The sequence below is a fragment of the Phacochoerus africanus genome, chromosome 7 (assembly GCF_016906955.1).
Source record: "Phacochoerus africanus isolate WHEZ1 chromosome 7, ROS_Pafr_v1, whole genome shotgun sequence".
In the NCBI taxonomy this organism is placed as follows: Eukaryota; Metazoa; Chordata; class Mammalia; order Artiodactyla; family Suidae; genus Phacochoerus; species Phacochoerus africanus.
The window spans coordinates 64127260-64703975 of record NC_062550.1 but is presented as its reverse complement, the minus strand read 5'-3'; the positions used below and the strand labels follow the sequence as shown (position 1 = coordinate 64703975).

Here is a 576716-nt window from a genome sequence, read left to right as displayed (position 1 = left end):
AATCAAAACTACAATAAAGTATTACCACAACACCTGTCAGAATAAGCATCATCAAAAAGGCTACAAACAATAAATGCTAGAGAGGGTGTAGAGAAAAAGGAATCCTGATACACTGTTGGTAAGAACATAAATTGGTACAAGCCACTATGGAGAATGGTATGAAGCTTCCTTAAAAAACTGAAAACGGGAGTTCCCGTCATGGCTTAGCAGAAACAAAACCCATTAGTATCCAAGAGGATGTGGGTTTCATCCTCAGCCTTGCTCATTGGGTTAAGGATCCAGCATTGCCATGAGCTTGATGTAGGTCACAGATGTGGCTTGGAACTGGCATTGCTGTGGCTGTGGTGGAGGCCAGAAGCTGCAGCTCCAATTCAACCCCTAGTCCAGGAATTTCCATATGCCATGGGTGTGGCCCTAAAAAGCAAAAACAGAAAACAAAAAACAAAAACCCTAAAAATAGAGAGTTATGGCTCAGTGGGTTAAGGATCTGGCATTCACTGCAGTGGCTCAGGTCACTGCTGTGGCATGGGTTTGATCCCTGGCCTTGGAACTTCCACATGCCAAAAAAAAAAAAAAAAACCCTAAAAATAGCACTACCATATGAAACTTCAGTCCCACTCCTGGGCATATATCCAGAGAAAAACAGTTTGAAATGATACATGTACCCCAATGTTCATGGCAGCACTATTCACAATAGCCAAGACATGGAAGCAACCTAAGTGTCCATTAACAGAGGAATGGATAAAGATGTGGTTTATAGATACAACGGAATATTATTCAGCCATAAAAATAATGAAATAATGTCATTCGTAGCAACATGGGTAGATCTAGTGATTATCATACTAAGTGAAGTAAGCCAGACAGAGAAAGACAAATATATTTCACTTGTATATGGAATTTAAAAACAGAAATAGATTCACAAACATAGAAAACAAACTTATAGTTACCGAAGGGGAGGGAGGAAAGGGATAAATTAGGAGATTGGGATTAAAATAAACATACTACTCTATATAAAATAGATAACCAACAAGCACCTATTGTATAGCACAAGGAACTATATACTCAATATCTTATAATAACCTATAATGGCAGAGAATGTAAAAATAGACTACATATATGTGTCTGTATGTTTAACTTAATCACTCACTCACTGTACACATAAAACTAACAATATTGTGAATCAACTATATTTCAATTTTAAAAATTTAAAGTACAAACTTGCAGTGAAAGTTAAATAAGTGCTAGAGATATAATGTACAACATGGTGAGACTATAGTTACACAGCTGTATGATATACAGGAAAGTTGTTAAGAGTAAATCCTGAGAGTTCTCACCAGAAGGGTAAAAAATATTTTTTGTTTACCTTTTTATTGTGTCTATATGAAACGATGAATGCTAATTAAACTTATTGTGTTAATCATTTCATAATATATGTAAGTCAAACCATCATGCTGTACACCTTAAACTTAGGCAATGCTGGGGACAGGGTGAGAGTAAACCATACAATTAGCTAAATTTTGACAAAGGCAGTTACATGGAAAATTGATAGTCTTTTCATCAAATGGTGCTGAAACGAATGGAGATCCACATACTAAAAATGAACACTGACACATCTTACAGTTTATACAAACAATAAATCAAAATAGGCTGTAGACCTAAATGTAAAATATAAAACTGTGAAACTTCTTGAAAACTGTAGAGATCTGTGTGACCTTGAATTAGACAAATATTTCTTACATGTAATACCAAAAGCATAATGAATTTTTAAAAATTAATAAACTGGTCTTTATTAACATTTAAAAAACTGAATGCCAAGAAGGACACTGTGCAAGAGAATAAAACAAGTCTTAGACTGAGAGAAAACATCTATAATTTCTGACAGAGGAATTATACCCAGAATGTATTTTAAAACTATCAAATTCAACAGTAAGAAAAAAAAAACATAAAAAATCAGCAAAATTTCTGAATAGACACTTCACCAAAGAAGCCATTGAAAATCAAATAGCATGTAAAAATATGCTCAACATGATCAATCATTAGGGAAATGCAAATTAAAACCACAGTGAAATACCACTACACATCTATTACTATATATTTTTTTTGCTTTTTTTTTTTTTTTTTTTTTTTTGCTTTTTAGGGCTACACCCACAGCATACGGCAGTTCCCAGGCTAGGGGTCAAATAGGAGCTACAGCTGCTGGCCTACACCACAGCTCATGGCAACACAAGATCCTTAACCCACTGAGCGAGGCCAGGGATCAAACCTGAAACCTCATGGTTCCTAGTCGGATTCGTTTCTGCAGCTCCACAACAGGAACTCCGATTACAATATTTTTTTTAACTGTACTGGTAAGGTTGCAGAACTGAATCCTCTCATGCATTGTTGGTGGGAATGTAAAATGGTTAAGGCCATTTTGGAAAACAGTTGGACAGTTTCTTAGAAAGTTAAATGTATACCAATCATATGACCCAGAGATTCCGTCTACCCTCAATATCAAACCCAGGAGAAAGGAAACTTACATTGACATAAAAATATCTACACAGATGTTTAGAGCAACTTTATTCCTAATTGCCCCAAACTGGAAGCAACCCAGGCATCTTTTAACTGATCAATGGATAAAAAGCTATTGCGCCTCCCTACCACAGAATACTATTCAGCAATAGACAGGAATGAACTGTTGAATCACATAACAACATGGATGACCTTTCATGTGTTTCGCTTAGTGAAAGAAGACAGACCCTCAACGCTACCTATAGTATAATTTCTTTCATATGACACTTTGGAAAAGGCAAAACTATAGGAAGGAAAAGATCAATAGTTGCCAGGGGTTGGTTGGGCAGGGGAAGCCATGTCTATAAAGGAGTGGCGCCAGGGAATTTTGGGACAGTGGAACTATTCCGTATGGAACTGTGGCAGTACATATCATTCTATGTGTCAAACACAGAACTGTACACCATGAAGTGAATTTTATTGAATGTAAATAAAAGCATAATCAATCAGGATGTGGAGGGAATCTAAGATTAAATACAAGTTGAGACAGATGAACCCTAGCTGAGTACAAGTGAGCGACATAACACCAGGCTGATAAGGACAGGAACAAAGGTCCTGACCTAGGTAACCCTGACAGAGTTTTGAGCAGACAGTGTGAAGGAAAAAGACAAAAAGTGCTACTACAAACATTGGACTGAAATTGAATATTTTCACAAGTGAGTCAGGATCTCCGAAACTAGTTTATTGGTATAGTAGAGTTGAACAAATATGTAAACATATTTTAGATGAGAACCAGGTTTCTCACTGTAGGTGAAAGAAAAAGGAAATGGAGAAGGCTAGAAAAATTTGAGGTGATGGACTGGAATTGGAGTTATCAATATGGACTCATGTTCTCACTTTGTGTATGTGTATGTGTGTGTGTGGACCTATGTTTATACAAATAGATATAGAAATAAACACAGTTGTGTGTTTATGCATGAGTTAGCACACATACATATATTTCCTAGCTCTATCCAGTAAGAGGGGCTAGAATCAGGGACAGGTTAATAGCCTTGAGTACACCACTTGGTTTCTGAATGCCATTCTCTAGTAAGGGGAGCCAAGGGTCCTTGGAGAAATGGTTGGTTTTGGATGTCAGAAAGTAAGAAACTGCCTAAAGGAAAAAGAGATGGGGACTTTCAAAGGTACCTCAAGAATTCTCAATGGCCAATGAGACTTTAAACTACACAAAAGATAATGATAGCATTGGATTATAACTCAAAGAATAAAATACAATTTTTTTTTTCCTTTTTGGGGCCACACCCGCATATGGAAGTTCCCAGGCTAGGGATAGAATCAGAGCTACAGCTACCAACCTACACTACAGCCACAGAAACTTGGGATCTGAGACATGTCTGCAAACTACACCACAGCTCACAGCAATGCCAGATCCCTGACCCACTGAACAAAGCCAGGGATCAAACCTCATCCTCATGGTTACTAGTCATATTCATTTCCACTGTGCCACAACGGGAACTCCAAAAACATATTCTTGAGTCCATGCTGAGATAAATGAATGGATGAGTGAGCTACTAGAGAAACAGTCACTTTTCCTTGCAGAAAAATTCCAGTTAATAAATTAGAACACCATATTAGTACTTAACCATAGACAAAAATCCATCAATGTATAAATAGGATATATGCATAATCTCAAAGTATCTCCCATAAATACTTGATACTTATGACAGGAACAGCAGCAAGTTTAGAAAGTACTGGTAGACATCACCTTAGCTGAGTAATGAAGGTTAACATGACCAATAATACATATTGATATAAAGATCCCCTGATGTGATGCACTAAGAAAAGCACATCACCAAATGGAAGCTTCCCAATAATGCACAACCTCAATCCAATCATAAGCATACATCAGAAAACCCAAAACTGAGAAACGTTCTACAACCTGATCATTACTCTGTTATGTCAAGGTCATGAAAGACAAGAAAGACTGAGTGATGCATTGGAAGAACCTAACTGAGGAGCCACGATGACTAAATGCAGTGTGGAATCCTGGAAGAGATCCTGGGACAGAAAAAGGACATCGTGGAAAAACCTGATGAAATCCAAGTAAGGTCTGTACTCTAGCTAGTAACACTGAGCTTAGGTTAATATCTTAGTGTTAGCAAATTGTCTGCAGTTATGTAAGATACTATCCTGAGGGGAAGCTGGGTGAAGAGTGTACAAGAACTCTCTATACTGATTTTGCAACTTTTCTGTAAGACTAAAATAATCTTTTCAAAGTAACATTTAAAAAAAACTACAACAAAAAATGAATAACATTATGTAAAGTGCTATTTTGATATAAAATTTTCAATTAAATACATTATTGTATGATAATATAAATTACCAAATTTAAATCAAGAAGCTTAGAAAAAGTTAAATAGAAAATAACCATGAAAGAAATGGCAGTTATAGGAAAACAATGGCAACAACCTATCACTGTAACCTCTAACATCAATGGACATAGCACATTTTTTTTGGCTGCACCTGCAGCATGTGGAAGTTCCTGGGCTAGGGATTAAACCCACACCACAGCAGTGACCCAAGCTGCTGCAGTGACAATGCTGGATCCTTAACCTTCTGTGCCACAAGGGAACTCCAGCAAATTTTAATATCTAACTTTTTGTATCATTAAAAACAATTCTTATTTAAATTGTTCTAAAATACAGATAAGACTCACAAGTTTCTAAGTTCATCCTGTGAGGGTCACAAAACAAAATATTTAGACCTGCAAAGATATTTCATTAGGAAAAATTCTCGGGAACATCTAAGTTTGTCAACACTGTTAAAAGAATAGTACATCATGTTGAGAGAGAATTGCAGAGATGATTCAGTATTAGGATACAATTCCTATTAGGAAATACTAGTATCGGGAAATATTCCTCTCCCCCTATTCCTGGTCCCATAATTTTTGCTGAGAAATTCAAGGAAATAAGAGAAGAACTGCCTCACCTTAACAGCCACCATGTTGACTAACCCACAAGCTTCTCTAGACCTAGTCTCTGGTTTCTTTCCCAATGCAGTTGAAGCCTCCTTCCTCCTTTTACTTCTACTATGAATTCCAACCCATTTTGGCTTGTCAAGGATTTTGCTGCTGCAATTATGTCCTTGTTCTCCTGCTGCATCTTTGATTTATTCTTCTCTACAAGATCAGTCCATTCAGCACAAACCCACTGTAATATCTCCCATTTTTACAAATCTCTCCCTAGACCCTTAATTTAGCCTCCTCTTCTACCACACTCTATGTCTGCCATCTTTATTGCAAAAATCCTTCAAAAATATAATTATTGCTTCCTATCATCTCACCTCCCATTTTCTCTTCCACACATTCCATAGAGGCTTTTGTACTCACCATTCCACTTTTTTAAAGAGTCATCCATGACCTCCATTCTACTAAATTCAGTGGTCAGTTCTCAGTCCTCATCTCACCTGACTCAGCAATTTGGCAACATTCATTAAACCCTTTTTTAGGGAACACTATTTTAACAGCTTCCGTGACCTCATGTTCTCTCCTAGGTTTTCTCCTGCAACCACAACCTTACCTCTATTTCAGTAAATGGGGTCTCTATTCATCTATTTGCTCAAATCAACTAGGAGTCATTCTTGACTCCTCTCTTCTTCACATATCACATTACATTTAGTCTAATAGTAAATTCTACTATTTTGAAATTCTACCTTCAAAATAAATCTGAAACACAACCATTTCTCATCACTTTCATTTCTACCTGCCCATCTAAGCAAGTTTAGTCCCTTAGTGATCCCACTCTTGCTCTAACGGTCAATTTCCCACCACAGTTGTTTTAAGACCACATTCCTCCTTCATTCCAAAATTTCCAGTGGATTACCACCATTTTTTTCCATCAGAAGAAGACCCAAATTTGTTACTATGGCCAACACCCTGCATGACTGGCTATATCTGAACTTACTGACTTTTCTACCTCATCCTATACTCCACTCTAGACTCTCTGACCTTCCTGGTATTGCTCCAATGGACCAAGCTTGTTGCTACCTTTTTCAACCATGCTTCCTCACTTTATTCAAATCTGCTCAAATTTCACTATTCTGAAGCCTTCTTTGAATACATAAATACTATCCATCTCAACCCGCTTAAAAATTCTTTTTCTTCTGATTGCCTTTTAAAAAGACACTTTTTAAGAGGAATTCTAGGTTTATGACAATACTAAGAGGAAGGTACAGAGATTTCCCATGTACTCCTGCCCCCACACATGCATAGCTTTTCCCATTATCAATATCACTCAGAGAGAGTACATTTATTACAACTGATGAACCCACACTGACACATCAAAATCATCCAAAGTCCATATTTTACCTTCAGGTTCACTCTTGGTTGTGTACATTCTGTGGGTTTGAACAAATGGATGATGTACATACATCCATCATTATAACGTCATACAGAGTATTTTCACTATCTTTGTGCTCTGCCTATTAACCTCCCCCTCTACCCTCGCATCCCTGGAAACCATTAATCTTTCTATTGTCTCCATAATTTTTCCTTTTTTAGAATGTTATATAATTGGAATCATACAGTATAGAGCCTTTTCAAATTGACTTCTTTTACTTAAGCTGAATAAAACTGTTATAAAAGTCCATAACTGCCAAAACTTCGCAGCAACCAAAATGTCCTTCAGCAGGTGAGTGGCTAAACAAAATGTGGTATATCCAGACAAAGAAATATTATTCAGTGCTAAAAAGAAACTAATTTTTAGGGAGTTCCTGTCGTGGCGCAGCGGTTAACGAATCCGACTAGGAACTGTGAGGTTGCGGGTTCAATCCCTGGCCTCGCTCAGTGTTAATGATCTGGCGTTGCCATGAGCTGTGGTGTAGGTGGCAGACGCGGCTTGGATCCTGCGTTGCTGTGGCTCTGGCGTAGGCTGGCGGCTATAGCTCTGATTCGACCCCTAGCCTGGGAACCTCTATATGCTGCGAGAGCGGCCCAAGAAATTGAGAAAAGACAAAAAAAAAAAAAGAAATTAGTTTTTAAGCCATGAAAATACATGGAGGAAATTTAAATGCATATTATTATGTAAAAGATTTTGTTTAGAGGTGAATCTTATAATCACCAAGGTCAGCACTACTCTGGTATCTAAAATCACCTGTTAATTACACTTAAATCTCCTTCCTTGAAAAACTTTTTGTTTTCCTGGAGTTAATAATTATCTTTTTCTTTGTTTGTTTTGTTTTCTTTAAGCATCTAAGTCTTCCTGCAATGCCCAACAGACCTGTAAAATCCCTCTCAATACAATTTTCATCACCCTCAAACCTGTCAGATAATCTACTTTTGTCCTTCGAATTCCCTTTTCTCCTTCTTAAGTAGGATGATATACATCTTGGTTAAAATCTTTCTCTTTCTTGTTTTTCTTGTTTGTCGAAGTATATCCTACCACATCTTCTTACAAATGAGTGCATGAGAGGCAAAATATTTTGAGATCTTTCATGTGTGAAGATGATTTTAGTCTAGCTTAATGCTTAATTCATAGGTTAAAATTATTTTTACTCAGAATTTTTACAACCTGGTTTTTTACTTCCACTGTTGCTCCGCTGGCATCCTGACTCTCAGTTCTTTGCATATGACTGCTTTTCTCATTGAAACTTTAGGATAGTCTTTTTATCCTTAACATTTAATTGGATATATGTTGATGTGGGTCTTTTTTGCATCTATTGTACTGGGCACTCAGTATTCCAAGAAAAGTTCCTGTCATGAGTCCTGTACTTTAGAAGAAGCCCCACAGAGGAGTTTCCACTGTGGTGCAGTGAATTAAGGATCCAATGTTGCCACAGGCTGTGGCATAGGTCGCAGGTATGGCTTGGATTTGATCCCTGGCCTGGGAACTTCCATACGTTGTGGGTGCAGCTGAAAAAGAAGAAGAAACCCCACACAAACACAAAAACTAAAGGCTTTTTTTTCCCCTTTCGCTCTCATTATAAAATATTTTTAGGAAGATGGCGAAGTAGCAGGATGTAAGGCTATCTACTCCCACGAATACAATGAAAATACAATTGTATGTGGGACTATTCACACAGAAAATTTGCAAAAAACTGACAAAAGAACTCAAGGTTATGATAGAACAAGAAAAACATTACAAAGCCAGAAAGGACATAAGAAAGAAGAACAAGAGAAAAAAGAAACTAAAGGAAATGAGATGGGACCTGCTGTCCCAGGAGGGAGCTGGAAAGAGGAAGAGCTCTGGCACCCTGGGAAGTTCCCCAACTAGTGATGAGACCAGCCAAAAATAGAGGAGGAACTCTAGACAAATGATCTGAAATGGTTAAGAAGAGACAGTCCTCCACAAACAGTCAGTGCTACAGGCAATGAATGGGCAGCTGTAGGTGGGTGCAACCAGGTGTTGGAACTACAACTTTGGCCCTAGAGATCAGACCCAAAAAAAGTAGCGGGGACTGGCTATGTGGGGAAAACACTGGGACTGGCCGTGTAGAAACAGCCTGGAGGAACTAGAGTATAAGGCAACCACAATGGAGAGCATTTAGGGGAGGCAACTCAGTCAGACTTAGAGACTAGACACCATTGTTTGGGATGCTGGAAGAAAGGGATGGGATTCACCACTACAGCCTTGTTCCCTCCACCTTATGCGGGCTTTCTCAAGCTGCAGGACACGGCCTGCCTCAGCTCGGGAACCACTTGGCTATAGTGGCTGCCTAGCAATGACTGGGAAGTAGCCCCATGCTTAGGGTACAGACTTCTTGGAGCAGGTAGAGTAACCACCTGGGGGAATAACTCAAGTTCCTGGTTCCTGCCAGTGGGGGCCCTGTGCCAGTGGAGCCCAGCCTGCATCAGAGAAGTTGCTGGCGGTGGTGGTGCTCAGCCCCTGAGAGATCAGGGAAAAAACAGGTGCTTTGGCTCCACCCAGAGGATCTGCACGGGCTCTGACCAGCAGGGCAGCACCAGAAAATCTGCTGGTGGCAGCACCCACTTCCTCCAAGTACAACGACCTGCTTGAGCAGAGAAAACACAGGAATCTCAGCTTCGCCCAAAGAGGCTGTGCCCTTTAGTGCCCATTCACTGCAGATCAGGGAGAACACAAGAACCTTGGCTCTGCTCAGAGAATCTACAGAGGTTCACATCAGAAAAACTGCTGGTGGCAGTGCCCACTTCCTGCAAAAGTGACAGGGAAAACAGGCAAACACAGGTGTCTCAGCTCTGCCCAGAGAATCTGCAGAGGCTCGTGCCAGTATGGCAGTACCCATTCCCATGAGAGGGTTGCCAGTGCCCTCTCCTTGTTGATCAGGGAATATACAGGCACCTTGGCTCCACCCAGAGAATCTGCAGAAGCTCGGGCCAGCAAAGCAGTGCCAGAAAAGCTGCCGGCAGCAGCACTCATTTTCACAAGAGGGCTGCCAGTGCCCACTCTCTGATGGAGCTGTGGGCTGCCCAACCGGTGAAAAGCACAAGATACAGGACCCCTGCCAACGCCCCTGTAAAGGCTCCCATTAGTGGCACTATTTCCTCAAGGGAACCAGGGGAGGCCCATTAAACCACATTCCAATCTGCAGAGCTACAGAGAACACTCCTACCAGCAGCAAGGCAAGGGGAGGGACCGTCAGAAACACACACCCTGCAAGTACAGAGAGAGTCTGTGAGCAACAATTAGGGAGAAGCCCCCAGCCCCTGAGGCTTTAGAGAGAGATCCCTAGAGTGGCCAAGCAAGGAGAGTGCTGGCAGAACAGTGGAACCTGCTCTTCTATCTACAGAGAATAGTCCCTAGAGCCTACCCAGCAAAGAGGTACACATGAACCACAACCACTCCTGAGAACTCCAGGACTGGGCACCTGCTTCAGCATCTACATACCAACTGACAAGGGCACAATAAACAGAAAGGTAGACACTATGAGACATCAAAGAAGCATCTTTCAGACAAAGGAACAAGACAAAAACACACAAAACCCACTAAATAATGAGGAGATTGGCAATTTACATGAAAAAGAATTCAGAGCGACGATGGTAAAGATGATCCAAGATCTTGGGAAAAGAGTGGAGACACAGATTGAGAACTTAAAAAAATGTTTAACAAAGAGCTAGAGGATTTGAAGAGCAAGTGAATAGTGCAATAGCTGAAATGAAAAATAATCTAGAAGGAACCAATAGGAGGTTAACAGAAGCAGAAGAACAAATAAATGAGGTGGAAGACATAGTGGTAGAAATCACTGCTACAGAAAATAACAAAGAAAAAAGAATGAAAAAAACTGAGGAGAGTCTAAGAGACATCTGGGACAACATTAAATGTACCAGCATTTGCATTATAGGGGCTCTAGAAGGAGAAGAGTGAGAAAAAGGGCCAGAGAAAATATTTGAAGAGATTGTAACTCAAAATTTCCCAAATATTGGAAAGGAAACACTCACTCAAGTGGAAGAAGCACAGAGAATTCCATACAAAATAAACCCCAGAAGAAATACAGCAAGACAAACTGACAAAAATTATGTTCAAAGAAAAAATTAAGAGCCACAAGGGATAAGCAACAAATCACTCATAAGGGAATTCCCATAAGGATAACAGCTGATCTCTCAGCAGAAACTCTACAAGTCAGAAGAGAGTGGCAAAATGTATTTGAGGTGATGAAGAGGAAGAACCTAGAACCAAGAATACTCTACCCAGCAAAGCTCTCATTCAGATTTGATGGAGAGATCAAAAGCTTCACAGACAAGCAAAAGCTTAGAGAATTCAGCACCTCCAAACCAGCTCTACATCAACTACTAAAGGAACTCCTCTAAGCAGAAAAGGAAAAGCCACAATTAGAAACAAGAATATTAAAAATGAAGAAGCTCACTGGTAAAGGCAAAGATAATTTAAAAGTAGGACATTACCCATTGACAAATATGATATCTAAACTAGCAAACATGAGAACAGGAGAGGACAAATGCAGAACAATGAAAATGCTTTTGAAATTAAGGAGACCAGCAAGACGAAACAATTCTGCATACATATAGATGGATATATCAAAATATAAGGGGAACCACTAGTCAAAATGACTGTAATGGTCACACACATAAAAAAGAAAAACCTAGCCAAACATAACACTAAACATGGTCAGCAAATCACAAGAAAAGACAACAAAAAGGAGAAGGGAAGAAAAAAGACCCAAAATAGCAATCCAAAAAATTTTAAGTATATGACAAAAAATACATACTTATCCATAATAACATTGAATGTAAACAGATTAAATGCTCCAACTAAAAGAAAAAGACTAGCTGAATGGATTTGAAAGCAAGACCCATATATATGCTGTCTACAGGAGACCCGCTTCAGATCTAAGAACACATACAAACTTAAAGTGAGGGGATGGAATGAGATATCACATGCAAATGGAAATTATAGAAAAGCAGGAGTAGCAATACTCATATCAGACAAAATAGATTTTAAAGTAAAGAAGGTCACATGAGAGAAAGAAGGACATTACATAATGATCAAAGGATCAATACAAGAAGAAGAAATAACAATTTTAAATATATATGCACCAAACATAGGAGCAGCACAATACATAAGGCAACTACTAACAGCCATAAAAGGGGAAATTGACAGTAACACAATAAGAGTGGGGGACTTTAAAACCCACTTACAGCAATGGACAGATCATCCAGACATAAAATCAGCAAGGAAACACAGGCGTTAAATGATAAACTAGACCCAACAGACTTAACTGATATCTATAGACCTTTTCACCCCAAAGCAGCAGGATATACTTTCCTTTCAAGTGCACGTGGAACATTCTCCAGGATAGATCACATCTTGGGCCACAGATCAAGACTTGATAAATTTTTTAAAATTGAAATTATTTCAAGCATTTTCTCCCATCACAATGCTGTGCGACTAGAAATAAATTACAAGGGAAAAAAAAGCAAAAAATACAAATTCCTGGAAGCTAAACAATATGCTACTAAACAATCAATGGATCATTGAAGAAATCAAAGAGAAAATTAAAAGATACATAGAGACAAATGACAATGAAGATACAACAATCTAAAACCTATGGAATGCAGCAAAAGCCATTCTGAGAAGGAAGTTTATAGCATTAAAATGTTATCTAAGGAAAGAAGGAAAAATGCAAATAAATAACCTAAACTTATACCTTAAACATCTAGAGAAGGAAGAACAAAGCCCAAAATTAGTAGAAGGAAAGAAATCATAAAGACTAGATCAGAAATTAATAACTTAGAGACAAAGAAAACAATAGAGATCAATGAACCCAAAAGTTGGTTCTTTGAAAAGATCAATGAAATCGATAAACCATTAGCCAGACTCATCAAGAAAAAAAAGGAGAGAGTTCAAATCAATAAAAATAGAAATGAAAAAGGAGAAGTTACGATTGACACTGCAGAAATACAAAGGATCATGAGACACTACTATGATCAACTGTATGCCAATAAAATTAACAACTTAGAAGAAATGGACAGATTCTTACAAAGGTACAACCTACCAGGACTGAACCATTAAGAAATAGAAAATATGAATAGATCAATCACAAGTACTTAAATTGAAAATGTGATTTTAAAACATCCAAAAAACAAAAGTCCAGGACCTGATGCCTTCACAATTGAGTTCTACCAAGCATTCCGAGAAGAGTTAAGACCTCTTCTTCTGAAACTTTTCCAGAAAATTGCAGAGGAAGGAGTACTCCCAAGGTCATTCTATGAAGCTACCATTACGCTGATACCAAAACCAGACAAAGATTCCACAAAAAAAGAAAATTATAGGCCAATACCACTGATGAGCATAGAAGCAAAAGACCTCAACAAAATATTAGCAAACCGCATACAAATATACATTAAAAAGATTATACAACATGATCAAGTAGGATTTACTCAGGGATGCAAGGATTCTTCAATATCCACAAATCTATCAATGTGATACACCACATCAACAAACTGAAAAATAAAAACCATATGATCATCTCAATATATGCAGGAAAAACTTTTGACAAAATTCAACACCCATTCCTAATAAAAACTCTCCAGAGAGTGGGCCTAGAGAGGAACTACCTCAATATAATAAAAGCCATTTATGACAAATCCACAGCTAACATCAGTCTCAGTGGTGAAAAACTGAAAGCATTTCCACTAAGATCAGGAACGTGATAAGGATGTCCTCTTTCACCAATGTTATTCAACATAGTCTTGAAAGTCCTAGCCATGGCAATCAGAGAAGAAAAAGAAATAAAAGGAATCCAGATTGGAAAAGAGGACGTAAAACTATCACTGTTTGCAGCTGACAAGATTCTATACCTAGAAAATCCTAAAGACACTACCAGAAAAGTGTTAGAGCTCATCGATGAATTTGGTAAAGTTGCAGGATACAAAATTAATACACAGAAATTGATTGCATTTCTACATACTAACATTGAAAGATCAGAAAGAGAAATTAGAGAAACGATCCTATTTACCATTGCATCAAAAAGGATAAAATATCTAAGAATGAATCTATCTAAAGAGAAAAAAGACCTGTACTCTGAAAACTATAAGACACCGATGAAAGAAATCAAAGAAGACACAAACAAATGTCAACAAATAACAAATTCTGGAGAGGATGTGGAGAAAAGGGAACCCTCCTACACTGTTGGTGGGAATGTAAATTGATACAAGCACTGTGGAAAACAGGATATGGAAATACCTCAGAAAACTAAATATAGAACTACCATATGACACATCAGTCCCACTCCTGGCCATATATCCAGACAAAAATTTCACTAAAAAAGATACATTCACCCATATGTTCACTGCAGCAATATTCACAATAGCCAAGACATGGAAACAACCTAAATGCCCACTGATAGATGAATGGATTAGAAAGATATGGTACATATATACAATGGAATACTACTCGGCCATAAAGAGGACAAAATAATGCCATTTGCAGCAACATGGATGGAACTAGAGACTCTCATACTGAGTGAAGTAAGTCAGAAAGAGAAAGTCAGACACCATATGCTGTCGTTTACATGTGGAGTCTAAAATATGGCACAAATGATCTATCTACAAAACAGAAAAGATCATGGACAGGTAGGACAAACTTGTGTTTGCCAGGGGGGAGGGAGAGGGATTGGGATGGATTGGGAATCTGGGGTTAGTAGATGAAAACTCTTGCATTTGGAGTGAATGGGCAATGAGATCCAGCTGTATAGCACAGAGAACTATATATTTAATCACTTGTAATGGAACATGATGGAAGATAATGTGAGAAAAAGAATATATATATATACATGTAAGACTGGGTCACTTTGCCATACAACAGAAATTGACAGAAAAGTATAAGTCAATCATAATAAAAAATGTTTAAATAAAAAATAAATACATTAAAAAGGGGAAAAAATATTTTTAGGAGTGCCTGTTGTGGCTCAGTGGTAATGAAACCAACTAGTATCCATGAGGACGTGGGTTCAATCCCTGACCTTGCCAAGGGGGTTAAGAATCTGCTGTTGCTGTTGCTGTGAGATGTGGTGTAGGTCACAGATATGGCTTGGATCCTGCATTCCTATAGCTGTTGTGTAGGCCAGCAGCTGCAGCTCTGATTTGACACCTAGCCTGGAAACTTCCATATGCCATAGGTTCAGCCCTAAAGAGAAAGAAAGAAAGAAAGAAAGAAAGAAAGAAAGAAAGAAAGAAAGAAAGAAAGAAAGAAAGAAAGAAAGAAAGAAAGAAAGAAAGAAAGAAAGAAAGAAAGAAAGAAAGAAAGAAAGAAAGGGAGAGAGAGAGAAGAGAGAGAGAGAGAGAGAGAGAGAGAGAGGAAGGAAGGAGAAAGAGAGAGAGAAAAGGAAGAAAGAAAATATTTTTAAAGTTCAGCAAGTAAATGAAGTTAATGAGGGGGGAACAGATTGTACCTGGGGCCCCCAAGGCCTGAGTATGCAGGATTGAGAAAAGTGTAAAGGTAAGAATAAGTTCACAGCTTCTGCCCTGGGGCACCAGACCAAAAAATGGCCACTTTCGCTTAAATTTAGTCACCCGAATGCAACCAAAAGCACATCTAGGCAGACAACTTCTCCCATCCCCCACTGAAACTACACTCTCAGTCACTCCTATGCTAGTTTGGGGAGATGCACACAAATTCTGGAAATTCTATATCTGAATTGAGACATGAGACAGGAGAACTTGCCCTGCAGGTGCCCACAGGAGCTCGACCAGGTCAATCCTGGTTCCAACCAGCTTCTAACCTACTGTTCCAGCAGTAAGCCTGCCCCTTCCCTCCTCCCAGCTTACAGGGACAAGGCCTGTCCAGGGGAACACATGGCTCCCTTGGTCTCTATAGTCAAAAGAGTGATCTTCTGATGATACCATATATAGAAAACCCTAAGGACTCCACACAAAAACCACTTGAACTGATAAATGAATTCAGCAAAGTAGCAGGATACAATATTAACATTCAGAAATTGGTTGCATTTCTGTGTACTAACAATGAAATATTAGAAAAGGAATATGAAAAAATACCTTTTAAAATTTCGCTCCCCTGAAAAAAATTAAATACCTAGGAATAAACCTAACCAAGGAGATGAAAAACTTATGTGATGAGAACTATAAAACATTAATCAGTGAAGTTAAAGAGGATTCAAAGAAATGGAAAGCTATTTCATGCTCCTGGATTGGAAGAATTAATATTGTTAAAATAGACAAACTGGAGTTCCCGTCGTGGCGCAGTGGTTAATGAATCCAACTAGGAACCATGAGGTTGCGGGTTCGGTCCCTGCCCTTGCTCAGTGGGTTGACAATCCGGTGTTTCTGTGAGCTGTGGTGTAGGTCGCAGATGCGGTTCGGATCCTGCGTTGCTGTGGCTCTGGCGTAGGCCGGAGGCTATAGCTCCGATTCGACCCCTAGCCTGGGAACCTCCATATGCCACGGGAGCAGCCCAAAGAAATTGCAAAAAGACAAAAAAATAAAATAAAATAGCCAAACTACCCAAAGCAATCTACAGATTCAATGCAATCCTTATCAAACTACCCATGACATTCTTCACAGAACTAGGACAAATAACCCAAAAATTTATATGGAACCATAAAAGACCCAGAATTGCCAAAGCAATCCTGAGGGGGAAAAAAAGAAAAAACAAAGAGGGAGTTCCCATTGCAGTGTAACAGTTAACAAACCTGACTAGTGTCCATGAAGATGCAGGTTTGATCCCTGGCCTCCTTCAGTGGATTAAGGATCTGGCATTGCTGTGAGCTGTGGTGTAGCTCACAAATGAGGCTTGGATCTGGCGCTTCTGTGACTGTGGTGTAGATCAGCAGCTACAGCTCCAATTTGACCCCTAGCCTGGAAACCTCCATATGCCATGAGTGCATCCCTAAAACGACAAAAAACAAAAAACAAACACCAGGGAGGAGGCATAACTCTCCCAGATTTCAGACAATATTACAAAGTTACAGTAATTAAGACAGCATAGTAGTAGTACAAAAACAGACGTACAGATCACTGGGACAGAATAGAGAGACCAGAAATAAACCCAGATACCTATGATCAATTAATCTTTGACAAAGGTGGCAAGAATATAAAGTGGGAAAAAGACAGTTCTTCAGCAAGTGATGCTGGGAAACCTGGACAGCTGCATGTAAATCAGTGAATCTAGAACACACCCTCACATCATGCACAAAAATAAACTCAAAATGGCTTAAAGACTTAAATGTAAGACAAGACACCATAAAACTCCAAGAAGAGAACATAGGCGAAATATTCTCTGACATAACCCATACAAATGTCTTCTTAGGTCAGTTTCCCAAGGCAATATAAATAAAAACAAAAATAAATCAATGGGACCTAATCAAATTTACAAGCTTTTGCACAGCAAAGGAAACAAACAAACAAAAACAACCTACGGAATGGGAGAAAATAGTTGTAAGCAATGCAACTGACAAGAGCCTAATCTCCAAAATATGCAAACAACTCAAACAACTCAACCACAACAATAACAAACACAATCAGAAAATTGGCAGTAGACCTTAATAGACATTTTTCCAAAGCAGCCATACAGATGGTCAGTAGGCACATGAAAAATTCTCAACATTACTAAGTATTAGAGAAATGCAAATCAAAGCTCTCAGGAGAACCACCTCACACTGGTCAGAATGGCCATCATTAATAAGTCTACAAATATCAAATGCTGGAGAGGATGTGGAGAAAAGGGAACCCTCCTACATTGCTGTTGGGAATGGAAATTGGTACAACCACTATGGAAAACAGAATGAAGATTCCTCAGAAAAGTGAATATAGAACTGCTATATGATCCAGCAATCCCACTCCTGGGTGTATAGCTGGATAAAAGTACAATTCAAAAAGATACGTGTACCTATATGTTCATTGCAGCACTATTCACAATAGCCAAACATGGAAACAACATAAATGTCCATCAACAGATGAATGGATTAGAAAGATGTGGTACATAGATACAATGGAATACTACTCGGCAATAAAAAAAATGGAATAATGCCATTTGCAGCAACATGGATGCAACAAGAGATTATCACACTAAGAGAAGTTAGGAAGAAAAAGACAAATACCATATGATTTAACACTTATATGTGGAATTTAAAATATGGTTCAAATGAAACTAGCTACAAAATGGAAAAAGACTCATATAGAGAATAGACTTGTGGTTCCCAAGGGAGAGAGGGGAGAGTGGGAAGGACTGAGAGTTTGCATTTAGTAGATGTAAACTACTACATTTAGAATGGATAAGCAATGAGGTCCTACTGAATGGCACAGAGAACTACATCCAGTTTCTTGAGATAGACCATGATGGAAGATAATATGAGAAAGGGAATGTGTGTGTGTGTGTGTGTGTGTGTGTGTATAGGTATATATATACACACACATTCATATATATATATATATATATATATATGAATATAGTTGGGTCGCTTTGCTGTATAGCAGAAATTGGCACAACACTGTAAATCAACTATACTCTAATAAAAAATTTTTTAGGAATTCCCGTCATGGCTCAGCAGTAATGAACACAAGTAGTATCCACGAGAATGCAGGTTCAGTCCCTGACCTTGCTCAGTGGGTTAAGGATCCAGTGTTGCCAGTGAGCTATGGTGTAGGTCACAGACAAGGCTCAGATCTTGAGTTGCTGTGGCTGTGGTGTAGGCCGGCAACTGTAGCTCCCATCCAACCCCTAGCCTGGGAACTTCCATGTGTTGTGGTGTGGCCCTAAAAAAAACACAAACAAACTAATAATTTAAAAAGGGCAATCTCCAGGAGTTCCCGTCGTGGCTCAGTGGTTGACGAATCTGACTAGGAACCATGAGGTTGCAGGTTTGATCCTTGGCCTTGCTCAGTGGGTTAAGGATCTGGTGTTGCCGTGAGCTGTGATGTACGTTGCAGACGCGGCTCAGATCCCAAGTTCCTGTGGCTCTGGTGTAGGCCGGTGGCTACAGCTCGGATTAGACCCCTAGCCTGGGATCCATATGCCACGAGAGCAGCCCAAGAAATGGCAAAAAGACCAAAAAAAAAAAATTTAAAAAGGGCAATCTCCAAGGAACACATTTCAGGAGTTGGGCAACATGGGAAACATGACCTGAACCTAGGGTCCAGCTCAGTTTGTAGCTTGTGAATATTTAGAGCTATGTATACAGGCTTCTCTTTGTTTTCTTGCATTGGATGGGCCCTGCAAATGTTAAGTATGAGCTTATGGATAATAATTGGACACTTGCAACATGGAAAATCATCCTTAAGTTCTGTAAAATGTATTGTAGTGTTTCACCGATAATTTCTTTCCCAATGTATTCCATTTTCTTTGGAACTTGTGTTTGTTGTTTTTTTTCCTCATCCATTGACCATCTCTCCACCTTTTTGTTCTGTTTTACAGGGGAGTTCCTTAACTTCATCTTCTAGTGAACTTATTATCAACTGAATTTACAATGGCTAATGCTTCTTTTTAGTTTCTGGTTGCCTCTTTATTTAACAGCATCCCATTCTTGTTTCAAGGATGCAATATGCATTCCTATCCCTCAAAATATATTAATACAGTTGCTTGAAGGTTTCTTCTACTTCTCACATTGTCTGTTTCTTCTGAATTCTCCTCTTACTGTTTCTTTACCTGAGTCTTATTTGATAGAGATTTTCCTATCTCTACCTTGCTTTCTGTTCATAAACCAGAGTTAGACTCCAAGATGATCAGGAAACTATATGGGTTTCAAGAATTTTGTAGATTCATGTGCCTCACGTTTAATGGCTGACTGTTCTGGTAGCTATTTTGTTGACACCCATCTCCAGGTACTATCTCTGAGATAGTTCTGAGTCTTCAGAAGAATCTTCCCGCCTTCTGCTGGGCAAGCATAATCCTTACTGCTGGCGGTTTGGAGCTGGCCAGGGTAAGAGGTTGGGCATCTCTCCATTTATTTTATAGGCTTTCATTTGATTGTCCTGTTTTTTTAAATTAGCATCTCGCTCATTTCTTCTTCTGTAACAGTTGTCCCTAAGTGCAGTACCTCTCTGGTTCAATTTTTCTAGAGAGTAAACCTGATCTCTGCTGCTGCAATAAGGGAGGATATGAACCTGTTTCCTATCACCTGTCATCACTCCTCCTATAATCTATAGTTCTTGAACCTTGCTAGGGTTCTTTAAGATCAACCGGCTTACTTCTATTTGGTGCCATTGTCCCTATCCCTAGACCATAGCTACTGGAGTATTATCTTTCTCCTCTGTTAGGTCAATAACAGTTCTGGCAGTTTTCAGTCTTTATATATTATGGCTTTTTTTTTTGTCTTTTTTTGCCATTTCTTGGGCCGCTCCTGTGGCATATGGAGGTTCCCAGGCTAGGGGTCTAATCGGAGCTGTAGCTGCCAGCCTACGCCAGAGCCACAGCAACGTGGGATCCAAGCCGCGTCTGCAACCTACACCACAGCTCACGGCAACGCCGGAACCTTAACCCACTGAGCAAGGGCAGGGACCGAACCCGCAACCTCATGGTTCCCAGTCGGATTCGTTAACCACTGCGCCACGACGGGAACTCCTATTATGGCTTTTAATTGTACTATAAGTTTTATCAAAGATGATGTTTGCATTTCTGTTTCTTTTCTTACTGTTTTTGTTGGACGTTGGGAAGAAAGGGATAGATGTTTTTACTGTTAACCTCTAAGTCACTCTCAGTTATATTTTGGGAAAACAATTTACCAATAGGCTAAGAAATCAAAACAAAGACTGCAAAGGCTTATAAATCAAGGCTTCTGTTCCCATCATTCCACTATGTACCACGGTACAAAGCTCTAAGTCTTGCGAAGACCTCTACTGAGCTTCACACCTTTATCTATATGACATCTTCATTTAAATAATGTTAACTCAATATTTCCAAAACAAAATTAAGCTGGTGATCCTAACTCTCAAGACTACCATCCAACTACTCATGCAATACAAAAATCTATAGCTTTAGCTCTGTGTCATTCCATATAATATCTACCACCAATTTTTGTTCCCCTTGCCAATTTTCTTTTCTTTTCTTTCTGTCTTTTTAGGGATACACCCGTGGCATATGGAAGTTCCCAGGCTAGAGGTCAAATCAGAGCTATAGCTGCTGGCCTGTGCCACAGCCACAGCCATGTGGGATCTGAGCTGCAATCTGCAACCTACCTACACCACAGCTCATGGCAACACTGGATCCTTAACACACTGAGCGAGACCAGGGATCGAACCCGCATCCTCAAGGATACTAGTTGGGTTCTTTACCACTGAACCATGACGGGAGCTCCCCTTTTTGCTAATTTTCTAAATATTTCTCAACTCCATCCACTTTTGTCTATCTCTAGCACCACCTTCATTCACCTACACTCTACACTATCCTCCCTACTAGGTGACCCGTAACCAATTTCACTTTTCCTCCAAATCTTTTTACAAGCTCTAGTCTGCAGCCAGAGTAAGATTTCAAACTATATATATGATAATGTAATGTCTGCCCCAATAAAAACCTATTCTCTCTAGCCAAAGGATTAGAAAACAGCCTAGCAAGGCAAAAAACATTTAGCCAATAATCACTCTTCTACAGTCAAATGCCACAGAAAAAAGCTATGAGCCAGGTGGGGAGCCTAGACTTCCACACAAACCAGCCTGTAACAAGGCACCCAAACCTGTGCCTTGTTTGTAACATCAGAGATGGCCAGGAAGGAACTACAACTTTCATCCCCTCATAGCAGTTTGAGACACTTATTTTCTCCCCATGTCATAGTGTCAGTGGAGACAGATGAAAAGCCTCGATTTCCTCCCCCATCCAGCACCAAAGAAGCATCCCCTCCCTTCCACACTGGGGTGGTATCAATGGAGAATGCATGGAGAGCAATAACGAGCCACCCTTTTTCCTCCCTGACAGAGTGGTATCAGTGGAGGCCTAGTGAAGACCAGAATGGAGCCAGAATTCCACCCCTTACCAGGCAATAATGGGGAACCCCTTCCCTGCTTGGGAGTTAACAGAGGTTAAGGGAGAAACCTTTACTTTTATCCCCACCTGGCAGTAATTGAGTACCTCTACTTTTTACCTGCTGGAGTAGTGTCAGAAAAATCCAAGACAGAAGGTTTAAGTAAGCTCCAGGATCTCATAATACCTTAAAAAACCTGTCTCATTTGAAAATTATTCATCACACTGAGAATCAGGAAAATCTCAACTTGATCGAAAAAGACGATCAATAGATGCCAGAAGAAAAAGGACAGAGACGTAAGAATTATCTGACAAAGAATTTCAAGCAGTCATCATAAAAAGGCCTCAATTAGCGATTACAAACAGGCTTAAAACAACTGAAAAAAAATCTCAGCAACTTATATTTACATATAAATTACACACTTTATGTTAAATATTATTTACTATTTTGTATAATTAATTTTGGATTCAAATTAACTTTGTACAATTAGTGATAGCATATAAAACATGAATGGAAATAACTCAGGTAAAGCACTCAGCTCCGTCCATGCCTGGCACAGACAAGCCTTCAGTGGTTAGCTGTTGTTACAGAGACAGAGACTAGGGGGAAGGGCTCCTTGGTATTTGCAGTGTGATACTCTCTTCAGTCCCCAATCAGCTGTATGATCACGAGGGTAAACAACTGATACACTTTACAGTCATTCTGTTTTTCACTTTCAGAACAGTATTCAATAAATTACATAATATTCAACACTTTATTATAAAATAAGCTTTGTGTTAGACGACTTTGCCCAACTGTAGGCTAATGTAAGTGTTCTGAGTATGTTTAAGGGAGGGTAGGCTAAGCTATGATGTTTGATAGGTGAGGTGTATTAGATGTATTTTTGACTTAGAATATTTTTAACTTAAAATGGGTTTATTGGGACTGCAACTTCATTGTAAGTTGAGGAAGATCTGTATATACGATGCCTAAGTGACCTCATCTAAACATATAGCTTAAACTGCCACTTCCACCAGGACCAGTAGATACTAAGCAGACATGCTACAAAGTCCCCCTTCAACCAATCCTGGGTTTGGCTGTACGCATCTCTTTTCTCAAAGCAGCCACTTAAACTGTACAGCTGATATTTGAAATGAAGTCTTTTTTCACTCTGGATAGATATTAATGACTGTCTCTTTTGAGCCCACTAACACTTTTTCTTGGCTAAATTTCACAAATCATTTCAGTGGTTCATAATAAAATTCTGGGCTGAAGTCTGCTTAAAATTTTTTTAAAAAAATGAGAAGAGAAATTGGAAAAATAGTCATTGGCAGAACAGAAAGTTTTACAGTCTTAAAAGTGATTAGTGGAGACCTTGAAACTAATTTCCTATTTAGAAGAAAAGCCCTAACTATTACATTTTAAATGGATAAGCAATGAGGTCCTACTGTTATAGCACAGGGAACTATATCCATCTCCTGAGATAGACCCTGATGGAAGATAACATAAGAACACACACACATATATATGTGAATGACTAGGTCACTGCTGTACAGCAGAAAATGGTACAACATTTTACATCAACTATATTCAATAAAGCTTTTTAAAAAATTGGGAAAAAAAAAAGAATAGAAGCCCTAAGACAAGTGACTTGATGGAGGTCAGGCTAAGAAACCTTCAAACCTGATGTGCTGTGGTACAAGCTCATCATAATAGTAAGGGATTTATTGCATGTTGTATAAAAATCATTGAGAAACATGGAATATTTCTCCCTGAGACAAACTAATAAGTTAATAATTCTTTACATTAATGATCCTAAACATTTGTGTATTATTTGTTGAAATACATTAAGAAAAAAAGGAAATTTCAATTGATTTGGTATAAGTGACTCAGTTAATAAGAGGAAGCTGGGGTTCACAAGGTACAGAGACACAAGGAGTAGAATCTATATCTCCTCACTCCCAAGTCTACACACTCCTCTAAATTTGTGCCATTTTAGTTTGTCATTTACACTATGGCACATACACACTGTGAAGTACAAGCATGTGAAACCAACAAATTTACATAAACTCATACATACCCTTTTGCAAAAAAAAAAAAAAATCTAGTGTAAATATAAAGAAAAAATGGGTAATTGTCTCCATTCGCCACGGAACCAAACCAGTTCTAGAGTAAGATGTCCTCTCCTGTGTGTGGTGTGGCTTCCCAAAGATGTTCACTTACTAATTCCCAGAGCCATTGAATACATTAAATTCCACAGCAAAGAGGGAATTAAAGTCATTAATCAATTGACCTTGAAATAGAGATTATCCGTAGTTTATCCAGGTGGGGCTTGATGTGTCCTTAAATGTAAAAGAGGGAGGCAGTACTGTCAGTGTTGGTGACCTTTCGATGCAGTGTGATAATCAGTCACCATGGTTAGCTTTCAAGATGAAGAGGGCCAAGGAAATTGGGCAAGAAAATAGATTCTTCCAGAGAGCCTCAAGAAAGGAACCCAGCCCTGCCAATGCTTCATTTTCAACGTGGTGAGATGCCTCTTAGACTTCTGAGCCACAAAACTGTAAAAATAATAGGTTTATGACATTTTAAGCTACTAAGTTTGTGCTAATTTGTTACACCAGGAAAAGGCAAATCATAGGCTCATTACATGCTTTCCTAGTGGCCGTAAAATGTTGGTGCCTCATTATAAAGTATGTATCAGAAAAGAATAAAATGCTTATTGGTACTAAAACAAGGCAACTAAGCAATATGTTGCCTCATAAAATTAAAAAACCCTCTAAAATTCAGTACAAATGAATATTTATTGAGCTCATAATTAAATGGGACATAGTTAAGAAATGCCCCTCTTCTGTCTGTGTATAATTCCTGCCACTCTGTTTTATCCTCAGGCACCTACATCCTCTGTCTCACTAGTCTTTTACAATTACGTAACCTCCTATAAGGAAGTGGCAGGCTTGTTCAGAGTCTCAGAATCTTCTTAGAAAGTTGTGGTTAGTAGAGTGATGGTCACAGGTGATGAAGAATCTGCTTCATTTTCTAAACTAAAAAACAAACAAACCAAAAATAAAATAAAATAAAACAAAAAACATGAGTTACTAAGAGAAAGAAAAGAACCTAGAGGTGAAAAGATCAGGCTTATCTTTCCCATTTCCCACTGTGACCATGGGCCTGTGACTTAATTTAAGGTGTAAATTCATAATTCTCCCTCCCTCTCTTGTGCATTAAGATATCTGCACACTGTCCAAGTATCCATTTTACTGCATGAAGAAATCGCTTTAAAAGTTTCCAAAAAAGCTAGGAGTGAGGCAGAGTATTAGAACTGGGACCTCCTGATTCAGAGATCCTAGGCTTTAGTACTTAGGTAGAACTTCATTTTGCAAAAGAGGTATATTCTTCAAGGAAGATATTTAGTGGAAAAAGAAGAATTTGAAGCCAGAGAGCCAACCTTTTCTTTTTTTTTAACAGGCCCTTCAGTCTCCACTAAAATACAGTTTATATTCTTCCAAATACTATCTGCAGTCCATCAATACATTTAGATGGTGCTGGAATACTGTAGATCTCAATAAATGTTAGCTATTATTTGTAAACATAAGAATCAGATTGTTTAGAAATTTGCTTTTGTAAATAAAGCCCAAGGGTCTTTCTTAGCAAAAAAATCCCAGGCATCCCCAAAACTATTGGGGTTTATAGGAAGAAAAGGCATTGAAATCTTATGACCCCTTGGCTAAGTAGCAGACAGAAAATTGAAAAATGACTGAGGCTTGAGAGAGGGATGGGCAAAGGTAGAGCCACTGCTTAATTCATTAAGTTTTTTAATCTCTTTACCTTCTGTTCAGTCTATATTCAAGTAAGATTTACACTTACCCTAGTCTTTATTCCAAAAGTTCTGTTTGAAATAAACAGTAATCCACTGGAAAAGGAAATTGTTAACCTCTTTCTTGCCAACCCATCCATCAACCCTACAGAGAGGCAAAGGGATTTGTCCTCCTTAGAGAAGCCAAGTAGGCAGGCCCCAGAGATCAGATTGGAGCAGACCTTGGGGCTGGAGCTATGAAGTTCTAGGAGATGCATCACTTTTCCACAAACTTCAAAGAACTTTTGACATAGTTTACTCAACCTCAGAGAATAAATCAGCGAAAGTATCCCCAAATGAATAAGTTACTATAGGGCATTCCTATGCAAAGAGCTATAAGCTAGTAAAGGGAGCAATTTGTGCATTTTTGAAGAGAGGAATCCTCACCTGAGACCTAAGTGGCTTCTTCCTTGGAGCTGAGGGCATTTAATTCCACATTAATAGGCAACTCTAGGGAAACAAAATGGAGGACAGATGTGGTCACAAGCTTATGCCGGGAATCTAGTACACTGGAAAAAGCAGGCTTTCCCTCAGAAATGCAAAAGATGGAGCCCATCAATTCCTGCCCAGGCCTCCTCTGAAGCTGGAAACCCTCACTTACCAGAAGTCTGTGTGTTCCCAAGATACATATCAGTGGTTGTTTCTGCATCTTCAATGAGGTCTTGTCCACTGGTCAAGTCTGATAGGTCAGTGGTCAACTCTAGACCAGTGGTCAAGTCGGATAGGTCAGTGGTTGACTCTAGACCAGTGGTCGAGTCTGATAGGTCAGTGGTCAAGTCTGATAAGTCAGTGGTCAACTCTAGATCAGTGGTCAAATCTGATAGGTCGGTGGTCGACTCTAGAGCAGTGGTCAAGCCTGATAGGTCAGTGGTCGACTCTAGAGCAGTGGTCAAGCCTGATAGGTCAGTGGTCAACTCTAGACCAGTGGTCGAGTCTGATAGGTCAGTGGTCGACTCTAGACCAGTGGTCAAGCCTAATAGGTCAGTGGTTGACTCTAGACCAGTGGTCGAGTCTGATAGGTCAGTGGTCAAGTCTGATAAGTCAGTGGTCAACTCTAGACCAGTGGTCAAATCTGATAGGTTGGTGGTTGACTCTAGAGCAGTGGTCAAGCCTGATAGGTCAGTGGTCGACTCTAGACCAGTGGTCGAGTCTGATAGGTCAGTGGTTGACTCTAGACCAGTGGTCGAGTCTGATAGGTCAGTGGTTGACTCTAGACCAGTGGTCGAGTCTGATAGGTCAGTGGTCAAGTCTGATAAGTCAGTGGTCAACTCTAGACCAGTGGTCAAATCTGATAGGTTGGTGGTTGACTCTAGAGCAGTGGTCAAGCCTGATAGGTCAGTGGTCGACTCTAGAGCAGTGGTCAAGCCTGATAGGTCAGTGGTCGACTCTAGACCAGTGGTCAACCCTGATACATCAGTGGCCAACTGCAGACCAGTGCTCAACTCTGATACATCAGTGACCAACTCTATATGAGATGTCCATTGTAGGTCAGTGGTTGACTGTGAGTCAGTGGTCAACTCTGGATCAGTTGTAAATTCTAGGTTAGTGGTCAACTCTGGGTCATTGGGCTCTAGGACAGTGGTCGACTCTAAGTCAGCGATGAATTCTAGAGGAGCCAAAAAACAAAAATCAGTTCAAGTACTTTCAAGTGAAAATATTTCCATTATCTTCACACCCTTCCATTCTTAGCTAGATCTTTTTACGGGGAAAACATGAAACAGAAAAGGGTATATTGAATTAAACTGGCCTCACCAAAAATCTCTATCCTACCAAGTGCTAGAATGTCCAGAAGACTAACTGCCCCCAACAGTATACTCACTGTCCTCTACGCCACCCTCCTTTGAGTGGAAGGAAAGTTTAGGAAGAAGCATTAGATATTATGCCTCTGAATGTGAGTCAGTCAGACTGCAATAGAAGAAAAATTCCAAAAACTCCCCTCTATAATTCTTTCAGTTTCCTAAAAACTAAAAAAAAAAAAAAAAGTAAGAGAGGGCAAGGAGCAAAGAAAACAGCTATTTCCAAGGTGCATAAGCAAGAATGGGGAATCCTACAATTTTCATTTAATGGGCTCTGCCTAGCACTTCATTTTCCAGTCTGTCCCAGAGAATGCATAGTCCAGACATTTGGGGGCTTGTTAACCACAAAAGCATCATAACCGTTTAGGTAAAATGAGCCTACAACCTGGGCTTCCTTGAGCTGGAGACCCACAGTCCTTGTGGCTGCCTAGTTCAGTAGGCTGTGGGCACCCTGCCAATGAGGCCCTAATCTTTAGTTCTCTATGCTTTTGCTTTATCATTCATTCATATGCAGTAAAGAACCCAAACCCAGCATGTGGATGGACAGAGAGCTACCAGAGGCAAGCTAGGAGGAAGTGGAGGGAAAAGCCACCAGTTGAATGAAAATGAATGAACACCCCACCTCCTAAGAAATATGAGTTCTGGAAGGACTAGAAGAGAAAGAGCTTTGGGGGCAACACCCCCTTTCTCAGGTTCAGGAGACACTGATTCCTTTCTCTCTCACTGTGCCACCCAAGTTTCCACTCAGACCCCCTGAGTCATCCTGTAGGTGACTGAGCCAGCTGTGAAAGCACTTTGAATCTTACTCTCCTGTCAAGTCAGCATACACCCAAGGACTGTTTTAACCTGAATCAGAGTCAAGCCTCTCTGGTCCGGATAGTGAAGGGGAGGGGACCAAAGGGGAACTTTAGGAGCCCTCTCACCCTCAACACTTATCCAGTCTGGCCCCCTCCGACCACCTATATGAAGTGGATTCAAGCACACAGCTCCTGTCTTAGCTGAGTCACTCAACTTCCTCAGAGCTCGGCCGCCCAAACCCACCTGAAGACCAATTGGATTTCCCCCATTTCACCTTATAACTCCTGTTTCTGTCTCTCTGCACGGGCCCACACACCACACCACACACGCACACACACACAGAATAGATTTTAGCCCTCTTCTCCAAAATACCTCCCCACATCCACTCACCCTGACGCAGTGCAGGGTAAGTCACAGTCAGGACGAAGCAGGTGGAGAGGAGCAGCGCCTTTCCAAGCATGATGCTGATGCTGGGGCTGGGAACACGGGAGGTTCGAAGAGGTGGGGAACTGGAGAGTGCTGGCCCCAGGCTCCGTTGGCCTTTTATGCAACCTCAGGCCCAGGTCCCTGAGGTCAGCATCCTAGAGGGTTGGAGGGAGAGAGGAAAAAAAAAATAAAAAAACAGATTCCCGCCCATAAGCCACAAGCACTGACACTGGCCTGGGGCGAAGGAGGGAAAAGGGGAAAGGAGAGGGGTGGGGAAGCTGAAAGTTTGATGGAAACTTCAGATGAGGTCCTTGGCCACGTTAGAGGCCCTTGCCCCAGTACCTGTAGGGGCAGGGCTTATATATAGTTTCACCAAATCGCAGACACTCCCCTCCAGACCCAAAGCTGCAAATTTGTCCTCTAGGCTGGAGCCAAATAATCCTTTACTGAGCCCCTGAAATGCCACTGTGTGTCAGGATGCAGAACTGAGAATCCTGGTTGGAGCCTGCGGGCTACTTTGACAGTGAGGGAAAGAGAGCCCTACAGTCTTCTAACTCCAGCTGGTCCCTGCAAGAGAATTGTACATCAGAATGATAATAACTAGTGCAGCTACTATCTCATTTGATTTTCACCACGATCCTATGCGGGAATTACTCCTATCCTCTTTTTTCTGGTGAAAACCTAGAGGCTAAAAGACTGAATGACCAGATTCACCTGAAGGTACTCACGCTCTGCAGGAATGCCCTTAACAGCAGGACCCCTTGGCTGCGTGGACCCGGACTTTCCCAGTCCTCTAGGCAGTGGTGTGAAGCTGCCATGCATCCTTGGCAAAAGCACTGACTGAACCCTCCCAATAGATGCAAAGAAGGCTGTGAAGCTGGCTTACCTAAGTCGGCCTCGGCCCTCAATTAATAGTAGAGACCATTACCTGGAAAGGAGGTCTTTATTGCATGTGGACAACTCCCATCACAGGGTCAAACTCTCCTGAGGCCTTTAGGTGTCAGTTTTCCTTATTTAAAAGGTCACAGCTGATTCCCGCTTCTCAGAAACTACAGGGTTTCACAATACCATTGAGAGAAACCTCTCAGTAATAGTAACAGCCAATATTTACTGAGTGCTTAATTATGTGCCATAGTTATATCTTTATCCTAATACAAAACCTAAAGGCAATTTTATTATTCTCCTTTTCCAGATGAAGAAACCATGGCACAGAGAGGTTAGGGAACTTATGGAAGGTCACACAGTAAATGTTATTGAATCAGGAAGCAAACCTGTGGGAAGTCTGATCCTGGGGCCTATGCTATCAACCAACTATATCAGTTATGCCCCCAGCCCTATTATCTCCCTGATGGGTTGGCTTTTTCCTTGGAAGTGTTGCACCACACAGGCTTCACCTTAAAGGCAGAGGAAACACACACACACACATACAAATTTTGTTTTTCTAGAAACTAAACCTCCTGGGCAAGCCCTGAGCAATGAAGTGTAACCAAACACAAAAGTCAGGAGCTTAGGAAGCAAGAAGCTTATGAAAAACACACAGGCAAATAACACCAGAAAACTATAGTCTCAAATCAGACAATAATGCAACAAGTCACCAGCGAGTGGAAGAAGGGGGAGGAGGGTTTATCTGCATCAGTGAGAGAATGTGAGAATATTATCATCAATGTGAGACTATTTCTTGTCCTGAAAAAATGTGGGAATTAACTTCCAAATGTGCAAAGTAGAATCTCTACCTGGTCCCTGAGGTGAACAGGACTTAGGACTTAGTACTGAGGGGACAGAAATGATCGACTTTCTCTAGAAGCTTTTTTTCACACCTCTACCACCTAAAAATATAGACACTGCTTCTTCTTTTTTTTTTTTTTGCCTTTTTGCCTTTTCTAGGGCCACTCCCATGGCATATGGAGGTTCCCAGGCTAGGGGTCTAATCCGAGCTGTAGACACCAGCCTACGCTAGAGCCACAGCAACACAGGATCTGAGCCGCATCTGCAACCTATATCACAGCTCACGGCAACGCCAGATCCTTAACCCACTGAGCAAGGCCAGGGATTGAACCCGCAACCTCATGGTTCCTAGTTGGATTCATTAACCACTGAGCCATGACAGGAACTCCTAGACACTGCTTTAGATGTTCTTCCAAACATCATGGTACCATTTTTATGTGCCTCAGTTTCCCCCAGAGTCAGTGAAAGATCAGCTGCCTGGGGACCACTATGTTGAAATATGTGAGCAGCATGGTCTCCCTTCATGAAAATATGTTATTCTTTCACTTGAATATAGTTAGGTCATTAATAACAGCAAGTCCCAAAGAGGAACTGAGTCTCTGCTAAGATGAGATCTAATAAAATTGTCAGGTTATAATTAATTACAGGGTCTTTTTTATTAATATGGGTTATTGTTCTTTTTTATATTATTAAAATATTTTGGCTTCGTAAAGTTTTTACATACACATCAAATGTCATAGAGTTGTAATCTCAAGGCTTGAAAATATATATATCAAATTGTATCCAACTCAATCAGATATCCAATGTCTTCTGTTAAAAACATAAGAGTAGGGGCTTCACATTGTGGCTCAGTGGTAACGAATCCAACTAGTAACCATGAGGATGCAAGTTCAATCCCTGGCCTTGATCAGTGGGTTAAGTGTCTGGTGTTGTCATGAGCCATGGTGTATGTCACAGATGCAGCTTAGATCCAGGGTTGCTGTGGCTGCGGCAGCTACAGCTCCGATTCAGCTGGTAGCCTGGGAACTTCCCTATGCCACATGTGCGGCCCTAATTAAAAAAATATATATATATATATATATAAAAATGTATACATATACGAGTAGTTTTTTCCTTAGATAACATCCCTAGTAAAGGGGAATTCACTTCACTGAGAAGAATAGTTCATCTCTGGACAATTTTTCCTTTCAATAGAGTAAATGTCTTCCTGTAATTTCAAACTATTTGCCCCAGTTTTATTCTTGGGAGTCATATATATATATATAATTAGATCCCTTTTTCTTTCTTCGGAGGTCAAAAATAGCTATTGTTTTACTTTCAAATTTCCTCACTCTCCTAAAAAATATATATATATATATTTTTCCTATCTCATTCCCTCAAATTTCTCCAAAATTTAACAGTGTTTGGCACATAGGAGATGATAAAAATATTTGTTAATATATTAATAATAGATGACTCCTAATCCTTAGTCTCATCTCATTTGTATATGGTCTTCTGAAAAGGAAATAATGTAATTGAAACAAATTATCACAGATTTGACTAAAGAAGGAAAAAAAGCCTATCACTATCTTCCTTCTGGAAAATATGATTATATTAAATTGATTTGTACATTAAATGCTAAATTAAATCCTAAAAGGTAAACCTGGCAGAAAGTTTAGGGAAAGCATACTGAAAGCATTTATTAAATGCAAAAGCCTTTGCATTTACTGACTCCAGAATGAGATCAGTTTCTGGCAAATGAATAGAGTTTGGAGTGATATCCTGTCTCTGTCTCTCCCTAATTCCCACCCCCAACAGACAGGAGCCCTGAAGCACCTGAGCTGGAGCCAGGAATTTGACCCAGGGCAAGGTGTTTCTCCCATTTTTCATTCCAAACCCCAACAGTCATTTTTCCCTTAGGGAGCAATTTCCAGAGACCAAGACAAGTTTCTCCCTTGAGGAACAGAGTGCCCAGAATAGGATAAAGGTATTGTGACCTGGGCCACCTGACCTCACAGATCAGATCCTGATAAGGGTTAGCCTCACCTTTTAGGGTCAGTCAAGCATTTTTCCACCTGGTCAGAGAACCAGCAACTACACTAAGTACCTTGGACAATTCAAAAGAAACTTCAAAACTGATTCCTTCTTAAAAGTTATAACCATGGAGTAAGTTCATTCATTCATTTGTATTACAAAAACTGTTTATAACAGGATACTAAAAAAATCAATCCAGTGCCAGAGATGCAAAAACGCTATGTACTTAACACATGCTTGCAGAGTGACTGTGAAATGCAGTGACTAAAGCAGAAGAGGCACTAGATAAGAGGCCAAAATCACAGGATATCTACCAACAGCCGGGTGTGTATCCTGGCTCTGCAATCAGGGGCAAGTTACTTAACTCACAATGCCTCAGTTTTCTTTTTATATAATGGAGGTGGAAATAGCTTTTACTTTGTTGGATTGCTGTAAGGATTAAATTAACGTATTCATGTAAAATGCCTAGACTAAGGAAAATCATAATAGAAATTAGCTATTATTATTATTAGGTGCTGAAGGTGAAAAAGATCAAGGTCTCCAAAGAGATGATAATATTGTTTTAGGGTGGGAACATGAAGGAACATTACTCTGGAAATTTCCATGGGGATGATGGAACAAGTTGAAGTAAGAGTAAGATTCACCTGGTTTAATAAACATATTTATGGGTTTATAGAAATAAAAAAGGGTAAACAGAAGTGACTCTAGGCAAAAGAAAGTAATGCTGAACTGGAAGAGACAAAAATGTGCATGAAGAGCGATGTTTAAGGTGTCATGTCATGTGAACTATAATCAATTTGGGAACATAAAGAAAAAACATGTTAATTCCTAGATTATAAACCATTGAGGGCTGGAGCCATCTTAAACAACTTTGCATTTCCCACTCCTATGGACTATGTTATAGTTGCATAGCAGTTGCCAAATAAAAGATGATTCATCTGTATTGAACTGTAACAGGGTAGGTGGGAAAGCATCATCAAGTCTATCATTCAAGCATAGAATAGTGGCCAAAGACTTGAGTCTGAACTATAAATCCAGGTTCTTGTGAAAACTCGGTCTTGCCCAAGTTTCTTTAGCCTTCAAAATACAGGTGATGATAGTAATTATTTCATGGGGTCATTGGGAAAACTAAATGAACTCATCCAGGAGTTCTCTTGTGGTACAGCAAGTTAAGGATCACTGCAGTGGCTTGGGTCACTGCTCTGGCACAGGTTCGATCCCTAGCCTGGGAACTTCCACATGCTGTGGGTATAGCCAAAAAAAAAAAAAAAGCTCATCCATGTAAACTTGTGTCTAGTGTATAGCAAATGACCAACAATTGGCAGCTGTCATTAATATAACTTGAAATTGACTTTGAAGAATGAATTAAAACTGTAAGAGTACCTACTCTCATTAAAGAGAAGTTCATGACTGTTGAACATAGAGTGTGAGAGGAACAGGATTGTAGGAGAGGAGAATGTGAGAAACCATCTGAAATGGCATTGGAGACCAGACCAAGGAAAGCTTCAAAAGAGTTGAGTCATTATTCTGCCAACAAAACGGAGTCATTAAGGTTGTTAAATCAAGGATGGTTCTGACAGAGTCATTCTTTAGGAAGACAAACCAAACCTGCACAGAAAGAAAGCAAGTCAGCTATGGCAAAAGCACAGGCCAGAGCTACTGCTGGTTGAGCAGTGTGGAGGGCCTAGGCATGAAAGAAAGGGCACAGACACTAAAGACATTAAAAGATACAATTAAAGGGACTTGGTGGCTGATTGGTAGCACCTCCATCATGAAGTGTAGGCTTTCTAGGCTTTTAGTTCCTCTAGGACATGTATCCCCAGAGTCAGAATTCAATGCTAAAAATGAAAAGGAGACAGAAGAGGAGGATGAGAAAGATAATTCCTGAGACTTGGGTAGGAGTCTTGCCTGGTAGTGAACAAGCAAGGAAGAAAACATGCTATGGTGTGCCAACAGTGCATCACACTGGGCTTGAATGAAGTTTTGGGGCTCGTGTTTTCTCTGGCAAGAGTATACATCCCCATGGAAAATTATAAGACTGACTGCAGTGTCTTCATCTATTAAAAATTTTGCCTCAAGATTAGACCCTTTGAAGTCTCTGGGGGGAGGGGGTGGTTCCATAGCTAATTGATAAGAATTAAAATAGTTATAACAATGAGATATCACCTCATACAAATTAGGATTATCAAAAAACAAAAAAAAACAATGAGTGTTGCAAAGGATGTCGAGAAATCAGAGCTCATACGCAATATTGTGGGAATGTACAAGAGTGTAGCCATTATGGAAAACAGCGTGGAGATGCCTCCCAAAATTAAAAATGTAATTTCCGTGTAATCTAGCAATCCCACTTCTGGGTGTATATCCAAAAGAATTCAAAGCAGGATCTCAAAGAGACATTTGCACACCCATTTTCATAGCAGCATTATTCATAATAGGTAAGAGATTGAGGCAAACATCCATCAACAGATGAATGGTATTTGTCTTTGTCTTTCTGGCTCATTTCACTCAGTATGAGATTCTCTAGCTCCATCCATGTTGCTGCAAATGGCATTATGTCATTCTTTTTTTTATGGCTGAGTAGTATTCCATTGTGTATATATACCACATCTTCCGAATCCAGTCATCTGTCGATGGACATTTGGGTTGTTTCCATGTCTTGGAATGAGCCAGAAAGACAAAGACAAATACCATATGATATCACTTATAACTGGAATCTAATATCCAGCACAAATGAACATCTCCTTAGAAAAGAAAATCATGGACTTGGAGAAGAGACTTGTGGCTGCCTGATGGGAGGGGGAGGGAGTGGGAGGGATCGGGAGCTTGGGCTTATCAGACACAACTTAGAATAGATTTACAAGGAGATCCTGCTGAATAGCATTGAGAACTTTGTCTAGATACTCATGTTGCAACAGAAGAAAGGCTGGGGGAAAAATGTAATTGTAATGTATACATGTAAGGATAACCTGACCCCCTTGCTGTACAGTGGGAAAAAAACAAAAAAAAAAACCAAAAAAAAACAGATGAATGGATTAAAGAAATGTGGTTTAAAAATACAATGGAATATTATTCAGCCTTAAAAAGGGAAGGAAATCCTGTTACAAGCTATAAACAAGGCCATATTGTTGAACAAGCAATGTCATGTGGATAAACCTTGATAGCATTATGCAAAATGAAATAAGCCAGTGACAGAAAGGCCAGTACTAAATGATTACACTTATGTGAAGTATCTGAAGTAGTCAAACTCAGAATTCCCATTGCGCCTGAGCAGGTTAGGAACCTGACTAGTATCCATGAGGATGTGAGTTTGCTCCCTGGCCTCACTCAGTGGGTTAATGATCCAGCATTGATGAAAGCTGAGATGGTCACAGATGCGGCTTGGATCTGGTGTTGCTGTGGCTGCGGTGTAGGCTGGCAGCTGCAGCTCCGATTCCACCCCTAGCCCAGGAACTTCCATGTGCCACAGGCATAGCCCTAAAAAATAACAATAATAATAATGGCTAAATGACAATTACTATGTACCAGATACAATATAAAATATTTTACAAATTCTAAGTACTTTACAAATATTTACTTTTTTTTTTTTTTCCTTCTTAGGGCCACTCCTGCATCGTATATAAGTGCCCAGGCTAGGGGTGGAATCAGAGCTGCAGCTGCCAGCCACAGACACAGACACAGCTGTAACAATGCCACAGCTTACAGCAACGCCAGATCCTTAATCAACTGAGCAAGATCAGGGATCAAACCACATCCTCATGGATACTAGTTGGTTTCTTAACCTGCTGAGCCACAATGGGAACTCCAAAATTTACTCATCTTAATTCTCATAAAAATCACTGCATCCAGTTTACAGATGTGGAAACCGAGGCACAGAGAATATAAGTAACTTGCCCAAAGCTACAGAGCTAGTAAGAGATTGAGGCAAGATTCAATCCAGGCAGTATGGCTCAGAGTTGGTTCCCATCTTTTCTCTATATAGGCTCGTCTTGGTGGCAAGGGTAATTACTCTGATAGTTCAGAATTAATTCCTTCCTTATATCTCTGCCCCAACTATTTTGAAAGGTTCAGACAGCAGGGGCCAGACTTATACAACTTCATGACATTATGTTCCCTAATAATACCTAGCTAGGTGCTTTGCCCATTATTGTTGGAACTAATTGGTTCATACATTTAAAAAAACAGTCATTGAAGCTTAGTAGAAACCTATCCATGTAAGTCTTAAACCAGGAGATTTCATCCACTCTCCTCAATGACCTATATCTAAATAGTTGCTTTGGAGTTCCCACTGTGGTGCAGTGGGTTAAGGACCTGGGATCCCTGGCCTGGGCACATCTATACAAGTGCAGCTAAATAAATGAATGAATGAATGAATGCATAGCTACTTCTTTCATTTTATTTTATTTTATTTTATTTTGTCTTTTTTTTGCCATTTCTTGGGCCTCTCCCGCGGCATATGGAGGTTCCCAGGCTAGGGGTCGAATCGGAGCTGTAGCCACCGGCCTATGCCAGAGCCACAGCAACGTGGGATCCAAGCCTCGTCTGCAACCTACACCACAGCTCACGGCAACGCCGGATCATTAACCCACTGAGCAAGGGCAGGGACCGAACCCGCAAACTCATGGTTCCTGGTCGGATTCGTAAACCACTGCGCCACGACGGGAACTCCTTAAGTTTATTTCATTTTATTTTATTTGCATAGCTACTTCTTTACTAACACCAGACTGGGGCAGGTGCCCCTGCAAAAAGTTGAAAAATGTAAATGAAAGAATTTAAATTTCCCCTCTTACATTTTGAGTTCCATAGGGAAAGAGCGGAAAAGGGTTTGAGTGTCTTTTTCTGACCTCTCCAAGAGACTTAATAGAAATGCACTATCAAATTTTATTCACCACTATTTTCCTTACAAGTTAGCCTCCTCTTAACCACCCCAAGACTCATGTAGGTAAAGCTGAATGGAGGTTAAATGATGGATAAAGAATGGAAGAGCCCATTATTAAATTTGAAAAATGCTGAAGTCAGTCTGAAACAAAGTCAAAATCTTTTCTTTTAATCTAATTTTTTTTTTTTTCGTTTTTGGCTTTCCCGTGGCATGCGGAGCCAGGGATGAGATGCAATCCACAATTGCAACCTAAGCCACAGCTGCAGCAATGCTGGGTCCTTAACCCACTGTTCTGGGCTGGGGATCAAACACATGTCCCAGTGCTCCCAAGATGCCACCAAACCCATTGCATCCCAGCAGGAGCTCCTCAAAATCTTTTATATACAAAATTTTCTTTTCTCTATTGATTACTGGAATTCCCTCCATCAGTATTGCCTCCTACCCTTTCCTTGTAAGAAGCACAGTTAGAGACTTTCTCTTAAGAACGTGAGTATGTTCTATGAGGAAGAGCCTGAAATGATTGCTTCTCCCAATAGTGCTACAGACCCATTGACCACCTAACCTATCCCCTACTTCTCCCTTAGAAAATCATACCACTGAATCCGACTAGGAACCACGAGGTTTCAGGTTCAATCCCTGGCCTTGCTCAGTGGGTTAAGGATCCGGCATTGCCATGAGCTGCGGTGCAGGTCACAGAAGCAGCTTGGATCCCACATTTCTGTGGCTGTGGCATAGGCTGGCAATTACAGCTTCGATTCAACCCCTAGCCTGGGAACCTCCACATGCTACAGGTGTGGCCCTGAAAAGACAAAAGACAAAACAACAACAACAAAAAAAGCACACCACTGATGTTCCACCATCACTGCCATTAGTCAAACACTTCTGTTGAACCAACATTTAATTGAGTGAATATTAAGTACCAGAAGATGTACTGGGCATAGAGTTTGAAGGACCCTGTCTCCACCAGTCTTTTTTTAAGCCTTTTAAATTTTTTAAATTTTTAACATATTTATTCAAATAAAAATAAGCACAAGAACATAATAAAGGAGTTCCCATCATGGCTCAGTGGTTAACTAGGAACCATGAGGTGGCGGGTTCGATCCCTGGCCTTGCTCAGTGGATTAAGGATCCAACGTTGCCATGAGCTGTGGTGTAGGTTGCAGACACGGCTCGGATCCTGCGTTGCTGTGGCTCTGGCGTAGGCCGGTGGCTATGGCTCCGATTGGACCCCTGGCCTGGGAATCTCCATATGCCGCAAGAGCGGCCCAAGAAATGGCAAAAAGACAACAACAACAACAACCAAAAAAAACCATAATAAAAATCTCCAACAATTCTTAAAAGTATCAAATTGAAAAGGAAAAATACCTCTGCTTCCTAACCCTGAAGCCATGATTAACAGTTTCTTCTACATATTTCTTTTTTTAAAAATTATTGATTATTCTTGGTGTACAATACTCTTAGAGGATTAGTCCATTCACTTTTCGAGATATTCTAAATTCTATTTTTGGATCCAGTCATTTGACATGAATTTGATTTTTACTGTATTCCAGGCACTGCATTTATTTTTAATTGAATGAAAGATTCTTTAAATCCTATAATGCTAAATTTTCAAAAGTTTTGCACACATGATTTTGTATAGCCCCATAATATCCCTTTTTCTCTCTACCCCCATATTGCTCCTTCTACCTCCCCTTTTCCATTGGTAATCACTAATTTGTTCTCTGTATCTGAGTCTGCTTCTTTCTTTTTCTTTTTCTTTTCTTTTCTTTTCTTTTTTTTTTTTTTTTTGGTGTGTGTGTGTTTGTCTTTTTAGGGCGCACCCAAGGCATATGGAGGTTCCCAGGCTAGGGGTCCAATTGGAACTGTAGCCACCGGCCTACACCACAGCCACAGCAATGGGAGATGGGAGCCACATCTGCAACCTACATCACAGCTCATGGCAACACCAGATCCTTAACCCACTGAGTGAGACCATGTTCCGAACCGGCATCCCCATGGAGCCACAACGGGAATGCCTCTGCTTCTTTCTTATTATGTTCACTAGTTTGTTATATTTTTTAATTCCATACATAAGTGATATCATACAGTATTTGTCTTTCTCTGTCTGACTTATTTCGCTAAGCGTAATGCCCTCCAAGTCCATCCACATTGCTGCAGATGGCAAAATTTCATTTCTTTTTATAGCTGAGTAGTAGTCCATTGTATGTATATATAGCACAACTTCTTTATTCATTCATTTGTTGATGGACGATTCATTTGCTTCCGTACTTGGCAATTGTTATGAACATTGGGGTGCATGTATCTTTTAGAATTAGTGTTTTCATTTCCTTCAAATATAACCCAGGAGTGGAATTGCCAGGTCATGTGGTGGTTTTATTTTCAGTTTTTTGAGAAACCTCCATACTCTTTCCCTCAGTGGCTTAATCAATTTACTTTCCCTCCAGCAGTGTAGCAGGATTCCCTTTTCTCCTCAGCACCAGATTTTAACCATTTGAGCAAACTTTCTGATTAACAATCCAGCATCCAGCATCCTCCCTACTTTAATACCTCCTGGAGTTTATTCATTTAACACACACTGATGAGTCATCTGTTCTTTGCAAAAAATTCTTTACTATTCAAAGGGCTAAAAACTATAGATACAAATAAATGAAGTACAAAGTATAATATGACAAGAGCCCTAAGAGAAATACAAGGTATTCTGGTGATACAGAGAAGATAACTCACTCAACTAATAATTGTTCATTAAGTCAACAGTTGTTGAGCAGCTCAGTGAGTCAGGAACTATGCTAGATACAAGTGACACAAAGTCAGTAGTTACTGTTTCTGACTCTGAAGGTATCTGTCTAATAGAAGTTCAGGAAGCCTTCCTAAAAGACATTGCATTTTAACTGGATCTTAAAAGATGAATAAGATTTCATCAAGGGGAAATGATGGGTACAACAGAGAGGATTATCAGAAAGAAAGAACAAGCCAAGTAAATACACATAGGGGAAGAGATAGAGTTGAGGATACATTCTGGGAACAGCAATTAGTCTAATTTGTCTGAGAGGTATATTGCAGAAATATTTGAGACCACAGAATGGGTTGCCTACCTTGGCACGGTAAACCAAAGAGATATGACTCATTGATTGATAATAGTTAGTTATTGTAGGCTTTTTAGTACCTTAAGCTGATCCATCTTATATTGTATGAAGATAGGCAGTGGGGAGGGGGAATGTAAAGGAAAGAAGAGAAGAGGAGCATCCCAGTAGCACAGGCAAGATATTGAGTAACAAGAATACCATATGATCAGCAATTTATGTTTACATGGATGACATGAGGAGTGAGGGTCCAGGGAGGGGAAAAGACAACTCCAGATTGTAAAGGGTGAATTACTCCAGTGACATAGACAGGGGGTCAAACCAAGAGCCAGTTTCTGAGTGTTGTTAGGAGAGAAAGTTGGTGAGGAGAGGATTTGTGGGGAGGGGACAAGATGAGTTTGGCTAGTGGAAGTGGTGGTGTTTTAAGAGAATGATGAAAATATCCCATAGGCAGCAAAAAACATGAGGCTGAAGTTCATGAGATTTGGGGTTATGATCATGATTTTGCTTTCTGCATAGAGAGGTGTGATTCATTTGCTCTGAAGCGATGACTGTGACCAAATAGTGGATACAATTCCAAGATGGGTGGGGAAAGACAGGAGGACTAGGAAGGAGTTAGGAACTAGGAAGTTCTTTCACTTGAGACAATGGAGGAAAAGCCAGCAAAGGAAGCAGAGAAGTAGAAAACCAGAATGTTACAGGGACACAGATGACAAGGAGGGAGAGTATTTCAAGGAGACAGCAAACGGCATCAGATACAGCCATGACAGGTCAAGAATAAAGGAAAATAAGGGAGTAAGCAGAGGAGCAAAAAGACCAAAAGAAAGTGAGGTGGTTTGGGGGGAAGGGCAGTTATCTGGGATTTAGGTAAGGAGTATTAAAAACAAAACAAGCCCCCAAAGGCGTTATTTACGCTAATCCTCACATTACCAGACTAGTACGTAACTAAATTAACAGTTTCAGCTCTCCTAGAAATGGAATCTTTTTTTGGGGGGGGGGGGGAAGTTCCCACGGCATATGGAGGTTCCCAGGCTAGGGGTCAGATCGGAGCTGTAGCCACCGGCCTACACCACAGCCACAGCAATACCAAATCTGGGCCGAATCTGTGACCTACATGCAGCTTAAATCACCACCAGAACATTTAACCCACTGAGCAAGGCCAGGGATCAAACCCACATCTTCATGGATACTAGTCGGATTCTTAACCCACTGAGCCACAATAGGAGCTCCCTCAATTCCTTTTTTTAATATCCTCACTCATGTTCTTCGTATGGTGGGAGATCAATAAAATAAATACTTACTGAGTCAATAAGTGAATAAATGAAGAAACTGACCTTTTCAAGCCAACTTTTTTTATATTCTCTGTTTTCAATGCAGTGAGCCCTCCTATAACAGCCATTCAGTGTGATTCAGCAGTAGGCGCCTCCAAACAAGAAAAGTGTATGTAACAGAAGCCCAAAGGTCCAGGAAGCCAGAGTGAGAAAGGAAAAAAAAAAAAAAAGATCCCAGGAAATTCTAAAAAGTAACCTACTTTTCCATGCAAGAAAATATAGGTAGGTGATATGGATGGGGGTGAGAGGCCTGAATTCAAGCAGAAATCTAAAGTCACAACTCAAGCCACATTTTATTTGATTTTTTTTTAAACATAAGGGATAGTCTCTATCTTTATTTTTTTATATTTTTTATACTTTTATAGAAGTATAGTTGATTCGAGCTGCATTTTAGATGAAACCTGCAGGAGTTTTGCCTTGCCAACACTTTCTGTTTTTCACTAGTTAGGGAAATTTAATGGGAAATGGAGCAGCATGTTGCCTCTGGGAACTCTGGCTAGTGATGAAACACCCTAGATGTTTGTTTATAGAAGTTGTTGTGTCTTGACCCTAGAAAAGCAAAAGCCAGGCTGGAGCATCCTGCCCTTTAATCAGCACAGACACTTATTTGAGCAGGCACAATGTGTGTTCCAGCTTCCCAAATGCACCATGTAGAAAAACCATCCAAGAAAACTATCCAGTTTCTAACCTCTGAGTCAGTGTTATATGGCAATTCTAATAGTTCCTGCATTTATGTAGAATTTGACAAGTTATAGAAGAGTTCCCAAGCATTAACTTATTTGAGTCTCACAACAGCCCTGTGGGTGGGTGTTATTCCAATTTTATTGAATATCGTCAGGACTTGATACTGATTCTTTGGATGTGAGAAAAATGGGATTGATTCATGCTTCCTTTTAAAGAAGAGATATTGACTCTTTTGTCTCAATTAACGCCAACTTAATGTCCCGAAAACAGCAACCAAAACCAAAATAATAGGAAGTCAGAAAGGAAGGTTCTTGCAGTCAAGATAAAAGCAGCTATCCAGACCATCCAACCTTAATTTTTAAGACTGCTACATGAACCAAAACGCCCTGCAGTTGTCATAATGGGGTCCCCATCTGTAAAACCTCATAGACCTGTAGAGTTTTAGAGTAGAAATAAACTTAGAGATCATTTGGCCCAATACCTTCATTTTAATGAGAGGAAACACAGATTCAGAAGGATTAGATAAGACTGTCTGGCTTCCAATTACAACACTGCCTCTTAGCAAATTCCTTAATATATCTATGCCTCAGTCTCCCCTTGTGTAAAATGGGAATAATAATACCTACCTCATAGGATTGTGGTGAAAATTTGGATAGTGCCTACACTTGGTAAGTACTGAATACTTAGTAAGCACTCAATAAACAGCCAATACTACAATCACCATATCTACCAAGCACACAGGAAAGAACTGGGACTAAAATCTGACTCTAAATTCGGTATTCTTTCCCCCACAGGACATTACTTCTGTGGGAGGAGATCTTCTGCCCCCTTTGAGGTGCCAAAGGCATTAAAAGTAAATTCTTGTTTAAATGCATAGTAGAAACTGAATTCAGAGAAAATGGATTCAGAGGCAGTGGACATCTAAGAAATTTGATATTAGATAGATATCCACTATCAACTTGAAGAAAGGCACAATCGGTTGATCTGGAATCTATTTGGATAGAGAGTTTCAGACAAATGAGCTACAGAAAAAAAAATGGTAACTTCGGTAATAGAGCTGGAGAATATATAATTTTCCCTCCTCTTTTCTAGTGGCTGGTTTCTCATTGTCCTTTATGTGAAAAGGGAGTGGAAGAGAGTATTTTTTTTAATTAAAAAGTCTGATATTTGAGAGTTATTGCAAGCAAAGGAAAATAAACTTGCCCAGGGGTTAGAAGGAAGGGAGGGAGAAACAGGCAGAGCACAGAGGATTTTCAGGGCAATAAAACCACTCTCTATGATACAACAATGGTGAACATGTGTCATTATAAATTTGTCCAAATCCATAGAATGTGTACCACCAAGAGTGAGCCCTAATGTAGACTATAGACTCTGGATGATGATGTCTCAATGTAGGTTCATGACTTATAACCAATGTACTGTTCTGATGGGACATGTTGATCATAGGAAAAGCTATACATATGCAGGAAAGGGGGGTTATGGGAAATTCTGTACCTTTTGCTCAATATTGCTGTGAACCCAAAACCTCTTTAAAAAGTAAAGTGTACTTACAAAGACAAATACTGTATGATGATATTACTTATATCTGATATCTAAAAAAATACAGCAAACTAGTGAATATAACAAAAAAGAAACATATTCACAGATAGAGAGAGCAGATAGAGTGGTTACCAGTGGGGAGAGGGAGAAAGAAATAGGGGTGGGGGGAAAGAGAGTTATTATGGGATTACATGAAATCATGTGCATGTGGAGTTCCCATTGTAGATCAGTGGAAACAAACCAGACTGGTATCCATGAGGATGGAGGTTCGATCCCTGGCCTCACTCAGTGGGTTAATAATCCAGCGTCACAGACACAGCTCAGATCCTGCATTGCTGTGGCTGTGGCTAGGGTGGCTTCTGCAGCTCCAATTCGACCCTTAGCCTGGGAACCTCCACATGCCACAGGTATGGCCCTAAAAAGCAAAAAAAGAAAGAAAAAGAAAAGAAATCGCATCTGTGAAACTTTTGAAAATGGTAAAGCATTATGGAATTTAAAGAATCTTTCATTCAATAATTTTTTTTAATTTTAAATAAAGTCTATTTAAATAAATAAGCAAACTTACATGTCTAAGTAAAGCATCGGCTGATTCCATCTCAAGGCTAAATGTCCCTGAGATAATGCACATGACCAAATAGTGTTGTTTAACTTGAGGGAGCCAGAGCAGCTAGACCCATTACTAGAGACCATTTCATCAGAGGAGGAATCAGTCATGGCATTCCGGAAATTCTCTGCTACAGACGCCTGTGAGATAGAGTCACAGAATGTTAGGTTATAAGAACGTGCTCCAGCTAAATCCTCTTTCTGTTCCCCAGAGCCTACCCATAGGCCTGGAAAAGAGTAGGTTTTCAAAGCTTAGTAAAGAACAGGGAGAAACATTCTGGGATAGAATATTCATGAGATTGGAGTCGCTGCTGTGGTGCAGTGGAAATGAATCTGACTAGCATCCATGAGGATACAGGTTTGATCCTTGGCCTGGCTCAGTGGGTTAAGGATCCAGCGTTGCCATGAGCTGTGGTGTGTGGTGTAGGTGCAGATGAGACGTGGGTCTTGTGTTGCTGTGGCTGTGGTGTAGGCCTGCAGCTGTAGCTCCAATTGGACCCCTAGCCTGGGAACGTCCATGTGCTCTGGGTGCAGCCCTAAAAAGAAAAAAGAAAAAAATATATATATTCATGAGATTAATATTGGTGTGATCATAAGATCCCATTTGTCCACTGTGGCTTTGGGGTCCTCTATGACTAACAGTTCGAGAGAATGAAATCAGATTCTGGAGCCTGCTGATCACAGATGCCAGTCAACTCCACCTACCCCAGGAAGTACTGGGCCTTGGTATCCATAGCCATTCCCCACATCCCAGGACTGCAAAAGATAGCAGGATAAAGGTCAAATTTTCCAGTTGTCCTCTGATCATAAAATAAATAGTAGGACCAGAACCCAAGGGCACAAGGCTGCTGCTATAATCCCACTAAAGGAAAAATCTTACTGGAAGAAGAGGAAGAGCAGACTCCTTTAAACCAGTATTCGAACATGAAATTTACTTGCTAGTTTTTCTGTTGTTATTTTTTTTTCCACTTCCTTGTCCATTGGATTCTCAAACAGGCTGTTGGTCATTCTCCCACTTATAATCGGAATTACCTTTCCATCTGTACTCCTCACTGGAGTGGACTTGAGACTCTTCTGACTGCTTCTCTTTGGATTTCTCAGTGGGTTCTTCCCTGAATTCTTTGCTACCTGGTTCAATGACTCTTCAATGAATTCCCAACTGAAATCCTGTTCCCATAGGTCACTGAATTCTCCACTAGTATGTCTCAATCTGTGGGTGGTATTTCATGCAGAAGACATTAAATAAAAAGCAATCAAGCAAATGCAAGCAAGAGACCAAGCATTTCAGCAGTCAAAGACTAGGGTAGGTTTCTCTCCCATGTTCCCTCACTCTGAGAGAGGAGCAGAGGGCACGTCTGTGGTTCTCTACCGTCTGGACATGCTCTCTGTCTGCACTATCCAACAATACCATAGCCATTAGTCACATGCGACTTTTGAGCACTTGCATTTTTTTTTTTTCTCCTTTCCTTTTTCGGCCTCACTGAGGCATATAGAAGTTCTCAGGCCAGGGTTGAAACCTGAGCCGTAGCTGCAACCTTTGCCACAACTGCGGCAACACTGGATCCTTAACCCACTGTGCTATAGCAGGAACTCCTGAGCACTTGCATTTTTAATTTTATTTAGTTTTAATTATTTTAATTTATAAAGTTAACTACTGCTAATGGCTGCTGTACCAGACAGCACAGCCTTTGCCACATTGCTTATGTGGCAGAGAGATTTAATTCTTCTCAATTAAGGAACAGATGCCTTTCTCTGCTATTTATCCAGTCTCATTTTCCTTGTTAGGAATGGGAAGTTCCTCAGAAATAACTGAGAAGTTTGGATTTTACCAGCACAAACACACTCTGAATCACTCCCCTAAAACCATTCTCATGGTCCTGCTCGATCCACAGACCACACTGATTGCCATTTGTCCAAAATTCTTCTTATTGTTGATACTAAAAAAGAAGACCATGGAAGTACTCATGCCTAGTGCTGGAATAGAACATTTAACTTTATTCTGTTTCCCGATATTCTCACCATGCTATCTCATCAAGAGGAACAAAACTCATTAAAATTTATTAAGGGTGGCATGGGAGTTCTCTTGTGGTTCAGTGTGTTGAGGATCCGGCGTTGTCATTGCTGTGGCTTAGGTTCCATCCCTGGCCTGGGAATCTCCATGTGCCATGCGTACAGCCAAAAAAAAAAAAAAATATATTAAGGGTGGCAGATGAGGGATATGGGTATATGGCTATTTCTCACAGAGGCTTTACCTCCATCACAGCTGGATCTGGCTCTCAGCTCTCCTTCACCACCCAAGGCTAAGGTCAGAGACCCTCACTCACAAAGGAGTCTGGAACTCACCAACAACCAGAGTAAATTCAGCCTCGGACGCCATCCCTGATTTTGCAACTTACTCACTATGACGTTAAGCTTGTCTCCACAGGGGAAAAAAAGCACCTCTTTAAAGAGATGCTGTGCTGATTTCTAGAAAAAAAAGATGCAGATGTTACTTTCATTATTATTTTTTTTCAGAGCCCCAAACAGCCTCAGTGTGGAAGGCAAAAAATATCCTCACAGCTTCCCCTGCTGCAACTTCAATGACAGATTCAACGGTAATGTATACTAATCAAATTGTTACCTACATGCTCTTTTTCCAAGAGTTTTTCTTTGTAACATACCCAAAGTGACCCTGGCAGGCTTTGTTTAATCAGAGTAGTCTGTGTCTAATGCATTAGAAATGCTCAAAAAAATATTTCTTATAAGAATTAAATAATTGATAAGTTGAGAAACAAATCATAAATTTGAGCCAGACCCAGGTGAGGTAGGATTCATGCAGGTTTCCTTAAGGCAGGTAAGAAAGCTAGCAACCAGCAAACTGGACTGTACCTGGGACTTCCTGTTAACTTGATTCAAACACTTTGGAAAGAAAACCAAGCATTACTGAAATGTTTAAAGTTGGTAGCAAGCTGACTGGCAGCAGAGGGCACCGTGAAAAGGCAGGGTTTGCAGGGCCTAGAGAAACTTGAGTTACCTGGAGTTGGAACTGGACTCCTTTAGAGCAGAAGCAGGCATAAGATGGCCAGGGTCACCCTCTTTTTGGTGCACAGTCTTTGGTTTTCAGTGAGAAAAGCATCATGAAACAAAGCAGAGAAGTACACAGAGGTCAGCTGTGCTAAGGTAAGGCAAAACCCAGGCCAGTCTCCCACTTTCTGGTCTCCTTAGGGTAAAAAGAGAATTGATAGATGATCCACTAAAATTCATTGGGACAGCCCCAGGGGCTGAATGAGCAGGAGTCATTGAATATCGGGGACTAATCAAAGATTTCAAAACAGGTCAAGTATAATGACTTTTTATTAAAGTATTGACTGAAAGAAACACATACAACCTAAAAGCTGTGAGTTGAGTTTTTGGTGGGAACTTACTGAGGACTACAGCCCAAGAGACAGCCTCTCAAATAGCTCTGAGGAACTGCCCTGAAGAGGAAAGGGAGGAGCCAGGAGATATATAATATTAATATATATAAATTTTTTTGCTGGGAAAAAAAAAGTATGGTTGAGCATCAAAAGAGTACTGCTAATTGCAAAGAATAGTTAATGATTTTCGTGCTTTTCTAAGTAGGGGAAGATGTAGGAACATAGGGTCATCTAAAATTTTCCATAAAGGAGTTCCTGGCATGGCACAGTAGAAACAAATCCAACTAGGAACCATGTGGTTGCGGGTTCGATCCCTGGCCTTGCTTGGTGGGTTAAGGATCCAGCATTGCCGTGAGTTGTGGTGTATGTCACAGATGCAGCTCGGGTCCTGGGTTTGCTGTGGCTGTGGCGTAGGCTGGCCGCTGTCAGTCGGATTAGACCCCTAGCCTGGGAACGTCCATATGCCGCGGGTGCAGCCCTAAAATGACCAAAGACAAAAAAAAAAAAAAATCTGTAGAAGTGGATCCTAGCTATCTTGAGCTACTATATCCAAAGTACAGGATGCTTCCTATTTTTTCTCCGTCTGGAAGTCCTCAGGGTGAATTGTTCTGGGTGACCTCAGTGGCTGATGTTTGATTCTTGTAGAACTGGAATGGCGGGCAACATTCATTTCTTTACAAAAGGGGAAAGATTATAAGTTACTTAGAATTACATTAAATATAGCTTCACTTAATAAAAATGTTTTAAGTGTCTGCTGGGAATTAAGCAGATATAACTGGTTTAGTAATTCAATGGAAGGATTTGTAAGAAAGGCAAGCACAAAACGTCAGAGAAGAATGATGGAAACCAGAAGGAAAAAACCCAGTTATGGAAAAACATGAAATATATTCTGCAACTGCAAAGTATACTCCGAAAACCTATAAGTGTTAGCAAAATCCAACTAGCTGTTTAGGTTATGTTTTGGCTTTAAAATTCATTTTCCTCCATTAAAAATAAACTAAGAGATGGAGGAGGTGAAGATGAGAGGAAGGTTGGAATGTTCATTCAGTAAAATCTAATGGAAAGAAAGGAAGAAGGGAAAAGAGAAAATCAGTGATAAACTAAGTCTCAGGGGAAAGACAGGATGCAAAGAAGTAGCGAGTATGAAGAAACTCATGAGAAGTAACCAAACAAAGGAAATGTTCACATGTCCCTGTGCAACCCAGGCAGGATGAGGAAGCTAAGGTTAAGTAACTTATCTAAGGACACAGAGCTAGTCAATAGTAATTTCAAGGGCTAATGAAATACTCATTAACAACTTTGTTGTGTATTAGGGTTTTGTTGTTGTTGTTGTTTTTCTTTTGTCTTTTTAGGGCTGCACCCAAGGCATATGGAGATTCCCAAGCTAGGGGTCTAGTCGGAGCTGTTACTGCCGGCCTACACCAGAGCCACAGCAACGCCAGATCCGAGCCTCGCCTGTGACCTCCACCACAGCTCATTGCAACACAGGATCCTTAACACACTGAGCAAGGCCAGGGATCGAACCCACAACTTCATGGTTCCTAGTTGGATTCGTTTCAACTGTGCCACGACAGGAACTCCTATTGTGTATTGTTTTGATAGGATTTCAAATCCACTTGTTTATGACTTAAGTGAACTGGTTTTAATCCACTTGTTTATGGCAAAGATAAAAAAAAAAAGGAGTTGATTTTAGGGGCAAAGTTGTTTTGCTATAAGAATGAAGTGAGCTGCATCAGGATGTCACTATCTCATCAATTCGTGATAAGTACTCAGAGCTCAGCTGCTAGGGGGGCTCCCTTAGGGGCTTATCAATAAAAACACATGAAGCAACTCTGTAGAGGGGACATTTAGGCTACAAATACTGGGATTTTTTTTTTTTTTTTTTTTTGAGGACTGCATGAGAGTGTCCATCTGGGCAAAGCTACCTTTGATGATCTAGTCTTCAAACACCTTGAGGCATTAGCTCCTGCCTTGGCAGAGGCAACTCTTTTACTGGCAGTGGCCGAAGCCATGCAGCAGCCTGAGAAGATCACCTTGGCCACTAATATCAGTGTACTTTTTGTTCATTAGCAGCTGCTCTAACAACATGGGACTTTTCACTTGAGTTTCGCTGGCTACTGGATACCAGCTTGTGTTCAACTCGCCTGAAAACCAACCTTATAAAAAGTGTACACCTCATATAAATGTGGACTTTATTTCTATCACCTCTCCTAGCCTGGAACAGTAGTGTAATTAATCTACCATTTGTTTGGAGTATGTCATTTCTTTGTTGGCTTATGAAGAGACGTGATCCTATATGCCACTGGCTTACAAAACTATTGTAATTCCCACAATCAACCTGCGTTCAATAAAACTGTTGGCCAAGGCCATTTCAGTCTGAGCATAATTTATTGCTCCACAAAACAAAACAAATTTCAGCAGATGGACTTATCAAAAGCTGACTCACAGCTCGTAAACCAGACCTGAGCCCAGCGTTCAACCTTCCAACAACTTTTCTTTACCCCAAATTCTTCCAACCAGTACTAAGGGAACTTAATGATGAATTTTCAGGAGAGAAAGAGAGAAAACCCACATAAACAAGTACATGACCCCAGTGATAAGAAGCAAGGCAGGGTCCTTGAGCATTCTCCCTTCATTTTCCACAAGTGCATCAATGAATAGGAGCAAGGAAAAAGAAAAGAAGTAGGAGAAGCCCAGGATTGCAACAGCGTCCTTGGCCAGGGGCCTTTAGGAACGTCATCTCCCTTAACTGAGCCAGGCCCACAAGGCTCAGACTAGATGCTACAGTCTTCTTATTCACTGAAACCAAACACAAGTATGGAATTTAAAAAAAAAAATGCATGTGATCTGAAACCGGAAAGCACATTTAAATAGCAAGAGCCTCTGGACATTCCTGGACACATGCACTGCACCCAAGTCATTGGGAGAGTAAGTGGGAAATGGACAAGAAGAAGCAGAGAAGACCAACCGTCTCTCCCACAGATTATATTGGTCACTGCACATGCCCCAAGCCTCTTGGGGAATATTGGGACCTCTTCATGGTCATTGCCCAGATCTCACCTGATAGGTCCTTTGCTCCTGGACCTCGGCTAAGAGGCTCAGAAGCCTCCACACAGGCTCTGGGAGAGACTTGCAATCCTTCCCTTAGATTGTGTGCACAGGCCCACAGAGCACTCCCACCAGTTAAGGGAATCCAGGGAGTCACAGCGGCCATGGCCAACTGTTCCAACTACCTCACAGGTCCCCTCAATCCATTTCTCCTCCTGTTCCTTCAGCCGTTCCACCCTGAGCAGAAGCACTTCCCAGGGGCTTCCCAAGCCTCTCTTGAGTGTAACCTGAGCCCAGACCGCTTGCTCAGCACCTGCTGGTCACAGAGCCAGCCCCTGGAGCAGCAGTGTAGCTCAACTCTGGGCCCAGGGCCTTACCACCCCAGCTCCCCCATGCCCCCTTCAAAGGCCAAGAAGCTGCTTCCAACCCATCCAACCCACAATCTGTTCATCCTAGAGAACTTGGGGTTGGCATCATGAATTTGGCACACGGCTTGTCATTTATCTTTTTTATTGTTGTTATGTTTCTAAGACTAAGTTCATAATCTCTATCAGGGGAGGGGAGGAGCACACTGTTACCCCTGTTTGTGTGTCCAGAGCTGTGAAGAATATATTGATGGTGATAATGAGGAGATGGAGGAGAAAAAAGAAGAGAAGATGCATTCCTTAGAATTTCTGGATACATTCCCACACTACCAGTTGAGTCAGGCTCTGTCCTAAGTACCAAAGAGACAAGATTCTCCTCTTTGATCCACAGTGAGCTCCTGACCCAATGGGACAAGACTACAGTGTAGGACTGTGCATCTTAAGCTTAAAATGTCAAAGAAGAGGAGGAAAACACTTCAAGCAAGGACAGACAAAGACATGAAACCCTACATGTCCCTGGTGGTCTTTCATTCATTTGTTTAACAAAGAGCACCTTGTGTGCCTCATAGTCCAGGCCCCGTGGTAAGCACGGAGCCTACAGTGGTGCATAAGACATGATCTCTGCCATTAGGGAGCATACAGTTGAGAAAGGAAGAGAAACAAGCAGGCAGTGAACTATAGTGCCATTTGTTTAAGGGGGAACCTGCACAAGGGACACCCTCCATGACCTTGGAAGGATGCAAGGAAAGCATGAAGTCATGACAGCCCAAGGATGTGTGCTGCCCTGTGAAGGGGGTGGGTGTTATAAGGAGAAGTTCCTGGTAGAAGGAAAAGAAGGCAATCCTTTTTTCTCAATCTTTTTTTTTTTTTCAAGAACTTTTGTCAAGGGATAAAATAGAATTTAAATTCATGAAGGAGTGACAGAGAAGACACAGAGGAAATAAAGAATTTTTTAAGTTGTGCTTTAAGGTTGCACTGGCAGTACACCATCCTGATTTTAAGAGCCATGTGGGCAACACCTATAATACAATAATCTGTAATGGGGGTGGAGGGACAGGGAAGCAAATGCAAAATGATGTATATAACTTGCCAAAGGCTATAAAGAAACAGTACCAAATTCCTCTTGTGTGACTCTACCTGTATACTAAGGGTTGTATAAAGAAGCCTTACAGGTAGTACTGGTGTAACAGGCCTGGAAGAAGTTAGTGGATGTGCTATTTTATATACGGGCTCTTAGGAGATCTCTCTGAGAAAGGTTTTCAACAAAGTGAGGGAAGGAGATGTATGCATTCTGGAGAAAGTATTCTAGGCAGCAGGGACAGTAAGTACAAAAGCCCTCAGGTGACATGGGAGTGGGCTTGGTTAATTGTTTTCACACTGTTGCCTGGTCTTCTCCCAATAAAGTACGAGTAAAATTAATAAACACTAGAGAGAAACTTGCATTAACACAAATGTATACACCAGACTTCGTGTATTCAAAAAATATTCATTGAGTACTTGTAAGAAACCAAGGCCTGTTCTAGGTGCTAGGAACGAAGCAAAGTCCAAAACAAAGTTTCTGGCCCTAAAGAAGCATTATCCTGTAGAGGAGACAACTGACAAGTAAAAGGAATAGAAAGAAAAAAATGTATATACTTCATATGTTGTACCACACAAGTGCTAAGGAGAAAAGTGAGGCAGAGAAGTGAGACAGGACTCTGTGTGTTGGGGAAAGAGCCACAGACCTAGATGGACTCTGAAAGGGACATAGGTGAATCGAAAAGATAAAGGGACACATCACTGATTTTCCTATTCTGGAACTTCTGCTTCAATATGGCTTGATCATGAGAAATAAAGATCATGATCTCAGGGAGTTCCCTGGTGGCCTCATGATGAAGGATCTCATGTTGTCACTGCTGTGGCTCAGTCACTGCCATGGCTCGGGTTTGATCACTGGCCCGGGGAACTTCCACATATAGCAAGCGCAGCCAAAAAAAAAAAAAAATCATCATTTCAAAACAGCAACATTTTTCAAATGGATTTAAGGTATGTTCCATGTTATTCCCTGATTTTCCATGGAGCCTCTGCAATGGACTCAAGGAAGATCACTGCTGAAGTTTAGCTTAAGCAAAACAGAATTTAGGAATCAATCTGCTAGAAAAACGGCTAATATCTATGCTAACATCTGTTAAACACTTTCCTCTGTGCCAATCACTGTTCCAAGGGCTAGATATGAGTATATTTAATTCAAATCAACAAAACATGTTTATCTACACAGCAGTTCCATGAAGTGGGTGATATTATTCCCAATGCATGAACACAATGAATGAAGAAAATGAAAAGTTAAACTACTTGTTTGAGGCCACATAGTTAATGAGTAGCTGAGCCTGGAACACACAGACCCATGGGACTTGCCATCCAGGAGCAAGCTTGAGCCACCATAACATTTGTCCTGCTTCCACAGCCAGAACAGAGGAAATCCATACATAATGGATGGCACAGGAAAACAGGGATGACTTAGAATCACATGTTGTTAGGACTTGAAATTACTTCCAAAATCGTGTCAGATTAGAGACCCAAAAAGAAGGGTCCAAAGCCAGGTGTCAAGTGTTCAAATTCCTCAGCTGTCTTTTCAGTGCAATGCGTTTGTGTGTGCTGTTGTTCATGGCTATATATCTAGATCTACAAATCATTTATTTATTTAAAGAGCACACATAAACAAAATTCCTAGTAGGGTGTGTCTTGCCTTTAGTACCTAGGAAGCCAGATTTTTATAGACTGCATACTCATAAAAGCTCATTATGTTACTGTTCTAATCTGGTGGATTGTTCCTCAAGGCCTCCAGCCCCGCTGCTCCTAGGTATCTGCAGTAGCACAATTCAAATGCATCTGCTTAGGAGCAGAATCAAGGCAATGGAGTATCCTGGAAGCTCATCCTGCCAAGGCCTAGCTCCAAGGCACATGTACCCAGAACCACCCACCCAGAAGAGTTCTGTCCTTTCCTTCTCCCGCAGTACAAGTATTTATTTTGAATTCCATGCTAGGCTGGGTATGGTAGAGACGGGAAAGAAGAGTCAGACACAATCCTTGAAGAGGAAGGAAGCAGTTAAATGTTAACACAAAGGACTAAGACCCAGAGTGATTAGAGCAAAGGGGGATCGAATACTCATGCAGTTATTGATGGATTTATTCAGTAACTATTTTTGAAGTAAGCTAAAGAAGGCAGCTAAGTGAAGCTGGTGGAAAAACTAGGACTCAGGGGAGTGACGAGGAGATGAAGGGAGCCGGGAGAAAGAAGAGTCAGAAAGGGTTGTGCAAGAACCTCATCAAGAAGCACCAAAAAGCTGAAACAAAGGTAAGAAGAGACAGGAGATACCCTGAAGAAACCGTGCTCCAGAAAGACTGAAGAAGCTGCAGAGCGTAAGAATGATGCTAAGCTTACACCATGGGTATCGTTATTCACAAAGACCCATTAGTGGCAGGAATCATCTCCATTTGACATTATTTCAAGTATTGACTTCCACTGGCTCACTACCAGCATTCACTGGTAACTCGTTCCTAGGTCTAGTAAGTCTCTATAGTCAAAACAGTAATACCTAAACCATTAATATGGCTGCTCTTCTATAGCTTGATTCAGCAACAAGTCCACTTTCACAAAATATTAATCATTCCTAAGGCTGGAAGCAGGGAAATAGAACACTAAATACTGCTCATCATTTTTTCCCCCAACAAATATGTATCAGGCCCTTACAATGTGCAAAATTAAGAAGAAAGAGTAATCTCTCTTCTTACCTTCTCCATCCTCATTTGAGAGGAAAAAAAAAAAAAAAAAAAGGGAAGAGAAGAGCAGAGGACCCTAGGCCTTGATTTTGCAATCTAGTTTAAGAGGCAGATACCTATCGAAGCAGGAAAACGAAGAGAAAATGATGCTGAAAGTTCAGAAGGACAAGTGATTGAAATCAGGGATAGAGAAGCCTGTACTGGAGACAGTGGCATTTGGTATGAACATTGACAACTGGGAAATTAAAACAGAGAAAGGACCTTCTAGCCTGGAGCCATGTTGCACCAGACGGCTATTGTCAACCACTAAGAAAAGATTAAGCAAAGAGCCTTTGGGTGGGAGGGGTCTGAAGTGATATTTTACCCAAGGGGATTCCACTGGAAGGATAAGAAATCCTTATTCTTCCTTGAGGCCCTGCAATAGGAATTCTTTATATAATTGCTTCCACTAACAGAAAGGAACAGTTTTGTTCTGGTTCTTCTGCTACAATAAGGAAATTAGATTTTTTCTTTTTTTCTTTTAACTGTCTGACTCCAGGTCTCACCCCGACCCCACAATCCCCACTCAACCATCTTTTTCTGAGCATCTACTTCGTGCCAGGCAGGATGATGAACGATGCTCAGAAAAAGATGAAAATTACATACATTCTCCCTCTCCAGATTTCAAAGACTCATGAGAGGCATACAAAGAAATCACGGTACCTAAGATGCATGTCTGAGTTAAATCCATGGAGATAGAGTGTAAACTTAAGTAACCATACCTTGGGGGAAGGAAGATCTTGAGGCCAGCCTGGCCTGAGACACATCACAGACAGGGGATTTGCCAGTAAGGGGTGGGATAAACATTAAAGAGCAATTGGGGGGAATATTTGAAGCATATTAAAGGCCAAATGAGTTTAAAACAAAGTGGTGAGTTTGGTGAGTCGATAGCACACCTCTCAGGACTGGAGATTTGCTGAGAAGCTAGAGGGAGATGGGGTACCTTGAATGTCATGTTAGGGAGCCTGGGCTCCATCCTGTAATTGGGGGGCAAATCCTCCTTCCTTCAGATCCGAAGTGTGACTTGCTAAATAGGAATTTCTGGGCCCTACTTCAGAGTGTAGAATTAAACTGAGATTTACTCTGTTTTAATTACCAAAGCAGAGAACGAAGAGATGTTACTACTCAAGAAATCATATTAATTCTAAATAAAAATTATGCAAAAGCACACATTGAAAAGTCAACATTTAATAACTTACATCTAATAACTTTATTTTCAGCTTAAATCAGGATTTCTCAACCTTAGCATTATTGGTATTTGGGGAAAATTCTTTTGTTGTGGGGGCTCCTGTGACTACAGGATATATTATTCCTGGCTTCTACCAGCTCCATGCCGGCAGCCCCTCCCTAAGTTGTGATGGCCAAAGATGTTTTCAGACACAGACAAATGTCCCTGGGGGAGAAAACTTCCTTGACTGAGAACCAGTAGTTTAAATGGGAAAACTCATGTTTTAAAAACTGAACAGTAAAAATTTCTATATTGATTTGTGTTGAAGGAAAAGTGATAGTTCTGGTATTACAAATTTGCTTCTAAAAACATAACATTTTCATGAGGAGCTAAAATAGAAAACAATTATATGTTTCAAAGTTAGCTATTGCTTATTCTTTCTGAATTGATTTCCCCAAATGAAAAAAAAAATGGAAATGATAATACCCTTTACAACACTATGATGTCAAGTAAGATAACAAAACCTAATACATATCAAAAGGCTGAAATACATAGCAGGTGCACAAAAAAAAAAGAAAAAGAAAAAAAGGTAGTTCAATTTTTTCTTTCCTCATGGACCTATGGTGGCTTTTTCTGTTTTGTTTTCTTTGGTTGTCTCATGTTTTTTTCTTGTATGTTTCAGCATAACTTTGGTTCCATAGATTTATATTAAGACTATGTAAAGTGATATTCATGTCTAAAACAAACCAGAATCTAGATTTGGCTGTTTGTGGAAATTTCTTGCTTTTAATTTTAAGGGATACCCAAAGAGAGAGAAAAAAAGGGTGAGGAGTGAGGGCACACTAGGAAGGAGAGCATTTCTAGCTCCTGCTGCAGCCCTGACAGATAATTTTTTTAGAGAAGTTAGAAAAGAAACTAGAGGAACCACCTTCAGAAAAGACTGTAAAAGACTCAGGGTACAGGAGGTCCCGTTGTGGCACAGCGGAAACGAACCCAACTAGTATCCATGAGGATTAGGGTTCCATCCCTGGCCTTGCTCAGTGGGTTGGGGATCTGGCATTGCCGTGAGCTGTGGTATGGGTCACAGATGTGGCTCAGATCCCATGTTGCTGTGACTGTGGTGTAGCTCATATTCCACCTCTAGCTTGGAAATTTCCATATGCTGTTGGTTCTGCCCTAAAAAGCAAAAAGCAAAAAAAAAAAAAAAAAAAGACTCAGGGTATAAGAAATGCTAAACTGACACCATGGATGGCATTTTTCAAAAAGATCTTCCCACACTCTTCATTGGTAGAGGGACTTCCCTGCATGCAATGTAATTTGGAGTATAGCTTTCCCACTGGGATACTGCTTACCTTCACTGGTCACTCATTCCCGGGTGCTATAAGCTTTCATAACTCTCCCACCCAAAATATTAATAACTAAACTTTAAGGATAAAAGGGCCCCACTATCCAAGGGAAAAAGGGTCCCAGTTTGGTTCAGTAACAAAGTCATACTGTAATGGAGCTTTTATGTCTTTAGATCCAATCAATCTTCAAACCCCAGACTGACATATTTAACTGTCTAGTGGGTTTTTCTACAAGGGCCTCAAATCTAGTAAGTTCAAAACAGGGCTCACCTTCTCTCCCCAGAACCTGGTCCACCTCCCGAGTCACCCATCTCAGTGATGATTCTAATTTCTCCTACTCCCTACTCATCTCTACCACTCATCTCTACTCTGACCCCAAACTTGTCAAGTGTTACCTCCCCTTTTTTTCCCTTATCCTACAGATTGAATAAATTAAACTCTGTTGATTCTGTTTCTCAAGTGTCTTTTACATCTGTGTCTTCCTTCCATTCCCCTTTGACATGTTGTCATGTTTAACTAGCAGTACCCTCCTAGTTGCTTTCCTGCCTTCAATCCTGCCCCCTCCAATCTAGTGAACACAGTATAGATCTTTTTTCTAAAGAGCACATATTCTTTTGCCTCCTTGTCCCACTTAAAACTTTTCCCTGGTTTCCTCATTGCCTTTGAAAAAAGTCCATGCTTTTAATACAAATGCCTTGGCTACTTCCCCAGATGGATTTCTTGGCACCAACAATCTTAAACCCTCTTGCACCAGGGTCACTGCACCCATCACCCATAAACACACAAAGTAAACATCGGTCACATGGAAGTACTTTAAGTTCTCCCAAACACCACACTCTCCTTGCTTCTACTCCTCCCCACCCCTAACCTTCCTGCAGTTTATTCTCTCCTGCTCTGTTAAGTTCGGTTTGGATAGCATTCCTGTTTATTGGGTAAAAATGGCCTGTCTATGTGCATATACTTCAGTACAATTAGTAAAATGCTAGAATTCATTTCTGTTTTTTCATATTCTAATAACACACTGCATATGAAGATGTATGCAATTTCTGCTCTGTTCTTTCATATTAGGATGAAATTAAGTTTGAAACAAGACTTCTGATTAAGTTTGTGTCAGTCCCAGATTTATGTTTCATCTCCATAATCTCAACTATAAATAAAGAGATTAACTTAAAACGTTAAATCGACCAGTGATTTTACCAGCAAAATGGGTTGACTCAGGTGCAGCAAAGAAGTGCAATTTGGGACATGCAGCATGGTGACCCCATGCAAGCCCAGCAAAACAAAAGAGAAGAAATTATTTTATAGAGAAGGGGAATTTGGGAGCTGTTATAAACACAAGGTTCATTGGAGGAAACTTTGAAGTAGAGTGGCTTTTGATTGGCTAAGTTGTGAGTGTCTCTCATCAGCTACACTGTTGCCAGGAAAGGAGAAAATCTTCCTCCTTTTGGCAGTAGTGTCACTTCCTGCCACAGATTCGAGGTATATCTCTTCACTTGGGATTTGTATTGACCTTAAGTAGTATATGTATGACAGCTCTTTCTTTTGGCTTCCTGACTCTTTTTTTATTTATTTAGTTTTTATTTTATATTGGAGTATAGTTGATTTAGAATATTGTGTTAGGGAGTTCCCGTCGCAGTGGTTAACGAATCCGACTAGGAACCATGCGGTTGTGGGTTCGGTCCCTGCCCTTGCTCAGTGGGTTAACGATCCGGCATTGCCGTGAGCTGTGGTGTAGGTTGCAGACTCGGCTCGGATCCCACGTTGCTGTGGCTCTGGCGTAAGCCTGGGGCCACAGCTCCAATTCGACCCCTAGCCTGGGAACCTTCATATGCCACGGGAGCAGCCCAAGAAATGGCAAAAAGACAAAAAAAAAAAAAAAGAATATTGTGTTACTTTCAAGTGTACAGCAATATATATCCCTTCTTTTTCAGATTATTTTCCCATACAGATTACCATAGAATGTTGAGTAGAGTTCCCTGTGCTATACAGTAGGTTCTTGTTGATTAACCATCTTATATATAATCGTGTATGTATGTTAATGCCAAACTCCTAATTTACCCCCTTCACCTTTCTCCTTTGGTAACCATAAGTTTGTTTTCAAAGTCTGAGTTTGTACCATATAAATTAGTTCATTTGTATTATTTTTAGATGCCATATATAAGTGATATCATTTGTCCTGACTTCATTTTAATGAGGTTTCCCTTTATTAATTCACAAAGTCAATAGGTTCATATTACTTTTTTTAATTTTTTTTTTTCATTTTCAGCCACACCTGCGGAATATGGAAGTTCCCAGGCCAGGGATCAAATACAAGCTGGAACTGTGACCTATACCACAGCTGTAGCAACACCAGATCCTTAACCCACTGCACCACAATTGGAACACCTGTATTTTTTTTTTAAGTGGCCTAAAAGGAGTCCACAATAGCCTCTATTAGGACATCAGCAAGTTTTTAGTACAAATAGACAGTTCTGGCCACATCTATAAGTGTTTCCTTGTCCATTTCTTCACTACCTTTTACTTGTTCCAAAAAAACTGAAGTGCCTTTTCCTTTGCAATTTTCAGTCCTCCTGTTATTCTTCTGGGATGAAGACCCTAATAATAAACACACAATCACAAAACTACCTCAGCACTAGAGTTCTTCAATTAGGTACAACTATAGTTCATGACAAAGTAAAAAAAAAAAAAAATTAAGGGATACTCTGGATCAGTCATACCCTTTAATATAGGTCAATATAATGTGCTAACTTTCTGAATACATTTAAGAGGATGAAAATTCCCTTCAGTGCATGGGAAAAGAACAGAAATTGCTTTAGCACAGTGTCAAAGCCAAGGAAACTATAAAGCCATCTTTAATGTGATCCTCCATTTTTAAACATAGATTTCAGTCGTGTTAAGTATACTCACATTGCTGTGCTATGGATCTCTAGAACTTTTTCATCCTACAACACTGAAACTGTATACCCACTAAGTATTAATCCCCCTCCCTCTCCCTAGCCCTTGGCAACCGTCTTTCTACTTTTTTTTCTGTGAGTTTGACAACTTTATGTACTTCCTTGTAAGTGAAATCGTATCACATTTGTTCTTTTGTGAATGTTTTATTTTAGCACAATGTCCTCAAGGTTCGTCCATACTGTACTATGTGACATAATTTCCTTCTTTTTAAGGTGGCATAATATTCCATTGAATGTATATACCACATTTTCTTTATCTACTCACCTGTCAGTGAACCTTTAGGTTGCTTCCACCTCTTGGCTATTGTGAATAGTGCTGCAATGAACATGGGTGTGAAATATTGCTTTGAGATCCAACTTTGAATTGTTTTGGACATTGAGGGTTTTCAACTTTATATGTGTATTAGTTGGGCTTTTCTCTTTTCACTTAATGTTATATTTGTGCAATACAACCATATTGTTTTGATATAGCTTTAGATTATTCAATTCCTTTGCTCTATGCTATATGATATTTTATATTTTTTCCAAAATTCATTTTCCTATTCTAGTATTATAGGTATATGATCCAGTTTGGGACTATTACAAACAGCCCACTAAGTACCTTCTTATTCAGTTTTCTTAGTGAATATGTGCAAGAGTTTTTCTAAGACAGATACCCTAGAGTAGAATTGCTGGGCCATCAATATGTATATATTCAATTGTACTAAATAATTAAAATTTAATTTTCAAAGAGATTGTACCAACTTACATTCTTACCACAAGTATATGAGAGTTTGCAGTGCTGCACACCCTCACCAATATTTGGTGTGACCCCCTGTTAAATTTTTACTGACCTTGTGGGTGTGTGATAGTAACTTATTTTGCATTGTCCATTTTGCCTAGAAATCTCACAAGTCAAGAAAGGCCATCAGTCACTTCCATCTTGCCTATGATGTTTTTTTAAAAAATTTAGAAATGCCAAACACAAAAATATTGTATCATGCTATTTACATAATTACATTTTTTTAAAAAAAAATAATCATTTTTTAATTTGTAAATAAATTGTCATTTACATTACAAGCAGTGTGATCCTCCGGGAATGGAATGCAAGTTTAAGGTCTTACAGGCAGTTCCTTGGTGGCCTAGCCAGTTAAGGATCCAACTCAGTTTCAATCCTTGGCCCAGGAACTTCTGAATACACAAGCATGGCCAAAAGGAAACAAATAAATTAAGTCAGTCAGTCTTACAATGAACATCTTCAATCCCATTAGTGTATACCTATAACTATATGTATAAACCTCATTTAGAGATAACATCAAAAATCCTCTTAAAGCCCTGAGCTAAACCATCACACTGACCCTATCTATCTACCCCCTGACTCACCCGCCATCCTGCTGGCCCCACCTTCACCTCCACTCCCAACTCTTTTGCTTGAGAAAACCATCTTTAATATCTGCTGGACTCATCAGCAATTTAACACAGAGGAGGGATAGGATCTTATTTGCATTTCCCAAAGATAATTCTTGTGGCAGTGCAAAAGATGATTTGGAAAAGGAGAAGAAACAGACTCTCTCATCTAGATATTAAAAAAAAGAACATTCACAGAGGAACATGGGTGCATGTAGGGTGGGAACTGGTGGGGATGGACATGTTATGGGCTGATCATATCCCCGTAAGACCCAGATTTTTTCTTGTGCCATCTGCTGCTTTTCTGAGTCACTTGCCCTATAAATGTTACCCTGGAACCACCGCCCAAATTAGTCTCAGAGCAAGCGTCTGTTTCCTGAGGCAATCACTGTGTCACTTGGTCACCCTGGCTATGCCTGTTCCATAGAATGTGAGGACTAGATCGCTAAAAGGCATCCTAGAACCTAATCCAGTACTCATAGGAGGAAATTTAGGTCCAGAGAGTTTAAGTAACTCATCCAAGGCCAAAATAACTAATCACTGGCTGAGTTAGGACTCATATGCATCCCAGAACTCTGGGGCTCCTGGTTTATCACATAGTAACATAATGGCAGACCCCAAACTCAAGGGCCCCTGCTTCCCACTTCTGTTGTTTTACTGACTGAGTCACACCAAAATTCATTAGTAGAAATGTGTATGGGATCACTGGTGGATACTGTTGGGTAATGTCCTAATACTTTCAGTGCTTGCACAACAGCCAAGGCACAACACCCAGTTCTCAAACACAAATTAGATAAGTTATGCCCTGTGGACATCTACTCACCTGGGCAGTTCAGTCTGAGTTCACCTTTGTTCTTTTCTGCACAACAGGACAGGAGGTCCAAGAATGTGTAGGCAAGCCTTAGTGGAAGCTTGTGTATTTGCACACAGCAACAAGCGTGGGGTGAGGGGGGGAATAAAGTCAGTAGGTAGTGATAGAAAAAGAATAGTGGATTGTGAGGTTTTCAGAGAGGCTGACTTAAAGAAAGGAAATTCAATAGCAGATAGGTGCCCTTTCTGACTTAACTCTTTTTTTTTTTTTTTTTGGTCTTTTTAGGGCCACATCCGTAGCATATGGAGGTTCCCAGGCTAGAGGTCGAATCAGAGCTACAGCTGCTGGCCTGCACCACAGCCACAGCAACCCCAGATCCTTAACCCACTGAGCAAGGCCAAGGATCAAACCTGCATCCTCATGGATGCTATTCAGATTTGTTTCCGCTGAGCCACAGTGGGAACTCCTCTAACTTAATACTTTAAACAAAATAGATGTAGCCTGTCTGATGCAGAATTAGGTAGGTAACTAATGTTGGCTATGTGATGAGATAGCCCTGGCCAAAACCACATGCTTATCACACTTCCTAAGTTTCCAGATTTTACCACCATTTTAAACAGTTTTTTGAGTGGGAAACCATTATCTCTAGAAACACCAATCTTCCCTTTCTATTAAAATGATGTGATACATTAATTAATTCATTAATATCCATGATTGTACTGCCTATTCATATGTGGATGCTGTGTGTTTGAGATAAATGACCATTAGTGCAACGTTTGGTTTAAGAATTTTATCAGACTTTATCTCTGTTGATCTCCAAATCAGCCCTTGAACCTGGATAACATCTTCCTCATTTTAAGATGAGAAAAGTGGAGTTCCCGTCGTGGCGCAGTGGTTAATGAATCCGACTAGGAACCATCAGGTTGCGGGTTTGATCCCTGGCCTTGCTCAGTGGGTTAAAGATCCGGCGTTGCCATGAGCTGCGGTGTAGGATGCAGACGCGGCTCGGATCCTGTGGCTCTGGTGTAGGCCGGCGGCTACAGCTCCGATTCGACCCCTAGCCTGGGAACCTCCATGTGCCATGGGAATGGCCCTGAAAAGGCAAAAAGACAAAAAAAAAAAAAAAAAAGATGAGAAAAGTGAGGCTTAGAGAGATTAAGGGAACAGCCACAAGTCACACAGCCAGGAAACGGCAGAACTGTGATTTTAATCCATGTCTCCTGATCTCAAATAACATATTCTTTCCATTGCAAGTATTTGGTCTATCAGTGAAAACCTCTAAGATAAATGGGGCTCACATCTCAAAAAAAGAGACTAATACAAGATGTAACAGAGTATGAGACAAATAACAAACCCAGATTTAAAATACTTTTATTATTATTTTTTTCTTTCTTCTTTTTAGGCCCACACATGGAGCACATTCCCAGGCTAGGGGTCAAGTTGGAGCTGCAGCTACAGGCTTACACCACAGCCACAGCAACAGCAGATCCAAGCCGCATCTGTGACCTATGCTGCAGCTTGCAGAAACACTGGATCCTTAACCCACAGAGTGAGGCCAGGGATGGAACCCGCATCCTCATGGATACTAGTTGGGTTCTTAACCCACTGAGCCACAAAGAGAACTCCCAGATTTAAAATAATTTAAAAAAAAAAAAAAAAAACTCTTGTTTCAATGGCTGCCTAAATGTCACTGAGTGCACACTGTGCTGTGGATTAAGCACTGCTTCTGGGAAATACAAACCCATGGCTCCATTTAAAAAAAAAAAAAACTATTAGTTTTAGGTGTACAACACAGTGAATTGATATTTTTGTACATTGTGAAATGATCACTACTAAGAGTATAGCAACCTCTATCACCATACAAAATTACTACAATATTATTGACTATTCCCTATGCTGTACATTACATCCCTGTGAACTGTTTATTTTATAACTGGAAGCGTATACTTCTTAATCCCTTTCATCTGTTTTACCCATCCTCCCTCCTCCTCTCCCCTCTGGCAACCACCAATTTGTTCTCTGTATCTATGAGTCTTTTTCTGTTTTGCTACATTTGTTCATTAGCTTCGTTTTATTTTTTTAGATTCCACACATAAGTGAAATCATAGAGTATTTGTCTTTCTCTGTCCAACTTATTTCACATAGCACATTCTCTAGGTCCATCCACATTGTCCCAAATGGCAAGATTTTATTTTTTAGGGCTGAGTAATATTCCATTGTTTATATCTACATATACTACATTTTCTTTATCCATATAGATCATCTATTAATGGTTAGCTAGTCTGCTTCCATATCTTGGCTACTGTGAATAATGCTGCAGTGAACACTGGGGTGCATATAACTTTCCAAATTAGTGTTTTTGTTCATTCCTGATAAATACTCAAAAGTGGAATTGCTGGATCATATGGTAATTCTATCTGTAATTTTTTGAGGAACCTCCATACTCTTTTACATAATGGCTACTGTTTACATTACCACTAACAGCACACAAGGTTTCCCTTTCCTCGACAGCCTCACCAACCCTTGTTATTTCTTGCCTTTTTAATAATAGCCATTCCGATAGGTGTGAGGTGATATTTCATTGTGGCTTTAATTTGCATCTCCCTGATGATTAGTGATGTTGAGCATCTTATCATGTGCCTGTTGGCTGTGGCTCCATATATTATGATATACCATGCAGAGTATTTTAATTTTTGTGTGTGGGGGGGCTGCACCTGTTGCATATGGAAGTTTCCAGTCTAGGGGTTGAATCGGAGCTACAGCTGCCAGCCTACACCACAGCCACAGCAACGCCATATCCGAGCTGTGTCTACAACCTACACCACAGCTCATGGCAACGCCAGATCCTTAACCCACTGAGCGAGGCCAGGGATCAAATCTGAAACCTCATGGTTACTAGTCAGGTTCACTACCGCTGAGCCACAATGTGAACTCCCCAGTGTAGTATTTTCAAAAGCCACAGTGGGGGGAGTTCCCGTCATGGCTCAGTGGTTAACAAACCTGCCTAGTATCCATAAGGACACAAGTTCGATCCCTGACCTTGCTCAGTGGGTTGGGAATCTAGTGTTGCCACGAGGCTGTGGTGTAGGTCACAGAAGCAGCTCAGACCCCACATTGCTGGGGCCGTGGCATAGACTGGAAACCACAGCTCCGATTCAACCCCTAGCTTGGGAACCTCCATATGCTGCAGATATGCCCCGCAAAAGACAAAAATAAAAATAAATTAAAAAAAATAAAATACCACAGCAGGGGATTTAAAAAGTTATTTAAGTGAATTCAGCAATGTTTTTTCCCCCATTACTCAAAAAACCCATCCATCCCTTGCAGGTAGTTCTGTCTAAAACAAAACTGAAGAATTTCTTAATGAAGCAGAGGCTTGAATCCAAATCTTCCTTGTATTCTGTTGGTTTTAATACTAACTAGATAAATTTCAGCTAAAAATGAAAAGAAAAGAAACTGTTCTTTAAAGCTTAAACATTCAGTTTGCACCCACTCTTTCGAAGAGAATGAGGTAATGCCCTGAAAACAACACATTTCCGACTTCACCGACTTCTCTATTTGAAGGAAGCGCAGGATCATCAGGACATCGTGGTAAAGTGCAGATCCTGATTCTGGGACTGGTGTGCGTGCCGAGGCATTTTAACAAACCCTACATTTTGAGCAGCAAAACCCTAGAGAACAACTGAATGCTCAGGTTTATATATACTGACAAATATTCCCCCCACCACAACCAATAAAACAAATTGTGGGTTTTGTTTGTTTGTTTGTTTTACAATGGATCCAAACTGCATCTTTGACCTACACCACAGCTCACGGCAAAGCTGGATCCTTAACCCACTGAGTGAGGCCAGGGATCGAACTCGAGTCCTCATGGATACTAGTCAGGTTCATTAACTACTGAGCCACGACAGGAACTCCAAAACAAATAGTTAATCAGGCAAAGTTGAATTGATTTGCTCATAGCCACAAAGGACACACATAACTAGCTAGATTAAGTCCTATTTGCAGCTCAAAGCCAGAGGCAAATATTTATTTATGAAATATTTATGATGTTTTGGGGTTTGGTATAAGGTGAGTCTTTCAGTGTAAAGACTTGATTAGGATTTGGTGAAGATTATGATATAATAATAATTAAGGATCAGTGGACAGCAAGGATTTCGTAGAGGCCTGCGGAGTAAACAGCTGTTTGATGCCATCTACTGGAAAGTTGAAGAGTCTGATTTTGCAACTTTTATCTTCCTTGGGCAAGAGTTTCCTAGAACAGCAAAGACTTGGTGAAGACAGAGAATGGTAAAGTCTTATTAATAGTAAACTACGGGGAGTTATCACTGTGGCTTAGCAGGTTAAGAACCCGACATAGTATCCATGAGGATACAGGTTCCATCCCTGGCCTTGCTCAGTGGGTTAAGGATCCCGCATTGCTGCAAGCTGTGCAAGTAGGTCACAGATGCATTGCTGTGGCTGTGGCCTAGGCCAGCAGAGCTCTAGCTCCAATTCTCCCCCTAGCCCTAAAAAGAAAAAGAAAAACTTTAAAAAATAGTAAACTGTATGCATAGATGTTTTCAATTTCTAGTAGAGATGTGCATATGCATATATTATGATACAATACACTGCCTCCACAATTTCTTGCAAGGAGCCAGGATGGGAATAAAGGAAGCAGGGACTCTCAGTGAGCAAGAGCTTTTGTGTCAGAGAATGCCATCTGCTGGCTCACGTGGATCTGGAAAAACATTCTAGGAGTGCCATGATTGGTTTTAACAGAATGACTAGGCTGCCACCTACTGACTCATTTGTAAACTTTTCAGGAGTTCCCGTTGGGGGGCAGCAGAAACGAATCCAACTAGGAACCATGAGGCTGCAGGTTCGATCCTTGGGCTTCCTCAGTGGGTTAAGGATCCTACGTTGCTGTGGCTGTGGTGCAGGCTGGCCTCTGTACCTCGGATTTGACCCCCTAGCCTGGGAACCTCCATATGCCTTGGATGTAGCCCTAAAAAAAAAAAAAGCAAAAAAACTTTTCAAATATTTTACAGGACAATGGTTTACTTTCACACAACGCATGTATATCAAGCCCCACAGATATGAAAGATGCTAGAAATAGAAAACTAGATAACACAAGATGAGGAAGGCATTCTTGAAGACAGGTGAGCACACAGAAGGGATCCTGGTGAGGTTAAGAAAAGTGCACTGTGCAGCTGAAAGGACGGAGATGGCAATCGACCACGGGTGACCGGCATAGGGGGCAGTTAGGAAAGATTTATGGAGGCAAGGAACCCTAAGGTATCTCTTACATGGGAAGTGATGAGCAGGTATGAGGAGGGGCTGGGAGTCCCAAGCAGAAGGGTAGGGGAGGTGCAGACACTGACTGCCAAGTGATTAGTATGGCTGAACTGCGACGTGTAGAGATAGGAGCAAGAGAGAAAACTGGGGAGGGAGGCTGCGCCAGATCCTGGAAGTCTTCCTTACTGTGGAGGTCATCCTGCCAGAAATGGCTGAAGAACCCCTGTTGTGTATTCAGCAGAGAAAATGCAGGGTAAGACTTCTGTTTACAAATACAACACAGGCAGCAGTGCCCTTTCTTTAGAAGAAAGTGAAATTGGAATGCCGTGCATCAATTTGGAATTTTGGGTTTTTGTTGCAAGCCACATAAACCTATTCTACTCACATAAAGAAAAAGAGGGAATCTATTGGGAAGATATCAGGAGTTCACCAAGTTATCAAGAGGCTGGAAGAGCAGGCTTGGAAACTACAGGAGCAAAGGCAGTTTGCAGGAAGCACAGTAGTTGTCTCCGAGTTGGAACAGTTTGACCAAGAAGATTTGGCTGTGGTAGGACATCATGGCCATTGCTGACCTGAAATTAGCCCCAATCACCCCAGCTGAAGCACAGGATGGTCAGCCCTCAGCCATCTGCCTTGATTGCTAGGTCACTGTGAAGGATAGCTGGCCTCTTTGACTTCATCAACAGAGTATTAGTTAGAGTATCTGTTCGGCTGAAGCAACAAAGACCAAATTCAACAGTGACTTGAAACAAGGCTGACATTTTTTCTCCTTCATATAAAGGTCCAGATTGGTTTGGCAGCTCTCCTCTGTGAAGCCAGAACTGTTCTAAGCCTCCCTCAGTATTTTTACTCTGCAATCCTCCACACATAGTTTCTATTTCATAGCCCAAGAGAGTTGCCTCAGTTCCCATCATCACTTTTTTCCATTCCAGCCACAGGAGGAAGAAAAAAAAAAGAGAGATGGTATGCTTTTTCCTTTTAAGAACCCAACCCGGATGTTGTGTATCTCACTTCCACTTAAAAGCCATCGTCCATAGCTTGGTGACATGGCCACATCTAGTTGCAGAAGAAGCTGACAAATGTCATCAGGATTCTGTGTGGCCATGGGGTCAGTGATTCCCAAAATAGGAAGAGAGGAGCCAGATCCTGGAAAAGTCAGATGTCCAACACAGGCAGGTAGATTAGGTGGAAGGACAAGGAAGTATACATGAGGATGAGAGCACGTGCTGTAAAATACGAAGCAGTTCAGTTCTTTAGGATGTGGAGCCTGACTGAATGCAGGGGAAAGAGAAGGGGAGGAGCAACAGAGGCATCTCAATTTTCTGACTTGGAGGATGGCATTGATCTTCGAGCCATCACTCAAATAAGGACTATAACACGAAGTATACATGTTATATCAGAGTCTGTGTGACATCCCAGCAGAGATGCCAATATTGGTTGGGCTTATGGTTCTTGACCCAAAAGAGATGAATTTGATAACTGTCAGCATAGTGGTAGTAGTAGAAGTTGTGGAAGAGAATTACATCACCGGGGGAGAGCATGAAGCTTGAAACTAAAGAACAGCTAAGGCAGAACCTTAAATTAACCCATGAGCACAGATCCAAACTAAAGCAAACTCATTAACCAGCCCCAGAGCTGTAAGGAAAGTTTTCAAATTATAGTGCCCATGACAACAGCTAGATGAGGCACCTTCCAGTCCATCCCTGGCTCCTAACCCATATTTCAAAGCTACACATTTAACAACCACTCACGGGATGCTAATCCAAAATGTTCTCTAAATGATGGCTGGAGTGAGCATGTCAGCAGAGTAGGTTATTATGGACAAAATGCAATTCAAGGGGTCAATGGGGAGCCTGGGCCATTTTTTTCTCCCACCGAAATGACAAACCATTATTAACTAGAAACTTCTTTGTTTGATAAGCATTTCCTTCTTTGAGTTCCCACCTTTTTTAAATTATTGAAGTATAGTTGATTTACAGTGCTGCATTAGTTTCAGGTATACAGCAAATATATATATATATGTATTCTTTTCAGAATCTTTTCCATTATAAGTTATTACAAGATATTGAGTAGAGTTCCTTATGCACTACAGTAGGTCATTGTTGGTTATCTATTTTATATAGAGTAGTATGTATCCATTATTCCCAAACTCCTAATTTATCCCTCTTCCCCTTTCCCTTTTGGCAATCATAAGTTTATTTTTCTATGTCTGTGAGTCCATTTCTGTTTTGTAAATAAGTTTATTTGTATCATATTTTAGATTCCATACATTAGTGATATGCAATATTTGTCTTTGTCTGACTTACTTCACTTAATATGGTAAATCTCAAGGTCCATCCATGTAGCTGCAAATAGCATTATTTCATTCTTTGTTATGGCTGAATAATATTCCATTGTGTATATACGTGTGTGTGTATGTATGTATGTGTGACATCCTCTTTTTTTAATTTTTGGCCACACCAGATCCTTAACCTGCTGAGCCACAAGGGAATTCCTATATAACATCTTCTTAAACCAAATGTCTATCAGTGGACACTTAGGTTGACTCTATGTCTTTGCTGCTGTTAACAGTGCTCCTAGGAAGAGGGCCCTACCTTCTCAGAGAAATATCCCATGAATCTCCCAATGTCTCAGCAGGTGCATTTTCCAAACCCTTTCCTATCCAAGATGAAAGGAAGAGGGAGTCCCAAAGGAGAGATGAGGGTTATAGGTAAAATTATCCTGTAAGAACTCACTGCTTTACAATTTACAGTTTATTCAGCTACTTCTGTCTAAAACTCTCTGTGGAATCTGAGAAACTTGTATACAGTGGTCATCACAGCGAAGTGGAACAATTTTGCTTCTTAAATATTTAATCAGCAACATGTGGGGTCCTCATAAGTTTCACCATCATGAAGGTTGTTCAACAGGTCAGAGTCCTTTTGTGTGACTAAAATGAACTGTTCCCATTTTTTATTTCCAAATATCCAGCCTGAGCATGTTTCTCATCTTTTCTCCCTGCTTCCTTTTCTTCATCATGTGAAACTATAGCTACGGTCTCAATGAAACACTACAGAGAGACACAGTTTTTAGCCATATGAGGAGTAATTAGCATATAAATTGACTATCCCAGTAAAGCTTTGGGAGAATACAGAATTTCTGTGCTCTGATCCACCCTATTCATTAATTTTTAAAGACAGGTTTATTGAGTTATAATTTCTATACAGTAACATTTACCTTTTTAAAGTATGCAGCTTGCTGAGTTTGGGCACTTTAATACAGTTGTTTAATCACCATTACCATTAAGATATAGAACAATTTGGAGTTCCTGCTGTTGCACAGTGGGTTAAGAATTCAACTGCAGCTGCTCAGGTCACCACAGAGATACAGGTTTGATCCCCAACCTCAGCACAGCTGCTATGTAGCTCACAGCTGTGGCTCAGATTCAATCCCTGGCCTGGAAACTTCTATGTGCCATGGGTGCAGCCATTTAAAAAAAAAAAAAAGATGCAAAAAAATTGGATCACCCCAAAGAGTTTCCTTGTTTTCAAAGTCAATCCCCACCACCCACTCCCAACTCCTGGCTCCCATTCATCTGATTTCTGTGTTTAGTTTTGCCTTTTCTGGAATGTCACAGAACTGGAATCAGCAGTACTTAGTCTCTGTGCCTGACTGCTTTCCCTTAAGGAAATGCTCTTGAGAGTTATCCGTGTTGTTGCAGAGCTCTGCAGTTGTTCCTTTTTATTTCTGAGCGGTGTGCCGCTGTATGGATATACCACAATTTGTTCATCCTTTGATCGATGGGCCATCCAGGTTGTTCCGAGTTGGGGGCTGTTATGAATGAATCTGCTGTAAACATTTTCATGTGGGCCTTGCTGTCCATCTATGTTTTATTTCCTTTGGGAATGGCGTTGTTGGGTCATGTGAACAATTTTATGCTTAACTTTATAAGTAACAACAAAACTGTTTTCCAAACTGTCTCTACCATTTTGTATTCTCCCCAGAAATCCGTAAAAGCTGCAGTTTATCCACTTCCTCTGCAGCCCTTGGTATTGTCTTCTTTATTATAGTCATTCTAGTGAGGATATAATGGTATCTCCTCTGGCTTGAACTTTTTTTTTTTTTATGTCGTTTGTCTTTTTAGGGCCGCACTCGTGGCATATGGAGGTTCCCAGGCTAGGGGTCCAATCACAGCTATAGCCACAGCAATGCCAGATCCAAGCCACGTTTGTGACCTACACCACAGCTCACGACAACACAAGATCCTTAACCCCCTGAGCTAGGCCAGGGATCAAAGCCACAACCTCATGGTTCCTAGTTGAATTTGTTTCGACATCCGCTGTGCCATGACGGGAACTCCATGGCTTTAACTTTTATTTCCTTGGTGACTAATAATCCCTGTATCTTTTCATGTACTTATTTATGACTTTTATATAAGTGCCTGTTCAAAATTTTTCCCCATTTTTTTAATTGGATTGTTTGTCATTATTAAGTTGTAAGAGTTCTTCATATATTATGGGTAGTAGTCCTTTTTTTCAGATATGTGTTTTACAGATATTTTTTCCCAGTCTATAGCATCTTTTCCTTTGTCTCAATAATGCCATTCAAAGTTTTTATTTTGATGAAGTCTGATTATCTTTTTTTTCTTTTGTAGTTCATGGTTTATTTTTTGTACTCCATTTAAGAATTTAAAGGGTGGCGCATGTTCATTACAGCACTATTCACAATAGCCAAGACATGGAAACAACCCAAATGTCCATCGACAGATGATTGGATTCGGAAGAGGTGGTATATATACACAATGGAATACTACTCAGCCATAAAAAAGAATGACATAATGCCATTTGCAGCAACATGGATGGAGCTAGAGAATCTCATACTGAGTGAAATGAGCCAGAAAGACAAAGACAAATACCATATGATATCACTTATAACTGGAATCTAATATCCAGCACAAATGAACATCTCCACAGAAAAGAAAATCATGGACTTGGAGAAGAGACTTGTGGCTGCCTGATGGGAGGGGGAGGGAGTGGGAGGGATCGGGAGCTTGGGCTTATCAGGCACAACTTAGAATAGATTTACAAGGAGATCCTGCTGAGTAGCATTGAGAACTTTGTCTAGATACTCATGTTGCAACAGAAGAAAGGCTGGGGGAAAAATGTAATTGTAATGTATACATGTAAGGATAACCTGACCCCCTTGCTGTACAGTGGGAAAATAAAAAAAAAAAAAAAAAGAATTTAAAGGGTGGGCATTCCTGCTGTGGCTCAGAGGAAACAAATCCGACTAGGAACCATGAGGTTTCAGGTTTGATCCCTGGCCTCACTCAGTGAGTTGAAGATCCAGCACTGCCATGAACTGTGGTGTAGGTCGCAGACAAGCCTTGGATCTGACATTGCTGTGGCTGTGGCATAGGCTGGCGGCTACAGCTCCGATTTGGTCCCTAGTCTGGGAAGTTCCATATGCTGTAAGTGCAGCCCTAAAAAGCAAAAAAAAAAAAAAAAAGAATTTAAAGGAGAACTTAAATCTTTTGTGTTTGTTGTTAAATAAAGCTGGGGAGTTGAACTCGTGGCCTAGTGGTTACAACTCTGGTCTTGGAACTGAGATGCCACATCAAAGCCACTGTATGCCATGGCCCAAGTAAGTTAATTAATTAATCAGTAATAATAAAATAAAATAAAACTAGGAGTTCCCTTGTGCTACAGTGCGTTAAGGATCCAGCATTGTCACTGCAGTGGCTCAGGTTGCTGCTATGGTGTGTTTCATTCCTGGCCTGGGAACTTTCACATGCTGCAGGCGCAGCCAAAAAATTTTTTTTAATTAAAAAATAAAATAAAGCGGAGTTCCCGTCGTGGCGCGGTGGTTAACGAATCCAACTAGGAACCATGAGGTTGCGGGTTCGATCCCTGCGCTTGCTCAGTGGGTTGACGATCCGGCGTTGCCGTGAGCTGTGGTGTAGGTTGCAGACGCGGCTCGGATCCTGCGTTGCTGTGGCTCTGGCGCAGGCCAGTGGCCACAGCTCCGATTGGACCCCTAGCCTGGGAACCTCCATATGCTGCGGGAGCGGCCCAAGAAATAGCAAAAAGACAATAAATAAATAAATAAATAAATAAATAAATAAATAAATAAATAAATAAAGCTATAGTAATCAATATAGTATAGTGTTGACATAAGTGTAAAAATATAGATCAATTAAACAGAATAAAGTCCATTTGATTTTTGCTGTTATCACATCTAAAATATTAATCATTGTTCAGTCTCTTTACACAGTCAGTGTTCACATTTCTCCAGTTCTCTTAAGATATTTTCTCTGGAGTTCCTGTCATGGCTCAGAGGAAACAAATCTGACTAGGAGCCACGAGGTTGCGGGTTTGATCCCTGGCCTTGCTCAGTGAGTTAAGGATCCGGTGTTGCTGTGAGCTGTGGTGTAGGTCACAGATGCAGCTCGGATCTGGTGTTGTTGTGGCTCTGGCATAGGCCAGCAGCTATAGCTCTCATAAAGCCTCTAGCCTGGGAACCTCCATGTGCTGTGGGTGCAGCCCTAAAGACAAAAGACAAAAAAAAATTAAAAATTAAAAAAAGATATTTTTTTCTACTTGTTTGTTTGAATTGTGATCAGAATAAGATCCAGACTTTGTGATGAAATGATACATCTCCCAAGTCTTTTTTTAACTATAGCCCCTGCCTCTTCATCTGTTTTTTCTTGCTTCTTAATTTCGGTTGAAGAAGCTGGTTGCCTGTCCTGTAGAATTGCCCCATAGTCTGGATTTTACTGAGCTACATCCCTGCAGTGCCATTTAATGCATTCTTCTATCCAATTTCCTTGGAATTGGTGGTTATATCCAGAGGCTTGATTGGGTTCTGGGTCAATTTTTTGTTTGTTTGTTTTGCAAGACTACATCATAGGCAGCAGTGCATTCTTGCTTCAAGAGCCACTTAAAGTCTGTTTTTCTCTCTGTTTCGATGTTATCAGTCTGTGGGAACCATGACCTGGACCCCTAAGGGTGCACTCTCATGCCAGTTCCTTCATTGTGCTTGCTCACCAGACCATCACAGGGTAATGAGCATCTACCGTAGAGGTGGGAGTCGAAGATGTGGAAATAGGTAACGCAGAGATTAGCCCAGTAGTTTGCCAATCAGCTGGGGAGCAAACTAGGGTGGAAGATTCAAGAAAGCTATTATGGTGCCACCTAAGTGTTGAAATCGAAGAATCTCAATGTAGTTTGAAACCAAAGAGGGAAGGGGTCCCTAGCCTTCTTCACCTGGCCATGTATTAGTACAAGAAAACCTTTGACATTATTTCATATCCATGATTTTTCCAATAAATCAATAGAGCAATAAAGCACCAAGTGAGCTACTAAATATCTCAGCTGCAGATAGTTTGGTTGCAATATGGTTTAGAAGAAGGACATGAAGAAAAGAAAGGAGCATTTTAGGAGACAGCAAACTCAATATTGTCAATAATCAACATCTTTTTACCTTCAGTACTTGTTTCTTGCCACAATAGCTAGCGTAATCCTAGGCTATCTTAGCAGAATTACCATGTCTAGACATTAAAAGATAATGATTCTGCTGTGTTGTGCACTGGTCAAGTCATTCCATGAGAACAAGAGGGAGATACAGGAGTTCCTGTTGTGGCTCAGCAGGTTATGAACTCAACCAGAATCCATAAGGATTCTGGTTTGATCCCTGGCCTCACTCAGTGGTTTTTACATTTTTAAGGGTTGTTAAGGAAAAAAGACCTAAACAAAAATGAATATGCAGCAAAGACTATATAGGACCTTGAAAGTCTAAAATATTTACTTCCTGACCTCTTATTGAAAAAGTGTGTGGACTGCTGCTTTATATAGTTCATCTTGCTTTATGAGATAATGAATACATGTTCCTAAAATTGAATTTTATACTTGAAAACAAGATATTCTCCACGGAATTTAAAATTGTAAAGTAAAAATAACATATAAGGAAGCAGAAGTTTCATATATAGAAAAACAGAGAGAGAGAAATGTATATTTTGAAACTTCAGGTAAAATGGAGAATTTCCTGTTGACTTAGTCAGTCAATGAAAATTCATTGGGAAGAATTTGTGAGAACTTGAAAGTTCACCTTGGGTGGTCTAACTGAAAGAATCCAAGCAGTCTTGAATTTTTGTGGCAAAATAAACATATGTTTAAACTTGCAAAATTGTACACTGTAAATTATAAATCATATTCTCCTAAACATCAAGCTTTATTGCTCATAAATTTCTGTTTCGCTTTACTTCCCTTTATGATAACTAGAGAAAAATACTCTTTAAACTGAATGTTAGTAGTGGAGCAGATAATGGCTCAACAATTTAGTAAATGTGAAGCCACGTTCCATCATCTTGTTAACAATTAAAGTTACATTTATACAGAACCCGGTAATTTCTCCATGTAGAAACAATTGCTTCACCTCCTCTACAGACCCCCCCTAGAGTTTACATTGTGCCATGTTCTGTAATCTTTACCAAGAATTAAGGCTTGGATATTTTTGCAGTTGATTTCCTTTGGTAATTAACTTTATTGTGTCTAGTTTTCTTAAGAGGCAAGGTTACAGGAATTGCCATGTAAATGAATATGTAAGTTGGTAACTTGAGCTTAGTCAAGGATACTATGTTTTTAATAGGACAGCAGTCAAGTTGATTGGTTATATATAGGTGGTTATAAGCAAAATATATTAGTCATGGAGAAGGAAGTAAAATTGATTTAAAAAAAAAAAAGGCAGAGACCCTGCCTTATCCCCTCCATCCAAGGAATTTGGCTTTAAACACTCATGTTAATGAAGACTTCCTTTATGAGGCATTTCCTTACCTCTCTGCCATCTGTTTTTGAAATTAGAATTAATTGCTTCTTTTCTTATACCCCATTATACCTAGTTCAAGTGTCTGTTCTAAAACAAATCCAGGCAGTTGTTTTATGTGTCTGCTTCTGTTGCTAGACTGTAGGCTTTTTAGGAAAAGACTATACCTCATCTATCTTTCTGGTCCCCTTGTCAAATACAGTGCCATCTACAGAGCACTTTCAACAAACATTTATAGATGAATAAATACAGGAATGATTTAGATTCTTGGGCAATGGCAAAGTCTAGTGGGAGTGGCCAGGAGTCTTTTAGGACAAGAAAGAATGAAGAGAAATAAGAGGATGCTGGATATTGAAAGTCCAAGACTCACCCCTCTTTCTCAATGGTTTCTCAATATTAAGAGACTCAATATCCAAGACTCACTAGCCAAGTGGAAGGGGGAGCAAAGATGGCTTTCTGTTCTCAATATCCATTCTCCTCGCCTTCCAAGATCATGGAGTCCTCAATTCTTTGCCTGGATCTATGGCCACCCAGAAGGGAGACTACATTTCTCAGTCTCCTTTGCAGTTGTGTGTAGTCATGTGACTGATGTCTGGTCAATGGGGTGCAGGCATAAGCAGTTTCCTGGTCTCTTGGTTTTCCCTCATTATCTGGCCTAGATCCAAAGGTTGAGGGCTACAGCAGAGGGATGGTGGGGCAGGGAGTCCAAAGGAGGCTGAGATCCTGAGGACTTTGTGGCTCAGAGCAGCCACAGGAGCCTTGGGCTATATGTAAACCCTGAACTACTGCCCGAGGAAGAAATAAACGTCTGTTCTTTGAAGCCACTGTTGCTTTAGGTTTTCTACTTGATATTGGTCTCAGCCAAAGCTATTCCTAAACAGTACAGGGCTCAGTGTTGATAATCTAGAGAGCCTACTCTCCTGCAGGTATTCCAGTATACTGTCTTAAAAACAAACAAGGTGGTATTTTAAGGAGTTCTACCTCTTCTCCTACCCTGACCTAGGCGTCAGGACTCACTGGGTAAAGCTGGGTCTGCAGCGTTCATTATGAGGAAACTTTCCCGGTTTTCCAGAACAATAGGAGAGAGAGTTGGGGGTGGGAAAGTAGAGAGAAAGGAAAGAGAGAGGACAAAACGGAGAGACCGAGAATAATGATGATTACTATCAGGCTTCTCTCCACTGCCTTACTCTACTCCAACATGAGAGCAGATTGCAAAGAAGGGGGGAAGGCTGAGACTTTGAACATAACCGAGGAAAACTGCAAAACAATAAGAGCTCAAAGGAACAGTAAAAAAAAAAAAAAAAAAAAAGAGGGGACAGTCTCGTAATTTTACAGATGAAGTGAGGTCCTGGAAGAAGAAATCACATCTTTCAGATCACACAGCTCTAAAGATCAAAGCCAACACTGGATCCTCAGACACTGTTTACTGCTCTACACTGTGTTCCTGTCAGTTCTTCATAGATTGTTAAATATGGAAGAATGCTTAGTCCAACTTCCTCACTTTAAAAGTGAGGAAAATACATATGAGAGAGGACAAATAATTTGCCCATGGTCATAGAATTAGCTTTTTACTAACTCAAGACTCTCTTCCCTAGTCATTGCATCACATACAGCAAGGGTGGGATAAGCTCAAATATTAATCCAGCATAAATGTGCATATTCAGGGGAGCAGTGAAGGTAAGAAACACAGCAAACATGAAAACACCCTCCCAGGGATGACTCAGTTTATCTTGGTCCATGAACGGTTAACAGTTTTTAATATCTAACACTTTTCTTCCTGCTCTAACTAGCAGCCAAAGTTATTTTGCAAAACTATCTCCAAATCCCCAAGAGGGATACATGTGTAATTATGTTTTCAATTTGCAAATGTTTTATCTTTGAACTCCTAAATGGTAACAGCGTTAATCTTTGTCTTTAAACTGCTCCGTTGAGTGACTTATGGAAAGTTTCTGCATAGGTCCCTCTCCTTCTGTGACTACACAGAACTTCTCTTAGCAGGTCATATGGCTCCTAGGACTGAACCCTTCAAGGAACTATCAATTTCATTATGTAAATAACAGGGACTTTCATTCTTGATGGAATCAGGGTAGAAGGAACCAAGATCAAGAAATACTTTTGGGGAGTTCCCGTCGCGCAGTGGTTAACGAATCCGACTAGGAACCATGAGGTTGCGGGTTCGGTCCCTGCCCTTGCTCAGTGAGTTAACGATCCGGCGTTGCCGTGAGCTGTGGTGTAGCTTGCAGACGCGGTTCGGATCGCGTGTTGCTGTGGCTCTGGCGTAGGCCGACGGCTATAGCTCCGATTCGACCCCTAGCCTGGGAACCTCCATATGCCGCAGAAGCGGCCCAAAGAAATAGCAAAAAAAAAAAAAAAAAAAAGAAAAAGAAATGCTTTTGGAAAAGATGAAGTCATTCTAACCCTGTGAATAAAATCCAGTGACATTTTTAGTAACTTGTACAGGCACAGGGGGAGTCACAGAGAAGGGGGCTCATAGTGGGGCGCGAGGCGGAGAGCAGGAGTGGGAGGCAGGAGTGAGGTGAGGTGTGGGTCGGCACCAGGATGCACACAAGGTAGTCTGGGAAGCGCTGAGGACAAGGCCACCCTGTGACTCAGCATGTGCTCTCACCCTGGGGTACATTCACCTGGTAGCTCTCGTCTGTCGGAACAGTGCCCGCCGATGCCCTTGAAAACATCCCCATGTGCCTACCGCATTCTTAATGAGGCCAAACACATCGGTCATGCAGCTCACAGACAAACCAGAATGTCTATAGCTCTGGACACAGTCACAAACTCATTGTACTTTGCACAGGAAGCTCAGCACAAATGCTCAAATGTCATCCTCTGAAGGTCAGCCTCAAGTACACAGGAGCAGGCTAGGAACACAGACAGCTCAGCTGAGCACAGGAATATCAAAGAAGAAAGCCACACAGTGGCTTCCCTCTACTCTGAGTCAGCAGCTTTGGCCCTGTGTAGACTGCTCTTGATAAGAAATGGAGTCACTTCAGACCTTCCTGTTGGAAGTAGGGTCTGGGATTGAGGAGAGTAAAGGAGGTCGAAGGAATCCTTCATGATGCAAACTAGACCAGCCTGGACTCTGAGATCCTCTACCTCCCAAGCACCTTTCCTCCAGGCACATGGAAATGCTCATAAGCCCCCACATGCCTCCCTGCTCCCAAAGTAGTCCTTTTGCCTGGAGCATACTTTCCCATACCACACACAGACACATATTCAGCAGTAAAGGTTGGAATGGTTTTAGAGATCCTGTGCTCCAAGCCCTCCTGTCCTTCCATCAAAGCCCACTCCAAACACCACCTCCTCTGAAAAGAATTTGAGGTCCCTGTGTCTCAAGATATTGGCACTTTGGCGCTCTCTTATGGTATTTGTTGCATGCTGTCTTGTGTTACGGTCATTCCAGTGCGTATTTTTCACACTACAAGATCAGGTCAAAAACTACAAACCTTAAAATATTTGGGTGTCCTCCAAATTAAACAATAACATTTGTAGTTTCTACAGTTAAAGCTTTTGTGCATTGGAAGGAAAACATAACATTCTTTTAAACAAAACGAAACAAAACAAAACTTTGTTTCTCTGCTTTCTGGTTTCCCAAGTGTCTGCTTCACCTGTCCAGTGGGTATTTACTCAGCCAAACTTGATCCAGAGCACATGGCAGACTGAGCATTTTCAGGAAAGAGACACACCTACTCCTGTCTGTAAGCCCTCAAAAATTAATCAGGGAGCTCAGAACATAGTAAGAACACAGTAAATGCATGGTGAGATGAAGAGAACCAGCATTAAGTCAATGATGAGAGAGAAATAAGTTTAAAGGGTCCCATCCAAGTCTTCCTAGCGCCCCACAGAGATCACAAAACTTCCCTAACACAGGAAATAGCATGACTCGATAAACCAGCACGCACAATACACAGCCTCCTACCCTTCCTCTCTCTGAAGTTCTTGGTGTCCTTGGCAGGGAGCCACCTGCCTCCAGCCCTCTTTGGGAAAGTGTTCATGCGACAATGACATTAATGTTGCACAGACTAACGCATCTTTGGATTTTTCTGGAGGCCACTGCTGCTGCTACTGCTGCTGCTGCTGCTGGAATCCACTTAGCGAAAGCCTTGGGAATGTAGTTTCTTAAATGACTTGCATCACTTTCCACATCCTCCATCAGAAATCAGAAGGTATTCAGCTCTGTTTCCTGTGCTCACGACAGCAGTAAGAGCAGGGAGCAGTATGCTCCTAGGTGGCTGCTAGGCTGGGGCTGCTGGGGCAGCAGGGATCCAAAGCAGCAGCAGCAGCACGAGGGGAGCCTTGCCTCCTCCCCAGCCCCTTCCTGCCCTGTCCCCACAGCAGCAACACCTGGTCAGCCTTCTACTAGTTGGTAACAGATTTCTGCTTCTTAAGGCTGCAGCCCGAGAGACTAAAAACCATTGTCTGGGATTTGAGGTTAAAGTGCCCACAGAAGACAAAACATGCTAAGGGAGTTCAGCTGAGCCAGTCTTTCAAGGTCATGGGACCACGAGGGCCAAGGGAGCGCCCATGCTGTTTGCAGTGCATGGCACCCTCTGTGACTTCGGAACTCAGGGGTATGCTACCTGGCTGAGTCAGTTGCAAAAATATTGGGTCCTAGTGTCTGAACATATCATTTAAGGATATTAACTTACTCAATTGCTTTAAGAGCTTCCCATCTGGCTTCAAGTTTGCTACCTTCCCTGAGGCCGTATGTAACCCCCACTTACTCCTAAAACATTCACTGTTGCAGATGAGTGGGGCTGCTGGTTCCTTTAGGCACTCACTTAAAAGAAACATTTTTTATGACCTTATGATCATATTTAATCATTGACAAATGATTCTCAAAACTTGTTTTTTAAAGTGCTCTCTTGGAGTTTCCTGGTGGCTTAGCAGTTAAGGATCTGGAATTGTCACTGTTGTGACAGGAATTGATCCCTAGCCCAGGAACCTCTGCATGCCATGGGCTGGACCAAAAATAAATAAAGTGCTCTATTCTGTGAGAGAAGCTAGGAAGTGATGATTAGGGCCATGACGTTTTCAATGACCAGGGTGGGCCTGATGTGTACGGTGAGCATGGCAGGCACCCTGAGTAAATGCACAGTAGCCACTGTCCTCAGTTATAGGTGAAGCTACCAGGCTGAATAGAGTCCCCCCGGACTGCACCTGGAACCTGTGGCTGTGATTTTAATTGGGGATGAGGTCTTTGCCGATGTAATCAAGGCAAGATGAGTCACACTGGGAGAATATCTGTGGCAGCGGAGGCAGAGGCTGGAGTGGTGCATCTGCCTGCCCAGGAACCGAGGACTGGCAAACACCAGAAACAGGGAGCAAGGCAATGGAACTGTTTCTGACTCAGGCCCCAGAGGGAACAGCCCTGCCAACACCTTGATCTTGGACTTCTAGCCTCCAGAGCCATGAGGGAATACATTTCTGCTGTTTTAAGCCACCCCATTGGTGGCATAGAAGCAGTCCCAGCAGACTAAAACAGTATGGCTTGGGGAATTCAGTTACTGCCCATTCTATGAGGCCTGTTCAAAGAACCATTGATTTCATCAGCCCCCATTTCCCTGGTCACCTCTGGTGTGTATCCATCACAAACTACTGATTCTACTTAGTGTTTTAAATCAGTCTTACCAGCATCATACCAAAATGCATACCTGTGTCTTCAAGGGCATCTTCTAATCGATCTGGTCAAAAGTTTTCAAAATACAACTTCAATCTCTGAATCCCTTAAAGGTGTCTGAAGGAAGGAGGAAGCTAAAGGATGCCCGCATCAAGGGTAGCAGAGACAGCTATGAGAGAGAACGGAGCGGGCAATGAGTCGAACATTGACACGCAGTAACTCTTCCCTATGTGTCTTATTTTATGAAACGGATTTTAACTTCGATTTTTTATTATTAAAATTTCCAAAAATACATGAAAATAAAGAGTACCCAATACATGTACCCAATACATGCCAAATTTAAATGAATTAACCCTGAGGGTTTTGCCTTACTTGTTTGCCTTTTATTTTTCTTATTTTTTTTTTCTTTTTAGGGCCTCACCTGCAGCATATGGAGGTTCCCAGGCTAGAGGCCCAACTGGAGCTATAACCACCAGCCTACGCCACAGCCACAGCAATGCCAGATTACAGCCGCATCTGTGACCTACACCAAGGCTCACAGCAATACCAGATCCTTAACCTGCTGAGCAAGGCCAGAGATTGAACCCGAGTCCCCATGGATACTAGTCAGGGGTTGTTAATCGCTGAGCCACGATAGGAACTCGTATTTTTCTTACAGCAATCTATTTGAAATAAGACTTCCACTACTCATTCGTTAAAAATGCTGGATTAGATAACTCACTTCCAATATAGATTACAGTATCCTAGCTCCAACTGCCTCATTATGAATTTAATCTCTTGAAAGGAAATTGTCAGGTCTGGGCACCAGTCTTTGTATTATCAGAGATTCCATTGTTTTTGACCCAAGGTAACTCTCTTTTCAAGTGATTGCATTGAGTTCCTATCTCATTATTTTCTCACATTTAATATCCTCCTCCTCAGAAATTCAGTGCCCTTGATTATGATGCTCAAAATGATGTAACATCTCCCCATAGTAGGCTGCTACTTGATGTCCCCAAGAAACCACCCACACTATGATGCCCTTGTGCAGTCCCCTCTCAAGGTCACAGTAAGCTTCACCAAGTAATTGGTTTTGGCCACTGGACGCTAGCATGCATGATGCAATGGATTTTTGATAAGCTTGCATGTGGGACTTGTCCCTTGGAACTCTCCTTGTTGAAACCCAGCCCTCAGCTGGGAGGAAGCCCAAGCAGCCACATAAAGAGCCCCTTGTTGAAGAAGACTGTGAGCCATGACCGACATCATCAGCTAAGCTCCAAGCCAACAACAAGCACCAACCCCCAGCCACAGAAACAAATCCATTTACATCTTCCAGTGACCCCAGTGCTCTCACTGATACCACATGAAGCAGTACTGCCCAGTCAACCTCCAAGATCATGTGATGTTTTAAGCCACTACCTTGTTATACTGCTATTTTGTTAGCAGTAATAGATAATTAAAAAACACCCTAACTTCTTTGCCACATCATCCTCTTCACTCTTCCTAAACCCCCCAAAAAACACAAAAATCTCTTATAGTTCAAAACACACTTATTAAGTGTCTAGCACATGGCAGAAACTATTCTAGATACTGGAACCACAATGGCAAAGAAGTCTATTCCTGTCTTCTGGATGGGTTACTTGGTAGGAGAGACAGACATGTAAATAAATAAAGCAGAGAGTCACACATGTGATAATAAATGTGTATATAAGAAATAGGACCGGTAGAAAGAAGTAATTAACTACTGAGAAAGGGTGCCAAGAGAGTTCCCTGGTGGCCTAGTGATTAGGACTTTGCACTTTCAACACTGCAGCACAGGATTAATCTCTGGTCTGGGAACCGAGATCCCACATCAAGATGATTTGAGGTGTGACCACTAGATGGAACCCATAAACCCTTGTCCATGCTTATGCTTTACAGGGAGAGGCAGTGCTGCGACAGAAATGCCACAAAGCATAGGTGCAATCAATATTTTTTTATTCTCCTCTTTATTAAATCCCAAGGGCAATTCTGTGTGATTTTCTGTGTTACCTGAAGCAAAACTTATTTATTTATTTTGCTTTTTCAGGGCCGCACCTGCAGCATATGGAAGTTCCCAGGCTAGGAATTGAATCGGAGCTACAGATGCTGGCCTACTCCACAGCCACAGCAATGCGGATCCAAGCTGAGGCTACAATCCATGCTGCGCTCTCCGCAACACCAGATCCTTAACCCACTAAGTGAGGCTGGTGATCAAACCCACATCCCCATGGACACTAGTGAGGTTCGTCACCCCTGAGCCACAACGGGAACTCCCTGAGGTGAAGCTCATTTAGAGTTTTACATATTTTTAGCCAAATGTGTTCAAATGAATATTGTTTTGAGAGGAAGGGGATATTAGTCACTGATGTCAAAGGCATTCAAGGATGTTAAAGAGAAATAGTTTTTTAGAATCTGAAGATAAAGTTTCTATAAGATTGATCAAAATTGATCAAAATCTTGATTGATTGATAAGGATTAAAAAAATCAAGCTATATGCAAGATAGAAAAAGTATCATTTTTGCATCATTTTGTATGCTAATAGAAAATGCTCTATGTTCTGTTAATACTTGAACACAGACGTATCAAATGCTATAGTATAACTGATTCCTTATTAAGTGTTTACAAGTCACATGTATAAGAAGTGACATACAATGTGCTCCCCGAATAATCCCTTTCTTTTACCCCTGACCTTTCCGCTGAATATTTCTAAACTCTTTGTAAACTGACTTCAGCGCCCGTGGGAGATGGGTAATTCCCTTCTACTGTGAACCTTTAGCAGTCAGACACGCTGTCTTTGGAAAGAGCACATCTAGATACTTGAGAATGTTGACTAATGATGATGAGATTCAGGTGCAAAGTCATTCAGCTGCAACACACACTTAATGAGAAAATGGCATTTGGCAGGAATTTTCATTCCTTTATTCCTCCCAACTTCTTTTTCAGTAGCCATTTTTGATGATATTTCATAGATAGTAAAACAGAATCTTAGAGATGTTAAGTGATTTATACTAATAACACAAGTGGCAAAGCCAGAAATCATACCTCGGTCTTGATTTCAAGCCCAGTTCTGTCCAATGTGGGAAGTGAAGGGGCTAAATACCTCTCAACACAGAAGGCAGAGCCCTCACATGTGAGTAATCAGGAAGCTGTGAAAGTTTCCTCCGTCCTGGTTCCCCCTTCTCACAATCATTATTCTTTCTTCACCAGCAAAGAGGAGCACACACAGTTGTTTGTCAGCCTCAGAGGAGGAAGAAATTGTGTAAAAGCATTGATGAATAGCAACGCAAGGAAGGGACCACAATTGCTGAAAGGTACATTCAGTATCCCCAACCCAAACCAAAGAAGGGAAAAATGTCAGTGATGACAGTGTTTTAAAGGAACGGTGCAGGCAGTGAAATCTCTGAGCTACATGGGGTAAGAATTTTCTTTAAGTGGTTTTCTTCTTGCCCACAAACTAGTGCAGGTTGTCCAATTCAGCCAATCCTTATTGAGGCAGCTAGATCTGACACTTGCTTAGGAAGCTCTCCCTTCACTTAAGAGAGCCAAGCACAGGGACATGAAGGTCGAGAAGAATATCTGAATTTTTCTTAAAAGCCGCATAAGGTGGACATCTTTCTTCCTTCCTTCCTGCAGCTCAGGAAACATAACTGAAGTAAGAACTCCACCTGTCAGCCCATCTAACTTTCCTAGAAAACTCAGGGTGTTGTCCTCTAAGTACAAGTCTCTCATGAGTTCCTGTAAGTAATAGGCAAGTTTGGTTCGAGCTCCCCATCTGCTGACCTGGAGGTAGAAGAGAGTTGGGTTGTTACACGCCACTTTCCTAATAACTTCCCAGCCCCATCCACTTCCAAGGATGGCAGATAAGACCCAGTCTTGGCAGGTCCTTTTATTGTGGCAAGTCTGAACCAAAAGAGAAGCTTTGTTGCAATATTTCCTTTCTTTCCCTGTGATGGCTCTGCTCAGAACAATGGGTGCAGCCTGTTGCAGAAAGCAGCCATCCCCTCCCTCAGTGCTTCTGGCCTACTGGGTTTACTGCTGGCTCAGTGGGAGGAAATTCCTTCCTGACAATTGCCATATGCCTCTAGAGACCCAGGAGGCTTCACCCTGGTTTGCAGTGTCACTGTAGAGGCCATTCTTATCCAGAGCAGGGCTGAAAGCTTGCTTTGTTGTTGTGGTTTTGTTATAAGCTACATTCACTCTGTAACAGTGAATTGCACTGGTTAATTATATCCTCCATTTAAAAAAGATGCCCTCTAAAACATTTAAAGCATGTTGCTTTATTGCTGGCCTGAGATGATTGGCATAGGTAGCCAGGCTGAATTTAATTTAAGGATTTTCCTGTGTCAACAGCTGAGAATAACAGTCTCACTTCTCTAACTCAGGAGGAGACTTTGATTAAAGTGAGAAACAGCCATTACCCCAAGGAGCCCGCCTTTTCTCCTGTCTTTACCCCCAGGGTCCTTTGCACCTCTCCCTTCCCCTGCACTCCCCTAGGAAGAAGGGGGACAGAAAGGAAATGTTATGTTGCAGAAGGACAGAGAAGACCTGCTCAGGCAAACAGAAAGATGGGTTCCAGGCTTTACAAAACACTTATACAGGGCTTACGTGGTTTCCCTTTAAAAGCAGTGACATTTAGAAAGTTAGCAAGGCAGTCTATATTTTTCCAATTTTATTTATTTACTAAGTTACCTACAAGGATTTGCTTGTTTAATTTTTGTCGAATTACTTTGTGCATTTAGTAAAAGGATACACGGTGGAATCTTCCAGCCACCTCGGTCCACCAGCCACCAGCTCCAGTTTTCTTGAACACCCTTCCAGAGATATGGTTGTATGTGTGTACTCATTGTTTATATGAAATTCAAATTTAATTGAGCATTCTGTATTTTATCTGGCAATCTTACACTGAGTGTCACTGCTTCTAGCCCTCTCTGGAACAGAGCTAGAATAAATACATATAATTTAAAAATTATATCACATGGAAATGTAATAGACACACAATATACAAATAGCATAATATATAATTTATAAATAATGCATATGACATTAACGCATGTTTGTATGCATATTATTTCTCTATTCTATTATACAGATAGATACATATACTGTTTTTCTAATGTATATATAACATGTTATATATTATAATTAATATATAAACTGTATTGACCCATGCTTATATACATATCTATTATTTTTCCATATCTATGTGATTATATATATATATTATACATAGGTATGAACTCATATTTAGCTTTAAATATATTTTAATGTATTTAAAATTAAACACGAGTTCCTACTGATATGCTATATATATTTATAACTTAAATATAAACAAGCATATGAAATGTTAAATATGAGTTCATGCTGATGTCCCTGGCTTTAATCCAGTATCATAGTGTTCCTTCTAGTGTTCCCCCTGGCTTATCTGTAACTTTCCTCTCAGAGAGTGAAAAACCTGGCCCCACTGTCCACCATCCATTTACTCACATGTCCATTACGACTTATTTTACATGTAAAGCAGTTTCAGAACTGCTCACTCATAACCGCATGAGAAACAGATTTCCCAACTGGAGTACAATTTACATACAGCTCCTTTTGCCTTTAGCCTCACAATTCCAAGTCCAAACAGCAGTTTCCAAAGCCGCTTAGATGAACTCCTTCTCCCCACCCTCTTCATGGCTTTATGTCATCCACTTGTAATACGGTTAGATTCATCCCCCAAAGTCTGCTTTCCATGCTGGGATCTCTAACAGCCTGGTGGGGTTTTTTTTTTTAATTGTCTACATAAAGGTCACTCTGTGATGTGCAGTTCTCTGGATTTTTGATAAATGCAGAGTCATTTATCCACCATCCCAGAATCACACAGAACAGTTCCATCACCTGAAAAATCCCTCCCATGAATCCTCTTTGTGATCAACCACTGTCCCCCTCTAGCAACCCCTGACATCTGATTTCCATTCCTATGGTGTCGTCTTTTCTAAAATGTCATATTCATGGAATCATACAGTATGTAGCCTTTGGGGTCTGGCTTCCCTCGCTTAGCAAAATGAATTTAAAATCCATCCACGTTGTTGTATGAATCTATAAATACCTCATTCTTTTCCATAGCTGAATGGTATTCCATTATATGGAGGCACCATAACTTGTTTATCCATTCACCTGTTGAAGGCCATCATGGTTGCTTCCTGGTTTGGAGATTATGTTTACAGCTGCAGTAAACACTTGCATATGGTTTTTTGTGTGAATATAAGTTTTCAGGTCCCTTGGGTAAATCTCTAGAAATGGAATTGCTGGGAATTTGTGTGTTTTTGCCCTTGTTACAGTGACAAAGGTGCCAGGACAGTCTGCAGATGTAATGTTGAGTGTGTAAGGCACCACTTAGGCACAGGAGGAGAGAGCAGATCTTGCATGTTTGGAAAATCCAGGCCTCAACAAGCTTCCTTAAACAGAAGAGGGCGATGAGCAAGCTTTTTGTTTAAGGGTCAAAAAGAGAATCTCCCAGGTGAGCAGCAGTGTATTAAAGACTATCCATAAGCAAAGTCATGAATCCTGAATCATTTTAGTACCACTCTATAAGAAATATAATAATTCAATTTGGTTTTATTCATTCTGGTTCCCGTCACAAACCCCTGCCTCCTAATCAGTGGGGATAGTAGAGTAAGAGTCTGGTTTAAAGCTCAGTTTACTAGTTACATAATCCCTTTAGAAAATTCTCCGTTATAAATAGTTCTGGGAGAGGGGCGAAGAGCCCCTGGTCTCCTAGCAGTCCTTGACTTGTGCTGGCTGATATCAGCTTCTGTCCAGGGCATTGACCCTTGTCCCTCTGGTCACTGAATACCCTGCATCTGTCAGGTGCTGAGATCTGTGCCTATCAAACTTGTGACCTGTGTTCTTTTGGCTTGATTAATTCTACCTGTGTCTGATCCACACTGCAGGGGGATTTAGGGCAGTGCAGGGAAATGAAACCTCAGGATCTCCCTCTGCCTGATCATGCTGGATCAACAAGTCTGCTTTGCATGGCGGTACCTCAGCTCAGCACAGGGCAGCTTGGAAAGCAGCATCCTCAAACAGGAGGAAGTGAGGATAGGAGAGGTGAAAATGGGCAAGTGGCTGATGATGGGAGGCTGGAGACCACCCTACTTTGGTGACATCATTCTATGCAATTGCGTCCCACCTCTGTGGACCAAAGCTAGGAAAGAGGAAATCAAACTACAACTGCTGCTCTCATGCAACTCCCCAACCCTACCGGTCTTCCCCTAATCCCAACAGAGTAGGAAAAGACCTGGCTTTCCCCTTCCTTTTATTGCCAGACCATCCGTAGGTAAAACTCAGTGGTTTATTCCAGGGTAGACAATTAGGGCTCCAAATGTCACACTTTGAAGATGCGCTGGAGTGAGGATTATTTTGTTCTCATGTTACATGGCAAAGCCCTGTGTTTCGGATGACATTATAGCTGTGCTGAAAGAATATTACTATACATTGACATAATCAGACTAAGCTCTCATCACAGTTTATTTCCAATGCGCAGAAAAGCAGTGGCCAAAAAGAAATTAAAATTTTGAAATGAAATGTCTTATCTAACAGAATTCTATCACACACACAAAGGTCCCTGAAGCTGGGACTGCCATCAAAGTAAGATTCTGAGTGACACATTTGTTAACCAAGGAAGGAAAGCCATTCACCAACAGCAAATTAATTAAATCATGTTTGTTTGTAAAAGCCAAAGAAATGTGTCCAGAGAAAATAAACTTCTCAAGACTATTAGCCTTTTGGTGACAACAGTTGCTGGCAGAGTTGAGGATGTTGGAAGCAACATCAATAGTCAATTTTAAAACAAGGCAAACAATCTGAGTGCTTTTCCTTGGCCCTGGATGAGTCAACAGATGTTACAAATACTGCTCAGTTATTTATTTGAGGAGTCAATGCGGGGGTGGAAACACTGAGAATTACTCTCTGTGAATAGTCTGCATGGAAGAAGTCACACAAGGTGCTCTATGGCCCTGTGCTGCTTCTCCTCTAACATGCACACAAATCAACCATGGTGATGCAGATTTTGATTCGGCAGATCGGAGGTTCTGCTTTTCTAACAAAAGGGCCACAGGATGTCAGTAGATTTCCTCTCCTGGACCACATTTCCATGCACCAAGCTGGAGCATTATTCAATTAGGACTTTTGCAGCTTAAAGCTATGCCCATGGCTCGGGCTAAGAAACACAGGGAAGTAAAAAGTAAGTCTATCACCTAATGCCTAAAGGCGCTTTGCATATGATTCTAACTTCGTTTTTTTAATTGAAGTACAGTTGGCTGCAGTATTTTGTTAGTTCAGGTGGACAACACATTGATTCAGCATTTAAATATATTATGGAATGATCACCCAATAAGTCTAGTAATGATCACCATACAAAGTGATTACAATTTTTTTTTTGTCTTTTTGCCTTTTCTAGGGCCACTCCCGAGGCACATGGAGGTTCCCAAGCTAGGGGTCTAATCGGAGCTAGACCACAGCCACAGCAACATGGGATCCGAGCTGCGTCTGCGACCTACACCACAGCTCACTGGCAATGCCGGATCCTTAACCCACTGAGCAAGGCCAGGGATTGAACCCGCAACCTCATGGTTCCTAGTCAGATTCATTAACCACTGAGCCATGATGGGAACTCCAAAGTTATTACAATTTTATTGACTGTATTCCTTATGCAGAATATTACTTCCCTGTGACTTATTTATTTTATAACTGAGAGTTTGTACCTCTTAATCCCCTTCACCTGTTTCACCCATCTCCCCACTCCTCTCCCCTCTTCCCAACACCTGCTTGCTCAACTCTGTATCTTTGAGTGTTACTGCCTTATTTGTTCATTCATTTTTGTTTTTCAGATTCCATGTATAAGTGAAAATCATACAATATTTGTCTTTGATTTATTTCACTTAGCATAATACCCTCTAGATCTATCCATGTTGTCACAAATGATTTCACTCTTTTTTATGGCTGAGTAATATTCTCACACCTTCTCACCTATTTGCCTATCAACAATGCTTTGTTTCTATATCTTGGCTGTTGTAAACAATGCTGGGTTCTAACTTTAAATGAGTGGAGATATTACAATGTGTTAAGGTTTTAGGGGAGTCATACACAACATATCTTTTCCCTGTTTGAATTCAAAACTCAGATATAAGAGCAAGGCATATAGAGATCAGAATACCACATTTAATACTGATAAAGCTATTTAAGGAAGTTGCCTAGTGTGCATGCTAATGGGCTTCTGAATTGAATGAAATTAAGTTTCTAAAGTAACAGGCAAGACCCAAAGAGACAGAGCCTGGGCCACAGGCTGACTGAATGGCCAAGAGTTGGTGAGAACACATACTCTGCAGACAGCACATCCCCCAAAGAGAGGGAGAGCTACTCAATCCTTAGTGATTTAGAGAGAACTTCGTAGGAGGTGAAGAATTAGAACACTTGTTTGCTATCACAAGATAATGCCCTCATCTATTAATACTCTTAACCTGAGGTTTTGCTAACATATCTTCTACAAAGAGATTTGCTTAAAAAAAAAAAAAAAAGCACAAATAGAGCAGGGCCAGCTAGAGACCCCTTGCCCAGTCCACCTTTATGGCCAGACTCTGGAGCCCCTCCCTCTTTTTCACTCTTCCAGTGCCTCATTGGAGAGTGCCCTCCACTGTCTCTTTATCTGGAGAGAGCTATGTGCATCCTCATGAAATCCCCATGCATCATATTCCTTTCACCCACCACCCCAGGGACAATTCCATTTACAACAATCGGGAGGATTTCCCAACTCTCCTTCAGGTGAGTCACTTCTTTGATTGAAAAGGTAGAAGTCCTCAAATTGACAGAACATTGTACATCAACTATAATCATAAAAATTTTTTAAATAAAAAAATTAAAGAAAAATAAAAACAAACAGAAAAAAAGGTAGGAGTTCCCGTTATGGCTCAGCGGCAACAAACCCAACTAGTATTCATGAGGATGCAGGTTCAATCTCTGGCCTCAGTCAGGGGTTCAGGATCTGGTGTTGCCATGAGCTGTGGTGTTGTTGCAGACGTGGCTCAGATCCTGCGTTGCTGTGACTGTGGTATAGGATTCAACACCTAGACTTGGAACTTCCATATGCCGCAAATACGGTCCTAAAAAACAGAAGAGAAAAAAAATTGAAGAAAAAAACAAAAGGTAGTTCACTGCATGTGAATACATCACTGAACCAATCTAGAGTTGAGCTCTCTTTTCTATACAACACGGAGGTGTCAAGTAAATGCTTCTTACACATTCCCTTCAACTTCTGAAGTTCAGTGATTGAATTACTGTGGTTTTAAATACTTAAGAAAAAGCAGAGCTGTTGTGTTAATGACCTTAGCAAGCTTTCTTAATTTGTTTAATCATTTAATCCAAATGATTGACAGATTATTTAATCTAAATCAAAACATCATACAAAGGTCTGCACACAAAATCAGTGGAATAATAACTCAACTATTTAAAATTGAAAATTTGATGGGTGGTTGTATTGTTTTGAGCTACAAATGGCTTTACTAAATGAGACAACATTCAAATCTATTTAATTTAGAGCTCCAGTGTAGTAGCATATAAAAAAAGAGCTTAGAGCAAGTCAACCATAATCATTTCTTTGTTAATTTGAATGCTGAATAGCCAGTTCTATTCTAATAGCATGCAGCTGGGGTTTTTTTAGGACAAAGATGCTTAATCACAACCATTAATATATGCTTACTGACATAATTTATCTGCAATCATTCCTCAATTACTATATTTTATTTAAATATCCACAGTGTCTCCAAGAGTGTGATTTTCATAAGACACTGGGGAGACACATTCTTAGAATTTAGTTGGAGTCCTGTGCTCTAACCTTGTGTTTGCTGCTTTTTTGCAGTTCTACAAGGATTTGTTGGATTGCATGCCTATTATATGCCTTTCTATTCCAGTTTGGTTTTTTTTTTTTTTTTTTTTTTAGGGCCGCACCCATGCATATGGAAGTTCCCGGGCTTGGGGTTGAATCAGAGCTACAGTTGCTGACCTACACCACAGCCACAGCAATGCGTGATCTGAGCTTATGGCAACGCTAGATCCCTGACCCACTGAGCAAGGCCAGGGATCAAACTCAAATCCTCATGGATACTAGTTGGATTCATTTCCACTGCACCATAGCACGAACTCCCCCAGTTTTATTTATCTGTTTATTTTGGTGGAACCCAGCTAGATAGAAGTTTAACTCCAGAGGTTAAGTTGATGCAGCTAAATATATGCATTCAGAAAAAGGAAGTTAAAATCTTGTTACTGGATAATATCTCTTTTCTTGGGGAAGTAGGAACCAAGTTTACTTGCTGAGATTGTCAGAGTTGTGAGAAACATGAAAATTATCTAGCATTCCAGTATTTTATAGATGAAGATACTACAGACCAGAAAGCTTCAGAGATAATAGAACCAGAGAACTCAGGATATTTCTTAAGAAAAATAGTAGTTGGTATGGGAAGAGGCAAGAATAACATGTTTCTGTAAGATAAGTAAGAAGAGCAGAGATGAACAAAAGAAGATGGATAATTGATTGGCTCATGATAGAATGTCCTAGACCTAGAAGGATTAGTAAATGTCAACTAATTCAAATACTTTAACAGGTGAAGAAACAGGGCCAGAATTTTAAGTGCTTTATCTAGGGTCACACAGGTAGTCAATGTCAAGAGAGCTCTTAGAATCTCAGTGTATCCCACTCATAGCACCCCATTTTATTCATTTCTCACTATGAAATTATCTCAAAGAATCTTCCTTTATTTAAAAAGAAGTGAGCATGTATAGAATCTCAGAAAATATTAGCACATGAAGCAGATAGAGGATCAATTTCCTCTCTGATAGTGATTTCCTGAAGAGAATTGAGAGGATTTTGGTTCTGCTAAAATTACCTGTTCCTGGAGTTCCTGTCGTGGCTCAGTGGAAACGAATCCAACTAGTATCCATGAGGACGTGGGTTCAATCCCTGGCCTCATTCAGTGGGTTAAAGATCCGGTGTTGCCATGAGCTGTGGTGTAGGTCGCAGTTGCTGCTGGGGTCTGGTGATGCTGTGGCTGGGGCGTAGGCCGGCAGCTGTAGCTCCGATTCAAACCCTAGCCTGGGAACATTCACGTATTTCGGGTGCAGCCCTAAAAAGCAAAAAAAAAATTATTAGATCCTGATATTAAAATTATATTGCTAAAAATTTATATTCTTAATGAAGATTTCATCACTTGGAAAGAATGAAAAATATTGAGGAGTATTCTAATTAAAATGAAAAGTAAGTCTAGGATAGAGTTACTGCTGTGGCAAATGAGATCGGCAGCATCTTTAAAGCACTAGGACACAGATTCAATCCCCAGCCTGGTACAGTGGATTAAGGATCCAGCATTGCAACTGATCCCTGGCCCAGGAACTCCAATGCTGCAAGGCAGCCAAAATAAAAGGAAAAAAAAAGTAAGTCTAGGAGTTCCATGGTGGCACAGCCAATTAAGGATCCGGCATTGTCACTGGCTCAGGTATTGCCAAAAAGAAAAAAATATGTATTTTTAATTTAAAAAAAAAGTCTGTCTAACATATTCTTTTAAGATAGATTAGCTAATTGTGGCCAAAGGAATTTATTTCGACCCAGTACTGCTGATACAATGTGGTTTTGTTTCATGCCTGTGGTCAGCCTTTGAAGTGTATAGTCTACCCACACCTACCTCTATGGTTTTTCTTGAGAACTATTTTAGCTTCCTGAGAAGGCACTTTTCATATCTTGCTTCAACCAGTATGGTAACTTTAGATAATCATTAGTTGAATCATCACCAAAGTGGTACAGCAGGCCCTAAAAAATTTGAGGATGAAAGACTGTGGTCTCAAATTTGAGAAATATAAAATAATGAATGCATCCACTAAACTGTATGTTTTGCCTTCCCTCTACCAGCCAACATTCCGTGAAAAAATATTGGGGGCAACATATTATGCTAGAAATTGAAAATACAGGAATAATAGAGCTTAGCATCTACTAAGAAAAACAGAGAAAGAAATATAGTAGGCTGTGATATGTGATAAGAAACATGGTCAAGTCTGGGTTGGAAGTCAGAGAATGCTTTTTAAAGGAGCCAGCAGTGGGGGGTAGGGGGATGCACTAAGGGTTTGGGATGGAAATGCTATAAAATTTGGTTGTGATGATTGTTGTACAACTATAAATGTAATAAAATTCATTGAGTAATTAAAATAAATAAATAAATAAAGGAGCCAAAAAAAAGAGTTAAACCTTGAGTTAACATTCATCTTGTGTGACTTCCAAGATCCAATGGCTTTTTGTCACTAAACACATATTTACTTAGTAACTGTAGACACTATTTGGATCATTAAGAAAAGTGAAGAAAATATGGAGGTAGCATGCTTTGGTTTAAGATTATGAAGCACATCTCAGAACATAAACCTCTTTTCCTCATTTACTATTTATTGCTCTACTCAACAAACTTTAATAAGCAGATGAGAGTCACTGAAAACTAGCCATTAATGACTATATAAACACTTGAGAGTGCAGTTACAGTATTTAAAAATCCTTAAGAGCCCTTTATAGGTCAGACATGTACCAAGTCATCTTGTTTACATTATGAATTCGCCTGGCAAACTTTGTTTTCATAGGCAATGCAGTGGCGAGGTTCAGGTCAGCCTATGAGAAAACAATTACAAATGAATGGGACTGAATGAGGTTGTACTTTAAATGGAAAGACACTAACAGCATTTGGCCTTGCATTTTTGGTCATATTTGTCCTCATCTGCTGCACATTATAGAAAATGTGTAATTAGTTAATTTTTTTTTTGTTTGGTCATAAACACTCTGATCTTTGGTTACTCAAAAAACAGAATCCCCCTCCCCCAATCATATTAGAGAAGAAAAGGAATAAAAATTATTCCAGGTAAAAGGGCCCTAAAAAAATGCCAAATTGTGAATAATGATTTTCTTGGGATTGTGGGTCATTTTATTCTGTTGTATATTTATATATGTTGTTGTTGTTGATTTGCAACGTTATATTAGTTTCATATATACAGCAAAGTGATTTGGATATATATATTCCAGATTCTTTTTCCTTACAGGTTATTACAAAATATTGAGTGTAGTTCTCTGTGCTATATCCGCACCTGTGGCATATGGAAGGTCCCAGGCTAGGGGTCTAATCGGAGCTGTAGCCGCCAGCCTACCCCAGGGTCACAGAAACACCAGATCCAAGCCATGTCTTCGACCTACACCACAGCTCAGGGCAACACCGGATCCTTACTCGCTGAGTGAGGCCAGGGATTGAGCCTGAAACCTCATGGTTCCTAGTCTGATTCGTTAACCACTGAGCCACAGTGGGAACTCCCAAGAGGCCCTCGTTGATCATCTATTTTATGTAGAGTAGTGTGTATCTGTTAATCCCAACTCCTAATTTATCTCTACCCCCCTCTTTCCTTTTGGTAATGATAGTTTGTTTTCTCTATCTGTGGGTATATTTCTGTTTTGTATGTAAATTCATTTGTATCTCTTTTTTAGATTCCACTTTTAAGTATATCATATGGCATTTGTCTTTCTCTGTCCGACTTCACTTACTATGATGATTTCTAGGTCAATCTATACAGCTGCAAATGGCATTTTTTCTTATGGCTGAGTAACATTCCATTGTATATATGTACCACATCTTCTTTATCCACTCACCTGTCAATGGACATTTCGGTTGTTTCCATATCTTGACCATTGTAAATATTGCTGCAATGAACATTAGCATGCATTTATCTTTTCAAGTTATGTTTTTCTACGGATATATGCTCATGAATGGAATTACAAGATCATATGGTAGCTCAATTTTTTAGTTTTCTGAGGAATCTGCATACCATTTTCCATGATGGCTGCACCAGTTTACCTTCCCACCAACAGTGTAGAGGGATTCCTTTTTCTCCACACCCTCTGCAGCATGTGTTATTTGTAGACTTTTTAATGATGGCCGTTTGAACTAGTGTGAGGTGATACTTCATTCTAACTGGTAGTTTTGATTTGCATTTCTCTAATAGTTTGTGATGTTGAGCATCTTTTCATGTACCTTTTGTCTATCTGGATGTCTTCTTTGGAGAACTGTTGCCTATTTTTTGGTATTTCCAAGTGCTATATAATTAGCACGCCATGTGTAGAACTAAACAAAGTGGAGTCACTTATGTCAAGGAAGAAATGGAGAAAGGCAGTGCAGGCACATAAAGGAAACCTAACCTAACTTTAAAGGAATTTACAGTTCTTCTCAGAAATCAATAGGGGACATCAACCAGTCCCCAAGTGCCAAATCTGTTTATGCCATCTCTGAACTTCCCTGTTCCCTTGACTCAGCTACCCTGACCCAAATAAAAAAGAAGGCCACTAGGAAACCAACAAGCTGAAAATGCCAAATAACTGCCATAGTTATCCCTTAAAAAATCCTTTAGTCTGTGAGCAACTCAGAACTGCCTTCCAGCCTGGAGTTTCCACAGCCTTGAGTTTCCTGGCTTGCTGGTCAAAAGCTTTGCAATAAAAATCACCTTTTTACTTTGGTTTGCTCATTATGCAGTTTGGTGTTTGATGCTTGCTTCTTTAAAAACTTGAAATAAAATTATTAAAGACAGTAGCATAAAATCTGAGCTGGACTTCCAAGAGTGTTAATAATACTTACAGAGCAAAGGCTTTTATAAGCAGCTTGGCATGGACCATATTTCATTTCAATTTCTTCATTATGCTGGCTGCACTTAGCCCTGAATCACAGTGCCTAATAACCAAAAACATATCAGGAGACTAAAAAGCAAGAGTAAGCAGAGACCAATGAGATAGACAGGTTCATAGAGAACTAATAATAGGTCTAGAAACTCTCAGTTAGATGGCAGTGGAAAGGGAAGTGGGAGCAGAGAGAAGCTGAATTACCATAATGTTAGGGTATTGTATAAAGAACCACAGACAATATAGCAAGATTGATAAAGCGGCTTCTTATCAGAGTAGATTTTTATTGCTTATGGAGGCCTCTGCGTCCTGTTCCCCGGTTCCGTGGCCGATGAGATTATTTTGTTCTTTGCTTTTTATATGTCCTTACAATACAGACCTTCAACTGAGACAACCCTAAGATCCATCTGCTTGCAACCTACAACAAGTTAATGGCATAGACAAACATTTAGTTTGTATCCAATAAAGAAACAAATAAAATTCTGATAACAGCCTAGAAGATCAATCTCTGTGTTTAAAGTTATTTCCTTAGGACTGAGCACTAGAATGAAAACTGACAGGTCAAAGCATAAAGAACTTTTCAAATACTACCAAACAGTTTTTCACTGATTGTCTTAATTACTATTAGATTGATTATTTTTATATTATTTTTCTATCTTGTAATTTCTTACTATGCATTTTCTGTTTCTATTTTGGGTCTCCACGGCTGACACTCTCTTTTGGCAGACTCAACTTTCATTTGCATCGTGTTTCTCCCTCACTTGACTCTACCATTAGAGTACTTACAAAGCAAAAGCTAAATTTTGATTTCCACTCTCCCTTGTTGATGTGAGAAGTCCTCTAGTGCATTCTCCCAATTTTGCCTTCTTCTTGCTCAAACTGCCAGAAAATGCAGTAGTCATATTGAAAACAAAAAGATAAAAGCCACAGGCTAAGAATGTATAAGCAAAAAGGCTTATGCTTTGGACATTGGTGATGTTTGGAGCCAATATATGAGCTCTGAACTGATTCCCATGGGACTTCTTGTTACTTGACTAAAACACTTGTTTTACTTGTTAAGCCAATGTAGTAGGTTTTTCTGTTTCTTGTAGCTAAAACAATTTTGACTATTATACCTATTTTTTTCATGACTGCTTTCATATTGCAGATGTCTATCATATTTGCTGTAAATATTTTTCCAATTAGTTGTTTGTCCTTTAGTTTGTTGTTGTTTGGCTGCACCCAAGACATGTGGAAGTTCCTGGGCCAGGGATCAAACCCATGCCACAGCAGTGACGCAAGCTGCTGCAGTGACCACACCAGATCCTTAATCCGCTACACCACAAGAGAATTCCTCCTTTACTTTGTTTTTAATATTTCTCAATGAACATATGTTTTTATGTTTATGCTATAAACGTACCCATTTTTCTGTGACTTATTCAGTTGAAAGTTGAGAAATGTAGTTAATGATTTTGAAAATTATTGAAGAAGAAATAAAACAACATATAGTCTATCGACTATAGAACAGAAAACAATAAATAAAAATAAGACATGTACATAACATAGTATACAACATGTATATTAATAATAATGAAAATGGGTTCTAATTGTGGCTCAGCAGGTTAAGGATCAAGCATTGCCATAAGCTGCAATGTAGGTTGCAGATGCGGCTCACATCCAGTGTTGCTACGGCTGTGGCGTAGGCATGGGAAACCGTATATGCCACGGGTGTGGCTATTTAAAAAAAAAAAAAAAAAAGGAGGAGTTCCCGTCGTGGCGCAGTGGTTAACAAATCCAACTAGGAACCATGAGGTTGCCAGTTCGATCCCTGGCCTTGCTCAGTGGGTTAAGGATCTGGTGTTGTGAGCTGTGGTGCAGGTCGCAGACGTGGCTTGGATGTGGTGTTGCTGTGACTGTGGTGTAGGCTGGCGGCTATGGCTCTGGTTAGACCCCTAGCCTGGAAACCTCCATATGCCTCAGGAAGTGGCCCTAGAAAAGGATAAAAGACCAAAGAAAAAAACAAAAACAAAAGGGAAAGAAAGAAAATGAATTCAACTTCTTTTATTTTTGGCTATGTCCATTACATATGGAAGTTCCTAAGCCAGGGATTGAATCCAAGCCGCAGCTGTGACCTATGCCACGGCTGCAGCAATGACAAATCCTTAACCTGCTGCATCACAGAGGGAACTCTGCATTCAACTTCTTAAACTTACCTGTAAAAAGACAGTTGTTCTCAAATCTGTTAAACACACACCCATATATATACACCCGTATATTCACAATCATGCTGTTTATAAACATACTCAGGCCAAAATGACTAAAAATTTGAAAGCAAAAAGATAGGCAAAGATATACTAAGAAATCAAAATAAGGAGTTCCCGTCGTGGCGCAGTGGTTAACGAATCCGACTAGGAACCATGAGGTTGCGGGTTCAGTCCCTGCCCTTGCTCAGTGGGTTAATGATCCAGCGTTGCCATGAGCTGTGGTGTAGGTTGCAGACGCGGCTTGGATCCTGCGTTGCTGTGGCTCTGGCGTAGGCCAGTGGCTACAGCTCTGATTCGACCCCTAGCCTGGGAACCTCCATATGCCGCGGGAGCGGCCCAAAGAAATAGAAAAAAAAAAAAAGAAAAAAATCAAAAGAAAAAGGAAAACAAGGATTGATCTTGGGCAAAATATAACTTGAAGTAAAAAATAATAAGTAGATTCAAATCCACCATTTTATAGATAAACGTGCATCATGATATGAATCATGTGGTTTTACTCATAAACATTACATAGTCATACAAAGAGCAAAACACAATAGGAACACAAGAAGAAAATTACAGAAACAAATATACTGGGGTGGTTAACATAATTTACTCTGACATTAAAATAAGCAATACATAAATATTAAGAGATCTGCAATATAATTAACATGTTTGATTTAATCAATACTTACAAAATTATTTATGCTCCATAACAGTATGCCCTCTTTTTTGGTGTGCCTGAAATATTTATAATCATTTAATATGTTGCCAGAAGATAAGTTGGAGAAATCATGCATTGAACAGAACGTTGCATGTTCTCTCAGTATAAAGCAAGATAAATTTATTTTAAAATTTAAATGTTCTATAAACTATCTTTCAAGTGAAAGAGGAAATCCATTGCATGTATATTTCACATTTTGCATATTCATTCATCACTTGGTGGACATTTGGGTTATTTCCACTTTGGGGCTTGAAAAAAATTATGTGTAATGCTGCTATGAACATTTATGCTCAAGTTTTTGTGTGAACATGTGTTTTCAACTCTCTTGGGTACCCATTCAGGATTGGAATTACTGCGTCATATGGTAACTGTATGTTTAATTTTTTGAGGAACAGGCAAACAGTTTTCCAAACCAACTGCACCATTTTACATGCCAACTAGCAAAGTATGAGAGTTCCAATTCCTCTGTCTCCTCCCCAACCCTCGTTATTGGCCATCTTTTTAATTATACAGGTGTCCTAGGGAGGGGGGGTGAAGTGATATCTCACTGTGTTTTTAATTTTCATTTCCTTAATGACTAATGATGTTGAGCTCTTTTCATATACTTATTGGTGATTTATATATCTTTGGAGAAATGTCTATTTAAATTTGTTGCCCATTTTTACTTGGATTATCTACCTTTTTATTATTGAGCTTTGAGTTTTTATATATTCTGGATACAAGTCTCATCATATTTGTAAATGCTTTCTCCTATCATGTGGGTTTTTTTTTTTTTTCACTTTCTTGATGGTGTCCTCTGAAGGATGAGAGTTTTTTTTAATTTATTTTCTTGAAGTACAATTGATTTACAATGTTGTGGTTTTTTCCTACTGTAAAGTTCAGTTATATATATGTGTATCTATATAGTCTTTTTCATATTCTTTTCTATAATGGTTTATCACAGGTTATTGAAATGTTGAATACAGTTCCCTGTGCTATGCAGTAGGACCTTGTTGTTTATCTATTCTGTATACAATAGTCTGCATCTACTAATCCCAAACTCCCAATGCTTCCCTTCCCCACCCCTTTTCCCTTGGCAATCATGGTCTGTTCTCTATGTCTGTAAGTCTGGTTTTGTTTCATAGATAAGTTCATTTGTACCATTTTAGATTCCACATGTAAGTGTTATCATATGGTATTTGTCTTTCTCTTTCTGGCTTACTCTACTTGGTATAATAATCTCTAGGCCCATCCATGTTACTGCAAATGGCATTATTTCATTCCTTTTTTATGGTACATTTTATATATGTACCACATCTTTGTCCATTTATCTGTTGATGGACATTTAGGTTGTTTCTATGTCTTGGCTATTATAAATAGTGCTGTAATTATAGTTCTTTGGTGGCCTAGCATTTATGAATCTGGTATTGTCACTGCTTTGGCTCGGGTCACTGCTGTGGTGTGGGTTTGATCCCTGGCCTGGGAATTTATGTATGCCATGGGTGTGGCCAAAAAATAATGCTGCGATTAATATTGGGGTGCATGTATCTTATCAAACTATGGTTTTCTCTGGATATATGCCCAGGAATGGGATTGCAGGATCATATGGTAGCTCTATTTTTAGTTTTCTGAGGAACCTCCATACTATCTTCCATTGTGGCTACACCAATTTGCATTCCTGCCAACAGTATAGGAGGATTCCCTTTTCTCCACATCCTCTCCAGCATTTATTATTTGCAGACTTTTTGATGATGACCATTCTGACCAGTGTAAGGTGATACCTCACTGCAGTTGTGATTTGTATTTCTCTAATAATTTTGTGATGTTGAGCAACTTTTCTTTTTCTTTTTTTTTTGTCTTTTTGCCTTTTCTAGGGCCACTCCCGTGGCATATGGAGGTTCCCAGGCTAGGGGTCTAATCGGAGCTGTAGCCACCGGCCTATGCCAGAGCCACAGCAACGCAGGATCCAAGCCGAGTCTGCAACCTACACCACAGCTCACGGCAATGCCGGATCATTAACCCACTGAGCAAGGGCAGGGATCGAACCCACAACCTCATGGTTCCTAGTCGGATTCGTTAACCACTGCGCCATGACGGGCACTCCTGAGCACCTTTTCATGTGCCATCTGTATGTCCAGAAACATTTTTATTTTATTTATTTATTTTTTATTTTTATTTATGTATGTATATTTTTATTTTATTTATTTATTTTTATTTTTATTTATATATAGATAGATAGTTTTCTTTTGTTTTGTTTTTTGCTATTTAGGCCCACACTCTCGGGATATGGAGGCTCCCAGGCTAGGGGTCATACCAGAGCTACAGCTGCCAGCCTACACCACAGCAACAGCAACTCAGATCTAAACTGTATCTGTGACCTACAACACAGCTCAAGGCAATGCTGGATCTTTAACCCATTAAGTGAGGCCAGGGATTCAACCCACAACCTCATGGTTCCTAGTAGGATTCGTCTCCATTGCACCACGATGGGAACTCCTATAAATGTGTTTATTTTTAATGAGTTCAACTGTGTTGCTGTTGTCGCTTGCACTTTTGGTGTCATATCTAAGAAGGCTTTCTATTACCAAGGGTACAAATATTTACCACTATGTTTCCTCCTGAGAATTTTATAGTTTTATCTTTTTTTTATATAGCCCACATCTGTGGCATATGGAAATGCTAAGAATAGAATCGGAGCTGCAGCTGCAGACCTATGCCACAGCCATGGCAACACCAGATCCGAGCTGCATTTGTGATCTATGCCACAGCTTGCAGCAATGCCAGATCCTTAACCCAGTGAGTGAGACCAGGACCCAAACCTACACCCTCAGTTTTAATTATTATACTTATGCTTATGTTCCATTTTGAGTCAATTTTTATATATAGTGTGAGGTGAGTCCAACTTGATTCTTTTGTTTTGTTTTTTGTCTTTTTAGGGCCGCACCGGTAGCCATGTGGAAGTTCCCAGGCTAGGGATTGAATCAGAACTACAGCAGCCAGCCTACACCACAGACACAGCCACACAGAATCCAAGCCGCATCTGCAACCTACTCCACAGCTCATGGCAATGCCAGATCCTTAATCCACTGAGCAAGGCCAGGGATCGAACCCACAACCTCATGATTCCTAGTCGGATTCATTTTTGCTGTGCTGCAACAGGAACTCAGAAATATATATATATATATATACCACAACTTCTTTATCCATTCATCAGTCAATGGACCCTTAGGTTTTTTTCATGTATTGGCTATTGTGAATAATGCTGCAGTGAATACAGGGATAGAGATATCTCTGAGATCGTTTTTATTTCCTTAGTATATATATATACAGAAGTATAATTTTTGGATCACATAGTAGTTCTATTTTAATTTTTTGAGGAATCTCCATACTGTTTGATGGCGACTGTATTACCAGTTTACATTCCCACCATGGTGCAAAAGCATTTCCATGTATCTACATCCTGGTCAACTCTTGTCTTTATGATGATAGCCATTCTAACAGGCATGAGGTAATATCTCGTTGTGGTTTTGATTTGCATTGAGTAGGATCTTTTCTGTCCCGCAGAGTGGAAAGTGACCAAGGATGTCCCAGAAGAGTTGTACAAAATAGGCATTAGGACAAATATTGTCTTATTCTTGCTCCATTCCTTGCAAATCTCTGCTTTTATTTTAAATAATAAGTATGGCCTTTCACTCATCAAAGTAGTAAGATCTTCAATTGTTTTGATAAAATTATATAGAAGAGTATCAAAGTAGTAAGTGTTCGGTCTTTGGGATAGAATTAGAGTTGTCGTCTTGACTTGCTTTGGGTTTAGATCAAAAACTGTCAAATATCTCCACCATAATCCATTCTCAAGCCCATGACACACATTGTTACTATTACCTAATACTCTGTCCCACTGAGTTCTCCTTCAGTCTGAGAATCCTTGATGGTATAGAACTTCAAGAAGCCACTACCAATTGATTAGAACTGGAGAATAGAGAAATCTATTTGCCACCCTTGTTCTAAGAGCTATTCAAGTCAACCTAGTTTAGGTAAAGGATATTCTTCTTAGAACTCAAACTAGCTCACCATAGTTCTGAACTAGTGTTAGAAGTTGAAATCATAGCCTTTTAAAAAGTGTTACTTGCTGAGTTCCTTGGGGCACAGGGGGTTAAGGATTCAGTATTGTCACTGCAGCACCTTGGGTCACTGCTGTGGTACAAGTTCAAAAACTGGCCTGGGAACTTCCACGTGCTGCAGGTGTGGCCAAAAAAAAAAAAAAGTTTTGCTTGTTTTACTTGTTTTCACTTTGCTTTCAAGACACATAGGCTGGGAAGTGATTGTTCCAAGGCAGCATTTGGGTTTTAGCAGGAGATTTGAAAAATTACAACCTTTATTCTTCCCATCTTCCAACAGAGAAAAAAATAAATGAACAAAAGGAAAGGAGGCAAAAAAGCAGAGTAAAGACCAAAGGAATAATTAATAAATTAAGAAAGAATAAAAGAGCTAATGTATGAATCTTTGAAATCTGTGGCTAGTTCTCTTAAAGACTAAGAAATTAGGTAAATTTCCGATGACCTTTTTCATAAAAGTAAGAACATGCCAATATAAAATATTAGGAACAAGAAAAAAGTGTAACCAAGATAAGGACATTTTAACATTATAAATGAATTCAATGTATAAATTTAATAATTTGAAAGTACGATTAAAGTAGATGATTTTCAAGGATAATATGAATGACTAAAATCAACTTATGAATAAACTACAAGATCAAAATAAATCAGTAACACTTAAAAAATGAGCATCTCTAAGGATGTCTCAGAAAATGTTGTGACGCACAATACAGGTCATGAATGTTCTACAACCAAACAAATCCAATACCAAACATTAGGAATGTAAGGGTAGTTGAGCACTTGAAAATGTTCAAATATAATTGATCAGTTCCACAAATCGAAGGAGAAAATTTATATAATCGTTGTTACAGGTGATGAAAATTCATTTGACAAAATTCAACTTATATTACTGATAAGCAATTCTCCCAAGTTTCTATCTTGAAAGTTTTCAAGTCTTGAGAAGTTAAAAAAGAAAAGTATAATGCATATCCACATGTTCCACACCTAAATTCATATATTGTGATATTTTTCATGTTTGATTATCCTCTCTATGTATATAATCTATACAGATATATATAAATCTAAAAATGAAAGATGTATAGATATATACATTTGCTATTTGCTAAGTCATTTGAAATTATCTTCAACATTGTGACACTTCACCTCTAAATACTTCAGCATATATATCCTAAGAATAAGGACTTTTCCAGCAAAGCCAATACTGTGACCACACCCAAGAAAAATTATTCATGCCATAAAATTTTTAATCATCAATTCATATTCAAATTTCTCTGCCCAACTATGAGTCCATCAAGATTCAAGTATCCTATTTGGTTATTTTTTAAGCACCTCCTAATAAACACTTAAGTAAACACTAAAATAAGCATCTGTTTTCTAACTTTAATTTAACAATGCTATCTCAAACCAAGAGCCAACATCATTCAGATGGATTAAGAATTTAAGAATAAATAATCCATTCATAAACACTGGAGGAACTGTGGGTGAAGATGTACAGAAAACCCATAAAATCCCAGAATAGGGAAAGATTTTCTTTCTTTTTACAGCTACACCTTTGCATATATGGAAGTTTCTGGCTAGGGGCTGAATCTGAGCTGCAGCTGCCGGCCTATACCACAGCCACAACAACTACAGGTATGAACCATATCTTTGAGCTGCACCGGCAGCTTGCAGCAACTCTGGATCTTTAACCCACTGAATGAGGCCAAGGATTGAACCCACATCCTCACAGATACTTCTCAGGTTCTTAACACACTGAGCTACAACAGGAACTCCTATTCTATTTTTTAAGCTTTGTTTTCACCAGCTTGTTTTAGAAAAATATGAGGTAGAGTACATGCAGAGAGAAAGAAGGTGGTGTTTACAGGGCCTTGAAGGAGTTCCTGCCATGGCTCAGCGGTAATGAACCCAACTAGTATCTATGTGGATGCAGGTTCGATCCTTGGCCTTGCCCAGTGGGTTAAGGATCTGGTATTGCCGTGAGCTGTGGTGTAGGTTGCAGACACACCTTGGATCCCGAGTTGCTGTGGCTGTGGAGTAGGCTGGCAGCTGCAGCTTCAATACAACCCCTAGCCTAGGAACTTCATATGCCACATGTGTGGCCCTAAAAATCGAAAAAAGAAAAAGAAAGAAAGAAAAAGAAAAAGGCTTTGTAGTTTGTTTTCCACACGGAGATTGCCTTATGGGAAAAGACAGGGCATCTCTAAGGATGTCTCAGAAAATGTTGTGACACACAATACAGATCATCCCTGATATAAAAAAGGATCCTATGTGTAACTTTGACAGAAATTGACCCAGTGTCTGCAGCTACCTTAAAACTGACCAACAGTTTCATAAGGATACAAAAGCATGATATAGGAAAATATTTACCGTCAGGTCAGGGAATAGATAACATGATTAATCAGAGTCTAGTTAACTTGAGTTGCCATCAACAGCAATATGGTATATCCATTATTTATTTTTATAAGATCCTGAAAAAGTAAAATGTGCACATAGTAAAATTTTAAACTGTCTTATATTTCACCTTAGATTTAATGAAACACAATATTATCCTGATATCCATGGTTAAATAACCTTAGAGGGAATATGGTTTTTTATCCAGAGGTTGGTATGTCTTCTAAAAGGATGAGGGAAGAGAGCTAGACTCTGGCTCTGATGAAACTGCCACCTTACTGATCCATTTCGTAGAGACGTACCTGGCCCACTCTGTAGGAAGGCTGATAGTATCTGATTAACTTTCTCTTGACTGGCTTCACCCTTTAATTATGTTTTCTGCGCACTCTCCCTCCTGCCAAGTTAGACAGTAGAATGGAAGGAATCTGGATTTTAGAGTTAGAAGGACTGGGTTAAATTTCTGGGTTTGACAGTTTCTACGTGGTGTTGGGCAAGCTACTTCCTTGAGCTTTTGTGCCCTCCTCCATAAAAATGGAGATAACGATGGCCCCTTTGCAGGTTTGTGGTAACCATTAAAGCTTCTGGCACTGTGAACACCATAGAATGAATTCCCTCCCTCCCTTCTTTCCCTTCCTATCTGTCTATCAATCAATCGATTGATTGATCAATCTATTTATCTTATGTATCTATTGGTCTATTTGTCTATCCCTCTCCCAGATATCAGCCCTTGGATGTACCCAAGTCCTCCAGGTTTGTAATGTCATTTTGCCTCTTAGGATTTAATAAGAATTGGAATACTACTCAGCCATAAAAAAGAATGAAATAATGCCACTTGCAGCAACATGGATGAAACTAGAGATTCTCATACTAAATGAAGTAAGTCAGAAAGAGAGAGACAAATACCATATGAAATACACCGAATCTAAAATGTGGCACAAATGAACCTATCTACAAAACAGAAACAGACCCAAGGACAAGGAGAACAGACTTGTGCTTGCCAAGGGAGAGGGGGGCAGGAGTGGGAAGGACTAGGAATTTGGGCTAGTAGATGCAAACTATGACATTAAGAATGAATAGTCAACAAGGTCCTACTGCATAGCACAGGGAACTATATCCAATTTCTTGGGATAAACCGTAAAGGAAAGGAATACTAGTTCACTTAGTTGTACAACAGAAATTAGCACAACATTGTAAATCAACTATACTTTAATTTTTAAAAAAAGGTTTAATAAGAATTGATTCGCAGCCCAGTGGCATTCATGTGGGATGCTTTACAGCCCTCCCGGTATCTCTGGAAGCCTTTGTTGGACCTATTTACTGATCCTACTGAATTCTTACTCTCCACTCTGCATTTCACCTTCTGGGCTATGTGTTCTTCCTTTGAGACAATTTGTCACTCTAATACACAGCACCACAAACCCCTCTCCTCCAAAATACTCCTGGTTAAAGTTGTGTGTGCATCAGAGTTCCCACTGTGGCTCAGTGGAAACAAATCTGACTAGTAGTATCCATGAGGATGCAGGTTTGATCCCTGGCCTTGCTCAGTGGGTTAAGGGCCTGGCATTGCCGTAAGCTGTGGTGTAGGTCACAGATGCAGCTTGGATTTGACGAGGCTATGGCTGTGGCATAGGCCGGCAGCTACAGCTCCGATTCAACCCCTATCCTGAGAACCTCCATGTGTGGCAGGTGGGGCCCTAAAAAGACAAAAAAAAAGAAAGAGAGAGAGAGAGAAAGAAAGGGAGAGAGGAAGGGAGGGAGGGAGGAAGGAAAAGGAAAAAAAGAAAAGCTGTATGTGCATCTCACAAAGTCTTGTGGCCTACACCACAGCCACAGCAATGCAGGATCCAAGCCGCATCTGCCACCTACACCACAGTTCACAGCAATGTCAGCTCGTTACCCCCCTGAGCAAGGCCAGGGATCAAACCTGCATCCTCATGGATACGAGTCAGATTTGTTTCCACTGAGCCATCTTCACAAAGTCTTATGGCACAAAAGAGGAGCTCACTAGCCCAACAACCTGTACAATGAATGCCGAGGCTAGGCCTCTGTGTAGTATGACTACAGGCCATAGGGAACGTGGACTGCGAGCCAAACTCGAAACTCTAGTTTGTCACTCACCAGCTTCAACCTTGGTGTTGAGAGGGTCAGGTCACCTTGTCCTGGCTGAGTGTGCCAAATCATAGCACTCCCTGATCCTCTGACCCTGAACTGTTCCATAGCCAGTCACATAGCGGTGAACTAGATCAAGGCACCCACAAAGTGGCTACTTGAGTGAGTTTGGGAAAAGGGCTCGCCTGTTTGCTGCTGACTATAAAAGGTCCTGAGGCTTTGCCCATTGGTTCCTCACAGGCTGCATAACCTACTGTGTGTGCAGCTGGGTAGCTGCATCCCTTGGGACTTAGGGGAGGGGCATTGAGCTGGTGGAGCCCATGAGTCAGCTGCTTACTGTGCTATAAATAATGGGCCACCTTGCTTGTTCCCTTCAGTCTGTCTACTTTCCCTCCAGGGAAGTGATGGCGGGTCCATTCGGCTGAGGCTTAAGTTACTCTTTGCAGGCTTGTTACTCTTTGCCATTCGCTTTTCCCTGATACCTAGTTAAATTACTTTAACTTCCCTGTGCCTCAGTTTTTAGATTTTTAAATGGGGAAAATAATACTAGTACTTCACTCTTAGTCCTTAGCTGCAGAGATCTATGTATGCGGGGCCAAAAGATATTTTTTAATATAAAATGTTAGTGTTTTTTTTCCTTTCTTGTCTCTAAGGGGCTGATTGGCTATCAGCTAAGGGATCTTATTGACCTAATTTGAGAGGAAGGGTAAATATTCTGGGTGTACATGAAGAATTAAAGAAGCCTTGAGGATTTCCCACCATGGTGCAATAGGATCGATGGTGTCTCTGCAGTGACAGGGACTCAAGTTTGAGCCCCAGCCCAGCTCAGTGGGTGAAGGATCCAGTGTGACTGCAACTGTGGGCGTGGCTGTGACATACACCGAAACTTCGGCTCAGGTTCAGTCCCTGGCCAGGGAACTTCATATGCTGCAGGGTGGCCAAAAAAGAAAAAATAAATAAAAATAAAAAAAGAAGAAGAAAAGAAGCTTTCAGTAGGGAGGGGTATATCTACATAAGATAGGAACTACTTGCAGGGGTGGAAGGTGTTGCAGAAGCTGCTGGAGGCCAATGGGGCAGTTGAGGAGAAGGAAGTCGACCGAGGAAAGCAAGTGGGGACTAGAGTTCCTGGAGGGAGGAGACCAAGAAATTCAAGTTGCTTACAAGATGCAGGGAACTTTGGGGAGAGGAGGTGCCTAAAGAGGGATTTTTCGAAGTTTTGACATGTGTTATGCATGCATTTCTCCAGTTCCTGCGTCTGAGAAAAACTTCCATGAAAACACTAATTTTGAAAGGCGTTTTGGAGTGAAATTTGAATTTCTTTTGTCTGTGTTTGTGTTTTTGTCCAGGACTGTCACATGTGGAGCTCCCAAGCCAGGGATCAAACCCAAGCCACAACAGTGAGTGACATTGCCGGATCCCTAACCACTAGGCCACCGGGGAACTCCCAAATTGTATTTCTTTGAATGCTGAGGATGGCATTAATGAGAGCCAGTTAATGTCCACGTTACGTATTATTTATAACTATAATTATTGAAAGATTTTTGTACATGTGCATAATATTTAAAACTCACCCATATACATACAGATGTAATATATAATATCTGGGGATGCATTGACCATATATCATTTGAGACATGCGACATATAATTTGAATCATGTTATATTTAACAAAAACGTGTGTGTGCATGTGTGTGTGTGTATAAAAGCATTACACTCAAGGTAGGTCAAACACATGTGCAACCTCCCATTGCTTGCTGAGTCTAGCAGTGAAAGTGAAACAATGACTCTTGGAGAGAAATTAAGTGGGTTTTGGGGGGGGTTTTAAGCAAGCCTAGAATCAGGTTTGTGGATGTGTAAAGCTCTCTGGGGCTCCTTTGATGCCAAGGAAGAAAGAAGATCTCTTTAAAAGATAAGAAAACATAGCATCTCCACAGGCAAAGTAGGCGCAAGGGGAGATGGATGATATTAAATAATGGAGGAGTTCCCTTCATGGCTCAGCAGGGAGGATGCACATTCGATCCCTGGCCTTGCTCAGTGGGTTAAGGATCTGGCGTTGCCAAGAACTTCGTAGGCCAGAGGCTACAGCTCTGATTCAGCCCCTAGCCTGGGAACCTCCTTATGCTGTGGGTGCGGCCCTAAAAAGACAATAAAGAAATAATGAGGAAGAGCCAGTAAGTTGCCCAGTAACAGAGAGGGCTGTGTGTGGACCAGGCTTTACATTTTCCAGTAACTGGACACTATCTGTTTGAATTGGTTTTGTTAGCTCTGCATCACCCTGGATGGAGAATTCAGCTGTTCACTTAGACCCAATATTTTTCTCATAGCTTAGTGAAATTAGACTAGAGAGTTAGACCTCAGAGACTATGTCACATTTTGCAATATGCATCATCTCACCATCTTGCCTTCTGTCTCCTTCAACTTACTCTTCTCCTTAACCTCCCTGCTCTTTCCCTGGTACAAATTCCTCCCTTTGTTTTATGTGTAGTAGTTTGGACACAGATTTTTGTAGTAATATGGCTCTGGGATCTCAGTCCTTGCCCTGGGGCAATTCAAGCGTTTTCTTCCAGTCAAATTCCTCCCCTCACATGGGATTCTTGCGAATTAAAGTTTTCTTGTTAACCTCACGCAATTGATTATGCAGTAAATTCTTGTAGTGGCATAATATTTTGATATTTAACTGTGGGGTTTCTTTTAATTCCTTTTACTTATCCCTTTTCCCCCTACTATTAAAGGAGTGTTAGGACTTTTTAAAGAAACAGTAGATGCAAACTATTACAGTTAGAATGGATAAGGAATGAGGTCCTACAGTACAGCGCAGGGAACAATATCCAATCTCTTGTGATAGAATGTGATGGAAGATAGTATGGGAAAAAGAACGTCTATGTATGTATGACTGGTCACTTTACTGCACAGCAGAAATTGGCACAACACGGTAAATCAACTATATTCTAATAAAATTTTTAATAAAAAATATATTGTTTCTTTAAAAAAGTCCTTTTACTTATCACTTTTTCCCCTATCATTTAAGGAGTGTTAGGACTTTTTAAAGATACAGAGATGATACAGAGAAAACAATTATCTCCTTAACAGCTATGATCTTAAATATTATTTTGTAAAGTCTATAGCAGAGAAGTTTCGTAAAAGCCATGCTTTCAATTACTGAAAGAGAAACATAGTTTTGTTTTTTTTGTTTGTTTTTTTTTTTGAATTCCCAAATTCTGGCTTTAGGTATCCAGAGCCAACACCTGGGAGACCAACAAATTTATACCATAACCACAAAGAAGTATGTGCAGTCAGAGGAGTCAGAAGGAGATAAGAGCTTGATCAGAGGCAGGAAAGCCAGGATTGTGGGGATGTGCTCAGGGCTCCTTGTGGCGCCTCGGGCTGCTACTCCCTCCTCCAAGGTCAGGTCTCTGCAGAAAAGCAAAATACTTAGATAAGAATGCGGCATTTGAGAGCAAATAGGACCATTGCCTGTTTCATAGATAACCTCAGTGACTGTAAACCTCAGGGCTTTCCTTGGCAGGAGAAGGATGGCAGTGATCAGGGCAAGCATCAGGGCAGGACAGTTCTCCCAGGGTCTCCTCTACCCACTTGGCACAAGAAAGAGCCAGAGCAGGATTCACCAGGCTCCCTGAGAGCGTGGGGGCCAAGCTGAGTACACCAGGTACAACTTTGTGATTAGGACAAGGAAGACACAGAATGTAGATGTGACAACTGGGGACCATGGCAGGGCTCAGCAGGAACAGAGAGCAACGCTCAAGGCCCAAAGGAATGAGTTACAGACGTCAGCACAGGCAGAGACACGATGGTCCAAGCTCACACGCCTCTGCTGCCACAATTTCCCACGAGCATCCCCCAAACTTAGAGGCCAGCCAGGAACAAAAGAACTAGAACAGTAGGGTTGATTGGGTTAATTTGAGTTACTCACAAGAATCTGGGTTTTAAACTGAGTCAATTATCAGGATACCAGTGAAGGCAAAGGCTAAGCTGGGTTGTGTTATAGAGAAATCATTGCATTTTTAATATAAGCCATCTTGTGATAATACAAAGTTTGTACTCCCAAATTATTTGGGAAAAGTCTCTGGCAGCAGCCATTAAAACAAAAACACACAGACCTTTTGACTCAGAAATCCAAGTTTTAAGAATCTATCCTTTAAAAGTAAAAGAACCAGGATGTAAAGACATGCGTATAAAGATTTTTTATTTTTTATTTTTTTTTTATGGCAGCGTTCACGGCATATGGAAGTTCTAGGGCCAGGGACTGAATATGAGCCACATCTGCAACCTACACTGGTAGCAGCTGCAGCAGGGCTGGATCCTTTTAACCCACTGAGCTCAGTCAAAGATTGAACCCTCATCTGCCTAGCAACCAGAGCCGCTGCAGTCAGATTCCCAACCCACTGTGCTACTGTGGGAACTCCTGTAAAAAGATTTTTATTTTGACAATATCTGTAGTGCCAAAATACTGGAAATAGCTTAAATATGTATCAGTAGAGGATGCGGTAAATAAAGAACTGTATATCCATTGTCTGAAATATTAAGTTGAAATATATGCTGAAATATTAATATGCTGATGTATTATTAAATGAAAAAGCAAGTTACAGTATGAATGTATATATTAATCTCATTTTTGCAAAAAGAGAGAGAGGTCCTTATATGTGTTATTATAAAAAGGTAGGAGATACATCAAACTGTTACCATTAGCTCTTTAAAGGATAGTGTTGGAAGGAGGAAAGAGCACTCATTTTTTATGTACTTCAGTATTGTTTGACTTGAAGCAAGGAGCATGTTCTAATTTTATAATTATTTCAAACAATAAAATTAAAACGTGGAAAAATGGATATGAGAAGTAAAAAAAAAAAATTCCCTCAGTTTAGCAAAGTTTCAAATGATCATCTTGAAAACCTCTATTAAAAAAAAATGAGTACGATTTTGAAAGATCAGACTTTCACTTCTCTCTTGCCTGTCTTCCCTTTTAACTCCGCAATGAAATATGGTGAAATGCGGGAGGGTTGTCTTAAAATAAATCATTCGCATTGTGAAATATACTGAAGAATTAAGATGATCTGGTCTGCTTCTGAGTTCTAATTTCCACGGTCTGCTTTAGGTTTGGAGAGTTGATTTCCCCCTTTCCCTGCTAAGATCCCTCACCTGTGACATTCTCGCCTCCACTCTCTCTGTGCCTTAAGGCCCACATCTTCCTGGTTCACGTCCTACCCTCATTCCATCCTCAGACCCCTCTTCCCTCTAACCTTTATGGCCACCCCCCTCCAGGCTTCCTCATCCCTTTACTCGCTGGACGCAGGAAACAGCGTCACTTCATTTTGAGAAGCCGTAGTCTATCAGCCGAGCACCAGTGGGAGCACCTAGAATCCATACCAAGTTATACGATGTTTTTCAGGAAAATCATTTCATCCCCAGAGATGGGGCGAAGGAAGTAATTTTAGCAAGGAGGGAAAGGAAAGAAGAACATGAATTAGCATTAGATTTTTTTTTTTTCCAAAAAATCGTGGTCCTTTATTAAAACCCGGAGGGAGGAGCTTGAGTACAGGTGCTTCCTAGTGATGGAAGGGAGGGGGCAGGGCTCCGCCGTTCACTTCCGGGAGAGGGGACCGCCCCCCTCTTCCCCGCCCCCACCCCAGAGAGGGCCCCTAGCAGGCGATGGAGTCCAAAGCCCCGGGGGTCCTGCCGGACAAAGGCGTCCTTCCTTCAGGAGATAGAAGCCGTCTCTCTCCAGCCTCAGGACCAAAGAGAAGCAGTAGCCGGTAAGCATGAGAAAGGATCAGAATGGGGAGAGGAGCTGATGGAAGAGTCTGTGAAGCTAGAAGGAGAAAGAAGAAACAAGACTACCAGAAAAAAAGGAGTTCCCTGGTGGCTCAGGGAGTTAAGGATCCTGTGTTGTCACTGCAGTGGCTCGGATGCTGCTGTGGCACAAGTTCCATCCCTGGCCTGGCAGATTCCGTGTGGGTAGATGTGTAAAGAGAGGAAGGAAGGAAAGAAAAGAGATTGGTGACTATGATTAATTTGTTCACTACTCTGTCCACCTCTGGCCTTCTTTCTTGTGTTACAGTGCACCTCACTGAGCTCAGGATGTGGTCTTCAAGTTTCATAACCATGGAAAATAAACCTGGGTTTCCTAAATTGGAGCTTTTGGGGGATGGGAGGGTCCATCAGATAGAAATAAATATATTTTCCACTTCATGATGCATAGTTCATATTCAAACAGTCATTCTTACCTAAATTTTTTTTTTTTTTTGCCTTTTTTCAGGGCCACACCCGCGGTGGCATGTGGAGGTTCCCAGGCTAGGGGTCCAATCCGAGCTACAGCTGCTGGCCTACACCAGGGCCACAGCAACATCAGAACCGAGTTGCATCTGTGATCTACACCACAGCTCACAGCAAGGCCGGATCCTTAACGCACTGAGTAAGACCAGGGATTGAAACCGGAATCTCATGGCTCCTAGTCGCATTCATTTCCACTACGCCATGATAGGAACTCCCACAATATTTTTTTTGATGTAATGACAAGCAATGGAAGAAGGAGGTCTCCCTGATTTTGTGCCCAACCAAGTAATCTCATAACCAAGTAGGTAAATGTTTTCTGGCAAAATATTAGCAGTTTGTGGGAAGCCTTGGCTTGAACCAGGGCCAAATGAGGCAGGCAGTCTTACAGTCAATGGTGGGCTTGGTACTACTATTGGGATTCTTTTTCATGGTGAAACTATCCCTGGAGGTGTTCGACTCCCTTCAAGAACTGATGATGTAAAGCAAATGACCTATTTAATGCTTCATCCTCTGACTCCTGCTCAGATTCTGAAGCAGCCCCTAGGACCTGAACCAGATGACTCATGAGGAAGTAAGTAAACCACTCCCACTGGCCACCCTACTCCCCTAGACAGAAGTGAGAGTAAGTTCAAAATTGTGTGGAAGTATTTGCTGCAAAGGCCTTTGGCCTCTTCCTGCCCATGTTAGGCAACTTAGGCACACATTCTCAGTGTCCTGGCAAGAAACTCTCATAAGAGCGGGAAGAAGGCCAGAGAAGGCCAAAGCCTTCAGACAGAGGCTTTGTAGCAAAGCTCTGGGGGAGGGAGAGAAATGAAGCAATTGCCCTGGGCATACTGGGCAAGTGACTCAGCACGCCTGCAGGAGAGAAGCAGCTTGCAATTCCGGAGGAGTTAAGGTTGGTGCTACCATGGGGTTGGTGAAGAGGAAAAAGGAAGGTTCACTTCTCAAGAAAAAGCACATGGTCTGGCGTGCAAAGATGGAATTGGGGCCTTCTCCATCCAGGAATTTCCGGTTTCTCTGTACACGCCTAGAGTTAAAGTCTGTGAAAAAGCAAATGCCCAGCAGGTGGCAGCACCAGATAACAGCAGTGAAAACAAGGCTGTAAGTCAGTTCCTTTGGCATACTTTGCCCTTTAACTTTCTTGGGTGGGATTCCATTTAGCTATCAGTGGGTTCATCTTTGCACTCCCAGAACCTAACACTGTGCCTGGCACATGCTGGATATATTTGTTGATTGAGTGGATCAATTAATGAATGGATGAATTTTTCAAAATTTTCTAATTCCCGTAAATTAGAAAAAAGTCATCAAAGTGGTCCTATTCCCTTCTTCTTATTCCATCACTACTATTGTTATGTTAATTACAAACTTAATTAGTTTTAGTAATAATAATAAAGCACCATACTAGATTAATTCTCTACTCACCCTTATGCCAACCTACCTCCTTATTCTCTACTTAATTAAATTTTCCCTCTTTTGGAAGCTTTAAATGATCATGAAGTTTAAAAAAAAAGAAAAAGAAAAAAAAACTGAGGCATTCCTGCCATGGCACGGTGGGTTAAATATCCGACTGCAGCAGCTTGGGTCACTGCAGAGGTGTAGGTTCAATATCCAGCCCGGTGCAGTGGGTTGCAAGAATCTGGCATCACCACAGCTGCGGGTAGGTCACAGATATGGTGTAGGTGGAAGCTGCAGCTTGGATTCAATCCCTGGCCCAGCAATTTCCATATGGTGCAAGTGCAGCCATAAAAACAAACAAACAAACCAAACCTGAGATTAGAGACATAGCTAAAATTCCAGGTTTAAAAGAACTCATTCTTTGATTAGCTGTATTTTTTTTAAGCCAATCACCTGTTTGCCAGTTGTGCTTGCTTTTTGTTTGTTTGTTTGTTTGTCTTTTGTCTTTTTAGGGCTGAACCCATGGTATATGGACGTTCCCAGGCTAGGGGCAGAATTGGAGCTGTAGCTGCTGGCCTATACCAGAGTCACAGCAGTGTGGGATTTGAGCTGCATCTGGGATCTACACCACAGCTCAAGGCAATGCCAGATCCTTAACCCACAGGGCAAGGCTGGGAATCGAACCTGCATCCTCATGGATACTCGGCCAGTTCATTAACCACTGAGCCACAATCGGAACGCCACTTACTTTAAGTTTTACTCTTAAAAATCTTTCCTTTCATCGGCCCTCTCCAAAATACGATATTGTGCTCTGTGACCTGTGCTTTCCTAGAATCCTTGCTTACTAATAATAATTTGAAGTAATAAAAATAAGGATTAAATAATCTATAGTGAGACCCCTCTGTGCTGTATTGGGTTAGAGTGATGACTGTCTGTCACCCCGAGATAGAATAAAAAGTATTCTCACCTTTTTCTTTGCCAGGTACACAAAATGGTCACATTGGGCACCAGAAGAAAAACTTGCATGCCTACCTCTCAGAATGAGAGGGCTAACCAAACTTTCTCTAAAAGCTAATAAGGAGTTCCTGTTGTGGCTCAGTGGTAATGAACCCAACTAGTATCCATGAGGACACATGTTCAATCCCTGGCCTCATTCAGTGGGTTAAGAATATGACATTGCCATGAGCTGTGGTGTAGGTCACAGATGCAGGTCAGATCCCATGTGGCTGTGGCTCTGGCCTAGGCCTGCAGCTGTAGCTCTGATTCGACCCCTGGTCTAGGAACCTCCATATGCCACGGGTGCGGCCCTAAAAAGCCAAGAAAAAAAGAACACTAATGACAAGATCTTTGCTAATTAAATAGTGACAGCAACAGTGAGTTGGAGCATGAGGGACAGTTTATGCATTTATCTGAGTGTTATGTTGTTTATTTTCATACCCCAGCACCTCACGCAGCGTCTGGCCTATACTAAGGCCTCAATAAACATTTACTGCATGTGTGGAGACTATCAGGACGTATCTCCCTGAGCAAAGGATCAGGGCCATGTTCTCAGCAGAAGAAAAAAATAGTAGCACAGATCATGGGAGCCATCATTCAACAGACTCGAAAGAGTGGGCCCAGCACCAAAAACGTCAGATAACATCATCTGGAAATGATGACACCCTTGCTTATCTCTCTCATCGTAGGAACTCCTATCCTCACCCTGTTCAACTTTGTTACACCTAATTATCTGGCTATTGCTTTCATACCTTTATTATATATTAAACGCATCTTCCCTGAGCTCAAAGAGCCCATTTAAGTCCTTTCTATCCGTAGGGGGTGAGTTCTAAGATAGCATTAGTCTCCCTAACTCTAGAGGAATAATACTGTATCCTAAAGACAATTATCTTAGATAGTGATGGTCCCCAGGGTCAGGCTCCTATTCTCTTCCCATCCTGCAAGCTCTCCCTGGGCAGTCTCATCCCCACCCATTACTTCTATACCAGGAATCCAGATCTTTACCTTTAATTTCGGTTTGTCTCTTGAACACCAGGTTCAGACATACAGCTAATTCACACATACATACTCTAAATCTCTATCTAGACGCACCATAGCTACCTTAAATACATCATATCGGAGCTCAAATTCAGGAGCTTCTGGTTGAAGATGGTAGATTGAGTGTATCCATTTATCCTTTTTCAGAAAAATCATTAAAATCAAAGTAAAGAAATAATGGCATTCCCGTCGTGGCTCAGCGGTTAAGGAACCTGACTAGCATCCATGAGGACGCAGGTTTGATCCCTAGTCTCACTCAGTGGGTTAAAGATTTGGCATTGCTGTGGTGTAGGTTGCAGGTGTCGCTGTGGCTGTGGCGTAGGCCGGTGGCTACAGCTCCGATTGGACCCCTAGCCTGGGAACCTCCATATGCCGCGGGTGCAGCCCTAAAAAGACAAAAAGACTAAATAAATAAATAAATAAAATTATAGGAAAGAAATAAGAAAGCATGACCCTCCCAACCCCACCCAACAAGAGCATGGGAGAGAAGTAGAAGAGTGAAGATTTCAACAAAGTTCTGGAAGCAGGAGGTAGATGGAGAGGGAAGTATGCTCAGGAAGAACGTTGCAGCCTAGGACACCTGAGACGGAGACCACAGCCAAGGACAGGCTTAATGCATCTGCCTGAAAGAAACCCAGTCTCCTCACAGACTCCAAAGGTAAGGGAATTTGAAAGGAAAACAAACGCAAGTACTTCAGTATCTTCAGAAGTATATCGGGACAGTGATTGCGTCCATAAAACAAAAGCAGGGGCGAAGATGAGGGCCAACCCTTTCTCCACCAACTCCTACCTCAGTGAATGCCACCATCAGCCACCCAATTTCCCAAAGGCAGGAAGTGGGAAAGTGATTCTTTATTCTTCTCTGCTCCTTAACCCTCATCCCATAAACTAAGGGTTGAGTCTGTCTCCTAAATAGTTCTCTTCTCCCACAGCCATGGTCTCTCATAGATTTTTTTTGTATCTTCCCTGGATTCTCTCACTAGTTTTATTTTTGTTCTTCCTAACTCTGGTTTGAAGTCTTCTCAAATGCTTCTCCAGAAATTCAGAATTCCTAATCAGCCAGCATCTAGGCTACTGCCCTTCCACCACTGAGTGCTCAATGGTTATCTTGAGTAATTTCTAACTATCTGCCAGCCCCACATTTTCACAACTTCGTGCTTTGTTCGCTGTCTCCCACTCATGTGAACTTACTTTTGGTTCTTCCTCCAGACAAGTCTCCTCTTTAAAATGTGCTGTTCTTCCGGTTGGAACCCCTGTTCTCTTGATGGCGTGGGAACTCCGTTCAGGCTCAGCTCAAGTGTTACTTCCCCTAAGGAAGTCCCCTCACTTCCCTGGACTGATGTGGGAATCTAGTCCTTCTCTATCCTGTGTATCTCATCTGCCTCCACTACAGACGTTTTGTGTTAAATTGTAATTGTGTGTTTCCTGTTTCCCCAGCAGACGGTAGGCTCTTTGGAGGCAGGAACCAATCCCGCTAAAAAGGATTCCTTGCACACGTGTCACATGACTGATCATAATCACAGCAGAAGGAAACTCAAGAAATCACCCATATAGTCCCTGCCCTTGGGACCAATGAGGTATGGTCATTTTTGTTTTATTAGTTGAGGCAACTGAATCACAGAGAGTAAGTGATATTATTTAAGGTTGTAAGGCTGGAGCATACAGCTTTGTAGGTGTGATGGAATAGAGGTGGGAGGACAGTGGTGGTCTCTCAGTTTCCTACCATCTTGTGGAGTGATTCTCCTGCCACGTGGTGACACCGCTTACCAATCTATTATCACTTGCTAAAGAAATTTAATTGGAAAAAAGAAAATGTAAATAAAAGCCATTGCCCAAACTAAAGGGATTGCTTTCTTTAAAATAATTGGCATTCCGTGTCGTGGCACAGGGGAAATGAATCCAACTAGGAACCATGAGGTTTCGGGTTTGATCTCTGACCTCGCTCAGTGGGTTAAGGATCCAGCGTTGCCGTGAGCTGTGGTGTAGGTGGCAGAGAAGGCTTGGGTCTGGCATTGTTGTGGCTGTGAGGTAGGCCGGCAGCTATAGCTCCAATTAGATCCCTAGCCTAGGAACCTCCATATGCCACAGGTGTGGCCTTAAAAAGCAAAAATAACTAACTAAATAAATATTAAAGAAATAAGATAATGACAATTATTAAATGATTTTTTAACATTTTATTGAATTATAGCTGATTTATAGCATTGTGAACATATTATATGATGTTTTCAAGCCTAGCCTCTTTGAGACAGGAAGGTAATTACCCTTTGATATCACCTATTTAGTCATTAGGCATTATGTCCCATATATAATTTTCTATTACAACCAACTAATAAGCAAATGCTTCCCCTAGTTCTGTTCTTCCCCTAGTTGTCTTACTGCAACGTCTGGCATATATGCCAAAGGCGGCAGATGGGCCAAATATTAGCCATGTGCCAGCCAGCCAAAGCTGTTCTGGTCCTTACCTGAGTGCATGCTTAAGTGACCTGCCATCACCTTACCCTATTCTTGGGAGTTTGCAAGTTTCTTCGCTCCAGGAAAAGGTCTGTTTTCTCCTTCTTTTCTGTCTCCCTTGGTGCCCTGTCAAAGTGGTGCAATCCTGATACATACTCCAGAGAGACTTGCTGATTTGATAAAGAAGATAAAAAGGAACCTGCAACACTCTCAGTGAGTTTTAGACATTTTCTTACCCATTTCCTCCTCTTAGATATTGTTATTTGGTCACAATAATTCCTTATCAGTCTACTTTGTTTTATCCTTTTAGGCCTCCATTCAAATGATGGAAATTTCCTAGATTCTGCCTCCCAACCTCCTCTCTGAATTCATCTTCTCTGAGCAATCTTATCCATTTAGTTTCATCATGACCTCAATGCTGATGACTCCCAAATCTACAGGGTTTTTTTTGTTTTGTTTTGTCTTGTTTTGTTTTGTTTTGGTCTTTTTGTCTTTTTAGGGCTGCACCTGAAGCATATGGAGGTTCCCAGGCTAGGGGTCCAATCAGAGCTGTAGCTGCCAGCCTACGCCACAGCCACAGCAATGAGGGATCCGAGCTGCATCTGTGACCTACATCACAGCTCACAGCAATGCCAGATCCTTAATCCACTGAACGAGGCCAGGGATCAAATCTGCGTCCTCATGGACGCTAGTCAGGTTCAGTAACCATTGAGCCATGACAGGAACTCCCAAATTTACAGTTTTTAAATCGACTTCTCCTAAGAACAAAAGACCCCAGTTTCTTAGGACCTCTTGTACAATGCCACACAGACATCCTGATACACCTTAAAAAAATAAGATGTCTAAACTAAAATTCATCGCTTTGCCCAGACCCATTTCTCCATCTGTTAAACGCATCACTAATCCTCTGGCCCAGAACTTTGGTCACAATTGATATTCCTCAGTCTTCCTTGGGAAAGCTAAGAGGGTGCCATGATGCACAAGGAGTTCCCCCTGGCCATGTCTGTAATGCCTTTTTTTTACCGCCGACCATGATTTTTTAGTGGGATCCTCCAAAAACAGCACCCCATATGTAAGGTCCAATGACTGGTCCAGGAAAAAGATACGTGACTCAAGTTCCTCCATCAGTGTCCATCTCTGGAAAAGTTCAAACTGACCCAGGAAAACCCTATTCTTCTTCAGCCCCTTAGCTAGAAGAACCAGCTATTGTGAGGCTCCTCAAGCATGGAAGTGCTGCTCATAGTAGAAAAGAATAAAGACTATCTTCAAAGAGAGGATATGGAGGAAAAATGACAGCTGAGGCCTTGACTCAGTTGACCCTCCCTGGCTCTATGTCTGTGCTTCCTAAAGTTATGTAGTAAATCGAATTTTACAAATAAATTCCCCTATTTTTTTCTGTTTTTGTTTCTTTTTTTTACTTTTTAGATAAATCGAGTCTTTATCATTTACAAAACCCAAACATAAATCTTTTCATGTGATCCTTCTTCCCCTGAGCACACAGGAAAGCATTTAATCAGTTGCCAAATCATGTGGGTTCTACCTCTTAACACCCTTAAGATGTATCTCATTTTCTTCACCTGGTTCAGATCTTAGGTTACATAATGGCTTCCTTACTATATTCCCAGACTGCAGTCTCATCTCCTCTAAACATCTTCCAATTTCTGTCAAAGAACTTTCTAGAAAAAAGTTCTAAGAGAACGCTCCTACCAAATGGGCCAGTCTTCTCCTTAACAACCTTCAGTGGCTCCCTAAGATGCACAGAATAAAAAAGAAGCTGCTCAAACAGGCTCAATACCCTGTGATTTGGCAATGTCTTTCTTTTCTGCTTCATCTCTCCTAGTAGACCCTTCCATCAAACATGACCACTAAATATTTTCTGAACTTTCCTGCCTCTGTTCTTGCCATTTTCTCTCCACTAATCGGAGATAGAAATCCTACCTAGTCTTAAAATGTCGCCTTTGGAGTTCCCGTCGTGGCGCAGTGGTTAACGAATCCGACTAGGAACCATGAGGTTGCGGGTTCGGTCCCTGCCTTTGCTCAGTGGGTTAACGATCCGGCGTTGCCGTGAGCTGTGGTGTAGTTCGCAGACGCGGCTCGGATCCCGCGTTGCTGTGGCTCTGGCGTAGGCGGGGGGGCTACAGCTCCGATTCAATCCCTAGCCTGGGAACCTCCATATGCCGCGGGAGCGGCCCAAGAAATAGCAACAACAACAACCAAAAAAAAGACAAAAAAAATGTCGCCTTTTTCATAAAATCTAAAACCTCTCAGATGCAGAAAACTCTATTTTCTTGGCTTCTACAGGACTTATATCTCTACCAAAGAACGTTTGCTTTGTGCTATAATTTTCATACATATTATTTTCATTTTTAGATTATAAGGTTCCTCAAGGACAGGAGCTTTTCTGTGTTAACCATTAGTACTAAAAGATTGAGCAAAAGGCAGTTGAAAACCAGTCGATGAAGGAAAAGCTTTCTTTTTTTTTGTCTTTTGTTGTTGTTGCTATTTCTTGGGCCGCTCCCACGGCATATGGAGGTTCCTAGGCTAGGGGTTGAATCGGAGCTATAGCCACCGGCCTACGCCAGAGCCACAGCAACGCGGGATCCGAGCCGCGTCTGCAACCTACACCACAGCTCACGGCCACGCCGGATCATTAACCCACTGAGCAAGGGCAGGGACCGAACCCGCAACCTCATGGTTCCTAGTCGGATTCGTTAACCACTGCGCCACGACGGGAACTCCAGAAAAGCTTTCTACTTTCCCCTAGCTGCCTAGAAGTAGAGTCCATTTTTCCCCTTTCATAAAGGAAATTTCCATTTGTAAAGGTGTCTTATATGAGGAAGAGAGCTACTCCCAGAGACCGGCTCATCACCTGAGAGCTTCTTGCGTGTTAACAAGGTAACCCTTGTTTACCAGACATTTCTTCCCCTCACCTTTCTACAGCTTGCCTCCTCCATCCAGAAGCTCAAAACCCCCTTTCCTTTGTTTAGCCTAAGATGGTATGTATACAAGCCTCAATCATCTGGCCTCCTCCTTGAGCTTTTATTTCTTTGGAAACTCCTGTGCATAGGTACATAATGAAGCCTGCTTTTCTTGTTCTCTTGTTAATCTGTTTCTTATCAATTTGGTGGGAGCAGTGAGCAGCCAGTAAACCTAGGAGGGTAGAGGAAAAAAAGTCTCTCCTCCCTTGCATTACTCAACAAAGTATTTTGTACCTGGTATTCACCAAACACCTGCGATGCTCTAGATATGACATATAGATTTGGCCAGAGGGATTGTTTCTCCTCGAACCATTTCCAGTTTTAATTCAGTATTGGAATGAATGCTTCCCATGGAATCTGAGAGACAGTTATTATGACAGTCTAGATAATTACATCAATTTCTATTCCACCATTCTCATGGATGCCTTCTGTAAGTTTAAATTAAGTTCCGTAAGGAAACTAGATATCTGAGCGTATCCTATTAAGAAAAAACAAATTTTTATCTTCCTGTTTCCTTCCTCCTTCCTTCTTCTCTTCCTTTCTTTTCCTCTTCTTTCTTTCTGGGACAATCAAAATGCAAGCTATGGCTTGGGTGTAATTATAGGTGCTAAACCAAAGTCAGCTTTTATTTACAACTCCTTTGCCAAGTCAGCAGTCCATCTCCTCTTCTCTGATGTGTGCAGACTGCGCCCAAACCAGTCTGAGTCATGTTATATGTAAGCCATTAAAATGGGGCATCTGATAGCATCTGCTCCCTTTCTCTGGTTCAAATCATGAATGGAGCTCCTCTCCCTTCCCTTAGTCACCAGCTTTTGAATATTTACAATCTGTGAGAATACAAAGAAATGGATTTTGAACTCTAAATGGTCTATAGTTGAAGCGAGGAAGCCACAAGGGAAAAACTGGAGTGGACCCCTAATAATAATGAATTTTCTGTGAGTGAGAGTGAGCTATGAAAGGTGAGAGGGCAGAAGAATGAGGATGAATGACTAAAAGCCAAGAAAGCTTACAAAGAAAGCTAAACATTTGCTTTCGGATGAATAGGAAGGAAAGAAAGAGCCTTGTGCCTTTCACATAGTAGGTACTCAACAGCCGCTTGTATAAGGATCTGCACAAGGCTTAAAAGAGGGCTTTTTTCCTTTGAGTTGAGAAAAAAATAAGAAAATTATTCTTTTGAACAGGCCACAGTAATTTTTTTTTTTTGTCTTTTTGCCTTTTCTAGGGCCGCTCCTGCGGCATATGGAGGTTCCTAGACTAGGGGTCTAATCGGAGCTGTAGCCACCAGCCTATGCCAAAGCCACAGTAACACAGGATCTGAGCTGCATCTGTGACCTACTCCACAGTTCACGGCAATGCCGGATCTTTAACCCACTGAGCAAGGCCAGGAATCGAACTCTCAACCTCATGGTTCCTAGTCAGATTCGTTTCCACTGCGCCACGACGGGAACTCCAGGCCACAGTAATTTTAAGACCATGGGATGACAAATGTAAATGGTTTGACCAGCACTTGGCTCCCTGCATGTAAGTCTATACAAACTGAGTTTTACAGAGTCTTTGTTTCCCCGTATTTACAACCTGCATCTTGATCTACATTTTTGCAGGGGAGCTGTATTGAGAACACTTGTTTTCAGACTACCTAATCCTGGTTTTTCAACCAGGCAGTGCCACAAGTCAGCCCCAGTTTTACTCGGTTAGCACAGTTAGCAAGAACCAAAACAAACCTGATCAACTGGATTGTAAGTCCTGAGCCTGGTTGGCCAGGGAGAATAGGCAGATGTTGCTGATACAGAATCGAAGAGTATGCAGGCAGCTGATCCAACACAGAATCAAAGAGTTGGGATGTTGTACTGGAAATTGCATCAGATTTGCTGTCAAGACATGAGTCTGAATCTCCATTGTCTAGTGTGGACTTTGAGCAAATCACTCAATTTCCCTATGATGCTGTTTCCTGTGACCTCAAACAGAAGACTCTATTTCTCTCAGATTCAAGTTCCTGTGAAAAAATTGAAATATAAATGTATTGTGAGGATAAAATGAGATCACGTATGTCAAAGTCTTTTATAATGTGTTATATAATTGTAAAGTATTATGAATTTTAGGTTACGGTCTTAAAAACATGATTAAGCAATTGTTTCTATTAGTTTCCAAAAGCAGGTGAGTCATAAACAGTTTATGTGTAGATAAGATGCGCCATTCACTAATTCAACACTAATACAAATGTTTATTAATGGCATACTATGCGCCAAGAGTGTTTTAAGTGCTGGAGTTGTAAAAAGAACAAGTAAAAATTCCTGTCCCCATGGGCAAAACAGATAATAAACAAACTAGTGAAAACAAAGGAGGGCTGCAAAAATTCACTTGTGGAGTTGCTGTCGTGGCTCAGTGGTTAACAAATCTGACTAGGAACCATGGGCCATGAGTTTGCAGGTTCGATCCCTGGCCTCGCTCAGTGGGTTAAGGATCTGGCATTGCCGTGAGCTGTAGTATAAGTCAAAGATGCGGCTCGGATCCCTCGTTGCTGTGGCTGTGATGTAGGCCATCGGCTACAGCTCCAATTAGACCCCTAGCCTGGGAACCTCCATATGCTGCAGGCGTGGCCCTAAAAAGTCCAAAAAAAAAAAATTTACTTGTGTAAGATTTGGGGTCCCAGAGTTCCCGTTGTGGCACAGCAGAGACGAATCTGACTAGGAACCATGAGGTTGAGTGTGTGATCCCTGCTGTCCTTCAGTGGCTTAAGGATCCTGCGTTGCTGTGGCTGTGGCATAGGCCGGCGGCTGCAACTCCAATTAGACCCCTAGCCTGGGAACCTCCATATGCCATAGGTGCGCCCCTGAAAATGCAAAAAAAAGAAAAGATTTGGGGTTCCATTATTGTGAAGTTAATGTAGACTAATATTTTTCAGTTGATAATATAAAGATAATGAAACAAACTGTATACATAATCGATAGACAATGAACTGAGAAAATCCCAATTATCAGGAGGAGGTCTCTTCCAAATTCCTCCCTCCCTCCACTCTGCCCCTAAGAATTTCAGCTGGTTAGCAACTGAGAACGGAGCCTGGGAGCCAAGTGCTTTATAGCTGAGGTTAATGTACGTAGCACGATAGGATGTGTCATAGAGAAACGTAAGACGGGAGGGAAATGGGGAGGACCATGGTTGGTGGGCACAGAGGATGGTCAGGAAGACTCACCAGGAAGGTAACATCTGAGCACAGGCCTGAAGGAGATGAGGGAACCACCGTGGGGAGAGCTGGGGGGATCACAGGCTCATCAGAAGGAACAATGAATGCAAGATCCTGAGTTGGGAGCACACCTGGTATGCCCCAGAGATGGCACGTAAGGTCGTAGTGGAGCAAATGGGGTGTGGAAGGGGGGCAAGTCAAAGGTAGGATCAGAGGGAACTGAGCCACATATTTGGAGCCGTGAAAGACACTGGATTTTTTTTTCTTTCTTTCTGTTTTTCTTTTTAGGGCTGTACCTGGGCTATGGAAGTTCCCAGGCCAGGGGCCGAATCAGAGCTACAGCTGAATCTTATACCACAGCCACAGAAACTCGGCATCCAAGCCTCATCTGCGACCTACACCGCAGCTTGTGACAACCCTGGATCCTTAACCCACTGAGCAATGCCAGGGGTCAAAACCACATCCTCACGGACACTATGTAAGGTCCTTAGCCCACGGAGCCACAACAGGAACTCTGACATGGGATTTTATTTTGGGTGAGATAGTAAACCATTGAAAGATGTTGAGCAGAAGAGTAACATGATCTGAATGTTCAAATGGGAGCACACAGGCCACTGTGTTGAGAACAGATTACAGGAACTAAAGGAAGAGGCAGAGAGAGCAGTGGAAAACTATTGAGATAACCCAGAAGAGAGATACAATGACCTGGGCCAGAGTGGAACCAATGCTCATTGGAAGTGGTTGAACTCAGGATGTATTTTTGGAGGTAAAACCAATAGGATTTGCTGACAAATTGGATATGGATATAAGAGAAAGGCGGGTATACAGAAAGATTACAGTTTTTAGCCTGAACAAAACTGACTTTTACTGAAATAGGGATAGTGGGGATGAGTGGGCCTAGTTTGAGAAATCAACCATCATTTATGTCCTCTTCTGATTCTAAGTGAGGGAGTTAGGATTTTTGTTGTTTCTTTTTTGGCCCCACCCAAGGCATATGGAAGTTCCCACCAGGGATCAAATCGAAGCCAGAGCTATGACCTAGGCCTCAGCTGCAGCAATACTGGATCCTTAACCCACTGCACCAGGCCAGGGATCCAGCCCGCACCACCCCAGAAACAATGCTGGATCTTAACCCGCTGTGCCATAACAGGAACTCTGGGAGTTATGATTTAGTGAGTAAAGATGGAGAAAGAATATGGCCAATTAAAATGAACATGGTCAGCAAGAATTGACACAACATTGTAAATCAACTATAATTTTTAAAAATTAAAAAAAAAGAATCAAAAATGAAAATGGCATTCCAAGAGTAGGTTGAAGCTACAGGTGCAAAACCAGGAGAGTAGGTGATGGGCCCATCTAGCAAGCTTGCCAGAAAAGGGCAGAGAGGAGGAATAGGTTGAGGAGTTGAGAGGGGCCAGGGAGATGGGGTCACACAAGGCAATTGCTTGCGTCTGGCTACTGGGAGGAGTGACAGGTGAAAAATTGGTGGTGGGCAGTACCATTTTGTTAATAGTCATAGGATGTGTGAGGGAAGAGCAAGCAAGAATCCAGGTAAAAAGAGAATTAAATCTGTAGTTCAGGGATGGGGAGGAACTGGCTTCACGTCTTGGGATAAAGGAGTAGATTTCCAGCTATCATCCCCGTAGCATGAAAATCAATATATTTTTTAGGTGAGCTTTCTTTTGGCTCACTGCCCCATCCTGTCTATCTTTTTTTTTTTTTTTTGGAGTTCTGTCGGTTCTACTTCAAAAGTATTTCTTGGATCTGTCCACTTCTGCCGGTTTTCACTGCTAATGCTCTATTCCAGATCGCTAAAATCTCATTGCATTACGATTGCAACAGCCTCCTAAATGTTTCTCCACTTTTATCCTTGTCCCTCTTTAATCTATGTACCACCTGAGATCCAGGGGAATTTACTTACTAAAATGTCAATCGGATCACAATAGTCACCTTAAGAGTCCTCAGTGACTCCCCATTGCACTTAGAATAAATTAGAATAATAAACCTAGCACATTTGTGACACCATGGATGCCAGGCACCCCACGAAGAGCATTACATATAGTAATTTGCTTAACACTCACCCCTCTGAGGCAGGTACTGTTATTATAGTTTATATTTATCAAACAAGGAAACTGAAGCACTGAGAGGTAATTTTTTTCAAAAGGCCTGTCTTAACCTGTTTTCCCAGAAAGCAAAGGCTGCAGTAAATGCATATGTACCACGACTTAATTAGGGAGTGCAATCACAGGAAGCAGGAGTGAGTCAGGTAAGGAGGGACAGCTAATACAATGTGACACGTTACCTCTGTGGGTGCCACTGCAGGGTATCAAGTCCAACAGATTGCTTGATCTTGCCCGATCCACTCTGAGAAGCTGTATGAATAAAGGTATGTCAGGACACTCCATCAGGGTGGCAGAGGGGAAGGATGTTTTCACTGGCACCTCTATCTCTTGGGTCAGACGTTTACCCCATGGGACATTAATTAGCTCCGTCGCACTCATGCCTACAAGCCAGTCTTAGCACCAACAGGAAAGCACCTGATTACAAGATGGAAGGTGCTCAGTGTGGGCACAGGAAAGATGCTATCAGATTGGTGTACCTGAAGTCTCTCAAGGCCCAGGCAGAGCTGCCTGCCACATTTGTGGCTGGAGCAAAACAAGCACCCGATGGGTACCAGAATATTCCACCTGAAAATATGCCTCTTTGGCATAAGGATTATTTTGAGCTAAAGGCAACTGAGAAGGAGCAGATGCAGGAAAAGCGCTTTACTTCCTGCTAACTGCCTAAAAATAGAGGATACATTTCCCTTTTCATAAAGGAAATTTACATATGTAAGGAAATTTCCATTTATAAAAGTGTCTCAAATCTGAAAAAGAGTTACTTCCAGGGACAACTCTAATCCGCATAACAAGACGACCCTTATTTACCCAACATGTCTTCCTCTCATTTTCCCATAACCTGTCTCTCCTCCTCAGAAGCCTCAAACCCCTTTTCCTTTGCTCAGCCTAGGATACTATATAGCCTCAATCATATGGCTCTTTCCTTGAGTTTTCCTTTCTTTTTGAATTCTGCTGCGTATGTGTGTATTTAAACCTGGGTGGCTTTTTCTTCTTCTTCTGCTTGCTTATCTAGTTCTTATCAGTTTGATAACCCTTGAATCTAGAAGAGTAGAGAGAAAAAAGTTTTTCCTCCTGTATAGTTTTGGCAACCACAAAGATACCTGGGAAACCCCGCTTGCATAGAGTCTGAAGCTGAGGTCTTGGGCCTTCTGACAAAGCTAGGAAAAGGTAAAAATTCTTAGAAAAGTCATCTTCCCTGATTTCTGTCTACAGGGTCTAGTTAATGGGAGGTGGTAAAAGTCTGGTTTCTTTTTTCACATTTAGATTAGTAGGAGAAAAATCATTGTAAGAATTAGCTCTTTGGTTTATGACTCTTGGAAGTTTGGTTTGGAGTACTCATTGTTTATTGATCCTTAGCCTCCCAGGGAGAGTCATTATTTTCCTTTGTTTCTGTCTTTTGCATTGTTTGTCAGGAGGAGGAAAATCATAAAATATTCTCCTTCCATTTCCTTCTGTGGCTTGAGAGCTTGACTTGCAACCTGTGAGAGGATACTCTTATTCATCTCAACAGCTTATGGGGAGGGAGGGGGAGTAGAGGTTGTCAGATCTGCATCTGGTGACAGCTGTCAGGTTAAGAAACCTGACACACAAATGCATAAGGAACACTGTTTGTCTGACCATACCAGCTCTCATGGGAGTTTGTCTTGGTGAGAAGTCTCGGTCCATAAGGGGTCTTTTCATTTTTTCTTTTCATTTTCTTGTTCAGGGAAAAGCCCTATCCCAACATAACCTGTCTAGTGTGACAGATTAGCATCTCTGTCATGGAAGGCAGCTCGCTTTTGGGGGAGACCAGAATTTCCTTAAGGCTGGGACAATGAAGGTCTCTGATTTCTTAAGCTATCTTTGCGAGTAATTCTTGATCCCGGAGGCATAGGAATGGCAATGGGCGTTGTCACCTGCCTCTTTTTCACCCTCTTTGGGGATGCCTTTTGTATTCATTCGTGTTAATGTCTTTAAAAAGATTATTGGTTTAGAATCATATTGGAATAGGTAAACCTTTGGAATTTGAACTTTTTATCTAAAAAGTTTTGTTTTGTTTTGTTTTAAAGGGCTACACCTGAGGCATATGGAAGTTCCCAGGCTAGGAGGCAAAATCGGGAGCTATAGCTGCCAGCCTACACCACAGCCACAGCCACACAGGATCCAAGCCACGTCTGTGACCTACACCACAGCTCACGGCAACACTGGATCCTTAATCCACTGATCAAGGCCAGGGATCAAACCCGCATCCTCATGGATCCTAGTTGGAATCATTAACTGCTGAGCCATGGGGGGAACTCCCTCTAAAAGGATTTTTTAGTTGAAATACAATATTTAGTTTTCTGAGAAACCTCCACATTGTTTTCCATAGTGGTTGCACCAGTGTACATTCCCACCAAAAGTGTAAGAAGGCTCCTTTTCTCTATACCCTCTCTAGAATTTATTATTTGTAGACTTTTGGATAATGGCTATTCTGGTTGGTATAAAGTGGTACCTCACAGTAGTTTTGATTTGTAGTTCTCAAATAATTAGTGATCTTGGTCATCTTTTCATGTGTTCTTTGGACATCTGTATGTCTTCTTTGGAAAAATGTCTATTTAGATCTACCCATTTTTTTTTATTGGATTGTTTGATATTGAGCTGCAGGAGGTATTTGTATATTTTGGAGATTAATCCCTTGTCAGTTGTTTCATTTGCAAATATTTTCTTCCATTCTGTAGGTTGTCTTTTTGTTTTGTTTATGGTTTCCTTTGCTGTGCAAAAACTTTTAATTAGGTACCATTTGTTTGTTTGTTTATTTTGTCATTACTCTAGGAGGTAAAAAATAGATCAAAATAGAACTAAAAATAGAACTACCATAAATCCAGCAATCCCACTCCTGGGCATCTATTCAGAGAAAACCAAATTCAAAAACATACATGCACCCCTATGTTCACTGCAACACTATTTACGATAGCCAAGACATGGAAGTGACCTAAATGTCCATCAACAGAGGAATGGATAAAGAAGATGTGGTATATATATACAATGGAATATTATTCAGCCATAGAAAGAACAAAATAATGCCATTTTCAGCAACATGGATGAACCTAGAAACTATCATACTAAGTGAATTAGACAGTGAAAGACAAATATATGATATCATCTATATGTGGAATCTAAAAAAAAAAAAAAAGAATACAAATGAACTTATTTGCGGAACAGAAGCAGACTCACAGACTTTGAAAAACTTATGGTTACCAAAGGGGACAGGTTGGGGGCGTGGGAGGGATGGAGTGTGGGTTTGGGATTGGCACACATGCACACTGAGATATATGGAACAGTTGGCCAAAGGAGACCTGCTGTATAGCACAGAGAACTCTGCCCAGCATTCTGTGATAATTTATGTGGGAAAGAATCAGAACAGATAGGTTTATATGTATGACTGGGTCACTTTGTTGTATAGCAGAAATTATCACAGCCTTGTAAATTAACTATACTGCAATAAAACTTAAAAAAAAAAAGAAACAGATTCTTGCTGTGGCTCAATGGAAACAAATCTGACTAATATCCATGAGGAAGCAGGTTCGATCCCTCGCCTCCCTCTGTGGGTTAAGGATCCGGCGATACTGTGAGCTGTGGTGTAGGTCGCAGATGCAGCTTGGATCTGGCGTTGCTGTGTCTGTGGTGCAGGCCAGCAGCTATAGCTCCAATTCACCCTCTAGCTTGGGAACCTCCCTGTGCTGCAAGTGCAGCCTTAAAAAGACCAAAAAAGAAAAAAGAAAGAAAGAAACACAATTAACTTACAACCCTGCATTATTTTTTGTTGTAAAACATAGTCATCTGATATATGTATATAAGGCAAAGTGCTTACCACAGTAAGTTTAGTTAAAATCCATTACCACACAGTTAGAATTTTTTCTTCTTGTGATGAGAACTTTTAAGATATATTCTTTTATCAAGTTTCGAATATGCAATATATGTCGTTAACTATAGTCACCGTGCTGTGCATTGCATTCTCCAGGACTTACTTATCTTCTACGTGTAAGTTTGTACCTTTTAACCACATGCATCCATTTTACCCCCTCTCTCTATTTCCACCTCTGGCAGCCATCACTCTGTTCTGTGTATCTTTGAGGTCTTTTAACATTTTTGATTTTTTTTTTTAAGATTTCACATTTAAGTAAAATCATACAATATTTTAGTTTGCTAAAAGCCAAAAAGTCTTAGTTGAGTAGGTACCCTTAATTTGTTTACCTGCCGGAAACACAGATCCAAATATCATATATAAAGTAGTAAGTTTTGTATTATTGTGTTTAACTCACAGATAAAATTTTTAAATGGATGCTATAAGATCTCTATATGTGTGTCTGAATATTTATCTGTGTCTATGTATGTTTTGTTTATGTGATATTTTTCTACCTCTGGATGGTATTGCCAAAATTCATAAACGAGCTCTATTTTAATTGGTTTAGAAAGAAAGAAACCCTTGTATAAGTATTCCTAAAGCTGTCAGAAAAAAAATAGGAACTAACCCCAATTTTTCTTTCTTTCTTTTTTCTTTTTATGGCCCCACCTGTGGCATATGGAAGTTCCCAGGCCAGAAGTGAAATTGGAGCTGAAGCTGAGACCTACACCAAAGCCACAGCAATGCTGGATCTGAGCCACATTAGCATCCTACACCACAACTTGCAGCAATGCCAGACAGATCCTTAACCTATTGAGCTAGGCCAGGGATCAAACCTGCATCCTTACAGAGACTATGTCGGGTTCTTAACTTGCTGAGCCACAATGAGAACTCCATTTTCAGGTATTTAAAACTTTACAGTTATACTAAGTTAAATGATGGACTTTCATTGAATATGTGTATCATTTCTGAATAAGATGAAACACCAAAACATTAATTGTTAAACTTAATTTTATCTTCTTTGGCCTCTCATTACAGACACAGTAAAGATTTTTGGGTCTGTTAATAAACATATTATTTTATCATATTGAAAAATTTTACTGTGAAGAAACAGATACTTCTAAAATTATAAAATTGGTACATTAATAGATTTTCTAATCCATCTACAGAATGCTGATATATATATAACACACAGTTCACAATTGCTTATTTGCTTGTTTTCACTGGAAATTAGTTACCAAAAGGGTTAAGAATTCTAATCAACATGTAAATGAGCTATTAGGAATGATAAAAATGAAGGAAAAAAATTCCTCTTGCAGAGTAATACAAGAAAAATCAGGCAAGATGTGAGAGATGAAGGATGCCTTTTTGAGAAAGAAAAGAGGAGAGTAATTTTGTTCTAAAGTAGTTTAAGGTTATTTAATGGTAGTTTCAGATGAGAAAGAGGAAAAGAAAGGAAATTGTGCAAGGAAAAGAGAAAATCTTTTCTCATGTGGTCAAACTGGCTAAAATGAAACATATTCATCATAAGGTTTTTAAATGAATTTTAAGGATTTTTCTGGTGGTGCAGTGTGTTTTCATTGCTGTGGCTTAGGTTTATCCCTGGCTCAGGAACTTGCCCATGCCTCTAGTGAGGCCAAAAAATAAGTAAAATAAATTTTAATATTAATAGTGATCAAGACAGTGTGGTATTGGTACCAAAACAGACATACAGACCAATGGAATAGAAGAGAGAACACATTAATAAACCCAGACACCTATGGTCAATTAATTTTTGACACAGGAGGCAAGAACATAAAATGGGGAAAAGACAGTCTTTTCATCAAGTATTGCTGGAAAACCTGGACAGCTGCATGCAAATCAATGAAGCTGGAACACACCCTCACACCATGCACAAAAATAAACTCAAAATGGCTTAAAGACTTAAATATAAGACAAGACAACATCAAACTCCTGGAAGAGAACATAGGCAAAACATTCTCTGACATCAACCTTACAAATGTTTTCTCAGGTCAGACTCCCAAAGCAATAGAAATAAAAGCAAAAATAAACCAATGGGACCTAATCAAACTGACAAGCTTTTGCACAGCAAAGGAAACCAAAAAGACAACTTACAGAATGGGAGAAAATAGTTTCAAATGATGCATCTCACAAGCGCTGAATCTCTAAAATACACAAACAGCTTATACAATTCAACAGCAAAAAAGCCAACAACCCAATGGAAAAATGGGCAAAAGACCTGAATAGACATTTCTCCAAGGAAGATATACAGATGGTCAACAAGCACTTGAAACAATGCTCAACATCCCTAATTATCAGAGAAATGCAAATCAGGACTACCATGAGAAACCACCTCACACCAGTCAGAATGGCCATCATTAATAAGTGCACAAATAACAAATGCTGCAGAAGCTGTGGAGAAGAGGGAACCCTCTTGCATTGTTGGTGGGAATGTAAGCTGGTACAACCACTATGGAGAACAGTATGGAGGTACCTTAGAAAACTATACATAGAACTACCATATGACCCCACAATCCCACTCTTGGGCATATATCCGGACAAAACTTCCTTTAAAACAGACACATGCACCCACATGTTCACTGCAGCTCTATTCACAATAGCCAAGACATGGAAACAACCCAAATGTCCATCGACAGATAATTGGACGAGGAAGATGTGGTATATATACACAATGGAATACTACTCAGCCATAAAAAAGAACAAAATAATGCCATTTGCAGTAACATGGATGGAACTAGAGACTCTCATGCTGAGTGGAGTAAGTCAGAAAGAGAAAGACAAATACCATATGATATCACTCATATCTGGAATCTAATATAGGGCATAAATGAACCTTTCCACAGAGAAGAAAATCATGGACTTGGAGAATGGACTTGTGGTTGCCAAGGGGGGGAGGGGTGGCATGGATTGGGAACTTGGGGTTAATAGATGTAGACTATTGCCTCTGGAATGGATTAGCAATGAGATCCTGCTGTGTAGCACTGGGAACCATGTCTAGTCACTTACGATGGAGCATGATAATGTGAGAAAAAAATGTATACATGTATGTGTAACTGGATCACCTTGCTGTACAGTAGAAAATTGACAAAACACTGTAAACCAGCTATAATGGAAATAATAAAAATCATCATATTAAAAATAAATAAATAAGTAAATAATAGTCCATTAGTTCCCACCCACCAAAAAATATTAATAGTGTACTAATATAGAACTAAAGTTTGGATTACTGGTCTCTTCTTAAGAAGGTTATTGTAAAAAGTTTTTCTTTACATGTTGAGTAATCTGCCTAGAAAACAAAGATTCTGCAAATAATCTCCCGTGCTTTGTGTTGTCTTTATTATGTTTTTAATTACTTAAGAATTAAACCTAGCGAGTAGTATCCATGAGGATGCAAGTTTGATCCCTGGCTTTGCTCAGTGGGTTAAGGATCTGGCATTACGGAAAGCTGTGGTATAGGTGACAGACACGGTTGGGATCCCGCCTTGTTGTGGCTGTGGCGTAGGCCTAGGAACTGCCATACATCATGGGAGTGGCCCTATAAGACCAAAAAAAAAAAAAAAAAAGAGTCTTCTTAATATTGAAAGTGCTAAGGTTTGGTTTTTTTTTTTTTACATTCATGTGACCTGTAATCGCCTTTGAAATCTTTTATTGTCGCTTTGGTTAAATAGATAACTAAGTATTATTTCACAGTGACTTGTGATTTTGTTTCATTAGGTGTTCAAACCTTTTGATATTTTTGAAAAATTTCCCCAAATCAAATTCTAAATGGAGTCTTTTTTGCCTTAAGGAAACTTCAAGCTTCCCCAGAGGGCACCTGGAAAAATCTCAAAGGATTTGTTCTCTCACTTGGTAAGACAGAGATCTTAAACTAATTAGGTTTGTTGGAAATGTTAAACTTCATCTGAAACAGTGTCAATGAAAAAGTGATTCTGAACCTTCTTTAGGTTGTAGTTGTATGGATGTATGTTCTTAATGTAAATGTTTCAAAAATTGTATAAAGTTCCTAAAAATTTGATCTTTGCTCTCCATGATTTGTCCTTGTTTAATGTTATCAGTCATAATTCCAGTTATTATGAAAGGTTGAGTCACACACAGCCTATATGTATGTCACACACATATTATAAAATGTTGTATGTCACAGCTTACACGTCTGAAGCAACCAAATTGATGGGTCAGTTGTGCTATAATGAACTTGCATCACATTTTTAACCATGGCTATGGTAAAGTGTGTTATTCACACAAGTGTTAGTGTTTCACACTTATTTAACTTTCTGAAAGCAGTTGCAATCAACTACAGGTGAAAATGCTTCACGTCAGCATTTTTGCTGATTCACCAAAATGACTCTGACAGATACTCTAGAGTACAGGTTTTATAAAACATATACCCTTAAAAATCGTGCCACTGGATTGGGCCAAACCTCCCAAAACTCTAGTGGAGATTGCACTGATGGTGGCTGTTAACTTGCTCTCCAGGGCTTGAAGGATGCCGGCTTCACCTACACCCTACTCACCTAACAGACCTTCCTACATTCTTGCCCCAGGCCCCAGCTAGTGATTATTCTTTTCGATGGGGCTGTGAGGGGCGTGCCCATCTGCTGGTTTCCGTGGTAACTAATGAGCCAACCTGAGGTCAGTTCCCCCATACCTGGCAATCTTCCCTTCCCCACCAGGAGCAAAGACGCTGCCTTGTCCTGCTTGCTGTCTGCTGTGCCGTGGGGGTGTCTCTTCAGGACCTTGCTTCAGACGTGTAAGCTCCCTCTATCCTTTAAACTATGCCTTTGCTGCTGACTAGGCTGTTGATTCAGTCTTAAAGCTGGGCGAGTACAGGCCTTGTAGGCCTGCGGGGTGCAGCCCAATAGAGAACCTGATGAATTTACAGAATTGCTAACCCCAAAGCAAGCAACGTAGGAATTAACTTCTTGGGACTGAATGAACTGATAAGGGTGATTCTAATTTTTATGGCCTTTTTGTTTGAAACATCGCTAGCTCTTATAATGTTTTATTTTTCAGATTTAAGGAACCCTTTTTCTCTTTTAAGCTGTTTGTAGCTTATAGAAATATGTTAACATATACTTTTGTGAATAAAGATGAAATATTTACTTCTCTACCTAATTCCTCTAGAATTTAGAAGATCTTATTGAGTATTCTTAGTTTCATGGTAATGCAATTGGTTGCATAAGTTCAATAAGAATCTGTGGTCCTTGTTAACAGGACACAGTTTGAAACATTGGTTATATAACTAAGGTTTTGACTGGAAGGTCCTATCTGAGAATGATGTTCATAAAATCGGGTGTGACCAGAGAGTTTTAAGGAACTAAAGTTCACTGTATGGAGCCAATGCTTACAAAGCCCTCTTGGAATATCCACCTGATGCTTGGCTTACAGGGTTCCTGGCTTTACAGGTGAATGAGATTTCTTTCTGACAGAGCCCAGCAACCTTAAAATATACTGTGAACCTCGAGAAAGGAGGAATCCGCCCTATAGATATTGCAGGTAAAGACTGATGGTCAGTCCTTGGCTTGGCTTTTTCACCCACAAGGGGCTTTTAAAAATCTAATCTGAGTTTCCTTATTTAAAGTTCCAGTAAAGCAAACTTGAAAGACCTAAATGACCAATTACTTATTTTTGCTGCACTTGTGTAAATAATCAGGCCAAGTTCAATGAGACTCAGTTTATTTTGAAAATTAGTCTGACTTTGATTATCTTTGAAATTGGAGTGACTTTTAGAGGGAAAAATCCAGTTTCAATGAAAAAATATAGCACCATTCCTATAGATTGCTGAATTCTAGCCCTGTTTTCTCTTTTGTGCTTTTTCACCTCTTAGTAAATCGACTCCTGCTGTTTTGTACCTTTTGTCAGTAATTAACATTTCCAGTTTTTCTCTCAACGTTCTGACTTGACACTACTGAGAACTAAAACCGGACTGCCCGGATTCTCAGGAGGACTATCCAAATGGGCTCTACAAGTTAATGCAGAATGTTTCCATGCTTTGCTCCAAAAAATATCCCTCGCTAGGACACTGATGTATGCACCGTCACCAAAGACATTTGAACTGCAAACCCGGAAAGGGAAGTGAGGTTGTCAAAGCCATCTTCTCTCTATCATCTAAAGATGCTTTCAGCCCTACATCTAGTCATCTTTTTGACCAACTTTCCTCTGGTCCCCCAAACTGGGTTTATAATTCGCTCCACCCATGAACTTCTGTCTTTTTGCTCATTTTGTTTCACAGAAATGCCTTTTCTTGGAGGAAAAAAAAAAAGACTTCAAAGGGCAGAATGAGGGATACCAGAATATACCATCTCAGAATATGCCTGTTTGGCATATAAATTATTTTGAGCTAAATGTGGTTAAGAACCAGCTAATGCAGGAAAAGCTCTTCACCTCCCCCTAATTACCTAAAAATAGAGTATACATTTTCACTTTTGTAAAGGAAATTCACATTTAAAAAGGAAACTTCCACTTGCAAAAGTGTCTCCTAACAGAGACAAAGCTACAGCCAGAGACAGCTCTTTTCACCTGAGAGGTTCTTATCTGCATAATGAGATAACCCTTACTTACCTATAGTTCCTCCCTCCCCCTTGCCGCCCCCACCCAGAAGCCAAGCCTCTTTCCTTTTGTTTAGCCTAAAATGATATATAAACCTTAATCTGGCTGCCTCTTTGGGTGTTCATTTTATTGCAAATATCTATGTCTGTGTATGTAACCAAATCTGTGTTTTAATTCTCTTTCTAATCTGTTTCTTATAACTTTAATTGGAAGGCCCAGCCAGGGAACCTAGGAAGGTAGAGGAGAAAAGAGATTTTCCTTCCTTTCATAGCCCAAGACCCTGGAGATAAATGAAGCCAGGGGATCTGAAGTGGTTCACAAGAAATGGTGGATGAATAGAAATAGTCAGTAATAAACCTGGGATTCTAGCTCTGGCAGCCTGGCCTCAAAAAGCCATCCATTTCATTGAACTTGAAGTAATTTTATTAATTTTTTGGTAACTTCGTTCTTTGTCAGTCTCTCAGAAATCCTCTTGAGGAAAGGACAATCTCTCTCTAATCCACCATTATATCCTCAACATGGAAGCATGTCATTGTAACATTACGGAGTTACTATTGAGTTTCTAAATGGCAAAATGATAAGTACTGATATGTGAAGGTAATAGACAGAAAGGAAATGAGATGGATGAGCCAGCTTGCTCAAAATTTTTCATAGCTCTAGGAGTCTTTGAACAATGGAGGAAACCATTAAGGAGATGGGAAGGAAGTGAAATCGGAAATTCTTAGGAAGGTCAAGAAAGGAAGTGTAGAGCATCTGGCACATTGTATGGCATACAGAAAGTTATGTAAAGCGGGTTTTTAAAACTGACTCTATAAATGGGTTATAAAAATCCAGGAATCTCACACGATTTTATATAAAAACATGTTTCTTTATATTCACGTGCTAATTTCTAGGCAGTGGTTTCTCTCATATTTGGAAATGAATCCAAACCCTCCACATGGGTAGAAAACACTGATTGATTAAAGCAACTATAGGTAATCTAGATGCCCTTCCTCAGTTTTCTTTCTTTCTTTCTTTTTTGTGGCCCTCACTCTCAGCACACAGAAGTTCCCAGGCTAGGGGTCGAATTGGAGCTGCAGCTGTGGGCCTATGCCACAACCACAGCAAGGCAGGATCCACGCTGTGTCTGTGACCTACACCACAGCTCATGGCAACACCCGATCCCCAACCCAATGAGCGGAGGCCAGGGATCAAATCCACATCCTCATGGATACTGGTCGTATTCATTTCTACTGCGCCACAATGGGAACTCTGTTCCTCAGTTTTAAAATGAAGAAATCAAGGCCCCAGTGTGTTTTAGGACCTACTGAAGTTCAAACAATAAATTAGGTGACAAGAGGGACTGGGGCTCTTGTCTCTCAATTTCCAACTCTGTATTCTTTGCTGTGCCTCCAAATATTGTGTGAAGGGGGAAAAAAAAAAAGTTTAATTGCTTGAAAAAAAGAAGAGGAAATCCAAAAAGATCCATCACAAGTTAAAAGCAATAGACCTATAAGGCTGGAGGAGCCTCAGGGTGTACCTAACATTTCCCTGATTTTAAGAAAAACACCTCCAATATTCTGAAATGTTGATTTTTTTCAACATGGCTAAAGAAAGTGAAAGAAAGGACCTGATTAATCATTTAGCCATTCAGTTGAGAAACAAGAAAAACTAGATTATGCAAAACGTAAGTATGAATATATATCAAAGATGTCCACGAAAACATTTTTTTTTAAAGAGTAATAAAGGCAGGAGTTCTCTGGTGGCACAGAGGGTTAAGGATCAGGTATTGTCATGGCTGTGGCTCTGGTTACTGCTGTGCACAAGTTTGATCCCTGGTCCATGGACTTCTGCATGCCACAGGTGTGGCAAAAAAAAAAAAGATGGGGGAAAAAGAATAATAAAGATTCAAACTGACTATCTGCCAAAGCCTCGTGCTCGTCTGTGACACAAAGTGAAAGAGCAACAGGTTGCGCTTTCTCACACTAAGATAACAAAGCCTTATGAACGTTTGATCATCTTTCCCAATGTGATCTCAGGATAAATTCAGTAAATGAAATCCATGTTCCTCAGTCCTCCTGGTAGGCAGTTAATCAACTTTTGCTCAGAGAACATCAGACCGTTTGGAGACCTGAGTTCAAATCTTGGATTTGCCACTAATTCATGGACTTAGACAAGTCAACTTCTCTGGGTTCTTAATATTTTTGATTGTGAGAGTGGGAAAAAAAAGTTGATCTTGGACAGTGTTTTTTCTGACTTTTTTAATACGATTTTTTGATTAATACAGTAAGATATGTTTTGTTATCTGCATGAATAAAATATAGGCCTATAACTGAAATGAAAGTTCAGAATACTGACTCTTAGTATATTCAAGGCACGCTGATATTTTCTATTAGATTAGGTCCTATTTCTTTTTTTAAAATTTAGGTTATGACCCATTAAATTGATTTCATGACGTACACATGGGTCACAAACTACAATTTAAAAAACGTGAAAAACATTAAGGTCACTAGAAGCATATTTATATTCTAATGAACTCTCTACAAGAACCACAAGTCAGGAGCTCCTGTTGTGGCTCAGCAGAAACAAATCTGACTAGTATCCATGAGGATGCAGGTTCGATCCCTGGCTTCACTCAGTGGGTTAAGGATCTGGTGTTGCCAGTGAGTTGTGGTATGGATTGCAGATGTGGCTTGGATCCCCAGTTGCTATGGCTCTAGAGTAGGCCGGTGGCTACAGCTCTGATTCAACCCCTAGCCTAGGAACCTCCATATGCTGCACATGCAGCCCTAAAAACAAAAAACACCATAGATCAATAATGAAGTTGATTTACTTAAATTTTCTATTTCCCCTCCCCCCATGTTGGAAGTGATAATGGATAGTAATAAAGAATTATAGGGAGCAAAGGGAAAGTAGATTTGAGCATCCATGAAAGGATAAACCTGGGATTCTAGCTCTGGCAGCCTGAATTACCAACAAATAATTTAACATCGACCATTGAGAAAAAGATTTACAATTAAATTGATATTTTCAAAAGACTTGCCATGAACTGCTTAAATTTTAAGAGGGCCTTAAGAGAATGTCTGAAAGACAGAGGGGGTAGAAAAGAGAGGAAAGAGGAGGAAAAGGGGAAAATGTCCTGAGGCCTCTGACCTTTACTTTGGTCCTAGGCTCAGCGCATGTAAGAAACACCCTCTACACATGTGAAGAATGATCTGAGCTGTGTTCGGGGCCCCCACTGCTAGAACACTCCTTTTAAGTTACAAATCTGATCATAAGACTGCTTAAAATTCTCCAGGGATGGAGCTCCTTCAGGATAACATGCTCTCCTCCACATGGCACACAAGTCATTGCTAATCTGATCTTCCCCCCCTTTTCCTAATACCATCCACACCCCCAGTGTGAGCACACCATCACCAGTTACATCAAGTCCTTGGGGTTCTCCAACGTCCTTTTCAAGCCTCTCTCTCCAGCTCTTTTCTCTTTCTAGAACACCCTTCCCTCTGCTTATCTCCTCAGGCCCTTCAGGTCTCAGCTTATGTATCGTCTCTGCTGCTGCCCACCTGGTCTGTCCTCTAAGTCACTGTTTACCCCAATCGCAGATGCTAACACCACGTGTTAACACACGATTGATCCTCTTCCCCCTGGGCCATGGTTTCCTCGAGAAACAAGGGTCATGTCTATTCTATTCATGGGTGAACAGTGCCCAACACATAGAAATTTCATAAATATTTGTTAGTTTAATGAACATGAATGTTGAAGGACTTTCCTATATTCCATTTCTTCCAGATGCTGAGAGTAACTGAAAGTTCTGAAATTCAGTTATCATGCTTGCCAGTCAAGTGTAATCAGATTAAGTAGTTCATCTATCAGTCTTGCAACAAATCTTTAGCTAAATCTTCAAGTTAAGTGTGAGTGTTCTCCAGTTAAAAAAAGATGGTAGCGATTAAGCAGAATGGGAACATAAGCAACCAGTCAAGAGAATGGTGTGGTCCAATTTTTTGGAATTAAAAGTGGAAAGAACTCAAAACCACAGTGTAGAATTATCAGATTCTATAAATTTTAGTATTTCAACTGTATTCCCTTTGTTAGTGGAAGACAGATAAACATGACTAGTGGCAAAAATCTTATGTGTGAAAGACAGCAAAACACCTCTAAAGCTCTTAGCTTTATTCCTACTTTGGTATAGAAATAGGATTTTTACTAAGATAACAGTTCTTTGGTGTGAGGAGTAGGTAACATGAGATCAGGAGAATTCATTGTTAAATATGCTCAATAAAACAAGACGGGAAAACAAGAGGAACAAAGATTATGAATGTTAGCCCGAAGTGGGAAAAGAAAAATATCTGACCTTAGAAAATGAACAGAGCTGAGCCCAATGGAAGTTCAAAATAAAGAGATAAAACATATCATGATTCTAGAGAGGCCAGGCAGATCCTTCTGGAATTGAGGTCGTTTTATTATTATTTTTTTTCCTTTTTTAAAAATAGCTGTACCTGTGGCATATGGAAGTTCCCGGGCCAGGGGCTGAATTGGAACTGCAGCTGCTGGCCTGTACTACAGCCACAGCCATGCAGGATCTGAGCCACCTCTGCGACCTATGCTGCAGTTTGCAGCAATGCCAGATCCTTACCACACTGAACAAGGCCAGGGATGGAACCTGCATCCTCATGGCCACTATGTCAGATTCTTAACCCACTTAGCCACAGTGGGAACTCCTGAAGTCATTTTAGATTTGGTGTTTTAACAGGAAACACAAATAGGCAGCTGGGAAGTAAATAAATAAAATTGCTAATAAAAAGCAGGTAAGGGAATATGAGCGCCCAGGGAAATGGTTTAAATCTCCTTGCTTCTATGACACACGGGATATCTCAATTAGATGATGATTTCATTTCCTAAAGAACAAAGGAAATGAATAAATTAAATGCATTTATTGCTCATTGGGCATCAGACTTTTTTTTTCTTTTTCTTCAAAGTATTTCTCAGTGATTCAAATTCTGGTTCTTGGGAAACTCTTTGGGAAAGTCTATGAGTACATGAAGAAATATAACCAGTAAAATTACATGAATTCATGAGGATAATTCTAGATACTGATATGATTACACTTTCATTTTTGTGTGTTTTTATCCTAAAAATTACTGATTGTTGTCTGTTAATGGTAAAACTGTGATTTTTTGATTTTTTGATTTTTTTTACTTATTTATATTATCAAAAGCTTCCACAGGGAATTCCTATGTGGCTCAGCTGGTTAAGGATCTGGCATTGTCACTGCAGTTGCTCGGGGTGCTGCTGACCTGCAGCTTCTATCCCTGGCCTAGGAACTTCTGAATGTTCCAGGTAAAGCCAAAGCAAAAAAAAAAAAAAAAAAAAAAGCTTCTACAATGATAATTTCTTACTATTGTAATGGAGAAAAATTCCCCTTCCATTCCACCCGTCTCCCCAGTTCCCCCCAAATTCTGAATAGGATAGCATTTTAAAATTTGGTTTATTTGATCAGTTGTGGTAGAAATATGAAAATTTTGATCTCATTAACTCAAATCACTACTAAAATAATCTCTAGGAAATTAGACAATTTAGCAGAACATCAAATCCAGACTCAGAACCAGAACCTAGGGCCCTGTTTCAGTAATAGAGGTGGCTTTTATAACCTTTCCTTCTGGACAGGGGTAAACTTTTAGTTTGACAATAAGTGATCAAGGATGGTTAGGAGATTTTTATTTTAATGGATTTAGTAGTTGATTTTATTCTTAGCAATTTCTTTGACTGAAAGAGCAGAAACGAGCTCAGATTTTTGTTGTTGTTGTTGTCTTTTTGTGGTCACACCAGCGGCATATGGAGGTTCCCAGGCTAGGGGTATAATCAGAGCTGTTGCTCCTGGCCTACACCACAGCCACACCAGATCCTTAAACCACTGAGGAGGGGTTGAACCTACAACCTCATGGTTCCTAGTCAGATTCGGTTCCGCCATGACAGGAACTTTTTTTTTTTTTTTTTTTTTAAGTGGATTTATTTCTATGGACAGAACTCTGAAAACACCATTTAGTCCAGCTCATGAGGGCTGAAGATGGTAACTGGCAAACTGCCAGTCTGAGAGTCCTAGAACCCTATATCCTCTCTTCTTTGCTCTTTTCTGAATATCTGCTCTATTCTTATCTTTGCAAACCAGATCCTTTCACTTATTCAATATTTCAGCTTTTCTATGATTTTGGCCTGCACATGACTTTTTGTAGGTCATAAAACTGACTCCTAGTACGACACAACATAACAGATGGGCTCCCCTCAGCTAACACAAACTCTGAGAGAGACAATTCCAGGGTGATTCCAAGAGGAGCTGCTGATTGTCTCAGTTTGGGTGAGGTGAACCTGCCTCCCTGTTCCAACCTGCCAAGGAAGAGGAACCAGGATGCATTGTATCAATATGTCCACCTAGGGTTACCTCTTTCACTGAGGTTTTTCTGGGGGTCATTTCCAAAGAATGGGACTTTGTGCTACCATGTATCCAAAATATATTTATTATACTTTACTAAGCAACTTCATTTTTTCAGTTTTTTGTTTTGTTTTTTGAGATTTACATAAATAAAGATATCTTAAAGTAAAAAATATAACATTAGAAATATTCACAAGGTGAAAATAAATTAACACTAGATATATCCAAATTAAGAAAGTCTGTAGATCTGATTCTCAGGATATTTAAGATCTTATTATATTTTTAATTAGGTAATTTGTAGATCTGATTCTCAAGATATTTAAGATCTTACTATATTTTTAATTAAAAGTTAAAATTCTGGGCATTTGAATAAACGTTTTCGCTCTTCTGATTGTGTTACTGTGAATTTTAAAATAGCTCTGAATGTTTTTTTCCTCAAAATATAATTCCTTGGTGTAGAGATGTGAAATACTAAGCAACTTTGGATGAATCATCATATTTAGTAATGGCATGGAGAAGTTACTGTAGAGTTCTTCCTTGCCTCTCCCACCAAGTGTCCCATTGTTCCTTGCTTTGACTGCCAAGAGCCCCAACCCCAGGCTTTCCCTCACAAGTAATAACCCAACCCCAAAAGCCTCTGCACTCTTTATCCCCATCCGCAGTCTCATTTCTATTTCAGCCTGCTCTTTCCTTGCCAAAACACAACTAATTCATACTAAAGTACTTATGACTGATAAAGTGACTTTACAGTAGACCATTCATCCTCTCAGTGACTTCATTTACTTATCTCTAAAGTGGCAGAGGTTTGATTAAATGACTCAAGTTTTTTTCTATTATAACTTTCTAACTTCCTAAGATAAAAGTTGAAGATCACCCCTCCAAAGTTATTTGCATATTTAAAGAGCATTCTAAATAGTAATGTAGTTATCATCCATTTAGTGTTACAAGCCAGACACTCTTCTAAGAGCTTTACCTATAATAATTATCTTTAATCCTTACAGCAACTCAGGTAAAAGAGTGTGTTACTTGGGTTATATTAAGAGGGGTAACAAATGAAAGCTGAAAATATATACCTTAAACAAAATCAAAGCTTATTTCTCACTCATAGCTTTCTTCAACTTGGTGATTCAAGAAACTAGCCTTTTTTTTTTTTCCTTTTCTTTTTGGCTCTGCTGTTTCCTAGATCCTATCTGATTTCAGCTGTGGAAGGTAAAAAGAGTACAGACAAGTCACCCACATCTTAAAAGAGTCTGGCCCAGAAGTGACATGCCTTACTCCCACTTGTACTATATTGGTGAGAACTTTTCTCAAGGCAACAGCTGGATGAAAAGAAATTGAGAAACATTGTCTCAAATAGGACAATCAGTTCTCAAAAATACTAATGTTTTTCATCACTCCTGCATACACATTTTTTTCATACTTTAACATCTCTTTGATAGAAGTACATTGTTCAATCAGAACAAGAACAAATCTTCAACATAAATTTATATTAAGCATTTTTTTTTGTCTTAGTAGTACATAAAATTGTATATTTGACAACCAGTGAAATCTTAGGTTAGATGAAATCTGGTGTATAATATGGGAGAGGGAACAGATAGCTTGGCCCTTCCTCCATCTGCCATTCTTTTCACCAATTATTCATGCATACCCATCCTTCTTTTACTCAAGAACACATACAGTGGAATCCAGTTCAAGCATACAGCTCAAAGTCCAGCATCTCTTTGGTGATGTGAGGTCTTCCAGTCTAAAGCTCTTCTTAGAATAGCTTTATACACACATGTAGAGAAGTTATTTGTATTTCTCCTTTTATGATGATAAAACAGTCAAGATGATCATAATAAAAACTCATTAAAAGGAGAATTGGAAATATATAGCATTCACTGGTCTCTTGTAGTAATGGATTGTGCTTTTTAAGTTATCATAGACATAATTTTAAAAATACTTGGCCAATGCATAGCATGGGTCTCTGTCTTTCCAGCACCCAGCATTTGTTTCTTTGCCATCTGCTGCCAAAATCTTCAGCCAAATATGCTACTTTAGGTTTTTATTACAGCAGTATCTCCTTTAAAGCACCAATTCCTATATTAATTAGGGTAATGTTAGGGACAGTAAATAATAGACTCCAGAGTGTGTGCATTAATGTAATAGAGCTTTATTTATCATTCATTTAACCACCTACAGTAAGAGTTCCCAGTTGGTGGGCAGCTTTCCTCCATACTGTAATTCAAGGAACTAGTCCTCTTCCATCTTGTGGTTCAGTCTTCCCCTAGGGCCTCATCTTCAAATGAATCCATCTAGTGGAAGGAGAAAGATGACAGAGAGAGTACATCTGCTTTTTGAACCTTGACCCCAGAATGCCACATATTGCTTCTGCTCCCATTCCAGTAGTTGATATTAGAAGGAAGGCCATGTCAGGTGCAGGAGGAATGCAGAAATAGAGTACTTGTCTGGGTAGCTGCTTCCAGTGACAACTCAAATTCTCTGAAGGGCAAGCATAAACTTTGACAGACAGCTAATTTATTCTGACATAAGGGGATAACATTCAATCTTGAATCACAGCAATTTTTTAGCAGGAGAAAAATTTAAATATTATTGTGGAGTTCCTCACAGGGTACCTCAGATCATAACATCACCACCTTCTCTGTCTTCTAAGTCTGTGTCTGTGTGTTATTTTAAAATAGTAGGTGAAATATCTACGGACACACAGACTAAAAATAAGAGATGGAAAAAGATATTCCATGCAAATGGAAACCGAAAGAAAGCTGGAGTAGCTATACTTGTATCAGACAAAATACACTTTTAAAACAAAGGCTGTAATAAGAGACAATGGTGTTATATAATGATAAAGGGGCTAATCCCAAAAGAAGATAATATTTGTGTACCCAACATTGGAGCACTTAGATATATAAAGCAAATATTAAGAAACCTAAAGGGAGAAATAATAACACAATAATAGAAATAAATTACACAATTAAAACTGGAAAATTTACACATGTGAAGATTAAACAACACACTATTGAGCAACAAATGGGTCAAAGAAGAAATCAAAATAAAAAATCAAAATGTTTCTTGAGATAAATGGAGATTGAATGCAATATACCAAAATGTATGGGCTACAATTCTAAGAGGCAGTTCTAAGAGGGACATTCATAGCAGTATATGCCTACCTCAAGAAACAAAAGTCTCAAATAGTAACTGTACACCTCAAGGAACTAGAAAAAAAAACCAAATGAAACCAGTTAATAAAAGAAGGAAACAACCAAGATTAGAGCTAGAATAAAGGAAATAGTGAGAAGACAATAGAAAAAAGTCAGTGAAACTAAGAATTGATTCTTTGTAAAGATAAACAAAATTCACAAACCTTTAGCTAGACTTACTAAGAAAAATAGTTAAAATCATAAATGAAAGAGGAGATATTACATCTGATATCACAGAAATACAAAGAATGAAACAAGACTACTTTAGTCCTATGCCAACAAATTTGAAAACCTAGAAGAAATGGATAAATTCCTAGAAACATACAACCTACCAAGGTTGAATTGTGATAAAATAGAAAATCTAAACAGACTGATTACTAGCAAAATTGAATAAGTAATCAAAAACCTTCCAAGAGACAAAATTCCAGGACCAGATAGCTTCACTCTGAATTCTACCAAGCGAAGAATTAATATCAATCCTTCTCCAATTCTTCCAAAAATAAAAGAGGGAGGAACTCTTCAAAACTCATTTTACAAGGCCGGCATTACCCTGATACCAAAACCAGACAAGGATGTCAGAAAAAGGAGAAAATTACAGTCCAGAATCACCAATGAATTTGGATGCAAAAATCCTCAACAAACTATTAGAAAACTGAATTCACCAATACTTTCAGGGGATCATACACCATAATTGAGAGGGATCTATTCCAGTGATGCCAATACGGTTCAACATCCACAAATCAGTCAATGTGATATACCATATTAATGAAATTAAGTATAAAAATCATACAATTTCAATAGATGCAGAAAAAGCATTTGACAAAATTTAACAAGGATTTATGATAAAACCTCTCAGCAAAATGGGTATAAAGGGAACATAACTCAACATAATAAAGGCCATGTATAGCAAATCCACAGACAAGATTATATTCAATGGTGAAAAGCAGAAAGCTTTCCCTCTGAGATCAGGGACATGACAAGGAGCCTGTTCAGTTCCTTCAGTGTGACAAAATATTGGAAGTCCTAGCCAAAGCAATTAAGAAAAAGTTATCCAATTGAAAAGGAAGAAATAAAACATTATTTTCAGATGACATATTGCATATAGAAAACCCTAAAAAACACCTTAAAAAACTGTTAGAACTAATAAATTCAGTAAAATTGCAGGATACCAAGAATTTGTTGGATTTCTACACACTAATAACAAACTATCAGAGAAATTAAGAAAACCTATTTACAGTTGCATCAAAAGAATAAAATACTTAAGAATAAATTAAACCAAGGAGATGAAAGACCTATATATTGAAAACTGCAAGACATTAATGAAAGACATTGAAGGAGACAAAAATAAAAGATATTCTGTGTTCATAGATTGGAAGAATTAATACTGTTAAAATTTCATTACTACCCAAAGCAATCCAAAAACTCAATGCAATCCCTATCAAAATTCCAATGGCATTTTTCACAGAAATAGAAGAAACAATCCTAAAATTAGTATGGAATCACAAAAGACCCCAAATAGGCAAAGCAATCTTGAGAAAGAAGAACAAAGCTGAAGGCTTCCCATGCCTTCTTTTCAAACTATATTACAAAGCATTAGTAATTAAAGCAGTATGGTGTTGGTATAAAAACAGACACATAGATCAATGAAACAGAATAGAGGACCCAAGAGTTCATGTCATGGCTCAGTGATTAACAAACCTGACTTGCAACCATGAGGTTGCAGGTTTAATCCCTGGCCTCACTCAGTGGGTTCAGAATCTGATGTTGCTGTGAGCTGTGGTGTAGGTTGCAGGTGTGGCTTGGATTCTGTGTTCCTGTGGCTCTGGTGTAGGCTGGTGGCTACAGCTCCGATTAGACTCCCTAGCCTGGGAACCTCCATATGCCGTGTGTGCGGCCCTAGAAATGACAAAAAACCACAAAAAATAAATAAATAAAAATAAAAGCAGAATAGCCCAGAAATAATCGTCCACCTATATGGTCAATTAATTTGCAATGAAGGAACTAAGAATATAGAGTGGGGAAAGGACAGTCTCTTCAGTAAATAGTTTTGCAAAAACTGGACCACATCTTAAACAGTACACAAAAATCAGCTCAAAATGGATTAAAGACTTGAATGTAAGACCTGAAACTATAAAACTGATAGAAGAAAATATAGGTGGTAATTTCCTTAGCATAATTCTTGGTGATAAGTTTTTGAATCTGACCCCAAAAACAAAGGCAATAAAAGTAAAAATGAATAAATTGGACTACATCAAACTAAAAATCTGCATAGCAAAGAAATCCATTTTTAAAAAAATGAAAAGGCAACCTACTGAATAGGAGAAGATATTTGGAAATCATATATTTAATAAGGTACAAATATCCAAAATATATAAAGAATTCATACAACTCAATCACAGAAAAAAGTCCAAACAATTTGATTAAAAATGTGCAGAGGATCTGAATAGATATTTTTCTAAAAAAGACATAGATGGCCAACACATACATGAAAAGATGTTCAACGTCATTAATCAGGGAAATGCAAATCAAAACTACAGTGAGATATCACCTCATACCTCTTAGAATGGAAACTATCAAAAAGACAAATAGGTAGCAAATGTTGGTGAGATCTGGACAAAAGGAACTCCTCATTTATGTAAATTGGTACAGCCACTATGGAAAACTGTATGGAGAGTCCTCAAAAAATTAAAAATAGAACTACCATACAATCTAGCTATTCTATTTCCGGATGTTTGCTTTTTAGGGCTGCACCTAGGCATATGGAGTTTCCCAGGCTAGGGGTCAAATCGGAGCTACAGCTGCCACCTATACCACAGCCACAGCAATGCCAGATCCGAGCCAAGTCTGCAACCTATACCACAGCTCATGGCAACACTGGATCCTTAACCCCCTGAGTTAGGCCAGGGATCAAACCCACAACCTCATGGATCCTCGTCAGATTCATTAACTGCTGTGCCACCACAGGAGCTCCTACTTCTGGATTTTTATTTTAAGAAAACTAAAATACTAACTCAAAAAGATACATGCGCCCCCATTTTCTTTGTGGTATTATTTGTAATAGCCAAGATATGGAAATAACCCATGTGTCCACTGATGGATGAATGGTTAAAGATGATGTGGTATATATACAATGGAATATTATTCAGCCTAAAAAAATGATTTTTTACTATTTGCAACAATATGGATGGACCTCAAGGGCATTCTGCTAAGTGAGATAAGTCAGATAAGATAAACACCATATGATCTGTCTAATCTATGGAATATAAAAACAAGGAGTTCCCATCATAGCTCAACAGTAACGAACCCAACTAGTATCCATGAGGATGCCGGTTGGATCCCTGGCCTTGCTCAGTGGGTTAAGGATGTGGCATTGCTATGAGCTGTGGTGTAGGTCCGCAGTTGCAGCTAGCCTGGGAACTTCCATATGCTGCAGATGTGGCCCTAAAAAGCAAGGAAACAATCAAAACACACCAAGAACATAGATACAGATTACAGATTGGTGATTGCCAGAGGCATGGGTGGGGTTTGACAGAAATGAATGAATTGTTTTTCTTTTTTAGTGTGGCTTAAATGAATTTAATTTAAAAATTATAAATTTTTTTCTTTTGTCTTTCTAGGGCCGCATCTGTGGCATATGGAAGTTCCCAGCCTAGGGGTTGAATCGGAGCTGTAGCTGCTGGCCTACACCACAGCTGTAGCAACATGGGATCCAACCCAAATCTGTGACCTATACCACAGCTCACAGCAACACCAATCCTTAACCCACTTAGCAAGGCCGGGGATCGAACCCATGTCCTCATGGATCCTAGTCGGGCTCATTAACCACTGAGCCACGATGGGTGCTCCTAAAAATTTTTAAATTTAAGAAGCTAGGCTTTGTGGGAAGAGAGAATTGATGAAAGATTTTTTTTCACCCAGGATGAGAAAGATAGATAGATGATAGATAGAATGAATTACTAAGGAGTTCATCACAGGGTGCCTCAGATCATGTCACTAATCATGAACTCCATTTTTTAAGTCTATGCTTATGTGTTATTTCGAAATATTAGATGAAATATCTATGATAAAGGTGGAATCAAAAGCAACAATAGGTGGTATAATTTTTTGAAGTAGCCAGCAGTGGTAAAAATAACCATTTAGTAGGAGTTCTCTTGTGCCACATTGGGTTAAGGATCTGATGTCTTCACTGCAGTGGCTTAAGTTGCTGCTATGGTATGTGTTTGATCCCTGGCCTGGGAATTTCCATATGCCATGAGCACAGCCAAAAAAAAATAACTGTATATTAGAAGTAGTCAGTGGGGTTCCTGTCGTGGTGCAGTGGTTAACGAATCCGACTAGGAACCATGAGGTTGTGGGTTCGATCCCTGACCTTGCTCAGTGGGTTAAGGATCCGGCGTTGCCGTGACCTGTGGTGTAGCTCGCAGATGCGGCTTGGATCCCGTGTTGCTGTGGCTCTGGTGTAGGCCAGTGGCTACAGCTCTGGTTAGACCCCTAGCCTGGGAACCTCCATATGTCGTGGGAGCGGCCCTAGAAAAGACAAAAAAAAAAAAAAAAGAAATAGTCGGCTTTTTTTTTTTTCTTCAGTCATTCTATATGCCAGTCACTGTGTTGAATACTTTTCAAGCATATTTTAACTCAGCAGATGTTTAACCTCCCTGAGCTTCTAAACCCAACATGATTAAACACCTGCTGAATTATATAACACCCATACATGCCTCATTCCAAGGCCTTGTTCTTAACCAGACACCAATTATTTTTCCCTGTTATAATTTACAAACCCTTAAGATTCCTTGAAGAGATACTTGAGAAGTATTGAATTAGATGTTGATGATGACTGTTGGTAACAACATAATCATAAAAATAAATGAATTATCTGAATCTACATGCCAGTTCTTGATTAAAAGTTTATCAAATGATTCAGAACATTCAAACCATGGTACATATGTTTTATGTAGTCAAAAATTTTAAAGTTAAAGATACATACAGAGAACTTGCACTTTGAGCATTTCCCAGGTCTATAATGTGTATACTTTCTGCTGCAGAAATTCTAACTTGCTAAGTGCTTTTCCTCCTTGTTAAAATCATTGGCCCTTGAGCCTTATTTTCTTTCTAATCTTATGGGTCATTTAAAGCATCATAGTTCCACTGAAACACCAAAAGATGAAGATTTTCAAGGTCCAGTTACGGGGTGGATTTCAGGGATCCTACTCTTAAAGGACCAAAGGGGGACAAGAGAAAGAATGCCAGCCAGCTAGGGTTTAAGCAAATAAAAGGTGACAGTTCGTGGATGTAAGACAGAGAGAAACTCTGACGGAAAAGTCCCAGACCAAGGAAGGCTGGCCCTCGGGAAAGGGCCAAAGGCTTTCTGTGCAGGAAATCTCTAAGGAAGATGTGGAATGCAATAAAGCAGGATCTCCTGAATATTGTTCAGCTCTACTATCTTGAGGCAATGCCTCCATTTTTTTTTTTCTTAACTGCTAGTTTCCATTCCGTTCCCGTGCTTCTGAACCTCAAATCTGTCTTTGATTGTTCAGCTTCCTCCTTGTTAGAGTAGTCTGTAACAAGACATTACCTAGAATATATAGAAGGACCAAAATGTTGCCTCCAGACAAAGGAACAGAGGAGGGAACCTTATGCTGCACAGAGGCTTCCTATTCCAAGACTGGTCTGCACAGCACAGGGTCAGCTGCCATAGTACAGTATGTGTGCTCAGCTGGCTGATGCTGAGTCTGGGAGTACAATGTGGTCACTTTATGGTAGAAGCAGGGGAAGACATTGTACCTTCTTCTGACAACAAACTCCAGAGTGTTCACTTGGGAGACTAATAGCCATTTAACCAAATACAAATGGCAGGGAAACCATTTAGGGATCTCACATGAAGATCTAGTTTGTTTTAAAACATTATTACTGGAGGGTCATGAAGTTTTAGACTTGCAAGGAACTTAAGGATCCCATCTCATCTCCAGGTCACAAACGGACAGCCTAAGGTCAAATCTGGCACACAGATGGAATGTGTTTTATGCGGTTCATAATTTGAATTAGTTGCCAACATTTAAAATAAGGAGGGTTCACAATTAAAAAAAAAAATCTAGATTCCTAATCACCCTTGAAAAATCAGAAGATTTAGCAACACTGAGTGGCCAGTATTTCCCCATGGCTGTAACTAGGGTTCATGGCAATTATGCCCTTGGGATATGGCTGGCAGTTTTGAGTTTGCAACCCTTGCGAGACCATCCTGTTCATTTATTTCTTTTTCTTTTTCTTTTTTCTTTTGGCTTAGAAAGCAGCATGAGGAAGAACCTGCACCCCACCAGTGACAATGCTGGATCCTTAACTTCTAGGCAACCGGGAAGCTCCCAATCAGTTCTTTTCTTACAGCTAAGGAAGTGAGGCCAGGAGAAGTCAAGTGATTCATCCGTCCACGCTACTTTTTCTACCGTAATACTTATGTTGATGCTCTTTCTATATACTCTATCCCTAAGATTTTTCCCAGAGAGGTTTGGCAAGTGAGCATACAGTCTGAGGGGGAGACGAAGATGATATCAGCCAGAGGATAAGTTAGGGGCTCACTAACTGGAGCTCAAGAGACATGCAAAGGAAGTGATCAGTGGGAGTGAAGGGAGAGCAAGGTGGGGAATACACACAAATACAAACATACCTGAAGAGATGAGGGAGAGTGAGGAGAAAGAGCAAAGGAGGCAAAGAATTCATCTGCTCCTGCAAAGATGTTCACATTCCCAGAAAAGGAGCACTTGACAGAAGAAAGGAGGCTGCTGCAAACCAATGCCAAAGTCAAAACTCATCAGAAAAAAAGAATTAGAAATTATAAGAGTTCTCCTTCAGATTCATTTATTTGGGAAAAAAAAAAAGTGTGAAGAAAAACAGAGGAGCCTTCTCAGGGTTGCCTGAGAAATTAACAGAAGGAGATCAAAACAACTATCTGAAAGACTAAAGCTCTGCAAGGGAAAAAAAAAAAAAAAAGAGTTGATATTTAAGGTCAGCAAAATTTTGCTTGGGAGAAAAATGAACCAAGGCTGTCTCCCAGGGCTCTTGTCCTTAAAAGGCTGGAATATCTCAGGACTGGTACTTCCGCAAGACTACAGAAGTCATACCAAATGGTATGGTGTGAATTCACTGTGAAGATTAAGAGAGAGAAGTAGCAGAATGATATTTGAGCTGCTGACATAGGCAGCTGATAAACATTAAAAAGAAATAATAGGATATGCGTGTAATTAGCATGTGAAAGTCAGAAGGCTTCAGTGGTGGTCTTGGCCCTGCCACTCATGGGCTGGGTCAGTTTGTGCCAAGTGCTTCAATTGTCTAAGGCTCAATTTCCCCTGTTATGAAGTGAGGGGCTCAGGCTGATTCTCAAAGCCTTATCCCTAGATCAGCAGCATGGAAGGACTTGCGAGGAATACAAACTCTTAGGTCTTATCCCAGACTTACTGAGGCTCTGCCATCTGTGTTGGAACAAGCCCTCTGACTGAGAAACCTGTAAAGTTTGAGATCCACTGAGAAAGCTACCACCAGATGATCTCTATATGCCTTATAGCTGTAAACAGTCTAATTCTAAGGGAAAGAGGAAAGAGAGCTAGGTTACCCAGTAGCTGGCATAAAAAATTATTTTAGGAGTTCCCATCATGGCTCAGTGGTAACAAACCCAACTAGTATCCATAAGGATGCAGGTTCGATCCCTGGCCTCACTCAGTGGGTTAAGAATTGGACTTTGCTGTGAGCTCTGTTGTAGGTCACAAATGTGGCTTGGATCCCATGTTGCCGTGGCTGTGGCCGGCAACTGCAGTTCTGATTCGACTTGTAGCCTGGGAACTTCCATAGGCAGTGGGTGCAGCCTTAAAAAGACCTCCCCCCCCCAAAAAAAAAAGATTTGATTTTTTTCTTTTTTTTAAGATATTCAATAGGACAGGACGTTATTTGTTTGCAATGAGGCAAGTGTTTTGTTAACCATTCCATTTTATGAGATGTGAGTACACCATGCACAGGCCAGGAGCTTTCCAACCATGAAACAAAGTGAGCTGAAGCAAAATGCGAGACCACGGGTGGCAAGACCAGGACAGTCACATGCATCAGCAGTATGCCCCCTAGGAGGGTACATACATCTATACACAGACTCAGTGTTCCGACAACGAGGGAAGACAGATTCCTCCCTTTCAATGATGAAGTTCTCCATTAAACATATACACTGAATGAACTACCTTATAATGAGTAACTTTACGTTAATGGTGCTTATGCCTGCAAAAATGAAATTGCAAGGCTCATTAGAAGTTTTAGTGGTGTCAGGGCTCAAAGGTGTTGAGCTGTACCAAAAAGCAAAGCAAAAGCCAAGAACACACACAAGGAAAGAAAAGCAAAATAAACAAGAAAGCCAATCCCATAATTAGCTTCTCTCTGACCAGCATGGTTGAAGATGAACAAGATGGCACAACTAAGTTTGGCTTGCTTTCCATAGCATCCTGGTTTGGTCTTTCTTCTTTGCTTTCAAGGACCTGCTCTTTAATTGCTTTTCTTTTCAATTATTTATGTGTGTTAATTCATTGACTCTTAATGCTTACATGTGAATAAACTTCATGATGTGCTATGTCAGCCAGGCATTTTCATTGTGTTTTTTCATAATGAATTCTAGAATAAAAGGTTCTGGCATCTGTGAAGGGAACTACAAGTGTCCCCTAGTAAGTAGGGAAATTTTTGAATGGAGCAGAAAACCGCCAAAGTCAGTAAGGAGAGCTCTGAAAAGGGATCTAATTTAGTGATTGTCTTTGTGAAATTGGGAGCAGTGGTGGTAGCGGGGGAGGTAGAGTGGTGATCAGATCGGGAACCTGTGGCAAAAAGAATAGGGACTATATTGGCCTCTTTGCCAAAGAACTTTCTCCCACAGGGAGGAAAATCTGCAGGTTGGCTACGCAAGAAGACTCCCATCAGTAGTCAAGAAATTTGTATGGCGTCTCTTCCAGGACTGGAGACTTCTTGCTCTACAGGTGAGACCTTTTCCATCCTTCCTGCTTCTCTGCCCCCAGATCTTTGTGTGCATGAGTAGAGATCAGCTCCTTTCCCATTCCCCTAAATCATAATCCATTTTCTGTCCCAGGAGCCAGGGTTGTTGTGTTGATTGTGTAAGTTGTACCCTATACAAAAGGGCTCACTAAAGTGGCAGCATGCAGAAGGGGTGGATAGAGGTTGAAATCTAGCTCAGGCTCCCCTCACCAAATCCTGTGTTGGGGGAGGGTGCCTTTTCCTAACTCACACAAAGGTACCCTATGAGCTAGCCACAGCCATGCCACATCTGACACTATAATATTCTTTTTTTTTGTCTTTTTTTTTTTGCCATTTCTTGGGCCTCTCCCGCGGCATGTGGAGGTTCCCAGGCTAGGGGTTGAATCGGAGCTGTAGCCACCGGCCTACGCCAGAGCCACAGCAACATGGGATCCGAGCCACGTCTGCAACCTACACCACAGCTCACGGCAACGCCGGATCGTTAACCCACTGAGCAAGGGCAGGGACCTAACCCGAAACCTCATGGTTCCTAGTGGGATTCGTTAACCACTGCACCACAACGGGAACTTCTGACACTATAATATTCTTAAAGAAAGTCCTCTTAGACTCCATAGATGAAGCCAGGCTTCTGATTCCCTTGGTAAAACATACCAGTGTCCATGGCACACTCATGTCAGCAGCTGGCAGACCCACTATACTGGATCCTTCACACCCTCCACTTATGTTATATGTATATCGAACATCACTATTGACTGGTTTCTACCAGTATTACTTGTTTTAACTATCTAAATTATTTAAATACTGGAAAAGAAAAAACTAATGACAATGTGAAAAAGCAGAGAGTTGTGGTTTTTGTGAAAACTAAGTGCAATACTTTGCAAAGATTGGACAGGGTCGAATATTAGAAATAGCTGTTGATTTAGTTGTGGGGAGGCAGTTATAAAAAGTTGCAAAAGGAAAATGTGAAATCCACCATTCTGCATTTGAGTTACTTTATATGGGATTTGCAGTTCTTGATTCACTTTAAAGAAACTCAAGCATGAAATTATAGAACATGAATTATGGGTATAGTTCATGAGAGAAGGATGTCACTGCACCTTCAGACCCATATTACCAAAAAAATAATAATAACAATTTTTTTCTAAACTTTGCCCTTATATTGAAAAACTTATATTTATGTGGTTTTTTTAATTGAAGTATACTTGATTTACAATATTATATTAGGTTTGGGTGTATAACATAGTGATTCAGTACTTTTACATTTTATGCTATATTAAAAGTTATTACAAGATAATGGCTATAAGTCCCTGTGTTATACAATATATACTTGTTGCTTATCTATTTCATACATAGTCATTTGTTTCTCTTAATCCAAATACCCTAAGGCCTCCCTTTCCCTCTTCCTACTCATAATCACTAGTTTGTTCTCTGTATCTGTGAGTCTATTTCTGTCATGCTATAGACTTTGATTTGTATTATTTCTTAGATTCCATATATAAGTAATAGCATTCAGTATTTGTCTTTAAATGATTTCACTAAGCATAATATTCTCTATCCATCCACGTTGCATCAAATGACAGAAATTCACACTTGTGTTATGGCCGAGTAATAGTCCATTGCATGTATACCATATATTCTTTTTAAATTTTTTTTCATTGATGTATAGTTGATATACAATGTCATGTTAGTTTCAAGTATACAACACAGAGATTCAGATATATATATATATAGATATATATATGTATATATATATTTTTTCAGGTTATTTTCCCTTTTTGGTTACTACAAAACATTGTGTATATTTCTCTGTGCTATGTAGTAGGTTCTTGTTGGTTATATATTTTATATATAGTAGTGTGTATATGTTCATCCCAAACTCCTAATTTGTCCCTCTCCTCCCCCTTTTCCTTTTTTGTAACTGTAAGTTTGTTTTCTATGTCTGTATACCACATCTTCTTTATCCATTTGTCTGTTAATGGACACTCAGGTTGCTTCCATGTCTTGATTATTGTAGTTTTCTAGTATATTCTGAAGACTGGGAGGGTGATACTTCCAGCTTTTTTCTTAAGATTGCTTTGACAATTTAGGATCTTTTGTGATTTCACATAAATTTTAGGATTGTTTTTTCTGGTTCTTTGAGAAAAAGATGTCCTGGATAGAGATTTCATTAAAACTGTAGATTGCTTTGGATGGTATGGCCATTTTAACAGTATTAATTCTTGCCAATCCAAGAAAACAGGATATCTTTACATTTCTTTGCATGGTCCTCAATTTCCATCATCAACGTTTTATAGTTTTCAGTGTATAGGTCTTTCACCTCCTTGATTAAGTTTATTCCTAAGTATTTTATTCTTTTTGATGCCATTTTAAACAAGATTTTAAAGTATTTTCACTTCTCTGATAATTCATTATTAGTTTATAGAAAAGTAGCAGACTTGTGTATGTTAATCTTGTACCCTGATCCTTTTTATGTATCGCTGGATTCAGTTTGTTAACATTTTGCTGAGGATTTGTACAATTATAGTCATCAACGATATTGGTCTGTAATTTTGTTGGTTTTTTTTTAACAGTGTTTATGCCTGATTTTGGTATCAGAATAATGATGGCCTTGTAGAACGAATTTACGAATGTTCTATGCTCTTCAATTTTTTGAAATAATTTGAGAAGGATAGGTACTAGTTCTTCTTTATATGTTTGGTAGAATTCCCCTGTAAAGCTGTCTGGTCCTAGATTTTTGTTTGCTAGGAGTTTGGGTTTTTTTTTTCCCAATTACAAATTCAATTTCACTACTAGTGATCAGTCTCTTCAAATTGTCTGGTTTTTTTGTGTGTGTTTGATTGTTTGTTTAGGGCCACACCCGAAGGATATGGAGGTTCCCAGGGGGTTGAATCAGAGCTGTAGTCATTGGCCTATGCCATATCAATGCCAGATCCAAGCTGCATCTGAGACCTATACCACGGCTCACGGCAAACCAGATCCTTAACCCACCGAGCAAGGACAGGTATCATACCTGCATCTTCATGGATACTAGTCAGATTTGTTTCTGTTGAGCCACGATGGGAACTCCTGTTTTTTCTTCATTCAGGTGTGGCTGGTTGTATGTGTCTAGAAATTTGGCCATTTCTTCCAGGTTGTCCAATTTGTTGGCATATAACTATTCATAGAATTGTCTTATAATTTTTTGTATCTGTGTGGTATTGGTTGTTACTTCTCCTCTTTCATTTCTTATCTTGTTTATTTGATTCCTCTCTTCTCTTCTTGGTGAGCCTGGCTAAAATTTTATCAGTGTTGCTTATCCTTTCAAAAAACTAGCTCTTGGAGTTCCTGTTGTGGCACAGTGGACAGTTAACGAATCCGACTAGGAACCATGAGGTTGCAGGTTCGATCCCCGGCCTTGCTCAGTGGGTTAAAGATCCGGCGTTGCCGTGACCTGTGGTATAGCTTGCATATGTGGCTCAGATCCCACGTTGCTGTGGCTCTGGTGTAGGCTGGTGGCAACAGCTCCAATTAGACCCCTAGCCTGGAAACCTCCATATGCTGTGGGAGCAGCCCTAGAAAAGGCAAAAAAACAAAACAAATAAACAAAAAAGCAATAATAAAAAAAAAACCTAGCTCTTGGTTTCACTAATCTTTTCTATTGTTTTCTTGATTTCTATTTTACTTATTTCCTTTCTGATCTTTATTTTTGCCTTCATTCTGTTGACTTTAGGCTTCGTTTGTTCTTCTTCTAATTCCTTTAGGTGGTAGGTTAGGTTGTTTATTTGAGATTTTTCTAGTTTCTTGAGGAAGGTTTATATCACTGTAAACCTCCCTCTTAGAACTGCTTTTGCTGCATAGCATGGACTTTGTGATATTGTATTTGCATTTTCACTTATCTCAAGGTATTTTCTGATTTCCTCTTAGATTTTTCATTCACCCATTTGTTTTTCAGTAGCATGCTATTTAGTCTCCACATATTTGTGTTTTTCCCAATTTTCATTCCATAATTCATTTCCAATTTCACACTGTTGTAGTCAGAAAAATTTCGATTTAATTTCTTAAATATGTTGAGACTCCCTTTGTGGCCTAGCATGTGATATACCCTGGAGAACATTCCATGTGAACTTGAATGTGTATTCTGCTGTGTTTAGATATAATTTTATGTAGATATCTATTAAGTTCAGGTGGTCTGTTGTGTCATTGAATACCACTGTTGCCATATTCTGTCTGGATGATTTGTCTATTGATGTAAGTGGGGTATTAAACTATTACTGTATTACTGTTAATTTCTCCTTTTGCCTGTTAGTATTTGCTTTGTATATTTAGGCACTCCTATATTGTGTGCATATATGTTAACAATTGTTACAGCCTCTTCTCATATTGATCCTTTTATCCTTATATAATGCCCTTCTTTGTCTTTTGTTATAGTCTGTTTTAAGGTCTATATTGTCTGATATGAATACTGCTTTCTTGTCATTTTCATTTGCTGGAAATATCTTTCCATTACCTCACTTTCAGTCTGCATTGTATCTTTACCTCTGAAGTGCATCTCTTGTAGGCAGTATGTAGAAGGGTCCATTGGCATTTAAAGCAATTAATTATTTCTAGGTATCTACTTACTGCCATTTTATTACTTGTTTTCTAGTTGTTTTGTAGTTCTTCCCTGTTTATTTCTTTTTGTTTCTTCTTATGTAGTTTGATGATTGTCTTTAGTAGTATGCTTGTGTTTCATTTTTGTGTGGCATTTGTAGGTTTTTGATTGTGGTTACAGTGAAGTTCATATATGTTGACCTATACATCCACTTGTTTTAAACTGGTAGTTATTTAAGTTCAAATGCATTCTAAAAGACCTACATTTTTTTCCTCCCCTCTACCCCAATTTGTGGGTTTGATGTCATATTTTATATCTTCATGCTTATCACAACTGTTTATTGTAATTATAGTTGCTTTTACAATTTTTTGCCTTTAATATTTGTACTGGCTTATTTAAGTGGTTGATCTTTAGTCCTTACCGTATATTTGCCTTTCATAGTGGGATTTTTCCTTTCCTATAGATTCTTACTTCTGTTCCACTTACAGAAGATTCTTTAACATTTCTTTTAGGGTGAGTTTAGTATTGATGAACTCCTTTAGTTTTTGCTCATCTGAGAAGTTCCTTATTGCTCCTATTTTAAATGATCATTTTGCTGGGTAGAGTAGCTTAAGTTGCAGGTCTTTCCCTTTTACTACTTTGAATATATCATGCCACTCCCTTCTGGCCTGAAATGTTTCTGCAGAGAAATTAGCTGATAGCCTTATGGGGATTCCATTGTATATGATTTTTGGTTTTCTCTTGCTGACTTTACAATACTCTCTTTATCTTTAACTTTGCCATTTTAATTGTGGTATGTCTTGGTCTGGGTCTGTTTGGGTTCATCTGGATTGCTGGCCTCTGTGTTTCCTGGATAAATGTTTCTTTCTTCAGATTTGGGAAGTTTTCAGCCATAATTTCCTCAAATACATTTTTTAACTCCTTTATTTTTTTCTCTCTCTCTCTTCTCCTACTAGGACTCCCTAATACAAAGTTGGAAAACCTAATGTTTTTCAGAGATCACTTAAATTTTTTCACTTTTTAAAATTTGTTTTTCTTTTTTTCTGATTGGGTGATTTCCATTATTCTATCTTCCAGATCACTTATGCATTATCCTTTGCCACTTAGTCTGCTATTCATTCCTTCTAGAGTGTTTTTTATTTCAACTATTGAATTTTTCATTTCTGATTGGATATTTTAAAATACTTTCTAGATCCTTATTGAAGTGTTCACTATTTACTGTAATTATTTGCCCTAATTCATTTAACATTTTTATTATGAATGCTTTGAATTCTTTACTGGGTAAGTTTTTTTATTTCTCTTTATTTCTCTTTCATTATTTACTTTTTCAGGTCTTTTCTGTTGCTCTTTCAATTCCTCTGCCTTTTCTTTTTTCTTTTTTTTTATAATTTTTTTTTATTTTCCCACTGTACAACAAGGGGGTCAGGTTATCCTTACATGTATACATTACAATTACATTTTTTCCCCCACAATTTGTTCTGTTGCAACATGAGTTGCCTTTTCATTTTGCTTAACTTTCTCTGTTTCAATGAATTTAGGTGAAACAGTTACCTCTTATGGTCTTGGTGGGGTGATCCTATGTGGGAGCTTCCCCATTCAGACTGCATGTGCCCAGTGCCTTTGGTGGGAGAGCTGGATTTGCCATAGATACAAGTCATGTTTTTTTCCTTAGTGTGTGCTGGCAGCTTTTACCCTGGTAGGGGATGGGCCTGTAGATGGAGGGGCTAGAGCTGGTGCCAAGTGTGAGGTAGGACTTCCTCTCTGCTCTGTGGCTGTCACTGCCCTAATGGAGGTGGGAGTCTGGTTCCAAGTTGCTAGAGCAGAAAGTTCCTGAAGTTTGGGCCAAACTGGCTCTGATCCCTGTAAGTATGTTTTTCCCTTTCCCCACACCTGGACACTTGCCCCAGAGGGGAGGAATGCTGAAGCAAGTGGGGCCCATGTGGGATCTTGGCTCCCGCTGTCCACAGAGGTCTAAGGTTCTGCCTGTGCAGGTGCCCATTTGCTGCACAAATACAGCCTCAGGTACAAGTCTCCTTTGTCTCTCACAGCTAATCATGCCCTCAGCCTCCACCTCCCCTGCCCAGCTGAAGAATCACTCCATAGAGCCGGTGAGGCCTACATGGATTCTCGACATGTTTTGTGAGGTGGGCTGTGGTGGACGAGCTGTTATCTGAGATCTGGGCTGCTTCTGAGGCACTTCCGGTGTTAGCACCAAGAATGGGTGTCACTGCCCCACCCAGGCTCCTCCTCAGGACTAGGTTGCTTTCATGTCCCACAGTTGAGTCTTTTCCCCAGTGCCCCAAATCCATTGCCATGCTGTGACATGGAATGAGTTGGGCCAGAGCATTTGCTCAGCTGGGATGGGGTGCACCATGAGGAGGTTATGGGAAACCCAGTAGTCACCAGAGAAGAACTTTCTACACCCTGTTTTGGGGCAAGCCAGCACATGAGCACTCCTTGCAAGTGGAATCCAGGCTTCTCACTGCCTTTTGTTAATCTCAGTGGTTGTCCAATCAGATAAGCAGACTGTCTCCCCTGGGTAAGACCCCAGGACTCTGGCATCCAATCTAATCCCCAGGTTGGGTGTCCTCGCATGTAGTCTACCTTTTCCTCTCAATCCTCTCCCAGGGGCACAGGTCCTGACTTGATCACTTCTTTCTTTCCTTCTTTATTACAGTCTTGCTTATAAAGAAGTCCTTCTACCAGTTTTCAGTTAGTTTTTGATGAGAATTGTTCCACATGTAGATGTATTTTTGATGTGTTCATGTGGGGAGGTGAGCTTCCCATCCTTTTACTCCACAATCTTGATCTGAACCCCATATATATATGTACATATAGTGGTTTTTTTTTTGGCCTTTTTGTCTTTTTGGGCCACACCCATGGCATATGGAGGTCCCCAGGCTAGGGGTCAAATTGGAGCTGTCAGCCTATTTCACAGCCACGGCAATGTGGAATCCGAGCCACATCTGTGACCGACACCACAGCTCATGGCAACACTGGATCCTTAACCCACTGAGCAAGGCCAGGGATCAAACCTGCATCCTCATGCATGCTAGTCGGGTTTGTTACCCACTGAGCCGTGACGGGAACTCATATATCTTAAGAAATCTATGTGCCATTTTAATCATTATTTCCTATTAATCAAACATCAACCAATACCAAGTTCAAATCATGTCACGTAAGAAGGTGTCTATAGGATTATTTTAGTGTTTAATGAGATTTGTATATAGTAGCTCTTCACCCTTTGAGCTGCCTTTCCATGAAGTTTTAAGTATATAGTACGATATCTATCTTTGCTAACAGTATTTTTAAATTAAAAAAAAATTTTAAATTGCTAACAGTGTTTTTGACAACACAGCAGTAATGTATCACATGAGAAAAGAGGCATCTTCAATAACAGCCTTACAATCACATCTATACCAATCTGAAATATAGGCGTTCTTTTGAATCTAATTTAAGTTTATGAAATATGCTTTACCACAGATTAGAACAAGACACAAATTTTATCTGGCAACCACAAATCAATTTTGGTATCTCTGCTGGGAATTTTATAAAAATTGCCCTTTAGGTTCAAACTGACTAAAAGACAGCTGGGCATTACAAACTCTGAACTTTTTCTTAGGAGGATGATTTAATGTGAGTTTAATTTTTCATTAAGGGAGGAAGGAAGAAGACTGGAAAATAAGTTTTATTTCACCATTTCCCAACCATTTGGAAGCAAAGAATCATGCAATTTGGAACTAAGGGGAAACTTAGAGGTCATCAGGTTATGCTTTTATCTCATGGCGGAAATATTTTCTTCACATCATATGGTCCCTCTTCTCTTTTATTACAATAAAAAATGAGATGTTCCCCACACTAGGAAGGAATATGCTTCTTTATTGAAAAATTCAATCTAGGAATTTCTTTATTATTGTGAGTTTTATTCTGTCATTTTATTGCCTCCAATCTTGGCTATTAGTTCTGAAATTTGCAATTTGAACATTTTTATCTTTGCAAAGTTTGAGGGAACTGGGTGCATTTATCCTGGAGAAAATAAAATGTGTGTGGGTGTGTGTGTGGGGGTGTGTGTGTGTGTCCTAGATGAATTGTGGATAAAAGTAATAAGCTCAATATAGAGAAAAACTACCTATGTATTAGTTTAGCAATTAAGCAATGTGGAGGCTTACTTTAAATAATAATAAACTTGGGAGTTCTCTTGTGGAGCAACAGATTAAGGATCGAATGTTTTCACTGCAGCTGCTTGGGTTGCTGCTGTGATGCAGGTTCAGTCCTTGGCCCTGGAACTTCCACATGCTATGGGCTTGGCCAAAAAGAAAAAGACAAAACAAAACAAAAAAACAGTAAACTCACCTGTTCCAGAAGAGAGCAGTGATTATCTATTGGAAAGTCTTCAGGGTGGGTTTCTCATATTAGATAGAAGGTCAGGATAAGAGACCTCTAAAGTTTCTTCTAAAATTCTATAAGTCTTTAATGTTCTTGACATCGTCCATGACTTTTTATGCCATAAAATACTTGGTTTCTTCAAATATCCTTAATATGCTAGAGCTGCCTTTACACTGTTTTAAGTTGACTCACTATGAAAGCATATTGATGTAATAAATATCCTTGCAATTTTGTATCCCAGATTTGTATATTTATCATTTTCCTATACACCCGAATGTAATACAACATTGTAAAGCAACTATACTTAAGTTAAAAAATAATTTTAAAAAATTTAGTGGCAGAATCTGGAAGCCATTTGAATATCTGTATTTACCATATTTCTTCCACATAGTTACATGTTTGGCTGCTGAATTATTTAAATGTTTGATTTAGATAGCACTAAATGCACTAATTGCAATGCATCAAAAAGACCAAATATGTTTAAATCCCTGAGTTTAAATACTTGAGAAAAGAACTAGAAGGTCACCTTGGGAAGATGATAGCGAATCACTAATTATGTTGCGAACTGGTAAATAAAGAGAAAGAATCAAGCATTTATCATGCCTTTCCAACATGGACTGTACCAGTGAGCAATCAATAATTCATCAACTGGAAATACTGGCACAGGTGGACAAGTTGAAGCTTTCAGGGAAACCCAAGAGGCCAATCATATCCTGATGCCCAAATGAGGCTGCTTAAAAGGGATCTGATAAAGGTGACCTCTGCATCTAAACATCACCATCTCTGACTGCAACAAATTTCTGAAAGCAGTGGTCACTACTTCACTTCTGCCTTCCAGATTTCATTCAGGCTTTCTTACTGCCAACTCTAACTCAGAACCACGGGGGAAGAGGAATTAGGAAAATAGCAGCACAATTTAGTGTAGTCCACTGATTCCCAATTTGGCAGCTATACATCTTCTTTTCACCACTTCCAAATACATGTAATAGCAAAATCATGCTTCTGCTTGAGATGTAACTAACTGCCCCTCGTACAGCTCAAAAGGCACTGATCTTCTCCCCCCAAAGGATCCACACATGAGATCCATCTTTCCATGATGTCCATTTATCTTACTGCTGGATCTTGCTCAGCCTTTAATACCCTGTAACTTAAGTTCTAATAAGGTTAATATTTTTATGTTAGATGGGAGAGGAATAGGAGAGGAAAGAAAGAAATTGGTGTGTGCGTGTGTGTGTGTGTGTGTGTGTGTGTGTGTGTGTGCGCGCGCGCGCATGTTGCAAACAGTGGCAATACCTTTCCTCCCCCCCAAATGTATATATTCACATCAAAGAGAAGATACACCCATGACTACCACCATCTTCATTTCTGCAATTGGTGACCTGGTCATAGTTGGTATTTATTAACCTCCTTTTCCCATTATGCAGTCAGTATTCTCTGCTCTTAGGAAGCACCTCAGCTCACCTGGAGGGTTACCCAAGCCTCCCATTCCTGAAGGATCTGTACTATTTGCAGTCTTGCTGTATTGGGTTGTTGTAGTTTTCTATTGACTTTGTCATAGTACATAGGAATATGAAGAGGGGTCCCCGAGGATCTGTTGAATTCCAGAGTTACTAACCATGCTCCCATCGTATAGAAGCAACCCGGTTTTCCCTTGAGGATCAGGATCAATCATGCTAGCTAATATATTAAGCCATTTTTTTTTTCCCCCTGATTGGTTCAGTGTCATGAGAAGCTCCAAATGGCCAGGTTACAGTCTCAGCTTCCAGTTTGATGGAACCCTTGTGGTGTCCCCAGTGAAAACACCCTTCCTTTGGCAACTAAGATCTCTAAATCAGGAGAGCACACAGTTCAGGGGATGGGAAAAAGTTCTTCCTAGTGGACCACTGAAATTAGAAATAAGAGGAGCCAGTCCTGTTTTCACCCCTTGATTTTTGGAAATGAGAGAAGAGGGCACCATATGGTGGCTGCTCAGTGTATATACTGTATTCTGGGAGAATTTACTTCAGCCCTGCAAAGTGTTGACACCCAGCTGGCACCACAACTGAGTCTTCAAAGGGCCGTCCCACTCCCCTGTCAGGCCAATGGCTTCAAAATGATGGGGAACATGATAAGCCCAGTGAATTGCATGAGCTCGAATGCATCACTGTCATTTATTTGGTAGGAAATCAGTTTCCAGTACAGAAACAATGCTGTATGGAATACTCTGAGGAGGAATAGAGTCTTTTGTAAATCTACAAACAGTGATTTTTTTCCCAGAAGTATTGCAGACCAAAAAAAGGCAAATCCATATTCAGTTCTGACCACTGGAGTGATTTATCATAGTCACTGTCCTTTAAGGCTACTCCTGAGAGGGGCAGTATTGCCACAGTTGTCCACTCTCAAGTCATGCCAGCCTGACTTGATCAGGCCTAAACTTTTCTTCTTGAGTGTAGTGGACATAAAGAATTTCCCACGAGGCCGTAGATGTGGGCTGAGAGAGAAGAAGCAGTTTAACAGGAATGAGAGCCACAGCACTCTGAGCCAGTGGCTTATAACTTGCTTGTGCCTTTAGGACCTGCTTGTGCCCGAACTCATATATGCTGCTTCCACTCGTGTTGGAGGACTGCTCTGCATGCCCAATATAATGGCTTATTGGATCAAACAACACCTAGTTCAAAATGGGCAGTTCAGGTTCTGTGACAACTTGGTGGCCCAAAGTCAAGCTTTTAGTTGCCTCTAGGGTCCAGGAGCAAACAAGAAACTTTTTTTTTTGTTCTCATTTTTTTTTTTTGGCTTTTTAGGGCTGCACTTGTGGCATATGGAGGTTCCCAGGCTAGGGGTCAAATTGGAGCTACAGATGCCAGCCTACACCACAGCCACGGCAACGCCAGATGCAAGCCGTGTCTGCAACCTATACCACAGCTCACAACAACGCCAGATCCTTAGCCCACTGAGTGAGGCCAGGGATCCAACCTTGCAACTTCATGATTACTAGTCCGGATTTGTTTCTGCTGAGTCACCACGGGAACTCCAAGAAGCTATTTCTTAAAAGGAGAGTGTTTATCTTTAGATGATGGCATAGCTTTGTTGCCAAATCTTAAAGGTCTGCAGTGTAATTCACATATAAGGTTCTGGTGAGGGTCCCCTACCACATCTCTTTCTGTCATGGGCATTTCAAATATCATTGGATCTTCTGAATCAAGGGGCTCAAGGGACAGAGGAGTGATCACATAGCTTTGACCTGTTGTAGAGTTTCTCTTATACCAGGTCCCCCTGAAAAATGGAGGCCACCAGAAGTCACACATCTTTCTCTGGAGTGGGAAAGGCTAGGTCCAGCAACTTATTCTTCACCTTAGAAGAGATGTCTTGACCATGTGCCAGATCACAGAGGAGGCAGACACTAAGGTGGAGTACCATTAAGGTTTTGTGAAATTTATTTCTCACCCTGTGGATAATTGCTCCTTCCTGCTCGTGTCCAGTCAACATGCCATCATTACTGTAATGGACCAAAACAGTATTTTGTTTAATGGAGAAGCAATCAATGTTTTTTTAGACTAGACGATAGAAGGCAGTAGAGTTGATAAAGGCTTGAGACTGGGCAGTAAAGTGTATTGCCAGTCTTATCATTTGAAAGCTGCTTTTTGTAGTCTTTACTATGAGAGATGAGAGATAAGAGAAAATGTATTCACCAGATCAAGAGCTGCATACTAGCTATCAAGGATGTATTGATTTGCTCTAATAAAGAAACCTCATTTGGAATAGTAGATGCATTTGGAATCATGACCGGATTAAGTTCACCATCACCTGCCATTGTTCTCCAACACTTTGACCTTATTCACAGGCCAGCAGGTAAAGTGAATGGGAATGTATCAGAAATCACCTCTTCTCCATCCTTTAAGGTTTCTGATGGTGGCAGTATGCCCTGTAATTCCTCCAAGAATGCTATATCCTTTGGTTTACTATTTTGGCAAGTAGAAGTTATGTTAAGGACTTCTTTCTTGGCGTTCCCGTCGTGGCTAAGTGGAACTGAATCTGACTAGCATCCATGAGGATGTAGGTTTGATCCCTGGCCTCGCTCAGTGGGTTAAGGATCTGGCATTGCCCTGAGCTGTGGTGTAGGTCGAAGACCTGGCTTGGATCCCACGTTGCTATGGCTGTGGTGTAAGCCAGCAGCTACAGCTCCGACTGGACCCCTAGCCTGGGAACCTCCGTATGCCGAGGGCGTGGCCCTAAAAAGACAAAAAATAAAATAAAATAAAGGAACTTTTTTCTGGGCCTTTCAATCAAGAATCCCTCACATCATAATTTGGGGAACAATGTGGATTTTCTGCCATTTGCTGAATATGTAAATTCCAACTCTGCATTTCAGAATTGGGAAAACAATCATGAAGTAGTTTTGATTATCCACCAAGCGCACTATGAATTGGGCCCAAGCCAAAACTCCACCTATTGGGTTTCTAGGAATCGTCAATTCCAAGCCAGTGTGCAGTAATTGTGCCCAATTCTGGTTGTTTCCCCTTCCCTGATGTACAGCCACACTGGTATGTGGTCACAGCAGCCTTGAGAAAGGGTAGGTAGAAGATTTACATGACACATTTTTGGCTGCATAACAGTTTTCTTTGTCAAGGAGACCTGCCTCCCCTTAACTTAAGGGGTTCTGCATTTTACATAATCTGGACTGAATTAAGTTTAGTAATCATTGAGGATCCAGAACTGTCTGTTATTGAGATTCAAGTCAGAATCTTTTATTCTAGACCTAGAGTTTTTGTTGTGTATGCAAATCAAGTAAGACTTTAATAGGATGTCTATTTATTTTGGTCCCAGGGCGATCACAACAAATTAGCCAGTACCAAAGATTAAACCATTCCGATTATCACTTTAGCTCTGCTCTCCCTTATGACAACCACCTTTTCCTGGTCTCTGGTAGTTAAGATAGTTAAGTGATGTCACTTGACACCTGTTCCTCTACAATCCCATTATCCCCAAATAATTCTATGAGCACAGTCTAATAGCAACATTACTGGCTTGTATAGAATGCCTGCTACAGAACTCTATAGGGATGCTGGTGTGTGATTCATCAATGCATTTCTTAAAGCCTTGTTGAAGGGAGTGTCTTCTGAAATCTTCCAGGTCATAATTAGAGGACAGCTGCACAGTTCTTACATAAGAAATCCACTCCAGCATTACAGTTCCTTGTCTTTTAGATACCTTTCATTTATACAGTGTGAGATGGATTTATGAAAGGTGATTTCCAGGTAGTACTTGACAGAAAACAAATAGGTTCACAGTTTACGTGGGTGGGTCAAGTTTTGAGTAATATAGGACAAAGCCCAAGGATAGAAATGGGAGTAATGAAGTAAGGGATTTGAGCCAAGACTTAGTAGTGATTATAGAGGTACTATAGTTTGTTAGTGGAAAAAGGGAGGTGGCAATAATCCAAGTTGAAGCATTGCTACTTGTGGAAAGATAAAGCAGTACTTGTGAACAAAACAAAAAAGATTTGTGAAAAGGCAATATATATGGCATAAAAGAGAACAGCATGTCAAAAATTATTTTGAGGTTCATTAACTTGGAGCTTGGTAATATGGTGGCATTAGTAAGAGACATGGGGAAGCCATAGGGAGAAGGCATATGGAATACAATAGTTTGAAGGTCTTATGGGAAAAGGTGTGATAGAGAATTAAAAAATTCTAAAACTATAATGGCTCGAGGGGGCTATGGGAAGCTAATCATTTTGTGTAGTGACTTTGTAACGTGGCAACGTGAACTACACTCCCAGAACTCCCTTCTCTGTATTTTTCCAGTTAGGGTGGGCCACCGGAGAGTCTGGTGTGATTTGGAAGGTAGAAATGAAGCAACAGACATTTTATAGCTCGCCCAGGTTGTCATTCATCTGTTGCTTCACTCATTGGTACGTGGCAGTGGCTGAGCCAGCATCTGCTTCACCTTTGCCATAATCCTCCTTCAGCTTCTGCAGCTCCTGAGTCAGAGCATGTGTGTGTGTGTGTTTAGTTCCATGACAAAGGGCCCTGGCTTGTGAGGACACCCAGGCCATCAAGGTTAGAGGTGATAAGAACTGACATGGGTTTTCGTTCATCCTCATGGGCTCATGCTTTTGAGTTCTAGATTTTTCTTGATTTCATCCACTTGACATACACCTGCTCTTCCTGACTGCCTGCCATATATATTTCCTTTTCTAATTACCGTTTAGAGCCACAGAATCACTGGATGCATATACACCATGCACACCCCACACACGCACACACACACGATTCTGCTTTGTCGATTGCACCCTGACTGATATAATAAAGACAATATATAGTTTAAAGCAGTGACTCAAGATTTTAAAACCTGTGTCTTATTTGGATAAACATAAACATTTTCCTCTTTTTTCCCACCCCACTAGTTATGACAGACCCCTTTTAAAGAAACATGGCCAGGGGAGTTCCCGTTGTGGCTCAGTGGTTAACAAATCTGACTAGGAACCATGAGGTTGCAGCTTCAATCCCTGGCCTCGCTCAGTGGGTTAAGGATCCAGTGTTGCCGTGAGCTGCGGTGTAGGTTGCAGATGTGGCTTGGATCCTGCGTTGCTGTGGCTCTGGTGTAGGCCGGCAGCTACCTCTCTGATTAGACCCCTGGCCTGGGAACCTCCATATGTCGTGACTGCGGCCCTAGAAATGGCAAAAAGACAAAATAAATAAATAAATAAATAAAAGAAGCATGACCATTAGGTCAAGGAATTCTGTTATGGCAGAGATAACATGGATAGTGTTTTTGTAGTTTATATTTTTCCAATATTATTATTTTCATTGTAAAAACATAACATTATACTTTGATTATCGCTATATGCTTTTTAATTCAGCAGTGAACTTCCACATGTTCTTAACTGTTCATTCTTCCCTACTTCTTGCCCCTCCTCATCACTCTTTTGGAGGATAAAGACTAGACATTCAGGTTCCTCTTCCAGTTTGTGTGTAGAAGGTCACAAGAGACCATAATTCATTCCCTAATGCCTAAGACAAACTAAATAATCTACATAATTATAGCAAAAAAGATGAGAGTACAAAGAATGAATTAAATTTCAGAAAATCACAGTTCTTAAGTTTGCTGACAGAGCAGTGGGCTCAGGATCCAGTGTTGTCACTGCTGTGGTGCAAGTTCAGTTCCTGGCCCAGGAACTTTTATATATCATGGGTGGAGCTAAAAAAAAAAAAAAAAGGAAAGAAAGAAAAAAGAAAATAATAATCCAAATGAAGGAAAAAAATCCATGGTGGTTCTCACCCCTGGCTGAAGTGTATACACTTCAGTCCTTTTCCTATGGAAAAGGACTTTACCATAGATATCAGAAAGGAGAAATCGGCCTAACTTTTAATAAATTTTAATGACATCATGTGGACTGATGTGACAGATTGGAATCCAGAGGAATCACAGGCACAGAGCAAAACTATACCACCTCATGATTCTTTCCCACTGACATTCATTAACTACTAGAATAGAGCCAAAAACAGAAGGTCAGTGAAGAAGAGCTCAGATACATTTTCAGAGATACATTGGGCTTTCAGTAAGAAAGACCATAGAGGGTGGGAGGGCTGATAGGAAACCCATGGCACTCCAGGCATTCAGCTAAGAAAAACAGAGGATCGGAGCAGGAGAGAAAGGAGAGCCCACTCCAAGGCTAGAAGCTAATAAAGGCATCAAGCAAGTCATAACATCTGAGATTAACCAGGACAATACTTGCTTGTAGGAAAAGTTCTGATTCTGCCTTCAATATATTTGAAGCCCATGTTGAATTAAATCAAACAAAAAAATTACAACAAAGCCCACACCTAGCTCAACTATAGATTATATCAACTCCATTGTAATTCTAGTGGCTTTATAGGAGAATGTGTGTGTCCCATTTTGGAGAAAAAGATCATTCAACTCATCATCTACTGTATTTTTACATAAAATATACCTATCTTTACAAAAAATATCCAGCACACAGTAAAAAATAACAAGACACACACAGAAAAGAGCAAGAAAATGTAACCCATGGTCAAGAAAGAAAACCAATTGAAGTTAACAAAGAACCCCCCCCCCTTTTTTTTGCTTCTTAGGGCTGCACCTGTGGCATGTGGAGGTTTCCAGGCTAGGGACTGAATTGGAGCTACGGCCATAGCCATGCCAGGTCCAAGCAAAGTCTGAGACCTATGCCACAGCTCACAGCAATGCTGGATCCTTAACCCACTGAATGATGCCAGGGGTCAAACCCCCAACCTCATGGTTACTATTCACATTCATTTCTGCTGCACCACAATGGGAACTCCAAGAAAACTCCATATTTTAGAATTATCACAGTATAAGAAAAATGGTAAAGGACTTAAAAGGTAAAACCCATGTATAACCCATGATATGGGCTACTTCAGAAAAGGGATGGAGAATATTAAAAAAAAGTGGAAATGCTAAAAATAAAAAAAATACAGTATCAAGAGTAAAGAACTAGATGGACTTAACATTACGTTGGATAATGCAGAGAAAAAAACTTGGAAAAGATATAAATAGAAATTATCCAAATTGAAAGTCAAAAAGAAAAAAAGACAAATAGAACAGGCTATTTGGGATCTATGGAACAATGTCATGTCGTTTAACACTTGTATCTTTGGAGTTAAAAAAAAAAGGAGAGAGAGAATGGGCAGAAATAATATTCAAAGAGAAAATAGATGAGAATTTTCCCAAAATAATGAAAGATACCAACTTATAGGTCCAGGAACTATACAGTCAACATCAAGGATAAATACAAAAAAATAAATATTTTTTTTTGCATAAATACAAAAAAACTAACCAACCAAAACCACATCCTAGTCACACACACAAAAATTTTTTTTTGCCATGCCCATAGAATATGGAAGATCCTGGGCCAGCGATTGACTGTGACATAGCAGTGATCCCAAGCCACTGCAGTGACAGCATTGCATCTTTAACCCACTGCACCACAAGGGAACTCCCTAGTTAAAATTTTGAAAAATAAATTCAGAGAGCCGATCTTAAAGGTAGCCAGGGCAGGGGGCGGGGGGGAAAGACATTACACACAGGGAGCTAAAATATGAACTACAAATGACTTTTAATTGAAAGTAATGGAGACAGAGATGGAAGGACATGTTGAGAATGCCAAAAGAAAAAAAAATGTCAACCTAAAATTCTATATACAGTGAAAATTATCCTTCAAAAATGGATGTGAAATAAAGACATTCTGACACAAAGTTGAGAGAGTTTATCTCCAACAAATGCCAAAGAAGTTCTTGAGGCCAAAGAGGAAATGATACTAGATCTGCAAGAAGGAATAAAATGTACCAGAAAGGATAAATATTGGGGCAGATTAAAAAGAGACCTATGTTTCTGTGCCTTCATTATACACATATTTTTACAAGTTTTAAAATATCAACCCCCCCTTATAATGTATAGGGGTTTTATAACATATGTAGTAATAAAATATAGGACAATATTACAAAGGATGGGAGAGAGATAAATGAAGTTATGCTGTTTTAAGTTTCTTGTCTATTTATAAGATAGAATAATATTATTTGCAGATAGACTGTGATAATGAAAGATGCAAATTGTCATTTCTAGAGCAACCACTACATTTAACATAAAGAAGAAATACTAGAAAGAGCACCTAGGAATTGAAATGGAAATGAAAACAAAACAAAACAAAATGATATTACTGCAAAGAAGTCAGGAAACAAGGAATGGAGAAACAATAGATAAATAGGCATGAATGAATGAAAATAACTTCCTTCAACCACTATTACTGAGTGGTTTTCAAAATTAGTTTTGCTTCAGATTTACTATTTTTTATGAATTCAGCATACAACAATAAGGTAAAATATATAGCTATATGTGAAGCTTATACTGCAGTTAAATCATTTTGACATAAATAACACTGGATCATGAATAATATCAAGCTGCTTTATACACTTCCCATGCTGTCAAAAGTGACCACAAGAAGCTGGGTTTCCATTCTAACACAAATTCGCAGCAGTTATATTTTTCTGAACTCCAAATACAGTTCCAACAGTGGTTTTTGGATTTTGATGCAAGTGAAAAGGATATTTTCATGTTTAAAATACACTTCACTGTGCCACTGAGGCACTTCCACCTAACTTCCATTTGGAAGTGTTTAAAGTGCAATATAATGGCAAGCTAAAGGGGAAATATCAAGAGAATTTATAGAATTCTAATATAATTGTATAAATGCCTTGTAAGTGATAAATGTGCTCAAGTAAAACCATATGCTCCTGAATTGATATATTTGGCAGCATCCTATCTGTTTGAAAAGATATTTCCCAATGAACCATGTAAAATCTCGTGACAGATCAGCAGTAACAGATAACCATTTACAATCACTTTTGATGACAGAAACCGTGTACTTTAACCTGGGGTTTAACTAAGTGAAATGATAGCCTTCTGTAAGAGTTCCATTCCTCTCATTGTTAGTCTGGCATTACAACTGTTATTGTTACACCTTACATTTTATTAAGAAAAAAATTGTGAATATTTGTTTTCTCTCCAGTTATGTCAGTATCTACATACTGTGCTCAGTTTTGTCCTAGCGCACAAAGCCTAAAATATTTACTATCCACCGCTGGCTAAATGCAACTTTTGCCACAGCTGCTACCGTGTGTTTTGTTTTAGAACCACATACACTCTCATTTAAACCACTTTTGAGGGTTACTTGGAGAAAGTAAAAATGAGATAGAAGGGAAGTTGAGAGTTAATTCCGTCCTGAGGTTAAATAATCGTAGCTAACTTTAATTGAAAAGGTAGTATATGTAGCAAGCACTCTGATAATTAAGCACTTTGAATATATTGACACATTTTCAATACTCAGGAGAATCTCATGAGAAAGAAAGGTACTTTCCCCCACGCCACCCCACCCCCATTTTACCGAAGCTGAGAGAGCACGTCGCCAGAGATCATATTGATAAGGGATACAGAGATTTATAAGGGCTTAACCTAGCAATGGGACATCAGAACCAATGCTTCCAACATCAGTGTAAGGATCAAAGGCAGATAAATGTGTGTGGGGGTTGGGCTGGGGGACAGCAGGTGGTCCAAGGCTGAGTGTTGGTTTGGACACGAGCTTTCTGGGAAAGGATAGGACTACGACGTGGCAAGGACTGCCCAGGTCCTTGGAAACTCACGAATCCCATTATGCCAAACTTCCCAGCTACTGGACTCTTCTATTCCAACCCTTTAGTAAATTCTGGTTTAAAGTGTTCTTCGAATGAGCGTGTGAAAAATTCTGAACACAATTTATTATGTGGAGAGAGGAAGGGAAGTTGGTAGGAAAGGTCCGTAGGATGGGGCAGCTTGGGAAATCTGTCCTGGTATACCTGTACATACTACATAACACGCATTATATTTATACAGATGTACTTACCTATCTGTAATTTAATACACATCCATACATCAAACCTATACGTATGATAACGGTTTAGAATTTAGGCATAATGCTCTCAACTTTCTGCAGTGGACGCTTGAAAACATTTTCAGAGACTATAAATAACAATGGAAACTGTAGAGTGATCAGAGTACGTGCACTCAAGGCTAGAACCCTCAGCCCGACTGGCTCGAAACCTCCTCTAAGTGTTTTTTGTTGTTTCTTTTTTTTCCACCAAATATTCCTCCCCCGGCAGGATCCCGGGGGCATCCCATCCGCCAATGACGGTTTCAGAGCTGTGGTCCCAGGGAGGAGTATTATCTCCAGGCACGCGTCCTGTCAACTCTAGTCGAGTCACCTATTTCGGTTGGTAGCGGCCGCTATTTCTTTAAAAGGACAGCGGATTTCGAAACCGGGAGGAAGGGGGGGGCGGGTAAGGAAAAGGAACTCAACTGCCTTTAATAACTGCCCGGTAGCCTTCCCTTCTCCACAACGCATGCGGGGCTGGGGCAGCGCCCGCGGCGGCCGCATCCCCGGCGAGCGCGCCTCCCCTTTCGGGGCGCCCACCTTCGCGGGGATTCCCCGGCCCACGGGGCTCAGCGTCTGCGGGCGGCCTCCCGGCTTTGTCTCCAGCGTCGCGCTCCGGCGCTCGCTCGCTAGCCCCTTTTCCCCGGTGCGGGCTGTAACCCGATCTCCCATTTCCTGGTGGATTCTCTTAAAGAGGCCGCGGTCGAGAAGCAGAACAAAGGCTATTGTTTTATTTCCTCCTTCGGATTCCGCGTCCTTACCGGAATGCCCTTTCCTATATAATTATTTTCATTGCGTCTCCGCTCGGCGGGGAAAAAATACAAAAAAACCCTTGTGCCTTCCAAAGTATCCGAGAGACGGAGCTCGGGGAGGGGGGGCGCTTAATAAAACCTGTTTTGAGGTTTCTGGGGCCTCGATGGACCCTTTCTTGGCGTGTCTTCCACGAGCCTGGCGCGGCCCGGCCCAGCCTGGGAAGCCCAGCGCTGGCCGGAGGGGGCTGCGCCGCCCGCCTCGTTAGCCACCGCGGCCTCACGCGGCCCCGCTCCCCCGGGATCCTCCGCCCGCGCCCCCGCCGCCGCCGCCCCTCCCCCAGCGCGGCTTTTATTTCCCCGATGCCGGCCTGTAACCCGAGCTTTTATTTCCTGGTGGCTCCTTTAAGAGGCAGAGCTCAGTGCTGGGAATTCACGTCAGTTTCTGCACTGAAACTCTCAAGATCAATGAGCAAAGAGCTTTCTCAGTTCTGCCTTTCAGTTTCTCTCTTCCAGGAAGGAAAACATTCGAGAGAACTAGCGAGGGAGAGCGGCGGGAGGGCGGGGGGCGGGGGCGCCGGCCCGGGTGGGAGGAGAGAGCGGGAGGCCGGCCGGGCTGCGCCCCGGGTCGCCGTGCCGCGCCGCGACCTGCAGACCCCGCCGCCGCGCCGCCCGGCTCCCACGCCCCCGCCGCCCCGCGCGGCGACTCCGCCGGCGCCCCGCCCCGCCCCGCGCGCTCGCGGCCCCCCGGGGCGGCCGCCGGGAGAGATGCTGCAAGAAACTTCTTAAATGACCGCGTCCGGCTGGCCGTGGAGCGTTTCTGGGTTGGGGAGAGGAAAGGAAAGTGGAAAAAAACTGAGAACTTCCTGATCTCTCTCGCTGTGAGACATGTCTGAGACTCCTGCTCAGTGTAGCATTAAGGTAAAGATCTTCTCCCCCTCCCTCTCCGGGGTGGAAAACCTTGAGCTGCACTGGCCCGGCCAGTCCTGCTGGGCTCTCCAGTTCCGAGGGGGCTGCTGCAGTCGCTCTGTTCGCAGGATATTATTTGGGGCGCCGGGGAAGGAGATGCAGCTCGCGGCGGCTGCCGTACCCTTTAGCGTAACCTTGCTACTCCCCCCTCCCGCCGAGCCCCCTGCCGGCTCCTGCGCCCCCACCCCACCCCCTTTCTCTTTGACGGTGAAATGCCCGTCACCATCGGTCAGGAGGATCCCGAGTGGTGTCTAGGACCGTAAAACAGCCCCGTAATTAGTGCTCTTTTTAAAAAACCTGCTGCCTGCTCCTACTCCCAACATGTGACCAAAATGTAACTTTTGTTCCCGAGGGGTGGTCTCCTTAGAAAAAAAGTTCTCCAGCCCCATTGGGGTTGGAATCATTTCTTTAAAAAAAAAAAAAAAGAAAGAAAGAAAGAAAGAAAGGCTCCCGGAGTCTGATCAGACAGATTCCTCCCCCCACCCCCAACCCCGATTGTAATTGCAAGCGCTTGTGGAAGAGACAGTCGTGGTGTCAGCTTTTCCTGGGCATTGCACAATGAATTTCTTTCTTTTTGTTTGTTTGTTTGTTTCTTTTTTTAAACCAAGGTGAATAAAGTTGCTGAATGGTTGTTTTACTCGGATGCATCTGAAAGTTGAGCAATTCCAAAGTAAAAAACTCCTGCGATGCAGGGAGAGAGAATTATTTAAGTGACCAGGAAAAATGACCTTCCCGGTTTGACAGTGCAGAGAGGATATCTAAGCGTAGAAATCTCCCGGCTTTCTGGCCATGGTTTGCAGTATTGTAAGTGCAGGAGGGTGGAGGATGTTTGCAAACACAGTACTTAGCTTCCAAGTGGTTGTGTTTGTGCATTTATATATGTGTGTGTGTGTCTATAAAGGCTAGTGGTGCTGCGGTTTGTTGCTTCTAAAAAGTTGCCATAAAGTTTGCCACCGTGAGGAGGCAGAATGATTTATCCATCTCCCCCAGTTATTTTTGCCATTGCTGCTTTTGTTGTACACTTTCATTTCACTGTCCCATGTACCCAGATGGAAAAGCCTTGCTGCTTCTGTGAGAGGCTGAAGCTGCTGAAGTTTGTTTGTTTGTGGCTTGGCCCATTTAAGATGCATTTATTGAGTGGACCCTGCAGCAACAAGGAACAAATAACTGGTTTTCTTCATTGGTGGGGAATTCGAGAAACCTATCCTGTTTTAACATTGCTTTTCTGCAGAATCTGTTTAGCGGGAACACAGTATTTTATCATATTTGCTTATTAGGCTTTCACAATTATACTCAGGTTTTAGTGGGTTTTTTTTAATCAGGGAGGATTCTCATGGGTTTGAAGTAGGGTTAATGTGAACTTGAAAAGGTGGGTTGGGTTTAATTGTTTTTACCTGGCAAAAAACACCCAGGGGAACTTTCGGGTTTCTGTGTTTGTACCTATCTGGGGGGAGGCAGCAGTTAAGTCTGTGGTAGAGGGGGTGTTGGGGTAAAAAACTTAAGTAGGTTGATACTTCAATTTCTTTTGCTGTGTAAACTCTATTCTAGGAGTCTGGGAAAGTTCAAGAAAGTCCTACCATACAGCCAAGCTAGTTTATCTGATAAGTCATAACCCAAGCAGTGGTAACTAAGTGATGGGGTATTAAATCAGTAAATTTTATATGGTTCGATGGCAGTAAACTTGAGCTCCGGAGAACTTGGACCACCTATAGGACAGTAATTTTAGGGTGAAAAACAACAAAAAGCAAGCCTGTGACTTTTCTTGATACCTCTTCTAAAGCAATTGTGTGTGCCTGCCTTTCTGAGGGGCTTATGTGTGGGTGCTGCAGGCACCCCGCCGTGGAAGAAGATTCCAGCAGCCCTTCCCTTGCACACGTGGATGGAACCAGTCCCAAATGGCGCACTCTTTTAAATGTGACATAAGCATTGCCGCCATAGTTGGCATATCTTTTTTTTCCCCCTTATTTACCCTCTCACTTCTTTTCAGGAGCCTCTTTTCTTGACTGTGTATTTCTCTGCAATTAGAATAGACTTAATGTTCTTTACTAGTAATGGAAGTATTGCTTTTATTTGGGATTGTTCTTTACGGAACCAGCACGTGACTGTTTGCTTAGACTGTGTTGAGGTTTAAATGCACATATGGGAAGTGCATTTCTCCGCGGAGTTTGTTTAGTTTGCAGTGTTCCAATAAGAAGTGCTGGAGATCAAGGACTGGGATTATTTTAGCTGGTCTGAAAATGTTCTGGTGGTGTGTGCAGTGTCTCTCTTCGTCCTTGGATGTGGTACAGTGACTGCGTAATAAAAGATGTTTGCTGGAGGCCCACAAGCAAGTACTGGGATTGCTTCTTGAGTCCAGTAAACAAGAAACTTTCCTGTGGAGCAGGGAATGAATGTCAGGAGCTTTCAAGGATGAGCTGATAGGTCTGACGTCCTGAAGAAGTGTGACATGGAAGGAGATTTCTTGGGGTAGCAGGGTTTCAGCCCAGTCCTGAAACCTTCCTCCCTGGCTTTCATGGCTTACGAGGAGCAGCTGGTCAGCAGGCAGTAAATTCCTCCACAGCTGGAGCACAGAGGAGTCTGACCAGAGGCAGCCACCGAGGGAAGTACTTTGTTTACTTCTGAGCAGCGTCAGTGTTGCCAGAAGAGAAGTGGACGAGTTAGGTGGAATTTCCAGGGCGAAAGTTTCTGAATCAGTCAGTCAGTGACACCTTCGCAGGTATCACTTGTGTGGTGGTGGTTGACGCTGAATGCCTGATGTTGGTCTTTATATTTCTTTTGCACTTTATAAGTGTGTTCCCGTTACTGCGGGGAAGTTAATATTGGGCACAGGTTGCCAGCAGGAGATAAGTTGACTAGCCCAGGGTCACCCAACTTATGGCTGAGCCCCACTGTCTGTCTGCCCTGGACACTCTCATCAGGAGAGATGAAATGCTTCCATTCCTGACCATTTGGGGTTGTTTGAATGTAAGGTCAGGGTCCCCTAACTGTGTACAAAGTCAAATTATTTCTTTTTTAGAGGATTGCATGGCTGACTGCTGGCCGTGGGAGGAAGGAAGAGGCTGTCTTTTCCATCAGCAGCCTTCACCTTCAAGTCACCTGTTCAGTTTTAAGTTCAGCCAAGTCACAGTGGAAAGTAGTTGTGGCCCAGCAGACTGAGTCCTTTGGGAGGCTTGGTGGGCGAGGGCTAGCCATGGTACTACAGAAAATAGTCACATGATCTTTCTGGTCCTCCTTCCTCTGTCCTCCGTCCTGGTTGGCTTTCTTAGTGGAACGAAATCTCTTCCTATTTTTTAATTTTTTTTATTATAGTTGATTTACAATGTTCTGTCAACTTCTTCTATACAGCAAAGTGACCAAGTCATATATACATACATATATATGCATACACACACACACACACACACACACACACACATTCTTTTTCTCCTGTTATCTTCTGTCATGTGCTATCAGATGAATGGATTTAGAAGAAATGTCTTATTTTGCTGCTCTCTGGGACACTCTGGGTATCCCCTCTTGGATTCTGAGCTCGTTGCATTAGGTGGTCATTCCCTTTGTGTCCTTGTCCCCACCCTGGCATCTGGCTCAGAAATGCGTCTCCTTGATGTTTGCTGATGTGCCGTGAGGCACAAGTGGTGGTCAGTGCCCTTTCCTCTCTCTGACCCGGGTGCTCGGAGCATCCACAGGCCCAAGAGAAGTGGTTAATACGGAGGCCTGGAGCATTCCCTTGGGTGTCTGTCCAAAATTACTATCAGTAGAGCTTTGGGCCAATAATAATGTTTTATTATTTTGATACTGCATTTGTGTCTAAACAAAAGGAACTGAGTTGAAAATACGAGAAAGGGGCTTGAGGGATCCCCAGGCTCTCGAGTAGTTGCACCAGAGGACTTTGAGACTTTCACAGCCGACAGACCACCTGCGCCAGCATCTGGTCTTGAGCAAGAGGCCGTCCAGACAGCTTAGTGGTTTGCTTCAGCTGACCGGTGACTGAGCCAGGTTAGAGCAACACAGGCGTCCTGGTTCTCGGGGCCCCTGCCCCACACTGGCTGGGTTCATGGTGCAGCCCTATAAAAGGCCAAGGAAATTTGATACAATAGACTGCACTCTCTGGCGCTTCCTAGCTTGGTCCATTTTAATCGCAAGCCAGCTGGTCTGAGGGCATGGAGGTATGTGCCAAGGAAGATGGTATGTGGGGGCGCCCTGGGTCGAGAGGGTGTATTGTTAGATGAGAAGAGGAAGTTGGAGGAGGAGGGGTGAGGGGAGAAGGGCTTGGTGGACTTGTAATTTGCACCACTTTCCACAGCAACAGCAATCTTTTTTTTTTTTTAATTGTGATTAAAAGCATGTAGCATTAAATTTACCATCTTACCCATTTTTAAGTTGAGTGATGTTGAGTCACACTGTTGAGCAGCTGATCTCTAACACTTTTTCGTCTTGCTAACACTGAAACTCTGTACTCACTAAACACTAATTTCCCCTCTCCCCTCCTCCCAGCCCTCAGTCACCACCTTTCTATTTTCTGTTTCTGTGATTTTCACTACTTTAAATAGTTCCTATGAGTAGAATCATACTATCTTTATTTTGCTCAATATCATAGCCTGGAGGCTTATTCGTGTTGTAGCATGTGATGGGATTCTCCCCTTTTCAAGGCTGCATACTATTCCATTTTTAGTATGTGCCACCTTATCTGTTCAACTGTTGGCGGCTCTCTGGGTTACTTCCATCTCACAGCTGTTGTGAATAATGCTGTGGTGAACATGGGTGTGCAGATATCTCTTTGAGATCCTGCTTTGTGTTCTTTGGATATATCCCCAAAAGTGGGAAGGAGGGGAGCAGCAGTACATTTTTATAGTGTGTGAGCGCCTCGTACTTCTGCTTTAGGCTAAGGGCACTGGGCCTGTTATCAGAATGTTTTCTGAGGAATTCTTGAGGGAACCCTTGGCTGTTTTATCCAGGGGCATCAAACACCTTCATTTATACTCGGTAGGCTCCCTGTTTCAAATGGCATCAGCTGAAAACATGGCAGCTGGTCCTAGAGAAATAGTTGCCCTCTTTAGCACAGGTGAGTCAAGGGAAAAAAAAATACCCCAGACATGGGCACCAGGGGAAGTTGGAACTCAAAGTCTATGAATCTGAGCTGAGCTGCAGTTGCTCACACTGAGGAAGGCTGGGGGTGGCAGGGGGTGGTGGGTTGGTGTTGGGACTCAGTTGCAGAGCAGGTGCTTTGTGTTTCAGACTTTGAAAAGCTGCCCTTTGGTGTGGATTTGAATCCGTATCAAATGAAGCCTCCTAGGGTGTGGGGTATACAAATGACTTATCTGTATAAATGCTACTTTAGGAGAAGCACTGGCATTTGTTTTCTGGCAGAGTCCTACCCTGTCGTATTTGTTGTGAGACGTGGGGAAGAAACCAATCTCTATGTGTGTTTGTTGAATAGAAGGCGTGAGTCGACGCAGGGTTCCCACGCCCAAAGGAGCCCCACTTAGAGACTGTTTGCTGCCAAACCTAGTATCTGGGGATAGAAAGACTAAAGTAGTGAGAAGTCAGTATTATGTAGCTGATTAAAATCGAACATGTTTTCATTGATTTCTGAACACACCACCAGCCTAAGAACGTATGGCTTTCTGGGGTGTTACAGGCTGAGCCTCGGTGAACAGGCAGAAGTGGCTTGAGTCCACACCACAGGTTGGCTAGGCAGTGCCTGTGATGGTGCAAAATGGTACCAGATGTATCTTATTTGCCCTGTTAATTTGCTTCGACAAGCTTTTCTTCTGAAATAGTGGAAGCATACAGTTCACCCTGGTCTTTGTCTATACGACCTGGGACCGAGGGAAGCAGGGAGGGGAAGGCTATACCCTGCGTTTGTTAGCACCCCCCCCCCGCCCCGCACCATGGGCTCCCCCAGTCCGGTGGACTAAGTGGCTGGAAAACTGTGGAACAGCTGCCGTTTGGGAGCTTTACTGAGTCTGCGGAATTCACGGGGCTTGAGTGCTGCTTTGATGGTTGTGGCTTCTGCATTTCTTCCTCCTCCTCCATCATAACCACCATCGTTTATTGACTTGCGCCTTGTGCTGGTCCTCGAGCCACATGTTTGACCCACCTTATCTTTTTTTTTTTTTGGTCTTTTTTTGCCATTTCTTGGGCCGCTCCCGCCGCATATGGAGGTTCCCAGGCTAGGGGTCCAATCGGAGCTGTAGCCACCAGCCTACGCCAGAGCCACAGCAACGCGAGATCCGAGCCACGTCTGCGACCTACACCTCAGCTCACGGCAACGCCAGATCCTTAACCCACTGAGCAAGGGCAGGGACCGAACCCGCAACCTCATGGTTCCTAGTCGGATTCGTTAACTACTGCGCCACAACGGGAACTCCAACCCACCTTATCTTATGTGCTCTTAACAAGTCCCTCAGGGAGGTGGGTTTTCTCCCCATTTTACACACGAGCCTAAAGCCCAGAGCAGTTAAGCCATGTGTTGGCCGAAGATCCCACGGGCCCGAGTCCGCATCTCGGACCACCGTTCTAAGGCATTTTCCCTGGGGCCGGTCTTAAGGGTGGTCACCCCTGTGAAGATGGCTAGGAAGCTGAGAGCGCGGGGGCGCTGGCGGAGCTTCACATGGGCCAAGACGAGAGGCAGGAGTGGAGCTGGCAGAGATGTTCCTCTCTGCCCTGGTCCCCTCCCAGGGTGGGTGGTTCCCGACCATCCCTCTCGTGGCAGGTCACCAGAGGGCCACGCTGCACCACTCATCTCTGGATGGATGGCCAGAGCTTCCCTTTTCACACCAATGCCTGATGTTCTCTGGTGATATTTGGTGTCTCAGTGGGTTTCATTTGGGCCCTTTTCATGTTTTTCTCAGACACCTTCCTTTTCCCCCAGTGCCTCCTTCCACGTCATCAGGTGGGCGACAGGCCTGGGCCGTGACCTCTCATCCTGCCCACACCTGGGTCACAACCTGGTCAGTCTCTTCTCCTTCCATGGCTTTTTCCCAAAAAAAAAAAAAAATTTTTCCCCCATTTAAAATGTTTTACACAATCCACGACCATACTGCTTTTTTTGGTCTTTATTTAGGTCCACACCTGCGGCATATAGACATTCCCAGGCTAGGGGTAGAATCAGAGCTGCAGCTGCCGGCCTACACCACAGCAATGCAGGATCCGAGCCACGTGTGTGACCTGTACCACAGCTCATGACAATGCTGGATCCTTAACCCACTGTGCGAGGCCAGAGATCGAGTCTGCTTCTGCATGGATGCGAGTCAGATTCGTTTCTGCTGATATGCGACGGGAACTCCCCACGCTGCTTTTTAAAAACCATGCCTCGTGACCATCTTTAATACCATGTGATGTCTAGGAATCTGTTTGGTGCCTTTTCAGGTATTGCCTGATTGTCTCCCCGCCACCAAAAGGACTCACTTTGTTCCCTTGTGCTCTCCTGCTAGCCTGACCCGACAGGCCTTGTTCTCATTTCCTTGGGGCCCTCGACTTTATAAAGGTCTGGATGTGAACGTCTTTAAGGAAGCATGACTTTAGGACAGATAGAAGGAAGGAGGCAGACTGGGAGATGAAAGGAGAGAAAGCGTGACCCTAAATTCTCCCGAAGCAGCTGAGGAAACTGAGTCCCGTGAGATTTAAACAGCCTACCTGAGAGCACAGTGCTCTTCGTCAGCCGAGTCAGCGTCAGGTGTTTTGTCCCAGGGCCATGTCCCCTAACAGGGTGGCCCAGGAAAGGGGGTGAAAATCAGCCAAGAACCCAGAAAACATAGCTGCATCACGAGAACTCATATGAAGAGTGCGAAACCCCTTTGTCTGGCACCACCCAGTGACTGACAATATTAAGGACTGTCTCCATGACCTTCAAGACAAACTTTATTTTTCTTTGGAGGGCCGCACCTGTGGCAAATGGAAGTTCCCAGCCTCAGGGTGGATTCAGAGCTACAGCTGCCAGCCGACGCCACGGCCTCAGCCACGGCAGATCCAAGCTGCATCTGCGACTTGCACTGCAGCGCATGGCAACGCCAGATCCTTAACCCACTTTAGTGAAGCCAGGGAGCAAACCTGCGTCCTCATGGATACCAGTGGGGTTCTTAACCTGCTGAGCCACAACGGGAACGCCTCAAGACAGACCTTAAGTTAGGAGATTTAGGAAGTGAGGAAATAATGTCCTGCAGTTTGAAATGCTTGTTCAACAAAAATGGTTTACATAGAAATAAAGTTCTTATGTTTTAAAAAGGCCACACTTCAGTTATCTGTACATATGACTTATGACAATAATGCTCTGCTCCTCAGTGAGGCCAGGAAGATGCTACCCCATGAATCTGCATGCTCACCAGACCTCGTGAGCTCCTCGGGGGTATTTTCCCTTTGTCTGTGGGCGTCAGACACATGGAAAACAATCTTTTTTCCTGAATGACCTGAGAAGGACCTACGGCCCCGTGGGTGTGAGCACCGTGGGTGCACGTGCTCAGTGATGCAAGTTGCCACCGTGTTGTTCCAGTCGTTGCAGCTGCAGAGTTTGATGTGGGTTTTATTCTGCCTGATGCTGGTCTTTGGTTCTTATCTGTCAAGTTGATTTCCTTAAAGGGAATCGAAAGTTCCTGGGAAGAGGGGCCTGGTCATTGCTACAATGTGGAGTGCCTCTAGGCGCAGGACAGACCCTGGGGCATACAGACCTGAGTGTGAAGCCTGCTCTTGAACTTGAACTTGTTCGTCTTAAGCTTGAACCTGTTAAGTCATCTGAGGTGGTAGTAAAAATACTTGTCTCTGGGGCTGTTGGAATATGTCAGTTTTCCTAGTGCAGTGCCTTTTATCGTTAAAAACAAAAAAACCCCAAAACACTTAGTTCGCCCTCATAAAAATCCACCCATCACAGGCACCTAGAGGGGTTAGGGATTTTCTAGTCCTGTGCTTACATTATACAGTCAAGAAAGTAGAGGCCAGAGATGTTACAGACTTGCTCGAGCGCCCGTGGCTGGTTGATGGCACTGCCTGAACTAAACTTCAGGCCTCCCAAGCTGGCCGCCTCCCAGCCAGGGCTCTTGTCACTGTCCCCTTGAGTTTCTCACAGGCCTGGGATCGCTCAGGCAGCTCTCAGCAAAGCTCTGACTTTGACTTTCATTGAATGCAAGCCTCAACAACAGGAGAGACGGGCCAACTGCAATTACATGGTGGAAACAGATGCCTTTTGCGTCTTGAACTTGAGGGAAGAGCTCAGACGGTTCTGAATAAGTTTCCAGAGATGAAAGAAGAGAGAAAAAAAACCCTAAGCCTGGAAGTACTGTGCAGGGACTCTGACGAGCATTATTACTCAGCCCTCAAGTATTCGAACCTCTTCAGGGATCTGCTTGTTCATACAGTCGCTTATTATTTGTGACCGGGGTGAGCCTTGAGAGGGAGCATCAGTTCTTCCGTCTGCTTTTGTGTAACCGGCAGCTCCATGTCTGTCTGATCACACAGGAGACACTGTTTGCTGTGGGTGGTGAATTTCCAGTTTCAGGAGTCAGGAGTAGATGGCTCTTCATGGATGTTTGTACGGAAGAGTTTGAAAAAGCCACGTGTTGCTGTGGGGTGTGAGGGAACCTTCGTTTTTAGTAGATGTTAAAGGGCTGAAGTATCTGTTTGCAGCAGCTGTAATTCGCTTTGCTGTTAAATGTTAAGTGAGAAGATGAAACGGAGCCTGGATAATGACCCCCCCCTTCCATTTGTTTAAAGTTTTATGGAAGAATGGTTGATTTACAGTGCTATGATAATTTCTCCTGTGCCAGAAAGTGATTCAGTTACACATATACACACACATCCTTTCTTTTCTTTTTTTTCCTTTTTTTTTTTTTTTATTATAGTGCCGCACCTGTGGCATATGGAAGTTCCCTGGCTAGGGGTTGAATAGGAGCTACAGCTGCCACCTACACCACAGTCCACAGCAACACCGGATTCTTAACCCACTGAACAAGGTCAGGGATCAAACCCATGTCGTCATGGATGCTAGTGGGGTTCCTGACCACTGAGCCACGATGGGAACTCCCCACATCCTTTCTTTTTCAGATTCTTTTCCTATATAGATGATCCCAGACTACTGGGTAGAGTTCCCTGTGCTATACAGCAGGTCCCTATTGGCCAACCCTTCCATATACCACAGTGCGCATGTGCCAGTCCCAAGCCCCCAGTCCTCCCCCCTACCTGTCCCCGTTGGTAATCATAAGTTTGTTCTCAAAGTCTGTGAGTCTGTTTCTGTTTGGCAGATAAGTTCATTTGTATTCTTTTTTTTAAGATTCCACACATAAGTGATAACATATGATGTCTGTCTTTCACTAACTTCACTTAACATGATAATCTTTAGGTCCATACATGTTGCTGAAAATGGCATTATTTTGTTCTTCTTTGTGGCTGAGTGATAGTCCATTGTATGTAAGTACCACATCTTCTTTATCCATTTATCTGTTGAGGTTGCTTCCATGTCTCAGCTATTGTAAAAAATAGCCCGTTTGAGGAACGGTGGAGAGAAAGCGGCTTCCTCCGCCAACCCCTGGAAGCAGGTGTGGGCACTTTTTCAGGCTGATGAGGCATCTAGGTTTAGGGATAGACCATTCCTCTGCCTTCACTGTGGAAAACACATGAAAGTTGGTGATTTTCTTCTTGGCTGTCTGGTACCCTCTTGTGTGGCCAGGTGTCTTTATCTTTGTGAAGATGTCTCTTTATCATGAGGTCAGTAATCCCTGCTTCCGTCACATCCCCTATGCCTCAGGAAGCAGTAACCAAAGGGGAGATGCCAACTCTCAAGTATTTCCCGGAAGAAACAAACTACAGATAGAAATCAGCCTTGTAATGAAAAACAGAATCAATCCCCAAAGGACAGCCTGTTTGTCTCTGAAGTCACCCATGTCCCTCACACTTCCCCTGGGTCCCGGGGGAGAGCATGGGCTAGGTGCGCAGTGGTGGCCTCAGTGTGCCCGCCCTGCTGTGATGTGGCCAGAGCCCTGCTGGGGTCCCCGATGGAGGATCCAGGTCAGGAGACAATCTGGAATCAGTGTGGTCTGGAGCGTAATAATTCATATTTGGATAAACAGATCTGCTGCTGGTGTGGGCAGGAGGAGCTGTAGCAGAGGCTTTATAAAAGGGAGCGAGTGTTGGCTAAGCCCTTTTCTGGACTGCTTGGGGGAGCACAGACAAGAGAAGGCAACTTTTTTCCATGTTACTGCCTTCATTCATTATTGCTTCTAGACCATATATCTTTCCCAGACACTCTCCTGGAGCATCACGTTGGCCTCTGGCCAGAGCAAGCCACACAGTAGCGTCCGTCTCTGGACTCAGACACCTGATCCAGCTCTATCTTTTCATGTATAGAGTCGTGATCACAGGCTGGGCACCCCAAGGGCTGGCAGCGAGTTGTCTTTTTTTTTTTTTTGTCTTTTTAGGGCCGCATCTGCGGCTTACGGAAGTTCCTAGGCTAGGGGTCGAATCAGAGTGATAGCTGCTGGCCTACACCAGAGCCACAGCAATACAGGATCCGAGCCGTGTCTGCAACCTACATCACAGCTTACGGCAACGCCGGATCCTTAACCCACTGAGCAAGGCCAGGGATCAAACCTGCAACCTCACGGATGCTCATCAGATTTGTTAACCACGACCGGAATTCCGTATTGTCTTTCTTTGGGTTTCTGTGTGTGCTCTGGCGTCCATCGTCATGCCCCACCCAGAGCTGGCACATCTGGCTTTGGGAAATAGGTAATCTGAAGGACTTGGAAGCCTGGTGCATTTTGTAGTTGCGTTTTGACTTGAGATCTGGGAGATCTAAAAAATCTCATGTCATGACTGGTGTTACTTGACTGGTGTTTTGCATGGTTGAGACTGTGGCTCTCCTCACGGTTTTGACAATCAGGGCCCATGACAGGTGGGGACAGAAGGTCACTGTGCACCTTTTGATCTGGCCTGTCTTTGCAGCGAGGTGACCTGGGTGGGAGCGTTGTCCTTCAGGGATGAAATCTGAGTGCCGTCGATCCCAGGTCTTCGTGTGTCTCCTCTTCTCCCGGACTGAAGACCTGAGTGACCCGGTCTGGCTGACTCCATCTCAAATCCCCTGGACAGCTGCCAGCTCCGCACTTGACTTTGTGCCCCTGAGCCTGCCCTTGGTCTGCTGACTCGCACACTTCAGGGTGAGGTGGAAGGAGAGACTGTACCCGTGGGCAAAAGTTGAAGTCTTTGCCCTCAGCAGAGAAACAAAGGCTCCCTTTCTGCAGTTGGCATTCTGCTTTTTTTTTTTTTTTGCATCTCTGAGGCTCTGCGCTCTTGGCGAGGCTGTGGGTTAGTGGTGAGGGCACACTGCTTGGCGGCTGAAGTCAGCTGCAGGTCAGACACGGTTTCTGAACACAGTGGAATTCAGGGGGAATGTTGGCACACAGGAAGGCCGGAGTGATGATCCCCCAATCTTTTTCAGCTTTGCTGCCAGGGCATCTTTAATGATCACCCAGGCCAGGGGAGAGCTGGGCACAGCAACCTGGGTGTTTGGTTACCTCTCAAGTAGGGCACCTATTAGAACCACCCATCTTCCATGCTCCCACCCTCCCTGGCACCTTGGCTTTGCTAAGCTCCATCCCCTAGAGCATGAGCAAAGAACCACTGACATCAACGGCAGGAACTATCTTTCCCCATTTTCTGGGTGTAAGGCGGTGGGCTCTGTTTGGAGATATGTGGGCCAAGGCCTCCGAGGGAAAAGAACCTTAAAAACGCAAGAGAGAAAACAGGCAGGAAGCCACGCAGCCCCCACTGAAAAGGCCTTGTTCCTCCAGCAGAGGGAGGAGGTGGGTCCCTGCACCCAAGTCACTGTTAACCTCAGCCGGCTCTTCTGAGAATTTGTCTGTCTTGAACAATTTGGTAAAATGGCCAGATGGAGCTCCTGTAAGCTAGGGGGAATGCCTGCGTGTGCGTTCGTGGTTAGCCCCGGTGTTGAACAGTCTGATTTCAGGGAAAGATGGTTCCATGTACATTTCCATTTCAGCTGTGGTATTTCAAGGTTTACCGTGGACGGGGTGTGGGTGGATGAGAAGGTAATCCTCTTGCCTCTTGGTTAATTTTATCTAGGTTATGGGTGAAAGTGGGTTCACAGCATCTCCTATTTATTACTTGGGTACGTTTTAGGATGACCTGCAAAGCCTAGTCTGGGCAAATCTCATTGTCCTGCCCTGATGCACATGGTCGTGGACTCAGGCTTAATGCCAAATGGATGATTAGAATCTGTGTCACAGCTCCGGCTGTGATTCTTCTTGGGGTCTTGTACACGTAAGTTGCTCCTCTCGCAATCCTTCTGGGACTCCGCGTGGGGCTGCGCTGACAGGGTTGTGCCACCCTGGGGAAGTTCTGACTGCGCACCTCCCCAGGCAGGTGAGGTGAGTGCTAGTGCAGCTGGCCACACCTTGGGCAGGTGACAGTACTTAGCACCTCAGGGGTTTCTGTTACACCATTTGCCAGAAAGGTAATCTCTCTGCTGGTCATCTGTCCCCAGGACACACATGTCAGGCTTTGGGGGAGAAGTCACCATTTCAAGTTCACTCTTTGTTGCTTCTGCATGCATGAATGGCCTCATAATTGAAGTGCATTGAACTCTTGCTCCACAATCCAAAGCCTGGAAAGTAGCTTCTTTGGGTCAAGGAAAGGTTCCGAGGTAAAATAATTGAAGGCTCAAGCTTAAAAACCGACACTGGAGGTTAGAATTAGCAGGTTTTAGAGGGAAGAAGTGAGAGGCTGGCTGACACCAGACCTTTTTACACTATTTTTAGTTCTGGTCAGGATGGTATGGTGTGGCTTATGCTTTTTGAGGCATCATTCTGCTTTTATTCAAGGGATTTGTTCTTGTGACTGTGTTTGCATCTATGTACAGGTATCGCATGCTCATGGGATGGTATGTTACAGAAATTATGGGGTTATCTGCTTTTCAGCTTATGGAGTGAAAGATTGCATGAAACCCAGCCTCATGGCAGAGAGACCTTACATATAGATATAAAATATGTCTCCTTGGAGGGTTGGCTGTCTGATGGGCTATAAACAGATTGTTAAACAATAATGTGAGGGGTTGTTAACAAGCTGTTTCTAAGAGCATCTCCCTGGTCTGGTGTGAAAAGGTAACGTGTACATATTGCAGCTATGAAACACTTTGCCTGTGGTGTTTCTATGTTGGTATTGTGTGTGTGTGCGCATGCATTTTCAGCGGTGAATGAGCTGAAAAGATAATTTTTTCAGCTGAAGTATAGTTGATTCACAATACTGTGTTTCGGGTATACAGCAAAGTGATCGGGTCATACATATGTATGTATATATCTATGGTTTTGTTTTTTTTTACTTCTTTTCCGTTATAGTTAATTACAAGATAGTGACTATAGTTCCCTGGGCTATACAGTAAATCCTTGTCGTTTATCTACTTTGTGGGTGGTGATGGGTACGTTAATCACCCCACCCCCGTTCCCCTTTGGTAACCATGTTTGTTTTCTATGTCTGAGAGTCTCTTTCTGTTTTGTAAATACGTTTTTGTACCGTGTTTTAGATTCCACCTATAAGCGATAGTATAACATTTGTCTTTGTCTTAACTTTACTTAGTAGGACAATCTCTAGGTCCATCTATGTTGCTGCAAATGGCATTATTTCATTCTTTTTTATGGCTGAGTAATTGTATATTGTGTATTTATATAGCACATTTTCTTTAGACATTCATCTGTTGATGGGCATTTAGCTTGCTTCCATGTCTTGGTTATTATAAATAGTGCTGTGTTGGACACTGGGGTGCATGTATCTTGAAAAGATAATTTTAAATGTTGGTTTATTTGCTCTTATGCCAGTGTCCACATTCTATGCTGGGCTATGTTCTTATTGTTTTTTTAAGCGGACATAAATGAAGAGATGTTTGATCTGCATAGGGTATGAATCAACCAAACTTCAAAAAGCCTTAGGAGTTGTTGCTGTGGTGCAGTGGGTTAAGAATCCGGCTGAAGCAGCTTGGGTCGCTGTGGAGGTGCAGGTTTGACCCTCGCCCTGTCACAGTGGGTTGAAGGTTCTGGCATTGCCACAGCTGTGGCTCTGATTCAGTCCCTGGCCTGGGAACTTCCATATGCCACAGGTGTAGCCATTAAAAAAAAAGAAGGCTTTAATATGTTTATGATAATACCCTAAGTATATAATAACTGCTTTAAGGAATTAGAATACTTGGATAAATAGGAAAATCACTTCCCTTAAGCAAACTGGCATTCAGGTTCTTAGGTTCAGCGAAGCACGGTTCCTCTCATGTGTCCAATCTTATTTGAACTTCTTGTCACGTTCAGGTGACATAGCTGAAAATTGGTCCATGCCAGTTTCGGCCACTCTTGGATTTTAATGAGGACTCTATCTTGTTACAGGGATGCCACGCTGCTACTGTGTTCGCAGCTGCTGTGTTGAAAACAGGTGTCTCTTCTAATCCCCCGACTGGATCGGTTTGCTAGCCTGGCACAGCCTTATTATTATTGTTATTTATTTATTCTTGTCTCACGTAGGTCAGATAACTGCCAGGAGCTGCTGGCGAGCAGGATTAATGGGAGAGAAGATGGCAGCTTTTCTTGGTGGAGGTTTCTGTTAAAAGAATCCACCTGAGAGTCTTAGACCATAAAGACAGAGCTACACGGAACTGTCTGGGATCCGAATCACAGGGGAGAGCAGCCAGAAGCAGGATAGTAATCATAGTTCTGCCAAATCACCTCTCGCTCCTTCTTCAAAGGCCGACGTGGCCACAGGAGCCGTCCAAGGCAGGGCAGAGAGCGGTGACCCTTCTCTGGTCCACGGCACATGCACGGGCTCATCTGCCATTGCTTCTTCAGGCCACTGGATCCTGAGCTCCTGGAGGGTGGGTGTGCGGTATTGTCGGCCTGCCTGGCTGTCTGGTGCAGAGTCCACACCCCGTGACCCTCTCACTGTCCTTTCTTTTCCATTCTGACCAACACTGCCTTCCCTCTCGCCCCAGAAATTGAGCACACCTGGCCTTTTTTTTTTCTTTTTTTTTTTGTCTTTTTGCCTTTTATTGGGCCGCTCCTCAGCAAGTCAGGATCCGAGCCGCGTCTGCGACCTACACCACAGCTCAGGGCAACACCGATCCTTAACCCACTGAGCAAGGCCAGGGATTGAACCCACAACGTCATGGTTCCTAGTTGGATTCGTTAACCACTGAGCCATGATGGGAACTCCTCCCCCCCCCCCCCCCCCCCCCCGGCCCGGCTCTTTCTGACACTGCCATTCAGGGTGAAACCCAGCTCTTTATTGCAGCATCGAGGCCCTGGACAGGCTGCCTTTCTGAAATCTTCACCCTCCCACGCCCCTTTGTATTCCAACCAATACCTTCTCTTCTCGCCAACCACAGAATGAACTTTCGTGCCTGAAATCTTGCCCCGATCCGTTTTCTGCCCAGTAGCCAACTTGTCATCTGAAGCCAGTTACTTAAGCCTTCTCTGGTGCTGTTGGGCACAGCGTCCTATAATACCATTGAACATGTCCCCGTTACTGGCAGTGATCCTGTTATAGCTTAATTGTGTGCCATCCTCTAGCTAGAGTGAAAGTACGCTGAGAGCAAGCGGTTGATGGATTGGTTTTATATTTCCAGTGCCCAGGGCAGGGCCTGGCACAGAGAAGATCCAGTATGTTAGTTGAATCAAGTTTTTTTTAAATCAGCAAGTATTTAAAAAAATTTTTATTGAAATATAGTTGATGTATACTGTTGTGTTTTAGGTGTACAGCTAAGTGATTCAGTTGTACATAAGTATGTATGTATTTTTTTATTTTAAAATTTATTTCCATTTTTTCTTCTTTTTAGGGCTGTACCTGCTGCAAATGGATGTTCCCAGACTAGGGGTCACATGGGAGCTGCAGCTGCTGGCTTTCCTCATGGCCACAGCAACTCGGGATCCAAACCGCATCTGCGACCTCCACTACAGCTTGTGGCAACACCACTGAGTGAGGCCAAGGATTGAACCCACATGCTCATGGATACTAGTCGGGCTTTTAATCCACCAGGACACAATAGGAACTCCTATATGTGTATATATCTTCTTTTGCAGATTCTTCTCCATTATATGTTATTACAAATTATTAAGTAGAGTTCCTTGTGCTGTGGAGTAGGTCCTTGCTAGTTATCTATTTTATGTATAGTAGTGTATATATTTTAATGCCAAACTCATAAAATTTATCTCTCCCCCGGCCTTTCTCTCTTAGTAACCGTAAGTTTGTTTTCTATGTCTGCCAGTCTGTTTCTGTTTTGTAAATAAGTTCATTTGTATCTTTTTTTTAGATTGCACATGTAAGTGTAGGTAAGCAAGTATTTATTAGGATTCTATTATGAGCTCGGTGGATATTGGGCCCTGTGCTGTGTAAGAGAGTGTAAGTTGAAAACTTCACCCACTTTTGAAGTCCTGAGCAAATACCCCTTGAAGGCAGAGGAAGGAAGGAAGGTAGAGACCTCATGTCTGTTGCAGCGTCAGGACCGCATAACAGGGCCAACCGATACCCAAGCTCCCCTAAGAGATCTAAGGCCCCCCCCCCACCCCCGTGACCTAAGGCCTACCCATGAGTCCTAAGGCCCACCCATGAGACCAGAGCCCCCCCCCATGAGACTAAGGACCCCCACGAGACCTAAGGCCCCCATGAGACAAGAGATCCCACCACAAGACCTAAGCCCCCCCCATAGAACCTAAGGCCCCCCACGAGACCTAAATTCTACCTATGAGACCTAAGCCTCTTCCATGAGACCAAGGTCCCCCCCCCCCCGCCACCATGAGACCTAAATCTTGAACAGACACGTGCATATACGGCGCCTGCTCGCTCTTTCCCTCTTGATTGCCCATCTTCCAGTGAGGAACAGAGGCAGCTGGAGACTAGAGAACCTCTAGGCCGGGCTGTAGAAGGGAGCCTGGACAGCCCCGTCCTCTTTTCTTGGCCCGGAATGCATCCCGGGTCATCAGCTGGTGGCTGTTTGCTGTGGCCATAGGCAGTCCTGAGATTGCTGGGTGCGATCCTTTGGGAGCCAGTGGTCTGTCACCACAGTGTGGGGCTGGCCGCTCCTCACCCATCTGCTCCCTGGCTGGTGGAGGTGACCCAAGAGCAGAGCAGTGCCTGAGCCTTCTGCGAAGGCTGGGATTGCCTTTCCAGGAGCAGGGAGGCATCTGACCTTTCCCCTGGTCAGCTCTCCAACCTTCTCTTCCAGATCCCCTGCTGTCTTCCACACTTGTCTCAGGGCGGAGCTCTATTTAACTCCCAGAAGGTTGCCCAGGGTCTAAGCCTGAGTGTACCTCCAGGATTAGAAAACTGGCCCCAAGTCCCGACTTAGAACAGTCTGACAGTCTCAGCATTCCTTCCTTCCTCCCTCCCTCCCTCCCTTCCTTCCTTTGTTATCTTTTTAGGGCCACACCCACTGCATATGGAGGTTCCCAGGCTAGGGGTCAAATTGGAGCTGTAGCCTGCAGCCTACACCACAGCCACAGCAACACCAGATCCTTAATCCTCTGAATGCGGCCAGGGATCAGACCCGTGTCCTCATGGATACTAGTTGGGTTCTTCACCCGCTGAGTCACAACGGGAACTCCAGCCTCAGCATTTCTGTTTACAGTGGACATCTCAACGCTCTGTGCTTAAAGAGGAGACCGTTAGGAGAGTGTAGAGTTGGGAACAATCTGACGAGTGTGAGAGGGACCCATCTGGAGAAGCCAGGTATTTTCAGGTACAAACAGACACACCTGAGCCTTCCATGCAAGCCCAGGTATTCATTTTCTGCCTTTGCTCATTGCCTTTGATGTATAGCTGGGATTCAGGGCTTTCCAGGGGCAACGTTCAACTTCTCCAGCCCAGCCAGACCTCAGCAAGTGTTCTTTCACAGTTCCCCCAAACTGTCACCTGCCAGGTTTTCCTGGCCCCCTGCCTTTCTCCGAGCCGCCTTGCCGCATCCTGTCCGCCTTCCTGATCTTGGTCTCTTCCTGGCTGCAGGTGGGGCTGTCTCTCTGCTGCTTTGCCCCTAGGCCCTTCTGTCCCTGCAGGGCACCCAGGATTGGTTTCCCTTGCCTCCCAGGCAGACTTACCAGCAGTTGTGTGGCAAGTCAGCAGCTGTTAACAGGAATGCCCAGCGAAGCCACACTGGGGAGCAGCAGAGCATAGGTCCGTGTGCATCCAGTGAAAAGGCACGTTTATGAAGCTGCTGAGGTGGGGGTGGCCACAAAGGGTGTGCCTTTTTCAGAACACTCAGCGCATACGCCTCAAACTTGGACCACGTGGTGCTGTCCTGTTTCCTTCCTCCCACCGTTTCTACCCTTGCTCACCTCTCCACGGCCAAGGCTGTTGATGGAAAGGCCATTTCCTTCTCGTCCACTTCCTTTCTCTTCCCTCCAGTCTGACAAGACCCAAGGGTAAGCTTACTCTTCGGGAACACGGGAACCTGGGCTTAGCACTGGTGGGAGCTTGGGTTCCTGAAAATCAGTGGGAACAATCTAATCTTGGGACTGTCTCCCTTTCAGTCCTGTGAGGAATTTCAACCCTAGTTCTAGCCACCTGCTTAAGGACAAACTTTAGAACCTCTGTGACTATTTTAGGGTGGTCATTGTTTTCACTTGAAGTTGCTGAAAGGTTGACCTGCCCAGGAGGAAAATTTCAGGACTCGTTCTTTAATGGGCTGTTGAAATAGAAATAACAAATATCCATGCAATGGCGTGGGGTGGGCAACCCCCCTCTCCCCGCCGCCCCAAGCAGGAGTTGTCATCTTTTCCAAACCCTAAATTGTGACATTGAAGGACTTCTCGTTGTTTGTCGCATATGTGGCAAGTCTTACAAAAGGGTACGCTGTTCGTTTTTTCAACAAACTAGCTCTTGTCAAAAATAAAATTGCACGAGATCAGGCCTGTTGAGGAGTAGGCTTCGTCCCAGCGAGCGTTCCAGGGTGGCCAAGGTGACACTCCGTGACCAAAGACACCAGACTGTGGGTCTTCGCTATACTTCCTCCAGTTTTAGGACCCTTGGCTGGTCTTGAGGAGTAGTGAGTATGTTTGTCTTTTTTCTGGATGAACGTTGCAGGGACAATTAAGCCTCCTTCTGCCTCAGGGCAGAATCCGATCCCATGCTGAGATCAGGAAGACGCTTTCCCCGTAGGATCAGATTGCAGGGTTGCCCAGCCAGGTGTGCTACCTCTGCTAAATACAGAGAACCCGCACAGGCCTCCTTACGGGCCATCTCAGAGCAGGAAGTTGGATCCTTGGCCAGCAGCCTGATTCCCTTGGCACGTCCTGCTCTCGAAGATGGCAGGCAGCCGCCCTGGTGCTCTTGGACTTGGCTTTCCTCCAGCTGTGCTGTGCTGGGTCTTTAGACCCCTACAACCCTTTGCAATTCTCACTTTGCAGGAGATTTGAACGTGTGTCTAAGCATCCACCCACCCACCCAATGCACACACGTGGACGCACGTACCCTCATCTTTAAAAGAGTTTTGCATGAATTTGCTTCCCCTTTCCTGGTCTTTGCTTTGGTCCGACACCACATCCAACCCATATGCATTCCCGGAACATCAAAATGCCATTCGCATCGCACAGTCGAATTTTTTAAGGCTTGTAGGTGCCAGTCTCAAGCTTGTGTTGTACATGACTTTGAAGTCTGATCTAAAGAAGGTGGGAGCTGGGGAGAGATGGCCTTTTTTTTTTTTCCGGTCAGGTCCCAGCTGAGGCCCTCTAGTGAGGCAGGATAGTGACCCTCACTTTCCAGGGTGGCCTGCCTGCATTTTTTCCCCTTTGCATCCCTATCTTCCGTGGTGCAGCACTTCCTTCTGTCTCTATTATTGGCTTACTTAGCTCTGCCATTCAGTCTCCCGGCTCCCTCCTCCTCTTCCCTCAGTCTTTCTTTTCCCTGTTATTTTGGGGGAGTACTTCCCATGTTCTATTCAAAGGGGAACCTTCTTTATTCTAAAGTAAATTTGTTTCTCCTTCATTTCATCATGCATTCATTCATATTCCCAGAGTAGAAACCCTCGGCCTCCAGCCTGTAACGTCTGGCTCGTCACCCTTTACAACAGGATATGCTGACCCGGACGTGCTGAGGCGAGAGCTCCAAAAACAGGTTTGCTCCATCCTGAGACTGGGGGCTCAGATGCCCTGATGGCCACTCGCTCATCTTTATACCATCTCTTGCCCTTGTTTTAGCTTTTTGATGATTCTGCCCCAAACGTGTTCTTTCCCCCAATTACTTAGTTATTATTTTTAAAAATTGAAGTACAGTTGATGTACAGTCGTATATGTTACAGATGCACGGTACAGTGATGCACCATTTTCTTTTTTGTTTTTGCTTTTGGGGGCCACACCCACGGCATATGGAAATTCCCAGGCCGAATTGGAGCCACACCATATCCGAGCTGTGTCTGCGACCTACGCCACAGCTCACAGCAATGCCAGATCCCTGACCCACTGAGCGAGGCCAGGGATCCAAACCCCCTCCTCTTGGATCCTAGTCGGATTCACTTCTGCTGCGCCACAATGCGGAACTCCCTGATTCAACATTTTTAAGTTATATTCCATCTATAGCTGTTATAAAATATTTGCTGTATTCCCCATATTGTACAGTATATCCTTGTTGCTTATTTTATAGCCTAATAGCTTACATCTCTATCTCTGTCTTGCCCCTCCCCTCATTCCTTTTCCCACTGGGAACTGCTCATTTGTTCTCTCTCTCTCTCTGTGAGCCTACTTTTTTGTTATATTCACTAGTTTGTTGTATTTTTTAGATTCCACGTACAAGCAACAGTATACGGCATTGGTCTTTCTCTGTCTTGACATATTTCATTTAGCATAAGGCCCTCCAAGTCCATCCATGTTGTTGCAAATGGCAAAATTTCATTCCTTTTTTATGGCTTTGTAGTATTCCATTGTATATCTGTACCAAATTTTCTTTATCCATTCATCTCTTGATGGACATTTAGGTGGCTTCCATGTCTTGTTTATTGTGAATAGTCCTATGCTATGAACATTGGGCTGCACGTGTCCTTTTGAATGAGTGTTTTTGTTTTTTTCAGATATATACCCAGGAGTGGAATTGCTGGGTCCTATGGTAGTTCTATTTTTAGTATTTTGAGAAACCTCTATACTTTTTTTTTTTTTTTTTGCATAGTGGCTGCATCAAGCTTACATTCGCCCCAACGGGGTAGGAGGATTCCCTTTTCTCCACACCTTCTCCAGCATTTGTTATTTGTGTTCTTTTTAGTGGTGGCCATTCTGACAGCTGTGAGGTGATAGCTCATTGGCTCAAATTATTATTTTTGTACGTAATTGTTCACCTTGATTTGTTTTGTAGCTTATTGTTTCCTTGTTCCCTTTTAAAAGTTTTCTTGTTCTTTGGGGTACACTGGTATTCCTTCCTGTTAAAGGTTATTATACCAGTTTTCATCACTTAAATTTGCTAAATGCATAATAGTGCGTATTTGGTACTTATACCAGGCATGCCCTTTGAAAATAGGGGGAAAAAGGAGATTTTTGGTAGCTTTTGATACAGTGATAATTCCAAATTTATAATAATTGAGTTCATGTGATTCTTACGGCATAGAAGCTTGAAAATTACTCTTTTTGTAATTTGTGTGGCTCCCATTCAGTTTGGATAAGAAAGCCAGTTTAAATGTACATGTGTTCAGAGAATGGCTTTAGAAGTGAGAATTATTGCCTTAATTTCAGTAACTCATAATTTCTGTATGTTAAACATTTTAATGTCAGTGATACATTACTCTGGTGTTAGCCTATTGGAAATGATCATTTTCTCATTTTATAGTAGAGTTTATAGTGTGTGATGTATATATAAGTAGTGAAACTGCATTTCCTCAAATAGGCTTTCCTAGTTAGGCTTTTACTGGAGTAGCCATAGTCTTTGACATTTTATTACTGCCTGTTTGTAAGGTTTTTCGGCATAAGGGTAGTTTCAACATACCCTGTTCTGGGAATAGAGAGAAAAAGTTAAGGGAATTCTGTTTGAGTCATACCTAACCAAAGAGCAGCATCATTTTAGGAATTCGAGCAGAGAAGTTCTCACTCTTCTAAAAATAGTGGGGGGAAGATTTAGGAGGTGGCTTATAGGATCACTTTTAAGACCAGGCCAGATATACATCCTAATTCCCTCTTTGTAACTGAGAAGTCAAGCTTGCATATATGGTTTGGTGAGGAGGTGAAATTTCAGTTCACCTAAAGCAGGACACTGCCATAAGTATTACCAGTTGAAACTTGCCTTGTAGGGTTTAAACATGTCCTTTTCAGGATTTTAGTCATTTCTAATAAAGCCACTGACATTTTATTAAAAAATCATGTATATTTTTGGAGACGGCAAGGTGAGGGAGTGGGAATTGTGGATTGTTTTTGCTTTTCCTTATCTGTCTTCTAAGAAGTGATGGGAAAGGGCGTTCCCATTGTGGCTCAGTGGTAATGAACCCAACTAGTGTCCATGAGGATGCAGGTTCGATCCCTGGCCTCACTCAGTGGGTTAAGGATCTGGCGTTGCTGTGAGCCGCAGGGTAGGTCACAGACGTGGCTCAGATCTAGTCTATATTGCTATGGCCTATTAGTGTAGGTCGGCAGCTCTAGCTCCCATTCAATCCCTAGCCAGGGAGCTTCCATATGCCGCAGGTGCAGCCCTAAAAAAAAAAGAGAAGTGATGGGAATGGAAGGACCGAAACCTCAAAAGTTATTGTGGCTTTCTCCTCAGGACAGGGGTTCCCTCATCTACCCCGAACACTTGCATCTCTGTGGTCCTAAAAAAGAGGAGAGGAGAAAGCCGATGGTTCTTTTCGAACTTGGTTTTAGCCTCTGCTGCAATTCCAATTGATGAAGAGAGTGTGGGTTGGAAGTTATTTATTAGACCCGTTCGTTATACCTTGGCTGGTATTCAGAGCTTGGGTCTCCCTGTCACCATGACGAAGGATGGGAGCCAGCAGCATCGTGACGCCTGTCCAATCCACTCTGACTGCCGAGCCCTTGTTATTTAGAAGATTGTCTTTGGAATCAGAGTTTAGACCCTCAGAGCCATGGCTTGGAGGAGATTCAGCCAAGGCTCAAACTAGAACCCCAGACTTCTGACGCCCTGCCAGCTTACTGACCTCCAGCTCGTGTTTGGTTTTCTTTCTGGCGTGTTTTCAAAATAACAGAAACGTTCAAGTCAAATCACTCTACTAAGTGGGAGAATTTTTTTTTTTTTAGGTCAACCAGGGGAATGGAGTGAATAGGTTTACTTTTTAGTTGGGTGTGTTTGGTCATGTGAAGAAAACCACACACTCAGAAAGTCTTCGTGTTAGGACTTTTTTTTTTTCTTTTTAACTCAAAATGATTAAAGGGCGGTGGAGTAGGGAACAGACCTTCTACATAGCACACTGTCTACACACCCGTTCGGTTACCTGCATTCCTGTTGGGTGTTTTGGGGCTCGTTTGAAGGTGAGAGGTTGGTTCTGGCCCCCTGACCACCCCGTCTCCTTCTGCTAAAGAAATATTCTCATGAGTTTTTTTTTTTTCTTTTACAATGTGCTTAGACTGTGAAAAGGCACCAACTTCCAGCCCAAACTGAATCGCCTCCGAGATCCTATTAAACAGCGAATGCCCCGCACACCACTGTATGAAAATGTTTTTCTAGGATGAGCTCAAAGCATTTCATTCTCCAAATGAAATCTATCTGCTCGCACTTAGATTGTTCGAAGGCAGATGGTAGGCAATTGAAACAGAGAGGCAAGCTGGCAAAAGGAAAAAATAAAACCACAAATATCTGTACATGAAGGTGATCTACGCGCTTGCCAAACCCCCTCCTAACTTCGTTAACACGGCAGTATAGCAATTAAGTAACATGGGAACTCAGACTCAGATGACTAATATGATTGTCCTCCGTTAATGGGGTGAGACAAAGCTGGCCCGTGACTTACAGTGCTGTTCACCCAAAGGCAGAGCTCCCGGCGAGTTTGAGGGAGTCAGCAGAATAGCCCATAAACCGTGCTGCCCAGGGCCCCCTTACTGAAACCTCACTGATGCTCACCCCATGTGATGGGCATCACCAGTGTGAAATGTGTGCTTTTCTGTGTCACCATGTCTTAAGGAAAGAGACCCCCCCCCCCCGCCCCCCGCCGCAGTATGGAGCTTCAGACTGGAGGTGAAATGCCCTTGCGGGGAGGGATGGAAGGTGCTGAGCAGAATCGCCCAGAACAGCGGAAGCCCCCGTGGTGTTTGCTTTGTGGGAAACCCCAGGTTTCCCCGGGGATGAATGTCACTGCCATCTCACTGCCGGGGAAGGCCACGAAGGACAGGACGCCTTTGCGAATCGCTCTCGCTTTGCTCTAACCTTGAACTTGAACATTCGGGGACAGCCGGGAAGGGAGAGTGTTTGAACTGCGGAAGCTGGGTTCTTGTGTTTGGTCGTCCTACAGGGTGTTCCGTGTTCTGGGGGTGGCAGGCCTGAGTGTTCGGAGGGTGAGGGGACGAGAGGGGCCGTCCAGACCTTGAAGGGGCAGCTCTCCAAGAAGGGGGACGGGGAGAGCTGCTTGGGGGTGGGGGAGGGGGGCACAGGATGCAAGGAGAGTTCTCTCTGCCAGAAGCAGTCTGGGGATGTCTGCAAGGAGGAAACTAGATGGCTCTGGAGAGAGCGGGCTGCTGTAGGAGGGTGGAGGGACGAGGTCATTGCCAAAGAGATTAAAGAAAGGCTGTTCTGAGCGTCCAAAGGAAACCAGTGTCAGGACCGTAAACCTTTCGCAGCCTCAGTCACTGAGGGATGACCCAGAAGAATTCTATGTCTGAAAACGCAGCAAAGCCGGGTCCAAACCTTGACCCTTGTAGTCGTACAAAGTTCCCCTAGGAGGTGTTCAGGGAGCACGATGAGAGGCAAAGTATGTTGGATAAACCAAATGCATTCCCTCACAGGTCAGCATTTCATCCTCCCAAGCCCTCCACCTGTTGTTATAGCTGTAGGTGTTCCAGGTACGTCGGTGAATCTCTTACACAAGGGCACTGGTCTCCTTTTATCACCAGATTGCCTTTTCAGGTGTTTTCATGCCTAATGGTCTCACATTTGATGCAGGCCTGCAATGGCCAGTGCCTGTTGTTAGAACCTTTCCTTTCCCTGTAGCCCAGGCAGACTCTGGCCCGTGGTCTCCAGACCAAGGTTTGGCAGTGATTCTCGGCTGTTGTGGGCGCAGTTCAGTAATAAAACCCAGGGCTGGAGTGGCTGTGTCATTGGAATTTGGCGGGAGCAGGTGTTGGTTTTTATTCCTCCGCCCATGCACATGTATCCCAGAGAATTTTGTCCCAGAAACAGTGCCCCCTGCCCACCCCCTCCTCCATACCCCATTCCTCCCCAGGGTACAAGGTAACAGAAGCACACGGGTGATGCGTTAGCTGGCGTTCACCTTGAGGCCAGCAGACCACCCAGCCGGGACAATGTGTGGAATCCAGCACACAATCCAAGAAAAAATAAAAGGCCTGAGCTCGCGTGGCCAGATCGTTAGCTTCCTTCCTTTTTTCGCCTAGATTTTTGGGAAGTCCTCGCTTGCAAGTTGCCTAGGCCCTGGGACACAGCGATATAAAATGCCAGAGGATGTCAGATGGGCGTGGGGAGGCAGAGGGAAAGCGGGAATTCTGGGCCAGAGAGCAGCTGGCCGGCCAGTGACCCAGGAAGGAAAGCTCAGGCTTTTCAAGGGGAGGGGGCGAAGAGGAATATTTTCTTTCATGAGCAATTTTCATTAAGTCGCACCATAGCTCCACATTGGAGAATTCCAGAAGCCTTTGGTCATGGCGGTGCCTGTCTTCACAGGTTTACAGCCTAAAGAGGTGACAGTGTTTTTCATGTCATGAAGATGTGCAGAAAACAGCCAGATAGGATGGAAACACCCTTGGCTCGGCACCATCTATGTGCCCTGTGGCTCAGGGCTTAGGGGATTTTGGGGGTTTTGTTTTTGGTGTTTTCCCCATGATGACCCGGTTGTGCAACCCGGCATTTGGAAGCCAGCTGCTTCCTGCTCCTCTTTTCCAGGAGAGCATGAGTGTTCATCTTGGGGAGTGACGATGGAGGCGACGGGGCGGGCTGGGTTGCGGCTCAGGCCACTGCCCTCTCAGTGCTCCCGTGACCTCCGGGGGGCCAGGAATGGGGCCCTGGGCCTCAGAGGCTTGTGGCGGTGCCCTTGCCTCGCTGAGGGTGACAGAGAGCCTGATAATCCCACAAGGGCCACAGCCCTCCTAATGTTGGAGAGAAGCTGCAGCCCCTCGATCGCCACTTACTGAAGGCATTGAATGCATTCTGGGCTGTGTAGGTTCCGCCGGGCCTCCTCCAGTTCCTGGGGTGGGCCTCGCCTCTCTGTGTGCACGTATTTATAGTTACAGACCTAGCAAGTAGCCACCGAGGTGAGCCGCCTCCAACCTGTGAGAGTTTATGATCACAAGGAACAAGAACTCAGGAATGCTTTCTTCAGGGCTCCTGTTACCCCAAAGCACCTGTAGCTCCTGAGTGTGTTTGTTTGTTTATTTGCTCTGTGTGTGTGTGTGTTTTAAATTATAGTTGATTTACAGTGTTTTGTCAATTTCTGCTGTACGGCAAGGTGATCCAGTTATACATATATGCATTCTTTTTCTCACATTATCTTGCATCATGTTCCATCACGTTCCATCGCATGTTCCCTGTGCTGTACAGCAGGACCTCATTGCTTGTCCACTCCAGATGCAAGAGTTTGCCTCTACTAACCCCACATTCCCAGTCCCTCCCACTCCTTCCCCTCCCGCTCCTGCGTGTTTTTACGTTGATCGCAGAATTACCCAGGAATCATGCAGAAAGGACCTGGTGGAGATAGACCACCATGTCGGTGTACTTCTGCTACAAAGGGCAAAAATAATGCAAGCGATCAAACAAACAAACAAAAAAACATTGGAAGTCCTTTAGTCAGAGTCATATATATATTTGAAAACTATCACGTGTCCCCGAGCTGGGGCATCGATACAGTTCAGTCCTCTAAAGTGAGTGCCTATGGTACATTCAGAGCAAATGTTTTAAGTTCAGACATGGGCTCCTCCTCCCCCTCCCCCCTCCCCTCGAGAAAAAAGTAGTTAAGGGGGAGCTACAGATACTTAGAAATTGTTAACTGCGGCTCTACTGTAAAGAAGAAGCCATTGAAGGCAAGTCGAAGGTTCCCACCTCATTCCTTGCCCTGTGTTTCTGGCCACACAGTCTGTGGGCACCTCGTGGTTGTTCACGTCACTCCTGTCCCGTGTTAGTTTGGAAGGGACGAGGGCTGGGTGAGGGCTCTGGGGCTGGGAGCTGCCCAGTGAAGTGACGGAGCACACAAGCTTTCTGTCTTTTTCTTAGTCTGCTCTCAGCTTGGCAATGCAGGGAGCACTGCCCTGCCTGCCTCTCCCTGCCGCCTGATCCCCCATGGTCCTGCTTTCCTCAGCTCAGTCCCTCCCGACGCCCTCGGGTGAATGCCCAGCTGACCCTGAGAAGGCTCCCACTCCCACCCCCACCCCCACCCACCACGATGGGGCTCTGCCTGCCTCCTGGCCCCGCCCCGGCCTCTTTTCCAGAGACTTGCTTTACCCACGCAGGTTCCTCAGAGGTCTCCGCAAGTACCACCCGCCCCTCTCCTGGCCTTTGCACATGCCATTCCTTTTCCAGAAATACTCCTTCCAAACTTCTTCTCCCGACTGACTGTGCATCCTCAGATCTGATTTTCCTGGCCACCCCCACCCTCTGAGTCTGGATGCGACGTCCCTCCCAGGTACTTCATGTACCCATTTTGAAACTTCCATAACCTGGTCTAATAATTGCCTGTTTATATCCATCACATGACAGGAAGCCTGTGGAACCAGGGCCCGCCCTCATTTTTGTGTCTGTGACCACAGTGTTGGGCCTTGAGTTGGTGCCCTTTTGGTGACTGACGGGAGGTGTGGAAAACATCAGGGTCTTTGATTAATACTGCGCGTGGTTCAGGGTCTGATGCTGCACCGACCCCACCCCTTCCTGTCCATCAGGCTCAGCAGGACTGTTGACTGAGCACATCTCCAGTGTTGTCAGAGGCAGTCAGGTTGTTACCAGTTGGCTTAAGCAGAAAACACCATGGAGTTTTTTATTTTATCTATTTTTATTTTACAGCCTCACCGGAGGCACATGGAGGCTCCCTGGCCAGGGTTCAAATCTGAGCTGCAACCGTGGCAGTGCCGGATCCCTTAACCCACTGCGCTGGCCTGGGGATGGAACTCACATCTCCACAGTAACCGGAGCCACTGCAGTTGGATTCTTAACCCACTGTGCCACAGCAGCAACTCCATGATGGAGTTTTTTATTTTTAGTTGTAAATTCCGAATCTTGAGTTACACATGAGCTGCAGGGGTTTGGTTTTTAAGTTGACTTTCTGCTTACTGTGAAATCCAAACCAAATCAACAGAAGGATGGTCTCCCTTATCATTTACTCCTTCCTGCAAAGATGCGGCGGTTCTCTGGACATTCCTGTAAGATAGGAAAAGCCATCACAGATCAATTCTAGTGGCTGCCTCTGGAAAAAGAGAGGCAGATAGATGGGTCTGGCTTTTGAGGAACTTTGCCTCTCGCTCTTCCCTCCTCCTCCCTCTGCCAGTAATTACAAAGCTGAGCTGAACTCCTGCTGAGAATCCAAATTCTTTCCTGGCTCCGAATAAGAGAAGAGAGCACAGGCAGCCAGACTCTTTGGAGGTGCACACACATGCACATGTACACACATGCATATACATGCATATACACACACACACACACTCTATCGTTGGCCTGAAATGATGGCCCTACATGAAGGCCTGTTTTTGTTTTCTACGCAGTTGGACAGCTCTGTGCCATTTATCGGAATCTTTCTTGGTTTATTGGGAGGTAGCTAAGATAACATGGGCTAGAGTCCGATGACTTGGCTTAAGTGGACAAGTATACCTGAGCTGGATGTTCTGGATCCTATTGGAATGACCGTGATAGGGGAGACAGTCCTCTGGTCAACAGGCTGCTGTGTAATGGGGTCAAGTTAGTGCTGCTTACTCTGTAACATTAGGGGACAAATCATTTATCCTCTTTAAACTTGCAATTTCTCACTGTAAAGGCACCTACCTAAGGCTTCTCAGAGTATCTCCTGAGCTAGGGTTTGTCAAGTCTCACCTGTTCATCCTTGAGGTCTTAGACGTAGGTTCCCCTACCGCCCCGGCAGAGGTTTGTGCCCCATCTCTCCACAGTCCCTTGTACAGGCGGCTGTGACACTTGACTCCTCGCCACGGCATCCTTTGCTTTAGCACCTCACTGGTGCCAGACTCTTCCGGGTGAAGAGTACCTATCTCTGTAATCCAGGGCCTGCAGGGTGTCCAGTACATGGCACTTGATGTGTGTTTGCTGCTGCATAAATTAAAGAACAAGGCTTGAAGTTGCCCTTGTGGCTCAGCAGGTTAAGAATTTGACTAGTATCCATGAGAATGTGGGTTCGATCCCTGGCCTCGCTCAGTGGGTTAAGCATCCAGCATTGCCGTTGAGCTGTGATGTAGCTTGAAGATGCGGCTCAGATCTGGTGTTGCTGTGGTGTGGGCCAGCAGCTGCAGCGCCGATTTGACCCCTAGCCTGGGAACTTCCACACGCCGTGGGTGTGGCCCTAAAAAGACGAAAAAAACAAAAAAACCAAGGCTTATGCATGACCAAGTATCACACATATCATATTATGATTATAAGAACTTTGGGCAAGAAAGTCAAACAAAGTGGGAAAATGCTTTGAGGCCCTAGAAGACTGAAGGAGAGCTTGGGTATCCAGGTTTACAATTATAAGGCTGCAGATGTGTGACTTTACTCTGGATGCTGAAGTTTGATCAGACATCAAGGTAAAGAAACCCCTTGAGGTCAGGGAGGAAGAGTACCTGTGTGTTTAATCTGGAGGCTAGCACATGGTTTCATGTACCAACAGAACTCACAGATACAGGGCACTGGCAAGGAGAGGCTCATCTTGGCTTTTGATGCCATGCTCTACACAACTCACACGCTGGCATCTTCTTCCTCTGGTTTCCTCTCATCGCACAGAAAGAAGTATGTTTCTCTTCTTCTGCTCTGACCACAACTCTTTTTTTGTTGTCCATGTAAGCTAGAGAATTAATAAGAGTTATTAATACCATTTGAGCTGAACGTGTTCTTGTCCACTGCGGGGTGTGTAGATGTGCTGGTTGTGTATGTAAAATCGTCAACATAGTCTGGATGTGCAGGGGAAAAAAGGGGTAAGCCCTTTTGGGGAAAGCTCGTGTCTCGAAGGATTACTTTGTCTCTCTACCCACCTCTTTGGCTCTCAGCATTGAAGTCATAGTAAGGCCAGATAGTGGTTTGAAAAGAACAGCCGATCAGCAGTGTGTACATTTGTTCTAGGTAGAGTACGTTCTTAGTGCTTGGTTGGATGGATGGATGGTTGCATTTTTAAGGGCATTCCTTTTTGAAGAAAGCTTGGCAGTTCTCCCCAGAGCTCCCTTCCGTTCCTCCCCCAGTTTCCGCCATAGAACGAGTTCCTCTTCTCTTTGCGGGGCTGCTTCACAGTTCACTTGGGGCTCGTTAAACGATCTTGATGTCTGTCCGGTCTATCAATAAATCCTTTTTTAAGTGGGGCCATTATGGTATTTGACTGTATTTATTTTTGTTGTTCTCTCATTCTCCTGTCCTCTCACGGGGAACTGGCACGTGTAGGAAGAATTTCCCTCCTTGTGACGTTCTGTGATTTGTGTCTTTCATAGACCATTGTCTGTCTCCGGGTATCAGAGCCAGAGGAACGCACAGTCCCTTACTTTCAAACCGGCTTGTTCTAGGGTCCATGCACGGTCTTGGGGAGGGACCACGCTCCCTGGCATCCATCATTGTGACATCCTCTGGGTCTCACATTTACAAATCTCTTCTCATTGATTTGGCCTTTGACATCATCCTGGTGTCGTGGGACGAGCCCTTGGCTGGCAAAGAATTTGAGCTGTGTCTTTGGGTAAGACGCTCCACATTTCTGGTTGGGAGTTTTCTCCTCTGTAAAAGTTGATCGTTCTCCGGCTCTAAGGGTGCTTTGACCTCTGAACACCTCAGGGATGCAGGATTTCAATCTTTCATATCTTACGCTTTCTGGGAGCATTTTGCTCAGCTATGTGAGTGATTCAAAAACGCTGTGTTCCAGACTTTGAAAAACTTACAGTTTCCAAAGGAGAGAGGTTGGGGGGTGGGGGATGTGCTGGGGGTGTGGGATGGAAATACCGTAAAACTGGATTGTGATGATCATTGTACAACTATAAATGTAATAAATTCATTGAATAATTAAAAAACTATGTGGGAGGGGAAAACATAAAATAAATAACTAGTGTCATAGTAAAAAAAAAAAACAAACCTGTGTTCCTGTGAGAAACAAAGGAAACTACCCTCACCCCTCTGTGTGGTTGCTGCTAGAAATAAAAACCAGTGTATTTCAGCTCTATTGATAAAAATCTAGACGCCAACTTGCAAAGTGGGTCCATGCCTATTATTTGTCATCATCAGTGTTTACATTTTTTCTTCTTTTTTTTTTTTGTCTTTTTCTTTTGAGGGCTGCACCTGAGGCATATGGAGGTTCCCAGGCTAGGGGTCCAATTGGAGTCCCAGCCGCCGGCCTACGCTGGAGCCACAGCAACGCCAGATCCGAGCCACATCTGCGACCTATACCACAGCTCATGGCAACACCAGATCCTTAACCCACTGATCAAGGCCAGGGATCAAACCTGCAACCTCATGGTTCCTAGTCGGATTCGTTAACCACTGCACCACGACGGGAGCTCCCCATTTTTTCTTATTTCTAAACCACTTCTGATGCTGCAGTATCTTCCTTTGTTGTTGTTATTTTGGCCTCACATTTGTGCCTTATTTATTTATTTATTTTCTTTTTGATCGCACCGGAGGCATACAGATGTTCCCGGGCTAGGGACTGAGACCTCATCGCAGCTGTAACCAGAGCCATAGCAGTGACAATGCCAGGTCCTTAACCCTGCTGAGCCACAAGGGAACTCTGTTTTCCTTTGCTTTTGATCATGAAGCCCTCTGCCCCTTAGTGATGATGCTATAGCTACCTTCATCCCTAAAGGTCCGAGTTCCATGGCCAGCTAGGACAGGGACTGCATCGGGCCAAGCACCTCTCATACATATCATTTGACTCTGCTGAGCACATTGATTTTCTTGCAGCCAGGGTTTAACTGCCTCCATTGAAGACTCATGGGCGGGGGAAGAACAGAGAGCAGAGTGTGTCTTAACGTGGTGGACTGTCCTTATTTCACCTTCCGGCAGCAAAGCTCTCCACGTGGAAACTAATTAGAGCATTTCCCCAAGGGTGTCGCTGATCTACTTCTCCTCCTGGCTGTCCTCTGAACACTCCCGTGATCTCCTAGACAGTCGTGCCGCGTGGCAGGACCTGGCTGTCCAGCGGCCACCCGCTCTCGCCATCTTTCTGCCTGTTTCCCTGCCGAGAAGATAGAGAGTCACCTGTTCCTTCAAGTGACTCGCAGACCTTTTCTTTCGGGCTTGTTGTTCAAGAAGGTTTTTTTCTGCCTCTGTGATGCTCCTTACGTTCAGCTTTTCAAACTCTTTCCTTTTGGATCCCAGGGTGAAGGAGGAAAATGGGCAGCATCTCTAATACCATATATAGGTGATCAGGAGGTTTCCAGGTCTTCCAGCTCTGATCCACATTTGCTCGTGGCCCAGGGATGAGCTGACCTTTTCTCTGGAAGCCTGCCAGCTCCAGCTTTTCTTCTCTGCATCCCACTGAGTTTAGACATAATGTATTTATAATGTGGCCGGTGTGCTCGCCACGTGAATGGAGGTTCAGGATGGTCTTTGTCACTCCAAGGCGGCCCTAAGCCACGCACATCTGGGTTCCATGGCAGCTGAAGCACCCTCCAGTCCATTGGGTTCTTTTGGTTTTGAGGATAATTTTGTCTGGCTCCTGTATTGAGTAGCAGACCCAGTTCTCCCTTTTCTTTGTGTTACAGTGTGGGTTCTATGGCCTGAGATAGTAATTTACATAGTTAAGGTGAGCTGTTAATACTTTGTAGCCTGTTTTATGCCCCTTTCTGTGTGGTGGGTTTCTGGTATTTTTTTGTTTTCACACATCATAAACCACAAAGTCCAGTGGCTTGCAGGGGGATGATGCAGAAAATCAAAAGATAAGACTGAAGTTCGTAGCAAAGCTCCCCACTCTCTAAGTATGATGTACATTTTCATCCCTGGCTACAGCCTTCAGACCACAGTTCAGTGAGCAAATCTATACAGCAGTTTTGGTTTTTTTTTTTTACATGTTGATGATCAAGGCTAGCACTTGTAATGTAAAGATGCTGCCTTGATTAGATTCAGTAATCCCGACTAGACATAAACTCATGAAATTTGTTTGAATTTCTACCAGACCACTTTCATTTCATGTTTCACAAATAACACAGACTTAGCCCCACGCTTCGTATTGATGCCTCATGTTTAAATTATAATGCAACTAAAGTAAAATAAATATGTCAAGGGAACGCTAAAAAATGAATATACTCATCCTTTCTTGAGAAAATCATTTATTAGTTCATGTATTGATCCATTTTTAGCCATGGTGTATTTACCACTAGATTGTATTACTTTCTAATTTATATATAGGTTCAGAATACTCAGAATAGAAAGAGGCAAGCGAGCAGGAACTTTCATTTCAGACTTCTTTTTAAGTCTGGCTGTTACTTTCCGTAACGCTCATGTCTCAAAGAACCGAGGGCAAACCGTGAGCCTGAGTGTAAAGTTTGTCTTCCTAGAAATGTCATCAGAATGTAAACTCAGAAACAGACTGCCCAGAGGAAAATTCCCTCAAGAATTGTTACTTTTTTTTTTTTTTCTTGAGGTTACTGGTTTTCTTGTGGGATTCTATATCACAGAATGTACTTCGCAAAGCTGCCTCCCAAACGTCTGTGCTTCATTCCTCTTTTGGAAGAGGCATTTCATTAATTGCTGTGCAAACATGTGCCTAAAGAAAGCCTGACCTTCCTAAACACTGTGTTGCCAAATTAATTGATAATTAATTCCACGGATGCATATTGCCACGTGCACAGAGGATAAGGATGCTCATTTGTCACAGACATTGACAGCTGAGTCAGAGTGCTTCAAGGGAGTTGCCCCTACATTTTAGGACTAGCCTGACCAATTCATTTTATTTATTTTCTTTTTCATATTTGCCCAAGATGAATGTAACCATCATGTATATATCTAAAGTTCTTCCAGTAAGTACAAAATAATTGTAAATGATAAAATTTGTTTTTCTTTAGTGGTAGATAAATCAGTGCGTCATAAGTGGTTTCATACTTTGACTCATTGCTAATTTGATAAACTAAATGAGCATCTAATTTTATTTGGCTTCAAAAAATTCTTTGTGGTTTTTTTTTTCCCCTTTGTTATTTTACTCAGGCTTTCTCCACCCCAAGGTCAAATAAGTATTCGGTTAAATATAGGGAAGACTACCTGTTTCATTTTTCCATTTAAGTTTAAGATTTTTATTAGAGAAATTGTCACACATATTCTGAAGTATAAAGGACAGTATAATGAGTTTTTTTCTTTTTTTTTTTTTTGCTTTTTTAGGGCTGTATCCATGGCATGTGGAGATTCCCAGGCTAGAGGTCAAATCAGAGCTACAGCTACCGGCCTACACCACAGCCACAGCAACACGGGATCCAAGCTACATGTGCGACCTACACCACAGCTCACAGCAACGCAGGATCCTTAACCCACTGAGCGAGGCCAGGGGTCGAACCCGCAACCTTATGGTTCCTAGTCGGGTTCGTTTCCACTGAGCCACAACAGGAACTCCAGTATAATGAATTATATCTGCGCATCACCGGGTTTCAGCACTGATCAATACATGACTAATCTCGTCAACTTATCTCCTACCAGACTCTTCTCACCTCTTTCCCTCCCTATTATTTTGAAGTACAAATTCTCCCATATTGCCATCCGTAAATACCGAAGTATGTATCTTTAAGTGACTTAAAAAAATGTCATTATCACACCTGCCAAAGCTAACGGCAATTCTTTCATGTTATCTAATTGATAGCTAGAGTTCAAATATGATACCCAGTATTTTAGACAGTGAGGATACAGCCTAGAAAAGTAAGGCCTGGAAGTTGCCATTGTAGCTCAGCCAGTTACTATCCATGAGAATGTGGGTTCGATCCCTGGCCTCGCTCAGTGGGTTAAGGATCTGGCATTATGTTGAGCTGTGGTGTAGGTCATAGACGTGGCTCAGATCTGATGTTGCTGTGGCTGGGGCGTAGGCCGGCAGCTGCAGCTCCAATTCGACCCCTGGCCTGGGGACTTTGATATGCTGGGAATGAAGCCCTAAAAAGAAAAAAGAAAAAGGGCCTAGAAGGTTTGAATACCTGGGAGTCAAGATTCTAGTGTGAGAAGATGGACATGAAATGGGTAAAATGAAAACGAGATATTTCTGCAAGTGCTGGGTGGGGGATGGGACAGAGAGTGGCTCAGGCGGAAGGGGGACTGCTCCAGGTGGGTGGTGGTGGCAATTGGGGGGTTCAGGGGAGTCGGGTGGAGGCGTCCTGGGAACTGAGACCTATGGGGAACAGAAGCTAGGAACAGCTTTCAGGCAGAGGGTTTGCCAGTCAGTGCACTAGGAGTCTGTTGGGCCTGTGGCCTGTCATTCAACCACGTGGACTTTTTCACCATGAATGCTGGCTTTAGTCACTATCTTCTGTAATGTGTAACTTTTCAGTGCCTCACTTCCCGGCAAGGCAAATAGAAAGAACCATCCAGGCTACACTGGTAATGAACTTTGTGATAATTTTTGGCTGGTTTGTCAGTTATGCTTAATTGCCTCTGGACATTCTAAGAAAAAAAAGGAAACTGAAAATTCAGGCTACTGAAAGACCCTTTGAAAGATAGAAGCTCCTAAGGACACGGATCCTTATCTCTAATAATAGAGCTCTAATTTCTGCAGGGCAGGTTCCCTCTTGAGATTTTGGGCACTTCCTGATTCTGGGTAAAATAAAAGTGACAACTTTTTTTTTTCTTGTGACTTTTTAATACTTCTCCTTCTTCTTTGGGTAAAAACCAGGAAGTGGGAAATGCATGTATAGAAACCGACAATACACACACACACGTACGTACACACATATTTTCATGTGCATGGGAATATATATGTAGTTACCAGGAGGGAAGGAATGCATAGAGAAATGGTTTTTGTCGAATTTGATTTAAATGTCATAGCAAGTTAGAGTACATTCTTGTCTTAATCGTTTCTGTAATAAAGATACAATGGGGTATTATGTTTATATGATTGAACAAAAGGGGATGATTCTAGCGTTTTTCTTCTCAGCTATTAAAAGAAGAGTTTGAAAGAAGCATTCTTTACATATACATACAAAGAGTTTGCCAGCCTTTCTTCAAACACAGCCAACCACAGTCAGACTAAACATTGGTAGACATTTCATTTAGTCCACAGAGGAGACATTTGTTGATTCACATAGTTTCTTTGCACAAGGAAAGCTTCAAGGTTAGTACTCATCACTGAATTTAACCCAAAGTAAAATTCCATTGTGTGGTAAAACAGCGTAAAATGTTACCTTGGATTGAACCTAGAACATTCTATCACCTTCACTCCTGAGAAAGGTTCTGGTATTTTTGGTTTAACCGTCAGCTACATTAAAGTCTGGGGCTAGTTTTGCAGTGTATGGGATTATTACTCCTCCTCATGTGTCTTCTTCATCTCCCAGACACCAGTTGGCCTTGTGTTCCCCGGGGACGGTTCCATGTTCCTTTCCAGGAGATAGGATACAGGAGGTGGGTTAGAGAGTTTATGGTAGATTCTGTTTGTCTTTATTTACTCAGCCACTCTTCCAGGGCCTGGAGCTGTTACAGCAAAGCAGGAAATTATTGTTTACCTCTGTCAAGAATTCACCATTCTCTCTTCTGTGAACTCGCATGCCCTTCGGAGACCATTCTGCACACCTCGATTGTCCGGAGGGGCCTGGGTTCTCTTTGGAGTGGTACGGAGGTTGCATGACAACAGCTTAGCCTGCTGTGACTCTCGGTGCTCTGCAGTATCTGTTTTCTTAAAATTTAAGTTTGCTTGGCAATTTTTTTCTTTTACATAAGAAACTGGGTAGACACATCCCTGGGAGTTCGACATTCATTTAGTCAAGTTCACGGAGTACGAGAAATCAACAGATTAAGTGAGCTAATGCATGTGAAGGACTTGGCACAGTTACAGTCAAAGTAGGGCTTCGTGAGCATTGGTGTGTTATTGTTAAATAGCCATCATTTATTAAGTTCCTGCCTTTAAGACACATTTGGTGTTCTCTTCTGGTACAGTTGGTTAAGGATCTGGTGTTGTCTGAGTTCCCATCATGGCTCAGTGATGAACGAATCTGAGTAGGAACCATGAGGTTGCGGGTTCGATCCCTGCCCTTGGGTTAGTGGGTTAAGGATCCAGCGTTGCCCTGAGCTGTGGTGTAGGTTGCAGATGTGGCTCAGATCTGGCGTGGCTGTGGCTGTGGCTGTGGTGTAGGCCAGCGGCTATGGCTTTGATTAGACCCCTAGCATGGGAACCTCCATATGCCGCAGGTGCGGCCTCAGGAAAGGCAAAAAGACCAAAAAAAAGGATCTGGTGGTGTCACTACAGTGGCTTGGGCTGCTGCTGTGGCGTGGGTTTGATCCCTGGCCCAGGAACTTTTGCATGCTGTGGGCGTGGCCAAAAAAAGGACACTTTCAAGCATTGTAGGTAAAGAAAAGCACATGAGGGAGTTCCCATTGTGGCTCAGAGAGTAAAGAACCTGACATAGTGTCTCTGAGAATGTGGGTTCGATTCCTGGCCTCACTCAGTGGGTTAAGGATCTGTAGTTGCCGCAAGCTGCAGTGTAGTCCACAGATGTGGCTCAGATCTGGTGTTGCTATGGTGTAGGCCTCGGTTGCAGCTCCAGTTCAACTGCTAGCCTGGCAACTTCCATATGCTGCAGATGCAGCCATAAAAAGAAAAAAGAAAGAAAGAAAAGCACAGGAGCTGCAGTCTTTACCTTCAAGGAATTTGTAGCTTAATTGAGGTAAGATATATGTACCTGAAGATTTAACTAGCATCAAAAAGTAGTATGTAATCGGAGTTCCCGTCGTGGCGCAGTGGAAACAAATCCAACTAGGAACCATGAGGTTGCGGGTTTGATCCCTGGCCTCACTCAACAGGTTAAGGATATGGTGTTGCCGTGAGCTGTGGTGTAGGTCGCAGACGTGGCTTGGATCCCGCATTGCTGTGGCTCTGGCATAGGCTGGTGGCAACAGCTCCGATTAGACCCCTAACCTGGGAACCTCCATATGCCTCGGGTGCAGCCCTAAAAAAAAAAAAAAAAAAAGGACAAAAGACAAAAAAGTAGTATGTAATCAATGCCAAGAACAAATGTCTGCTAAAGGAGTTTGGGAGAAGGAGTTCATTGCAGTAGAACTAGAATAATTTTCATGATGACAGCAGGCAGTAGTGAGTACGTACCATGTACTCGCTACTGTTCAAGTGTTTTACAGGTATTCACTTGCTTAGTCTTCATGTGAGATGGGCATTTCTCTTATTCCTGTTTGACACATCAGGAAACTGAGGCAAGGTTTGCTAACTGGCTCAGGGTCATGGGCCAAGGAGATGGTGGAGCCCTGGCTAGATTCTGGGCTGCCTGACTCCAGACCCACAGCCTTATCCATCCCGGGGGTCCTTATCCCCGCTGAGGAAGAGGCAGCTTTTGGGCAAAGGACAAGGAAGAGGGCAAGGGGAGGTTTCCGGGACATTTTTAAAAGGACTTCAGGGCCAGTTAAAGGCCTTTGGACCTGATGGGAAAAGCAGTTGGAGAACCAGTGCATGGACTTATCAAGACTGTAGCACAATCCCCCTGCACCCTGGCAGGACAGATCTCACTGTGGACATGGGGTGTGTTGCACGGCAACTACGGCGGTTTGTGTCTGGTGTTCTGATCATTTCAGCCTCAGTCTTGTGGCTGTCCAGTGCTTTGTTTGGTTTCCCATCAGCCCTTTCTCCCTTGACCTTGATGGATCTGTAACTACCAGTTCTCATCATCAGGCCATCTGAGCTCACTGTCCCACTTGTCTTCCTGAGAGTGGGCACAGGGCCTACATGGCGGAGGGCACCCTGCCCTCAGACGTGGCAGAAGGGAACGCCAGGTGGTGTCAGTCCCCTCTGGGACCCCCTGACTCTTCTCTGGATTTGGGGCCAAAGAAGACAAAACTGCATTTCAGAGCAACCTTGGAAACTCAGGAGGAGATGGTGGCGCCCGTAGAACCTTCCAGAATAAGTGCAGCCCCAGCTGCTCCTCCAGCCTGGCTCTGGGCCCCCAGGGGCTAGTTCGAAGTGTTCTTTTGATCACCTGGTCAGCACCACGTGTACTTAGGGAGAAAGGTTAGGGGGAGTGGCCACACTTTCTCCTCCATGCTGATGAATCTAGGATTTCAGTACAGGCTCCAAAGAAAGTCTCAGTGGGCGTAGCACAAAGAAGCAAACCCGGCTTAACATGAGGTGACATGGGGCTCCTGGAAATGTGGGAAGGCCCGGGAGCTGGGAGCAAAGGTTGCTTACCTCATCTATAACTCGTTAGACAAAGAAGATAGGTGTTTAAGAAATGTTTTGGCACGATCTCACCAAGATTATTTCCTGGGAAGGAGGCCCAGGACTCAGCCAGGCAGGGAAAGCGGGGTGGGGGGGGGGGGGGTGTTGGCTGGGGGGCTGTGGACGACCATTCTAAAGTATGGAAGCTTGGCATGGACATTTGGCAAGTACCACCATACAGTTTGGGGCTGTTAAAGGTCCTGCCCCCCAAAAACCAAAATAAATAGAGGCCGGGACCTGCCTGAAACCGAGAGACCAACCAGCTGCGGCGGGAGCCGGAGGGTACAAACATTGACTCTGCTCATTGGCCACACATTGTACTTTCCTGGTGTATTTGATTTTAAACCACGGCTATCTCTTCTCCAGTCTCCTCCCGGAAGATAACTTGATTGTTTGCAGTCATCCTGGCATAAAAATGTCCACAGTCATGCTAACGGGCAGGCTTAGGTGAGCAGAGAAAATCTGCTTTTCCGATGTCTTGCTGCCTAGTGTTTTAGAAAAGAAGGACATTAACTGCCAGCAACTGCCCTTTCAGGGTAGGGGTTTGGTTGGAGGGAGTTTGGAGGAGCAGGCGTTCTCTGCCATGTCATTGTGGACACTGGATGCATTTCAGGGTCCTGGCTTGACCGTGTTTCCCCCTGGGCGCGTCCTCTCCAGAATCATGCGTCTCCCACTGGGAGACTCTTTCCTCTCCTCCGTCTATTTCTCAGACATCTGCTGTGCCCTTTCTCCAGGGCACACGGTCCCAGCGATCCCAGGAGAGCTTCGTCTGCTTCGTCTAAACTTCTGGCAGATGATAGAACTGCTCGATTTTCATCCACACCCACTGTGATGTTCTTGCCAGAAGCCCCTCGTCCTCAAGGTCACAAGCAGGAGTTCATGATGCTGTTTAAAAAGGGTCAGGATAGGCGGCGATGAGATGAGTGCCGGGCCCAGAGGGCTGCATGGTGCCAAGGTAACAGAGTGTATCTGGTGTTCTTGGGAGCCTGAGTTTCTCCCACAAGTGCCAGCCCCGCGGCGTGACACTGGGAGATGTGCGGAGGCAGATTTCTTGCCTCTTTTCTGTGGGTGAGCTAGAACAGGCCGGCTGATGGGTGTCAGCTCGTGCAGAAGGGGCGTGAGCTGGCCTCTCAACCCCTCCTCACTCCTTTCCAGGATACCTGTGCATTTTGCAGTGGTTCGACTGCCCTGTTAGGATGTTCCTGTAATTTCATTTTTTTTTTGGTTTTGGTAATGGACTTTATATGCGAAGAATTGAATTAATCGTAACCCTCACGTCATGATACACTATCTCTTTTTTTCTTTTCCACTGTAGTGTGTCGTAGGACATTGACTAATTCTCTCTGCCATACCACAGGACCTTGTTGATGATTCCCTCCCTATATAACAGCTGACATCTGCTAACCCCAACCTTCCTCCCCCAACCCCCTCCCCCTTGGCAACCCCAAGTTTGTTCTCTATGTCTGTGAGGCTGTTTCTGTTTCATAGATAGATTCTTTTGTATGACACATTATCGTTACATTTTGTTTGTTTGTTTACTTATTTATTTTTGTCTTGGTAGGGCTGCACCCATGGCATATGGAGGTTCCCAGGCTAGGGGTCTAATCAGAGCTGTAGCCGCCGGCCTGCACCACAGCCACAGCCATGCCAGATCCAAGCCGTGTCTGCCACCTACACCACAGCTCACGGCAGTGCCGGATCCTTAACCCGAGCTCAGGGATCGAACCTGTGGATGCTAGTCAGGTTCGTTAACCACTGAGCCACGACGAGGACTCCCTGTCTTTATATTTTAACTTGTTTAAAGTAATATAATAAGTCACCATCACCCCATTTCCCCCAAACAAAAGCCAGAACCTTGAAAACAACTTACCTGGGACTGGATGCCGATCCTGCCACATCTTAGTCCCTTTTTCCTCCTCCCCTCCAAGGTAACCCATCACCTGGATCCCGTGCGCATCACTCCATCACTTTCTCTACGCTCTCTCTCACCTGAGTCCCAAAATGGACCACTAACAACACATACACCTAAAAGTATGTATCGCTACAGACGTGTATTCAATTTTAGGCGCCTTTTAAATTTATGAAAAGGGTATCCCACCGTATCTAATCTTCGAGGACCTGTTACTTAATATTTTTGCTACCATTCACATACATTGCTCCATTGTCACTGCCGTTCACTTGCTTTGTCTGTTACATAATGTTCTGTTGTGTGATGATACACTGTTTACTCACTAACTCCCCCCTTGATGGGCAGTCAGGTTAGGGCTGGGATTTTGGCTACTGCAAACGTGATTATTTTTGTACGTATAATTAGTTGTCCATGTGGAGGGGATTACTTCGTGTATCTGACTTCATTTCTTGGAAGCCAGCAGTGCTCTGAGCTGGAGGAACATCTGTGGGAAGAGAAATCACCAGTGCTTTTTATTTCTGTTTGCTATGGAGAAGTAGCACGCAAACTTCGTGTGAGACAAGACGCCGTCTTATTTTTATGTTCTTCTTCCTACCGTCTTCCCAGTCCTACCTGGTGCCCAGAATGATTCTGGGCACCCTACAAATGCTTTCTTGACAAGTGGGTTTGACACAGTCAATGCTTGCTGACTTTGTCTTATTTTAAACTCTTTGAAGGTGAAAGCCTGTCCCCTCTGAGACTACTTTTTTTTGTGTGTTTTGTGTGTGTGCTGCCATGTGTCTAATCGAGTCCATTCTCTGCATTATTTTATTCAGCACCTATCATGTACCAGGCAGGCACCACCTTACTAGGGCATGGTCCTTGCTGGTAAAGAACATCCTATCTCATGGGGAGAGGATGTGTCCACACTGAGAATTTTCATGCGTTTTGAAGTGTGCTGTCACACGTAGGTCATAGAGGAAAGGGGCTTTTCCCTCCTTGGGAGAGGAGACTTCTGGGGGCGGGAGAGGGTGAACACACTGGATCTGATGTTTGGAAAATGAGCTCACAGGATAGATCAGGGAGCGGGGTGGGGGCAGGCTTTCAGAGAAGTCCAAGAGAGGCCTGGAGAGAGCATGGCACCCTCTGGCCCCGGCAACAGTTGGTGTTGACTGGAACATGCACTGCCTGCTGTGAAGTGGAGGCGGGTGAGAAATGAAACGTGCTCGTGTTTGGGGAGTCTCTTCAGTTTCGAGGATTGCAGACAAAGTCATTTTTCACCCGCTCCCAACCTTAAGCCCCCAGTCATCTGGGTCTTTGGTCCTTACTGGCATCCCTCACCTTTTCCCGTCGTGGCCTGTCCAGTTGGCTAAGAGGGCAGTCCTGACCACGTGTCTGAGGCGGAGATGATTCCAGTGACCTCTGGGTCCTGCTCAGCTAGTGTGCTTGGACCATTACCTGGGACTGAGGACCATTCTCAGGTCACGGGGTAGCCTTTCTCTCCAGGGACTAGACCAAGATAACTCCATCAGAGGGACGGACAAGTATATGCTTGGGGGTCAGCCTCCTCCTCCTGGTGTCTTCGGGCCCCAGGATGCTTTCCCTGCCCTGTCCCTGGCAGCTTTCACATGCTTGCTTTCTTTCTAGTGATGAAGCACTGGGCTTCCTTGCAGACACCCCGAGCATCTGTTCTCAGAGATGCTGGCTAGCAGAGGGAGCAGTGATCGGGGGCTGATGACACAACACCTTTGGCTGTGCCAAGGCATAAAATAGTGTTAGATTTTGGACGATCGGGGGGAAGGCTTTCTTTTTAGGTTTGCCTAATTAGAGATCTGATTTCTTTGTATTCCGGTACTTACTGGGCACAGTGGTTAAGAGCCCAGATTTTTTAAGAAATGATTTTTATTTTTTTCCATTATAGTTGGTTTACAGTGTTCTGTCAGGTTTCTACGGTACAGCAAAGCAGCCCAGTCACATCTACATACACACATTCTTTTTCTCACATTATCCTCCATCATGCTCCATCAGAAGTGACTAGATAGAGTTCCCAGAGCTATATAGCAGGATCTCATTGTTTATCTATTCCAAAGGCGATAGAAGAACACAGATTTTCCTGTTCGATGGATCTGCCTCTGTTTGAACTTCACCTCTGCCCCTTTTCAGCTCTGTGACCTCTGGCATCTTATTTGACCTCTGAGGCTCCATTTCCTCAGCTGAAAAATGGGCCACTAATATTTAGCTCCCACACTGGGTTATCGTGAGGATTATGTGAGATGCAGTGCCCTTAAGTGATCGGACAGTGTTTTGTTTTGTTTTGTTTTTATGGAGGGATTTGAATTTTGGAGCTGTATGTTCCTTTACTAAGACTCAGTCCATCCTTTAAGCTGTGTGAGTTAGTTGGCCATCTTGAAACCAAATGGACTGTTTTCTGTAATGCGTGATAGATTTTTAATATCCCTCACTGCTGAGGACAATCACATACAGACCATGCGGGCACGTTTGCCTGAACGTGGCTGTCTCTCACTTTCTAAACAGTGCTTGAAAAATCACCTCCCCTGAAACTTTCCCGGTGAAAACTCTGTTTTCCACCTGGTTATTGTCTCTGTGTTTGTGACAGCCTTCTCTCTGCTCTCATCTATTTAGACATGCAGCGTCGTGATCATTTATCCACATGTACTTCGGTGTGTATTTGTCCCATCTCTCTCTTTGGAAGATACATTCTGGCTGGTCCACAGAATAAGACGTTCTTTCCCTTCCCTGCAGCAAATGCTCTCTTTCCCTCTCCTCAAGGACCTAGGAGACAGTTCTGCCCGCCATTCACTTTGTGTCCGTATCACTGTGCTTTACTTCCCTGGGGTTAAAAAAAATAAATGGGAGGAGGGGGAGTGCCCATCGTGGCACAGCGGAAACGAATCCGACTGGTAACCATGAGGTTGCGGGTTCGATCCCTGGCCTCTCTCAGTGGGTGAAGGATCCCATGTTTCCGTGAGCTGTGGTGCAGGTCACAGACGCATCTCGGATCCTGCGTGGCTGTGGCTGTGGCTAGGCCGGCAGCTGTAGCTCCGATTCAATGCCTAGCCTAGGAACCTCCCTATGCTGCGGGTATGGCCCTAAAAAAAAAAAAAAAAAAAAGGCAAAAGAAATAATAAATAAGGATCTAAAAGAAAAAGATAAAAATGGGGAGATGGTTATGTAAAGATGGGGAATAGCCTGTAGCATACAGCATCGGTAACCTCTGTGTACTGGATTTCACTGAACTGTATCAAAAGATACTGAAGACAGGCCCATTTGAGACATTTCATTTTCTGGTGTTTTCCTACATGTCCAACTGACCCATCGTCAGCTGAAGGTACAGTGTCCTCTCTTTTCAGGATGTTACCGAATCCCGCCCCAATTCAAAGGAAGTTTTTGTGATCAGAACTCATTCTGATAAAGGGAGACGGGGGTTTCTCCACCGTATGGGAGTTAAGTATGGAAGTGGGGGATGTGGACGCCAGGGGTGGAAGCGTGGAGAGAGGCACCTGAGGACTAGTGATGAGAGGAGGAGAAGAGCAGCCGAAGGGGCCCTGCTCTTTCAAGCCGCTCGGTCTCCTTCATGGAACTGGAGCATTCTTTCTGTGGACGCTGGGGTTGCCCTGCTTCTCTCTGCTTTCAGAAGCACGTTTAGGTTAGAGGCAACGCTAGGACCAGACTTGGCCTCTGGAAGGCTCTTCCAGGGCGTTTCATTCCATGTCACCCTCTTTCTCTTGCACTTTGCATTGGCTGACTTGCCCACTCATCCATGGGTATTAGCCAGTGAACCTCAAGCCTCCAGTAAGAATAGACGTTTCAGCAAAAAAAAAAAAAAAAAGGAAAGGAGTTCCCATTGTGGCACAGTGGTTAAAGAATCCGACTAGGAACCATGAGGTTGCGGGTTCGGTCCCTGCCCTTGCTCAGTGGGTTAAGGATCCGGCGTTGCCGTGAGCTGTGGTGTAGCTTGCAGACGCGGCTCGGATCCAGCGTTGCTGTGGCTCTGGTGTAGGCTGGTGGCTGCAGCTCCGATTCAACCCCTAGCCTGGGAACCTCCATATGCCGTGGGAGCGGCCCAAGAAATAGAAAAAAAAAAAAAAGAATAGACGTTTCTGTGAAAACCTCTTTTTTAAAAAATGTGTAGTTGATTTACAGTGTTCTGTTAGTTTCGGGCGTACAGTAAAGTGATTTGGTTTTTTATATATATATATATAAAAACCTATATATATATATATAAAAAACCTATATATATATATATATATATATATATATATATATATATATATATATATATTCTTTTTCAGATTCTTTTCCCTTATAGGTTATTGCAAAATAGTATAGTTCTCTGTGCTCTATAGTAGGTCCTTGTTGGTTACCTGTTTTATATTCCGTAGTGTGTATTGTTAACGCCAACCGCCTGATTTATCCTGATTCTCCCCTCTCTGGTAACCGCAAGTTTTTTTTTTTCTATGTCTGCCGGGCTATTTCTGTTTTGTATATAAGTACATTTGTATCTTTTTTCTTTTTTCCTTTTGTAGCCACACCTGTGGCATATGGATGTTCCCAAGCCAGGGATGGAATCTGAGCTGCAGCTGTGGCAGCGTTGGATCCTTTAATGCACTGTTCCAGGCTGGGGATTGAACCTGTGCCTCTGCAGTGACCTGAGCCCTCTTAACCCACTGTGCCACAGCGGGAACTCTTATCTTTTTCTCTTTTAGATTCCACATGAAAACGCACTTTTAAACCCCCCCTTTTTTTTTTCAATAAGGGCACATTACTTTTATAATCAGAAGAGAAAAAAATCTCTCTTTTAAGGAGTTGACTAGAAGGGAAGTTAGCGCTCTCTCCCTAGCCCTTTTTGCACTGCATGTGGTGGTGGGCCAGTAAGTATTGGGGTCCAGCAGAACCACCTGCCCACCTAACTCTGCTGCTTGGGGACCCCTCAGGTCTCTGCTAAAACCCTTCCAGGCCACCCTTTTTAAAATAGTACCTACCCAACCCCCTCCACCCAACACCCTCCACACAACCCTTTGGTTCCCCTTCCTGCTTCGTTTTTCTGTTTAGCACTTATCACTCTCAGACATTGATTCTTGGTATTTTTTTCTTAATATTTTTCTCTTTCCACGAATCCCTAAGCTCCACGGGAACAGGGGTTTTCATCTCTTTTGTTCACTGCTGTATCCCTTGCACCCAGAGCAGTGCCTAGAACACAGTAGACAAATATTTGTTGAAACAAGGAAGGTATGAACTTTGGGCAACCTTCTGTGCCTTCATTTGTCAGTGAATTAGGGATTTAAAATAAAGGCTACCTCATTGAGTTGCATTGAGCATTAAGGGAATTCACCCACGGAGAACACTCAGAACCAGTCTGGCACACAGTAAATGCTCAGTCAAGAGTCTCTGTTAGTACTACTTGCTAAATGTTTGACTTCTTCACAAGACTGCAAACTCCCTGAGGACAGAGACTGTTTTTAACATTATCTTTTAATTCCTTGTAGCGATATGGAAAACACATGATTGCTATTGCAAGACAGAAATAAATTATAGAGAAATTGTAGGCAGTACTCAAGGTACCTGTTTGTTACCTTTGAACAAGTAGGTTTGCATGCTGTCTCTGCCCCCCACCCCCCAGCTGCAGTTGGTGAATTTGGGTGGAAGCGTATGATTACAATCTGCCTTAGCTCATCACTTGAGAGGTGGAGCCAGTAATTTAATTTCACTGCCGTGACTTGGCTGAAATTTCTTGGGGATTGACAGCCCCCAAGAAGCCGTGGCAGAAACTTGGTGGTGAATGTCACCCCACCCTGTAAGATCCACAGCAGTTACTTGAGATCTTGTCCGTTCAGAGTTGGGACTTCACAGAAATGCCTCCTTGGCAAGGGGGATGCTGAGCCGAGGCTGCAGGCCATTGAACAGGCAGATGCAGGAAAGATGAAAGGGAAGGTTGAGAGAAATCAATCCCTCCTGTCTATTCTCTAGAAAGAGCTTGAAGTTGGTGCAAAAATTCTGCTTTTAAACTCGAGCCCGTCATCTGAATTCTGTGGGCCGTGCGGTTTAGACTAGATCATCTCCAAGGAACCACCTTACTGGTTCAATGACTTGATTCCTGTGCAGATTGTTTTAGAAGGCTCCTGGCTACCAAAGATTTTAAGGGCAGAGGTTTAAATGGAAATACTGATCAAATGGGAGGGATGTTACCATAGGAACATCAGGTAAGTGGCTGGATGGCAGACAGTGTCCTTTTGAAAAGGACCCGGGAAATTCTGGTATTTAACTAGAAAATGAACTCAGACCCCAGATCTTTCACACAAGGTTCTTCTGATCTCCCGGCTTGGGTCCGTTTATTTGACATGAACCCAGTCGCGTTTGGCTGGCCAACCTGGGCATCTGATCTGTGGGCCTTTCCCATAATTAGGTCCCCAGAGATTTCAATCATGCCCATAAGGTAATGCAATTTGGCAAGAGGACTGGGACCTTGACAGAATCTCTTGCCCAATTTGGTTTCCAGAAAGGCTGCCTTACCTAATTTGAAAATAAATTGAAAACAAAACCTGTGGTTGTTACTTGTTTGGTGAAGTGCCACAGGAAACTGTAAATTTTTTTTCCATCTCTCCCCCCCCGCCCCCCCGCCCCCCGGCCCCCGCCCCCGCCCTGTGGAGAAAGTCGTTGGTACCATTCACTTCTAAGTGTCTTGGTTTATTGTCCCCTCCCGCCTTAGTGTTCTTAAAAACTACATCACCCCAGCAATGGTTAAATCATAGGAATCTGTGTGTATCTTTGTGTGTGTGTGTGTGTGTGTGTGTGTGTGTGTGTTTTGTACTGTGTGTATCTGCCAGCATTCCCAAGCTCCCTGTGAATACTAGTTTTCTATTGTTGCATAATGCAGTAGCTTTTTTAGGGCTGCACCCATGGCATGTGGAGGTTCCCAGGCTAGAGGTCAAATTGGAGCTGCGGCTGCCGGCCTACACCACAGCCACAGCAACGCCAGATCCGAGCTGCATCTGCGACCTACATGGCAGCCCACGGCAATGCCGGGTCCTTAACCCCAGGATCGAACCTGCATCCTCGTGGATACTAGTTGAGTTCGTTACCACTGAGCCACAACAAGAACTCCACAACACACTTTTTCTATCTCTCAGTTTTTGTGGGTCAGGAATCTGGACGCAGCTTATCTGGGTCATCTGCTCAGAGTATCACAAGGCTGCCATTCATGTGTCGGCCTGGGCTGTGGTCTCATCTGAGGCTTGACCTGGGAAGAATCTGCTTTTGTTGGCCAGTTTTTACCTTGTGGTTGAGGACAGCGGGTGTCAGCTTCTTGTTAGCTGTTGGCTAGAGGTTGCCCTCAGCTCCTTATCGTGTGGGCCGCCTCACAGCGGTACCTCACACGTGGCAACTTGTCCCTTCAAAACAAGCAAAGGAGGAGTTTAATGTTTCCCTGTATTTGAAATTTCTTGATAGATGTAACCTCAGTTTTTCCCCTCCTATCCTTGTAAGGGATAGAACCAAGTAGGAAGAACCAGAAAGCTCCTGAAAGTTGCAGAGCAGCCAGTGGTTGCATTGCAATGAGTACCATTTGATGAATAACAAAGACTACCATTTACTAAGCACTTACCACAAACCAGATACGTGCAGAGCTTCACCCCACTGCGTGCTCGTTCAGTTCTCAGCACAACCTTCTGAGTTAGGTGGTACCATTACTAAACTATTTAACAGGTAGGGAACTTGAGGGTTAGGAGTTCTCCAACCTGCCCGAGGTTGGCAGACAGAAAGTGCCCGGGTGTGAACATAGGCAGGCAGATTCCAGAAGCCACTACCATCTGACTCTGAAGATCCTTCCAGTAGAACATAATGCTACCCATGCTCAGAATGCTTCCTCTCCTTTATCAGATACTTAAATCACTGCAGCGTTGCAAAGGGATACGTATAATAGGTTGTTTCTTTAGAAATGCACTCATTAAGTGGAGGGACAATGTCCTTGCTTTTCTACTTGAACTAGGCCTTCTCATTTTCCTGAAGACATATGGAACAAATCGAAGTAAACCAGAATTTAGTGGGATTTGCATGTATTAATGACACTTCTGCTGCATACACCAAAAAAACCAAACCCTACAGACAGATTCCTTGAGTTGGTAGAATACAGCTTGTTCATATTAATTCATCTAAAACATTCTTTCTAATTCAGCATTTTGCACTTTATTATTCCCGTAAAATAGCAATAATCTGGAAAAGGCAGAGTAGGTCTACATGTTTCACCCTGTAGAACCATTTACGTGGATGGCTTTTGTTGGGAGAAGGGCAAGAATTGACTGGAGTATTAGAAACTGAAGTTTTAGAGCAAAAATATGTAGTCGTGTTATGTGTTTTTTTCCATATTTCTAGAAACCTAGAGCATTATCCTGCAAGATACTGTACAAGGTATAAATACTGAGGGGAAATAAAATACAAAGGTTTTGTTGATGATTGAGTTGTTTTTTTTTGTTTGTTTTTTTTTTTTTTTTTTTGAGTGGCAGAATGTAGCAGCTTCAGATAGAGGTCAAGAGGAGAGAAAAGTGTTGTACTGGGTCAGATCCAGCCAAATATCCAAAATATTGTGGCTCCCCTCCCCATTTCCATGTCATATAGCATGCATTGTGTGTGTGTGTGTGTGTACATACATTTAATATAATACGGAGGGTGGCAGAGTCCTCCAGCTGGAAGGACCTGGGACATCCCGAGTGTCCCGTCTTCACTTGCTGCTGGGGATGTACAGGGGTAGATGGACCAAGGTCAGCATCCTTCCTCCATTCAGTGTTTCTGAATTTGTCTTCCCAGAACGCTTCTTGGAAAGCTTCCTTGAACCGACCGTTACTCTTTTTCCTAGCCTGCATTTGTATCTCTTTTTATAAACCTCAGCCCGGTGCTGTGGCTGTTTGAGTAGATGTCTCATTCTTCCTAGGATGCTCCAGGCTGTTTTTCATCAACTTTGATATATTTCAGCACCTACCTAGCGTGCGCCCTGGAACAGTGAAGGTGCTCACTGTGTACTGATTGCATTGAGTGAAAGGTGTTGAATACATTCCGTATATTCTTTCCTACTGTAGGAGTCAGGGCTTCTAAGCACTAGTGCTAAAATTTCCATTTTAAGGCTCGAGGGACAATCCCCTCATTCCTGGAATCTGAGAGTGGGTCAGCAAATTCAAATTGACTGCCTGAGTCGCCTTCATGTGCCTGTGTTTAAGTTTTAATTATTTTGGCTTTTAGCCACTCTGTCCCCCCACCCCCTTAAAAATGTGGTAAAATATAATAACATAAAATTTACCACTTTAACCATTTTTATGTGTACAATTCAGCATCACTAGCTACATTCATATTGTTGTGCAACAGTGTCCACTCTTCATCTCCAGAATTTTTTTTGTCTTCTCCAACTGAAACTTGGTACCCAGCTGAATAGGAATTCTCCTTGCATGCGCACATGAGTGCGCGCTCATGCGCGCGCGCACGCACGCACACACACTAAAAGACCACTCAGCCATAAAAAAGAATGAAATAATGCCATTTACAGCATTAAATGGCTGGACCTAGAAATTATCATACTAAATGAAGTAAGTCAGAGAAAGACAAATACCATATGATATCACTTATAGGTAGAATTTAAACTATGATGCAAATGAACTTATTTACAAAACAGAAATACTCACAGACATAGAAAACAAACTTATGTTTGCCAAAGGGGAAAGGGACTAGAGGAGATAAATTAAGAATTGGGGATTAACCGATACAAATTGCTATATAGAGAAAAGATAAGTGGTAAAGTCCTACCGTAGAGCACGGGGAACTATATTCAATATCCTGCAATAAACCATAATGGAAAAAATACGAAAAAGAATATGTATATATAACTGAATCACTTTGCTAAACACCAGAGACTAACACATTATAAATCAACTATACTTTAATAAAAATACAACATACATACATACATAAAAATAATGCCCCCCAACTCTCTAGTAACCACCATCCTATTTTTTGTCTTTAAGAATTAAACTATTCCGGGTACCGCATACAATATTTGTCCTTTTGTGACTGACTTATTTCACTTAGCATTATGTTTCAAGGTTCATCTATGTCGTATCAGAATTTCATTCGTTTAAGGCAGCTATTGTCTTTTAAGACTTAAGAGTTCCACTGTTTCTAGGTTTTGTAGCCAGAGGTGGATTTTTCTTTCAGAACCATCCTTGGCCTTTTCCTGGAATGACATTTCCAAGGGCAAGCCCTGTTCTTCCTGGGTGGTATTCTTCTGGGGAGCAGAGTAGCAGAGCCGAGGCAATTAATATTAGAGCAACACATGAACACCTCCTGTGTGTTAGAGGCTCTACTTCTGACCAGTGAATGAGGCCAAAGATAGCTCAGTCTTTTGAAGGAGACAACTGTATACTCTGCTAACTATATCGTACTGTGTGCTAGAGCTAGAAAAGGGACCAGAAGGGATCTTCTCATCTGCTGAAGACTGTGATCGAAATTTAAGAAAGCTTCCAAGAAGAGGGGGTATTTCAGATGGGCCTTGAAGGATGAATAGGTGTTCAAGGTAGAGAAAGAAGGGAGGGCATTCCACAAACAGCCTAAACTAAGGCGCATGAAAACTCGGGGTTTGTTGGAAGGGTAGCAGTGGGCTGTGGATATGGAACGCAGAGGGTGGTGAATGATGGGGGCTTAGAGGAGTTGGAACACTGTGCTGAGGAGTTCATGGGAACAGATCACTTGGAGGTGTCATGCAGTGAGACTGACCCAAATTGATTTGTGGGTTGACTGGGTGATGGCTAGATCAGAGGAAGAGAGATGGGATTGGAAAGCAGCATGTATGGGGGAGAGTGGGAGGCAATGTGGTTGCACCATCTTTGGCAGGAGGTGAGCCAGGGCAGCCAGACAAGAGTTTGCTCATGGTCAGTAGTGTTCACTGGGTTTGTTGACGTCAGAGATCATGGGCCCACCCCCACCTGGCTTGCTTTCTTAATATTCTGAAGTTCTTATTTCAATTCCAGTTTTGTGTCTGTAAAATTTCCATCAGATCTTTTGTTAGTGTAACCAGAGTGGCAAGAAGGGATTGGTTTATAAAGGACAACTGGACAGGTTCCTACCTTCAGGCTTTCCACTCAGTCATGCACGTTCGGGAGTAGTTTTCCGTAGTTTTCCACGTGCTGAGTGATGTGGTTCCAACACATCTTTCATGTGGAAAGATACGGTTGTTAAAATTGTATGTGATAGACATAGGTGAGTCGGAATATAATTGCGGTTAGAGCAGATCAGCCACGCTACATTAGGAACGCACTGCGGTGATCTCTTGGTAGCAGAAGAACTCGCTTTCTTAAAACGAATAAAAACACATTGAAGAACAAAGCTGAGAAATCCTTGGGGCAGCCATCAGCATGTCTCCATGGTCCACAGAGAACTCAGCTCTGGGAGTTCCCTGGTGGCCTGGAGGTTAAGGATCCAGCATTGTCACTGCTGTGGCGTGGGTTTGATTCCTGGCCTAGGAACTTCAGGCATGCCATGGGCTCGGCCAAAAAAAGAAAGAAAGAAAGAAAAAGAACTCAGCTCTTCCCAAGTGCTTTGACAGGCAGCTTAACAGAAAAAGACGTCGTTCTTGCCCAAAGGTAGTTTGTATACTGTGTTGTAAGATGTTTAGAAATTACTGTGGAACATTAGAAAAAACAGAATTCAGTTGGTCCTCTTAACGAGTGCGCTGTAAGGAGGGAGGGCCCCACACATTCAGAAAGGGAAACTACTACTTGGTACAAGTTATTCAAAGAAGAGCATCTCCAGAAGTCATTAGTTGATGAAAAGCTGATTGAGGAAAAAGTGCTGAAATATACTAAAAATAAGATGAGTTTCAAGGAAAATAACCCTTTTGCTAACCTTTGCATTAGTCAGTTCCTTTTTAGAGTATTTTTTCCTGTTTTAGTCACCGCTTTAAAAGTGTGTATAAATATAGAAGATCAAGAGGAGTATGATTAACATAATTTAAGATGTAGGGCATGGGTTTTAAAAGGAAAGGTTAGAGAAATTTGGGGACTACAATGGGCTGACTTAGTTATCTTCAATATAAAAAGAGTAAGAGACTACTTATGGACAAGCCAGTGGGAATGATACCAAGAAGTTTGTTTTTTTCACTTTTAGAAACTTTATTGGACGTTCCTGGAGTGGCTCAGTGGTTAACGAATCCAACTAGGAACGATGAGGTGGCAGGTTTGATCCCTGGCCTTGCTCAGTGGGTTAAGGATCCAGCGTTGCCGTGAGCTGTGGTGTAGGTTGCAGACGCAGCTTGGATCCCGTGTTGCTGTGGCTCTGGCGTGGGCTGGTGACTACAGCTCTGATTCAACCCCTGGCCTGGGAACTTCCATATGTGTGGGAGCGGCCCTAGAAAAGGCAAAAAGACCAAAAAAACAAACAAAAACAAAAAAAAACTTTATTGAACTGTGGTTGATTTGCAAGGTTGTGCTAATTACCATTGTACAACCAAGTGATTCAGTTATACATGTACACACATCTATTCCCTTTCAGATTCTTTTCCCATTTAGATTATCACAGAATATTACATACCAAGAAGTTGAAAACACACCCTCTGCCCTCGTGAGGATTTAACCAGTGGCCAGGTTTTCACTGTGCAGTTGACTATTGGGTTTTTTTTTTTAAGTTCCCAATATGAAGCATGAAGGGGAAGGAGGACATGCATGTTAATTATGGGAGTTATTTTGAATGGTTCAGAGAGCCCAGCAGAACGCCTCGTAACCACCCACTGGGAGATGTGGAGTTTCCTTCCTGGAGGCTAAGGAGGCTGAGCTGGAGAGCTTCCTGAGGGATCTGGCGAGTATGTAATTCCTTTCCATTTTAAGACTGGAAGGAAAGTTTAGGGAGAGATGGGTCATTGACTGCCCTGTGAGTATAAGCGTCAACACCCAAAGTAAATGGGTGTTTCGAAGGTGTTGAACGTGAGAGAAGACGGGCTCTCCTGGTCATCCCAGAGGATAGCCAGGCTTTCCTTAGTTTTTCCTCAGTCTTTTTGTGTCCTTCTTTTTTCTTTCTTTCTTTTTTTTTTTTTTTTTCTTTTTAGGGCTGCAGCTGCAGCTTATGGAGGTTGCCAGGCTAGGGGGTCAAATCAGAGCTACAGCTGCTGGCCTACAGCACAGCAGAAGCAATGTGGGATCTGAGCCTCCTCTGCGACCCACACCACAGCTCACGGCAACTCCGGATCCTTAACCCATTGAGCGAGGCCCAGGATCGAACCTGTGTCCTCATGGATACTAGTCGGATTCATTTCCTCTATGCCACCACGGGAACTCCTGTGTCCTTCTTAATGATGATTACACCTTGCAATATTCCTTCCCCCCTCCCCCATTCTTTTGTCTGTTTCTCTCTTACAAGGGAGGTACCAGGAGGACAGGGACTCTGTTTTGTTCTTTTCTGTTTTTCTAGCCTCAAGCACAAAGTTGGCACATAGTAGGTACTTAAGAATAGCTGCTGAGCGAACGAACGAGTGAGGCCGCCAGGGGGAGAAGTGGGGTACCAAGGGTGAGAAAAGTGCACAAAACCGGTCAGTGGGTAATGGACTCCTGGAAGGGATGCTTGCCTGGGGTTCAAGAGAAGTGGGGGGGGGGTGAGAGTGGAAGGAAGGGGGAAGGAAAGGGAATTCTCAGGGCCTTTCCTCCTGTTGTTTGTTGCCTCTGCATTAGGTAAGAGTGTGCTAAAAACAGGAGACACAGAGTGTCCTAAAAAGCACTTGGGCTCGTTCTCAGACACGCTAAGTCTGGGAAGCCGTCGACAGTGCCTTGCTGCTGCATAAAGTTTGTTCTTTTTTTTTTTCCTAAAACAGCCAAAGGCTCTCTAAAAACCTGGTTTTCCCGGTTTGTAAGTCATCTGGGAGAGAGAGAGAGAGTGTGTGTGTGTGTGTGTGTGTGTGTGTGTTTCAAGCATCTGACTCCTGTATTTACATTCTCTGCCCCGGCCTTCAGATTTTTTTCTGAGCGACTCCAGATTAGATTATCGGTGTTGGGCTAATGGAGCAATTTTGCGGCACACGGCCTCTGTGCTTTGGACTGTTTGACTCGTCTCGCCTTGTGTAGCCAAAAACGTATCTTGATTTGGTCTGGTCTGGTCTGTCATAGTCTGACTTAAGGACATGAAGTCCCAGACCTTAGGAGGCCTCACTTCAAACATTTGCCTATTAACAGAAGGGCGAAACAATAAAATTAAACAAAACAAGAAAAAATCATCTCTTCAAAAACAAAAGTCCCACCCACACCCAAATAATTCACTTTACAAAGTGTCCTGGGTTGATGGCTGTTTCCCCGGGAAATTTTTTTTGAACCACTGGGTTCTGCTAGAAGCATATTCCACGGGGAACATTAGAGGCCACAGAGACAATTCTCACCCCCGTCAGCCCATCACACCCTCATCATCTCTGTACTCGATTCAGCCCAGAAGTCAGACTGCATGTCAGCTTAGCTGCCTGCGTTTAAGTGCTTTAAAAATTTTTTTAGGAGTTCCCATTGTGGTGCAGAGGAAACGAGTCCAACTAGGAACCATGACGTTGTGGGTTCGAGCCCTGGTCTCGCTCAGTGGGTTAAGGATCCGGCGTTACCGTAAACTGTGGTGTAGGTCACAGATACAGCTCGGATCTGGTGGTGGTGTGCCTGTGGCGTAAGCTGGCAGCTATAGCTCCAACTGGACCCCTAGCCTGGAAACCTCCATATGCCATGGGTGAGGCACTAAAAAGACAAAAAAAAAAAAATTTTGTTTTTGAATTTAACTGCAGTTGATAAACAGTATTGTCTTTCAGTTGTACAGCTTCAGATTCTTTTCCATTATAGACTATGACAAGATACTGACTATAGCTCCCTGTGCTATGCAGTAAATCCTTGTTTTTTATCTATTTTATATATAGTGGTATGTATCTGTTAATCCCAGACTCCTAATATGTCCCCCTCCCCTTTGGTTACCTTAACTTTGTTTTCTATGTCTGTGAGTCTGTTTCTATTTTGTAAATAAGTGATTTGTATATATTTTTTTTCAGATTCCACATATAACTGATAGCATAATATTTGTCTTCTCTCTTTCTGACTTAATATGATAACCTCTAGGTCCATCCATGTTGCTGGCAGAATGGCAATATTTCATTCTTTTTTATGGCTGAGTAATATTCCATTGGGTACATATACCACCTCTTCTTTATCCATTCATCTGTCAATGGACATTTAGGTTGCTTCCGTGTCTTGGCTATTGTGAATAGGGCTGCTGTGGACATTGGGTGCATGTATCTTCTCAAATTAGATATCTTTTCATCTTTTCCAGATAAATGCTCAGGAGTGGGATGGCCGATCATAGGGTGGTTCTGTTTTTAGTTTTTGGAGAAAACTCCATACTGTTTTCCATAGTGGTTGCACCAATTTATATTACCACCAACAGTGAATGAGGGTTCCCTTTTCTCCACACCCTCTCCAGCATCTATTATTTGCTTTCTTTTGGATAAGGGCCATTCTGACTGGTGTCAAGTGCTTTTAATAACCACAGAAGCACAGTGGAATGACTACAAGCCTATGGGTTTTTCCAGAATCATTCTGAGAGCTTTATGTAGCGCTGGGGATCCCATGTTTTGGAGCCATCCCTGAGCGGCTGTGGCTTTACCCATCTTGGAGGGCCTTGGGCTGCAGTGGCTCAGAGGTCCACTGCCAAGCCCTCTTTAGGACAGTATGATAAGGAGCAAATGTTCCTTCTGCCGATTGGCCTGTGTCTGAGCTCTTGGAAAGAGAATAACAGTGCCTTTCATTTGTCAAGCAGCTTCTAAAATATTTGCTTTTGTTATCTCGTTCCATCCTGATAATAACCGTGTGAGCAAAGCAGGGTGGCGTTCTTATTGTCCTTGTACACAGGCGGGGAAGCTCATGCCCCAGGAGCTGAAGTCTCGCCCGGTTTGGTAAAGGGCAGAGCAGGGACCAGACTCCCTGTCTTTTCCCCGTGAAAGTGGATGTAGTGCAAGAAGGGCCCTTGTGAAGGGTCGAGAAGACAAATAAAAAAAGAGTAGAGAGACTGATGGTGTTGAACTTTAGCTTTTAGAGGCTAATGAATATTCATTCTTCCCATGAGTAAAATAGGGAATCAGAGCCACCTGGTTTTTCTCCCTATTGGGTGGAGAGGCCTTCTTATCCTCAAGCCTCCCTGGGTCTCACCTCCATGGGCACCGTTTTCTGATGACTTAAAGTTAAGAGCTGGGGAAGCAGCAGGGCCAACTGGATTGTCTTTTGAGGGCAGGACAGATGAGAGCATGTCTTCGGTGAACCGAGCTCAGAGGAGTTCTTCAATTGACGGGGGGTGGGGGGTGGGGGGTGGTCCCTAGAAGGCCTGTTCCCTGCAGCCCAGCTGCCCTCAGGGCTGGACCATTCTGAGCCAGGGGTCTCGAGAACCACTGTGGCCCTGGCTGCATCTCTTTGCTTTCTGATGGGGCGCGTGTTTTACCTCTCGAATTCTATCAGTGGAATCGGGTGAAGTCTTGACCTCGTTGGACATGGGGGCCTGCACGTTGGTATCTCTTGTTTGGGGAACCCTTTGCGCTACCATGTCAGGTAGGCTGGACCGGCTCCTGTGTGTGTTTGCAAAGGAAGACAAACCTGTGTTTTGTAGAAAGGGCCTATTGTTCCCTGGTAATCGCTGGTGGCCAACTTCTCCGGGCTCTGCTGGCTGCCTCTGCAGAGGGAGCCAGGGTCAGAATGCTAATCAGCGCCGCACATATACCGCAGCGATCCAGCCTCAGGGACTGTCAGAAAGTAAACAAAAGTGCGCAGTTTTAGATTCCAGAAGAAGAGCGGGAGTGGAAAAGAGGCCAGAGTGGAAAAAAGAATGCAGGGACGAGGAAAAGCAGAAATTCTCATTCCTGGCTTCTCGAAACAAAATCAAGAAACCCTCTGGTGGGCTGGCTCTCCCCGGGGGTGCCTGGTGGGCGGCTCACCCCCTAGCACTGGTCTCCTGGGCTCCGAGCCTCGATACTGCCCTGGGTGAGCTGGACAGAGGCGTTTTGATTCCATGTATGCCGTGCATTTCCAACAGTCCCTTTCCTGCCCTCCGTTTATTCTCTCAAGTTCCAAACAGCAGGCTGGTATTGGGAATCCTGCCGTCTTGAAGGAGCACTTTCTTCCAAATGGGAGAAACGTGGCGATTGTTGGAACCAGCGCGTAGGTCTTGGTGGTGGGTCTGCACGATGGTCGCAGTTCGGCTTCACCCCTGACCGTGGATGTTCCTTCTCTGAGTGTGAGGAGAGAACTATTTTCCACTCCTGGACTGCCTTCTGGCCTCCTTCCTGTAGATGTATAGAGTCTAATCTGGACCTTTCTTTGATTCAGTGCCTGTGTTCGTAAACTCCGTGGCCATACATGGCAGGTGCACAAAATTGCATCTCCTAGAGGGCATCGTGGTGGAAACCGCATCGGCCGTGGAGTAAGGAGGGACCCGGTTCTAGTTCTCACCCTGCCAGTGACCTGACATGTCCCCTTACGGGGCCATATTCGCCTGTTTCACAGATGAGGTTGGACTGGATTGGGGCTACGGGAATTTTCATCTCAGCCTTCTCTCCTAAATTATAGCCCATTAAGTGACCTTTGAGCAGGAGCTGTCTATAAGCTATTTGAAGTCTCTGCAGTCCTCGCTCAGCAGCTGTGTTTATGATTCTCCCTGCCTGATCCCCTAGAGTTTGGCGAGTAGAGAAATCATCTCCATCCAGCTCTGTGGTGAGCAGAGACCCAATCTGCACTCCTTCTCCAGAGTTAAGTCTTGGCTCCACTGGGAGAGAGTGCCCATCACCACACACAGCCTTGATCTCCTTTAACCGGAACTGGAATGAGCCAGACCTGGGGTTCATGAGACAAAGGGGGGACAGGCTATGTTCAGGGTTGAGGAGTCCTGATGGGAAAAATTAACAGTGTGTGGACTTAGGGAATCGGAGACATGTAAAGCACACCTGCTGCTGGCTCTCTGGGGGAGGCTTGGTGCCTTCCTAGTACCGACTGGACTCAGAGGAAACTGGCCGAAAGACTGGACATTGGGAAGTTCCCCTCGTGGCACAGTGGTCATGAACCACAGTATCCATGAGGACGCGGGTTCAATCCCTGGCCTCGCTTGGTGGGTTAAGGATCCAGCGTTGCTGCGAGCTGTGCTGTAGGTTGCAGGCATGGCTTGGATCTGGTGTGGCTGTGGTTGTGGCCAGCAGCCACAGCTCCAATTCAATCCCTAGCCTGGGAACCTCCATGTGCCGCAGGTGCGGCCCTAAAAAGACAAAAAAAAAAAAAAAAGAGAGAGCGAGAGAGACTGGACATTGGCTTGGGAACTTGGCTAGAAGCACCACAGTGCCACAGTATGTTTCGTAAGGACACTTGGGGCTGAGTGTCCCACATGCCTGGGAAGTGTGCTCCCAGTCTGGGCATCTCAGCTGATCAGGGCTCCCCGCTCGCTGGTGTGCACTGCCGTCCACAAGCCTTGCTGTGTTATCCTTACTGACACAGGTACTATTTGTAGCAGACCACCAAGCGGGATGGGCATTGTTTCCTTGCAGGCACGTAAAAATCCCACACGTGCCCCTGCTCGCCTTCTGATCCCTCAAGCCGGTTACGGAGCTATTCATGCCTTCCGTGCAGCTGAAGCCCAGCGCCACCCAAGCAGTTCTGCTGTTCCGCTGGTTTATTTTTCTTACCCTTGCCCCCACCCACCTTGGTGTTCTGCCTTCGGTGTTTATTGAGTTACTCATTCAGCCAGACCTGTGGGGATAATGAAGAGATGTAAGAAACTGCCCCAGGACTTCGGGGACTTAAAACCCACTTGAGAAGGAAAGGGCTAAGCACATGAAGGAGTCATCTAGCAACACGAGCCCCTGGACGGAGGAGATAAAAATGAGCCAAGAAGGGGATTTCTGTGCAGGAGTGGTCAGGAGGCTGGACTGAAGTGGCGGTCTTACTACATGGCCTAGATGCTTAGTCTCTCCCCTTATTATTATTATTTTTTAATTTTTTTGGCTCTTTCCACAGCTGTGGCATGCAGAAGTTCTCAGGCCAGGGATCGAATCCATGCCACAGCAGTGACCTGAGCCACAGCAGTGACAATGCCAGATCCTTAATTGCTAGACCACTAGGGAACTCCTTTATTTTATATAATATTCGATATATACACAAGAAGATATGCGTTACAAAGCATAGTGATAAAATGAATCTCGCTGTCTTCCCACCTGAGTTAGCCACCATCTTGAATTTGGTGGGTTTTATTCCTTTGCCACCTCTGTGTTTTGTTTTGTTTTGTTTTTTTACTTTTTCAAACATCTCCGTAGAACTCATGTGTTTTCATTGGCAGTCTCATAATTTTCTGTGAAACGGCACCTCTGGAGGCAACAAGGACTTACATTATGGTTAATTTTATGTGTCAACCTGGCTGAGATATTGGCCAAACATTATTCTGGATGTTTCTGTGAAGGTGTTTATGGATGAGATTAACGTTTGAAATCGTGGACTTGAGTAGAGCAGGTTGCCCTTCAGGATGGGGGTGGGCCTCTTCCAATCAGTTGAAGGCCTGACGAGCACAAAAGACTAACCTCTCCCCTCCTGGGAGGAAGGAATGTGGCAGCCAGCCTTTGGCCTTGAATTCTAGCCTCGGCTCCTGTCTGGGTCTCCAGCCCTCTTTGTAGATTTTTGGACTCGTCAGCCTCTGAACCTATGACCTAGTCCTCAGAAGAAGTCTCTTCCTGTGTCTCTACACACGTCACTGGCTTGGTTTCTCTGGAAAGCCCTAAGACAGCACATCACACTTCACATGCCACCTAGGTAGCTGTACAGAATTGATGAGCAGCGTGCTCTTAGGTCAGGAGATCAGCAGTGTGTTAGTCACAGGCTGGGAAAGCGTGTGGCTAATTCTGGTCTAGGCTGTGGGAGAGAAACCTGGCTTTTCTGTAGAAACAAAGCTAGCCATCTCTTTGTGGAGTACTCCTTTCTCCCTTTTAGTCCTGTACCTCCTTTCGAGGTGCTCTGGCTTTTTCTGGTCACTCAGCTACTTTCTCCTCCGCACCTCGTCCCCTTAGAGCCATCCTTCCCAGCGCATGTGCAGTCCTACCTGTGTGTTCCCATGCATTCCATGAGGAATCTTGTTCTGCTTGTCACCAGGAAAGACCCTTAGGTTCTCTGAGCCCATCTTCTCACCCGCCCAAGGGTGGGGGCTGTGGTCAGTCTGTATTTCTCATGTGTGTCCAGTGCCAGATTATCAGTCGAGGTGCCTCTCGACCTGTTGAGCCCACGTTATCCTCTCCCAACAGCAGCGCCAGGCATAGCTGCAGTCATCGTGCTGCTTGCCCTGCAGGGGGAAAATGGCAAAGAAAGTTGTTGAAATGGGTTTGGATCCAGATAGTGTGGTCTCAGAGGTCCCGTTCTTCACCCTTTTTATTTATGGATTGATGTTAACATTCTTTTAATTGCAGTTGATTTACAGTGTTTTGTCAATTTCTGCTGTATAGCAAAGTGACCTCGTTATACATATATGTACATTCTTTTTCTCACATTATCTCCCGTCCTGTTCCATCACAAGTCCTCACACCTTTTAAACACATTGTAAACTGGGAAGTGCTCTGCAGATGTGATACGGCCGTGGTCAAAACATGCCCACTGCCTTGGAGCCCTGCGGTCTGCAGGTTGAGGGCTTGGGTGTGGGAAGAGCTGATCCATGAGGTCCTTGGGAGGAATGTATTTCTCTTCCTGGAAAAGCTCTGGTTCTTTAACAGGAAGCTTCCCGTGGCCTCAATTCCTGACCCCCAAGAAGAGGCCTTTAAGAAGGATGGTTAGGGGCGGGGAGGTTTTGAGCCTCCTCGAGGTCACACCAAGAAAGCCACCCCTACTTGGTGTATGAACAGGTCCCGAGGGAGTACCTGTTGTGGCTCAGTGGTAATGAACCCGACTAGTATCCATGAGGACACAGGTTCGATCTCTGGCCTTGCTCAGTGGGTTAAGGATCTTGCATGGCTGCAAGCTGCAGTGTAGGTCGCAGATGAGGCTCGGATCCTGCGTTGCTATGACTGTCGTGTAGGCTGGCAGCTGTAGCTCTGATTCGACCCCTAGCCTGGGAACTTCCACGTGCCATAGGTGCAACTCTAAAAAGAAAAAAAAAAAAATACCACTCCTCCTTTTTTCTGCATCTCTCCTGGTTCCCTCTCTGTTGTACTCTCTTGTTGACCCTGGGATGTAGAGATACTGTTTCTGGTCCAAGATTCCTTTTTCGAAGGAAAGAGAATGTTTGTGTACACCTCTGTTTTCTGCGGGAGATCCGTGCTGCTCTCTCTGCTTCCCAAACATTTCTCCTGAAAGCGTTTTCAAAGCATCAGTCATGCAAGGTAACAATGGTTTCTGGATCTTTTTAGGGGCATGTTCTTAAGTACTCAAAATGAGTAAAAGTCATGATTTATATGTCATTTCCTTGTTTTCTTCAATAGCATTATGCTTGAATCAGTAAGTATTTTGGTCAAATTTTTTGAGGAAGACTTGTGTGATGTTTCCCAACCTTCCCCTCCCCCGAGGGTGGACTTGCATCACTGAATCACTTTTCTCTACTTTTTTTTTTTTTTCCCCGCTTTCTGTCTCCTGTTTTGTCAAGGCTCCAGCAAACTCCAACCCTTTTGCGGTGTTTTTCAGTCCTGAAATTTTAGCGTGGCTTCTGTGATTGTGTTAATTTCCCAGCATTATTTCCCAGCCCATCAAGGAAGCCTCGTAAAAACAAAGCACTTTGTTAAATCCTCAGGTGGAGGTTTAAGCCCTGGTAAACACAGACGCCACTATCTCACTTTTCGGTAATCCCAGAAGTCAGAGGACAGAGATGTTATCAGCTGTAGGCAAAGTGAAGTGCATTCCTTTTACTGCCTTTGTTCCCTGTTTCATCTACCCAGTCTGTTTTAAGGGACAACAGTGCTGCAAAAGCATGCCATACGTGGTTAGAGTTTGAGCATTTTAACCTGGTCTGAAACTTGAGATGAAACGTCAACTCTACGAGTGGCCTGTGTGGCGTAAAGGACCTCAGTATCCACCCCCTGGCTTCCTAGAAAGGTGACCTCTCGGAGGTGTATCACCTCATCATCGATGGAGAGAACATCACGAGTGGTGCCATCTATGTGGGTCAAGGGCTCTCCAGAGAGACAGAACCAATAGGGTGTGTGTGTGAGTTCGGGGGCGGGGCTTAGGGAGAGCGTCTATGAATATGTATTTGTGTTCAGGAAGTGGCCTTGAAGGGGTGGGGGCTGGAAAGACCAAAATCTCTAGGGCCAGACCAGGAGAAGCATTGCTGTTGCAGCTCAAGTCCGAAGGCAGTATGAAGGCAGAATTCCCTCTTCCTGGAGGACCTCAGTCTGTTTGCAATTAAGGGCTTCAACTGATGAGATGAGACCCACCACAGTCTAGAGGATAATCTGCTTTGCTCAGGGTCCACTGACGTCAATATCAAGCTCATCGAACACGTCACCACGGCATCTAGACTGGTATTTGACCACATATTTGGGTTCCATGGCCTGGCCATGTTTTACGTGAAAGTCACCCTCTCACCCAGCTCACAGGGCTTTTGTAGGCGTCAGCTATGAACCGGCACGCCCTGAAGGTGTGTGTGCGGAGCGGCAGCTGAGCTTCCATGCTGCTTGCTCTCACTCTGCTTGCATTTATCTCCTGCGTTTTTCTTCCCTCCCTTCCCTCTTATACTTTCGCTCCTGTTTCGGACCCTTCTCCCCCCCACCCCGCCATCCCTCCACCCAGGTGAGGCCACTTGTGAAGTGAGAGAAACCTGGTAATGAGAGCAACCCGGGGTGGGATGAATTGATGATGGAGAGAGAACAGATCCTCAGAAGTCATTCAGACTGGAGTCTGTCTCACCTTTTTATAATCGCAAGTGAACATACCTCTGAGCCTCTGGTCCCTTATTTCTAAGATGAGGATCCAAAGATGTATTGGATGCAGTTCTTTTGATGATTAAATGACCGCACGGATCCAGGGGCATTTCCCGCGCTTTCGAATGTTTGCCCATCTCAGAGTGTCTTTTCTAGATTGAAAACATTCCTCATTTTGAACTCCTCCAGGCCTCGTGTGCCTAGACTTCCTGTTCAGGGTAACTGTTTTACAAGGATTGTGGACCATTATTTCCATGAAATCTCCTAGTGAATGTTGCGGTTTGTTAGTCTCCTTTGCTGTCTCTCAAATGTGCCGACCATCCTCTGACCTCAGGGCCTTTTCACATGCTGCTTCCCCACTCATAGCTCTTCCCTCAGACAACTTCGTGCCACTTTCTTGCTCGTCTTTCAGCTACTGCTCAAATGTCACCTCCTCAGAAGGGTGTTTCCTGACTATAATATACTCTCACCTTCTATTGTACTTACCTTGCTTTATTTTTTTTTTCCGGGTACTTTCTGAAACAAATATTTATTTTCCATCCACATGTCTTACTAGTGGTTCTCAACCTTGGATGTTCATTAGCATCACCATGGGAGGTTTTCGTTTTTAAACAATCTAATGCCATACCGTAGTCTAGAACAGTTAAATCAGAGACTCTGGGAAGAGGCCCAGACATCAGTATTTTATGAAACATTCCAGGTGATTGCCGTGTGTGGCCAAGGTTGAGAACCAGTGCTCTAGTCTAGAACCTTCCTATGGAGAACGTGGACCAGTGGTGTCAGCATCAGCTAGAAGCATGTTAGAAATGCGGGTGCTTGGCCCCAATCCCAGACCCCCTGAGTCCAGGTCTGCTGTTTGGCAAGATCCCCAAATAATTCAGGTGACACTGAAGTTTTGGGGATGCACTGTGTTAGAATTTAAGCTAGTGTCCTCACCTGGTGGCATTTCTAGTTCCAGAACAGTGGCTCATACATAGTGAGCACTCACTGGATGTTTACTGAGTAGATGATGGATTAAAGTTAGAGATAAGAGGAAGGAGGTGATAAGGGAGAGGGGACAGAGAAAAAGAGAAGGAAGACAGAGAAGAAAGCATCTCTGCCTCTTCCATGTTCCCAGACAGGTGTCACCAGGGCTCTTCTTCCCAGCTCTCTGCTCCCAGTGAAAACTTCACCAGTCTCACGCTTACCATGCCACGGGCTTGCATCCAGCTCGCTGTGCTTTGCAAGGTGATGGCTGACTAATCAAAGATATTGTGATAATGAATTGCCTAACTCCCCAGCCCTGCTGCTTCTCTTCAAGCATAGATTTGATTAGGAGCCTGCTGAAACCAATGAACCAATCAAGTCATAATTCCGTAAGACTTTCTGGACTACCTACTAGATGTGTGGCTTAACAGGGCTCAGGAGGCTAAGAATCAACAATAGAAAAGACGCAACTTCCAGTCCAGCAGTAGAGATAGGCATTGAGTGGATAGTTGTAACTTGAGGCAAGCAATGGCCAATGCTGGAAGACACGCATTTACATATAGACAGAATATCGTGGAAGGTCAGGAGTAAGTGATTATTTCAGATTGAGGATTAGAGCGGACTTCCTGGTGGAGAGAACAGGGGACACTTGAGTTGGGACGTTTGAGAGGCTGGAACACAGGGTCCGCTTATGAGATGGGCGACAGCGAAGGCAGCTAGAGGTAGTGAAGGTGTTGGATCACTAAAGAGTGTGGATGTTGGCTGGAGGAAAGAGACCTTGGCAGCAGCAGAACCAGTGCAGAGACGATTCCAGATGCGGTCCGAGATATATGCCACGGCCCTGCTCTTGGGCAGTGGCGGGAGGACATAGCGTCTACACATAGCTCAGAAAGGCTTTCCCAAGGTGGAAGAAGTCGTCAACCCTTGTTATTCAGTGCAACCCAGGAGGAGTCCTTGGGGTAACAAAACGATAATTTCCTGGGCCTGTACTTTGAAGACCCTACAACATGAGATAATTACAAGTCATTTCTCTCATTGACCAAGAGAGACCGGATGAGATGGAGGTGAGCACCCTGCTTGTCTTAGAGCTTCTTGCTGTGATAGATCCTAGTGATGGTTTATCTTGACTATTTTATCACAAAGATTAAGACAATGAGGCTGAGATAGAAGAGGACCCTAGAGCCAGGACTAGAGCTCAGCCCACCATTGTTGGACATGGATTGATTGCCAGGAGCACTGTAGACACATCACCTACGTTTTTTCCCTTCATCCTCACAGCAAGCCTATGAAGCAGGTCATGCTATTTTCATTTTATTTATTATTATCTTTACTATTTTTTTAATGGTCGCACCTGTGGCATATGGCTGTTCCCAGGCTAGGGGTCGAATCGGAGCGATAGCTGCTGGCCCACACCACAACCACAGCAACACCAGATCCAAGTCACATCTACGACCTACACTGCAGCTTATGGCCATACCAGATCCTTAACCCATTGAGCAAGGCCAGGGACTGAACCCTCATCTTCATGGAGAACTATGTCCTTAACCTGCTGAGCCACAATAGGAACTCCTATTTTTTATTTTTTAATAGAGATGGAATTGATGTCAAACATTGTATTTGTTTTAGGTATACAACCTTTCACCCTTTCCTCTCCCCACCCCCCAACCATCAATTTGTTCTCCGTACCTATAAGTTAGGGGTTTTTTGAAGAGTCTTATTTAGTGAGACCATATAATATTTGTCTTTCCCTGTCTGGTTTATTTCAGTCATTTTCATTTTAAAGAGAAAGCCAAGACTCAAAGGGTAAGTAACTCACCCCAGTGAGTTAAAATGGTCCAGGGGTTGACTGACAGCTCCTAAGGGTCATCCTTGGTCATCCATGCCATGTGGGTCTGTCCCACCTGGGCTGTGTTCTTTACGGCTGTGCCCGCTGGCTCCTGGGCCAGCACTCTCTCCACGCCCAATGCTGAGTTGATCTTTTAAAGGAAGGTCAGATGTTGTTTTTCTTATTTTTGGACAAAGCTTTGTTTTCTCCGATTATCATAAATTGGGGATTTGTGACAGCTGATTCTCCGACTTTGGTCATAGTTACACAACATGACGTTTGGAAACCCTTAAAAGGCTTTGAGTTCCTTAAAAAAATCTGAAGTGTCAGAGGGGAAAACGAACGCAAATCAGAGAATTTCTATTAGGTTTCTTCAAATAATCAATCAATATTCAGCATTTCTTTCTTTGCGCAGATAAGAGAGCCCAGGGCAGAATGGTGAGCTTTGACTTAGCTGTATCGGCCCTGCAGTCTTGGGAAAAGGGACTCTGCTGAGCGCTCTGGGTCTGATACTGAAAAGCTGAAGAAAGCAGCCGCCCGCTTGGTGCCCTTGTGTTTAAGACCATTTGCGCCAATGACGTGGGGACGAGGCAGGTCAGTGCTGTGATCTGCTGACGGTATTAATTCATGCCACCCAGACGTGTCGACGTGATGAAGGGGCTCCATCCAGACCTCTTCATTCTCCACGCTGGCATTTATTTTAGTGTTGGGTGCGAGTTGTTTTTTGGGTGAAATCGGTGGACACGGGCAGAGCAGAGCTGCCCCCCCACCCCATACACACTCCCTGTTGTAATCTGTTCTGGGAAGGCTCATACAGACCAGCCTATCTTGGGCATCCCTTTTCTCCATCTCTGAAATCAGGGATCCTGTCTGGAAGATCGCTCTTTTTCCTTCCAGCTCGAAAATCCTTAGATTTCTTATTTACACAGTGAGTGAAATGGCCATGCCCACGGCTACATCAGGCTTGGTTATTTCTTCCCATATCGAGTGATTCAACACCACATGTGTGTCGTCCAGTTCTGAGAACACTGTGGTGGCCTGAAAGCAGTTGCGTGCTGTCCATAACTGCCCAGCCCCTTGGCCCCATCTCAGGAGCAGGTGTGGCTTTCTTCTCTCTCATATCTGGAATAGTTCCGTGGATTTTGATTCCAGGGGTGAAGGGCAGATGTAGTATGCAGTAGACTCTCACCTGATCAGGTGTTTCAGCAGGTGGTGCAGGGGCTTCTGGCCTTCAGGGCACACAGGTGAGGGCTTCCCCTGGGCCACAGGGAAAACCTTGACTTGGCCTGTCCTGCTCTTCTGGTCTCACACATTTTCATGTTCTGCTGGTCCTAGCACCGCAGCATCTGCTCAACTTCACTTTCTTCCTTTTGCCAAGAAGCGGGCACCCCGCTCTGCTTTCCTGAGAAAGGTTGAATCTGTCTGCACTTGCGCGCACACACTCACCACCCACCAGAATAATCAGAGTACCATACTCTGGGTGTGTGCGCGCAAGTGCAGACAGATGTGCACACTGAGGAGTCAGGAACATCCATTTCTAGCTCTCATGTCTGAGAACATCGATAAAAGCCTCAACCTCACCTGCCGGCAGGTGATCATAAGACCGCTCCGGAAGCCTGCATGGAAGCAGTGTCTTTGTCTTCTGACTCCTTTTGAAAAAAACTTGCCCCAGGCCACTTCTTAGTGGACACACAGCACTTCTCCTGTAGTTTGACTGTCACTGATGAGCATCAGGAAGTTGGCGCCCTAAGAGTCCCACCTGTCTTCCTGGGCATGGTGGTATCTGTCCCCCTCCTGTTGACTGCCACCACCAGTGCTGTGCTTCCAGCCGAGAAGGAACAGCCTGGACGTGGAGTTCTCACAGTCCAGCCGCCCTCACCTCCTGCACATTTCTCCCAAGTTGAGGAGAAAAGAACACACAAATGAAAGGCCAGCTTTTCAGGTGAGACTCTCTAAAACACTAGGGGAACGTCAGACTTTGAATCAGGGAGTAAGAAAGCAAGGCCCGTAATCAGAGATTTGAGATGGATGGCGGGAGTTGCCCAAAAATCGTGCTCCAAAGGGGACCAGTCCTTGATGTGTATGTTGGAGAAGCTCTTTCTGGTGTCAGGGTCACTGGTGGTGTTGCCCCATGCCTCCCAGCCTGTGCGCCCCCTCAGTGGACCAGCTCCTCCTCTGGAGGGTGGCCATTCGGCCATTCTTCTGTAGATCACCCCTGCCAGCCCGAAGCCTCACCTGCTGGCCGCCCACACCCACTTCCCCAGCACTGCTTCCCAGACTTACTAGGTGCTTAGCAGTGACTCTTTTTCTTTTTTCTTTTTTAAAGGATAGTTGATTTACTGACTAGGAACCATGAGGTTGCAGGTTTGATCGCCGGCCTCGCTCACTTAAGGATCTAGTGTTGCCCTGAGCTGTGGTGTAGGTCGCAGATGTGGCTCGGATCTGGTGTTGCTGTAACTGTGGCGGAGACCGGCAGCTGTAGCTCCAATTTGACCCCTAGCCTGGGAACCTCCCTATGCCGAGGGTGCGGCCCTAAAAAGCAAAAAAAAAAAAAAAGTACACTTGATATGCGGTGTTTCTTCATTTTCTGTTGTACAGCAACGTGACCCAGTCACACACAGTTTCCTGTGCTGTACCATAGGGCCCCACTGCCCATCCATTCCAAGGGTAACAGTTTGCATCCCCAAACTCCTCATCCAACACGTTCCCTCCCCACGCCCCGCTGGCAGCCACAGTCTGCTCTCCTTGGCCATGGTCTGTTTTTGTTTTGTAGATAGGATCATCTCTTGCAGCAGCTGAGGTTCAAGTGCTTGGCGGGACTGGCTACTTAATTTATGAGGCCCAGGGTAAAAGGCAGACGCAAGGGCCCTTGTTCAAAAATTGCGAAGGGTTTCAGGATGGCCTCAGCAGTGCCTTCCCACAGTGGGGGCAGACCCGAAAGCACGGGGCCTCCGACTGCAGGCGAGAAGCCAGCCTGGTGCTCGGTGTCATGGTTGGGAGTTAGCAGGAGGTGCTCTGGGGCTCCGTGACTCTTAAACCCAGTCACCGTGAGGGCCTTTGGCAGATCCCTGCCCTGTGATTCAGATGGAGTCATTCAGACAGGAACTGCCCGGGGTCCGGGCGCCCCTCTCTTTCCTGAAGTGGTTGGGGCCAGGCAGGATGGAGCTGTTTAGTGTTTCATCCAGGCTGGCGGGGCAGTCCGTGTGGTTTCCCTGGCATCTCCAGAACTGGCAGCAGACCAGACGGAGTCCAGGATCTTCAGGCTCTCCGAGGGCTGGCCAGGCTGCCAGTGAGCCCTATGGTAAGGGAGCTGCAGCCGGGGCCCCAGGGAGCCACCTCCCTGGAGTCTGGGATCCATCTGCTCCAGGTGGGAGGCCCGCGTTTCAAATTAGGAAGCCCTGCCTGGGTGTCCAGCATCATGTGGATGCTCTTTGGGGAAGAAAATAGGGTCCTTGCCCCCAATCATTTTGCAGTCTCTTTGGGCACTGCGTGTGAAACATCCCAACAAGCTTGGGACCTGTGGAAGATACTGATGTGTAGGACTGGCCTGTGAGGGAGACAGTAAGCTCTGGGCATAAGGGAGGGAAGAGATTTTCTTTCCTGAAGGGCCAGCTTTTGTAGCATTTCCTACACTGAGACGACGTCACCCACCAGGGGTGGTGAGGAAGGATCGGCCGGCAAGTGATGCAGCAGAAGCCCACGTGCAATTTCCCCAGATGCAGAAGAAAGGTAGGCTTGTCTCTAGCCAACGTGCAGAGGCCTCGGTACTTCTCCTCTTTGAGAGCTTCTCTCGCAGAGGCACAGGGAGCGGCCTGGCTCTCAAGGCTCAGGGAGGAGAACGGCAAGTGCAGGCCCGAACATCTGGCCAGGATGGAGCTGGGGTGGGAGGTGGGAGGGATGAGACAGGAGCAGACCCTGTGAACAGCGTCTCTTGCCCCTCCCTCCCTCTGCCTTCACACCGGACCATCCAGCTGCTTCCCTCCCTGAAATGGGCAGCGGCTGTGTGTGGACACTGAGGGCGAGGCATGGGTTCGTGGGCACCTCGGCTTGCTGGCTGGCCCCGTGTGCTCCGGGGAGTGAAGGCGTCTCTTGCGACCTCCTCTCGTGCTGTGGCCTCAGGCTTCTGTGGCACGGGGCGTGCCGGGGCTCCCACCCTTCTGGAGCTGTGAATGAGATCAGTGGGAGCTGATCTATTAGAGCTGATGGAAGTGGGGAGAGGAGGTAGGTGTCTGAAGAGCCCGTGAGGGGTTCTGGGGATGCTCCTGGCACATTCAGGTACGGCCTTCATCTTTCAAAGCCACACAGTGCAATTAGCACGATCATCCCCCAAATGAGCGTTGAGCGCACTGTCCCAGACGGAGTTCTGTGAGGAAGTAAAAACATCTTAGCGAGACTGGCATTTTTTTCCCCCTTTTTTAGTTGAAGTATAGTTGATTTACAATGTTGTATGTGTTTTTGTTTTGTTTTGTTTTGATTTGGTTTTGGTTTTGTTTTGTTTTTTTTTTTTTTTTTTTTGTCTTTTTGCCATTTCTTGGGCCGCTCCTGGGGCACATGGAGGTTCCTAGGCTAGGGGTCGAATCGGAGCTGTAGCCACCAGCCTACGCCAGAGCCACAGCAACGCAGGATCTGAGCCGCGTCTGCAACCTATACCACAGCTCACGGCAACGCCATATCGTTAACCCACTGAGCAAGGCCAGGGATCGAACCTGCAACCTCATGGTTCCTAGTCGGATTCGTTAACCACTGCGCCATGACGGGAATTCCTGTATGTGTTTTTTTAGGTTTTATCGAAGTATGGTTGATTTGCAAGGTTGTGATAATTTCTGCTGTACAAGAAAGTGCTTGGGTTATACATAGACACACATCCATTTCTCTTTCAGATTCTTTCCCCACACAGATGATCACAGAATACTGAGTAGGGATCCCTGTGCTTTACAGCAGGTCCCCGTTGGCCAGTCGTTCCATAGACCCCAGTGTGCGTATGCCCATCCCAAACCCCCAGTCTGTCCCTCCACATCCCCACCTTGTCCCCTTTGGTAACCACAGGTAGAATATTGTGTTAATTTCAGACGTATAGAAAAGTGATCAATTTTATATATATGTGTGTGTGTGTGTATACATACATATGTACATATTATATATGTATACATATAAGAATGTGTGTTGTTTTCCAGATTTTTTTCCATTATAGCTTATTACAAGATATTGAGTGTAGTTCGCTGTGCCCTACAGTTTGGGATTAACAGAGGCTGACCTGTGTAGTGGAAAGAGCAGTAGGTTTTGGGGTCGGGAAAGACAGCTCTGTGTTCAAATCTTAGCTCTGGCACTTCCTAACTCTGGGACTGAAATTCTCGGAGCCCTGGTTTTCCCTATAAAATCAGGGTAAGAATTCCTTGCTAAGTTGTCTTAAACAACAAAGAGTTCCCGTCGTGGCTCAGCAGAAACGAATCTGACTAGCATCCACGAGGATGCAGGCTGGACCCCTGGCCTCACTCAGTGGGTTAAGGATCCGGCGTTGCCATGAGCTGTGGTGTAGGTCGCAGATGCCCCTCAGATTGATCTGGCGTTGCTGTGGCTGTGGTGTAGGCCAGCAGCTGTAGTTCCAGTTGGATCCCTAGCCTGGGAACCTCCGTATGCTGCAGGTTTGGCCCTAAAAAAAAATTAAGTGATAATGTTTATAAGGTATCCAGCAGATACAGATAGGTACTTAATTTGTGTTAGGTTTCTTGTTTTTCTTATGGGAGTGAAGACCTATGTGTTCAGTTAGGACATGGAAAGTTAGAAAGGAGGGAAAAGTCAACTGTTATAAATGAATATAGGATCTCTAGAGATGTGACCAGGTCTCTGAGCTTTTCTACCTGTGATCAAAATTGTTCCTGACCTTGGCATTTGTAAGAGCTGTAATTTAAGGCCATAAGGTATCACAGGCTACCTCTGTAGAAATTCTAGAATTGCAACGTTACGCTTCTGATTACTTGTCCATGGGGCTAATGCCACAAAGTTAGGCTGGCTTGACTGTGTGTGATAATTAGGAGCAGGGAGGGCCTGGAAAATCGGGGCCTGCAGCTAATCCCTCTGTCTCATTTTAGCCAATAACAATTCTTCTCCCACCAAGTCTTTCTCAGAGCTGCTAACGAGGAGAAAAATTGACTGGTTTGAGTTTCCTCACCTCTCTTTCTCCCCTGCTTATCCTCAGTAGAGGTGCTAATGAACAGTGAAATGGCCCAAAGGTGGGCTGTTCCCAGGAGGAAAAGCCAAAGGCTTAGATCATCCACCCACTGGCTGAGTGGTTTGAGTCCTCAGATGAACTCTCCGAGAAGGAACAGACAACCCTACCTGCCGTCCCTTGTCCAAAGCTATGTTAACACATAGACTCTGAGTTCCCATCATGGCACAGGGGTTAATGAATCCGACTAGGAACCATGAGGTTGTGGGTTCGATCCCTGGCCCTGCTCAGTGGGTTAAGGATCCGGCGTTGCTGTGAGCTGTGATGTAGGTTGCAGACGAGGCTCGGATCCCCAATTGCTGTGGCCCTGGTGTAGGCCGGCGTCTACAGCTTCGATTCGACCCCTAGCCTGGGAACCTCCATATGCCTCGGGAGCGGCCCAAGAAATGGCAAAAAAAAAAAAAAAAAGACAAAACAAAAACAAAACACATAGACACAAAGCTTTCCTTTTCAAGTGCCATTCTTAATCTGGTGGTAGGTGTTTCGGGACACTGCTCACTGCAGTTGAGTTGCTGAGAAGGAGTTAAACCATCTTCAGAAGAGCCAGGGATTCTCACCCCCTCCTCGCCTCTCTGTTATAATATGGAATCGCCGAAACCACCCAGTCGACTTCTCGGAAGATAATGACCATTGAGGATGCTCTCCTAAGCCCCAACCTCAGGCTACTCCCTAAACAGAGATAAATGGGCAGCCTAAATATTTTGACCTTTGCCCATTGCCAGGTGAGGCCAGTCCTAGCAAGGGAGAGGTATTTTATTATCTGCCTTAATTTAGCCACTATCTAGAGAAGTACTATAGCGTAGTGAGTTCTGTGGTGCTCAAATTTTGGGGTTCATTGCCGTTACCTAGACAACCTTTAAAAACAACCTGCTGGGTCCTTCTCCTAGAGTTTCTGATGCACCAGGTCTGCTTGGGACCAAGAATTTGCAAATCTGAGAAGTTTCAAAGGACCACACCTTGAGAAGCAAAGGTGTCATGGTTAAGAAGAGGAGCTCTGGACTTCCCGTTGTGGCTCAGCATGTTAAGGACCTGATCTGTCTCTGTGAGGATGTGGGTTTGATCGCTGGCCTCGCTCAGGGGGTTAAGGATCTGGCATTGTCGCCAGCTGCGGCGTAGTTTGCATATGCAGCTCGGATCTGGTGTAGCCGTGGCTGTGGCATGGGCCGGCAGCTGCACCTCCAATTCAGCCCCTAGCCTGGGATCTTCAGTATGCCACAGGTGTGGCCACAAAAGTGTGTGTGGGGGGAGAAGGTGAGCTCTGGAATCAGACACCTTGGTTTGACACCTGCCCCCACCCCCGACATCTCTCACCTGCTGGTTGTGTGAGTGGGTAGTTGGGGCTGGCGTAACATCTCAGCACCCACATCTCTGCACCTGTAAAATGGGAATATTGTGTAGGGTTGGAGCCTTAAATGAATTGACACACAGTAAGTCCTTAGATTATGGCCTGAGTGTTCACTGCAGTCCTAGCGCAATGCAATTATAGGTCCTTATAACAATGACTAGAGTGACCAACACGACTGAGCACTTAACTGTGCGCCAGAGCCCAAGCACTTTACAGGCATGATCCCACCGAATACCCACCAGTCTCCTGCCTTTCTCCCTTCCTGCCTTCTGTTATCCCTTCCCCTCCTGCCTGCCTCCCATTCTCTCTTGCTCTCCGCAATCAATATTGTAACAGCATTAATAAAATTCTCAAGGAAACAGGAAATGCACCTTCCTTGTCATCACCGTGACCTCCAGGGGATGGCTGGCTGAGGACCCCGTCTTCGTCTCGGCGTCCCCGTGTGGCACCAGGCATGCAGTGGGAGTTTGTGAGCATTCATGTCACGAATCCTGTCATCCTGGATTCAAATCAAACTGGATTTAGCCCTCAGAGCTCCCTTCTGCTGCTTCCTCCTGTCCAGCTTCTGGACGGACACATTGGCGAGTTAAGCCTCTGCCCTTTCTTCCCCCAAATGCAGCCTCCCACATGCCCAGGCAAGGTGGTATCGCCAGCTGTCTACAGAGCTTTCAGTTCACCGGCTGCTACCCAGACTGTCACCATTCTTAAAACAGATCCTCCTAGAATTCCCACTGTGGCTCAACGGTAATGAATCCAACTAGTATCCATGAGGACATGGGTTCGATCCCTGGCCTTGCTTAGTGGTGTTCCCATGAGCTGTGGTGTAGGTCGCAGACCTAGGTCGGATCCAACATTGCTGTGGCTGTGGTATAGGCTGGCCGCTACAGCTCCCATTCGACCCCTAGCCTGGGAACCTCCATATGCCACAGGCGCAGCCCTAAATGGACCAAACAAACAAAAAAACCCAGGTCCTCTCTGGGATGAGGCGAGGCACTGAGAGCCTCCAGGAAGCATGCAGACCCCTGGTCGGGAGTGGTGGGGGTGGGGGTTCCACATTCCCAAGGGTCCATAGAGAGAGCTGGCCTGGAGCTACCCTGTGCTCCCTGACCCAGTGGAGCTGATCTGCAGCAGCCCCCTCCCCGTCCCATGCCGTGTGTCAGCCTGGAGTCAGCCTGGCTCTTGGTCTTGCAGGGAAGTGGGTAGCCGGCTCTTGCCCAGTGAGAGTTGGTTTAAACTCGTCACTCAGCTGCAGCTGCCTCCAGATCACCAGCGGGTCAACTGCCCAAGTCTCCAGTTACTCCTGCAGCTCAGGTTTCCCCTCGGCCAGGTCTTGAGGACCCGAGAGTTTTGCGCGGTCGCTGTGGGCAGGGCTTATGGCCAGTTTGAAGATTTCCGCGTTACAGCCTTCTTCGCAGGCGGCTCCTCAAGAGGGAGACAACCTCGGGATCGGGAAGGAAGTTTCCTTTCACGCAAAGCGAATCCTTGGATCCTTAGTATTTGGAGCCGGTCACATGGAGTGGATCTGAGCCAGGCAGCACCAGGGACGTTTCTTCCCTGGGAGACTCTGTATATGTGATGTTTCAGGGGTCCGTTTTCTCATTGTTTCACTTGGCTTGACCCAAACCGGGTGTTGCATGACCACCACCATGTGCCAGGCACTCGCTTTACTGTGCCCTGGTGGGGTGGGGAGCAGGACCCAGGGGTGGGCAACACCTGCCCTCGAGGGAGCCTTTGTTTCCGCTCTGGCTGTCTGTAGAGGGTTGAGTTGCTACAGAAACAACGAGTTGGGGGAGGGGGCCCTGAGCAATAACCACAACAGCAGGAAGAGTCTTCCTGGGAAAACTGTTCAGACAACTCCTTCAGGTATTCATGGCTAGGTGTGGGACTTGTCTGGCTGTGGGGTCCACGCACACAAGACCTACCCTCCCAGACTGCTTTTGATGGGGTGGTTTGCATGAGCATGAGCTGTGTAGGGGAGCTGCTCCTTGTCAGGGGACACCAGGCTACTCCAGCATCCGCACAGGCAGGCCTCCTCCTCCTCCTGATCTTGAGTTCTCCGCCTGGGATCTTGATCGTCCTCCTGAGAAGACCAGAGTCTTATGACTGTGCATTTCTCCTGTCGTTCGTTCACTGGCTACTGCCACCTGCTTCTCTGCCCATTTAACCCACCAGATTCCCCTTCCATCAGGGCACATCTTTTCTCCCAGATTCAGTCCCTGCCAGGAATCGGCCGAGAGCTCTCATGACTTTCCTTCCTTTCTCCCTGTCTCTCTTTCGCTCCCTCCCTCCCACTCCCTTCCTTCCTTCCTTCCTTTCTTCACCTCGTCTGGTGCTATGTCCTTAACATCTCATGCTGGGACTACGTGTGGAACGGATTGGACCGAATTCCAAGTCTGAGTGGCAGGAAACCTCTTTTGTTTTGCGTCGTACATTGCCTAACATGAGAAAATGTACTGACAAGGACTTGGCAATCCTGAGGGTTTCTTTGGAGTGACATTTGCCTTAATAAGTGTTGACCTATTTTGTAACAAGCTAGGATGAGCTTTCCCTTTTATCTCCTATTTCAACAAAGTTCTGTGCTTTAAAGGTCCATCTCCAAGGCACTGTTTTTTTTTGTTTTTTTTTTTTCATTTCAGAATAAGGTTTACAGAATTATGGCTTCCTCCGCGTTGTCCCATGAGGCTCCCATATACACTCTTCTCTTAGCATCTGGTACGCTGTATCCTTTTGTGTGTGTATTACCTTCCCCTATGATCATCTTCACTTACCTCCAGGGGAGGCAGGAATCGTGTCTTACTGTTGCTAGGTATAGCTGTGGATCCCCAGTGGCTCTCATTGGCACATAGTATGTACCCAGGAAATGTTTGTGGACTCGAGAAGTCAACTCGAGAGAAATGCACTCAAGAAATGATCACATGAATGGAGACCTTGGCATCTGAGCATTCTTAAGGGCATTCCAAGTGGCAGAAGCATCTATTTGGAAGAAGGGGCACGGGGAGCTGAAGGGACAGAGTGGAGATCAGCTGTGTCTGGGACTCAGAGTAGTTTCCTCTGGAAACATGACCAGATACGACTGGATGTGGGGGAAACGATCCACCTGTTCAGTACCCTGGACCTTCGTTGTGCACACGGCCCGTACAGTGGGTGGGAATCATGAAAACAATGGGATTCTTCACAGTTGGGGAGAGAATGTGTGAATACACATGATTAAAAGTATGAATCAGTTCAGGCTAGAGAGGGGAAGACAAAGCCTCCTGTGTGCCAGACATTGTGTAAGAATGAGGTAGGAGCCTTCCACACACACACACACACACACACACACACACACACACACACACACACACACGGCTTGGTTTATTCTGCACAGCCTTCCAGGACAGGCGTCTTTATCGCCAGGGTACAGACAAGGAACCGGAGATTCAGGGCCCGGGTCATTTATGCAGAGTCCCATGGCTAGTAAATGTCAGTGCCGGGATTTGAACTTGTGGCCAGGGAAGAGGCCTTGTCTTGTTCGTGGAGGACGGGCAGGCCATGCACAAGCAGGGGGAGAAGGACACTGGGAAGGGCCCCGAGGAGTGGGCCTTCCCTTGCGTATAAATAATACAAATAAACCACCCTCCCTGCCCCCACATGACAAGCTGCTGAACGTGGAGTGTGTCTGACTCTCCCAGCAGGGAGCCTGGTATGGCCAGAACCTCCTATGACACAGACGTGCCTGCACCCCCTGGGCCTGTGGTGCCGTTTGCACTCATGGGCCAGCCAACTGCATGTGGCCTGGAAGTGCTTTTGTGACACAGGCTCCCCATAAACGCATCTTTTATGGCCCTCTCCTAGTTGTATATCCCCATGTGCCTCATCCCCCTCATCCGTGTCCCACATGAAGTCATTTGAAAGGAATAATCATTCTAAAGACTCAGAATAAATAAGGACTAAGAAGACCTGAGCAAGAACAGCCTCCAGCATGCGGGTGGAGGTGGGGGGGGGGGGCGACTTTCCAGTTCAGAGGCTTGATTAAAAGTGTGGGGAATGCCTGATTGACATCATTATGAAACGTGAAGAGACTGGCATAGCAAATGTTCTGTGGCATCACATGCCCGGGGAAGAAGCCCAGGGACCCGCTAGTGCTCACGGGTGTGCGCAGTGCTCCGAGCAGGTGCCCCTTTGACCCGCCACGGGGCAGGAGAAAGTGGCTCTATTTCTAGTTACGAGACTTGGTGAGCTATGACTCAGTCAGTGGGACTTTTATGTAAAGGCTTCTGTTGCCCGTTCATTCCCCGTACAAGCTGGGTGTTCATTCAGCCCAGAGAAGCAAGTTCGGGATGGATCATACCCTAGTGAGCACTAGCATGTCTCACAAGAGTACAGTCTGTGCCTTACGAAATTAGATTCCTATTGCTTGTGGTGCTGGAGGAGATGGGGCAAGTCTGGAGGCTACCTGGAAATGCCCTTCAAAGGTACCATTGTGACACTAGTTTGTTGGATATGATCCTAGACATTTATAATGAAAAGAAATCATTTAAACTTAGGTATTGTTGGAGTTCCCGTCGTGGCGCAGTGGTTAACGAATCCGACTAGGAACCATGAGGTTGCGGGTTCGGTCCCTGCCCTTGCTCAGTGGGTTAACAATCCAGCGTTGCCGTGAGCTGTGGTGTAGGTCGCAGATGCGGCTCGGATCCCGCGTTGCTGTGGCTCTGGCGTAGGCTGGTGGCTACAGCTCCGATTCGACCCCTAGCCTGGGAACCTCCATATGCCATGGGGGCAGCCCAAGAAAAAGGCAAAAAGACAAAAAAAAAAATAAAAAAATACACTTAGGTATTGTTTATTAAATGTTTGAACCACTTTAAAAGGTTTTTTTAAGTGAAGCCTTTTTACCTAGTAACCAACACCTGTACCTGACTTCTTCAAACCTGTAGCCACATGCCTGGTTGTTCCACAGTTATCAATGTTTATGTACGTTTTCCCATTCTCCTTCTAGCATCGTCTAATATCGAAACAATGTGTGGTGTCATAGGTAGGGCTCTATGTCCACAGAGCACTTTGCCTACATTACCTCTGCTATTTTTCACGGCTCTGACATTCTGAGGAACTGACCTGCTGTTACTCAAGGTTCTGTTTCTGAACTGAGTTCGGCTCAAGTGTAAGAAACCATAGCAGTCGACACAGACTCGCTTTGGCCTTATCTCTGCTTCCTGCTCGGGCAGGTAAGAGCTGCTACAGGAAGGAACAGTTGCCAAATTGGCCAGGTGTGCCAGTTCATGGCCCAGAAGGGGCAGCTGTCAGTTGAACTTTGCCCATGTTGTCCGGATTTTATCTGATCTCTGGATGTGCTCAGGAGCGGACTCCTGTGGGTGGGAGCCTTGGGATCAAAGACCTGTTCAAAAGGCTTCGTGCCTTTCCCTGCAGACGCCTTCTGCCATCTTGGAACAGGTGGGGGTGGGCTTGCAGAGGGGTAGCTCTGGGTCCTTGCCTAAAGAAATGGACTCTCCCAGCATCTAAGAGGGTTGCCGGGTGGCCACCTTTACAGCGACTACAAAGGAGATGTGACCGGAACAGCTAGTTTCCCATTCCGACTTGCTGAGCTTCCTTGCAGTTGAAGGATTCCCTCCTTAACCCTGAGGCAAGCTCCAGAGGACTGACTCACAAATAGGGGCCTTTGACCTCTCCATTCATAACATCTTGACCTTGGTTAGATACCATCTTGACCTTTAGAAAGAACTGTGCCTGGGGCTATGGTTTTATTGATTCTCTTTGCCCCAACATAATTGGTGTCTTTCACGACTTTTTTTTTGTACCTCACACACCTGAAGTTGAAGGTCATCTCTTTTGTACGGAAAAAAATAATCATTTTCCCTGTGGTGTGCCGGATCGTGAGAGTTCAGGCAGGAAGACTAGTTGACCTGGGTTCTACCCCTAGGTTTTTTTTGCTGATTCGCAAAGACATTTAATTTCTCTCTCCCACTTTTTCTAGATCTGCAAAATAGAAAGGGGAGTTCACGAACATTTATGTTCTACCAGGGGATTTTTTTTTTTTTTTTTCTGTGCAAGTGAAAATTAGTATCGATGCAACCACAGGGCTTGCTACCAGCTCCAAGGGGTGTATTTCACTGTCTCTGGAAAGAGACCAGCAGTAATGCCAGAAGCAGGGTGTTTGCCTCTAACCTTACTTTTGACACCTCTTCCCTTCCCATCCTTAAAAACACACGCCACCATTTAAGGGGCCAGGAGCAGGCCCACAGCAAAGCCTGTGGCCTGCACATGCCTTCGTAGGCCTTTGGGATTGTGGTGGGAAAACCTTATTCCCTCTCTTGCTTCCTGATACCTTGGCCTTTGGGAGGCGTCTGGAAGGCCAAGCGGCAGAAAAGCAGTACAACCTGCTTGGCAAGTCTCGTATAAACAGAGGAAGTCCAGGAAGGCACCTCGTCTGGAATTGCTAAACTCATAGAGGCCAATTGCAGTATGTACAAAGCTCCAGGTCACTACGGCCCCTGAGAGCTCCCAGGAGGCCCACCTGCAGGCAGGACTGGGGGTTCTAGGGGCTGAAGGTCCGTCCATCATAGCCCATGGGGAGAGTTGAGTTCAGTGTCTGTGGACCCTGTGGCGAGATGGCACCGTTACCTGGACGGACCACTGGGTGGACATCCGGCAGGGTTCCTGCTCTGCTTCCCATGACCCTTCCTCTCCAGCCCTCTAGCCTCTATCCTACGGGTGCAGAGAATGGTAGCAGCAGCTCTCGCCCCTCAAGTATGTGGCGGGATGTGTGTGTTTGGTTTGATTTCCCCCTTTTGGTTTGGAGGGTCCAACAGTCCACCCATGGGGTGGAAGTGGATGGAGAGAAAGCCTTTCCCTGGGGCCCTCAGTGGGCTGCCCTTTGCCCTTCCCTAGAGAATGACATTCTAATGTGCAAATCGCGCTTCTTTCTAGGAGATTAGAGAGGTGGAAGGATGCCTTTTGCAAATGCGCGTAGAGGGCAACTTTAAGCTGTTCTTTGAGTAGGGGAACCCAGTGACATGCTCCCCGGTGTATCCCCCTCCTGACTCACATCCTTTCTCCCCATTCTAGGCCAGGTGCCTCCCATGTGTTTGGTGACCCAGAAAAGGGGAAAGCAAGGCTGCCTTTTGTGTCACTGCTCTTTATGATTGGGAAGTACCGCCCGGGAGAAATGATGTCAGTATGAGGCTTTATGTTAGGGTGACTCTTCCTCTGCTGCAATAAGAGAAGTCAGAAATAAGTCCAGTAACCAGGTTTTTTTTTTTTTATCATTTTTTAAAACTATACGTCCATTTTTTATGGACGTATAGTTAATTGACAGGGTTGTGGTGCCGCTGTACAACAGAGCGATGCAGCCACACGTGTACACACGTCCGTTCTCATTCAGGTTCTTTTCCCTTAAGATGATCACAGAACATTGGGCAGAGTTCCCTGGGCCAGTCATTCCACACACCTCAGGGTGCCTGTGCTGATCCCAAGTCCCCAGGCCATCCCCACCCCCAGGGGTCCCCCTTGTCAACCATGGATTTCACAAGCCAGGTTTTTTTTACCTTCCTTTTTTTTTTTTAAATCTTTTCCGGTCACCCTGTGGCATTGGAGTTCCTGGGCCAGGGACCAGATCCGAGCCACAGTTGTGACAATGCCATTTCCTTCACCCATGGTGCTAGACGTGGGATCAAACCTGCATCCCGAGCACTCCCAAGATGCTGCCGATGGCACAATGGGAACTCCTCAAAAACCAGTTTTTGATCTTTGAGTTCCTGTGGTAAGTAGAATGAGACTATGTTCTCCTTCTTCCGTGTTGAATTTTCAGCACCTATCACAGTGTTTAATAACCACAGAAAAAAAATCTTTTTTTAACTACACCTAGGTGGCCGAATGAATGGGTACCCCTTACAAGCAAGTATTTACCTTTTCTAATCAGATGGTTTTCTGCTCGCCCCAGACTACACATATCAAGAATTTAGGATGCTCATGGAGAAAAAAGAGGGCTTTGTGTTTTTGTCCATAGCACTTCTGTCTGACAGCAAGAGCTGGCCAAACTTTAGAAGTCTTTTTGGAGGTTTTGAAATTCCCCACTGTTATTCTTAAGAAGAAGAGAGAGAGAACAGTTTTTTTTTTTTTTCTTCTACCTTCTTGGCCAATAAGGAAAAGCAAATTTCAGAAAAACATGGGACGGAACAGGAAGTGTTTAGAGGTTTAGTCATACTTGTTAGGTATGAAAAAGCCCCACTGCGTTCTCATATTGTTTCTTTTATGGACTTAACACTTCCTACTTTGAGAATACCTTCCTCCCCAAGGGCTCGGGCCCTTTACAGTCATTAATCTTCATTCCGCTGCTTTTCTGAGAGACTCGAAATGTTAACTGCCATTTTGCCCGTGTCATACCAGCTCCGACACTCAGCCGAGTGTATCTTATCTGTGCGGGTCCATTAGCTCCGTGGAGAATGTGGCCCCACTCAGGGCCACAGGGGGACCAATGTGGCCTGGTTTCGCTGGGACTTTCCTGGTTTTGCCCTTGAAATGGCACCTCCCAGGAATCACCTCCATCCCAGCCCAGCCGAGAGGGTGCATCATCCAGGAGGGCGGGTCGCCCTGGCAAGGAGACTCCCTCCCACCTCATGGTCCTGACCTTCAGCCCGGCCGGCCGCCAGAGATGTGACCCCGATGATGCTGTGTGCTCAGTGCAGTCACATCTCTGGTGCCACTTGGTAGGAGATTCAGAACACACAGCCATGAAATTAGAGCAATTTGAAATAAAGAGGGGATAGCTTTCGGTCTGCAAGGTCAAAAATTTCTGGCTTCTTGGTTGTGTGTTTGGGGTCTTTTTTTTTTTTTTTTTCCTGCTACCCTTTTTCATGGTGAAAACGAAAACAAGAACTGATCACTACCTGATTTCTGAAACAAGAAGTGTGATTGCAGATACTTCTGTTGGCCTCAGATTTTTTTCATCTGAAAAATGCGGATGCTGGTCTCGATTTCTCGGGCCCCGTTATGCGCACACCCAACCGTGAGGAAAGAAGCAGGAAGTAGGAAGCAGGAGGGTGAAAAGAAAACAGACTGTCTCCTCCAAAGCTCTACACACAAAGGAGACTGTCTCCTTTTTAAAAATCTCTCCACACACTCAGGGCATTTCCACCTGTCGCCTTCTGCCCTCTCACCCTGTGTTGTTTGTCCTTTTTAAGTGCCAGGGAGGGCGTGGACAACTGCCCTGGGTTTCTGGGTGTGCCTCACACACAGACACACCTTCCCCTTTCTGTCCCTAGAGGACCTGGAACAACCCTTGCTGTTAGGACGCCCTGATCCTGGGCCTAAATCCATTATCTCGGATGTCTCTTTTCTATTTAAATTGCCCGCCTCCAGGTTTGCAATCACTTTATGAAACACTTGAACTTTCAAAAACTTTCTAATAGATCTTTTACTATCTTGCCTGAGCCCATGGTGCTACTTTTCATTTTGCCGGGGGTCCCCGCTCTTGATTCGGGGGAGAACACGTTGCATCAAGGCTTAGGAATCCAACCTCCTTTGATTGAAATTCTAGCCCACTTGTTGTGGGACACTGGATAAACAAGTTCTTGCAACTCATTGGTTTCTTCATTTATGAAACAGAAAGGTATCCTATCCTAAGTGTCTGGTACATAGAAGGTGCAGAATAGACTTGATCGACCTCTTTATCTTCCTTTTGCTCTCTCCCCCCCCCCACTGCTGGAATCTGCTTGTGGACACATCACTTCATTTTCATTCTTTCCCTTCTGTTTAAATACAGCAGGTCCCCTCTCTAACAACCCACACGGGGCTTCACTGCCCCTGAATGTGTATGGAACCAGTTGGGAAAGAGATGTCATTAGCAAGAACCAGTTACCTCAATGCAAGAAATGTAATGTGCTCGTTACTAGAGCAGGGCGGGCACTTCCCACACCCCCGACCCCAGGCTTGATAATATTGGAGAGTTGATCTGTAAATCCACATGCAACTTATGCTGAGAGAGGGTCCCCTGCCCTCATGCTGGGAGCAGACTGCAGGGAAAGCGCCGCCCAGCAGACCACTGGGCGTTCCTGCTGTGACCTCTCCCGTGCTCATCCAAAGAAGCAAAGGCGTGTTTCCTCGTTAGGCAGAGTGTGGCTACTAGTGTTACAGAAAGTATCTTGAAATCTCTCTCCTCCAGTATCTCCCCAACCCAGAGAGATGGATGGATTAGCTGATGGACCCAAGATGTGCTGACCTGGCAGTGGCAACTTCTGCTTATTGCAGCATCTTTATACGATTTGAGTCTTTTTTTGAGTCTTTTGATTTCTCTTTTCCCATTTTTTTTTTTCTGCTTGAAAACAGATGATAGGCAAAGGCATTTGAAAGTGGCTTAATCTCTCTAATGGATAATAGTTTTACATGACTGTTGTGTCTTCTACAGCACAGTCCTCCGTGTAAAATGATGGGATATCTTGAGCCCACCACAGATGGAGCCACCAAGCCAGCTCAGAAATGACCACATCTGTATGTGTGTACCTCTCTGGCCCGAAGATTTACTGCCACGCTGGTGCATGTTCTTGTCATTGACATGCATTAAGCTTTTCACGTGCTAGGATCTTTGCCGAGCCAGTCTTGTTATTACCACTTTTAATAGAGGTAAAAACTGAGGCTTGGGGAGTTTAAGTAACTGGTCCAGAGTCATGCAGTCCGTGCAAGAGCCAGGATTCAAAACAGGCCTGAGTATCTCCAAGCCATCGCTCCCCACCACTGCCCTATGTGCTGAAAATATTTTTAGAACTGACTGAAGAAACCTAAGGGAAAGGGATGCCTAGTCCCTAGATTTTAATGTCTTGTGATAATGATATGAAACCTTTCATCTCTAAAATGTCATTGAAATGCAAGTTGCAAGGCTCTGTTCTTTCTCTTCTACTTAGGACCAAGGGGCAAGTGTCTGGGTAATTGAGGGCGAGTGTCCCAAATGTGGCCCCTTGTGACGACACTAGTTCCTGCTTCTGCTTCTGTGCCTCATACCTACCTTCCTTCCTTCCTTATTTGCTGCCTTGTCCACCCACTGCTCTGTTGGCATTTGTAGGCTCACCAGCATGCACATGGCCATTTCTAAAATACCTTCACCCCAACATCAGCACTGAGTCATTGCTTGAAGAAGCCTCAGGCTTCTTGATGCCCAGGTGAGTTCGAGCTAAGGGAGATCTGGGTTGGTGCATCACGTAGTGTGACTGCTAGAGTAGTACGAATGGGGCAGAGCCCTACCAGCCCCCAGATATCCTCATAAATTTGGCTTCTTCACAATTTCAAAAGTAGTCACTTTAAAGACAAAACATTTACCTGAATTGCACGCCCTTTGCCTGATGTCAGGAAGAAAGGACCTAGGTTTTTGCTGGCTGTAGTCTCTGAGTTCAAAGACTGGTTTGTCACTTATTAACATTATGCAAGTTATGCAACATTGCTGAATCTCAATTTCTTTAGCCTGTATTATCATTATTATTTTGTCTTTTTTAGGGCCACACTGCTGGCACATGGAAGTTCCCAGGCTAGGAGTCGAATCTGATCTGCAGCTCCCTGCATACGCCACAGCCATGCTGAATCTGAGCCGTGTCTACAACCTACACCACAGCTCACGGCAACACTGGATCCTTAACCCACTGAGCAGGACCAGGGATCAAACCTGAGTCTTCACGGATACAAGTCCAGTTTGTTACTGCTGCGCCACCATGGGAACACCCCCAATTTCTTTAGTCTTTAAAAGGGGGATTTAAATGCTATGCTTATTTGATTGCTGGGAAAGTTAAGTGAAATATTCTATGTGTCTGTTGCATAAGGGTTGACGGTAAATAATATTTCCTTTTCCTTTCCCTTTTAAACTTTAAGCTCCTTAAAGAAGATAGCTTTTGGGGGGTTTGTCTGTCTGTCTGTTTGTTTTTACTCATCTCCATATTCTTAACATCTAGCAACATCAGACATATATTTGTTGAATCAAAGAACATTCAGGAAGGTCTGCAGGACTTTTGTTCACCCACTCACCAGTTATTAGTTGCACATCTGCCGTATATCAGGCACCATGCTTGGGGGAACACAGTCAATGGCACAGCATAATCTATGTCCCCGTTCTTTTGTAGTCAAACTGGGAGAGAGACATTACACAGGGAATTAGAGTAGTGGACAGCTTTAATCCCCGAGGTGGGAATTAAATTTTGGAAATAGCTACCATCATTTGGCATCAAGCCTGATGAGCAAGGTTTCCAAGCCATACTTGAAACAGTTTTTGGTCTGATCCAAAAAGCAGCGGTAAACTGTTACCTATGGTTGGTTCTGAAAGTCCCCAAAGAGGTGTCTCAAAAGTGTTTTGAGAAGGAGTTCTCGTCGTGGCTCAGTGGTTAACAAATCCGACTAGGAACCATGAGGTTGCGGGTTCAATCCCTGGCCTTGCTCAGGGATTGGGTTAAGGATCTGGCATTGCTGTGAGCTGTGGTGTAGGTCATAGACGCAGCTCGGATCCCACATTGCTGTGGCTGTGGCTCTGGTGTAGGCCGGGGGCTACAGCTCTGATTGGACCCCTAGCCTGGGAATCTCCATATGCCGCGGGAGCAGCCCTAGAAAAGGCAAAAAGACCAAAAAATAAAAAATAAAGCGTTTTTGAGGAGTGATGGCATCATTGGACTAAGCATAAGCACATGATAAAATATCTCCCGCAAGAGGCAGCAGAGTGGATGAGATGGGAGCTCTGTCTGAGGAACTTGGAGCGGTTGTGAATAACGCCTAGAAACAAGTCACGTTAACTGGATAATAGGGCAGGGAGCGTGTCTCCTAGAGAGGAGAAGTAAGGGGGGGAAGGGCAGTCAGTGCCAGAGGCTTGTAGCAAGAGTTTTATGTAGACAATTGGACTTAAAACTTTGTCCAAAAGTCACTAGGTGGCCCTAGGGGAAAACACGGGATGCAAGATGAGTTTGTGTTGGCATCGAGAAAGGCACCGAGTAAGCTTGACTAATGAGGCTCATTTGTTCATTCAGTAAATACATAACGAGGGCTGCCATGGGCCACCAGGCGCTGCTCTGGGTGCAGGGGACGTGGTGGGGAGCAGGAGGAAACCCAGATCCAAAGTCAAGGGCAAGGTCTGCCAAGGAGGGACTTGGCCTGGGACCTGGAGAGAGGCAGGACAGGAAGCCCTGAATGGGACCCCACAGCAGAGTCTCTAAATAGGGAGGAAATGCTAAAACACGGGGTCAGGAGGGCAGAGTTCAAAACCCATGATCAGCGAGAGGAAGTTTTCTAAACACCCGTGTTGAACTAGAAAGTGTGTATTGACAGTGGTTTGAAATGGGTAGGATTTGTATTTAGGTCTTAGGATGCCCAGGGCCACGCAGAGGTTTCTATTTTATCAGTGTTTGTCCTGTGCTGTAGATGTCGATCCCTCGAGGCCAGTCAGGAAATTAGATGGACGGAGCTTTCTAGTCCGAACTGAGGAAGACTCTATTTGCTCTTCTCCTCCCAAAGATCTGATATCAGATGTCCGTACATGAAAGGTTACAATGCAGGGAAACAACGCATATTCCTTTTTTTAAGCTCTGGGTGAAAGGAGTGGGCAGGAAATCAGTGTTCGTTTTCGGACCTCAGTCTGAAAGAAATGGGAGCCATTGCCTAAGAATAATATCATCATGGTTTACATGGCCTTTTGACTGATTTTAACTCAATTGATTTGCTTAGAATGTCATTCATCAGTGAGCACACTTGTCTCCATTCATACATAGGAAGCTAAGACTCAGGTCTGCCCCTCTGCTCTTTTTGTAGTCTTAGAGGGAACGGTCAGTGTGGAGGAACGGTGGAGTATTTGTTGAGGGATATATTTATGTCATTTTCTCGTCTGGAAAGTAAGGGAATGCAGAAACGGATGGTTAGCATTGGCGAAAGAATAAATGCAAGTTTCACCAAAACTGTACAGTTAGTCTTGGTAAGGCTGCGTATATGGAGGGAGGAGCTGTGCCTTATCAAAGGTCCCTAAGGCACATCCTTCCTTTGAAGAAGATGCTTCCGGTAGAATGGCAGTCACAGCTTAGGGAGCCTGTGTTCCTTTTGAAAAACTGCTGTACCCACTGCATGGAGTCAAATCAGGCAGGTGAAGGCAGGCCAGACCCAGACTTTCTCTCAAGAGATGTTGAATCATGGCTTTTACTCCGTATAAAGCTTTTCTCCTGCTCTAAGTCTGTTTTCTCCTAATTACAAGCATCGTCCCCCTGATAAGGGCAAAGTATCTTTTGAGAAGTCTAAATTTCTCTTTTATGGGTCAGAATTCTAGGTGGTGGAAATAATTAGTATGAAACCATGTGCCCCCGAGCTTCAGGCGTTGCAGCTGGGTTATATTTCTGGGCATCGCCTAAGGATTGTGGCCAAGTTCGGGAGTGATCCGTCTGAGGAAAGGTTGCAAGGAACAGTGATGATTCTTGTTAGGGAGGAGAGCTGAAACTCTGCAGAGCAGCGTCCTGAACCAACTCGTTTTTCAGCTCCCAGGGAAATGGGTTAGGTAGTTAAAGGGAGAAAGAGGAGGAGAGACATATTGATGGAGAAGAAGAAAGCAAAAGACTTGACCTGATGGAGACAAAACTCCTCTGTACTCCTTTTTTTTTTTTTTTTTGGTCTTTTTAGGGCTGCACCCATGGCATATGGAAGTTCCCAGGCTAGGGATTAAATTGGAGCTGCAGCTGCAAGCCTACACCACAGCCACAGCAACATCAGATCCAAGCCGCATCTGCAGCCTACATCACAGCTCATAGCAATGCCAGATTCTTAACCCACTGAGCAGGGCCAAGGATCGAACCTGTATCTTCATGGATACTAGTCAAGTTCGTTACTACTGAGCTGCTATGCGAACTGCCCCCTTTCTTCTTTAATTGAAGTATGGTCGATTTACAATGTTCTGTTAATTTCTGGTATACAGTAAAGTGATTCAATTATACATACACATCCCTTTTTTTAAAAAAATTATTTTTTATTTTTTTATGGCTGCACCTGTGGCCTATGGACGTTTCCTGGGCCAGGGATTGAATCTGAGCCACAGCTGTGGCAACACCGAATCCTTTCACCCACTCTGCTGGGCTGGGGGATGGAACCCACACCTCTGCAGTGACCCCAGCTGCTGCAGTTGGATTCTTAACCTACGGCACCACGGCGGGAACTCCTATACAATCTTCTCTGTATTCTTTTTATGATTCATCACAGAACACTGAATATAGTTGCCTGTGCTCTGTGGTAGCACCTTATTGTCCAACTCCTCTGTGTGTTTTCCTGTTGAGTAGTCAGCGCCCGTGGTCTCTGAGTACCAGGCCAAGAAGGACCTCCAGTCCCTTCATCCTTCTCTATAAATGGCTTTCAGTCTGGAGGATGCTAATGACGGGAGAAATGAAGGAAGAGGAATATAGGTCATCTGTAGCCTTTGTCCTTCCAGAGCTTAGGATGTTTCTGAAAGGATGTGCGATGGTGTCCCCACCTTGTGGCCCCCCTGCTTGTCTCTGTGTGGTATCCATTGCCGCAGGATCTGGACAGTATGGTCACCAGCAGCTACTTGAGGCTGTGAGCACTGCAAGTGGCTAGTGCAGCAGAGAAACTGAATTCTTTATCTATATAATTTTAATGAATTTGAATTTGAAAATGTACTCGATTCAGTTGTCGCAAGTCTTTTAAAATATGTTTGGAACAGCGTTGGGTCTGTGAATTTACCTTTTCGGCTGTAAATGTTGTGAACGCTGAAGTCAGATCAAGTATTTGTTGTGAAAATATAGTGTCTGATTTGAACTGTAATGTAAACTAGACCGTATATTTTCAAGACTTAGCTATGAAGAAAAGTAATATATCTCAATAACTTTATATTTTTATTATATGTTGAAAGAATAGTTTAGATATATTGGGGTAAATACATTACTTAATTTTACCTTTTCTTCTGCATCAACTAGAAAACATGAAATTACACATGTGCCTTGTATCCTATTTCTGTCAAACGGCGCTAGTCTAGACAATGCCTGATAGGATCCATGGGAAGTGTGCTTAGGACCTTCTAGGGGAAGTCACTAGACTTCGTAAGTGGCAGACACATTTTCCCAGTTGTGATGCTGTGGTCTTTTATATGGATGGGTTTATAACAATTGAGAGTTGGAAAGTAGGTTTTAACAAGGGTAAGTTCATTGAGAAGATAGCTTTGGTTGTGTTTATCAGAATGGTTTGCAAATACGTTTGAGAAACCACTGATGCTCATGAGAACAAAGAACTCTCTCCTGCATCAGCGCTTTGTCATTTGTGTCTGCCCAGTCCACTCACCTTTTCTTCAGGCAGAAATCTTGATGATTGGCAGCATAGATTCGGTTGGCTCGTGGCAAGGAATATAAAGTAATACAACGCAAGAGGAATTTCACAGCGACGAAGGAAATATTAGCCCTTTTCTAGCTCCTATGTCAACTCTACAAGCTCCAAGTGATTTTTCAGAGTCCTTATTTCAACGTTTTGGTTAAACTTTCTAGAGCCTTCTGTGATAGTTTTCTGTTGTTGGCAGCTCCGTGTTAGAACCCTTGACACTCCTTTTGAGGCTTGGCTGGTGATGCCACAGTGTGCTTTCACAGCTTGGCTGGCAAGTTGCTTCCTAAAGGTGCAATGAGAATTACTACCCACTCTGGGACTTTCACCACCTGAGTGAATTTCGGATAAGAAAGCCATCTTCGTGCCATAATTTTGTCACTGTTTTAGGATTGTGTTTTGCTTAAAGGAAGAAAAGATAAAATACTAATAACATCAAGATGCTTGGAAACTGTTGAAATTTTGTCTTATTGGAAGGACTTTGGTTTCCAGTAACTTTTTGGGAGAATTTTTTTTTTTTTAATTAAAGAATGAATAAATAAATCAGCTCTGGTCTTAAGTGAGCTCCTCTTCCCCTGAAGGGCCATTTTAACACGGACTTTATCGTGATGACCAAGAGGTTACCCCCCCGAACCCCACTTTTATGGCCACACCTGTGGCATATGGAAGTTCCCAGCCTAGGGGTCAAACTGAAGCTGCAGCTGCCAGCCACTGCCACAGCCATGCCAGATCTTTAACCCACTGAGTGAGGCCAGGAATAGAACCTGTATCCTCATGGACACAATGTTGGGTTCTTAACCCACTGAGCCACAACAGGAACTCCTTTAAAAAATACTATAGGCAGGGAGTTCCTGGTGTGGCTCAGGGGGTTGCGAACCTGACTAGTATCCATAAGGATGCAGGTTCGATCTCTGGCCTCTCTCAGTGGGTGAAGGATCTGGTGTGGCTGAGGCTGTGGCAGAAGCTGGCAGCTGCAGCTCCGGTTCAGCCCCTAATCTGGGAACTTCCATATGCTGCAGGTGCAGCCCCCAAAAGAGCAACAACAAAAAAGCAAAAAAAAGCACCATAGGCAGAAGGTAACTTGGGAGGAAGATGGCATCTCTGGCTTTAGGACTGCTAGCTCCCTCCAGAGCAGTTCTGGGACTCATCCAAGAATCTTGTTAACCCTTCCACCTCGGTTCCTACATCTGTCCAGTAGGTTTTGTGCTGTTGCTGGTGACATGCCTCCTGGGGGCATTAGGAGGGCAGAACGGGTATGGAAGGGCTTTCAATGCTCTTGGTAAAGACCCTAGCAGGCTCAAGATTTCTACTGGTTAGGCTCCAAGATTGTACTAAGAAACCAGCTGCTTGAGGGGTTAAGACGTTTCTCCAGGAGTTCCCTAATGGCCTGGCAGTTAAGGAGTCGACTGTGTCACTGCAATGGCTCAGATTCGATTCCTGGCCTCAGAACTTTCTCAGGTCGCAGGTGCAGCCAAAAAAATTTTTAAAAGACATTTCTCCTGATTATAGTCAGGTGACAGTTTATGTGCAAAAATAAAGACCTAATCACTAGTAGCAAGGTTATTTTGGAGGCGGGGGGGGGGGGCGGAACATGTTCCCCACACCAATTTAGAGTGGTGCACAGGCACCCCGAGGGCCATTGTGGGGTCAGTGCCCCTTACCTTGGGAATAGTGGCTCCCAGACTCTAAGCTACTGGATGTGGGTTCATTCTTTTATTAATATTATTATTATTTAAATTTTTTCTGGCTGTACCTATGGTATATGAAAATTTCTGGGCCAGAGATTGGATCCAAGCCACAGCTGTGGCAATGCTGGATCCTTCAACCCCCTGCACCAGGCTAGGGATAGAACCCACACCTCCACAGCGACATGAGCTGCTGCCATCAGATTCTTAACTCACAGCACCACAGTGAGAACCCCTGGGTTCACTCTTAAGCTGGAGGAAGGGGGTCTGGGACCTGAGCACCTGAAGACAGACCCTTCTGGATGAGAGGCGGGAAGGGAGGGCAGGCTGCTGCTACATGCTTCAAGTGCAGCCGGTGCTGCTGGGAACATGAGGCCCCTGTGGAGCTCCAGAAAGAGAAGCTGAGCAGCCTCTGCAGGGGTGGGAATGGGGGGGAACTCCAGAGCCAGTTGGGAGGGAAGAGGAACCTCTGCAGACACACCTGTCTGGGGCCCTTGTTCTATGCGGGTCAGGGAGTCATCATGCAGGAACTGCCTGTATTACACTATTGCCTCTGTTTCGTGGTTAAAGACAGAACAGCAGCAGTTTACTCAGGAGGAAAGGACAATTAGCGGATGGTTAATAAGGCTTCTGAAAAACGATTGTGAAACATAATCATTTCACGTGTGTCTGGATTTACTTATTCATGTCCTGATGTAAGGTACTGATTCTCAGTCTTCCCTCTCTGCATATTGGAGTCCCATGAAGCGCTTTAGAAATGTTGATACCTGGTTGTTTACTTGGATACTGGGATTTTTTTTTTCCCGCCCTTAAAGCCTTGTTAGGGGATTCTGACATGCAGCCTAGATTCAGAATACCTGATTGAAAATGTGTGTTTCCCAAATTGTTGGAAGATCCCGAGTCCCTGAAGTAGGTGGAAATGCAAGCATATTTTTCACATACTATCGAACACAACAGTTGTTATGAAGGCACAGGGTCTTGTGTAAAATAAACGATCAGTTAGTCTCAACAACAGGGCTACAAGGGTGCCGTGTATGAGTTTATTCTTTCAAGCTGCTAAACGTTGTGTTAATTACTGCTGTCATCACGGGTGCGCGTGCACACACGCGCCTCTGTTTTACTCTCATTCCTGTCATTAAGTTTGTAGAACGCTACTGGTGCTGATGGCGTTTTCATAGGAATATTCACCTTGCAAGCCGAACTTGTTTTGAGTGATCAGGAGTTGAAAAAGAAAAACCCTCAGGTCTTTCTAACCGTGACCACAATGAAGAGGAAGATGCCTTTCCTGAGTTCTTTTAAGGAGTCATGTGTCTAAAAATCACAGAATTTCTATGGTTTCTGACAGTATGTGAAAAATTACTTGCCAAGATGGTTATGACTTCTGGAAAAGCTTTTCTAAAGCGGAGATGTAGGTGTGTGATTTAATCAGTGTTCAAGGTTGTTTATAGGTTACTTCTGAGTTACAGAGGCTGCAGGGGGTGTGGAGGGGGATAAATTCTGCCCTAATTCTTGCGTCAGTAGAGTGAAGTCATTGTCCACCTTCAGTCATGGTTTCAATTAAGTTAATCTCCCATTCTACAACACAGACAAGTTGAATTCATTTTTTTTTTTTTTTTTTTTTTTTTTTGCCTTTCCTAGGGCTGCTCCCGCGGCATATGGAGGTTCCCAGGCTAGGGGTCTAATCGGAGCTGTAGCCACCGGCCTACACCAGAGCCACAGCAGTGCGGAATCCGAGCCGCGTCTGCAACCTACACCACAGCTCATGGCAACACCGGATCCTTAACCCACTGAGCAAGGCCAGGGATCGAACCCGCACTCTCATGGTTCCTAGTCGGATTCGTTAACCACTGGGCCACGACGGGAAGTCCGACAAGTTGAATTCTTAAAGCGCACATAAAAAGTAATGCTTTATTTGGGACTTTTCAGGTTTTCTCACCATCATCACGCCTTGCATTTGCGGAGAGCCTTTGCTTCAGAAAATTCATAATACCTCATAGACTGCATCTCACTTATCTTTAAAATAACAGTGTGTGTCGGTAAGGGTTGGGTATTGCATTGCCAGTTTCTCAGGCAGCAAACGCCGAGGAGATGCTGACGTCTTTCTTTTATGGTGCTTTTTAAGGATAGTGTTCTTTTGGGGGGTTGTTGAAAATTATTTTGGTAGTAAACATTTTCCAGAGATACATAAATCTTTTTCCAGACCTAATTTGCACTTGTTACTCTAGATATAGTTTTCAGGGCTTTTTCTAGTTCTGCTTATTTCTCAGCCTGAGGCAACCCGGGAATTATCTGATAGATGCAGAGCAACGGAATTAGTTCGGTTTGACCCTGGTGGGAGTTGTAACCCAGCCTTCTTCATGATGGAGGTGGGTGGAGTATATACTGGTTCCTTGGAAATGGGTGGCTTCCAGTTAGGACCTGGCAGGGACTTCATGCAGACTTCAGTGGGGCTATTTTAGAGTCTGTCTTTGGCATTTCTCTGGATGACCCTCATTTGAACTAGAATGTACATCTTGCTCTGGCGTCCAGTTTTTAACACCAAACACTTTTCATTCAGCATGTTGTCATTTTCTTTCTTTCTTTCTTTCTTTCTTTCTTTCTTTCTTTCTTTCTTTCTTTCTTTCTTTCTTTCTTTCTTTCTTTCTTTCTTTCTTTCTTTTTCTGTCTTTTTAAGGCCACATCCGAGGCATATGGAGGTTCCCAGGCTAGTGGTCGAATTGGAGCTGTCACCGCTGGCCTATACCACAGCCACAGCAACGCCAGATCCGAGCCACGTCCGAGACCTACACCAAGCTTGCGTCAACACTGGATCCTTAACCCACTGATCGAGGCCAGGGATTGAACCTGCATCCTCATGGATACTAGTCAGATTCATTTCCACTGAGCCAGAACAAGTACTCCATGTGATCCATTTAAGTCGACATTTTTGTGAAGGTAAATCACAGGGCAAAAAAAAAATCCATTCTGTTTTAAAGAAGGTCTGAGTTGCCTCCCCTCCAGCCACCCCTAGCAAGCTGCTGAGGGTGTGCATTTAAGCTGGAGCATCTCTTTCTCTCTCTCTTCCTTTTCCAAGGTTTTCAGGGACAGTCACTCCCAAAGAAATGGAGATGGGCTAAGCCCAGGGTGATGCTGGAACAGAGAGGGGGATACTGCTTAGGGACGCGGGGAAGGTCTATGAGGCATAAGACGGCAGGTGGAAAGGGAAGGAGGAATAAATGGTTGATGTACATCCCTTTGAGGCTCCACGGAAGCCTGACCCCCATCCTTCCCTCTGCTCAGATGCTAAGGTCCCTTGAGCCCCCCAGGAGCTGGCTCCTGGGGGCGCCGTGAGTGCAGCAGGGGAGCCATGGCAGGTGGGACATGCCTGGGAGACATCGCTCCTTTGCGGGGAGAAATTGAGACGAGCCCTTTAATGGTGCCCTTGATACAACTAACTGGTAACTCTTGCAGTTCATTACTCATTAGCCCCAGGCAGGGACACTGCAGACTGGCTAATTGTAATAGCCACATCATTAAAGGGAATGGCATTAATGGAGGAGAAAGCAGCTAATCAAGAGCTGAACTTGGCCACACTTTGTTGTGCCTGGGATATAAGCTGCTGTTCTTCTGAGTACCTGCTTCTTCTGCTATTAGAATGAGGAAGAAAGAATTCAGTGACCCTTTTGCAAAGGGTTGAACAAAAGCTTTATGAGTACCTGTAGATAAACCCCACAGCAACACTGTATTTTTCCTAGAGGTGATACCAGCTGCCTCTGTATAAAGTCACCCCCCCCCCCCTTTTTTTTTAACCCCCTTTCTTTTTTTAAGGCCACTCCTATGGCATGGAAGTTTCCATACATATGGAAGTTTCCAGGCTAGGGGTCGAATTGGAGCTGCCGCTGTCGGCCTGTGTCACAGCCACCATAACACAGGATCTGAGCCATGTCTGTGACCTGCATCACAGCTCAGGATAATGCCAGATCCTTAATCCACTGGGCCAAGCCAGGGGTTGAACCTGCATTCTCATGGATACTAGTCCGGTTCTTAATCCACTGAGTCACAAGGGGAACTCCACACCCCCTTTCTTATTCTGAAGTGACCCACAGTCAGTAGGACATGTGCTTTCCTGGGGTTTCCAGGAGTGGCGCTGTTTGTTGCTGATCTAATCCAGTCTTGGTGTTGGTCCCCAATCTCCACCTTGGGCGAGAGCAGTCATCTCCATCATGTCAGGGATTGGGGTGTAACCTGGGCTGTGGAGTGGCGTGCGTTTCATTTTCCCAGCCAGGTCTAAAGCCCGTGACCTTGCCTGCATCAGCACTGGCTTCCAGCCAAATGAGCTGAGCATCCTTCCAGCCTAGACCTCCCTGGAAACCACAACCTGGCATGCAAAGGAATCACAGCTTGAGATTCTGCTTACTATTCATGTCAAAAATATTTAAGAAATTCAGAAGAAAGGAAAAACCAGAGGAAGAAATTCTTAGCTATCTCTGGGCTGGAAAAGATCTTAATTAAAATGTCTGTACATGAGAACAATAAAGAAATCTATTTGAGGTTTTTGCTTTAGCGCCTGTCTTCAAAAGGGTTGTTGCGAGTTGTCGATGCTAGTGCTTTTTCAGATTATTTTGGGGAGAACCCTCAGATCATGTGAAGGGGCCTCAGGGGACCAACGGATAGGGAAGGGGATTGTGGTGATCCTGTTTTGTTTGGATCTGTTCTGCCCACACTGTAATTAAAACGCTCTGTCTTGCTGGGAGATACAAGATTGAATAGAAGCAGCATCTCGGAAAGGCACCTTCAAGTTTTATATACGTTCCTTCCCACCAAAGGAACCCCTTTCAGAGTCACCTTTCGACCTCAGCTGAAATCAGCTTTAGGGGGAAAACAGTAAATCAGAGGCACATTTCTAGCGCACAGGTGTCTGTGGCCGGCCCTGCCCTCTGAGATGCTCAGGGAAGCCTTAACCCTTCTGACACTGGCCCTTCCATATTTGAAGACATCTACGAGGATCCCACAGTTACACCCTTAGTGCCTCCATCATCCCTTCTTCTTTGAAAGCAGGGGAGGGTGCATCGTCAGACCGCTGGACAAGCGTTGTTGGACGGTGGCCCCTGTGATTTCTCCTTCTCAGTCCAGAGATCTGCCCCCAACAGGCCCCGAATAAATGACGGGGCCTTTCCTCCTCACTGCTCCTGTGCGTCTCGCCTGTACATTTAGATTTTGCTGCTCTCGGATAAATGGAAAGGCACGGAGTAAGGCACATGGTTTTTGTGGTTGTCGAAGAAATTGTTAGTGACAAAGATGGGCTTCCTCAAAAATTCCCTGAGATGAGGTTTCTGGCCAGAGTGAACTGCTCATGGGCACGATATCGCTGTAGATGCCCTGGAGGCCTCGCTGATTGCGTCCTGCGGTAGTAGGGGTCCTGGGATAGAGTCTAGCGCTCAGGGGTCGGGCGGGAGAACGTCCTTCGTCCGCTGCATTTAGTCCCCTTCCTTCAGCTGAATGCACTTCCTCCTTCCATCTGGGCTTCCAGTAGGAGAAGGAACATGCTTACAAAAAGTCGGCACCCTGGCTGGGGGCCCTCTGTGGAGTGATCCTGGGGACCCCTGCTGGAATTCTGTGAGGGGTCACAGCCCAAAGCAAGGAAATAGTCCAAAGCCACACCTGTTGTCTTCAGCTTGGATTTACCTCATGGGATTCCCCTGAAGTGGTGAAGCCCTTGCGGACAGGCTGGCCCCCCTTAACTTTCTTACCCGCCACGCCACCTCCTGAGCTGGTGACTTCAATAGATTGCTCAAGCCCTGCAATCTTCAGATCAGTTTCCTCATGGGGAAGGGGGAGGGCCATGATGCCTTCCTTGCAGGGTTACTGTGAGTCCGAAAGAAAACACAGGCTTTGGGGGAAGCACATTCCAAGTGCCGCCTTAATGCTAGTTATTCTCCCCCGTTGTTGCAAAGACTGTGTTTTCCAGCCAAGATTGGGACATAGGTTCTAGGGGTGTAAGTATTGATGGATGAGTATCCATGTCTACTTATGGGTAAAATGATATAGCAGTTTTAATATTAGAGCCATCTTGGAAATTCTAGGACTTACAGTGGTGAAATTCATAATGCTTAGGAAAGGCCTTGGCTCCTAGGGGACGCTTGATGAATGCTGAAATGTTTCAGAACAGTCATAGGGGAAAAAAAAAAAAAAAAACTTAGTAATCTTTTACAGTGATGCTGATTGCAGGACCTCTTGCTCAGGCTTCTTTTTCTTTATCTAATTGTGCATCAATAACTTAGTTCTGGAGTTCCCATCATGGCGCAGTGGTTAACGAATCCGACTAGGAACCATGAGGTTGCGGGTTCGATCCCTGCCCTTGCTCAGTGGGTTAACGATCCGGCGTTTCCGTGAGCTGTGGTGTAGGTTGCAGACGCGGCTCGGATCCAGCGTTGCTGTGGCTCTGGTGGCTCAGGCTCCGATTCATCCACTAGCCTGGGAACCTCCATATGCCGCAGAAGCGGCCCAAGAAATAGCAAAAAATAAAAAAATTAAAAAAAAAATAACTTAGTTCTGGGCAAAAGGAAGACTTAAGGTGCTGTGGCTTTGCTGTATCTGTTTGACAGATGCAATACATTGTCTTCAGATTTTAGCATATCGTAGGTCAGGAAGGGGAGGAAAGGACTGTTTCAGTTCAAAGTATGTAGGAATTTACATAGTTTAGGTACCAAACCCATCTTTTTCAGTGTCCAAAGCAAGAGCACTCCTTGGACAGGTAAAGCCAGGCTCCCAGGAAGATTCACACAGAGTGTGAGTGTGGTTTGTGAGGTGCACCCTCCCCTGCTCTCCCTCCCCGCCCCCCCCCCCCGGCTTAATGGGTGTCTGGGTGACCAAGGGAGGATGTTCTGGGGACCAGGAGTGTTAAGTCCCACCCATCCTAGTTTTCACTGGTACTCCCCCCACCCCACCCCCTTTTTTTTTTAACCCTCTGAGATGACTACAAGCATGTTAAAACCCAAAGACCAGTTGGGGTGTAAAAATCTAATGACTTAGCATCCAGAGGGATATTTCTCTCAGGAGTGGAGCTGGACCCTAAGGAAAATTGACTCGGGCCACTGGTTTAGATGTCTTTTGGAGCCTCTAAGATGGAAAGATAGTGTCACAGCCTCACTGCTGTGATTTGCCAGACCTGGTTTTCTACTTCAGAATTGTTAGTTGAATTCCTCAGATCCTAAGCTATATTCTCAACCCAGATCCTAAAGTATACTGTTTCTTTCTGGAAAGATGCCGGTGATATCATGGACTGTGGCTGTGTGTACAGTTTAGCAAAGAAGAATGACGTTTGTATCTTTTCTCAGGATAAGATGATCTCACTAAACTTGAGGATGAATAAAATATTCCGTGTAGTCTTTCAAGTGAAAGAAATTGGCATGCAGGAGTACGTTAGTGCAGGTCCTTGTGTATGCTGGTTGCATCCATGACACCTAAAACACTGCAGCTCAAAATTCAGTCTTGTTCAGGAGTTCCCACTGTGGCACAGGGGGTTTAGGGTCTGGTATTAACTCTGTGGTGGCAAAGGTTCCATCTCCAGCCTGACACAGTAGGTTAAAGAATCTGGCATTGCTGCAGCTGTGGCGTGACTTGCAGCTATGACTTGGATTTGATCCCTGGCCTGGGAACTTCCGTGTGCTGCAGGTACAGCCCTATTAAAAAAAAAAAAAAATCAGTCTTGTTCAGTGTTTTGGTGATGCATTGCTTTCACTTGTTAATAATGAAGGCCAAACGACCGCTCTGAATTATTTTACAGCCAGAGAGTATAGTTAAATAACTGTGTATTCAGACTTCAGTTTAGTAAATCTCAATAGTTTCCCATAGGAGAGAGATTTCTTCTTTCAATCTGTAGATGATGACTGTGGTACAAGCATCATCTTTCCCAGGCAGCTTTCCTTGAAAGATACAGAGTGGAAAAGAGATCCTGACCTCCCAATATTGAACATTATCAGCATGCCACTCTATCTCCGATGAATTTAACTCTAAACCATCTTTTTGCAAGTGCAATTGTCCATCGGTATGATCTGATGGGATCTGGTCCCAAGACCCCTGAGGATACCAAAATCTATGGAGGCTTAACTCCCTGATATAAAATGTCACAGTATTTGCATATCATCTATGCACACCCTCCCTCCAAAGCATCTCTGGATCACTTCTAATACCCAATACAATGTAAATGCTATATAAGTAGTTGCCAGCATGTGGCAAGTTCAAGTTTGCTTTTGGGAACTTTCCAAAAAAAATGTTTCCCCCAAATGTCTTCACTCCGTGGTTGGTTGAACTCACCCAGATATGGGTGGACTGTACAGCCAAACTTTATTTCTGTTTTTCTCAGTTCCAGAAATGGTTTAACTTTATTTGCAAAAGGTTCACATTTCAGTTTCTCCGGGCTGCAGGGTTTTCAAAAACTTATTAATGGCGTAAAAACAAACGCATAAATGCACTAGGGGATCCCTGTGATTGATAGAAACTCCCAATTGAATAATTTTGAAAAGGAAAGACTTTTTTCGGGCCACACCCACAGTGTGTGGAAGTTGCTGGGCCAGGGATCAAACCCAAGCTATCACCGTGACAACACTGGATCCTTAACCACTAGGCCACCAGGGAACTCCAAGACTCTTCTTTTGGTAATAAGAATATTCAGTTTTTAACTCTTTTCTAAAAGGCAGGCATGGAGTGGGGGCAGGGAGAGGCGAAACACCATTCTCCTCCTGAACACAAAGCCTCTAAGCTCGGTTTACGTGAAAGTCACAGGTTTTAAGCAGTTGGTTCAAAAATGAGCAGAATTAGATGGGTTCCCTCTGGCCTTTTCTGGTTGGGGAGGAGTGAGGAGAGGGGAGATAGAGCTCCCTTTGGTTTCCACAGTGTGCTTGCAGCCTCCCCACTCCATATCCCATTTCATTTTTTTCTTCGGCTTTCTATAATGGTGAGTAACATTTACATTTCATCCGTTGCCCAAAACTATTTTTAGCCTTATTTTCTCTTTCCAGAGCTTTGTGCTGTTCTTCCAGCCCCCACCCCCCACCCCACTCCCTTCTCAGAGATATCACAACTGGCCTGAGAAGTGGCAGGGCTCCCTTTTGTTCTGCCCATAGGTTTCAGAGGTTGTGCGGGCACATGGGAAAGCAGCATGTTTTCCCTCTGCAGCATCTAAACAATAATGTAACCACATCACGGCATGTGTCGTCACACCATTGACCTCCGCAGGCAGTGTATCCTCCTCAGCCACTCGAAGGCATTAACATCACTGTCTGCAGCATTTTAATTTAATTAGAGCAGCGGTTATAGTCCTCTTGGGGAAATCGTTATTCCCCTCTGTCATGTTAAACTAAAACACCTCTGGTTTTCATCCGGCTGACAACGTGCTCTAGAGGTAAATGCCCTGTAAGCTGGTACTCCCCTTCCCTTCCTTGGGCTGAGACTAGAGACGCAGTTCTGAGAATAAAGAAGTTTCCTTTATTTGGGGTATCGGATGTTCTTCTCTTTAAGCCTCTCCGTCTGGTCTGATCGTCTCTCTAAGCCTCTCTGTCTGGGTGTCTCCATCAAAGAGAGCAGTATGTTATTCTTTGTCTTTTTAGGGCCCCACCTGCAAGATATGGAAGTTTCCAAGTTAGGGGTCCAGCCAGAGCCACAGCTGCAGCAACGTGGGCTCTGAGCCGCGTCTGCGACCTACACCACAGCTCATGGCAATGCTGGATCCTTAACCCACTGAGCGAGGCCAGGGATTGAATCCATGTCCTCGTGGATACTGGTCGGGTTCATTATTGCTGAGCCATAATGTGAACTCCCAAAGATGACGCTGTTTATTTCATGTTTGTAACAGCTGACAGTCTGGGGATTGTGCCACAGTGGATATTAGGTGCATGGTTATAGCAGTAGATTTAAGAATGAGAACCAGGAGTTCCCATTGTGGCTTAGCAGTCACTGACCCGACTAATATCCATGAGGACTCGGGTTCGATCCTTGGCCTGACTCTGTGGGTTAAAGATCTAGCACTGCGTGAGCTATGGTGTAGGTCGCAGATGCGGCTTGGATCCCGCGTGGCTGTGGCTGTGTAGCTCCTCCCATTCAACCCCTAACCTGGGAACCTCCATGTGCCGCAGATGCAGCCAAAAAAAAAAAAAAAAGAATGAGAACCATGTCAGTCACCCCAGAGAGGAACAAAAAGATAAAGGAGATGCGTCTGTGGTGTGGGGTCCCCAGGTGTGAGTTTGGTTCTCCTCGGACAGGAGCCCACACACTGGGCAGCATCCTTTCTGGGGTCCCCTTTCCCGCTGCTGGCCACAAACCCAGGGTCACCGTAGGTGTGTGGCCACTAGCATATTGTTCGAGGGCCCAAAAGCACATTTTGCTTTTTCCCCCTTTAGTCAAAGTACCTACCGTTTCTTTTGTTTTGCACAAATCTCGTCCTTGAAACTTTTTTTTTTTATTACTCAATGAATTTATCACATCTGTAGTTATATCATGATCATCACAATTTCACAGGATTTCCATCCCACAGCCCAAGCACATCCCGCACCCCCCAAAACTGTCTCCTCCGGAGACCATAAGTTTTTCAAAGTCTGTGAGTCAGCCTCTGTTCTGCAAAGAAGTTCAGTCTGTCCTTTTTTTTCAGATTCCACATGTCAGTGAACCTTTTGAAAAGAGCCTCCATCCCAGGCTTAAGGTGTTGCTCTATTGCTGAGTGAAAACCATCACCAAGAGTACACGGCCCTCGAGGTCCACAATCCCTCAGTCTCGGGCCTTCTTTTTAGGGGTGTCATCGTGACATAGTGTGGCGGTTTTCATCTCGAATTGTTTGGGCACGAGGGGTCCGGCCGTGCCGTGTGGACTCAGGGTAGCAATAAGGACAGGGGACCAGGCACAAATGGAAACACACAGGGGGCTGCTCCAAAGAAAGGACAACAAAAAGAAGGCCCAACACGATAATGTAGCAAGTCCGAGTGTATACATTTTCAAGGTGACACCTCGCTCGACCCTTTTCTCAGCAGGCTTCACGATCGACTTCCCAAGAAACAAAGTCAAATCTGCATCGAGGGCTGGGTTCCTCCCACCTCGATGGAGCCGGTGAGGGTGAGGAGCTGGGCTTGAGGTGGCCTCTCTCACGCGTCCGGACCAGTTACAGGATCTTGTCAGTTTCTCCTGGCTTTGAGAGATAGTCACTGTCTTACGAAATGCCACCTTCTTTTTTTCTCGCGCTCGCGCCATGCCATTTGAAAGCTCTGGCTGCACGATGTTTTCTTCATCAACAGTTTCACTTCTGCAAAAACCCCAACAAAACAGAAAGCTATTTCTGGGAATAAAGTTAACGGTAGATAAGATAGCTAGACGTATATTGGGACTGGGGTGGGGGTGGGGAGTTAGTTGAGGGTTGAAGCGTATGGAGAATTTCTTACACTAGAAAAACAGACTATGTTTAACTGTTTAAAAAAAAAAAAAAGCTATCTCACCTTGAAAACCCCCAAACATATTTTGTATGTTTCCCATATGTGTGTTTATGTCTTTGCCTTTTTCACCTCAAAACCCCCAAACCAAACACCAAAAATATAACTCATCCTTAAGTTAGAGTTGCCCCAAATATGTGTGATGTTTGGTGAAGTTCACGAAAGGTGAAGTGGAAGGTGTTGCCTCTGGGCAACCTTTCGTAGGACACCTTGATTGATCCAGAGGTGAAATCTAAGTCGAGGGTGTCTGCCCTTCAGTAAGAAATTCACTAGGAGGGAGTTCCTGTGGTGGCGCAGTGGAAATGAATCTGACTAGAACCATGAGGTTGCAGGTTCGATCCCTGGCCTCGCTGCTCAATGGGTTAAGGATCCAGTGTTGCCATGAGCTGTGGTGTAGGTCACAGATACAGCTCGGATCTGGCATTGCTGTGGCTCTGGCCTAGGCTGGCAGCTGCAGCTCCAATTTGACGCCTAGCTTGGGAACCTCCATATGCCGCAGGGGCAGCCTAGGAAAGGCAAAAAAAAAAAAAAGAAAGAAAAAAGAAAAAAAGAAATTCACTAGGAAACTTCAAGATGTGTGTTTAAACAGAAGTGTTTCAAATGCCCTAGTTGTCCGTAGAGGATGCCTCAGGAACGGTATAGTGATTCCATTCGGAAATTACAAAAAAAGCATGTATATATTCATTTAAAATTGAAACTTCCTACCACAACCACCAAACTTTCCAGGTTATAAGCAGAAGAGAAGCTTCATTTTGGTCCAGGGCTGGGGGACTCCCCTGCTTCCCTTTGCACAGTTGATAGAGTCTAAAATGTTAGAGAACTCTTTCCAAAACGTAAACACCCCCTTCGATTTATTTTAATCTGTGTTTTTTTTTTTTTTTTCTTCTGCTCTTGATTTTTGTTTTCACAATGGCAACTTACGGATCTCCTACCACCACCCACCACCCCACCGCCACCTTATTTTTGGACCGTGTGTGTCCCACTTTACTTTGCCCAGTTAAACCACAGAAACGAACGGAAGTTATGTTTCTGTGTGGACTGCAAGTCAAACCAGTTGGTATGTCGAGCTGCGATGTAAATTGCCCTCCTCTTCCAGCTGAACACAATGGTTGGTTTCTTGCCATCATTTGCCACATTTTAACTGAAAACGAATAATAATCCTCCCATCTCATCCACTTGATTTAATTGCTCTAACAAACACTGTGTGCTTGAATTTAAACAGAGGTGGTGTCAAGTCTTCTTGTCCCCCTTTCCTTTGTCGGTTGAGTAAAGATCTTCAATTAAACAGTACTTCCTTAACTGAGGATTATTCTGTGAGTGGGCCCTGAAATGCTTCAGAAGGAAAGGAAATAGTCATTCTAAGATAGAGAAATGGGGGAGACAAGGAAATGCCTGTTGATGTGGCAGATAACTCCCTGCTGGGAAGGGGAAAAAAATGAAACGCTGGAGGTGTTTGGTAGTGGTTGTGTAAAGACAGAGTAGGTGAGAGAAAAATCTTGCTCGTGGATTTATTAACTAAATCTAGAACTTAGAAGCCATCATTTGGGCTCACCTCTGACTGGATCTGAGTATGGACTCCTACGTTGATTGGAAGCTTGGGGATATTGCCAGAGAAGAGGGAACATGGTTTTAGTGTAAAAATTTAGAGGAATTTTTGAGAGAGGAGCTCTTTAAAGCCACGCTTTTGGACATATAGTTTCATTCCCTTGGTCTTGCCTCTTTTACTGGAACAAACCACTCGTACAGAGAGGGGAAAAAATGGACACCTCTTGACCCGAGGGCAGAGGACAAGCCCCATTTTAAACCTTGCCAGCGTTTCGTGATCAATTCCCAGTGCTGGCGATGGGAAACACAGCTGTCTAGGGAGGCGGCCAGCGCCCCCGCCCCGCGGCCCTCCTGCCCCTTGCGCGGATGTCACATCTCTGTTCCAGGCTTTCATTGTCTTCCCCCCCTCCCTTCTCGCTGCCCTTCTTTTTAACAGCAGGAACGAATTTCATATACGCCCCCCGAGAGCCCGGTGCCCAGCTACGCTTCCTCGACGCCGCTTCATGTGCCAGTGCCCCGAGCGCTCAGGATGGAGGAAGACGCGATCCGCCTGCCCGCGCACCTGCGTGAGTGTTCGCGCCTCCGCGATGGGAGGGGGATGGCCCGCCGGACAGATGGACCGACCGATAGACAGCAGGGCGGAAGGCCTGACCCCGTGGGGCGGGGAGGCCGGGCTGCAGGCTGGGCTGGGGCGCGCTCCAAGGTGGTTTTCCCATGGCTTCCAGAAGAAGCTTCGGCGTTGTGCTCCCTCACCCAACCCCACATGGCTGGGAAAAGCTTGAGATTCCAGGCCGTCGTTTCTCTGGGTGTTCATTTCGTCTGGCTGTGACCTGTCACCCTCCCAAATCTGGACATGGCACTGTAGGGCTGACTGAATCGCCGAAGAGAGGAGGTGAATTGGGGGGGAAATTTCGTCTTCCGAAGTCCATGCTTCCTCCCCTTCAGTATTTTCCTGGCCCCTGAATTCTGCACCATTTTCTGGCTCAGACTCATCCCCGCTTTGCTTTTTGCCCTGTGCTCGCCCTTCCTTTACAGGGCCGCCCCTCCTCTTCCCTGCGGGCTGCCCTGTTCCTTCGTTTTGTGGCCACGCAGGGCCTTTCTCCTCCCCGCCTTTCTTCTCCACCCCCTCTCTTGTGTCTGCGTTGCCTACCCAGTTTCAGTCACTTTGTAGTATTTCCATCTCTCTCTCCCAGGTTATCTCTGCCCCTTCCTCTGCCCCCTCCCCTTAGCTATAGCTGGGCAGGGCATTGGGGTCCCAAGGTCCAAAGCCCTTGCCCCCGCCTGTCCTTTCCTTTTTGTCTTTCTTTCCTGAGCTGCCACCCAGCCCAGGGGATGCAGCGTGCGGGGCGCAGCTGCAGAGAATGAATCACCTGAGTCCCACCTGGTTGCCGTGGCCAAGAAAATGCCAAGTTCTGTGGCTGGACTGTTATCCTCAGGGCAGAAGGCTAGGTTATGGAGAACCCTGGGGGTCACCTTGGCCCTTCATTAGTCGATTCCTCGCAACTGTTGAATGGTGGCCTGGCTGTACTCGCCATCTCTTTTTGGCATGATCCTGCTCCTGGGCTTACTCTGCTCCTACCCACCCCACCACGCACCCTGCGTTCCCCCCCAAACCAGAAGGTTGCTTGCTGAAACTGGGGAACAACAAGAGGCAGGGTCTTCAGGCTTTGCTTTTCTCTGTCTCTGTGCTAATTCAGTGAGGCAGATGCCTGTGGGCCTGAGAGGTCCTGGGGGCCCATTGCTGGTGTATTCCCAGGATGCTGGCTGGGATTTTTGCAGAGAGTTGAGGCCATGAGAACCCTTCCCCTCCCCCACTTTGCTGGGTCCATCGGTATTTACAGAGTTGGTAGCTGCTACATCAGCACATCCCAGCTTCTGTCTACCATCTTCTCTACCATGAGCATTGGGGCTGTGAAAATGGCAGGGTCGTGACCGCAGGTATGGTTGTCCTCGGTGAGCTTGAGGCTTGTGGCACCATTGGAGCAGACAGACTGGGAAAGAGACCACAGCCACATAGGAACCTCTTTGCCTCCAGAAGCTGTCCTGTGACCAGTATTTTCACGTCAGACAGTTCACTTCAGGACAGGTCATGCAGACAAAGCACTCCTGCTACCTAATCTCATTCATTTATTCATTCAACAAACAGTCACTGATCACCTGAGTTGTTCCAGACGTCCTTCTGGAGGCTAGGATACAGAAATGAACAAAGCAGACCCAACTCCTTGCCCTTACGGAGCTTGAAGTCTCCATAAAAAGAGAGAGAGAGAAAAAAAAACATCTGTCCCAAATAGGCTGAGCTTGCTTTCATCGCTTTTTATTCCTATACTTTGATACCGGCCCCCCCCCCCCAGAAGATCCTAACTCCATTTCGCCTTTGGATGTCTTTACGTATGTAAGCTATTTCCCATAGGACGGCTTCGCCATAAAAAATTAATCGTGGTAAAATGAACTAACAAACACAGCCAACTTGTGGCCGTCAGGAGATCTTAATTCTTAACTAGTTCTGCTGTTCGACTAGCTGTTTGACTGTGAGTCAGTCATCATAATCCTCAGTTTTCCTACCACACAAAATCGTGGTTGGACAAGAGGATGTTTAACAGCCCCTGTCGCTTGAAAATCTTGTGCTCTAACCTAAGACATCATTTTCCCTACATGGAACTGTTTCTTCCACACCAAGACTTTAATTTTTTTTTTTTTTCCTTGAGGAGACCGTTTCCTCCTGGAGTCACAGCTGTGCTGTGTACCACTGTTTTGCCGGACCTTGCCGTGTGCCTCACACACGATCAGAATAGCTACTGTTTATTGTGAGATGACTCTGTACCAGACCCTGTGTGATAAGGTCTTTGTGTACATTATTTTATTTCATTTTTTATTTTTAAAGTTTTATTGGCATATAGTTGATTTACACAGTGGTGATCACTTGTGCCGTACAACCAAGTGATTCAGTTTTACATCTACACACATCCATTCTCTTTCAGAGCCTTTTCCCACGTAGATTATTGTAGAGTTTGGGGTAGCGTTCTCTGGGTGGTTCAATTCTCACAACAATACTTGAAGGTATTCTTTTTATAGGCGGGTCACACATGAGGAATTTAGGGCTGAGAGAATTTAAGTAACCTGCCAAGGTCCCCCAGTCTGTAAGAGATAGAGTCAGGATTCAGACTCGGTTCTGTCTGATTCCAGAGGCCAGGCTTTTCTCTATTAGGCCACAGTGTACATGTGTTTAATATGCACTTTTTGGATGGATGAATGCATGCAGGATCGACACGTAGCCAGTATTCGCTGATGTGGCTAGAGGATTGGTTTCTGGCTGGAATCTATTCTAATTGGTGTATCAATTGTTGCATAGTTGGCATACTTCCCTTGGATGGATGGATGGATGGATGGATGGGTGGATGGATGGACGGGTGGACCAAGAGATGGATACCCACATAGAGAATGATCAGATAGAGAACTGGAGCGCATTACTGCCAGCCTTAAACATAATTAGTTGTTAGATTATGGATTCTGGTCAGGGTAATGATTTTGCCTGAATGCCATGCTCTGGCAAACGATGATTTGAATGATGATTTTGCCCGGGCAGCCTGGCTTTAGAGACTGCCTTGGAATCTGCATCAGCCCTGTTGTGACACCAGTGGTTCCCACATCTGGAATGAATCCTCTGAGAAGTGGAGGTTCCCAGGCTCTTGCTGTTTGTCCTCAGCGGGGGCTTTCCACGGGAGGCTGTGCCGCCCTCCTCCCTCTCCTGTTCCAGGACGCTGCTGCCCGTCGTGCTGTTTGAGAAACATCTCCCGGAGCCCCCAGGACGGTTGAGGCTGTGCCGTACACTGGAGGATGCATCCCAGCTGGGTTTCCAAACCTAAAAGAAAATAAATAAGCTAACAAGGGAATTGGGTTATTGCTGTTTTAATCTGGGATTCCAGACAATTCCCAGTGGAATGCTCATGGAAAGTACAGGGAAGCATCTGAAAGCCAAGACAGCAGCAGGACATTTATGGTATTGCTAGGTTGAAAGCATTTTTAGCTGCTTGTTTTAAAGAGAAACTCACCAGACTGATATGCCTCAGAGTAGCTTCTTTTCACCCTTTATCCTTATTGATCTGCAGATGAACCCTTTCTCTCTTAACTCTTCCTTGTTCTCCTTTCATTCTTAAGTCCATACATATCCTTTCCTGGTTAGGGGGAAAGGTGGGGATTGTCGTATTTAAGGTTCTCAGGCCTGTGAGTTTCTCACTGTTTTGTTCTGAAAAGCCAGGGCTCTACCCAAACTCAAGAGACAGGCATGATGAGTTTGTAAGCTACGGAGAAGCAGAAAGTAATGCCCTTTGCTCTGACTCGCTTGTGATTTAAAAAAGTGATAAATGAAGCAAAGCATTAAGTGATCATTCTAGAGGACTTGAAAGGGACAGGCAGGGGCATTTGGGGCTGAAGAGAGCCAAGGAGAGAAGGGCCAACCCTGACCCATCCTGGTCTGTCCTCCTCACGTCTCTCCAGGGGGCCTCGACTGTTCCCTGGACTCCCTGGGAGGAGAGCAAACATTAAGTATGCTTATTGAGAAGATAGAAAGGTCTTTTTTCCCCCCCTTTTTCCATATAGGGTACTAATTTTTTTGTCTTTAAGCTTGAAGGATAGAAGAGCCAAAATACAATAATGATAGCTAGCAGGTGAAAACGAAAAATTCCATTCTTTAAAGGGAACATGAACCTTTTTATCAGACCTGGAAAAACCCAGGAGCCTAGACCCCAAGAGCACCTGGCCAAGATGCCTCTTGATTCTCTGAGCAGTGAAGGGCCTCACTGAACCCTCATGGTATGAAGGAGAGACTTTCTCTAGTTTAGCTGCCCAGGGACCACTTTTTCTAAATTCATGGTGGTGCCAAGGGGGCATAGCCTCCAATTATGATGCCCAGGGTTGCCCGTATGATCACAATGAGTATATTTCAGATGTATGGGACAGAATTTAATTCACTAAATGCCTTTTCTTTATTAAATTCCTCTTAATCATTTCACATTTAGTCGACACAATTGCTTCTAATCGCAGGCTGACATTATGCCATTTGCCCAAAGCCTTTGTATTCTGTGGTGCCTGTTCGGTCCTCTAAAATTCCTGTGAATTGGTATTTAAAAATTGGAACCCAGGACTCATTCATCACATTTAATAGGGTTACGGTTTATGAGGTTGTGGGTTAATAAATAGCCGTAATAGCCGCTCAGAGTTTTCTAGAGTCAGAACACCAGAAATAGTCCCTCAGCGCTCCTTCGTTTTCTTGCAAATCTCTCAGAATTCTAACATTACTACTCCTACTTGTGTGTGTTTAATAATTTCATTTAATGCCTGCCTTTGGAAACGTTACCTCGCTGCTCACCCACTTGGCAATTTTGCACTCTCAGCAGAGTAACTGAGTTTAAAGACAGTCACGTGACAAGCCGAGCTCTGTCAGAGCTGGGAGAGTGAGAAGAGATGTAGTGCCTAGGAAGAGGCAAAAAGTGGGAATTAAGTATACTCATAGTTGGTGTTTTATATTCTTATAAGTAACAGAATACATTTGTCTATATGGTCGCATTTAATCGTGCAGCAGTTCTTGAAGGAGGCGTTACTCATCCTCTTTTGTGGGTGAGGTGATCATGGCTCACAGAGTTACGCTGAATCGTCCATGTTCACATGGCACTTGAAGAATCTGATGCTGTTTCAGAAGTCACCATTTAGCTTTCTTTTTCCTTATTTTTGGCTGTGCTGGTGGCATTCGGAGGTTCTTGGGTCGGGGATCGAACCTGTGCTCTAGCATGACCCGAGCCGCAGCATGACAACTCCAAATCCTTAGCTGCTAGGCCACCAGGGAACTCCACCATTAAGCTCTCTCAATGGCAGAGTCTCATGAACTTGAAAATAGAGGCCCTGCCAACTGCTGGCATCTGGGCAGCCGGGGGTGCAGGGGTGGGTGCAGGGCTCCAGTGATGCACTTACACTTGACCGTTCATCAGTGCTGATCCTCCAGCAGGCAGGCTTCCTGTGGAAGGAGCAAGAGCATGTGGCCATAGAAGAACCAGGCTGGGTTTGCTCCCTGTTTCTCCCGCTCACCCGCTTCACTCTTGTGAGCTCAGGTTAAAGACCAGGGTAGCTCTGCAATCAGGGCCGTGCTGGCCGCAAAGGGCTTACCCAGGCATGACCGGGGACCAGGGCCTGCTGCTCTTCTGGAGTTTCCAGTTGAAAACACCCAGCAGTAGGAAGAACCTGAGTGGGTCTGCATCCCGGGGCTGCCTCTGTTAGAGAGCCGAGTTCCCCTTCAGAGACTCAGGTTTCATAATACACCTACTCCTGATGAGGGTTTTTTTTTTTTTTTTAAACATTTATCCATAAATATTTCTTATGTTTTTCTAAGAACAAGGATATCCTCTTAGATAATCACAATATGATTATAAAAATCCAGGAGAAAATGTTTGAAATATAATTAAAATGTAATAATGTCAGATGTACAATGTGATGATATGTATATATCATGAAATGATCATTGTAGTAAATCTAGTTAAGAGCCTTCATCATAGAGTTACAAGTTTTTCTCTTGTGACAAGAACTTTCAAGATCTACTCTTAGCAATTTTTTTGGTTTTGTTTGGTTTTGAGTGTTTTTTTTAATTTTTAATTTTTTTTTCTTTTGACAGCCACACCTGCAGCACATGGAAGGTCCCAGGCTGGGGATCGAATCAGAGCTGCAGCTGAGGCCTACACCACAGCTCATGGCAACACCAGATCCTTAACCCACTGAGCGAGGCCAGGGATCGAACCCGCATCCTCATGGAGACTGCGTGAGGATGTCATGTCCCTCTGAGCCACAGTGGGATCTCCTGTGTTTTTTGAATTTTTAATTGAAATATAGTTGATGAGGGTTCCTTGTAAGTTTCAGAACTAATTTATGGGTGGCACTTAGCACAGTGCCTGGTGAATGGCAGTGAGGGCCCACAAGGGCTTTATGTCAGTTTCCACAGCTGGTGAATCGCCTGTTTAGGGGGTACATCTTTGCTTTCAAGGGCTAAGGGCATTGTGGATATACTTGCTTGTTTCATTAAAGGAGGGGCCTGGAGTTCTGTCTAGATGTCTTGAGAATGATTTTTCTAAGTCACAGTGGAAATAAGGTTTATTTTCTGCCTCTGTTTTCCGGGAGCTTGGTTCTGCTCTAGGGCATTCCGTCCTGGGGCCTTCACCCTCCACACGGAGTCTCTGCCTCTGTCTGGAACCGTCGTCTTCCCTGGCCTTGCTGAATCTATCCTCTCCTTCTTTGCCCACCCCCACCCTCCTCCTCAGACCCGGAAAACCCTACCCATCTTCGGCCATTATCAGGGCCCTCCCCCCCAAAAAATGGCCTCGCCTCGCAGGGCTGCCTGTGACCTGCTGTGACATCGCCAGCAGAGTTGAGGCAAGGACACGAGGAAGGGGACTTCACTCTCCATATCTTGACACAGCAGTCATGACTTCTCACAAAGGTGGCCAGCCACCAGCATTTTCTCTTTTGTTCCCCTCAAGCCTTCCTTTGGGGGCCTTCCCATTTTACTTTCAAATGCTTGAAGGCTTTCGGCTTTTCCAGCTGCACAGGGCCCTGGGTAGCTGCTTCAAAGAGCTTGAAGAGAAAAAACAGGCCACAACAGAGCAGCCAGGATGCTTTGGAAGGGAAATTTCCTTTTTGGGTTTGCTGTCTGCAGGAATTTCCGATGCAGGCAGACGTTAATTCCTAGCTTCATGCTTCCTGATAAGGAAGCAGCTTCAATAAATGCAGCTATTTATAGATGTCTTTAAAAAAAAAAAAAAAGAAAGAAACAACTATATAACCAGAGGTCTATTGACCTCTTCTTTCACTTCGCATTTCATGCCGTGTGCATTTAAGGCCGTTGCTCTGGCAAAGTCTCTGACAAAGTGGCTCTCATGCTGTTGGGGGTAGGGGGCTGGGGGAAGGGGCCCTCATGTTCCTTGGAATTCTGGACATCTGGAAGCCACTGGCAATGGCTTGTCCCCCTCCCTGGTGCTGTGGGTTCTTTACATGAGCCTGGAGATGCCCGGCTCCATTCCAAGCCAGTACTGGAAGTTTATGACAGATGAAGCGAGAGAGCCATTTAAGAAGAAAAGCTGGTAGGAACCAGTCCCTTCTATGAATAGACTTGAACAACAGGAAATAAGAAATATGTCCACGTCGTCTGTATCCGCTCTCCTGTCTTCGCTTGGATTTCCCCCACCATCAGGACTGCCGTGGTCTTTCTCCCGGGGTATCAGGGTTCTGCAGATTGAGGGCACTCTGACCGTTAGTTCTATGGGCAGCCTGACTTAGGTCTGCAGAACACTCGCTGGCTGGTGTGACCAAGATGCCACATGATGGTGGCTGGAACTGAGCTTTCCTGGGATTCCCTCCCCCCCCAGCCCCCCCTCCACACACACACACCTCTTCTTCATTATCACGGAGCATATTGATGGGGCTGAGTCTATACAAATTGGATCAAATGCCCATTCTCAAATAGTTCCTCCCATTTGCTCCAGGCCTGAGTTGCACGTCGCTCAGACTCTTGGAGTTTCTGACAGGACCGCCTCTGCGCGCTTCATCTTTACTGTTTCCAGAGGTAAATGGTACCAACGATTTTCGGGGGTTGCTAATTTCACTGTTGCCATCAGAGGATTCTCATTCTGTTGCCTTGACCATCCATGTGTGATAGGGGGTGGGGCGCGGTACTTTCTGGTCTCTTCTGAAATGAGGTGGGGCAGGATTTGAGAGATTGAAACAATTCCTGCCTCTGGCCACATGCTGACTGTAAATTCCCAAGAATAATTAGTCACCCTGCCCCGATTTTGACTGCTTCCATCTTGGGTAGGTGGACTCAACCCCATTCTTCAGAAATTACTCCCTATTTTTGTTTCCTCTAGATCTTGGATGGAAATAGCCTCAGATGGGGCGCTAAGATTTCAGTAATCGCAATGCAGACTGCAGATGTGGATGCTGGATAAAGAGCTCTGGGGGGTGTGGTGGATGCAGATCAGATGCCTGGGAGGAAATCTCTAACCCGTGCAGGGCTGTGCAGGCAACACTTTGTCTCATCAGTGCAGCCAGGGCTGAGTTCTCTACTCTGGGGTGGGGGCACTGAGGTGGTGCGCTTTAAAGAGGAGGGCGAACGTTTGCAAGGGGATAGGTAACAATCACTTGTTCTAAAAAGGTTCCTAGGTGATGAGGGGTGTCCCGTAGTGCTATCTGAAGAAATATTACAGGGCTGTCAGGCATTTCTGAAGCTCCTCTTTAGAAGTAACAGTTTAATTATCCATTTGTTTTCTAAGAGTGGCTTACCTTTGCAGGTTGGTTTCTTTTTTGGTCATTATACCCCACCTTCTAGTTCACGGAAGCTTTGCTTCTACTTAGGAATAATTCTGAGGTCCTCTGCGTAAAAGTTGTCACTCCCGAGAATCTTGGTTGTGATAATGTGTGGAATAAAAAATCTTGTCATGGAGTTCCCATTGTGGTTCGGTGGTTTAAGAGCCTGACGTAGTCTCCATGGGGTTGCAGGTTTGATCCCTGGCCTCGCTCAGTGTGTTAGGGATTTGGCATTTCCTCAAGTTTCCGCGTAGATCACAGATGTGGCTCAGATCTGGTGTGGCTGTGGCATAGGCCAGCAGCTGCAGCTTCAATTCAACCCCTAGCCTGAGAACTTCCATATGCCATAGGTACGACCCTAAAAAGAAAAAAAGAAAAAGAAAAAGAAATCATTGTCACTGCTGTTTATTGAGGACTTTCTCAGTGCCAGGAACTTTATATGTTTATTATTCTGAATAATCACTAATGCTGCAAGGTAGACGTTCTGTTTGGTTTATACTTCAGGCTCAGAGTGGTAAGTCAGTTGCCAGAGTCACACACAGAGAAAGCAGAGAAGCCACAATTTGAATCCAGATCAAATTCCATAACCCAGAATTTTTTTTTTTTTACTTTATGTTGCTTCATTTTTTTTTTTTTCCCTTAAGGCTGCACCGGTGGTATATGGAGGTTCCCAGGCTAGGGGTCTAATCGAAGCTGTAGCCAAGGGCCTATGCCACAGCCACAGCAATGTCAGATCCGAGCCGTGTCTGCGACCTACATCACAGCTGATGGCAACGCCGGATCCTTAACCCACTGAGCAAGGCCAGGGGTCGAACCTGCAACCTCATGGTTCCTAGGCGGATTCGTTTCCACTGCACCACGACAGGAACTCCTCATGTTGCTTCTTAAAGGCGTTAGAAATTTATGACCGTCGTCTCCCTCTAGCCGTTTGTTAGAAGGAGAAAACCCAAGCTAACAGGTTGATTTCTGTTTTAATACAAGCAAAACTTAAGAACACTACAAACCAGAAAGGCCAAAGGAGTAAAACCAGAGACCTACCCTAAATTATCTTTTGAATTTAGAGGAAGATAAATTTTCAAATTCAATCTTCCTTGTAGACTCACCTCTGCAACTTATTTTCAGGTTTCTGTATAAAAGCAGGAGTTTTAAGAGACAAGATAAAATGAGTAAAAAGAGGTTCCCGTTGTTGACGAGGTCCCATCTTTTTAAATGAGACGATTATCTGCCTCCCAGATTGACATGAAACGGTGGGAACGATGATGTGCTCGTATTGTCGGGTCCACAGAGCAAAGCATTTCACTTCCTGTCGATCCGACCTGCTTGGGAAAAATCGTTTGCCGCGTTGGTGCCTCAGTTGACCCGCATGACCTATGTGCCAGGAACACCTGCCACAGGGCCGTGGAGCAGGGGTGGCCTTGTCTGGGGTCAGTAGAGGGTCGGGTCCTCTCTGACACCTCAGTCTTCCTCCCAAGGTTGTAGTTTCCTTGGCTGGAAAGCCAAGTAGCCTGAGTGTATGATTCCCCAGACTCTTCCCAGCTCAGACAGTTTACTTACTGCTCTCTAATTCCAGAAGAGAAATATAAGGCCTGTCAGCAGTGGAGCATTATCTCTCAGTGCTAAGGATAATGGTTATTCCCTTGATTTCTAGCACTCAGCATCACATTTTGGCGCAGATGGTGGTATTTTAATGCCGCGGGAAATTGTCCCCGACTTTTGCTGTGATTGTTTGTGAGGCTGCCCTCCTGCAGGGAAAGACTGGAAATTCAGCCCCCGACCGGATGCTGTTGGATGCTTCCCTGTGCTGCCCAGGAGACATGGTGCATGCTTTTGTGGGCTGGGAACTAGAGCCAGCTCCTGGCCTTGCTGGTCTCCCGAAGGCAGCCTCAGCCCCTGGCATCGGACCCTGGTTCCCAGGACCCCATAGCCAAACCGCAGGCCTGCTCCCCTGTTCTCCATGCCACCCCCACCCTCTACCCCATCTGGCCTGAGAGTCATCTGTGAGTTTGGCCCTTTGCCCAGGGCATTAAGGCACAGGTGTAACTTCTGGTAACTACCTCCTTGACCCCAAGTGCATGATTTGTGGGAATCCCCTCTGCAGCTTGGGGCATGTTTGCCTTTCCTGTAACCTGTACAAATGACAGTGTGTATTTCGCTCCCTCTCGAGGTGGTGTCCACTGGGGTTTCAGGCTTGACAGAGCCGGCTGATCTGCATGAAGAGGCCACACTCCCCTCCTCCAGCCAGCCCCGTAGCCCATGCACAATTCATACTGCATTAATGAATGATGGGGGGCAGGGGAGAGAAAAAAGCCCCGTTGGCAAGGGAATGAAGGCTTTCAGCTTCTAAAGTGAAAGCTTTGAGGCTGAGCTTCTCAGCACATTTCCATCCAGCCCAGCCAGCAGGTAGAATCCGAGACACTTATTCCGTGCCCTGGGCCTGAGAACTCACACCCAAGAAGCTCCTTCTCAGCAGAGGCCTGGAACCAGTTACTCGAACCATCTCGTCCTTGCCACCGGCTGCGGAAAGGGGGGTGTCAAGTTAGGGAGGAAAGACTTGCCCAAAGCAGCAGTGATGCGTGAACAAAGCTGATGAGGGGTGATGTTTTGCCTCCCGAGGAGCTCTTGGGTCGCCAACCTCAGGAACTGTTTGTAGGGAAACAAATCATGAGCCAGTGATTCGGTGCCAGTGCTCTTGAGGAAGTGAAATTCGGCTTCCTCCTCGTGAGCCTGACTTCGGGAAGCAGCCCTCTGCCAGGGCAGGTTCCCAGACCTGTTGTTCCGATGGCTCAGAAGGTTGATGTGTTTGGGGCCTGTTGGCCTCTTCGATGGCAGCCCGGTGGCCCCTTGGCTTTTTCATTCTGATTCCTTGCACACCGGGGTTCTCATAGCCCTGACCTCCCCCACTTACTCTTTTTCACTTCTCCTGTGACGTGGGGGTGAAGCCGCCTCACGAAATCCCCGCCCCGGACAGACAGACAGTTCATATTCCCCTGTTGATGATGCCGCCCAGTGCTTGGTGGGGGGGCTCTTGCTGGTCTGACCGTCTGGCCGTGATTCAGCTCTTCACCCAGATACCTGGGGTTTTCAGTAAAGGTCTTTTAGGACGCAGCAATAGCCATTCCCTGAGAGAGAGACCTCCCCCACTTGAGAATCGTGGGTCACACATGTCCTTTTAAAGCGCCTTGAGGAGTTCCCGTCGTGGCGCAGTGGTTAACGAACCTGACTAGGAACCATGAGGTTGCGGGTTCAGTCCCTGCCCTCGCTCAGTGGGTTAAAGTTCCGGCGTTGCCGTGAGCTGTGGTGTGGGTCGCAGACGCGGCTCAGATCCCGCGTTGCTGTGGCTCTGGCGTAGGCCGGTGGCTACAGCTCCGATTAGACCCCTAGCCTGGGAACCTCCATATGCCGCAGAAGCGGCCCAAAGAAATAGCAAAAAGACCAAAAAAAAAAAAAAAAAGCGCCTTGAGTTCCCTGATCCTGCAGAGAGGAACCTAAACAGACGTAAAATGTGTTTGGATCTTAGAAAAGGAAAAAAAAAATGTTTCTCTTTGAGTCTTCGGTGAAGAAAAATTTTACTTTAAATAAATCCAAAATGGGTGCATGTGTGTGTGTGGTATTGGGGGGGGGGTTGGTTTGGACTGTCTCTGTGTGTATATGTGTGTGTGTATGTGTGTGTCTGTGATGGGGTGGGGGGTTTTGTTCAGACTCTCTCCGTATGTGTGTCTGTGTGTGTCCGTGTCATGTTGGGGAGATTGGTTTGGACTGTCTTCTGTGTGTGTGTGTGTGTGTGGTGTTGGGGGGGGGTGTTCATTCAGACTGTCTCCTAGCTACTCCTCTAGATATCTGTCTCAGGGAGCTTTGGGGATGACTCCTGTCACCCCGAGTGACCCAGGGAACAAAGTTGAAGAAATATAGCTGGGTATTGTGGCCTTGGCATTGTGCACCCGGCTGTGTAGCCATCTCTCATCTGGTGCTTCTTTGTTTGCTGAAGGAGTATTGAGATTCAGAAAGTGGCTGGCTTCTAAACTTTGATTGTCCAGACAGCACTACCCTGGGTCCCGAACAGAGGGCTTATAGTTGTCTGTGAAAAGGGTCCGTGTTGTGCTTCAGCAGTGTGTGGTCACCCAGTTGCAGTGATACAAGAGAACCCTGAACTTGAATATCTCCATGATGAACTACCATGGTGCCTGAAATTCTCCTAAGATATATTCCTTTTGGCTCAGGCATCGCTTCTTTTTCTTTCTTTCTTTCTTTTTTTTTTCCATGACCTCATCCCATGACATGTGCAAGTTCCCGGGATCAAACACTCACCAGAGCAATGACCCAAGCCACAGCAGTGTCAATGCCAGAGCCTGAACCTGCTGAGCCACAAGAGAACTCCCAGGCACTGTTTCCACCTAATTTTACCTTTTTTTTTTTTTTTTTTGCATTTTTAGAGCTGCCCCTGTGGTGTATGGAAGTTTCTAAGTTAGGCATTGAATCGGAGCTACAGCTGCCAGCCTACGCCACAGCCACAGCAATGCAGGATCCCAGCCGCATCTGCAACTTACACCACAGCTCTTGGCAATGCCAGATCCTTAACCCACTCAGCAAGGCCAGGGCTTGAACCTGCATCCTCGTGGATACTAGTCAGGTTCATTACTGCTGAGCCACAATGGGATCTTCTCTCCTTTTTAAAGGAGTTAAAAAATAGTTATGCTAGCAGATAATACCTTGGATAGAGATCATTAATACCTTGAGTCCCTGATATCTTAATGAAAATTGGTTTATCAAATCTCTAGCATCTTTTGAAATGGCAGATCCATGGCCAGCATGGAAGGTCAAGGGAGGGATCTGACTTGGAAATAAACTCCGCGATTTTGCTTGGGGCTGGCCTTCTCCATGGAGAGGAGACAGACATAAGACTGGATGGAAAATCCAGACCCCTTGATGTAGACAAAACATTGTGAGCTTGGACCTGGGAGACCAAGACGAATAATCTGATACTTGCTGTGCCTGGCTGTTGGTCTCCAGATGTTGCCAGAATCGGTGTTGGCCAAACAAAGTTGGACGTCTCTAGCTCGCTGTCAGCTTGAGAATGTGTAAGCCATCCGCATTTTCTTGAGAAGAGTGCCGAATCTGGGAGTGGACATCTGCATCCTTGGGTCTCTCGGCTGTTCTTACCAAAAATGTCTACCTCAGGGATGACTCAGTGTGTGATTGCACGTGTATAAGGGACCTGTGTTGGGTGTTTTTTTTTTTTTTTTGGTAAGAAATAGATTTATTAGGGTAGGACGTTTGTGAGCGATATAAGCGGGCAAGCACGGAAGCTCAGCCCCCGGGACCTGTTAATCAAGTGGAAGTGATCCAGCAAATCCTGGCTTGTGTGGAAATGGTGGGAGCTGGCAGGGATGGGTGGCTTTCTGCGAGGAGTGGGCGTGTTGATTGGAGAGAAAGATTCTTCGGCATTCTCCGTATGGAGCCGTAACTTCCATTTATTGAGTGCTTATGGGAGGCACTTCTCACATGTGTGCTATCATTTAGTCCTTACGACAGACCTATGAACTGAGTTTTATTATCCTTACTTTCCTGATGAAAGGTCAGGTTTAAAGAGGTTCAGGAACTTGGCCCACGTCACAGAGCGGGTAGGTGGCCGGGCAGGGCCCTCAGACTGACTCTCCAGTCCACACCTTTCCTCCCAGGCTGAGCCAAAGACCTATTCCCCAGCCCGTTCTCTTGAAGAACGCGAAAGATTGTGTTGGATCCCCCTCTGCGATCCAACTGTGGTTAAAACCTCATAAATTTTAGGAAAACAGAATAACTCCCTAAAAGAAGATCGTAAATCCACTCTATAGAAACCATCCACCACAACCCCAAACCTCAGGGTGAATATATTCAGATTTCTGTGGGCTATAGGATTCTTGCTATCCCTTAAATATCACTCTGTTTCCTGGTAAACAGTATCCCTTACCGAGTCTTGGCACATGGATCGTGTAATAAGATCAGACCCCATCGCTCTGCCATTCAAGTTCCATCTTAAGTCCAGGGTGAAAATCCAGAGCTGCCTTCGTTCCTCCTCCGTCTCTCGGCCTCTTTGTCCCACTGCCTGCGATCCAGTTTGAAGTTCGGCACCACTCCCTCTTTTTGTGCTTTAGATTTCTTTTTCTCAACTTTTTTTTGTTTTTTCTTTTTTTTAATGAAGTGATTTGAAATGGAAAATTAAGAACTTAACTGGGAGTCTGGCAGTTTTCTGCTAATGCCTCTGTACTAGGAAGCTTCATAAAATATTATATATTATTATTCACTTCAGCACAGCTGCTCTGGGCTCTCACCCACTTAGTCATTCACAGTATGTCTGAGAGATTAATTTTTATAAGGCTGTGGTTTGGGATATTTTTCTCCCCCTGCACGTTTTACTTAAAATCCTCACCGGGAAAGTTTGTGGGGGAAAAAATCCACCACCCCTGATAGAAGGTAATTTGGCAATATACATGCTTTAGGAACTATAATTGGCTGTTTTATTTTTTGTGCACGCTCTTTGTTTGGAATACTGCAATCTTTCTACCAGAAATCTCAAATGTGGGGGGGGGGGATTGAGGACAAGAATGGGAGCTTGCAGGGCTGGTGTGTGTGGCAGGCAAGTTTTTGGAGATGCCCCTTTCTTGATGAAAGCCTCTCTTGGAGCATTCAAGCCCTTGGTGTGACCCAGGGTGGGCAGGGGGGCACATGGGCTCAGGAGCACAAGGAAGAGGGAGGCAGAGGTGGGCCAGGGTCCGTGTCGGTGGGGTCCCCACCCCCAGAGTGAGAACCGCACTGTTTATCCCAGCCTCCCAGCAGCAGCCAGCAGGCCAGGGGTGTTTTCAGGACTCAGCTGCCAAAGTTTCTTGAAACAGCTCTGCTCAAAGGCATATGCTGGGCTCACTTCTGAGGGAAATTTCCTTTTTGGGGAAGTTGAAGCAAAGGAATTTCCTGTGTGGGCAGACAGAGCTTCCTGACTTGAAGGCTTCTTGGAAGGGAAACAGTTTCATAATGAAATGACAAATTAAAGACATACCAGCCGGGTTCACTTCAAAACAGCTATTGAGCGTGCAGGCAAAGCCCTATTCTACTCCCTCACAGAACAAAAATAAATCCCATCCTGACAGGTTTCTGTATGCGGGATTAGATCCGTCCCCCACACCTTCCCTCGCAGCCTGCTTCATCTCCCGTCCTCCCACCCCCGCCATTAGCTGCCACCGTCTCTGTCTTCACAGCCCCGGAGCCACCAGCAGGGAGGCCGGGCGCATCTCTCTCTCTCTCTCGCTGCCTTTCTTTCTGGCTTGGCCCAGTCCTGACCCCAACGGAGGCCCGAGAAGGTTCTGTTACGAGCCCCATGCTGCCAAGCCCCACAGAAAGGACCTCTTTCCTTCCCCGGTGGACACAAAGCAATGATTGAAGATGTCTTCGGCAATGGGCTTAGAAAAAAAAAAAAAGAAAAAGAAACAGCAGCCATTTCCTCAGACTGGCCTTTAAGATCATGCAGGCAGTAAATATGAGTGCTCTTCTGGTCTGGGGAGCTGGGTCCAAAGTCTGGTTTGTTGAAGAAAAGAAGGCTCTGTGTTGGACTGACGATGTTCTTATACCTGAACATATCATTTTACGCAGTTTAGACAGCTCGCATTTTTTAAATGGACTTGAAGATGCCTGATGAATTAAACTTCTCTTTTTTAATGGAACAGACCAGGAGAAGCAATGATGGCAGTTATCATTTGGGGTCACTATCAATTAGGCTTGAGCTAAGGGAGGAGAAAAGGCACAGGTTTGGGGATCGGATGTCGAAGGGCCAGCTCTAACTATGTACCACTGGCATCGTCACCAGGGACGAGTGGCTTCACCTCTCGGCCTCAGTTTCCTCATCTCTAAAATGGGCACAGCAGCGCCTTTTCCACAGTATGGTGAGGAAACTCGATTATGACTTCCAAAGCACTTTGTACGTGCCTGTAAAGCCTTGGCCAAATAGCTCTTGCTATTTAGTCACTATTGGGATTGAAATACAGTATTCGATTGAAACAGCAGGAGTATAGGATTCGGAGATCAGTTTGGCAGATGTTTATTGGAGGTTTTCTCTGTGTGCAGGGTGCTTGGGCTCTGGGGCGAGGGCAGTAAACGAAGTGTGAGGTTTAGAGAGGCCACATGGTGTAGCAGAAAGAATCTCGGACTTAGGGTCAGGAGGCCAGGGTTCAAGCCCAGCTGTTACTCAATAGCTCTGTGGCTGGGAGTAAGCTCTTTAACCTTATGAGCCTCAGTTATTCATCCGTAAAATTGGGGGAAGTCAAACTCTATGACTTTAATAAGTTCTGTTCAACTCTGACATTGTTTAATCAATTTTAAGAGCCTTTTCTGCTGCTCATAGGATTGATTCTGAAGAGTAAGGAGGAAATAGTCCCTGTATGACAGCTTGTCTGATGAAGAAGCTTGCATCAAAAAGCTAGATATTTTTAATTAGTGTATCTGATGTGAACAGGAAAAGAATGGTGCTTGCCAGATATGTCAGCAGTGGCAGTTTGTTTTGGGGTGTTTCTCAGTGAATGCTGACTTGAAAATGACGAGGGTCGCGGCAGTTTCTTCAAGCGAACTTCTCTCAGAATTTTGGTTTACCTTCTCCCAGCTGCTCCAAGGGATATTCTGCATGTTTCCAAATGGTTATTTTATTTTGGTGGCCACACTGGTAGCATGCGGAAGTTTCCGGGCCAGGGATTGAACCCGCACCACAGCTATAACCAGAGCCACAGCAGTGACAATACCATAAACTTAACCCACTGAGCCTCAAGGGAACCTCCTCTAAATGGTCATTTATTTAAGCCATTCCCATCGTGGACATCTTGTCCAAATAGGCTTCCAGGATAAAGGCCATGATGTTGACTGGGTCCTGCCAATGAGCGGTCATTACGTGCTGATACACAATTTTAGGACTGCCGTATTATTCTTCCTCTAATTACCTATTTGTATGAATAAAGGACTGTTAAAAATTTTGCCTCCAAACAATCTTCTCAGCACCCATGTTCGATTTGACAAAATACAAGGGCTGGAAAAATTAGATACCATGTAGAAGATCACAGTTCTCCAAGTTGAGCACTGAGTGAAAACGGCAGCTGGTGTTACTGGGTGTGTCCTGTGTGTTACAGGTGCTTCAGTAAATCGCCCCATTAGTGTTTTTCTCCCAACAAGTCTGAGAGGTAGGCGATCTTGTCTTCACTTTTCAGATACAGAAACTAGGGCTTTGAAACATTAAGCAGTTTGATCCAGGATACAGAGCTGATTGGTGATCAAGCCAGAATTTGAACGTGGATCTGTCTGTTCGGGAACCTGTGTTCTTCAGAGCATCTCATCTGTGTTGTCCATTGTTATGAAATTGACCTCGGTGCCTAGAAGTGGCGTCAAATCTGTCCTGGGGCCTCAAAAAGAAACAAAATGAACCTCTAAGTCAACACACTCTGGTAGTGGCAGAAAAGCCTGCAGCTTTCCATTGTGGAAGATAATATACCTGGGCATAAACTGAACAAACATGGCCTGCCCCTTGCCTCTGGAAAGGAACCCGTTTGGGTTCATCCTGGGGCCAAGTTGGCCTAGAACCTCCCTGGCCAGCTCTGGCCACGCCTTGCAAAAGAAGACAGAAATCTGCTGGTCCTGTTTCAGGTGGGTACAAAAAGTGCCCAGTGTCAGACTGCCTTCTTTTCCTTGTGAAATTCCTTGGAAATATTGTTGGTGACCGTCTGGGCTTCTTCAGAAGAAAATTCACATCTTGCTCTGTTCAGTAACCATTGGTTGGAAGAGCCACTGTGCTCAGTGCTAGAGAACACAAAGATGAATACGGTAGGAACTCATCTCAGAAAGCAAAACCTTGGATAATCATTCAACAAAACCAGGGATCACTGAGCTCCTATGGTGTCAGTAAGTGGTAATTACAAGAGAAATAAATATCTAAAAAACTTCCATCCGAAGACATCTTTTAAATTTTTACAGAAAGTGTATTTTTGGGGGACGTTCCTGTTGTGGCTCAGTGGTTAACGAACCTGACTAGCATCCATGAGGACACGGGTTCCATCCCTGGCCTCGCTCAGTGGGTTAAGGATCCTGCATTGCTGTGAGCTGCAGTGTAGTTGGCAGACGCGGCTTGGATCCAGCGTGGCTGTGGCTCCAATTCGACCTCTAGTCTGGGAACCTCCATATGCCACAGGTACGGCACTAAAAAAGGCAACAACAACAACAAAAAGGAAAGTACATTTTTTTTTTGTCTTTTTTGCTATTTCCTTGGGCCGCTCCCGTGGCACATGGAGGTTCCCAGGCTAGGGGTTGAATCGGAGCTATAGCCACCGGCCTACGCCAGAGCCACAGCAACGCGGGATCCGAGCCACGTCTGCAATCTACACCACAGCTCACGGCAACGCCGGAACTTTAACCCACTGAGCAAGGGCAGGGACCAAACCCGCAACCTCATGGTTCCTAGTCGGGTTCGTTAACCACTGCGCCACGACGGGAACTCCGGAAAGTACATTTTTTGGTCTTGATTCTATGTTTGATTTTATTAACTTTTCTCTGTACAAGTAAGCTTCTAGTGTGTACCCTATTGTTTAAGCCCAAAGTTGTGTTATTTTTTGATTATTTGACTCTAATGAGAATAGCTCTAGGATTTCTCCTCCTCTTTCCCATTGTTAATCTCACTTTTCTTCCCTGAAGAATACAGACATTCAAAATAATTTTTCAATAAAGGCCAAAATATTTTTTTAAAATTCACTTATATTTAAAACAGAGATAATATCCTAGAGAAAAATCTGAGAAAAACATGCAGGTTTTTTTTTTTTTCACACCATCAAATGGAACCTAATATCCCAAAGCTAAAGGCTGATACTTTTTTTAAAATTTTTTTATTATAGTTGATTTACAATGTTCTGTCAATTTCTGTTGGATAGCAAAGTGACCTAGTTATCTTGACCTAGTTATCTATCTACCTACATATCTATCTACACATACACATTCTTTTTCTCATATTGTCTTCTACCAGAAAAACATGCAATTTTGATGGTACCTAATTGTAAAAGACCCACCGTCCTATGCTATTTTTTGGCAGATGTTGCAAAGCACTCTGTAGGTGTCATTTGGGGTTTGTAGGAAGGAGAGAAATGGCTTCACTTCTCCTGTAGAGAAATGTGATCTTCTCATTTGAATCTTTCTTTGACCTCTACCTGCCAGTGGGGTCTTTTGAAAACACTCCCTTTCTTCATTACTCTATATTCTCCATTTGGGCTTAAGAGGGAGAAAAAGAAAGTACTGTTGAAACGCAGCGACCAGATCTGCACTTTAAGAGGCTCTTTTGCTTCTCTGGTGAGGAAGTTCGGGGACATGGAAGTGATTGATTGATTGATTGATTGATTGATTGGTTTGGACATGAGCAGCAGGGAGGCAGGGCAGGTTTGGGATAAGAGCTGGCGAGCCGTCTCCTGCATCCCAACCCCGTGATTCCATGGATGGTTTCCTTACCCAGCAGCATCGCAAGGCGACAGTCCATTAAGGGGAAGATCAGATTAACGGAGGAGTTGCAGGGGCTGAAGAGGTGCTTTAGGGAGCAGAATGACTTGACAGGTGGATGAAATTCAGTCTCCTTCCCATTCCCATTTTTTTTTTTTCTAAAAAGGAAGTTGCTAATTAGTTATTTTGAGTGACATCTTCTCTTTCATTTTGCCTGCTCTTCAGATCAGCAGTGTGTCAGTGGGCAGCTGTGGGGAGAAGGAACAGCATCTGCTGGGCCTTGAGACCCCTAAGTAGACCCCCACGTCTTGGACGTTGGGAGTTGACAGTGTCTTCCCACGTCCTTAACAGCTTCACTGACCATCGAGACTCCAAGTGACCGAGGCAGTGGGTCAGGGTCAGGGTCAGGGTCAGGTCTGGGCAGGGAAGCTCCGCCTCCTTTGTTTACCTCACCCTCTCTGGAGCTGGAGTTGCCTCTGCCCATCTTAAAGGAAACCAGAGAACTTGACGTCTCTGTGTGGTCCAGGCCCAGCTTGAAGCCTGAGCTTCTGAACCTGAACATGGCAGTTCCAGCCTCCCTTCTGTGACTCCTGGGAATTCCCAACAGAGAGGGTCATATCTAGTCACTGTCAACTTGAGGGACCCCAACGCTGCCTCCCTTTAACTGCCCACTAAGAACCTTAAGATTTAGGGGAAATTAAAATAGACCTTCTAGAAAGAATGGTATGGAGGTCTCAGGCACAAATGTAGCACTTTTTGACACTAGAGAAAAAAAGCTTTTTTGACATCTGTGAATAAAGAATAAGCAATGGGCTCTGTTCCATCCTCCTGGCTAATCCAGGGCATTTGCACCAGACCCAGAGTGATTCTGACAGGCTTTAACTGATGACCAACATCGGTCTGTTTGTCTTTCCATCAGGGACTGATTGTGACAGCATTGCCATCGAGCCGCCACATATAGGAAAGAACTCAGTTTCCGAAAATGTAGGGATTACGTCCTAGTAATGTTTAACATTTCACAGCTCACAGAAATGGGCTACATCCTGCGTAAACAGTGCCTTGCCGATGATCGATAAGTGTTACTGATCATGATCCAGTGGCGACCCCCGCCACATTTTACTTTGGGCTCTTTGGCAAGTCATGTAATAACTGGTCTGTAACTCCAACCCAGGGAGCAGTCGCTGTCTGCAAACTTGGTTATGTTAAAATCTCGAGACACCCTTTCCTTACCTCACTTCTTATCTCTGAGTGTTTATGTTTCTGATGACATTTAAAAGTCAATCTCCCAAACACTTTAGAGCTAAATCCTAGCAGAGACGAACTTTAAACTGGTGCGAGTGGGGGAGGGTAGAGTAATCCTTCTGGGAGTCAGAATGAGACACTCGTGTGTCTGGACTGGTGGCAGGTTTGTATGTTACCAGAGTGATCTCCATGGTGACAGATCAACATGGCGCCATTGACAGCTCTGCACTTAGAGCTTAGGGTTCCCATGAGAAAGTGGGTCCTCACGGCAGATGGGAAGAGATCAAGAAATACGGACGCACGCTCCCCTTCCTTGCAGAGTTCTGCTCCTGAAGTTTCAGTGCATATAACCAGTGACATGGTCTGCTTAACCACTCAGGTACCCCCGAGTGAACCAAGACTCTTCAGAGAATGCTTGGATTTCAGCTAAACTCGTACAAAGTTTAAACAGGCTTTCACAGCGAACGTGTTGCAGCAGAATGAGAGTGTGACCTGGCCTCAGGAACCCTGACCTCCAGACCCTGCTCTGACTCTATTCGCAGGTCCTTACTTTCTAGATTCCCAAATTCCCCCCAGTTCTAATAGTCATCCAACTATACTGAGAGCCCCTAGTACAATACATTGGCAGGCAAAAACGATAGCCAAGTAAATATGCAGTGTGCCATCCGCACGGACACCAGAGCTAGGATGACACGGGGATCTGGAGCACCCAACATGTAGAAGGTGGGATTCATGTCTCTTAGATTCATCTCTGAAAGTAACACCCAAAATCTGGAGTCCGGGCAGCCAACAGAAGAGTTTATCTTCCTGGAGCCTTGGTTACCAAAGGTTATTTATTTAGTTGGAAGAAAGAATCAACAATCACTCATTTATTTTAAACCCCTAGAGAACACTTGTGACTTCGGAAGAACATTTATATAATTTGATAATTTCATGAGCCTCTTCCCTGGAGATCTCATGACTCAGTGATCACAGGAGTCAGAGCAGGGAAGGTAGTTTTCCATGGTCAGGTCTGGGCAGTAGTTGGGCTTTGGTAGCCTCTGCAGTGAGATTCTTTGTGGCCAGGACCACAGAGTGGCTGGGCAATAGGTGATTTGGGTGATGGTTTCTGTCATTATATGTTGAAGGGGCACCAATTTTTTCCCCCAGAGGGGATTTCGTTTCTAAGGAATTTCTCCCTAGGGCTCTGGGAGAATTAAACCCATCATGAGTCAAGGAAGCACCTGCCTATTTCCTTTATGAGGCATCTAATAAACCTGATATTAACTCAAGCAGGCCAGCAGCTCCCTTCTGGGGAACAAGTCAGAACATTTCTTTACCGCACTTTGCAAGGTTAAGAAGAACAACCAATAACAGTAGCACCCGGTTTACACTTGTCTTGTGATTCTCTCTGGTCTATCTTTAACCACCAGAAGTCTAAATGTTTATTTTAGATGCATCATGTTGGAAGAACTTATAGATTGCCCACATCAAAAGGCTGCCTCCAAGACCAGCTTTAGGAAAGTCCATGATCAAGATTTAAGTGTGTGGGAGTTCCTGTCGTGGCTCAGGGGTTAACGAACCCAACGAGGAACCATGAGCTTGCGGGTTTGATCCCTGGCCTCGCTCAGTGGGTTAAGGATCCGGCATTGCCGTGAGCTGTGGTGTAGGTCGCAGATGCGACTTGGATCCCGCATTGCTGTGGCTGTGGTGTAGGCCAGCAGCTGTAGCTCCGATTGGACTCTTAGCTTGGGAACCTCCATGTGCCACAGGTGCAGCCCTAAAAAAAAAAAGACAAAAATACAAAAAAAAAACATTTAAGTGTGAAAAATCTTGATCTTATTTCCCTTGTCATGTCTCTGTCCTAAGTTTACTTTGTTGACATAAAAAGAATTTTTGTCTAGTTCAGCAAGAGCTAAAAGAGCCATATATATATATCCATATATACATGTGAGTGTGTGTTATGTATATGGGTGTGTATATGTATGTTTATTAGTCAAGATCTTTTTGCCTAAGAATCAGCTGTGCTGAGTCTGATCTATTGAAAGTACAAAAATTCTTGAAGTGATACCAGAATGGACAAGAGGGAGAATTAGAATTTTAGAGCAGTTTCGTGCTCTGTAATTCTTATTCCAAACATTGCTGTCTGGGGAGTTCCACTGGTGGTGAAGCAAGTTAAGGATCCAGCATTGTCACTGCTGTGGCGTCAGTTCCATCCCTGGCCTGGGAACTTGCACATGCCATGGGTGAAGCCAAACCCCCCCCCCCCCCACACACACAAAAGACCCTATGTTTTGAGAGCTTGGCTTTTACTGATTGAGAGTAAAGGAAGATGTTGGGATCTGGAAGGGTGAAGCCCAGGTTCCAGGACTGTGAACCACAGAAGGTGGCAGCAGAAACTATGGCAGAGGTGGGGAGGCTGATGGCATTCCACCGTCTCCCTCACACAGGTTCTAATCCCTGCAAGGTAATCGTAGAGGAAAGCTTAGCCATCACAGCAAATATTTATCAAACTGCTTCTGCGGCAGGCCCCTGGGATGAGGTTATCCTATGAGTAAAACAGGCACTCTTCTTTTTATTTCTTAGTAAAAGGTCTTTCCAAAAGGTTGTGCCCACAAAATACTCCCCGAGCACCCCATGTGCCAGGCAGATGCTAAGCATTGCCGGAACCATGGTGAGCAAGAGCCAAGGGTCTTCCATGTTAATCCCTGGGATTTACAACCTAGAGGGGAGACGTCCACTCTGCCATATGCATACACAAGACACCGTCACTGCCCTGTTACAAGTCCTTGACATGTCACTCCCCGTGTCGAGTCTTTCTACATTTCTAAACACCCCTGTTGTGGGAGCTGCTGAAGGACCGGGGCACCTGCAAAACTACCACATAAGCATCACATCCAGGAGATGCTTGGTGCGCTGTTCCTGGGGCATCTCTGCACTCAGTGTGTGTTCTTACATCTGCGTGATGTGCTGATCTGTCTCTGCTGCTTGCAGTTCTTCAGGTCTGTCCAAGCTAGTCTGATTTATTTTCCACTAATGTTTCTGGAGGTTGGGGAACTGTTTAATCCACTTTCTGCCACACCTGTGCAGCACCAAGTACCAAGCCTGCTAACCGTGTCTTATGTTGATGCTGAAGGAGTGGTTATTAGCAGCACTGGCTCGGCAAACCAGTGTACCGGTGATGGAGTTGTCTGGGCTCAGCCTGGGAGCTCAGGACCATGCCCAGGAAGTAATGGGGTAATGGAAATTGGTTTCTCATATGAAAGTGAATCTCCAATGAGGCGGAGACAGGCATGCCAGGACTAAGCTGTCACTGTAGCAGCACTGAAAAGTCCCCAGTGTGGGGACCTGACTTCTACCTTAGATTGAGCACTAAAAAAAATTTTTTAACTGCTGAAGTGTGTTTATTTATTTATAAATTTCTTTATTGAGGTATAATTGCTGTACAATATTATATAAGTTTCAAGTGTACAACATAGTGATTCGCAGTTTCTAAAGATTATAGTCCATTTATAGTTATTATAAAATATTAGCTATATCCTGTGTGCTGTATAATATATATCCTTGTAGCTTATTTATTTCTGCGTAGTAGTTTATACCTTTTAATTCCCTACCCTCATCTCGACCTTTCCCATATCCTCTTTCCATAGGTAACCACTGATTTGTTCCCTATATCCGTGACCTGTTTCTTTTTTGTTTTATTTGCTAGTTTGTTTTTAGATTCCACGTAAAAGTGATACTATGCAGTATTTGTCTTTGGCTTATTTCACTTAGCTTAATAACCTCCCAGTCCATCCGTGTTGCTGCGAGTAGCAAAATTTCATTCATTTTTATGACTGAGTAGTATTCCTGTGTGTGTGTATTTGCATGTATCTATTCATTTGTTGATCCATTTATCTGTTGATGGATGCTTAAGTTGCTTCCATATCTTGGCTGTTATTAAGTAGTGCTGCTGTGAACATTGAGGTGCATATATCTTTTCAAATTAGTGTTTTGATTTTTTTCAGTTATATACCCAGGAGTGGAACTGCTGGGTCATCTGGTATTGCTGTTTTTAATTTTTTGAGAAACTTCCATACTGTTTTCCACAGTGGCTGCACCAATTTATGTTTCCACCAACAGTGCACCCGGGTTCCCTTTTCTCCACATCCTTGCCAGCATTTGTTATTTGTGTTCTTTTTGATGATGGCCATTCTGACAGGTGTGAGATGATAGCTTGTGGTTTTGATTTGCATTTTTCAGATGATCAGTGATGTTGAGCATCTTTTCATGTGTTTGAGCATGAAAATAACTCATAAAGGAACAGTACATATACTAGAAATAATAAAATACCAATTTGCATTTTTTTAAGTGGCAGGGATTTTTTTAATGTTAATTCTCAATTTAGATGAGTTGTAGAGAGATGAAGACATTTATTTGTACCTGACACAGCTCATTACTCCAGACTCTCAGCAGCTCACAGAAGAGGCCTCCCCATTACAAGTGAAAGGACAAAACACCAGCAGTGACATGAGAACAAAAATATAATTCAGGGAGCCTGACGTTTGTAGAAACACTTTGACAATATGGATAAAGAACCTTTAAACGGTTTTGCTCTTTGACTCCATGATTTCTTTTCTAAAAACCCATCACTAGGAAATGATTTCAGACTCTAACAGAGGTTCTTAATACGTGGATGAGCAGAGCAGCAGGCACCAATAGGAATCATTTCATTAAATTAGGGCAGGCAATTAGGCTGGAATATTATACAGCAATTAAAAATGATGTCCTTGAAATGCTCATCTAATGCATTTGAGAAATCAGGATACGACCTTGCTCCTGAAAATCATCTTCCTTTCCCTCCCATTCTTTTTCTTTTTCTCTTTTCTTTCTTTTCTTTTTTGGCCACCCTGCAGCATATAGAGTTCCTCGGCCAGGGATCAGATCCGAGCTACAGTTGCGAACAACATTGCAACTGTATCAACTCCAGATCCTTTTAACCCACTGGGCCAGGTCGGGGATAGAACCTGTGTGCTTGATGCTGCAGAGATGCCATTGATCCCATTGTGCTATAGCAAGAGCTCCCTCCCTCCCTTTTTCAGTCTATAAACATAGGCCAGAAAGAAATGCAGGGAAGTAGTTATCGTGGTTATCTCTAGGTAAAAGTGGGAAGAACTTTTTCTCCTTTATTTTATTTTATTTTTTTCTTTTTCTTTCCAGCCTTGTTTAGGATTATTGTTCACAGGAGCCGATGGAGTAGTGGTCACTTCTGTCTCCAGCTGGCCGCATTGCACCTAGATTAATTGGGTTAAAATGCAAATCCAGGCTTGTGTTCTTCAGCATCCTCCTCCCTCCTACCCTAAAAAGCCCTCAGGGGCTTCCCAGTGCACAGAGCATGCGTGCAGCCTCTCTCAAGGCCAGGCAGGCTCTGGGCCCCGCTCATGGCTTTATTTTGTACACTCACCTCTTGGCTCTTTGTCCAGCTACACCCGACCTTTTTCCACATCCTGTACAGATCACGTTCTCTCTCCTCTTCCTTCTGGCTGCACACTCTTCTCTACATGGAGCCCTTGCCCACCTCCACCACCCACCCCTAACTTAGGCAAATTCGGTATAATTCCAGAAGGTCCTTTAGGCCTCCCCTTAAGTCGCCTGCTCAGGCCGGCCTTCACGGGGGACTCACCAGCACCCCCACTGTGCTCCCAGCATGCTGTCACCTTCCCTTCCTGGAACATGGGTGCCCGGTCTGTCCTCCCTGCTGAACCGCAGGGTCCACGAGGGCTGGCACCATGCCACCTGGATCCCCACTGTTTTGCCAGAACACAGGGCTCGGGTCCCCATAGATGCTTCCTAAGTCCTGCTGAATGGCTGAATCTCCTCTCGTTGGACTGGAACGTCTCAGGAGCTCCACGTCCAGTACCTGCATAGCCCTGCAGACCGGAATGTCACAGAGTCTGATTTTCCTCGTCCCTCAGAGGAAGACCACAATGCCTGTCGTAGGCAGGGGTTGTGAGCTTACCGGGGTCATCGTCTGGTGCGTGGCAGGCACTCAGCAAATGGTCCCGTCATCCTGGGCAGTGGGCCTGTCGCACACCTTCTTTTGAGCTCACCCTGTCCATCAGTGTCACTTGAGAGGTTTCCCCAGAAGAAACATTTTTTCCCCCCAGAAAATGCGGTCTGGTCGGTGCTCCTCCTGAACCCCAAGGCAGTGTTAGATTTTTGGGGTGCAGCACAGCACCCAACACCCCACGTGTGTTGGGGTTGCATCAACAGAACCGGACGGAGACTCTGAGACACACTGTGTGCCCACCAGCCACCCTCCCCTCATGGGTGCCAATCACTGAGCTCCGCCTGCATCTGTGCATGATGCCTGCTTGGAAGAAGAGGAAGATAGATAGATGCCCTCAGGGAAGCTCTTGGTTTTCCTTTTAAAAAACACGATTCTTTCAATCACCTTTAAACCAGCCCCATTGTGTACTCTGGGCTTGAATTGCACAGTATAAAAACCAAGCTCTTTCTCTGGGCTTGAAGCCTTGTATGTGGGTGATGTCAGGTTAGAAGGTGTGAGAGGCTCAGACACATCATTGTTTGATAAAACGGACTGTTGAAGCAGTGCAGCCCCAGGGCTGCCCCTTCGGTGTCCTGTCCTAGTCATCGCCATTGTCACACTGTCAGCCCTGGGCTGGTAGTTATCTCCCCCACAACCCAAACCAGATTTATGTTGGAAGTTGATATTAGTGTGGTTTCTGACTTTCCCGTACTGAGCCCTAGATAGTTCAGAACTGGAACCAGTCCTTTGCTCAGTGTTTTCACAGATTTAGGCTTCAAGCAAGCGTGGAAATGGGCCTGTCGGCGGCTCTCTGTGTACCTGCCCCCAAGCATCTCTGTTGGTGTGTGTGTGCTTGCCTGAGGTCCTCCTTCAAAACTCAACTTTTTACCCCTTCAGAAGCGATTTGCTGTCTCCCAGCTTGTACTTTTAACGGGTCTCGGAAGATCATTGCAAAAGAACCTTCCCCAGAACTTGGGACCAAATCTGCCGAGTTCCCATCTTCAAGCCTGCTTTTAACTTCTCCTGTGACGTGCTTATTTCTGATCTAAAACTGTAGTTGAAAGCTAGTCTTGGTAATTGTTCACATCAAGAGAAGAACAAATATTCCTCAAAAATAAGAATTCAGGTGCTAAAAATAGCCTCCACACGAAGGCCCACTTTCTTTTCCACCCAGGGAATCAGGACAGAAGCACTGCCAGGCTGGAAATGGCATAGTTCAAGGGATGCGGCCATTTGGCTGCCTGCTATTTTTCCTCTTCTCTTTTTTTTTTTTTTTAATTTCACTTTTTATGGCTGCACCTGTGGCATATGGAGGTTCCCAGGCTAGGGGTCCAATTGGAGCTACAGCTGCCGGCCCTCGCCATAGCCACAGCCACACGGGATCCAAGCCGCATCTGCAACCTACACCACAGCTCACAGAAGTGCCGGATCCTTAATCCACTGAGCGAGGCCGGGGATCACATCTGCCTCCTCAGAGATGCTAGTTGGGTTCATGACCGCTGAGCCACAACAAGAACTCCTCTTTTCCCCTTTTCTGCCAGAAGGAAAATATATAATATCCTGTTGAAGCATTTTCCTCAGAGTTGGTACAGTAATCACTGAAATAACCATAGGTGCTTATTGGTATGATACCCTGAAAACTTGGAGCTTTAGAGTGGTTTGTGTTTAAAATTTTCCAGATAGCCAGGTTTTTACTCAAAACCTGTTTGCATGGCAGTTCCCCCTGTGATAGTTCAGTACATCATGAGAATCCTTCATGGACGTAAAATGTGTACAGAGAATTGTGGGAAGTGACCAGTTACCCTCTTCTGGGTTCGCCTAGTGTGCTGGGTAATTAAATGAGTGGGTAAAGTCTGTATGAAATAAAGTCTTATGTGAGAGTTCCCTTGTGGCACAGCAGGTTAAGGATCACTACAGCGGCTCAAGTCACCGCTGTGGGGCAGGTTTGATCCCTGGCCCGGGAACTTCTATAGGCTGCGGGCACAGCCAACAACAACAAAAACCCATGCCAAAACAAAACCAAAGGAATACATTCTTATGCATTATCAAACCAATGACATGCCTTTAAAAAAATTTTCTGTTCCCATATTTTTAACATTACAAGTGTTCTACCTTCAGCCTTCTCTGCTTTTACTTACGGAGATGTCCCCAAACAAAAAGATTGATTAGGAATCACTCCTTTTCTCTCTCCTTGGCACAGAGGAGGCTTTCAATAAATATGTGCTGAATGAATGCAATAGTGGGTGAGTCACGCTTTATCACACCATTGATTAATGGACGAGTAACTGTTATCTCCTCTAGTGTAATAGATGTCGCTGACTTTTTTTTTTTTTTTTAAGCTGGGATTTTTCTCTGTCACTGGGATGCCAGCTTTATGTCCGAGGAAGTTTTTAGTTGTAGCCTGTGTCCTTTTTTTTCTACAAGAACAAATACTCAGCCAAATTCATGCTACGATAGAACACTGATTGGTGTGTACCCATTCTTATCTGCAGATAAACAACCACACACAAAAAAGTTAGGTATAATTTAATCAAAAACTTTATTGGAAACATATTAGGTAAATCTTTGGCTCAACTGAAAAAAAAATAGTGGCAGAAACCAAGGCAGGCTCAGTAGCCAGGAGCTCAGCCAAGATCCTGCCCTGGGCACAGGCCTCTTAATATGCCACCATGGCATGGCTGCCAGGGGACACGTGAATTTATGAGGCTGATGGCACTGCGTGAATACTCTCTCACCATCCTGGGAATTGGTCACTCCCTTCAGATTCAGAAACCAGGCCAAGTGCCTCTGGTTGGCCCAGGCTATGTTCCAAGGAACAGGTAAGAAAGCCCTGCCCGTCCTGGAGTTTCCCCAAACAGGAAGGGTGTGTGGACGCTGAGCAGACAGAAGTGTCGAGGTCTAGCGTACAGTTGTAAAGTATTGCATGGCCATGGGTTTTGTCTCGCTTCATGTCCCATGGACCCCTGATTCATGGCAAAGTTAAGGAGTTCCACATTTGCATTTCCCAGGTCAGCACAGTGCTGTCAGTGGCCTGTCTTCTCTATCCGCTCTGCTCCACTTCCATGTGTAAGGTGCTACCAAATTAGGCCATTCCTAATGTGCTTTTCTTTCCGTGTTCCCGAGCATGCTGGGAAGCTGGCCTCTCCCAGGAAGCAATGGCAAAGCCCTCCTGCATGAAGAAGATGGGCTTGGCTTTTTAACCCGGGCAATTCTGTAGACGTGCTTATTTACTTCTTTAAAATTGGCTGTTGGAGTTCCCGCTATGGCACAACAGGATCAGCAGCCTCTCTGGAGCTCTGGGATGCGGGTTCGATCCCCAGCCTGGCAGAGTGTGTTAAGGATCCAGCATTGCCACAGCTGCGGTGTAGGTCACAACTGTGGCTCGGATCTGATTCCTAGTCTGGGAGAAAAGATTTTTGAAAATGGCTTTTAATAATTTTTCATACATGCCAGTGAGTCTAAGAGCTATGAAGGACCTCAGAGATGACATTTTTTTTCAATTTGTCACCCAAGTCACAAATGTCTCTCCAGCATCCCAGGGGGAGCAGAACATTCATCTTCTGCCTGAATACATTCAGTGAGGTGCACATCCCTGCCCTTTCCTCCCCATCCTGTGCTTGGACATCTCCAGATGAGATGAGGCTTTTCTGAAATTTCCCTCGCTGTCACTTTGCTCTTTGGTGCTAGTTTCATCACGTGGGACCACATGGGACATGTTTCTGCTATATTATTCTAGAAACAGACAAAACATAAGAATTGGGTATGGATTTGATTCCTCCCTTTGCCATTTACCAGCTAGGTGAATTTTAGGCAGTTATATACTCCTTTTGGGAATGCTATTTCTTCATTGATTAAATGAGAAAAGTAATACCTACTTTGCAGGGATTAAAATATAACAGGACCTTCCTCTGTGCCTGCCCTTAGCAGATCCTTCATAAATGGTAACCATCCTCATTATTATTTTATTTTATTTTTGGCTGTGCCCGCAGCATGTGGAAGTTCCTGGGCCAGGGATGGAACCCACACCACAGCAGTGACAACACGGGGTCCTCAACCATTAGGCCACTAGGGAACTCACCATTCTCCCTATTATTGGTAGTACATTTGAAGATGACTCTTCTGTCCCTTCAGGCTTCTGTTTTCTGTGTGAAACCTTTTCTCACATGAGATGACCCTCCTGAGTAACCTCGCATCCTCATCTTCCTCCCGAGCTCTCTTCTGTCCCTGTTCTCCTGATTTTATTAATGTTTGAGTGACAGTGTGGTCTGCACACTTCTGGGCTAATGGCATGGGACTATTACTTCCTCTATCAGTATTTTTCTTCCAGTACAAACTAATTGCTGAGTGAATAAATATCAATTGTTTTATCACTGTGATGTAAGGTTATGTTGGCACTTTAGTATCTCTGTTATACTCATGTTGATCCTTGTTAATCAGACTACAGCCAAAGTTGAAGTTCTCTTCATTTAGATTTTGTGAGTTTTTTCTTTTTTCTTAACATGTGCCTTTACACTTAATCCTGTTAAACTGCATTTAAATTGGCTGAGGTAATTTTGATCTTATGTCTTCATCCCTCTCTAGAATTGCTTCTTTTCTACTACTACGTGAGTAGTCCCTATGTTAATTATTTGGAAGAAAAAAAGATTGAATGGGATAGTCAGTGAAAGAGCCCTGTGGCATTCCACTAGAGACTGCCTTCCAGGTAGGCACTGATCTTTATAATTGACAAGTATTTTGTGGTTATGTAGTGTTTTATGGCATATACATATCTTTTTATATGCCATGTACCATATATGCCATGAATGGCACATCATTCTTGCAAATATGTGCAATGGTACTACATTCTAATTTAACCCATAAGAAAATGCCAAGACAGACTATCAAACAATTTGCTGAAATCATGATGTACTCCTTGGCTTTGCTGAAAAATCTGTCCCAAGTACCCTCTTTCACTTTGCTAATCTACTCGTGGTGAATCTGAAACCTCCTAGTTAGGCTTATGGAAAGTATCTTCTTGGGTCGGTGGTAATAAACAGATGGTTAGCCAATTTATATATTCTCAGCGCTTTCAAGAGAGAAAAAGAAGAATTGTAGCTTTGTCTTAGAGGAGTTTTTAAACTGGCAAACCAGCCAAAACACAGATGAAATCTATTGAGTGAGAAAAAATGTGTTTTATTCTTTTACTCATGACTGTAAGTATATGAGTATATTTGGGTGTTTTCTCCCATTGAACACTTATGATACTAAAGTTTTATATTTTATTTTTCATTTTAAAATGGACTCTCTGGAATATCTACTAATGTGATGGAAAAACAGTGATTTGAGGATACGGGGAAAGGCTTGGCCTCAAGTCATTGTTGGATGTTTATGGTAACAAGTTCAGGAGGAGACAGCTTTTCTTGTTTACATACTGTTTCTAACTATCTTTTCAGAAAATTCCCTTCAAATTCGCTGACAACTATAATACTAAAAGAATATGCCACCTTGGTTTGTATGTGTATAAAATGATATCTAGATAAAACGCAGGTACATTGACACAAGAAACACAATTAAGTTACTGCCCTGTGTAAGAAAAATATGGGACATATAAATATATATTAAAAATAACTACTGATCTACTGACTGGCTGAGGAAGGAGGTTGGAGCTAGTCTTTGAGGGGTTAAGGGTATGCCCTGCTAAGCAGTTTAGATTTTACTCTGGAAGTCATAGGGTACCATTCAGGGAATTTAAATAGGAGAAAGAGGGGAAATGACCAGTTTTGTGTCAGAGGATGGGACGAGGTAAAAACCTGTGGTTTTTTTTTCCTACTGATCAAGGCGAGAGAAAAAAATGCAAGACTAAGGCATCATCAGGGGGATGGAGTGAAATATTTAAGTGATATTAAGTAGATTAGCCAGGTTTAGTGACAGCTCAGATTAGGAGGCTAAGAGAAAGATGCAGAAAAAAGGACTTTGGGGGAGCCCATTGTCTCAGGTAGCAAGATGTGAAGATCCCCTCAAATGGAGCTCCCTGAGAGGCGGGAAACCACAGAGACCAAAGATAGAATTTCAGGAGGGAAAGAATGATTGCAGGTAACCATATGCTGTAGAGAAGTCAGGTGAAATGAGGACTGAGGGTGTCCTCGGCTTTTACAAATAGGGAAATCATTAATGAGCCAGGCAAAACGATTTTGGAGGTGGGGGGGAGGGAGTTCCCATTGTGGCGAAGTGGAAACACATCTGACTAGGAATCATGAGGTTGCGGGTTCAATCCCTGGCATCGCTTAGTGGGTTCAGGATCTGTTGTTGCCGTGAGCTGTGGTGTAGGTCGCAGACGCAGCTCGGATCTGGCATTACTGTGGCTCTGGCGTAGGCCAGTGGCTATAGCTCTGATTCATCCCCTAGCCTGGGAACCTCCATCTGGCATGGGTGTGGCCCTAAAAGGACAAAAGCCAAAAAAAAAAATTTTTTTTTTTTGAGATCAGAAGAGGCAGGTAGAACCCTTATCTGTGGGTTGAAACGTGGAAGAATGTGATTATAGGTGTCTCTTTGATTGACCATGGGTTGGAATGGATGAGAGAGGAGCCAGAGGGCGACAGTGTTTAAAGGGAGGGTTTTGTTTGATGTTTTGTTTGTTTCATGGACGATATTGGTCATAACTAATTGTTGGTGAGAGCCGAGAGTCCAAAATATAGGAGGAGGAGCTCCTATTGTGGCTTAGCGGTAACAAATCAGACAGGTATCCTTGAGGACGTGGGTTCGATCCCTGGCCTCAGTGGGGTAAGCGTTGCCGTGAGCTGTGGTGTAGGTCACAGATGCGGCTCAGATCTGGCATTGCTGTGGTGTAGGCTGGCAGCTATAGCTCCGATTAGACCCCTAGCCTGGGAACCTCCGTATGTCGCTGTAAAAAGCAAAAAAAGAAAAACAAAACAAAACAAAAACAGAGTGATTTAGGAAACTGGTTCTTGCAGAAGTGGGAAAAAAAAAACAAGATACAAAATAAAAACGGAGCTAGGTATTCTTTAGTGTTCAATAGGCGGATGGATATTCATTCCATTGAAACTAGAAGAAAAGTGTGTGTAAATATAGGATAATTGTTGAGAGCAGGCTTAATAATTGATGGGAATTCCCCACCAAAATTCCTTTTTTTTTTTTTTTTTTTCTTGAGAAGGCATAGATGGAGGGGGGTGGTGGTGAAGGAAATGGGAGGGTAGCCAGTTGAGCCAGGGAAAGATTGACAGGTCAGGCATGGGAGCCCATGGGTCTGTGTTGGTACCCGTCTGTCTGTCTGTCTGTCTGTCTGTGTCCCCTGTGCTGTTCCACACCCGAAGTGCCGGAGGGGCGGCGGGGCATGGTGAGACTCACTTTCTCAGTAAACACTGAGTAGCTGCTGTGGCAGAGGCAGCAGTTAACAAAATAGAGAGGTGGGTGAGTAGGCCACACAGCTTTCCATGTGAAATGTATTCCAAGCACACAGAGCAGGAAAGGCCTTGAGGGAATGCGTTTGGTGTGTTCAAAGAAACGCAAAGAAGCATGTGTGTCTGAAGTGAGGTGCAGTGGGTGAGGGACAGCCAGGTTCGGAAGGAGAACCGGGAGCTAGAGCGTGTGGGAGGGCCGTGTTGGCCATTGTCACGGGTCTGGCTGGTATTTTTGCCAGTGAGAATTTTAAGCAGAGGAGTGACGTGGTCTGGCTTTGATTTTTACAGCATCATTCTGGTTGCTTTCAGGGTCAGAGGAGGGAGAGAGGGGTGTGAAAGCAGAGAGGCCTGTTAGGAGCTGGTTCACAGTAAGTCTGGCAAGACATCATGGCAAGTCAGACCAAGCATGTTTCTACCTCAGGGCCTTTGCACTTGCTGTTCTCTGGATCTGAGATGCTCTCCTCCCAGATATTTCCATGGTTCACATCCTCCCCTCCTTCATTTGTCTGCTTAGGTACAAGGCCTTCATAGTAGCCCTCACCTCCTCCACACACATACCCAGTACCACCTCCAGCATAATAATTCGTAAGAAGAAAAGCAGCACTAACATTGTTTTTTCTTTATGTTTTCCTCCTTTTTTGGAAAGATCGTTATACATCATGCTTCTCATATCTTCCTTTGCAGAAGTGGAAGACGGCCACTCAGCCCCGGGGCTGGTTTCTTGGCTCCTTGCATGGCAAACAGCCTTGCATTCAGTTGGTGCCAGTCTTTGCATCTTTTTTTAGTCCCGTCGCTCACACTCTTCAGAATCCTCCAGCTTAAACCCTTGAGTAACTCTGGACATTGGAGTTAGCTGGGAACTTGAGAACTAGCTGAAGGATACTGCCAATAGCATGCCTTATGTGCTTGGCATCTAATTTTGGCACTTGTTTTCGCAGGTTTGATTGCATAATTCAGCCATTGGCTACAAAAAGTGACCATGTATCTGGGGGGGGAAGGAGGATTTGGAAGCCGAAGATGAAAGCTGTTCTAGGGAATCAGGGGATGGGTCAGGATCCTTGTTTTAAGACTGTATCTGCATTTCCAGTGCTCTTGGGATTATTATAGGCCTTGTGCATTGACCATTACTTCCTTTAGGGCGTATGTTGTGATACTGTTATTTGTGGTCCTTTCCTACCAAGTCTCCATTTGTATTCTTTTTTTCATGCCCCAATCCCTTGTTTTGCGATAGTTTCTCTCCTACAAAGTCTGTATTAACTAAGTATAACTTAGTTTTCCCACTTCCCCTAATTAAAGACACGTTAGAGAGCCTGCTCTTCAGAACTTTTAGTAAGTATGAAATAACTGAAAGTAGCATGTATAATTGGCACCATTCCAAAGTAAAGCAAAGAATTTTTAGATTTAGTCCTTACAACCCTCATTGTGGGTCAAGAGTAGGATTTCTATGTGTAGATAGATAATATCAGAAATGCTTTTGAAGTCCTGTGTCTATTTGGGGGTATACAATTTTCATGATTTATTTTACTTCTATTTAAATGTTGTCATGAAATGATGAGCTTTAGTGTAGGGTGGCCCTATGTTCAGACTTTAAAAAAAAGATAAATGGACAGCTTTAAGAATCTACTGCAGTAAATATTGTATAGTACATTAAACAATTAGATAATCCAGGGGTGGTGTAATTCTATATACCTTTTCATATTTAGTGGTACAAGTAAACTGTTAAAGACAAGAATTTTAGCAAGCCATTGAAGGAAAAACCTCTTTCAGGACTGAACTGAGAGCCCTCTGTTGCTGACAGAATCTTCCCTTGACTTCAGGCTTGAGACAAAGTGAGGAGCGGGTCAGTATAAAAACCACTGGATTCCTTCTGGTAGGACAAATGGTAGCAACAGGATAGATATGAAGGAGCCAGTTCATGCCAGTTAGGATTGTGCGGGCAAGTCCGAAGCAAGCGGCATGGTCAGGAGGTTAGAAATCTACTCGGATGTTGCATCTCTGGTCCAGGAGCTGTAGATCAGAACCGCAGGCTGGAAACTCAGGCTAGAGGTGGAATAGTTAATACATTCTTCAAAATCCCTGTTTTCCAAACAGGTTCTTCCGTTACTTTCCTCAAACAGGGATTTCTGATATTTATGAATGCACAAATATGACGCCTCTTAAGAACTCTTAGTTCATTTCTAGAGGAAAGATTTGACAGTTGTTTGTTGGGTTGTTAACATGTGGAATTGAAGTTGTAAGCAAATAGAGCATTGTCATCAAGAGTCAGAACAGCTGGTCTAGCCCTGAACAAGTGTGTGATCTTGGGCAAGTCTCTTGGAGAAGAGAGAAGCATGGAGAGCATTGAACTATGTGATTTCTGAAGACCCTCCCACCATGAAATACACAGATTCTTTGCATTTATCGTGCATGCCTTTTGCTTCATTTTGCAGCATCTGGGGTCAGTGAGAGCCATCAGGAGCATTGTGATCTTGGAGGATTGGTTCATATCATGAGAGCAGATGCCAGCCGCCTCCAGTACTCTCCCTGAGCAGATGACCCATTCCCTATTAAAAACCCCAAGTATTTACATCACTGATAAACACCCGCACAATTGATAACTGTTGCCAGTGATCTAACGCTGAAATTACCAAATGGCACTGCCGGAGGAGACCCTAAGGTATTATCTAGTCCAGTTATGACCTCCAGACCCCAAAGAGTTGGAACAGAATAATGGGGGTGCATCCATGAGCCAGTGTTAATATTCCAAATGCCCCATGGTAATCCTATATTTGAGGACAAAATTGTAAGGTTAGTCAAGCTAGGGAGGCATGAGGTTGTTCTGCTTTGGGCTGGGATTATGTATATTAGAGTAAATCAGGTATTCCTTGTAACTGCTCTTGGGTTGTCAAAATCTTTGAGAAACAGTTTCTGTAGCGATGTCGTGCAGTACAGTTAGCCACTGGCCACATGTGACTATTGAGCACCTGAAACATGGCTGATCCTTCTTGAGTTCCAAGTGTGAAATGCACTCCAAACTTCAGAAACTTAGCATAAAAACGGGAGTTTCCATTACACCTCAGTGGTAACGAACCCGACTCATATCCATGAGGACGAGGGTTCAATCCCTGGCCTCACTCAGTGGGTTAGGGCTCCGATGTTGCCCTGAGCTGTGGTGTAGGTCGAAGACATGGTTCAAATCCCACATTACTGTGGCTGTGGGGTAGGCTGGTGGCTGCAGCTCCAATTTGACCCCTAGCCTGGAACTTCCTTATGTAGTATTTGCAGTCCTAAGTGGGGGGGGGGGGGAATCTTCAGTGTAAAAACGTGAAATGCTTTTTTATATTGATTACATGTTTAAATGATAATATTTTAGATATTCCCTGCATTAAATGAAATACTTTATTTAAAACAACATCAACTATTTCTTTTTACTTCTTCTTACTGTGGGGACTACTAAATATGGAAAATTACTTTATGTGTCTCACATTTCTATTGGAAGCGCTGGTCTGTAGTGAGCTTCTGGGTGGTGAGAAGGCTGGGACGAGTTCTTCAATTTTGCCCATGTGCAAAGTGAGATCAGAGAGGTTGGCCGCATGTTCAAGGTCACGCAGCAAGTAGGTAGCTAAGCTAGGATTAGGCCAGTATGTTTTCCATTATTGAAAACAGTCCGAGGGATCACAGTAATTTGTTTTACCTGGAGTCTGTAAAATTGCTGCTTTGTGTAAAAGCCAAGGCTCTTATGTAGATCATTAGCAGTTTTCCAAAGGACAAGCCCTCAGTTGTATCCCTCCAGTATCAAGTCCAACCAAAAACAAATTAAAGAGAAAAGAAGGAAGAAAAGGGAAAATAAGAAAGCTTTCATTTCAAGGACCCAGTGAGAAATCCCAGTTTTCCTTCTTGAGCAGATTTCTTTCACCCCAACACCCTGGCATGGAACATTAATTGCTAAAGAAAACCGCAGTGAGAAAACATTTATAAGGCGTCCAGCCCTCATTCATCATGCTTTTCCCTTCAACGCAGCAAGAATCCCTTCAACAAATACCCATTAAGAGATTAAGGCTGACCAAGAATAAATTGTTTTGGTCCCCAGGCGGTTCATTTGACATCATTTCCTCAGGATTAAGGACCCCAACAGTATGTGTTTAGCATAGGTCTCTGCTAATACAGCATAGTGTTCCTCTGAAAAGCTCTTAAATATTTTTTTAAATATTCAACTAGTAAGATTTTAATATGACTGATAATCTTAGTAACATTTCATCCACAAATGGCGTCTTTTTTCCCCCTCCACAGTGTGTAATAAAACCCCACAATTGTACCTTTAAAAAAAAAAAATGGTAAAAAGGGGTTCTGTGCAGTATGGCGCCATCCTGGGCACTCACTAGAGGAATTATCATTGGATGAAAGGGAAACTTCGCATCTTGTGTCCTTGGTCCTGGTTCCTTCTCCCCTGAGGTGTCATTTCTCCTCTGATAAGTTTATTTGGTTTTTATGGTTATCAGTATTGTGATGTATGGCATTTAAACAGCTAACAGTTCTGCAGGGTTTGCTGCAAAATCTGCTGTGCCCCTGAGTCGGCTGTTCCCACTCCTAAGTTCCTGCTTGCCAGAGGCAAAGGTTTTCAAATGTTTTAACAGATTCTCTCAGTTACCTCCAATTCTTAAATCACATACTCATGTTGCTATTTATGTTTTACTTCTAGACATTGTCTAATGTTATCCCATTGTGGAAGATGACAGTTTATGCTTTGTGTTCCCCACCCCAGGCTCTCCTACAGAAGCGTCCCAATAGTCATAATTTTGGATGGATCAGTATTTAGTGTTTACGTAAATGCTGTGTGCGTCTGACTCGGGTACTCCGTTGAAATTACTTTTCCTTTCCTGTAACTTCTAGTTTTCCCTGGGGTTAATAACGAGGGTGTTCTTACCGTGTGCTTACTGTTGTATGCACCACTTAGTTTTGTTTTGTTTTTGTTTTTTGTCTTTTTGCCTTTTCTGGGGCTGCTCCCATGGCATATGGAGGTTCCCAGGCTAGGGGTCGAATCGGAGCCGCAGCCACCGGCCTACGCCAGAGCCACAGCAACGTGGGATCCAAGCCGTGTCTGCGACCCACAGCACAGCTCACGGCAACACCGGGTCCTTAACCCACTGAGCAAGGCCAGGGACCAAACCCGCACCCTCATGGTTCCTAGCCAGATTCGTTAACCACTGCGCCACGACAGGAACTCCCACTACTTAGTTTTTATGTGCTTATTGCTAATTCAAGCTCTGCCACGACTTCTCTCAGAAATTCAGGTGCAATAGGTGTTGCAAATCCTGAAGCGGGGTCTTTGAGAACCTGCCACCTGCTCTGGTCTTGGCTTCGCTTGGTGCCCCCCTGCCAGCTGGACCTTCCTTCCCTTTACCTCTTCTTCGATTCCATTTCCTGAATGCCCTGCTTTTCCCTGTTTGAGTTTATTCCCTGCTTTAATGGAAAATCATTTCCAGTAGTTTCCTGGAAGGGGAGGGTGGCCAGTAAATTTTTTGAGACCTTGCCTGTCTGAAAATATCTTTATTTTTCCCCTATCCTTGATCATTTACTGAGTTTACAATTCCAGGCAGTAAATAATTTCCCCTCAGAATTTTGAAGGCCTTGCTCCATGGCCTGGTGCTACCGTTGAGAAGAGCATACCATTCTGATTCTTAAGCCCGTGTGTGTACTTTTTTTGATAGCTGTTTGTCCCCTGAGGACATTTTATTCTCCAAGTTCTAAAATTTCCCTGTCAGGTGCCTTGGTGTGTGACTGTGTTCATTGGTTCATGTCATTTCAATCTGCATATTCATTTCCTTCAATTCTGGGAAATTTCCTCTTCTGTTCACATAGGTCTCTCCTGGAACTCCCATTGTTAGGATGTTGTTGGTTCTGTAATTTTCTCTCTCTTTTTTTTTTCCTCTCTTATTTTCTACATGCTTCTGTTTTGAGCTCTTCTTTGGGAGATTCCTGCCCTTTTTTTATTCCCTAATACTTCTAACGAGTGTTTATTCCTCCCATCATTCCTTTAATATACAACCAGCTTTGTTGTTGTCATTGTTCTGGACATGTTCCTTGTGATGGCATCTTATTCCTGTTTCAGAGTTGCAGCATCCTCTTTTATTGAAACATAAGAACTCCTATACTTTTTTTCTCTTTTTTGCATTGTGTTGGTTTTTTTTGTTGTTGTTGTTGTTTTGTTTTGTTGTTTTTTTTTTTGCCTTTTTCTGTTTGCTTGTATGCTTTGGTTTGGCTTTGGTTTGCTCTCTGCCTTCTATGCTCAAACATCAGGTGAGCTCGTTTGTCTGCTCATACTGAAGAGTTAATGGTGCACTGGTTGGAGGTTCTACATCCATGGGTGGGCTTGTCCATGAGTTACCAGCCTGGGCATTTCCTTGAGATACCCGTGGTGTGAATAGCTCCAGGTCTCTTATCTTCGGCTGCTCAGATTCCCTGGAGACAGATGACACTTTGGTAGCCATCCTCGAGAGTATAATCCAGCTGCCGGCGCCCTGGGAGTGCAGTGGGAGGGGAGGGGAAGGGAGGGTCTCAGTGGTCAGCATATACATATCCCTTTAATCTTCCGTGTATAAACCTTCAGTTAATTTCACTTAGGCATTTTGGTTATCAACTCTTTTGGATGCCACTGTATTTTACTGACTGCAGAAGCAGAACTTTTTTTTTTTTTTTTTCATTTTTTTAAAAAGTGTTACTGAGGTATAGTTGATCTGCAATGTTGGGATACTTTCTGCTGTACAACAAAGTGATTCCATTATACAGGTACACACATCCATTCTTTATCAGATTCTTTTGCCTTATAAAGGTTATCACAGAATATTGGGTAGAGTTCCCTGCACTATATAGCAGGTCCTGACTGGCCAGTCATTCCACATCCCACAGTGCAGCACATGAACTTCTAACCTCCTGCCGTGGTAGAAAAGGGGCAGTAACACAACAGTCAGGATTCCATGTGTAGCCAGTGCCACCAGTTCCAGAGTTCTGCGCTGTAAATCTGATTATTTCAGAGCTTTCCTTGCAATGAGTTTAGAATTCTCCTTTCTTGGCTCTGCTAAGTAAGTTACATTGGTCTATCTGCATTCAAGTTTCTGGCTTGTTGTTCTGTTTTATTCTCCCACCCGCCTCCCCGACCTCCTCTTGCCCTTATCTCCTCTTCCTGGTGTCTTTGTCCTTGTACCTTCAACATTCTTTGCTGTTATTTTAGAGGAGTTTGGGGGAAAGGAGCAGAGCTAAAATTAACTTCCTCAAACTCTGATAAATTCTGACAACCTCTTTGCCAAAGGGAGATTGTCTAAAATATATGTGTTTTTGAATATATCACACTAAACTTTCCCAGGAAGAAAATTCTTTGCCAGTCGAAATCATTATTACTATTGATATATTTTTTTTTAACCTTGGCGAGTATAACTTGTATCACTGATGTTGCCTGTGTAGAATTCTTGTAAGGTGTTATTTAACGGACAGGTAATTATATCTTTGTATTCCTGTGTCCAATTGATGGAAACAAATTGTCACATCTCTGTTGTAAGAAATCAAAGGGATAATTTGGATAAAACTCCGATTTTTGTTTTGTTTCTATACTAGCACCCTTTAATTCAGTAAAGAAATCAATATAGGAATTAATAATAAGCTAGTTAGTATGTGTAAAGCTCTCAGAACTATGACTAGCACGTAGCACCATGTAAATGTTAATTGCTACTGTTATTTTTACATCCTCTTTTTTATCTTTTTTCTTCTTTTTCTATTTTGGCCATCCTGTGGCATATGCAGTTCCTGGGCCAGGGATTAAATCCGAGCCACCATTGAAACCTGTGCTGTAGCTATGGCAACACCATATTCTTTAACCCACCATGGCGAGTCTGGGATCAAATCTGTGTCCTGGTGCTCCAGAGATGCCACCCATTTCCTTGCACCACAGTGGGAACTCCTGTGTACTCCTATTGTTTTTATAATACTTGTGCATTTTCCAAGAGTTATAGCCAGTGGTCCTTAAAGCTAGCTACACGACAGATTGACCTGGTAATCTCTCACAAAAGATTCCATTTCCCACCTCAGACATACTTAATCAGAATTTCAGGTGTAGATTCCAATACCTAACAAAATAGGACTCAGTCTTCTGGGGAAGAGATAAGTAGGACATTTCAAGGACCATTCTGGGGAAAGGAGGGGTCAGCACATCACTGATGGAACTCACCATGTGGAGGGTTGATTAAGAAAACTGCACGATGAAGCAAAGAAGCCAGTTCTGAGCTGAGATGAGAAATAAAGTGTGTAAACACAACAAATAAATAAATTATACTCTGTATATTGTATATAGATATACTTTTATACAGTATAAAATTACTTTAATATAAAAATATATATAATCAATAATATATAATATATTTATATTAATGTACTATATTATATAGTATATAATTAATATAGTATTGATATATAATGATATAACATTGTATAATATACAATATAAATTAATATATAATAATATAGATATACTTTACTGTGTAAATATATATAAATACATATGTTTATACAGTTTAAGTACACTCATGCACACATAGCTTGGAAACCCAAGTGTTGTGCCTGGCCCTCCTTCTGTACAGAACATTTAAGTGATGTGCTGCCCCCTTTCTTTATGCTGTTTTGCCCCTTTGCTTGAATTAGATTTTACCTGAAGAGAATTCATAGAAGCAGTTCGTGTGGATAGATGTGTGTTTTTTCCTGCTGTCCCAGTGGCAGACCTTTCTGAAGTGTTGGCCAGAGTCAGCTGAGCATTTGCTTTAGACGAAACCTATCCTCCTGGAGGGGACCCACACGATTCTGATGGATTCCATTTAAATTAGTCCTTGTTCAGATTCTGGTTTCATCTGCTAATGGGGTTCAATTTTCATTCCTCTGCTGTAAAACCAAATAACCCTTATTTGCGGCTAAGGGAGAGAAAAAGGAGGAAATAAAAAAAGCATTATGTTTTATTTCCATCTAAGTAACTCAGCCAGCTCTACACAGTTATTTTATTTGAGAATTAATAGCGACCTTTTGTTTAACTTAAGCAAATAGTGTTGGGAGAATAATTTGTGGACTCATAGACTTATAGACTTCTGCATTATATAATTATAGAATAATTAATGGAAATCATAGTTGGAGGCTGGGGCTGGGTGGAGATGCAAAAGTGCAAAATAACCAAATTCACGTCCACTAATATTTTTACATTATAAACATTTTGATGTTTGACACTAAGGACTATTCCTTTAAAAGCTTTAAAAAAAATGTATCGTGCAATTCTGTCTTCTGGTGTTGGAACAGTGCAGAATAATATCAGAGCTTTCAGTAGATAAAATACTCATAGCTAACACTTCCTTCATGCTGGCTACGTGCCAGGCACTGGCCTGAGCTCTGTGCTTCAGCTCTCTTGAATCCTCACCACAGCCCTTTGGGAAGGCTCTAGTCAGATGATGAAACTGAGGCACAGGAAGCTAACTCTGCTCCCGTGACCACTTTGCTGTAGTGCTTTGGGCTGCTCACCCCAGGTGCCTGGTCCAGAGGCTGCCATGCTCCGGGCTGGGCTGGGCAGTGCTGGATAAGGTGTTTTAGACATAAGTCAGAGGAAGCCAATTCATACCCACTCTTCCTTGCACATGCTGTCTCCATTCAAAACCAGCAGTCACTCTCTCAAGGGATTCTTAGGACAGGTGACCTCAGAGAGCTCAAGGAAATTACTCAAGGTCACGCTGAAGGACAGTGGCAGCCAGGATTCAGTCCAAGTCAGATTCCAAAGTCAGTGGAATGGCTCCCTGCCTCTGTTAATACCTCTTGCCCTGGTTTGCTTCTCAGGAGGCGGGAAAGCAAGCCAGGGATGAGTAACTACTTCATCTCACAATGACCTTGTGTAGCACGTGGTATGACTCATTAGTCGATTTCCCAGGCATCAACCTGGCCGCACGGTAAATAAAGCACAGGGAGGAAGGCACCGTCCTCCTTTTGTGTCTGGAAGAAACAACACTCTTTGGCAGCGGCGCCAGAAAACTGTGCCCACTAGCTCTGGCTTTTTCTTTCTCCCCTTTTCTTTTTGTCCTTTAGCAAAAAGATATGACTGCTGAGATCATCCCAGAGAAATCTAGAATAAATACCATGAGAAAATGGTCCCTCTGGAAGGCATCTCATTCTCCCGCTGTTTGTAATTGTGAAAAGCTCAGCAACTGGGCAGCTGGATGGGGATAAATATAGCCCACAGCACTGACGCCCGCTGAATCCTGCTTTCTTAGAAGCACAATGGGAACCCTCAGAAGTCAGGAAGGATCAGTAAAGCCCAGTCAGTCACTCAGCCTCCTTCCCTCCCTCTCTTTCTCTGTCCATCCTAGACCTCAGTGTGGGTATGAGACTAGAAGCAGCTCCAAGATGCCTTATGATAGCTCTTGGACCTGGACACTGGCTGAGCTCAAAGACAAGGGAGATGCTGCCTATAAAGCTGGTTCCCGTCTGACCTTTAAGCCCAGGATGATTTTGACCATGCTGGTCCGGGGATCCCGGGAGCACCTTCTCTCTCCACTGCTTGGGTACAAGCGAGTTTTACAGTGTGAGCTCCAGGCATCTGGCACCTTGCTGCTGCCCGGGTGCTTAGATACCTTATTCTAACCAGAGTCAGCTGTCTAAAGCCTGGGAATTAAAAATAGCCTCCGGGTACTAGCTGCGTAGAATTGATGGAGAAGATATGGGATAAGCAGAGAGGTCAGCGTTACTCAGGGCCCCTGCTTCTCATACCTGTGGGTTTCATTGCACTCAAGTGTTTAATCTCTTGAGATTGTTTTAGTATTATGCTATACCCTTGCCCATGTGTTAGGGCTACGCGAGATAAAACAGTCATCTTAGATTTGTGGGCATTGGTATCATTAGGAGTCTGGATTTTGGCAGGAGAGAGCCATTATTTTACTTGGTGGCTCGCAGAAACAGATTGTGCCTTGTTATCGTCCCATGCAGGCTTTCTTCGGATGCATACATTTATTTGTTTTCTCTTTCCCATTTGGTGGTAAATACTTCAAAGGAAAGAACCACGTCCTCAGTGTTCATTGTAACTGCCCACAACACATAATAAATCACCTTGCACATCTTGTGTTTTGTGCCTGTCCAAATAACCAAAACACCCTTTTGTTAATGTCCATGGCCCTCCTCTAGAAAATGGCATAAATACTGTGTTATTTGCCTCATCTTCTATTGCTTAACTCTGTGTTTACAAGTCATCTAAGTGTGTATTTCTTTCTTTCATTGGATATGAGCTGCCTCTATGCTTTTTTTTTTTTCATTAATTTCTATGATTGCTTCCTTCAAATTGAACCTCCGAGGGTAATATTTGTAAAAAATAAAGCAGGAGCAGTTAAATTTAAAATATAAATTTAAACCTGGATAAATTGCAGAAGCCCTGAAATTGAAGAGCTGGGATGTTGTCAGTCCTCTGGTGGCTGGAGTGCCCCAGGGCAGGGTTTCCTTGCAAAACGTCTTGTCTGCCATACCCATCCTTGGAACCGGAGCCCTGTTCGCCGAAGGGCACCAGCTGTTTTGGCCTTGGTAGTGACCCACAGAGGAGGGGCACTTTCCAAGGAAATCAGGCCACCACCTGGGGACTTCACAGAGCCAGAGTGAGCCTCTTGAGTTAGAATCAGGAGCCATTGCTGGTTGTACAGAGTTGCTTTCCTAAAAACCATTCCCTTAGTACAGTGCCCGGCATAGAGTAAGGAACCCAATACATGCTGGTGAAGATTGGAAGAGGCCCCCACCCTTGTCCGGGCGCCTAGCTTCAGAAAGCCCAGGAAAACCACATGGTGAATTTGATCTGAGTGGCCACAGCAAATCTATCTCAACCACTGACGCTCTGATGACGTCAGCCGCATTCTTCAGATTTGTCCCTTTGCCTCTGACAAGTCAAATGCACACACCTCAGCCTCCAGTTCAGCTACTGTCCTGTAAAGGAGAAAAGCACATTGCCAGTGAAACTCACGCAAAAAAAGGACTCATGATACATTTGAGACAAGACGGCAGATTGAGTTTGAGGCGTTTGTGCCCAGAGCACGAGGGAGAGGAGAAAAGCCCATTGACTAAATCATCTTCTGGCCCTTGGCCAAGATTCGCATTCACCTGTTATGTGTCATATTCATCTTGGCTCCGTTTTGTGCCAGTCCTGTAATGTTTATCATTTTCTCTAGCCTGACAACAAACAGCCCACAAGCCAGGTGGTGTTATCCTTGGTCTAGAGATGAGGATACAGGACGTCGTGAATGAGATGACGGGTCCAGGCTCATTGAGCTAGCAAATGGCAGAGTGAGGATTTCAGCCGAGGCCTTTTGGTTTGCAGCCTAATGAGGTAGGAATGAAAGGGTGGGAACAATGTGCAGCCCTCCCAGGGTGAACACGGGCATTAAAGGTCCTGATCGACTTAAAGGCAGCACTGATTCTTCTATGTCGTGTACCATCGAAACAGAGTTCTCACCCACCACAGACACAGAGGCTATGGGCTGACAGATTTTCCTTCTCCCTCTTTCTCTTACTTTTGTTTTAAGCAGTCAAATAGCCCTAAGGATAATGTCTTAGAAGGGCTTTATCTCCTTCTTAAGAAGCATTCAGATGTCTTTTCTGCAATGAAAGAACCTCTCTCCTGTAAGAACCTAGAAACCATTTGTTGATCCTCCAGCTAGTCCAACTCATGCCATACGTACAGCTGAGTTTTTGAAGAGGCCATTCACTCAATCAGAATGAGTATTTTTTTTTTGTCTTTTGTCTTTGTTGTTGTTGTTGTTGTTGTTGTTGCTATTTCTTGGGCCGCTCCCGCGGCATATGGAGGTTCCCAGGCTAGGGGTCGAATCGGAGCTGTAGCCACCGACCTACGCCAGAGCCACAGCAACGCGGGATCCGAGCCGCGTCTGCAACCTACACCACAGCTCACGGCAACGCTGGATCGTTAACCCACTGAGCAAGGGCAGGGACCGAACCCGCAACCTCATGGTTCCTAGTCGGATTCGTTAACCACTGCGCCACGATGGGAACTCCAGAATGAGTATTTTTATTCATACAATGTACCTAGCACTCGTCCAGGCACTGGGAACAGAGACATGAAATGGTGTTCTGTTTCAGAAACTCAGATTCCAAACCTCGGCTCTGCCCACAGAGTCAGGGCAGTTGGGGAAGTTTCCATATTAGACAGTGGGAGGAAGGCCAGGATTGACGGTCACTGGTGAAGGTGGCAGGCAGGCTGGCTGTTGGCAGTTGGGGTGTAGATCAACTTTGGAAACATGGGCTCCAGGAGCAGAGAGGAGAAAGTTGGCCATAGAAGCTGGGATTCGGTGTGAAGCCAAGATGAGGGACCCCTTGACAGCAAAGACTTCTTTCTGGATGACAGAGCTATCCCCAAGGAAGCCAGCAGTTGGGATGCTGATTCCTTGAACCGCTGATCCCAAGCTTCCTCTTGATAAAGGGCAGGATTAGGCCTGGAGTCTGGGTGGAGCTGAATTTACAGGGGGAGTGGTTAAGTACGCCCAGCTGGAAAGGTTATAGGGCCAAGGGGCGCAGACCACCAAGCATCTCACTACAGCTAACACACACGTCAAGTAAGTGGAACTTGGAGTTCCCATCATGGCTCAGCAGTTAATGAACCAGATTAGGATCCTAGAGGATGCAGGTTTGATCCCTGGCCTCACTCAGTGGGTTAAGGATCTGGTGTTGCCATGACCTGTGGTACAGGTCTCAGACACAGCTTGGAGCCCGCGTTGCTGTGGCTATGGCAGCTGCAGCGCCTATTGGACCCCTAGCCTGGGAACCTCAATATGCCATGGGTGTGGCCCTAAAAGAGAAAATAATTCATTAATTTTTTAAAAAAAAGTAAGGGGGACACATGTTATGCACAGGGAAAAAAAAAAAAAAAAGCCATCCCAAGGTTGCATGATTTTAAGGAAAGGATTTGGGGTCTATGGGTCTCGTAGACTAAAATACAAGATCGTTTGAGTACTATGACAGAAGATAGTTTTCTGTGGTCTATGTCTTAGTTTACTTATAATAGAAACCAAACAACATTCCCTAGTTTTTATTACCACACAAGGATAAGATTTCAGAAGATGCTCTTTGCAAAAAATACCTGAAAACTCTTATGTGTCCAGCACAGTCCTCTGGACAAATAAGAGGACTTGTCCTCAAAGAACTCACCTCTGGGGACAACAGATAACTAACCAAGAAAGAAGACTATCGGGTGATGGGGGATTCATTTCATGTCATCGGCTCACAGAGGAGAAGCACGTGAGTTAGGAAAGGAGACAGTGTTTAAGGCGAGTCATGAAGGAAAGTAATGGCAAAGACGCGTCAGAGAAACGCAGACAGACATGAAGAGGAGTGGTTGGTTCTAGAAAGTACCAGAAGCTGGTGGCTGGAGGGAAGGGGAGTGGGAGAAAATAAAACTGGGGGTTCCATTGTGGCTTAGTGGGTTATGAACCCAACCAGTATCCTTGAGGATGCAGGTTCCATGCCTGGCCTCGCTCAGTGGCTTAAGGATCTGCCATTGCCATGAGCCACAGTATAGGTCGCAGATGCAGCTCCAGTGTAGGGCTGTGGCATGGCCCAGTAGCTGTAGCTCTGATTGGACTCCTAGCCCGGGAACTTCCGTATGCCGCAGGTGTGACCATTAAAAAAAGAAGAAAGAAAGAAAGAGAGAAAAAAAAAAAAGGCCTCAAGGGCCTGCTGTGCTTCGTGAAAGAAAGACATTTCCCCCCAGAACCTGTGGGCTGCCATTGGAGGATTTTAGGCAGGGAAGTGGCCTGCTCCTTTTTGTGTTTGGAAAGAATACTTTGCAAACTGTGTGAAGGACGGACTACAAGACAGGAGCCAGAAGGCCAGTTAGGAGGGAAAATGATGCTGATGATTCTCAAGCACTCACACTTTTCTCTGACCATGTATCGTCGCTTCCAAAAGTGTGAACTCAGCTACAGAGAAGCAAGGCCAATGTGACCTACTGGCGTGTGAGCCATTCAGGATGGGGGGTATACTGCTGCTTAGACATGGGAGCCTTCCAAGTATCTGGAAGGATCCTGAAATGAGGAACTAAGTTATATTAGGGCACATCTGTAAGGAAATTGCAAAAATGTTTAAAACCTAAATCACTTTGTTGCCAGGCTATTTATAAGGACCAACATTTTACCCCAGTGAAATGTGGCAAAGGGCTTTGAGGTTGGTAACCCGCCCCCCTCCCCCACCCACCAAAAGCCCGGCCTGTCTTCACTTTGAGTTGCAAATGAAAATTCAGAAGTTGCATCGTATTTACATTCTTACACATTGCAGATCTCTAGAGTCCATCTTGCTAGTATCTGTTTTTCTTTGAGGTAGACATTAATTCAGTCACACTTTCTTCTCCTGACAGTATCTGCTCCTCCCCACCCCATCTGAGGTAGCTTTCCCTCCAACCGTTTCTTGTTGTTCTTACCCAAGACCCAGTATCTGCCAAAACAAATGTATGTGAGTGATAAAGGCTGAGAGGAATGTCTGTTGGACCACAGGAAATTTCCTGTTCAGGAAGAGATCTTGGGAACTTCCTGCGGAGGAGTGCATTGTGGGACTGTTGGCTGCTGGCCCTTGACCACAGCTGCAATTAACTAAAGGCGGAGGGGGTGGGTGGAGAGGAAGAAGAGGAGACAGCTACCCACAGACATTTTTATCCATGTAGCCTGAGGAGAGAATGGGCTAATACAGGTTTAAAACTTTCCAAGAGAACTCCTTTATTCGCACCCATCCTTCACAGCATCCCAGATGTTTCATTAGGGTTCCCCCCAAACAAGCACACTCCTGTTATCCATGTGTGTCCTCCTGTCCCCCAGTCCCCAATAAATCTGCATGAAGTGTCTACCTCCTTTTGAGCCCCCACCAACTCGTTGGAATCCCCCGATCAGCCCTAGGACCCCCTCATGGCTGCTGGTGTCCACGTCTTGGAGCTGGTGATGTTTGTCCATCCCGAGTATGGAAGAGAAAGGAGGAACTTGGCTCTTTGGCTCAGAAAATATTCACGAAATGGTACGGAGGAGTTCCTTTGTGGCTCAGCAGAAACGAACCTGACTAGTATCCATGAGGATGCGGGTTCAATCCCTGGCCTCCATCAGGGTTAAGGATATGGCAGTGCCAAGAGCTCTACTGTAGGTCACAGAGGTGGCTTGGTTCTGGAGTGGATGTGGCCGCGGTATAGGCCAGCAGCTGCAGCTCCGATTCACCCCCTGGCCTGGGAACATCCATATGCCGCAGGTGCAGCCCGTTAGAAAAAAGGAAAAAAAGAAATGCTATGGAATGATAGTGAAAGACTGGACCCAATACATCCAGTTTATGAGCACAACCAAAACCAACAGAAGCAGCCCACATCCTTGCTCCACAACCATTCAAGTGTGACATCCCAATGACCCCTCCCAGCCAGACGCCCCAGCCGCCTGAGCTGGCTGCACGGCCAAGCAGGACCCCATGGGCAGGGCACTTCCGTAGGGAGGTAGAAGGGCAGACCTTGGAGCTTAGAAGCTGACAGCACCGTGACGAGCTCCCTAACCCTGAGCTGTCCAAAGGACCAGTCCCTTTATGTCTCTGCATTTCAGCTTCTTTGTCTAACCTGGGGAATCAACATTTAAAAAAAAAAAAGTTTTCCTCTCTCAGGATTGGTGAGGATTCCATCAAGTAATGTACAGAAGAGGGGCTCAGATGCTGGGAGGGTTAGATAGACTTTGCCTGCAGGCTCTCATTCATCATTACAGATTGGAAATTACTCAGGTGTGGTCCTGGCTGGGGTCTGAGGAAAGGCCTCTTAGAGGGGCCTCAGCTCCTGTGATGGGGGTTTCAGGAAATTTTTCTTAGCGCTTCTGCCTTGCATCCAGGTGCGTGTTACTTCTCTGCAGCCTCCCTGCACCACGGTGGGAAGTCCATCTGGGCAGTTTCAGAATAATCAAAGTCACAGGCTGCTGGTGGGCTATGTCCTCAGGGAGCTCCAGCTGGGGTGGGGGAAGAGCGTGACCCTCCAAGGACCGAAGAGTAGCCCAGGCCATTTTCTGGGACGTGGAGAAGCATCCTGCCCTCTGTGCATCTCCCATCTCACTGTCCACCCCTCTCACAGCCCCTGACAGGCTCAGTGCCTGTTGCTGTCCAGAGCCGGTCGCCTAAGGGAACTCACTGTTGTGTTCTGCTTGCTTGTGTGTCTGCCTCTCCTGCGGAAGAGTGACTCTCTGAGGACAAGAGCTGTGTCTGCCACATGCTGTGTGCTTCACAAAGGCATGTGAAGTTGAGTCCACTTGATTTTAAGGGAAGGTTTCAGGGAGGCTTTAGTGATGGGACTAAAACATCACACCATACCATCCAGGCGGAATATCCTTTGTTATTATGAAAACTATGTGTCTGTGTGCCCTGCTGACTCTCTCTCTCTCTTGTCCTCACTTGTCAATTGGCCTACATGCTGCATTGTCACCTTTTTAGTTTCCATTTTCATGGCTCCCTTTCTTCAGAAATTGTATTTTGTTTTTCTTCTCTCTCTTTCTCTCCCCTCCCCCCCTTTTCTTTGGTTTCATTTTTGTTGTTGTTTTGGGTTCACCTCTTTCGTACTCTAGAAGCTTGAAATGCAGGACTATTTTTGCAACAGGTCTGTGAATAAGAGGCCATGGTATTGACCCTTGATAGAATGAGCCCCCAGAACTATCTTGAAACATGAGTTTCAAATTTTTAAATATTCTTCAAGAGTGTGTGGCCAGATGTTTATCAGAAACAATTGCCAAGCAAGAGTATTGTGCAGCGGACATTGTCAGAATGTTGAGTCGGCCGTGTGAAGTCATACAAACATCATGGTTTTAAAAATAAGAGCAAAAAAAGAAAAAACAAAAACAAGCTATACTCATTGAAAAGTTGTCCGCATCATGTGATGAGTGATTTTTTTTTTTTTACATTATTCTGAGGAGCCTCTTCACATCAAAATGGCAAATACATGAACAGAAAAACATGAATTGATTGGAAGAGAGCAAAACAAACCTCTCCACTGACCTTTCTTTAAAAAACTCTGATCCTGGCCTTTAGAAGAAAAAGACAAAACTTTTTTTTTTTTAAGTTATCTGATTTGAGAGTCCCTGTTGTGGCTCAGTAGGTTAGGGGTAGGTCGCAGATGTGGTTTGAATCCGGTGTTGCCTTGGTTGTGGCGTAGGCTGGCAGCTTCAGCTCCGACTCAACCCCTAGCCTGGGAAATTCCGTATGCCCCAGGTGCGGCTCTTAAAAATAATAACAACAATAAAGTCATCTGAGTTGGTTCAAGAGGCCACTCTCTGTGTAAGGCTGAGAGCAATTAGACCAATTTTCTGCATTTCAGAAACGTTCCTTACAGTTGGAGAAATAAAAGCCTGTTTTATGAATCTTGAGGTAACTAAAACATTCAGGTGTGTAACCAGAAATGCCTCCTTTTCACAGCTGGTGCACTGTTTAATTCAGCTTGCATAGGCAGAGACCGGGAAATAGAATGGTCATGCCAGGAAGAGACCGAGTTATTCTGTAGGTAACATACTATCATCCAGGCATTTGCTGTAGGAAAACTTCTGTGACTGTGAAACTAGTAAATACCATCTTATATTTATATGCTACCTTACAGTTAACCAGTATTTTTTGCAGGGGGTGGTGTCTCTTTTTTTTTAAGGGCTGCACCCACAGCATATGGAGATTCCCAGGCTAGAGGTCTAATCAGAGCTGCCAGCCTATGCCAGAGCCACAGCCATGCCAGATCCGAGCCGTGTCTGCGACCTACACCACAACTCATGGCAACGCTGGATCCTCAACCCCCTGAGCGAGGCCAGGGATCGAACCCGCACCCTCATGGCTCCTAGTTGGATTCGTTTCTGCTGTGCCATGCCGGGAACTCCTACAGTTAACCAGTAGTAATGTATGACTTGACCTATCTCATTTCATCATCCCAGTGCTCCTTGCTGCGCGGATGGGGAAATAAAGAGGTTGAGGATGGAGGTTGGCCAGCAGAACCCCCACTGTCCTTATAGAGCTTTTCCCTCCAAGTTCAGCCTGGCCAAGGGTGATGCCGCTGGCCAGAGGTGAAAGTCCACCTGTGCCAGTTAGTAAGCCATTTTCTGACAGACTCAAGGCCAGAGGAAGTAAAAGAACGTCTTTGTTCCCTTCCATTCCTTCCCGTGCTGTCTGGCCCTCAGACCGCCCCCTCCCACCCCTGCTCGCACCCACCCACTCCGTTGGCCCACGCTGCCTCAGCCACCTCTGCCGTTTCGGCCGAGGCATACGCTTTGTTTGTGCACCGAGGGCTTCCTCACAGGAAATTTCCTGTGATGGAAACTCTGGGGAAACTTCCTGTTGGTTAGGACACTGCAGGGGGCTGATAACGCGAACCACTCAAACCTCAGCTCCCGAGGAGGCTGGGAAGGTCCGTCTCCACTTCTCAGAATCTGAGAGGGTAAGAAAGTGCAAGTGTGCGGAAACCTCAGGCGTCTCACTTGGGCAGCATTTTCCAGAGGCGAGAAGCTGCAGCTGGGCTCAGCAAGCTCTTTGAGAAGGTCCGCTCTCACAGTTCAGTGGACTGCTCGCATCTCTACAGAGACGGCTGCCTGCAGGGACCTTCTGTCTGATAGCTTTGCGAGGAGGGCTCGAGAACTATCTCGAGGTTCTGGATCTGACTCTTTCCAATCATGTCAAACTACCCTTCAGTGTTATGAGTTCCTGGGTACTGCAGACACTCTTTAGCTCTCACACATAGACTGGGATTTTTTTTTTTTTTTTTGGTTTTTAGGGCCACTCCCGTGGCACATGGAGGTTCCCAGGCTAGGGGTCTAGGGGTCCAATTGGAGCTACACCTGCCCGCCTGCACCACAGCCACAGCAACGCAGGATCCAAGCTGAATCTGTGACCTACACCACAGCTCGTGGCAATACCAGATCCTTAACCCACTGAGCGAGGCCAGGGATTCAACCCGCAACCTCATGGCTCCAAGTCGGATTCCTTTCTGCTGTGCCCCAACGGGAACTCCTGGACTGGGAATTTTAATCGGTCCTTGTCATTGACAGACATAGTTGACTAGGTATGTGACGTGGTTCACTTCACACCAGGTGTGAATCATCTGGCGTATATCTTGAGCCATAGCACAAAGTCTCCAATAGGCTTTACATTCATTTACCTGGACATCTGCTGGATTATTTTGTGGTTTGTCAGCATTTGGGCAAAGTTAATTAGTCCTAACTCAGCCCTTGGGCTTGAACTTGACTTTGACTATCGCCATTATTGAGAATTCTGTAGGTTCCCTTAGCAAGTCTCATAGCCCAGCCCAACACAGTGGGTTAAGGATCGGGCATTGCCACAGCTGAGGCTTAGGTTGTGACTGCAGCTCGGATCTGATCCCTGGCCCAGAAATTCCATATGCTGTGGGATGGCCAAAAATGAGAAGAGAAAAAAAAGTTCGGTCTCCAGATTAGGCTCAATTTTCCCTGGTGACCTGGAAACACATTACTGCTTGCCCTGCCCTTATCATATAATACAACTATTTGACCCCTTCTCCTCTTTCTAGCTATTTCCATATGGTTGGACAGTTACTGGATGGATGTCTCCTAATCATTTGATTTGCCCCAAGCCAAGCTCATTTCTCTACAAGTTTCTTAACAGGTATTGTTTCCCTGTTTAGGAGGTAAGGTGACCTTCCTTTCTAAAATGATCAGGGGTCAATGGAAGCTTCTGTAAGTCCCACCACCCCAAATTTCTGCCACAGCTGGGATTCTTTCTTGCTTTCTTTACAGGAAATGATCATTCCAGCATCAGAATAAATCAATGAACTGGATGATTTATAGATGGGGTTTTGTGGTTCTCTTCTTGGTCTACATTACAAATTAGGGAAGCAGGAAAAAAATTACAATTAACCAGGAAGAAATTTATTGCCTGATAAGAAGTCTGCCTACTAGACTCCTAGAAGACAGAGACCATTGTTTATCTTTGTTATTTTAAAATTTGTGGCACATAGTCTCAGGACACATTTGTTGAATGAATGAATCATAAAAATAAAAAGGGAGCGGGTTTTTGGACTTCGCTTGTTTCTAGAATGCATAAAAGTAGTGAACTTTTCCACCTTATTTGTAAGGATAAGCTGTCCTCAGGAATTGAGTATTAATTTTCAATAGTGAATTATCATTGATGAGTGATGCTGCATTACTTACAAAAGCGAGGGAAAAATATCTTTGTAAAAATGCGTTGGGATAAGCCTTAAATGTAAAAAATGCAAAATTATGATTTAGTCTGGGACTCTTGGAAAAAGAAGAGTAGGGCCTATTTGCAATATAACTCACTTTTGGTTTTATAATTGATTTCATACTATAGGCTGGGATTAACTGGAATATATTATAAATAGAGACTTTCATTATAAACACTAGCAGAATTTGTCTACATAAGAATAGTTGCCATTTTCTATGTATTCTTTTTTTTTTTTCCCTTGGCTTTTTAGGGCTGTACTTGCAGCACATGAGAGTTCCAAGGCTAGGGGTCCACTAGGGGTCCAATCGGAGCTACAGCTGCCAGCCTTTCAGCAGATAATTTATTGGTGACTGCTGTCTATTATGAGGTGCTAGGTATACATCAGTGACCAGGACGACACAGCCCCTGCATTCATGTTGCTTACAGTGGAGCAGGGGAGAATAATGCTTATCTAGGACCTAACGCCAGCCATATATTCTGTTTCCCACACAGCAGTCAGCGTAATCTGTTATAAAATAGAAATCACACTGTGTCATTTCATGGCTGCAAAACCTCCGCTGGTTTCCAGTTACATTTAGAAACATTCTGAGTATGAACCACCAGGTCCTGTATGATCTGGACCTTGTAAACCCTGTAAGCCCCTCCAGCATCGTTATCTATCACCTTTTTGTTCTGCCCCATCCTCTCAGCCATAAGTGGTCTTCTTGCTATTCTTAGAACACTCTGACCCTGCTCCCACCTCAGGGCCTTTGCACTTGCTGTCTTTCTGCCTAGAAGGCTGTTCTCCAGATATGACTGTGGCACTGTCTTTGCTCAACTATGACCTCAGAGAAGCTTCTGTGATTGCTTTATCCGAAATGGCATCCTCCTTCATGCCCCATCCCCTTTACCCTTCACTGTTACTTTTGAAGCACTTTTCACCCCTTGATTTGTTTGTTTGTTTTTAAACTGGATTGTGTGTCTTAGGTGTCTATTCAAAATGGCACTTGGCAGTTCTGCGTGAACAGGTGGGGCTTGATGCCTTGTAGGTCCAACTGCAGTGGTCCAATTGGATGGGAATCTGGAGTCTCTGGGAGAGTCCAGAAGTCTTTCTTTGGGCAAGTGAATTTGCCCCCTTAAAAGTCATGTGGTCTTGGAGTTCCCATTGTGGCACAGCAGGGACGAGTCCGACTGGGAGCCATGGGGTTGTGGGTTTGACCCATGGCCTTTCTCAGTGGTTGGGGATCCGGCGTTGCCATGAGCTCTGGTGTGGGCCGCAGATGCGGCTTGGATCCCATGTTGCTGTGGCTGTAGCGTAGGCCAGCAGCTGTAGCTCCAATTGGACCCTTAGCCTAGGAGCCTCCATATGCCGCTGGTGCAGCCCTGAAAAGAAAAAAGAAAAAAGAAAAAAAAAAGTCATGTGGCCTCTTATAAAGAGCCAAACTGGGAAGGGGCTTGAGCTTTTATCCCTCATTATGCAGATTCTCACAGAATTCCTGTGTTCTCCTTGCTCCCTCCTGGACCTTCTCATCCTCTGACTCAGCCTGATTCAAGCCAGTAAATGCTCTGTTCTGTCATCTTCCAGAAGGAGCAGCTGCTGGGCCGGCAGGGGATGGGGTATAGACATGCCACAGAGCCTCCGCTGTTTCCTCCTGCCTTCAGAGGGACTTGGAAGTTCTAGTTTTATAAGGTTTGGGGAGGTTTTTCGGGAAAACCAGCATGTTTCTTATCAGTGTCTCCTCCCACAAACAGGTGGGGTTGGGCTGCACCAATTGTCCATCTGCTTTCCATCCTCCAAATTTTTTTTCAGGACTGCACCTGCGGCATATGGAAGTTCCCAGGCTAGGGGTTGAATCAGAGCTGGAGCCGCTGGCCCTTCGCTACAGCCACAGCAATGCCAGATCTGAGCCACATCTGCAACCTACACCGCAGCTCATGGCAGTGCCGAATCTTTAACCCACTGAGAGAGGCCTGGGATCAAACCCGCATCCTCATGGATACTAGTCGGGTTCATTAACTGCTGAGCCATGACAGGAACTCCCATCCTCCAAAATTGTGTGTATCCCTCAACTGCTGTTGCTTCTTCGCCCATTCTGTACCTTTTTCATTCCTCTGCTGTGATTCAGAGGGACCTTGGGCAGGAGCAGGGACAGACACATTGTGATTCCGCAGGTTACACTTGAGGGTAAGTGCATCGTTGTGGTCCTAGAGGAGGCTTTGAGAGCACAAAGCACGATGACTTCCCTCCTCTATGACGCACATCTAAGAGGGGACTTAAAAGCTCAACAGGAGTTAATCAGGTAAAGAAGGAACAGGATAATTTCTGGGAAGGGAAACAGAGTGTGCGAAAGCCCTGAGCCCAGGAGGGGGTTTAGTCTTCAAGGGATGGAAAGACCAGCCAACTGACATTTGGTGGCATGTTATAGACCAGAGCGACATGTAATAGACCTGCGAGGGGGGAAAGCTGGTGCGGTAGAGGGAGGCAAAGTCATGTTAAGGATTTGGGTCTTTATCCTAAAATCAGGGAGCCCCCATGACTGTGTAGACTAAGTAACCTCAGATCTCACAATATCTTGGTTCTGAACCTTTTATAAACCAGACTCCATACATTTTATTTATCTCATAGACTTGTGAGCATTATACACCACCATGTAGTCCCTCTTCTACTAGGGGCCACCATAATCTTTGAAGACAATGACACGTCACTGTAGCCCCTCAGTAGCACAGCATAGTCATGATGTCAAGTTGAGGAGTAATGTTTGAAGTCAGATAAGGGAAAGGGGTACACACTTCTCACAGACTGAGAAAACAAATTTATGATTACCAAAGCGGATAGCAGGGGTGGGGGGTTAAATCAGGAGTTTGGGATTAGCATATACCTGTTCCTCTCTATAAAAGAGGGACACGATGAGAACCTGCTGTGTAGCACAGAAACGTTACTCAAAATCTTGTAATAGCCTAGAATGAAAAAGCATCTGAAAAGATCAACTTTGCTATGCACTTGAAACTAATACAACATTGTAAATTTACTATACCTCAATTAAAAAAAAAAAAGAGAGGAGTTCCCGTCGTGGCGCAGTGGTTAACGAATCCGACTAGGAACCATGAGGCTGCGGGTTCGGTCCCTGCCCTTGCTCAGTGGGTTAACGATCCAGCGTTGCCGTGAGCTGTGGTGTAGGTTGCAGACACGGCTCGGATCCTGCGTTGCCGTGGCTCTGGCGTAGGCCGGTGGCTACAGCTCTGATACAACCCCTAGCCTGGGAACCTCCGTATGCCGTGGGAGCGGCCCAAGAAATAGCAACAACAACAACAACAACAAAAGACAAAAAAAAAAAAAAAAGAGAGAGAGAGAGAAGATAAGAAAGAAAGAAACAATTGAGAGGCATTGTTCTGAGACCCAAACGTCTCATGAAAAGAAAGTTTCCATTGTCGACATCTCAGACTAAGGGAGACTTGGAAGATGTTGGAAAGGGTTAAAGGATAAGAATTTGGTAGCATTCCCGTTATATGGCAAAACAAATGCTGGAAGAAGCCTAAGAAGCTTATCGGTTAAGCAGGCACCGAAGAAAAATGGGCTGCTCTTTGTCCTGCGAAATCGATTGATGGTTGATAATGAAGCAGTCATCTTCAGTTTTCATGTAAAAACGTTTCCTGACAGTAAGCCTGACAATGTGCTAAACGCTATGGACAATAGACCGTGAAGTATGAAAGAGGAGATTCTTGTCCTCAGGGACCTCTTAAGCTTTCATTTATTTTTATTTGAGTTGTAATATATTGACTATTTTAAAGAATTGGCCAGAGAGTTGCACCTTCAGTACAGGAATAAATTGGCAAATTTCAGGCCTCTGAACTTTGACACACATGTACATGGTGTTCACCCTGCCAGCCCCACAGCAGCTGATGAGCTCAGCTCTGCCAGCTCATCCTTTGAGCCTGGGAATCAGCCTTCACTCAAGACCTGACATTCCTGAGCATGCTGAACATTTCTTAAAACAATGACTTGGAATAGTCACCTGATAGGTGACCGACTCCCCCCCCCACCCCCACCCCCCCCGCCATGAGTCAAGTCAATAAACAGAATTGGCACATTGGCCAATGGTCTTGGTTTTCTAAAATTCATTCTGGGCTTTAAGGATGCAGGCAGAGTCTGGGGCCCACCAATTGCAAACCTCCAGGTCAGCTTAGGCGGCGCAGTTATCTATAAATAGACAGTCTGGTTCACGTGCAACTGATGTAATTGTATTGCTTTTTGCAGCTCAGCAGAAGTGACTTGCAGTTGTAGCTTGTCGTCGAACTAGGCATCTACTTCACTTTGATCTTAAAGAATTTCAAAGAAAATAAATGCACACCTCAGAGTAGGAGGATTTTGATAGCATCATTTCAGACATCACGTTTTAGGAAGCACATGCAGAAATGCGCAGTAGTATGGCAAATAGGTAGCGCGAAGACACGTACAGATTCACAAGGACTTTCAATGAACACATGTGTGGCCAGACTTCTGCTTAGGGAACAGTGGCTCTGGGCAGAGGTCTCTCAGTTTGCAGGGCTCATTAGTCAAGAGGCTATTGGGTTGACAGCTGTGCTGTGAAACCTCAGAAATGAAAGTGTTTTTTTTTTTTCATTTCTGAACCTGTTGAAAGGTGGAGGAGAAAGGGGGGAAAAAGGCAGTTTCATAATAAAATAATATGTAAAGACTAACCAAATAACCCACTTTAGGTTTTACTCGCTACCAGGCTGGAACCTATATTTAAAGAGGAAAGGCTTTACCTAAATGTATCTATGTAAACTAACTACCTTCCCAGAGAAACAGGATGCACCTGTCCAGAGGTGTGTTTGTTACTTGAGCAATGGCTGTTTAATTGAGGACTCACATATTTTATTTCTTTGGGGCGGGGGGAGAATGGTAGGTGGTGTTCTATGTAACCTTTTCTTTTGTCCCAAGAAGTTTTGCAAAAATAGGCATTACTTCTTGAACCAGTTATTTGACCTACATTTGTGGTACCTTAGCACATTCTTTTAAAGTAATAGGAGTATATATATTTCTCCGTCCTACCCTGCAGCCCCTTCCCCCATGATCAGCAGCAACAGACCCACCTATAAATCAATGAAAGGATCATGAAAGAGAAACATAAAATTCACCTGAAAAAGAACACCTCTGAGGCATCCCTGGAATTTTCAGGAAATACCATCTTTTTTGTCAGCAAAGTTAGTTGTTCTCAAACATTTGATGACAAGGATGGTATATGTCATTCGGTCCAAAATCTCAACTATGGGATTGGTCTCCACAAACCCATTGTTGTCATATAAACAGCTCTAGCTTTAATGTGAATTTTATATTTTTCTCCACAATTGCAGTCACACCACCTCCGCCTACCCCCAAAGGAGAAAGGCAGTTTCCTGCTGTGGGGCAGTGGGTTAAGGATCTAGCATTGCCGCAGCTGTGGCATAGGTTGCAGCTGCAGCTTAGATTCCATCCCTGGCCCAGGAACTTCCATGTGCCTCGGGTGTGGCCATTAAACAAAAAGAAGAAAGAAAAAGTACCTGACAAAGTACACTAGAAAACTACATTGAAGGGGATAATAGCAGGCAACAAAGGACTAAGAGAATAATAGTAGAAGAGGGAGTTCCCATTGTGGCTTGTAGTAGTGGACCCTACAAGTAACCATGAGGGTGTGGGTTCGATCCCTGGCCTCACTCAGTGGGTTAAGGATCCAACGTTGCTGTGAGCTGTGGTGTAGGTCACAAACGCAGCTCTTCTATGGTGTTGCTGTGGTGTAGGCTGGCAGCTACAGCTCTGATTCGACCCTTAGCCTGGGAATCTCCATATGCTGCTGGTGCAGCTCAAGAAAAGGCAAAAAGACAAAAAAAAAAAGAAAGAAAGAAAAGAAAAAAGAGAGGGACAAAGGGGTGGTGGGATGTGTTATGCTCAACAAGGAGGAAGGAAAGGATAAGAAGGAGAAAAAAAGTACAGTAAAATGTGAAGGAAAGACTCAAGATGAGGAGTTCCCGTTGTGGCTCAGTGGTTAACAAATCCGACTAGTAACCATGAGGTTGCAGGTTCAATCCCTGGCCTTGCTCAGTGGGTTAACGATCCGGCATTGCCGCGAGCTGTGGTGTAGGTCGCAGAAGAGTTTCGGATCCCTCATGGCTATGGCTGTGGCATAGGACAGCTCCTATTAAACCCCTAGCCTGGGAACCTCCATATGCTATGGGAGCGGCCCTAGAAAAGGCAAAAAGACAAAAAAAAAAAACCTCAAGATGAATATAGGAAAGAACCTGAAGTGATGTGAAAAAAAAGGAGACAAGAAGAGGTAGGAGGAGAAGAATGAAAATAAACTATTTTTTATTGATAATGATATTCTATTCTAAGAAGAGGAGGATGATATAGGTAATCCAAAATAATGGGTCATTTCCAAACCATCACTGTGTTTTCACTTAGTGTACATTTTTATAATTACACTGAACTATTTGTCTGTGTATATGTGTTGTTTTGAATTTTTTTTTCTTTTTTTTTAGTAAAATAGAGAAGCCACGAAGATGCATAGTTGATTGAGCAGCACCACATCTTTATCTTTGGTCTAATTCCTTCCTGCATCCTCCTTTGGGCTGGGGGAGGGTATCAGTATCTGCAAATGTCCCTTAGTCTATACAGAGGGCATATCCCCACCCACCTGCCATAAAACTCTAATCTTGATGGTTGCTTGGAATCTGGGGAGAATCAAGCATTTTACTTAAAGATGTCTGTGAACCGACCCTGAGCATGGATGGTGAACCCCAACCCCCTTTTCTCCTGAGTCCTTCTGGATGGTGGTATTCCAGAGTGAGAATTTACAGAGGTTGAGAGGACCACAGTAGCACTACGTGTCAAATAGAAAACCTTGAATGTATACTCATAAAAAAACACTGCTTTACACCAGAAAGAGCATGGAAGACTAATAATCCAAATGCATTTTCAAAGACCTAGAAAGAGCTGGGTGCGAGTGTGGAGGGTGCATGTGTGAGCACCTATGTCTTTGTCGGTGGCTCTGCAGCTCAGAACCAAGCCTCTGTGTGCTATGATCCATGATTTCTTAAAAAATTTAAGTATGAATTAGTATAAGAGAAGCCACACTAAAACAGAAATACCTGTTGTGTCTTGAGGTTCTAGTTGGCAAGATCCAATCTAAAGCATGGATGTCTAGATCCACATTAGCTAGATCCACGTGTCATATTTTACTCTGTTCCTGAATAAGATTAATCTGGAAAGCTGGATTGAGTACATCTTTAATAATAATCCACACCTTCTGGAAGATTCAAAATTATTGCTTTTTTTTTTCCTGCTGCTTTTGGAACTTTAGAGTAGGTTTCCTGGGCTTACATGGACATTGCAGGTCATCTGGTCTACCCCCTCCCAGTGTGGGTGTTCCACCTGTGGCTCTGCTGAGTGGTGACCATCCACCTTCTGCCTGGACACTTCTAAGGGTGAGACCTCAGTGTCTCACAGGCAGTCTTGCCATTTTGAAACACCACCAATCGTCAGAATGTTCTTCGAACTCTTAGATGCATGACATTTATTAAAACAAAGCCTCATGCCACCACCGTAGCAGTGATACAGCAAATAATTGGTCCTCTGTGTTTTTTTGTTCTCCAGCTCTTATCGCCCAGATATTGTTTATAACAGGATCTCAACCTCAACTAGTCTTTCTGCTTTTACCTCATGCTCTTCTGGTATCTAGATTATGGGACTCATTTAGAATCTAACTAAAAATGAGAAATCCTCTGTTTCCATAAATATAGCCCTTGGCAGTCAATAGGAAAGGGAAAGACAATTTTGCAAAGCCTGGTAATCATTCCAAGAAGTAGTGTCTTTTGGAACATTTTCTGGTGACCCTGCCACTGGGGTCATCTGCTTTTCTGTCCATTTTTCACAGTTTCCAGAAAAGACTTTCTGCCTTCAGAAAACCTCTTGGTCCTTCCTTCAGTGCCTGGATTTCTACCCTTAGCATTTTACCCCTTGAACATGGATTTTTGTTTTAAAAAGCCCAGAGACCAGGGAGATGGCTCATTAAGCTCTGGGTGGTCATTTCACTCAAACATTAATCATTTTTAGATCTCTTCCTGGAAGCGTATTTTAATGGATGAGGGGATGAGGGGTGAGAGGAAACAGGGATGTGTAGATCACTGGACACAAGTTTCGGGGAGGGGGAGAGAAGGGAAGAAAGAAGAAAAGAAAGGCAACTTTTCTGAGTCCTGCTGGGGACCCAGCACTTTCACACATGTAACTTTCACAGCAATCCATGTGAGTTGAGATCCACTTTTTACAGATTAGGAAATGAAGTATCCTGCTGGGGTCATATGCTAGCTAGTCTGGGCCAGGGCTGGGACTTAAAACCAGAGCTGCCTGACCCAAAGCCTGCACTGCTTCTCATTCCACCATATCCTGTCATTGAAGGGAAAAGGGCAAAGAACTGGGGAGCCAAGGTGGAATTTGCCTGCTTCAGAATTTTGCATAAGGCTCCCCCTGCCTGAAAGCATCCCTTTGAAATCAGATGCACGCACGTGGCAGTAGCAGTGTCCTAATGCTGACGAATTCTAAGCCTTGGCTTTACCGAAAGTTTATGTAACACTCTAAAATGTTTTATGTGGAATGAGGTATTTGTTCATCAGGAACCTTTCTCTGCTTGCTCAGAATACTTTTTATCCTTCCCTTATCCATTTTTATTAGCCATTTCCCCCTTTTGGGAAATGTCTTCACACTCCTCACGGGAATCTTGCCTTCTTACCAGAAGGCTGGGGAGCATAAGCTCTCAGGTCCCTTCCACCACTAGTTCCTTGCAATATTTGGGCTGGGTGCTGTTAAGCTAAATCACAGGAAGCAGACTGCCTTTTTTGTGCACAGGCCCCTTGAGGGAGGTTACATTCTCGGGTACCCCCCCCCCCGCATTAGTCACTGCCAGCGGTATGGCAGACCTCCTTAATGCCACTCCTCTCACCAACACACCTTCCCTCAAGTGCATTTAAGGCTTGTTTGGGATTATGTCCTGCCTGTCAGTCCAGCACTTTGGGGAGAGGACTGGGGGTGCACTGTCCCTGGTGACTTTCCCCATGGCCCCAGCATGGGCCACCGTCAGCCAGTGGGAGGGTTTCTTGTGAGAGGCAGGTCTGTCCTACCCACCTTGGTATTCTTTCAGAGCAGCCACAAAACCACGCTTTCTCTATTAAGTACACATTCCTGAGACTGTAACAAAAGGCTGAGAGCGGCAGGGGAGCGTACCGCTCCAAGGACTGAAGATTTAAAGGGTTTCATTTCTTCCTTGCTGGAGACTGTATTGTTTGAATGCAGTTTGGAAGCCGCTTCTCCACCACAAGGGGAAATAGAAACCTGCCCTAAAGCTGCACAGGGACCCCGACTGGTCTTTATCCTCACAGCTTAGTGATTTCCTGCTACATGATTGAGCGGCAGGGCGCCCTGACATCCATGAGGCCCCAGGAAGCCCTGTATGAATGTCCTCCCTTTGCTGAGTGGCTGCTCAGCCAGGCCAGTTCCCTTCAGCCAGAGCCCTGAGCCACAGCTAAGCTGCCCTCCCGGGATGGGGGTGGGAGAGCCTCATTGTTTTAGAAGAGATACAGGAAATCAGAGATTTCCATCCTCCCCAGTTGGGGAGAATTGAATTCTACAGAGAAAGTAGCCAGCTCTGAACAGAAAGCCCCCTCCCCTCACCCCTCCCCTCCGCAGCCCATCCCCCAGGGCACCCCATCCTACTGAACTGCACTTGGGGGAAACCTGCTTCCCTGCCTGATGGGATGGGCACCGTGACCGTGGGCTTGGCTGTGCTGCCAAGCTCTTGCTTTTTCAGTAGCAGAGTTAATGTGGCCATGACTCAGAATGATGGGACCCCAGATGCTAAGGAAGTGAACTAACTCCTTTTCAGCTCACAGTGGACTCATAGTCGACAGAATAGGTTTCATGTTCTAATGAAACCGCGCAGAAACTCTGTCCTTGGTGGCCGAGTAGCATGTGGGGTGACTCTCCCTCCCTCCCTCTCTCCTGCACTGCCTCCTCTCTTTTTCTTCAAGCCAGAGCCGAGAACTCTTTTCCAGCCCAAATTCCTTTAAGCAAAGGGTCCTTCCACACGTGACCTTGAATAGATTTCTTCTCGTGATATGCCTGTCCTGAGTTGCATTCTGTTCCTTGGATCTAGGAAAGGCTGGAGAAATCTTCCACTCCATTTAAGGAGAGCCTGTATGGGTAGTGGATAGGACCTCAGGCACAGAATAAAGAACAGCTTACAATTATATAGCACTTTCCTTCCAGGGAGTACCAAGCACTTCCTTGTAAATCCTGCCCTATTCTTGCAGAGCGTGAGTTACTTCCTAGAAATGATTTAGGCTCTTTTGGAAATGCATTGATTCTTTTAACCATCATGAACCCTGTTACAGTAAAACCTCTATTATCTGATCTTCTGTGAATTTGTAAAGCTATTATTAACTGGCACATTGCATATTTCACCAGTGCAATGACAGCTGATGTTTATGATAGTGACCCTGAACTTAAGATCTGAATTTTACCCACTCAGGAATCAAAGGAAGATTAAATTGTATTCAGGAGAGTTTGTCGTGTCTATTTTATTGTATTCAAATCTTTCTGAAGGGAGTCCAAGTGTATGTCCATTGTAACTTCCCAGAGTGGTGCCTATTTAAAAAACTTTCTCTTTTCCAGGCATTGTAAACCAAACTCTGTTTTTGTTTTTTTGTTTCTTTCTTTTTTTTTTTTTTTAAAGGATTCTAATATTTTGGGTCCAAACTACAGATGATTACATCTCAAATCCGACCAGGAAACAAAATTACAAAATTTCTTCTTCGGGGCAGGTATGAAATACCATAACTGTGCTCACCCCAGGTGGACACATCACCCAAGATACTCCCCACCGTTACTCTTTGAAATCTTAGCCCTGCTCTCCTAGGTGTTCTGAGTCTGCCAGGGTTTGACACTGTCCTTCAGAGAATGACAGTAGTTTAGCCTCCACGCGGCAGTGGCTTAGATCCATGGCCCCCCTTGGGCTCTGTACCTCTGTCTCAGGCTTTGTTGTGAGATGTGGTTTGTATCATTTTCCTTCAGGGAAACCTTATATAGTAAGACAGGTGCAATAGACAATAAGGAGACTTTAAAAAATTAGAAGTCCACAAGCATCTAGGAAAGGGGTTAAAAACGACTGGTAGGCACCCCAGAGCACCCCACCGCTGCCTCTGCCTTCCATCCAGTGGGATGTCAGCTGCCTCCAGGTTAGCCCTGGTCCAAGGGCAGGAACCTCAGTGCTGCTTCTGCAGGTTCAGCTGAGAGAGCCAAGAGCTAGTGCCCCCAAAAAGCTCAGGAGGAAGGAAACAGAGGACCTAAAATAACAGAAAAGGAGGTACCCCACTCTCCGGTGGTCCATCAGTCCACATACTTGGTTAGAGAAGTCAAAGCCTACCACAGACAGGGTATCTGCTTATCATTGCATGCTGCCATAATGTAATGTCCAAGAACCTTCAAGTCCATTGCCTCAGGTGATCTCACAGCAGCCTGGCAAGGTGGACCTGATAGAGTCATTCCTGTGTTATAGAGGCGAAAACAGTGACACCTTAGCTAAATCCTATCCAAACAAGGCTGGTGACAAAGCCAGACCAAAGCACAAGGCCTCTGATTCCTTATCCATGATTCCCTGATGCCCATAATCCCCTGATGGGATAAGGTCACCCTTTAAGGTGACTAGTCACCCAGTGCCAGGTTGTAAACAGGTGGATCACTTAGAGGACACTGACCCATGGGGCCACCTCCGCTTTTAGAGTTCAGTGCATTAGATGAAGCCAGAGACCTCACCTCTAATCCTGGCCCTGCTTCAAGCTAGTTGGGCAGCTCTGAGCAAGGCAGCCAGCCTCCTTCCCTTCTGGATGCTCAGCTGGAAATAAGAGCAAGGTCCGTACCACTGACCCACCTGGCTGTTGTGAAGGCCAGATGAGGCATAAACTTTGAAAGCCTTTTGTTGCCAGACTTAAGGTCATGTGCCCATTTTCCACGATTTAGCTCAGAGGAAAAGAACAACCAGGTACAGGGCTTGGTAGGTGTGATGACTTAGATTTGAGGATATTTGTGGGACAAGGCACAAGAAAGAAATTTACTTGACTGGGAGCAGAGAACAATATGCTGAGTATGTTAGAAATGTGGTAGGATGTGAGACTCAAAAATGATGCAAAAAGCAGTCGGTCACAATTTTCTGCCCCCCCCCCCTTTTTTTTGCTAGTCACCACCTCTGGGGATGATCTTCCTGGGGTGGTAATTTAGAAAAGCCCTCACCAAAAAGATGACCCTTGAGAGATAAACTTAGTATCTTTTTAAGCATACACAGTTCACTGGGCCAAGAAGAGAAGCAGCTTGTCCCAGGCAGAGGAGGGTGGCCTGTGCAAAGTCCAGAGAAGGCAGCGCCTCTGGGAATTGTGAGCATGTCCATGTGGCTGGAGCTTGGTCAGCCAGAGGGCAACCTGGTGAGTTAGGCAGGCGCCGAGGAGGCCCTGGAAGCTTCTGAAATTTTTTTATTTTTTTTTTTTGTTGTTTTTTTAGGGCTGTACCCGCGGCATATGGAGGTTTCCAGGCTAGGGGTCCGATCAGAGCTGTAGCCGCCTGCCTACACCAGAGCCCCAGCCACACCAGATCTGAGCGCATCTGCGACCTACACCACAGCTTATGGCAACACCAGATCCTTAACCCACTGAGCAAGGCCACGAATCGAACCCACAACCTTATGGTTCCTAGTTGGATTTGTTTCCGCTGCACCATGATGGGAACTCTGTTTTTCTTTTCTTTTCTTTTTTTTTTTTTTTTTTTTTTTGCTTATGAAAATATTTAAGCAAAGCAGTAACACAGCTTTATGTTTTAAAAAGATCACAGCCTCAAACTCAGTGCTCAGCTACCTGACCCTTTTAGGTTTATTGGGTGGAGGGCAGATCACAAGGTGTGCAGAGATGAACGGACAGGGCACCAGAAGTCTCCCTGGCCTCCCCAGTCCCTACCAGCATGAGCCCTTGATCAGCCAGCTTTTTCTGTCTAAGACAAAGGAGGGAGGGGTGCCAGGGAGCCCAGAGCTGGTTCCCCCCCCCTCACCCCCGTGACACCTCTGCTCTGGCTAGAATCCCCCAAAAGCTAAATCCAGTGGACATGCCTTGGTCCTCCTCATCTTGCCTTTCTTCAGCATGTGATGAGTCTAACTACCTCCTAAGACTCACTCTCTCTTGCCCTGCAAGGTCCCATTCTCCCCTTTTTGTCCCCAGCTTCAAGCGTATGCCTTTTTAAAACAGTTTGCTCCCTATATGTTTTCCTTAAATACTCCAGTGGCTTCAACAATCCCCAGTATAATGATGCTTCCCAAAGGCCTTTCATATCTTATCTAGATTTTTCTCCGAAGTACCAGATGCATGTGTACAATTCCATAATACTGGACCTCTTCACCTAGCTAGCCCACAGTCACCTCTCATTAAGCAAAATGAAATATACTTTCTCCCCATCCGCCCTCTGAGGGCTGGGATGAATGGGTACCACTCTCTGGTGGCAGGAATCAGGAGCCTGGATTTTGTCCTTGACTGCTTCCTGCCCATTGAGATCATTGCCAAGTTCTGCCAATCCTACCTCCATCGTATCTTGAGCCCGTCCTTTCTCCATTCCTTCTGCTTTCATTCAGGCTGACAACATCTGTCATCTCCATTTCTACGACAGCCTTCGGACCCATCTCCTTGAACCAGCCTGGCCCTGTTCTGATTCATCCACCACTCCGCAGCTGGAGTGGCTGCTGGAAAACAAGATCTGATTATGTTACTCCCTTGTTTAAAATCCTTCAATGACTCCACGTAGCCTGGGGATAAAGTCTAAACTCCTTAGTACAACAGACAAGGCCTTTTCTAATAATGGCGAACATTTATCAAGTTGCCTGGTGGTTGCCAGGCACTGTTCTAAGAGCATTATACATGTCTCAGCCTCCCTACTGCTTGCCACTCCTCAGTGTGGGTCCTATTACTCTCCCAGTTTTACAGTTGAGGAAACCAAGGCACGGAAAGGTGAGTCTCTTTCCCAAGATCACACAGCTCATAATTTGGGGAGCCGAGATTAAAGGAAGCCTGGCTCTAGGGCCACACCATGTTATACCATCTTTTCTTCACAGGGCATAGCTTCTCATTCATCAGAAATATGTATTGAGGAGTTCCCCTCATAACTCAGCAGAAACAAATCTGACTAGCATCCATGAGGACACGGTTTTGATCCTTGGCCTCGCTCAGTGGGTCGAGGATCCAGTGTTGCCGTGAGCTGTGGTATAGGTCTCAGACACGGCTTGGATCTGGCATGACTGTGGCTGTGGTGTAAGCCCGCAGCTGCAGCTCCTATTCAGGCCCTAGCCTGGGAACCTCCATATGCCATGGGTGTAGCCCAAAAAATAAAATATGTATTGAGCACCTACAATGTGCCAGAAACTGCTCAAAGCATCGGGGATATAGCAGTAATCAGAACAGTGCCTTTGCTGCTGTCTTAGATCCTTGTAACTAATTACAGTAAAGATCAAAATGTGTTTAATCAGGAGTCTACCTTGGAGTCATAACAAAGGCTTTTCACAAGTATATTCAGAAACTGTCAAGATAAAGTAACTTTAATGATAGTGCTATTTGCTTCATTTAGATAGTTTTCCAGAGTATAAAATGGCATTTAAAAAAAAAATTGGAGTTCCCACTGTGCCACAGTGGGTTACGGATCTGACTGCAGCGGCTCAGGTCCCTGTGGAGGCACAGGTTCGATTCCCAGCCAAGCAGAGTGGGTTAAGGATCCAGAGTTGCCACAGCTGTGGCATAAGTCACAGCTGCACCTCAGATTTGATCCCTGGCGCTAGAACTTTCACACGCCTTCCATGGCATGTAGAAGTTCCCCGGCCAGGGATCGAACCTGCACAACAGCAGTGACCCAAGGCACTGTGATGACAATACTGGATCCTTAAGCACACTGAGAACTGCACCACAAGAGAACTGCTTCAAAGATTTTTAAGTGTGTATATTCTTTGATCCAGTGAATGCCAAAAAGATAAATAAAGCAAATGAAACAACTGTTTACATTCTAGTGAATAAAATGAATAATAAACAAAGTAAATAGTAAGATACGTAGATTAGATAGTAAGAGGAGGACTTGAAAGAAATGAGCATGACTTGGGAAAAGAATACTCCAGCTAAAGGAACAGCAAGTACAAAGGCCCTGAGGTAGGAATGTACCTGGTATGTGTGAAGAACAGCAAAGGGGTGGATGGGGTCGGGGATGGGAAGAAGCAGGTTCAGACACGGGTTAGATCATGGGGGCCCAAAAGGTCATTTTAAGGACTTTGACCTTAACTCTGAGAGAGAGGGAGGCCCCTGGGGGATTTTTGACCAGAGAAGTGAAATCTTGTGAATGGGTCCTTCTGGCTAGTATGAGAAGAGACTATAGGGGAACAAGGGTGGAAGCTGGGGGAGCAGTTAGGGACCAGTAACAATAATTCAGGTGAGGGGTGACAGTGGCTGGGACTGAAGTGGCAGCAGCCGAGGTGGTGAGAGTGGTCAGATTCTGGATACATTTTAAGGGAGGATGTGCCACCCGATTGGATGACTGCAAGGTATGGCGCGTTGGCGGCTGAAGAGTGGACCTGATGCGCTCTGAGATGGGCCAGGCTGGGAGCAGCGGACTTGGACCGGGGGATAGCAGGAGGGCAGTGTGGACACGTTAAGTCGAACATACCTTTTAAGCATCAACATGGAGCAGCTTTTTCGCTCCCTCCTCTCACGTAAACACACGCTCCCGTGCATCTCATGTCTTGTCCTGCCGATCTGCTCAGAGTTTCCCAGGCTGGTTTTGCTCTTTCGCATGCCCAGATTCTTGTATCTGCCGTTCCCTCTGTCAGGAAAGCTACCACCCCATCCTGCCCTGGTCCTGCACTAATGCACGGACTCGTCAATATCACTTTGCATTCTTTTCTTCCCTACCAGCTGTCAGCATCCCTGTGTCCTCTGGGCACCCTGCACCTGATCCAAGATACAGTGCATAAGGAGTGCCTCATGGGTTAGATGGCTGGGTGAGGGGGTGAATAGGTGGGCAGATGGACAGATGAGCCCTCAGCACAGTGAGGCAAACCGTGTTTTGATGGTAATGATGGGAATTCCCCTGGAGCAGAGCCAGGTGACATGATCGCCCCAGACTGAAATGAAAGAAACAGCAGATGTCAGGAAGTTTTTCTGTTAATCCTGATGTCCACGCTAGAACACTCCGGCGTGGGCCCCCCTTTCCCGCACCCTCTCCCCACCCTCCTTCCCCGGTTCTGGCTCCTGATCTTGCTAAATCCCCAGCCTCAGTAACATATACCCTCTACTTTGCACGTCCAGGTCTGTAGGGGAAATTTTGTTGAGAAACCAGAAGCGTGTTTAACCTAATGCTAGGCTGCAAGCTTGCTTCCCTCGGGCCCCCAGCTCTGCCAAAGCCATCAGACCTCATTATTTAGGAAGCTGCCGTGGCCAGGCATTGCTAATTTGGGCATCACTAATTCGGATGCCTACTCAGGCACATGAGCAATGACTGCAAAGTGCTTTTGTCAGTGAATTGCAAGCGAAGAGAAGAGAAGCGGGCAAGGGAAAGGGAAGGTGATAGAATGTTTGAGCTTTGTTTCATTTCCAGAAAGGACAGTCATTGCTTCCTGGAAGCGGCATTTGGCAAGACGCACAGAGAATGGGAAAGATTTATTCCCCTTTGCCAAAGCTCAATAAGTCCGCTTGAGTGTCTCAAATCAATACAGTTCTTGCAATGTGTCCAAGGGCTGCATTAAAAAAAGCCATTTTTAAAAAATGGTCATTATGTGGTGGCATCCTCTTGATGGGACCAGCATGTCAGGGTTGAATCGGGTCTTTCAAAGCAACCCAACCCTAATGAGAGAGGAGGCTCTTAAAAAGCAGGAAGGCTGAGTTGGAGCTGACAGCAAACCGGTCACACCTGCAGAGCGTCTGGCGCCACACACCTTGCTGCTTCGTGAGGCTCCTTCTGAGACACACAGCTGACTTGCTCCTCCTAGGGCTTTTGTGGGAAATCTGTGACTAACACAGAACTCCGTCTTTCTTTGAGCTGCAATTTGTCACTGAGCCTGGGAAAGACTCACTTGAGGAGATCTTCACTGTGATCGAGGATTTATGAGATGTCTAGCCTGCAGGCTGCGCCACTCACATCTTTGTGAGTTTTTCAAAACTCTGGTTTTGACATCTGACTGTCTTGACTTTTGCGTGCGAGGAGGTGTGAAAAGACAGTGAAAGCTCAGCTGTCTCTACCTCTGGTGTCCTTGTCGTTGTTTTAGTCCCCACTAGAAATTCCTTCCCTGTGGAAGTTCCATCTTCCCTGGGATAGTTTCTTTGTCCTTTCCCTAAGAGAGGCCATGTGTTCCCTCCTTTGATGTCTCATGCCCACTGGGGCTCTCAGACATTGTGTCACATGTACCCCTCTGAGTTCTGTGTCTGTGCTTCCAGCACTTGGGGCTGTAACCCACTTTGGTGTGGTCAGAGACCCCTCATGTTCATTCTCACGCTCCTCTTGCTTCTCATCATACAACCCAGCAACAGTTCACAGAGAGACCCAAGAAGATCTTTCTCATGAGATACCAGAGGGATGCTATCCTTGCAAACAGGAAGTATTCTAGGACAGAATCTGGGAAGATGGCATGGGCAGCAACCTAGTTTCAAATCTCCGAGGACCTCCAGGTAAGAGCAGAGCAACTCCATAGCAAAACCTGAAACCCATGAACAGTGACAAAACTAGGTAACAAGATATCTCCAGGATACAATGGGGCTTTTAATGGACATCAATAGGAAGAGCCCCAAAGAGTGAGTACTGGAACGCATGGAGGATGAGTCTTAGAGGAAGAGCTGAAAGTGGGGGTCCTTTTACTGATTCCAAGAGTGGCGAGTACAGGTAACCTAGAGGGAGCCCTACAGAACCTAGAGCATTCTAGCCACTAAGAACTCTGGAGCTGACCAACCAAAATCCTCCCTCCTCCAGGACAGCCCTGCACTGAGAAGCTGCCCAGAGTCTGGAATCAAATTGAACAGGATAAGAACAACAGAAACTTAGGGGAAAAAAGGTCCCCAGAGGGGAACAGAACCAGGAACTTTGAGCAGTCAAGCTGCCCTGTATTTAACACGACATGAATGCGATGGAAAAGAGCTTTGTAAAGTTAGAATGGCGCTGTTTCTAAAAGTTCAGGGAAACTAATTTCACGGGGAAACAAGCAACAGCAAGGGAGTGAGGCCAAATCCCATACAAAGGTTTTATAAGATAAAAGAAAATAAGGAGCAGAATAGCATTTCTGAAGAAAGCATGCCAAAAAGACATGGCTTTGGAACAATTCAGAACTATGACCTAGGTCCAGATGGACTGAAAGACCTGAAGAAACTGATAGAACACAGAGAGAAAAGAAACAACATAAAAGCGAAATTAGGAGTGGGATGGACTGGGAGTTTGGGGTTGGTAGATGCAAACTATTACATTGAGACTGGATAAGCAACAAGGTCCTACTGTATAGCACGGGGATCTGTATCCAGTCTCTTGAGATAGGACGTGATGGAAGAGAATATAAGTAAAAGAATGTATGTATATGTATGACTGGGTCACTGTGCTGTACAGCAGAAATTGGTACAATGTTGCAAATCAGCTATAAGTTTTAAAAAATTAGGAAGACTTAGAAGAGAGACAGAACTCAAGAAAGAAGTAAAAACGAAAAAAGCATAAATGAGTAAGAATCTAAGATGACCATATACAAAAGGTAATTTTTAAGAGAAATACAAGGAGAAAAACTGGGACGTGTTCAAAGTAAAAAAGGAATGAAAAAGAACTTTTAAAAATTCAAGAGAAAGTGACAAATATTGAAGAGAGGCAATGGAATTTCAATATGTGGATGATGGGAGCCTGTGAGGATGAAAAACAAAGCAGGCTTGGGTCTGCGTTATGCTAATCTCTGCCTCTGTCTTCATGTGACCATCACCTCTTCCCTGTCTCTCATGAGGACACTTGTCATTAGATTTCGGGTCCCCAGATAATCCAGGATGATCTCAGCTCAAGATCCTTAATTACATCTGCCAAGATCTTTTTTCAAACAAGGCCACACTCACAGGTTCCAGGGATTAGAACATAGGCACGTCTTTTGGGGTCCACATTTCAACACTCTCTAGTCACTGGGCTAGCAGGTGATAGAAAGAGGATTTGAATCTCATTGTATAATAAAGTAGCGAAAGGAAAATGTGTATATTCCCAGCAAATTAACAACTCCTGCCAAGAAACAAAAGTAGACAGCACACTTTATAAATAGCAGGACGGGGGAGTTCCCATTGTGGCTCAGTGGGTTAAGAGCCCCAATGGGACTAGTATCCATGAGGATGTGGGTTCAATCCCCAGCCTTGCTCAGTGGGTTAAGGATCCAGTGTTGCTACAAATCTGTGGCGTAGGTCACAGATGCGGTTGGAATCTGGCCTGGCTATGGCTGTGGTGCAGGCCAGCAGCTGCAGCTCCGACTCAACACCTAGCCTGGGAACATTTCGTAGTTCAAAATAAATAAATAGGAGGACAGTAGGAGGTCAGCCTGTGGTCACCTAGAGACCCTGCCAGGGCTCCTGCGCTGCGCAGCTCCGGGGAGGTTCGCGTACCCTCTGGGAGTAAATGTTCCTGGTGCCTTGGGCGGGGCGCCTCTCACTCTGTTTGGGAGGCTGGGAGAGACACGGGCCTCCTTCCCCAGCTCTGAAGGCTCTGTTGTAGCATCACACTGTGTCTGGTGCAGAACTAAAAGCTCCTTTGAAGAGTCAGAAGCCATAACCAGCTTCAAGCCAAAGACGAGTGTGTCTTCTCCCTTTGGGCACCTCCAGCATCCTGCCGCCAGGCTGCAGTGGATGCCCCCCTAGCCTTAAAACGTGAGGGTTGCTCACTCATTCCTTCCGACTTCTTCCTCCAGCTACCGAACCAAGCTGAGATGTGAACAATTATATTGTTGGCTGTGTTCCTTTGACCACTGTCCCCTTCCCAGAGTCTCCCAGGGAGTGAATAATAAACAACTTCTGGGGGGATGACATAGCCAAAGAGAAAGATGTTTTGTGGCCAGGAAGGCTCTCTCAAGGCCCCTTTGCCAGGGAGGGTCCCCCCTTTAGCCCCTGAGCCAGCCAGCCCCGCAGCTCCCAGCATGGGGAGTCTCAGCCCAGCCGGAGGCCAGGGGGGTGAAGCGGAAGGTGTTTGTTGGGTATCTCTTGCTGCATGTCTGCTGCTCTGTTGGGTGGCAAGGGCTTGGTTTTGTTTTACATTTTCCTGATTCCAAGTGACCATCTTAAGCCTGGCAATCAGGCTTTGAAAGCTCCTTTAAAGAGTCAGAAGGGAGTTCCCGTCATGGCGCAGTGGTTAACGAATCCGACTGGGAACCATGAGGTTGCGGGTTCGGTCCCTGTCCTTGCTCAGTGGGTTGACGATCCGGCGTTGCCGTGAGCTGTGGTGCTGGTTGCAGACGTGGCTCGGATCACGCGTTGCTGTGGCCCTGGTGTAGGCTGGTGGCTACGGCTCCGATTAGACCCCTAGCCTGGGAATCTCCATATGCCGCAGAAGCGGCCCAAGAAATGGCAAAAAGACAAAAAAAAAAAAAAAGTCAGAAGCCTAACCAGAAGGGAATTGATAACCTTTACAACTCTGATACTGGGGAATATAACTGGTGAGAAAAAAATAACAACAACAAAAAAATAACTACAACTTTTTTAATAAATTCATCTAAAGAAGTAGATTCACGTTTTCCTATGAAGACTCTCAGTAAAGAGGGGACACGGGGATGAGGAAAGGAGAGGAATTTTGACACATGTACATGCACACGTGTGTGTACACACATGCATGCACATACATGCATGCTCACACACAACACAGCTGTCTTTAAATAGGAGCCGCTTCTCCAACTTCATGTTTTTCATTTCATGAAGCGTCTACAACACCCTCCAAGTGATTTCATCCTGCCTGTGTTCACGGTCCGTCTGCCCCTCGTTGCTGAAATCAGCATCTGCTCAAGCAGCCTGGCAAAGCAGAGTTGATTCAGCACGGAAAGGCAACCACCAGGGCCTTCAAAAACCCTGGAATCCCTCCCCATAGAGTCAGGGAAAAGGAGACGGATGGGGGGAGAGTGTGGAATTCTCCTTCAGGGAAGACAGTTTCCAGAAAAGCATTGTTTTACGAGTGCGTTAGGTAGCTTGGACCCCTGGTCCAATCCGGACCCTGGACGAGTTTGCTGAGGCAAGAGGGTCCAGTGACAGACTCTCCATCCTGAGGAAAGGCAGCCTGCTTCTTGAAGTTTCTGGGAATAAAGAGAACCAGGGACGGAAGGGAGCAGGCACAGGAGAGCCCTGCGCTGCCAGGGGCTGCCAGGGACAGGGCGCCAGCGCATCCAGGAGGAGAATGAGTTCTACTCAGGTTACACTCTGCAAAGGAATGTTCTGCAGACTGGCGGGCATGGGAGGTGATCCTGTGTGGTTTAAAAGAGCCAACGTGGGCAGATAGGATATTCCTTCTCCTTTATCCAGACACCTGCAGTAGATCGCCTGTGTTCTGTGTATCCTGCAAATCCAACGAGATCCTTACATTCTCTGTACCCCCTCCACTTCCACGGAGGATTAAAAAAACCTTCTTGCACCAGTTTTCTACAACCAGTTTCGATTTGCTTGCTAAATCTATTTGAGGAACGTTTCAACTCTCTCTTAATATCTATTTTCCTGCTTTTTTTTTTTCCATCTTCAAATTGGGCTTCTTTGTGTGCATAAATATCAGTAAAGCTGAAAATAAAAACGTATCTCTGCCTGCCCTGCAATATGAGAAATTCTGCCCTTAATCGCCTCCTTCCTTTAGAATTTCGCCTTCGCATCGTCTCTCTCCACACGCGGCCCGGTTGCCTCGCTGTTCATAAATTAAGATAATTTGCAGCGATTAACCTTTACCAGGATGAATAAAAACTTGCAGTGTTAGCAGTGGCATCTAAAATACCTGAAAAAGGGACATTCCATATTCAAGGTCAGGTGTGTGCATTTCACAAGGCGATGATACCCAAGTTGGTTTTCATCATTTCATTGCCCACCCCCGCCCCCCCATTTGGGAGTAAGAAGAGGGCACACCGCCTGCCTCTCTCTTCTTTTCTGCAGAATATCAAGAGAGAGGTATGTGTGTTTCTCTCCTCAAACCTCATTTGCTTTCTGCATTATATCACTAGTACTAAACTGATTTGCATGCACGAAGCAAAAAAATTCTAAACTGAGATTCTCCCAGGTCTACAGGTAACTTTGAGCTAGTCCATGAACTTTGAAATTGCAGGTGAATATCGGTGCAACTGTGCCAATGCGTTTCCAGGTCGGCTCTCACTGAATTCTCTGAGGAGTCTGTTACCTCCCGAACTTAGCCTGACCTCCCTCTGTTATCACATCACCATCTCCACCCTCTCTCTTTTCAATGTAACTTTTGTTAAAAAGTTGATATGATGGGAGTGCCCATTGTGGCTCAGTGGTTAACGAACCCAACTGGCATCCATGAGGACACGGGTTCAATCCCTGGCCTCCCTCAGTGGGCTAAGGATCTGGCGTTGCATGCGCTGTGGTGTAGGTCACAGACACAGCTCAGATCCCGCGTTGCTGTGACTGTGTTGTAGGCTGACAGCTGCAGTTCCGATTCAGCCCCTAGCCTGTGAAGCTCCCTGTGCCACAGGTGCAGCTCTAAAAAGACAAAAAAAAAAAAAAATAAGTTGGTATTTCGTTCATCATGAATTTTTTGCATTTATGTTGCTTTTAAAATAATGTGTTACACTATTATTATTTTTGCAATCACTGACACCATTGGTGCTACCTTAAGTTTTGTGCCCGAGGTAAGTGTCTCATTTGCCTCACCCTAGTCCCAGACTTAAGTGGGCTTCAGATTCATTTTCCTTCCTCCAGCGCCTCACCTGCTCCAGGCCTTTCTCTTCGTCTCCTCTTAAGCTGTTTTCCCAACCTGCACACCAATGGTGCCAGCCCCCTCCTAAAGCCTTGGGCTAGGCTCATAATTCTGCCAGAACCTTCACATGGATCACAAGAACCCTTGCTCCAGCTTCTGAGGCTCCAGTGAGCTGTAGGAAGTATTTCAGTCTCCTAGAGACGTGTGACCAAAGTGCAACAGATCTCTTGTCCAGTTTCTGCCCTACCCAACCCCCAAAATGCATTGAGAACCTCCCCGTCCCGAGCACGGTGCAGAGTCTTCATATGGGTTATCTCACTTCATATTTAAATTTGCCCTGGGAGATAAGTACCACTCTTGGCCCCATTTTATTTTATTTTATTTTATTTTATTTTATTTGTCTTTTTAGGGCCCCACCAGCGGCACATGGAAGTTTCCAGGCTAGGGGTCGAATCAGAGCTGTAGCTGCCAGTCTACACCAGAGCCACAGCAATGCAGGATCCGAGTCGCATCTACAACCTACACCTCAGCTCGTGGCAACGCCGGATCCTTAACCCACTGAGCAAGGCCCAGGATTGAACCCGAGTTCTCATAGATGCTAGTCAGATTCGTTAACCGCTGAGCCACAACAGAAACTCCTTTGGCCCCATTTTACTGCTGGGGAAACTGAGGTTCAGGGAGTAACTTACCCAAGGCTACTGAACAGGTGGCAGAACCAGTGTTTGAACTCAGGACTACCTGACTCCGAAACCCAAGTTTCTATCTTAAGAGTCTTCCATGCCTCTCACCACATCTGCCCAAAGATAGAAATAAGGAGGGATCCTCTGCGTGATGTTTGGGACAGTGAGTAGCCAGCCCTGGGCCAGTTTTGCTGTCAGCAGGTTTGCTGATAAAACCCCTTGGTGGATGAAATTGAGTGAAAGCCAGAAAAATCCACAACATGAAGTTGACAAGTAAAAATGTCTCCAGGGACCTGAATCGGACTTTGGATCTAAACATGAACCTACAGCGTTCTTGCTCTTGGAGTTTTGCCCTAAAGGCATGAGCGTAACCTTCCAACCTCCTCTTGGAAACTGAGTGCTGAGATAACAGGGTAACCTTGAGGACAAAAATAGGAAATGTTTTGGAACTTCCAATTCCCTAGTGACAGAATGTGCATGCCGAGCGCAGTTTGATCAAATAGCACATCCAAGGTTAGAGGCAACCCCAGAGGAAGAGAATGCCCGAGTTTATCCATCCAGGACCCGGATGGGGCCCGAAAGGGGTGAGGGGCCTCAGGACTCAGCCCATGGGGAAGGGGAAGGAATCAGAAAAGACCCTTGGAAAGTGTTCTGGGAAGCAGCAGTTGAACTCTGATGATAACTTTGTTTTACTCGGGAAGGTTTATTTATCCTAAGGGAAGCATTATCCCCGGCACACCCTTTGCAGAGATCAGAAAGGGCTCTGAGTTTTCAACCTGCAGCTAAACCAGACCTGCCACAAGGAGTTGAGTTTATGGTTAATTATTCCTAATTCCTTTGCGTTTTTACAGTGCTTTTTTTTTTTTTTTTTTTTTGGTCTTTTTAGGGCTGCTCCTGTGGTATATGGAGGTTCCCAGGCCAGGGGTCCAGTTGGAGCTGTAGCCGCTGGCCTGTGCCACAGGCACAGCCATGCCAGATCCGAGCTGTGTCTGCAACCCACACCACGGCCCCCGGCAACTCCAGATCCTTAACCCACTGAGAGAGACCAGGGATCAAACCTGCATCCTCATGGATGTTAGTCAGGTCCATTTCCGCTGAGCCATGATGGGAACTCCCTACAGTGTATTTTTGAATGCAAGGGGCCCTTATATCCTTTATTTCCTTTGACCCAGAGGAAGTTCACTAGATAAGTACAGAAAATCGGGAGCTGGAGGACTGGTCCGAGGCCCATTGTGACCTTGGGAAAGTCCCTCAACCTCTCTGAACTTTACTTTCTGTATTTCTGCTTAGATGGTGGTGCCTGCCTTAGCTCCCTCACAGAATAGCTGCTTGGGATGGCATAGATGCAGCAGCTGGTAATGGCAAGAACTGCACAGATCTGAAGTGTCCTGCCCAGTTAGACTAGTGTTGGTGGGAGAAGGGGGGAGTGACAGGCTGCAGAGGTGGCCCACAGATGGAATAATAGCATTAGGGATCTTGACCATACAGTCTGGCAGTACCAGGGACCATCACGCGCCAAGCCTGATGGGAGATTCCTGAGCAAGCACCTTCAGCCACACGTGCGTGCCTTTTAACTCTTTATCACATGTGCCTAATCAGTAGCCGTTTTCTCTCCCAAAAGGTAGAAGCGCAGTGAGGGGCACTGCTAATTTGAACTCAGGTCTAACAAAGGAGGAGGCATTGGTTGGCCAAGTAGAAAGGGTGGGAAATTTCAATGAGAATGAAAACATCATCTTGGGATTGGGAAAGGTTGAAAGGCATGAGCAGATGTGTTTTCTTGGCCGGAAGAAGGCACATGTCTTAAACTGACAGGAAAGGTACCTGTGGTCTCTGGTCTGAAAGGGGCTGAAACACAAACCAAGATGCCCTTGAAAATGAAATTCTGACATATCAGCTGCACAGGGTATGAGAAGGGAGGAAGAAAACTAAAGCATCTGATGAGGTTGATGAGGGGATGTTCTCTGATGAGCTCAATTTTTAAATCTTTTTCAATGCAAAGGTACCACATACTTACTGGAGAAAACTGGAAGGTAAAAAATGAGGAGACAGGAAACATCACCCGTAATTCTGTTGAGTGACAGGTGTTAATATTTCTATGCTTCGTTTTAATATTTTTCATAAGTTGTTTAAGATAATGCATGTGTACTATTTGGTGATTTTCCATATGAATCAATACTTATAAATATTATGTTACTGGGTACATAAATTTTCTACCAGAGATGTTGTTTATAGTTAACCATCTCCTTATTGATGCTCCCAGTTTCTCACTATTGAAAATAATACCAGAGTTCCTGTCATGGCTCAGTGGTTAACGAATCCGACTAGGAACCATAAGGTTGCAGGTTTGATCTCTGACCTTGCTCAGTGGGTTAAGGATCCAGCGTTGCCGTGAGCCGTGGTGTAGGTCGCAGACGCGGCTCGGATCCCACGTTGCTGTGGCTCTGGCATAGGCTTGGCAGCTACAGATCCGATTCGACCCCTAGCCTGGGAACCTCCATATGCCACAGGTGCAGCCCTAGAAAAGGCAAAAAGACAAAAAAAATAATAATAATACCCCAATGTACATTTCTCACTATTAAAGATATACTGCAATGTACTTCTTTGTGCATGAATGATTTCTCTGTATCCTAAATTATTTCCTTAAGGTAGATTCTCAGAAGTTAGCATTGACAGGGCTCTTAAACTCTCACCAGCTTATTTACCAGAAAGACCACCCCAGTTTATCCTCCCACTGTTTTGTGTGTTTCAGTCCAAAGTGCTCAGATTTTTAAAAGATGTATATAGTGGAGGAAAGAACAACTTACTGAAAATAACAATACAAAAGAAAGATTTTTGGATCTAGAACCTTAAACCTAAAAGGAGCTCAAACCTGTGGAAGATGGTTAAGAAAACCGTGCTTCGAGGGGCAGTGTTAGCATGCAGATTGCGTTGGGTGGCAAAGAGAAAACAAAACCAGTCAACTTCTCTCTTTCTTTCCTCTCTTCCATCAAGGAGGAGGATTGTCAGACTGAAACGAGTAGTACAAACATTGACAGAAGGGAATTGAAGCCCAAGATGGGTGAACTGATTGTAAGAGCGAATCTAAGCTGTTGTAAATACATTGAAGATTCTTGGCCCAGACAAGTGACATCCCAGAATGGAGAAGTTCCAAAAGTGAAAGGCCACTGACAGTGATGCCTAAGGGTTGCAGGAAATGGAAGAGGTACTAAAAGAAAGAACATGAACCATTGTTTACCTGATATTCAGCATAGAAAAGGGGGAAAGAGTGTCTATATAAATTAAAAGCAACTAACCTGATAGAACCTTTAGATGAAATTGAGGACAGATTTTCAAACATATATGTTGAGAGCCCTTAGGAAAAAGTTATCCCTTTGGTTGCTATAAATTTGGTAGTTATTATATTTCTGGACATCAAGAAAGCATTTTATTTGAATCTTGGATGGTTCTTTTTATGGCTGAACTGGGAAGATACAGTCCAAAGACTGAAGTATTTGCATGAATTGATAATTGAACACCTGTACGCCAAAGGAGCCAATAACTTGATCAGTATCCCTCTGAGAGGAGGTGGCTGATGTGTCACCAGCACTCTTATCTTAGCCTTCACCTAATCAGCACTTTGTCAGTAACCTGTTGAGATGACAGATGCTTGTCCAAACCACAGATGACATGAAGCTTCAGAGTATGGATGATGTTAGATTTGGGTCAGAATCTGGAGGGACAGCCGCAGGCTGGAATGATGGTGGAGAATAGCCAGATGAAATCTAATACTGATTAACATACATTCTCACTGTCGAGTTCCAAGCAGTAGCTACACATATGGCAGGTGGGGAGATTGTAGCAGTGATCATGGTAATAACTGGTAAGTGCTTGCGCTGTGCCAAATACTGTCCTATGTATTTTATACCATCATTTCATTTATGTAAGTTTTCTTGATGCTAGCTTTATGTCCTCTGCAAATGTGACAAACATGCCATCTGTATTCAGTGGTCCTTGCGTCAACAAGTTGAAAGTTGTCCCCATTCTCCAGTTGAGGCAAGTGAGACACAGAGAGGTTAGGTAACTTGCCTGAGATCACACAGCTGGGCCACAGTGTTTCCGTGCTGGTGCGCTGTGCCTCCGTGCTTAACCACTGTGAAAGTTCACACAATCACTGAACTTTCCTCACTCGCTCTCTCTCCCTCTCTCTCTTTTTAAATCCTGAATTTAATTTGATGTCCTGATAAAACACCAACTGAGCTTAGGCAGAGAGGCAGAGAGTTAATAATGGACTTTGAGCTAGACCAACTGGGTTAAAAGGTTGGCTCTTCCATTGGGTGTGTGACTTTGGCCCAGTCGCTTAACTTAGTACTTCAGTTTTCTCTTCCATAAATAAGGATAGTGAATGTTTCCATTGTACGTGATTGCTGTGGGGATGCAATGAGTTAAGTACAGAAAGCTTTTAGAACAGTGTCTGGTACACAGTCAGTGCTTATGTTTGCTGTTACAGACATTCCTGGGTATCTATCTGCATGGGGGAGTGGTTCCAGGACCCCCTGAGATACCAACACCCACAGATGCTCCAGTCTTTTATGTAAAATCATCTAGTATTTGCATATAACCTGTACACATCCTCCCATGTACTTGAAATCATCTCTAGATTACTTATAACACAGCACAATGTAAATGCTATGCAATTTGTTGTGAGTACCATGTAAACGCTATGTAAATAGCTGCCAGAGCCCAGCAAATTCAAGTTTTGCTTTTTGGAACTTTCTGGAATTTTTTTTTTTTCTAAATATTTTTGATCTGCAGTTGGTTAAATCCATGGATGCAGAAGCCTCTATACAAAGGGCTACCGGAGAAGCCATATGGTGGGGTGTTAAGAACTGGGGCTGTGGAACCAGTCCGCCTGGTTTTCAGTCCCAGCACCACCATGCTCATTGATTTGCTGTTTGCTCCTCTATGAATATAGTTGTCAGCTATTATTATCCATAGAAGCATATTGTCCAGGAGAAGAGAAAAAAAAAAAAGGGTTCTACTCCTGCTGTGGTACCGTGTTTAGGATGGGAGCCAAATAGGATCCCCGGAGGAGGCAGGCAGGCTGATGAGGGGCTAAATAAAAGGAATACAGAACTTCTGTTTGCACTCATGAAGGATGTTTAATCTGAAGGCAAGATGACTAAGCAAGGAAGTGATAACTTTTCTCACTGTATCAAGGGTTACGGAATTGTTCTGTGTCATCGAATCCAGTTATGAGACAACATGGGAGGGTGGAAAGAGTCAGGGAACCTGGGGCAGCTTGATTCTGGGCATACCCTTAACCTTTCCAGCTTCAGTTTCCTAGTGAGTAAGATGGGGTGGGGGTTGTCGTCTGTCTTTTATGAGTGTGTGCTCCGAGCCACAGAATCTGCAGCCAGTTGCTGTGTGTACAGAACGTAGGGTGTCTCGGGTGAATGTCTGCTGCAGCAAAAGAGCTTGAGTTGAGTATTATGCAAACCAGTAAAATCATCTGATGACTCTGAGCCCCGCACCCCCTACCCCGTTTCCTCATCTGATAAGCTGAGATGAGACGAGGATGGGCGGCACGGGGCTTTTTGGAGAATTGCATGAGGTAACATCTGTGAAAGCACCTTCTTAAAACATTATGTTCATGACGGCCATTGCCCGGTTATACCTTTTCCAAGAATTAGAATATAAGAAAACACTTTTAAGCACGAAGCTCTTTTTAAAGTAATTTAATCTGTTTTCTGTGATTCCAAGGAGCCTTCAGGAAGTTACAAAATCTCAGGGTCATCGTCACGAGTGCGCAGTAGCTCTGTAAAAAAAAAAAATTTAAAAAACAAACAAACAAACAAAAAAAACACAGGTCCTGACTGCTTGGATTCTTTGGGTTTTAGGATTCAAATTAAATGGGAGCATTTTGACTGCATTAAACCCAGAAGGGAAGAGCGATCCCATCATCAGCCCCTCATTTTACAGATGAATCCACTGAACTAAATAGAAACAGAGTGGCCTGCCCAGAATCCCATAGTAATTAATGGCAGATCTGGGATCAAAATCCAGGCTCTCGCCTCCCGACATGTTGTCCATGATTAGTTTAAACCTAACTCTTTGAGTCTGAAATGAGGCTCAGAATGTACTGGTGCATGTGGCTGCTCCTTTGAACAGGGAATTGGAGAACTCTCAGAAGGAAGTTGAAGGGTCTGGGGATGTCACTGAAGGGTACAGCTCCATGAACTTGACTTGACCCACTTGGGAAAAAAAAGTGCAGTGGAATTCTTAGTCACTTGCTTAATCATGGCAGTTCACTTCTCCTGAACACAGTTCTCTCAGATCTGCTCTGGAATTAATTGGCATTAAAAATCCAGGTCTTAGGGTGGCTTTCCCAGGCTTGTTCTGTGCACAGGGAGTAGCATAACAACATAGGTGCCAAATAACGGTCTCTCTTTTTTTTTCTTTTTACGAATGATCATTAACATCTATGTTCTGCAACTTTGTTAACGTTGCGAGAGAAACTGTAAAACAAGATAGATGTGGTGTCTTCCTCCCTCCTCCTGCCCTCTGTTGTGTTACACTAGTAGCTATGAGACACGTGGAAGCTCCGGATCAGTGTCTACACAGCAAACACCCCTAAACAAGTAGCCAGGGACGGTGATGGCAGTGGCTTAGTCCTGGATGTGTTTAAAAAAAAAAAAAAAGCAGAGTCCCGCCTATATGTCCCTTCTCCTGTGCGTAGCTTTCTCCAGGATCTATAGATTTTTTTTAAACTTGATTTTTAGCCTGTTGATAACTTGAGAAATCTCCAAGGATCAAAGTCTTAGATGGGCAGGATTCATTTCACTCGGTCTTTTCTGAATCCCTAATAGATGTTGAAAATGAGCCTGCATGCTGAGTCTGCATGGGAACTAAATGGGTCAGCAGAATGTGGTGGATCAGAGCAGAGACTCCAAAACCGGAAGGCCTGGGTTCGGATCTTAGCTCCTCCTGCACTATGGCCACCTGACTTTGGGTAAATCCCTTAAATGCCTGGGGCCTCAGTTTCCTCAACTGAAACCCTAGCTCACAGGGTTGCTGTGAGCATGCTGTTAAGTGAAGTGACCTTTCGAAAGTGCTCAGAATAGTGCTGGGTGATAGGAATCGGTTTAGCAAATGAGGTTAAGTGAATTAAATGGTCCTGATTAAATGGGAGTAAATCCCAGGCTGGAATACCCGGGCCCCAGGGTCCTAAGACTTGAGGAAAAGGGACTTCTCTCCTTCCAGGAGAATTGCAGTCGCCTCCTCCACTGGAACCTTTTTGATTCTACTGAATTAAAAAGGAAGTAGCAGTGGGATGTGAACACCAAAGTTTATCAAGCCTGTTTCCAGCCCAGTGAACCTGTCTGTGTTCTCTCTCTGGAAGAGCAGTGATCCTGATAAATTGATGGCATGGCCTCCAGCCGGTGGCTTGGTCTGTCAGGGTCACTTTTGTAAAACTGCTACGATCACCGAGGTATTCCTTGAACCGACTGTGACTCGATGGGTCCCCGTCACCTACAAGCCCAGAGCATTCACGCCGCTCCCTGGTGAGGGGGTTTCCACCTGCTGGCTCTGCCTGCTCTGGGGGCCGGGCTGTGGGAGCGCTTAATGGGAAGTGAAAAGAGAAACAGTTGTTCTTAACGGGCAGGGCTGTTTGGAGTATGTGACTCTTCTTGTATTTAGGGAAAAGATGACTCATGAGTATTTTCTTCCATAGAATACAAAGAACCTCAAATTACTACTTGCCTCCCCCACCCCCTTCTCACCCACCTCCCTCGTTTCAGTGGCTCCTCTGCAGAAACTTCAGCATTTTACTCTCATTTCCCCTCCTGAGCGGGATTCAGTTCTGTATTTGCTTTGGCATTCGCATTTCCAATAAGCTACCCCTTCCTTTTTCCTGTTTCTGATGGAGCATCTTCTGTTCTGTGGTCCTCCCACTACCAGGCACTTCCTTCAGCCAAGCTGGACGGGACCTCCCATTTGTCCTCTAGTGGCTGCCTGTGCTCTTGCCCCTCCAGCAAAGGAGAAGGAGGGAAACGTCCCCAATAACTAATCACTGTGCTCTTCCGGTTCAAAGGTCACAATAGGAAGTCAACTTTAAGTTTGGGTTTTTTTTTTCTTTCGCCAGCTCCAAAGTTGAGATTTTGCTGAGCCACTCTCATGCCCACTGTCATCACCTCACTGTGATCCCAGATATGTGTTTTCAAAGTCACTGGAAAGAGTTGGGACACCTCCTGTATCCAGTGTATCCAAGGACCATTTTTTTTTTAGCTTTTTTTAAAATTACGTTTTAAAGGTTACTTCCATTTGCAGTTACTACAGGATATTGGCTCTATTCCCTGTGTCGTACAATACATCCTTGAGCCAGTCTTACACCCAATGGCTTGTACCTCCCAACCCCCACCCTTATATATATATATATAGCCCCTCTCTCCCCACCCCACCAGTAACCACTGGTTTGTGCCCTATACCTGGGAGTCTGCTTCTTTTTTGTTACATTCACTAATGTGTTGTATGTTTTCGGTTTTACATATAAGTGCTGTCATACAGGATTTGTCTTTCTCTGACTTATTTCACTTAGCATAATGCCCTCCAAGTCCATACATGTCCAAGGACCATTTTTAATAGGCATTGCTTCATAACTCAGTCTAGCGTCCAAAACAAAACCTTGCCTGTGACTGTGTTTATTCTAAAGATCACAGAGCAGGAACATACTATATATTATTCATTTAAAATGCTCCTTTTCCCCCATGTGAAAAAAAAAAAAAAAAGATCATAAAACTTAAAAACCAAGAGAAAAAAAAAAAAAGCCTCTCAATGCCCATCTGTAATTATTTCAGTGCCCAGAGTTCTTTACTGGTGATCTACTCAGTGGACCTGTTTTAAAGGGACCGCCACAGAGTTCTAGGAAGCCAGCTACCATTCTTTAAAGCTAGACTTTGCAAAGGAGCTGTGGCAGGAAGGGGGAACCCCCTTCCAGGGCCCGAGCCTGGGCTGTTGTCTAACAGGAAGTGAATTGTTGGAGGAGACTCACGTGCTGACAAAGCAAAAGACTTTATTGGGAAGGGGCGCCCCGGGTGGAGAGCAGCAGGGCCAGGGAACCAGGAGAACTGCTCTCCCATATGGCTTGCAGCCTCTAGTCTTATGGGAAGGAGGTTAGTTTTGGGGTTGTTTCTGGCCAGTCGTCTTGCTCAGCCCATTCTTGGTCTGGCCCCAGGGTCCTTCGTGATAGCGCATGCACCTCTCAGCCAAGATGGATTCTGGTGCCAGGGATCCTGGGAAGTTGCTCATCTCCTCCCTCCTGTTGGCCCCTCCCAAATCCTCCCCTTTAGTCTTTAGGGCAGCACCGAGCTCCTTATCAGGGTCTCCTGTTGCAAGTCAGCTATTATCATGCCTGGCCAAGGTGGGTGGTTTCATTCAGTGGTCCCCAACAGAGCCACCTAGAAGACAGAGCCTATGGTCATGCCCAGAGGCCCTGGACCCCCCTCAAGGGCATCTGAGCGATTCCATTGTTCTGTCCTCCCGAGAGGGAAAGCAGCCCAGCCAAACAGACCAAGCAGTTCTTTGTCATGCCTGATGCAAGGATGAAAGGTGCTTCTTTCCAGGATCAAACTGAAGGACACTGTTGGAGCACATTCATAGCATGTCCTTAGCAAGCTAAGTAACTAAATAGATGGAAGCTCCTCTTAACAAACACTGATTCTGTTGTATTTAAACTATTAATTTATGTAATATGATTTTAGAGAATAAAGCACTATTGAGTATCTAGCTTCTCCTCACCCCTCAGTTCTTGAATGTTTGGTTTCAGAATTCCTTTCAAGGTTTTAAAAGCATTGACAACCCCAAAGAGTTTGGCTCATGTGGCTTATATGTGTCATATTTACCACACTGGAAATTAAAACTGAAATTTTTAAATATATTTGTTAACCTACCGAAAAATAATAAGCCTCATATACGTTAACATAAATATAGGTTTATGGATATAGCTTCCAAAACCAAAAAAAAGTGAGAAGAGAGGCATTGTTTTACATTTTTGCAAATCTCTTTCATGTCTGGCATCATGGAAAATAGCTGGATTCTCACATCTGCTGTAACGTCACATCCCGGGTAGCCTCTAGAAAATTCCAGTTACGCTCATGAAAGAAACGAGACTAGAAAAGGGCACCTACCCTCTTAATGATGTTATGAAAAGAGTTTTGACTTCAGAGATGCCCTGAAAAAGTCTTGGGAATCCTGTTGGGGGTTCCCTGGCTCACCCTTTGAGAACCCCTATTCTGAACCCCTTGAATGACCTATCAAAGATTTCCCGTAACTGCAAAATAAAATAAAAACACAGATGCACAGTCAGGCTTCCAGACAGAGACCCAGGCTGAGCCACCCTCAGTGGCCGCCTTCCCTTTAACCCAGTCCTGGTCCTACTCAGAGCCCAAGTCCTGCCCTCACCCCCCACCCCCATGGCCCGGAAGTTCTAACACTGGCAAGTACAATAAAGAGGCCAGAGACCTTTTCTCCTTACCTTGCCCTCTCATTCCCAGAGCCTAGCCTGGTAGTTTCCCAGAGGTGGAGTGAATTGCTCTTCCTGGAAGAAGTTTCAGGGAACACTTCATTATTTGGCAACCCGGGAAGGTCAAGCCCTGCCTTGGAACATTCTCCCTTGGAAAGGACGCTGGGCTACGATCAGATCAGCTCCGATTCTCAAGCCGCCCCCTCCCCCGCCAAAGCACAGGGACCTTTGTCCTGACTCTGGGCCCCCTTGGGTGCTTCAGCTCACCTTAGGGCCGCACCTTCAGGGCAGACCGGGAATGCAAATGCCCCTGGGGCAGGGAAGCACAGGGCTATAAGACCTGCGGTTCCTTAAAGACATAAAAGGGCATTTTCCTGTTTTGCTTCTAAATAAAAAGTTCATTTGCTCTCACACGTTGGCACTCCTGAGCCCTGCGTCTTAGCTGGGCTTCAGAGTTGAACACAGGGGCTCTTCGGATACGGAGACTCAATGTGGTGACCCGTTCGGCAAGTCTTTTCCCTGTATCCCAACTGCCTAACTGACAAGGCCTTTTTTTTCTCTCTCCTTTCTGTCTTGCTCTCTCTCCAACAGGCTTGCAGCCAATGTACTGGAGCAGGGATGACGTAGCCCAGTGGCTCAAGTGGGCTGAAAATGAGTTTTCTTTAAGGCCAATTGACAGCAACACGTTTGAGATGAATGGCAAAGCTCTCCTGCTCCTGACCAAAGAGGACTTTCGCTACCGGTCTCCTCATTCAGGTGAGAGTCTGGACTCGGGACACAGGCTCAGCCTGCCAAGTCTGGTAGCCAGCTCTGGTCTTGGCGCCCACTCATCCGCCCAAGAGATTTCCACAGCTGGTCCACGAATGACGCAAGGATGATGACCTTGCTTGGTGGAGGATGGGCCCTGCTGACAGAGGCCAGCTTGAGGGGAGAAGAGGAAGAAGTCCCAGGTCCAGGGGAAACTTGTAAGGGTAGGAGAAGTAACCCAGTTGCAACCTACAGATCCTGGAACGTAAGGGATCCAGTTGTTCCACCAGATAAGGAGGAAAAGGCATTCTGGCCCTTTCTCTCTGCCTCGCTTCCGACTCTGAAAGCTTTAAAAAGAGACGCTTGAGAGTGCATGTAGGTTGCAGACTGCTCGGCTGAGAACAAAGATAGGAAAGGACAGGGAATGAGAGCTGATGAGGTGGGAGGTTTAGAAAGGAAAAAAGAAACCAGGGAACAGGAGAGAAGGGCTGGAAAAGATGGAGATCCTAGTAGCCCAGGTGAGTTTACAGATTTCCTTTGCAAGTACTGAATTTTTTGAAGTAAGGCGTCTTGCAGTTTGTAGAAACCCTGAAAAGTACAAGTAGCAGTTTCCTCCAGCCCACCTAACTAGAGAGATTTATAACTGGAAGGGGCTCCTAAAACCATGTGGAGAGGTTTTCCTCATTACAGAGCTTCTGTCCCTATAAAGTTTTTTTGGTTTTTGTTTGTTTTTTGGGTTTTTTGGCTTTTGTGGGGGTTTTTGTTGTTTTGGGGGGTTTTGTTTTTTTTATCTTTCTAGAGCTGTACCCGCAGCATATGGAGATTCCTAGGCTAGGTGTCGAATTTAGAGCTGCAGCTGCCAGCTGACACCACAGCCACAGCAACGCGGGATCCGAGCCGCGTCTGTGACCTCCACTACAGCTCATGGCAACACCCGATCCTTAACCCACTGAGCAAGGCCAGGGATCGAACCCGCATCCTCACGGATGCCAGTCAGATTCGTTAACCATTGAACCACGACGGGAACTCCCAAGGTATATTGTTGATGCAGATGAGATGTCAAGTCTACTTTCCAATTGCATTTCTCACCCTTTATGGAAATATAGAAGTAGGAATTTGGGAACTCCACGTGTCCACAGGGAGGACCTTAGGTGTCTCAAGGGCAGTTACGCAAGTACCACCAGGCCCTCCCTCTGTCAAGTCTCATTGGGGTCCCCCAACTTTGCTGTCACTGGCAGAGCCCTTTCTTCCTTGACTAAGGGCAAAGATCCTGCAGAAGGTCTGGCAGAGTCCCCAACTACGTTCACCTTTATTTACTCCTGGAGGCCAGCCAGGGGTTAATAAACCAGCCAACCGTCGTGAGGAAACGACCCCGTCACGGGGGGTGAGATAAGACTATGGAACCATATCTCCCCGGCTTTTCCCAATTGTGGCAAAACCGTTTCTATGAGGAAACGATAAAGAGGAAGTCCCCCCCCCCAAAGTATAGATGTGAATGGAAACTTCCAAACTTCACATGACCAAAAACCAGATCCTTGTTAAGGTTGTAAAAGGGACACAAACACACCTGAAACATTGTGTCTTCAATCATGGATTCTCACTGTAGTCTCAGAATAAGAAACCTGTACAATAGTGATGGAAATACATAAAACTGACCTAAAAGGAACCTCAATAGTTCCTTTTAATTCAGTGCAAAAATACTTCCCTTTTCTGTTCCAGTGGAAACTCAAAGATTATAGTCAGAGAGGCAAAGTTACCTCTCTGGCAGAGAAGAACACTGCCGTTTCAGTGTTGCAGAAGAATCATTTGTGGAAGGTGAACAAAGGAAAGCCCAGGGATGTGTTTTAACCTGAGTCACCTTAGCCCTTGGGCACTCTTTCCTCCCAGGGTCTTTGTAAATGTACGCCATCCCTCTCTCTCCTTCTTGTGGCTGATTTACTTTCCTCTCTAGGGACCTCTCACCTTTACATGTGAAACTGGGTTCTCTCTGCTCCACGCTGGAAGCGAAGGTACTCAGAAGCCTGTCGGGATGCCCCTGCCACTTGGAAGCATCTTTTGGGGGTGGGCCACATGGGAGGCTGGGCAGGAGCCTGCCGGCCACTTGGAAGCAAGATCACACTGAGCCTAAAGGCAAAGGGGGCCGGAGGAGGGAGAGCAGAGGCGGGCGGGCCTCAGGAAAGGAGGAGTGGGGTCAGGACTTAAAGGATGCAACTGAGTGGGTGACGTTGAAAAAGAGACATTCTGGGTGATTGGAGTAGAATTAGCCTAGTGTGTTTGGGTGGCGGTGAGAAAGGCCACCTGGGAATGGACAAGGCGGGAGGCAGGAAGGCCCGCAAAGGCTGATGACTAGTCTGGAATAAGGTGTCGAAGCCATGATTCAGAGGGGGCGGTAGAAATTCCTTCTGTGAGTGTCCCCTGCAGCTCCCCGCCAGAGGGATAGAAAGGAGGGGTAGGAGAGGTCATTTCCAGCTGGGTTGTCAAGTGAGGCTCAAAGGTACGGTGACAGAGGCAGACTTGGAAAGTTTGAAAGGTGAGCGAGATGGGGGTAAGGAAAGGTGGTGCGGGGGGAGCTCAGAGAGGAGGCGACACAAGTGGGAACCTCTGTTGGAAACATCCTTCATCAGCACTGCCCCCTCCCCCACTTGTCTGAGTGCCTCTTCATATCTAAATTCTGATCTTTTCTCCTGGAATGCCTTCCCCAACTCCCATCCCTGCATCCCTGATTCTCCCCTTCTCTTGCCTTCGCCTCTCCCACCTCAGTCTGGGTGAGGGATGGGTCCTCTTTTATCTCAGAGCCTTTCCTAAATCTGTCATGGCCACACACACACACACACACACACACACACACACACGCATACGCATGCTCACTCACACTGCATTTTGTGTGACCGTTTCCTATTCCATAGCCTCTGCCAGAGTTGAAAGTTCACTTTGGACAGGGCTGTGTCCTGGTAAGCTGCCATGTCCCCAGCACCTAGCCCAGGGCATGGCATCTAGTTGGCACCTAATAAATAATAGTTGAATTGTGACCCAACATGAGAGACCCTTAAAGCCCGGGGTGAAGAGTTTGGATGTTATTCGTGGGCAGTGGGAAACCATGGAAAGGTTCTGATCAGGAGAATGATATCATTGGGGCTCTCCCTTCAGAGTAGACATTTGTGGAGTTCCCACTGTGGCTCAGCGTGTTACAAACCCAGCTGGTATCCATGAGGGTGCAGGTTTGATCCCTGATCTCCCTCATTGGGTTAAGGATCCGGCGTTTCCATGAGCCGCGGCTCAGATCAGGCATTGCTGTGGCTGTGGTGTAGGCCGGCAGCTGCAGGTCCCATTCAACCCTAGCCTGGGAATTTCCATATGCCGCAAGTGTGGCCCTAAAAAGAAAAAAAAAAAATAGACATTTGCTATCAGTGCATAGGATGGATTCACTGGGTCAGTAAAAGGGAAGCCGAGTAGAACAGTGCAATTCCCTGACTCAAGACAGTGAAGTCCAGACCTGGATCACTGACACCGAAATCATAGCACTTCAGGCACAAAATGGTTAGCCTGGCACTTTGGCCAAGCAATGCCAGGACATCCAGGAAGATGTGTCCTCTTCTGCAGAAATCAGAGAGTGGAGCCAGCCCAGAGCTGGGACTAAGAGATTTAAGTATCGTGCCCATTACAGTGAGCTGAGAATAAAGATAAATTTATGCTGTAGGCAGTTTAATTAAGGCATCAACCAGAAAGCCATGGACAGAAATTCAAGGTGATACCTGCCAGTAGAGGCTGTAAGAAAACTTATCACAAACAGAGGAGTATTGTCAGAGGGATTGGAAGATAGACCTAAGAAGCAGTTGAGAAGCCCTTTCTCACAATGAAGGCATGATATATACCTGCTCATACACTCCTTGGGTAGAGACAAGGTATAAATAGAAAATCATGTTTCTCTCTCAGATGGAACAGTTGGCAATGCTTCTCTGACATGGGCTTTCTGCTTTGGCATTTGCTGTAGCGTGTGTCCCAGTCCCTGGTCCTCCACATGGCTCTTCCACACATCATATCACTTCGTTGGCCTTTATTTTCCTGGTCTGTAAAATGGGATTTTCAACATGGGGATCCTAAGCTCCCTTCAACTCCAAACAGTTCAACGCAACTTCTGCCACTGAAAGTGTTAAGCTCTGAGTAAATATGACAACTTCCCACCCTCCAGGCAGTGAATAAATACTTTGATCTCCTTCAACCTCCATGCCTTATCAAATCTAGACCTCACCCAATTTTGTCTTGTCTTTCCTAAAATCTTTTTTTTGCTGCCTAATTCAAAGCAGCAGCAGCTTCTCAGCAGTCGTGGGGCTGCTAGAATGAAACAGAAGTGTCTGGCGGGAGTTCCCATTGTGGCTCAGCGGAAACAAATCTGACTAGTATCCATGAGGACGCAAGTTCAATCCCTGGCCTCGCTCAGTGGGTTAAGGATCCAGCATTGCCATGAGCTGTGGTGTAGGTCGTAGACAAGGCTTGGATCTCTCACTGCTGTGGCTGTCGTGTAGGCCGGCAGCTGCAGCTCTGATTTGACCCCTAGCTTGGGAACCTCCATATACTGCTGGTGTGGCCCTAAGGAAAAAAAAGTGTCTGGTGACATGTCACCATGAATGGATGTTTATGGCTTCCTCCTGGCCACATTTCCTGCCTGGATCACCCAGCATTATGCTCTCTGTATATGGAAATAACATTCCTTGATACAGCTCATCCCAAATGTAGAGAGGAGAGAATGGAAGCTCAAGGAATTGTAATTACTTGAACTATTAAGATACCTTAAGTCAAGTATAGTAGCCCTTCTGAACGCCACGTTCTTCGACCAGTTTCCCAGCTACGCTTCTCCTGTCCCCTTCCAGGACAAAGGAACACCTTGAATAAAGCAGGAACATTCAGAATGTCTTTAAATATCATCTCCAAACAGAAGCCGTCTAGGTTTTACATATAAATGGGACCTGTTCTTTGAAATAATCTCCCTATCAGAGGATACAGCAGGATGACAAATTCATAACATTTGCAAAGTTAAGGAAGAAATGTAAAGGAATTGCCATTTTATAAAACCTTACCCGGATGTGTTTATTTTACCTAGTCCTTGAGCTCCTAGATACCACATTCAGTGGTCTGGGATGATTTCAATTCAAAGGAATTTCATTGAATTTCCTGAATTCAGTGAATGTCTTGCAGTGGATAACTCCGATGTGTTACTTGACCACTTTGAGACTCTGAGAAAGCACATAAATAAGAAGGAACAGATAAATTTGCATGGCTATTAACTCTTATATAGAATTACCCATTGCAAGACATTTAGGTGGCATGAATTAATGCATTATTTAAATAAGCAAAATAAACCCATGTTAATTGAACTCATGTTAGACTTTCTACCAATGCTTTTTTTAAAAAAAGGAAAAACAAGTGTATTTTCAAAGTTCTTTCAATTTAATTCAGCAAAAAATGTTTTGGCGTTTTACTAAGGAAATCAGTTTTTGATACTACAAAGCATTTCTTCCCTCTCCAACCCACCAGCATCTTTGTCTTTGGAAACATGCTTTGCTTGTGACCTTCAAATATAGTAAAACTTCCTTCAAAGATTAAACTGAAAATACTGGTCTTTACAGATACTTCCTTAGAAACCAACTTACCTGTTAATTTCAGTTAAGCAGTGGTAGGTGGTTTGCTGGATTGAGTGGTTGTGTCAACTAGCTGTCATAGAATCAAGTCACAGAATGCGAAGGTATGGGTCACAGAAGGGAAATTTTAGCCATGAAGTGTGGAAGTTCCAGCAGACGTGACCCTTGACTAAATTCACCCAGAGTTGCTTCTTTCTTCTTCTTCTTCTTTTTTTTTTTTTTTTGTCTTTTCTAGGGCCTCTCCTGCGGCATATGTAGGTTCCCAGGCTAGGGGTCTAATCGGAGCTGTAGCTGCCAGCCTACACCAGAACCACAGCAATGCAGGATCCAAGCCATGTCTTCGAACTGCATCACACCTCACGGTAACGCCAGATCCTTAACCCACTGAGCAAGGCCAGGGATCAAACCTGCAACGTCATGGTTCCTAGTCGGATTCGTTAACCACTGAGCCACAGTGGGAACTCCTGCTTCTTTCTTCTCCTGCTGTGTCATTGAGCAAACAGACCAAAAGTAAGTGTGTTACACACCAGAGAAATCCTTATGTAAGTCCTCCACAAGAAAATCACTGAATTTCTTAGCACCTCAAGTGTCCCACTGGTGAAACGTTGGTGATAACTGATCCCTCTGCTGTGCAGAGTGAGATTATAACGTGTAAAACATGCAGGACTTCCTCTAGTGCATATTTAAAGTGCATACTTAGGTCACACTATTTTTATTTTCAATATATCCTTTTTTTTTTTTTTTTTGGCTGCACCCACAGCACACAAAATTTCCAGGGCCAGGGATCGAACCCACACCACAGCAGTGACAACACCGGATCCCTAACCCACTGAGCCACAGGAGAGCTCCTGCAATATTTTTATTTCCTCTTGCGCTTATTCTATGGTTTATCCTAAATTATACTCTATATCCGGCTAAAGACAGTTGACTTGCTAGCCATCTTTTCTAACTGATTTATTCTCGTCTTAAATGTAATATTCAAATTTCCCCACAGCCCACTCCCTTTTTTTCTCAGGATCTCTACCTGTAAGACATAGCCAGCAATTATGTTTCAACTATTTGTCCCTAAGTAAAAAGTAGTTTATTTTTATCATCCCAGAGGCATTCTGTATGCAGGGAAAAGTGTGTAATTCAATCAGCCTACAAAAATGGACGGGAATGTTGGAAACTTAGATGGAGCAGAGTTGGAAAGCCAAGCCGTCCCATGATGGGAATGGGCCTGTCATGCCACCAGGGATCCCCCAGGCGTGTGTCTGTGCTGGGGTTTTCACTGTTGAATTTATGATGAACTTAAAGGGACCCAGACCTTACACTTCATTTTGAACCTGTCACAGGCAGAAAGGACAGGCAGAATTTTCTGACACCTCTGAGAAGTATCCCTTGCACACCATGTGTGCTTTTTTTTTTTTTTTTTTTAAAGACTTGGTCAGAAGGAAACTAAAATCTCTGAATAAAAACAGAAGAGAGAGAAAGAGAAAAGAGAACAGTGTGCAAATAGAAGAACGTGTTACTTCAGAGAATCCTCACAGGCACCTATGTACCTAGTAAATCATTGCCGAAAAATGCAAATGCGAATAATGTCAAGATTCTGCTTTAAACCTGCTGAACCCAAGAAGTTCAATGTTGTGAAACCGTCGGGGGAGAGGCTCTGGGTCGCATTGTCAATGACACTATGCCTTGCTCCCAGCCTTCCGGAGAACATGCAAAGTAGAATAAGAACTTTGCAACTAACTTCACCCATATTTTCCATATCACACCAGTTCAGGAAAATGTCCCAAGGAAACAATCCAAGAGGGAGGCAAAGAAGATCCCCTTCGCAATTTCATGTGTGATTGGCAAAACTGGAAATGCCCCAGCCACCCCCGGTAGGGGACTTGCCAAACAAATGTAGAGAATATCCACACAGAGGACACTACAGCTTTATGGTCATTCACTGAGAGTCACTTGTTTTCTTCAGTGCAGGGCCATGCAGATCACACTCCGGACTTGAAATGCTCTTTTAAAGACAGGTAGACCCCATGCAGAGTCTGAAGCAGAGATTGGCATGGCATGGTGCGGAAGTGAGAAGTAGGATATGGAGCAGTTGGCACGTAGGCACAGCAGCAGTGTCATAAACTGGTGGCCAGCAGGGCCAAGGGGGTGATTCACGGAAGTTAGAAGGCGCAGAGGCTCTGAGTCTTGGTGACTGCTTAGCTTTGGATGAGAAGGACAGAGGGGTTAAGGCTGAGACCCGGGTTTCTGGCCCCATCAGCCAGCCATGTATTGAACCAGGAAACACCGTGTGGGTTATAAAGGCTTTTATGTCAAACACCTAATGTGGGGGGTGCCTGGGTGACATGCATCAGGAGGAAGGAGGATGTGGGAGCTTCTGAAGTTGAGAAGAGAGGCTCACCTGGAGTCGATGTAGCACAGATGAGCTGCCTGTAGCCATGGGAGGGGATGACATAGATTACGCAGGGAGAAAGATTGCCCTGGGAGCCTTCACGTAGTTGGAGAAGGAAGGAGGGAGAGCAGAGAAGTGGGAAGAAAACCAGGAGAATGAAAACCAGGGAATGTCTGGAGCTGTGGGGTGGTCTCAACAAGGAGGTGGTGACTGGTGGTGACCAGTGGTGATGCTGTCGCTGAGAGGCAGACAGGTCCCTAGGTACCTTTGCCCTTTGGGTTTGACAACAGGGAGGTGACCCAGCAAGAGCACTTGGGACAAGGTTGGAGCTGCAGGGCCCTGGGCAGTGGACAGAGAGGGGGTGGCCATAACAGAGCTGGACAGCTCCTGGCGGGGAGGGAGGGTTTGGCTGCAATGTGGGGAGAGATGGGAGCAGCACCTGGAGGAGAAGATGAGGACAGAGAGAGAGAGAGAGAGAGAGTGTGTGTGTGTGTGTGTGTGTGTGACAGAGAGAGAGACAAGAAAATCTTGAGTCTACTCAAATACTAAAGGGAAGAAACTCATAGAAAGAAGTTGAAGATGAACTAGAAGGGGAGAGAGAGACTGAACAGATGTGTCTTATGAAATGATGTCAGCTGGAAGGAGAAAGTTCCATTCATATGAATGACTTTCTGAAACTTAGTTGTGTGCTTTAAAAACAAAAGTATTGAAGCAAAGCAAAGAGTTTCCAGGTGGTTGTGTTTTTTTCCACGACATGTCTGTTGCTAATTATCATAATCACAAGAGGTACCATCTCCTGAGCTCATGTGACAGCCAACGTGGGGCTGGTGCTTGAACGCATCATCTCATTTAATCCTCACAACAGCCCTGCCATGTCTGGGCATCATGCTCATTTGAAACAAAAGGATATTTAATTTAGCCTTGAACTAAACTTGAAAGAGAAAAAAGAGTCGGCTTCAGGGCATGCCACTGACAAATAGAGGAACCAGGCTTCAAACCTGGGACTTGCTGGCCCCAGAGCCCAAGTTCTTTCCTCTAAAAGTAAAGCAGCTTAGATAAGTTGAACCCCCTAAATAGTGTCTTTATGTTCAGGGTCTTCCAAGACTAGTAAAATTGCTAAGGCAACCTGTGATGGTTTTGTTCACTCTCTACTGTTCGTTTGAAACAAATGGCAAATGAAATAATAGAATTGAGGATTCTCAGAGTAGACGGCTGGCTTTTCACATTAAGATCACGAATAAAAAATTGTGCGTGAGTGTTTAGCTTGGGGGGGGGGTGTGTGCCTGTGCCTGTATCTAGGAGCTTATCTAGGGCTTATGGGACCTGAAGTTTATAATTTGAGGGTGCATATGTAGTTCTAGGGCTCCTCCCCTGGGACTATGCACATGAAGGCCCCTGAAACTCACTAGCTTCATGTCAGATCTACTTCTCCACATGTACGTGGGTGTGTGAACTATGTGTGTATGCACATATGCACGAAGATAGAGGGGAGAACCAAGCAAAAGCTATTGTCCTGTGAACAATAGCCTTGGTTCCATTGCTTAGTACAATAGAAGTGTCTTTTCCAGTTGATACTAGTGACTTGTTTGCTGGGAAAGCAGAGAATATTTATCAAGGATCGAAAGTACCAAGAGTTTCTTGAACAGTGCCTTTGAATTCAAGCCAGTGGTCATTAGCCAAGATATACAGTGCCATGGCTCAGGCTCTCTATAGAGCAGCAAATAAATATAACTTATTTTAAATATCTCATTTCAGAGATCTTTTTGTTAACTTCACTTTAGAGATGTGATCTCTCACGATGAAGATTTTAGGAATGTGGCAAGAGGGAGGTCCCTGGGGGCCTAGCAGTTAAGGATTCAGCATTGTCACTGCTGTGGCTCGGGTTTGATCCCTGGCCCGGGAACATCTGCGTGCCTCGGGCGTGCCCCCGCCCCCAAGAAAGGCATGTATAGCAAGAGAACAGCCTGAGTGTTGGAGGAATTGGGGGCCAGTGGAGATGGAGGGGGGGGGACTTTTATTTATTTAGGAAGCTGTTGTAGATGGGACACACATTCTGTGCTGCTCCAGAAGCCAAAATTAAGAACCAGTATAGATGAGGTTGCAGAAGAGGCCAGATTCCAACTCAACAGTAGAACTTTCTGTCGACTAGAGCAGTCCAAACGTGGTTTCGCGTATGTTGTGGCCCGCTGCCCATCACGGAAGTGCTCAGCCAAAGCTACTTCTTGGCAGGGGAAGGGGAGGCAGGGACCCTTTTACTGCACACAAGTTCAAGTCCCTCCAAGAAACCTATAGCCTCCTTCGAAGACGCCAAGCCATTACCAGGCACACTGTTACTGCCAGTCACACACAGCCGGCATGCACGGCAGCTTGGTTTTTCCCCCAGAGTAGTGATGTGTGTGTTCTGAGCCAGCCACGGTCCCCCACTGAGCTCCTGGTTGCTGAGGAAACGTGTCTGTGAATGAGCTGATCCAATTGTGGCCGTGCCCTATGGTCTTAGAATTGAGTTTTTTCTTGGCCCGGAACCTGGCCATTAGCCAGCTGTCACAGGTGGCACATGTCACTGTTAACTTGCTGGTTCTGGGGGTTTAGGTAAGGAACTGGCCAAGGTCTGCCTGATCGGCCCCTCCCTCGCTCTCCTGCTCCCCCAAGAAACCTCCTCGGCCTGGCTCCCTATTTCAGCTTTGGGATAAGAGGCTGAGGAGCGGCAGCACCAAAGGCCTGGGAAAGGATGGGGCAGAGCACATGGTGGCGTCTCTGAGGGCTTAGCCCACCAGGCCAGGGTGAAGCATCCGGAGAGACCGAGATGGAGGAATGGCCTCAGTTAGCCTTGACCTTCATGAAGGGGGAAGGTCACCTTGACCATGACCCAGACACTCCTCTTCCGTTCTCCTTGGGAGACCTCCTTCAGGGTCGAAGGTCTGTCCTAAACCACTTTCATGATGTCCCTGGTGACAGTAGTGGTCACACAGCTGGCGTCTGCAGAGTTCTCACTGTTTGCCCGATGCTGTGATGAGCTCATTCCATGGTCACCTCGTCACATCCTTCCAAGCGTCCTGGGAGGCAGGTGCTGCTGCCATCACCGTTTTACAGACGAGGCGCTGAGGCCTGGGGAAGGGAAAGGGCCCCCGCTCTGTGGTCTCCCTGTCTCTGTACACGTAGAGCAGTGGAAACGGAGAGGCAAGTAGCCCGGCCACCACACGCAGGGCTCCTCTAGCCCCTGGGGTGACCTCCAGGGAGGAGCTGGGTGTGGCATGTGCTGTGCCCAGACCCAGATCCCAGCCTCCTCTTCCAAGGGAGATATTTGCATTTCACAGAGATGTTCTAGGAGCTGCTCAAGGTCGTCTGGTGCAGAGGAGCTGCCCACCCCCAGCCCCAGCCAGCAGCCTGTGCCTTCCCTGCACACCAGCAGTGCAACACCCTCACAGACTCTAAATCTGTATTTCCTGGCCTCCCCTTCCAACACGGGTACACTCATCACTGACCATTTTTGTTAGTGATAGTAATTATCAGGAACCCATTTCCTCCGTGTTTTCATTCTCTCTTTGGCTACTACAGAAATAAAGCATTGCTCAGACCCACAGGATAGAACCCCAGCATCGGGAGGCCGAGCACATTCAGAAAAGTTCAGGAAGACATTTGCCCTAAACCAGAAGAAACAAAGTGTTGATTAGGGACTTATTTTTGTAAGTGATTAAAATACGAATCATTAAAATAGGCCCGTATTTCAGGCTCTGTATCCTCGTCTCATCAGAGAGAGCGTCACCATGACGACTGGGTTTGAGTTATGACAGCTCCACACACTGTCACTCGTGTGTCATGATGCCACCTTACACAGAGCGTTTTGGGGGGTTTGGGGGGTTGTTTTTTCTTGTGTCTTTTTAGGGCTGTACCTGTGGCCCATGGAAGTCCCCGGGCGAGGGGTCAAATCGGAGCTACAGCTGCTGCCCTACGCACAGCCACAGCAACATGGGATCCAAGCCACTTCTGTGACCTACACCAAAGCTCACGGCAATGTCAGATCCTTAACCCACCGAGCCACAACGGGAACTTCACACAGAGCGTTTTTAAGTCTGGTTCCGAACACTTCTGCATCCCCTCACCCATCCCACTAAAAGGAAATACCCAAGCGGCATAGGGTCTTCAGCTCCTTAAAAGTCTTTCGCTTTGTTTGATCACAGCAGTGGCAGTGAGTTATGTGAATAATGAGCAGAATTCAAAGGCAGGGGAAGGGACAAAGTCAAAGACACAAGGAGACCTCAGGAATCACTTGGGACAGGGTATCATGGAACTTTATTTGGTGCAAGTAGACATGGTGCAGAAGTTTGCAGAAAGAAAGGCATTCCCTCGGAGTGTTTCTCAGGTTTCAGGCTGAGTTGCAAAGAAAAAGAAGAAGAATAATAAATTAGCAATAGCCCAAGATATGCAGTTAAATTAAGTTGTTAATTAAAGTATCTGTTAAAAATGGCTAAAATTAGAGACAAAAGCCCATTGTTTGGTACAGTTGTTGACTGCATAGCTGTCTGTGGAAGGGCGTGGGGGGACAGTCAGAAAAGCCTGTGGTATTTTAAAGATTCATCACCCACCCCCTAAGGGGTTTGGAGGCACCCACCTGCATTTTGGAACTTGGATCTAAGTCAAAGGGGAGGGACAAGACCATGACAGGTTTTTTTTGCTAATTGACTACTCAGTGGACCCTTCAAATACCAAATATATCGCAACAGAAGGCCTCCGGCTCAGACCAGCCCCCACCATCCTCTGCGAGGGGCTGACGTCTAAAGACGGTTTTCTAGAGATTGTGGAACCTTGACGCAATGCCTGTGTGTATTTTTAGAGGGGAACATCCCAGAATAAGCCTGTCTCTTAGAGGGTGTCTTCAATAGTCAGCACCTCTGACCGGCTGTGAAGTTTTTTCATATTTATTCTTTTCCTGCCTGGGATTGGGGTGGATTAGAAAAGCATGTTTTTCCTCTCTCAGGAAGATTTCTGTGATGACTCCATAAGTTGTCATCAAAACATTAAAACCTTTTCTCCTTCTTGACTTTGTAATGCTTCTTTGATTAATCTGAAATGCAAACCAAGTAGATATGAAAAGGATATTTTTTTTTTATTAAAATAGTAGCAATTAGTTGGGACAATGTAAGTTTCTTATGAAGTCTGGTACATCCCTGTGATGGGCTATTATTATGTAGCTACTATAGCAGCTGAATCATGTGGAGGGAAAAAAGAAACTATGATAAGCCTGATTCTGATTATGTAACTACGTAATACTGTAAGTAGTATTTACAAGGATTGGGTCTCTTAGGGATAGGATTATAGGTAGTTTTTTGTTTTCTTTCTAGCTTCCTGCAATTTTTATACGTTCTTTTGTATATGACTTTCATAATCAAAAAAGTTCAAAAAAAAAAAAAAAAGCCTGCTTTTTTGGTGGCTCTGACCTTCTGCATTTCAGTGTCACATCCTGTCCCCTATAAGCTCCACGTGGGTAGGTGGCAGGCCTGTCTTCCTCACCATCGTGTCCTTGGGACTCTGTCCAGGTGCAGAGTTAATGCTCAGTCCATGGTTGCTGAATGCACTGTTCCCATTTCTCTTTGTCTCTTTTCTTTTTCTTTCTAGGTGATGTGCTCTACGAACTCCTTCAGCATATTCTGAAGCAGAGGAAACCTCGGATTCTTTTTTCACCGTTCTTCCACCCCGGAAACTCGATACACACGCAGCCAGAAGTCATACTGCACCAGAACCACGAAGAAGGTACCAAGGAAACCTCTCTCCTTGCCTGAGACATAGCCACATCCCAGAGGCCCCACTGTTCCTCTGACGCCTTCGTTATTCTTATTTCCGTGATCCATTTTTCATTCAACAAACATTTGTTGAGTACTATGTATGAGACCCTGGGGCAAATGCTGATATGACTAAGGTCTACCCTTGATTCTCTGCAGCTCATAATCTGGGGAAGGGTGGCAGGGGGGAATGGGATAGACATACCTGTAAGTATCAAAAAATAACAATAAGAGGTACCATAAAGAGCCAGTGGAAGGGGAGTTTACAGCCAGGTACAGGCAGCAGGTTCAGCTTCCTGAAGGAGGTGGTTCCGGAGGATTCCTTGAAGGCTGAGTCCTCGAAGGATTCTGATAAGCAGGGATGAAGTGGAGAAGGCTCCCGGAGGACACAGGATAGAGTGCATCCTTGGAAAGGAGAATAATCGGATCACTTGGGTTGTAGAGCTGGATCCTTTAACCACTGTGCCATGGTTTTGCTGATGAAAAACCCCAAACAGTCCCTAAATAGAGAGAATAACTAAAGCCGTGAGCCATCCCCCTGCTTCAACAATGGTCAGGGGAGAGGGGAGGGTGGTCACTGAAGATTTTTAAGCAGGAGTAACATAAGCTGTAGGAAGAAAGGAGACCCAAAACCTCTGACCTCTGCCTTGGCCCGAGGGTCTCCTCTTCATGCACCAAAGGGAGTGTCTGGCAGTGTGCTTACCCCCAGTGCTTAGCTCAGGTGTCACAGGCACGGCTCTGCTCTGGTGAGCATCAGTGGTCCTAAGATCAGGGGTAGGAAACACAACAAAAGACCTGAGTCAAATTGTGGCCCTGGATGTAGTTCCACGTGGGTGTCTGGGTATAGAAATAGGGTATAAAAACCCTACTTTGGGAGTTCCTCGGTGGCACAGTGGGATCGGTGCCATCTCTGCAGCACCAGCATGCAGGTTCAGTCCCCACCAGGCACAGTGGTTAAAGGAGCCAGCTTTCACAGCTGCAGAACGGGATGCAGCTACAGCACAGATCTGATCCTTGGCCTGGGAATTCCACATGCCAGGAGGTGGCCAAACAAGAAAGAAAGAAAAAAGAAAAAGAAAAAAAAAACCTACTTTGCTCCTTGTTCTGTTGAATAGCAGTGCATCATGCGTTTGGTTCACATCTTTCTGCCCAGGTTGGAAGCTCGAAGTCATTCTTTTAAACTTGTCCTTAGGACCAGATGATGAGGGGCCTCAAACCCTGGGGTGCTTCCAGGGCATCTCCTTAATTGGATCGCTCATTCCCCAGAGCAGGACCTTTTGTTTTGTTTTGTTGATGGCAAATTCAAAAATGAGAAGTGATTTGTTCTCTTAGTTAACCCCCCGCCCCCAGCCGACACAGTCTGAGTCCAGCGCCCCGACAGACACCTCTTCCCCCTGCTGAGCATGTCACAGCTGCTGGCCTCGCTTCCGTGACAGAGTCAGCGAGCAAGCATCCTGCAGGCCAGGCACCCACCACTCCCCTCATCCCATTCTGCCCTGGCTGTCCCCTTGCAGCCGCCCCCACCCCAGTCTGGGCTCTCGTGTCCTTTCCTCTCCCTGCCCCCTGTGTTTCCCGCTTTCGGAGTAGCCACCTGCTACGCCAGGGAAAGCAGAGGTGGGTTTACTGAAGTTTCACATAAAGGCAGGAATCAGATGGACGAGGCTGCCTCTTCAGACACAAAAGGAGTGTAACAGGATGTTGTTGTTTTTTCTCTCTCATTATTTAAAAAAAAAAAAAAAATCCTTGGAGTTCTCTGATAGCTCCGATCAAGCATTGTCACTGCTGTGGCTCAGGTCACAACTGTGGTGTGGGTCCGATCCCCAGCCTGGGAATGTCCCCATGCCAGGGGCATAGCCTAAAAAAAAATCCCATTTGGAATTTCTGTTCCCCTTTTCCTTGGCTGTGATTGGAGGCTTCTGGTCTTGCTTCGTGGCAGCTCCTTCCTCCTCTCGCCTGGACCTGCCCTGACTCCTGTGTGTTTGTTGTTATTCTCATTGGCAGGAACTACTCGATAGAGAATGCTAGCTGCTCTCAGAGCCCCTCTCCAGCTGGGTAAATGCAAATGTGCCACGGCAAATGCCCTAATGAGCTGTGCTCTTGAGTCTTATGTTGTTGACAAGTGAGCTCAGTAGGTAAAAGGACAGAGCTAATGAGGCCAAGGTCAAGGGCTGCATCACCCTATGGGACAGTTAGCTCTGGTCTAGACCTGCTCTTAAAAGTAGCGTGTTCTTGGAGTTCTCATTGTGGCTCAGCGGGCTAAGGACCCAGCGTTGTCTCTGTGAGGATGCCAGTTCCATCCCTGGCATTGTTCAGTTGGTTAAGGATCTGGCATCACTCCAAGCTGCGGTGTAGATTGCAGATGCGGCTCAGAGCCAGGCTTGCTGTGGCTGTGGCGTAGGCCGGCAGCTGCAGCTCTGATTCAACCCCTGGCCCGGAAACGTCCATAAACCGCAGGTGCAGCCCTAAAAAGAAATAAAAAGTAACATATTCTCAGAGACAGTTCCGTAAAGCTGGCAGCCAGGAAATACAGTCCAGTCCATGCCCTGCTCCTTCACCTGCTCTCATGTGAGCACCTGGACACACAGAAGGGAGCAGAGCTCTCTGTCAGGTGTATCACATGAGGAGCACTGTGTCAGGCATGGAAGTCATGTGAAGAGGCTGCCGACCCCCAGACCTCCAGGTAGACGGGTGCCCTTGCTGACCAAGGGACCACCTCGAGAGGTGAATGGATCAGTACTAGTTCCCCACCCCCAACCATCTTCCCCTTCTTCTCCATCAAAAAGAAAACATATCCTGGAGTTCCCGTCGTGGCTCAGGGGGTTAAAACCCAACTAGTATCCGTGAGGATGCAGGTTTGATCCTCAGGCTCATCCAGTGGGTTAAGGATCCAGCATTGCCACGAGCTGTGGTGTAGGCCACAGGTGTGGCTTGGATCTGGCATTGCTGTGGCTGTGGTGTAGGCTGGCATTGCTGTGGCTGCAGCTCCGATTCCACCCTTAGCCTGGGAACTTACAAATGCCACAGGTACAGCCTTTAAGAGAGAGAAGAGAGGGAGAGAGAGAGAGAGGGAGGGAGGAAAAGAAAGAAAAGAGAGAAAGAAAACATATCCAGGCCAACATGAGCGGTCTCTAGAATCAGTACTTATATTGTGAATAATAACGCCTTAACATGGGTGTATGTTAAGGTACAGAAAGATCTGATCCAGGGGTGGGAGAGTTTGTAAAGGGAGGTTGTAAGCATCCAATATTACATCCCCAGTGATTGATGTTACATAATCAGGGATACAGTATATTGTAAAAGTATGTTGCTCTCGACTTGGCACCGAGCTCAGAATCTCGGAATGGGAGGAGAACGGGGCATTCCAGAGAGGGCCGGGCTGGCACAGGGAGGCGGGCGGAGTGACGTGCAAGCACAAAGCGTCATTCAGCACCCCCCCACCCCCCCGTGACTTCACCTCATCACCGCCGCTGACTTAACCAATTCAAACATTCATGATTTCACAATGGGAATTTATGTCACAGGACAAATGTATCTTGTTTCATCTCGCAAACATCCCGCCTGAGTGCTTGACATTGAAATCTTGCCTTCTGTCCTGGCAGCCACGTGGCAGTGCCAGAAGCTGGGGGTGGGGGCGGGGGGTCTGTGTTAGCTCAGAGGTTCTCCCAGGCTCTAATGGGAGAGGACAATGATCATAGTTGAACCCTTTATTTTTTTAAGATTTTATTTTTTCCATTAGAGCTGATTTACAATGTTCTGTCAATTTCTGCTGTACAGCAAAGTGACCCAGTCATACACACACACACATATACACACTCTCACACTTCTTTTTTTTTTCACATTATCCTCCATCATGTTCCATTACAAGTGATCAGATAGAGTTCCCTGTGTTATACAGCACAATCTCATTGCTGATCCCCTCCAAATGCAATAGTTTGCATCTACTAACCCCAAACCCCCAGTCCCTCCCACCCCCTCCCCCTTGGCAACCACAAGTCTGTTCTCCATGTCCATGAGTTTCTTTTCTGTAGATGGGTTTATTTGTGCCATATATTAGATTGCAGATATAAGTGATATCGTATGGTATTTGTCTTTCTCTTTCTGACTTACTTCACTTAGTATGGGAGTCTCTATTTTGTCAACATTCGTTACCTCTCCGATGTACACACTTCTGAAAAGGTGTCAGGCCTTGGGCATTGGGCAAATGGCCCAGGATTCAGATAGCCACCCAGGTCTAAAAGAAACAGCATTTCCACTCTTCCCTTACTTAGTTATGGGAAGGGAATGCAATATTATGTAATTAAAGTGGCCTTATAATTTTTGATCCATACCAAGACATTTAAGCCAGTGAAATGGGACTCTAGTAAGTGAACTAGGACAATAGACATGAACCAGGACCCTCCCTGACAAATTGGAACACGTGGTCAGCTCAGATAACATGTTTTAAGGAATGGGATCGGAATGTCAAGAGACCAGGTTCTAATCCTCCATTCTGCCAGAACAGTCTGAAGGGTTCACTTTCTCATTTCTCTGGCCCTTGGTCACCCTGGTTATAAGACAGGGGATTCGACCAAATGGTCTCCGATCTCAGAGCTCTCAAATCCTAATATTCTTTCCGAAGTCTGAGTCTCCCCGGGTGGTAGGAAGATGAGTGAGACATGTCCTCTACCTTGACATCATGGGCAACTGAAATCCAGAAAAGCATAGCAGTGTCCTGCCTGATGGTGCTCAGAAAGGTTGAACATCTGTTCTCATTTATCTCACTTTACCACGAACTGCTGGTACTGTTAGGCCTCTCAGTAGTCAAACCAAGAGTAGCATCGTTCATGGGTTTCACAAGGAAAAACCTCAGTTTAAATAGATTCCTTTTCTTTGATTGTTGGTGACCCTTTTTATTGGCGTAAGCTGAGTTAGACCTTAGATAGCTATGTAGGAAGGACACTCCTTCTTTCACCAAAACCAGGAAGCTGAATATGTTTAGAAGCTTCAGACCAGCAAAGGGCTATAAAATAAATGTGTATTTTATCACATGCACTTGTGATATTATAACTCCTTTTGATAGTAACTCCTTGGGTTCCAAAATCAGTGACTTGCGGCTGCTATGGGATATTTAAAAGGAAAGCTTTGTCCAAAGTTATATTCGATTGCCACAGGTCCTTGGTGTTAGAACTTCTTGAATAGTGATTTTCTGAAAGCTCATTAAGTGATAGACAAACACACTCTAGGCCAGGCTGGTGTCGGAGTGCGGTCAGCTCTGCGGAGTCACCCCGGTCGGGCTGGACATGAACAAGTCTCCAGGGAGGAGGGATGGGATCTGTGCTTCTCAGATGTTCTCATCCCACGACCTCTTTGGGGATAATTTCAGCCCTTTGGTCCTGCTGTCTCCTGGGCCCCACCTTGGAGACTGGGAGGAGATTTTTCATCCCTTGCATCTGAAACTTTCACACATGCTATGCTGTGAGTGTGTCTGCAGTGGGGAACACAGTTCTTTGGTGCACAATCTTCTCTGGGGCTGCTCTTTGTCACCAGGTAGATATGGCACCTGGAAGCGAGGATGAGAAGTTCCAGGTGTCCAAATACAATTCTCAATTCCTTACAACTATCCCATGGTCATGGCCCAGGCAGTAGAGAGAAATCATTTCTTCATGGAGGGTGGGAAGGGTGGCCTATATTCTGGGATGGCCTACGGAAGTTTTATTTATATGATTGCTTCACTCGGGGAAACGCTACCCCTTCTCCCTCCCACCCCCATCACCCCCCTCCTCCAAATTCAAGCGTCCAAAGACTACTTTGGAGGAAGGAAATCTTATACAATTTTAGTGAGATAATTAAAGGAGGTGAGGTGTATGCATCTACTTCATAATAACAAAATAATAGCCAACATTTACTGGGACCTCGTTGTATTCCAGGCCCTGTTCTAAGTTTTCACGTGTTTAATTCATTTGATCTTCCGAAGTACCCTATAAAGAAGGAATGTTATTTTCACTTTTTAGAAGGGGAAATTGAGGCTACGAGAGGTAAAGTAGCATGCCACCAAATCACATAGCTACGAAGTGGCAAAGCTCAGACTTAGCCCCGGGTCTGCTTGGCTCCAAGGCCTGTGTTCATTCCACTGCAGCTTCATGAACAAGCCGACCAAAGTAATGTTTTTTAATTGTGTATGTTTGCAGGCACCTTGAAAATAGGGCAAATTATTCAACAATAAGGAGAATTCTGGAGATTAGGATGCCAGGATCGGTCCCCTGCCTGGGGTGCAATATCCTGGCAGGTCCCCACACTCCCAAGAGCCTAATGTTTCTGCTTCATAGTATAGATCTTCCTAGACTTAGGATGGGGTACGCCCCCAAAATCCCATTGTAAGCTGAAAATATCCCAAGTTGAAAATGTATTGAGTACCCTTAACCTATGGAACAGCACAACTTAGCCCAGCCCACCTTAAACTTGCTCAGAACACTTACTTTAACTTGCAGCTGGGCAGAATCATCTAATGAAAACCCTATTTTTATAATCGAGTGTGAAATATCTCGTGTCATATGCTGCATACTATACTGAAAGTGAAAAACAGAATGGTTGTCTGGGTGCACAGTGGCATTAGCCAGGCACTTTTGTGACCACGTGGCTGGCGGGGAGCTGTGCTCACGGCCACTGCCCGACATCACCAGGGAGTGTTGTCCTGCATGTCGCCGGGGAAAGATCAAATGCAAAGTGTGAAGTATCATTTCTACCTGATGCATATCACTTTCGTACCTTGCTAAAGTCGAAAAAAATGTTAAGCCCAACCATTGTAAGTCGAGGACCATCTGTACCCCAAACTGCCAAATTTAAACCCAAAAAAAGTCAGAGATAACTTTCGAGACTCCAGTGTATGTCTTCAGTTAATGACATTAAAAAGTCATACTAGGAGTTCCTGTCATGGCGAAGTGGTTGACAAATCCGACTAGGAACCACGAGGTTGCAGGTTCAATCCCTGGTCTTGCTCAGTGGGTTAAGGATCCGGCGTTGCCATGCGCTGTGGTGTGGGTCGCAGACGCGGCTCGGATCCCACGTTGCTGTGGCCGTGGTGTAGTCCAGTGGCTACAGCTCTGATTAGACCCCTAGCCTGGGAGCCTCCATATGCCGTGGAAGCGGCCCAAAAAGACAAAAAAAAGAAAGAAAAAGTCATACTAAAGTGGACTGAATTGACCCATTTGGATCACTGATTGCCTCAGGATGAGTGGATTTAAGCAGGACGAACATCTGCCAGCCTGGGAGAAGTGTGGGTTCTGAGTCAGGCTCTGGCCTCTGAGGGCAGAGGTGCAGGCGCTCATCCCGCTCGGCCAGCCCCTCGAGTGGGGGCACCCTGAGAGCTGCATCGCCCCCCACCCAGGGCTGTGCTGAGCAGGCACCAAGTAGATTAGGCTTTCAGCGGCTCTGGCCACATCCTATTATCGGTTGTTGAAAAAACCATCCCGATTTTCTCGGCTTTCTGGAATCGTGTTTGTGACGGGTTTAACATCTTTGCTCTATGTGTTAAGCATGTGAGGCAGGTGGAGCCAGAGAGCCCTGGATCCAGACCACCTGGGCTCAAATCACCAGCTGTGTGACTTTTCAGGCAAATTCTTTAACTTCCTGTGTCTCCATTTGCGTCTGTGAAAGAATGAAAATAGCAGCGCCTGGTGGACATGATCCGTGCAAGAGGGTCAAGTTGATACAGGAAATGAATGCCCTCAGAACAGCATCTCTTCCACAGCAAGCACTTGATAAATGCTACCACGATTATTATTATTTGCTATTCTTACCACTATTTCATTGGGTTTTTTCTTTTCTTTCTATGGCTGCACCCACAGCATATGAAAGTTCCTGGGCCAGGGGTCGAATCGGAGCTGTAGCTACAACCTACACCACAACAACACCAGATCCCTTAACCCACTGCACCGGGCAGGGGATTGATCCTGCACTTCTGCAGTGAGCTGCTGCAGTCAAGTTCTTAACCCACTGCACCACAGCGGGAACTCCTTTTTTTTTAAGCTTAAAAAAGTTGAATTGTAATAAAATACACATGACAGTTACCATCATAACCGTTTTTAGGTGTACAATTCAGTACTATTAGGTTGATTCACATCATTGTGTATTTGATGGTGTTTGCCTACCTCCAATTCCAGTTTTCTTAACCATTCCTTTTATTGCAACAGCACATGCTTTGTGCAAACACCAGATTTATGCATCTGGACATAGGAGAGGCCTGTTGATTACCCAGGCCATTATCCTAGGACTTCTTCATGGATTAAACAGGCACCATCGGTAGCATTATTTCTGTGGGAGAATACATTTAAAGTGCCAATCTTAGAGTTCCCTTGTGGCTTAGTGAGTTAAGGATTGGCATTGTCACTGCTGTGGCTCTGGTTACAGCCATGGCCTGGGTTCCATCCCTGGCCTGTGAACTTCTATATGCCACTGGATACAAAAAAAAAAAAAAAAAAACCTCACAGTATTGTTAATAAATTAATATTTAAAAAGTAAATAGGGAGTTCCCATCATGGCACAGCTGAAACGAATCTGGCTAGTAACCATGAGGACGCAGGTTCCATCCCTGGCCTCGCTCAGTTGGTTGAGGATCCAGCATTGCCGTGAGCTGTGATGTAGGTCACAGATGTGGCTAGGACCTGGTGTGGCTGTGGCTGTGGTGTAGGCCAGTGGCTACAGCTCCAATTGGACCCGCGGGTGCAGCCCTCAAAAAAATAAATAAATAAATAAATAAATAAATAAATAAATAAATAAATAATAAATAAAATTCCAACCGTGATTCAGGACACAGCCTGCTTTGAACACGGGCAGTGCCTTACTTTGTCGTACCTGCAGTACCTGGCACCTGGTGGGTTCTCCACGCCCGTTTGGAACCATTCTGTTAATATGGCTCACACTTAATCTCCTCTCGCCCTTCAGAACTCTAAGCCTTTTGTGCCTCTTGAATCTGGCAGGAGGTGAAGAGGTCCCTCAAAAACTTCCCATTGTCCCGTTGGCAGCAGAGCCTGCAGGTACTAGTCAACCCTGCCCCCCACACCAGGCCTCCCTCCCCTCTTCTCTCGCCGCCTTTCCTCTCCAGGGCCCCTTCTCCCTGCTTGGCCTCCTGGACATCAGGGTCTAGGGCAGCACGACCTTTTCATCCTCTGACCCTGGCGCCCGGTGCAGCGTTTGGTTGTGTTGGGACCATGTGAAGACACCAGGCAGGATCATCAGCCTCCTTCCAGGAGGACCCATTCGGCTTCCCACCCGCAGCCACCTCCTCTAGTTGGTGGCGCCCACCCTTAGCCCAGGGACTAGCTTGCTCAATTGAGCCATAAGTTTGGGGGACAGGAGATCCCCCATCCACATGAATAATTCCCCCTGAGGTAACCAGGAAGTCTTCAAGAAACTTTCTCTTACCCCTCAGGAAATGCCATTTGGTTCCTTTGAGATATGGGGGCCGGAGGCCATTTAAGTTCACCCTCCAGAGAAGGAAGCCCTCAGCTGATGTCATGTCATCTCCATCTCGTCCTCTCGCTCTGTCCCCTCTCCACACGCCTCTGCCTTATCTTTGCGCTGCCCTGGCCCCCTCCCTGTGAATGCTTCTCAGGGTTTACCTCCAAAGGGCTAACGGGCTCATCTGAAACCTGATCCCTTGACTTCTTCATTCTCTTCTTGTGTGGGAATTTCTTGAGACTGGGGGAGACCCCTCTACAGCCTCTGTGATGAACAGAGCTAGCATCCAGCCAGGAACAGAAACCTCACCTGTGGCTGGTGTAGACCCACCCACACCCTTAGCCCTGGACCACCAACAGAGGTGGCTCATTGGAGGCCATCCCACCCACAGGGATGAAGATTAGGCTTCAGCGTCCCCGCAGGTCACCTGTTCTGTTCCATGTCGCCCCTTTCACCAAATGCTTATAAAATTCTGGGAGCTTCCATAGGATTTATTGTTTATGACCTCAGACGTCTGTGAATCATACATGCCGAACGAGGGCAGTTTCCATCTCAGGCCCTACAAGGGAATTCAGTGAGCTGGAAACACTGAAATGGGCAGGCAAAGGGTTAGCCGAAAGTCTTGGCTCAACCTCTTGGAAGGGCAGTAGTAGGGCCGCGTCGGGGTTGCCGCAGATTGGGTGGCTTGAAGACATGCATTATCTCACAGAGCTGGAGGCTGGAAGTCCCACCCCAATGTATGGGCAGGATCAGTGCCTTCCGAGGCTGTGAGGGGAAAAAGTCCATGCTGTCTCTCTGCCTGCTTCCCAGTGGTTTGCTGGCCATCCTTGGCTTGTAGATCTCACGTGGTTTACCCTCTGTGTGCTCTTCATTCAGCACCTGTAGCTTCGTGTTGCATGTTGATGTGTCTGCCTTCTCCACTCGACCATGAGACCCTTGAGGGCAAGAACCACCTATCCGTACTCTTTTCCAGATTCTGCATCAAACACATTACGCCACACACAGTCTGCATCACTGCAAGTTCTTTGCCTCCTTTTAGATCGTAATGACTGTGGCAAAAGGTTCCCTTCCAATCACGTGGTGTGTGTGTGTGTCTGTGTCCAAGGTCGCCTTTTCACTACAGGCACAGCCAGACCAGAGCCCACCCTGCGCCATCATGACCTTATCTTCCCTAATGACATCTGCAGTGATCCTTTTTCTAAATAAGATGACATTCTGAGGTGGGAGGGGGGCGTTAACATATAGATTTTGGAGTGGGGGGGACACAAGTCGTACCAGGGGGTGACAGAACCCGAGTATGTATATGAAATCTGTTTTGAATTCCATCTCAAAACTTGGAGCAGGAGTTCCGTTTTGGCTCATCGGTTAATGAATCCGACTAGCATCCATGAGGTTTCGGGTTCGATCACTGGCCTTGCTAAGTGGGTTAAGGATCTGACGTTGCCGTGAGCTGTGGTGTAGACCAGCAGCTACAGCTCCAATTTGACCCCTAGCCTAGGAACCTCCATATGCTGCAGGTGCGGACCTAAAAAGCAAAAAAAAAAAAAAAAAGCCTCGAGCCTTTCATTTTTGTATAGGTCTTTATATCATTCATTGTTCCTACTAAACTGTCTGGGAAATGGTCTCTTTGGTGTTGGGGGGGGGGGCATATGGATCACTGAGGATGATGAGTGAGAATTACCTGCTCCCCCCCCCCACCTCTTTCATCTCCCTAACTTCTCTTATCATCATCCATGGGCTTAGAGAAAGCATGAATGGGGAAATGTGATCCTGGGGTGTGAGAGAAACTTGATCTTAGCCTGTGCTCTGCCCTGGAAATTTCCTAGTCAAACCCCAAGACTTTAACCAAAGGCAGAGTTTTGTTTTTTAGGGTCTGCTAGTTAATCATTATATATTGTGATTAAATTGGGTCCAAAAAAAATTTTTTTTTTTTTGCTTTTGACTATTTAGGGCTGCACCTGTGGCAAAGAGAAGTTCTCAGGTTAGGAGTGGAATCAGAGCTGCAGCTGCCGGCCTACACCCCAGCCACAGCAATGCAGGATCTGAGCCACATCTGTGACCTACACCATAGCTCATGGCAACACCAGATCTCCGACCCACTGAGCAAGGCCAGGGATCGAACCCACATCCTCATGGATACTAGTCAGATTTGTCTGCTCTGCCACAACGGGAACTCCAATTGGGTCAAATGTGGATGAATTTTGGAGACACTTTTCTAATGAGAAAAGAAGCTGAGAAAAGAAATCAGCCCTTTTTTGTGACCATCACATTCACAGTCCGAATTTATGGGGGGGCTCTTTGGTAGTGAGAAGAAGGGCTGGTTTGTATCTAAAAGAGGTCTACAGAGAGAAGGGTTTGGGATCAGAAAGTACTTTAAGCCAGAATGAGGTCCCAACCAGACCTGGGTCTTCCCACTGACCGATTACTTGCGGCTTTTCCTCTCTCTTCCTTGTGTGTTTCTCTCCCATATCAAGACCTTCAGACAAAGGGCAATGTGGATTATTTCCCAGTTTTCCAGCTGGGCCGTTCACCAAGAACAAACCCAGACATCAAGGCCGGACCAAAAAAAAAAAAAAAAAATTCTTGTTTTAGACAGAAGACTCCTACATCTGGGGGATTTAATGCACCCACTGTCCTCTCAGTGCACTTCCTGTGTCCGGAGCTTCTCTGCCTGCCGCCTCTGGTCTCATAAGTTTCCATGCCCCGCTGCCAACTTATAATAACAGAGGCAGCAGGGCAGCAACGTCAGAATCCACTCCAAACGTGGGCACGTGCTTTGCAACCTGAAACAAAGCTTGGAAGGGCTCAAGGCAGACCTTTCGGCCTTGACAGTGGTTGTGCCCAGACCACCAGGAGCCTGGAATTAAATACCCTTAGATCCAGTTCTCTGCCATTAATGTTATCAGCTTCATCAAGTACTTCCTCTTTCAGTGGTGTCTGCCGAGAAATAAATAAATCAAGCTCCTCCGAGTCCTGTTCCTGCCCAGATCCTGAGTCAGAAGTAAGATCTGAGCTGGATTGTCCAGAGCACTATCTCCCTCCGTCATTGTTCCCAAAATCTAGGCAGGAACAGAGAGTGAAATTTCTCCAGGACATTACATCAGTTCCTCTTTTCCCCTTAGCATGAAAGTTCTTCCTCTCGCAGCCCTCCCCGACTTCCTAAGGCTTGTCCTGAGTGCACACCCATCCACTGAGCCTTGAAACCCAGGACATCAAAGAAAGCCTGCAGGTAACCAGACGACTGGCCACCGCCTGTGTCCATTTGGAAATTTGTAAGACAGGAAATGGATTCGGGAAATAGGATTTTGAAATACATCGCCTTCATCATCCTTGAGTGTTTCTAAACCTGAATAAGCTTAATGAAAGGGAGACGTTCTGTAAATGGCATTTAGAAGAAAATGTATGAAACTTCAAAATGCAACTGTCTTAAATAAGGCTTCCCGTGATCATATTCGGTGACAAATGAGACGTGAACCATGGACAAAAGATAAATTCATTTTTGTGGAGGGCAGAATGGATCCATATTAGCTCTGAAAAGAAAACGTGCCTCATCCTGGAGAGATCACAGATCATGTCTATCATACTAATTATCGCAGCTATTAAATAAGTTAATTCCACGGGCCCAATCGGTACCCTGTAAGTATTTACTTGCACTGAGGTTAAAGTGAGGAAGTTGGTACTTGTCATCCCAACCTGTATCTTGCAAGGTTGAGTACTTTAAATCCCTTTATAAAATTATAATCAGAGATCCTTCACATCTCCTGAAAACGAATAGTGCCTCAGTATGATCAGCTATTTTATGAATGTGCACATTTTTCCAACAGTCTCATGAGAGTTTTTATAGTTGATTTGAATCACAATCCAAGCAAGAGTCTGTCTGTACTTTGCAGATGGTGTGATGTGTCTCTTAAGTCTTTCTTTTTTCTTTTTAGGGCCACACCCTCAGCATATGGAAGCTCACAGGCTAGGTAGCAATCAGAGCTGCAGCTGCCAGCCTACACCACAGCCACAGCAATGCCAGATCCTTGACCCACTGAACGGGGCCAGGGATCAAACCCACATCCTCATGGGTACTAGTCAGGTTAGTTTCCACTGAGTCACAGTGGGAACTCCTCTTAAGTATTTTTTAATCTATAGGTCTCCATTTCTATCTTTCTAGTGCGTATGCTTGCACACACTCTCTCTTTGCTAGCTGTTTAAGAAAGAAGGTGGCCATGTTAATATAACTTTTCCCCTGTATATGGTATAACCTCCCCGCCCCCGGTTGCTTTCAAGATTTTCTCTTTATCTTTGGTTTTTAGCAGTTTGACTGTGTGCCTGGATGTAGCTTTCACTGTATTTATCTTGCATGGGATTTACTGAGCTTCTTGGATCAGTATGTGTATTTGCGGTTGTTGTTGCTACAAATTTGAGGACAATTGGCCATTATTTCTTCAATTTTTTTCCCCATTCTTTGTTTTCTCCTGTTTAACAATGTTACTATGACTGTGCAGGAAAATCATCTTAAATGTTTTCTTAGAGGAGCACACAAGTATTTGGGGCAGGATATTAAAATCTTTAATTTGCTTCAAAATAATTTAGTTAAAACATATGCATTAGGTAGGGGGGATAAAAAAACCCTCCTCTATCCAAAAAAAAAAAAGTTTTCTCCTTCTTGAACTCCAATTATATTTCTTTTAGACCATTTAATATTATTCCATAGATCACTGACGATCTGTTTCTTTGTTTTTGATTATTTGTTTTCAAATTTACTAGTCCTTTCTTTTCTCATTTCCAATCTGCTGTTAAGTCCATTCAGTTCAATATTTCATTTCATGTACTGTATTTTTCAGTTATAAAATCTTTTTGTATACTTTCCATTTTTTTTTCTGATAGTTTCCTTCTGTTATCACTTATTATGACCATCATTTTAAGTGTTTGAACTTATTTATAACAAGTACTTTAAAGTTCTTTTTTGCTCATGCCAACATCTCAGAGTCTATTTCTGTTGACTGCCTTGAATATGGGTCACAATTTTGTTTCTTCATGTGTCTAAAAAAATCTTTATTGGGGGAGTTCCCGTCGTGGCGCAGTGGTTAACGAATCCGACTAGGAACCATGAGGTTGCGGGTTCGGTCCCTGCCCTTGCTCAGTGGGTTAACGATCCAGCGTTGCCGTGAGCTGTGGTGTAGGTTGCAGACGAGGCTCGGATCCCGCATTGCTGTGGCTCTGGTGTAGGCCGGTGGCTACAGCTCCGATTCAACCCCTAGCCTGGGAACCTCCATATGCTGTGGGAGCAGCCCAAAGAAATAGCAAAAAGACAAAAAATAAATAAATAAAAAATAAAAAAATCTTTATTGGATACTGAATATTATAGATAACACTTTGTAGAGATTCTGGGTCAAGTTATATTCCTCTGAAGAGTTTTCATTCTAATGCTAGCAGACAGGTAAATGACTAGCCAATCACTTTGAATTTGTGGAGGCTTCGTCTTATATTTGGTTAGGGAAGATCTAGTTCCATTTTGCCTTTAGCCCCTAGCAAATCCCTTAGTCCCAGAGTATAGTCCTTACTCCTAAGGTGTGGCTCTTCTTGGGTAATAAACACCCTGAGGTGTTTACAGAGCCTTCCTTGCCAGAAGTCAAACTCTGAACTCTATCTCCAGTACTGTGGCCAGCATCTGAGATTTCTGCTCATATCTTAAACAATACAGCTATTGCCTTTCACTGAGCTCTTTGGAGTTCCCCCTGCACATGTGTTGTTCAGGAGCACATGATAAGGATTTGAGAGAACTTTACCTACTCCCTCTGAGGCTCCCTCCTTTATGGAATTTGTTTTCTCAATTTTTTTTTACCCTTTTGGCAGCTTTATACTCTACTCCCTGACATCTCAAGCGGCTTTCTGTTCATTTGCTAGCTGCCCCATGCTACATGAACTGGTGCAGACCCTCAGGGTGAAAGCTGTATAAATTTGGCTCTCACTCTGGGCAGTTCCCTTCTTTCAAGAGTGAAGTCCCCTTCATTTTTCTCCAGTACCCTCACCTAACTTCTATATTTTATCCAGGTTCTATCATTTCTATATGTAAGAAAGTCTGATACAAGCCACTCTGTCATTAACTGGAATCCTCTTCTCCTTTGTAAGCATAGTGATTGCATACTGTAAATACTTCACCTTGCTTTGCTTAGCTTTTTAAAAAATGAATTTTGGTCAATTGTGGTAGATTTTCAATGTTAATTTCGGCAGCCCAGCAAAGTGATTCAATTAGACATCAATATGCATTCTTTTTCATATTTGTTTCCATTGTGGTTTATCACAGGATACTGAATATAGATCCCTGTGCTCTACAGTAGGACCTTGTTTACCCATTCTATATATACTTTGTATCCGCTAATCCCAAATTCCCAATCTGTCCCCTCCTGCTTTGGTTATCTAACCGTAGAGCCTGGAGACCAGTCTTTAGCAGAATCTTGAGATACTTCTCATTCCATTTTATAGCTGTGTAGACCTCCTTCATTTAGAAACATGCTGACATTTCTTAAACCAGACTCCTACTGATAGCTATTCCAGTGGTGAAGCGCTTTAAAATTCATGGCAGCATGTTATATACAGTGGTTACAAAATAAGCCCTTTACCTTCAAGTAGACGCTCTTTTAATGCTCATGAACACTATTTCTTTTGTTCATGGTCTCATATAATCGGTGAGATCTAGTGGAGTCCCCCATTTTCCTATTAACGCTGTATAAAATTTTAAGAAACCACCTCCCTTGCCTCTGTGTTCTAACCCTATCAGACTCCCAGGTCCCCTGTATGTGCTCTTTGTTAGATAGCGTCATGATGGATAAGGAAGATATCTATGACTTGCTTTATTCAGAACCATGGACAAATCTTTGACCAGAACAGGGACCTGCAAGTATGCACATCCTTTCAGGTGGGAGAGCTCTGGGAACAGGTGTTCCAGAGATGCCTCATCAAGATGAGTATGGTACCCTGGAGAAAGCTCCATTCTTGAAGGCAGGTTTCTTTTCTTCCGACCCTTAGCAGAGACTCCTGCAGCCACGTATGTGCTGGTCCTGCCTTCAGTCCAGCCCACGGAACTACTGCTGCTGCTGACCTGTATATATGTCCGATGTTGTCCTGGCTCAGATGTCTCCAGCCTGAAAGTTCAGGGGGGATGGGGTGGAGGTATTGTCAGGGTTGTCCATCCCTCCTCCTTCTCACTTAACACTACCTGTCTGACCCTTTTTAGGGACCATGCGCATAGAAGGTGACCCTAAATCTTCTTTCAAGGACAAGGTTGTCATTCTATAAATTCAGCCCATTGTTCATGCTTAGAGCAAGGTTTGGCTTTTTTGTTTTAGAGCTGCACCCATGGCATATGGAGGTTTCCAGGCTAGGTTTTGATGAGGCTTTCCTGCCAGTTTCTACATAGCAATAAGGCAGATAGTATAATAGATACATAGGTTCTAGAATCTGACTGGAGGCTGGGTAACGTTGGTAACTTGCTCAACTTTTTTTTTTTTTTTTTTCCTTTTTAGGGCCACACCACAGCATATGGAAGTTCCTGGGCCAGGGGTTGAATCGGAGCTGCAGCTGCCAGGCACAGCCACAGCCACACCAGATCCAAGGCAAGTCTGTGACCTACACCACAGCTCACAGCAACGCCAGATCCTTAACCTACAGAGCGAAGCCAGGGATCAAACCCACATCCTCATGAATACTAGTCAGGTTTGTTACCACCCTGCCACACCGGGAACTCCCAGTTGTTTAACTTCTTTATCTTTCCATTTTCTCTCCTGTGAAATAGAAGTAGCAGTAGTATTTCCTCCTTAGGCATGTTGTCCCTTTTAAACAATATAATCCAGCTTGTAGGATATATAGTCATTGCGTTATTATCATTGTTATTATCATTAATACCAACCACTCCTGGAGGCAGAGACTCTGCCAACTGGGTTATGAAAAGGTAAAGCAGTGAAAGCAACTAGAGGTAGACCCTAAAGGACCCTGAAAGCCACATCGAAGAGTCAAACAACAAAAAGATCATGAATGTTCGGCTTCCTTGTGTTTCTAAGCCACTGGTAGGTGATTACTGGGAGTGTTTGTAGGTATTCTTAGCTTCTCTGGCAGCAGGAAAGGAATTTCAACTATGTGCACTTTAACTTTTGAAGCAGTGACAAAGACCTCGAATCCTCGGAAGAATGGTGCCCCTGCTTCCCATCGCCCTCCACAGTCGCCACTTTTAGGACCACAGTGAGGTCCTTCTCCTGACCGTCCAGCCGGTTCTCTGATTGTCCTTCCCTCTGCTCCACAGATAACTGTGTCCAGAGGACCCCGAGGCCGTCGGTGGAAAACGTACACCACAACCCTCCCACCATTGAACTGTTGCACCGTTCCAGATCGCCCATCACGACAAACCACCGGCCTTCTCCGGACCCTGAGCAGCGGCCACTCCGGTCCCCCCTGGACAACATGATCCGCCGCCTCTCCCCAGCCGAGAGGGCCCAGGGACCGAGGCTCCACCAGGAGAACAACCACCAGGAGCCCTACCCCCTGTCAGTGTCTCCCATGGAGAATAATCACTGCCCACCGTCCTCTGAGCCCCACCAGAAGCCCTCCAGCCCCCGGCAGGAGAGCACGCGGGTGATCCAGCTGATGCCGAGTCCCATCATGCACCCCCTGATCCTGAACCCCCGGCACTCCGTGGATTTCAAGCAGTCCCGGCTCTCGGAGGACGGGCTGCACCGGGAAGGGAAACCCATCAACCTCTCCCATCGGGAAGACCTGGCGTATATGAACCACATCATGGTCTCCGTCTCCCCGCCTGAGGAACACGCCATGCCCATCGGGAGGATAGCAGGTAAGCATGCGCTGCCCTTGCCACCCGCCAGCCCCGTGCTCTCCTCGGAGCCTGGCAGCCAGCCTCCCCCTGTCGCAATTAGGCGCCCTCAACGGCTCTGCGAGGGCAAGTGGAGGCTTCTGCCTACTGGAGGCGAAATCCCTAATGGGCTCGTTAATGAGGCCCTGGGATGGAGGACTTAATGAGCCTCAGAAGTGTTAAGAAACACGTGTCCTCCGTCCAGCTTACAAGGAGAGTCACATCGGTATCGCGGCTGAGCGAAAACATTGAAAATAAAAGGTTTATGAGCATGTTAATGGCCCTGTCCCGAAGTTTCCAGCGGCTAATTAATGAGCAGGCACAGCATAAAGAACCTTTGATTCAGGCCTGTAATTCCATCCTATGAGCAGGAATTCCATGCAGCCTTCACCTGGGGAGGGAGTGGGAGAGAAAAGCAGGATGAGGGTGTTGGAGGCAGGTGTTGCTGGGTCTATTGGGCAGAGGAAACCACTCCCGAATTCTTTTCCTTTTATGACGACAGGCCCAGATTTGCTTCCCTAAGACGAGAAACCAGTGGAAACCGGTGAAAAAAAAAATCACCACATTGTGTTTTTGCTGGCCCGCCCATAATTTACATGAAGTCATTCTCCAGAAGCTAAATCCTGTAACCTCTTGGCAATGTTAGCTCTTTTCCTAGAGCTCCTCTCCATTCACGAGACTTTTTTTTTTTGCGCACCTACTGTGCACAAACACATCAGAAAGTAGGGAATGTGGAGCTGGTTTCACAGAGTTATTTCAAGGGATTTAAAATTTGCTGGGAGATACAGGTGTGAAAACCGCTGGGATATAAGGCAGAGGAAATAAGCCCTCTGCCCTGCTCAGTCAAGGCACAAGCATTTGTCGAGTACCTACTGTGTGCTGGGATGATTCAGTGCCATGGAAGCAATGCAGAGAGAAGGACCCTTTTGACTGGAGAACTGAGGAAGGGAGGTAGTTCAATGCTGAAGATGATTATGGGCCAACCATGGGAGGGAGACATGGACACAGGAGAGGGGTCAGAACTGTTCAGGGAAAGGTGAGATGTACCCCTTCATCCTTGAGACCATGCCCCAGGACAGAGCTCCCGCTGAAGCCAAGGATGGAGCAGTGCTCACAATAGCATGACAACCCAGGTCCTGCAGGCTGCTTTTAACTACCTCTGCCTTGGCTCATTGTCTTCCCCCCTCCCCTTTTTTTCCAATCTTCCTAGGGCCACACCCATGGTATATGGAGGTTCCCAGGCTAGGGGTCGAATCGGAGCTACAGCTGCCCACCTACACCACAGCCACGCCACATCTGAGCCGCATCTGCGACCTAGACCACAGCAATGCCGGATCCTTAACCCACTGAGCGAGGCCGGGAATCGAACCTGCATCCTCTTGGATACTAGTCAGATTCGTTTCCACTGAGCCACGATGGGAACTCCTCATTGTCCCTTTTTTAAGTCATTTGTTTCTAAGATTTCCTTTAGCCCCCAGGGCACCTCCAGTGTCATCTTGATTTTATCATTCTAAATAATTTACATCAGGGACATTGAATCAAGAAAATGGCCAAGAACTGTGATGTATAGGCTTCAAAACCTGTGAAAAATGAAATGATCTATGCTTAGAATGTGATTCACAGTCATCCCACAGGGTTGGGAGTGAAAAATGGGTGGGGCGAGCCTAAAATAAGGTTAGTCATGAGCCGATGGCTGTAGGTCTGGGTGATGGGTACACAGGCGTTCACATTATTGTTCTGTCTACCCTTACACACATGGAAGGTTTTTTGGTAATTGAAGAAAAAAAAAAAAAAACAACTATGAATAGAAAGAACAGGGGATAACGCAACAAAGAGCTTATTAGGCAAAGCATGTGAATTTCCCCAGATAATTGGAGAAAGAGGATGGGGTCAGTATATTCCTGGGAATAACATAGATGACCTGTCTTGGGCTTTCCTTCTCGTCTGTCCACACCCTTCTTGTCTTGTTTCTTCCGTGGTCTGGATGGCAGTGCTGGACACTGTCCGATACTTTCTACTTGTTTCTAATCCTCAGCACAGCTCTTCAGGGCAGCTTGTTGCCATCTTCCTTTTATATGGAAAGGTCATTTATGGGGGAAACCGCAGAGGAAGCTGAGCGCTAGAGAAGCAGAGGTCACACAGGGCTGGGTAACAGGGCCACAGACCAGCCCTTGCTGCCCCGCTGGCTGCTGTCTCCTGAGCTGCCCTTGTAGTATCTGCCTTTCTCATCATGGTCTGGCTGGTCCGCCTCCCCTGTGATGCTGTCTGCACCGCAGACTTTTTAGCCATCCGAGATAAGCCCCATATATTAAGTTCATTGTTTTAGACGTAGAGCTGTTTTCTCCCTTGTTTGTTACGTCTGTACATTTTTTTAACACGAGTCTCTTAAAATTGTGCTATTCTATTGGTATAGTCAAAAGTTTAATAATCTCCATATGTCTGTATTCCCTAATTTAACCAAATCCAGATTTGCTAATGTAACCGAAAGGCACTGTTTTTCCTCTCAAGGATGAGACGAGGTTGGGGAGTCCATGATATAACATTTAGTCTTGACCCTGGAACCCTCTGAACAGAGCTCATCACAATTGCAGGCTTCTTGGTTTCAAGTGGGATACCCTTGTGTCTCCACCCCGACCCTTTTGGTGTCTTTCTGGATGACTCAGATCCTTGTAGAACTGATGCTGCGTGTGGTGGAGTCCAATGCACTGAAAGATTCTTAGGTACGATGTCAAGTTCTGTAAAAGCTGTTCAGATCCCTGTAAAGCAGCTTCTAGATGGCAAAACTTAGTTCCTCCAGCCTTTCACGTGAGCACAGAAAGCACTAAAGGCGCTGCACTGTGTCACACAGCATGTCACTCTGAAGAAGACTGTCGCCGGAGGTATGCATAAGAACACTAATCACGGATGTGGCTTAAAAAGGTACCCGTTCTGATACAGTTTGTGCAGGGACTCCTGGATGTATGGCTCTGGATACCTGCTGTGTTTAGGGCACTGCGCTGCGCTCCCGGCGGTGGGGTGTTCGCAGAGATGTCAGACACTGTCTTTGTTGTCAGAGAGCTGAAGACAGTTAGCTCCAAGTGCAGTCCATCTTCCGAGGACCCCCGTGAAGTGCTGTAGGAGGTCAGTGCAGGGGTGTTGGGAAGGCTTCATGGAGGGGCTGGCTTTTAGTTGGGCCTAGATGAGTGCTTCGGATGTGGACAAGCGGAGACTAGAGGAAAAGAGGTCATTCCAGATGGAGAAAACTCCAGAGCAAGAAAAGGCCTGGTGTGTTTGTTCTATTTCACATAGAAATGTAAACTTAAGAATCCAGGTCCATTAAAAATCCATATTTTGGAGTTCCTGTTGGGGCTCAGTGGTCACGAATCTGACTAGTATCCATGATGATGCCTCGCTCAGTGGGTTAAGGATCTGGTCTTGCCAGGACCCCTAGTCTGGGAACCTCCATGTGCCCCTGGTACAGCCCCAAATAAATAAATAAATAAATAAATAAATAAATCCATCATATTTCATCAACTTTTTTCATATTTTAATATCTCTAAAATTGGGTGGTGTCATACAATTAAAGAGATTCCATGCAAAGTGATGATAGGTATTTACCTGGTGGAAAAACTAAAATATTCGATAAAGGAAATCTAGGAAGTAGTTGACAGAACACAAACCACAAATTAGATCCATTGAAATAGCACATGGAGCTGATTTTGAAAGGTGTCGCTTATGTTTTCAAAGTATAAAAAGGACTGTTATTGAGTTTAACAAGTTGGAGTGGCTGGTGTTTATGGCAGAGAATTTAAAACAGGACAGAGTGGGTTCTGGTTGTTTATTGACTCGTCAGTGGTCTGTGCAACGGTGGGCAAGTTGCTTCTTTCTGTGCTGTGTTCTGCTTCGTATCCTCAGGAAAGGGTTGCTTGGCGGCAGGGGGATAGGCGAGCATCTGTCACCTTTTAACATTTTCTCAGCCCACCTTAGCTGGCCTGTGTCTTGTAGCCAAAGAATGTTAGAGGCAGTGAGCATCGTACTTGGAAGTTTAGCACAGGTGATGCTGTGTTTTCAGTGTTTATTGAAAATCATTCTTAGAACTCCACGATTTCAAAGCTACAAAGGTCTTTCACAGACGAAGCAACTGAGCTTCAGGCCCATGAAGAGTCCAGCCTGGAGCTTCATCCAGCATTCTTTCCAACACATTCGTTTCCTTCGGACCCAGGGACTGGAAACGCTGGCCTGTGGGCCAAATCAGCCACCGCCTGTTTTTGTACATCAAGTTTTATGGTCACATGGCCACACCCATTCACGTCCTACTGTCTGTGGCTGCTTTGGGGCGGGGCTGAGGTGCGGCCGAGATTGGACGGCCAGCAGAGCCTCAAATATTTACCCACTGGCCTTTTAGAGAAAAGGTCCACTTGCTCCCTGTTCTGCGGAGCTGCGTTTGTGTTCAGAATGCTTGGACTCATAGGCATAACGCAGGAGGCAGAGGTAGAAAACACTGTCCCTTCGCTCAAGGAATTACTTGCACTTCAGAGAGTGAGGGGAGCCTAAGACGTGTGCAGGCAACAGGGACAAGTGATAAAAGGAGGCAGCTAAGTTCTAGACTGCAGGCTGCTTGCCGACCCGCCCAGAGTAATTATAACACCATCATTAACATAAATAAAATACAGCTGAGGAAACGAAATTGTAGCTTGGTATACCTGGACGATGTCGTTAAATCATTCACGCATTTATTCAAAAATTATCACGTGTCTTCTGTGCCAGGCATGTTCCTAGCATCTCTAAATGCCAGATGGTGTGTCTTTGCAGGGTTAAGGCAATAGTGCTCTTACTTTATGCGATCAGACAAACTAAGCCCTGCTTTGGTTTTTATCTAGACACAGCTCCGTTTTAAACGAAAAAGTTTAAGTCATTTTGGCTGTCGCTTCCAGTTTTTCAATTCCCTTAAAACCTGAGTTGCCAGAGCCTTCCCGTCTGCTAGTCCCTTCCTTGGCCTTAATCCAAAAGTCTGCTAAGGAGGCAAGATTCTTTGGCACACTGGTTCATAATCCCTTCATGGCCCCTCATCTGCTGCACAAAAGTGGGGGCTTTAGAGGTCTGTACACACCTGGTTGTTCAAAGTCCGTGACCGACGCAAAGAGAGAATATTTCTTTGTCTTTTTTTTTTTTTTTTTTTTGCTATTTCTTGGGCCGCTCCCGCGGCATATGGAGGTTCCCAGGCTAGGGGTCCAATCGGAGCTGTAGCCACCGGCCTACGCCAGAGCCATAGCAACGCGGGATCCGAGCCGAGTCTGCAACCTACACCACAGCTCACGGCAACGCCGGATTGTTAACCCACTGAGCAAGGGCAGGGACCGAACCCGCAACCTCATGGTTCCTAGTCGGATTCGTTAACCACTGCGCCACGACGGGAACTCTGAGAATATTTCTTTTCTTGCGCCTAGCTCACAACTTTTGCTTAAGTCTCCTGATTTGCTTTGCAAACTTGAACGGCTTCATGGTTTGTGAGGGTATCATTGGTGAGCTGATTCTGCGGCAGGTGAGACTAGAATGATCCCATCCCCACTCCCAGCTCCGGTGACCCCCATGTCCAGCCCTCGGATGGCACTTGTTTCGGCTCCTTAAAGGGACATTTTAGTATATGTGTGTTATCTCCCAAGGCTGCATTTTTAACAGTAACAAAAACATTCTCATCAGAATTTCCTATGTGGTGCAGCAGATTAAGGAGCCAGCATTGCTGCGACACAGGTTCCATCCCTGGCCCCGGGGAACTTCCACATGCCACAGTTACAGTGAAAGAAGGGAGGGAGGGAGAAAGTGAGAGAAAGAGGAGTTCCTATTGTGGCTCCGCAGAAATGAACCCAGCTAGTATCCATGAGGTTGCTAGCTTGATCCTTGGCCTCACTCAGGGGATTGAGGATCCAGCGTTGCTGTGAGCTATGGTGTAGGCACAGATCTGGCATTGCTGTGGCTGTGGTGTAGGCCACCAGCGGCAACTCCAGTTCATCCCCTAGTCTGGGAACCTCCATATGCCACAGGTGCAGCCCTAAAAAGAAAAAAAAAAAAAAAAGCAGAGAGGGAGGGAGACAAAGATTCTATCACCAAAGAGATAGAGTCGTGTGGCTTACCTGTCACCTGGCTAGAGCAGTGTACTTTCTTGGTTGGGCTTAATTGACTGGATGAGTCCTGTATGCACAGAAATGCAAGCCTGGGAGCCTCTCATCTGACTTCAGAGGAAGGAACCTAAGCCGGAGGAGACTCCAGGGCTGGCAGACGGAGGCTCATCCTCAGGGGCTTTATCGGGGAGTCCCACGGCACCCCTCTCTCTTGTCGTTGCTATCTCTGCTTCCTCCCCTGTGGTATCTGTGGGGAGAGTGTTTCAAGTGAGGCACATGGACTTTTCTAAATGAGCCTCCGGAGCAGGCCTGAGGGGGGAAAAGGCGTTGTAAAGGAGAAGCCCACGTGGCTTACACTAAAATGATAAGGACAGTCTCGTCCCTGGGCCTTTGGAATAAGGTGTGAGCATGTACATGTGTGTGTGCACCCTTGCACACACACACACACACGTGTAAATGCTGTGTTTGGGGAAGAGAAAGGACAGGGTTATAGGGGCCCCCTCTGCATAAGCCAAAGGGGCTTGGGGCTTTAGAAGCAGCTAGCAGAGCTCTGTCCTCCCACACTCTCCGCTATAGCCCCCAGACCCAGCCCTGCTATGGCTCCCGGCTCAGGGTCTTCACCCACAGCCAGTGGCGGGGGGAGGGGGGGGCCTGGGGCAGCAGGTGGACCTGTGGCAAAGAGCTTTGCATGTAAATATACAGCACCTGCAGGGTAATGTCTAAGTGTGGGCGCCCCTGCTCATTTTTCTTTGCTCTGCTCCAGGGCTGCAGAGAGGAGAGCGCAGAAGGTACAGCCAGCACCACTGCCCACCAGAGCGGGCACGGGCACTGACCCAGAAGGCCTGGGTCTGGGCGTTTGTTCCAAGGGATGCAGGGCTGCACGTGCAGCCCTTCTGAGAACCCTAGTTTCCTTATTTCCTTGGAGACTCACCTCCTGAAGCTTTGCCCGCTGTCCACATATGGAGGCGATGGGTGACACCATCAGAAAGGGCAGAGTCCTTCACTCCAGCAGGGGTAGCCCAGGTGGCCTGACCTCACACACTGCCCAAGTCACTGCACTTCATTTACATTGTGAACGACTGGGAAATCAAAGAGCCCTAAAAGAGAAGTTTCAGGACAGTCTTTTTTTCAGGGGAGGGTGGGCTATACCCACGGCATGTGGAGGTTCCCAGGCTAGGGGTCGAGTCGGAGCTACAACTGTCAGCCTACGCCACAGCCACAACACCACCAGATCCGAGATGCGTCTGTGACCTCCCCCACAGCTCACAGCAATGCCAAATCCTTAACCCTCTGAGCCAGGCCAGGGATCGAACCTGTGTCCTCATGGATGCTAGTCAGGTTCCTTACCACTGAGCCACAACTGGAACTCCTGGGCAGCCTTTTTAAAAAACAAACAAAACAAAAGCCAAAAAACACTACCAGCACAGTAGCTAGGTGGAAAATAATAGAGGAGGCTTGAGGCGACTGGAAATCGCGGTTCGTTTCAGGCCAGGCTTTTCTGTCACACAGCAGCCCCTGGATGCAAATTCCCAGGCTGCCCCCACATCTGAGGCAGCAGGCTCTTCCTGGGCTCCAGCTGGGGCCTGCTTTCAGCTAGAAGGCATGAGTGCTGATCCCAGCCCTTCCCAGCCCGGCTCCACACCTCCTGCAAGCCAGAGGTGGAAAGGGTTAGCCGTGTTTGCAGCCATGGTTCTTCTGCCCCAGTGAAGCCAGGGAGCTTGGATCGGTACCCTCCGCCTGGGCTTCTCCCTCTCCCAGTGTGCCACCGCTGTGCACAGATGGCTTCTGTTTTTCTCCGCCCCAGCCAAGCACAAGCAATTGCCCACGGTAAACCCATCCACCTCTGTGTATGAACACAGGGTTGGCTGCACTGGATTTATCAGCTTTCTGCTTCTAGATAATGGCTGATCTAGAATTGAGGAGGACAAAAAAATAGAAAAAAACTAAGCTGCAGATAGGCCTCCTGCATGTTGTAAAACCTGTGCTTCTATAAGCAGGGTTTCTCAAGCTTGATGCTCTTGAGATTTGGGCAAGTAATTTTTCTCTTTTTTTTTTCCCCCTTTTTAGGGCTCCACCGCTTGGCATATGGAGGTTCCCAGGCTAGGGGTCGAATCGGAGCTGTGGCTGCCAGCCTACACCACAGCCACAGCAATGCCAGATCTGAGCCACGTCTTTGACCTACACCACAGCTCAAGGTCCATAACCCACTGATTGAGGCCAGGGATCGAACCTGCATCCTCATGGATGCTAGTCAGGTTCTTAACCTACTGAGCCACAGCAGGAACTCCAAATAATTCTTTATGCAGAGGTGGGGGGACAGGTGGTTCTTTTGTGCATTGTCAGATTTTTAAAGGCATCCTGGTCTCTGCCCACTAGATTCGCATAGCATCCCCCACCCCAGCTGTAACAATGCAAATTGTCTCCAAACATTGTCCAGGACCCCCGAGGAAGCAAGGCTGCTTCTATTTTAGAACCATTGCTATAAAGCAGAGAAGCAACTTTCTGTTTTTCATGTTACTTACCTGTTTTGTTGCTGAACCCAAAATCAGTGTATTTGTTTCTCACAATAAATTTCAAGCAATGAAACAGGAACACTAGGCCTCTCCTTGTTGGTGATTATATCCACAGAACTCTGGTTTTACAGACCTTCATTTAAAATTCCATTTGGGCAGTTAAAACAACATAAAATTACTTTCTTAGACACTTTCCCAAAATTTAAATTAACCACTGTCATAAAACATTCCCTTGTCAATAACTTGACTTGCCCACTCAGATTTTTTAAACATCAGTTTTGTCTAGCATGGTGTTTTTTTTTTTTTTTTCCATTAGAAACCATGTTGGTTATATGTGAATTGCCCATCTTTTTACAGTCTCTCCACAACAAGCTTGTACAGTGAGTCTCTGGTAAGAGACAGGCGTGGGAGGGAAAATATTTCTCCCTGACCACAGGAAAGGATTTTTCACAATGGCTTTTAACTGTGGAAATCCAGGGTACCTCACCCAGCAGGAAAGAGCGAGAACTCTCTTTCTGCAACTGGAAAATAGCCTTTTACTTGAGCTAAAGCCTTTCTTAAACTTCCTCTTATGTCCACATCATGGACATTTGTTTAAAATTCCCATATTCCCTGATAGAGAAAGACTTTTAGTTTAGGAGAAATTTATCTAAAATGAATGAAGACTTTGGGATATAAATTTTTTTCATATGCATGTTGAAATGTTTTGTCATGGGATAAACTTTTGCGTGTAGAATTTGGTACATGTTACTCTTTAGTATTAAGCAGTTTTATTAATGATCAAAGAGTATTTTATCTGTGTAGACATGATGGATTTTGACAAAGCTGAGAAATTATTGGTGGGCCATGGCACCAACCTCCAGAGGATCTAGGGAACTTAAAAGGATCTGCCTTTTATTTAAATACATCTTAAAAACAATAACTCATATGACTTGAACTTCGATTGTTAAAAAGAAAAAAAGTTGTATGGTCAGAGAGTTATTTTTAGCATCTGGCATAATTTTTAACTAAAGAAACAAAAAAAATCAATAGCGTTATAAAAGCCAGTTATGCTCTGAGTTTGAAACAACTGCTTTATGCCACAAAATTCCTGTCGCTACCTCCATGAACTGAGTAATGCGGTACATCTTTAATGTCAACATATTTTTATTTCTCAGCTAATGTTGGCTTTGCTGGGTTAGATGTCATTTAAAATGATCAACTGGCAGCTTGTGTGGGGTTACTTTCCCATTTATGAAAGGGAAACGTTTGCAAGATACCAAGGTCCTTGCACCTCATACGTAGAATCTGTTCTCTAGTAAACCCCTGACCTTCCTTCACCAACCAAACACAGCTCATTTTCGGTCAATGGTTTACAAAGGTCTCGGTTTGATGTCTTTAAAGAACCAGCAGGGTAGTCCCGCCAGCGCTGGTTAAGCCTTCCTTGGAGAAGTGGTCTGGTTTGCATTTCGCCATTTTATGAGAAATAGAATGTACGAAGCAGTAAAAGAGAAGCAGCAAAAAACAATAAAAGTGAAAATCCTCATGCAGATGAGGATAGAACATTCCCTTTGACCTTTTAGCTCCAAGAAGTCCTAGAGGTGAGGGGACTGCCAATAGATTGCTTACCTTCACGTGGGCAAAATCCTTCCTGCAGTCACCCATCCCAGTACTAAGCAGGCCCAACCCTGCTTCGCTTCCAAGATCAGGCAAGATCCAGTGCCTGCAGGGTGGTGTGGCCATCGTCCTTTGGCCATAGACCACGAGTTCTTTCTATGCAACTGCAGAAGATAACCAGATAGGTTTATTATAATTAGGCTTATTATTATACTATTAAAATGAATACATACTCTCAAGAATCACATCCCCAATCCAGATGAATCCAAAAGGTGTCATCAGGAGTTCCCGTTGTGGCTCAGCAATAATGAACCCATCTAATATCCATGAGGATGCAGGTTCAATCTCTGGCATCCCTCAGTGGGTTAAGGATCCAGCATTGCCATGAGCTGTGGTGTAGGTTGCAGACAAGGCTCAGATCCCGTGTTGCTGCAACTGTAGTGCGGATTCCACCCCTAGGCCTGGGAACTTCCATATGCTGAGGGTGTGGCCTTAAAAAGAAAAATAAAGGGGGAGGGGGTGTCATCAAGCATCTTGATGGTAAAAATGATTTGTAACCCTGTCAGGAAACATGGAGAAGTTATTCACAAAGTCATTCACAAACCGCCTTTGCTTCTCCTAGTTGGCTGGTAGTTTGTGTGATAAGATTTGTTTTTGTCAGATGGTTTCCACTTGGAAGAGACTGCGGGAAATTAAAATGTATCTGCCATTTGATGGCAAGGCGAAAAACTGGACAATTAAACTGCAACCCACTTCTCTATTTTCCATCTCTAATAAAAATGATGTAAGACAAGGAGGCAGCAGAGAGGGCGAAAGACACTGCCTACTTCACTGTTTTGCCTAGAGTCATCCTCTTAGAAGCGCCTTATAAATGAGCTCGGTGATTCTCAGTCTGCAGTAGTGTGGCAGACTTCTCAAGGTACTTGCAGATGCTGTGCCTGGTCCCCTCTGCTGTCTTCTGCTCTTCAGCGCCCCCTCTGGCGATCAAGAGCACAGCAGCAGGCTGGGGTGGTTATGCAAAGGGCAGGCCAGCTCCTGCTTCTGTGAGAGTGGGATTCAAACTCCAGGAGGACCAATCATCGTTTGAAGGAGACCACCACCACTGGTCTTTTTCCGAAACACAAGAAATCACATCTCATTCATTTTTCAACACAGGTAATCAGGGGGGAAAAGGATACAGTAAGGGATCCTAAAGATTTATGGTCATTTTAAATTTAAGGCTAATTCCTTCAAAGATTAATCCTCCTGGAAAATGCCAGTCCTATCCACCATTCAGAGAGAAAGCTGGATTTCTCATAGGACACACTAAACGGGGTTAAACCGTGCTCTGGCAAGTCCTAAGATTTTATAGATATACACCTGTTACCTAGCTTCTCTGAGACTAGAAAGCGCATCGTGATGTGTGACGCCAGCATCGTCACCCATGAGCTATGCCCTTTGAGCAAATGGCCAAACCCTCTGAGCCCCAGCTTCCTCATCCATAAAATAATTATAGCCACAGCTCCGGCCTCACCAGGTGGCAGAAGGGTCAGATGCAGTTGTGCTGGTGGGACACAGCACAGTGCCTGCAAATAGCACCCAATCAATGCCGTCAGTGTTTTCATTCGTTTCTCACATCATCCCTTTACAATAACCCCATAAAGACTAAGTGTGGGAGTTCTCTTTGCTAAAGGAGGAAACAGACCCTCAGGAAGATTTGAGAAACTTGCCCCAGGTGACCTGCCTCAATTCCCCTTGTAAACAGGCACCAAAGGAGAGGGTGTTTCCTTCTCTGGGAGGCGAATGCAGTGACACTAAGACAGCCCGAGTAGGGACTACACATTCCCTGCCCAGGTCGGCCGGCCTCATCCAACATAAGGAAGTCAGCACATTGCGGTGCCAGAGCCCCAGCATTCAAATCCCAGTGACCTCGGGCATTAAGGATTAGAAAGGATGCAGCACATAGAGTGAGGTGTAGAAAGAATGCTTGTGGAGTTCCTGTAGTGGCTCAGCAGTAACAAACCTAACTCATACCCATGAGGTTGCAGGTTCCATCCCTGGCCTTGCTCAGTGGGCTAAGGACGCAGCGTTGTCATGAGCTGTGAGGTAGGTCACAGTTGCAGCTCGGATCCCACGTTGCTGTGGCTGTGGCGTAGGCCGGCAGCTGTAGTTCTCTTTTGACCCCTAGCCTGGGAACTTCCACATGCCACAGGTGCAGCCCTAAAAAAGAAAAAATAAAATGCTTGTAACGTACAGAATATGTACACAGTGGTCAGCATTTAATCACTATGACCAGCCATTCTATCACTGTTGCTTCTGGTACCTATCAAAGCTCCCAGAAGCAACAGTGAAGTGAACTCCTGGGGTCCAGGCTGCATTAATTAGACCTAGAAAGTCCACACCTGTCTCCATCTTCCGTCCAGGTAATGCACATGCAAGCCACAGTCCGTGATGACACGAATCCAGAAAGCACTAGAATAAGGCAGAGGTGTATAGTCTGTGGCTTCTCTCTGAATTTTCCAACCCATGTGGCCCCAAGCCAAGCCTAGCACAGACCCTGGGCTATACTAAGAAAGATCTGTCGCCTGACCGAATAATCCAACCTCAAGGGGTTTTTTGCACCGGGTTCCTTTCTAACCTGAATCCATTACAATAAAACAATTTTTTAAAACCTTCAAAGCAGCAATAATGAGAATATCTGCGTTCTTCGTAAAAACCACGCTGGCCACGGTTCCCACAGTCATCGTCTCCAAACCACGTGGATTTTCTTGTCCCACATTTTTTCATGCATGCAGCAGACTTCTTTTTCTGCCATTTTCTAGCCGACCTCAATCGTCACATCTTTATCCATTCCGTACCACCCTCCAAAACCAAAGTCACCTTTAGCCCCACCGTTGACACCCTGCCACTCCCTTTGCAACACGGGGACACTCTCTGCCAGCCTGTCTTCAGCCGCCTTTGCAGTTAGAGCTTGTTCTATCTCTCACGTGGGCTCTGCTCAAGTTCAAGTCATTGGTCGTGACCATGGAGCTGTCACATCCTCTCTCCAGGTTGCTAAGTCCTCATCTGTTGGGGGGAGATGCTGGGCTTGAACGGTCTCAAAGTCCTCCACAGGTCAAGGTCACCATCGCACAGGCCTCTCTGCACCTTGGTCTCCTCACTGTAAAACGAGGAAGTTAGACAATCAAACCAAAGTAAGCAAATGCAGTCACTTGATTATTTTCCGATTTTTTTTGCTCATGGCACTTCAGCAAGACACCTTGTCAACGTGTTTTCTCGCCCTTTTCCTCTGTAGACTGTAGACTGCTTTGGGACTACGTCTACCAGTTGCTTTCTGACAGCCGGTACGAAAACTTCATCCGATGGGAGGACAAAGAATCCAAAATATTCCGGATAGTGGATCCCAATGGACTGGCTCGGCTGTGGGGAAACCATAAGGTAAAAGGGCCGCAGATATGTGTCCTGTAAACAAGGGCCAAGTCCCGCCTTCATCCCTGGGTTGGAGGATAATTGTCTTCTGCTTCCTAAGTCTGGCAGTAATTAGCTAGTTTATTCTTCACTGGACAATTAGACAGTTTGCAAAGGGAAGGAAATAATTAAAGATGCCCCTTTCCATTTGGCCCTTGTGCCAGGTGCCAGTTAACTCAGCACATCCCCGCCTGATAGGGCTCGTTAGGAGGAACCATCACTCCCTCCCGTGGCCTGGCCCTGCCACCCACGCCAGCATTAAGAACTGGGTACCAGGGATGCCCTGCAGGACTCTGTGACCCACAGGGGCTTTGGAAGTATCGCTTCTGTTCTGCTCCGTTAGAAAGCCCTGTGGCTGCCAAAGCCCCATTCTACATGGAAAATACTTATCCTGACTTGAAAACATCTCCTTTAAAAGCAAACAGTGCAAGAAGTCTGACTGCCCCAGAATTTTCCACATAGAGGGGAGGGAATCAAATTTAAAGATATCGTTGGAGTTCCCGTTGTGGTTCAACAGGTTAAGAACCCATCTAGTAAGTGTCCATGAGGATGTGGGTTCAATCCCTGGCCTCGGTCAGTGGGTTAAGGATCCAGCATTGCCTCAAGGTGCAGCATAGGCTGTGGATGCGGCTCAAATCCAGCATTACTGTGGCTATGGCTGCAGCCTACGGCTCCAATTCAACCCCTAGCCTGGGAACTTCCATATGCCACAGGTGCAGACCTAAAAAGAAAATGTATATATATATAGTCTTTTTTAAGTTATGAAAACTGCGAATGTGCATAGATATAAAGTGTAAAACAACCTAAACATCCACTGATGAACGAATAGGTCTAGAAACCATGCTATATCCATGCAGTGGAATAGTATTCAGCCTTAAAAAAGGCGATTCTGCAGCATAGCGTCCTCAAGGTTCAGCCATGTTAAGTGAAATAAGCCAGTCACAGGAAGCAACTCTCCTGGGGAGAGGAAGAAAAGCAGCGTTACTAATCAATCATTAAACAAGATGAGTTAAGTTCTAGAAATCCGCTGTTCAACACTACCTATGGTTAACGCTGCTGTATTATGCACCTAAAAATTTGTTAAGAGGGTAGATCTCATGTTCAGTGTTCTTACCACAATAAAATAAAATAGAGCAAAGCGGTCCCCTGCCAAAAAACATTTTTAATAGATAAATCTGTATTGCGACTTTTTTTTTAAGTGAGGAGTTCCCTGGTGGCACAGTGGGTTAAGGATCTGGTGTTGTCACTGCAGCAGCTCAGGTCACTGCTGTGGCCCAGGTTCGATCCCTGACCTGGGAACTTCCCCCTGCTGAGTAACCAAGACCCAAGCCTACCCACAGACAGATAGATGTGAGGCCAAGTTGGCCAGGCACCCTGAAGTCCCACCTCCAGACGGGGAGGGCACAGAGAGGGTACAGCCAGCTCTGCCCTGGCTGCAGCCTCCATGGTCCGCAGCCCATTCTCTTGCCCCACTGAGGAGGACCTACCAGAGGCTATGACCAAATATGGCCAGGTCCCACTGACACGCTCCTTCGCGTGAGTCACTGAGAAAAATCGCTCTGCAACAACTCCCACAGTGTGCCCTGGCCCCGGGGCCTGGAGCCACTGGATTCTTGCTTCCACAACAGAAATTTAAACCAAAAAAAAAAAAAAAAATCTCTTCCTTAAAAATGACAAGCCAGAAACACAAGTTGGACAAAGGTCATGGTTTTAAAAAAAGGAAAAAAAAAGAAATTCTCTGCAGGTCAGAAGGTGAAGGATGCCCCCCAGAATGGGGAGGGAGGGGAGGTCTGCAGGAAATTCCTCAGGCACAGCAGAGCGCAGTCCTGGGAGAGGAAGTCCAGAGGCCACCGTGGGTGTGCTTTGTTAGCGGGAGCTCCAGCCTCCTGACCAAGGCTGAGTCACCTCGGGAGAAACCTGGGCCTTGGCATCGGTGAAAACGCAGCACAGTGGGCCTGGAAGGGAGCAGGTTAGCGGGGAGCTTTCCCCACTGGCAGGGCCCCAGGAGCAGCTGAAGAGCTGCATTTTAATAGCTCCTCCAGCACCTTTTCTGAGGTTCATTTCATTGTGTCTTTGTGCTTTTTTTTTTCCTCTCTCTTCCTCCTTTGAACAAACAGAACAGAACAAACATGACCTATGAGAAAATGTCCAGAGCCCTGCGCCACTACTACAAACTAAACATTATCAGGAAGGAGCCAGGACAAAGGCTTTTGTTCAGGTAGCACTTCCTTTTTCTGCTTTCCTTCTTTGGGGAGGATATTGTTTTCTTCAAATAAGAGGGAGGAGGGAGATGGTTCAGATTGCTACCTGCCTATCTGATCCTCAGCACCGTTGCTGCTACACACTGGATACCAGATGCTGGTTTGTTACACTGAAAAAAAAAAAATTAACTTATATCCATCCCAAAGACAAAACTACGAATAAACACACCTTTAAAATAAAGCAATGCTCAGATTGTATTATCTGGCCTTTATATCCACTGTTAAAGGGAACAATCAGTAACGAACAGCAAAGCAAGGACCCCAACTCCCTTGAGACTTGGAAAATGAAAGCAAGGCAGGAGCATTATTATTATACTATTATCATGCTTCCCTGACACTGTAAGCTGATGTCTAGACTGCATGATTGACTCCTAGATGAATTCAACAATCTCTACCTCTGGTCCGCTCTCCTGCCTCCTGCATTCATGATACACACTGCCAGCTGCCCTGCACCGCCAGGGACTTGAGATAGACCTGGGCATATATGTATATTGCTTTAACATTTGCTTTTTTAACACATACATGCCCAGGTCTGTCTCAAGTCTACTGCCCTTTATGAGGCAGTTCAAAAGTCTGAAAGCTATCGCATTAGACGCTCCTCTTTCCAAAATCCCACACAGCTAATGAGTTCCGACAGGTTAACCTACCTCATGGATTGTGATTCCAAGTTCTGTGCCAGAGAGGAGAAACAATAAAAGAGGAAGGAGAAGGGATCTAAAGGACCAATCAGAAGAGGGGGACGTAGCCCTCTGACCCTGGTGTGATTGACGTGGGGAGACCACATGAAGCTCGGGAGAAGGTGGGGTCACAAGCACAACCATAGGTTCTGGGTGTTGGCAGGTGGGACAGAAGAGAGTCACGGAGGGGGCTAAAGATGTGGGTCTGGGTAGAAGATGACAGGATGACACTGAGGAGCTGAGGAGCTTACTGGGCTAAGTGCAGTGAACCTGGGCTTTAGCACTGGGAAGGCGTGATAGCTTAGGAGCAGTAAGAACAGTTGAAAAAAGGCTTGTCAAGAAGTTCCCATCAAACAAGGCTTGTCAAGGAGTTCCCATCGTGGCACAGTGGAAACAAATCCCACTAGGAACCATGAGGTTGTGGGTTTGATCCCTGGCCTCGCTCAGTGGGTTAAGGATCCGGCATTGCCCTGAGCTGTGGTGTAGGTAGCAGACACAGCTCGGATCCCGAATTGCTGTGGCTCTGGTGTAGGCCGGTGGCTGCAGCTCTGATTAGACCCCTAGCCTGGGAACCTCTATATGCCACAGGGGCAGCCTTAAGAAGACAAAAGACAAAAGACAAAAAAAAAAAAAAAAGGGCTTGTCAAGAGATGGAAAGAGAATGAAGTGAAATTTGAAAAGGACCCACCTTTCTCTGGCTTTGTTGCTGCCTTCCCTTCATCCCTCACCCTATAACCTTAGTCCTTGGCTCCTCTTCTTTCGCTGTATACTTTTTTCCTGGGTGACTTGATCCCATGACACAGCTTCAGCTGTCACCTCCATGGTTGGGCTCTCGAATCTCTACATGCAGCTCTGACATCTCACTGAAATTCCAAATCTTCATTTCCAAGAGCTTCTTCTAGGACACATCCACTTAGATATCACATTAGTGTCTCGGCCATGAAATGTTCAAGACAGGCCTTCTTTTCCCAACTGGAAATCTACCCACCCCCAGAATTCTTGTTACATCACCAAAAGCATCACCATTGTTCTCAGCAACCAGCCTTGATGCAGGAGTTATCTTTGACTCTTCCCACATCCAAGTCATCCTTGTGCCAGATTGTCCATTGGCTCTTTAGGACCCTTCCCACTCCAGCCTATGTTGCAGGGGCTAGAAGCCTGGGTACCACATTTCCCAAGATTTCTTACCAGCAGCTTCCAGGTTGGAATCTACCAATGGCAGACACTCTTGTGAGACTTGGAAAATGAAAGCAAGGCAGGAGCATTATTATTATACTATTATCTTGCCTCCCTGACACTGTAGGCTGATGTCTAGACTGCATGATTGACTCCTAGATGAATTCAACAATCTCTACCTCTGGTCCGCTCTCCTGCCTCCTGCATTCATGATACACACTGCCAGCTGCCCTGCACCACCAGTCCCTATGCCAGACATGCATATTGCTTTAACATTTGCTTTTTTAACACATACATGCCCAGGTCTATCTCAAGGCTACTGCCCCTATACAAGGCCTTCTTCAGCTGCTCAAACACACTCAGTTATCTTCTTCCAGCATTTCTTGGCTTCCCCTGGCCCTAAACCACATCATGACTTACACTTTAATAGTTTTACATGTGAAGTCCTTCCCACAAGAGGTCATAAGCTCCTAGAAGGTAGAAGATTATATTTTATCTAATTCTGTTTTATACCTTATGGAGACTTTTGATAAATGTTTCTGGACAGACCCAGTGTGGAATATCAGAAGCTTAATATGGAAAAACAGAAGTGGTCAAAAGCAGATAGGGCTGGTTTAGAGGGTCACATATAGCACATCTGCAGCCTTGGCCTCGAGGGGATTGTTAGTGACTTCAGATGTTGAGGGAGAAGTTTCGGCTATAGGATAAAAGTGGAGGACAGGCTACAGATCATACTGCTTGAAAAGGTCAGCAATAATGGTCAGAAAAGACAAATAGTCATAGGTAAAAAGCTTCCTAGGCTTCCAATAGTGATTTTCAACATGTAAAAGGAAAGAATAGTACTTTTGGTGAGGAGAGATTAGTCATTTTTGAGGAAATGCATGTTGGAAGCCAGACTTGCTCCCAAATGAAGGCTCCTGGCTTTAAAAACCCAGTGTGTAATCAAGTCAAGTGTTCAATCATAGGAACCCTTGACAAGATCTGCAGGTGTCAAGGGGAGATTTCAGTATGGCCAGGTGCTGTCAGCCCATTGATGATGAGACAGAGCTCAGAGAACGAGAAGGGCTCAGAGTGAAAGGAATCAAGAGGGTTCTGAATGAGGGCAAAGCAAAAGGTTTGGAGGATGGTGGGAGATGAGGCTTATATAAGAAAAAAGATGACTGGCCAGACTGGAGTGGAGGGTTTGCACTGGTCAAGAGTGAAAAACAAGCGTTTCCTGGGTTGAGAGAACAGAGGACCCCGATGGGCAGGCCAGAGAGGGGATCCTAGACTTGATAAGTGATCATCATAGGCTTTTGAACCTGGAGTGATGAGAGAAAAGCCATGTTTTACAAGAGGTCATCTGGTGCACGGCAGAGTATATGGGAAGGGAATTGCGTGCAGGCTGTGGAAAGGGCCTTTGCATCATAAGAGCAGGCAGTGCACCCAGGCTAGCTTCCAGAACACCATGGGAACCACGGTCAAAACCTAGCACTGATGTTATTTCCGAAAGCACCCAATGAACAAGAAGTTGAGGCTTGGTGTATGCACCTGGCTGCAAAGGAAGACACACAAAGGGGATGAATGGCTAGATTTGGAAGTGGATCAGTGATAACATTGAAAAAGATTCTTTCATTTGACCTTTCTAATTTCCAAAAGCTCCACTATCTTGCCGTATTACCCGAAATTTCCATTCAGTGTTTAATTGTATCCTTTGAGCTAAAGCCAACTTTTGAATGCCATTCCTTGGGCTCACAGTCTGGGATGGAAATGGATATACTGCCCTCATGGGTCTTTATAAAATCTAACCCTTTGAAAATTGGAAACACAGATAAGTGAGCCATCCCAGCGTCCCCACATGTTCATGTGGGAATCCACTACATGACTCCACCTTCCGCACAGTCATCCTAGACTTTTTATAGTTACTTTTTGCCATTTTTTCAGGAAGTCAGAGGAAGGGGTATCTTTTTCTAATTTGTGCTAAGTTAGCATTAATGACCAGGGTCAGTAGCTTCCCAGCTACTGTGCGAAGGCACCAGGGCCTCTCTTTTGAGAGTTCAAGGTGAAGACAACTTTAGGACACTGTAATCTCTCACTCCATTTTCTCTTCCAAAGGTTTATGAAAACCCCAGATGAAATCATGAGTGGCCGAACAGACCGTCTGGAGCACCTTGAGTCCCAGGAGCTGGATGAACAAATATACCAAGAAGATGAGTGTTGAAGGAACCAAGTCCCCGTCTCAGCAGGCGGGCAGCCGAGGGCGCCCTGCCTGCCAGGATGGCTGGGGCATGATGGAGCAGAAGAAAAGAGACCCAGCCGTGGCATTGACACTTAGGGACTCCGGAGCACCTTAGACAAACCACTCAGCAAAGGCGGTGCTGAAATCCTGGCCGAGGGCACCAGCCTGGGACTCATGTTCATGGTTCCTTCTCCTTTGGAATCTCCTCCGTCTGTAATTCCTCCCCTCCACCTCTGCCTATTGTTAGTTTCATGGTGTTTTTGTTTTTTAAGATCATGCAGTTTGACTTTTCATCATTCATATAGGGGAAGACATCCGAGGTTGTTTTCCTATGGAAATATATATCTATTATATATATATTTTTTGCAGATCTCACAAAGTGCAGAAACCCAACTGGTCAGGAGAGAGAACACTTGCAAAAGTGTTCAGGTTGCTCTTGATCCTACCATGTGGATCAGGTTTGTTCCTGTGGCTGTTGGGTCTTGGCTGGAAAAGAAAAAAAAATGCTTTTAAAAAAGATAAAGTGAAAAGGAGAGCTCTCTTCTTCCCCCTCTGGTTCCCTTTCCCTCCCGGCCTCCCCCCGCCACCCCCACCCTCCCTCACCGCCTGCTGTTGAACTTCAGATGCCTTTCAGCAGAGTTCAGCCTCTTGGAGAGTCTTGGGAATAGCTGGTACCTAAACAGAAATCAGTGGCCTGGGTACTTCAGAGCCAGCACCACGACATCAAACCCACATCCCAGCATTTGGCTGCCCATCGGAGGGAAGCCAAAAACATCACAGATGCTGCCGCCCTCCGGAAAGATAACTGCTAGTCCAGCAGGCCGCGCCTGACGTGGCTGTGAGAACTGCGAGGCTTGGAGGTTCCATGGAGCGTAAGATAAGCCTGGAAGGCTGTCCAGGCCATTTGGAAGCCCCAGCATTTGGGGATTCATTTGTAAGTCCTGCAAAGTGGAAAACACAAGACCACACAGGCCTGCTGGTCCAGACACTTAGGTGAAAAATCTTCTGCAGTGGGAAGCTGTCGTATTCCAGAGCAGGTTACAGTTATGGAAGCTCATTTCTGCTCCATTGCAGAGACCATCTTGCAGTCAGTTTCATGCCCTTGCCTGATTTTATTTTCCAATTCTTAGGCTTTTTTTTTTTTTCTTTTAAGTTTCCTGGTCCCCGCAGGACACGGGGCACTGGAGAGGGAGGCTCCTGGCGTGTGCAGTCTCAGTCACTACCAGTGTTTGCCAAGCCTGGGCAGACAGGAAATTCCTCAGATACATGATTTTTTTTTTTCCCTCTTTCCTTCCTTCATAGTTGTGTTTCAGAATGGACCTGTGTGTGGCTCTTTTTCACCTTAAAATAAGGTCAATGGTATAAAATGAGGAAGATGGCACCTCTTTGTGCTTTGGACCATAACATCTTTTTAGAAAGCTGTTGTAGATTTTTTTTTTTTTTCCTTTTCCAGCCATTTAAATTAACTCCTCTAGCACAGGCTCAGAATCCAATATTGAGAGTACAGTCTTTTTTCCTCAAAAAGATTAGACCTGCCTCACAAAGCACTCACCCCCTCCTTGTTTCTCTCTGCTTCCTCTGTTCAGTTGGGTGAGCATCTCATGGTCCCCCAGGGTACACATGTTCAGCTGTCAGCAGCTCTTCCAGAGAAAGCCACCAGACCCCAAGGCATGGCCTCAAGCCATTTCTGATAGAGTCAGCCAGGCAGGGGTAGCAGGCATGTGGGCAGGAGGAGTTCTCCCCCACCCCACCCACACCTTCCACACTGACAAGGACACGAGCCTGAAGGGAGGGAGGACAAACAGATTTGATTATCAGTCATGGACACTGGAAACATTCCTGCCTTTCATCAGACCACAGATAGACACACGAAGGTGGCCAGCCCCCTCCCGGTGTGAACACACTCCCTCCACGTTACCTTCCAGAAGGTTGGGCTTGCTGCAGTGAGGTCAGGGGCCTTCTGTGCGAGGCTAGAGGGTCCCCTGAGGAAGGGTTTGGGCTCAGCCTCCTGAATGGGGGTGAAGTTCAGCTGGATCCCAGTGTGCTCCTCTCAAGAGCGTTCAACAGCACACACTGACTCTGTTCTGGCCTCTAAGAGGACGGATGTTGGCTCTCAGATGGAGAGGTGAAGCCAGATACCTGGTGTGCTGTGAAAACCATTGAGTTTGAGAGCTGGAGTAAAAGGGCGGATCGTTACTGGGCTCTTATGTGACATGAAATCAGAGACCCAGGCTGGATGTTGCTCTTCCCTAAGATGAGAGCATCCCATTCCGTTCACCCAGGTGTAAGGACTCAGGCTCTTATTGTCCAAAGAATCTTACGGTTGAATAATGAAGGGGAAATTCCCCTTGGCCCCAGGATTTCTGTATTTAAAGTGCTATCCTATAAGAATCTGTAAGACATAGGATGGCACCTTCAGCCCCTTGAAGCAGACATAGAAGATGCTAATTCTGCCAGCATCTTGATTGCCCATCAGGTATTACCAGTTACTGGTTTTCCATCAGTTCCCTTAATGGCAAAAGTTCTTCTCATTGGTTCTTTGAGAGAATACCTGGGCCATGCCGTCACCAGGGAGACAATGTTTACACCCTGCAGACCTGAAAGATCCCAGGTTCAACTTAGCCAACTTTGATGGAGCACCTGCCAGACCACCCTGAGGGATTCAGAAGAATTGGGTGCAATTCTCACCCTCCTAGGGTTTATCTTCTATCTGAGGAGTCTTATCTAGCATGAAATTTCTCCCTTCAACACCAAGAACTAGGGGTTGTGAGAATTTCACTTGGGACCAGATTAAAAGTACATTCACGATCTGAATAGTGGGCTTTCCCCTGCTGCTCTCATGGGAGTTCTTGGCTTGCAGAATCAGCAATTGGGAAAGGAAAAGGCAGAAGGGCACTGCAGTGGGGCAGAGTTGCCTCCAGCTGTGTCCGGGGTGGACACTCTCACTTGAATCTTAAATTCTCTAGCACCTTCTTTTCCTTGCACCTCAAGGTAGCCAGGGTGCCTCCCCTCCATCAGAAGAAAGCAGTAGCGATTGGCTGGACTGGCTATGTGGAAGTAACGCTATGTCTAAGATCTCTCTGTTCCATAGCAACTTTGTCTTGCCCAAGGTAGCATCACCAGTGTTCCAAGTCCTCTGTGGGGTAGGGGTGTCCCCAAAGGAAAAGAGGAGTAACAACTGATGGATTTTCTCCTTTTAACAGTATGTTTGGGACCCTCTGGTCTGCCATCCTCTTACATTGAAACCTTGTCCAGATAAGAATGTAGATTTCACAGATGCTTACGTGGCTCTGACAGCATGTACCTAGATGCCTAAGTAACCATCTCTACCTTTCACTGCCTAGGCTCCAACTCTAGACACATTTTTGAAACATTAACTCCCTTTTGCAGAAGGGAAAGCTGAGTATCAGAGAGGACATGGGACTTGCTCTGGGAGCAGATAGCATGCCTGGGACAGAATTAGGATGGGGATCCAGCCTGGCCATACCCCCATTTGACTCACTCCCACCCAAGAAGCTGAAGACAAAACGATTTGGGGAAATACACACAGAACAAAGGGCAGTTTCTTTGCCCAAGCATTCGGTGCTAGTTAGTTTTCACTCAGCCTGTTCCTCTCCTAAGCAGTAATGAAGGAGCATGGGTTGGGGGGGAAGGGGGCGGTGACAATAGTCCATGCCTGCCTAAAAACCACCGAAGACTAACCTGATACTCTTTTGGCCCCATCTGCATCAACACTAAACAACTGCAAACTCCTTGAATCTTTCACACATGCAAAGTGAACATTTCTCTTTGTGACTGCAACCACCTGCAAACCAGAATGAATCTAGATTTTTTTAATTTCTAATCTCTCGTTGTTTATGAGGTGTGGGGTTTATAAGGGACTGAATCAAATGAATGTAACAAAAAAGAAAAACAAACAAAAAAAAATGCCTTTTCTCAGGGCCAGTGAGTTGCAAATAATTTTTAAAGAAAAGCCTATAATTGCATCATCTCAATAAATTTTTTTATAAAAAAAAATCCAATTCTCTGTTTTTAATAATATGAAGTGGAGTCAGACAGGCAAGGTGGTCCAATGAGGTAAATCCTGCCTGCACTTAATTATGGCATAAAGTGCAGTCATGGGTTTTCACTGGCAGGAAGCCTCTGTCACGGAGCAGTCTGCAGGCCATCTTGACTCAAGCATCACCAGAAAGATCAGAGTAAACAGTTCAAACCTGAGCCACAGGTGGAGAAATATGCCAGAAGGAATCCCAGTCCGAGATGCTTGCGTTACATGCTGTACCAAAGATTTACCAGTTTGCTGAGGACAGATATGACTCCAAGAGTTAACAGACCCTAGGTCCTGCCACATTAGAACTAAATTCTGTGGATATCATGGATGCACCTGTGTGGATGATGAGGGCATGAAGGTGGGTCGAGCCTGTGACCACATCCAGGGCTAAAATGCCCTACAGTTTCATCCGTCACAAAGCTCAGAGCTGCCCCGGAGCACGGAATGTCTCAGCCACACCAACCACTGGAGCCACCTGGCCATACCATCTATGGAGTCGACCAGAACTATCTACCTACCATCAGCGGTGGGTAGAAACTAAGAGAAGAATGGGGAAAATGCAGCAATTTACATTGCTTGTGAGCAATTCCAGTGTAGGTTTGAGAAGCAGAAGTTTAGAATCAGTGGTCTCAATATTGCCAGATTATCTCTGATTTTAGTTGTCCCAGGTACTCTGTCTCCCCTGACCTTGAATTGCTGAGATTTGGCCCCATATTCTCTAGTGTCAGAGCCCAGTAGCAAGTAATAAAGGTCTAGATAGTTCCTGACATGCTAATGATGCTTCTGAAGCTACTATTTCTATAACCAGCATCAGCACCAGCTTGGAATTGCTAGAAATACACAAATGATCAATTCCAACCCCATAAACTGAATCAAAAGCTTTGGGAATACAGCTTAGTAATCTCTCTTACCAAGCTCTCTGGGTGATGATTCTGATGTACACTAAAGACTGGGAGCCACTGCTAGCATCAATTTATTCACTGTAGTATGAAAAAGAGAATGTGGCCATTTAAAGTAAGTATACAGAGTAATTGATGACAATTAATTTGCATTAATAGTACTTACAATAATGCTGCATTTTCCCCCAAATGATACTATGTGGACACAGAATGGCATATCAAAGTCCTTTTGCGTCTTCCAAAGTTTGCAGGCAGTGCGTTTGCTATAAAATGATCTGTTTCAAAGGGTAACTAAGAGCTGACCTGCCCTTGCAAATTACAACACAGCAATATATTCCCTTCTATCCACTTATCTGCCTAACCAGCCTAGTCTAAAAAGAAAAGGATCATTCTCGTGTATTGACTGACCTTGGCTGTCTGTCCCTGGAATTATTAAGCAGAGCCCAGAGGACCACTTAGCCAGGGTTTTTGCAAGAGACTCCAGAACCACGGGACCAGATGGGGGCTTCTCAAACATGAAAGTGCTCTGAATCTCCTGGGGATCTGGGTACAAAGCAGGTTTTGCCAGTGACATCACCATCTTAGGGGCAGAAGATCTGGTTTTCTACCCTACTCTCTAGGTGACCCTTGAGATTTGGCATTTTTAAGGAAAGTTCCTGGGCAATGCTGCCATGGCTTCTGGTCCTCAGACCATACTTTGAGTAGCAAGAAACCAATCATCTGCCTTCAAGCCCCGAGATGCTGACCCTGGTGCAACACTGAGCTAGCCTCTCTCTTTAGTGTATTCCGTTCCCAATTCTTTCCCTAGAATTGTACCCAGGGCCAACCCTGCTCTGCAAGAAGTTTGCTTGTTCTCCTTCTAGGGCAGCAACAGGAGTAAACTCTTCACCAAGTAAAGGAACAACTGTTCATGTGCTGGACCTTAACACAGGGGCTCATAACCAGGTTTCATGGTCACCATCCTTATGGGAGGGAATGAGAGTTCCTGGCATCACTGCCTCTCTTTTAGCCTCTAGAAAGACCAACCTTGATTTGTGTGCACAGATAGAAAGCTAATGATGCCATGTTATTCCAAAAGACAATAGTATAGATAAGCAGATCTTCCATCCAAAATGCCTAAGATGTTGACATTAAAAGCAGACAATCCGGGGGGGAGGGGGAAGAAAAGAGTTCTCACTGTGGCTCAGTGGTAATGAATCCGACTAGCATCCATGAGGACACAGGTTCGATCCCTGGCCTAGCTCAGTGGGTTAAGGATCCAGCACTGCTGTGAGCTGTGATATGGGTTGCAGTGAGCTGTGATATGGGATACAGATCTAGCATTGCCATATGGCTGTGGCGTAGCTCCAATTCAACCCCTAGCCTGGGAACTTCCATATGCCACAGGTGCAGCCCTAAAAAAAAAAAAAAAAAAAAAAGACAAGCTGGAGTTCCCGCTGTGGGGCCGTGGGTTAAGAATCCATCATTGTCACAGCTGTGGTATTAAGTAGCAGCTGCTGCTTGGATTCGATCCCTGGCCCAGGAACTTCCATATGCCTCGGGTGCAGCCAAAAATAATAATAATAAAAGCAGACAATCCTGAGGCAGTGTCTTCACTGTCAGTACTTATAGATTCACGTTTGTTTTTGAGGATCTCATTCCTGCTAGATTGACGAGGTAGATCTCGGCTAGTAAAAACCACCACACAAATTCTGCTGAATCATGGAGTTTCTGTCATGGCTCAGTGGTTAACAAATCAAACTAGTATCCATGAGAACATGGGTTCGATCCCTGGCCTCTCTCTGTGGGTTAAGGATCTAGCATTGCTGTGAGCTGTGGTGTAGGCAAGCAGCTACAGTTCTAACTTGACCCCTAGCCTGGGAACGTCCATAGGTGGAGAGTGTCGCCCCAAAAAGACAAAAAAAAAAAAATTCTGCCAAATCTCTTTCAAAGCCATAGAAGACCACTGTCTCTCTCCCCAAACCCTTTCAGCAATGTTCTTCTAGAATCCTCCGAAGGTTCCTGGGCCTCTCCTCTCCACCAGAGTTTGGGTAATGAGATCCCCTGTCAGACCACCTGCCGTGGCCTGGGAGCACCACAAACTGCTTCCTTGGGGTCCCAACTACAGGTACTTCTGCAAATGCAACTAGATGCCCCTCTGCCATGGATCACTCATCGCTCTGTCCCTGCTAAATCTCTCAGAGAGGGAGGAAGGTATTTTACGCACTTTTTATGGCCAAGCCCTGGCAGGGTGCCTGGCACGTGTGTATGTGCAAACGTGATTTGAAGGAGGGAATGGAGTCAGAGTTCACTTGAGTGAGACAAAATTTTCTTAGCTAGGACACCAAAAACACATCCCATAAAAGGTTAAAAGAAGCTGACAAATTGAACTTCATCAAAATTAAAACTTGCTCTTCAAAAGATACCATGAAGAAAATGCAAAGACCAGCTACAGACTGGGAGAAAACGTGACTCTTAGGTACAAAGTGAGAAATTCATCTCATGCACTGAACATATCTTGGCATTTTTACTTGATCTGAAGCTGCCATCTAGAAAGACAGTTATCTTTCCATTCATGACGAGGTACTATTAGTCACGAACACATAAAAGAGAGCTATACATCTGAAATGAAACCATCTTCAAAGTGTGTTTTAGGATTATTTCTTCTGTCTGTCATGTTGGCCAAACACTGCACTGTTCTGTAGTTCATATTCCTGATTCCTTTTCCTTTTGTGGATCCCTGAAGCAGGCAGTCTCTTGGGAGGTTTGTTAAAAGGTTTTAAAATGAGTTAATAAAATAAGGAGTTCCCATCATGGCTCAGAGGTTAACGAACCTGACTGGCATCCATGAAGATGCAGGTTTGATCCCTGGCCTCTCTCAGTGGGTTAACAGCCGGCGTTGCCGTGAACTGTGGTGTAGTTCACAGACACGGCTTGGATCCTGCATTGCTGTGCCCCTGGCATAGACCGGCAGCTACAGCTCCGATTGGACCCCCAGCCTCTAAGAGAAAGGAACCTCCATACGCTGCGGGTGTGGCCCTAAAAAGACAGAAAGACAAAAAAAAAAAAGAGTTAATAAAATAAATCTGTCATTCCTGGTAAATAGCATTATGCACTGAATCTTTTGACCAAAGAACTTCGATCTATTGCCAACTATAGGCAAAGCAATCTTTTTAGACAGGGACCCTCGGGGCTGGAGGAACAGCCTGAAACATCAAGAAGTGACCTGCTGGGTGGGGAGCAAACTGCCATCCGAGATAAGGTGGTACCAGCATGGATGCTAGTTTTGTCCACCTGAGGACTCTGTCTCCTTGGGCTTCCATGCCCAGCCTTCCTTTTGCGAGTTACAACAGGAGTCCTGGATAGAGACCTGGGTTCATTGGTACCAAGTTTCTCATTCAGTCCATTCTGAGTGTGTATCCTTCATGCAGACTGGTCCCCAACATAGCTGGCTGGAGAGAGTGTTTAAACAACTGAGGTCAGAATGCCTGTATCCAATCTCACACTTCCTCTCACCAGCTAGCTGACCTCAGGCAATCGACCTGCTGACAACCTCTCTCTCAGTGCCTCCACATCCTCAACTGTAAAATGGGGATGATGGTAATGATAGCACCAGACTCAGACGGATGCCTACAAGGAGTGGGTGAAGTATCAGGAAAGGGCTTAGAAAAGTACACGGGACATTTACATTATTACCTGTTATTATTGTTTGTTTTTAAATGATTTTCATTTTTTTTTCCATTATAGCTGGTTTATATTGTTCTGTCAATTTTCTACTGTACAGCAAAGTGACCCGGTCACACATACACATATACATTCTTTTTCTCACATTATCCTCCATCAAGCTCCATCCTAAGTGACAAGACATAGTTCCCAGTGCTGTACAGCAGAATCTCATGGCTTATCCTTTCCAAAGGCAAGAGTTTGCATCTCTTAACCCCAGATTCCCAGTCCATGCACCAATGAACTTTTCCACAGAAGAGAAACTCATGGACTTGGAGAACAGACTGTTGTTATTGTTACACTTTCCTCTGGATCTACGGAGCCACCAACAGTGTCTTCATCCAGAGCGGCTCTGCTTTTATCAGTCCTACATCTTGGGATTCCCCAAAAAGACACCTCTGAGAAAAGTTTCCACTGCTTTTGTTTCATTTTGTTTGGGTTTGGACACCATGGAACGAGTACAACCCCACCACTTTAAAGGTGAGGGCTCAGAGCCCAGCCAGGTGAGCCGCCCACACCCCTGGGGCAGGGGAGGTCTGAGCCAGAGGCCCCAGCCTGGCATCCTCCGTTCTCAGCCTCACGGAGCCCCTGAGCACTCAGAGATCTTTACTCATGGTGATGGACCCAGCTCAGGGGAAATACTGGCTTCATTTGGGTTTACTGAGAGTATTTTGATCCCGTTTTTTTCTAGTTCAGTAGCTTTAGGAAATGTGTAGGTTTTGTTCTGTTGAAAATGACTCTGTGAGGTTCCTTATTTGTGTTTTCTCCTCTTTATGAAGGAAGTCCTGGCTTGGCCCAGGTGTGCACAAAATGACACTATTTGGGTTCCGTTTGGGGACTGGGAAATTAAAGCAATACTCTTGAGGAGGGCCCCGAACACGAGGAAGGCACATCACACAGCATCTGGACTTTCTGGAAATGGGCAAGTCCAGCCATGAGACAGCCTGACCATCTTGCCCACGGCTGGACTCCTGCTTTCCTGTTAGACAAGGGAAATGCACACAGGACCAAGTTGAGAATCACCTCTTTCCAGAGAGGTGTGGAACAATAGGAAGAACAGCAGCTGTACTGGGTTCCAATCCCATCCAACCCCTGGCCCAAGTGACTCGCTCAAAGTTTGAGCCGTGTTTCCTCAAAGCACCATTGAAATGATTCAATGAAGAAAACATGTAACAATGTTAGCAGATCCACGCTAGTTCCCTTCCCTCTTTCCTTCATGGCAAATCTCCCCTCACCCCCAACCCATGTACACACTGCCCTCCCAGCACTCAATTTCTGTCATTCTGATTCTATAGAATTCCAAGTGGGAAAATCACCCAGTGACCTTGAGTTTCTAGTCAACCAAATTGTCATGTTACCTCCTCAATATACACATGGTCCTTAGTCAAGTCCTTGCCCAAAATGAGGCAGACTACCTTGCAAGGCAACCTGGAAAGTCAGACATCCTTCCTCTGCCAGCCTCCCCAAGGAGAAGCCTCCCCACAGAACTGGAAGTCTGCCAGCCCCTCGCCTCCCCATCCCCTTCCTCCCAGGAAAAGCCTGCAGAGGCCATTTGCATTGGCTTGGAGCTGGTTAGTCAAATCAGCAGATAAATGCAAACTCTCCAAGGAATCGGAAATCTGCTTTGGGCAATTCAGTTTGGAGCTCTTCCTTTTTCTTTCTCTAGTAGCCCCCAATCCAGTTCCCTGCCTGAGGAAAACCCTGGAGAACATGGAAAACTCCAGTGATGGCTTTCCCTAAATCCATCCCCTTACCCCCCAATAGAAAGGAAAATATGGATTTTGGTTGGCCTACTTGGGTGTAATCTGGGTTGTAGACACTCAAATAAATCTCCCTTGTTGATGGGTGCTTCATTCTCTCCCTCTGCTCCCAGCACTCATGATCACAGTCATCTTTAAATATTGCCCCAGGGCTGTTGACGACATGCATGGCACCTGGTTACATGCAAGGGAAAGCCACCCTTTAGGACTACTGAGTCCTTTCCCATGAAGGGTGTGGATTCAGACTCATCCAACATGAGTGCAGGAAGAAGTGCAATTTCAGGGACTCTAGCTCCTTAACCTGCCACCGAGATATTCACCATAAAGAATGCCTAGTTCCAGGGAAAAAACTTAGATGTCCATCGACAGATGAATGGATGAAGAAGATGGGATATGTATATACAGTGGAATATTACTCAGCCTTAAAAGAGAATGAAATAATGCCATTTGCAGCAACATGGATGGATCTAGAGATTATCATACTAAGTGAAGTAAGTCAGACAAAGACAAATACTACATGATGTCACTTATATGTGGAATCTAAAATATGACACAAACTTATCTATGAAACAGACTCAGACATAGAGAATGGACTTGTGGTTGCCAAGAGGGGAGAGATGGATTGGGAGTTTAGGACTTGCAGATGCAAACTATTATATATAAAAGGTATAAACAAGAAATCCCTATTGTATAGCACAGGGAACTATATTTTTCAGCATCCTATAATAAATCATAATGGAAAAGAAAAAGAAATAAAGGAAAAAAAGAATACCCAGTTCAGTTCTATGCTTACCTACAAAGGCATCTTCCATTTCAGACACATAAGGTGGCTTAATCAGCAGTCAAACAGGATTACACCAATGTGAAATAATTATACAGTATCATGATGTAGTGGCTCCTTTAGCTTCCCACCCTTTATAATTGTGGGTGCCAACCTTTGGATGGGCTCGTACTTGCCAAACACATCCTCTACCAAGTACTCTACAGAGGAACCCTGTTCCGGGGAGACCACTCGACCACAGCGCAGTTCTAACAGGTCCAGCCCAATGGCCTCAGGCCAGTCAACTTCATATTATTTTGAAACATCTGCTCTTTGTTTTTTGAACATTTTTGAAGGAGCTCCAGGTGTCCCAGATGGTGGTGTGCAGCTTCTGAGATGGATCAGTAAGCTTCTCCAAAAAAGTTAACATCAGGATGGTCTGGTGAAAAGAGCACAGGCTTTGGAATCAGAAAGGGCTGAGTGTACAACCTGGCTCTACCCTGGTAGCAATGGGACTTGTAAAAATTACTCATTTTCTTTGAGTAGCCATTTCCCTTTCTACAGTTCTGAGGGTTTCTTTTAAAAGTCATATTGTATGTAAAGTCACATTGCAGATGTTCAATAAATGATACACATTATTGTTAAACTGGGTGGGTCCTTTCTCCACAAAGTGGGTAGATAGGTGGATATGGAATCTTCTATCCAAAAATCTTATCTTCCGCTCCTCAAATCTTACCTAAATTCTCTTTATTTTTTATTGTTTTTTCCATTCATGAATCAAGAAAAAAATCATAAGAAGCAATTTCATTATAGAGCCTGTTCTAGGTCTATCTTTTTTCCAAATAAATTGACCTCTTTCCCAATTAGTAATGAATACGGTGAAGCTGTGAATAATTTCTGAATCCCACGTAAAAATCTTTATACCTACATGGTACTTACAAGTAGTGCTTGCACACACACTATCTATAAATCCTTAACCCCATGAAAAATATTTTCTCTCTCATCTTAAAGAAAGGGAAGCTGAGACTCAAGACAGCAAGTTACTTGGTAAAGTTCCCATCAATAGAAGCAGGAAAGCTTGGTGTCAAACCAAGACCTTCCCATTCCTTTTTTCATGATCTATCACATTATCCAGGAAGGGAAAATCTAAAAACCACTGCCAGCCTTTGAAACAAATGTCTCTTGATTTGTCTACTAGGAAATAGGGCTGTTAAGTAGTGAACACAGGACAAGTAAGTTCTAGCTGCAGGGAAGATTTGGATGTGGTCATGATCTAGAATTTGGAGTCCTGAGAGCTGGGTGAAGGTGCCTTGGGTGTCCACTAAGGCAGCAAGGAATAGGAGGAGAGCCTGGGGATGTGGGACACCAAAGAAAGGAAATAAATCCGAAAAAGATAGGGAAGAATACTAGAGGCAAACTTCCTCTAAGCCATCATTTCGCCTTGGGTCAGCCCCACTTCTTGTTTCCCGCGCTGACTCCACAAACTTTTCCAACTTTTTCCACAGCCTTTTCTCTGAAAGTAGAGGGTGGGGTGAATGGATTAAGGACGAAAACTGATGAACTCAGCAGGCAGAGGTGAGGTCAAGGCCAGGAGCAGAGCTGTGTGGATCACGAGGAAGCTGAAGTGGGTAAAAGCCCAAATCAAGAATATAAGCACGGAGTGTCTTTGAAGAGCAAGGAACAGGCAGCTGGATATGGGGTGAGAATCAGGAGATAGACGTAGCTTCTAAAAGTGAGGATGATCAAAACCAGAAGTGTCAGAGGATAATGAGAGAGGAGGGTAGTGCATGTGTGTTTGTATGTCCTTGAATGTGATGGTGCACAAGTGATAAAAGCTGCTGTAGCAGTGCCAACAGCCCCCCTCCCACTGGGCAGTGTTTATATGTCACTAAAAGTGTAGTTCAAGTCATAGGAACATAGACTATTAGAACTGGAAGTAATTTTACATCCTTTCATGTAAATTGCAGCTCAAAGGAATTGGTGAATGACCTGGAGTCACGAAGCTACACAGTGGCATGACTAGCACGCTTCTGTATGGTTCATCGGCTTTGGCACAAAGAGTCTGGAAAACACCTCAGTGAGGAATCAAAGGCGAAGAATAAAAACAAAAAACAGTCCTCAAAAGCTACCAACCAACAGCATAAACATGAAGGCAAAAAGAAGAGAGGAAAATTTTCTGGAAAGCACACATTCAGACGGGAAAAGTTCATCCTTGAGAAGATAATTCAGTCTTAGGGAAAATAGATACTGAAAGCAGAAAAGCCACAAGATCACATTTCAGAAGGAAATGAAGAAAAACACAAAACTTTTTGTTTTATGGACAGCTTGATGCCAACGTGTTATAATAAAGTACATGCCATAAACATTTGATTTTGTGTGAAGAAATACAAGGAACTGGTTTGTGTGGGAGGAAAGAGGCTTGGATGCTCACTGCAATTTAAATGTAAAAAGAGGATGAATAAACCTAGTTTATTAGGTGAAAGCTTGCAATTCGGTGTTCCAATAAAGTGGCTTCCTGTAGGCTTCTCAGCAATTTATAAATACACCTGGACAGTTCCAGAAACAAGGACTCCACTGAGGCTATAAACTAGGCCTTGGTTTTCACTTTTGTCCAAGGAACTATTAAGTAGACTAGTACCTAAGATTGTGAAACTTTGACTGAATTGAAGTTAGAGCAAACGTTATAGCATCACAGTGTGGGGTTTGTAACATACAGAAATGTTATCCATATGGCAACTAAGGCATGACTGATAGCAGGGAAGGTGATAAAAATGAACCTGTATGGTTATCAGGTTCTTACATTTTACACAAAGCAATACAGTAGTAACTCTAGGATTCTAAAAAGTTATGAATGAGCATTGTAATGGTTAAGCAATCACTTAAAATGCAAATAAGCTAATAGATGAATCAAAATGGAATTGTTTAAAAATATTTATTTGACCCCCCCCAGGAAAAAAAAAAAACAAGAAGTAATAGAGTAGATGGGACAAATAGAAAACAAAGAATAGAATGTAGACCTAAAGGCAATCAAATTGATAATTATGCTAAATGTAAAAGGACTAAACACTCCAAATAAAAGATAGATTGTCAGAATAGATAAAAAGGCAAGACCTAAATATATGCTGTCTATGAGAAAGACAATTTCAATATAGGACATGGGTATGTAAAAAATAATTGGATAGAAAGTATGCCATGCAAATAGCAAGTATAAGAAGGTTGAAGTGACTATGCTAATATTAAACAAAGGAGACATCAGGGCAAATAGTATTACTGGAGAAAAGCAAAATGGGAACCTCTAGAAATAGGCATTCATTTGCTGACTATAGAACCTAAGGGATCCAAAAAAAAAAAGTCAAAGGGAAGGTAAGATATAGTATATACAACACTTCCCCAAATTTCCTTGAAATAATTTCTTCTTGAAAATAATTTAAGACAACTTGGTTGAAGCACACTCAACTTCCTAGGTTCTCGCTGAGAAAAATAAAAGGCTCTTTACTTAGAAGATAAACTTGGGAACACTGAGCTTGGTATACCCTCCAGCTTTAGATATAATGAATAAGAAATAGCCAGTTATTTGCTTAACAAGTATGTGTTAAGTTCTCACCATGTGCCAGGCACTGGGCTAAGCATTGGGTAGTAATGTAAACAGTCCCTGCCCTCAGGTTGATAAAGCAAATACATGAACCAACAAGTCACTAAACCAGCTATAAGGTGAGATAATTGTTATCAAGACAATACTCACAACAAGCCTATAAATACTAAATCTGGAAAGGGTGTGGAGAAAAGGGAACCCTCTTACACTCTTGGTGGACATGTATATTGATGCAACCACTATGGAAAACAGTATGAAGGTTCCTCAAAAAAAACTAAAAACAGAATTACTGTACGATCCAGCAATCCCACTCCTGGGCATCTGTCCAGAGAAAACCATAATTCAAAAAGATACATGCACCCCAATGTTCATTGCAGCACTATTTACAATAGCCAAGATATGGAAGCAACCTAAATGTTCATCAGCAGATAAACTGATAAAGAAGAGGTGGTATATATACACAATGGAATATTACTCAGCCATAAAAAGAATTAAATAATGCCATTTGTAGCAACATGGATGGCCCTAGAAACTATCATACTAAGTAAAGTTAGACAGTGAAAAACAAACATCTTATGGTATCACCTATAAACAAACATCTTATGGTATCACCTATATATGGAATCTAAAAGAAGAATATAAATGAACTTATTTGCAGAACAGAAACAGACTCACAGACTTTGAAAATGTTATGGTTACCAAAGGGGACAGGTGGAGGGTGGGGTTGGGAGGCATATGTGCACACTGAGATATATGAAACAATTGGCCAAAAGGAACCTGCTGTACCACAGAGAGAACTCGGCCCAGTATTCTGTGATAATCTATGTGGGAAAAGAATCTGAGAGAGAATGGATATGTGTATATGTATGACTGGGTCACTTTGTTGTACAGCAGAAATTATCACAACCTTGTCAATTAACTAAACTTCAATAAAACTTAAAAAAAGAGAAAAAGCTCACAATGCTGATTCAGAGAAGAAAGGGGAAACCTGCCTGAGATAGGATGATCAGAGATGGGCTTCAGCGAAGGTGACATTTAGGAAAAGTCTGCTTGGGGGTGGGGGAGGGGGAGGTCAGGGGAAGAGCATATGCAAAGGCACTCAGGGAACAAAGAGTTTCAAAGTTGTTGGGGTTTTTTTTTGTCTTTTTGCCATTTCTTGGGCCGCTCCCGCGGCATATGGAGGTTCCCAGGCTAGGGGTCAAATGGGAGCTGTAGCCTCTGGCCTATGCCACAGCCACAGCAACGCAGGATCCTTAACCCGCTGAAGGACAGCAGGGATCAAACCCGCAACCTCCTGGTTCCTAGTCAGATTCGTCTCTCCTGCGCCACAACAGGAACTCTGGGACCCCAAATCTTACACAAGTACATTTTTTTTTTTCTTGTAGACTTTTTAGGGCCACGCCTGCAGCAGATGGAGTTTCCCAGGCTAGGAGTCTAATCGGAGCTGTAGCCGATGGCCTACATCACAGCCACAGCAACGAGGGATCCAAGCCGCATCTTCAACTTACACTACAGCTCACGGCAATGCCAGATCCTTAACCCACTGAGCAAGGGCAGGGATCGAACCCGCAACCTCATGGTTCCTAGTCGGATTCGTTAACCACTGTGCCACGATGGGAACTCCAAGTTTCAAAGTTTTTAAGGAACTGAGTCAGAGTGGCTGAAGCCCAGAGTAAGGAAGACAGAGACTAAATCTTATAGAAGAGTTCTACTAAAATTTCAAGGACAATTATATTAAATTAGCCATAAAGTAGAAAAAAAAAGTAATACTTCCTAACTCAAAGAATTAACATAACCTTGATACCAAAACCATATAAAGATGATACAAAAACAGAAATTATGGAACGGTTTCACTCAGATATAATAAAAATCCCAAATCCAAAAAAAAAAATAACAACACTCATTTGGGCCCTGGAAAGTATTATGAAATAGCCAAAGCATCACACTTTGAAAATTGGCGGAACAATTCACTGCTGCTTTTCATAATAACTGAAAATCTTACATCTGACAGAGTTGCCAACAAATTTATGATGGCAGCACTTATGGTCATGGAGACACTCGGTTTTCAGATTTTATACTGCAGGAGAGAACTTGCAGTATAAAAATTTGCAAAGAGGTACATTTTGCCTTTGGAACCTAGTCTGCACTTTGCCTACCCTCAGCCCGTGATCTCACCTTGAGTGGTCCTAATACATCTCCCTCCGGGGAAAGGCTTTGGGGTTGGGGTAGGCTATTCACTAGCTGTGTAAGCTCTCTGTAAAATAATGGTAATGCCCAATTCCTTTAGTTGTTGTGATATGGCTTAATGAAATACTGCATGGTAGATGTCTACTAGAGCACTTGGAAAATAGCAGGAATTCAGTCATTTATTTCTTTTTGTAGAATATTTTAGAATTGCTGATCTTTCAGGAGCACAGAGAAGGATGACAGGAAGTAGTGCTCCTGATAGAAAATCTCAATCACTTACACACAGAGCAAGTCAAGGAGATTATGGAGCATATGTTGAGGAGAAAGTATTGAAATAAAGGCTTAATTTTATGTATTCCCAAACAGTTTGAATTGCCTTTGGTCAGAACTTTTTCTCTCCTATAAACGATCTCTTTTACAAAACTTAGCTGCTCATATCCAACAAGTAGTCTCATTAAATCCCTTCTCTTAATGACTCAATAAAATGTAAGAGATGAAATGAATCAAATGTAAACATATTTCTTTCAAAGGACATCTCTGCCATTCCTGAGTCCATCTAAGTGAGTATCATTGAGAACACACTAAAGCCATCTAACACTTGACATCAGGCCAGATCCTTAACCCCCTGCATCAGAAGGGAACACCTGATAAAATAAAAAATCCCTCTTAAAAATAACCAACTATAATGAAACAAATAAAAATCATTTTTTAAAAATGGAACTCCTATATCTTGAGAGTCCAAAATTCAGAGTCAGACAGCTAGCATCCAAAAGCAGAACCAGATTTCCCTACTCAAAAGGAGGGTTTCTGTTTTCTTCACAACTCAGTAAAGAAACAATGTTCTGTGAACCCTCCATGCCTAGCTCTCTATGTTCAATTCTGTAGGGAGGGGGAAATAAGAGAGTGGCTCGGAAAGATCTGACATGGCGAAGGCATTCATCATGAGTGTCCATTATTGAGGCAAGGTGTATAGCACCTCAGAAGAAGCTATCACCCCACCTCTTCTTATAGCTCTTTCCACTATGTTTGGCGCTCCATGAAAGAACACCAGGTCTTTTCTGTCTAAATACAGAAGACTATTTTTTAAAACACAACCAGAAACTAAATTGAAATTAGCTCTCATTGATAGTGACTGGTTGACTGACTGACTTCTTGAGTATACTGGTTCCCTATAATGATTTTTTGAATTCTCATTTGATGTCTACTATTTATGTATTTCTTGGCTGTTCCCCATCCTATCCCAAATTTCTTGTTCTAGAAAGGCAGAACCATGATTTTCTTTTCTTTCTCTCCTTTTTTTTTTTTTTTTTTTTTTTTTTTTTTTTTTTTTTTTTTACCATGCATAGCATGCTGAAGTTCCAGGCTGGGGACTGAACCCATGCCACAGCAGTGACCTGAGCCATACAATGACAATGCAGAATCCTTAACCTGCTGAGGTACCAGGGAACTCCAGAACCATAATTGACTCCTGTCATCTATACTTATTGCTCTTGTATCTTGGAAATATTCCCAGGGATGAATGATTAAGACTTACCTGTCTTCTTAGGAGGTCTGGAGAATGAACTGGGGCAGAAAGCTGATCTGGCCATCTAAACAAAGAAGTCTGAAAGTGGAGTGGCAAATTCAGATCTGAGCCAGGCAAATCAACAGCCAAGAACTGGGGTGAAGGGGCATGGACAGAGGGGGAAGTGCCTCAAGATTAGAAAGCTGGATGGGGCTCCCTAAAGATTTAGGACCTTCCAGAGTTCCCGTTGTGGCTCATCAGTAATGAATCCAACTATTATCCATGAGGACACACATTCAATCCCTGGCCCCAATCAGTGGGTTAAGGATCCTGCACTGCTGTGAGCTGTAGTGTAAGTTACAGATGCAACTTCAACCCAGCATTGCTATGGCTGTGGTGCAGGCCAGCAGCTGCAGCTCCAATTCAACCCCAGCCTAGGAACTTACACATGAGAAAGAAAAAAAAAAAAAAAGATTTAGGCTCTTTCATACCACCATAGGATGACTGCTGTGGTCCTATCTCTAAGGCAGTCCTGCCTAGTTGGAAGAAGGGAACAGTAGATAGTTTGAGAAAATGGGAAAATAAATTAGCCCCAACAAAGTGAAGAGATCTCATTAGACACAAGACTATCTCTTAATGAAACAATAAATATTGGACAGATTGAAAAGATCAAATGTAACACATTGCTTTTAAAGATTAGATGTAACACACTCAGATTGATCAAGGAATGACAAGAGTCCCTTGGATTTTCCATTGGCAAGATTCACCTGTGTGGTACCTAAGAAAAGGCAAAGGGTTGACAATGCATTCTAAACAGTTTTGACCTCTTTCTGGTTGCATCTCATCCAGTCAAGTTGCCAAGCCATTTGTCAGACTGACTGGCTTAGCAATGACCAGAGTAAGTCCTACTAGCTTGCTAGAACCTATATCCCCACAGCCATCTTTGCTGCTCCTTGTCATAAACTATATCCTTTATCCCCCTTTAAGAACAGAGGTAGAGTAACAGGTATAAATGCTATGATGGAATCTGGCTCAAGCAGTAATAATCTATCCAACTTTGAGTAAGAAACATCTGTGCCTGGGCTGGCCAGTCTCTATTTCTATAACTGATCTAGGGCTTTTACTGTGAGTCACCTAATGGAATCTTCTTTTAGACTCCTCCTTGCTTCTCTATTTGCTCCTGGGTTCTGACTCCTTGCAACAAATCTTCCTTTGGGGGTAAACCCTAGCTTCTGCCAACCTTAACCCTTGCCAATGGGCCAAAAGTCACAGCCCAGCTACTCAGAGACTCAGCCCAGATTCCACCTAAGCCCTCAGCTGAGACACTCCCCAGGCAACTAAAAATATATATATAATGAACTAAATCTAAATGCAGCCCCTATGAAGTTCTTTGCAATAACTTCAATTTCCAGTAAGTATGCAAAGGCTTTGCTCTTTCACACAAAACACCAATTAAAGCTTAGCTGTCAGGGTAACCAGCCCATTCTCACCTTTGCCTAGATGTAAATCTCTTATAGAGAGAGACTCTAGGAAGTAGAAGGTCAGAGAATGTGTTTTGTAGTCTTCTAGAAAGGAAACATATACCCCCTAGGTCAAATAGGGAAATAACTCAAGGAGAATATTCTTACTCTCTTTCCTAACTCATATTTGTAACATTCTCTACTGGATTCCCTGCAGCCCTGGTGAAATCTGAAGCAAGACTATTTACTCAGCCATAAAACAGAACCAAACATTGCCATTCATAGCAACATGGATGCAACTTGCCACTATCATACTAAGTCAGAAGGAGAAAGGCTAATGATATATGACATCATTTATATGTGGAATCTTAAATATGGCACAAATAAACCTATCTACAGAACAGAAACAGACTCACAGTCATGGAGAACAGACTTGTGGTTGCCAAGGGGGAGGGGATAGGGAGAGGGAGTGAGATGGATTGGGCATTTGGGGTTAAAAGATGCAAACTATGACACTTACAACCTATAAGCAACATGGTCCTACTATAAAGCACAGGGAACTATATCCAATCTCCTGGGATAGACAATGATGGAAGATAATATAAGAAATGTGTGTATATGTATGACTGGGTCACTTTGCTGTACAGCAGAAACTGGCATAACATTGTAAATCAACTATAACTTTTTTAAGAATGTTTAAGACATTAAAATTATAAATGTAAACTATCGCTCTTCTACTATTATATATCATTTATTAAAAAGGAATATTTAGCAAAATCTCTAACCTTATTGTATTTTCAATATTTTAGAGTTCAAAATTCTGTTTAATCCAGAAATAATTGATTTGTCAGGTATATTGGTGATAGGAAGTATAAAAAGTTTCAAGTCCTGAATAACATTTTTGTTTTTAACATTTTTTATTTTTCAAGAACCCTTTTAAGTTACCAGCAAAATTGAGAAGATACAAAGATTTCCCACATACCCTCTGCCTCTACACATCCATAGCCTCCTATTACCAAGAGTCCCCAGGGGAATGGTACATATGTCACAACTGATGAATTTACACTGACACTTCATTGTCAGCTAAAGTATATCGCTTACATTGTGATTCACTCTTGGTGTTGTACATTCTATTGATTGTGGACAAATACGTAAGGACATTATAATATCACAAAGAAGAGTTTCACTGCCCTAAAATCTCTGTGCTCTGCCTATTCATCCCTTCCTCCTCCTAACCCCTGGCAATCACCCATCTTTTTACTGTCTCCATAGTTTTGTCTTTTCCAGAATGTTATGTAGTTGAAATCATACATTACATAGCCTTTTCAGCTTGGTTTCTTTTCCCTAGTAATATGTGTCTAAGGTTTTGCCATATCTTTTCATGGCTTGATAAATCATTTGTTTTCAGTGGTCATGTTCCATTCTCTGAAACAATTTATTTATGCATTCATCTACTGGAGAATATCTTGGTTGTTTCCAAGTTTTGGCCATTATGAGCAAAGCAGCTCTAAATGTCTGTATGCAAGTTTTGGGGTGGACGTAAATTTTTAATTCATTTGGGTAAATACCATGGAGCATGACTGCTGGATCATATAGTAAGACTATGTTTAGTTTTGTAAGAAACTGCCAATCTGTTGTGCAAAGTAGCTGTACCATTTTGCATGTACACATTCAGCAATGAGGGAGCATTCTTATTGCTCTGTATCCTCATCAACATTGAGTTGTTAGTGGTCTGGATTCCAGCCATTCTAATGGGTGTGGGATGATATTATTATTATTTTGATTTGTATTTCCCTAATGATACATGCTGTGGAACATCTTTTTATGTGCTTGTCTTATGTGTATCATCTTTGGTGAAGTATCTGTTACAGTCTCTCTGGCCCATTTTTTATTTGAGTAGTTTTCTTTCTGCCTGTCTGTCTTTTTAGGGCTGCACCTGAGGCATATGGAGATTCCCAAGCTAGGCGTCCAATCAGAGCTGTAGCTTGTGGCCTACGCCACAGTCACAGCAACACGGGATCCATGTATCTGTAACCTGCACCACAGTTCATGGCAATGCTGGATCCTTAACCCACTGAGCAAGGCCAGGGATCAAACCTGTATCCTCATGGATACTGGTCGGATTTGTTTCTGCAGAGCCATGATGGAAACTCCTGGCAGTTTTCTTATTGTTGAGTTTTAAGAGTTCTTTGTGTATTTAGGGAACAGTCCTTTGTGTATTTAGGGAACAGTCCTTTGTGTATTTAGGAAACAGTCCTTTATCAGCTGTATCTTTGCGAGTATTTTCTTTTTTTTTTTCCTTTTTAAAAAAAATTTTTGTCTTTTTAGGGCCATACCTGTGGCACATGGAAGTTCCCAGGCTAGGGGTCCAATTGGAGCTGCAGCTGCTGGCTCACACCATGGTTGAGCCATGTCTGCAAGCTACACCACATCTTGCAGCAACACTGGATCCTCAACCCACTGAATGAGGCCAGAGATTGAACCCACGTCCTCATGTATACTAGTTGGGTTTGTTACCACTGAGCCACAACAGGAACCCCATCTTTTGCGAATATTTTCTCCTAGTCTGGGGATTGTCTTTTTGCTTTTTTGACAGTGTCGTTCACAAAACAGAATTTAATTTTAAGCAGCCCAAATATCAATTCTTCTTTTCATGGACTGTGCTTTTGGTGTTGTATCTAAAAAGTCATTACCAAACCCAAGGTCATCCCATGTTAGATTTTCTCCATTGTCATCTACTAGATGTTTTATAGTTTTGCACCTTACATTTAGGTATGTGATCCATTTCAAGGTTATTTTTGTAAAGCATGTAAGATCCATGTTTAGATTTTTTTTTTAGTTTTTTTTTTTTTTTGCATGTGGATGTCCAATTGTTCTAGCACCATTTATTGAAAAGATTATCTTTGCTCCATTACACAGTTTTGCTCCTTTGTAAAAAATCAGTTGACTATATTATAGGGGTCATTTCTGTTTCATCAACCTATTTGTCTGTTTTTTAGCAGTACTGCACTGTTTCTATTGCTTTGGGTTCATAGTAAGTCTTAAAGTCAGTTACTATAAGTCTTCCAACTTTGTACTTCTTCAATATATGTTGGCTGAGTGACTTCTTAAAATTCATCAAAGTCTTTTTTGGATAGAAGCTTTACCACTGTTATAGTTCCTTGGCTTATTAAACATTTATATATTTTAATTTTTTGCTGACTCAAGAACGTGTGTTATCATTCACCCAAGATGACTCCAGATCACATTATACAGGGGTGATTCTGCTATTTCTATAACCTCTCCTCTGTTTCTCATCCCTTCAGTTCCCATACAGCCCCTCTTTTTCATACCCAATACCATCTAATTATGTGGGAATAAATTGAGGTTTCCATAGAAACAATGTTTATACCCAATTTTAGGACAAATGGTCTGAGGGTTGCTGAGAGGAACTTTGTATTCTTTCTGTGGAGTGAATTATTCACCCACAGAAAGCTCTAGATTCAGAAGCCTGATCTGGGCTGCTGCAGAACCCTACATCTTTGTCTCAGGATTTGAGGCAATATTCTGATACAACTATAATAATGACAACCATAATGAGCAGGTAAATACTAACTTCATCTTTCTTTTCCAAAAACTCTGGGAATTTTTCCTTATCCTTCCCCTCTTCTCCCACTTCCTTTTTAAAAAAATAAGCAACCTGAGCCTTCTCAGAAACTTTAAAACTGTATTAAAAATGCCATTATTAGTCGTCACCAAAACCTGCATCCAACAGTGACACATCCCTCCCTAAATCCTCCATCCACGACACCTGCAGGTTACTTTTCAATGTTTCTTTGCATCTAAAGATACAGAAGAACTGTAGCTTGGGGAGAATTACACAGTTCAGGGATTAGAATTGGTCTAATGAAAGTTGATAAGACCTATTTGCCTGGGGTCATTGAGTTGTAGCCAAGCCAGCTCAATGCATCCAGTTTCTAGCTTATCACTTTTCACCTTTCAGCAACAGTAGGCACTGGAGAGACAGCTGAGTCCACAAAGCCAGTATTGTTAATTGTGATTAAAAGAAGTGTGGGATTCGCTTTCTCCAACACAAGGGGGAAAACTGAAGCTGATGCAACTAAGAGAAGGGCAAGAGGCGTCCTGGCCAGTGTCACCTCACCTGGAGAAGGAATGCAGAGAAGGCTGGGGTTTCCATTGTACAGTGTTTGGGAAATGCTCGAAGAACAGGGCTCTCATTGTTCCACTTCCAGCATTTAACTACCCAAGATGAGAGGTTTCTTTCCTCTTAGTACCTATAGTCCAGAGTTGCTGGGAGGGGTAATCAGACCATACTGTAACATCCTTTGAACTCCCTGGAGAGCTTAAACAACAGTAAAGCATGTGGGATCCTTATCAATACTAGCTCTCTTAGTCCTCCTCTCCTTTGTCATCTGGACAGAGCCACTCAACTTGGTTCATCCATTCATTCTTTGCCACTGCTGTGTTTCAAGTCCATTAAAAAGCTCATTCCCAGAAGCAGAAAAATAACCTAAAAACCCTTGTCAGCCTCCCAAGAGTTAAAGCACGACCTGGGGGTTTTAGTGTGAACCCAGTCTCTTTGCAAATACCAGATCGATGACAGTACACATAGATTTTGCAAACTTAAAACCATCAAAAAAGGTCTTGCTCTTCAGGCACCTACTTTCACCTTCACCCAGAAGGAAAAACACTTTTTTTTTTCTTCTCTAGATTCTCTACATTCTTTTCCTTCATTAACTTCAAATCAGGAGTTTTATTATTTCCACATCAGAAATGAGGCTTTACAAAAGTTTTCTACAGATTTTAAGGACATTAATAGAAAAAGCAAACATGAATGGAAATCTTACTTTTTTCTTTTTGAACAAAATCTAATTCCTTTCCAAGAAGATCTGAACAGTTCAGGTATGTGGAAGAATATGATCTTATTTCCAAATGCACCATGTTGGATTTAACCTTCAATTACAAGCAGCAATTCTGTGTGATGATTAAGTATCAGAGCAATACAGCAATGGATCCCATTTGCTAGTAAATAAAACATTTTTTTACTGCAATGTGCTCCCTTCTGAAAATATTCCCCTGACCCTCTTAAAAAGGTAATAATTACACTAATATCTGGATAAGCTTTTTTTCCAACTTTTGCTCTATACTGCTTGAAATATCTACTATCTGGTCAATAAATCTAAAGTTCAGGGACTTACATCTTAGTTTTCTAAAAAGGCATCAATCAAAAACTTATAATAAGAATAGATGGATATTTCCTTAACAACATTACAAATGCATATACACACACATACATACATACAAGTGTAAACACATAACATATATGTGTATACCCATATAGTCTCTGATAAATCCATAAATAAAACAAGGCTGTCAGCTATCGCTAATTCTGTATAAAATTTCTTTGTAATTATTATTCAAATCAATTAGACAAGAAGAAAAAAACAAGTTTAACCTTTGGTGATAGAATGATATTTTCTAGGAGAAGCCACAAAAATTCACTATAAATGAGAATTTATATATATTAGGATATATATATGATTACTATAAATGAGAAATTTATATACAAAATTTAAATTTAAAAAGCAAAGTCTTTGGGTATATAGATAATATTTACTTAGAATTTACATTGGAAGAAAAGATCCCACTTACAATAGAAACAAAAGATAAAACACCTAGGAATCACTATTTAAAAATTAGCAAAAAAATTATAAAATGCTATGGAAGGAATCCCTCCAATAATTTAAGTAAAAAATAGTGTGTGTTCTTAAATAGGAAGACTCAATATTATAAAGATGTCAATTCTTCCCAAATTAATCTAAAAGTGTATGTCATCCTCCCAAAAATATAATTTTTTTTTGAAATAGACAAAATGATTCTAAAGTTCATTTGGAGAATAAACATGCAAGAGTTTCCAAGATATCTCCAGGGGAAATAGTGAAAGAAGTCTAGTCTACCAAATTTTAGCTAATTAAAACATTACGGTACTGGTTCATAAATACATCAATAGAAACACTAGAAAATCAAAAAAGCAGGAGTTCCCATTGTTGTGCAGGAGAACCAAATCTGACTAGGAACCATGAGGTTGCGGGTTCAATCCTTGGCTTCACTCAGTGGGTTTAGGATCTTGTGTTGTCTTGTGCTGTGGTATAGTTTGCTAACATGGCTCAGATCCTGTGTTGCTGTGGCTGTGGTGTAGGCCAGCAGCTATAGCTCTGATTGGACCCCTAGCCTGGGAACCTGCATATGCCACAGATGTGACCTGAAAAAAAAAAAAATCAAGAAATTGATTCAGATTCATACAGGAATTTTGTATAAGATAAAGGTAGAATTTTAAATCCATGAAGACAAAATGCTTATTCAATAACTAGTGTTAAGACAACCAAATTGTCATCTCACAAAAAATTATACCCATATTCCAAAATTAATAAGATAAAAAGCCAAATGAATCAAAGATTGAAATGTAAAAAAAAAAAAAAAGCTATTAAATCATTAGAAGAAAACAAGGGAAATTGTTTTTATAAACTTGAAGTGAGGAAAGCCACTCCTAGTATTCCCATCAGTATGAGTTTTTTGTCCATCATCTCTATTATCTACTTCTTTTTTTTTTTTCCTGTCTTTTTGCCTTTTCTAGGGCCGCTCCTGCGGCATATGGAGGTTCCCAGGCTAGAGGTCCAATCGGAGCTGTAGCCACCGGCCTACACCAGAGCCACAGCAACGCGGGATCCGAGCCGCGTCTGCGACCTACACCACAGCTCACGGCAACGCCGGATCGTCAACCCACTGAGCAAGGCCAGGGACCGAACCTGCAACCTCATGGTTCCTAGTCGGATTCGTTAACCACTGTGCCACAACGGGAACTCCCTATTATCCACTTCTTTACTTCTTCCCTGGTAAATAAAACTCCAGTTCTCTTCAGGAGGGCAATAGGCTCAACCCTTGAACATGGGTCATGATGGCGGTCTTGTTCTCCCAGCCTCCCTTATAGCAAAATGATAACTGTGTGACTTGGATTTGGTCGTTGAGACTTGAGGAAGTGGAAGTCTACTGGGAAAAGTTCGTACTTTCCCAACAAAAATACAAATGTACTGGCACTTATGTCCTTTGAAGGGCTAGTGCTAAAGAAGTCATCTTAGGACCAGGATGGAAAGACTAAGAAAGTAAAATAAGAGACATTGGTCCTGAAATGGTTTAAGAGCTGAATCAAAGCTAACAGTCACTTATCCCCAGGCTTCGCACTAAGACACACAGACACACACACACACACACACACATCCTATTGACTTGAGCCACTGTTTTTAGACTTTGGTTTCTTGTAGTTGTGTGATACTTGCAATCCTAAGTGACATGCTAATGATGTGATGAAACTCAAACTTTAAAGTAAAGCCTCATCAATTTAACAAACAAATATTAAAATTCTTTGCAAAATAAAAAATACCAAAAAGGAAAAAAACAATGAAATATTTTAATTTTACATTATAGTCAAACAAAGGGTTACTATCTATGCAATAAAGAGGTCAATGAATAAAAATTAGAAAGACCATTGTCCGCTAGGAAAATGGGCAAGATACAGAAACAGTGTCCATTAAAAAAAGGAATACCAATAGTCTTGATCATATGAAAAGTCCTTCAGTTTAACTCACAATAAAATAAATAATAGAAATTTAATAATAATAGGAAAAGGATTTCTACCTCAAGAGTGTAACACAGAAACCCTGGGTGAGTTTCCAGACTGCTGGCCTGACTTATGGACGTAAGACTTGCCAGAGTTGTGGCTCCAGAGCTGTGAGGCAATCATCAAGATGGTGGAGTAGGAAGACCCTGAGCTGATCTCTCATGGGCACACCAAAATTACCACTATTACAGAGTAACTATTGATGAGAAAAACTGGAAGCCTGGCAGAAAAATCTTCTACAACTAAAGATATAAAGAAGGAAACACAATGAGACTGGTAGGAGGGGCAGAGATAAAAGTCAAATCCCATATCCCTGAGTGGGTGACCCACAAACATTCTAATTGTAAATAGGATAATTACAATTACAGAAGTTCTCTCCAAGGAAAGAAGGAGTCAAGCCCCACATTAGGCTCCTGCACTGGGAAAAAAAGCTCCAGAATGGTTGGTTTTAAGGCCAGTGAGGCTCACTTTCAGGGGAGCCAGAGGGCTATGGAAAATAGAAACTCACTCTTAAAGAGTGAGGAATGGGAGTTCCCATCATGGCACAGTGGTTAACGAATCTAAGAACCATGATGTTGCTGGTTCGATCCCTGGCCTTGCTCAGTGGGTTAAGGATCCGGAGTTGCCATGAGCTGTGGTGTAGGTTGCAGACGCGGCTCGAATCCCGCGTTGCTGTGGCTCTGGTGTAGGCCGGTGGCTACAGCTCCGATTCGACCCCTAGCCTGGGAATCTCCATATGCGGTGGAAGCGGCCCTAGAAAAGGCAAAAAGACAAAAAAAAAAAAGAAAAAGAAAAAAGAAAAAAAAGAGTGAGGAATGCATTTGAAATTAAGAGATAAGAAACTTATAATCATACATATATGATATTATATATAGTATATTTATATATTTACGAAAAAGAAAGGAACTCAAACATAATACTAAAGACAGTCATCAAATTACAGGAGAACAAAAGAAAAAAGCAACCATAAACTATGAAAATAACAACCTAAAACAACTAACAAAATGGCAGTAAGTACAACATATCAATAATCACTTTAAATATAAATAGACTAAGTGTTCCAATCAAAAGACAGAGTGGGAGTTCCCATTGTGGCTCGGCAGGTGAAGAACCCAACATAGTGTCTGTGAGGGTGTGAGTTCAATCCCTGGCCTCACTCAGTGGTTTAAGGAGCCAGCATGGTCTCAAGTTGCAGCATATGTTGCAGATGCAGTTCAGATCTGGCATAGCTGTTGCTGCAGTGTAGGCTGGCAGCTGCAGCTCCAATTCAACCCCTAGCCTGGGAACTTCCACATGCTGCAGGTGTCACCATAAAAGGGGGAAAAAAAATGAACAAATGACATAGAGTGACTTTATATATACAAAAACAAGACATATATATATATATATATATGCTGCCTAGAAGAGACTCACTTCAAATCTAAAAAACACACAGACTGAAAGTGAGGAAATGGAAAAAGTTATTCCATGAAAATGGAAATCAAAAGAAAGCCAGGGTAGCAATACTTATATCAGACAAAATAGACTTTAAAACAAAGACTGTAACAAATGACAAATAAGGACACTACATAATTATTAAGGAATCAATCCACCACGATATAACAACTGTAAATATATATGCAACTAACCTAGAAACACTTAAATATATGAAGCAAATATTAACAGATATATAGGAAGAAATTGACAGTAGCACAGTAATACTACGGGACTTTAACACCCCACCTACCTCAATGGAGAGATTATCTAGAAAGAAAATCAGTAAGGAAGCACTGGCCTTAAATGACACATTAGACTAGAAGGACTTAACAGATATATATAGAACATTTCGCCCAGAAGCAGCAGAATGCATATTCTTTTCAAGTTCACCTAGAACATTCTCCAGGATAAATGACATACTAGGCTAAAAAAAGAAGTCTCAATAAACTTAAGAAAATTGAAACCATATCAATCATGCTTTACAACCAAAGCACTATGATGCTAGAAATTAATTACAAGGAAAAAATTGCAAAACATAACAAACACATGGAGGCTAAATATGTTATTAAACAACCAATAAATTACTGAATCAAAGGAGAAATTTAAAACAAATGAAAATGTAAGTACGATGATCCAAAAATCAGTAGGACATAGCAAAAGCAGTTCTAATAGGAAGTTTATAGCTATATAAACTTACATCAAGAAAAAAGACAAATCTCAAATAATCTAAATTTATACCTAAAGGAACTAAAGAAAAAACAAAACCTGAAGTTGGTAGAAGGAAATAAATCATAAAGATCAGAGCAGAAATAAATGAAATAGAGACCAAAAAACAATAGAAAAGATCAATGAAACTAATAGTTGGTTCTTTGAAAAGACAAACAAAATTGATCGACTTTTAGCCAGACTCATAAAAAAGAGGACCCAAATAAATATATCAGAAATAAGAAGTTACAAACAACACTACAGAAATACAAAATGATTACAGAGTTTGCTATATACAATTATGTGCCAATAAAATGGACAACACAGAAGAAATAAACAAATTCCTAAAAATGTACATCTCCAAGGACTGAACAAGGAAGATATAAGAATATGAACACAGAAATAGCAGAAAAGAAATTGAATAAGTAATTTAAAAAAAAAACACCCAACAAACAAAAGTCCAGGACCAGAGGGCTTCACAGGTGAATTTGATCTAACATTTAGAGGCCAGTTAACAACAATCCTTCTCAACCTATTATGAAAAATTGCACAAGAAGGAATACTTCTGATTTCATTCTATGAGGCCCACATCACCCTGATACCAAAACCAGAGAAAGATATCGCCAAAAAAGAAATAGGCCAATATCACTGATGAACATATATATAAAAATCTTCAACAAAATATTAACAAACTGAATCCAGTAAAAGGATCATACACCATGAGCATGTGGGATTTATCCCAGGAATGTAAGGATGTTGCAATATCCACAACTCAATATGATACACCCTATTAATAAACTGAATAAAAACCATATGATCATCTCAATAGATGCAGAAAAAGCTTCTGACAAAATTCAACATCCATTTAAGACAAAAGCTTTCCACAAACTGGGTATAGAGGGAACATACCTCAACACAGACCATATATGATAAGCCCATACATACATACTCAATGTTGAAAAGCTGAAAGTACTTCCTCCTCTAATTTCAGGAACAAAACAAGTAAGTCCACTTTCACCATTTTTATTAAACATAGTATTGGAAGTCCTAGCCACAGCAATCAAGAAATAAAAGGAATAGCCATGCAATAAGAAATAAAAGGAATCCAATTTGGAAAGGAAGGACTACAACAGTCACTGTTTGCAGATGACGTAATACTATACACAGAAAATCATGAAGGTGCCAGCAAAAAACTACTAGAGCTCATCAATGAATGTGGTAAAGTTGCAGGATACAAAAAATATACAGAAATCTGCTGCAATTCTATATATTAACAATGAACTATCAGAGAAATTAAGAAAACAATCCCATTTGTAATTGTATTGAAAAGAATAAAATACTTAGGAATAAATCTAATGAAGGAGGTAAAAGACCCATACTCATAAAACTATAATACGCTGATGAAAGAAATTGAAAATGGCACAAAAAATGGAAATATATACCATGTTCATGGATTGGAAGAGCTGATATTGTTAAAATGACTATATTACCCAAGGCCATCTACAGATTCAATGCAATCCTTATCAAAATACCAATGGCATTTTTTCACAGAACTTGGAAAAAATCTAAAATTTGTATGGAGGAGTTCCTGTCGTGGAGCAGTATTTAGCAAATCCAACTAAGAACCATGAGGTTCTGGGTTTGATCCTTGGCTTCACCCAGTGCTTTAAGGATCCGGCGTTGCTGTGGGCTGTGGTGTAGGTCACAGACGTGGCTCAGATCCCATGTTGTGGTGGCTCTGGCCATTGGCCGGCTGCTACAGCTCCGATTTGACCCCTGGCCTGGGAACCTCCATATGCCGCAGGTGCGGCCCTAGAAAAGACCAAAAAAAAAAATTGTATGGAAACATAAAAACAATCTTAAGAAAGAAGAATGCTAGAGATTTCACACTCCCTGACTTCAGACTACACAAAGCTACAATCAAAACATATAGTCTTGACATAAAAGCTGACACATAAATCAGTTGAACAGAACCGAAAGCCTAGAAATAAGCCATGCTTATATGGATACTTCATCTATGACAAAGGAGGTGAGAATATACAATGGGGGAAAAAGGTCTTCAATAAATGGTGTTGGGAAAACCAGAGAACTACATGCAAAAGAATTAAACTAGACTACTCTATCATAACATGTACAAAAATAAATTCAAAATGGATTATAAGGATATAAATGTAAGACCAGAAACCATAAAACTTCTGGAAAGAAAACATAGGCAGTACACTCTTTGACAGCATTCTTAATTTTTTTTTTTGACATGTCTCTTTCAGGCAAGGAAAACAAAAGCAAAGAAAATGGGACATCAAACTAAAAAGCTTTTGAAACTGCAAAGGAAACTATCAACAAAATTAAAAAGGCCACCTACTGAATGGGAGAAGATATTTGCAAATGATACATCTGATAAAGGGCTAATAACCAAAATATACAAATAACTTATACAACTCAATGCCAAAAAAAGAACCCAATTATAAATGGGCACAGATTCTGAATAGACATTTTACTAAAGAAAATAAACAGGTGGCCAATAGGGACAAGAAAAAATGCTCACATTCACTAATCATCAGGGAAATGCAAATCAAAACAATAATGAGATATCACCACACCTGTCAGAATGGCTATTAGCAGGACATGGAGAAAAGGGAAGCCTCATATACTCTTGGTGAGAATGTAAATGATGCAGCCACTGTGGAAAACAGTATGGATGATCCTCAAAAAGTAAAAATATAACTATCACATGATCCAGGAATTCCACTCCTGGGTTTTGTCTGAAGAAAACAAAAACACTCATTAGAAGAGATACATGCACCCCTATGTTTGCTGTAGCATTATTCACAACAGCCAAGATATGAAAGCAACCCATGTGCCTATCAGTAGATTAATGGATAAAAATCTCTCTCTCTCTCTCTCTCTCACACACACACACACAGGAATATTATTTAGGCATAAAAATGAAATCTTGCCATTTGTGACAACACTGATGGACATAGAAATCATACCAAGTAAAATAATTCAGACAAAGACAAATATTGTATGATTTCACTTATATGTGGAATCTAAAAACAAAACAAATGAATAAACAGAATAGAAATAGTTATAGAGAACAACCAGGTGGTTGCCAGAGGAGAGGTGGGTGGGCAGGGTAGTGGGGAGAAAGAGATGAGAGTAATTAAGAGATATAAAGTTGCAGTAGCAGAATAAATGAGTCATGGTTGTGAAATTTACAGTGCAGGCAATATAGTCAATAATTATGTAATATTGTTGTATGGTGACAACATGTCATAACTAGACCTATCCTCGACTAGTTATGTGTACAGTACTACCAAATCATTATGTTATGTAACAGGACCTAACATAGTGTTGTAAATAAATTATACTTCAAAAACAATTACCTGAACAATCCAACTCATAGAAAAAGAGATCAGATTTGTGGTTACCAGAGGCATAGTTGAGGGTAGGGGCACTAGATGAAGGCAGTTAAATGGTACAAACTTCCAGTTGTGAGATAAAGTTAATACTTAAGATGTAATGCACAATAGGATAAATATAATTAACCCTGCTATATGTCAGATATGAAAGAGTAAATCCTAAGAGTTCTCTCATTACAGAAAAAAATTTCTGTTTTTAAAATTTTGAATCTGTATGAGATGGATGTTCACTAAGTTAACTGTAATAATCATTTCATGATGCATATAAGTCAAATTTTATGCTGTACATTTTAGATAGTGCTATATGTCAATTATATCTCAAAACTGAACAAAAATTTGTTAAAAAATAATAAATAATAAAATAATTTAAACAAGAGTAACATGTTATACTTAATTTATTTGGCAGGGATTTAAAACTAAATTTGACAAAACACCGTATTTTTGAGGAGACTCATTCTCAGGTATTTCTATTAGGAGGGAAAATCGGATTAACTCCCATGGAGTAAAATTTGTCAATGTTACAAAAATTACCAATGCCACCCAGCAATTGCTACCTATTTATAAAACTAAACGATTGAAGACAATTTTTTTTTGTCTTTTTGCTATTTCTTGGGCCGCTCCTGCAGCATATGGAGGTTCCCAGGCTAGGGGTCCAATCGGAGCTGTAGCCACCGGCCTACGCCAGAGCCACAGCAACACGGGATCCGAGCCGTGTCTGCGACCTACACCACAGCTCACGGCAACGCCGGATCGTTAACCCACTGAGCAAGGGCAGGGACCGAACCCGCAACCTCATGGTTCGTAGTCGGATTCGTTAACCACTACACAACGACGGGAACTCCTGAAGACAATTTAAATGTCCATTGAGAGGACTAATTAAACTATGAAATATTTATATAGTTAAATGGTACCCATCCATATAAAGGAATGAAGCAGCTCTATATGTGTAGGTGAAGCATCTTCAAGATACACTGTTAAGTGAAAAAAAATTAAAATGAAGAATATACGATAAAAATATTATATATATATATATATATATATATATATATATATATATATATATATATATATATATTTTGCTTTTTAGGGCTGCACCCACGGCATATGAAAGTTCCCAAGCTAGGAGTCAAATTGGAGCTGCAGCTGCTGGCCTACATCACAGCCACAGCAACGTGGGATCCAAGCCACATCTGTTACCTACACCACAGTTCATGGCAACACCAGATCCTTAACCCACTGAGCGAGGCCAGGATCAAATCCTCATCCTCATGGATATTAGTCAGGTTCATAACCTGCTGAACCACAATGGGAACTCCCCTAAAAGTATACTTTAAATACATGGTTTTATATTCATAAGAAATTTTTTTTTTTGATAGAACACAAGAAACTGGTAATGGTCGTTTTCTCTGAGAAGTGGAATGGAACAGCTGGGTTCCAGCGACCTATTAGGCTGAAGTTTAGCAGCATGAAACCGCATCCATTTTATCACGCCCCCACATTATGTGGGCTCAAGAAGTTGGCTAGGGCACAGCACAGGGGAGTGGGGAAGACTTATCTCTGGTCATTGATGTCTAGAGCTCCAGTTGTGAAGAACCAATTGGCAGCATGTGATTCTTAAGGGCCCTACTCTGACCCATCTCAAGACTCTTCACTCCCCTCCCTGGCACCCAAGCTGCAGTGACTCATTGTTAACCAGGGTACCTACAAGCCATCTCTCCAAGTGATTGGAGCTTCCTCGCAACATGGCAGCCTCAGAGTAATTAGACCTCCCATGTGGCAACTTGGGGCTCTAAGAACAAGGGCTCCAACAAGCAAGGCAGCTGCTGCATGGCCTTAATAGTGACTAGCCTCAGAAATTACATTCACCACCCTCCTTTGGTTGAAGCAGTTACAAGCCTGCTCAGATTCAAGGAGCAGGGAAATAAAAATTGAAGCATGTCGGAGTTCCCGTCATGGTGCAGTGGTTAACGAATCCGACTAGGAACCATGAGGCTGTGGGATTGATCTCTGGCCTCGCTCAGTGGGTTAAGGATCTGGTGTTGCCATGAGCTGTGGTGTAGGTTGAGGATGTGGCTCGGCTCTGGCATTGCTGTGGCTCTGGCTTGGACTGGCAGTTACAGCTCCCATTAGAGTCCTAGCCTGGGAACCTCCACATGCTGTGGGTGTGGCCATAGAAAAAAACAAAAAGACACCAAAATAAATAAATAAAGAGCTGACTTAAAAGGCAAAAATGATCAAAGAAGATGTAAAGAAATGGAAAGATATTCCGTGTTCCTGGATTGGAAAAATCAATATTGTAAAAACGGCCATACTACCCAAAGCAATCTACAGATTCCATGCAATCCCTATCAAATTACCCATGACATTTTTCACAGAACTAGAACAAACAACCCAAACATTTATATGGAACCACAAAAGACCCAGAATCGCCAAAGCAATCCTGAGAAACAAAAACCAAGCAGGAGGCATAACTCTCCCAGACTTCAAGAAATACTACAAAGCCACAGTCATCAAAACAGTGTGGTACTGGGATCAAAACAGACAGACAGATGAATGGAACAGAATAGAGAACCCGGAAATAAACCCTGACACCTATGGTCAATTAATCTTTGACAAGGGAGGCAAGAACATCAAATGGGAAAAAGAAAGTCTATTCAGCAAGCATTGCTGGGAAACCTGGACAGCTGCATGCAAAGCAATGAAACTAGAACACACCCTCACACCATGCACAAAAATAAACTCCAAATGGCTGAAAGACTTAAATAGACGACAGGACACCATCAAACTCCTAGAAGAAAACATAGGCAAAACACTCTCTGACATCAACATCATGAATATTTTCTCAGGTCAGTCTCCCAAAGCAATAGAAATTAGAGCAAAAATAAACCCATGGGACCTCATCAAACTGAAAAGCTTTTGCACGGCAAAGGAAACCCAAAAGAAAACAAAAAGAAAACTTACAGAATGGGAGAAAATAGTTTCAAATGATGCAACCGACAAGGGTTTAATCTCTAGAATATATAAACAACTTATACAACCCAACAGCAAAAAAGCCAATCAATGACAATGGAAAAATGGGCAAAAGACCTGAATAGACATTTCTCCAAAGAAGACATACAGATGGCCAACAAACACATGAAAAAATGCTCAACATCGCTGATTATAAGAGAAATGCAAATCAAAACTACCATGAGATACCACCTCACACCAGTCAGAATGGCCATCATTAATAAATCCACAAGTAACAAGTGCTGGAGGGGCTGTGGAGAAAAGGGAATCCTCCTGCACTGTTGGTGGGAATGTAAACTGGTACAGCCACTATGGAGAACAGTTTGGAGATATCTTAGAAACCTATACATAGAACTTCCATATGACCCTGCAATCCCACTCTTGGGCATCTATCCGGACAAAACTCTACTTAAAAGAGACACGTGCACCCGCATGTTCATTGCAGCACTATTCACAATAGCCAAGACATGGAAACAACCCAAATGTCCATCGACAGATGATTGGATTCGGAGGAAGTGGTATATATACACAATGGAATACTACTCAGCCATAAAAAAGAATGACATAATGCCATATGCAGCAACATGGATGGAACTAGAGACTCTCATACTGAGTGAAATGAGTCAGAAAGACAAAGACAAATACCATATGATATCACTTATAACTGGAATCTAATATCCAGCACAAATGAACATCTCCTTAGAAAAGAAAATCATGGACTTGGAAAATAGACTTGTGGCTGCCTGATGGGAGAGGGAGGGAGTGGGAGGGATCGGGAGCTTGGGCTTATCAGACACAACTTAGAATAGATTTATAAGGAGATCCTGCTGAATAGCATTGAGAACTTTCTCTAGATACTCATGTTGCAACAGAACAAAGGGTGGGGGGAAAAAATGTAATTGTAATGTATACATGTAAGGATAACCTGACCCCCTTGATGTACAGTGGGAAAATAAAAAAATTATAAAAAAAGAACAAATAAGCAAAAACAAAAAACAAACAAACAAAAAAGGCAAAAATGAAAGGCACAAAGAGCTTAGCAGTTGTGTGGAAAATATGTACATGCCTAGACAAAGTTCCTATAGATTGCTGTGGTTATGGCCCCCAAAAGTAGAAGGCCCCAGAAAATGCTGGACAGCTTAAAAAAAAAATTGAATCACATCAATTGGATAACAGGTTATCTCTAGGGAGTAGAATTTAGGGATTTTTTTTTTTCTTTTTAGGGTCACCCCTGAGGCATATGGAAGTTCCAGGGCTAGGGATCAAATCAGAGCTGCAGCTGCTAGCCTACACCACAGCCACAGTAATGCCAGATCGGAGCTGCATCTGCTACCTACGCCACAGCTTGTGGCAACACCAGATCCGTAACCCTGAGTGAGGGCAGGGATCGAAACTGCATGTTCACAGACACTATATTGGGTCTGAATTTAGGGAAATTTTAATTTTCTTTTTTTTTTTGGCCTATCTTTATTTCCTAATTTTTTTAAAAGAAGCAAATACTGCCTATCTTACTAAATAAATGTTTTAGAGAAATTGTGCTTCTCTGTTAAAAGCCTCATGTGTAGAACAGCAAAAGCATATTTCCCATACACTTTCCTTATGAGTCTGAACTAGTGACAGTTCACAGATCCCTCTGTACATAATGTCCATAAATTCTCTGTACATAAGGCTGCCATCACCTAAGAAGCATTATGGTTCCATGTGACCATTTGAGTGAATACATTTTATTCAGTGTAGCACGTTTGTTTTGCAGAATCAGGTTTTGCAGGCACAGAAAGACACTGCATCCAGGGACTTTACCTGGACCTTACCCAGCTGTGTGACACAGCTCAGCAGGACCTACATCCTGCATCCTTGTCATATGGGTGTGGAGCAAGCCCAAGACAAGGCACTGGTCTGCCTTTGTCCTCTTGCCTGTCTATCAGACCTTTAGAAGCAGCTTTCAGAGATCCCCCCCGTGCCACAATGGGATTGGTGGCATCTTGGGAGAACTGGGACACAGGTTCCATCCCAGGCCTGGCACCGTGGGTTAAGAATCCAGCATTGCCAAAAGCCTAGGTGGCAACTGTGGATCCCTGACCCAGCAACTCCATATGCTGCAGGGGGACCAAAACAAAACAAAAACAAAACAAAAAACAAAACAAAAACAAAAAACAAAAAAAAGGAAAAGAAAAAAGAAGCAGTTTTCTCCTTCTGTCTCCATCTCTCCTTCTACATTTCTTCTTCTTTCTCTCCCACACATGCACCTTCCCCAGATGTTTTGTCTTTAATCTATTACCTCTCCAGCCCTTTCTACTCTCTCCTTGTCTCCCATACCACACCCACCTTCATAAGGACTAGACAAATACCTCCCCTGAGGGCAGGTTAGGCAGGTGTGGGTGGAGGGGGGAAAGGGGAAACAATCTCAATCCACAAACAGATCTGCTGGGCTCTGTCACCTTCTCGTAGCCACCTGTTTGGGGTGGTGTTTTACTTTGTTTTGTGTTCTCCTATCACTGTTTTATTTCATCAGGGGTCTTACCTGAGACTAATTTCCTTTTTGACTGTGGTAAAATATACACACCATGAAATGTGCCCTTTTAACCATTTTGAAGTGTACAGTTCAGTGGCATTAAGTACATTCACATTGTAGGGCAATCAAGACCAACTTCCATCTCTGGAAGTCTTTTCTTTATCCAAAACTGAAACTCTGTGCCCATTAAACCCAGACTCCGTGTACTCTACTCCCTGATCCTGGCAGCTACTCTTTCTACTTTCAGTATCTAGGAACCTGACTACACTAGCTATTTCAGAGAAGTGGAATCATGCAAGTATTGTCCTGTTTGTGTCTGGTTTATTTCATTTAGCATAATGGCCTCAGAGTTGATCCACAGCATAGCAGGTGTCAGAATGCCTTTCCGTCTCCAGGTCCAATCATATTCCATTGTTTACACATATCATACTTGGTTTGTCCATTCATCTGTCAGTGGACACTTGTGTTCTCAGCTATCACGTTTTTTCCCAAAGTGAGGTGGGCCTTTCCCTCCCCTCACCCTGCGGAAAGGACACCCTCCCCTTCCCATCTCCTTCATTCCTGGCCTGCAGGCTCCCTGCTCCCCTCAGGAGCACGTCAGGATTGGGTTCTGTGGCCTCCTCTCGCCTCTCCTTATACTCTCCAAAATGACAGAATCTATTTCATGGCCTTAAATACCTTCTAGGGCTGATGACTTCGGGCTTATCTGTCCAAACAAGGCTTCTCTCAGAGCCCAGCCTTTACCCACCTCCATACCTCACAGCTCTACCTATACATATCTCTTTTAATTTTTTTAAAAGTATAGATGATTTACAGTGTTGTATCAATTTCTGCTGTACAGTGTAGTGACCCAGTCATACATGCATATATCCATTCTTTTTCTCATATATCTTGATGTTCTATCCCAAGAGATTGGATATCGTTCCCTGTGCTATACAGCAGGATCTCATTGCTTATCCATTCTAAATGGAATAGTTTGCATCTACCAACCCCAAATTCCCTGTCCATCCCACTGCTTCCCCCTCCCCCTTGGCAACCACAAGTCTGTTCTCTATGTCTGTGAGTCTGTTTCTGTTTTGTAGATAGGTTCACTTGTGCCATATTTTAGATTCCACATATAAGTAACATATTATGGTATTTGTCTTTCTGACTTACTTCACTTAGTATGAGAATCTCTAGTTGTATCCAAGTTGCTGCAAACAGCATTATTTTGTTCTTTTTATGGCTGAGTAGTATTCCACTGGATACACATACCATGTCTTAATCCATTCATCTGTTGATGGGCTTTTCATCGTTTTCATGTCTTGGCTATTATGAATAGTGCTACAATAAATATAGGGGTACAGGTATCTTTTTTGTGGGTTTTTTTGGGGGGGCAGGGGCTGCACTTGCGGCATATGAAAGTTCCCAGGCTAGGGGTTGTATCAGAGCTGCAGCTGCTGGCCTATGTCACAGCCACATGGGATCTGAGGCACATCTGCAACCTATACCACAGTTCATGGCAACACCAGATCCTTAACCCAGTGAGTGAGGCCAGGGCTTGAACCCACATCCTCATGGATACTAGTCAGGTTCATTACCACTGAGCCACAACAGGCACACCCATGGGTGCATGTATTTTTTTGAATTATAATTTTGTCTGGATATATGCCCAGGATTGGGATTGCTGGATCATATGGTAGGTCTTTAGTTTTCTGAGGAACATCTATACTGTTTTCCACAGTGGTTGTATCAATTTACATTTCCACCAACAATGAAGGAAGGTTCCCTTTTCTCCATACCCTTTCCAGAATTTCTCATTTGTAGATTATTAATGATGGCCATTCTGACTGGTGTGAGGTGGTACCTGACCTGATCTTCAGGTCTCAGTATAAATATCACCTCCCCAGGGAGTCCTCCCCTGACCAACTATCAAAAGGGAGCCACCCATACTATTCTCCAATTTATCCTCTTATCGTTTCCTTAGTAACACTTTAAAATTGTTTTCATTTTATCTATTCATTTACTTTGTTTTTCTACTCCCCCTGTAGAAAATTACCTCCATGAAGGCAAGAAACATGCCCTACCTCTAGTATCTGGCATAGGATCTGATTGGATAAATTACATCCTAATCTGAATGCAAATCTTGACGTGCGACTCTCTAGGCAGTTTTTCAGGTTGTGTTATTCTTTAGAGTGAGCACAACCAACCTTGGTTAAAGGTTAAAGCAGTATGACAACAGGTGCTCCCTACTGTGTGACATAGCTCAAGCCCCACCCCCAAATACTAAGGCAGTTCCCTATTTATACTGGAGGAAGCAGAGAACAGGAAAAATACACATATGAACTGATTCAGGGGGTGAGGAAAGTATTTTTTTTAATGTGTCAATAAATCTTTCTTAGATAATAGGAAGGAAACCTTATCTTGATGAGCTTTGAGGAGTGGGGGTCAAATGCCAATTTTCATTTGAATCTTATTAGCTTAATACTTAATTGTTATGATGATCACTAAAATGGTAATAGTACATTTTTTATTATTTGTTAGGAGAGTAGGAACACAAGATGATGAAATGTTGACAGGTAAAATATCCTCAACTGTGTTCTCAAGACATTTGCAGTTATAACTAAACCATAATATCTCATCAAAAAAGATCTGCAGTTAGGGTAGTGCTGGTGACAAAATGTTTGCTGGTTGTTTGATTTGGAAATAAATTTCTACTTTACTACCTTAGAATTCAATCCATGTCACCCCTATAATCCATCCTGTCCAAAATCACAGTGACTTATTTCAGGCACTATTGGACACCTATCTGAAAGGAGAGGTATGTACTCTGCTGATGCTAAAATCTGAAATCACACAATCTTCTCTCCTACTTTCACTGGGACAGAGGATCAAGTCCTACCTTGAGGGGAAAAGAAAGATCAAATGACTCCTCAATATCCCTCCCAGCTATAAGATTCAATAATTAAGTGATTCATGATTTGCTGAAGGAAATTAGCTTGGGAGATAGGGTGGCAGTAAACTGAAACTCTCATAAGCTTGGCCATAATTACTGAGCTGCTAATCTATAATTAGCATCCCAGAAAAAGGAAAACCCAGAGGAAAGAGAAAATGCCAAGCTTTATATCAGCAGAAACCAGGAGGGATAAGATTCTACTTATAAAAGCAAAAATTTAACACTCACTATATAACTGGCACAATGCTTGAAATGAGGGGCAGATACATTTTTTTAAAAAAAAGTTTATGTTTCAAGAGTAGTAGAGGTGGACTCAAAAGTAAACAATTGCAGCACAGTCTGGTGAGGGCTATTGAAGAGGTCAAAGATGCAAAATTCTATAGGATCCTAGATTGATGAGTAGCTCTACTGAAAAAGACAAGAAAGACTTTATCAAGGAGATGATATTTGAACTGGGCTTTGAAGGATGATTAGAAGTTTTCTCATGGACAAGGGAAAGGAGATTCCAAAAAGGAACTGAAAACAAAAATGTAGAGACATGAGAGAGACAGGAAAGGAAAAAGGAAATATTTGGAGTAAGTAGAGCAGGGATACATAGCAACGAGAGACAGAAATCATTGCAGACAGGGAACTAATCATTAAAGATTTTGTACACCACACTAAAAGCTTATATTTTTCCTGCAAACAATGTGCATGAGTACCCATCAATAATCACTTTAAATGTCAATAAACCAAATGCCTCAAACAAAAGATATAGAATGGCTGACTGAACATTTTTTTAGCCCACTTATATGCTGCTTACAAGACACTCACTTCAGAGCTAAAGACACAAAATGACTGAAAGTGAGTAGATGGAAAGATATTTCATGCAAATGGAAAAATAAGAAAATGGTGATAGCAATACCCATACAAGACAAAGTAGACTTTAAAACAAAGCCTAGGAGGGAGTTCCTGTTGTGGCTCAGCAGAAATGAATTTATCTAGTACCCATGAGGATACAGGTTTGATCCCTGGCCTCGCTCAGTTGGTCAGGGACCCAGCATTGCCATGATGTAGGTCACAGATGCAGCTCAGATCCCACGTTGCTGTTGCTCTGGTATAGGCTGGCAGCTATAGCTCTGATCTGACTCCTAGCCTGGGAACTTCCACATACCATGGTTGCAGTGCTAAAAAGCAAAAATAAATAAATAAATAAATAAATAATAAAACAAAGCCTAGGAGTCCTCTGGTGGCCTAGTGGGTTAAGGATCTGGTGCTATCACTGCTCTGGAGTGGGTTTGATCCCTGGCCCAGGAACTTCTGTATGTCATGCACCTGGCCAAAATAAATAAGTAAAACAAAGCCTAAACAAAAGGCAAAAGAGCACATTATGTAATGATAAAGGGACTGATATAAGAAAATATAACACTTATTAACATATATGCATCTACTATAGGAGGACCTAACTATATAAAGCACAGGAAGAAATTGCCAATAATAATAATAGGGAACTTTAACACCCATTTCCCCACTTACATCAATGGCTATTTCATCCATATGGAAAATCGATAAGGAAATAGTGTCTTAAATGGCACATTAGACCAGTTGGATTTAATAGCTACCTATAGAACATTCCATGCAAAAACAGCAGAATACACATTCCTTTCAATTTACATGGAATATTCTCCAGGATAGCCCATATGCTAGGGCACAATCAAATCTCAACAAATTTAAGAGAATAGAAATCACATTAAGCATTTTTTTTTCTGACCACAATAGCATGAAAGTTGAAATCAACTACAGAAAAACAGGAAAAAAACAAACACATGGAGACTAAACAACATGCTACTAAAAACAAAACCTCAAACAGCCTAACCAATCATCTAAAGGGATTAGTAAAAGAAGAAGAGATAAAGCCCAAAGTCAGAAAAAGGGAGGAAATATTAAAGATTAGAGAAGAAATAAATAAAAGAGACAAAAAAAAAAATGAAAAGGCTGATGAAACCAAAAGTGAGTTTTTTGATAAGATAAACAAAATTGATAAATTTTTAGGCAGATTCTTTGAGGAAAAAAAAAATGAGAGAGAACCCAGGTAAACAAAGAAGTGAAAGAGGAGAAATTACAGCTGATATCAGAGATACAAAAAAATTTATAAGAATACTATGATGCCAACAAATTGGACAATCTAGAAGAAACAGACAAATGTCTAGAAGCATATAAACTTCCAAGACTGAATCAAGAAGAAACAGACAATTTGAACAGACCAATCACTAGTATTCAAATTGAATTAATAATCAAAAAACTCCCAGCAAACAAAAGTCCAGGACCAGACATCCTCACGGGGAAATTCTACCAAGCAAATAAAGAATTATTACCTATATTTTTCAAACTAATCAGAAAATTGAAAAGGGGGGAACATTCCCAAATTCATTCTCCAAGTCCACCATTACCCTAACACCAAAACCAGACAAAGCCACTACAGTAAAGGAAATTACAGTTCAATATCTCTGTTGAGTATAGATACAAAAATCCTCAACAGAATATTAGCAAACCAAATTCAATAATATAAATAAAAAGGGTCATACCTAATGGGCAAGAGGAATTTATTATAAGGATGCAAGATGGTTCATTATCGGCAAGTCAATCAATGTGATACACCACATTAACAAAAGGAAGGATAAGTCATATGATCATCTCAATAATAGACTCAGAAAAAGCATTTGAGACAAGGGGGGCAGACACCAGAAGTAAGAGAGGCTACAGCTGTATTATCTATAAAAAGGTCACCACACCAAAAAGCTATAAAAATGAAAAGACAGAGAACTATAACTCAGATGAGGGAGAAAGAAAAAACCCCAGAAAATCAGCTAAGCAATGAGGAGATTCTCAGCCTCCAGGAAAAAGACTTTAGACTGTCGATGCTGAAGATGATGCAAGACATTGGAAATAAACTGGAGGCAAAGATGGATAACTTACAGGAAACACTAACCAAAGAGATACAAGATATAAAACTTAAACAAGAAGAGATGCAAAATACAATAACTGAAATAAAAAACTCACTAGAAGCAGCTAACAGCAGAATACAGGAGGCAGAAGAACGAATAAGAGAGGTGGAGGACAGATTAGAAGAAATTACAGATGCAGAACAGAAAAGAGAAAAAAGATTGAAAAAAAATGAAGAGAGTCTCAGGGAACTCTGGGACAATATTAAATGCAACAACATCCATATTATAGGGGTGCCAGAAGGAGAAGAGAGAGAGAAGGGGACAGAAAAAATATTCCAAGAGATAATAGACGAAAATTTCCCTAACATGGGAAAGGAACCACTCACTCAAATCCAGGAGGCACAACGAGTACCATATAAAATAAACCCAAGGAGGAACACACTGAGACACATAATAATCAAACTGACCAAAATTAAAGACAAAGAGAAAATCTTGAAAGCAGCTAGGGAAAAGAAACAAGTAACATACAAGGGAACCCCAATAAGGTTATGGGCAGATTTTTCAGCAGAAACTCTGCAGTCCAGAAGAGAGTGGCATGATATACTTAACGTGATGAAAGGGAAAAACCTCCAACCAAGAATACTCTACCCAGCAAGGCTCTCATTCAGATTTGAAGGAGAAATAAAAACCTTCTCAGATAAGCAAAAGCTGAGAGAATTCAGCAACACTAAACCAGCCTTCAACAAATACTAAAGGAACTTCTCTAGGCAGGAAAGAAAAGATCAGCAACAGGAAACAAAAATTCCACAAATGACAAGGCTCACCAGTAAAGGTATATATACAGTAAAGATATGAAATCATCCATGCACAATTATACCATCAAAATCAGAAATCATGAGAAGAGATGGGTACAAATGCGGAACACCAGAGATGAACTTGCAATTAAGAGAACAACAACTTAAAACAATCTCATATACATATAGACTCTTATATCAAAACTTCAGAATAACTGCAAACCAAAAATCTACAATTGATACACAAACAAGGAATCTCTGGAGAAGAAATATACCTCATAGTAAATAAGTGCATAATCCACCATGAAGGGGGCCATTTGACATCATTCTTGGAATGCTGAAGTCTTCTTAGATCTGATTCTGATTTCCTCTCCATCAAAGAACTTGTGATAATTATAAATAAATAATGCCACTGTACAATTAAATAATACAGTTCTACAATTGTATTATTAATAACCATTTCTCTCCATGGTACAATGTAAAGTCTATGTCTTGTTTATCACATCACCTAGAATGGTGTAATGCCTTTATTAAAGAATCAATGCGATGGAACAAATTGTGAGGACATATTTATATAGTTACACTGTTTTTTAACCAACTTATGCATTTTATATTTTACTTATTTTCAGAGGGTGTATTATTTTTGTTATGCTTACCAGTTGTTATTCTTTTTACTATGCTATATAAAATATTTAATGGTATATAAGGCTTTCTTTATAAATTTTAGTTGCATAATGTAACAATTTAATATAATGCTAATTTTTAAAGAAAAATTGAAATGTAATAGATAAAATTAAGTAGTAAAGATGAAAGCCATAAAATTGGGATAAAGTATAGAATAAATTTCCTATTTGTCTCAGCATATTTTCCATTCCACTTCTCCAGTGGGAGTCACTTAATCTGTTTCTTAAGATCCATGTTGTAATAATCTGTGTGAATGTAATTGTGTGTAAATGTATGTATTTTATTCTGTAAAAAAATAAAGAAAAAAAAAGAAAAAGCATTTGACAAAACTCAAGATTAATATAAAAAATCTGTTGCTTTTCTATACACTAATAATAAACTATCAGAAAGAGAAAGCAAGAATACAATCTTGTTTACAACTGAATCAAAAAGAAAAAAATAGGGGTTCCTGTCATGGCACAGTGGTTAACGAATCCAACTAGGAACGATGAGGTTGCAGGTCCGTCCCTGGCCTTGCTCAGTGGGTTAAGGATCCGGCATTGCTGTGAACTATGGTGTAGGTCACAGACGTGGCTCGGATCCCACGTTGCTGTGACTGTGGCATAGGCCAGCATCTACAGCTCTGATTAGACCCCTAGCCTGGGAACCTCCATATGCCGAGGGAGCAGCCCTAGAAAAGGCAAAAAGACAAAAAAAAAAAAGAAGAAGAAGAAGAAGAAGAAAATACCTAGGAATAAACTTAATCAAGGAGGTGAAAGACCTATGCTTTGAAAACTAAAAAACATTATGAATAAACTGAAAATATACAAAGAACTGGAAAGATCATGTTCATAGATTAGAAAAATTAATATTGTTAAAATATACTACCAAAGCAATCTACAGATTTAATGCAATCCCTATCAAAACACCCATGACATTTTTGACAGAACTAGAACAAATAATTCTAAAAATTATGTGGAAACCTAAGACTCCAAATAGCCAAAATAATCTTGAGGAAAAAAAGAACGCAACTGGAGGTATTACACTCCCTGACTTTGGGCCGTACTACAAAGCTACAGTAATCAAAACAGTGTGGTGCTGGTACAAAAAATAGACACATAAATCAATAGAACAGAATAGAGAACCCAGAAATAAACACGTGCAATCATGGTCAATTAATCTAAAAAGAAGGAGGCAGGAATATACAATGGAGAAAAAATCATCTCTTTAAGAAATGGTGCTGGGAAAACTCCACAGCTATATGCAGAAAAATGAATTAGAACATTTTCTTACACCACATACAAAAATAAGCTCAAAATGGATTAAATGCCTAAATGTAAGACCAGTAAACATAACATAAAACTCCTAGAAGAAAACATAAGCTGTATACTCTTCAACAGAAATCATAGCAACATTTTTGGATCAGCTTCCTCAAGCAAAGAAAACAAAAGCAAAAAAAAAAAAAAAGTTTTTGCACAGCAAAGGACACCATTGACAAAACAAAAAGACAAACTATGAAATGAGAGAAGATATCTGCAAGTGAATGAGCAACAAGAGGTTAATATCTAAAATGTATAAGAAGCTCATACAACTCAGTATCAAAGAAACAATCCTATTTTAAAATAGGCAGAAGATTTGAAAAGACATTTTTCCAAAGAGGATATAGAGATGGCCAGCAGGCACATGAAAAGATGCTCAATATCACAATCAAAGAAATTCAAGTCAAAACTAAAATGAGATATCACCTCACATGTCCAAATGGTTAGTATAAAAAAGAACACAAATAATAAATGTTGGCAAGGATATGGAGAAAAGATAACCTTAATACACTGTGGGTTCTAATGTAAACTGGCACAGCCACTATGGAAAACACTATGGAGGTTCCTCAAAAAAACTAAAAGTAGAACTACATATGATCCAGCAATTCCACCCCAAGGTATATATCCAGGAAAATGAAAACACTAATTTGAAAAGATACATGCAAGCCAACATTCATCACAGCATTATTTACAATAGCCAAGATATGGAAGCAACCTAAGTGTCCATCAACAGATGAGAGAAATGAATAGATAAAAACTATGTGAGATTCTATACACACATGCACACACACACACACACACAGGACTGTTAGTCATTAAAAAATGAAATGTTGTCATTTGCAACAATATGGATGGACCTGGAGGGTATTATGCACTGAGAAATAAATCAGAGAAAAATACTGTACATTATCATTTGAATGTGAAATCTACAAAATGAAACTAATGAATGTGTATAATAAAACAAAACAGACTCACAAATATAAAGAATAAACTAGTGGTTACCAGTGAGGAGAGGAAGTGGGGAGGGGTAAGACAGAGGGGATTAAGAGGTTAAAAACTACTATGTATAAAATAAGCTCCAAAAATATATTGTACAGTACAGGAAATATAAGCCAATATTTTATAATAGCTTTAAATGAAGTATAATGTATAAAAATATTGAATCACTATGTTGTACACCTGAAATGAATATAACATTGTAAATCAGCTATACCCCAATTAAAAAAAAAAAAACAGAAAGCCCTGGCTTAGGACATGAAAAGATACTGAACTTCACCGTAATGACTATTTCTCACCTATCAAGATGGCAAAAATTCAAATGCTTGAGAACACAATCAGTTGGTGAGGTTGTAGGAAAACAGATGGTCATATATTGCAAATAGAAAAGAAAAATAGTATAACCAATATGGAGGGGAATTTGGTAATTTCCAATAAAACAATATACATTTATTTTTGATCAATCACAACTTTAGAAATTTACCCTGAAGATCTATTTCGACAAAAACAAAGTAATATACATATAAGGCTATGCAACTGCATCATCATTCATAATAACAAAATACTGGAAGTAGCCTAAATGTTTATTCAGAGGCACCTGATTCATTAAACTATGGTGGATCCCTGCAATAGAATATTATGCAGCACTGGAAAAGAATGTGAATGATCTCTGTGAGTTGATATTAATGATTTCCAGAATATATTGTGAAGTGAATAAAGCCAGATTCAGAAGTATATAGTTACCACCCTTTGTTTAAGAATGAAGGGGAAATAAAAATGAGTATTCATATTTACTTATTTTTTTAAAACAGGAACACAAAAATATAACCCAGAAATAAATGCAAATGGTTACCAAGAGAGAGTGAATGAGAATGGGATAGAAGGCATTAAGAATTTGAGATGATAGGCATAGAAAAATTTTTAAGTAAAGCCTAAAATCGAATGCAAATATCAAAAATTAACCTTACAGACAAGGAACGGACGTCCCTTCTCATCACTGGTTTTCCATATCATACTGGAAGTTCTAGCTAATGCAATAGGACAAGAAAAGGAAATAAAGGGTATATGTATTTGAAAGGAAAAAATAAAACATTGTTCACAGATGACGTGATCATCCATGTAGAAAATTCTGAAGGACTCAACCAAAAACTTGTGGAACTAACAAGGGGTTATAGCAACGTTGCAGGATACAAGGTTAACATTAAAAAGTTGATTGGGAGTTCCCGTCATGGCGCAGTGGTTAACGAATCCGACTAGGAACCATGAGGTTGCGGGTTCGGTCCCTGCCCTTGCTCAGTGGATTAATGATCCAGCGTTGCCGTGAGCTGTGGTGTAGGTTGCAGACGTAGCTCCGGCTCGGATCCCGTGTTGCTGTGGCTCTGGTGTAGGCCAGTGGCTACAGCTCCGATTAGACCCCTAGCCTGGGAACCTCCATATGCTGCGGGAGCGGCCCAAGAAATAGCAAAAAGACAAAAAAAAAAAAAAAGTTGATCGCTTTTCTACATAAAAGCAATGAACAAGTAGGTTTTGGTATTACAAACACATTGCCCATTTATATTAGCACATACTCAAAAGAGAAATTCTTGGGTGGATCAGTGGAACAGAATAGAGAGCCCAGAAACTGACCCACATAATATAGTCAATTGATCTTTAAAAGCAGCAGAGGCAATAAAATGGACCAACGACAGTTTTTTCAACAAATGGTGAACAACTGAGTATTTGCATGCAAGAAAAAAAAACAAACTTTACATACTTCATGAAAAAAAAAATTAATTCAAAATAGATCACAGATAGAAATGTTAAATGCAAAACTAAAGAACTCTTAGAAGATAATAGGAGAAAAATCTGATGACCTTAGACGTGGCGATGACTTTTTGACACATCACCAAAGGCATGAGACATGAAAAGTGAATAAGCTAGACTTCATTAATATTAAAAATTATGCTGTGAAAAATAATGTCAAGAAGATGAGATGACAAATTACAGACTGGGAGAAAATATTTGCAAGAGAAACATCTAATAACTCATTCAAAATATACAAAGAACTTTTAATTAAACAATAGAAAAATAACTTGATTTTTTAATTGGCCTGAGGACTTGAACAGACACCTCAAAGAAGATGTACAGATGGCAAGTAAGCAAAGGAAAAAATATTCAACATCAATATATCATGAAGGAATTGCATATTAAAAACAGTAATGAGATGACAGTCCACGTTTATTAGAAGAGACAAAATCCAAAACACTGATAACACCAAACCCTGGCAAGGATGTAGAGCAGAAGCAACTCCCATTCACTGATAGTGGGAATGCACAATGGTACAGCCACTTTGGAAGACAGTTTGGCAATTTCTTACAAAACTAAACACAGCCTTAACATAAGGACAGAGATGACCAATAAATGCTAAAACCACTGGATAACTTCTGTTGGTGGTTGTCACCTTTGTTAATATTCACATCATCTCAGAGTATTACCCACAGATTGTTTAATAATTTCAAAGGGCGTGGGGAAGAACTACTTTCACAATTGAAAGATTATGATCGATTCTTCTCTCCCTCCTCTAGGGTTTTCTTTTTCTAGGATGCTAAACAAGCTAACTCTCTGCAGACTTTGTACTGTATCAGCTCAGCTAAGCTGGACCACATTCCCCAGAATTCTCTTCCTAAATACTCTGGAGTAGACCCGATCACAAGAGAAACTTGGGAGTTATTTAGAAGGTGGTCATGAAAGCAGCATAGTCAATGAAGTGCCATTTCAGGGGCTTGGAATATGACTGGGTTAGGGTCCATTCAAGCCATCTGCTCCTCCTCTAGTCCTCACAGCTTCCATTTCTAGGATGTGAGTCCAGTGATCTGGCTTAGGAGCAGAAACACAAGATTAGTTTGGTTTTTAAAATCTTCCTCCTTAACTTCTCTCATCCTACCATAGCTTGTCCTGGAAACCACGAAAAGGAAAAAAAAAAAAAACACCACTATTAGATACCTCAACCTCACCCACATGTGGGATGTGGGAATTACATAAAGCTCCTGTGTGTGTTGGCATGAAGAAAGAACCTCATTTGAATATCTGTGACATCAATGGAACAGACACTAATTAGACAGATGGACAGTGGCATTTTTAGTATAACATGCCCTGTAAGCTTGCAGAAAAAAAATCACTCAGCCCACCATGATGTTAGTGACTCACGGGTGTTAATAGTGACAGTTCATAACTCTGCGAATGCAGCCAATTTCTGCTTATCCACAAATAGATTATTACTTTGCCAAGTATTTGCACAGCAATCTGTTCCAGCCTAGGCTACCACAGTCGAGCCCAGTTTGGGTGGAGTTAGGGCTGTGAAAAGGAACGTGGAGAGCAAGGGCAGCAGAATAAGGAGTGAAGGCTAAGGGAGTATTTTTACTCCAACATGTGGCTGATTATAGTCTAAGGTGAAATGTTAGTCACCTGTGCCATCAAATATTTACTGATTATTTCATGTGATTGGGACACTATGCAGGCCATGGTTTCAAAGCTCTAAGATAGGATCCCTACTCCAGGAATCTCACACTAGGGTTTCATGATACAAACCATAAACAGAAAAACATGTGTATCAATACTCATCTAGATGCTCAAGTGTGCAATGCAACCAGTAGAGAGTAATTATTCACTATGCAGATGTGAGAGATGAAGCATAGGGCTGAGTGAATTCTCCAGGGAGGAAGCAACAGGAACAAGAAATATTTATTAAGCATCTGCCTTCTAACAGCTACCATTTGGAGGCATTTAATAAATGCCAAGTGCTTTATCTGAGCTTCCTCTTTTAATTTTTGCAACCCCCATGTGATAAAGTGAATTTTTATTTTCTTATAATAGTTAACCAAATGTGGTCTCAGATAAACATAACCCCCAAGGTCATACAATCTGTAAACAGATCAGAACTCACATAGAGGTTGGCCTGACTCAAGAGTTCATGCTCTTTCTGTTTCATGTTCTGGACTCACTCTTCCCTATCTTTCTACCCCAGCAATGTGTCATATATGTCATGTGTAACCCCCATGGCCTCTGCCTTCAAAGAGAAAGTCATGCACTCAAGATGGTGGAGGACAAGAACAAGCCAAATAAGAGGTTATTGAGTGGACAAGTGTCTGGCAGAGAACATTCGTGCTGGGGGAAGGGAACTTGAGGGGGGTGATGGTGCCCTTCTTAAAGCCATTAGGTACCTCTAACTCCCTCCATAGGAAACCAGTGCTCACAGACAAATTCTGATGCTGCATAATGGGGCACCCCAATTATGCCTCAGCAGACATATAGACCATGAGTGGCCTGACTGGGCTGGTAGATTACGGACATAAGATGTAGCTCTCATTCTCAAAGCCAAGTCTTCCATCTAATTGATGGTAGCTCTACAGAGACAGAGAACAGTCCCCAGCACTATAATGGGTCTAACTAGTGTCAATATGTGCAGAGAAACTCTAGGGACAGCAGAGAGATGGAGTGAACCAACAGTTGGCCACTTCCCAGCCTTCACTTTGAAGTCTTTGCCTCAGGAAAGGAGTGACTTGGGAAAAGTGGTGTAACGTCCCAGTGAAAGGTGACTAATAAATGGCAGGAGTTCAATAAATTTTAAAATTTCTGTCTTAGGATAAAACAAACCCTCTCCCCCCCCCCACCATAATTTTCTTCTGTATAATTTTCTAGCAGTGCTTGGCAGGTTTGTGCGTCACCAACACATAGTCATTAGCTGTAGAAATGACAGAGGATGATACTTAGAGTTCAGAGGGAAGAGAAGTGGCCAAGAAAAACCCTGGGGAATGCCAACCTGTAAGGCTTTGATGTGAAGTAGAGGAGCCTGTGAACCCAATGTGATCATGGACATACATAAAGAACCAGGACTTTAGTATCCAGGTGTCCTGGGACTTCCAAAGGGTCAGAGGTGGCAGGAAAATCTAGGAAGGTGACAAATAAAAAATGACCTTTATGGAACACTTCTACACTATTGGTGGGCATGTAAATTGGTGCAGCCACTATGAAAAATAGTAATGGAGCTTCCTTAAACTAAAAATAGAGTTACCAAATGATCCAGCAAACTACCATGTGATCTAGCAATCCCATTCCTGGGCCAGAAAAGAGGAAAACTCTAATTCAAAAAGAAACATGCACCCCAACATTCATAACAGCACTATTTACAATAGCCAAGACATGGAAGCAACCTAAATGCCCATCCAAAGAAGAACGGATAAAGAAGTGTAGTAAATATACACAGTGGAATATTACTCAGCCATAAAAAGAATGAAATACTGCCATCTGAAGCAACATGGATGGACCTAGAGATTTATCATACTGCATAAAGTCAGACAGAGAAAGACAAATATATGACAGCACTTTTATGTGGAATCCAAAGAAATAATACAAATAATAAATAATTACAAAACAGAAAGACAGAAAAAAAATTTATGGTTCCCAAAGGGTAAAGGGGGGGGGATAAGTCAGGCATATGGGATTAACGGATTTATACCACCATATATAAAATAGATAAACAACAAGGATTTAACAACATAGCGGAGGGAACTATTTTCAATATTGTATCATAACAATATAAAAGAATATGAATATGTGTGTGACTATATATGAATATATATATAAATGTATATATACATATGAATATATATATAAACTGAATCACTTTACTGTACACCTGAAACTAATGAAATTCCAAATCAACTATACTTCAACAAAAATTATTGGTCCTTACATTTGGTACATAGATTGCATTTGACCTTAGCCTAAGAGTTTCGGTAGAGTGATGAGGTTTGGAAGACAAATTGAAGTGAAATAAAGAGCAGAAGGAGTGAGGAAGCAGAGACCAAAAGGAGAAGTGAGTTTTCAGAGGAGTTTGAATATGCTAGCAGGAGAATCAAGGGAGAATATAATCAAGTATAATGAGAGGTTCAGGGGAAAGATCCAGTGGGGAATGAGAAGTGATCATGGGGTGGAGGAGCTGACAGACAGATATTAATAGGCATTACACAGATAGAGCCTAGAACCATCCTCCTCAGCCAGACTCAAGGTTTTCGCAAAAATTCCTATCAACTGAAATTGTTTTCTTCGATCGCCCTTCTTGACCTCTTCAAGGACAAAAGGCCATCTTTGCTGGCTGCCAGCTAATCTGTTTACCCCCACAAAAATCACAGACACAATTTACTGTGTAGGATTTCCTCATTCTTCACTCACATCTAAATCCTCTCCTCAGCTTGAGAACACAGGAGGAAACAATTCACATGAAAATAATCCACTTGCAAACTAACTTAATGTAGTTTAGTGTTTGAGATGGGAAAGAAGGGCAGAAGATGCTGGATCAAACAGCAATGATGATGAAGCGAAGTCCAGAGAAGGTAGGAGATCGGGTCAAGGACAAGTTGCCTATAAGCAGAAGGGCTGCCTCACGTCCTGACCATTAAGGAAATGTAGGGAGGGTGCGTAGGATTGCGAGTGTGGAAGAGGTGAGGGGTGAATAGGACAGACAGTTAAAGGGCTGTCTGTTAAGGGGAAAGAAGCCACATATGTAGGGAGCAGTGAAAGTTTTACACTGCAGTTGAAGAGAGTGGGAGGTGGACACAAGAGAAAGAAAAGGATCGCTGGGTCTCCACAATTACCCAGTTGAGGTTGAGACACAAAGGTTGACGGTCAGCCCAGCTCTGTGATTTCCTCCCACAAAGGGCTAAACTGTGCAGGGGTAGAAAGAAAGCAGAGTGGGACAGGTATTTTGTTGGGCAGGGGCAGAGGAAGGGCGAGTGGGGAAGGCAAGGACATGGAGGTGAGAGAGGCTCAGATATCACAGGACTTGGGAAGGAGAGCTGAGGAGAGGGGACCTATGGTGGGCAATGTCCTAGTTGGAATTGAATCCACTTCAGCTGGCTTCAATAGAGAGGGATACAGACAGCTCTAAAAAATCACGGAGAGGTATAAAGAAAGAGTCTCTGACTCAGTGTCCAAAAACAACCCTCCAACAGTCCATAGGATAGACCCGTCATCAGAGGGGCCGAGCATCTGCTATAACCACGAAGCTTTAGCTCAGAGGCTGGCCACCACAGCTGCCAGTTATAGAACCAAACGCCCTCAGCTGCCCTCCTGCCAGGAAAAGAGGTGTCCCTGTGCTCAGCTTCTCTGTATAACCCAGTCTTGGGTCAAAATCTCTTGCAGGTGCAGTAAGCTGGTGGAACTTAACCACGCATCTGCCCTTGGAAGTAAGGGAGACAGAGAATGTGTGTGTCTGTGTGTATGTGTGTGTTTTGTCTCCCTCTGCAGCCCCAACTGGGAGGCTGGTATTTGCACCATGGAGAAAGGTTTCAAGAAGTACAGAAAGAGGAGTGGCCATCCACTTAGGGTGCATCAAGGCTGCTGCAGCCTCCACGAAGCCTCTGTGGACATGATTTTAAATGCCCTGCTGAGCCCATGCAGTCCTATGGGCACATGACTGGCAAGGCCTGTCCCTTAGAGGAAAATAAAGGTGCTCCTTTTTCCAGGGACAACGCCTTGCCCCCTCCCCTCCAAACTCCCCCCTTGCACAGCTTCCTGAGCAAAGTGTAGGTTGGGCTTCAGCCCCATCCACCTCTTCAGGTGGCATTTTCGGTGGCATCCCCAAAGGACAGTTGGTGACCACTCTGGTGCTTACTGACTGGGAAGAAATCCGAGAGGAGCCACGAGCCAAGGAGTCGCCACAAAGTCAAGGCACGTATGTAGTGGGAAGGGAGCCAGAGGGTGGATGTTATGGTCACAGCATGAAACCAGGAGTCGGAAGGTTCTCCATGTGGGAATGACAAATTCCTATGCGAGGTGCCATGCAGGGGAGTTAAGGAGACTGACGTGGAGGAAGCTGTTTGAGAGGCAGATCCTCAATGTGGATGCTAAAAATTAGGATGGAGGAAGAGGAAGAAGGCAGTCAGCTTCCATGGTTCTCCATGAGAGAGTTACAGGGAGACGGCGGGTGATGGCAAACAGCAGTGGCCTCAAAACAGGAAGGACTTCATGCAAGAGCAGAAGCAGTAACAGGGAGCAACCAACCAACCACACAATCCCAGCTTTCCTCTTCTCACGCCCTAGATGAGGGCATTGACACATCCATTTAAGCAAAGACTTAGTGAACTTCCATGTCTCAGCTCCAGCTGCCGTAAAGAAATACCACAGACTGGATGGCTTAACCAATTGGAATTTACTACTTACAGTTCTGGGGGGGGCTGGCTACAAGTCCAAGATCAGGGTGCTGACCCGGTCAGGTTCTAGAGAGAGCCTGCTGCCTGGTTTGCAGACAGCTGCCTTCTCCCATGGGGAGGGAAAGAAGGCAGGTTCTCAGGTGTCTCCTTTTATAAGGGCCCTAATCCCCTCAGGAGGGCCCCACCCTCATGGTCTCATTAACCCTAATCACCTCCCAAAGACCCCAGCTCCAATACCCTTATATTGGGGGTTAGGATTTCACCCTATGAATTTGTGGGAGGACCCAATTCAACCAAAGCGTTCCACTATTTGTGATGAAAACGAAGTCCCTGTTCTTGTGGCATTTATATACTAACAGAGGAAGGCAGGCAATAAATAAACAATAAATATCTATTATGTTAGCTTAATATAATAGTGCTTTTAAAAGTTAGTTCGGTGGGGAGAGGGAAAGCGAGTGTTACAGTATAGAGAATGGCTATGGAAAAACAAGGGAGTGAGGCATTGACTGTCTGGTGGAAGAGCATTATAACCTGTAGGCACAGCAAGTGCAAAGGTCCTGAGGCAGGATTAGTTTTGACTCAAGAAAATGGAGAGAAGAGAGGGGAAAAAAGGACAGTGATAGGGTTTATTGTCAGAGTATCATGGGGAACTCACACACAGACGTGGTAAGGACTTTAGCTTTTACTCAGAGTAAGGTGAAAAGCCACTATAGGTTAATGAGATTAATTGACATGATTCAGTAATGGGCAAATGGCAGAGTATGGTGGGGAAAGTTACACATGTGGTGCTCCTTAGAAGAAAGACAGGTTGCAAGGAAGAGGGGGGTGTGCGGAGGAAGAGTGGTTTGAGGAAGCTGAGCACCCAGAGGTGAAGGTTCACAGGGCCCAGGGGACTGGGAGGTGAGGAGGGCCAGGTGATGGAGGGCAGAGCACAGAAGGTGGGAGGTTGCCTCGGCGATCCAGGCTTAAAGGAGTGAGAGGTGGCATGGGACCAAGAGGCTGGGAGGCAGGATGTAGCCAGGGGTCAAAGCCATAAGGAGACACCCAGGTCTTCGGAGGGCAGAAAGGACAGCCCTGTGGAGGTAGATCCTGGCCAGGGCTGTGGAAGCCGCCACAAGTATACACAAGGCTTCAGGATGTTTGGGGAAACGTGGGGCAGCAGGATGCCTCCCAAATGTGCAGAATGGCACCCAGGGTCGCAGGAGGCATGCAAGAGACTTTCTGACCAAGATCTGTCTCATGATAAATTTGGGGAGGTGGGAAGTAGGAAAAAAAGGAAACCTGGAAAGCCGTCCAGCCCAGGAAACCCCCACCCCATGATGACTGGGGAGCAGAGAGGCAGAGCTGGGGGGCGGGTGGGGGGATGCTGAGCCAGGAAAGGAAAGGAGAAGTGAAAGGCTGCAACCTGGGACACTTCCTCCTCCCGGCTCCGTCCTCCCAGTGACCTGGGCCCTTAGAGGGGACGCACAGGGAGGAGGCCACAGATTGTGGAGGAGAAAAAGCCACAGAGTTGATCTAATCAAGAACCACTCTCCGGAGCTTCATTTGCAATTCAGTTGCTCTTTTGGCAAGAGGCCCCCTGCAGCTGTTCCACCCAGAGCCTCTGCCAGGTGAATCCAGGCTCGGGGCGCCTCACAGCTGCCAGCCTGGCGGTTGCAGGGCCGAGTTCTCCCTCCCAGCTTTCCTAACGCCAGGCTTTCAGGCCAGGGTAGCAGGTGAGGGAGGAGGCCCAGGCAGGAGCAGGGAGCTGCTGGCTCACCTTTTCTATCTTGGGTAAAGCAAGACACCAAGCTCTCTCTGATCTGAGCCCTCTGCCATTTCTGGAAGGGCTGGGTTTGTCACAGCTCCAAAAAAAGAGCAGAAGGTTACTTAGCCATGGATGAATAATAATTGGACATTTGTCTAACAGCTATTGTACTGATGAATAATTAAAATTTTTATTACAATTGAGCGGGGGTTTATTACTCTGCCCACATGGAAGGTCTTTCAGCTGTGCCACAGGAAATGCAGGTCATGAAAGAGCACCTTCCAGGTTCTGAAATCAGAGCTATTGTTGTATTTTAAGATGGCTGGGATCTTTGGAAAAGTTACAGGTGAAGCAGGCCCAGAAACTAACTTTCCTTTAGTTACACTCCATTTCAGGGTCTAACAAGATAAAACAGCTGGAGCAGAATTCAGGGGTGCAAATGACTGAAAGAGTTAGAACTGAGAACCAGGAGGCAACAGAGATAAAGAGAAATAGAGGAGTTCCCTTTGTGGCTCAGTGAGTTACAAACCCGACTCGTAGCCACAAGGATGCGGGTTTGATCCCTGGCCTCACTCAGTGGGTTAAGGATCCTGCATTGCAGTGAGCTGTGGTGTAGGTCACAGATGCGGTTTGGATCTGGCGTTTCTGTGGCTGTGGTGTAGGCCGGCAGCTGCAGCTCTGATTCGACCCCTAACCTGGGAACTTTCATATGCTGCAGGTGCAGCCCTAAAAAGCAAAACAAACAAACAAGGAGAAACAGTTAATAGCTCAGCTATATAAATATCCTTATACCATAGCCGATGATGAGGACTTTGATGATGATGGGAAGGGCACAGCTGGAGTACAAAGAGAGCTGGCCTGAACTTTGGAGTCACAACACCGCAGTTCAAATGGCTTGGCGACTTCTAGCCTATGACTCTGGGCAAACTCCCTTACCTTCCACAAACCTCCCTTTCTGCATCCATACAACAGGGATCATATGACTTAATCCTCGAGTTATCCTGAGGATTTCACAAGGTAGCGTTAATGAGAATATCTGATGATTAGAAAGACAAGCAGCAAAAGCAAGTAATTGCAGCTCAAAAACCAGCATTAAAGGCAACTGAGTCCAATCAGCCTAAGAGCTGGGATCGATTGAGTGAATCGGGATTCAGACATATCGAAAAAGAAAATCTGTGCTGTTTGGGTTGGACGTGAAATTACCAATGGGATTTTATAGAGTTCAGCTTAAATGCACTGAAAAAGGAAAACACATCCCCCTAATTGTTAAATAGCATTTGATCTTTCTCTAGTTTGGCCACAGAACACCCAAGGGGGGTGGGGCATGAAATGTTAACTATTTTTATGGAAGAGTGCCTGCAGAATTCATACACCCACCGATAACTATTCACACAGTGAGAAGCAGCCATGCACAAGAGACTATTTCTGTTACATGTTAAAAGCTGAGCATCCACCAGACACGATCTCCCGTTATCCTTCCAACACAGAATGAAACTAAGGCTCGGAGGGGCTTCAGTAGCAAGACCAAGGCTACCAATGCATAGAGCCACATGATTAGAAGCTTATTTCTCTCCTAAAAGCCATCAAAACATTCACTACACTCTTCTCCTTCAGAGTTCATATGGAGATGCACCATTTACCATATCATGGTTCCTTTCCCTTATAACCTGCTAGGAGACATGACAGGGCAGCAGGTTAATTCAGCAAGCATTTGTTGGGTTCCTTTTTCAAAGTGCTGGGGATCCACAGATAAAGAGCTGAAACCCCATCCTTGGGAGCAACTATGAGGGGAGGGCCACGTGCATGGTATAGATCCAGTGCCTAAACCATGAAGGAGAAAACAGGGCTGCTGTCTTGCTGGCCATACATTTTCCCAGTAGCCTAGAATTCTACACCTGGAATCTACTAAGAACCCTGTAACCCATGTGCTGCTGTGGAGCCAGGAGAGGAAAATATGAAAAGCTAAGCTGAACAATAATGCGTACATGTGTGTCTGTGTATACAGTTGTTCAGTGTGTCCTTATCGCTATTCTAATACATTGGGCCCATTACAAACCATATGAATTTCCTCAAGACTTTCTTACAGTAACATATTCCACCTCCAAAAATAAGTGTTTGCAGGCTTGCAGGCTCCTCACTAGCTCTTGGGGGTAAACCCCTTACATTCCTGCCATTGGATGTCCATAGATATAGCTACTGCCCAAGCAGCCCCCACCAGACTTGAGCACCCAGGAGTCAACAGGTAGCAAGCAGCTGGGTAATGGGCAGAACAGAGATCTGAAGTCCAGTTCTGGCTTCACCATTACTGGGCCTGTGACCTGTCCAGCCCTCACCTGCTAAATCAGTTTCCTTGTTTGTAAATGGGGATGTGGTTAAGAAGAGAGGTGCCTGTGAGACATAGTCCAAAAATAATACTAAATAAAAATAATACTAGGAGTTCCCGCCATGGCTCAGTGATTAGCAAACCTGACTAGCATCCATGAGGACGCAGGTTCAATCCCTGGCCTTGTTCAGTGTGTTAAGGATCCGGTGGTGCCGCGAGCTGTGGTATAGGTTGCAGATGCGGCTTGGATCCCGCGTTGCTGTGGCTGTGGCATAGACCAGCAGCTACAGCTCAGATTTGACCCCTAAAGTGGGAACCTCCATATGCTGCAGGTGTGGCCCTAAAAAAACTAATAGTAATAACAATAATAATAATAATGTCAGCTTTTACTATCCCTTTCTGTTTCTGCTAATCAAACCCAGGATAGTTTGTGTTTTCAGCAATCCGTGGAGCTCCGTCAGATACAGCCTTGGAGTATTCCAAACTGCTCCTCTGTAGCATGAGGGGGTGTCAATGCCATGGGGCATGGCTGCAGAAGGCGAAGAGCCAGAAAAGTGAGGCATCTTTCCAAGCCAGCTTCTTCTTTCCACCTCTTCTTGGGCACAGATCTATGTAACATGTGCTGGAAGTCTGGGGAGTTTCAATTAACAGAGGGTCACTTGGGAAGAGGAGGAATTTCTAGAACTTTTGTCAGACATGCTGGAGTATTTAGCTACACAGGAACTCCCCTGACACCCAGACTCTGCCATCCTTCTGAGACGAGACTCTGCCCTGACTCTGTCTGAATGGCTGGGCCCTGAACCCCAGAGCTCCATGGCTCAGGACTGCAGCCTCATCTCACATAACAAAGCAGCTGCCATCCCTCCCTCTGAATGGGCCTGAGCATCTGGCCAGGGTCATTCCAAAGGGCTCCATTCCGGGCAAGCCTCAAGCAAAATACTCCAACCTTCCACCTGGACTGTGGCCAGGACTATGTGCTTGAGCATTAAATGCCAGCCCCTGACCTCCTGACGACACAGGTCATGAAGAGTTGGCTGGTAGCTCAGTCCTGCCCACAACCAGACCAGATGTGACAGACGGGCAGTCAAATACATCTGCCGGGCTCTAAACTACCACGCTTAGAACAAAACAGAACCAGACTCTAAAAGGGGTGTTGGTGTTGCGTAAACATGGCCTTCACAGTCACTTGCTCTTTCCTTCTTAGCTGCCTCAAGCAATTAGCCCACAGGCATCCAGGAATGAGCATCTAACCTTTCACTGAATCTGCAGAATGTTTGTGTCTGGTTCATCTCACATGCACAGCGTCACTCTAGCATCATGTGGGAGATTGTGACACTCATGTTCTCCCCCTATCCTGGAGCTGGTGGGATGCAGGGAGAGGAAATGGGGCTGTAAGAGCAAGGAAGAGAGCCCCTGCAGTTCAGAGAATCCCCCCACCCTTGCACCTAGGCTTCCTCTTACAACTTCCTCCTAACAGCACACCGGAAACCGATTATGACATCACCACCCATGACATCACCCACGGGGAGCCTCCCAGTTTGACCTGTTCGAACTTCCTTGGAGTCCACTGCATGAGACAGGCTTGTGCCCTGATATGCATTCAATTATTAAAAAAAAAAAAAAAACTGTCTTATATTGAAAGGAAACCAGCTTTTCTAGAACTTTCTTCCATTGATCTACGAGACATACCACATTTGTATCAGACCTTCGGAAAATATGAGCATCCAAAAGAAAAGGAATAGGTGTGCCTAGTCGTCCTTGCAGATTGTCTTCCTAATCTACCCCCACAGAGGTGTTTTAGGTTGTTTCCTGACTTGCTTTGAAAAGTCAGCTTCCCCAACTCACATCTTGATAGAGTAGAAAAGACTTTCTCCAGTGAATTGGCTTTCCTAGGTCCCCTCATCTGTCCCCCTGGAAATCACAGAACCCTCCAATCACTGCAGTACCCAGCGCAGGAACACTACAGAGAATTTGAGGCAAAGGCCAACATAGATGACTGTGACCATAAAAACAAACAAACAGACAAAACCAGCTATGGCTGCTTCTCAAAACTTATTGAGGCAAAATAAAATCCATTATGTAAACTTTCCATTTTCCAGTGGTGGGGTCACGTGGCTCAGTTCAGACGTCGGCTCATGGCTTTAACTTCTCTCCAAAATTGTTTGTGCACACATGTCAATATTGCTCTAACTTAAAGGTACAGATATACTCAACTGACGTGAACCATCATCAGAAAATCACCCCATTTTCTCATGGTGCCTACATACGCCAGGACACTCCCCCTTGGCAGGAAGGGAGATGGTAGAATATTCACTAGTTAATAACCTTTTCACTCAACACATTTGCATGGAATGAACTTTTTGTTTCCACGGCATTAGGGAGCTAGGAAAAGAAAGACCTTCAGAAATAGTATCCCATACCTCAAATACTCGGGTGGATCTATATTTGAGATCTTCCAAGTGGGAGAGAATTCCTTTATTGCTGATGATGACATTTTTGTGTTGGCTCATTTTACATTACCTCGTATTTCAATGTAAAGAGCCAAGTATGGACTATAATAAATCAAATAGCTACATATCCATCATCTAGCTTTAAACATTATTAACAATTTACCATATGTTGTTCAGGTTGTTTTTGTAAAAGGATAAAGCATTTAGATACACTTAATGTTCTGTGAATGTTCTTCCGTGATCCCACTCACTTCCTTCCTCTCCGTCAGGTCACCACTGGCCTGAGGCTAATGGCATCAGTCCCATGAAGACCTTTAAAAAATACTTACTAAATGTATGTTCATAAAGAAGGGCTGGGATTAGGGGGGTACTTTACATTTTTTACAAAATTATATCATAGTGTATGTTCTATTCTGCACTTGCTTTTTTCACTCCACATTATGCTTCTGAGATGTATCCATAATGGTACATGCAACTCTGAATCATGCACCCCAACTGCTATCATTTCTATCTTAAAAAAGGAAAACTTTCATTGACTTTGCCAGCTACTTAATTCCCTGTCCTTTGGGCACCTCACCCTTTTGGCAATAAAATTTCCTGCAAGCGTGTTCTACACTCAGCAACTCTTAAGTTCTCTCTCAAAACCCTCTCAACCCTCGGCAGTCAGGCCCCCTTGACTCCCCTAGAAAGAGACCAGGGTGTGACAGCTAAAAATCTTTCTTCTCTAGAGTTGCTGCACTACTTCATGAGTGGCCAATGCCTCGTGTCTCAGATCCTGGAGGTGGCTTCTGTGGTGTCCCTACAGCATTAGAGAGCCTTCCTCAGCTTCTCTGCCAGGACTTCAGGACCAGGGGCCAATGCACCCTTGCAGACTGGCCCTCCTCAAGAGCTGATGGCAAGTCTGCTGCCTCTGCTTTGGTGTGATAGTCTTAAAGACACTGCACTTATGAAGATGCCCAATCTAGAAGTCCTTTCTGACAACTTCTAAGGACTTGCAGAAACATCATGTTGAGTGTTTCCTTCCCTTGTGAACACTGTCATGTGAGAGATGGACAGAGAGGCCCTCTCCAGGACCCGGTACTTTCAGATGGCTCTTGGTTTCCAATCAGCCAACCAGCAGAAGTCCCCTGGTTGCTTGTAGAAGACCAAAGTGTGGGCCAAGAAGCATTCTCAGCCCACCTCTTCCACTCCTGAAAACATACTTTGTGACAGTTTACAGTAAAGGTCTATGACTGCAGGCTTAGATCCCCGCTGGGGGGAGGACTTGGAGCTCATGAAAGAGCAAGGATGCAACTGTTCTCTGAGCATCTCACCTGTGAAAGGACACCTTTTTCATCCATGTGTGTGCTACAACGACCTCTTCCCACCCCACTGGTGGTGAAAGTTGGACCCGTACACGGAGAAGCCTAACTATACTGATAAATCGTGTAGATGCACCACTCAGGCTCATGGTGCTGACAAGGCAATTCCATTCTTTTTCGGACTTGTTCAGTTGCTTTGCATCTCAATTTATCCTGAGATATAGGTAGATATGCATGATTTCCACAAGTCCCAGTATCCCGCTCAGGAAATGTTATAACAAACAAAACAGACACTGTGAAAATCCTCTCCAAACCCCACCCCTGAGAAACAAATTACCTGTGCAGAGAAAACCACAAATAGAGGCTGCTTATCCTGTCTGCGTATTTCATAGACTAATTTTTATTTTGCATTATGCTTTTCATATGACTGCATCCTAAAAAGATTTTCACAACGAACCGTGTAAACATTGTAAGGATTCCAGAGAGAAGGAAATAATAAGTAGTATAGGCAAAGAGAACAATTTTACTAAAGATTTTGAAAAGAAGGGTTATTGAGGACAAAGAAAACATTTTAAAAGTGGGTGCTATGTGATTAAATAATCAGAGCAATAACTCAAGACAAATAAATTGGCTTTCTTCTCCTTTCTTGACATTTCTTGTCTTGAGTTATTTCTCCCTGGTTAGATAGCCAGGGTTTGGATCTTGGCTCTCTCACTATCTGTGACTTTGGGCAATTTAATTTACCTCCATAATATTCAGGCTTGTTATCTGTAAAATAACAGATAATTATAGCACTCCTCTTTTAGGGGGTAACAATGAGTATTAGATCAAATGAAGCACCTTGCCTAGTAAACAGAGTATTCAATACATGTTAGCTAGTTATATTCATGTGTTTCTCAGTATTCATTTTCTCCCATTTTAACCCCCTTGACCCCTCAATCCGCTCCATCTGCCTTCAGCCCCCCACCTCCTCACTGCCTTCATTCCCACCTCTCTGAGCCTGGCTGACAAGCCCCTTCGAAATCTTACCCAATCTGTCTTTCCAGCCCTGGTACTTCCCTTACTCTATAAACATCCTTCTTGCTGACCTCACAGAACTCTTCCAAAGCCTCTGTGATGGCAGCTCTTTGGCTTCTCTGTCCTTACTTCCTTTGTGCTCTTCTCCTAGAATGCTCTCCTCCTCTTGTTGTCAGACTTGAAACAACCAGTCCTCTCCCCACGACTCTTTGAACCCACCTCTGATCCTACATTTGTCTCACTGTATTGCCAAGTTTGTTTACAAAATACACTGCTTAGCCATAGTGTGAGTGGTATATCTCTATGTAGATCCAGATAGGTGGATAGATGATAGATAGATAGATAGATAGATAGATAGATAGATAGATAGATAGATAGACAGACAGACAGATATGGAGAGATGATAGATACATAATTAGATAGATTGACAGATAGTAGACTAAGTAGATGATAGAAATGATAGATGATGGAGAGAGAGAAAAGATGAGAGATACATAGATAATAGAAGATAATAGGTACAGATTGATAGAGGCAGGTAGGTGGATAGATAACTACATATATTAATCTATGTATCTCCACTTAGTAGGTATTTAATCAATCATGGAATGGTTGAGTAAACAGGCTACTTCTTCTGAACTGTTCCAGTCCTGCTAGGCCACTTGGAAAAATTCCTAGGACAGCAGATCAGTGCTGTCCTCTCTCTTGCCAGCTACAGACACCAAAGTGCATAAGATCCTCAGGTCACTCTGGTAAATGTCGCAGATGGAAAGCACCAAGCATTTGACTCTCAGATAAAGCAGGTCTCTTCTGAAGATGAAATGGAGGTGATGGGTGAGATTCTTCCCAAGACCCAATTTCCCTGTGGGATCCTCTCATGATTTAAAAAGCATCCTTGAGAGAATGATGTGCCACTTACCTCCCCTACCCTGGGCTATGATAAGATAAAGCTCTCAGTGGTCACATGGATCCATATCGGGAGCCCCTCCTGCCCCCTCTGTGTGGGGAGGGGGCATATGAGAGCAGAGATCCTCTGGGAGACCCTGAAGGTTCCTCATCACCCCACTGTAGCAGGAGGGAACCCAGAAATGATTCACAGCTGAAGTCACATCAATAGTCACACGGCCATTTAAACTGGAAACCAGGCAGCATCTGGGTACAATCTACCCATGTTTTTGTGAGGTTATAAATACACAGTGAGTAAGAGAAGTCCAATAAAATACTATTGTTATTATAATGTCGATGCAGGGAGCCATGAAGTACCCCTTGATAGGCATTCCCTGATCTAGAGAAAGACACACTGTCTACAGGGTCCAGGGCCCGGGGAGGAAAGGACCCCACCTGCTAGAATAGTAAACCCAAGGGAGACAGAGGCACTTTCCAGTAGGTTTGAGGTTGGTTTGGGGGGTGAGGGTGGCTGTTTGCTTTGTTCTATTTTTACTATAATCCATTTCTACTGGCAGCAAAGTGAGACCTTTACATGATGGGGCACAACATCCCTGATTTTTAGTAAAAGACAAGTTAAAAATGATGGCCTCCATGGCAGACTCAGAAATAATGTATTAGCATGTGAAACAACTTATAAGGTCCGTGGCCCTCCCAAGGTCACCTGGAGAGTGGCAGAGTGTAGACCAGAGTCCAGGTGTCCTGACCACTCACCACCAGTCCTCTTCCCCTGGACAAAAGCCCTCCTGGATCAGAGCAGGGAACACAGGAATGGCATTGCACAGGAAGGGGGAACAGGCAGGAAGGGCAGGGAGGGCACCACGATAGCCAGCTCCAGCCCTATCTCTGACAGTCTGCGTTCAAAAATCCAGCACTGCTTCTTAGCAGCTGTGAGACATGGGGTCCATTTAATTAATTTCTCTGTGCTTCTATTTCCTTATCTGGAAAGTGGAGTGATGATAATATGGGTCACTCTAAGAACTGAATGATACGTTAAAGCTTTGGGAAGAGGGCGTGGTACACAGCAAGGATGATGTTGACTATTATTGCTGATAATGGGGGAGAGCTGCCTTTCACCTGTTTCTTTCATCATGACCATGAATTTGCTCTGGGTCTAGCACTCGCAAAGTGGAATCCACTGTCAACGTCCCAAGGCACGCTTTTCCATCCACTCCCTGCTCCCCCCCAAGTACCACTCCAGCTGCACCGCACCCCCTCATCTGTTGTCATAACTGGCTGGCCACTGCTTTTCATCCCTCTGAGCTCCAGGCTCCTGTTCAGCTAGCACCACCTTCATCTCCCTCCAGCTGCCATCATGATCGTCTACTGGGACCTCAGCAGACACGATGAGATGTTCTCTGACATCTACAAGATCTGGGAGATGGAGGACAGGCTGTGTCGGGAGGAGGAGGGGAAGATGGTCAGTAGGACAGAGGGTAACATTGATGACTTGCTCATTAGTGGAAATGCCTCCCCTGAAGGTCCCAAAGGTGAAGGTACCTGAAAGCAAAGTAATCACTGGTGTTGCTATTGTCCTGAACCATCACCTGCAGGAAACCAGCTTCACCAAAGAAGTCTACAAGATGTACATCAAAGATTACATGAAGTCAATCAAAAGGAAACTTGAAGAACAGAGAACAGAAAGAGTAAAACCTTTTATGACAGGGGCTGCTGAACACATCAAGCACATCCGAGCTAATTAAAAAAAAAAAAAAAAACCTATCTGTTCTTTATTGGTGAAAATATGAATCCAGATATCATGGTTGCTTTGCTGGACTACCATGAGGATGGTATGAGCCCAGATATGATTTTCTTTAAGGATGGCTTAGAAATGGAAAAATGTTAACAAATTTGGCTGTTACTTTGGCTCTATCTTCTGTTGTCATAACTGGCTGGCCACTGCCTTTCATCCCTAAAACACCAGGACTTAGACAAATGGGACTGATGCCATTTTGATCTCGTTATTTTGACATTGTTTTGGGGTTTTTTTGGTTATGGTTTTTTGTTTGTTTGTTTGTTTTTTGCAGTAGAGGTCTTGCTTTTGAAGTGAAAGAAAAAACATGTCATGCAGGTTATCTAAAAATAAAATGCATTTAAACTAAAAAAAATTTCCAGGCCCATGACCCATCTCTGCTTGGAAACTTTTCAGTGGCTGCTTACCTACTACTTCCTTAGAGGGTCCTTTCCACTGCTGGACAACAGCACCTCTTACTTAGAAAGACCCCTCTGGGCAGAGCTTCCATGCCTGCCTGCTTGCATCTCTCACAAGGGTCCTATCTTAATAAATTTGTTTCTTGCCTAAAAAAAAAAAAAACCCCTCTGGCATTGGGATAACATCTGATTTGGATAACATCTGCCTCTCTGTAACTTCTCCCCATTGGTCTTAACACTAGTGCCTTGCTTCTCCTACTAAGATAAATCCTTGCCCCCCCCCCCACTGGGAGAATGGGTTTGGATTTGTAAACTCACACACAATAGATAAAGCATATTTTCCTGATGAACCAAATTGCAAAGAAGATTGTATTGGGGGTTGGGAGGGGAGTTGGAAATGGAACTTTACATTGAATTCTTTGCATTTTAAAAGATTTTCTAATTTAAAATCCTTTCCATTAAAACTAACAAGCATCTTTTTGTGGATCCTATTCAATTCAAATAATTTCTTCTTCAGATCTGACACAAAATTTTGCTTCTGGTGGCTCTGCCCTAGACTTCCCAGGACTAGCTCCTCACTTGCCCTTGACATGGGAAAATTTTGAGATGGAAAAGCCTAAGACACACTGCTCTATCGAGCAGAGGTACACAGAACAAGTCTAATTCCTTTCCCACAGGATCACCCAGTGAAGTTTCCTAAGATCTTACAGTTGGAAAGCGACTTAGAAGTTGTCTAAATGCATCTCCCTTCTGCAGCAGTCCTAACAGATGGTCACCCACCCTCTCCTGGATCAGGCTCAGAGCAGAGACCACGTGGTAATCCTGGCCAGCCCATCGCTGGCCAGCTCTGATTGTTAGAATGTTCTTTTCTTAAGCTGAGCAATGTGCACAAAGGCCCTAGAAAGAGGCAGACCTGAGCTGGACTTTAGAATGCATCCTTTGGCTCCTTCGGCCTCCAGCTTCCTCAACTATAAAATGGGATGAATGGTGTTACCAACAGCACAGGGATATTTAGAAGAGGAAAATGCATGTAAATCATTTAGCATTCTACCTGCACACTGAAAGAGTCACTAAACATGCTCCATCACCAGCACCATTTCCCTACAGACCTTCCACCAGCTAATGCGGCAGAGCCTGCCTGTGATGCCTCTGCTCCCAAATCATGTTTTAGATATTTGATAACAGTTAATGTACTACTCCCCCCAAAACCGTGCCTAAAAAATACATTTTCCCTGAGTTAAATATGCTTCCACCTTCCTCAACAGAATAACATTCAGACGCGTCAGTTAATGCCTCTTTTTTCAGAAAGCCGTTTGAAAATGTATTAAAAGACTCTTACACATGAACTGGAGGAATGTTAGAAGATGAAGAATGCCAGGGAGAAAAAAAAATAAAAGAGCAGAGTAAAGAAGATGGGAAGGCTGGGAGGGGTGGGGGCAGGGAGGTGCCATTTAAAATACTAGTCAAGTGGCTCTAAAGTTCAAAGGACTGGACTCTCATAAAGTCCAATGGGAGAACAGGACTTGGATCAAAGTTGAGGGTGGCAACCCGCTCCTTCTGGGGATCAGAGATCTGAGAGCAGCACTGGCAGAAGTTACCCACCTGGCAGCAGCAGAAAGCCGCAACAGGGGTCCGTCTGGAGCAGCCTAAGGCTCCTTGGTGTCCGGCGCACTGCGTGTGGCTGCACGATGCCAGCCTCTGAGCCTCAGAGGAGAGGGCAAGGGGCACAGGCAGTGGGCACAAGGAGCCTCCATCTTTATGTCATGCCTTGGCCCTCAAAAATCATCCCGGTGGGTGAGTCAGGCTCTCAGCCATTCAATTAACTCCTCTGGAAGAGAGGACCAAACAGCCAAGTTATGGACTGAATCATGTCCCCTGAATACCCACATTTGAAGCCCCAACCGCCAGTGTGTCTGTATTCGGAGATGAAGGTGGTCCAGTGAGGTCATGGGGGTGGTTATCTGATAGAAATGGTGTCTTATAAGAAGAAGAGAAGACACAAAAGCCTGCTGCCCTCTCTCCCACCCCAGCCCCTGTGCCCCAATACCCTGCAGAGAAAAGACATCAACAAGAGAGCCGCTGTCTACAAGCCAGGGAGAGGGTTGTGACTGGAGCAAAGACTTGCAGCCCCCAGAACCATGAAAAAATTAATTTCTGCTGTTGCAGCCACACCACCTATAGTATTGTTATGGCAGCCCAAGCTGACAGATGCACAAGGCTGAGCAGCTTCCCAGGAGTGTGATATTGTTCGTGGGAGCTTCTTCCCTTATGGGTGGAGACTGAATACAGGGGGAGAAGTATCTCAGCTAGAGGCAGCCTCTTAAAATAATTCAATGCTGTAATTATAAAATAGAAGAATGAAGACTGAAGCATTTAAGCCTCTAGTGCTGTATTCAATATGTTAATTTATTCTTGGAAAAGGAGAAAGTGAAATAAAGCCCTAAACAGGTGAATGAGTAAAGAAAGAACATTCCTAGAGGAAAAAGAGGAAATGAAAAGAAGTTAAAAGCTAAGTATTCTTTAAACCCACACTCAGAGGGTACAAATCCTAACTGAAAGCTTTGGAAAAGTATTTACTCAATGCCTGATGTATTCAGGGTGCTGAGATAAGTGTGGAAGTTAGAATTAAAGAGAAGGATTTTCAGAGTTCCCGTCGCGGCACAGCAGGACCAAATCCAACTAGGAACCATGAGGTTGCGGGTTCGATCCCTGGCCTCACTCAGTGGTTTAAGGATCCAGTGTTGCCGTGAGCTGTGCTATAGGTCACAGACGCGGCTCGGATCTGGCATTGCTGTGGCTGTGGTGTAGACCGGCAGCTACAGCTCCAATTAGACCCCTAGCCTGGGAACCTCCATATGCCACAGGTGTGCCCTAAAAAGAAAAAAAAAAAAAAGATAAGTTATAGGTCATGCTTTTGAGATGCTCAACATCTCTAAGCAAAAAAGACTTAAAAATAAAATCAGCCTATGAAAGGCCACTAGTTTCACAAAGACAAAGAACCTTAAAAGATGATTTGATGTTCCACAGGGCTGGGAGAGAAGAACATTTTGAGCAGAGGAACAGCTTAAGCCCCAGCCCAGAGGCCTGAATGTGCAGTGACCCTCTGAGAAGCCGAGTCCAATCCTGGGAGCTCAGCTCCAGGTGGGAGGGGCTGACACTCCACTGGAGGTTTCCTCTGCCTTCAAAACACTTCTGGGATGTGATTTTTGCCTTGAGCTACTAACCTGAAAAAACAGCCAGAAATATCTATTTTGCTGAAAATAGCCAAATCTCTCTTCTGTCTACCGGCTTCCCCAAAGCTGCCTTTGGCACCTCTGCCCCGCACAAACGCCCACCCCTTCCCAAGTTCATGACATAAGCAGAGAGGAGCCAAAAGAGAAAAACAGCCTAGTTTTTCTGCTCTGCTTTATAGTAGTTTTTGTTTTTTTGTTTTCTGGGTTTTTTTTTTTTTTTTTAAGAGCCTCAAGTGTGGCATATGGAGGTTTCCAGGCTAGGGGTTGAATTAGAGTTGCAGCTGCCAGCCTATGCCAGAGCCACAGCAACGCCAAATCTGAGGCGAGACTGCAACCTACACCACAGCTCATGGCAACACTGGATCCTTAACCCACTGAGCGGGGCCAGGGATCAAACCAACAATCCTCATGGAGACTAGTCAGGTTCATTTCCACTGAGCCACAATGGGAACTCCTTAGTATCCTTTTTAATTACAGCTTTTCTAGATCTTTAAGCCTCCTATTCCTGCTGTATCCCCAATATCCACTAATGAAGAGACAGCACTTTAAAGTGCTGGGCACTTGTCATCTATTTTTTAAACCAATATTCAAAATAAGTCTACCAGTGTTATTATTCTATTTAGAGATGGGAAAACAGAAGCTCACAGAGGCTGTATCACTTGCCCAAGGTTATAAAAGTAGCAAGTGATGGAAATTTAAACATCCATTTGACTCTGTAGCTGTTGTTCTCAAAGTGTGGACTCTGAACCACCTCCTGGGAAACTCATCAGAGACCTGCTGAATCAGAAATGGTGAGTTTCTGCTGTGGCACAGTGGGTTAAGAATCCAACCACATTTGCTGTACAACAAATATTGACAGAACATGGTAAATCAACTGTAATAAAAACAATTAAAAAAAAAAAAAAAGAATCCAACTACGGTGGCTTGGGTTGCTGCAGAGGCTCAGGTTTGGTCCCTGGCCCAGCGCAGCGGGTTAAAGGATTTGACGTTGCCACAACTGAGGCTCAGATTTAATCCCTGGCCTGGGAATTTCCATATGCTGTGGGTAAGGCCTTAAAAAAAAAAATCCATTTGGCGTTCCTGTTGTGGCTCAGCAGGTTAAGAACCTGACATAATGTCCACGAGGATGCAGGTTCAATCCCTGGCCTTGCTCAATGGATTAAAAGATCTGGCATTACTGCAAGCTGCAGATTAGGTGTGGCTATGGGTGTGGTGTAGGCCAGCAGCTGCAGCTCCTATTTGACCCCTAGCCTGAGAACTTACATATGCTGTAGGTAGGTGCCTCTGTAAAATATTAAAAATTTTTTAATTTTCAAAAGAAATGGTGTGGGGGTCAGGGCCAGCGATCTGTGTGGTCCAGCCAGCCTGTGAGGTGATGCCACTAGCCACTAACAACTGAGCACCTTTGCTGGAAGCATGTTTCCTCAACCTATTGGCAACCCCACATTCCTGTTCTCCATGTGCCAAAAATCACCTTGGGGGAGTCCTCCAGAAAAACAGATTGTTTTCTTTTCTCCACCTAGCTGCTTCCAAGGAATTAAAGGTAGCACTTCACTCTAGACTCTAAATGACCGCTACCCCAGATTCATTAGCATACCAGTCAGTCAATAGTCAAGGGTGGAAATCTGCAATCCCACCCTGTAAGGAATTCCAGGACACTCGCTACTGGGGAAGAGAGAAATTGCAGCCTAGCTATTGAATCCATCTTGGTATTAAATTCTCTTTGTTAACACAACCCAACCCTCTTCCAGACTAATAGCTCATTTTAGGTACTACCCTGGAGGTGCTGCTCCAACTCCTACAGCCAGTCAACCTTTATGGATGGGGTCCTCCTCCTCTGTGTCAGGTACCCCATCAGGCACTTGAATGAATTATCTCCATCATCTTCCAACTGCCTAGGGTACAGGTATATTATCAGCCCCATTTCAAAAATGCAGACACCGAGGCACACAAACATTAAGTAACTTGACTAAGGTCCACATCTAATGAATTGCTGAGCTGAGACTCAAACTCAAGTTTTGTGTCCCATGCTTTACTGCCTTCCTTGAATAAGTCCTCTCTCTTGGTGTACTTCAGGCATAACTTCTGTGTTTCAGGCTGGGAGTCCTTTTTTCAGCCAGGGGTCCAGTTTCTTGTTCTACCAGGATCTCCTCCAGCACCACTTTCCCAGCCAGCTCCCATCACCCTCCCTCCTGGATGACACTCCATCTGGGACTTCCGGCCTTTGGTCCCCCCCGCCCCGTTCCTTTGCCTTTCTTCAAACCAGCTTTATCTCCTCTATCTGCTGCTCAGCATGGAATACATTCGAGCTTCTGCCAGTTCCCAGTTTCTAAGGCAATTTTTTCTTATCTCACCATCTCTGCTTTGACCAGACATTTGGTACCATGTCAAACATTGTCGCCTGTTGCCTGGCTGCCTAACGAGGAACTCTTGGCCCACTTTGAAGCCAGCTTTCTTGAAGCCACTGTCACACTTAGCACCCTTAATATAGACTTTGTCTACCACAGAGTGGAGAAGATAGATGAGAATCTGGAAAGAGGCTCTCTCTCTGCTTGTGATTTCTAGCCTGGTGGTGGAACCAATACTGAGTCTGGTGATATAAGCTGAAAATACAAAAAAAAAAAAAAATGGGGCCAGCAGTGAGAAGAGCGGATATGGGTTCACCATAAGCTTCACTTAACAAAGTTGGGGGAGGTCTCTTGAAGGGTCCTTTCCTACCAGAATGATTGGGGGATAGGCCAGCTCAATCTTACAGGCAAACAGGAAAGTCTGTCCACAAACAAAAGGAAAAAGGAAGCTTCCAGATTCCTGTTTCAAGTAGCCTCCTGAGAAGGACTTTATCTTTGGGGAAATTTTTGCCGAAGGAAATTTGAACTGAATTTGCGAGTTTCCTTTGTTAAGAAAAGCAAATAACATGAAAAGGGAGAGAAGCAATGAGACAAAAGATTGGCCATCACAGATACAGATCTAATCTCTGGGATAAAATACACTGGAAAGAACCTAGACTTAAATACACAGAGAGGGGAGGTGGGTGGGGCGGGGGGCGGGGAGGGTCAGGCTCAAAACAGGATGAGCCTGACCTCTGAGAGGGGCAGTGAGGGGCCCTGACCCAGCAGAGGGAATAGTCCAGAATCAGGCCTGCAGGGGAGAGCACCATCCCGTAGTGTTGGGATGTAGCATTTACTAAACCCAGGGGCCATAGAGAGTTCTGGCTCCAAGCATCTAGGAAATAAGATCATCAAAGCATATCAAATAATAGTCAACATTTTTAAACATGTACTAGGATCTTCTAAAAGCTTTTGCATATAGTAACTAATTTAAACCTCCCAATAACCCTCTGAAATAGATACCATTATCAGACTCCATCTTTGTCACTGCTGTGGCTCTGGTTACAGCTGTGGCACCCATTCAATCCCTAGCCCAGGAACTTCTAATATCCTGGGAGTGTCAAAAAAAAAAAAAAAAAAAAGAGGAGATCCTATTGTATCTCAGTGGGTTACAAACTAGACATAGTGTCCATGAGGATGTGAGTTCAATCCCCAGCCTTCCTCAGTGGGTTAGGGATCTGGCATTGCTATGAGCTGCAATGTAGGTCCCAGATATGGCTCAGATTCAGTGTTACTGTGGCTGTGGAGTAGGCTGGCAGCTATATGGCTCCAATTCAACCCCTGGGCAAGGAACTTCAGTATGCAACAGCTGTGGCCATGAAGGAAAGAGATACCATTATCATCATTCCCTTTCTCAAGGTTACAGCGTGTGAAGATCAGAGACAGGATTTAAATGTAGGTCATCAGTTTCCAAGGCCTCTACCCTTGACCACCATACTTGACTGCGAAGAAGCCCACATAGCTAGTAAAGTATATCTTCTCTCTGTTCTTTAAAAAGGATATAGGCAGCTCCTAGAATAGCCAGCAAACTATACCAGAAAGAAACCTGGGTTGGAATCCTAAGTCTGCAACTGAAGAATGGAACCTCGGGTCTTGAACATTATAGAGGTGTTTTAAATGAGATCATTCATGTCACTAGCACATAGTAGATGCCCAGTAAGTCATTATACTAGCTCATATTCCTTGATGCTTTGCAGGTGCCAGACATGTGCTAGGCCCTAGATGCCCGTTTCTGAATTGAATTCAGTGGAAGAAGTCTTATACCCACTACACTTCAAGGCATGAAGAAGAGTTTATGTTCAGCATCTTGGAAACTTCTCAAGACCTCACACTAGTAAGAGTTGCTTGGGCCCAATAGAGATGAAGTTCTCATGTCTGCTTTTAGTCATATCTTAATGAATGAAATAGATTCAAAAGTTCATAAAGCAACTTTCTTCTTTCTCCCACTGTCCCTCTGTATGTGGCTTCTTCCCCTGGCACTAGTCAAGATTGCAGAGAGATCTGGGAGCTTTTCTGGTCATTCCTAGGCACATGGGCCCCTTTCAGTCACAAAAAGAGCTTCTTTTCAGTATTTTAAATATCTAGGCCATGGTAATAATCAAAATTCTGAACTTTTTTCTAAATTAGAGTCTCTCCTCTTCCGACAGGGCAGTGCTTCTGAACTGAGCATTTGCCTACAGGCAAGGGAGGCCTTGTGGCCATCTTCCTCCCCGTCTCCCTCACTGGACCCTCTCCTACTCCCCCGATGCTGCTTCTGACCCCTTCCGGGGAAGGTGTGGATGAGAAGAAAAGGGCACCTGTCTTGTGTGACTGAGACGAGCATGACCTGGGGTCGGGACCCACAGGGCCCGGCACACAGGCCAAGCTGACCCTTCTGTGGGAGGCTGTTACAGGTGGTGATAGAGACCTCCAGCTCGGTTATCTTTTTTTTTTTTTCTTTTCCTTTGTATGCCACACCTGCAGCATATGGAAGTTCCCGTGCTAAGGGTTGAAATCAGAGCTGCAGCTGAGGTCTACACCATAGCAATGGGGGATCCAAGCCACCTGTATGTCCTATGCCACAGCTTGCAGCAATGCTGGATCCTTAACCCACTAAGCGAGGCCAGGGATCCAACCCACATCCTCACAGACACCATGTAGGGTTCTTAACCTGCTGAGCCACAATGTGAACGCCTGAGCTTAGTTACCTTAATGCCAAGGTGGCCATATGTCCAGCTTATAAGGACACTTTCAGTTCAAGCCTATTGCTCCAGTATATCTGTTAATAGCATCCCCTTTCCTTCTCAAAGGTGTCCTCATTTGGACAAGTGAAATAACCCTCCTGCTTAACACCAATGGCCACATTTCAACTTTCCCTTGGCCTGTAGGCTGCCAGCAGTCCATTCCACTAATCACTTCATCCCTCAGCAGAGTCCTCATAGACAAAGCCTTTTCAAGACACCTCCAGCCTGGCTCACTGCCCACGTGGCTCTCATCTGGTGTCCACTGAAATGGATCCCCTTTCTCACGATAGCCTAAGAAATGTGCTTCCAACTACAGCAGCCCCCTTTCTCTTTTGTCATTTCTCTCCCACCTCAGCACTAACTATCCCTTTCTAAACCTGTCCTCATACTACTCCCACGCCAGAGACTATATGGCTGCCCCTTGGCGTAAAGTGACAGGGAAGTCCCCCATTCCTCGTCCCTGTGGTGGGAGCATGCACAGCACTTTCACAGCTGCCTCTGGAGGAATCCTCACTCCATTTCTACTCTTTTTAAAGGATGCAGGGGGGGGTGACTATTAATGCTAACAGATCTGGTTTTCCCATTTCTTATCATGTCCTGAAAAGTGATCCAACTTCATATTCTTTTATAACGTAGAGTTATTTAGCACCTATGTAATATTCTCAGACTTTAGGGACTCTGCCCATCTCCTAAGCAACAAGAAGAGTCGAATTTAACATCCAGTTATGTCTGATTTAATAAAGAAGTGGGGGGAAAAATACACTACCTAAGTCTACCAAACTCTACAAAAGGGGAGATTTTTTTTCTTTTTGCGGCCTCACCTGCACCACATGGAGGTTCCCAGGCTGGGCGTTGAATTGGAGCTGCAGCTGCAGGACTACATCATAGGCACAGCAATGCCAGATCCGAGCCACATCTGCAACCTACACTTCAGCTTGCAGCAACAGATCTTTAACTCACTGATCAAGGCCAGGGATTGAACTTGCATCCTCACAGACACTATGTCAAGTTCTTAACCTGCTGAACTGCAATGGGAACTCCAAAAACAGGTGATTCTTGTAGCAAGCTGTGGCCCAAAGCCAGGTCAGCTGCCAGAAAAGCAACGTGGACAATGCAGGGGAGAAGCTGAGCAAGTGCAGGATCCCCACCACTGAGAAGAGGAGACGGATTCCATCAGGGCAGCCAAGGTCACCTTCCCTGCATCACTTCTCCAACATGCCTGTGCTTGTAGAATCTGACAACCGAAAACATGCCCACCACATTCCAGCCTTGGAAAAAAAGGTGCAAACTTGATCTCAGTTTGAACATGTGGACAGAAAATCCACCTTGGAATTAGCCCTCTCATTTGGGACATCTGGTGACCGAGGCTTGTGCAGAAGTGTCAGCCCTCGGTCCAATTCATAGAGTAGAGAATGTGTCTGCAGGGGGCCCACAGTGGTACCCTCAAAAGCTGACAAGAGAAAGCTGAGAGCGTGGCTTGATGAAGGATCACTGTTGTCTCCACTTTTCCTGGAGTAACCTGAGAGGCCTTGAGGGTGTGCCCAGTGGCTTAGCCAGGAACAATCTGCAGGGCCTGACTTTTTGCCATGTCCTCATCACTACACAACTCCAGCTCTGTAAAGCAGAGTGTCTTCAGAAACAAAGAAAAGCTTTTTAGGGTAATCCCACCTTTTCCCACAAGCCATGTTTTTATAGGAGGTTTTGTTTTTTTCCCAGCAGCAAGGTAAAGCAAGCAATTGAACGGACTTGTTCTCCGATCAATGCATCCATTGTGTGCTTCAGGGAGCAAAAGGGTTTTTTGTTGTTGTTGCTTTTTATTCCCCTTTCAGTGTTGGTTTGGAGCAGGAATTAAACTTGGCCATGGGCTATGAGGAAAAAGAACAGGAGAGACAAAGCTCCTCTTTCTTTGGTTGGGATTTAGATTTCCATAAAAATCTATAGGTTTATCACTAAAATAGTTACTAAATATGTAGACACTTGCACTCACATACTCTTTCATCCTCCTTCCTGCTTCCTTCTCCTTTCTCCTCACGGTAGCATCAGCCGAGCTCCCGAACCCTAAAAGACCCTTTCTTAAGGTACTAAAGTATTATGAGCCTGACATTGCTTGATTAGCCTGCCAATAGAAACAGATGCAAGGTTACTGTGATTCTATCAAATGCTGGCAAAGAAAGGGAGATTCAAAAGTTCACGTATAACATGAACAAAGCTTCACATCAAAATTCTAAAACGACCTGGTCAACTTATGAATTGAGGGAGGAAATGGAGTTATTTATTTCAGTTTCTTCTCTGCTCACAATTTGAGTAGATTCTACTCTCAGCCCTGAGCTAGTTCAAGGATGGGGGGGGGCCAAGACAACTCATTGCGAAAGAACAGTCCTTTCATCAACAGGTATTGGGACAACAGGATGTCCACATGCAAAAGAATGAAGTTGGCCTTCCCCAGCTTAGGCCACCATGACAAAATATCATAGACTGGTGACTCAAACCACAGAAATATACTTTCTGTTCTGGAGGCTGGAAGTCCAAGGTCAGGGTGCCAGCATGGTCGCATTCTGGTGAGAGCTCTCTTCCAACTTGCACAGGCTCCCTTCTCCCTGGGTCCTCACATATTGGGTAAAGACACAGAGAGAGAGAGGGAGAGAGATCCCTCTCTTCCTCTTCCTATAGGCCACAGCCCTACTGGGCTAGGGCTCCACCCTTATAACTTCATTTAACCTTAATTATCTCCTAAAACTCTATCTCCAGATTGGGGGTTAGGGCTTCTACATATGAACTGGGGGAGAGGAGAATTGGGAATTCAGTCCATTGCAACCTCTTCCTCACACCGTACAGAAAAATAAATTCAAAATAGATCAGAGACTATTGTAAGGGCAAATTGTACTAAATGTAAGAATGAAACTATAAAATTTACATTAGAAGATAGAGGAGTAAAATTTTTTTTGCCTTTTTTTTTTTTTTTTTTTTTTTGCTTTTTAGGGCCACACCTGTGGCATGTGGAAGTTCCCTGGCTAGTGGTCAAATTGGAGCTACAATTGACCAATTGGCAGCCTACCCCACAGCCACAACAACATGGGATCTGAGCCAAGTCTGCAACCTACACCACAGCTCACAACAATGCCAGATCCTTATCCCACTGAGCAAGGCCAGGGATTGAACCAGCATCCTCATGGATACTAGTCTGACTCGTTACCACTGAGCCACAACAGGAACTTCTGAGGAGTAAATAAATCTTCATGACCTTAAATTAGGAAAAAAAAAAAAAACTTCTTAGAAATGACACTCAAAGGACAAGTGACAAAAAGGCAAAATAGATACATTGGGCTTCATCAGAATTAAAAACTTTTCTGCAATAGACATGAACAAAAAGTGTAAAGACAGCCCACAAAATAAGAGACATCTGCAAGTCATATACCTCGTAAGAGACTTACATCTAGAACATATAAAGAGCTCTCACAATAACAAAAAGCCAAATAAGCCAATTAAGACAGGGAAAGGATCTAAATAAACATTTCTCCAAAGAAGAGACAAAAATGGCCAAAAAGCAGATGAAAAAATGTTCATCATTAACCATCAGGAAAATATAAATCAAAACAATAGTGAGATACCATTTCACATCCATCAGGATGGTTATAATCAGAAAGTTATAATAGCAAGTATTTGCAACAATGTGGAAAAATCAGAATCCTCATACATGACTGGGGAACACAGAAGAACCCTGTAGGGTCCCTCAAGTACAAAAGCCCTTCTATGTCCCCTGCTTCTTGTTTGTAGAAAAACCGAAGACTCACAGGCCTCCCCAAGTCACAAAAGAGCAGGCTCAAGTAGTCAATGATTAGGACAACAGGGTCACAGAATCTTTCAGTGTCTGATGCACATTCCTGAGTTGTTTTACAGATACCATAACTGCCACCAAAGGGGGAAAAGCTACGTTCATCATGACCACCATGACATAAGCTGTTCCACCTTGAGCAATACTGAATCCATGGCCAGCAGAGTTCCAAGAACTGGGCTCAAGAGAATGGGATGAACACTATGGCTCATAATAATCAATTTCTTTGTGGGCGTCAATACAATTATAGCTTGCTCTGCCCATATATGTAAGAAGGCAACTAACATAGTCAGCAAATAGATGCTACAGACCCATGTCAACATCTTCCACTCTAAGACTACAGTTCCTTATGTCAGCATGAAGAAGTTACTGAAGATGAAAGTTCACCCCTAATCCCACAGAAGAGGAATGATGTATGACAATGGGAGAATTGAAAGCAGTTCTTTTGCCCCTTTCCTGTTTGCCCATTTCTATCCTCCTCTAAACTTAAAAGACCCTAATTATAGGAGTGTGATCACTAGGCAATTTAACCTACCTGCTGATTTATACTCTCCTGAACACACACCATGTCTTGCCTAACCTGTTGATTCTTTCCCTGGATTAAAAGAGGAATGAAGAACTAAGTAGTTAAAGAATGACTAGCTCTCTACCCCCAGCATCCTCCTTAGCAATCCTGCAAGCAGATCACACAGGCAAGATAACCTCTGAAGAAAGAGTCAGCCAGTCTATATGCAACAGAGAATGATGCAGAATCTAACCTCCTGCCTCAATGATTCACTAAAATTCTTCTTCCTTTTCTCCCTTTAAAAACTGTCATGGCTGAGGAGTTCCTGCTATGGTTTTTCTGGAGCTCTGGGACACAGATTCAATCCCCAGCCCAGTACAGGGGGTTAAGGATCCAGCATTGCACTGAGGCTCAGATCTGATCCCTGGCCCAAGAACTCCATATGATGTGGGGCGGCCAACAAAAAAATACTGTCATGGCTGAGCAGAATCTTCAGAGTGGCCTTGGGACATGAGTCCACCTTCTCTCAAAATTGCCAGCTTTCTAATTAAAGCAACTTTTCTTTCTACCAACACTTGTCTCTCATATTGGCTTTTTAGTGGCAAGCAGCCAATCCTGAGTTTGGAACCAATTAGGGGAAATACAAAATGTACAGCTACTTTGGAAAATAGGCCAACAGTTTTTCAAAGGCTGAACAGAGTTATCATATGTGCCAGCAATTTCACGCCTAGGTGCATACCTGAGAAAAATTAAAACATACATTTACACAAAAACTTTTACACAATATTCATAGCAACCTTATTTATAATAGCCAGAAAGTGGAAACAATCCAAATGTCCATCAGTTGATGAATAAATAAAATGTGATAAATCTATACAATTGAATATTACATGGCAATGAAAAGGCTGAACTATATACAACATGAATGAAATCTGAAAACACACTGACTCAAAGAAGCCAATCACAAAAGCTACACATTGCATGATTTAATTTATATGAAATGTACAGAGTAGGCAAATCTATAGAGACAGAAAGTAGATTAGTGGGTTCCCTTGGGTGTATATGTACATGTGCACCCAACTCGAAAAATTACTTTTTCTGAGATTTGAAAGCAAAAACATTAAGAGAAAAAAAAATTGAAGGATTTGACCTGACATGTGGGATTTTATTCATTCTGGGAAAAACATCACAATGTCTAAGAGCTAGCAAAATTGAATCAGGGAAAAATATACTCAGGAAAATGAAACCAGAATTTAGACTATGTTAAGCTGAGCAAAATAAGGCACTTATCTTGTATAAAGGGGTGAGAGCACAGGGACATAGCTTTTACCTTACTCGGAATGTCTCATGTTAGGAAGGAAATGAAACCCACACAGACACTCATACCTTCCTTCCCTGGAAGTGACCTCACCTCTAATATGTGAGTATAAGGAACAACAACACACTCCTTCTCCTGAGGGTAAAAGTCATTCAAGACAGTGGAAAAAGTACAGAGAGAGGAAAAAGATCACTTGATCTTGCGCTGACATTTGGTAGATTTCTCTCGTGTGCATGATGCTTCACAGTGTCAGGTGCACGATAGATACAATTTCGTATCCTTATTTTACATTTACCATCAATATTTCCATTATTTAACACTTCTATAAGTATCACTTTCCATGAGGTGAATAAACCATCACTTATACAATTTCCTAAGATGGGGAATTTATCTTTTTAATCTTTTACTGTTATTAAAAACAAAATGAAGCAAGGGAAATTTTGAGCATAGATTTTTTTCTTTGGTTACATTTAAAATTATTTCCCTGAAATATAATTAATTTTATACTCAATAGATGTGAAGCTGTTTAATGATCATCATAGTATTTATCAAAAATGTAATATAAACTAATCTATAAACAGCAGTGTGTTGATAAGCCCATCTCACTGCACAGTATGAGAACTCTTTTTTTTTTTCTTTTTAGGGCCACAACTGCAGCATATGGAAGTTCCCCAGGCTAGGAGTTGAATCAGAGCTGCAGCTGCAGGCCCACACCACAGCCACAAAAGCACCGGATCCAAGCTGTATCTGCGACCTGCAGCTTGCAGCAACACTGGATCCTTATCCCACTGATTGAGGCCAGGGATCAAACCTGCATCCTCACAGACACTATGTTGGGTTCTTAATCCACTGAGACACAACAGGAATTCTAAGAACTTTTCAGTTCCCCTTCTAAGAAAGAATTCTCATCCTAGCATTATTGATATCGGCAAAATTGAAGGAAAAATATATACCCATCAATTGCAGAAAAGTTAAATAGATCATGATAGACAATTAAAAGTCAGTGTCTTCAAAGAATATGAAATGGCAAAGAAAGGTGATTTCTACCAAAAAAAAAAAAAACACCTTAAATGAAATGACATGTATGCCAAATACCAAATTGTAGCTGGTGAGGTCAGGTAACACAAAACCTCACCAGTGGTGACTAGGTCTGGGGTGTGGGATCACAGGCGATTTTGTTTCCTTGTTTGCACCTTCCCATATTTTCCGAACTACCTAAACTGATAATGTATTACTTTTATAATTTTTTGAAATTCATTCATTCAAAACACTAGCCCCAAAGTTCTCACTGTGGTGAAACAGGTTAAAGATCTGGCATTGTTTCTGCAGTGGCATGGGTTTGATCCCCAGCCTAGCACAGTGGGTTAAGGATCCAGCATTGCTGCAACTGTGGCATAGGTTGCAGCTGCAGCTCGGATTTTATCCCTGGCCAGGAACTTCCATATACCTCAGGTGCAAAACAAAAAACAAGGAGTTCCCATCGTGGCTCAGTGGTTAACGAATCCGACTAGGAACCATGAGGTTGCAGGTCTGATCCCTGGCCTTGCTCAGTGGGTTAAGGATCCGGCGTTGCCGTGAGCTGTGGTGTATATAGGTCACAGACACAGCTCAGATCCCACATTGCTGTGGCTCTGGCACAGGCCAGCAGCTACAGCTCCCATTAGACCCCTAGCCTAGGAACCTCCATTGGCCGTGGGAGTGGCCCTAGAAAAGGCAAAAAGACAAAAAAACAAAAAAAAAAAAACAAAAAAAAAAACACTGCCCATACAGTAAATTCATGTTCAGGGAGTATCCTGCAGAGAAAAGATAGGAAAAGCAGAAACCTGTGATTACCATTGAAAGCCAGTGCACAGAGGTCTTGCTGCTCTGGTTTCTAGCTCCCACCCCACTGCTCCCCGGGTGTGCTTTGTTTTGAGGCTTTGACTGAACTTCATTTCCTTGCTGTTACTGAGAGCTGTCTGATGACCTCCATGTGCTCTGTCCCCAAGTCTGCATTCCTCGAGAACAACCCCCAGGACAGTGCTGCGGCCATCTAATGAGTATTAACAATTGATCACACAGGAGGCACACATCCAAGAGAGCTCAGCATTTCGTGCCAAGCACACAAAGAGAAGGTGAATCTGGATAACGTGTGAACTTGGGAATATAAACACAATCCTGGTTTCAAGGGGAAACCCCTCCCCCTGGATCGCAATGTCCTTGGATGGAAAGCAAAGTACATCCAACCTCCCTGCCACCACGTCTGTGAGTTCTCTGCGACCATTCCCTGCAATGACCTCTGGCTTGTCCAGCGGCCTGTGAGATATTAGAGCAAAGCTAAAATGGGAGGAATAAGGTCCTCTGAAAATCAGTAAGGCTGACAGAAAGTTTAGAGTCCGTGGTACGGTCTGGGCTTCCTGGCTTGTAATTTGTTCGTCATGACTCACTTACTGGTCAGGCAGATAGCAAACTGAACTTCTTTGGACCCAGAGCTAGAATATCAGCAATGTAATCCTTAACTTGAGGAACATTTAAGGAATGCATTTACAATCAGGAAGGGAAAGCTATATCTGCCCTGGATGAAATATTAGCGGCAGTTGGTTAACAAGGATGGGAAGTCAGGTTGGCCATGCTCTTTTCCTTCCCGTTTATCATCAGCATATCTCTGGCCAGTTTTTGCCTACCTATCATGTATAAGCAGCCAGAAGTCTTTTTCAGCCCACAGGGACTCAAGAGGATCTGTTTAGCAGACTTAGCCCAGTGTATCAACCAGCCATGGTCTCAGTCAGGCTATATAATAAATCACCCCAAACTCAGTGGCTTAAAACAACTAGGATTTAGTCTTATAATCACAAGTCTGCAAAATTGACTGTGGGTTGGTTAGTCCAGGCTGGACTAGGCTAGGAAGCTCTGCTTCAGGCCTCAGTTCAGCTGTTCTTGGCTCCAGACTGTAGACTGAGCTGTAGGCATGTATGTTTATTCTGGTGCCTGGGCTGAAGGAGCAACAGCTACCTGGAGGAAGCTCTGCTCATGGTGGATCACAGATGTACAAAAATTGCAGCCTGAACGCACAGGCTCTTTTCAAGCATCTGTCATCTCCCATCCACTAACGTTCTCTCTGGCCAGATCCAAAGTTCAGAGGCAGGATATACTTCCCACCTACATGAGGCCATAGCAAGGGTATTGATGACTAATTCTCTTTGAATGTTGTGAAGAATTGAGAACAGTCATTCAATTTTCCAGTGATGATTCAATCTTCACATATCAACCAGTTCTTCCTCCTTTGGTTACTACTGGTTTTGTCCTCTTGTTTGCCAAAGTTTGCACCCCTACAGGTGGGCCAAATTGCCAAGCCGGTGTTAGCCACCCAAGTGGAGAAGGACCAACTTTCCTTTTGGAATGTTCTGCCCAATTTGCCACATGTCAACACAGCTCCATTATTTGGAAAATGACACAAATATGCAAAATAATAGAGAATAAAGAACTTAGAGCCCCCAAAAAGTAAGGGAAGGAAGTAGATTCAGGAATTTGAACTGGAAATAAAGTTCAAATTAATTTCAGCCAAAACATCCCAAGTAAAGGAGTTTCTCTTGAACCCCATGTTTTCTAACTTTTGCTATTTTATCACAGGGGCAATACATGTTTATTGTGGGAAAAATCCACTTGGTAAGCAGAAAACACAATCATCCATATTTCCATCACTCATAGTAACCACTGTTCCTATTTTTTATACATGGACAACTACAGAGCATTGGAAATTAAGGTGACTATACCAAAGTGAGTAAAAATATTAAGTAATGAAAATATTAAGGCCCTAGGTCCAGGCCACATGAACACCAGAAATTCTCATCCCCCAACTACACAAGCCTAGGTGAGTTCCTTCTTACAGATTGCTTTAATGCTTATAGCATATGCATATATACTTTTTCTCTTTGAAAAAATGTGATTATCTTTTACATAAAGTTTTAACTTGTTTCACATATCAGAATAGTTGTTCTTATCAACAAAGATGTATCTGTCTCATCGTTTTAAATGCTGCCTTATATTTCACTTGTGAATTACTATAAACTATCAAATCTCCATTGAAGGAAATTTAGGTTATTTCCAATTTTTCAGAATTACTTTCTGCATGCATAATAACCCACATCACTTCATATAAAAACCAAGGCATTTATTTTCATTTTCAGATCTAAGAAATCTAAGTGCCTTTATTGACAATAAATAGAAACCACCCTTGTGGTGTTAGAATGTGGGTAGCAGGGAAGGAAATAGTGTGGTTGAGTGGAGATTAGTCATTTTTGAAAGAGCATGTACGTATAATTCACATATTGATTGCAATCCACTCAAAAGTTTAGAAGGCAGGTTAAGTTTTGAATCACCGTAAAGCACTCCTAAATTCAGATGTTCATCTCAGCCTCTCAGGTCTGCCAGCCAGTTTGGAGACGAAACAAGGCCAGGATCCCTGGCTGCATCTTGGCAACCCCGCCCTCAGAGTCATTTCTGGAAGGGCAAAGGAACCCCATGGACTCCTGTGCCACCAGAACGGAAACGTCACCCAGTTCTTCAGCCCATCTCCATCACCTTCACAGGGGAGAGTAGCCCAGTCATTACGGCATTCGTCAGGAATAGCTCAAAGCCAGTCTCAAGCCAGCTGAGGACAAACGAAGTCAGGCATTCCAGGGAAGGCTCCTGAAGGACATAAGCCAACAAAACAGTACCGGAGATGGAGGCCACATTTCTTCTCCAGCTCTATTCCCCAAGAGCTATCAAGGTGACACAGACGAAAGTAAGTATTGAAAGTACGACTGCTATGGCACAGAGTTTTGGGCACCAGGAGGATTTATTCTCTTCCCTCAACCCTACTTCCCCCCAGAGTTACTTTCACTCTTTCCCATGGTAAACCAAGATTGTCTGGCATGTTTACACAGATAAACATGTTTATGAAAAAGGCTGCACTGCCGTTCAAAATTAAGGAAACTCAACCTTCCCATTAGTCTACTTTATAACCTTAGCTCGATGCTTTGACCTTTGTATTTTGAAGTGTGGTCTTAAAATAATAGAGTCATAGAATGTTAGCGCTTATGAGGACCCTAGAGATTTTTCCAGTACCCTCAATTTTTGGTGAGCAAGTGAATGCCTCGGAGAGGGTGAGGGGCCTTCCTATGACCCCACAGAGTTAGTGGCAGAGCCCAAGACTCTTGCTCCCAACCATTCTGTCCAGACTCCAAACTGATTCTCTTGCCAGTGCCCCACTGTGGTACCAGCCTTTTTGCCTGAATGCCTCCCAGGATGTCATGAAGACAAATCACTTTCTGGCTGTATGGTTCTTGAGTCCTTTGGATAAACTCACTGGGAGTCCGTGTGCCTGGCAGGCCCCCATGGAAACCAAGGCTGAGAAGAAATGAAGCAGCCCGCCTTGGCCAAAACCATTGACAGAAGTCATCCTCAATCCTTGGCTTTCTAGACACCCTTGCAGGTAAATCACACAGAGTTAAATCTCATTATATCTGTTAGGCTGAAGGAGCAGTTAATTTCATACCCATAAACTTAACAGGAATAGAACACAAGCAAAAAAGCAGCAAGAACAAAAGGAACAGACAAGACACCTAGATTTCTCAGAAATGTTAAGCCATGGAAGAACAAAAAAAATTTTTTCTTCAAAGAAAATTTGGGGGCAGGGGATGGAAATACATGCAAGGCTTATTTTTAGTGCCCTTTACAGATATAAAGTCATGCTGTTCGTTTAGGAACATTAAAATGCATTATGTATAACTTGTTTCACTCATAAAATTACCATGTTTTGTATATTGATATATTTAGACATTGAGAGAACTGAAAAAAGAGTTTTTATAATTTCTTCCCTGGTTATTTTCTTGGGCAAAGGGAGTTGTGGATTTTTTTTAAGTCCTCAGTGGGAAAACTTTCCAGAATTTTCAGAAACTTTTCAGAAAATTTGTAGATTTTAGAGGGTCTTTACTTCTCCCAAATCAACTCTTTCAAGTCTTTTAAATTTTCAAGTTGTTGAATTCACATGTGTTCAACTAATGGCTATCCAGGCAAGAGACTGGCGCAACCTGGTTTGGTTATGGTGAACTACTGTGGAACTTTAGAAAGTCCATTTCAGGGAGTTCCCACTGTGGGGCAGTGGGTTAAGAATCTGACTGCAGCAGCTTGTGGCAATGCCAGATCCTTGATCACTGAGCAAGGCTGGAGACTGAACCTGCATCCTCATGGGTACAATGTTGGGTTCTTAACCTGCTGAGCCGCAATGGGAACTCCATCTCCTATTGTTAACAAAGACCTAGTGGTTACACTTTATGATTTGCATTTAAATGCGTGTGATTATCTGATCAATTTCTGTCTTCCTTACTAGACTGCAGGTGCCATCCAGGCAGGAACCAAACCTTCTTGCTGACTGTTCTGTCCCTAACACCTATCAGTGATAGGACAAACTACCTCCTGAGACAGCTTTTATTATTAGAGTTTCCCTCTGTATACTGAACTCATATTACTCTCCTTGTATCTTCTACCTACTGGCTGTATTCTGTCCTTCTGGTCCATCCAGACTTCATAAGAAACACTTCAAGTATTTGAAAACATTTTTATCATCACCAACTCTTCTTTCCTCTAACCTAAAGATCCTCAGTTTCTTTAGTTGTTCCATATGTGACATGTTTTTTTAGTTTCTTTGTTATCTCAGATGTTATGGTATCACTGCTTTGATTCTATGGATTCACACAGCTAACAGAGCAGAGGAGCAATTACTGGAATGGAGGTTACTGACATATGAAATGATTTCCCCTCAAAAGTGGTTTCAAGGTCCAAGACTAAACAGTTCTTCCCCAGAAAGTTGATTGGTGATCAAGATTGCTGGTTGACCCTCAAAATACATTCTCCTCTTCCTCTATAGCAATAGAACCCCTGATTTTTAGCTGGGCAATTAGCTGCCTACAATAAAGTCTATGTTCCTCAGCCTTTCATGCATCTAAACATTGCCATGTGAAAAGGTTCTTATTAATGGAATGAGTCGGAATGCACTGCATAGCTTTTAAGAACCTTCCCTAAGAAGTAGAATACCTGCATGCCTTGTCCAGCTTCTTTATATTTCTTGTATTCTTTTTCCTAGGATGTGAATGTCACCATCTTAGACTATGAGCCAAGGTCACACATGGCTGAGAAACAAGGTAAAGAGATTCTGGGCCCCTGACAACAAAGGATGTCTTGGACTGAGATGTTTGTGTCTGAAAGAGAAATAAACAGCTATTGTGTTTAAACCACTGTTAGTCTGGGTTTTTTTTGGTCACACGCAGCCAAAGCTACTCCTAACTGATAGTCTATTGCTCTGTTTTCAACCTCATTCAAGTAGTTTTGTTACTGAGGCAGAACATAGTGTAATTAAATGTGATCTCACAAGCTAATAACTCTCCCAGCACTTGCTACTTCCAGGGGTGAAGGTGGGGAGGGATCCATTGGGCACGAGGGTGTCTGTGGCTTGACAGGAAAGAGTTTTCCAAGAGCTGATTTTCTGCCCAGTTAAAAAAAATACAAAGAAAAAGAAAGGAAGAGATTCTAGCATAGATGAGGAAAGAATAGATGATAATTTGCAACAGATGATACTTTCTTTGTCTTCTCCTTCCATCAAAATTTCAAGATCAAATGGCTTATTTCAGAATTATTTAATGAATTAAACAACACGATCTTCAGATAAAGATATTCACATGGAGGCAACTGAGAAGATGCCACAGGAATACCACATGGTCTAGCTTGGCACTGAGGCCAGGGCCAATACCACTTTAGAAGACGCCCTAAAGCCTTCATGGATATAGGTGATGGGCCGCCCAGAGAGTGGAATTTCAGCTGCCATGTACTATTTCCCAATTTAACGTCAGATTTGTCATTTCTTACTAAAATTAAACTTCTATTACAAAACCATAAGAATGGTAAAAGTGTTTGCAAGACACAGCTTATGGTAGCTCCACATTTTAAAATACTCCCAGGGATTATGCTTCCATTTAAAAGGTAAGAACTCACAAGAGATCATTTTTCCCCAGTAATATTGGGACCAGGCTAGAGAAGGTACTAATCATAGTTGCAAAACTCATCCAAATACTGAGGACCCAAGGAACTCTAAAAGTATATTCTAAAAAGCAATAAACACCTCTGAGGAGAGAAGAGACTATGGCTGCTTTTATCCCTGGCAGAGTGAAAAGGAGGAGCCTGCCATGGACAGATACAGAGAAACCAGTAAGACTTTTCATAAATGTTTAGCTCTGTGTGGATGGAAGTGGCAGATTAGAATACCAATGAGTACCAGGCACAGAGCCCGTTGACACCCACCCCCCTGCTTCTCCACAGGCCTTTGGGAATGCACAGGGGCCATAGGCAAAAAGCTGGAAGCAAGATAAGGTTCCTAAGAGAGATCTACACACCATCCCTGCCTTCTACCCCAGCAAAAGGCACAGAGCCTCTCCTAGTGCAAGGCAGGACCTTCTAAAAGCTGAGAGTGGGGCTGGAGAGCTCAGCAAAGACACCCAGCCAAACTTGGACTTCACCAAGTGCTCTGATGGCAGCAACCTCTGAAGGCTGGAGGTGGGGGCTAGAGAGTGGAATGAATTGTCCAAGCCTTCACTGACTATAAGACAAAGTCTTCTGGAGTTCTCATCATAGCACAGTGGTTGACGAATCCGACTAGGAACCATGAGGTTGCAGGTTCGATCCCTGGCCTTGCTCAGTGGGTTAAGGATCCGGTGTTGCCGTGAGCTGTGGTGTAGGTCACAGACGCAGCTCGGATCACACATTGCTGTGGCTCTGGTGTAGGCCAGCGGCTACAGCTCCCATTAGACCCCAGCCTGGGGAGCTCCATATGCTGAGGGAGAGGCCCTAGAAAAGGCAAAAAGACAAAGTCTTCTGGAGAGAAGAAAGCAATACTTCAGCGACACCTGAAAAGCACCTCTCAAAGGAAAGTCTCCTTCTCTGATTCTGAAAGTAACAGTGAATTGAGTCCAACTAAACACAACAAAACCCAGCCCTGGTTCATCCACAGAGTAGATCAACTCAACCCCTCTAGAGTGTGGCCAAAAAAAAAAAAAAAAAAAACCACCAGCAGCAACAACAAAAGGAGTGTACTTTTTCTGGGATTAAATATCATTTATTTTCATCTACTGCTCTTTGAAATACAAAGTCCAGCATACAATTATAAATATAATGTATAAGACATGTGAAGAAACAAGAGAGGAAATAATCAATAGAAATAGACACAGAGATGGATGCCCAGATATTGGAATGGTCAGATATGAGCATCAAAAGAATTATGATGAGTATGTTAAAGGATAGTACAGAAAATTTGGACCACAAGAGTGATCAGTTGGGGAATTTCAGCAGAGAGACGAATTTAAAAAAAAATATATCTGGGAGTTCCCATTATGGTGCAGCAGAAACAAATCCAACTATGAACCATGAGGTTGCAGGTTCCATCCCTGGCCTCACTGAGTGGGTTAAGGATCTGGCATTGCCATGAGCTGTGGTGTAGGTTGCAGATGCGGCTCAGATCTGGTGTTGCTGTAGCTGTGGTGTAGGCTGGTGGCTACAGCTCCGAATGGACCCCTAGCCTGGGAACCTCCACATGACACGGGTGTGGCCCTAAAAAGACCAAAAAAAAAAAATCAACTGGAGGAGTTCCCATTATGGTTCAGCAGTAACAAACCCAACTAGTATCCACGAGGATGCAAGTTCAATCCCTGGCATCGCTCTGTGGGTGAAGAATCTGGTGTTGCTGTGGCTGTGGCATAGGCCTGCTGCTGCAGCTCTCATTTGACCCATAGCCTGGGAACTTCCATATGCCACAGGTGCCACCCCACAAAGCAAAATTTAATTTAATTTTAAAAAATCAAGTGGAAAGGCTGAGAATAAGCAAATAAATACTAAATCTGCAATTAAAAATTCATTCAGTTGCCTTAAAGATAATCCAAGGACTGCTCAAATGGAAAGAATATGCTGCTAGAGCGACAATGCATAAAACTAACTTGGGTCCATGAGAAAGGAGATGTTTCTAAATGCTTTGCCTCCATTCTTTTTTCTGGCAAATTGAAGCTGAGAAAATTGCGAAGGTGTAGTCCTAACTTAATTGTCCACCTTAGAAAAATTTGTCCTGGTAAGTTCCTGATGAAGCCAGAAAAAAAAAAGAAAAGAAAAGAGTCTTGATATGAAAATATAGACAGAGGTATAAATTATTGGAATTATTTTCATGTTAGGGTACTCCTGCTCACACCTTGTTTTTCTTAAGGAAAATTTTAAATCCCATTTGATGGCCAGGAACCAAGTTAGATGCTAGGTTAGGTTACAACAGAGAGAGGGCAGAGTGCACAGTAACTCCTTATTCTACTTCTCTTCCCCCTCCAAACCACTCCCATCCAGTCGGGGCAGGTTTGCTCCTCTGGCTGAATTAAGGGGCAGGAAGAGCAAGCAAAGCAATAAGCTTTCACTCAAAAAGGTAGTGACTGAGCAAAACCCTGAGAAGAATGATCCAGGATTGCTTCCAAGCTGCCATGTTGACAGGCAGGGCAGATGGAGCAACATGGATTTATGGATTATTTATGCTGCTTTGCCCACAATAACAGGAGAAAAAAAACACATACACCACGTCCAAGAAGCTGTTGAGTTTCCAAGATCAATGCAACATCTCCTTTTAGCCATAATTTGAATGCTTTCCCATGCAATGTACATCATCAACTTCAAGACAAAACTTCCCAAAGTCCATTCAGGGCTCTCCTTTATTTTTCTTACTTTTTTCTTTTTTGGGCTGCACCTGCGGCATAGGGAAGTTCCCAGTTTAGATGTCCAATCAGAGCTGCAGCTGCCAGCTTACACCTCAGCCAGAGCAATGTGGGATCCGAGCCGAGTTTGTGACCTATACCACAGGTCATGGCAACGCCAGATCCCTGACCCTCTGATCGAGGCCAGGGATTGAACCTGCATCTTCGTGGATACTAGTCAGATTCATTTCTGCTGTGCCGCAATGGAACTCCAAGGGCTCCCCTTTCTCTAGGGTCACAAGCAAGTGATATCTACACAGTCTTTCCCCTTTTTATCACCCCTGTCTCTCCAAGCATCGTACTGAATGCTATTATTGATTTGGTCATGTTTGCCTGATTTCACTCACTTTATCTTATTTTTTACTTTATTAATAAAAGCATATGCAAAATATTTCCAAATGAGCATAGCCACATTTAGAACCCCTTGAAAAATCCATTTCCCATACATATTACTTGACCAAACAATTTAATACCACGTACATCAAATTTAAGACACCACCCATTATAAGATGCACCGTAACTTTAGTACCATAACATATACATAATATATTAAGAACAGTTAGGTTCAACACATGTATTAGTCACACAAACTCTCGTTATCTTGAAATTTGGGATTTGCTCATTTCCTCTGCCTTAGGCTGCATTGTTTAGTGTGCAGTAAAGTAGCCATAGTGTAAAGCTTTCTGAAAACATTTCAAATAGCAATTAAATTCAACATTTGTACTAAGAGTGAACATAACCCAAGTGGAGGTGGAGTCACCGTGAAAAGCTGTGAACAAGTTCACACGTGCAACTACATTCTGATGGCTGACTGGCAGGCAATGTTGTGAGACACCACAAACGAAAATACGTGCTGATTTCAGAGAGGTTAGATGAAAAAAAATGTGCATTTTAGAATCACTACAGTATGAACAATAAATTTCCCTCCTGATCGGTACTACCCATCACTGCTTCATCTGGTATATGTGTCTTTCTGAACACCTGGGGTAGCTATGAAAAGGAGTCTGCATTGGCCTTTCCCTTCTCTTCTGATCAGTACATGTATCTAGAGTTCTATCCTTTAGTGGTGATAATTTAAAACAAGGAGTAAAATGTGTGTAGAATATAGTCAGGAGGCATATCCCCCAAAATATAAATAGTTATCTGTGGGTGGCTATCTATCAGTGGTGTGAAAATGGGTGATTTTTATAGTCTTCTTTTGGTTTATTGTATTTTATAATTTTCTATAAAAACCTAATATTACGTGGGTAATTTTTAAGTGGTTAAAAGGGATAAACCTGGTACATAATTTTTTGGCCATGCCTGCAGCATATGGAAGTTCCCAGGCCAGGGACTGAACCCAAGCCACGGCAGTGACAAGGCCAAGTCCTTAGCTGGTAGGCCACCAGGGAACTCCTGTACATAATTTTTTTAAATATTTCTTTTTTTTTTTTGTCTTTTTAGGGCCCCGCCCATGGCATTTCAATATCTTTTGGACAAAAGACAAAGGTTAAAGTCAAAATCAAATGATAGGAGTTCCCGTCATGGCGCAGTGGTTAACGAATCTGCCTAGGAACCATGAGGTTGCGGGTTCGGTCCCTGCCCTTGCTCAGTGGGTTAACGATCCAGCGTTGCTGTGAGCTGTGGCATAGGTTGCAGACGCGGCTCGGATCCCGCGTTGCTATGGCTCTGGCATAAGCCGGTGGCTACAGCTCCCATTCAACCCCTAGCCTGGGAACCTCCATATGCCGCGGGAGCAGCCCAAGAAATAGCAAAAAGACCAAAAAATAAAATAAAATAAAATAAAATGATAGCTGGGAAAAATATACATACAACACATAGCAACCAATATCCAACTTAATACAACAGACAATTCACCCATGAGGAAATCCAACTGGCCAATGAACATATGAAAAGATGCCCATCCTCACTCGTAGGTAAGGAAATACAAATTAAAGCAATAAGGAGGTGCCTTTTTTTCCTCCACCTCAGACTGACAAAAAATGTTTAACATTTTAAAATTAGAAACCTATAGCAGTCTTTGCTAACAAGGACTCTCACACATAGTTATTGTTAAAGAGTTGTTAACAGTTCTTTGGAAAGCAAGCAAGCTAGCAATAGCTACTGAAAATTCAAATGCCCATAACCTTTGACCCAGAAACCCCATTTCTAGGAATAGGTCCTATGAGGGCAGTGGGGAAAAACACTAGTTCATAGTGATATATTTAAAAGAATATTTATTGCAGCATTATTCCCAAAAGTAAAAACCTGAACTTCCTGAATATCCATCACATGGGGATTAAATAAATTTTGGCATATCTATACCCTATTGCTATGAAGCTATTAAAAAGAATGGCTTAGCCATTTTGATCTGGAAGGGATATCCATAGCAAATTGTTATGTGAGAATAACAGGCATAAGACTATATACAGTATAGGAGTTCCCGTCGTGGCTCAGTGGTTAACAAATCCAACTAGGAACCGTGAGGTTGCCAGTTCGATCCTCGGCCTGGCTCAGTGGGCTAAGGATTCGGTGTTGTTGTGTGGTGTAGGTTGCAGACGTGGCTCGGATCCTGTGTTGCTGTGGCTCTGGCGTAGGCCGGTGACTACAGCTCCGATTAGACCCCTAGCCTGGGAACCTCCATATGCCGCAGGAGTGGCCCAAGAAATGACAAAAAAAAAAAAAAAAAAAAAAAAAAGACTGTATACAGTGTGATCCCAATTTTTAAAAGTCAAAGCAATATATACATGCATTAACCCAGGAAAGATGCCCAAAAGTATATAATAGGTCCTTATCCTTGGTTACCTTAGAGGCACAGAGGGAGAAATGCAAAAATGATAAGAAGGATATTCAATTTTTTTTTCCTTCTTTCTTCGTACTATTTTACTCGTTATAGACAACATATGTGAATTCTCTATTTTTGGAGATGGAATTTAATGGGACATTTTTAAAACAGAAGAATTATGTGCCATGCATTCTTCTCTCTCTGGAACAACAGACTCAAGGTTAGGTCTCCTTCCTGATGAAAGAATGAATCCATCCTTTGCTGAGAAGATCGCAGCCAATATGTCTCCTCAGGTAGCCTGATTCTCTACCTTTTGATGTATGAACATCTTTATACTTTTATTTATTGAAAAAAGTTCTAGTGTCATCACTCTATCATGAGGCTAACTAGACATAGCATCTCCACCTAAATCATACCACACCATTTCAGGCATCCCCTAATTCCAGGAAAGCTGTTTCGTGGTTCCATGAGAAGAAGTTGTCAATCCCTGGCAAAAAAAAAAAAAAAAAAGGGGGGGGGGTGTTCCCAAAAGTGAAGGTGGCACAAAGATTTGAAAGCCATTCCAGCAGGATCTTTTTTGGTTCCTCCCATTCCAGCCCCATTCTCCTTGCTGACGTTAGCTGCCACTGTAGTTCAGTTGAATCAAACAGCTGTACAATTAATAAGGATTTAAAGTGTCACCCGTGCTTGCCTGCTGTGCTTCCCCATAACTCCTCTGAAGATGCCAGCAGCTGCCATATGCCCATTAGTGAGCGAGGCCCTGACTGCTGTCATAAACATCCAGTAGACTTTGGCATCAAGAATGAAATTAAGAGATGATCAATCAAGAGTAACTTACATTGCAGACTGCCCGATCTCTATGTGAAAAAAAATATGTGGGGAGTTCCCTGATTGCACAGCAGGTTAAGGATCCAGCATTGTCACCGTTATGGCTTGGGTCACTGCTGTGGTGCATGTTCAATTCCTGGCCTGGGAACTTCTGCATGTCTTGGGTGCAGGAAAAAAAAAAAAAAAGTGGGCCTAACAGTGGTCAAACCTCTCTCAAAACTATGGAATCCTGGGTAAAAAACACTGACATCCTTCTATTTGTTCCTTTCCTGGGAATTGGGGGAAAAAAACCACTTTCTCTGCTTTTCAGTAGTGACCAAATCAAGTGGCCTGAGGCATTCCAATGGCCAACTGGGAAGTGGACCATTGTCAGAATTCTAGTTGATAAAATCATCACCAGACCCTGCATTGTGGTTCCTATGCCTTTCATCTGGGACAGAGACAGAGAAAAGAAAAGGCACAGACCTTCCCTGGTCTGGGAATGGTCAGATGCCAAAATAGAGGCCTCTGACGGGCCACCAGTCCACTGCTGGGAGGCAAAGATCATCTGAATACTTATTTGTCTTCTATGTCTGATAGTTCGGGAAGATCCTTGGGCCCATACTTCTCCCCAAGCTTCAGCAGCACATATTAAATTGCTGCTCATACCAACCCTCTCCTCTAGGCAGTATCTACCAGAAGCAGGAACAGGAGTTTGGAGTCAGCCCAGGTGCCAACCAGCCTTCAGGCAGGACCCCACGTACCCCTTTCTACTCCACATGTTCCTGAACTCATCCCAGACAAGAAGGTCGGAAGATCCCAGAGAACAGCAAAGGCCTAGAACTGACAGCTACTGGGTTCACATACAGAGTGGGTGGTTGTGGTTTGCTTCTTTAGCATTCATTTTCTCTTTTGCCAACATCTCCCAGTTTTTGTCTGGGGACCTACCTCTCCTTCATTCAATCAAAACATTGTACTCTCAGCAAATGTAAAATCCAACAGCACACATAAGATGAAATGGGACTTTTTGCTGGGACTTTTGGAAATGTGGCCAAAAATTTCAAATTTGCCCTGAAATTTGAAGGTGAAAAGAAGTGAGGTCTGGAGCTGTGCAGCCATTATGTCCCTGAAGGGAAAGCCTCTGAGCATGGAGCCCCATAGGGTGAGCAGAGTCAGGGTGCACACAGAGAGAAAGAGGGGGTGATGACAGCCGTGTGACAACAAGATGCCCCTGAAGTCTGGGACTATTGCATTGGTGATAAATTCCCTTTTTGCTTAAGTCACTTGGGATCTGGTTGTCTTTGTCTCTTGCAGCAGAAGCATCCTGATTCATAAGATATGATGTGGCAAAAAGCCCAGGTCAATATGAGGACAGCCTCATGTTTTTTTTGTTCCATTTTACATTTTGTGCATCGTGCTTAACTATTTACACACCTGGGCAAGGTGTGACATTCTCACCTGGGGAATCCTTCCAGTCTGGTTGGTCCTGCTATAAGAGACATTTACTTTCTCAAATGAGAAATCCTGCTGGGAAGTCAAAAGTGTTGTTTACTGGCACTTTAATTTTAGTCATTAATAGTAATTACAACACATCTCTCAATATTCAAACATCATTCCGTTGATTCAACATCGGCGGAGGTTTGCTCTCCCCAGTTGTGGAGCATTTTGCTATGAGTCATCCACAGTCTCCTCTGGCCCCATGGTGACAGGGACAGGCTCTTGCCCAATGGCTTATCCAAATCCTCCCCTGTCCTCCCGTGTGGCTTAATTAAATTGGCCACTCTACACTAGCCATGTTTAAAAGATAGGGTTTCGAGGGTTATAAACAAAAAAGGGAAATACAGAGAAAGTATCACTCTATCCTCTCATTCCAAGTCCCAAGGCAGGATATTCTTCCAAATTGGTGTTCCTCGCTCAGGATAAATGAGGCATTAAGTTGTTAATGACACCTCTCAATTTACGACTTGGCAATTGTCAGTCCTCTATCTTTCTTCCTTTTTTTTTTTTTTTTTTTTTTTTTTTTTTTTGCTTGCCTGTCTGCCTTTTAATGGAGAAGGAAGTTATAAACATCAAGTTGGGTCTTAAAGTATCATCCAACCAAACAAGCTATGCACCAAGCACTCAAGTGACCAGGGCTCACAGGTGCTCTCACCCCATCCTATCAGCTAAGAGTTGGACAGCTTCCTGGTCTCTCCACAACCATGATATCAGAATGGGGGCTAGCCTTTCGCTGGCTGGTTTCTTCTTAAGATCCAGTCAGAGGATTTGAGAACTAACTGTGATTGGCTGCACTAGTTTATGGTACTGGGTTCCTGTACCTTTGAGAAGAGAACTTTTGGAGGAGTGGGGATTCAGGAAGTAGGACAGACTAAATGCTGAATGAGTCACCATTAATGCCAAAATCAGATCATATGTCCATAGACACCCAACCTGCTGGAGGTGTCTCTTCCTTCACCTTTCTCCAAGGGCAGAAGTCTAACAATATCCTGTGGGGAATTATAGGTCTAACATCGCTAAAGCCTCCCAAATTGATACTTTCTCAAGGTGAGACAATCACAGGCACCAGCATGATGGAGGGGAGGATGCACAATGGGACGATGGAAAGAGATACCAGGTTCTTCCCACCTGATTCCAGTGCATCCTATCAGCTCGAACTCCCAAAGAATGTACTCTGATGAGTCCAGCTCACCTCTTCCCTGGGAAGAGATGGAGCCCTTGAAGGCTGGTAGCTGAACTTGTTATTACACTCCAGGACATCACATCAAAAAAAAAATGGATCCAAATAATGACATAAAGGAAAATAATCAAAGAACCAAGAAATTAGAGCCAGTGAGCATCAATGCACTAGAGAACTAAAACAGACTCCTTTCCAAAATCAGGACAAAGAAAAAATTTATCTTCTTGTAAAAAAATAATAATAATAAAAGTTGAGGGTATAGAACTAAGACATTCTCTTAAATGCTATAATCAGTACAAGGACTCTGGCCCTATTTTTTCTTTTTTTTTCATTTTTAGGGCTGCACCTGAGGCACATGGGTCAAATTAGAGCTACAGCTCCAGCCTACACCATAGCCACAGCAACGCAGGACCTGAGCCGCATCTGTGACTTACACCACAGCTCATGGCATCCCTGGGCCCTTAACCCACTGAGCGAGGCCAAGGATAAAACCCCACATCCTCATGGATCCTAGTTGGGTTTGTTGCCACTGAGCCATGATGGGAACTCCTGGCTCTATTTCTTAATGATGACCATCAATGTGTGTGTGTGTGTGTGTGTGTGTGTGTGTGTCTGTGTCTGTGTGTGTCTGTGTGTGCGTCTGTGTGTCTGTCTGTGTGTCTGTGTCTGTGTCTGCTACCGAATTAGTAGTACAAGCAAACAGGCCATGGTGGACATTGAGAATTCTGAGGTCAGTCTGATATAAGACAATCTTAGGCCTTTTTTTAATTTAAAAAAATAATAATTAAATCAATAACACATAAAAAATTTATATTTTTAAAACCATAACTTTTACATTTTTATTTTTTGTTAAAGTATAGTTTACTTACAGTGTTGTGTCAATTTCTGCTGTACAGCATAGTGACCCAGTCATACATATATATACATTCTTTTTTTCATATTCTCTTCCATCACGTTCTATCCCAAGAGATTGGATATAGTTCCCTGTGCTATACAGTAGGACCTTACTGCTTATTCATTCTAAGTGTAAAAGTTTGCATCTACTAACCCCAAACTCCTAGTCCATCCCACTCTCTCATCCCTCTCCCTTGGCAACCACAAGTCTTTTCTAGGTCTTTGAGTCTGTTTCTGTTTTGCAGATAGGTTCACTTGTGCTATATTTTAGATTCCACATATAAGTGAGTATTTGTCTTTCTCATTCTGACCACTTCACTTAACATGAGAATTTCTAGTTGCATCCATGTTGCTGAAAATGGCACTGTTTTGTTCTTTTTTATGCCTAATATTCCATTGTATACATGAACCATATCTTCTTCATCCATTCATCAGTTGATGGACATTTCGGTTGTTTTCATGTCTTGGCTATTGTGAACAGTGCTGCTGTCAACATAGGGGTGCATGTATCTTTTTGAATTGTAGTTTTGTCCAGGTATATGCCCAGGAGTGGGATTGCTGGATCATATGGTAGTTCTATATTTAGTTTTCTAAGGAACCCCCATTACTATAAAACCATAACACTTTAAACAAGTACATACATTCTGGGTTACACAATATGGAACTTATTATGTGCTTCATCATATTCTTTTTTAACCTACTGATGTAATATATATCCAAAATATGTGTACTACTCTCCCCATTTTTGCTGAAGGGGAAATTAGTGATAAGAAGCTGCATGGCCAGTTCAAACCCAGCCTTTCTGACTTCAAAATTTGTGATCAGTTATACAATGTTGCCTCTTTTCAAAAGATTTCAATCTGCTTGAAAAATAAAAACAGTCCTATTACTCATGATCTCTTGAAGAAGGAAGGCATCTTCTCCTCTCTGGAGCTCCCTAGAAGAACATCACCAACCATCAATAAGAATGGCACTGAGGCAGTGCTGTCAGCCACACCTGCAGCAGCTGGAGGAATCTTGTTCCTTCCCCCATCTTAAATATACTCCAGCTTAACCATCCTCTTGCGGTCCCTGCATTCCTTCATGCCTTCCTGACCAGCCAGCCTTCTCCATGGTATTCACCTCTTCTCCAAAGCATCCTTGTTACCCTCTAAGAACAATCCACCTTGTTCCTGCTGTGGCGTGGTCTTTCTTATCTTAGGGTTCCCATCCTGATTTCCCTGTGCTTAGGTTAGTTTGACAAGGAAACAGCAACTCCAACCCAAATTAGCTGCCCCCCCCCATCTCTGTCAAGTCTTCATACTCATCGGCAACACCCCCCAAAACCTACCTGACCTCCCATGACCTTCCCAAGCTGCACATCGGCTCAATCTGGGAGCTTGGATAAAGTCATGATTCAACCAGTTTCCTCTCTTCCTCCAGCATCCAAAGATGTTTTAGAATGTTTTAATAAAACAAATGAGAAGTTATAGCCTTCTGATTAAAGCTGAATACATTTTTTAAGAACTCTGAGAACATCTGAATTAAAACAATAATAAAATGTAAAATAAAAACAGAGAAGATGGGTAATAAAATCAATAGATATTCTCCTAACATCTAGAAGCAAATGGTAATGAAAAAATAAGATAGAATGAAATCACACCAAAGGCAGTAAGTAATTCATTAAGAGGAAGAGAAGGGTACATTTTAAATAGAAGTAATGACAAGTAATAAGGTCTTAGATTGTTTGATAATCCAATTAAAGAGGAGAAGTGAATCGTAGGAATACTTTGAGAGAAGATGTAAATTTCTTGCTGATTTGACCAAAAATCCTGCCATGGAAGAAGAAAACGTAAAATTTATTATATACCGGGGAAATGAGGGAATGGATTTCATCAATTCAAGAGTATTTAAGATAGAAGTTCACAAGAAAATCTCAAATGTCCTGAAATCTTAGAGTTCCTCTACGAAAGAAACACAATAGCGATTTGCCTAAATTTGATCATTCTAAACATTTTCTTGGCACTACCAATCACAAGCAGTGAAGCTGGGGAAAAAAGTTTCTAAGCTCCCAGTAATAAAAATATTTTAGCAACTATGCTAGATAAAGACTGAATAATTTATTCTTTCTATAAAAAATATCACAAAACTGCTGTCAGATAAAACCACAGAGCATATGTGGCTAAAAAAACCTTTTTAAATAATGTTATAATTGTGTTCAGTAAGTAATAAAAATAATATTGTCACGATTTCTCTTCTCATTTGAAAGAAATATTCCCTTTTCATACCAAATTTAGCATTCTTTTACTTTAAGAGGGCTCCAAAATTTCAGCCCTACAAACCCTGGATATATCCTCACAATGAGATCTTGGATTTTTCCCTCCTCCCTCCTCACCATCGCTCAGGGCTGACCCTCATCCAAACACACAAGGCAGCGGCCAGGACTGAACCAGAGCAGAATGAATGGAAATTCTACCAGCTGTGTTCTCCAAAGCAGTCAGACAGATTCATTCACTAACAAGTATAAGCCCCATGAAAATGCGGAAGGTTTTCAAGATTCCAGGGACTGTTGTTTACACCAAATCTCCTATGAACGCCACACAGATATAACAGCTAGATGGGGTGGCTGGGGGGAGATTTTAAATTTTTCAAAAGTAAATATTTCAGGAGTTCCTATTGTGGTGCAGCAGAAACCAATCTGACAAGTAACCATGACCTTGTGGGTTCAATCCCTGGCCTCGCTCAGTGGGTTAAGGATCCAGCATTGCCATGAGCTGTAATATAGGTCACATACGTGGCTCTGGACCTGCGTTCCTGGCAGCTGTAGCTCCAATTCGACCCCTAGCCTGGGAACCTCCATAGACTGCAGGTGCGGCCCTAAAAAAGCAAAAAATAAAAAAGTTTTGAAAAGTAAATATTTCACTGGCATAAGTTAGCAGAATAAACACAGAGCTTTCCTTCCCTGCCTGATGAAAACACAGGTGACTGACTGGCTTTGCATATACTTGAGGAAGGCCTGACAATCTTTTCACTCTAATTTGAAGAAGGTTATTTATTTGGGCTGTTATTATTTCTTCTTTCTAAGAAAAAGCTCTTTGTGTCTTGAATAAGCATCTGTTGATACATTAGAGAAATCAAAACAAACTAAAACTGTTTCACTATAGAGTTATCCTTTGTAACTCTTTATTCAACCCCTTCTATCCTTTAATTTCATTATTTCCTTGATTTTTATTTGCCTATGGTTAGGTCTTGGGGATTGTCTGCTTTATTTTATTAAAATAAAAATGCAAAGCTTTACCAAAAGACATCATTTTATAGTTATTTCATTGGTTGAGAGGCTCCCAGTGGGACAGGCACTCTACCGGGCGCTGGGAAACACAAAGATGAAGGTTAAGGACGCTTTCTGCTAATATGTGTCAAGGTGATAAATGCCACTCTGGAGATAAGATCAAAATATTGAGAGAACAGAGAGGAAGGAGCAATTAATCCTGCCTGGGCCAGCAGGGAAAAGAGAAGTGGATTCAAAGTGAGGTCTGTGGGAGTTCCCGTTGTGGCTAAGCTTAACGAACCCAACTAGTATCCATGAGGACGTGGGTTTGATTCCTGGCCCCGCTCAGTAGGTTAAGGATCCAAAGTTGCCATGAGCTGTGGTGTAGGTCAAAGACATGGCTCAGAACTGGCATTGCTATGGCTGTGGTGTAGACTGCCAGCTGTAGCTCCGATTCGACCCCTAGCCTGGGAACTTCCATGTACTGCAGGTGTGGTCCTAAAAAAAAGAAAAGAAAAAACAAACAAAAAACAAAGTGAGGTCTTTGGCTTTCAGAGCTTCAGGGGACAGTCTCTGGGTGTCTGCTGGGGCAGGGGGGAGCTGTGGGACAGGGCTCCGGGGCTCCCATTATTGCTTCGACCCAAGTAGGTCTCTTTCACTGGGTTTCTGTGTTGGAAGTCTGCATTTGGTTTCTTTGACAAAATGCTTCTTTTTTGAAAAATAAGTTTTTGAAACTACTGAAACAAGCTGCCCTTTGATCTGAGCTCTGAAGGTTAGAGAATTTATCCAAGTAGAGATCAAATCCAGTGGTTTCAGGTCCCTCCAGATGTTAATCTTCTCCAACCTACATCGTTAACCCTAATCCTTCGCTCCAGGAGTCTTCTTCTCCAATCTATCTTCTGTTCTCTCTTACTTTATTTTTGACCATACCCAAGGCATGCAGAAGTTCCAGGGCCAGGGATCGAACCTGAGCCATAGCAGTGACAACACCGAATCCTTAACCACCAGGCCACCAGGGAACACCGTCTCCTCTATTCTCTATACTGCATCTTAGAACCACTGATGGCTCCCCATTCACCGCTAAAGTCCAGTCTCCCCAACATGGCCTATGAAATCCTCCCTAATCAGGCTCCAAATGCCTTGCATCGTCCATTTTTTTCCATTTACCCAAAGATATTGTTGGAGGCAGTTCTCCATGGGTCTGTCACATTACAAAGCAGGCAATCACAAATTCTGTCCCAGAGTATCTTTCTAAGAAGGTTTGGAGAGCAAGCAGCTTTGGAAAATAGAGATAGTGACTCTCTCCAGGGTGGAGGGAAAGTTAGTTTTCTTTCTAGTAAAGATAATATCTTCCTTGAGGACAACACTTGGGCAGGTTGGTTTACTATCCATTATAAAAGACTGAGGTTTCCTAAGCTTGGGGTTCCTGCCCGTGACACATACCCACAGCATCCCTCTGGGTCTGCCTGGTGGAAAGTGCAAAGCTGCCACACATCCAGAAGGAAACAGAGTTGGGCTCTTGCTAAGGACACCGAATGATGACCAGAGCATCCCAAGGACCAGCCTTCATGCAAAACTGCTAAGCTCACTCCTGCCTGTGTGTTTGGATTTGCAATTCCTTCTTCCCAGAATATACTGCTTCTCCTTATTTCTTTGCCTGGAAAATTCCTACTCTTTTTTCAACACCCAGCCCAACTACTATCTTTTTTTTTTTGATGCTTCCTCTGACCTCCCCTCACCCAGAAAAAAAAAAAATCTGTCCCTTCCTTATGCTTCCATAGTGCTCTGTATGTAGTTCTATCAAGGTGATGAACACACCGCTTCATACGGGCTCATGAACTTGACATCTTCCGTAAACCACGATCCCTCAAGGAGATGGGCCCATGATTTTTTTTAACCTTTATGCAAATCTAATATTATTTTGATTAAAATATCACCAAGGACTCCTTAAGATTTAAAACAAAAACAAAATCTTTCACACACCTACAAAACCCACACAGCCTGGCCCACCGCCAGCCTCAATTTGTACCATGGTCCCTACTACCCGCTGCCTTCAAACCCCACATCTCTGCCTCTGCTTGAAATCCACTTATTCCCCGCTCCCCGTTGCATCTAATTAACCCCTCCTCATCCTGCAGATTTGAGCAGAAGCATTGCTTCCTCAGGGATGTCTTCCTGCCACCCATCCCCAGTCCAGGTCACCCCCCACTCCCATTATAAGGTCTCAGGGCACTGGGGACTTGCCCTTCATGGCACTCAGCACAGCCAGTATTTTATAGTTATTTGTGTGATTCTTTCACTATGTTTTGCCCACACTTGACCTGGAGATATGAGTTCCTGAGGGCATGAATCTTATCTATTTTTGCCCACCATTGGAGCTCTAGTACTTTAGTATATTTTCTTCACATCAGAGGACTCAGTAAATATACGGTGAATGAATAAGTGAATGAAAGAATGACTCTAATGAGAGATACTCAACTTATGTGTGGTGAATTGAAGAATTCTAAGTAGAGGTTGACAACAGTAGAGAAAAAAAAGGACGTGGACGGCATCATCAACTTTTTTATGAATAGCAAGAGCATGGGAGGCACACCAAACTTTTCATAAATCTTTCAGTGTTTATCATCTCACTTTAGAATCTGATTTCTGAATCATCAACTCAGTAGACACTAGATTTCCAGGAAAGCTTAAGGATATAATCTCATTATTTTGCAACCTTTGTCTCTAGGTGTAATTTACACCTAATTCTTTAAACAAAAAGAGGACCTTCACAGCCTGTTACTCTTATTATTATCTAACATTTATTTGCTGATTTTAAGACTTTTTTTTTTTGGTATTTTTAGGGCCACACCCTGGCATATGGAGGTTCCCAGGCTAGGGGTCGAATCAGAGCTGTAGCAGGTGGCTTACACTACAGCCTCAGCAATGTCAGATCCAAGCTCCATCTGCGACCACAGCTCACGTCAACGCTGGATCCTTAACCCACTGAGCAAGGCCAGGGATCAAACCTGTGTCCTCATGTATACTAGTCAGATTCATTTCCACTGAGCCACAATGGGAACTCCTTATTTGCTGACTTACCATTTATGTTAGAATTTATGACTGAAATTCTGTGTCCTCTTGAAAGTCTTGGGTTGAAATCCTAACTCCCAAAGTGAGTGTATCAGGAAGTGGGGTCTTTGGATGATAATTAGGTCATGAGGATGGACCCTCACAAAGGAGATTAGCGCCCTTATAAAGGGGCCCCAGAGAGCGCCCTCTCCCTCTTTCTACCCTCTGAGAATACAAAGAGAAGTCAGCCATCTGTAACCCAGAATCAGGTTCTCACCAGAACCTGATCAAGCTGGCCCCCTGAGCTTGGACTTCCAGCCTCCAGGACTGTGAGAAATTTCTGGCCACCTAGTCTGTGGGATGTTGTTACAGCAGCCTGAACTAACACAGCCTACAAAGCAGGGAAGAGAGGGTGATGACCTGTGAGGTCAGCATCTGTGAGTTGTAGGGAGTAGAGACACTGAACAATGTGGGATGAGAAATGAGTGGGCATCTTTAGTGGGGGCAAGTCCCTGGGGCAGGAAAGATACAGCGTCTATAGGGAGCCTCTGGGGACATGGACTTGTCAACAGGTATGTTTAGGTGTGCATGTCATTAAAAGATCTCTTCTATGGGTAGATGGGGGTTGGAAGGTTTAACCTAGAGTGTAAAATGGAGATAAGGTAAGAGGTCACAGAAAATGCGATTTCGTTAGTATTGTCTGTCTTTGGGATTACATCGGTGTCTGGGGTTGGGATGGTTGGGGAAATGAGCATCTTGGGTATGGGGGTGCGGGGGGGGATGGGGGCAGATGATACAATAGAGTCTGAACAGGCTAGAAGGCTCCAAATAAACAATAGACAATAACGCCCTGCTCATTCCACAGGGATGTGCGCCCTCCCCCAAAGCTCCCAGGAGCTCTGAGCTACTTGTGGGAGAATTGAGCAGACCCCAGAGTCCAGAACTGCCAGCAGAGGCCCACCCAGCCTGGCCAGTACTTAGCAGTCTGTGTAGGTAGCCAGTAGGCAATCTGACCTGGCAGGCAGAGAGCCTCCTACCGGGCCAGCCCAGTGAACAGCACAACCATCTCCTCCATGGCCTATGACAAAAACCTGGACCTTATCCTTGACTTTCACTTTCCTCCCCACATCAGATTGACCCCATGCTCTAAGAGCTTTCAAACCCACCCCACTCTCACTGTCCCCACAACCACTAACACAGTTCAGGAGACCGTCACGGCAGTGTAGTTGAACTTCCGCCCATCCTCCACCTGGTTCTTTCCCATCTGTTTCTCATACTGCAAAACTGATTTTTGTCCCTCCTCTGATTTTTTTTTTTAATGTTTTATATTTTTTACTTTGTGTGTGTGTGTGTGTGTGTGTGTGTGTGTGTGTGGTAATAAGGATTTAATTGGGCTTTATGTGACAGAGACCCAAAATAACAGAGGTTTAAATGCTGGAGGCATGGGAGTTCCTGTTGTGGCTCAGTAGTTAACGAAACCGACTAGGAACCCTGAGGTTGCGGGTTTGATCCCTGGCCTTGCTCAGGGGGTTAAAGGACCCAGCATTGCTATGAGCTGTGGTGTGGGTTGCAGACATGGCTCAGATCCTGCATTGCTATGGCTCTGGCGTAGGCCGGCGGCTACAGCTCCAATTCGACCCCTAGCCTGGGAACGGAACCTCCATATGCCGTGGGAGCAGCCCTAGAAAAGCCAAAAAGACAAAAATATAAAAAAAATTAAATACTGGAGGCAAAGGAAAAGCCAGGGCTGTGATGGTACAATGCAAGCACAAATTGCAGGCACCGGGAAGGGAGGGAAGAATGTTTTGGCTTTTTTAGGGCCATACCTGCAGCATATGGAAGTTCCCAGGCTAGGGGCTGAATTGGAACCACAGTTCCCAGCCTGTATACCACAGCTCACAGCAACGCCAGATCCTTAACTCACTGAGTGAGGCCAGGGATCAAACCCACATCCTCAGGGATACTAGTCAGATTCTTAACTCGCTTAGCCACAACAGGAGCTCCTCCTCCTCTGATTATCACTCTTCCTTAGTTCTCTTTGCCCCTCAGGATAAAGTCCAAAGTTCCTAATATTGTCTTCAATAGCCTTGGGGAGCTGGTCTCTGAACTACTCCAGTCCCATAGGAGGACCTTGCTATTTTCACTCCTGAACTTGGAAAATGCTACTTGCCTTCCCTGGAAAGCTGCTTTAACCTCACCTCCACTCAGTCCTGATTTCACCTGGTCCATTTCTACTTCGGACCTCTCAGCTGCGACACTGCCCACTTCACAAAATCTCCCAACTCTTTCTGGTTAAGGGGACCTCGCTAGGTGCACCCATGGCCACTTGTATTTGCCAAAATCAGAGCATAGAATCCTCTGCATTGTAGCTTGCTTGTTTGTTTGTTTTTAACTTATCCGTTATCTCCATTTAGATCAGAGGCTCTCTACCCCAGCTGCATGTTAGAATCATCTGGGGACTTTATGCAAAAAAAGACACATGCCAATTAAAAAAGAAGCTCTTAAGGCGGGTCTGGACATGGGTGTTTTGTAAGCTTCCACCAAATAATTCTAGAATAGGAGTAGACAGCAGTAGATGAGCACCATCGGGAAGCCCATCGTCCCTTGAGCTCAGAGAACAGGACAGGGTGCTTTCTGCTCCCGAGCACCCAGCTCAGGAGACAGGCCTCAGCGTTTGACACCAGACAAATCTCTGATCACTCTGCTTTGGTCCGCAGGGTGAAAGCACTGCAGAGAAGGCATGGAGAAGACATGGGTCCTGGAGAAGAAGCTTCCCCCTGGGGAGGACCAGAGACCTCCCCCCCGCCCCCGCCAAGTGAGCCCGAGTGGTAATCAGTCTCTTCCGTCTCTTTGCTCTGGTACAAAGTCACACAGATGGGTTGTGGGGAGGCTCCTGGGGCTGTAACACTCACGTGCAAGTCTGTCCTATTAGGAAGGCTTTTTGAGGCCAAACGGCAACTTATTTCTCTGCACGGAGGGTATGTCAGCTTGGAGGGATAGATTTTCTTTTCTGGTTTTTTTTTTTTTTTTGTCTTTTTAGGGCCATACCTGTGGCATATGGAAGTTCCCAGGCTAGGGGCCGAAACGGAGCTGCAGCTGCCAGCCTACACCACAGCCACAGCCATAGCCACGCCAGATCCAAGCCACATCTGCGACCTACACCGTAGCTCACAGCAACGCCAGATCCTTAACCCACTGGTTAAGGGCCAGGGATCAAACCCGAGCCCTCATGGATACTGGTCAGGTTCTTATCCACTGAGCCACAACGGGAATGCCAAGGAAGAATAAATTTTCTTTTCAGAGCTCTTTCGATGTCCTTACCTCTGCAGAGCAAGTACACAGATGGGTGAACTGAAGTGCCAAGAGGCTGTGAGCAGCCCTCACCTCTCTCCTCCCCAGAACAATGCAGAGCAGAAAAGAGGGGACTAGCCAAGCCATCAGCTTCATAGAGGGGGACACAGAACCCAACTTCCCTGCCTTCTAGGGCAGGGCTTGCCCACTGCACCATCCTGCCAGCTGTGATGATGGAGACATATCCGAAGGGCAGGAATCTTCGCAGGAACATGGCAGAGAGCGGGAGGACGAGGGGGAATTTGCACCTGAGTGACTCCTCACAAAATCGGGATCATCTGAGTTCCTACTAAGCAAAGGGAGGCACCCAGAGATTTTATCAGAGACCCTGGGGCCCTAGTTAATATGGGAAGATACCCATCTTTGCCAACAAGGCACTGACTGACCTTCCTCACCCCCACTCTGGCAGGGTGCCCACTGTTAGGACCCTGGGGCTCCCAATTCTCTGCCCAGTGGGTGTGGCAGGGGTCAGGCTTGCTAGTAGATGACCAGAGGGCAGGATGGCTTTGGCAACCACACACCTGGGTTCAACTCCTGCCTGGCTATGGTGCCGACCAGCTCTAGACTCTGAGCAAGTAAAGATCATGCATCTGGACTATTTACCACTCAACAATCTCAGTGTTTATTACTGTTGTTGGTGGTGTTATTTTTGTTCTTACAAGGAATCCACTTTGCAGCTGCACTGAAAACCCCTCATCCAAAAAAGGCAACAACAACAACAAAGCGATGGAGAAGAACCCAGTGACCCAGGGAAACTGCAAGCGAAACCAAATGCACTGTCTTGCTGTGGTTTGTGGTGTTCGATGCTCTTGCTTCGTGGATTGTCTGCGAGGAGGCGGATGACCCCGTGCAGACCATCCTCTGCTTAGCAGTGGACGGGGCTCCATTCAAAGCCTCACTCCGACCGGGTGGCCCCGGGCTCCGCCAGCCCAGGCTGATGCTGTGGTTGTGGCGCCTGGGACCGCGGGCATCCACACTCACTTCCTGCCTGCCTGTCCCCACACGCAACGGCTCCTGCAAAAGGGGAACCCAGGGCCACTCAACAGCTGACAATGGTTGGGCTCCCGTTCTGCGCAGCAAGGCCCTGAACGTTCTGCCGCCTTTCCTCTTCACAGTCAGCATGGAGCAGCCCAAGGGGGATGTGAGCCAACACCCAGAGCAACTGGGAAAAGAGCCGGCGCGCCTTTAAGATGAAGGTGGTGGGCAGCCATCCATCTTCCCTAAACACAGACTTGCCTTGTTCTTCCATTTCTGGCTGAGTGATAAAAACGTTAAATGTCATTTCCTGTATCAGTGGTTAACCACTAGATGCTGGATCAGAGATTTACCAGAAGTGCTGAAGTTAAGGAAAAAAAAAAAAAAAAAAACTGCTGTTTTCAATAACCCTTTCTTGCACCCTGTGGGAACTATTTAACCTTTCCTGGGGGAAGGGGGCATGAAGGGGTTGCTGGATTTGGGCCTGAGCAATAACTTTTGGATTAGATTTGCCAAAGACTTCCTTGGGCTTCATACAGGAAGTGAACCGAGGCTTGATTTCACCACCGGGCACCCTCCCCCCAGGGGGTGAGCCGGGAGTCCGGGGAAAGTGGGAGAAATCCTCCACGTGCCCTCTGTGCCCACCCCCCCCCCCCCTCAGGATACCCGAGGTCATTTGTTTTACACCCCATGTTTTCATGAAGGACTGTGGCTCCGGCTCTTTTGATTCCCCCAGCTTCCTGCAGCATCAGCCGGTGACAGGGAAGCAGCCTGAGAAGAGCAGCGCTCCCAGGAAACTTCGGCACGTGATGGGCTGTGGCCTCCGGGAGGGAGAGCCCAGCTTGACCTTGGGTTGCGAGTTCCTGGATTTCCCCATCAGCTTCTCCATTCAATGAATCCTGGGAGGCCCGGCTCCGTCCCACAAGGAGATGGCTGGATGACTGCAGCTTTGCTTGAAGCACCTCTATCTGCTGGGCACTTTCTGCCCTGGGGTGACCTCCATGGGGACAACACACAAAGCCACACTGGGCTCTGCCTTGTGCCCTCCACCCCTCCCCAGGCCTTAGGCGCCCCTCTCAGTCTGGGCAGAGAGGACAAGAGCTATGCTTTGTTGCAGCAAATGCATTTCCTACCCAGGACCGTCTAGAATGTTCTGTGCACACATCAAACCCTCCCAGCACTTCACAGACATCTGGGGTGACCAACAGCCCAGGTCTGCCTGGGACTAAAAGGATACACAGGAGGCAGGACTTTTGTTATGAAAACTAGGAAAGTCCCCAGCAAACCAGAATGAGTTGGACACCCGAAGAGACCAGTGTGTGACAGGCAAATAGATGTTCCGCTTCAAAGCTGAAGCTAAACAAGTAGAAAGGATCCAGCCGGGTCAACTCGAAGAGGGGTGTCATCAAAGAACTCTACCCAACATTCTGTGATAACCCATGTGGGAAAAGACTCTGTAAAAGAATAGATGTGTGTTTGTGTATAAGTGAATCAATCCCTTTGTGGCACAACAGAAATGACCACAACCTTGTCAATCAACGATACATCAATAAAACTTGAAAAAAAAATGAAGGAAAGGAGTTCCCATCGTGGCTCAGCAGAAATGAACCTGACTAGGAACCATGAGGTTGCAGGTTCGATCCCTGGCCTTGCTCAGTGGGTTAAAGGATCCAGCATTGCCATGAGTTTTGGTGTAGGTTGCAGACATGGCTCAGATCTGGCATTGCTGTGGCTCTGGTGTAGGCCGGCAGCAACAGCTCTGATTAGACCCCTAGCCTGGGAACCTCCATATGCCATAGGTGCAGCCCTCAACAGACCAAAAAAAAAAAAAAAAAAAGAGGGATGTCACAGTGTATGAGTTCCTCAGGGAAAATGACATCATCACGGCTCCCCCACCGCCTTCAGAACATCCTAGAAGGCGTGCTCTCCTAATTCAGCAGTCATCAGTGGAAATTTGAAAGCAAAGGCAGAATTGGAAGGGAAAAGACTCCGGGGGAAAATGTATTCCGCCAACGTTCTTGTACATCTGTGAAACTCAGACTGATTTTCCTTCTCATCGTCTCAGGTAACAGCATCCCCAGCACCCCCGGGGGCCCAAGACACAAAACGGAGAGTGCTGAGTGTCTCCTCACCCCACCTCAGTCCCACCCTCTGCATTTTCAACAAGCCCTGATTTTCCTGCCGCCTTGTCCCTTGGCTCCACCTCTGCTGCCGGAGCTCAGCTGCCTGCGTCCCTCGCTAACACCGCCATCCCCCCCAACCTCAGTTTCATCTGCTCCCTGACCTGTGCTGGGCTTCCTCCCCTTTCTAAAAATTAAATTTAAGAAACATTTATTGAGTACCTAGATCAGAAGGATGCCATGAACGTCACTTATTTAGGGTTCGTAAATCTTTGGACATGTCTCATGGGCATATTTTAATTTTTTATTTTTCATTAATACTTATATATTTTTTAGTAATGATTTTTATTTTTTCCATTATAGCTGGTTTACAGTGTTCTGTCAATTTTCTACTGCACGGCAAGGTGACCCAGTCACACATACGTGTATACATTCTTTTTCTCATATTATCATGCTCCATCATAAGGGACTGGATATAGTTCCCAGGGCTATACAGCAGGATCTCATTAATTATGCATTATATTTTTTAGTTTATATATTTTTATAAAATATTGTTTGATTTACAATATTGTGCCAATTTCTACTGTACAGCAAAGTGACCCAGTCATACATATATCCTCAGAAAACTAAATATAGAACTATCATATGATTCAGCAATCCCACTCCTGGGCATATATCTGGACAAAACTGTAATTCAAAAAGACACATGCATCCCTATGTTCACTGCAGCACTATTCACAATAGCCAAGACATGGAAACAACCTAAATGTCCATTGACAGATGAATGGATTAAAAAGATGTAATACATATATACAATGGAATACTACTCAGCCATAAAAAGGAAGAATGAAATAATGCCACTTACAGCAGCATGAATGCAAATAGAGATTCTCATACCAAGCATCTTTTTTGGGTTTTTTTCCTTCTCTTTCAGCTGCACCCACAGCATATGGAAATTTCCAGGCCAGGGATTGAATCTGAGCCACCACAGAGACAATGCCATATTCTTAACCTGCAGTGCCACAGCAGGAGAAGTCCTCTTGGGGCATCTTTTTAAATACAGTCATCCACAATGTCTGTGTTTTTGTTTGTTTGTGTGTTTAGGGCTGCACCCACAGCATATGGAGGTTCCCAGGCTAGGGATCGAATCGGAGCTGTAGCCACTGGCCTATGCCACAACCACTGCAACACCAGATCCGAGCCATGTCTGCAACCTACACCACAGCTCATGACAACGCCAGATCCTTAACCCAATGAGCGAGGCCAGGGATCGAACCTGCGTCCTCATGGATATTAATTCGGTTCATTAACTGCTGGGCCATGATAGAAACTCCTTTTTTGTTTGTTTGTTTGTTTTTAGGGCACAATGTCTTCTCACAAAAAAATCTCCCTGACATTTCCAGGCAAAGCTGAGCAGTTCCTCCCAGCATCCCGGTTCTTTAGGATCTGCCCGCTGCCCTCTTCACATTGCTATGATGACTGGTTTACATTTCCATCTTGTCTATTAGCTGTGAACTTTTGGTCTTATTTGTTTCCCCAGGGTCAATCCCAGACCTGCCTGGAGAGATAGTAGTCATTAAATAAGTATAGAAAATGAGGTGGTCAAGATAAGGAGGAAACGTATCATCTGAGTGCTCTTATCCTTAGATGGATCTATAGCCATTTGAACATATAAAATTCAAAGGCTATTGATTATGGCTAGATCAGCCTGGGAGTGTCTGTTAGAGCCCCAAAGCTCTCTCTCTCTCTCTCCTCTCAGCCCCACCCCCACCAATGTTTTTATAAACATCCTGGATGAAGCTATAAAAGGCACATGAAACAGATTAGCAGCAAAGCCAATGCTAATACGTAGGATGTTAGAACGCATGTTGCAAAATTATCTCGGCTTACACAATCAATAGGCTGAAACAAAGAAGATAAAAATGCCCATGAATAAATAGAAATGCCACCCTCGTGGTGGCACCAAGCACCAGTCGATGAGGGAGATGTGGTTTAGCAGCAGATCATATGAAAAACTTCTAGAAATCCTCACAGGCTTCGAGCTAGAAGAGAACCCAGCAACCCCCCAATACAGAGGATCTCCAGGATTTTTTTTTTTTTCCCAAACAATAGGACATTGTCATCAATTAAATTTCACGCAGAGGCCAAGGAAAGAAATGTGGCAAAGGTACTGCTCTGAAGAGTAGACAGGACAGCCCCCCTCACCAGACACTCACCTCTCAACCCCACCTTGTGACCCCAAACCCACCGCCCCCAAGGTCCTAGACTCTGCTGAGCACTGTTTGAAATGACCAATTTGGAGTTCCCATTGTGGCTCAGTGATAACGAACCAGCTAGGATCCATGAGGGCATGGGTTCAACCCCTGGCCTCACTAAGTGAGTTAAGGGTCTGGCGTTGCCATGAGCTCTGGTATACATTGCAGACACAGCTCAGATTCTGTGTTGTGGCTGACGTAGGCCAGCAGCTGTCGCTCCGATTTGACCCCTAGCCGGGAACTTCCATATGCCGCGGGTGTGGCCCTAAAAAGCAAAAAGAAACAACTGATCTGAATCAATCCCTTTGTTCCACTGAGTCTACACAGCTAGCTAGCATCAGAACTCCTTCAAACCCTCAGCCAGCTTTATTTTTGTTCTATTTTTTATCTACCGGTTGGTCTTTTTTTGACAACAATTCCCAGGCCAAGGATCAAACCCATGCCACAGCAGTGACAAGGCAGGATCCTTAAGCACTAGACCACCAGGGAACTCCTTTATCTACTGTTTGTGGCCCTTCCTGGCACGGTGTTATCCACTTGTGTTTGTTCATCGCCTGCTTCCTCACTAGAATGATGATGTCTGTTTTGCTCACCAGTGAGCGGTGGGAGTAAACATGTGTTGGGAAAATGAATGAAAGAACTGGAGAAGAACCCAGGTTTGTTTTTTGTTTTTTTTTTTCTCTTTTCACAGCCACATCCGAGGCATATGGAAGTTCCCAGGCTAGGGGTTGAATCAGAGCTGCAGCTGCAGCCTACGCCAAAACCACGGCAACACCAGATCTGAGCCACATCTGTGACCTACACCACAGCTGCAGCAATGCTGGATCCTTAACCCAGGTATCAAACCTGCATCCGCACAGATACTATGTCAGGTTCTTAACTTGCTGAGCCACAGTGGGAACTCTGGAATCCAGGTGTCTTGACTCCTATCCCAGTACTGCTGTCCTGGCAGTGTGTCTGTCCCAAACAGCAACAACACAAGTCAAGGTCCCATCAGGCTACAGTGGAAGGTTGTCCTACATAAGAATGAGAAGGCCTCACTGCACTCTTGATTGTTCAAGCCATATCTGCAATCATGGATTGAGTCTTAGAAGTTCCATCAAAGAAAAGCAGAAAGGAAAGCCAGTGTCACAGAGGTGAGATATAAATAATATTTGGAAGGTTAACTTTGTGCCAGATATATTACACATTTATCTCATGTAATCATCACTTATGCTGTAAATTAATTATTATAGTCCTTCTAGACTTGAAACTGAGACTCAGAGAGTTTAAGTAATTTCTCCAAAGTCACACAGCTAAAAGACCCAGGATTCAAACTCCTGGCAAAGCTTCTGTTCCTTGTGCTTTACCTTTTGAAGGAGGTCCCCAAAAGGGCAAGTCGAGTAGGGAAGGTCTAGAAATCATGACAAATGAGATGCTCAGCCTGGAGAAGCCCGGACATGTGTGACAGGTTGGCTGGGGCATGAGGAGAATGCAGCAGCAGTTACCAAAGAGGGGGCAGAAGGACTGAGACTTAGCATCACTGTCAGGGGAGGTGGAGAAGAGATTCCCAGGTGAATAGAGAGTTGGTCCAAATAGCTTTAAAATGTGTGCATTTGGGGAGTTCCCGTTGTGGCTCAGTGGTTAATGAATCTGACTAGGAACCATGAGGTTACAGGTTCAATCCCTGGCCTCGCTCAGTGGGTTAAGGATCTGGCATTTCCCTGAGCTGTGGTGTAGGTCGCAGACGTGGCTCGGATCTGACGTTGCTGTGGCTGTGGTGTAGCTCTGATTGGACCCCTAGCCTGGGAACCTCCATATGACGCAGGTGCAGCCCTAGAAAAGACAAAAATTAAAAAAAAAAAAAAGTTTGCATTTGGGACTGGCTCTTCCTTGGCAGATGGAGACAGTGCCCTGTGCCCATTCCACACACTCATGCCGTCCCTCAATCCCTGTAGTTTACATGCAGGCAGTTCCCAAAAGATATTTTGGGGATTTATCTTCCTTCAACAGTGGGTACTGAGCAGCAGCTGGGTAGTGAAGGCTACCTGCACGTTGTAATGGGAATCATTTTCACAGCTGTTTGGCTTCTATGGTAGAAACAACCCCAGGCAGAAGAGCATGTCCTACAGAAAACAGGCTCCAGGCACAGAACACAGTCAACGGGCGCAGGATGGTCAGCGCCAAGGAGCAGGGCTAAGGTCCAAGGCACAGACCTGACCACAGGGCCTGGGGGGAGTTCAGCCACAGGACCCCCTCTCGGCAGGGCCAGCGCCAAGCCCAGAGCTCTGCTCCAGGCTGTGGGTGCAAACTTACAACCTGGCCTAACACATGAAGGCCAAGAGCAGAAGTGGGAACTAGGGAGAAAACAGCCTTGCTCCCACGCAAAGTCTACTAAGACTCTTCCCAGAGGCCAAGCCTTGTCCCGAGCCGACTAGAAAGTATGCTGTGAGTCTGAGCTTTTAGAGACATGAAGATGACTGTAACACTAGGCTGGCTCAACTCCTGGTTGATCCAGATTTAATCACTATGACTAAGAAATGGTTTTTTGCTCTAATTGCAAGATACATGCACCTCAGTGTTCATAGCAGCACTAAACACAGCAGCCAAGATATAGAAGCAACCTAAATGTTCATTGACAAATGAATGGATAAAGAAGATGTAGTACATATACACAATGGAATATTACTCAGCCATAAAAAAGAATGAAATACTGCCATTGGCAAGAACATGGATGGACCTAGAGATTATCATACTAAGTGATGTAAGTCAGAGAGAGAAAGACAAATACCGTATGATATCACTTATATGTGCAATCTAAAATATGATACAAATGAATTCATTTACAAAACAGAAACAGATTCACAGACATAGAAAACAAACTTATGTTTACCAAAAGGGGAAGGGGAGGAGGAGGGATACATTAGGAGGTTGGGATTAACAGATACAAACTACTATATATATAAAATAGAGATACAGGAGTTCCCACTCTGGTGCAGTGGGATAAAAATCTGACTACAGCGGCTCTGGTCACTGTCAAGGTGTGGGTTCAATCCCTGGCCTGGTGCAGTGGGTTAAAGGATCCAACACTGCCTCAGCTGCAGTGTAGGTCACAGCTGTGGCTCAGATTCAATCCCTGGCCTGGGAACTTCCAAATGCCGTGGGTGCAGCCATAGAATTTTTTTTTGTAAAAAAAAGACAACAAGGTCCTACTGTACAGCACAGGAGACTATATTCAATATCCTGTGATAAACCATAACGGAAAATAGGAAAAACAATATGTATGTATATATATCTGAATCATTTTGCTTATACCAGAAACTTCAATTAAAAAAAAAAAAAAAGATAGCCAGTAAAAACTTTTTTCTGTTCTATGTCCATCACCTTCCTCCCACTTTTCTTCCACCCACGAAAGTGCCTCTCCAAGAGCCCAGGGTTTAGAGCCACAACCTCTCGAGTATGCTTCCCTTTGAATCCTTATGAATCCACCCAGACAACAAAGGGAAGGCCCAGATGGAGAATTCATACAGAAAAACCAGGGAACCGGTGTGGAAGGGGAGCTGGGAAGACCCCAAAGGCAAGGCCCCATCTAGACTGTGAGCCATGAGGACCTTCTGGGGCCATCTGGTCCAGGGACTGGAAAACGTTTTCTATAAAGGGATGGAGAGTAAACACTTTGGACTCTGTAGGACACACGTGGGCTCTGTCACAGTTGCTCACTCTGCTGTGAAACAAAAGCAACCACAGTACATCAAGGAACGGACACATCCATGTTCGAATAAAGCTTTGTTTCCAGACACCAAGTTTTAAGTTTCATATAATTTTTACAGGTCACGAACATGTTAGTCTTTAAAAATCATTTTGCAATTATTTAAAAATGTAAAAGTCATTCTTAGTTCACAAAAATAGGCAGCAGGCGGGGTTGAGTCTTTGGGCCAGAGTTTGTCAAGACCTGGCCTAGTTCAAGCCCTTCCTGAGACCTGACTGCAGGGGAGTGTAAGATGAGAACCCACGAATTCGATTCTCACGTTGTGCTCTTTACCCTGCAAAGCTACGTTTCATCTGCTCCACTCTCTTCTCTTGAACACCGCATACCTCTCCTGCAAGGGCAGCAGCCTGGTCCAGCCCTGCCCACTGTGACATTTGGCAAGAACTTCTGGACACGACAGCTCCATTTCTGTCCCATCTCTATATCCATCCATGAGATGACTTTGGGCAGGTCAATCCCCTCCCCAGACCCTAACGGAAAGTACAAACATGGAAAATCAATGCGGTCACCTCTGAGAGTGCCCCCTGCTGGCCAGCCTCCCTCCCCACATTCCAGTCCAGCCCTCACCCTCTCTGGGTCCTGGGCCGCGGCCGTGCCAGGACACCCTGGCACCCCACCTGCCTGCTGCCCTCACCAGCAACCATCCCTTAAAGCCACTGGTTCTTATGTCACCAAAGGATAATGACTTCTGGGCAGGAAAACTCCAAATGGAAGCAAATGAAGTGCCTATTTTCATGCAGATCAAGTCATGGGAGGATAAGGTGATTCATGCTCGGAGCCCTTTCTGAATAGTGTGTTTCTCTCATTTTCTGGAAGACAGAAAAGTTAGCTTCCCCCCAGGGTGGTTTTGAGAATAATGTCTGGGGTTTCCTCTCTTAAAGGGGGATTTGTTTTGGTTTTTGTTGACATTCAGTTGGTTTCTTGGTTTTTGTTGTGTTGTGATTCGTTTTAAGGAGTTGGAGATGGAGGCTCAAGAGAGAAGTGTTTTCATGGGGGAAGCACAGCCCATGTACGGTACCTCCAGGGTCATAGAGAGAAGGTCAAGATGGCTCAAAGTCATAGAGTCAGATGCCTGGGGACCTGCCAAACACCAGATGCCTTTGTCAGGAAATTAGCCAGAGTTTGACATCTGGGTCTCCTGTGATTGCCATCCAAAGATAAAGAAGCAAAAACAGAGAGTCCTGGCTGGGAGCCCTGGGCCTGTCCCTGCTGCCACCTTAAAGAATGTGGTGAAGCCCTCTACTGAAGTGGTTCCCTCTAGTCATGCCAGGGTAGCGAGATCCAGGAGACTGGTCACCAACCAGCCCAGAGCAGTGCCAGTGTTGGTTCCCTCTGCTACTCTCTCCCAAGGCATCCAACACCCAAAAGGGAGAAAGCCTTGAATTAGGTGTTAGGTCACTACTGGATCTTCTTAGGAAGTTCCAGTGTCCTCTAGGAACTTGAACAGAGGCCTCTGCAAAGGACTCCACTGAATCCTGCCTTTCCCCCAGCTAACAGTGCACTGGTTAAAGTTAACAACCAGCTCTCCAGGATTCGTAACCGCTGCCACTTCCCATGATGTAAATAAATACTCCCATCTTGGCCATTTTCAATTGGCAGGCATGATGTCCCCAGGCTCACAAAAATCCTGAAGATAAACTTTTGGCACCTGCACATCGGAATGAGCCAGTTCCTATCCACCACTGCCCTGAACCCACTGGAACCCAAGGAAAGGGCACAAGTCGGAACAGTTTCCTTGGGTGTCAGAGGGAACTGGGAATCCCTTGGTGAAGAAGCCACAGGCCACCTGAAGCACATCACAGTGGAGGGAGCCCCATGGGGTAGGAGGGAGGAGCAGGGCTGGCTGAGGAGAGGCCCCCCCGGGATGCCAACAGTCATGCAGGGGGAGGGAGGGAGGGAGCAGGGATAAACATTAGGAATGGCAGAGGCACCAATCTCTGTGTGGTCCACAGAAAAATACAAAACTGGGAAGGATCTAGCTACCTCCTCTTCCTGTTTGCTGACAGTGTCCCTGTCTCAATCCATCACTTCCCAGGGGAAGTCTTAGTAAGGATCGAAGGAGGAAGCCACGCTCCACCCCTGAAGAGAGGCACCTACCCCGCCTTTAGAACATGCTAAAGAAGAGACGGTGGCTGACATCGCAGAATCCATCCCCTGAACACAAAGAGCTTCTCTGTCCCCCTGGCCAGCCCCAGGTGGCACCCAGGATGGAATCCTGCTGTACCACCCTGACCACTACAACTCCCCTCATCCTGCCTCCGGCCTCCCTCCCTATAAGTCCCATTTTACACACAGCTTCTGGGTCAACGGAAGAAAACTTTACCTCCTCCAGCTCCTTAGGTTCCCCTACAGTCCACAAAAACTCAATTCTTAAAAGAGTATCTGAGGAGTTCCCATTGTGGCACAGCAGAAACAAATCCGACCAGGAACCATGAGGTTGTGGGTTCAATCCCTGGCCTCGCTCAGTGGGTTAAGGATCTGGCATTGCCATGAGCTGTGGTGTAGGTTGCAGATGTGGCTCGGATCCTGCGTTGCTGTGGCTTTGGCGTAGGCCGGTGGCTACAGCTCCGATTCAACCCCTAGCCTGGGAACCTCCATATGCAGCGGGTGCGGCCCTAAAAAGATAGAAGACAAGAAAAAAGAGTATCTGAGACGAAGTTCTCTTGTGGTACAGCAGGTTAAGGATCCGGTGTGGTCACTGCAGTAGCTCAGGTGGCTGCTGTGGTGTGGGTTCGATCCCTGGCCTGGCAACTTTCACATGCTGCCGGCATGGCCAAAAATAAAAATAAAACAGTATCTGAGATTTGAGGATGAAACTTCTCTCGGGCAGTTTCAGTTTAATGGAAATTGTGGGATTAGGACCAAATGGTAAGTCACTTTTGAAAGACTCTATTCTGTTTTTCTTTCCTCACCCTACATCTGACACCCACAAAGAACCCCTCACTGCCAACTTTACTGCCCTTTGCCTTCAGAACCTACTCATCTGCCCAGAGATGCTCACACAATCCTCCGAGCCCCCTCTGCTCCCTTTCCTGGGAAAGAGGAGCCCTGGTTCCATTCCTACCTCAGCTACTCATCACCTTAAACACTCATTTAACCTCTCTTGAGTTCAATTTCCTTATCGGTTACGTACCTATGGTTGGATGTTCAAATAGTAAAGTTCCAAACAAATTTTATAGAAAAATAAGGTTTGTGTGGAACTTTAAAAAATAACCAAGGACTTTTCACGTAATCATCCCCCAAACCCAAAAGTAGGCATAACATTATAATAAGTGACAGAAGTAGTAAAATTAGATCATATTGGGAAAACGAAGGTCGGGAAACCTACCCAAGGTTACATGGATCGGAGGTACCCCAACCCAAGTCAAGCTTGTTCCTCCATGCAGACCCCTGACAGCAAGGGGCTACACCTTGGGCCCTACATCAGAGCCTCGGGCTCTTCCTCAGGTGCCTTTGGTTCCCTGGTTTGACCCATAAAATCGCTTTCAGGCCAAGCCCCATCCCCAGGCTGGGTGACTAGTGTGCATATGTTCAACATCCACCCTGTAAACTAGGTCCGTCCTGAGCGAAGCTGGTGAGTGGGTGCCATTCTCCTCCTTGAACCTTCTCACCTCTCGTCCACAATCCCTCCGTGTCTGTTCCTTTGGAACCTAATGCTCCCCATTGACTTAATCCTGTCCTGGCTCCTCCAAAAGGAAACATGTCCTTCAAAAAGCTTTCCAGTATATTCCCTCTCTACCTCCTGCCATAAAACAAGTGCTGACACCCACTGCTCCACAAAAGGGCCAAGAAACAGACTCTTCTCACCTGACATAGAGATTTCCTTCCCTTCTTTAGACATAGTTCTCTACTCTTCTGTCCTGTGCTGCCCCATCTGTGTCAGGGTAAAATTTTCCCACCTACCCTGACTCCTTTATTGTTATAATCATTCTTTATCATTGTCTATTAGTGTGTCCTGGATGTCATTTCATCCCCCTGTCCCCCACCTCCATCTCCACCAAGTAAGTTAAGGCAAGAGGAAGGAACAAAAAGAAGCATTGGGAGTTCCCGTCCTAACTCAGGGGTTAACGAACCTGACTAGCATCCATGAGGACATGGGTTCGATCCCTGGCCTCACTCAGTAGGTTAAGGATCTGGCATTGCCATGAGCTGTGGTGTAAGCCACAGACACAACTCACATCCTGCGTTGCTGTGGCTCTACTGCAGGCCAGCAGCTACAGCTCTGATTTGATCCCTAGCCTAGGAACATCCATATGGCCCCGGTGCAGCCCTAAAAGACAAAAAAAAAAAAAAAGAAAAAAAGAAAAAGAAAAAGAAGCATCGATTACCAACATTTACATAGCACTTTGTAATAAGAGTGCCTCCCAAAGCCCTCAGTGAATGATGAGAACAATCCAATGCCACAGGTATTGTTATACACATTTTTACAGATGAGGACACTGAGGCTCAAGGGCTTTACAGATCCTTCAGCTATTAACTAGAAGAGCCAGAGTGGGAATCTGTGTTCATCACAGACTGTGTTCATCATTGACTCCAAGGGCAATGTTCTTATTGGGCTACTCCCTAAGAAATTGTCTAATAAGAACCTTCAGAAATATTTGCCTTTTAACAGCAGTGTCTTAAAACCAGCACCTAACAACACAGCCAACAGTTCTCTGAAGGCCCATGACCAACACTGGCTGATGCAGTCTTACAAAGGACCCGGTAGATCTGACGTGTAGGCGTCTCTTACAACACTAATTAGATGTCATGGGTTCTGCTAACCATAAAAGCATAAATGTAAGCAAAGAAATCTCAAACTCATGGGTCTGGAGACTGAAATGATGATGCCTCCAAACTTAAAGAAATTCGAAGTCAGAAGTGGGGACACATAAGTCTCAGCTTTCATCCATATAACATAGGGAACCAGTTCACCAAGGCTGCTCAGACTCTGGGAACAGCAGTCGTGTTCTGCCTTCTAAAGTCCCCTGTGGTCTGAGACCTGAGGTGAAGAATCTGATTTTCAGTTTGTTTTAGATGAACCTAAAGCACAGATTTGCAGAGCTTCCTGGAAATAAATAGGAAGAAATGTGAAGTTCAGACCATCAGAGAAATCTGATTTATTTTAGAGATTTTATACCTAAAATCAGAGTACTAAAGAAACTTTCTAGTGTTTCCACTGGATAGATCAAATCTAAAGACCTTGTTTGTAAATACATTATAATGAGATTTGGTGAGTTATTAACCAGCCTGTAGACTAATAATGGTTGGCTTAGACGGGGCAAGGATGAAATAGAGATATTTTCCTAGGCTTTATGATAAGATAAAGACCTACAAAAGATGAAGCTCAAGAAATCATTTGAGTGTAAGGCAAAGGCATATTTTCAGGTATTGAGAATACAACCATCACTACCTGGTATGACCTTGGTGGAAGAAAGCCTAGGCTGGCCATCCAGGATCTGGTCACTAAAACATAGGGCCAGATCTATATGGGAAAGGAATCTGAAAAAGAATGGATGTGCGTCTAGGCATAACTGAATCACTTTGTTGTACTTCAGAAATTATCACAACCTTGTAAACTGACTATACTTCAATAAAATTAAAAAAAAAAAAAATAGAGGTCGGACCAGCTGAGCTGGCTTCAAAGGTGCAAAGTAAAAGGTGAGCTGGGAACATCTGCTCAAATGAATTCAACTAAGCTACCTGGACTGGGAAGGGAGGGACAAGGGTTAGTAGATATTCTGGAAGAAATTAGGAAAATGAAGATTGATTTCAGCTGAAGGAAAAGGACAATCAAGAAAGAAGCCAGGTTGTGGTGATCAGTGCCCTGAGAAGCTATCTAGGAAAAGACATCTTCTAATGAGAAAAGATACCTAAGTGGATAAGCCTGACTTAGGGGGAGTTCTAGGAAAGAGGAATAGCTATTGAAAGAGACAGAGAGAGAGCCTTGGCCGATTCATTGTGGATGGATCACAAGTCCTGGAGTAATGGGCAGGAAAAAAAGGCGACCAAGGAAAAAAAATTTAAAGGAGCCTTCAGGAGTTCCCACTGTGGCACGGTGGGTTAAGAACATGACTGCAGCAGTTCAGGTTGCTGCAGAGGTTTGGGTTTGATCCCCAGCCCACTGCGGTGGGTTAAAGGATCTGGTGTTGCTGTAGGTGCCACATAGGTCGCAGCTGCAGGTCAGATTCAATCCCTGGCCCGGGAATTTCCTATGCAGCAGGTACGGCTGTAAAATTTTTTAAAAAAGCAGCCTTCAAAGACTAGTTAAATTTTCACCAAAAGAGGATAGTGAATAATCCAAAATAAAAGCCTGAACTTTCCATGAAAGAGAAGGTGAGAAGTATCACTTCACAGGCTCTGCAGGAAGATAAACCGGGCTTAAGTTTGTGCAGGAAGTAGTCTGGCTACTACCTGTTTGGAGCAGATTATTCTCCAGGAACATGCAGAAGAACTAGATCTGCAGGTTTCCTTACCAGATAGTTTAAAAGAGTGAGTTCTTTATTTATAGTTTATAATGGGAACATTCCAAAGATTTGTGGGATCTGCATCTGATGATACATAATAAGCCTGTTAATTAAAGAAGCAATCAATTGTCTTCATGGATATACATATCCCCCCAAAAGAAATTTGAAAAAGAAAAGCTATACCTAACATATAATTCATTTCCTAAACACTGCAAGAAGAGTATGCGTAGAGATAGGAAAGGAAGATTTCTCCTGATTCTTGAGAAAAGAATGAAATGAGAGAGCTGAGGAAAGTGCCCCCAACAAGCCAGATAACTCAGGTTTGTAAGAGAACAGAATTGAAAGCTATTTGTTTAAACACACACTCCAAATAGAAACTGAGCCAGGAGGGTTGACATTATTTATGGACAAAAAAGAACAGAGGTGGTGACATGTAACATGACAGATGCCCCCATTTTCATTTTGTGAAGGCAATAGCCCAACTTGCCTTCTCAAAAACTAGAGGTTTGGCAGAGGCATAAAGAAAGGGGTGAATTCCTGATGGAACAAGAAGAGATTAAAAACAAAAGAGGAGAGATCAAGGGGAGGGCAGGCCTCTGATCTTCCCTGGCTGGCAGTGGTGGGCATGTTAGAAAATGATATGATATGAGGAAGTGCCCAAGGAAAGTGGCCCTGAAACCAAAGGTCTTACAGAGAAAACCAGATGCCCTCAAGTAGAAGCAATAAACAGAGAGGCCAGAGTGAAGAAATAGGAATAGAAAAGATGAAACTTAAAGTACCACAGAGAGGCTTTTAGAAGAATTTGTACCAAGAAGGCAGTAGGAAAAAAGAGGAAGATACAGCACAAATAAAAAAACTGCATGCAAAATTCTAGAATGTGCTGGAAATGTAAGAGGAGAAAGAATAATGGCAAAATGGAGAGAATTTAGTGGCATGATTGAAATGGATAATAAGGGGATTTTTATGAAATTGTTTCCAAAAGAAAGGTATAGAAAGAAAAGGTAGTAGACTTTTGATCAGGCCAAGAATACTAAAGAAATGCATGAGTCATCAGCCAACATCCTATATCCAACAAGAAGCATTTCAAGCTGTCTGTGGAGTGGTAGCCAGGCTCTGCAGCCTCCCTCTGACTCCAAAGGCTCCTCATGGGCCCTCCTTAAGCACCTGTTATTGGAGTTTCCTTTGTGGCTCAGCGGTTAATGAACCTGACTAGGATCCATGAGGATGCAGGTTCTATCCCTGGCCTTTCTCAGTGGTTTAAAGATATGGCATTGCCATGAGCTGTGGTGTAGGTTACAGATGTGTCTCAGATCCCACATTGGTATGGCTATGGTGCAGGCCAGTGGCTGTAGCTCTGATTTGACCCCTAGCCAGTGAACCTCTATATGCTGCAAGTGCAGCCCTGAAAAAAACAAAACAAAACAAACAAACAAAAAACCTGTTTTCAATGGCATGTGGAGAAAATGTGAAAAGATGAAGGCAATGAAGCTCATGTCTTCTTTGGTTCAATCAAAGTCTATAAAGAGGTATCCATGTGCCAAGCATAGTGCTTGATAGAGAGAAAATGCAAGAATAAATAAGAAATGCAACTAGATATTCTGACATAAATAGAAGCAGAAAGGGGAGGGTGGATATTTATGACATAGAATTTGCTGGATAAGGTGGAGCAAAGTTCAAAGCCATGAAAATGAGAGACAATGTGAATTTGATAGAACTGAAGATGTGAAGGTGGACAAGAATTGCTGTATAGTCTCTATGAAGAGGGACAAGATGGAAAAGGAAAAGCCATACAAAAGGGAGAAGTGATATCAAGAGCCCTGCTCTAGAACCAAACAGACATGGGCTCTGATCTGAGTCCCAGCCCTTACCCAGCTGGTTCTGGTGTCACCTTGAGCAGGGTGCTTGTGGTCTCTGAGCCTCGGGCCCTCAACTCTAAAAGAGACTAATAATGTCTGTCTAATTACAGAGTAATTCTGGGGCAGCCATCACAGAGTAGAGGATATCAGCCTCACCCACCCACCATTAACAATTAAAAATAAACTGGACAAAAATATGTGAGCTGTGTTCAGGAGCAAAATGACAGATGGTGGAGCGATGGGAACCTTGAAAGAAGAAAAACAGAAGAGGTCAAATCCACATTTACTCTGGTCTTCTGCCTGGGGGGTTTCTAAACCACAGCACAGAGAAGTAGAAACCAAACCAAAGCAGGAGGAAAAGGAGACCAAATGTGAGGACTGTGAAGGGGCTGAGGTAGTCAGCAAGGATGGTACTAGAGGAAGGAGCTGCACAGAGAAGAAATCCAGAAGTCCTGAGTCTTTGGCTGCAAATGAAGTTGCACATGTTCAGGGTGAAAGGCCGGGGCCTAGGAGAGAATAGGTACCTAGGAGCTGTGTCCTGAACAGAGAGTCCAGAGGTCCCAGGGTCAGGGAGACATTGATGCTCTCGGTGCCCATAACAGAAGGAGTTTGATAACTCTGGATATTGAACTGAGATCCAGGAAAGGCCACACCTTAGGAGCTGGGCCACCTGGCCCTGGAGAGGGATTGCACTGGACCCACTAAACAAAGCCAAAGGTCAACACTCAGCAGTATCAAGCTGTGTGTCAGTAAACCAACTGCCACCAAAATAAAATCAACATCCATGAAAGGAAGACAATAAAATCCAATAGGAAAATGATGACAGATAACAAGGAGGAAACAAGGCAGTCAAGAGAAGGAGTACCAGAGATGATATAGATGAAATTAGCAGACAAGGATTTTAAGATGATTAGGACAAATATGTTCAAAGTTTTCCATGAAAAAATAGACACGAGAAGTGAATAGATGGATAACTTTATCAGAAAATAGAAATTATGAAAAAGAACAAAATGGGAAGCATAGGAAGAAAAATACACAATAATTGCAATAACTCATAGGATGGGCTGAACAGCAGATCGGACACCACAAAAGAAAAGACCAGTAAACTTGAAGACAGAAAAATAGAAAATATACAAGGTGAAGCACACAGAGAAAAAAAAAAAGAACTTCACTGCCATGTGGGACAATATTAAACAGTTTAACATATACATATACCTGAAGTCTCAGAATGAAAGTGAAGAAGAATTAGGGCAGAATAAATATTTCACAAAAGGATCGACTTCCAAGTGTGATGAAAAATATCAATCCACAGATCCAAGAATCTCAATGTCTCTTCAGCAAGACAAATGAAGAAAACCATATCTAAGCATGTCATAGTCACATTGCTGAATAACAAACATAAAATCTTAACAACATCCTGGGGACAGGAAAAAAAATCTCACTACAAAGAATTATTACTGACTTCTCATCAGGCTCAGTACAATCCGAGGACAGCGGGAGGACAACTAAGGCTCTGAGAGGAAAAAACTGTTAACCTGGAATTCCGTATCCAGTGAAAATATCTTCCAAAAATGAGGGCAAAATAAGGAAATGTTCAGGTTAAAAAAAAAAAAAACTGAAAGAATTTATTACCAAAAGAACAGCACAATGAAAAATGTTAAAAAGAATCCTTCAGGCCAAAAAGAAGGGATGCCACGTAGAAACGTACATCTACAACACACAAAAAAGAGTGCTGAAAATGGCAAATGTACAGGATAGATATTAAATGCTTTCATTGCAATATTTTGATTTCTTTAAACTACATGGACTGTTTAAAGCAAAAATAATGACAATGTGTTCCTGGGCTTATATGTGGAAGTAATACAAATAATAATGATATCACAGAGGACAGAAGAGGGGGAAATGGAAGCATTTTCTTAGAAGGGTCTTCTATTTCACGTGAAATTTCTTTACCTAAGTCAGATTGTGATAAACTAACGATGCATATTTTTCAGCAACCTTTTAAATAAACAAAACAGAAATTTGTAGCTAAAAGGCCAAAAGAAGGAGTTCCCATTGTGGCTCAGTGGATACGAACCTGATGAGTATCTGTGGGGACGTAGGTTCGATCCCTGGCCCACCTCTAGCACAGATGGAGCCAGCTGATGGGTACCGTTTTCACAGCTTTATGGGGTGATGGCATGAACTTGACGTGGGATCTACCCCGAGGAAGGGAAGCTGAGCTGGTCTGCAGGGCTCTTGTTGGAGGTGCAGGGAAGGCAGGAAACAGCATCCAAATCTACATGTTTAGTGTGAATAGCTGGCGAGACAGGAGAGCCCTGATGAAGAAAAAAGGGAAAGGTCCTGCCCACTGAAAGGACTGTGTAAAAATATGGCAGAAGAGAGCAAAGGCAGCAGATCTGGGCAGAATAATGATAAATATGTGACATAAGAAGCCAATAACTATACAATTAGAATTTGAGGAATTCCCTTCGGGGATCAGCGGAAATGAATCTGACTAGCATCCACGAGGACACAGGTTTGATTCCTGGCCTTGCTTAGTGGGTTAAGGATCTGGCATTGCCGTCAGCTGTGGTGTAGGCCGCAGATGCAGCTGTAATCCTGCATTGCTGTGGCTGTGGTGTAGGCCGGCAACTGTAGCTCCAATTCGACCCCTAGCCTGGGAACCTCCATATGCTGTGGGTGTGGCCCTAAAAAGACAAAAAAATAAAATAAAATAAAATTAAATTAAATTAAATATAAATATGAAAAGAATTTGACAAGGCGTTTAATAGGAAAAAGACCAATTAAAACAGGGCTCTCCTGGGTGGACAAACTGGTGGTTAACACATGAGGATCCTGGAAATAGAGACATGGCAACACCTCATCTAAACATGTCACTTCAGTGTTTGCAGCTAAACAGCAGAGAGACGTGGCCACGTGTGACTCATTGCAAGTCCCTCCTTCCTGAGGACCTTCCCACACCAGGCTGTGTGTCAGAATCTGGGGGACAGAGGTTACTAAGACCATGTCCCTGCCTTCCAGAAACATCCAGCTCCTGTGGGGGAAAGAGGCATAGAAACAACCCACAAAGTAGGATGGTATTGGTTCTTGTATCCTCTGCCACTTATCAGCTGTGTGGCTGTGGCTACATCACTTAATCTCAGTCTTCTCATCCACAAGATAGGGGTAATTATAACTACCAGGCTAAATTATTGTGAAGACTGCTGTTCCCATGAGGTAGGACGCTCCCGGCACACTGCCTGGCCTATTGCAATTCAACGACTCTCACACTTGAAGGTGGGTGGCAAGTAACGGCTGTGTCTAATCACACCCTGCCTCCCTCCGCTTCAGTATCCCGATTCCCCCAGGAGAAGGTGCCCACCTATTCCAAGCCCATGAGAAGGGGGCGGGGCAGAATGAACTTTGAGAATCACTGGGGAAGCATCTGATTTAACTCAACACTTACAAAGAACCTACTGTGCGCCAGGTTCATAAACGACTAGGGGACCTTACTTTCAACATGGTGATACAGGATGCAGTAAATGCTAAGAAGAGTCCAAAGAGTCGGCACCCAGCCTGGAGTCTGGGAAGACCCACACCTTGGCTGTTCGCCAGGCAAACAAGGGCGAGAACAGAAACGCAGGAGCATAACCATGTGCAGGGAACTACAATCCAAGCTTTGAACTGTCGGCAAATTGTAGGTCTGGAGAGATAACAAGGGCAAGTTCATGAAGACATGTCCAGAAACTCACCTAATCCTGGGGAAGGTGAGAGCCATGGATGCTGTGAAAGAGAGGCTCAGGGTGCACGCTGTGCTGCAGGTGGTCCTGGAAGGCGGGTCCCAAGCTGAAATCTAATGAGAGCACAGCCAGCCTCAGAGAGCCTGGCTTCCAGAGGAATTCCTCACGGGCCAGGTCACACCTCCCTCAGCATTGCTTCCCTGGTACCCACCAGAGTCTGACCCACAGAAGACGCTGAGCTGAACAGAATCAAAATTAACCAACTTCCTTATCCGGACCTTTTGCATTTTAAACCACATCTCCAGCTATGGGGTTCATTCCATCACAGTTTTATTAAGCCCCCCTGAGGGGTACACCATTAAGTGGGGAGAGAAGATACAAAGGCAAATGATCACCATCCAGTGAAACAAAGGTTATAATTCAAGTGCATGCAAAGTACTTTAGGAGACAGAGATAGAAGCAAGTAACTCAGCGGAAGCCAGGAAGTTTCCACCACGTAAGAAATATTTGAACTGGGTTTTGCAGGAAACGCAGGAATTCAGTAGTCAGTGACATGCAAGAGTGTTCCAGCCTAAAGATGGGCAGAGGAAGGGAGATGTGAGAGAGCTGGAAGGTTCCACCATGAATGATTAGTACTTCCACTCACTGGGGATTAGGTATAAGAATCCAATAAGCAGAGACCCTAAAACAGTAGGTTTCCAAACTGGGCTGAACATCATAAACACCTGGGGAACTTTTAACCATCCAAAGTACACACCACCTCCAACCAATTAAATCAAGAGCTCAGGCTGGGAGCCAGCCATTGGGATTTTTTTTTTTTTGTCTCTCTTTTTTTGAAAGCTCCCAAAGTGATTCAATGTGCTGCCAGGTTTGAGAACCACTAGTCTAGAAAGAAGAGAGAAAGGTGTGCAGAATTCGTGGAGGTCAGGCCCTCCTGATGTCCCCCTCCCCCAGTCCTGGCACATATGCCCCCTGGGAAAAAAGTCCCCAAACTTTTTTTGCAAACCACAGCCATGGGCTTCTTCCTGCTGCCCCTCCCCCCACCAGCTCTTTGCTCTGATGAAGCGTTTCTCAAAGTTGCTCCCCAGACAGCAGTATCAGCCTCCCAGGGAAACTTGGTAAAAATGCACATTTCTCACCTTCTTCTTCCCAGACCGTGGGACTGCTCCCCAGAACACGGGGCCCAGCAATCTGCCTTAACAAACTCCCCAAGCATGCCAAGGTATGAGAACCACTGTTTCCGGAACACCGATTCCAAGCAGTGTCTAGGTGTGGCTTTGCAGGTGCGGGGGCTGCACCCCCAGAACCTGGTGGAGTTGCTGCTTCATCAGCAGCATTCTGGAGCCGACCTTACACCATCACATGGGCCTAGAATCAAGGGGCCAGAAGACCGGTGGCCGGTTGTTCTCTGTGATACCAGGGAAACGCTTTAGGGTAGGGAGGTACGGGGCTGAGGGGAGGGAGGTCATTTATTTTCTCCTTTTAATGCAAAGTGGGTTGCTTTATTTTCTCCTTTATTTTCTCCTTGTAAGCAATCCTTCAAGATATTTTAAATCAGGACTGGCAGGAAAACCCATAAGGTCGATGGGCATGGATTTAGCACAGGTACTTTTCCTCCGGAGGAAAGGGATAGGTTAAGGGGCTGGAAAGTCTTATGTGGGGGAGGAGGAGGGAGGAAGAAAGGGCACTGCTGGTTCACTGCCTCATCCATCCCCTCCTCCCAGCCCCAACCTGATGGAGAATTCGCAGTTCCTAGGAAGAAAATAAAATAAAGGAAGCTACAAAGGAAATGAGTTTTCCGCATAGAAATGGAAATGGCCTTTCCCCTTAAGGTCAGACGGTCGGACAGAAAGGAGTACACCTTGCAGAACAACCCCGGGCTTTCTTGCTGCTGGAGCCAGTCACTTCCTGAGTCCCCTCTCACTTGAACAATCAGCCAGCTTCTCATTGACGCATTGATTTCGGAGAACACCAGTGTGTTCTCTGGCACACAATTAAAGAGGGCAAATGCTTTCAGGTTTTTACCTTCTGCTTTCAGCTCCACTGTTCCAAGCCAAACTACAGAACTATCTGTACTTTTTCTCCCTCCCGCTTTAGCAAATCAAATTCCCCAAATTGGGGGATTTGACAGCGAGTGTATAGCGCCACCTGGTGACCACTAATAAAAACAGCTTTCTTCCTGGTTCTCTCGTTTATCTTTGTAATAATCAAAGGCTGCAGCTTCCTGACAGGTATACATTCAGATTTCATGCCTGGTCTACTTTCCCGTGGGAATTGCAACCTTGGCTGAAAATCTCCTGTTTTTTTGCAGGCACGAAACACAATATAAATAAGCAACAGAGTTTTCTCTGTCTCTTAAATAATCAAGCATTTTAAATCTTCTAAAATACAAATGTATTTGTTGACAAAAGGAAGCAAGAAACTTCTGGCTCTACCTCTAAATCATGACAAATTGTCAAGGATAAGTTCTCCCTTACCATGATTCCTGGGGTCCCAGTGAACAGGAGAGCTGAAGTACCCTTGACACGACAATATCCTGGATTTCAAATTTCTGAAGCAATATGGTTTTTTTCTTGATTGAGATGTAATTTACATATAACATTATACTAGTTTCAGGTGTACAACGTAATGATTTGACATTTGTCTACACTGCAAAATGATGACCACAATAGGTCTAGTTAACATCTGGCATCATACACAGTATGGTTGTACGGTGACCAAAGCACTATTTAGTGCTGGAAAGGAAATTCGGTCTGCAGAGCTATTGTCAGTAGTGGAACTTGCAGACAACTAGGCATCAGGAGAAATCAGTTCTAGTCTTGGCATTGCTGCTAAGCCACTGTGTGACCTTAGGCAAGTGACTCAATCTATTTGGAAACTTAGTGTCCCAGGCTCACTACCCTCTTCACTATTTTCCCATGATTTTAAAGACATTCCCTTCCAAAATTCACCTCTAAAAAAGTAACTACAGACTTTTCTGCCTTTGGTAATCGGATGTATAAATGTCCACCGGAGCTTCTGATCATCATGAAGCAACCAGTTACTATAATAACTTTACATCTTAGAAGCAAAGACATTAGACCTTATCGTGCTCCTCGGTGCAGGTATGACTACTGTTAGACTTTTAAAACATTGAGAACCTAATAAAATTCATTAAGAAAAATTAAAAAAATAAAACATTGAGACCCTAGGTATAACTTTCCCAAGCCCTAAGGGCTGAGGAGTCTCGGTTTGGGAACCACCACCGGATAATCTTGAAGGTACTCTGAGCTCTTATGAGCTAAAACCAAGGAAGAAGGGAAGGCTATAGTATGTGGGTACACATTGCATCCCGATTTAAAAAACATCCTTACCAGGAATTAACATGGAAAAAATGCCAGCCCTGTGCCAGCTTTCAATACAGTATGTCCATTTGTCCCCTCAGTAACCTCTAAAGTAGCCAGACATATGAGGAAATAAGTGCAGAGAAGTTAGGGAAATTGCCTGCACCATACAGCTGGGATCAGAACCAGGTCTGTATGAATTCAGAACAATATTTCCAAATAGCCAGCTTTTCATATGAAATATGGTGGGCGATTTCCAGGTATAAACCAACAGCCCAAACTTAAACCACTTTGTTGAATGGATACCCTAGGTATTACTATGTTTCCACAAGTTTCTATCCTCTTTAAAATGAAACATTTTGGGTTTAGTATTTATTAACAAACCCCTTGAAAATCTACACAATGTTAATTCATTTTGCTATACAATCCTTTATTGTAGTAAAGCCAATTTCCTGACCTCCAGTCCATTTATCTGAAAGCAAACTGTGAAGTACTTCCATTCTACATCCTGCTGATTTTTAGTGACTTGGGCTAATGTGTTATTTTAAGATATGAAAGCTCAGTTCTGTCTGGGATATTTTCTTCTATTATTCCTTTGATAATTTTTCCCACTGGTTATTTCTATTTTCTCTTTCTGAAATTCCTAACAATTGAATATTGGACCACTTGACTCGAATTCTAGGGTTGTTGTTTTTTTTAACCATTCTCTTTGTATTATGGAATATGATTCAACTAGGAGTAGAAGAATTACCAACTAAACAGCAACTTAAATGAAGTGGGTTTGTCTGCTTCCCACATAAGAAGTCAAGATGCAGTTATATTGGTATTGTTTCAGAGCCCCAAGAATGTCAGGGCGAAGATCTCTGGAATTCTCTTGACCTCCCACTCATGGCCATAAGATAACTGCTGCAGCTCCAGCCATCACATCTACATTCATAAGAAATAAGGGGGAAGGGGAAGGAAGTAAAAAGTATTGCATCTGTAACAAGGAAGTAAAGTCTTTCCAGAAAGCCACTTTTGATTTCAAATTTTGATTCATTAACTAGAAATATGTCAAAAGCCAAATCTAATTATAGGGAAGTTTAAGAAAGGAAGTTTAGTATTCCCCCCACCCCCAATCAACAGTGAAAGGAGAAAAGAGAAAGGGGGGTGGTGGTTGTAAAGGAAAAATGTGCCAACCTGGTGTCCCGTTTTCCAGTCTTTTCTTTCTTACTGCTTTATGGAAGAAAGCCCTCAATTTTATCTTCCAAACTCTATTGAATTTTAAAATTTCTACTCTAATCATTTTAGTTTCCAGGAGCTCTTTCTTATTTTCTGATATTCCCTTTTTTTTGTTTGTTTGTTTTAATGGCATCCGTTCTAATTTCACGGCTGCAATATCTTCTCATCTGTCTAAAGATACTTAGAATTTTTTCTTTAAGCTTTTGCCCCTTTCTTACAATATTTTCTTTTTCTTCAAATTGATCATTTCTACACACATGAACTTTGACCTCTGTCTTCTAGTTTGTTGGTGTCTCTCAGGATTCTGATGATCCTTAGCTATTGATTTATGCTCAAAAATGAGACACAGGAGTTCCCATCATGGCTTAGTGGTCAATGAACCCATCTAAGATCCATGAGGGCACGGGTTCAAACCCTGGCCTTGCTCAGTGGGTTAAGGATCTGGCATTGCCGTCGGCTGTGGTGTGGGTTGCAGACACAGATCGGATCCTGTGTTGCTGTGGCTATGGCATAGGCTGGCAGCTACAGCTCCTATTCAACCCCTAGCCTGAGAATCTCCATATGCTGTGGCTGCAGCCCTAAAAAAATGACCAAAGACCAAAAAAATAAAGAGAGACACAAAGAAGTTGTTCCAAGAGGACTGTGACTAGATCAGAATTATCACCTGGCAGCCTGTAGAGTGATCAGGCGTTGAGCCGTTCTGTCATTAGGGGGACACAGAACTGTTACCATGTATGAGTATTTTCCCTGGGGCAATTGAATTTTTCCATTGACTTTTCACTCTGGTCTTCTCTAATGTAATGGAGTTGGGGAATTGGGTCTGAGTAATAAGCCTGATGCCATAATAGGAGCAGCGAGGCTGATGGGAGCTCACCAACCAGCATGTCCCAGAGCCAGAAACTCTGGTCAGTTTCTCCTGAGAAGGCGGTCTGTGCTCTGCAGTGATTAGAGAGAGGCTGTCCCATAACAGTGCGAGTCAGAGGTATAATAGATCCTGAGAGAAACTTTAAAACCATCTCCCTATCCTCAGCCCTGTGACTCCCCATTACCCCTTCCACTGCCCTAGTGTCTCCAATTCCAGAAGCTTTTACAGGCTCTGGCGAACAAATTTGCTGTTCATTTGTCTTCCTTTCCACAGGCTCTTGGGTTTTAGCCGCCTCTGCTCTGCCAAGTTAGTTACCATCCTTCAAAACACTTTTCATCTCTCAGATGTGATAACACCTGCTCTTCCAGAACAAAGAGGAGGGAACACTTTCCAAATCATTTGTTTTATACCAAAAGCAGACAAAGGCAGAAAACCAGAACACTGCAGACACTACCTTCTTCTTGACACAAAAATCCTTAACAAAATATCAGTAAACAGAATTCAGCAATACATAAAAAGAATTATACACCATGACCATGTAGCGTTTATTCCAGGGATGCAAGGGCTGTTTTAAAATTCAAAATCAATTAATTAATCATTAACAGCCTACACAAGAAAAATCACCTGATCATGTCAAATGATATAAAAAAGGCATTTAGAAAATTTCAACATCCTTTCATGATAAAAGTTCTCAGAAAAATATAAATGGAAGCAAAGTTCCTCAATTTGTTAAAGTGCTTCTACAAAAAAACCTACAGCAACATTGTACTTAATGGTGAAAGACTAAATGCCTTTCCCCTAAGATAAGGAATAAGGCAAGGATAATCACACTCACCATTCTTATTCACCATAGTGCCAGAAGCTGAACAAGTGAAATAATGCAAATAAATATTTTAACAAAAAAAAAAAAACCATAATTGTCTATATACAAAAAATCCCAAGGGGTCTAAAAACAAAAACAAAATGTTCTGATACTAATGAGTTAAGCAAAGTTGCAGGATACCAGATAAACATACAAAAATCAATTGTATTTCTGCATACTAGCAATGGACATGTGAAGATACATTAAAAATATAAGGAGTTCCCATTGTGGCACAGTGGAAATGAATCCGACTAGTATCCATGAGGATGCAGGTTCAATCCCTGGCCTCACTCAGTGGGTCGGGGATCTGGCATTGCTCTGAGCTGTGGTGTGGGTCACAAACGTGGCTCAGATCCCACGTTGCTATGGCTGTGGTATAGGCCTGCAGCTGTAGCTCCAATTGGACCCCTAGCCTGGGAATTTGCATATGCCACAGGTGCAGCTCTAAACAGCAAATATATATAAAACACCATTATTATATATGTACAAAATTATACATATAATACCATTTACAATCACCAAAAAAGACTGCAATACTCAGGTGGAAATCTAGCAAAATATACATAGAACTTTTGTGCTGAAAACTACACAATGCTGATGAAAGAAATTTTAAAAGTGCAAATAAATGGAGAGACATAGTATGTTCGTTGACTAGAATCAACATAGATGAAATATAAATATATAGATAAAGATGAACATAAATATATATAAATGAAGTATAAATATATAGATAGATAAACATAATCATAGAAGTATAGAATATAGATAAAAATTCAACATATGAAATTGGATTGTTGTAATCATTGTACAACTGCAGATGTGATAAGATTCATTTGAGTAATAAAAAAAAAATTAAATCCACAGATAGGACATAAAATTAGGTCCATCTCAAGATGATAAGAGCCAATCTGTTTCAAAAAGAATATAATAAAATAAGGTCCCAAGATACAAATTTTGATTTCAGGCTACTATGAACCTGTTATTATAGATATCAGGGTATGGTTTTGTTTGAAGGCAGCCTTTACCCCCAAAAGTGGTGTTTATGAAATAAACATGGGATCTTTCTTCCCCAAAAAAAAAAAAAATTCAACATAGACATCAATCCTCCCCAAATACACAAGTTTACCAAAATTCCTATCAAAAGTACAGAAATTTTTTGTAGACATAGACAAAGTTATTTTGGAAAGGCAAAGGAAATGGAATTGCTAAAAAAAAGTAATTTTGAAAAATAAGGGGAGGCGTTCCTGTCGTGGCTCAGTGGTTAACGAATCCAACTAGGAACCATGAGGTTGCGGGTTCGATCCCTGCCCTTGCTCAGTGGGTTGACAATCCGGCGTTGCCGTGAGCTGTGGTGTGGGTTGCAGACACGGTTCGGATCCCGCGTTGCTGTGGCTCTGGCGTAGGCCGGTGGCTACAGCTCCAATTAGACCCCTAGGCTGGGAACCTCCATTTGCTGAAGAAGTGGCCCTAGAAATGGTAAAAAGACAAAAAAGAAAAGAAAGAAAGAAAAGAAAAAGAAGGGGAAAAGTGGAAGGTATTAGTCTTCAGTCATCAAGATTGTATGATATTGATGGAGAACTAAATACATAGATCAATAGAACAGAATAGAAAAGCCCAAAATAGATACACATACATATGCCCAGCTGATTTCTGGCAGAGTGCAAAAGATGACTTTTTCAACAAATGATGCTGGAGCAACTGCACACCATAAACAGAAAACGAACCTCAACCTAAGTCTCACATCTTATACAAAAATTAATTCAAAACAGATCATGGACTTAAATATAAAATGTAAAATCATAAAACATTTAGGGAAAAAAATAGAGGAGAAAAAGTTCAGGCCCTAGAGCTAGGCAAAGAGTTCTTAGACTTGATATCAAAAGCACAATCCATGAAAGGAAAGATTTATAAATTGGACTTTATCAAAATTTTAAACTCTTGCTCTGTGGAAGAGACTCTGTTAAGAGGATGAAAAGACAAGCTACAAAGGAAGAGAAAAATATTTGCAAACCGTATACCTGACAAGGGGTTAGTATCTAGAAGTAGTATCTCAAAATTCAACAGTTAAAATGCAACAATGCATTTGGAATATGGACAAAATACATGAAGAGATATTTCACAAAAGATATACAAGATGACAAACACATGAAAAGATGTTCAACAACACTGGCTATTAGTGAAATGCAAATTAAAACCACTAAGAGAAACCACTACACACCTCCCAGAATAGCTAAAATAAAAATAGTGACAGGAGTTCCCACTGTGGCACAAGAGGATCTGTGGCCTTCTTGCAGCACCAGGACACAGACTCAATTTTCGGCCCAGCACAGTGGGTTAAAGATCTGGCATTGCAACAGCTGCAAGAAGAAAAAAAATAGTGACACCACCAAATACTGACAATGATTCAGAGAAAATAGATCACCCATATATTGCTGGTGGGAATATAATATGGTAGTTTGACAGTTTCTTAAAAAACTAAATAAGCAACTGCGGCTGTTCCCATAGTGGTGCAGCAGAAACAAATCCAACTACTATCCATGAGGATGTGGGTTTAATCCCTGGCCTCACTCAGTGGGTTAAGGACCCGGCGTTGCCCTGAGCTATGGTGTAGGTCACAGACACAGCTTGGATCTGAGCATTGCTGTGGCTGTGGTGTAGGCTGGCAGCTGTAGCTCTGATTGGACCCCTAGCCTGGGAACTTCCATATGCTTTGGATATGGCCCTAAAAAGCAAAAAAGCAACTGCCATATAACCCAGCCATTGAGCTCCTGGGCATTTATCTCAGAGACAGGAAGACTTATATTTGCACAAAAAATCTGTACATAAATGTTTGTAGTAGCCTTACTCATAATAGCCCCAAACAGGAAACAATCTGATGTCCCTTAACTAATGAACAGTTGAGCTGTAGTACCTCCATACCATGGAATACTATTTAGCATTAAAAGGAAACAGCTATTGATAGACACAATAACCCAAATGGGAGTTCCCATCATGTCCCAGCAGAAATGAATCTGACTAGCATCTGTGAGGATGCAGGTTCGACCCCTGGCCTCGCTCAGTGGGTTCAGGATCCAGTGTTGCCTTGAGCTGTGGTGTAGGTCGCAGATGCAGCTTGGATCTGACATTGCTGTGACTGTGGCATAGGCCAGTGGCTGTAGCGCTGAGTCGGCTGGGAACCTCCATAACCCTCTGGTGCAGCACTAAAAAGACAATAAATAAATAAGTAGATAAATAAATAGCCTAGATGAATCTCCAGAGAATTATGCTGAGTAAGAAAAAAAATCTAATCCCCAAAGGTTATATACTGTATGATTTCATGTATATAACATTCTTTGGCTTGGTTTGTTTGTTTTTCTTTTTATGACCATACCTGCTGCAAATGGAAGTTCCCAGGCTAGGGGTTGAATCAGAGCTGCAGCTGCAGGCTTACACCACAGCCACAGCAACATGGGATCTGAGCCACATCTGTGACCTATGCTGCAGCTTGCAGCAACGCCAGATCCTTAAACCACTGAGTGAGGCCAGGGATCGAACCCACATCCTCACAGACACCATATCGGGTTCTTAACCTGCTGAGTCACAACAGAAACTCCTGTAACATTCTCAAAAGGACAAAATGATTGAAAGGAGGATAGACTAGGAGTTGCCAGGTGTTATGGATGGGGTGGGGAGGGAGCAGGAGGGAAGAGGTTGCAGCAATACATGTCAACATGAGGGATCGTTATGAGGATGAAAATGTTCTGTATCTTTACTGCATCAATGTCAATATCTTGTACTTTACTCTAGTTTTGCTTGAGAATATCACGAAGGAAAACTGGATAAAGGGTGCACAGGATCTCTTTTTATTATTTCCTATAAATATAAGTGAGTCTACAATTATCTCGAAAGGTTTAATTTTTAAAACTTGATGGCTACCACCTCCACCACCCCCCAGGGGAAAAAAACCATCGTATTTTTCATAAATCAGCAAGGTTGAGTGGATATAGGTCAGGTGGCTCTGTTGATCTTGGCTGGCCTCACTCGTGTGCATGAAGTTCAACTGATCTAGGCTGGGTCCCTCTGAGTCACCTGGGAAACTTGATCTGATCCACGTATCCTGCATCCTTAGCAGGCAGGCCTGGACGTGTCCTCATGGCTGCTGTAGAGATGCCCAAGAAAGCAAGCTCCAACCAACAAACCTCTCTCAAGCCTGGGCTTCAGTCACGGCTTTAACATCATGATGGCTGAAGCAAGTCACATGACAGAGCCCAGAATCAAGGGACAGAGCAGATCATGCTTCTCGTGTTGGGAGGGTGCTGCAAAGTTAGAGGCACGGACACAGCGAGCTGTGAAAAGCTGGGGCCCTGATGGACTCAACCTTGCCATCCTTGGTCACCTTGATCAGGATTAAAGACACCAATGGCCACTCTTCCTTCTCAGAGGCAGGCTGTGGCTCTTCTCCATTGTTTCAAGATCATACAACAGGATCTGAGCAACCCTTTGCCAAAGACAAGTCACAAGGGAAGAGAATATATGCTAACAACTTCCTGCACGGAGCCAAGATGCACGGTCCCATTGCCCTGTCTCCACCCTCCCCGGCCCTGACCCAATCTTGATTCAGCCTGCTGCTCCATCTCTGATTCCCTTCTCACGCCTTCCATCTTGTATTTATTTATATATTTATTCCTTTTTAAAACCACACCCTGGGCATATCCTGGCCCCGGGGGTCAAATTGGTGCTGCCTACGCCACAGCCATGGCAATACCAGATCTGAGCCACGTCTGCTCAACCTACACCACAGCTTACTGCAAGATCCTTAACCCACTGAGCAAGGACAGGGATCAAACCAGCATCTTCACAGAGACTGCACAGGTTCCTTAACCCACTGAGCCACACTGGGAACTCCCTCACTCCCTCCATCTTCTAGATTGAAGTTCCTTTCCTGGCACTAACTAGACATTGTTTTATTAGAATATCTGTCCAGGGGGTTCCCATCGTGGCGCAGTGGTTAACGAATCCGACTAGGAACCATGAGGTTGCAGGTTCGGTCCCTGCCCTTGCTCAGTGGGTTAAGGATCCGGCGTTGCCGTGAGCTGTGGTGTAGGTCGTAGACGCGGCTCGGATCCCGCATTGCTGTGGCTCTGGCGTAGGCTGGCGGCTACAGCTCCAATTCGACCCCTAGCCTGGGAAGCTCCACATGCCGCTGGAGCGGTCCAAGAAATGGCAAAAAGACCAAAAAAAAAAAAAAAAAGAATATCTGTCCAAAATCACTGGGATCAGTTGTTTTTTGGTTGGGTTTTGTTTTTTTGTTTTTTTGGTCGGGCTAGGAGGGGGGGTCCTTTTTTCCCTGCAGCAAGTGCAGTTCCTGGGCCAGGGATCAGATTTGAGCCATAGTTGTAACCTAGGCCACAGTTGCAACCTAAAATGCAGCTGTGACAATGATGGATCCTTTAACCCACTGTGCTGGACTAGGGATTGAACCTGCATTCTGGTGCTGCAGAGACACCGCCAATCCTGTTGTGCCACAACAGGAACTCCCGAGACCAGTTCTTTCAGTCCCCGCTTTCTCATCTGTAACAGGTTGGTAATAGCAGTGCCTATACCACATCCATATGAGGAGGAAACAGGGTAACTCGCAGAATGAGTTTACTCTGCCTGGTGCAGAGTGATCCCTCAAAAAATTATACTGTGGGGTTTGTTTTTTGTTTTTGTTTTTTTCTTTTAATATGGAGGTGGAAGACATGCTTAGTCTAACCGCCAACAATTAAAGGAAACCCAGCATTCCAAGCTGGAACTCTGAAAATATTTTCCCATAGAAACACTGTTCTACACTCTGATCGTATTCTTTAGCACTGTTTTCACGCCTTAAGATCCCAAGGTTTTGGTGCTTCAGCTTAACCTCACAGGTTAAATGGGCTCTCCGGGTCTGGCCTGGCCAAACTGACCACCATGAAGAAAATTACCTCAAGAGAGAAATGTAAGTTCTAAATAAGTCCCTTACAAATGAACTTCTGAAATAGAACCCACCATATATATTTGCCTTTTCTTTTCCTTTCTTTTTTTTTTTTTTTTTTTTGGTCTCTTTAGGGCCACACCCATGGCATGTGGAGGTTCCCAGGCTAGGGGTCCAATTGGAGCTGTAGCTGCTGGCCTACACCATAGCCACAGCAATGCCAAATCCAAGCCACATCTGAGACCTACACCACAGCTCACGGCACCACCAGATCCCTAACCCACTGAGCCAGGCCTGGGATTGAACCCGCCACCACATGGTTCCTAGTCAGATTCATTTCTGCTGTGCCACGGTGGGAACTCTTAACCATATACATAGTTATATATAGTTATAGTTATACTTATAGTTTTACGTATATACACACACACACACACACAGAGATACCTGCAGCATATGAAAGTTCCTGGACTAGGGATCAAATCTAAGCTGCAGCTGCAGCAACACCAGATCCTTAACCCACTGCACCAGACCAGGGATCAAACTGTGCCACCACAGGGACCATGCCAGATTCTTAACCCACTTCGCCAAAGCAGGAACTCCTAGAACATACTCTAAAGTGTAAGGTCATGGTGAATTGAATGTTGTGAAGGAAGAGACCTTGGAGGCTATAACTGTATCAGGCTAATGAAGGTGGATAGTCTACCAACCTGATCTCTCTGAGCAAGAACCTTACAAATGAGGCCAGACAGCAGAAATGCTCTGGAGCCAAGGGTGGGAAGCAACACTATGTTGTGAAGAAAACCAGGTAGACTTTGAGGTGGGGGTTATGGGGGGTGGATAATGCAAGGTCACATCAAATACCTGGGTATGCTGGGGCTGGGAAAACGTCTTGGAAAGGAGCCTTGAAAATGGAAAACAGGGCCTTGAGAGCAATGCCAGAGGGTTAGATCCATACTTGTTGGTGAGGAGCCTATGAAAAAAGACAGGTTTTAACCAAAAACTTATTGGGGTATATCTGGGAGCCAAACAGAAAAAGAATAACTAGACTTATCATTTGAAGATGAAATGGGGAGTTCCCGTCATGGCGCAGTGGTTAGCGAATCTGACTAGGAACTATGACGTTGCGGGTTCAATCCCTGGCCTTGCTCAGTGGGTTAAGGATCCAGCGTTGCTGTGAGCTGTGGTGTAGGTTGTAGATGTGGCTCGGATCTCACGTTGCTGTGGCTCTGGCGCAGGCCTATGGCTACAGTTCCAGTTGGACCCCTAGCCTGGGAATCTCCATATGCCGAGGGAGCAGCCCTAGAAAAGGTAAAAAGACAAAAAAAGAAAAAGAAAGAAAGAAAATGAAATGAAATGGCCAGAAGAAATATAAAAAACTATAGCTCCAAGGCTAAGAGCCTAGAAGAGGTGGATTTGGGGCCTTCCTGTGGAAATGCTTGTAAGGTCTGAATACCACCACCACCAGCCCTGCGGCTCAGCTGAGAACTTTCTGGCTGTAATGTGAGACACTCAGG

At 43.7% G+C, this 576716-nt stretch overlaps 1 protein-coding gene, 2 long non-coding RNA genes, 1 other non-coding gene and 1 pseudogene across 7 annotated transcripts; 3 read left to right on the top strand and 2 right to left on the bottom strand.

Annotated features, from left to right (window-relative positions):
• Window positions 1–60447: 60447 nt before the first annotated feature.
• Window positions 60448–60580, bottom strand: LOC125131875 (small nucleolar RNA SNORA22). Its single transcript, XR_007136055.1, has one exon. It is a non-coding gene; the product is annotated as a small nucleolar RNA SNORA22 (small nucleolar RNA).
• Window positions 60581–116762: 56182 nt separating this feature from the next.
• LOC125131214 (uncharacterized) lies at window positions 116763–157962 on the top strand. The gene is made up of 5 exons (XR_007135872.1): window positions 116763–117011; window positions 119977–120203; window positions 120983–121122; window positions 137949–138010; window positions 156591–157962. It is a non-coding gene; the product is annotated as an uncharacterized LOC125131214 (long non-coding RNA).
• Window positions 149250–157250, bottom strand: LOC125131215 (uncharacterized). Its single transcript, XR_007135873.1, has 2 exons — window positions 156969–157250; window positions 149250–149407 (listed from the first exon to the last, which is right to left on the bottom strand). It is a non-coding gene; the product is annotated as an uncharacterized LOC125131215 (long non-coding RNA).
• A 23110-nt stretch (window positions 157963–181072) lies between the features above and the next one.
• On the top strand, window positions 181073–432356 carry ETV6 (ETS variant transcription factor 6). Of its 4 annotated transcripts, none has more exons than XM_047787530.1 (8): window positions 181073–181370; window positions 288632–288761; window positions 379610–379774; window positions 393398–393532; window positions 411284–411829; window positions 425329–425471; window positions 427619–427719; window positions 431710–432356. In XM_047787530.1, the coding sequence occupies exons 1-8, from the start codon at window positions 181338–181340 to the stop codon at window positions 431813–431815; spliced, it is 1359 nt and encodes a 452-aa protein (XP_047643486.1). In that variant the 5' UTR covers window positions 181073–181337; the 3' UTR covers window positions 431816–432356. The 4 variants fall into 4 exon arrangements, with proteins under 4 accessions (XP_047643486.1, XP_047643487.1, XP_047643488.1 ...); XM_047787531.1 differs by having other exon boundaries at window positions 181189–181370; window positions 288635–288761; XM_047787532.1 differs by lacking the exon at window positions 288632–288761 and having other exon boundaries at window positions 181354–181370.
• A 67106-nt stretch (window positions 432357–499462) lies between these two features.
• Window positions 499463–500002, top strand: LOC125131793 (translationally-controlled tumor protein-like; annotated as a pseudogene).
• The last annotated feature ends 76714 nt before the right edge of the window (window positions 500003–576716 follow it).

Bases quoted from the DNA above. Each gene is read 5' to 3' on its own strand.
- ETV6 (XM_047787529.1), top strand. From the start codon at position 288,910: ATGGCTTCCAGAAGAAGCTTCGGCGTTGTGCTCCCTCACCCAACCCCA. The intron at 289,088-379,609 runs GTGAATTGGGGG...TCTCTCCAACAG, and splicing joins TGAATCGCCGAAGAGAGGAG to GCTTGCAGCCAATGTACTGG. The intron at 411,830-425,328 runs GTAAGCATGCGC...TTTCCTCTGTAG, and splicing joins GCCCATCGGGAGGATAGCAG to ACTGTAGACTGCTTTGGGAC.